This window comes from Bombus huntii, chromosome 14 (assembly GCF_024542735.1).
Source record: "Bombus huntii isolate Logan2020A chromosome 14, iyBomHunt1.1, whole genome shotgun sequence".
Taxonomy (NCBI): domain Eukaryota; kingdom Metazoa; phylum Arthropoda; class Insecta; order Hymenoptera; family Apidae; genus Bombus; species Bombus huntii.
Window position 1 is genome coordinate 1,061,740 of NC_066251.1, and position 574,752 is coordinate 1,636,491.

The 574,752-nt window shown below is 44.1% G+C and overlaps 26 protein-coding genes and 7 long non-coding RNA genes across 88 annotated transcripts in view; 19 read left to right on the top strand and 14 right to left on the bottom strand.

Annotated features, from left to right (window-relative positions):
- The window catches only part of LOC126873569 (ciliogenesis and planar polarity effector 2), a 59,945-nt gene extending 58,779 nt beyond the window's left edge, over positions 1 to 1,166 (top strand). The window contains exon 5 of the mRNA XM_050634607.1: positions 979 to 1,166. The gene's annotated coding sequence lies outside the window, so the exon portion shown is untranslated. The remainder of the gene's footprint in view (positions 1 to 978) is intronic.
- Positions 1,167 to 5,041: 3,875 nt separating this feature from the next.
- LOC126873561 (uncharacterized) lies at positions 5,042 to 148,238 on the bottom strand. 4 transcript variants are annotated; one of them, XM_050634583.1, is made up of 12 exons: positions 147,827 to 147,911; positions 129,531 to 129,705; positions 129,213 to 129,373; positions 128,608 to 129,131; positions 124,666 to 124,809; positions 31,023 to 31,098; positions 20,869 to 20,995; positions 15,188 to 15,323; positions 12,156 to 12,289; positions 9,725 to 9,837; positions 9,480 to 9,553; positions 6,056 to 6,289 (listed from the first exon to the last, which is right to left on the bottom strand). In XM_050634583.1, exons 4-12 carry the CDS (start codon positions 128,816 to 128,818, stop codon positions 6,201 to 6,203), a joined length of 1,104 nt encoding a protein of 367 aa, XP_050490540.1. In that variant the 5' UTR covers positions 128,819 to 129,131; positions 129,213 to 129,373; positions 129,531 to 129,705; positions 147,827 to 147,911; the 3' UTR covers positions 6,056 to 6,200. The 4 variants fall into 4 exon arrangements, with proteins under 4 accessions (XP_050490538.1, XP_050490537.1, XP_050490541.1 ...); XM_050634581.1 differs by lacking the exon at positions 12,156 to 12,289 and having other exon boundaries at positions 5,042 to 6,289; positions 129,217 to 129,373; positions 147,827 to 147,923; XM_050634580.1 differs by lacking the exon at positions 12,156 to 12,289 and having other exon boundaries at positions 5,042 to 6,289; positions 147,827 to 147,923.
- Positions 68,113 to 70,782, top strand: LOC126873560 (opsin, blue-sensitive). The gene is made up of 8 exons (XM_050634579.1): positions 68,113 to 68,481; positions 68,757 to 68,948; positions 69,148 to 69,363; positions 69,451 to 69,581; positions 69,678 to 69,850; positions 69,967 to 70,124; positions 70,238 to 70,333; positions 70,417 to 70,782. Exons 1-8 carry the CDS (start codon positions 68,420 to 68,422, stop codon positions 70,526 to 70,528), a joined length of 1,140 nt encoding a protein of 379 aa, XP_050490536.1. The 5' UTR covers positions 68,113 to 68,419; the 3' UTR covers positions 70,529 to 70,782.
- Positions 79,908 to 355,900, top strand: LOC126873541 (tyrosine-protein phosphatase Lar). Of its 12 annotated transcripts, none has more exons than XM_050634518.1 (23): positions 79,908 to 80,417; positions 150,991 to 151,029; positions 163,117 to 163,312; positions 183,502 to 183,640; positions 252,481 to 252,519; positions 261,255 to 261,386; positions 263,024 to 263,182; positions 323,796 to 323,978; positions 334,415 to 334,525; positions 335,148 to 335,423; positions 336,090 to 336,374; positions 337,294 to 337,317; positions 337,946 to 338,046; positions 338,397 to 338,726; positions 338,907 to 339,057; positions 340,226 to 340,522; positions 349,312 to 349,451; positions 349,546 to 349,748; positions 350,400 to 350,566; positions 350,677 to 352,034; positions 352,123 to 352,349; positions 352,490 to 354,296; positions 354,533 to 355,900. In XM_050634518.1, the coding sequence occupies exons 3-23, from the start codon at positions 163,277 to 163,279 to the stop codon at positions 354,599 to 354,601; spliced, it is 6,234 nt and encodes a 2,077-aa protein (XP_050490475.1). In that variant the 5' UTR covers positions 79,908 to 80,417; positions 150,991 to 151,029; positions 163,117 to 163,276; the 3' UTR covers positions 354,602 to 355,900. The 12 variants fall into 12 exon arrangements, with proteins under 12 accessions (XP_050490475.1, XP_050490481.1, XP_050490476.1 ...); XM_050634519.1 differs by lacking the exon at positions 79,908 to 80,417 and adding an exon at positions 148,362 to 148,540; XM_050634517.1 differs by lacking the exon at positions 79,908 to 80,417 and adding an exon at positions 149,945 to 150,144.
- LOC126873585 (uncharacterized) lies at positions 163,609 to 181,167 on the bottom strand. The gene is made up of 3 exons (XR_007692462.1): positions 180,635 to 181,167; positions 179,443 to 179,624; positions 163,609 to 165,388 (listed from the first exon to the last, which is right to left on the bottom strand). It is a non-coding gene; the product is annotated as an uncharacterized LOC126873585 (long non-coding RNA).
- Positions 355,901 to 358,996: 3,096 nt separating the features above from the next.
- Positions 358,997 to 360,775, bottom strand: LOC126873572 (uncharacterized Golgi apparatus membrane protein-like protein CG5021). Of its 3 annotated transcripts, none has more exons than XM_050634617.1 (5): positions 360,621 to 360,775; positions 360,151 to 360,227; positions 359,838 to 360,072; positions 359,283 to 359,525; positions 358,997 to 359,206 (listed from the first exon to the last, which is right to left on the bottom strand). In XM_050634617.1, exons 1-5 carry the CDS (start codon positions 360,633 to 360,635, stop codon positions 359,141 to 359,143), a joined length of 636 nt encoding a protein of 211 aa, XP_050490574.1. In that variant the 5' UTR covers positions 360,636 to 360,775; the 3' UTR covers positions 358,997 to 359,140. The 3 variants fall into 3 exon arrangements, with proteins under 3 accessions (XP_050490574.1, XP_050490573.1, XP_050490575.1); XM_050634616.1 differs by having other exon boundaries at positions 359,283 to 359,537; XM_050634618.1 differs by lacking the exon at positions 360,621 to 360,775 and adding an exon at positions 360,429 to 360,614 and having other exon boundaries at positions 359,283 to 359,537.
- Positions 360,776 to 360,939: 164 nt separating this feature from the next.
- Positions 360,940 to 375,753, top strand: LOC126873563 (zinc transporter ZIP11). Of its 3 annotated transcripts, none has more exons than XM_050634585.1 (6): positions 360,948 to 361,474; positions 362,990 to 363,371; positions 364,212 to 364,363; positions 364,467 to 364,552; positions 373,536 to 373,793; positions 375,553 to 375,753. In XM_050634585.1, the coding sequence occupies exons 1-6, from the start codon at positions 361,367 to 361,369 to the stop codon at positions 375,629 to 375,631; spliced, it is 1,065 nt and encodes a 354-aa protein (XP_050490542.1). In that variant the 5' UTR covers positions 360,948 to 361,366; the 3' UTR covers positions 375,632 to 375,753. The 3 variants fall into 3 exon arrangements, with proteins under 3 accessions (XP_050490544.1, XP_050490542.1, XP_050490543.1); XM_050634586.1 differs by having other exon boundaries at positions 360,952 to 361,474; positions 362,990 to 363,239; XM_050634587.1 differs by lacking the exons at positions 373,536 to 373,793; positions 375,553 to 375,753 and adding an exon at positions 365,906 to 366,469 and having other exon boundaries at positions 360,940 to 361,474.
- Positions 375,754 to 380,133: 4,380 nt separating this feature from the next.
- On the top strand, positions 380,134 to 414,952 carry LOC126873583 (uncharacterized). The gene is made up of 4 exons (XR_007692460.1): positions 380,134 to 383,921; positions 396,444 to 396,558; positions 402,698 to 409,904; positions 414,685 to 414,952. It is a non-coding gene; the product is annotated as an uncharacterized LOC126873583 (long non-coding RNA).
- LOC126873582 (uncharacterized) lies at positions 410,941 to 416,798 on the bottom strand. 3 transcript variants are annotated; one of them, XR_007692459.1, is made up of 3 exons: positions 416,246 to 416,712; positions 416,079 to 416,195; positions 410,941 to 411,651 (listed from the first exon to the last, which is right to left on the bottom strand). It is a non-coding gene; the product is annotated as an uncharacterized LOC126873582 (long non-coding RNA). The 3 variants fall into 3 exon arrangements; XR_007692457.1 differs by lacking the exon at positions 410,941 to 411,651 and having other exon boundaries at positions 415,592 to 416,195; positions 416,250 to 416,798; XR_007692458.1 differs by lacking the exon at positions 410,941 to 411,651 and having other exon boundaries at positions 415,592 to 416,195; positions 416,246 to 416,798.
- A 1,262-nt stretch (positions 416,799 to 418,060) lies between these two features.
- LOC126873175 (uncharacterized) lies at positions 418,061 to 422,674 on the top strand. Its single transcript, XR_007692324.1, has 2 exons — positions 418,061 to 418,305; positions 418,866 to 422,674. It is a non-coding gene; the product is annotated as an uncharacterized LOC126873175 (long non-coding RNA).
- LOC126873166 (transcription factor Sox-10-like) lies at positions 422,496 to 437,058 on the bottom strand. 2 transcript variants are annotated; one of them, XM_050633770.1, is made up of 5 exons: positions 431,676 to 437,058; positions 428,420 to 428,548; positions 425,494 to 425,827; positions 425,097 to 425,404; positions 422,496 to 424,687 (listed from the first exon to the last, which is right to left on the bottom strand). In XM_050633770.1, the coding sequence occupies exons 1-5, from the start codon at positions 431,912 to 431,914 to the stop codon at positions 424,420 to 424,422; spliced, it is 1,278 nt and encodes a 425-aa protein (XP_050489727.1). In that variant the 5' UTR covers positions 431,915 to 437,058; the 3' UTR covers positions 422,496 to 424,419. The 2 variants fall into 2 exon arrangements, with proteins under 2 accessions (XP_050489727.1, XP_050489726.1); XM_050633769.1 differs by having other exon boundaries at positions 428,420 to 428,566; positions 431,676 to 437,048.
- A 181-nt stretch (positions 437,059 to 437,239) lies between these two features.
- Positions 437,240 to 443,001, top strand: LOC126873167 (transcription factor SOX-10-like). Its single transcript, XM_050633772.1, has 4 exons — positions 437,240 to 438,140; positions 440,962 to 441,139; positions 441,223 to 441,310; positions 441,393 to 443,001. The coding sequence occupies exons 1-4, from the start codon at positions 438,008 to 438,010 to the stop codon at positions 442,029 to 442,031; spliced, it is 1,038 nt and encodes a 345-aa protein (XP_050489729.1). The 5' UTR covers positions 437,240 to 438,007; the 3' UTR covers positions 442,032 to 443,001.
- Positions 442,596 to 446,555, bottom strand: LOC126873151 (85/88 kDa calcium-independent phospholipase A2). The gene is made up of 3 exons (XM_050633730.1): positions 445,733 to 446,555; positions 445,533 to 445,623; positions 442,596 to 445,457 (listed from the first exon to the last, which is right to left on the bottom strand). Exons 1-3 carry the CDS (start codon positions 445,951 to 445,953, stop codon positions 443,397 to 443,399), a joined length of 2,373 nt encoding a protein of 790 aa, XP_050489687.1. The 5' UTR covers positions 445,954 to 446,555; the 3' UTR covers positions 442,596 to 443,396.
- Positions 446,556 to 446,580: 25 nt separating this feature from the next.
- On the top strand, positions 446,581 to 447,451 carry LOC126873170 (protein chibby homolog 1). The gene is made up of 3 exons (XM_050633778.1): positions 446,581 to 446,767; positions 446,836 to 446,951; positions 447,057 to 447,451. The coding sequence occupies exons 1-3, from the start codon at positions 446,584 to 446,586 to the stop codon at positions 447,144 to 447,146; spliced, it is 390 nt and encodes a 129-aa protein (XP_050489735.1). The 5' UTR covers positions 446,581 to 446,583; the 3' UTR covers positions 447,147 to 447,451.
- LOC126873149 (DNA topoisomerase 3-alpha) lies at positions 447,240 to 451,681 on the bottom strand. Of its 3 annotated transcripts, XM_050633725.1 has the most exons (12): positions 451,531 to 451,681; positions 451,234 to 451,398; positions 450,800 to 451,146; positions 450,609 to 450,727; positions 450,193 to 450,539; positions 449,831 to 450,119; positions 449,247 to 449,745; positions 448,820 to 449,159; positions 448,221 to 448,737; positions 447,918 to 448,143; positions 447,615 to 447,841; positions 447,240 to 447,539 (listed from the first exon to the last, which is right to left on the bottom strand). In XM_050633725.1, the coding sequence occupies exons 2-12, from the start codon at positions 451,312 to 451,314 to the stop codon at positions 447,499 to 447,501; spliced, it is 3,033 nt and encodes a 1,010-aa protein (XP_050489682.1). In that variant the 5' UTR covers positions 451,315 to 451,398; positions 451,531 to 451,681; the 3' UTR covers positions 447,240 to 447,498. The 3 variants fall into 3 exon arrangements, with proteins under 3 accessions (XP_050489682.1, XP_050489683.1, XP_050489681.1); XM_050633726.1 differs by lacking the exon at positions 451,234 to 451,398 and having other exon boundaries at positions 451,531 to 451,648; XM_050633724.1 differs by having other exon boundaries at positions 451,234 to 451,644.
- A 50-nt stretch (positions 451,682 to 451,731) lies between these two features.
- LOC126873150 (E3 ubiquitin-protein ligase MARCHF6) lies at positions 451,732 to 456,727 on the top strand. 2 transcript variants are annotated; one of them, XM_050633727.1, is made up of 6 exons: positions 451,732 to 451,963; positions 452,305 to 452,736; positions 452,824 to 453,600; positions 453,688 to 454,344; positions 454,442 to 454,895; positions 455,011 to 456,727. In XM_050633727.1, the coding sequence occupies exons 2-6, from the start codon at positions 452,350 to 452,352 to the stop codon at positions 455,730 to 455,732; spliced, it is 2,997 nt and encodes a 998-aa protein (XP_050489684.1). In that variant the 5' UTR covers positions 451,732 to 451,963; positions 452,305 to 452,349; the 3' UTR covers positions 455,733 to 456,727. The 2 variants fall into 2 exon arrangements, with proteins under 2 accessions (XP_050489684.1, XP_050489685.1); XM_050633728.1 differs by having other exon boundaries at positions 452,305 to 452,730.
- On the bottom strand, positions 456,717 to 460,440 carry LOC126873153 (DIS3-like exonuclease 2). 4 transcript variants are annotated; one of them, XM_050633739.1, is made up of 8 exons: positions 460,014 to 460,439; positions 459,164 to 459,434; positions 458,821 to 459,082; positions 458,197 to 458,714; positions 457,784 to 458,078; positions 457,514 to 457,707; positions 457,133 to 457,415; positions 456,717 to 457,034 (listed from the first exon to the last, which is right to left on the bottom strand). In XM_050633739.1, exons 2-8 carry the CDS (start codon positions 459,403 to 459,405, stop codon positions 456,930 to 456,932), a joined length of 1,899 nt encoding a protein of 632 aa, XP_050489696.1. In that variant the 5' UTR covers positions 459,406 to 459,434; positions 460,014 to 460,439; the 3' UTR covers positions 456,717 to 456,929. The 4 variants fall into 4 exon arrangements, with proteins under 4 accessions (XP_050489696.1, XP_050489694.1, XP_050489693.1 ...); XM_050633737.1 differs by having other exon boundaries at positions 459,534 to 460,439; XM_050633736.1 differs by having other exon boundaries at positions 459,164 to 460,439.
- A 179-nt stretch (positions 460,441 to 460,619) lies between these two features.
- Positions 460,620 to 467,390, top strand: LOC126873157 (glutamate dehydrogenase, mitochondrial). The gene is made up of 8 exons (XM_050633744.1): positions 460,620 to 461,316; positions 463,847 to 464,047; positions 464,761 to 464,994; positions 465,493 to 465,650; positions 465,759 to 465,914; positions 466,017 to 466,227; positions 466,320 to 466,474; positions 466,556 to 467,390. Exons 1-8 carry the CDS (start codon positions 460,887 to 460,889, stop codon positions 466,670 to 466,672), a joined length of 1,662 nt encoding a protein of 553 aa, XP_050489701.1. The 5' UTR covers positions 460,620 to 460,886; the 3' UTR covers positions 466,673 to 467,390.
- A 1,688-nt stretch (positions 467,391 to 469,078) lies between these two features.
- Positions 469,079 to 476,047, top strand: LOC126873168 (band 7 protein AGAP004871). 3 transcript variants are annotated; one of them, XM_050633774.1, is made up of 10 exons: positions 469,079 to 469,207; positions 469,715 to 469,844; positions 472,644 to 472,753; positions 473,088 to 473,160; positions 473,299 to 473,381; positions 473,637 to 473,840; positions 473,942 to 473,997; positions 474,106 to 474,184; positions 474,306 to 474,407; positions 474,996 to 476,047. In XM_050633774.1, exons 2-10 carry the CDS (start codon positions 469,751 to 469,753, stop codon positions 475,098 to 475,100), a joined length of 906 nt encoding a protein of 301 aa, XP_050489731.1. In that variant the 5' UTR covers positions 469,079 to 469,207; positions 469,715 to 469,750; the 3' UTR covers positions 475,101 to 476,047. The 3 variants fall into 3 exon arrangements, with proteins under 3 accessions (XP_050489731.1, XP_050489730.1, XP_050489732.1); XM_050633773.1 differs by lacking the exon at positions 469,079 to 469,207 and adding an exon at positions 469,295 to 469,463; XM_050633775.1 differs by lacking the exons at positions 469,079 to 469,207; positions 469,715 to 469,844 and adding an exon at positions 471,349 to 471,497.
- LOC126873163 (uncharacterized) lies at positions 475,228 to 478,405 on the bottom strand. 3 transcript variants are annotated; one of them, XM_050633768.1, is made up of 8 exons: positions 478,168 to 478,405; positions 477,929 to 478,081; positions 477,727 to 477,862; positions 477,521 to 477,648; positions 476,994 to 477,293; positions 476,420 to 476,665; positions 476,070 to 476,286; positions 475,228 to 475,471 (listed from the first exon to the last, which is right to left on the bottom strand). In XM_050633768.1, exons 1-7 carry the CDS (start codon positions 478,397 to 478,399, stop codon positions 476,165 to 476,167), a joined length of 1,317 nt encoding a protein of 438 aa, XP_050489725.1. In that variant the 5' UTR covers positions 478,400 to 478,405; the 3' UTR covers positions 475,228 to 475,471; positions 476,070 to 476,164. The 3 variants fall into 3 exon arrangements, with proteins under 3 accessions (XP_050489725.1, XP_050489723.1, XP_050489724.1); XM_050633766.1 differs by having other exon boundaries at positions 475,228 to 475,433; positions 476,420 to 476,668; XM_050633767.1 differs by having other exon boundaries at positions 476,420 to 476,668.
- A 1,746-nt stretch (positions 478,406 to 480,151) lies between these two features.
- Positions 480,152 to 482,524, top strand: LOC126873162 (deformed epidermal autoregulatory factor 1). Its single transcript, XM_050633765.1, has 4 exons — positions 480,152 to 480,428; positions 480,781 to 481,272; positions 481,351 to 481,812; positions 481,901 to 482,524. Exons 1-4 carry the CDS (start codon positions 480,162 to 480,164, stop codon positions 482,099 to 482,101), a joined length of 1,422 nt encoding a protein of 473 aa, XP_050489722.1. The 5' UTR covers positions 480,152 to 480,161; the 3' UTR covers positions 482,102 to 482,524.
- A 174-nt stretch (positions 482,525 to 482,698) lies between these two features.
- LOC126873161 (U3 small nucleolar RNA-associated protein 18 homolog) lies at positions 482,699 to 485,697 on the bottom strand. Its single transcript, XM_050633764.1, has 7 exons — positions 485,230 to 485,697; positions 484,951 to 485,148; positions 484,679 to 484,832; positions 484,430 to 484,615; positions 484,161 to 484,352; positions 483,917 to 484,085; positions 482,699 to 483,829 (listed from the first exon to the last, which is right to left on the bottom strand). The coding sequence occupies exons 1-7, from the start codon at positions 485,379 to 485,381 to the stop codon at positions 483,366 to 483,368; spliced, it is 1,515 nt and encodes a 504-aa protein (XP_050489721.1). The 5' UTR covers positions 485,382 to 485,697; the 3' UTR covers positions 482,699 to 483,365.
- On the bottom strand, positions 485,430 to 493,774 carry LOC126873159 (sperm-associated antigen 6-like). 13 transcript variants are annotated; one of them, XM_050633752.1, is made up of 12 exons: positions 493,679 to 493,729; positions 493,543 to 493,607; positions 492,691 to 492,824; positions 492,356 to 492,566; positions 492,101 to 492,279; positions 491,857 to 492,030; positions 491,643 to 491,795; positions 491,422 to 491,571; positions 491,198 to 491,356; positions 486,999 to 487,144; positions 485,920 to 486,062; positions 485,430 to 485,487 (listed from the first exon to the last, which is right to left on the bottom strand). In XM_050633752.1, the coding sequence occupies exons 3-12, from the start codon at positions 492,760 to 492,762 to the stop codon at positions 485,456 to 485,458; spliced, it is 1,419 nt and encodes a 472-aa protein (XP_050489709.1). In that variant the 5' UTR covers positions 492,763 to 492,824; positions 493,543 to 493,607; positions 493,679 to 493,729; the 3' UTR covers positions 485,430 to 485,455. The 13 variants fall into 13 exon arrangements, with proteins under 13 accessions (XP_050489709.1, XP_050489719.1, XP_050489716.1 ...); XM_050633762.1 differs by having other exon boundaries at positions 492,356 to 492,519; positions 492,683 to 492,824; XM_050633759.1 differs by having other exon boundaries at positions 492,683 to 492,824.
- On the top strand, positions 486,069 to 488,158 carry LOC126873173 (uncharacterized). Its single transcript, XR_007692321.1, has 2 exons — positions 486,069 to 486,569; positions 487,947 to 488,158. It is a non-coding gene; the product is annotated as an uncharacterized LOC126873173 (long non-coding RNA).
- Positions 493,432 to 497,857, top strand: LOC126873169 (uncharacterized). 3 transcript variants are annotated; one of them, XR_007692319.1, is made up of 7 exons: positions 493,432 to 493,712; positions 493,882 to 494,026; positions 494,098 to 494,262; positions 494,337 to 494,471; positions 494,552 to 494,686; positions 494,851 to 497,315; positions 497,541 to 497,857. XR_007692319.1 is itself a non-coding variant. In XM_050633776.1 (6 exons), exons 1-6 carry the CDS (start codon positions 493,432 to 493,434, stop codon positions 494,932 to 494,934), a joined length of 945 nt encoding a protein of 314 aa, XP_050489733.1. In that variant the 3' UTR covers positions 494,935 to 497,447. The 3 variants fall into 3 exon arrangements, 2 of the variants coding, with proteins under 2 accessions (XP_050489733.1, XP_050489734.1); XM_050633776.1 differs by lacking the exon at positions 497,541 to 497,857 and having other exon boundaries at positions 494,851 to 497,447; XM_050633777.1 differs by lacking the exons at positions 494,098 to 494,262; positions 497,541 to 497,857 and having other exon boundaries at positions 494,851 to 497,447.
- On the bottom strand, positions 494,937 to 501,999 carry LOC126873155 (cullin-1). Of its 2 annotated transcripts, none has more exons than XM_050633741.1 (14): positions 501,853 to 501,999; positions 500,825 to 501,045; positions 500,553 to 500,715; positions 500,251 to 500,469; positions 499,925 to 500,179; positions 499,559 to 499,852; positions 499,232 to 499,495; positions 498,978 to 499,157; positions 498,667 to 498,816; positions 498,482 to 498,600; positions 498,271 to 498,391; positions 498,100 to 498,203; positions 497,810 to 498,029; positions 494,937 to 497,612 (listed from the first exon to the last, which is right to left on the bottom strand). In XM_050633741.1, exons 2-14 carry the CDS (start codon positions 500,986 to 500,988, stop codon positions 497,532 to 497,534), a joined length of 2,334 nt encoding a protein of 777 aa, XP_050489698.1. In that variant the 5' UTR covers positions 500,989 to 501,045; positions 501,853 to 501,999; the 3' UTR covers positions 494,937 to 497,531. The 2 variants fall into 2 exon arrangements, with proteins under 2 accessions (XP_050489698.1, XP_050489697.1); XM_050633740.1 differs by lacking the exon at positions 501,853 to 501,999 and adding an exon at positions 501,622 to 501,765.
- On the top strand, positions 501,972 to 504,409 carry LOC126873174 (uncharacterized). 2 transcript variants are annotated; one of them, XR_007692322.1, is made up of 4 exons: positions 501,972 to 502,100; positions 503,243 to 503,356; positions 504,176 to 504,279; positions 504,365 to 504,409. It is a non-coding gene; the product is annotated as an uncharacterized LOC126873174 (long non-coding RNA). The 2 variants fall into 2 exon arrangements; XR_007692323.1 differs by lacking the exon at positions 501,972 to 502,100 and adding an exon at positions 502,393 to 502,411.
- LOC126873171 (uncharacterized) lies at positions 503,001 to 503,933 on the bottom strand. The gene is made up of 4 exons (XR_007692320.1): positions 503,746 to 503,933; positions 503,508 to 503,561; positions 503,301 to 503,349; positions 503,001 to 503,209 (listed from the first exon to the last, which is right to left on the bottom strand). It is a non-coding gene; the product is annotated as an uncharacterized LOC126873171 (long non-coding RNA).
- A 1,156-nt stretch (positions 504,410 to 505,565) lies between the features above and the next one.
- LOC126873158 (uncharacterized) lies at positions 505,566 to 517,626 on the top strand. Of its 5 annotated transcripts, XM_050633747.1 has the most exons (7): positions 505,566 to 505,669; positions 505,960 to 506,089; positions 506,717 to 506,833; positions 512,775 to 512,827; positions 513,101 to 513,181; positions 513,277 to 513,497; positions 513,567 to 517,626. In XM_050633747.1, exons 4-7 carry the CDS (start codon positions 512,802 to 512,804, stop codon positions 514,808 to 514,810), a joined length of 1,572 nt encoding a protein of 523 aa, XP_050489704.1. In that variant the 5' UTR covers positions 505,566 to 505,669; positions 505,960 to 506,089; positions 506,717 to 506,833; positions 512,775 to 512,801; the 3' UTR covers positions 514,811 to 517,626. The 5 variants fall into 5 exon arrangements, with proteins under 5 accessions (XP_050489704.1, XP_050489705.1, XP_050489702.1 ...); XM_050633748.1 differs by lacking the exons at positions 505,566 to 505,669; positions 505,960 to 506,089; positions 506,717 to 506,833 and adding an exon at positions 511,445 to 511,581; XM_050633745.1 differs by lacking the exons at positions 505,566 to 505,669; positions 505,960 to 506,089; positions 506,717 to 506,833 and adding an exon at positions 512,288 to 512,485.
- LOC126873156 (pre-mRNA-splicing factor SLU7) lies at positions 509,520 to 512,067 on the bottom strand. Its single transcript, XM_050633742.1, has 5 exons — positions 511,660 to 512,067; positions 511,291 to 511,562; positions 510,858 to 511,181; positions 510,471 to 510,768; positions 509,520 to 510,392 (listed from the first exon to the last, which is right to left on the bottom strand). Exons 1-5 carry the CDS (start codon positions 511,885 to 511,887, stop codon positions 509,793 to 509,795), a joined length of 1,722 nt encoding a protein of 573 aa, XP_050489699.1. The 5' UTR covers positions 511,888 to 512,067; the 3' UTR covers positions 509,520 to 509,792.
- On the top strand, positions 513,577 to 528,428 carry LOC126873152 (endothelin-converting enzyme homolog). 5 transcript variants are annotated; one of them, XM_050633733.1, is made up of 13 exons: positions 513,577 to 513,728; positions 521,347 to 521,460; positions 521,874 to 522,030; positions 522,363 to 522,590; positions 522,817 to 523,097; positions 523,370 to 523,468; positions 523,577 to 523,747; positions 523,985 to 524,133; positions 524,625 to 524,847; positions 524,951 to 525,410; positions 525,656 to 525,802; positions 525,983 to 526,122; positions 526,358 to 528,428. In XM_050633733.1, exons 2-13 carry the CDS (start codon positions 521,347 to 521,349, stop codon positions 526,532 to 526,534), a joined length of 2,346 nt encoding a protein of 781 aa, XP_050489690.1. In that variant the 5' UTR covers positions 513,577 to 513,728; the 3' UTR covers positions 526,535 to 528,428. The 5 variants fall into 5 exon arrangements, with proteins under 5 accessions (XP_050489690.1, XP_050489691.1, XP_050489688.1 ...); XM_050633734.1 differs by lacking the exon at positions 513,577 to 513,728 and adding an exon at positions 518,591 to 518,729; XM_050633731.1 differs by lacking the exon at positions 513,577 to 513,728 and adding an exon at positions 518,597 to 518,970.
- Positions 528,429 to 535,979: 7,551 nt separating this feature from the next.
- Positions 535,980 to 551,372, top strand: LOC126873532 (growth/differentiation factor 8). The gene is made up of 3 exons (XM_050634503.1): positions 535,980 to 536,665; positions 547,505 to 548,120; positions 548,481 to 551,372. The coding sequence occupies exons 1-3, from the start codon at positions 536,293 to 536,295 to the stop codon at positions 548,698 to 548,700; spliced, it is 1,209 nt and encodes a 402-aa protein (XP_050490460.1). The 5' UTR covers positions 535,980 to 536,292; the 3' UTR covers positions 548,701 to 551,372.
- Positions 551,373 to 561,013: 9,641 nt separating this feature from the next.
- Positions 561,014 to 574,752, top strand: part of LOC126873375 (inhibin beta chain) — a 21,394-nt gene continuing 7,655 nt past the window's right edge. The window contains exon 1 of the mRNA XM_050634179.1: positions 561,014 to 563,654. Coding sequence (XP_050490136.1) covers positions 562,787 to 563,654 — 868 coding nt within the window. The 5' untranslated portion in view covers positions 561,014 to 562,786. The remainder of the gene's footprint in view (positions 563,655 to 574,752) is intronic.

Consider the following 574,752-nt stretch of genomic DNA (forward strand, 5'->3'; position numbering starts at 1 on the left):
TATTGCTGGTATTGATAATACTAATAAAATAATAATAAAGCAGTGAAATAATAGAAAAAGGATAGAATAATAAAATATATTAAATGAACGTAAGAATATTTATATTATTCCACCTATTATTACATCTGGCAATTTCCTTAAATGTATTTTTAATTCAAGTTATTCCTAGTTTCCAGCATATTTGCTTCGAAGAAGGAACGATCGACGGAAAGCAAAGGAAATCATTGAATATATCTATTATATTACCTTTTGAATCTTTTATCTTCCGTTTGCGAACATTTATTTGAAATAATTCCAGCCGAATAAATCTAAACTAACTGCTAGTAGTTTTGCGAATGGCAAAGTGAGCATTGTTGCTTGTGGCATGTCGCGTGCTCTCCATTGTCTTCTCGTCTCTATAATCCATGTGTCTGCAGCCTTCCGACAGCGTTGCTTTTCATTTCTAGTCTTGCAACAGGAAAATGCAAACGTCATTACAGTTCTATGGATGATAAACGTTTTGCGCAGAGGGAATTTTCAAAAGGATCGTAACTTTAAAATCGAATTACTAGAAATAAAAGCTAACTCGTTTACATGTCTCTACGCAGTCATTTAGGTGTGTTGAAAAAGTTAGGGAATTCTACGGCAAAACAAGCAAGCGAAGATCTTCAGAACGCCGAAGCTGTCGAGCTTCGCCAGAGTTATCTCGCGAATTATAAACGTACGAAATATTTTAATACGTGACAAAGATCATAAAAAAAAGAAAGCTCTTTGATTTATCCTATCGATTCTAAATGATACTTGGAGCGTATCGTGACAACTAAAGAATCTGATGAAAAAAACAATATAGAAATATGGTGTTCTTAAATATTAAAATAAACTGACAATTTTCTTGATTTTCATTTCGATACAAGCAATTCAACGTGAAAGAAGCAACGTTCGCTTTATTATTCACAATCCTGAAATTCCGTTAATCGAGCATTTTTCTCTTTCCACTAGCTCGGACATGGGCTGTGCCGTACTTCAAATTTCACGCCAAAAGTTTGGCGGATCGGAGAAAGGAACGAGTTCTAGGGAATTTCTATGGAAATTTTACTGCGATCGACTTCGATGTAACTATCTGTCGTCAGGATGGCGAAACGAGGATGTCTAATACTTTGAGACAGAAAAAAAAAAAAGAAAAAGAACTAGGGAGCTGTGACGTTACCTCTTCGACGATCGAAAGAATAATGTGGAAAGTCGACTTACACGGCGAACACCGGCGTTTATCGAGCAAGCAGAAATTTCTTCCAAAGGAACCACTTACCGTGCAACGTGCCACCGTGGAATTCCAGCGCTGTCAAGCTTTCGTCTGTTTGAAAATTCTAAATTACTTTGGAAATTCTTAACCACCTATTTCTGTCCAGTTTGTCGCGAATTTTAAGATACTTTACGCACCGGCCTTGCTTATAGAACTGTTTTGTACAGCTAAACTAATATTATTAGACAAGTTTTAGGTACAAGACGCGAGCTAGAAGTCACCGTTATCGATAAAGTCAACGAGTAATAAAACAAACAAAGTTTCACGAGAAAATTGTATAAATCGTATAAATTGTACATTATCTGATTATTCTATTCGAGAGCGAAATTTACAATTTACGACTTGTAATTTGTCGGTTTATTGTTATTAGTCGGCGACCAAATACGACGACTCGAAAGTCGTTTGCATCGCTGGAATCGTCGAACAAAATGGATATCGAGAATATCGCGTCCGTTAAATTGCATATATTCAAGTAGTTGTCGAAAATTCATGGCTACGAAAATAAAATTAGTTTTCGTCGACGAAGGGTTCAAGCGTTTCGCGTCTGTCTCGAAACGGAACATACTACTTTCACGCATCTAGTCTGCATCGTATGCGTGCGCGACTCTTTTGTATTCTGCATTTGGCTTGGTATGTTCTTTTTGCATTTAGATACCTGTACTGTTTTTTGTCAATTTTTCTTCGTCGCTTACCTTCACCGTACAAATTTTCCTATTCATCAGATTGGTAACACCAATACAGACACGATACGATGTACATAGCAAAAGAGCCTAAGCTCTCGGCAAGAAAAGTCCAACTCGAAGAGGAAGAGTCCTTCGGAACAGAGCTTAGCGAACGAGCGTCGAATTTACCTTTGTTGGCATCTTTACTTTCGCGAAAAACCTAATGCATTTCGATTAATTAAAGAAAGTTGTTTGTAGAGAGGACACGAGTGTACTACATAACCGAATAGCTCGAAGAAGCTTCACGTTTTCTTATATTCTCCTTTAATAAATTGCTGGACAATTATCTTCCAGATGTAAATTTAATAAAATTAAAACTTTTCTCTTTCGATTCTACCTTCCACTCGGATTCAATCCAGAGAAGGGCTTTTAATAGTTTAACATAAAGTTGAGACGGGAAATTACCCGTAGTGGTTCATCAGGATATTCCAACACTTACCGTAGAAAATTTTTACGCATACGATAAATATATCGCGTTGTGCTAGGCTTTATAGCGACTGTATTGGCAAACTTTGAAATAGAATCCAAGATATGCACAGAAACTACAAGGTGTTTAGTGCAAGCGTACGATATTAGAGATGATAAGGTTGTCGAAATTGTACAGCTTACTAAACGTTTAAAATAAATGCCAATTGTACGTTTAAGACCATTTGCATCGATTTCACATTTTACCGATACAGTACCGTCTGATCAAAGCGCTAAGATCGCAGGATGTTCAAGGTAACACGTACAACGAATAGATCAAAATTCCGTACGGTACGTGTTGCGTGACACTTTCGTCAGTTTCGCTGTGTACGAACAACTGGAAGAATCTTCTTTTATGAGAGAAAGAAAGATACGAAAGGAGAAGAAGAAGGAGAAAGATACAAAAATGCTGCAAAGGACAGACGGTAATTTCGCGCAGGTGTCAATAGGTAGATAATATTCACCCGTATGCCTCGCGGTTCTTCGTTTTCGAACATCTCGATAAACGAGAACGTTAGGAGAAAGTGAGAACGTCGGATGCTGGAAAGAAAAGTTTCTTACCGTAATTACGAGCAGGCTGCCGCATCGGAGAATCGTATCTCAGCCGATGACGTTCCACTGGCGGTAATCGAGAGGTTGCGTCTGAAAGTCGGATTGGCAGGCAGCCGAAAGGTATCGCGGTAGTCGGAGAACCGATCGATCCGAGTGCGGTTTTTCAGGAGCACAGGTGCGCGAGTAAGAAGACTGGTCGACATTTTATAATTCAGGATGCTGGGAGAAACGGAAGAAATTATGGAAGACGGCGAACGATCGCGAAGGTTTCGCGACCGCTCGCAGCTTTCAGGAGCACATCGTCGATTCTCGCTGTTGCTGCAAGCTGGCCTTTGCACCTGCGAAAACGTACCGCGTTGCCGTCTCGTACTTGGCGTGGATAAAAAACCGACGAGCAGATAAACGACACGCTGAAAGGAATAATTGAGATTTATGTCGTCGCAGGGGAAAGACAGCGTGGAAACGCGAAGGCGTGCGAACGTCGCGGCGCGTCGCAACAAAACGAAAAAGAGAAGAACGAGTCTGCCCCGGCGAAGAAGTTAATTAAAGGTAAGGCAAGACAGCAGGAGGACCACGAGAGCGGAATATCGATCAACTCGAGATTCAATTTCGATCGAAACGAAGAATCTATTGGGGTGCTCGCGCGAGATTATAATAATTTTAATAAAAGTCTCTGTGTCCAAGAAACGTTGGACGTCGATCGCTGGCTTTCTCGGGTAACTAGCCGCTAACCGTTCTTTCGTGCTCGGTCGAGTACGAGGAATCGTGGAGCCAGTTCGTTTTAAGGTCGGGTCAGTGGAATACTTTAAAAAAGGATCTCGCGGACGACTTAAGAGATCGCGACCCCGTTTCCCGGTCATTGGCCCCAACTACGTAATACCGAGAGATATCGACTTTATTTCTCCTCCTCCCACTCCCTGTTACGCGTCATACGTGTATTTTCGGTGTATCGTGACGAACAAAAAGTCAATGATCCGTCCGAGAGAGGTAAATTGAAAGAGAGAGAATGGATATTTGAAGAATGGAACGAGAAAGAGAGAGAGAGAGAGAGGGGGGGGGAGAGAGAGAGAGAGAGAGAGAGAGAGGAGAAAGGAAGGAGAAGGGACAACGACGCGGTTATAATTGCCGCGCATCGATTCCCTGGTCTCCTCGATGCCAAACTCGTCTGCCGTTTCGCCAATTCGACTCGTCGACGAACGTCCAACACACTCGCTCGCTTACAAATCGAGCAAATTCGAGCCGGCGCCGAATGCTAACCGCTCGTAATCGGATTCGATGGTTGGCACTCTCGTCGCCTCCTCGTTCGGACCGTTGCGTCGTCGCGAGAATCGCGAGGTATCGCGCGCACTCCGATAGACGAAGACGAGAGCACGAACAAGCCTCTGTCGTTGTTTGCGTCGAAAGGTGAAAATAGAAAGGCGAAACGACGAAAGACGAAGGGAGAGCACGCGTCGATACATATTCAAAGGACGAGGCAGGCCGTCTGGTCTGGTCTGGCACGGGCCATTAGCATCGATCGTCTTCCGGGAGACTCGCGTCGGTTCGCGTCGACCGACCGTTTATCCTCTCGAGAATTTCCTTCTGGTATCGAGTTAAGGGGCGCCCCTTGCACGATCCCCGCGCGTCCTCTGCCCCGTATTGTCCCATGGCACGAACGACCATTAATTCTTTCTCGACCACTGGAACAGCCGGAGATCCTCCACGTCCGACGGCGAAAGCCGATCGAGCCACCGGAACACGCCGAGATCTTCTAATCGCGCTCGTCTGTTCCGCGTACACGTAAATGGGCAGGAGATAATGGGCCGTGGGTACACGCCCGGCCAGAGGCAACGAACACCAACGACCCATCGTATAGTATACCAGGATCGAGGTTTCCAGTGAATCGCGGCTGAGGTGATATTATTATTTAGCCCGAGGAGTACCAACCCACGGTGTATTCGGCGGGACGTGTCGGGCTTGAGAATCGCTTTTGTAATGAAATACGATTTATTTACTAAATATGCGAAATATATATATATGTATGTATATATATATATATATTATGTATACGTATATACATTAGGCCATACACACAAGTACGTAATCTCTGTCCGATTTTCGGTAGTTTCGGGGAGAGTTGTTCGACTGCGCAGCCCCGATCGTAGCTCGTTTGGAAACGAGCGACGGATCTGGTTTTCTTTGGAAAAACGCCGCGCCACGTTGTCTACGTTTCTACGGAGAGCGCGAATAAGGTTCGCGATCCAATGTTTTTTCTTCTCTATCGCAATGTTCGACGAGGTGTACCTAGTTTTCGTAGATAACGGCAGATGTACGCGCGTGCAGGCGTCGCAGCTATGTACAAAGTATACAGACACAAAGAGAGAAGTCGCGGACGCGAAGGCAAGCGAAAGTCCGTTGGTTCCTCGTTCGTTCGTTCGTTCGTTCTTGGTTGGAGAGCGAGAACCGCGCGACCGATCTCGTCCCGACTTTTCGGAATTACAACGGGAGTTAAAAGCTTCGAAGCCGTATAACGAGTACACGTAGGTATCGTTGCGTGCTACGCGGATGCGCGTCATGCGAGAGAAACACGGATATGCGCGGGGTGGATCGTCGAGACGCCTCGCTCGGCCGCGGCTCTCGCTCGTCGCGGATTTCTATCGGAATCGCCGCGAAAGAATAGCCGACTCGCTTCCCTACGCGCTCCAGACAAATATTTACGCTATCCCGTGCACGTCGAATCGTCCAAATTAATCCGCTTACAGGCTCGTAAATCGTATTTTCGAGTCGCGTGCCGTCCAACGGGATGATAATCCGCGCGCGCGTTCTCCCGGGCCCGCGACTGCCCCGCGATTGCCTCACGGCGACCCCGGTGCCCCGATCGATCATCACCCATCGGCCAAGTAGCCAAGCGATACTCGTCCCTCGCTAATTCCGCGAACCGAAATTTTTTCGGTTCCGACCCGCCTTCCAATTCCGTGTTTGTTCGATCGTTGCCGTGTTTTCATCCTGCGTTCCAACGATATTTCCCTATTATTTCGCATTTGATCGCTAGGTATGATCGTCCATCCGTCTCTTTCTTCTTCCATCCTTGTGTTTCTCATCTTCTCTTCTTTCCTGCTCGACGGAGTCCAGTCGCGCGCGTGGCAATTGCGTCTCGTGGACGCGAACGCGGCCGGCCGCGCGCGGTTCGCACGCTCTTATTCCTAGACCAAGGTTGGCAGTAGTCGGAGAAGTAGCGCGCTGGCTACTGTCAGGCACACGGAAGGCGTTGCAAGGCTGCCCTGTCCTTCCACTGAAACATTTAGCAGAAGACGCGTTTCGTTTTGATCGTCGAAAACCTCGACGAGGTCTTTATAAATACGTATAATACGTTTCAGCGTGCTAATCCATTTGCTAATAACGCGGAGCGTGCCACTGAACCGATCCCTGAAAATATCTTCGAAGCTGTTCGCTCTACTTTTGTCTACTTTTCGATATACACGCGCTGTTCGATCCACCTTGGCATCCGCTGTTCACGCGGAAAAGCTACTGGCGGATAATTTAGCTGTCGATTTTTGAAATCCGAGCAAAAATGCAACTTTTGTATTCAGCGAATTTAACGAGTTCGATCTACGAAACACTGGTATTAAGAAGAAAGTGTCAAAGTGTTTCGCATCGCCTGGTAAAGTATGCATGCCAATTAGTCGAAGGAAACCTAGACTCGAAGAAGCAAGCGAGAAGAGAACAACGTTTACGAACGAGGTTCGTCAAAGCGGAAATTTCAAGTTTTTAAGCCGATACGATTGGAACTTTGTTCCTGGACGTTTAGCCTCGATCTTCTCGAAAAGTTTCGGCCTAGGAGAATTTGGTACGTAGCAGAGTCGCGAGGATGCAAAGGGTGGAGAGGAACGAGAGCGAGAGCGAGAGCGGCGAATGCGGCAACGCGACGTACGTCGCTTCCAAGAACGACTCGGTCTAACGAGAAAATCGAAGATCGTTAAGAGCAATTTCGTCGAGACGCTCGCCATTCTCTCTCTTTCTCTTTTCCCTTTGCGCGAAGCTCTCTCGCTTCCGCTATCGTCCCCTTTGGCGATTTCGGCCGACGTTTACCCTTCACGGGCGTCCCGTCCGAGAGGCGGCGACCAAATTTCCCATTCCCTTTGCGATCGATCGTTCTCTGCAAACGCTACTTCCACTCGATTATGTTTTATTTCCACCTCTTTTAATTTTCATTCCGAATCGCGTGGCGACCCACGCGATTTCGTTCGTCGTCGTAGAATTCGTGCGACGTGATCGAGCATAACTAAGGCCACGATTCCGATTACGACGAATTTTCCCACCGACCAATGTTCCGAAGCACTGCCAAAAATAATCAAGCACGGCAGAACCTCCATTCGAGAGAGCGATACCTGGGGTTATTGCCGAAAATGTCACTGTACTAAATATCCGTAGCTTTAATATAGATTTTCCAGTTTGTTCGAAACTCTAACGTTACATCCACGATACTCGCAACTCGTTACAACGGCGATGAAATTCGAAATACTGTGCGTAATACGCAATGTATTCGTAAAAGGTTTCCATAAGTTTCCGAAACTTCGAAATGTTTCCTACGATGTACACGCGAAAGTTCCTAGAAATATTCGAGTATTTTCGCCAGCCACCGCGTACACGCGTAACGAGTTTGATGGAATTAATCCGCGCGAAGGTAAAATTTCAAATATCGGGGCTTCGTTAACTCGACGAACTTTTTATTCTATTTGCTTAGTCAGCCAGAACCATCTACATCGATCGTAATCGTAACCTAATGTACGCAATTGATCGCTCGCGTTGGACAAGAAAGAAAGGAGAAACCGAGGCGAAAGGTAAACGAGCGTAAATTATTGTTTTAATTTTGGTAGTTGGGGCGAGCGCGCGCCTCTCGAGGGAAGCTCGGGCCGACTTTGCGGCCGGTGCAGGTCCGTTCCACGGACACCGACGATCGTAAAGCATCCTTAATTCGTTAGAGCGCGCGAACGATGCTTAATTTCCTGCGAAAGTGACTCCTCGCGTCCTCCCTTTCCCCTTCTCTTTCTCGCTTTCTACGGGGTTGCGCCTCTTTCGCTCGGAAATAACGAGGTAATCGTTTCTCGCGCCGTCAGGCACGCGTTAATTAACGCGTCCGTCGTTTCGACGGTTCTCGCTTCTCCTTCGTTCGTCCATTTTTCGAAAGAGAACGCGGCCGGCGAGAAGCGAACGAAAGACGCGTTGTGGGACACGAGAAAGGGAAACCGGAAGGCTGGTTTCACGCGAGCATACGCACGTAAAAGACGTATTCAGCGGTAAAATACGGGCGAATACTCGCGATATACAGGGTGGTTGGTACAAGCGGAAAGGGGGTGATTCTACGCGAAAAAAGAAGTCGAAAATATAGAATAACAATTTTTCGTTCGAGGCTTTGTTTTCGAGAAAACCGACTTTGAATTTTGGCTCGGTACGCGTGCACTTTATCGCGTCTCGTTATAACGGATCTCGCTGTAGATCGTTGTCTCGATGGAAAAATTAAAAAAAAAGAATTTTTATTCTATATTTCCCACTTCTTTTTTCGCGTAGAATCACCCCCTTTCCGCATGTACCACCAATTACCAACCACCCTGCATGCGTAGCAGCCGTCTAAGACTGCGATTTTCAGGCTTTTTCGTCTCGTCGCTCGTATAAATTAATTGTCAAAATTCAGCGGCGCGTCGAAAAATATATTTTGCGCACTCGGTTCGAGACTTTTAATTCCGAGATCAAAGCACACGAAAACTGAGAGCTCGTCCAGATATTTCTACAAAGTTCGACGATTACGAACGTCGGTTTTTACTATTAGGTCGTCCGAAAAGTTTCTTTCGTTTTATAAGGAAATAATGGATTTCTGTTTTGTATTATTTTATCGAATTACGTTTCGTTCTATCGAATACCATTTCGTTCTATCGGAATAAAGATCACGACGTTCGACAGACCAGGTTTCGTGTTTGTATAAAGATGTATCGTTGCAAAAGACGGGTTTGTAAAAGAAAGACACTCTTCGGACAACCTAACGTTGCCTATTGCCCCTTAATCTCGTCAGAACGTCCTACTATACGTAGCTATGATCGTTACACGCGGAATAAAACGATTACAGTTCGATATATCCGTAATTAAAATATACAAAATGGAATTAATAAGTACGATGGTGCAGTAATGAACTCTGTTTCAATAAAAATAGACGAGTTGTATTAATATCGAGTTTATTTACGCCTGCGGTAAAAATCGTTGCCATTCGAGTAACGAACTACGCACACGCAATTTAGTCATTAAATATGTCTTACCAAATGCATCTATACGATATGCACACGTTGGAAAATAAAATATACGTTTATAGCCGTTATATACGTGTGGGTACTTGTCACATATATGTGTACGCATATCGCGATAGCCGTATTTTCGCGTGCAACTAGCCGAACGGAGAATTCTCGTGGAGTTCGTAACGAGGCAGAGCTTACCGAAAACTTCCGTTGTGCGCGTCTCGAAGCGTGGCTTGTCCGACATCGAGTCCAATACCACGGTCGCCTCGCATCTTCGACAAAATTTATAGAGACGTATTAATCGTCGGGGCTGGACGAATCGGGCTGTTGATGATGATAGCGATGGCATTGATGGCAGAGTGGCGGTGATGATATGAGTGTTGGTGAGTGTTGGTGGTGGTGGTGGTGATGGGTGGGGAGGAGATTGTCCAGGGCGGAATTACCTGACGTTTATTTTGTCGCCGGCGATGTGATCCGGTTCCAATTGCAGTCGTAAACTGGATATCACCGAATAAAGTCCGTGCTGTTCGAACACCATTTCCGTGTCTGGTTTCACCTGAAACAAACGCGACGGAACGTGTTCCACGAGTTGCAGCGTGTGAGAGATCGTCAGGGCGATCAGCCTCGACGATCCGGTCGAACTTCCTTTTTATCGTCGTGCGACAGTGTCGAATTCTCGCGACCGAACATCGACGAGTTACAGGAAACGAGCGAAAGGAGCGACAACGCTCGCGAGAACGAAGAACGAAACGACGCGCGACGTCTCGTGATTGGCGATCGAGACGCCAACTAGAGATTCAGGCCCCGAATCACGTTCGAAGTGATTCGAATATTTCATCGCGCGTAGGAAATGTTTTAGACACCGTCGGTACCGGCGATGGAAGGCGAGCGAGTGGAAGCGCCGCGCTTCGAATCGAAACGCCAAGTCGAAAGGCCGCGGTACGTCGCGGCGACGAGATTTCCTCCGAGAGCAAACGAGATTCGCAGCCGCGGGCTACCCGAGCAAAGAACTTCGTCTCGCTTTCGCGAAATGAAAGGCCGGCGCGCGGCAGCTACGTTTGCCGAGAAAATCTGCTCGTTGAAGGTTGGCGCGCGAGTCCTAAGGATTCCGTAGCACGGAACCGACACTGCGCACGCTGTCCTCGTTTTATCGAAACTATATCGCCTCTCCTTTTTCATCCTCGTCTTCATTTTCATCCGCTTCTTCCGTGAATCTGTTCGCGAAAGGGGGAGCGGACCGGAGACCGAGAGATAAACGAGCCTCGAAATTAAATCATTTTTAAGCCGTATTCTCCTCAGCTCGCGCCGCTACTCTCGATCCCTTTGATCGCGCCTCCGTCCTATTTTCGTTCCTCCTTCGCCGAACTTCGTCGAGCCTCCTATCTCTCGTTTCTTTCGCGCGTACTCTCGCAATTTAACAACGTTCCTCTTCCTTCCCTCTTCGTTTCCCGTTTTCTCGTTTCCTCGTTTCCGATCGAACGGATCGATCGATCCGCCGAACACGTCGACGCGTTTCAGTAAATTCCAAAGTCGATGACGACCGGAGAGAGGAAAGAAGGCGCAGCCTTAGAAAGGATTGTTCGCTCGACCGCCCGAAGCCGGGTAATTGAAAGAGAATCGAAGATTAAGTGCAGCCGGAGGCGGAACGCGAGCGATCGAGGGCCGCGGGCCGTGGAAAGTCGAAGGCCTCTTGCGGCCATCCCCGTCGGCTTTGTCGCCGAATCTTTCGAGAGTCGTCACGACGAGAACGTTTTCGAAACGATATTACACTCGCGTTAAGTGGCGCGCTAAACTCGCTCAACTCCTAATGGACATCGTCGAGAAGGTTGGCAAGTTTTGCTCGAGCAACGCGGAGGTGGGAGACGACGAGCGGGATAATAGGAAACTTTTCGTGCCGTCGCGGCGCGCGCGATTCGCTGCGAAGCCCTAAAGGGGCACCGACGTTCATCGACGTAATCTTTAAACGCGCACAACTTGCGAGCTCGTGTCTACTCGCTTCAACTGCCTGCGCTTTGCGGATTATATTTTTAAATCCTCGGAGTGACGAGACCTCGCGGCCCGGCGATCTACCGCGAGAGGCGGACGATCGAAAACGCGAGATTCGATCGCGGCGTTCTTTTGTTCGACCGGTTCGACTCGGCCGACTTTTTCTCGCGGACAAATTAGATTCTCTTCGACTACGTGACGCGGATTAATTAGCAGTTAACCGAGTTGCCCGAATTTCCTTCTTCCGCCCACCGTCTCTCGTCTTTCTCTCCTCCTCGCCGTTTCTTTCTTTCGAGCAATCTCTCCTTGCCTCTGTTTCTCGAATTATTCTTCGTTGGCTCTCGTTTCCCTGAAAAGAGAAGAGAGAGAGAGGGAGAGAGAGAGAGAGAGAGAGAGTCGAAAAGTCGTCGAGTTGCAGAGAGTAGCCGAGGCAAAAGAGGACGTTCCCGGAAAGCGGTGGTTGGCGGTGGCACGTTGGTGCAGCGAGGCGGATGTAGAGTCGACTGGCGCCCTACTACGCGCGCGTTCTCCCACAGCTCGTTAATTGGAGCTTTGGCTCATCAAGCATCGTCGTCGTTGCCGGTATCGTTGCCTCTGCCATCGTCATTTCTGAGCGCCTCTCTCCGCGTCTTCCCTCGCTCGCTCATCCGTTTAACGATCTCTAGGTCTTGCACCGTCGTCACGGTTCGCCTATCCGCACGCTTTCGGACTCTCTTTCTCTCTGTCTCTGTCTCTCTCTAAAGTCTAAATCTATAACTTTCGAGCCGTGCTAAAATATATAACTCTCGACATATCGGCCATTACACCGGCGAACACGCAAAAGCCTATTCGACGATTCCGCTTCTCGAAGTTCCGACGAGGCGAACGGAACGCTCGCGTTTCTCTCACCTGCTCCCTATTGATGAACCATTTGAGCGTCGCGGCGGGATGGGACTTGCCGCTGGTGCAATTCAGTCCGAGGACGTCGCCGGTCGCGTAAACCTTCTCCTCGCCCGTTATCGACGGCCCGTCTTGCGGCAGAACTGCAATCACATCGAGAACATTTACGCGCGGTCGCTTATTCTCCTCGCTGCTATCCACGCTCCGCTCTACTCTCTGTCTCGCTTCGTCTCGTGGCTTTTCTAATCTAAAGGCTCTTTTTGTAACGCGATCTACGCGAACGACGATAAGGACCTCCTCGTTAACGACCAAAATTCAACGACGCTTTCCACGCTCATCCTCCTACAAAGGAGGAACTCATCTGTTGCGTGTATAGTATTTGATCGGGAACAAGCCACGATTCTGCTTATTTTTTATTACGCTGTCCAATTTAGTCAGTTTCAACCGTCGCATTAATTTCGTTGCGACAAAAATAATTAACCAGTCGACGCGTTTCACGATCCTTCTGTTTTCCTTCGAACAAAGTCAAATTCACTTCTCCTCGTACGTACGTGTACGACGTATATCTTTTATTCGTAGGTATATACGGTTGATAATCGATTATTTCTGACTGCTGTCCGAAGTTAATGCTTTATCGTAAAACTTTGATACAGATTTTCATCTGCAGGATCCGTCACGCGTCAAATAAATCGCTGCAAACGTCATCTCTCGCGAGAAACAGCGACGACTAAATGACATTCCTTAAAACGGTCGAGACCACTTTGTTTGCACTCGTTACGGTATTGCAATATTAAGTGATTCGAAAATATACACACGACATAACGTTGCCAAGATTGAAAAAGAATCATTTGGTATTCTTCTGTGAAGCAAGTGAACGCCGAATTCTCTTAAATGCAGTAATTACGGGAAAAGTCGAAGAATATCCGAGAGAAAAGACGATTGCGAACAACAAAGGGAGAATCTTGTGTACCGACGAATATAAAATCAATCGATGTATTCAATTCCATTCCGCTATAAATAGCGAAACGTTACCGTGAAAGAAGCTTCTATAAAGACACGTTATCCGCAAATATCTCTTCTTCGTTACGAATTTCCCCAACGACCTAATTTACACGTATTTTCGATTCGATCGTTGCACGTATCAATACCAACGACTTTTTCGTATTTAGACAGTCGTTTCGGAATACCGCGAATCATCTGCTGTCTCTTTCGCTTGCTTTTAGTTTGCTCGATCGATGCAACGTAACGGAAAATCCGACGTAAGTATCGTACATGGGAAAAATCACTCGCGGATTCGAACGATCGATGCCGACGTTTCCATTGCGCGAGCACGCGTACCGTCGCGTAGATCGATCGACACGCGATCGAAGCTCTTCCTATTTCTCGAATATCTTAGCAAGATTGCCAGCGTTCGCGACTCGAGATTTAATCTGGACCAGTTGGAGGAAACGTTCCGCCGTCGGATCGTTTTCGAGAGCACGATCGCGATAAAAGTTCATCCCCTCGATAAGCCTTCGAAGCTGTCACGACACCCCGCTTGGAATATTCAACGAAGCCATTCGCGACTGCTGCCGGATTGATCCTTTCGCGCGTCGCGTTCAACCTTACGCGCAAAGATACACGATTCGCCTTACAACGGGACCTTGCTTCTCCTCTCTCCTTCTCGCTTTTTTGCTTCTCGTTATCGAGAGAGAGAGTGAGAGAGAGAGAGAGAGAGGGAGACTTTATCCGCGCGCTTCCCCTTTCCTATACCGCGAACAAGTTTGCGTATTCGAAGCGAGGCGTACGCGATATTCCTCGTCGGAGCGAGAATGAGCAGCAAATTGAAATTTACGAGAAACGCGAAAATCTTTGGTTACGCGACTTTAGACTGGGTGGAGTAAACGTTGGCAAAGAGAGGCTCGAAGGACCGTGGCATGCGGTTTCTTGTTAGCTTTTCGTTTGCGTCGACACTTGCGGTTCGAACGAAGGGATGCTTGGCGGAAGGAAGGAAGGAAGGAAGGAAGGAAGGAAGGAAGGAAGGAAGGAAGGAAACGGAGGAGGGTGGAAGGAGGAGAAGAAGAGCGAAAGGAAGAAAAGGATAGAAAAGGAGAAAGATCGGAAGAACGAGGAATTCGGCAGAGGCACGAACGATGGCCGCCGGTTATTTGCCGTGTACCAAATTTTCCACGAGGTCGGTAAAGGTACGGTAATGGCGGGTACGTGGTGGGTTATCGATCGTGCATGGGTCGGAGAGCGCGGCCGGACTACGAGAAGAGGAACACGACGCGGAAAGGAAATTTCATCGTTTTCGAAGACGCCACGGGAAAGCTTTCGAAGGCGGTGCGCGGCCCTTTAGTCTGCCGCGTCGCGACTCCTTTCCCGAGAACCGAGCCGACGATGCTTTTACGGTCGAGAAGCCTTTCCTTTTCGTTTATAGTTTCCCGTCTCTTCCTTCTCCGTTCCGCGCCGCTGCCATCCATCCACGCGTCTGCTGCTCCGCGTTACGATCCCCGTAATATTCGTCGGACTTTGCCTCGTCTTTACGCGACCCTAAAATTTAACGCTCCAAAGAAAGATCGAAGTTTTCTGTTGTCGTAGGTCTAGAGTGCAGGTTGATGGAAGCGCGAGCCAGCCAAAGCCGAAGCCACACGACGGCTATTCACGGTAATGGGTCGCCAGGTATCCTCGTTTCGTTCCAGTACACAGGTACACCTTGATCGTCCCTATGATCGATTTTAAAGCGGAGCGAAAGCCGACAGTCTGTTTTTGGCTCGATCGATTCCACTTTGGACCAACGTTGACATCCATCCATCCGTCTCGCAGAACGACGCTGCGGAAATATTTGACCGATGATTCTCTTCCTTCTGCCCGTTTACGTTCCCCTCGAATACCAGAGAAGACCGAAACTCGGAAATGGCGAACGCTTGGCGCAAATTACGGCGGCTCGATAGCGGTGATCAAAGGATTATTAACTAGCCGAGCAACCCGGGGACGGATTCAAAGCGAGACGGAAAGAGATCAGAGTAGGAGAGACGGTTGACGCAGACTGGTTCGCTCACCTGCGACTTCCATGCTGGCTTCTGCGCTGACCGAGTTGAAGCTAGGAGCCTCCGCGCTCACTTCGCATTTGTACCGTCCGCTACTGTGTAGGCTCACGTCCTGCAGCAGCACCTCCTTGTCGTTGGATTTTCGGTGCTGCAACAAACGAGAAGTTGTTCGATAAATCTTCCATGTTAATCGTCGACGCTCGCGGTTACGAAGCATCGATCGGATGGATAGGAATCTTTCTCGAAGAACCGATCTCTCGACGAGCTACAAGGACGATTTTTATTCCGAACTGGATGCGTAAACTACGCGCAAACTAACTGTGTAATACAGAGATTGTTTGAAACCTTGGAAACATCGTGCGAGACCTCGTTGCAAACTAACGGAGGAGCAACCTCTAGAAATCGTTGCCGAAGAAGACCCGAATGTTCAGACTCGCTGTACCGAACGACCAAATATAGGCGTTTAGGCGATCGGCGAACCCAGATCGAACGCTAATTGTTCGATTCGATCGTGTTTTCTCTCTGGGCTATCCGCGACAGGAAGCAACCTGGGGCTGCCAACGATCGCTTTATCTTTCAAAGGGGATCTCGTGGCCGCGGCAGGCGAGATCGATGCCAGGCTCCGTGTGTCGACGCACTTCTCTGTCGACCTGGAAAAAACCCTTTGCCTCTGTCGACCCGCGTTCCATCGACGAGAGCGAGTCTTTCCCTCTCCGTACCAAAGTTTACCGATACAAATGGAACGAGATGGAGCTTCTCGTTTGATCGAGCGAGCAAACAGCCACCGTTACATTTTCGCACCAATTTTTCCGAAGCTTTGCCACTCTTCGACGCGTCCAACGCCACCGTCCAGCTCTTCGCGTGGCTCGCTGCTGCGTTTTCCACACGCCGTTTGAAATTATTCTTCATAGACAGAATATTACGCTATTAGGTAGGTAAGAGGCTTACGCGCTTATATCGATTTATTGCCATAGTCGCCGCCGGTACCCGCTCTACGTACTGAAAGTTATTTCGGCGAGATAGATGGGTACGGTGGACTTGTTCCACCGGTAAGTAGAAAAGGTACGTCGCTGAGCCGACGTTGCTCAGAGGTGCGTCAGTCTGCCGTCCCCTGCGTCCTGGTTGTACACGTTCCATGTTTCGCTAACAATTTCGATACCGTTGCCAAGCATCGCGAAAGCGGCTAAACACGTTTTGTACGAGTTTTATGCCACGATTTCTAACCTTCGTGACCAACGTCGAACGAAATTTTCCATCCACCTCTTTACGTTACAAACGTGTTTCCAGCGTGAGTCGTTCGATGCCTGACGAGACTAACTGAACGTCGGCGAGACATCGCGTCGAACGCGGTGACGATGCAAGGTATAACGGTGTTAAGTACGAGGGATCTGCGTAGCTAATTATTTCGAGAAGTTCAATCGGAAAAGGTATCTAACGTAACCAGGGGTGTCGCGACGCGATCGAGCAGGCATCCGATCGCGATTCATCCGATCGCTGGAAGCTCGCACGGAAAGGGAAGACCCGCAATAGATGGAATCGCGACGTTGCTAATCCGTTTACCCTACGCGCGGATCTTTCTGCTCCAACGTTACGAATATTCCCCTTTCTTCGTTCCCGTTTGCACGCGGTCGGTCCGCGTCGCGACGATCCGATCGTCCGACGAAGTCCAACGGAATCTGGACGAGGAGCGCGCAGATCGAGTTGCCGACAAGTTTTTAGCGATCGCGGGGAAACGTCGACGTTTATTCCGCCGCGGTGAGACTCGGTCGAACGCAAACTTTCTTCATCGACAAATCGATTTACGTTGGAGAACGGGGAGAAAAGTTGCGGGAAAACAAGGGAGCAGGGTGAAGGGAAGTCGAAATGTCGGAGAGAATCGCATTACCTTCGGGGTTATTTCGTCCGGTGAACGCGACTCTTCGGCCGAACGATTTAGGTCGCTCGGGGAGCAAAGGGAAAAAGAGATAGAGAGACACGCGTGTCTGCGATTCAGCGAGAAACGCGGCACGTCGCTGCATCGTCGGATGCGTTCCGATAAAACGTGACTCGTTCTTCGCCGCTGTTTCGCGTGTGCTACATTTCTTGAAAACGCGTCGTGACACGGAACGAGAGGATCGCTGTCTCGGAAGGCCAAACTTTCGAACGAAAGAGCAAGACAGAGGGAAAAAGTTTCGCGAAAGCATCGGCGAGAGAGCTCGAGGTTTGAGACTTCGATTCCTAGCCGATGAAAAGTTTCGCTCCGATACGAAACACGATTTCAAAGGGAACCGCGGCACACATTCTTCGTCTTTAGCGAACAGGGAATTAACGAACGAGGGGATTACCGTGGGACGTTTCGAAATGGTTGACGCTGGGAAAACGGCGTGAAAGCGTTGCGTCGTCGGGAAAACGATCTCTGGTCGATAAAGCGCTTAATCGCTTCCGCTAGTCGTCGATTAGTCCGCCACGATACCCTGCGCGTTCGCGGGGTAATCGCAGCTTGTCCTGCCATTCGGTTTTCTTCTATTCTTCGTAAAGTCGACCTTTAACCGGACGAGCGCGGCAGGAGCGGAGGCAGAGTTAAATAAACGCGGGGAATCGGGGCCACGATTTAAAATTTTCAGATAGTGAAATTAAGCGTGGTGTTACGTAACGGAGCAAAAGGGGAGGGGGAATGAGAGGGAAAATTAAAAGTCGAGAGCCCGAGCAAAAATATACGAGTCCGCCCGCTAAATCCACTTAATTCCTGCTACTCCAATAAGTGTCACGTGAGCGTATCCAAGTGGAGGAATGGTCCGGATGGAAGGGGTGAAAAGACACGCTCGCTTTTGTCCACGGAGAAATTTCTTTGTCGATATCGGAGAGCCATTGGACCGAGTCAGATTAATAGCTGTTCTCTCTTTCTCTTCCTTTTCTCTTCTGGATCTCGAGAACGGAGCAAAAGGATGAGCCGATTCGACTCACGTAATGCTCGTTACGCGTCGGCCGATATTAACGAGCGTCGAGGAAAACGGAACTTTCGTGCCTTCCAAAACGCGAATCGGAAGCGGACGTATCGTACCGAGAATAGACGAGTCTCGTGCGATCCGTTTCTGCCTTCCACGGCCTCCGGGACCACATCGCGCGATCCGAGAAATCGATCGGTTAGCCAACGGTTGCTCCTATCCTTCACCCAGCTCTTTCTTCCTCTTAACCTCCGAGCTTTTCCTCCGCCTTTCCGACTTTACACCGCGTGGCTCTTCCTTCAGTCACGATAGATGGCGGCGATCTCGCTCCTTCTCTCTCTCTCTCTCTCTCTCTCTCTCTCTTCCTAGTCTCGTCCCGATTCGTCAAACATTTATTCGGCACGATAAAGGCGACCTCGTTCCACCTGTACGGGGACAACGCGCATCCACCTCGTCGACGTATATCGAAACGTATCGCGAACTTTATGCTTTTCCACCCCGTCGTTCCTTCGCCCTTTTTACTCCGTCCATTCCAACTGGTTCGATGAAATACTTTTATAGACGACGTGGAATAAAATTCGGAAAGGGAAATTGAATAGAGGCTTCTTACGTTCAAAGCTGGGTGCCGTCTCGGCCGTGGACGAGCCATCTCTTCAACGAACAAGCGCGCGACTCGGTTTTACATTCCGCATGGTGATCGGCCGCGTTACCGCGGTCGAATTCCAGGTCTCTATTCTTGCTCGCGGGTTCTAGAACACGCGCCGATATCGTACGTAACCTGACATTTTGTCCGAGGGTCGAGGAAGCTATGGAAACGACGATTAATCGACCAGAGTTTTATATTCACGGAACGTTGCTCGGTCAACGCTCCAACGAAACAAGATCGCCATAATTAATATCGATAATGTCGAAGTGGTCACCACTTCTAAGAAAACTCTACATCTGGTCTGTTTAGTTTTCTCAAGCGCCGAAGCTATCGACAGCGTATAGACGAAAGACTGCGACGAAGACAGACCGTAAACGGTAGAGACAGGCGACGTTGGCTTCGGGGTTTTCAGTTATCGAGTAACACAGCTAGAGTGCGGATCTGGACCAGTTGAAATTGTATTCTTACTTAGAATTACGCTTCTATTTAAGTATATTTTCTACCTTAAAATTTATCCGCGAGTTTCTCCGTTTACACGTCAAATAACCTCGACGGATAAAATTTGAGAAACGTATATAAACGGAAGGTAGAAACCGAAGAAATTTTGTAACTCAGAAGTTTCGTAAATATCCTGATACTCATGAACCGATGGTTACACGAGGAACCGGTAATGGCTGACTTTTACGTTTATCGCGTGACACGAAACGCTTCGATATTCGAACACTCTCCTAGTTTATCGTCACCTGGTCGCATTTGTACGCGTACGCGAATGTTCTACCTTTTCTCCTTTGAACGAGACTCGCAAAAACGCAAATTCTCCGCACTGCCGGTGATATTGGTTTCGTTGTTCGTTCAGTATCAGAGTAAACGAACGTCTTTACGATCAGCCAGCCAATTTCTCGTCAACTTGCAGCCACTTGTTACGACTCTGTATGCGCATAAACGACGCTTACGATCTCCCAGTCGTTATCCTTGCGTGACTCGCAGAAGAATCGAGGAATTATTTGACCAGAGCTTTAAATATATTACACGTTGGCTCAGTGTTGCGACAGATCGTTTCAAACGGATTTCATAAACACGCGATACCGATCGATTAATCTTTCCTTTGCGAATCTGTTACACGGGACTGGTAGACGTTCTGTCACGCGGCTCAGCTTCTCGGTAGACAAACCAGCGAACTCTAGTTTTCGTTAATTTCTCAGTTTCGTTACACAGGTACAGGTGTTGTCGATGTTTTCCACGAGTTGATTTATTACAAGTGGATGGCACTCAAGTAACAGCAAGTCTCGAGGCAAATTTAAAAAATAGCGTTTGTAACGTGGTCGCTTCTTTATGCTTTTCATTATATTTCCGAGTGGTTCGCTTATAAACGCCGGTGTACGTAACGTAAAAAGTTCCAGCTAAAAACATAATCCAAAAGTAAACTTGTTAAATAAAACAATAACATGGTAGTGAGTCGCGTCATTTTCGTATCCAGCAAACCTTCGTTACTTTCCCACCGACTGAACTCAATTTCGCGACACGTCGACAGCCGTGAGAGAAAAAAGAGAAGCACATTCGCGAAACGTTTACCTTAGATCGGACCACCGACGCATATTCGCGGATGTAATTGCGCGCGTTTCAGCGCATTGCGTAATACAAAAATACGTCTATACGCGCGTACAGATACGCTGGATATTGAAGTTGGATACGAGATAAAAGAGCCGAGTAACTGCTTGCTCTTTCCCTCTGTACTTTTACCGATCGCTCGTAAGTGGAATTTCCGTCGATGACGCTCGCTTTGTTAGTTCTCGTAACGGGGGCATCGCCATGCGCGAATCGTTGCTTCTCTTCCTTCTGGATCTCGTTGATTCGTCTTCGTCCTGTCTTCGAGAAAAGCGAGAGCGAGAGCGAGAGACAGTCAGACAGAGAGAACCGTGGTCGAGATCACGGGAAGGTTAATCGCGCTCCGATCGAGCACGAGCGTCGAGCGGAATTGTACAAAGATAATCCGTAAAGTAGAAGACGGAGAAGACGCGGACAGCGGATGTCGCGCGCGTGGTACGTGGCAATACGATGATCAGATACCAAAGTCGGAACAAGAGTGCGCGACGTTGCGGGACACAGGAGAGCTTTCAACTCACGTCAACTTTAACGCCCTCGACGCGATAGCTGTGCTTCGTAGGTTCCCCTCTAGGCACGTATCTGTAGAATTCCTCGTGATCCTTGTACCACGTGATGGAGTAAAGCTTGTCCGCTTCTAGGTCGTATCTGAAACAAGAGAGCAAACGATGCGTGACTTATCGTTAAGAAAAGCGCCGGTTGAATAGTTTCTCGACCATTTGTTTATCCATTTGTTTGCGCCCGGGATTTCGCGCGCGTGACAATACGCAAGAGTAAGAAGTTTTTTTCTAATAAAGAACGGTACAAAGTTGTTGGGCGAGCTGGAATATTCAGGCTCGTTCGGGACGCTCGATCGCGAAGAATTCACACGTTTAATGTTGTAATAGGAATGCGTTCAAACGCGTTTCGCGAACGAGAGCTTGCATATTACTTTGCATGTAATCTTCACTCTCTGCAAACGCAAGGTTCTGATCGATTAATCGCTTCCTGGTATCGATTCTTGAATTTTCTGAGAAATGTTCGATGCGCCGGTGCTATTATACGTATATGTACGTTCTGTGTCTTTGTATATAGAAGAGGTTCTTCTTGCATGTATAGTTGTGTCATCGCATCGTATTTCAATTATTTCTATCAAGATTACTGGATATGAAACAGAATGGCCATTAAACAAATAAATAAATATTTCGTTTTCTCTCCCTTCCTCTGTCTCTCTCTCTCTCTCTCTCTCTCTCTCTCTTTGTATATCCTCGGCGCGTTTCTCTTGGTTAATATCGATTAGTCGAGACCGAGGACGAAAGCAGATGAAACGGTAGTCGTGACGCGTACGAACCGCGGAATCGTTTCTCGATTAGTCGCAGAGTAGACCGTTTCGATGGTTGGGCCGTGCGAGTAATGGAAACTGTTACCGGTTTCCGGCAACGTATTTGAAGTATCGAGCGCGCGTTTGATGTATTTTTTGCTTTACATATCGGAGATTTCGTTCGTTTATCCGATATTCCATGGAATCGTCTCATCTGGTCTCGGTGTCTCGTTTTGTTTCGTTATCCCGGCTGTTCGGTCTTCTGCGGTTCGCGAATGTTACGTAACTGAACGTTGTTGCGTTTTGGAAAAGGCCGGTGAACGTTTTTCCATCCACAAAGGGGAAGAAGCAACGGGAAAAGGAAGAGACGCAGGTAATGCGAAGGGTGGCAACGGCCAGGTAAAAACGATTCGGGTTCTCGCGTCGCACGATAAACGAGACAGCGGTTGCCGAGAATCGTGCGAGCTACGTGTTCGTCCGTAGGTATGCGCTTTAACGTGATTACAATGATGCCCGGCACGAAGGAAGGAACGGGCCACTGTCGCGTGACAAGCTTCCAACCTGGCGAACAACAATTACGGTAATTGATCAACATCCGCGATCCAAGCGTAGCGTCGCGAATCGCATCAATTTGCTAATCGAGTGCTTTCCTCTCGTTCATCGTTCTCCCGTCGGGGAATTAAAAAAAAAAAAGGTCCCTCGGAGGATTCTCCGTTCGCGTCCCATCTTCGAAAACCGGAAATCTTTTAGCTCGGATAATTCCACGGAATCGAACGTCCGGAAGATTTTACGAGCAAACGTGGTTTCTTCGTCTCTTCCGCCCTCTCTCTCTCTCTCTCTCTCTCTCTCTCTCTGTCTCTGCCTCTTTTTCCTCGGATCGTTTCCTTCGTCGTAACGAAATCGAATCGACCTCCACTCTGCCGTTCTTCCTCGGTGATCGTCGTTCGTCAACACCGATACCGTTCGCGTTCCGCTATCGGAATCGCCGATAAAATCGCGAAGCGCAACAGGCTATTCCGCTGGAGCGCGAGCTGGAGTGCAACGCGATAATTAATATTTGTAAAGTAATTAAACTGGCACGTTTGTGTTGTAGTGGAGCGACGATGTCTGGAGTCACCGTGGCGCGATACGTCCTGCTTTTCGGATTCGCTGGCTGCCTCGCGTAATAGCATCGACCGTATCCGGCGGAACGATCGCGGATAACGCGCGACGGCGAAACTCGCTCGTTGGAAAACTCGTCGACTAATACGCGGTACTTTCATCCTCGAATTGGACCGTATCTATTATACACACTCTGCTTGCGGCGATCGTCTCGATAACAAAGCAGCGAGAAGACCAGCTTACGTTTACCAGCGATTAAATTTTATCCGCGTCGTATTTTGTTCCTCCTCTGGCATTCCTAGATGGCTGGATGCAACGTCGTTTCTCTTATTGTCGTGCGCGTCTAGCCTCGTGTCTCGATCGTAATCGTCTTTCGGAATTTACCCCGTCGGCTTCACCCCTTTCCTCTCTGCCATTCTCTCAACTCGTTAAATTGCGTTGCAACGGAGAGTCGGTCGATTACGTTTCAACGTAGGCGTTCTATATCGTCGAGTCAACGACGAGAAGAGTACGATAAGGTAGTTGCACGCCGCGTTACCGTTAGATACCGTGCACCGTCGTATGGAATACGTCGATGCTCCGCTGTAGGATGTTGTATCGCGACGTCGTTTGTACAGTCTGTTGGCCAACTAGCCGGTTACTCGGTTGCTCGGTTGCTCGGTTGCTCGATCGTTGCACCATCGCGAAGCGACACGGTCGCATAGTGACATCGTTGCATAGCCGACGTACCCAAGGGGGGCATCCGGTAGGGTGGGGTTGCTCCGCTTCCGCTTGCATTGGCACCGGTGCTGCTGTCGCCATCGCCGTCACCGTCGCCGCCGTGGAGGTAGCTCCCTAGTTGCCAGCTGCAGCTACCGGAAAAGGGATTGCCGCATTCGAGCGTAGGTGCACAATTTGGAGGGCTGCGTCGTGGGATTGATTTGCATCCTCCGGCTCATTTGCCGGGTCGTGTCCTGCGGGAACTCCCCCTTCGCCTCCCCTCGGATTTCCAAGCTCGCGCGCTCTCACGCTCCGCCTTTCCATTTTCTTTTCTCTTTGTGGCGGCTTTCCCAGCTTTCCCTCCTTTCTATATAGATCCTACCAATTTTCTCTTCCGTCGTATCTGCTTCTTTCCCTTCTTTCCACCCTCTTCCTCTCTTCCCTTTGCTTTCCCTTTCTCCGAGACCTTGCCTCGTACACGGCAAAGCGGAAATCTTTTGTTTCGACTCGATTCCATCCGATTCGATTCGATTCGTCGAGTATGCACGTGCGCGCACGGTATCCGCTCGTCAACGAGCTACAGCGACGGTGCAGAGGACCGCGCGCCAGGCAAATTTCTCTGTTCTTTGATCAAATTATCGCGTGTCGGATTTGCGAGTCGCGGTAGAACGCGCAAGAGGGAAGCTGCTTTATATCCACCGGGCACCCCATTGTTCGCAGCGGAGAGAGATTCGGTGCAGCAGCGGAAGGGCTGTAGCTTCGACGTATCGCGACTGTACGTCGTACCCTGTATGCGCGTAAAAGCGTTCTTGACGTTGGAAAATTGCCCAACTATCTTCGGTCCGTCGTCGCTCTATCATCTCGTTCGATGGCCCAGACGGAGCTCGGAGAAAGCGTTTTTCCGCCTTCGACTACCATTCGCCGGCCGTTCGAAGAAGTTGCGCAAAGTTGGAAGATTTGTAACGAAGAGAAGTCGATCGTTCTTCTGTTCGAGAAGTTACGCGTCTCGAGAAAGGAGTGCGTCTCGGCGTAGAACGTCGCAGACGACAGTCCATCGCACACTCAGTCTTCGGACTTTGCTTCCGATTCGAAGATTCCGTTGAACACTTGCGAAGCGTTAGACGCGCTCGGAAGGATTCGCTCGCGATCTCCGTGGCGATGAAATTTCCCGGAATTTCGACGGGTGCGAGCAAGAAGACGAGGAGGGACGGCTGCTCGCGCGCCAAAATCACGAAGGAACTTGGTCGTTGGTCTCCGCGCCCCGTTAAAGCCGCTCGGAATGCCGTTTGGAGCGGGACGAAACAGGCGAACCGGAATTGAACAGGACAGAGAACGGAACGGAGAATGAAACGAGGTGAGCTGAAACGGGTTGCCGGAACGAGACAGGACGGAGCGAGGTTAGGAGCGGGATACGGAGAAGAGAAGAGGCGACGCGCCGGATAAACCAACAACCGAGCGCTCGCTGGGGACGGTAAACTAATTTGCAATTTATACCTACGTCGGAAAACGATCCCCGTCTCTTTGCTGCGTCATGCTGCCGTCCTGGCGCTTCACTGGCACCCAATATCAAAGAACTTCGTGTACATGCTCGTCGTCCAACTCTTTCCTTTTTCCGCGAGAGAATGTCGCTTCTGTCGAGAAAAACGGTACGTCGACCCGGATAATCGAGGATACCGAGCCAAACAAACGACGCCTTCCCGCCCCCCCCCCCCTCTTCGCTTTCATCCTCTCGCCCGTTTCCTCGCCTACCGCTCGACCAAGCGACGATCGTTTCCATCGAATACGACTCTGCGACTCTGGACACGACCTACCGACTCCTAGCGTCCTCTGAATAAATCACATCGATTTTAAGAGCGTACGAGAAGATGCCGAGTACCGCGCAACACTCCGAGCGAAATGTCAATTTAGCTTCGAACCTCGTTAATTACGCAAATCGTCTCGTTGCCGTTCTCGCCTTGCCGCTCCACCTTCTTTTCCTTCCATTTTTCAAACGACTTTCGGTAGGTCCTATCCTCGACGCGCCTCCCAAGACGTCCGAGAATAAACAGGACATCGACCGTATTTATCGTCGAGAATGTCGCGTCAGCCTCACTTTATAAAACTCGATGCCGATCGTCGTACCGTGGCTGCTTGAACATCGAGAAACGAGGGAGGGACGAGAGGAAAACGATACCGCCGCTGTTTCGTTCGCTCTTGCGGCCTATGAACCAGCTATCGCGAGCCTTATTCCACAAGAGAAGGAGAATGAGATTAGAATACGAATGGCTGGTTGTTTTGGCAGGACCATGAGGAACGAGGACGCGGAGAAAAGTGCCGCGCGAACGTGTCACGTTCCACCGTTTGAAAGAAACCGAACGGAAGGAAACGACAACTGAACGTAAGAACGAAGAGTCGGAAAGAGTACGTTCGTTTGGCTGGTAGATACCTGGGAAAAATGGAAAGTCGCGAGACTTTGGACCTTCGGTCGTAAAGTGAAAAGACGGCGACCTGCTACGCCAAGGTCCTCTCACACCTTCTCCTCGTTCCGAATTTCTCGACGTATAGAGCGGAGCTCAGACTCCGATTACACAGATCTCACGTGCCTTTTGCTATTTCGTTGCCATGTCGATACAACGGTACAGGCACCAAGATAATAACGTTCGATCGTCTACCGATGCTACTTGCGTATCGGTGTTGCCCACTTACAAAATTAAAATCTAAAAAAAGCAACGGCGAGTCACACAGCGTACGACACGTTTCTGGCAACTGGGTCAAGCTATAACTTTAAAGCGCTAGAAAATAGATGAATATTTTATCGGATAAGCTGAAATTGTTTCGAGTGGCGCGTCGCGCGGTACGTGCGTCTTCTTCGCAAGCGAAATCGTTTCAAGATTGCAGCGTCGATGCTAAAAAAAAGAAGCGATACGCAACAGTATTTATTATTAGGCTAGTAGGACTAGTTAGATGATACACGACGATCTTTGCTTCGTTACATTTTGCGACGAGAAGACGACGACGAAACGACGACGAAAACACGCCGATCTCTGTCTCTTCCGACGATAATCTGTGCCTCGACGTCAAAGGCAACGAGGCGATATTTTTAATCTCTAGGGGGGCTAAATCGATCGATCAAAATACAAGAATAACGAAAAAGTTTCAATTCAATATCGCAACGTTACGCTGGTTCGCTGTTCTCAAGTTATTGAGTTTCAAAACGTAATAGTTCGATAGAGTCTGTTCGAGGATACGTGCCAGCGGCGCGCAGGATATGCCACTCCGACTGACGAATTTTGCTTCTCAACTTTATAATTCGATAACGCACGACCGATTCGCGAATTCGAACAACTCCATTCGACAACCTGCGCTCCACTCGCGTTGCGACTTTCTTCTCCGTTTCTCGTCCTTCTCCTCGCCGTTCCATCACGCTTAGATAGATTTTCCGATGCGTCCGAGATACAATCGATAACGCGTTGATCTTATACGACGCGAACATTGGTCCCAAGAAAAATAACGCTTAAGACCAAAATTGGAAAAATCTCTATCTTGCGCACGGCTTCGCGTTCTGTGAATTAATCTTGGGATTTTGCTCGGCAACTGGCTGGCTACGCGGATGGGATCAACGCGTTGATTCGATCGATCGGTTTTCGCGATCAACGGTGCAATTTGGTTCGACGCGTCCGTCTCGCTGGATATTATCGAGCGATCTCGCGGTCTAGGTCGACGACACGTTCGCGAAAATCGATTTTCCCTGGAAATCAAAGTCGACTCGGCAATTGCTCGCTGTTTCTTACATTGCTCGTGAAAACAAGTACCCACTAGAAATGCAGGCGCGCGCGATATCCAACGGTCGACCTTATTTTCTTCGTGAAAAGTCGTTGAGTCCGCGCCACTAATTAGAATGCATATTCCGACTAGCCGTAATTGTAGGACGCGCAATGCTGGCACCATAATTTCATTACGTCTTAATTAACATGGTGGCACGCGCGCGGAGCTTAAGGATCCACGAAATATCATCGAGGACACGTTACACGGTTAATCCACGACCACGGTCGTTGGTTCCATCTTTTCCAAAGTGTATTTCGATGTTCCGCGTGACTTTTAACGATTATTTAAGTCGTGTTACGACAAAGGCTTTGGCGATACGATCGAGAAGGTGACGGATGTACGCTCTTGTCTGTGAGTCACCTGACACTCGCTAGTTTCCAGCGCGAGCCTTAACGAGACAAGTTTTAGTAAAATACGTGTAATAAATCTTGAAAACTTTCAACAGATTCTCGGATAATTCAATGTTTCTTACAACATACGCGATTAACGAGCGTTAGCTTCGTTTTACGACGACCTGCGTGAAAGATCGAATCGAAGCTGTAGAATTTTTCTTGTACGAAAACTCGTTTCCGAGTAAGTCGGTGCTCAGGATTCGTGGGGTTACACGCGCGCTGTACTCGAATACGACGTAGACAAATTTTTCTGGCATATTCCGTTTAAACCTTCAGCTTTTGTCATTTTGTCAATGTCCAGGGCAAAAGTAGGACAAAAAGTAAATGATTTTTCAGAATTTTAATACTAATAAATAAAATTATCGCGTGATGTATACGTTTGTGTCTCATTTCTCATTACTTGGTATTCGATAAATACGAACAGTGTTTCAAGCAAGCATTACATCGACACGTGTCGTATGTATGCAGGCGTAACGCGCGAGATCACGTGTAAATGTACTTGTATTCGACAGATTTTTATTATCGATTTATTCCGAAATAATGCTACGATAAAATGTCACTCCACATTTTCGATTTATTTTTTCATGTAGATTTATACCACTCTTTCGTGTTTTAGTACGAGCCCGAAAACAATCCGTATAAATCAACAGAGAAATTAATACGAATGATCGATATTTCTACCGTATTCTATCTATCGTATCGAAAACAAGCCAGATATCATGCTAATTTACATGTAGCGCATTACCGTTCGAGTTAAAAGTATTTACCAGTACTATTGCGCAACATTAATTCGCAAGTAATGGAATAACGTATTTCGGTACGATACGCGTATTTTCAAGCTTGCGGATAACGTATTAAAGTGGCCGAAACTTTGTACGATTATTATTCCAAAGTTCTTCGTATCTTCGCTATGGTAATAAGCTCGCGGGAAACGGGAAACTCTCTTCTTTAAAACGATTTCAGTTTTATACTGTTACGACTTTCCATTCCTGAGATATCATCGTTTAAAGCGGAGCATAATGTTTAACGTTTTAATATCGTCTTCCTATTTCCGCGATCGAATCTCACACGCTCGCCTACAGTTACTGACCTATCTCACAGGCTCCAACGTCTCACGGGATGGTCAGCGGCACGTTGAGTCGACGACGTTGTTTTTACTATTACGATCACGCGCACGCATTCTCCGCGATGAAACAGATACCATTCGCTATTTCTCGTAATTTAGAGCTTTCAGGTTTTATATCTCGAGAACCGATCGAGTTGTTAATCCGACGCGATTACAAATACGAAATCACACCACGAAATTTATCCGTTCGTCGCTGTTCTTCGATACTCGCGTGTTATACCGTGCGTTATGCTATTCCGTATGACTTTATTAAAGCTACGAAAACAACTCTCTGCTCGAAACTCTGTCCTATCAACGACTCTATGATATTTAAAACTCCCATGGAAAGCTTTATGCCGGAGGGTTTTAAAGCCTCGTGCCCTACGTCGCGTTACTCCTTCGGCGCGTTCCGTCTCTGCGAGGGGAATAGATGTCGTCTGGTATGGGAATGAACGGCAGTTTGGTCAACTCTGCGGAAGTTTCGCAGGGTTTAGTTGGCTGTAGTAACCGTTAAGGCGCGTACTCACCAGTAAACATGTTTGCAAACATTTTACGACCATTCCACGATTTTCTCACAAACGCTTCTTGTATTAACCGACTCTCGACCAGTTCTAAAATCTATAGCCGACGTTCGCCTAATGATTCGTTCGGCGCTATTCACGCGACTGTCGTCTACAGTTATTCGAATCTCTGATCGATCGCGTACTGAAAATACTGCGGTTTGGAAAAAGTCGAAAGACATCAGCTATCGGTATGGGCATTTGTTTGTATGTCCGAAGCTTCGAGCTAGATTTTATAAACGACGAAACAAAGATAAGGAGAAAGAAACGATCGAGCAACACCGATAGCCAAGTACTCGGATGCCTTGCATCGTCTTCGCCTATGAATCGTGGTTAATGGAGATTCGTTAACAGAGATTCGCCGAGACCCGTCGTTTCCTACCGGAAGAAACTTTGATTCCGCGCTAACTACTGGACTCGCGCAATTACCGGCCATACGACAACCCCGACGAAGACGGGGAGAACGGACCGCTACGATGATCGACGCAGGGACGCTACAGGCTGCGCGCTCCAACTCGCGTTCACTGGAGGGCGAAACGTTCGTTCGAGTTAGGCGTTCGAATTCGTGTTCCAGGCAATAGACAACGGAACGAAAGTTCTGCATAGTTGGAAGCAACTCGGCCCTTATTCAACGAGAAGCTCTCGTGGCTGTGGACGAAATCTGCAAGATTGCCGTGTAACCGGAAGAGGAAATGGCACAGGGACGTCACGAAGCAGACGCGCAAGGAGGAGGCCAGGGTTCCGCGAACGAATTCGAAAGAGATCTCGCGGGAGTCGAAGATTGTACGCGCTCGGATGCCTCGGGAAGCATCTTTTTCAGGCGAGAAACCCAACAGAGGTAAGAGGAAGCTTTGCCGCTCGGATTGCGGTCTACGATATTGCGAGTATAAATAAATAAAGCGCGAGGAGAGAGCGGAAAGATATCGAGATTCCTAGCTCCAAGGGATTACCGATCCATCCTCTTCTTCTCGTCTTATTTTTAATCTTATTTACCGTCTCGCTCGGACGTTAAGCGTAAACTCGATACGTTATTGGCTGGCATCTTATCGATGTCTTTACGAGTTCTTCTCGTCTGGTTTCCCTTGCTGTAAATAAGAGAGAAAAATCGCTCGACCCGTCTTCGCGTTTCTTCGTTGCGGTTCCCACTCGTATCGGACCGCTCGATCGCTCGCGTCCGACTCCAACGGCTTTGTCGTTTTCCAGGGATTTATTCGCTGGATGACCGCGAATCGATTTATCTCGCGTGCATTGAACGCGTGCTGAAAACGTCGCCAGCAAAGTAGAATCGTTATGGGAGACTGGCGCGCGACGACGCCACGTCGAGTCAGACGAAAAATGCCAACGGTTCCTACGACGCCATCGTTCGCAGGCGTTACGACACCTGTTAGCCTCGCGCACAACGTACTTAGCGAACGCGACGCTGCACGAAAAGCAATATTTTTCAATTAATAACGTCAGCTTCCTCGTTGCTCGTATTTGTATGTCAGCCGTTTCTGTCTCTTCGAACGTCCCGACATTTACGAACAACGACGTACGCGTTTGCTTCGGCAGGTACACAGCCGGCGATGATTTCGCGCCCGTCGTTCCCGAATGTGGCATCTGTACGATCGATCGTCGTCGGTCGATCGAAAAAAAGAGACGCGGAAGGACCAGCGAGAATCTCTTTGAAAACGACGCCGCTCGACGACGTTGCACCACGTCCGAGTACTCTTACCTGCACTCGAGAAGCGCACTCTGGCCCCTAAAGGAGTACGGCGGGACGCTTATGTAAAGCAGCTTCAGCCCAGTCACTGTAACAGAAAGAGGAAACAAATTTTTTGTATTTTTTTTAGACACCGACGGCAGCCATATCTCTCCCTTTGGTCTTCTAACTTTCGAGAAATGGGGTGCGAGGACTAGCCGAAAGTTGAAGAAGCGCGAGATCTAGCGCATGCTTGCTAGCTGGCAACGGCGTCTTTGTGACCGTTGCCGAGGATCTCTTTCGATTCAAATGCCGCCGAACGCTTGACCTACTGAGAAGCGCACAATGAAAGCATTAAAACTGAACGCCACTCTGTCCCGAATGACATTCCTATGATAAAATCTCGCTGCGACCTTCGAGTCGACCCGTGTTCGACTTGACTCCAGCCACCGACCATTACTTAGTACAAGGAAGAAAAGCTTGGAAAGTTGTGGCTCGATCGAATGACCAAGAGGCGGGGTACGGAGGACGCGAGTGGATTGTACTAGATGTTCAAACAATGCTCCGCAAACTCCATTGTACCGTCCTTTGTGGCCGCTTTCCTTTCTTTCTTCTTCGCTTTCCCATGGTCCTCCCTACTAGAGAGGTACCCGGAAGAAATTCCATCGGATCCGGTTGCCGCGAACAAGCGACAAACGACACGTAACGATAAATATAAATAAGTAGGTAAATATAGAAAGAAAGCAGGTGGTACGTGTGGCGAATCCGATTGGTAGAGTGGCCGGTACAGCGGAGTCACTAAGCTACCGAGCAGAACCGAGAGAACGAGACCCTGTCTAGCGCTCGGTGCTCGGTTCAAAGGGGTTTGCGTTTAATTAAGCTCGTGCGATATTTTACGACGGTGACGGTACGCGTGGCTATTCCACGGAGGGCCGGCCTTTCTCTGCATCGTAAAATATACCGTCCGTAATGTATCGTTACGCGAGCAGTGCACAGAGACCGGCAGGTGAGTTTGCTTGAATTATTTCCTTCGGAGAGACGCAATTTTTCGTACGTCCTAACGTGATTTCGAGGCGAGCCTCGACCGAGTACGATTCTCCGTTTCGTCCCATCGCGTTTTCTTTTTTCTTTTTTTTTTCGCTTCTTTCCTTCTTTTTCTTTTTTTTTTTTTTTTTTTTTTTTTTGGGAAGCGGAATTTCTACACAACGTAACTTCGGCCCGCGAGTCCTGGACGTTTCGCGTACGTGGCTGGCTTATAAGTTACCGTGCTGGAAAGAACCATTCCCAGTGGTTAATCTCTTCCACGGTCGTACCGCTTAATCCACCACTCACGAACCAAGATACATTGTCCTTCTAATTACCCGGACTATGATCTTAATGGACTTGGAAATGCCAAGCGCGTCAGTTCCGTGTGCAAATTACGTAAACGTGGAAGGACTCTTTAATCGCGATGGTACGCGTTACGACGCGCGACTGGCCAACGCGAAAAAGCCGACACACGGCCGTGTTTTAAATGCGAATTGCAAATTATCGCCGTTGGGCTGCATAGGGACTCGCCATTCGGTCCTCGCGCTTCAAAGGTACATAGCATGCAGCGTACTCGTTTGGGACTGGCAGTGGGGCTGTATCGATTTGCATCTCACCGCTTGTTTTATCCTTCCAGTTATACTTCGATCAGCCGTTTCGTCGATGAAAACTTCGACTTAAGCTTCTATGTGAAACCCCGTGTCTCGCGTGCTTGCACGTTCCCTTCAACGCCGATACTTTTTAACGCATAGACGGGTTTCGATTACGTGTCGTTATCTCGAGTTAACAACTACGTTGCTCGTGTATACGCGTTTCCAATGGTTCGTCGAGCGCGATTCCATTGATGAAAAATCGATCGATGAGAACCGTGAGAAAGGCAACGATGACGTTTGCCCGAAGAAATTCGATTAGGCGCAAATTTGATATCCGTGCATTAACGAACGTTAAATTAGTTTTCGAATGAATCGCGACTCGCTGCGAATCGATAACTCCGCGCACAGAATCGCCGGTTTGACGTCTCGTTTTGGCTTTGCGGGGTCCGGTTTGGAGAGGTTCGTAGCCACGACAATAACGTCGCTTACGGTGTACGTAACGGAATCGTCCATTGAATTAGAGTGCCCGCGGCGTTTCGAGACAAGCGAGTTCGGGTCCGGACTACTCAGCTTTTGGCCGAACGATCGTGACGCGGGTCACAAGTGCGCCCTATCGGCCGCCCCGATTCGCTTTCTCCGCGTTCAGGAATTAATTGCACGCCGGTTCGACTTTGAATAGCCACTCCAAGTCGGCTCTCCACCAAACTCGCCGCTTTCTCTACGCGAACGCGTCCTGTGCCTTCTGTTCCTCTACGTCAGGTACTTGGTCGTCAACGATGCTATCTGCACGATGGTATGCACGGTCCGGTCGAACAGCGTATACGAACGGGCATAAGGCGATTATTTATGGAAAAGTAAAAACGAAACGTAGAATGCGTCTTTGTTCTACGAGCGTTTCTGTTGGTTGTCGCGGCAAAAAAACGAGTCACGAAAATCCTTGCCGATCGTTACTGCACGATCGACGTTAAAATTCGTTAGGAGCGATTCTTCGTTAATTTTGCGCAAATTAATCTAACGAGCTTTCTTCGCAGCGTTGATTCGGTATCGGCCAGGATTCCAATTAAAGCCACAGAGAACCGCTAGTTTCGACGGACCCTTCTCGAATTCTTCGGACCAAATCCGCCAAAGTGAAATTAACGAAGAGCTGTTTAGCTGGCGTTTACCGCGGTACTTCCTAATGTCCGCAAATGCTATCCGTGATGAAATGACCGAGGCGAAATTCCGGTAACGCGATACGGTCGTTGCTATCAGAAGCAATACCACGAAAATACCAGAATTTTCATTATTACCGTTCTATTACCTCTTATTTTCTATTTGTTTTACGCTCGTGCGATAGGCGATCGATGTTTCAAAACTTATTTATCCACCTGACGATCGATAATTCTCAAGCCGTGTGACAAATATAGGATGGATTCTCAGCTAGTCTTAATGCGAATTCCTATAGTCCAGTGTAGTCCAGTTTTCAAACAATCACCAACGTTTTATGGCGTGTTGAACGTTCCATCAAAGTTCTCTTTGGTAGATTTCCTATAACCCGTGTATAGCTGGTTTCGATGGTTGAATCAGAAAAATGCTTCAAACACAAGTCCGCTGGTATCAAACGGAGAACGTACTCGTGTTAAAAAAGCTTTCAACAGTAGTGTTTTCTCGCAAAAAAAAAAAAAACAGGTCTTTTGTATTTTTCAAATCATATTCTTAAATTAGAAAAAAGAGCGATCTTTTGACGCGAAATTTACGAAAATTTATTTACTACGAATAAATGAAAGATGCAGAGAGAACGATAGAGTTGGAAGATGATTAAATCAAGAAGCAACCTAGTACGGTATACGCATACTTGCAAAAAAATTGCAAAAATGATTTCCTGCGGAACGAAGCGCCACGTGAAAAAGTTTCGTTCTATATTTTCGATTTGTTTTTTCGCGTCGTATCGCTCCCCTGTCGATTACTCGAACGCTCTACACGCACATATTCGAGTGCAAGAATGCGAATTTCAAATAGCCGGTTTATCCCAAAAGAACAAAAGACTTTGCATTTTATCTGTGAACTATGTTCATCGTCATCTCGTCAAAACGGGACAACGTCGCCTCGTTTTGACGACGTGCGTCACGATTTCCCGTTGGATGCGCTAAATGCGCACCACTAGCTTTCTTTTCTTCTTTTTCAAACATCGGACCAGCGTGTGCAGCGATACGATCGTATCCCGCGTCTATATACGAGATGTTTTGTCCGTCTCTAGTGCTCCGGTTAGAGAAGATCCGTCCTCGAATTCCGCCTCGATTCGTCGAAATCGTAAAAGCCAATTTACCTGTGATTCAAGGCAAGCAAGATTAATTGGCACGGTAACGAGAGAGCGATACTCATTGAGTTCCGTTTTTCGTCCGGAAACGCACCGGGCTCTATTCCGATTTCCGTCGTCGCACAATATCGTCACGAGCTGAAAAATTCGCGGTCGGCGGAGAATGGTGAAACGCAGCAACCGCCATACAAAGATAGTTCTCCCTTAGACGTTTTTTACTCTGCTTCCGAATGCTCGCCGCGAAAAGGCTTACGGTTAAAAGCGTTTTATTCGCATAGACGCGCGTAATTCGCTCTCCCCTCTCGGTCAATTCGTAACGAGTTACGATTCACGAGCCATTTTTTATACGTCGAGCGTGTAATTGTATGCGCCAGTTGGTGAATCATTTTCTTTTTCTTTTTTTTCCTTCTTCTTCGTTCTTTTTTTTTTTTTTTTCTTTTGGAAACAAACGAAGAAACACAAAGAATTTAGAGACAACTCGTTGAAACCTAGCGGTTAATTTTGTAACACCGTATATGTAAATTCTATCGTGGCACCGTCGACGCATGATCCTATCGAACAATTTCTATTTTTCAACTATAACGCCACGTTGTAAATAATAAATTTTCTTTGGCTGGCCGAATTATTATTCAATACATAATCGCTCGTGTATACCGCAATTAATTAATTACCATGAGATATTACACAGCCAGATTCGTTCCATAGAGTTCATTTCGTCGAAGAACATCCAAACCGGGCAATTCATCCGACTTGAATGAAAATGTTTAAAGCTAGCTTAAATCACTTGCGCATTCGCTTTAATCACGACACGAACCGATTCGAATTTAATCCTTTCAGAAAGTGAAAAAGTGAAATAATGCTAGTAAATCGTACAACGTAGATCTAAAATAAACGCTATTAAAATTGTACGTACGGACTTTAAATAACTAAATTGAACGAATTCGCAACCGCAAAACTGCATGAAAAATAGATAAGAATTTCGTCGGATAGAAATAAGTGGAAAACATAAATGCGAGAGTATCGCCACTATGGGTGATTCGATTGCCGGGAACTGTAATTACGAAGATAGTAAGCGTGGTATACAATTTGATCTTGTCACACACTTTCGCACATTTTTCTCCCATGGTTGGCTCGCAACGATTCCCGGAATTCTTTGACAGAATCGTTGGAACGGAGGCGATCGGAGCGCGGGAACGCGAGAGAAAAGAATTCCTCGTGTTCCGGATCACAAACGCGCGACCGATTGGCCGAGCGAAATTGTTGCTCGATAGAGAGAACGTTGGCCGGACGGACGTCCGAGAAGTCGTTATCTTATCCTATATAGTGGTTGTTCGGCCAGGTAGGCAGTTAACTCGTATCTGGTCACGCCACCAGTTAAATTCCCCCTTACGTACTTATCGCGAATTAAAGCGCTCCTTCAAAGGGGGCCGGAGACACGGAAAGGTAAAGGCCGTCCTTGTATTATCGCGTTCGGATGAGTTTCACGCGACCGCGCTACCGTCAGTCGACATTAACGTTTTCATTACGCGATTACGATTAACCATCCTGCAAATCTGTTATTTTCTTTTCGCGAGGATCGTAGCCTCTTCCTTCTTCGTTTATCCACGTTGCGTTATTCGTACGTACTGCGACGATCTTCCACGATATTTGCGATACCGATTTCGAGTTTGTTCCGCGCGTTTGTTCTTCCTTCCTCTGCATGTTCCGGCAACGATCGCGGACTAGGTTAACGATCGTGAGTGGCGAGCTTTGAAAGCACGGACGATCGTAACAGGTGTAAAACAACGATAAAACAGACTCGGTTGGACGTCGTACGACGTCCGCGTACCGTACGATTGTAATATTACGACAAAGTGGCGTTGGAATCAGCGGATGTCCATCTGGAAATCGAGCGAATATTTGGCAACGTCATCTCGTCCGTGCATCTCTACTATTGCGTGTAGCAATCAAAACTATTGCGTGTTTTATACACAAATAAAACGTCGAATAACTTTCCTTCCAGCTTTTTATCTCTTCTTACAGTTGTAAGATCAACGCCAGATAATACGCGTTGGTAATTAACACGGATTGCGGGTGTACAACGTGTTGCCACAATTTCCGCCAGCTGCTTACTTTTCTTAAAGAAATCGATCGTTCTATTCGAGGTCCAAGGTCGAACTTCAAGGTACGTTGAAGCACAGGTGACCGCTCGTACAGCCCTATTTTATCATATATTTGCCGCTAGCGTATATCCGGCTGAATTTTTCCCAAAGAATTAATACGTATTTCGTCGTTCGACGATTTATTCTCGAGTACACCGTCGGACCGCAACGATGGCAATTTATTAAAGCGCGAGCAGCGTATCGTGCGTGCGTACGTACAGAAGGGGTGCGTGTAGGTTAGGCGAAGGAGAACCGCCGAGAAATAAGTGGCGAACACGGAATGTGTGCCGTTGCCCGAGGCCGGACAATCCAGGCGGCGATATAGAAGCGCCTTCCCCTCGACTCGTATCTTTGGTTTCGGTGGCTCGTGTTCCCTCCTACCGTGTGTAGCTAAAGGTTGGCGTAGTCGTGACGATAAATTTATCCAACGATAAGAGAGCCGATTTTTGTCTTTACGAGCCTCGGTGGGCCCTTCTTTCTGCGAGGAAGCGGAAGAGAAACGGAAAGACAAGTAGAAAAAGAGAGAAAGAGAGAGAGCGGCTTCCGGGTTATGGCGTGACCGCGTCACGACGCGCGCGTGTCCCTCGGCACACAGCTATTGTAAGCAAAAGGAAAAAGAGGAGTGAAAAAGGAAGGGGGAAGGAACGACACGGGCGAACAAAAGAGAGGGCCGCCTAAACCGTGGCTTGTATGTACGTTCACGGCCCTCGCGTAATGCTATCGAGGCACATTTTCCCCTCGAACGCCTGCTGGGCGGCGAAGGGCGCCGGCGATGCCGGTCAGGCGCGTAAAAACCGCGTACAGATCGCACGCCGTCTGTTTCCGTCGTTGTTTCCGAGAGAGACAACTGGACGTAGCTTTGCTCGAGGGTAGAAAGAAAAGAAAGAAGACGGTCGTGTCCAATGGACAGTGGAGTAGCTACTGGTTTTTCACGTGCTCCGCGAGTTCATCGATTCCATTGGCCTCGCGGCAACGCGAAATGGGCGATGGGGAGAGTAGAGAAAACTAAAAGAGGAGCGCGACGCGCGCGCGGTATATGTGCACGGTTGGCTGACTCAGCTGAAACGCATGCCACATTAATATTAATTATCACGTAGACGGGGCGCGTGTCGTGTCGTGCGCTACTTTTTTCGGCTGAAAACGTTCGGCTCGACAACGGGCCTCTCGAGAGACAAAGAGGGAGAGAGACAGAGAGAGAGAGAGAGAGAGAGACCGACACGGAGAACGAGGATCGGCTAGACGAGCGTACCATCTCCTTTCGTTCGAGCGCGATCTTTTTTCTTTTAATATTCGCTACGCGACAAGGGGGAACAAAGTGGCCAGCTTTGCGATTAATTATTACCGCGCGCAACCGGAGAACCGCTCGGGGAGAGAAATTTTGCCACGAACACAATTTTTCGAAATGTCTGGCGGGAGGGTCGAGAAGGATCCTGGAGAATGACAAAGGTCAATGGATATCCGGGTTTGCCGGAGTACGCCCATATATCGTGAGAGTCGAAAAGACCCATTAAGGACATTTGTTTGACCTATGAATCCGGTGGAGCTGATGTGACAGAACGTACAGTTAGTCACTGAGAGTCGGCCGTGCAATGCGCCGTGCAGTTTCACCTACGCCACGAACGTTAATGTACGAAATAAAACAGACCAGAAGGCTACCGTCTGACACTTTGCGTTTCTACGACAAAATCGCGAGATAATTGTCTCGCGATTGCGAGATTTCCAACTCAATATCAACGGATTTGAGTCCATTCCGATCGCTGGAAAATGCTACAAACTGTCAAACGTATAACGCGATAGCGAAACGGTAGCTGAATATATTGATCGTCGAACTGTCAAGAATATGTTTGCTTTCTTTCTCTAGCTGATTACCGATCTCGTGGAAACGAAGAAGTACGTGGAAATTTCGATGGAAACATCCGGCGATTAGGAAATTCTTCCGTGCGTATCAGGGATAAAGATACAAGCGATGTGGAGGATGAACGAACGCGCGGACTCGATAGCAGCGGAAGGAAAGTTTTCTCATTGGGTCGAACGAGATAGGTATCGGAAGTTTAGATACGAGGTTGGAACTCGTTCTCGCGGCGATTTCCAAGATAACGCTCTCTCGCAATCTCGGTGAATGGACGCGAAGAAAGCCACGCGAGGAGAGATAGCGGGACCCAATTAAAATCAATCATTCGATATTTATGGAGCGCTCATAGTGGAACGGCTCGCTTCGGTCGAGTTCCATGCGGCTCCATGTTCCCCGAGGGCTGCTACGGCTGGTTCGGTACACATAACCCTTCCATCTGCCATGATACGATAATGGCGGAACCTTCGTGTAGCCTGATACACGGAGACAAACGACCGTGTGTGTGAATTGGGACACGCGCGCACCACGGTTTGTCGTCACCTCGCCAAAAACTGAACTCGTCGACGACTAAAACGAGCCAAGGGAAGAAAAGGGAGCGAGAAACGTAACTGGAGCAAAATACAGCCGGGTAAACATCTGTTTGCACAGTCGGAGAAACCAGTTCGACCGACGACGATAACGAAATTGCGAGAGAATTTTCCTTCTCGCGATCCTCCTTCGGATGTAACGTCGATAGAGTATCGTCGTCACTCGCGAACCACTTTGTATACTAAGCGAATTTGTACACGAAAGGACGAAATGCCCGTGAACGACGATAACAAGAATAAAAATTGCTGTGACGAAAACCGGGACTGTGCTGCTTTCGGACTTTCCATTCGAGGTAATTGTTCAAAATAGGGTACTTACGTCTTATCGATTTCGACGATCTCGACGCATTTTATCGAGCGATTTCTTCCTATGCTCTGTCGCTCGATTCTACGTTTCAAGATACAGAGGAATTTACGTTTAATGCTGTACAAGGCATCCAAGGCATATAATAAAGCAGCAAGAAACGCTATATCAAAATAGGCCATTGAAAGGCTTTATTGGGAAGCTATAATAAAAACACGAAATACAAAGGAAGAATAATAAAACATATTGACCGAAAAAAGTAAAACAAACCGAAAATAAAATGTTTCGTTTTCATTGTTTTTCGTCTCAATGAACCAATATAACATTCGCTTGATATATCTTTCTTTTGTGAAGTTTCGCGCGTATGAAAGCACAATAGCGTAAAATTGAAGGCGATACTAGACACCAACATATTATTCCCTTTCTCTATGTTGTATTTTTTCCATAACTTTTTAACGAAGCTCTAGCTGAACCATGTTTATAAATCATTCTTCCTCTCATTATACCCATAGAATTTATCGACAAAGTTCGACTGTCCAACATCCCGCTATGCACACGCGTGCGTGCATTTAGTAGTCGATGTGTATTTTTGTAGCAATGGAATTGGATCTAGGCTTTTCAACGACAACAACTAAGCCTGTTACATTTTTCACCAAATAAAGATCGCAATTTAGCGGGCATATTCCATACGAAAACCTGACAGCTATACACCCTCCAATTCGAAATAATTGGCCGAACGTGAATTCTTCCGTCGGAGAATTCGCGATCAACGTTGTAGGGAATTTCGATCTTTGTCAGCTTCCCGTGTGCGATTATTCTTCGGTCGTGTGGGTCGCGACGAGTGGAGAGAAGGATCGTATAAGGTGCGAGCGAACGACTGACCAGCGATGTTCGGCCACCCGACGCATTTGAATGTTTAATGAGAGCCGACGATGGGTAGCCACGCTGCTAGTTGTCGATTTCGTCCGTCGCAGAGAAATTTCCATCTAGGATCGTGCACGGCTCGAAGCTACGGTGTTTTCCAGTGTACCGTGTGCGAAACTATTTTCGTCGGTTTCGCGATATTCCAGCGACGCGTCTGAAAATCGTATCGCTAGGATGGATAGTAGAACGCCAGATATCTGCGTCGAGGGTTTAATTGTCGTCGACCCGTGTAAACCGCGGCTACCAGTAGACCGCGACTACCAACGTAGTTTCGCAGTAGTATTTACCCAGTTTCGTGCAGGTATTTCGTGCCGCCGCGTCGATCGAATCGAAAGACACGTTTTGGCGGCGCGTGGAGGAACCCAGACGTGGATCGAATTCGACGTTTCGACCGCTACGTCGGTGTACAAACTGAAACGAAACCGACCGATTGCCAGCAAACGAGAAGAAAACGGTATCGAACGAATTACGACGGAAGCGTGTTCGACGTACGGTTCGATCTCCGATGGACGCGAACTCGGACGAGTTCGACGCGGAATTCGAAATCGCTTTGGACAGCAGCCAGAAACGGCTCTCTCGTTCGATAGGAAGTTCGGAGGAGAGTGTAGGCGGGCGCCCGCGACGCGACGTCCCATTGTTCGTCGACGATGCGTCTTTTCAAAGTTTAAAGACGTTCGATGACGAACGAGCCGCCGAAAACGATTCGTAACGCGAGAGGAATTTTCGTGAGGCGCGCGATGAAGCAGAGAATAAAAAAAAAAAAAAAAAAAGAAAAAGGAGAAACGGGGTCGGTAAAGTCAGAGAGACGTCAAAGTTGCGGGATAATTTGAATTTCGCAGCAACTTTGAATAGGAAAAAATGTAAGGGCGCGATGTTACCGAAGTTTGACGAATGAATTTTTCCTGTCCCTTTTGGCCGTAAAATGGAAAGCAATCGAAGTTCGTTGGGCCTCTGCGCTTACGCATTTTGGTAAACGTTTGCGGTGAAATAACCAGTGGTCTCGTGTAGTCAAATTTTTACGCGCGTGTCCTAATGTAACCGGCGCGAGGGGAAAAAGGAAGAATCACGGTTGCTCTCCGGACACGGAGAAACAAGAGCGAGACAAGTTTGAGTTAATACGGGACCCGGTTTTACGCGCTTTCTCCCGCTACTGTGTCGCGGTTACTTTTGTATCTCGTCGCGTATTTCGTCGCGGCGGTGAGTAATGAAAGTATTATTTCTAATTATCCCGGAATATAGAAATACTAACTCGCCATTTTCAACTTTGTGTCGCGGTATCACGCTACGCGTACGAGCGTTACGACTTTGTTTTCTCCCCACGACTATCTTCCTACCGTAAGCTTCACCGTCGGCAAAAGTCAAATCTTCGTCGGACGAAGATCTGTCTTGATTTAAGACGACTGAGACGACGGAGAGACCGGGACGAGCTCGCTTGAAATCGCTTAACGAGACGAGAGCGCGTCGACCAGACCAACCAAGCCGATGGAAAAAGGGTTCGAAGAGGAATCGATCGGAAGCGGAGCGAGCCGGGGCGAGCGTTAACGATTCGACGCGGCGGCACCAATCGTTTTATCGACGAATTAAGCCGAATTAAGGCTGGCCCTACGGGACGACCACGCGCGATTTCACACGCGAACGTTTTTCCATTGAATTTCGAAAAATTGTTTTATCATCGTTTCCCCTCGTCCTCGCGATATCTGTTGCGCCAAAATGCTTCAACGGGGACGACCCATTCGGGAAAATTCGATATTCCTTTGGCTTGGTCGACGCAACACGGCCAACAGCGTTCCGGATACGTATTTTTACCGGAGCAGGTAGGTTCGCGACATTCGGCGGAAAAGTGGAAGTTTCTCGACCCAAAATGGGAACGGAACGAGAATTCGAAGGTACCGTTGCTAGCGGGAGATAACATTTTTCCAATTTCCCACCTAATGTAAATGCCTTCGAGGATAGAACGGAAATAATTCGTCCGACTAATTTCTCCTCTTTTTAGCTCCTTTTTCTTCAGACGTTTCACGGATGGAGAGAGAGAGAGAGAGAGAGAGAGAGAGAGAAAGAGAACGCGCAGCGCGCAGAGGCGCGGCACTACGGAAAATAAAACGGAACGAATTAATTAGAAATGTACAGCGCACCGTGTACACCGTGGAAAATACGAAGCGGTTACGATTTAATGAGTTTGCGTTAGGTTCTGAATTGCGGGACAAAATTACGCTGATCTCTGACGGAAGTCGGCGAGGCGCGGTACTACACGCTCGCACCTACGTGTATCGAACAACAAAATCGAAGCGGCGGAGAACGCTCGTGTCACCTGTCGGAATACGCAGCTAAAGTTGTCGGAGTTGGCGCGCGTTGCGTGGGAAATTAAAGAAATTAACGGTGTACGATGCAAGGATAACTCTCGCGTGGGCGTTGCGCGGAAGCGTTCGATTCTTCGTTCGTTCTGTTGTTCCGTCTGCCGAATATTCCGCCAGCGAGTACGGAAATGGGTTCGTTTCAACGCGTGACGCGTCAACGTCCGTTTGAATTTTATCGACCGGCGGATAAATCGAATTTATCGGAAGACCGAGAAATTTCAGCGACGCGACGGATCGGTCGTGGAAAATATCGAGCCGCGCTCTTTTCCTTCTCGCCGCTCTGTGCTATCGCTGTTTCCCACTTCGCTCTCGCTTCCTTTTTTCCAGAGGTAGCTGTACGCGCGCGGAAAATTAGAGGATCCGAGCAACGGGAGGAACTGGCCGGGGAACTCGATTTACATACCTCGACGGGCCTGGATCGCGTCGGATCAAGTTAGCAGGGGCGACGAGTGAACTTAATTAAGCGCGTGCGCGAATCGTGGTTCGCGGCGTACACGTGCCATACACTTCGTTAAATTTTATTCGCTGTAATTGTGCGACTGCGTCATGTCGAGGCTGGCCCTCGGTTCGACTCGAACCTCGAGTCGAGTCGACGCTGGGCTTCATCCAGCCCTTCTCTCTTTAATTACATCCTCGTCGCAGCTTAAGACCGACTCACCGAACCGACCCTTCTCCTCCTCCTCCTCCACCCTCTTTTCCTACGTTTTTGCTGCCGCGCCGTACACCGGAACACGACGCGACCGTTTCGAATCGCGACCGTGCGAGACTAAGCCACCGAGAAAGAGACACCCTCTTGTCAACGGATCTTTTACCGCCGTTGCCTCGTTAGTCGAATGTTAATGAGAAAAATCTTCGTTATCCGACATTCGAGCGAAACGTTTGCTCCGAACCAGGCTCTATCGTCCAACTATCGTAGGCGCGCGCGTGTCGTTCCTTCCTTCCCTTCGCCGGTTCTTCCGCTTCGAATAATAATTCTTCGGCGCCGTGCCGCGTGAACAAGACAGTCCCGAACGAAGAGAACGCGTCTTTCATCTCCGTTCGGATGGAATTTGTCCCATTGCGAGATCGGTTTTTTTTTTGCATTGTTTGCCGATTAGAAAAAGGTAGGGTGAAAGGACGGAGAACACGATGACGGAGATAAAATACGTGGAAATCGGTGAAAAGCGTGGTTCGATCTTAAACGAGGCTGCTCTGTACGAAGCGTGGTGCGGCGCAGTGACGCGTTCCAACGAATCCCAACAGTTCTCCTAACGACGTCGCATTCCATTACACCGCTTTAAATTCGTCACTTTAACTCGCGTTAACGTCGTTTCGTTACGCGACAACGCTACGATATTTCGTTTAGTCTGGAATTGAAAATTACTACCGCACGAACGCGTCCCAAAACGGCGCGGCGATTGCAACGTGAATGTTTAATGCAACGGCAATCATTGGAATTCGGTTGGTAAATTAGCACCATATCGATTTCGCGTGTATGCAAAGGCACGGCCGGCCCACCGTCATACGTATAGCTAATTACGTATTTCCGGGACAATGGACGTAAAAATAATGGAGATAACGCGACGCGCGAAAGCGTAGACACTATCGAGGGCCGATCGAAACCGAACGATTCGACAAGGATTCTCCCTACCCCGGTGCTCTTCGAACGGAAGATGGAAAATTTTCCCGTTTTCCGATTTATCCTTTCACCTGGAAACGGTTTATTGGCGAGCGATGCGTTCGAGTGGAAAGGAACGGGCTGAATTACGGAAGCGATAAAAAACTAACGGCGGCTAGGTGTCGGACTAAGTAATCGTGGACATAAAACATGCGACGGATTCCACTAACGAAAACCCGGCTCTTTCTCCGTCGTAATTAACGAGTCGAGCGGTAATCTACGACAACGGTGGAATTAACGGCAACCGTGAACGAACACAGAAGCACGCATCGCGCGACGATACAGTTTGCATTCGGTGCAGCGGGCCTGGACCTTATCGAGACACACGCGCACGGACAAAGAGCAACTGCGACTTTCACGGATGTATCGATGACGCGTGATCGCGAAAATACTAGAAGCAGGGGGAGCGAGGAAGGGTGGAACGTGTGGCGAATCGGTGATTAGTCGTTATCGTAAAGAGGAGAATAAAATCTTGCAGCGACTTTACTGCAACCCACTGCGGATATTTCGTTTCCGGCTCGAGGAGGTCCAAATAGTCGGCGAATCGAAGTTGAAAAGCGCTGAAATCGCACTTTCTCGAGTACCTTTCCAGGAACGCGAGCGAGGAAAACGAGCGAGGCAGGCTACAAAAGCAAAAAGGGAGGACAGAATGGCAAGAAGGAGGGAAGGGAAGAGAAAGGGGGGAAAGGCGGTAAAAATGATTAGAGCTTATTGCCGTGCGTGTGGGCAACGAGAGTTCGCGGTTGCGGGTACAGTTACAAAGCTGTAAAACGATAAACCAGAGATCAACTGGAAATAATTAGACCGTTGCGAACGTTAGACGCCTTCGCGTCTCTTTGGTCGTTGTCCGGTCAACGCGGTAAGCGAGCACAATGCACGGGACGACTATGGACGGCTCGAACGTCGGACGCAACGACGTGACATTTGGAAGAATCGCGAGAAGCGAGAAGAGACGGAATCGAAGACGGTCAATTACGATACTCTTGGGAAATAACGATCCGTCGATAAGCGTCTTCGTCTCCGATGGAAAATGAGACGAGCACTCGAAGACGATATCGGCGTGCATTTATCAAAGAAGAATACGGCTTGTACGATGCTAGAGGGCGAAGAGGCTGCTGCTGCGGCTACGGTTGGAGAGAAGGCGAAACAGAAACCGCAAGAGGGCAAGTTACACGGAGTGTGGAGGAAACGAGGAGGAAAAATGATGAGCCAGAAATAATTAGCGAGGTTGCAGAGCGCAGCCGACCGAACGCAGATGTGCCAAGTCTGTATGAAAAATTAATGACATCCCGTTCTCGGCAGTCTCTTTCCCCTCGCCGCCCCTAACCCTTTTTTACTTCCCTAGCGCCAAGTTTATTCCCTCTTCGCTATTTTTTTCTCTCCTTTTTACTTAAGCCCGGTTTCCCTTTATTGCCAACCCTCTTTTGACGATCTCGCGTGTCTCGACGAAATTTAGCCGCGCCACGATCCCCGATAGGCTCTATAATTATCCCGTTTTATCTTCATCAGGTAGGGTGGGTCTGGGGGAACAACTCGCGACCAAGGAAGCGATATAACCTTCGTTCAACCGTTTACTCCCAAGAACGTTTTCCATTCGAGGTCCGGCACACTCGAACCGCGGTTATTTATTCTTTCTATACTCCAACGCGTAGCGCTACCTTCTTCCTTTTAATCGCCGATTACCCTTTCTACCTGTTCCATTTGCCGCTTTCTACTCCGTGCCCGCTTCTCCAATCTGTCACCTTCTTTTTTTATTTGTCTCCATTACGCGCGTCCATCATTTTTCCGTTTCCCTATTCTACGCCATCGCCTCGTCTCGTCTCGTCTCGTCTCGTCTCGTCTCGTCTAGTCTCGTCTCGTCGCGTCTCGTCTCGCCATGTCAAAAATACGACATCGTTTTTCACATTTTTGCGCCGCACAACGATCGATAGGTTACATACGCGACGATGGCTCGATCTGCTGCTTCGTAACAACAGAAGCAACGATCGACGCTCGTAAACGCAGAATCACTGATGCGTTTAAAACGATCGCTCGCCCAGTTATCGCTTCTATATCGGAATGCGTTGCACGTTCTCTCTTCTTTGTCTTTGCCTACGCCGGAACAAACATTCCGGGCAAAACGTTTGCCCCTGCCCTACCCTCGTAAACCGAACTTGTTTGGTAAACTAGAAAGACCCAAGAGGAATCGTGGCGCACCGACACGAAAATCAAAATTGTAGGTTTCCCGCGGACCGGATGCTTCGTTTAACGTGGCATGTATGCGCGATTCCCGAACGCCACCGCAAATGGACCGATGGAGAAACATTTACAGTTAATATTATCCCATTATAAAAGCAGCGACCATCCTGTCGCGTTCGACGGCCGACGTTATAACGTAGATATTGATAAACGAGAGAACTGACGCGTCTGTTCGGCATAATACGGATAATTTATGATCGCGAGAGCGCGACCGAGTTCCTCTTCTACTCGGCAATTAACTCGTCGATTTCTATCCCCCGCGGATATCTTGCAAAAGCTCCGACGGCTTTTGATATGTCTCGGCTAGGCGCATCTTTTATTTATTTATGCTAATCCATTCTCTTCGGCGGATCGTCTTACCGCCAAGTTTACCATCTCTGAAAATTTCATATGTAATTCTTGCATCGCTCCTATACGCACGTCTTCGTTCGCGAGTATCGGAACGCTTGCCGGAAATGAGGTACGCTTTTGGTATTTTAGAAAAAGTTGTTCGAATCGCCGACAACTATCGATAAATTAGCTACTGTCAAGTATAATGTTGCACCAAGGTAGGATATCGATCGCCCCGATCAATTCTGACATTCGGAGGTTATAGGTTTTCTAGCGTGTTGGCGATGAACGCGATATTCCGATCGATCGTTCGTTTCCTTGACAGTTTGGGCCAATTATCGCAGCATGAAGTGGAACAGAGTCGCATACGCGATTTCCTTGACCTCGGTCGCACGAGAACCTCTTTTATTTTTACCATCTTCGAATAGCAGCAATTAGCCGATGGGACTTAATTCCGGCATCGTCATCAGGATCGTGGCGCTCGGTAAATTTCACGAGTTGACTGGCGATCTCGGAATTCGTCCGTTTAATTATTATCTTTGCACCATTCGTGCTCCTTGACGCGAGATTTTTATTTTTCCGCTTTCCAACGACTTTTCGTCTTTCTCTTCCGTTGTTTCCCTTCCCCCGCTTCTCTTTTTCCCTCCCTCGTCGCAGACTCGCGCACCGGAACGCCATAAATTCTAGCCATCCTACTCTCTTGCTCACCACCCTTTTCCTCTTCCTCTTCCTCTTCCTCTTCCTTTTCCTTTTCCCCCTCGTTCCCTTCTTTGTACCTTTCGTTCTCCTCTTGCATGTCCCTTTTCGGCTCGTGCTCCTCGTTCCATCGCATTCATGTACGAGAAAAACCGCGACAATGCCGAAGAAACGGCAGAACGTAATTAGAAAAAGTGTCGTTTCTAAACCGTTCCTTTATATTCTTCGGCTCGTCCACTGCAAAGCGAATGTCAGCGTTCGTGTGTTTCGCTGGCTTTCCACGTTTCCACGTTTCTCTCCCTTCCGTGGGAAGATTATTTTCAGCCGGAGGTGTCGGCGAGGGCGCAAAGGCAGAGAGCAAGAGGATTTGCCGTTATCTGCGTGTATTCGCGGCGCAGATCGCAGATACTCGGCAGGCCGGAATCGACGCGAGACGAGGGTCGCGTGTCTATAACTAGAAGCTAGATAGATATCGAGAAAATCGCGGTTCTCAAAGCAGAAGGTAGTCGCAACTTCTCGCTGTAACAACTTTCTGCGTTTTCCTCCAAGCGAATTTCGTACGAAAGAATCAAGTTAAAATCGCGTAAAGCTACTCACCCTTCTGCCCGAGGAGCACGGCGATCAAGAGCAGCATAAAATCCATCGTCGGATACGTTCCTCGGTCGATCGGATCTCGAGATCTTGGACAACCTTCGCTTTCACCTATCCAGTGTCGGTGTTCGATTCTTCGATTTTCCTATTCCGCGTACTCAGTCCTCGACCCACATTCAATTCCTCCTTCTCAGCGGGCAACGACGATCGCTGACGATCTACCGCAAACACACACGTACGTACGTTCACAACACTGTGTAAACGATATTATCGTATTACCGAATAGGAAACGAGTCTTCCAAGGAGTCCGTCGCGCTACGATATCGCAAGATTACTACAGCGAGTAAAAGGGGCGGAATCGTTGCGGCGGCTGTACCACTCTCGTCTTTGTTTCGGCCTACTTTTATCTGGCGACTTTTTAAGCGGCGGTTGAAGCCGACCTTACCGAACAACAGTCGCGAACGCCTCTTTTCACGCTGCTAATTCTTGCTTCGACGCCTCGCCACGAGAAACAGTCTCGTCCCCTGTGTCTCGGAATCATCTCTAACAGAAAGCGCGCTGGGGTAACCGAAAGCAAGAATTTCGCGTTTTCTTGGTCCGCGGCACGAACGAACGACGCTGTAAATGCGAAGAGAGACGCGTCGTCGCGCCCCGACCCTTCGTGCTATTGCATCTCGCACCCTCTCGTCGAGAGGGTTCCTCCTCGAGTTCGTTTAAAAGTCGTCTCGAGCGTTAAATACTTGTGGCCGGGATTTTGAAGTTTCCGCGATTTCCGAGTAGCGCCGCGTCATCCGATCTCTCGTTCGATAGCATCGCCGACGATAGTTTGGCACCGAGACAGGTCCGTTAAGAGGGCGGGTAATTTTCAGCGGAATCTCGTACGACGATCGCAACGTCGACGAAAAGTAACACGGTCGAGGATATTTCGGTTCGTTCGGACCCACTCGAGCAACCAAGAAATTCTCCGCGATCTCGGAGAGAAACGTTCGAGCCTCGAATTTCGCACAATTATCGTATATTTCGTCGCGGCCTTCTCGTTTGAACGATCGATCCGAGCCTCTGTGCGGCTTCGAAACGAATCGACAGAATTAACGAACAGTTCCGGGAATAACGCGGGACGTCGATACGGAAAATCTGGCTAGCTATTTTCGTTTCGAGGAACACCGAACGAGCAAGAGAGAGAGAGAGAGAGAGAGAGAGAGAGAGAGAAGGGGGAAGGTGCGAGAGACGACTGGAGAAGGAAAGGGGCCGGTGTGGTGGAAAGAGAAAAACGAAAGTATGCCGGCGTACGGAAGGTACGGGTTTTAAATGCAACTTGTTGCAATCTCGCCGAAAGCTCCGAGCTCCTTCGACTAGGAACGCGCACGTGTGTCCTTCCCTCGGCGAGCACGCGTGTTCGAACACGGCAATCGACTGTAACGTCCGAAGATTGATCTCTCGCGAATTCGTCGACGAAATTTACGCGTGAATCCGCGAGTTTTTCTCGCGCACGAATCACACCGCGACGATACGTATAACCGTGTTCGATGTTCGATCTTTGCCGAGATCGTCGGCCGAACTGTCGTGGAAACTGCTACCGGAAGGGAAACGATGCAGGTCGTCTGCCGCGGACGGAACGAAATCTCGAGGTCGGCCAATACCTCGTGTAGACAAACAACGGTCGAATTATTAACCGAGGTAGGCGGATGTTTGCTCGACGATACCGGATCGCTTGGAATCGCTGGGAATCGCTCGGCCGATCCTTTGTTTTTCTCTCGTGACACGTGCACGAGAGCGGCCGTTAGCTGGACACATGCACACGCCGATTCGATTCTCTTTCGCTCTCCTCTCTTTCTCTCTCCTCGAACCTCCTCCCGTTTCCGACCGTGTGACGCGAATGCGTATTGATTTGACCGAGACTATTCCCTTTCGGATCCATTGAAAGAAGGGGTGGAGCGTGGTGGGTGTACCTTGGTTCGTTTATTTGTTGACATAATTGCAGCGACACGATCAATTCTTCACAGTCGGCTCCCTTTTACGTGACCAACCAGGCGATCGTTAGATCGATAATACACGGCCACGTCCGCCTCGTCGCGTCCGCCCGATTCCCTACCTACGCGAACCACGCTCGATTTGCTCGCACGTACTCCGTGATCCTTCGATCGCACGAGATTTCCCCCACCGCCGTGCTTAATCGAATTTCAAAGTTCTCACAGGGACTAAACGTTGATCTTCGATCGGGATTAAGAGCGGCTTACCGCAACGCCGTCGATAGCCGCTACTTCTGCCAAGGCTACTTCCGATTCATCGGCTACACACGACCGTTGTCCTCTCGTAAGCCAGCGCGATCCGGACAAGACGCGATCGATCGGTTGCGGATCGACGCGTGGAGAAGCGAGAAAGCGGAAAAAGAGCAAGTTGCAAACGTGGAACGTCGATCGCAACGACGACAGAGTATCGGGTACGAGACGAAGCGAACGGATCGATCGTGGAAGTTTCAGCGACGAGCGAGGACGATCGAGAGTCCGTTCTAACGGCAGAGATCGAGAAGCCGCGAGATTCGAATTCGCAAAGGACGGTGCGAGGCCGACGACCGATGTCGTCCGCTTCCTATATCCGAATTTCCTGTTTGACGAGAGACAGGGGCGAGTGCGATTCGCATCGGTGAAGACGGGACGTGACGCGGCGCGACGCGGCGCGGCGTGACGGACCGATTCGAGGACCGTCTCGGAGGGAAAGTTCGCGTCGCGGATGGCCGATGCCGACTACGAAAGCTCGACGTCGCGCCAGTTGAGGACTGTGCGCCGGTAGGTCGCATACCTGGGCGCGTGCGCGTTACGAGTCGAGCAGGTGCGAAATGCACGCGGCTGTCTATACCGAAAGCTCTGACACGCGCGTGCAACGACACCGAGCGACGTGCAACCACGGTTACGATCCGAACTTTGCTTTTCGACGTTCGATCGAATCTTTGTCGGTACGCGGATAATACGAAGCCGCCATAAGCTGCGCGAGACGGAGATGGTCTCGATGGCCTTTCGTTCGTCGAGTATTTTTTCGAAGCATTCGAAGACAGCGACGTCGAGTCGATACGAGTAGAGTATTTTTGCGATATTTTTGTTCGATCGAGTGGCGCGGAACGACGATCAACTTTAACTTCGTTTCTCGTTCGGCCGTTCGCGATATGTTTTTTAAACGATAATAGATACAACAGCGCGTTTCGTAATTATCAATATCCAGTAGCGTTCGCTAACCAGTCCTCGTACAACGCCGGTCGATACGAAACAACAATTAATTCCACTCTGATTGTTATTAGTATTCACGGCTTTGGCAACGTGTTCCATTTCCGATCGGGTTGGTCGAGGTTTTTCGCACGGCAAATTGAAAGTAATACGAAACGTTACGGAATTTCGGATCGATGCGACTTAACGAAGGTGCGCTGATAAAAACACGACGATAAGCGTTCCGCGTAAATTTTGACTCTCGGCCCCGAAATCCCGGACACGTACGTAGTTTTGCATGGCCGGTAATTCTATGCATTCGCTGTTCGTGATCCTGTAAATGTAGCAGATCAGAGAGAAGTAACGACCTGAATCGTGCATTCGATTAATTGTTCGCAAGATCGAAGAGAAACGTAGAGGCCGATAGGCGAAACAATTATTCCGTTGTTCCGCTATGCCGGGAAAAGCCGATGCGCACGAATGGATTCGAGGGGCACTTTAAAGGCGATAATAAGCTCGGTCGTTCGTAAACGCGTGCCGCGGGGAAATCTTCGTAAATGGAAAAAAGAGGGGAAATTAACTTTCTACCGTTTTCTTCCCTCGACGATCCGTCCACGGAGCGAGATCTCCGCTTTCTGCTCGGCAAAAGGAGCGCGTTTGCCGGCACCGTTGCGGAATCTCACGGCCCGGCCGTTACAGCTACGAATGCAGTAGATCCAGCCGACATAAAAATTTCTTTCCAACGGGATAATCGTTTTTTCCCTGCTTCTCTAGGCTTCGTTCTCCTCCACTTTGCTTCACTTTGTTCCGCAAACTGAAACTGACGCAACAGCCAATTTCGTTCGTTACGGTAACGATAACGGTAATTGTTAACCGTGCGCGTTCTACATGCGGCGAGTAGTGGACGACGAAGGGCAGGATACTCTCTCGTTCTCGAGATCAAAAAGCTGCTCTTCCTCTCGATGAGTCGCGACCGCTTCGCTTCGCTGCTCGCCGGTATCGTTTTTCTGTCGAACTCGCGGACAAACGTCGAAGCCCGAACCCAGACGTCAACGTCGAGACACCTGCAAGAATGAAGAGAGCACAAATTTTCTTTATGTGTATGGGTCGGCGATCGTAGTTCTCTCATAATTTTCTCATAATTTTCTCGTAATCTTCCAGGAGGATACATCTTTTACTCGCTAGAAGGGAAGGTTAATAGTTTCCAGTTTTGCAACGATTATCGTAATTCGACAAACGCGCGTTATTTTGTTATTCCTTGCGTAACTCTTGGCTCAAATAACCGACTCGAATAACGCCGGCGTGTTACTTTCTCTCGATGCACCTAAAGTACGCGATACTTTTTCACTCTTGCGTTATCGCGTCAAAGACTAATGGTGTCATGTAATTAGACTGCGGATTTTTATGCAATTTGCCCGCTTTTATAAAGGGAACGGAAGAAACGATGGAACACGCGTAGCGGACGTGTACGCGGCAGGTGAAAATAATTTGTTTCGCTTAGAAAAGATCGTTACGAGTAGAATGCACTTGGAATATTTTATACATCGTGGCACGAGAAAAAGGTACACGGCAAGTTTGATCGTTCCGTGCAAAGTTCAAGATTGAGTTTTAAGACGTCGAAGGGTGAAACGGTGACGTCAAAGAACCCGGTTACTCTATGCGATAATACGTTTTGTCGCACAATCAACAGATACCCGGGTAAAATCGTTATATCTAGGCATTGAAGAGGGAAGGTTGGTAGGAACGCGAAGAAACACAGTGGAACACGTCGAAATCCTGTTCCCTTTATGCTCGTTGCGGTGCTCCTTTGAAAACAGTTGCGGTACAAATCCCAGTTCGTAGGTATAGACGATAAATTCCATTGTGGTTTGCAACGGATTGAGAAGACAGCGAAATTGTTTTCGCTGAAAACCGCGCATATGGTCGAGCCAACGATTTGCGGTTACGCCATCAAAGACGTTGTACTTTGGCCAGCAGCTTCTACGAAATTGGCGTAAATCGATTATCCGTTCATTAATCGACCCACGCGCGCACGATAAACGATCGAGTCCGCGAGCCGGGGAAATGGTAGGACGGACGCTCGGAAATTACGTCGAAATACCAGTTTGAGAGAGACGGACGCAAAATCGTATACGTCTTTCTTATTGGCGGTTCGTCCGAATATCGACGCGTTCCACCTCTCCCTCCGTTCTCCTTTTCGTTTTCGTTCTCGTTCTGGTTCTCGGCGGTGCGGCCGTCGTTGCATCTACCGAGATATTGCTCGCCACCGCTGCCTCCTACGCCAACCAGACGTTTGCTTAGCCAACGGCAGACTGTGATCGTTCTTTGTTAAAATCCTGCTTATCTTCGAATGAATAATTCATCGTCTCGTTTATCTTTTCGCGGCGGTGGAGCTCCGCGAAACGGTCAACGTTAAAAATAAAATTAACATAAAACGAGGCCAGAAATGTGATTTAAGACGCGTAAAAAACTCCTTTGCCGGCTAGACCTCGGTTGAGAAACGGGACGCTAAAGTTCACTGGTTCACCGGTTCGCTCGCTGTTGCGATCAATTTCCAGTCGCTGGACTACATACAAACGTAAATAAGCCAGTCGAAAGTATAAATAAACAAATGTAATGTAAATAAAGGAGTAAAGGAGAATGTAAATAAATAAATCGATATGCCATAACCCGCACGCGATATCGTGTCGCGTTTTTTTCAAATTCTCACGATGGATCGCGATCAGAGGACGACGACGTCTCGCTCTGTAACCGTTACTTGAAGCGATCGAACGCGCGTCGATATAAATTGAAATCTCGTGGCACGCGCGTATCGATTTCAACGACCATCCGGTGTAATTAGCGAATTACAGCAGTGGCCAGCTGCGCGTTAAATGGCGCGAAACGGTAACACGACATGCTGGCCGTGTAACAAGAACAACGCGCGACCTGGACGCGCGCGTTGCCTTCTCTCAGACAGATTGCGATGCAGTCTGAAAGCGTTCGATCGACGTTTCGAACGAATCGCGAAGCAATTCCTTCTCGCCGACAAACTTCCGTAAGTGTAACGCGCGTTCGTACGCAGCAGCTCGCGCGCTACTTAACCCGAATAAATAGGAATGTTCCGCGTCTGCTGGAAGATAGTATCGACCATCCTTTCCAGCTCGTCGCACTGGCAAACTCCTCCTCTTACACCTTCCCCGACTTTTGCCCTTCTCTCTCGTTGCTAGGTTTCTCTCGCTTTCTCGTTGGACGCTCGCTCGCGCCCTCCGTCTCAAGCCCTGTTGCACCACCTCGAGCAACCTGACCGTCTGAAACGTAACCTGGCGGGCGGAAGGGGCGCGAAGGGACGGACGACCGGAGACCGAACTCGAGGGTGTAGCTTTCACGACCTTTCCAGGCTACGGAGTTAATATTTATCGAGGCTGCCTGTAATTTTCTTGGGAGCCGGCTGCTGCGTACCCCCTCGCCGATGTTGCCCGGGATGGAACTAGAGGGAAGAGAAAATAATTAAGGTAACTTCGACCAATCCTCGTGTATTCGGCGCTACGATATTTCTTTTTCCAGCTCTTGGTCGACCGAGACGCTTTCCATTCAACGAGCAGGCCCGATGGATCGTTCCGGCGAGATCGTTCAAATTATTGACTTTGCCTCGTACCTTTCTTTTCTACCCGAGCCGAGTAATCGAGAGACTGGTTCGCGAATTCTACGACTTCGCGTACGTTCAGCACGCGCTCGTGCCTCGTCTTCTTCTCTCCCTCGGAATCGATTCCTGTTTGCACAGGTATCGGGAACATTGTTTTCTTTTTTCTCGCTCTTTCGCTCGTTCATCGACGTGCGTTGCCGCGGGATACCAAACGGCGCGGTTCCGTTCCATCCATCGGCGTTTGCTTCGAGCACGAATCTAAGCTCTTCTCCGATAGAAAGAAGACACACAGTCGCTCCATCGTGAAACATACCCACGATCGTCGTACACCACCAGGCTACGTAACTACGATACACGACCGAGTATGAGAATAATCTCTCGCGTTTCATTACACGCACCATGTAGTAGCCAACGCGGCTAGAAAAGTGAAAACTAGTTACGAAGCACGAGGGTATCAACAAGTTCGCTCGTTTCGACGGCGAACAATGACAGGCTGAAGGAAAGCGGGAGGCACGAGGCTGGAGGCACGAAGCACGAGGCACGAGGCACGAGGCACGAGGCACGAGGAACGGCACTCGAGACTAGAGTCGCTACCTACGGTTCTCGTTGTATTTCTGCTCGCTGCCTGCTGCTTGATTTACAACGTAACGCGACCGCGTTTGCTATCGGCCACGATATTCCCACCTGCCTCTCTCGATTAATCGGTCCACCCTGTCGCGGTGTTAATTTATAGGCGTGCCGATCGGTTGGCGCGAATTGTCAACAAGTGGCCGATTCCCTGCGAGCAGAACGCAAGGCGAAAACCGACGGTGTAACGCGAATTCCGATTCCATCTTTTTCTCTCGAATCGGCCGCGCGGTTCCGAAATCCTCGCTCCTGGCTTCGGTTCACCTAGTTACACTGACATCGATCGTGCCACGGGGTCGAAATAAAACGAACAAAAAAAGCCAGAGCGGCAGCAGCAGGAAGGGAAAAAGCGAAAAAGGGAATAAAAATTAACGGTAAAACGAAGGTTCTTGGAACGGAGCGATGTTGGGCTGGCGATCCTCTGGGAGGCCGAAAATGCACTTTTTATCGCGCTACATCTCGTATGCGGCGCAGTATCAGGCCCGCGCATACATATTTCCTAGCACGTTTGCCGCACGTAGCTCGTTCTACGGCCACGTCCCTCGTTCTCGATCGTCTCCTACGGCTAGGTAAACGTGCAAGGTCGACCGTGCTCCCGCCTTTACGAAGTATCGAAGAATCAACGAACCGTTCCACGAGAAGACAGAAGCGACCAGGTCCTGGTAACCGCTCGAGCCCACGACTCGACACGCTCTCTCCTAAAATTCTCCGTGGATCTCGCAAGCGACGCTGCTGTTCGCGCAAAAAAGACCACGAGTGGCGACGTCCGCTTGGGACAAGTTTTTCTTCGGGAAACACGTACACCGGAGTATATTAATCCAGCCAGAGGGCAAGAAAGTACGAGAGAAGTAAAGTCTTTTTGCGGTGCTCTCGTTCGGAGGGGAGCAAGCAGTGCCATCGGATCTTCCGGTAGCGCGCCCGGCATTCCCAGTGTACGGCGACAAGAAGATTAAGCGGCTTCTCTTCGCCGAGCCGTCCCTTCCGGCATTTAGTCGCTGTCGAAAGAACACGAGAAACCGGGGGGGGGGGGGACCTCCAGACCGGAGACGTACATATTTCCAAGCTGATAGGCTGTGGATCCATTTATCCGTACCATTTTTAAGCAACAAGCCTGTTGTGCTACGTCTACGAGATTATGGCAAGACCAGGCGAACGAACGCGGTTCCGATTGGTTTCACGATTCGTACGATCCTAAAGATCCGGCGCGTCTCTGTGCGAAAGTCTACTGCGCATTTTTGGATCGCTTTTGAATTCGACTAGCCTGTGCTAGAATCCGACAGCGCGAATTAAAGCGATCCGAGGGGATTAAAGCGACCGGCGAGAGATTCAGGCTAACGCGACGGAGAAGAAGGGGGAAATTGGGTAAAAAAAAAAAAAAAAAATAGCTTGTAATCGATAAAATAAAGAAATAAATAGTTCGATTCGTTAACGTTTTCTCTAGTTTTGGAAAAAAGATTTATGGAATCCGTTTTAAACTCGGTTAAAAATCAAGACGTCGCACCTTTGACTCGGTAACGCATGCTGTTCTTAATGACTTATACGCGACGCAATTTCCAGCTCGAGTCGGTGGAACGCACACCGCACCAGCACCAGTCTTTAATCAATTATGCAAATGATTTGCGGACTGCCGCTGTACTTCCTTCCCCTTGCGTCACGAGGACGCGCAATCCAGAGTTCCCTTTCCCTTTGTAGCCGACATCCCCCGTGAACCATACCTCCTGGCCGAATACTCGTCTCATTCCCGTCCCATAGCAACATCGCGTGCTTTCCGCCGCTTCTTTCGTTTTACTCCTCGCCAAAACTCGCGACTTGTTTATTAAAACTTTCGAATTAACTCGTTTTAGACACGTTCGTTTTCTACTTTGGTCGGCCGCGATATATTATTTAGCGGTTCTCTCTCTCTCTCTCTCTCTCTCTCTTCCCCGTGGAATTTCCAGGTAAAATACACGGACCGTTTTCTCCCTTTTCTCTCTCGCCTAGTCAGTGACCGACCGTGACTCTCGTATACAAACCGCCTAACCACCGTCATCATCCGCCGGCTCTGCCAACGCAGTTTTGCTTTACACGCGTATAACCTTTTCGTATCTCCGGTCTCTCTTCCGCTTCGCATCCGTTCTCGTTTCCACCTTTCCTTCTAGTTGCTGGTTGCTTGCTCGCCGAGCCGCCCCAGCCTCGCTCGCCCGCCACGTTCCTCTCTCTAACGAGTTATGTTTCGCGCCCTCGTCGCGAAAGTTCGGATACGAGATTACCGTGCTGGTCGGCTCTCGAGCTTCGTTGCCGATATTATGGAAAACGCGAGAGGCAAAGTCGCGAGAGCTCGATGCCAGAAAACGAAGGAGAGGGAAACGGGTCCGGGAATACCCTCGATTCTCTCTCTCTCTCTCTCTCTCTCGCTCCCTCTCTCTTTTCTCTATTGGAGACGAACATCCCCTTTTTCGAAGGAACGAGATTTAATACACGCTCGATGCCGCTGCTATCGTTACGAGGAAGCATCGATGTTTCGATAAGAAACAAGATGCGCGTATTTATATTGGCAATGCCGGAGAGCTGGCTCGTAGTTTCCGTTAACAATGGCGATATCCTGCGAAAGCAAAAGTGCATAGATATCGAAATATGCGGGCGAACTGGAGTGTATCGATAACAAACTAGCGCCGTCGATGCTGCCGCGAATACACTTGCCTGGGAACGTTGCAAAGACGTCCCGGAGAAAATCCTGAAACGGCCTCTCGAGTGTCGAACGAGAGCGAGGAAAAATATCGTCGCGTTTCGCAGCGTTCCGCCGAGACGCGAGTCATCCGATTAATCGCATTCACCGTCGCGCTAACCGACAGCATTTTCTCGACGAGTTGCATGCAGCGAAGAACGGCGGATGTCGTCGAGTTTGGAGAAAAAGCGCGACCGAGATGTCGCGAAAGTACGAAGACGGCTTCCACGTGTATTTCTCGGGTTAAAACGCGCGGCGTATGCACGTCGCGTTTCGTGCTTCTCCCGCTTCGCTCACGCTACCTTTGGGACTCGGTTGCAGGGGTAACCGGACGAGGATCGTCGGCAAAGGAGGGAAGAACGCGTTACGTCGGCTGCCATCATTTTTTAAACGTTACACGATAAACAGTTACGCTGCCCTTTCATAAGTTACGGGCGTTATGTGCGCACGTACAATGGCTAGAATATCAGACGAGCGAACGTAACGATTCGCGCTTTTTATAGAACCGGCTGAACGGCGTATTCGTCTAGTATTTTAGTCGACCGTCGAGCCATCGAGAACGGCTGCAAATAGATCTTTGTTAGGGCAGATGTCGGTTGATCGCTATGCTACGTAATGTCACGGGTCAATGTTGTATTATTCAAGTAATCCTTTGCTCTCGCACTATCGCTTTTACGTTACTTTTTCGCCCGAGATTTTAGCCGCTCCAGTTTCGCTTATTTCGCAATTACCGAATATTTATGGAAAGCGGAAACTCGAGAGACGCGCGTACAATCTGTACACGCGCTAGACAGACGGACAGATAGATGGATGGATTCAAGTAGGATGCAGTTTGGAAAGTAGGATCGCGTGGCAAAGTGTGAGCAACGAGGGTGGGCAGAGGGAGACGTTTGCTACGAAAACGAGAGCAGAATAATCGTTATCAAAGTTTCGCGCCGATTCCAGAATGAATCGGGAACTGGCTGACCAAGATCCGACAAACTGCAGCGGAAGTCGAGTCGGTGAGTCGGTCCGAGGGAACTTCCCATCGAATTAGAGAAAAGTGTTCTCGTGGCGTCCTGTGCACACTCGCTACGACAAAGTTCTCCGTTAATCTCCTGGAAACCCCTACGGGTCTCGATTTATCGACGATATCCGATACGCGCAGCTTCTTCCTCCGATTTATTCTACCCCTCCTCCTTCTGTATCCACTTCGCTCTCCCTTGTCCAACCAACGACCCACTTCCACTTTTCGCTATCCTCTCTTTCGCTTCGTAATACACCTAGATCAGACGTTTTACAAGGAATTCGTTGTCCGTTTCGGTAAATCGTACCGCTCTTGTCTCTAGAATACACGGAATATCAACGTTTCGCCGTGGAACAACGCGACATTCTGCCAGCGGATGCATCGTATCCGCGTTGGCGAAGCAAGAAAAATGAATCGTCGAAGAGACGGGCAAAGACTCGATCGAAACGATGGATCGATGGTCGCGCCGCGAACATCCTGCAACGATCGTATCGCTTTAAGTTTAGACACGACACACGAGAAACTCGAAGTTTATTAATTCTTCTTGTTACGAGAAGATTCGGTCAAGTATCGGCGAAGGGAAGCACGGGAAGGAGCAAAGTCGACAATGTTGGTCGATGTGACGATGAGGAAACGAGGAATTGGAAAAACCGCTCGAATCAGGTCCGCTCTCGACTCATTACTTTGAATTATTCGAATAATATTTTCCTGTCTGGCTGAGAAATCAATGCGTCTACCCAGGCGATGCATAATTCATGGCATAGTATCGGACAGATGGAAGATTAATAGGCCTGATCAGACGCTCTCTAATCGAACGCTTACCGCCTACTTTCTTCCTTTCTCCCTTGCACCTTGCATCCGTTTCCCACTTCTCCTTCCCTTTTCGTTTATCTCTTTCGGAAGCTGTCTCGCATCCTGCGATAAAATCGATGGATAGCCTCCGGAGGGAACGAATTCCAATGATCTCGAGATTTTCCTATTCGGTCCTCGCAACTATTACGAACCACTTAGTAATTTGAATCTTCAAAGATTTTCTTCTACGTTATATCTTAGTTTCTCGTACGAAAAGCTTTGTCCCATAGATAAACGAGAAAATTTTCCTCGGCGCGAGGTGTCGTCTCCCCTCTTCTCGACGCAGCTTTACTTCGACGAACGTCAGGTTCCTCGGTTTGTCCCGGCGCCGAAATTCGTCTTCGCTTCGCGAACGGTAAAACGCGAATTAAACGGTTGAGTCGTATACAGTGGGTCGTCGTTCGATTTGTAGCGCGACTCAGGCAACGCGACGCGACGTTCGTAAATGTCGCTCGGCCTCGATATTCGTCTCGCGTCGAATATAAAGTTGCGCGAAGACGAACGAAAGCGTAACGCGAAAACCGCCGTACGGATAAAAAGTTAGCAGCGTTTGCTGCAGAAAGTTTCCCTCGCGATTGCCGCATAGTTCGAGGGTCGCGAGTCGACTCGCGTTGCTCGGTGGACCGTCGTCTTGTTCGGCGTGGATTATCCGATTAAAGGCGAGACGATCCTTGAAATCGCTTCGCGGCGATGGTTAACGAGCAAAACTGTTTTTAAGCGGGAACAACGCGCCCAAAGTGGCCGGCGTCGAGCTTGTTTCGAACGGAAAGCAACTTTCCTTCGAATAACTAGGAGCCCGGCCAATAAAAGTTTGTCCTCGCATAATGCGAGAAGAAACAATTTTGGATCGCGTCTCCCGTGCGAAGACCTAATTGAGACGAGCACGTACTACCCAATAACTTTCGAGTTCGACTCCGGAAATTAAATGACGTGACGCAAAAGCCAAACGCGCTCTCAGCGCTCGGGGAAAAAATAGCCGAGGACGAGCCGAGGAGAGTTTCAAAGGAACTGCAGGCCAAGAAGACGGAATGCCGCGCGTTTAGTTCGAGTTAACCGAACTCGGGCTAAGACGAGTCGAGAATACATTTCGACGACGCGATGGAAAAACTTCTACATCGATGCGACGCGAGAGAACGTGTGCATTTTGGCTTTCGTTGCGAAGCCATTACAACGCGTGGTAATTATTCGGAACGAGTCCATCGAAATCGCCGAGTCGCCGCCTGTTCCTGTTCCGAATAATCGATTACGGAGCAAAGTAGCTCGACGACGCGTTCTCCTATTATCGATTCGACGATCTTAAAGTTGGATTTTTACGAGGGCAACGACTCCTGCCTACATCCGATGGTACACGATAACGAAGAAAAACGGAAAACGCGATACCTACTCGGATCGATTGGCGATGCTGTTCGTCTTGCTTCTTCTCCCTCGAACGCACAACGTATCTATGTACCTAACAAACGAGAAACTTTCTCGAGACGTTATCGGCATTTCCGCGAAGATGGAACCGCGTTATTCCGTGGCGCATCGAGACGCGCTGACTCGGACGAAATCGCCGGCAATTCGCCCATTATCGCGAGCGAGACGCCCGGAACGCTTTAAAACGCTTAAGAACGTTAAAAGTGCCGCTAACGGGGAAATCGATGACGATTACGTTCGCGTTTTAAACGCGGCAGCACGACCGTGGCCAGCAGCGATTTCGAGCGGCACGGTGCAGGAGGCGTTTCAAAGCGGACAGAATTAAAATTTGCTCGTGCTAGGCGGCACATTGTCGATTGGTCAGAGCCTCCAGATGTCGGCTATACGTCATGCCGGTGCATTGTGCGAAGAGAGAACGTTACGCGCAGCGGTTATATCAATTTTCAGTCAGCGGATTTCACCGCCCTTCGCAGCCCGACACGGTGCATACAAATTGCCATCGCGGCTGCTAACTAACCGTGCGAGTTTGATGAACGAAAAACGACCGGCCATAAATAATGTCGCGTAACGACGCTTCGAAACGATCGATGCGATTGTCCGTCGTGGGTAGGACACGATGGGATCGCGAAGGAGCAACCGCGATTGGACTTGCGCTCTGTTACAGTCTTTCGAGACGTTGCCCTCGTCCAAGATGCAGCGAGTTCCGTATGGGATTTGCAGGAGAGTGGAAACGAGGGGGAGGGGGGGGGGGGGAAGGACGAGAGAGGCGGGTGGGAAACGTAGAGACGCGTAACGCGGAGAAAAGTGCCGGTAGGAGGCATATAATGGCGAGTATTACGGGCACTTAGTCACTTTTGTGCTTCGGCCGGCATTGTGCTAAGACAAAAGATGGCGAATCCCCGGGAGCGATTCAACTGTCCCACACGAGCCAGTCGGCGGCACTCGAATAACTACGAGGGGCTCAGGGCAAAATTAAGCCGAGCGGCATGGCGCGGCAATTCGCGAGCGTTCACAAACACTCGCTCCTCTTATTCCTTCTCGTTTGTTACGGTCACGATACGCTTGCATATTCGTGGAGCGTACCTACTACTTGCAAATGGAAGCATGCTACTACCTTCTTCGTGTTCGAGTCGGTCGCGCACCCGTGTCCGGGCCTCTGCTCGCCTCTGCTCGCCTCTGAAAGCTCCGATACGCATTGTACCATTCCCCCTTTGTTATCTTTTTCTGTCGCGAGTTTACGCGGCGCACCGCCCAGCTCGCTGCTAGTTTCGACTCCGACAATAGCCGGGTTTCTTTCGCTCTTTCCTGCCTTCGTTTCCTCCTTCGTTTCTCTGTCGTCCCTGCGGCCAACGCGAATTCGTTCCGCTTCGAGCTACAGACTAGTTAGTTACCCTTTCCTGATTATTTTTCCTGCTTCGTCGTCGCGCACGCCTGTCCTTTGACGAGCGTACCGTCGACTTCTTCGCCGTCCTCTCCACCCACCAGTCGCGATCAATTTCCTCGGAAGATTTTCAAAGTTGGCTAAATTTCCAAAAACCGAACAATATCTGCGGGAATGTGGAGAGGCTTGGCCTGGCCGCGGTCGTCTGTGACGTCGGGGGGTTGGCAATTTCAAATCCGAGAACGCTGAGGAATCGAGGGAAAAGGAAGACGAACTAAACTTATAGAGAAATAGGCGGAACGATTCGGAAGACCACTCGGTCGCGGGCTCTTTCATCTCCAACATCAAAAGGCAATTCCTGAAATTATGGAGATTTTTCCGAAGAATTTCGCGAAATCGACGGTATTCTACGTAGGACCGCGCCCTCGTGCTCTTTGTCAGAATAAACGGGTCGGGGGTTGAGAAGAAGGACGGCGAGAGCGCAGACGGAAACGAGGCCGACGAAGGGGAAGAAAGACGACGAGAGAAGAGGGAAGAAGTCAGGCTCGGAACAAATGAGAGGTTATTTCAGGCGGCAGACGTATGTACGTATATTCGGTACCAACGTCTCAACCATCGCATCGGCCCGAGTTTCCGACTTTGCATTTTTACCGTGAAACTCGCGGTTTGCCGTTAAACCTCTCGATCGTCTCTTTCTCTTCTCGTTTCTCCGCCGAGTAGCTGCTGGGAGAAGCGCTGCAACGAACGATCAACGCGGACAATCGAGAACATAGCGCAGCGATAACGCAAGACGACGCGAAATCGGTCGACGAGCGCGTCCGACCAGCGATCGTCCTTATCTACTCGCATCTCGCGTCGACCGTTAACGCGTGCAACTGTCTGCAGAAGCGTCGCAAGATCGTTCAACTTCCACGCTGCTTGCAAGATATATTTCCGTCCGGGTCACGTTTCTCGGGATAACTACGTTTGAAATTCTTCTCTGACAATCAGATCGAAGATATTTTCGCGCATTTGGAATTCATAGAACATGGTTAATTGATCGCAAACAGACTGTACGATCGTATAAAGTCGGCATCGTAATTTTAGACGGCTATGATCTTCGACGAAACAATATCGTACTTTCGAGCGATTTTTTTTCACCGGCACAGAATGTTATCATACCGGCGTCCGATATCTCGTCGCGTATATGTAGTTGATTAGTTTCGTGGTTGCCTCTAGAACAAAGAGCGGAGAGGATCGGGCTCGCGGGAAGATAACGCGGAAATATCCCAGTACGTATCAGGAAAATGGGACAAGCAGCGCGTATAATACGGTTTATTGTGTACGAGATGAAGATCTCGGGTTCGTGTGTGTTTTCAGCTTCTTCGGTGCCTCTCCGTCGCTTCGTCCCGTACGAAAATACGTGGGAACGATACAGGATCGTCAAAGTGCCGGAAAGTGATAAGAAAAGTAAGAGGCAAAAGACGTACAGAGAGGAAGACGGCGAAGCGAATAAATGTCGTTGTTCGTCGTTCGCTATCGAATTTTAGTTCCTCGGGAACGAGCAATTTTGTTTCGCAAACGCGCGCGAGTGACGCAACGTTGGATGACGCTGCGAACGTTGGATTCTAAATGATCGCCTATCACAGCCGTCAACGTTCCACTCGCCGATATATCGATCGATTCCAAGGTTAAGGAAAAAATGGGCCGGGATTGATATTCCCCGATGTCCGTCGCGTTGTAGTTTCGGGATCGACCGGATCGGCACGAGAATTACACGGAGGATCGGAAAACGTCGCGAAGCGTCGATCGGACATCGATCGAGTCGGAAATCGCGAGACACCGTATATCCCTCGGGGAGAAGGTACGATTAAGGAAGATGCCGAATTGATTCGGCCGTAACGAGGGGAGAATCGTCGACTGGAGGGTAGGAGAAGTGCCTCCTCGTTTCGGTAAAGCCAGCGATACGACTCGTGGGACGCGATTTGAATAATCACGATGGCTGTTGAATCGGAAAAAGAGTGTCAATCTGCACGCTCGGTGTATGGAAGTTTCTCGAACGAACGCGCGTGGAAAGCAGCGGGAATACAGGAATACAGGAAGAGCGAGAAGCAGAAGAGAAACGCGCGGACCGCTGCCATTAGCGAGCGCGACTGTCGCGTCGTAGCGACGACGAGAACGAGAACGAGCACAACCCAACGGCGGCTGCCCAATTAGCGTTAATCCTTGTTAATCCGCGTCTCTCCAATCTGCATTCCTTTGTTCTTGGTTCGGGCCGCTTCGCGGCCCGACTATCGCGACAGTTTACGACGAGCATATTTCGAGTCGGTAGCGAAGGTTTGAGCCGAGAGGGTAGAAGGGATGCGGGACAGGAGGATGGAAACTAAACGCGGAAGCGGGGAAAGCGCCGATACCGAGGGAAAAGTAAGCCGGAACGACGACGGGATTCCTAGCTGTCGGTGAGCTTCCACGGCAATTTTATTCACGACTGTCGATCCTTCCGGTGGAACGTCGACGAGAAGGAAAGGGAGCGACGCGTCGACGAACTCGAGAAAATATCGCGTAACGAGCGTGGCTCGAAACGGGCCACCGGCCTCGCCACTATCGGCCTGCTGAACACACCATCTCCTGTCTTCAAAGCGAAAATCACGCGAAAACGTTAACGCGTATAGTGGACGCAACGACAATTAGGATGATAACAATAAAACGACGAGGTTTCGACGAATGGAAGCCGCGATACCGAAAGAAAGCGTGCTGCCGATCGAGGAATGGCCCGATTGGCACAGGCCGCTGGCCAAAAACTCAGCTGCGATCCTTTCTCCGCTACATCGACCGGTGGAACGTTGTCCGGAGAACGAACGCGCGAGACGAAAAGTCGGAACGCTGTGCACGGTGTGCATGCGAGTTGCAGAGATTCGCGAAATCGGCCGTATCGGGAGAGATTGTTTCCGATACACGGCGCGAACAAAGAGGAACGACGCGCTTAGAAATATTTGTCTCTTCGGAGCGACGAGGCATTGTCCTCCCATCGACGATTCCTCTTCTCTGTGTGGACGCCTGCGACCGAACGACGAGACAAAACTCTGGGACACGCGCACAAAATCAAAAGTACGATGGCACGAAGGACGGCGGTTCGTCCGACCAACGGATACAGAGAGATAGACGGCTAGACAAAGGGGCGGAGAGACAAGGAGAGCGATCGATGAGAGATGACGGACGCGGCCACGATACCACGGACCACGAGCCACGAGACCGACGAAGAAGGGAACGCGTTTGAGCGGCTCGACGTACCGGGTCGAGGAAGAGGGAAGAACGAGGACCGGCGTCAGCGGTCGCTCCACTCACATTGTTACCATAATCGGCCTCGGTTGGGCCCATTGTTTGTCATTCAATTTTCCCGCTGGATTTCCACCGCGGACAATGGCAGGAACGCTTTATAAGTCGCGGGAATTACACGGGCGAACAAAGCTCGTAAATATATCCGTTGAATCGTGAAAAACGTCCTGCTACTACTACTACTACTACTACTACTACTACTACTACTACTCTCTCTCTCTCTCTCTCTCTCTCTCTCTCTCTCTTGCTGTTGCACGCAGAATGAAACTCCTCTCCTCTCCACTCCGCTCTCCGTGCTTCTGCACCGCGACATCACGTTCCACCCTTCCCGTTCTAGCTGATCCTCTCACGTCACCCTATTCGTCCCACACATCGTATCGTTCTTTCTGTTTCTAGGTTGCGTGTAAAACGCAGGACGGCTGTGTTCTTTCGCGCGGACGCGCTTATATCGGGCACCCGACTGTCCTCGGCTGGTACGTACCGGAGGCAACGTACCAACCAGCCGACAAACCGGCCAGCGGCTGGAAACGCAACGGATACCGAGGCCGGCGTGGAGTGTACGCGCGAACGGACCAACGGCAACCATTCTCGTAAATCAGTGGAACTCCGGCTCCGTTCCGGGACAATTTTATGATTTAATCCGGTGAATGCGCGAAGGCTGTGGTCGCGGTAGCTTCGAAACCCGAGTTCGCGATATACCGGCTGCACTTGCCGAGATGAATTTCACACGGCGCCAAATGGTGACCGCGTGTAAAAATGGTTTGCGGCGTCCGATGGGTGGGACGGCGGATGGCCGGAGGGTGGTTCGGCGGACGTCGCGTCCGAATACAGAGGACGGAGTACGGGGTTAGCGGGTTGAACGCGAGGAGACCAGGCGACGCAACACGACGCAACCGTTCGACGCTCAACCAGCGTGAAATTTCAGGACGCTGACCGACGTGCGTCGCAATTTCTCCGAATTTTCGATCGGTTTGAGAGCGTTATTTGGTTAAACCGATAACAAAACGAACCCTCGATTACGAGATTGACAGCGCGCATCCAATCGATTCCCGGCCGAACCTGCACCCTCGTAATTTCCCTCTGACGAGTCTCTCGACTGCCTGCGAATTTTTCGGACGCCAACACGACTCGACGATCCGCGAGTTGCTCGTCGATGCCAGAACACTCTATCGCGCGTTCCTCCGATCGTCTGGCTCCGTTTCCGAAACGTCGCCTTCATCGGAGATTAAGAATCGTCGCGAAAGGGCATCGCGTCACGAAGGATAGAGACCACGGAGATCGGTTCGCGTGACCGCCTAGACTCAGCCAAACAAAAGGTTTCTCGTATTCGTAAATCGCAAATCGAATTAAACTCTCAAGCGGCACGCCATTCCCGATCGCGATTCGTCGTGCGTATAAAAGGAACGGATCGCGATCAACCGAGTCAAGTGAGTTGCGGGACGTATTCACAACCTCTCTGCCGCGTCTCACTTCAAGCCGCGGGTTATCACCGCTTTTTATTCTTTCCCGATATTGTCTTTCGTATCCACACACAGACATACACACACACACACACACACACACACACACACACCCACACACAGCTTCCGCGTTCAACGATCGTTCCAATCGGAGAAGTCCGCTTGTGATCATCGAGCCATCGCGATCTGTGTCCGTTGCGAAAACGTCGTTAAACGAGTCCCGCGTACCGAGCGTCGAGTTGTGCGAGTCGTGCCGGGATGTTATCGCATAATGAGACTGTCGTCAACGGTCCATTGGCTTTCATCGGCGAAGAAACTGGGTGTGTACATGTAATCCGTCGACCTTCTAAATGCCTGCGAGACGATCGAAAAATACGCAACTACGTAGTACTCGCGTACTTTGTTCCATAAATGAGAAAAGTTTACCGACTCGAGTACTCGTGATCGAACAACGATCCTTCGAGACAAAGCGCTACGACGCAGGATGATATTTACGATCTCATTGATCGAGCGTCGATTAATATCATCCGTCTCTCCAAGCGATCTTTACGAAAGCATAAGACGATTAACTATTGTTCGTTTGCTCGTCATCCAGGTATGTTCCGTCGATGCGAGAAAGATTCCTGGGATGGAACGTACCGCCAGAGCATTCGGACCTCGTGCATCCCCACTGGAGAGGGTTCATAGCACCGGGAAAATATTGGCACATTGGATTCGCGCTCATCTACTCGATGCTGCTTGTAATGTCTCTCGTAGGAAATTGTTGCGTCATATGGATATTTAGCACGTAAGTTTGAAATTACATCGGAGGGTTTGGTGGTGCCCTCCCTCGAGAAACGGTGGAATACTCGTCCGCCTGCGGATCGATCGTTGGCCGTTTCTCGAAACTACACTTCGTCCTGTACCGACTACCGTCATACGTCGTCGGAATCTGGCGTCGTACCGATAGAACCGCAGATACTGGAGCTCGGCCTGTGTGTTTGCAGATCGAAACCTCTGAGGACGGCTTCCAACATGTTTATAGTCAGCCTGGCGATATTCGACATAATAATGGCCTTCGAAATGCCGATGCTTGTGATAAGCAGTTTCATGGAACGTATGATCGGCTGGGAAATCGGATGCGACGCCTATGCAGTCTTTGGTTCGATCTCTGGCATGGGACAATCCATTACGAACGCCGCCATTGCCTTTGATCGATACAGGTTACGATTATTCCGTTTGATTACGATCTGATTACGATCGGCATAAACCCTGCGAAGATACTAAACGCGCTTTGCTTCTTTCCGCAGAACTATTTCCTGCCCGATCGATGGACGGCTCAACTCGAAACAAGCCGCGATAATCATCGCTTTCACGTGGTTCTGGGTGACACCGTTCACTGTTTTACCGCTGCTAAAAGTCTGGGGTCGATTCACTACCGGTAACAAATTCACGGAAATTTAACTTCCCCCCGTTCCTTTTCTTTTCTTTCCTCAACCTAACCCTCTCGCGTGTTATTTCAATCGAATTATTCCAGAGGGATTGCTCACCACTTGTTCGTTCGATTTCCTCACGGAGGATCAAGACACCAAGGTCTTCGTTATGAGTATCTTCATCTGGTCTTACGTCATCCCTCTAACCTTTATCGTGTACTTCTACTCTCAATTGCTGCAATCTATTCGCAATCACGAGAGAATGTTACGAGAACAGGTCGGTGTCTACGAATTTCTTTTCCCCTTCTTCTTCGTTTTTTCTTTTCTCTCAGCTTGTTTCAATATCGTTGAACGATCCGGCTCAAACGGACTTTCTTCGTTTCTGCTCCACAGGCAAAGAAGATGAACGTAAAGTCATTAGTCTCGAATCAGGACAAGGAAAGGAGCGTGGAACTGAGAATCGCCAAAGTGGCATTTACGATATTTTTCCTCTTCCTTTTAGCTTGGACACCGTACGCAACCGTGGCTATGATAGGAGCATTTGGCAATCGGTAATTTCTACGTTTCTACGCAACCTTTTCCCCGTTCTTTTTCTTCTTTTTTCTTTTTCTTTTTTCCTTTTCTATGACGTAGTTACCAATGACAAATCTAATCGTCTTTGTAGAGAGCTTTTAACGCCTATATCTACGATGTTACCCGCCTTGTTTGCCAAAACGGTATCTTGTATCGACCCGTGGATTTATGCGATCAATCATCCGAGGTAACTAATCACTCGTGATACTCTCCACGATATCGTGGACGTGAATACAAACGAAACGATTATCGCTCTCCATCTCTGTGCAGATACCGACAAGAATTGCAAAAGCGTTGCAAATGGATGGGCATTCACGAGCCGGAAACAACTCACGACTCCGCGTCTGTCCAGACCGAGAAGATTAAATCGGACGATGCATAAATCGAGGGCCTCGAACTTCCTACATTGACGCGCTTATAGGCACGATCGGTTTTCCAGTACGAGATCGAGACACGCTAAAAAGAAAACCACCACTGGTGTGATCTCGATCTCCGTATAAATACGTAGAATCTCAGATTCCGCGTAATTACGTGAAATTGTAAAATTGTAAAATATTATACGATCGTAGCGATACGTACAACGATATCAACGATCCTACTATTATCAAAGCATTATTAAAGTAAATTCCACGGCAAGCTGTTTTATCGAAATTTCCCTTTCGATCCACGTTATATTTACGCCGATTAAACGTCATATCGAAACATCTATAGCGTTCCATCGTTGGTCGAGCTTTCCTCGTGAATGCGTACGAGAGGTTGCGCGCTGTAACATGCGCTGCACCGTGCGCGGTAACTTGCGCGGGTCGATCGACTCGAATTCAAAGCCATCGAAGTGAATTACGCGAGCAACAAACAGTTTCGCAAGATTTCTTTTGGCGAAGAAAACTTCTGGCTAGCCTTTCGTCTAGACGAAATAAACCGTGTTGAAAATTCTCCGAATATAATTGACTCGTTGTTCCGAAATTCTCAGCGCACTACTTGTGGAAAAAAGTGTGCGCGATGAATTTCCCTTTGATAACGAGCCTCTCGTGACACGTAAGCCTTCTTTTTCTCTCATTCGGCGTGCAGAAGAGAGGAAAGAAAAGCGTAGTTTCTGCCTTTTAGCGCTTTTTACGGAAAATTGAGAGGGTCTTGTTACATTCTCGTTATCCCGATCCCCTTAACACTCCTGCAACTTTTCTTCCTAAGATTCGCAGAAAGCGATGATATTTTTACGCGAGGCGCGTCCTGAAAGAAACTATTTCGTTACACAGATTCGCAAATATAACGCTACGCGAGGTATAGCGTTTCCTTGGTAAAACGAGAGAAAACATCTTAATACGGCGCATATTTTTCAACAGAGATGAAAACCGACCATACAAACCGAAAGTATATTATTGCCACGTCTCTTAACGCGTAATTTCAATTTACAGTAATTCCATGAAAGGCCAGTAACTTCTAATTATCGATTCGTCGTTCATTTACGTATCGCGTATGTACTCGATTGGATGGCAGAGTGGTGTTGCTAGAAATCGATCAAAGTTTCCGGATACTTGCGAACGTCAGCGTATAATGAGAAACGCAAGAGGATATCGACGAAGTAACGAATGATAGTTTTTATCGATAGAAAGATCTCGGTTCATCGAGAAAGGCTAAGGACGATTACGTGGACGTGGAACAGAACGGTGAAAGTTTAGTCCCGATGGCTGCAACGTTACGAGTTGGTGGATCGTGTAGGTACGTGTAGATAGTACACTCGCGTGGCTCCCCGGACAGTAGGCGGAGTCAACGGATAGCCCGGCAGTTCAGTTAATATGCAGTTAGTACGTCATTTGTTTCTCGCCGCTGGGAGGGCTTATCGTAATCTCTAACGTCATGGCTCCCCACGATCTCTCGCGTTAGCAACGCTTGCCTCGCAGATCAACGAATTCGCGGATTCTGTGCATACAGCGCGTTAAACGCGATCACGACGATTCGGCCGATTAGACGAAAACGCTTCTCCGTTATCGAAAAGTAGCGGAATAGAAGCTGACTTACTTTCTTCCTTCTACAATTTTTATTCCGAATCGATTTACGCGGTAACTTTGCCGATTCGTCTGCTACAGTGTACACGCGACTCTTGCATCGATTGAATTTCCAATCAAGCGAAATTCTATCGTATTTGCCGCCGTCGAAGAACCGTTTCCCCTCGCAGTCCGTTTCGCGCACGCGACTCTCGCGCAATCAAAGTTTTCCACGGTTCGTCCCGCTATGGATAAGCCGGGAGAGGAACGACAAGGGCTGTGGAGAAAGGCACGGAGAACAGAGGAGAGAAAGGGAGAGACAAGTTGGTAAGGCGGGAAGAAGGAGGGCAGGAAGAAAGGAAGCGAGTACAGTTTGACAGGGCGAGAGTCCTGGTTTCGAAGAAATCCTTGATTAGATGTTCCCGTCAAAGGAACCCTTCGTTTTCCGAGGATCGAAGAAAAAAAGACGGGTGGCAAGGGGCCGGGTAACGAAGACAGATAAAACGCGAGTGGGGAAAGAGCGAGCGACAGCGAGCGCGGGGGCATGGAAAGCGAGGAATCGGTTTGGGGAGCGAATTAAAAATTGTTCCAGTCGGCGAACACGGAGGAATCGAGAAAACCAGAAAAAGAAGAAGGGGAGAAATAAAGAGGCGTTTTAATCGAAGAGGTCTTGGAAGGGATTGCGCCGTTCCGAGAGTAAAAAGGAACGATCCCACTCGGTTTAAGATACATCCCATCCTATTTCCCGAGGTCGTACCGGCGACGACCAGTTATGGATGTTGAAAATTCAATTACGCGGGATTTATGGCTGCCGACGCTGGGCATATTTATTGTCGTGGCATCTCGTTCTGAGGTGGCTGGCCGAGTCCTCCATTTTCGCATCGAGGGAACGTCCAGTATCAAAATATTGCCTGCAAATACGTACTCTCGTTCCATCGTATTCCAGGGTTACGTTCGATGGTTTCCTTTCTTTTATTTAAGCTAGCTCGATTTCAAGTATCGCCAACCGCGTTTCTTCCCTTCGGCGGTTCTCGTGTCGTACGGTTCACGCGCAAAATGGCAAAATGCGGGAAACGAGTGGAACGATCGAATAAACGAGAATCCGTTTTGGAGTCGCCTATGTTGTTACACGCGTCTAGCATTAAGATAGCGCAGACGATGTTTTATAGCGTTTAGGTGCCTCGCTTTACGGGGCCGTCCTTTTTAAAGCTGTCTTAATCCCCGTTAAGCGCAGGGTAATAAACTCCACAGTGCTCATTAAGGTAGACTGTACAGTCTTTTTGTTCGTGGCACGAGATGTATATTAACGCGGGCAATAAATATCATCCTTATCGACGGCGTTTCGCCACCTTGTTATCGCGTATCGATTTTCTACCACCCAAAGTCGCATGGTGAAACGCGACCAGGACTTTTCGAATTTTCCAGGACCATCGGACGAGCAGGCAAAGGAAAGACGGAGTCGTTCGGCGGACGATGCGTTGCCACGACCGTGGTTCATCGAAGCGACGAGCAAGATAGTCTCGTCGTGCCGAGATGGCAGGGCCAATCGCAACTTCGCGTTCCTATTCGATCGCGTATTTCATTCGAAACGTCAGACAGAATTCGGCTGTAAAACTTCCCTTCGAATAGAATTTGTTTACCCCGCCAACTCCATCTTCGACGATATTATCGGCGCGGCGCAACGATTTATCTCTCGCGCCACAAATCTCTGATACGCTTTATCGATATCGTTGGATTCGAGCAGATGTTTGCGGTAAACGAGAAACACGTGGTCCTTGGTAACTGTGCAGTTGATGTGCCAGTGTATCGCAACGTTACGCGTTTCCCTGCTCGTTCCTGTTAATCAACCGATTCAAGACGCTATTTAGTTAAATTCGCCGTGCGTCAGGACGGAACGAAAGACGCGAAGGCGAAGGAGAAGCGCGTACAGGAGGCGGGGAACGTCTGATAGCAGGGAATTACGCGAGAGAGAGGTACGAGGGAGGAAAGAAAACGGCCAAACTAATTTCAAAGCTGTTAAGAGCATTACGAAAGTATGTCCTCGACGGGCGCAGACGAGCGTAGACGGGCGTAGTTAGGCGTGGACTGGTGTAAAAGTATATCCGGGGACGCGGGTATTTACGGATACGTGGAATATTGGACGCGAGAACAAGTGGCGCGTACTATGGCAGAAGATAAAACGAAGGTGCAGCTTTAGCAACGAAGTCGATGAGAGAGGCTGGCGTTTCGCAGCGATTAGAGATGCTCGGGTTAAATCCTTTCGAAACGGGAGGCCAGGGATTTCGAGACAAAACTGCGCGCCGAGAAGAGGAAGAGAGAAGAGCAAAGGGAAAACAGGTGAACGAGTTAAATCAGAAGGACGGAGAAGAGAAGGAGAGACTGATTAAAGTGGAAAGAGCAAGTTGGCCCAGTGTGATGCAACGTGGACAATAGTTGGCCGCCGCGTCGTCGAGGGGTTGGCCAGAGGAAAGGTTGGAAGAGGAGTCAGCTGAGAGAGACCAGCATGGGGGAACCTGTGAACCCTCTCCTACGGACCGAAATACTAAAGCGAGCTTAAGTGCGTTGCCATAGGGACCAGCTGGAGTCGAGGGGGCGAGAGAACAGTGGATGGGGTTGCCGCGAGAGAAGGTCGTGCCACGTCCCGTCTATGCCGCGTAGTTTCCGAAACGCGCTAAACCGCTCGGAAGTAGCCAACGTCGAGATTTGCTCGCTTTTCTTCGCTGGCGATTTTCAACCGTAGATGCGCGTTTACTCGGGATTCTTAGACTCGCGTGAACGAACGCATTCGACGCAAGGATGAACAGCCTGTTTCCCGCTACTGCTATTGCTCGCCCACCTGTGTACTCGCTAAACGTTTCGTTCTTCTTCGCTTTGACGTTTCTCGCTTTGACGTTTCTCGCTTTGACGTTTCTCGCTTTGACGGAACCACGACTTAACGCGATTTCGAAGAAACATCGCATCTCCGGCTCGATCGTTGTACGTACATCGCTACCAACCAAATACGGCATAGTATTACGCGCTTTATTATTTGCAGCGCATGCTGTCGCACGTCCGTAACAATACTTCCGTAAGTCTGTAATTTGCATCTCGTTGCTGATGTATTCCGTGTCGTTCGTGTATCAGCTCGCTGGCACGGTCGTTAAACGAATTTCCTCTTTCCTTGATTCTCCTTTTCTCTTATCCGCTGCAGAACGCTGCTACAGCATTCCTTTTCTCGTCCCTGCGAACGATTCAAGAATTCCACTCGGTAGTTGACACGGCAGTCGCGCGAGAAAAATGAAAACTTGATTATTCGCTTCACGACTTGCTCGATCATAATTGCGACTGGCTACGATCGACGCGAAACTGTTCGTGGCCTGGAATAAGAAAACTTGCTCAACGGAAAACCAAGCGTTTCAGGCCTCTCTTCGCGAACCACGTTTTTAAAAGTTGTGTTTAAAATTTCCGATTTTACATTTACGGCTGGTGAACCCGTGTGAAACGCGTTAATGGCGCGCTATTCCACAGTCGTTGGACGTACGCGCCTCTTACGATTCAACTGCTGAACCGTATTAATATGCCTTCTGCGCGAAACTTGTGCCAAACAAAGGTCGACGAGTCGGCCGAACAAACAATGAAATTTTTAGCCACGCCGTTTCTCCGCCACTTTCCACGGTCTTTCAGAGAGCTCCGCAGGAGGCAGAAAAGAGCTGAGATGTTTTCCCTGGAGTCGATACTTGCTCCCGTCGTCTTTCCTTTCAACCGTAATTCCACATTCGTCTTTTCTTCCTCGATGATCGTTTTCCACACGCGTTTTCCTTCGCCCTCTCTCTCCGATCGTTCAGCTGTTTCGCAGTTCTTTAGTCGGATCGTTGTCCCGTCGAGCTCTATAAGGAGCGGAAGCTTAGACTACGTGGAAAGCGGGAAAATGCCAGCGAAGGAAGAGATCGTCGGACGGAAACTAGGCGAGCTCGGCCAGCTGCAATACCGCGATACACAAACTTATTGGCGAAACTCGCGAAACTTCCGCAAGGTTCCGAGAATTTCAAGATGGCGAACATCCGCATTCCGGATTAGAAGAAAGGAAGAACAAAGGTCTCTGGAAGCTGCTTTATCGGTGGAAATTTTCCTCCTCTCTGCAATCAAAAATTCGTTTTGCCTCGCAACAAAGTATCCCGTCGAATCGTTCGATGTTCGATGTTCCGTGCTGCGCGTTGCATGTTCGAACACGTCGCAACTCGCGTTGAGTTGACTCTATCGAAGTAATCACGAGTCGTGCCCATTTCTGATTGGCGCGATAAAATTAACAGGGATTCGTTTGGCGCGCAACTCCAATTGTAAATGGCACCGGTTAATTGGGTCGACCATCTGACGATTCGATGTGAGGAAATTCGAGCTTGGTCACGATAATGAGCCGTATTAATTATAAACACGTCGCACTGCCGTTAATTACTCAAGTTGGAAGTGCGATAGCACGTTTACATTCCCAGCATCTCTTCGATCTGTACAATTCGCATTGTCGCCGAGCGAACGAGCAGTTTTTAACGCGATGGCCTCGTTCGAACGACACGAACATTCGTCGTTTGTTACCTCTTTACCTCTTCGTATCTATCTGTTCCGCATCAACGTGTTCGCAAAGCACGCCTGCTAAAATTTTTACCAACCTTCTCCCCGATTAAATTTCCCCTCTTTCAGCTTGTAGAGGGAGACGAAGGATATTGTAACGCCACACCTTTTCCGTTCATGGCGTGTCGATAGTTCGTTTCTCTTCTGTCGTATTTCCAGATACCAGATTATTATTTCACATTTTCTTATCTGTCTTTCTGCATCAAATTTAACCCTGTCCCCCCACCGGAAATTCGCTTATTTTTACCCAAAATCGAGTCGTACGTCTTCGTTTCTCGTTTATCGATACTTGGCTTCGATCAAAGGCTCTCTATGCTGTTAAACGTATCATAGAAAACAATGAAATTTAAACTGTTCCTTCGAGTGGCAGCGAATTACACATTCTAACCAACACTCGTAAGATCTGTGGATGAAATTGAAGCAGCAAGTGTACCGTACTACTCGGTCCATGTAAATTGTTCGTAAAAAGGGAAAGCGGAATGTGATAAATAGGATAATGTAGAGCTATCGATCGATAGAGAGCGAGAAGAAGGAGAAAACAAAGAAAGCTATCGATACTCTCATTGGTTCTTGCTAAACCGAAAATCGCTAGAGAAAAGGTAAAAATGAGAGTCAGCGTGGGATGTAAGCGCAAATCGTCCAGCGAATCGATTCCATTATTCGTAATAACGAGTAAACGACCGCTGTAAGCTACGCGCTTGCTAATATAGAAACGAACAAGAATAGAAAGAAAGTAAGGCGGAAATACGAATGTCGCAGGCCGAGCAGGTTACAGCTGAATAATGACTGCTGCAAGAGAAAAAGTATTAGTTCGCGAGCACGAAGCTTTCTCTGTAAAGCACGTTCTCTACATCACTCGCCTTTTGTCGATGCCATCCGCTAACGAGAAGTGATAACAAAACCATCTTGCGAAACCTCGACTATTTTTCCCGATGCAGCTCGTTTCAAGAGCAAAAGAAATTCTTCGACGAATTCGCAACGCTGTACGATCGGTATTTTGGAAAATTTTTTTAATTTTTTCCCATTCCAAACGTGCTCGGCTACGAGTAAATTAACAGGCGGATCTCACCGACGACACTGCGACCAGATACGTATCTTGCGCGTATTAGGTTGTCCGGAAAGTGTCTTTCCTTTACAGACGCGTCTTTTACAACGACGCACCTTTATACAAACATGAAACCTAACCTGTCGAACGTTCCGATCTTTATTTCGATAGAACAAAATGGATCATACGTAATTCGATAAAATAATACAAAACGGAAATCCATTATTTCCTTATAAAACGAAAGAAACCTTTCGGACGACCTAACATATATTGCGTATGTTAGCAACGACACATTTTCAAGACTCGTAGCAGGCAATTAGCTTTCGAACGATTTACGGCAAGCACTTGGACTACGCGTGAACAACGAAAAGCCAGACGAGATCGTGCAAAACTCTATCGATAGCTAGCGAGTCGAACTGGCGTAGTTAACCGCTGTCAAAGGTTTTGATCGACGCGAGAGAGTTTAAGGTTTCAAGTTGCAGTGTTTTAACGGTGATCACGATACGGATTCGACTCAGACTCGAATCGATTTTAGATTATTATACATTCACGATCTAGCTATCTATGACTTACTCGCGGTTATTTAAGAAAAGCCGTGCAACGTTGCGCTGCTTCAAAGAATAAGAATATTATTCCTAGAAGAATCAATGAGAGAACGGGAAAACTGGGCTGCCTTCTGGTAAATAGTAACTATCACGAACAGCGCTGTACTTACGGAGAACATCGAACAGAAATTACGTACCGAATGATTCGACCATGCGGTGATCTCTCTGATTAATAGAAATTTCTAACGATAGACTGACAAAGTGATTACTTCGCTGGCAAAACCGAGAATTCGTTCCGTCTATCTAGATCTCTGCGACTTACGCTCGAATCTCGTTATTGAAAATCATTCGCCACCTTCGATAGCAACCAACGACGCGGAAAGTTTCGCCGTAGAAATTGTTTCGTGTAACTGCTCGATGATGAAGAAGACGAGAAAAATCATGGAAAATGGGCGAGCGTTGCCACGCTCTTGCGAAAGAAGCGATAAAATCGCGCGAACGCGCGAAAATTAGAAACTGTTTTTTCCAACGCGGTACGTTCGGCAGTTGCACGGTCGAGACCATAAAAGTTAACGAGCTGTTGGCGAGAAATCGTTAAAAGTTAGCGTTGAAAATTCGTGAAACCGGATGCAGGGTGTCCTGCAACGGGCGTAATTAAATGTACGGACACAATTTGTTCTAATTTTGGATGCAACGCCTTCCAGTAGGCACGACTTTTCTCTCCTCTTCTTCGTCGTGCTGACTGCACGTCGAGGAATACGTATAGAGTACGCGCGTATCGTCTGATAAACCTAGCTAAAGTGCACTCGTATTTGAAGTGGTGAATTCGCGCGGCGAGATCACGCGAATCAGCGTCGCGTTATATTTTCCAGGATATTTTCAAGAGACGTCGTGTTTTTCAAGGATCTCGTATTTGAGGACGCGATTCCGCCCGATGACGATGTCGTCGCTCTGATCATATGGCGCATACTTGAAACGCTTTGGTTGAGATTCGCGCGTGAAAATATCGCTTGACGAGATGCTACTAAATAACATCTGCCGGCTTATTCGACGCGACGAAATTTAAATACGCGCGACCAACTTTTTTCGTTTCCATTTTTGTCCTCGTTTCTTTGACTCGTTCTCTTAAAAAGAAAAAAAAGGATAGAAACAAAAAATAGATAAAAAAAAAAAAAAATGAATGGCAGTGTACTGGCCGTGCAAAAACCGATTCGATTATTCCGCGATACGAAACTGACATGGATATATAAAGAGAAATAGAGAACGAGAAGGAAAAATGCAAGTGGCGATATTTACAAAGAGTTACGAGACAAGCGATACGGTTTTCCGCATTTCCATGGTTTCCCCGTTCGAAATCGAGTTAGAGTAGCGAAAGGACTCGGAGGGCCTTCGATAGCCCGACGACTTCTTCGATGGGATTTTGATTCCGCGAGAATTTTCTTGACCACCCTTTATAGGTGCGACACAGGCCGACTATGTGCCGCAGCACCTACACAGACGAGGATAAGCGAGGAAAGCCAGAGCATGCGCTCGGGTATCGCAAATGTACGAGCTTCGGTTCTCGCTTTAGTCGAACCCCGGTAACGGTAGGGGTAGAACGCGCTCGGACGACTATTCGACAACGTGCTCGCCACAGGACAAGGGGTATTTTGTCGATGAAAAACGAGACCGAGCATCTACCACTTCGACCTGATTCTCAGATTTGAGCGTAATGTTGCGGACTCGTAAGAGTTTCCATTCCAATTAGTTTCTAGCTATTGGCAAAGCAGGTCGTCCGCAAGCCCGACGAAACGCGAGGGATATAGCGTGAAGAAAAGGACGAAACGGTTTTGCAAATGCATTCGCGCCGATCATCTAGAGGCAAGTTTTTCTGGTAAATTGCGACATCGGTGGCAGTGGCGATATCTATACTGGTGATAGTGATAGTGGTGAAAGTGGTGTTGGTGCTGGTGGTAGTGATATTAGTGTCAGTGATATTGACGACGGTAGTGGCGGCACGTGAACCTTTGGCGAACACGTTACAAAGATGCGGTAAATTTTTCCACTGCCCTTCGAGCACGCCGAACCTGCCCGAGCGTCAACTATCCTAAACAGGTGAGAGAACAAATATTCTACGTGTTAATGTACGAGCCGCACAGATATACGAGGTGAAAGCAGGTAACTGGATTTTTACAATTTTGGAGACTTTGCTGCCAAAGTATTTTTTTTAATATAACGTTACGCGCAACGCATAATTTCGTCGATTCTCTCTATCTTTTCGTTTCCTGGCGTTGATCGATTCGACGAACAAACGGCCCATACCTCGCGCGTTAACTTAGGGTTGTATCACGGAGCCAGCGTCATACGGTAGATTATAGCGCAAAAGGTGTACTGCGTACGAAATTTGCCGAATGTCGATGTACGATCAGGGCTGTGAAAGAGAAACGAAGTCGATAAACACGGTAATACGAGGCAACTACACGTTCGTTTAGAGAGCAATGTTACGACCACCACGCGTAGAATCGTTGCAACTCGTTAACGAGTCCAAGAACTCTTAACAACGTTACGTCGTTTCATCGCAAACTTCGGAATATACAGGATGAATTTTCAATTCGCTTTCCCGGCGACTTCGAGATAATCGACTTTCAATGAAAATTTGCAAATCGAACAGGATAGGCGCGTGTAGCTTTGGAACGTTTTTCCATGCTGGAAGAAAACAAGCGTTCGCTGCACAGATTCTAGGTTGGCAATTAACCAGCATGAAACGATAGATATCGCTTGTTTGAACTATACATATTGCCGATAGTTTTCGCTTTTGAGAGAGATTTAATAGAATTTTAAATTGATAGGATATTCATAGGTGATCCAAGTTAATCGTTCAAAGAGGAAATCGGATTTACGATTACGATACGCATGAAGATCATAGGGAGGATACACGCGATAAGTACGTCTTTGTTGATTTTTTTACACAGCTGCCATAATTATATTGGGAAATTTTAGAGGCAATCCGAGGTTACAAGGTATTTACCGCACGCATAAACGTATTCGGTAGGAAATTAGTATACAGCACGAACGGCAATTTTAAGCATATAATAACGCGCGATTACTAAGTAAGAAATGTTTTAATACCTACGATATTTTGTTGCTGTTGTTGTTGTTGTTATTATTGTGACAAGCGATATTTTTAATACACATGTTTGGCTCCGAAATCAAATAAAAAAATCATCTCGGTATTTGATAACCAAAGATCGATCGACAAGGTATTTCATCTTGAAATTGCTTTCCTACAAAGTATGGAAAATGTAACATCGCATTCCTCTCCTGTAGTCTGCACATGACAAATATCGATTAAAGGTGATCATCGCGAATTTAGGATTTCTACGTTCGTTCAACGCTTCGGATCGAAAGCTTGTCATCGACGATGCTTCGATCGATCACGTAGGACGAGCTTCTGTGACCTTTCGGTATTCGGTATTCAGTTCCAGCACGAGATAAGTAAAGGGCCGACGTTAATTACCGACGAACGCTTCGATTCCCCCGACGTGCGAGTATCGTTTCGAATGAGATATTCCCTGGTTACCTTCGGCTTATTTAGCTTCTAGGCTTTCAGGCCAGTTCCTGAGAGATTTTCCAAACGTTTGGTTTTTCAACGTCAAAGCGTGGAACCGATCTTAACGCCGACCGAACCGTTCAATTTGAAGATGGCAATTTTGGCGATTCGACGATGTACTCGCTTGGAAGTAAGCGAACTAACGATTCGACGATTACGTAAGGACGATTTAATGAGATTTTTTAAGGTTCTAGAACTTTCGTGTCCCGTTCGTACACCTATTCGACGAAATACATTTGTCAAAGTGATCAAACGATATGAAAATCTCCGTCGAAGCATTTTCTCTTTGCAAAATATTTTCCACCTTTTCCGGATGCTCTACAAACTTTTTTGACTTTTCAATCTTTCCATCCCTTCCATGTACACTTTCCTCGATTGTTTGCTTCTCTCGTAATTTTTTTGTACATCGTTTTCTTTTTATATATATATATCTTTTCCTCTATATACATCGAACTTGGAGTAATTTCTCAATCTAAACGGCTTCTTCGAGCTCTTATATCTCGAAGATCCGACTGTCTTCCTAGAATTATGCTTGTATAACGCTGTATTATCGATCGTACATCGAAATCGAGATTTTAAGGTATTTTTGAGATAACAAAGCATCGAAGAGCTACTTAACCTACATTGATGAAAAACTTGGGGAATAATTTTATGTTAAAGCACGGAAAATAGGAGCGGAGATTTTGCTAGAGCTGATTTTAGAAGAAATTAGAACCATCGACGGAATATTTCATCCGAACAGTGCAAATTGGAAAAAGTTCAGTTGGCTCGTTTAAGGGTATTTTTTCAATTTGTTGAAAGAAAAGATAGAGAGAGAGAGAGAGAGAGAAAAATAGAGGAAAAGAGATTTCAATTATTGAAAAAGAATTAACACGATTAGTTCTCTGAATAATTTTGGTATTGACGTTCCAAGTGAAAAATCCAATAGAAATCCTATCGAGAGAATCGCGAGAACTTGAGACCCTTAGATTAGCAATTGCTAGACACTCTAATCTCTTCTCTAAGACGTCTCTTATACTCTCTCTCTCTTATACGGTCTTCTTCGTGCAGTTACTTAACAACGATGGATGTAAAAACTTTCTACATAAAGCACATTTTCTCTTTAGGCTAAAATAAGCTTCTGTATCATAGCCGTGTACGAGTAGGTTTTTCCGTGCAATTGTAAATGATTAATATCGTATGATCGACGATTAACGATTTTAACTTAACACGTATCAATAATCGCCTCGTATTCGTTATACGAAGTAATTTTCTTGCGGATCGATCTATTAGCTCGTAACAAAGTATTTTATCAGCGACAAATAATTATACGCGAGATTATCAGTTAAGAATTTCCTCTTAACGATCATAGCTTACTGCAAGGCCATAACTAATTAAATCGATAATTTTCATAATTTTTTAGTAGGGAAAAAATTTCCATTAGGTTTGTAGAATATTTACGAAATATTTCGAGAGCGAGTTTCATCTCAGGTTTCGTTTAATACGTTCTAACGTAATATCCGCGCGTTCGATGTTCCTAACTTTCGACAGCATTAATCTCATTGGCGATAACCTACGTAACGATTACGGGAACAACGAGCATATTCAACTACACGAGAAATTGTTTCTGGCAACGGCCACTTCGCTCGATCGGTCGTATAATTGTCCACTCGGTATCCTTTCTTCGGCTTTTTCTCGCCGAAGGAATTTAGCGATAACGAGTTCGATATCAAACAGTCGGATTGGATCAAAAGCGAGAGAAATGAAATTTCATCGAGGCGCGTTCGAACAGCAAGGACGGTAACAAGGGGCTGATATTAATCTCATCGACGAGATGCCGAGGATGATTATGGCAGTGGATCGACTTGGTCGGTGTGTTCCTCGGGCACGGCTGGGCAACGCTGGTTCATGTTGAACCACGATGGACCGTGGAGGGTAACTGCTGGAAACGTTTTGTATCGCCGGAGGGAGAGATCGAGAGAGAGAGAGAGAGCGCGTACACCGAAGAGCATGCGAACGAAGGGGAGAGACAAGCAAGAGAGCAAGCACACGACTACTCGTATGTCGGGGCGCGTGTGTTAGGCGCGCGAAACCAGGTTGGTCGTTGGTAGTAGGCGACAGCAAACAGTTTCAGGAATGCGTGGCGTGTGTTTCGAGCGCGCTGATATGATTTAGGAATCGCTTCCTACGGTCCCGACTATCCAGCGGTTTGGTCGGTCTAGCTATGGCACCAGCGTTGCGGGATTTGCGTGCATCGCCGCTAAATGTTTCGCTCCTCTGAAACGCTGCTCCGATGCCACTGGCCAAGATTTACCGAGCTTACGTGACCTTTCGGCCGCGAAATTAGGCCGATTCATCATAGGCTAGCTGAATGCTTACGCAGGGATGCCGCCAACCTCTATTCATCGTCCTCTGATCGACGATACACGCCGTTCGCGTCTCACACCGCTACCGTCCGAACCCTCTCCCCCAAGTACCGATCGATCGATCCTTCCTGCCGAATATCGATTACGCGGTTCCTCCTATCCAACATCGGGTTCGACGATGCTCGAAATCGCTTTACCGCTCCGGTTCCTAGGAATTCCTACTTAGCTCGCTCGAATCTTTCCGCGATATATATTAGCTTCGCAGCAATTCCGACGCCGCGGGCGTGTTTAAATTATAAATATGCAAGGGTCGAGAGCTAGCCCCGTCTTTCGTAAATGGCTCACGCTAATTACGTAACATAAACGCAAGTGCACTCGTATAATTGCGCGCTCGGATCTGCCATGCCTTGATAATTCGCCGCCGTTTCCCTATTTTTCGTCCCTCGCCCGACTTTTTACTCCAACGAGAAGATTTTTAAACGATAATTATATTACGACAGGTTGTCTGTCGGCGTCTGAATCGTACGCGCGTCGCTAGTCGGTTTCATTCGTTGCTGGGAACGCTCGTCGATCGAAGGCAAACGAAGATCATGCTCGAACGCATTCGAATTAAACGTACATAATAGAACGAAAGTTCTGGCAATTTGGTTAATTCGTTGCTTTTAATATCGTAGATTGTTGCACACTACAAGCAGCGAGTGGGGTCACAATAAGGGTGGTGATCGCACGGAGAACTGTGTCGGCCAGGTCGCTCGATATCGCTGAACACGGGACGATATTCGAGCGAACAAGCCTGGTTTTGCTGCATTAATTTTATTATCAATGTTTCCCGTTAAACTTTTGTAATTCTCCTGTAATCGTTGTACCGCTTGTTGCGTGGCTCGTTTCGCTCCGTGTTTTACGTCGTTTCGATCACGGTAGTCCATCGTGGCCAAAACAATGTTACGGAAATTTTCCAAATACGATTCGTTTTATCACGAGACAGAATTCCCTCGCACAGGTGGACTTTTATCGCGTTATTCGTATCGATAACGAAGTAATCGACGATCGATTCGTTCGACTCGAAGGTGATTCCTTATCTTCTCCAAACGTAAAATCAATCGATCGTTGGTTCTCGTGCTGGGTGAACTCGGTCCTTTGAGTAGATTCACGAACGGTACACGCTCTATCGGTGACGAGCGTCGCTTCTTGCTTTCGTTTTCCTTTCGCCAGATGCACCCATACCGTGAAATCTCCTTTACCTGTGCATTTCGCGCTTCCCTCATTTTCTGTCCTGCCCTCTCGGATCGGCACGAAACTCCGGTCCTCTTCCGCTTCTCCTTTGCTCTTTGCCCCTTTACTCTTCGACCTTTCCCGCTTTAACGCTCGGTGAATTTTTCACCGTGCAGCTGGTGGCTGGTCGAGTACGAGTTGGTCGGATTCTCTCTCCGGGGATACGCGAACAGCCTGCAGGCTTTGCACAGTCTCGAGTCTCGTTTCTTCGGCTTTCGAGAACGCTCTCTTCTCCGCCACGAAAACTTCTGATCGCTACTCTTTTCTTCCCCATAGTCGATCCGATGCCACCGTTTACAGCGATATCGCGACGCGCAAACTTTTTCTTTCCATAATTTTATCAAAAACGTGCAGCTTGACGCTTTGATCGTTCGGAGGAAATTCCACGTTTTGCATTAATCTAGTAGCAACCAGAAAATCTTTAAGAGCGTGACAATTTCGACTCCGTTCGTGATTTTATTTCCGTCACGTTCGCCACTAGCACCGCCTTTGCTCGAATGCGGATTCTCGATGTTTCACCGAGCTGACGTGGATCGACTTGAAATCGAACCGATGTATCGTGAAAACAGCCTCGACGCTTTCAACGATCAAGCTTCGAGCGTATACACCGTCGTCGTCGTTTACATCCGAACACGTTCGACGAATTCGCCAATTTTATCGAAGCGTGCGAATTAACGACGATGGATCGGTAATTCTCGTTACGAGTAATAACTCAAACTAACGGAGAATTAATAATTACAAGTAATATCTATCACCCTCGACAATATCGTGTAATCCACTTTTACGAGTATCAACTTTCATGTCGAATAATTAGAGTGGCGTAAAACCAAGTATGAAAGTCATTTTATAGGGCGAGTTCGTTCGCGAAAGTGCTTTTCGTCCGTCTTTCCTCGATATTCGATTTCCAGGTTTTCGCTACGAAGAACGTAAGTAGAACTAAGTTTGCGGCACGGCAGAATTTATGGAGAAAGATGTTTAAGCAGTCGTCGTAAGTAGTAAATATTTGAACGATACTCTTCTCGAACTGCTGAATTTCTGCTACCCTTTATGCCTAATTATATCGTTTTTCCCTTCGTGGCAGGTATTCATTTGACTTTTATTTCCAACCCGAGACATCGATCAGTTTTTCCAAATGAAATTCCGACCTGGCCCTTGTTCGTTCGAGTCGATTTCAAGGTACATGAACATCGTCGTTCAATAAACGTGGGTGTTAGTAAACATGGGAAACCTACAAACTGGTTCTCCGCTAGGAACTCCTACGACGTTAGTGTCCACGTATGAATATGTAATAGCTGGAAACACGGTGTACAGAGGCACGCGAGTCCTCGCTCTTGTACGTCGTTTTCTCTTAAATCGCGCTGCGAGCACGTAAGCCGAAACAAACATGTCGCGCGTTTCCTTGCTAAACGCGAGAAGAAATAACCACCTACCTCTGCCGTTTGCTACACAGAGAAAAGAATACATAAACTGGAAAATATGGCTCCTCTGTTTTTTTTTTTTTTTTTTTTTTTCTGAAAGCAAATATCTCCTGATTAATGTTTCTTTCTCGTTCGTTAGCAACGGCACATACGCTGTCGCGTGTACGACGTTAGGGTTTGTTCGGAGCATAGATCGAGACAAAGAACCGCGTAAGCGAAGAAGGGAAACGGGTGAGGAAAGTGGTTGCCGCGAAGTAGGGTGATAGAGTGTACGCGAGATCGAGTGCACGGGACACGAGAGTCAAGCAAGAAGCAGAAGGACCATACGGATGGACGAATAAATATAGACGGATAGGTAGACGGACGGGGCAAAGGCAGAGAAACGGGAAAGAAAGCGTGCGCGAGGAAGGAGAGCGGGGACGGTGGAAAGACCGACAGAGACTCTCGACCCTCCTTTGCGGTCCTTCGCGTACGATGCACCAGTCAGGCCACTATTGTTTGAGTCATCACAATGGTGGAACAAAACCTCAACCGGAGGATCGAACTGCACTCCAAAGCCCAACTCCCCGCCGCTGTCGGTCTTTTCCCTCGGCGAATCAGCCCCACTAGCGAACTCGTTCTCCGTACGGTCCACGAAGAGCAACGAAGCTACCCCTTCGGAAGCGGCTGTGCGGCGCTGCTCGCCGCGCGTCTCCTACTTTCCCTCCGCTTCGTTCGCTGGCACTCGCGCCTATTCGCGACAGAAGCTATCGCTTTTCGAATGACAACAACCAGCAAGAACAAAGGGGAAAGGTTGACGGTGCAAGATGAATCCATTGTGCCGCTGCATGCACCGCTACCGCTCTGGCGTGTCGATGGCTTTCGACTCGCCAACCGTGCAACGTCTTTTCTACTTTTCGCCTCGTCGTCTGGCCGAATGAACGGCTCGCGGCCTACTTGCTCCTTCCTTTTTCGACCAGTCGTCCGTGTTCGTCGATTCTTTTATTCCGAAAGATGAGCATTTTAACGCACGCGCCAACAACGACGAATCGCTCCGACGAATAAAACCCCGGCATCGTACGGCGTAGCTCTATGCCACAACGTGCACGACAAACGTAGTTTGATGCCAAGTTGAAACAATTCGAGTTTCCGGAGTCGAACATCGAACGATTTCGGAGAACCACGGTTTTGCGGTATCTCCTGCTGGATTCCTGAAACCGATACGATTCCGAGATTACGCTGCTGTATACTCCGAAAGCCACTTGCACTTGACTGATAGCGAACCGAGTTCTCGCGGTTTTAAGGCTTCGTTCCGAACCAGGTAGAGGGGAAACCCCTCTCCACACTCCGTCAATACTCAGCGGCCATAATCCCTCGAATAAAGTTATCACTCGGAAGGAATTCGGATTTAAGCAGGACTCTGCGATTCCATTTATCTCCTTCTCGACAAAGCACTCGTGATCTCGATTCCCCGTATTTGACCATCTTTCGAAGAAACGCCGAGAAATTTATTACAGTCGTTGCACGATCCAACAGTGTGTAAGATTCAATGTTATCGTTTGGAAACGTGAGCGAAACGCAGCAGCGAATTCGACGTAGAATTATCGGTGTATTCGGTGTATTATTTTCGTCGATTCGGATGGTGCGTCGATAGACGTTCGTTGGTACACGCGTGGAAATCTCTTGGAGCTCGAACGATCGGTCAGCGACGATCAATCACGAGCCGTAAGGACGCGAACGTACAAAATCGCGGTAAAGGGTTGCGCGAAAGAGGCGAAGAGAAGGAAAGACGACGATAAAATAGAATCGTCGGTCAAGTTTCGGCGAAAACATGTCGGCTCTGAGTTCGAATCTCCTCGTAAATCTCTAGAGTGCTCCGACGAGAAAGAATATTTTTTCGAGAGTGCCGCTTCCATTGGCACTCGAGAGAACGCTTATCCAGCCGCAGGAAACGCTCGAGCACTGCTTCGCCCGCTTTCGTGGCAAGGCTCGCGACTGAACGATGATTGGATTAGTCAACGTCGTTTCTCAGAATTTCAACGAAGACGACTGCAACAACTATATGGAGTTTCGTGAAAATCTTCCATAGGAGAAAAGAACTCGCCGAATCCCCGGAGAGGTTGGTCGATTCGATGATCTGTAAAGATGATTCAGCGCGATGCAGCCACGCGAAACTGTTTGAAAATATTCAACGGAATAAATTCTCGAATAGGATAATCAGATAGTTCGCAATTCGTAGAATTCGCTTGAAACGTATCTGTTGTTTTATTGGCAAACTCGCGGATACGTTGCGCGAGGATATTCGTGCGTGTTATGCGAGGTTAACGCCGGTATCTGGCAATTTGTAACTCGAAAAATATTAGTTCGGAGTTAGAAATTCGTGAGGGAAAGATTCGTTTCGTCGAGATTCGATCTTATCGCGATGATAAATTGGCAAGGACGGTAAGTAGGAAGATGAACGAGAATGCTGCGAGGGCATGCAGACGTACACCGCATCGTTGATCGAACTACATGCGCGTAAAAAACCATTTCCATTGTCACGGGAGAGGTTGATTTTACGGGATAACGACCGTAGCTATTGCGGTCCACGATGTTTTACTCGGTCGCCTAAAGTGACTTCGTAAATCACTAGGGAGCGAGTTGTGCTCCTCGGTCATTATACCAAATTTACGCGTTCTATACAAGCTCTGCGGAGTTCGGGTTGCACGAATCGTTGGAAATTCTGCCGGTTCGCCCACCTCCGTCCTTCTCTTTAATCGAAACAAAAACTCGCTCGCGGCAGATATTGGTTTCGAACGTTGCGCACCGACCGGACTCTCGATGACGCAGAGATATCGCGAAAGTTTCGAGCTAGCCCCGATTAATTCGAGCGATTATACGGCGTTAAATCGCAATGCACCGTATAATACCGACCGCTCCACTCGCGCTATAATACGTTAAGTCTGGCCAACGAGTTCGACGGTGCGAACGAACACGTTCGCCACGCGTACCAAATGTCACCGAGAACGCCGCTGTTGAAATCCTGCAACATTGTACCGATGATTCTCGTTTTCGCCTCTCTCGTCCTCTCTCGTCCTCTCTCGTCCTCTCCCATCTTTCCTCTGTCGACGTTTCTCTCTCTGCTCCTCTGTCCGCGAACAGAGTCCAGTCGAGTGCCGTGTGTACAGTTAACGCTATTTTCCAACAGCGTTTCCATTCCTACTCTTTCTCTGTTCACCGGGATACTCGGCCGCGATACGAAACAGCGTTTCAGATGCAACGCGAAAAATCGTTTTCGATGGAGATTCGAACAAACAGCCGGCAAAAAACGACAAATTAATGGAGCGCCGATTGGCCTGTGCAAGGGCGCAGGCAAGAGGCAGCCTTAATTATATTATAAATTTAACGACCAAGTTGCGCGACGTGATACGAGACGAGCCACCGCGACAAGGAATGGCGCATCTTAGGGAAAAACTGCTGGAATATTATTATACTGCATCATAGTCACTCGCAAGGCGCAGAGAAAAATGTTTTGCATCTGCAGCTGACTAGGGTATGATATAAGTAATGGTTGCGCAAATTTCCTTTGGGGCAATGCGTTGCTATCGCGCTTCCCACCGCGCGCCCAGTGACATGCGGCTTTCTTATCAGGTGAAACCGCTGTTTCTCCCTCTGTGCCACAAACCGACGATCATATCGAAAGAGCGTAACGGCCCAAGGGCAACGACCGTTAATAGCCGCGGAACGAAATCGCCGTCCTTCCAATTATTTCTCCCCGTCTCTGTCTTTAGCGGCGATATTATTTAATAAAAATGGCAAGCGTAACGGTAAAGCACTGGCAGGTAGCCAAGAAGAATCGGCCCCGTGCATTCTACTGGAAGATAACGCGATCGCAATTAGAGTGAAACGCGATAAACGGGAGCTCGGTGAGAATGTACGTTTCGGACGCAAGTGGCGAGCAAGAACAGCGAACAGCGCCAATTCCTCGGAATTCTTTGCAGCGCGTGCAAATCGTCCTTGGACCGTGCGAAACACCGGTGTACGCGTTATTCAAAATCTTGCTCCGTCGTCCCCTGGTAGAATGGGTTGCGGGATAACGCGTGCAGGCCCGGACAAAGATTCGCAGAAGCAGCAGCGGCGTTCCACTCGTCGAGGGTAAGGTCCGCTCCATTACCATCCTCTAAATCACGCCGGTAACGTTTTTGGGACGGTCGTAACTTCGGGCTCCGATGTTTTTGGCCTCATTAGTAGCCGTCTCTCGGCTTGATGTGGTACACGGAAAAGGGTCCTGAGAGGGCGAGAGAGAAGCCTCGGAGGGAGGCGGTAAGAGGAGCGAGAAGAGGTCGAGAAGAGAAGTCGTTGCCGCGAGAGACGAAGGGAGACGGGGTGGCGAAACGCCGCCGGAGCAAAGGAGAACGCGGAGGAGGTACGACGAGGCTTGGCTGTAGCAGAGGATACCGACAGTGGCTGCGATTAATATTCCCCGGTTCTAGCAGGAGTTCCGTCGTATCTACGTCGTACGGCAACCTTCTCTGCCGTACGTTTGCACTTTGAGTCGTAGCCGCAATCCCCTGGCTTTCCAGTCACCGCTGGCCCTTTCGAGATCCGCATTACGCTCGATAGCGTCTCCTGCTCTTCGCTTGGAACAAAGAGAAACGACAAACGATACGTCTCTTGCCATTCCAACGCTGCCACTGTACTCCTCTCAACGTATTCGCCGTCATCTTTTTCGCGTATACCTGCCGTTTTCGCGCGAAATCTCACGATTACGGTACAACCACCATCGACCGACTACTCTGATATCCCAACGTTCCGTTATCCCAGTGGAATATTTACATCTACCGGTAATCGTTGTGTATACGCGTGACGTGCTTCTTGTTAAAATACGATTACAATAACACGGTAAATCGTAACAGTTACGCGTCTACCTGTCTTAAATAATATACCAACATACGCGCGGCGCGTTTCCACGCTATTGTCTATTTTATCATTCGTTGCTATGATTTAGATTTCCACGACGGATTATTTACAGAGAGAGTGGAGCCAGTTTGAGAAATCTACGACCGAGCGACTCTTGAGGTTACACGAACGACGTCGCATCGACATGAAAAATGCCGAAAGACCGAAATAAAAGACGCAAACGCTTCTCATATTCCGTCGCTGTAATAGCAACGATTCAACGCTACTCTCTTCGAGCAAGAGGAAAATGTTGGCTGAAATTTTCTCGAGCAAGTACTCGAGAAACGTGGGTGTATGTACGTGTGGCGTTAAAGGGAACGAGAAAGGCCGAGCACGAGGAGCGGGGTGCAAGTGGGACTAGACTTTACGGTGCTAGAATCATCAAAGGGAAAGAACCGATACGGAAGGTGGAAAAAAGAAAATGAGACGCGGTTGGTGGTCGAAATGTCAAAAGGGGCCTAATTCGATCGAGCGAACCGGTTCTCGCGTGTACCGGTATGTCGAGCCTATCGAATCCAGCGCCAAAGGGTTACGCGGGTGTAAAAGGGACGTGGGATGAAGTCGGACAAGATCGTGGAGAATGCGCGAGAGTAGCAGGGATTAACCAACGGCGAGAGGGGATAGATATCTGGCGTGTATTCCATAGATTCGAGTGGGCCGCACGGCACGGCGCACCCATTTTCCGATAGCTAATTACCGTGGATATGCAAGCGCATCCGTTGCAAACGCGTGCGCTATCGCGTATACGCGCGATACGCTTATCCACGATGGTTCGATACGCGCCACGAACGACCAACGTTCGGTGAACGCTGCGCCAAAAAGTCTCCAAGGCACACGGTCGAGACGAATAGGAAGAAAGAAATGACATTTGCGCTGCGCCACGTCACATCCCGCTGCATCGAACTGCGTCGCGCAGAGGAACGCTTTCAGAAAGCGTCGCGCAGTAGCTTCGCTCGACTAGATGGCTGCGTAGCTACTTAATTTAACGACAATGCGGCGGTAGCGCGCTGGTTCCCCGACGACGCCGTAAGACGCGAATTAACAGGAATTTGGCGCGATAAAGCGTAGACGCAGTTCCAGAGCGACTCGCTTTAACCTCAAAGCGATCGCACCGGTTATAAGTAATTAAAGTCGATAGCGTTATCTACGCGTTATCTCGAGCGTTCCGAGGGAATTTCCAATACGATCGTTCCGTAGACCGCGGGGTTATTATCAGCGAAATAGTTACGACATTTGATGTCTGAACTCCTATTCGTACGCTCGGTCGTAAAAGAGACGAAAGTGGATTTGGTAAGCGTGGGAGTAAGAATTTAATTTACGTCCGGTGCTGGATGTTGTATTAAATTCGATTAAAAATCTTACCGTGTTTATTGCGTGAACAGCACGTTTCGTAGCTAGAGGGGCGGCGAACTGCGAATCGATAGACGCGTCAATTTGAAACCAGTTTCCAAAATGATCGACACGCGGAGGGTCGCTGGAGGCATCGAAATGCCACGATTGTGAACGGCGCTTAAGCCGACGCGTTATCGACACGCTTGGGAATTGGAGCTGCTAGGACAGCTGCTGCTAAAGTATGCATGAACAGGGACTGTTTTGTATCCGTATACTCGGTGTGCAACTATTCCTCGTACACGTTGTTGCTCGTTGATCGAACTGCTACATTTGTCGCGCTATAGTTACGACCTGTCCGATCAAGTTAGATAGAGACGCAATTTCGGCTACTGCCCCCCCTTCTCTTTTCCCACTTAATTCGCGGTGAACTGATATCAGGTGGTAAATCGAACGACGAAACAACGCTGCGAACAATCGCTTAACTTTACGTTCGGCCAGTCGATTCAACGGTACAGCAACTACTTCGTTTTCTGGCATGTATCGACTGAAACAAATCCCCGACAGCTAAGCTGCGATAATCGGATCGCGTTATTCACCATCGCGTCTCGACCTATTTCAATTACGTACCTGGCCGTTTCATTGCCAGCGGATAAAACACGTTCAAATTGTGGCATCGAGCCGCTTGCCGCTTCCGTGATACCATACGTACAATTTCTTCCATGCATAAACCGGCATACGGCGTCGCAGGAGATACTCTTCCGACGGCGTTGTTACTTCGTCGACGACCGACGCCGTTGTTTCGACGAAATTTGTGCAGCGTGGAAAAGTGTGCGTATCGATCGTCTTGGAAACGAGACAAAGCGAATTGTTCGGGCGAGAGCGTCGTGTTGAAGAGCGGAGAAATTTTCGGCGACGTTGGTTCGTGCTTCGATGCGATCGTAAAGTTGCGGTCGTTGGAATAAACAGGACGCGAGCACGAGTATTTTTCTTGGCGAAAATGCGAAGGGACAGAATCGAGGAACGTTTTCAATCGTCTACGCTAGGCAAAGAGGTTTCGACGATTACGTCTATAACCGGTGGAGCGAGAGACCGGATCGATTTCGTCGGTGCGGCTTTCGACTTTTGGCACGAGTAAGTTCCGTTTCGTGGTGGCTACCGGTTCTCTCTCTCTCGGTGTTAAAGTCCTCGACTTCCCTCAACTGCCCCCTTCCTACGAAACCCGTCTTTCCGACAAGGAGCTAACCTTTAATGTACGAGTCGTGTTCAAACCGAAACCTATTTGGTGTAGTTAGGAGTCGTAGGAACAGCTCGGTCCGATACCTTCTCTCTAGAGGCGGTTTGCACGTACGCGACTGGAAGAGATCACCGACCTCGTGGTTCGATGCCACGGAGAATTATACGATCCAGCCGTCCAGCCAAGGATAGTCCAACTCGGAATACTCGCAAGATACTGGGCGTAAGCGACGTTACGAAGATAATTGTGTTTCGCAACACCGAAGGCGGTACGACCGCATTCGATAAAACTTTTTCGACCATCCGTTCGTACTTTCCTCCCTCTCCGCCCCTTCCTCGCCAACCCCTTCTTTCCTTCCCTCTTCTTTCTTTCTTTCTCTCTCTCTCTCTCTCTCCCTCTCTCTCTCTCGATTGCCCAGAATTCTCGTTTCGCCTCGTTCTATGCCCGTCGCCCGCAAACACGTTACAAGCGGAACGAACCTGGCATCGGTGCTACCGTGCAACGACGCAACGATGCAACTCCGTGAAAACTCCAAGTGGTTTCGTATCGTGGTGCATTGCAATGCATTGCACATTGCAGACAGCACCCTGCACAACCCCACCTCCGCCAGAGTCGACGCTGTCCGCCGCCACCACCGCTATCCCACCACCGCTACCACTCTGCCATTCCGTTCTCTCTCTCTCTCTCTCTCTCTCTCTCTCTCTCTCTCTCTCTCTCTGTTGCAGCGTTCGCGTAAATAACGCACACCTAGATTCGAAGGAGTGGCCCGCCAAATTACCGCGTCAACTTCATTGCCCAGTCGTCCATCCAGCTCGTTTTTCTTCTCGCTGCGATGCGCTAAGAATGGGTTCTCTTCGCTTCGGCCGACTCGTCCCGTGCTTTTCGGCTGGAATCGTGTTTTTCAGGCTGGAGGACGCGCGAGAGATACGCATGGATCGTTGGGGAGTTTTTTCGCACGCAAAGGAGCTCGTTAAAACGATTCGCGCCAAATAATCGCGATAGCTTTGGCATTGTGGCTCATTGCGAGGTTTGCCGCGCGAGTATTGCCAGACATTCGGGAACTGTACGCTCGTTCAGCCTGATAACGCCGCGAAATACGCGACACCGGAAGGAAGAGAGGAAACTCGGTCGGGCGTTATTAAGGGAGGAAATTTTATCGGTTATTTCTATGCTTTGCCACCGAGTGAGCAGACGGGCGACGATACATCGTGGTGATAAACAGTCCAATGGTGGTTCGAGCCGCGGTTTACAAGCAAAGTCGGATATGCGAATGTGCGGCTGTATATCGCGACTGCAACGAGAGATCCCTATAAAGCTTACTTTGCTATTTTACTTTCGCGTGGAGTCAGTTTTATGTACCTATATCCCGGCACTCCAAGTTTGGCTATGAAGCTAGTCCTCTAGAGATTATTTCGCCCGGGCATTGAGAAAGCACACGGTCGAGCGGCTGCACGTTGCATAGAAATAAGGTTCGCGCCAACGAACGGAACAAGGTATCGCGTAGTAATCGCATCCGTTTCAGGGCGTTAGTCGTGCAGCTTGCGAGCCACAGTAACGCCCTATCAGACTGCCTCGTTTCTTAGATCGCGTCGTAGATCGCTGCCTCGTCGTCAACGTCTAACGATTATTAACGACCGGCAGTTGCGTTCCTCTAGTTTGACGGGTATCGCGCGCGCAAAACGAAAACGAAGCGAAACGCGAGCGCGAATCGAAGTCGTAAAATGGCGAAAAACGACGCGTGGACGCGCCGTTAATCGAACGTTCGCGCGAATCCGCAGAAACAACAAACGAAAAATTATACTTCGCTGCTGGGAAAAGAGAAACATATTTAACAACCATTATATTTTAATATCTTTCAAGTCATGGAATAATTTATGTGGCGCAATTTGCGCGGCAATTTCGTCTTCGAAACAGTTCGTGCATTAAATCGTGTACGTATTTGTTTTCTGCGCTCTGGTATAGGAATGGGGCGGGGGAGGAAGCTGCATTAAAATTTATGCACGCAACAATGCATTCGTTGAACCAGGCATTCGCCTGGTAGAGAGAAGCGGAACGTGATCGATTTCATCATTGAAAATATTCCAGTCGTGGTTTAGCGATTCTCTTAACCTTACGGAGAACGCAGACCTAAAAATTCCATCGGTACAAGTATATCTGAGAAATTCCGAGAATTTAGCCTCTCGATAGTACGATAAAATGACGAAGAATTTGGAATTGGAATTGCAACGATTTAAGAAATAATTATTTCTTCGTCTTCGAGATTTCTCGCATAGCGGTAAGAAGAAAGACTTAAATGTACCGTGTAATTAGGAAAAGCGTATTTGTACTATGAATGTACATATTTGTCAAATGAACCGCCATCTTCGCGGGGTTTGATTAGAACACAAACTTGCTCGAGTGTCCTATTTTTGACAAGACCAGCGAAATACAAGCGTTTCGTATTTCTCGTATCAAAATATCGGAATTACTCAGACACATGATATTTCTCTTCGTTCTTGTTTCTGTTTGTCCCTTCTTCGTCGGTTTGCTGTGACGATGTGTCGGTTCATCGAGTCGCGAAGTACGTCGATGCAAATCAAGTTTCTACAACAGTTCGTTCGCTTGCAACGAATTGAAGTCGGGAGATCTCGAGCGTACGGAAAGGCTTTCAACCGAAATGGACTCCCGAACGGACGGTCGCTCTTCTCCAAACAGTATTTCTAAGAAACTTTACCTACACGGTTTATTGTATTTTTCGAGAATATAAGCGAGGAAGAAATAACGATTCGTACGATACGTCGTTCGACGGCCACGCTTAATGTTTACCGTATAAAGTTTCGTGGATTTTTCGGCCAACAATACCGGAAAGCTGCGAAATAAATGCGAAACGAACGAGCTAGCAGAATGAAAGATGAAACAAAAATAAAGCTTGAAAAATCGTTCAATAATGGAATATGTCAAATACGTAGATCCTCGTGCACTCGGAAATTCGTGTTACCTAACGAATGACCATGTCAATTTACGCAAAATGAATGTAACTCGCTCGTAAAATACTTGCCAACCATACTCGTGCGTATACGCGTAATGTCGTTTGTTTGTTCAACAACAGCGTTCATACCAGATAGATATTATTGTGCAGAGACGATATTTTTCTATATGGTAACAAAATTCGGGGTATGGTTACTTTGCGCGTGAGAAATATTTTCAGACAGATTTTGTGGTAAAAAGTTCCAGATAATCGCAGAAAAATATGTCCCTTTCTGAATCAATCAACAAAGATGTTCACGGTCGACAACATTCGGTAGAAATCTCAGTATCGCGGGGTTATCCTTTCACGATCCATCCGAGACTACTCGAAACGGTAATTCAAATTTGCTTTGACGTCGTTATCGTCAACAAGAGTACTCGGAGTAGCTGTACTGTCACACCGACAACTTAGATATTACGAATAGCCGTATGAAGTTAGCGAAATCCCTGCGAGAAGATGTTTGTTTCCACGGAATCTATTAGATCGACGAAGCTTAAATTTAAGATATCGACGATCGAAAGTTTAAAATCGCCAATATTCCATGTTCTCTGTTATAAATAGGTAAATAATAATATTTATGAAACAGCCGTGTATATCCCGGTGGATTACAACTCTGAATATTCAACGTGCTAGCAATTACTCGTTAATTGTCGCTTCGCAAGACCATCGGTTCACTTCCGTTTCTCTTGACGCTAAACGAAACAAAGCTGACGATAATCCTTACACTGGAGCAAACAGAAAGCGAAGAATAAAGCAAGGTTTCTCGACCGAGGAAAAGGATAAACGGCGAAAGTAACGATGAGTCAGTAGGATCGAGTATCGAGACGAAGCGAAACGAGGATGGGTCATTGCGCGGTCTAAGCCGGAAAACGTCAAGAGGAAAGAAGCTATGGCATTATATCGAGAATATTTCACGGCGACTCCATCGACTACCATAGCCGTCTCCTTCTATTGTTACGCTGCTACGAGTTTCCCGATACTTGACATTATATTAAATTATTATAGCGCATACGGGTCGGCGCTGCTACTCGAGAATGTAGTCGAGCGGCCGCGTAATACCCTCGCACGATCTACGCAGGAGTCTGTGAAACGTTGCTTTAGGAAACTTCGAAATCGATAATTACGAATCGGTTATCGGTGTTTGTCGTAAACCACATCAATCGCGCGCATTAACACGGTCGTTCAAATCGAACGGTATGGATGAACGTTGCTTCTAATTAGCAATGCTACGAGGCATGAAAAGGATCGAAAAATCGATTAGATTCGTTATTAGGGAAGAACTATAATAGAATGCCTGATACGAACATGACGAAAAATTAAATAGATGCGTCTTTTGACAGACAAAGTTGGTACGATTAGTTGTTCCATTTGTCCGTACGTTTATATTTAATGCAACAGGAAGAAACTACTCAGGCGCCTCCGATATAAATTCAGAGAGAACAATTAAACGACAACTGCATACGGTATAACATCCAAAATGATTCTTTTATTATGTAACGTCTAAAAGTAGGTTGAAGATTCATATCGCCTCGAAGAAATCGCCAAAGAAGGTGAAATTTTCCGAATATTTAAATCCTGACAGGACTTTAAGGGATGAACGTTTGGAGGAGCGGAACTTTCGCGAGTGAGCAATTTCGGCATCCAAACTTCGGCGAAAGTGGGAAAGGTTTCTGTTAAGAAGGTAATTGGGACGTTCTAATCACCGAGAGCGATTGCGTTTACTTGCTTCTCCGTCGACCAAGTAGGTACGTTAATTCGAGCCGATTATCATCCCTATAGCCGGACAATAATTAAGCGGGCCCAGGTTGGTCTGTGAAGTGCTGCGGTTTTGCTCGCATACTAACCTAAATTCATGGGATGTATTTACACCCGCATACTCGCGTGCACGTCTCTAGGTCGTTCTCGTGACCACCTCGCTGTTTCTCTCCTATTGAACGTACCTCTCGGCTTCAATTCTCCTATTTATCATAGTCGTCCCTGCAGCCTCCAACAACGTTATTTTTGTACCATCGAACGACCTCCTTCGACGAACGAAACCTAACCCAAACTCGATCGATCGTGGATCGTATTTTCATTTTATACTTTGCGCATCGATCGATTGACATTTTTTAAACCATGCTGTGCTCATCGCGTAAGCGATAATTCTATGCAACAACAGGTTAGTCGACAGCGTCCAGCGTCGTCGAATATTTATATGGAAATCATGAAAGGACGAGACGCGACATTTATTTTTCGCGGTAATCGATCCTCCACCGAGACGCTGGTCGATATTTCCATATGAAGATTCCGCTACCTTTCGCGAAAGCCTTTGAGCCAAAAGAATCTCCATCCGCGGTGAAAGACGTTTCCTACCTCAACGACATACTCTTACGGAGCAAATTCGAGCAGGCAAACGATCAATGTATGTACATTTTTATACCACGAACATCTGTAGGTTTCTAATCTGTCAACGCTTTGACATTAATGAAACGTTGAAACAGACAGTTGTTTCGTAATTAATAAGTTAATACGTTTTAACGTTTGGAACTGTACATGTTTATAAGGTGTTCTCGAACTAATAGTAGAATTCGAAGGGAGACGAAGCTGCGCGAAGAAATACGCGAAAGATACGTAAAGCGACGCTTTTGCGTAGAATGCATCGTTTGCGAATAAATCGACGATTATTCGTCGATTTAATGAGATAACGAGTAACCTTCGACTTGTTTCGAAATCATTAATTTTTCCTATTTCCAGTACTAGGTATACATATACTTCAAAAGCACGTCTCTATTGCAATTATGACGAGGTAACAGTTACTTACTTGATAGTTGAACATTAGGCATCTGGCTCATTACCGAGAAATCGATTATCCGATGAGATCGGAATATCAAACGGTGGGATGGCATCCGGGACAGAAGAACGACCATCTCGAGGAGCCGGCTTTTAATTTAAAAGATCAAATTAGAAAGGAACGCGACTCTGCAACGGTATGCTTTTGAAAAGGAGCGCGTAGAGGCTGTTTAAAAATGTACATAAAATATATAAAGACGTACGAAGATACGTAAAGATTCGTAATACGTCGAGTATACTCGTCGAGCGTTTGCTAAACGAGAGGAATATCTGTTTAGGAACCAACTGATCACATCCATTTGGCAAAGTTCATGAAAATATGGAATTTTTTGGGTTGGCAACTAAGGAACGCGGATTTTCTCGTTAGTTGGTATTAACCAGAGCAGACAGTTTAGTCGATTCTTAGCGAGATCAGTTAACGGTCTATTCGTAATACGTTACGAGTAAGATGCTTCGGGACAATCGTATCATACAGCTACCATCGAATCGTTACGAAATGCGCATATTGCATATTCGTCGAACAGCGGCCTTGTATGCCTCGTAATTAGGCGATATACGCAGATAATACGATTGGGCAAAAATATTTTACGTGCAATTGATGGCCATCGTATTAGGACCACGTAAGGAGATGTCGCTTTTCCAGCTACACGCGACGTTACGTTACAGACGGATTCAATTTAAATTATCCGTAAACGCGTAAGACTGTTTCTAGTCGTCTGACAGAGCTAAAAAGAAGATAACAAGCTAGAAAAGAATTTCGATGAGTACGACGACAGAGACCCCAACGGAGTTGTAAGAAGCGCACTAGAAAATTTTCCTCGATAATCTCGACGAACCGTGAAGCTCGTTCCCAAGCTTCGAAGATCGATAATCGGCGAGAGTATTTTCTCTTTAACAGCAACGAGTGCTACTCGAGGGAGAGAGTTCACTTTTCAGCTTTACCGACCTTCGTACTCCATCGAGAAGAGAGTGCGAAAAATGTTATTGGTTTCGCGTGTGAAAGAGGCTCTTCGTAGATCTTTTCGAATAGAAATAAGGATCGTTTGGAAAGAAAGGTTCTTCGAAAAAGGTCGACTATTCGATTACGTAAAACGAAACGAAAGCAGACAAACCTCAAGCGCGACAGTTTGATTCTCCAACGTTGAACGATGTTCTCCGACGTGTCGAGTATATGGAACCTTTTTGAAATTTCCTTAGCAGATGAAAATGCTGCGCTGATGAATTTAACGATAAAGCTTTGTGAAAAGTCGCGACTGTATCGAGAGGTTTGACGCTGACCGCGATTGTCGGAGAAAATATCGTTAAACATTCATAGAGTAAGAAGAGAAAACAATGAAGAACAGATAGCGCGGTGTGAAAAACGGGAAAGGGCGGGAAAATCGTGATCGCGTCATGTCCGAAGAACATGTCCAAAGAACGAGTTGGAAAACATGGCCGAAGGATAAAAGAGCGAGGGAAGAAGAGAAGAGGGTATTACCGTAGCTTGCACTACGCTGGAAGTTAGATCGATGGCACGGCCGAGCAGCGAAGACGAGAACTGGATCCAGGTGATCCGTCTTCGGTCTACGGTTTAGTATCGGCCAGTTGCCGTTAATCCGACATTACATCGCTGGCCTAACCCTGCTACTGTCGATCGAGCGAATCCTGGACGACAACACAGTGTACGCGTATATAGTTCGATATTCCGGAGTATCTGGTGGCCATACGGTGAAACGATACCGTGCCGGAGGACGATAGGAGTTTGCTGGGGCTCGAGCGCTAAGCCGAAGAGCAACGCCTCGGTGAAGGAACGGTGCTGGAGAAGGACAGGTAGCGATGCTGTCGGGAGGCGGTCTAATGTTACCGCATCCAGAAGCGCCGCGATTTCTCACCCTTATCTTATCTGCCAACCGCCGCTTTCCTCTTGGTTCCCTTGCTCCTTCTTCCGATGCCGTTTCACGCGGCATCCCCGCGTCCTACTTCTCGCGACCACGCACCCTCTACTCCATCCCCTTCAACTTTTCAACCACGCAGCTACGACCAAGTCAAGAACCGGATTTCTTTACCCTCTCTCGATTTCGTTCGAGGCTCGACTTTCGTTTTTCGACTGGATCGTTCGGCCGTTAGCTGACTCTGTTCGACCAAAGTCGACTTAAATTCGTTCGACGAGCTTTTAATTCCACGGGATTGACGCGGAATTTCGCACGAAAGGGTCTTTGCCGTTCTCGTCCAGCACGGGACAAAGCTCCCAAGCCAAGTCCCTGTCTCCCGTTTCGTGCGAGCGCCCCGAGCAAACGGAGCGAACGGAGCAAACGAAGTAAACGGAGCGAACGGACCGAACGGACCGAGCGAAGCTTGAAAATCTGCCGTATCGATCGGCACCGTTCGCGACTCGTCGGAATTATGGGTATCGATCGAACGGGACGAAAACGACCATCGTGACGATCAGGAAGCTCCGTACGTCCGTACCACGGCTTTCTATCCTCCTTTCCGGCATCTCGCTCTGCCCCCGACGTCCTATCTTCTTTCCCTTCGACCGTTCCGCGGAACGAACGACCGTCTCATTTCCGCTGTCCGTGAAACGATCCGCGTTGGCCGACATCGCGTCGCGCGAGCTCGCGTCGTATCTCGTGCCGCTTACCTTCGTCTTCCGTCTCCCGAGCCAAGTATACGCTGTTAATCCGGCAAGACCGAACGGTCTGAACATCCGTCGGTCTTGCGGATGTTTTCTCTTCTCAGGTTCGGCGATTCTCTATCGACGCTCGTACGCGGAGGAAAAATTATTCTGACGGAAAATCGACTGGCTCTTCAGTTTTTGATCGGTGGTTAGTTAATCGAAGTATCAGACAGATTAGACGGTGTTACGTAACGTTCAAAAAGCATAAACGGATTTGTATAACGTCAGTGAGAATTTCGTACGCTTTGAGTCGTCAACACGATCGAAAGAGATCTTTTTCGTTTGCCTTATGCGTAAACAAAATTTTCTAGTCTATCGAACTTTTTCGTGGCGAGAATGGTTTAACCAGAATCACGTCGTACGATGATTCCAGCGCATCGACGCGACCAAAGTTAGAACTGGATTTGGGGAAAGCGAATTAAATATTTCTTTCTTTTTTTTTTTTTTTTTTTTTTTTTGGAGACAGAGAAAAACGGCGGAGAGCGATGAACGATGTGTAACCCGTTGAATCAATTGGCTTAAAAACTTTTCGTTTCGATCAATTTACGCGACACGCCAGCTGTTTTGATTCCTTCTTTTCCTCTTTCTATCCGATATCCTGGTACTCGGTATCGTTCGACGCGAACCAGCGATTTATCAATTTCAACCTATCGCCGATAGCGTTCTACGCAACCGGGCAAATGTCGATTAAAAAATACTGTCGTTAGTATCGACGAATCGTTCGTTGTGCGTCATTTCTTCCCGTTGACATTTACACGACCAAGTGGTAACCTGCACCGTGATCGCCTAATTATACGTTCGAACGAACAAACGATGAACACAGTTTACACGAACAAACGTGTTGACACGGGATAGCTAGCCTAGTAAAATTACGCAAAATTTTATAAAAAAAAAAAAAAAAAAATGATTCTCTAGCGAGTTCTGTCGTTAACTGCGACTTTTGAGAATTGAAAACAAGCACGATATCGATTTTAGTTTGCAAAGCGATAGTTCTATGGCAGACAGAATTTGACAGAATTTTATAGCAAAGTTCGATATTATTTTATTCTATTTAGACGTACAAGCAATTTTTCTCCAAGTATATAATACCCTACACGATACGATGGTTATCGTTAAGTTGACCGGAATCGATTCTACAACAGACAGTTGATTGTTTCATCGTTCGTGCCAAAGTGTTTCGCGCTCGCGTTCAATGCCCACGATATAAAGTATTTAAAATAAGCTAGTTGCGCGTTGGTCGCCAACCGTCGTGTCGCGATTTCAGTGAGAGATTGTTTTAATCGTAGGATCCGAGTTGCCAGTAGTGCCCAACCACAAGCGATCTCGCTTCGAACGCCAGATTTAAAGGTACGCTGCGCGAATCGATCGCATCGCCAATCCGCGCTGTGATTCCTCGTTTCGAAGGAGAAGGAATGTGCCTTTCGAACACATCGGCGATCTCCTCTCTTTTGGTCGATGTCGGCCGAATCGGTGCAAACTGTCTATGCTCTGTCCTTTTCTTATTCGGTGACAATGCTGGTTCGCGCATGCACGCGAACCTGCCTCGCGAATAAGGGGGTCTCTCGTGAAGGAGCAGCTACGGGTGAAGCAGGTAGGAGAAGTAGGTTTTGTAGACATATACAATTTGTCAAACTGCCGCGCCGCACAATGAACCGTGTATTTTCCCAGCAGATTTTCCACGACAGAATTCGGGTCATCGTTCTCGTCTCTTAGCTCGTCTCTCCTTGTTGTTGGTTGTGTTCGCCGGGCGTCTTAGCGGCAGGCTCGTCGTTTTGTTTCACCGTTCTGTATCTGTCGGTGCTCGTAGCATGGCAACGTTGTCGGACGGTTCGTTTGTACAGAGAAGCGCATTCGGAAATCACGATCGAGGGCGAACGTTTCCCTCGTTCGTTGTAGTTTGTTCGCACGCCCGTATATTCTCGTTCGTGGTCGTACGTGAGTCAGAATACGCGTATAGATACTCGAGAACGACCTTCGTTGTGTACATGCGTTCCACGTTCCCACCCTCGCCTCGTATTTACTTACCCCTCTTACGCCACTGCTTCGTTTACTCTTTCCGTAAATCGTGATTCGTGTGATTCGTGACTAGCCGATCGCCGCTCGATCTCGATCAATTTTCCCTACGCTGCGTCTCTCGCTCGTCCCTATTCTTCGTTTCAGCCGTTTCTTATTCGCGCCGATAACGAACCACTCGACTCGCAACGAACTGCGAATGGATGAAAGTCGAAATGTTTCACGCGCTTCGCCTCGTATCGACCGAATAGCGTCCGTGAATAGAGATTGCGAATAACGACGAAGGAGCACGTATGGCGACGAATAACGACGCATGTAGCGACCAACGACAGATAACGACGAAGAAAGGCCGATTGCAATCGATTAGAAGCAATTAGAACGAATTGTCACGAATAAGGGCCGGTGCAAATGAGCGACGCGACACGTTGCGACTATAATACCGTCGTTGCAGCGGTGACGTTGTTCGATTCGACGGGATTAGGTTTTAATGACGCGATTCGCACGATCGTAGCAATTGAAATCGCGCTATTGAAAATATAACGAAACCGCGAAGCGTCGTCGCAAATAAATCGCAATGGCGCGTCGACACTAATCTGACACTAGCGATCTCGCGTACCACCAAATTGACTGCTAAATTAAGAGATCGAAATTCTAGAGACCGAAATAAGAAAATTAACTGCTTCGTTGCTTTGCTTCTTCACCTTTATCTAAACTCTCGAGCTTTTCCTTATCCAATACTTCGAAATAGCGAAATAAAACCGGAATAGCACGAGCTATTTTCTCTCCAGATTCGTATTATTTTAACGAAATACCGGTCGACTTCGTGGAACGATTAATACGTGCTACGAACGAGAAGTTGCATGGAAAATTGTCCAAGGTCGATAATAATTAGCAACAAAATCAAGTGGAAGAGCAACTCGCTGTTGCAAGAGCGACGATATCGGGAAGCGCGTTTGAATAGGTTGGCGAATGCCGAAAGAATAAAGATACGCAAGAAATTGCGAGTGATGGGAAGCGAGCGGGAGAGAGGAAATGAAAAAGAAGGCAAAGAGTCGAAGGAGAGTGATTTCAGCATCCGGTGCTTTCGAAATAGAAGGCAAGAGGAGCGAAGCTTAGCGCAATGGCGTGTACGTGATCTGAAAATGAAGCCTAGGTCGGTGAACGACATCAGGTGGAATCGGTAGCTCTCGTGGCAAGCCGTACTCGGAACCTGAATCCTTGACGTTTCTTGCTCGAGCGTGCGATATACCGTTCGCCAAGAATGCAAGTGCCTTCGACGTTCGACTTTTGATTCGCCGCAGAAAAGACTTTCTCTGTCGGCAGTTCTCCGTCACCTATCTCGAAAGGAAGCGTCCGTCACTCTTTACCGACAGACTATCGAACCACGTTCCGTCCTTTCGATCTTTTCATCCATAACCTCGATCCTTGCCTCCTCTTCTTTTCCCTATGCCGTGTCTTTGCCTCAGCCAGAGTTGACGTATAGTACGTCTTCCCCTGTCTTTTTCGCTTCACTCGCCGCGTCAAATGACTCGAATCGATCGATTTTCTCGCGGCTACGAGAACGGATATCGCGGAATGCAAAACGAATCGTGGATCTTACGATCGTTCTTACGACACCTCGACCATATTCCCTGCTTGCTTGGAAACCCTTAAGAGGAAAGTCCGCCTTTCGAAGACGAGTTCCGACCGAAGTTTTACGGGCCAAGTTAGAATCTCGACGGAGAAAGAGAGAAAGGGGATGGTCGAGAGGAGGAGGGTAAGGGGGAGGGGGGAAGGGGGGAAGGGAAAGATTTTGCGGGCGCTGCACATAACTTTGCTCGTAAATTCGATATTCAAAACAGGAAGTGAACAATGCCCTTATATACTTGCTTTAGCGATGGCAGTCCACTTGTACCGGTGCATGAGCTGTAGCTTCGTAAAAAATTTCACGATTAAGCGGTCTACGCCCATTTTACAACCCGTGACAACCATCTTTACGATTTCTTCACGCTTTCGATAAAATCCTGCCTATTCTAACGTTTAGCGTAACATGCTTATACGACGGAAACGTCATAGTCGCGTGAAGCTCGATTTTATCGATCACAGGAGAGCAATAGCGATCGCACGAGCTCGCTCGCTCGCTCGCTCGCTCGCCTTGTAGCCGTGGCAGCAAATTTCATTTTTTATTTCAACGAATTAAAATTCAAACGATTGCACGATTGACTTTATTTGCATACTGCTGCTATTTATTAACCGAGGCGCGGACCAACCCAACCTCCGCGCTTCTACCTCGTGCATACACTTCCTTTTCTATTCGTTTACTCCGACTCTCTTTCCTTCTCTTTCCATTCACCGTTTTATCTCTTGTTTTTACGTTGCCTCGATCGACGAACCGTAGTTGTTCCCAAGTACGGTTCCCGATACGAAGACCGAAATACGTTTTGCGCTTAAAATAACAAATAAATTTGAAACGGGCAGTGCACAAACATTTTGAACAAGTATTTTCACTAGCTACCGTGCTGTAAAAAGATGCGCGTGCGGAGCTTTGTAGATGCAAAAATAAATAGTCGTTTGTTATTTACAACAGCGATCTGGCTCGATTCCAACGTTCGCCATTGCACCAATTTTTTGATCGATGAAATCGGCGGCCGCTCGTTCCCGTGCAAACTCGTGGAAATCCGTGTCCGTGAGAAATCCAAGCGAGTCCAAGAATTTAGGTTGCCCTGTTTTACTGCTAGTCAAACGTCGTTTTACGATCCTCTCGTAAATAGGAAAACGAAGAACGCGCGAAACTACGGTTCCTTTCGTTCTAAGCATATGAAACCGACGTCGAGCATCGAGTTCGATACGGCTGAAGAATATGCGAGAACGTATCACGCGCACCTCCTACGCTTCCTTCGAAACCGACACCGACGATAGATCATAAATCTGGTGCAGAAACTAACGAAATTAAGATCGAAGTCGTTTCGTTACGGTTCTCGTGGTTTTCCTCTAGCATCGTCCGAGTAGCCTGATTACGTTCTTGGTGAATCGTCTTGTTCGCTGCTCCGACGTCCATGCGATTGTCGTTCGTAGTGTTAATTCGGTCTGCGGTTAAGCGCCGATGATAAACGAATTACTGGCTGGCAGAACGTCGGTTAGAGAGAATAAGAGGAGGGGACCGCTTAAACGACGGAGAAGAAAATGAGACGGGAAGACGAGTGGCGTGGAATAGTAGGAAATACTAAAGGAAAGGAAGGAAGGGGTGAAGAATTGACAAGTGAAAAGGGACGGAGGAACAAGGGGAAGAGGAGTCGTTCAATTAGAGGACCCGAGCTGGCACGATCGAATGCGAGAATTCAATTTCTTCGGTCTTTCAATCATTTCGAGTGCGCCAGGTCTCTCTCTCGAGTCTTCTCTTTCCTCCATTCGCTTTTATCTCGTTCCATATTCTCCCCTCGGTTCTAGCCTATGACTCGCTTCGTTATCTTCTCGCGTTTGCTTTTTCTTCCGCTCAGTCCACTCAGAACACGGCGAGCAGCTTAACACGCGAAAGAATAAATTTAAAAAATAATCTCCCGTTCCTTCGTTCACGGTCCACGCTGAATTTGGAATTTTCTAAATCCTCGGCGACTCGTTTGCCAGTTTTTCACGTTTCCCGAGCGCAGATAGTTAAAGGCAGGAATTACGTTTCAAGTTTTTCACGCTAAATCGTTTCCTCTCTTCGCTGCTGTACAAAATCGGACTATAAATCCGACTTCTCTCGCGCAAAGTCACTGCTCTATCAAAACGCGCAGATCATTGCGAATTTTGTCAAATCGTCCAAGCTGTAGGATTTCTCGACGCGTTACGTAATAACAGCAAACGAATTGGCCGCCAGTTGATACGATTCCTGAGATGGCGCGAATTAAGGCATCGATTATATCCGTTCGTTGATCGCAGTCAGCAGCGAACGATGTCTAACGTTAAGTTCCTCGTCGATGTAACGTTACTTTTGTAATCTTGAAAAGTGCGAGAGGAAGGAAAAGCGTCTGTTTCTCCGTTGGCTCTTCCCATCCCTCTGTCGAACCACGCTCTCCGCTTCGTACTTCTTTACGCTCGCTTTGACCGAGACGCTTTGGCAAACGCATTAAAATCCCCTCGTTTCGCGACTGCTTTGATCTCGATGACAACCGTGTGTGCGCTCGTGCACAGACGATCCAACCGCAAGAACATTTTCGAAGGAATCAAAGAGAGAAGCGAAGATACCTACTACGAAACTATTGCATGAAACTTGCAGGCGTTTCCACGTCTCCATTTTTCTTCTTTTTTTTTTTCTCTCTCTCTTCCTTACGCGAAAACTATTAAAAACTAGCGGTATCTGCAGAAACGGCGAGCGATATTGGAAATAAGGCGAGTGTTGCGCCGTTTATCTGCCATTAACGAACGTAGCGTGTGCGTCACGCGATCGAACATGTCAGAATCGTTATGACACTGGTTAATCGAAAAACATTACTGCCGCGCAGTAGAGAGGTTCGTCGTACGCTTAGGTATCTGACAGTGACGAAGAGACACGGAAAAGCATCGGAAAGAGGAACGTGCGAGCTTTCAGGGAGGTTTCGAGCAGCAAGGAGCAAATCGTTTCGAGGTAAAGAGAGAAAGTAAGAGATGGAAAGGAAAAGAGGAACGGAAAGAGACACAGAGAGTGCGAGTGCACACTATTTCCACTAGCTACAGCCGGCTCATCAATCATCAGAGTTTAGAGTCGGACACGTAATTTCCGGGACGTGGGATTCGTTCGACGTGCACGTCCGTTCGACCGAGGCTCCGATTGGCTGTTCGTACCTAACAGGGCTATTCGATTGGTTGCTCCCTGCGTTGGCATGATTTATGAGCCCTAGTGCGTTCGTTAATATGCCCGGTGATCGTTTCGAACGAGCCAACCGACCGACCAACCAGTCGACCGGCCAACCAACGAGCTAGCCCGGTGAGACAGTTCGACTGCGACGTGAGTTATATTCGACGATGGCTCCCCTATATTCCCTCAATCACCGGCTATTCTCCTTCGCTCCCTGATCGTTCGCATACCGTCGTTCGACGTTGTTGCTAGATACCACGGACCATTCGACGCAACCCAATCGCAAAATCTATTCCTCCGTCGTTAATCCAATGTGCGAAATTTTACTCGTCGTGATTTCTGTCTTCGCCGACATCCCCGGAACGTCTCGATCGAATTTGAATAACGATCGCCTCGAGGAAACTGGTTAAGTGGATCGAGCGAGGCAAACTACAAACTTTTCAATCCACCTTTCGAAATTCTTATTCGTCCGGATTCTAGCGAATAATATCAGTGAGTGATTGCTAATCGATCAAACAGATGTTACCTCCCAAGAGATTTCAATTTTTCCAGCCACTTATTCAACCGAATCGGTAAACGTTGGTTACGTTAATTGTAAAACGTTATGATTATTTGAGAACGTTTATCCATACTACCGACAGGTAATGGTCGTTGCGATTTACATTTATCGACCTTTTACCGGCATAGTCGCTGACGCGAAGCTCGAAATTACGTAAACGCCAAGTTTCGTTCGGTCCACTGCATCGTATTCGACCCGTGATTTTCATCGAGAATTTTGGATCACACCCAACTCTGCCGTCCAAATATTATAATTCCAATGTCTCTCCACTTCTAATCGCATAAAACGAATCCCGTCGTCGTTGCTGAACGATAAGACACGCGGCAAGACGCGTTTCTGTATTTCTTTCGAACGATTCGCGATATTTTCTAAATAATTATCATCGACTCATTGGAGAAACTCTTTGCAACTTTTCAACGTTTCCAAGAATAATTTTTAAACCGTGGTTAGGCTTCGATCTCGAAGTTACACGTTCCCGAATTCCAATTCCCTTCGTGGTAGACGTTTAATCTAAACGGTATTAGAATCGAGCTCGACAAGAATTAGTCAGCTGTAGGAAACAACGTTCACGTCGTCTAATTGTTCGTAACGAAGCTACGTTATCCGAACGATCTGGATTATTTACGATCACGGAAGTAATTGTGTCCTCTCTTTAGTACAAAATCACGATTAACGAAGCTAATGGCTATGATTCGGCAGGATTTCCGCCAACGATTCTCGAATGGAAAAAGTGTAGGACTCGGAACAGGGAATGCAAATATGGAAAGTTATTTCATTGGCGAAAAATTTGAATGGGGGGAGGGGGGAAATGAGATATGGATAGGAAAAAAAGATAAATGGACGGGTGGTAAAAATTTATAACACGATTTTTATCCCAAGTTTGATGAAAAATTTCTTTTGTTCCGAAATGGAATCGCGACTCTACTACACGTTGATCGAAAGTTAGGGGCATAGAAACGTAGCTGGAGTAAAGCGCGAAGTGGGGTTGGTTACTACTAGATCTCCCTCGTTACGACGGAAAATGATTATTCACCCTCTTACGCTCCGCCCTGACACCGGTGCTCTGGTACGTGCCTCGTCTGACGTTGAACGAACGTTTCCACTTAAAGACGGGACCGGCTTTATCGTGCGTCCCAAGTAGAACGCTCGTCCAGGCCGGATTATCGCTCGATTCCTTAGACCTAATCCTGCCGTCTGCGTCGTTAGCCGGTCGTGAGGAAAATTAAATACGAGTTCAAACTGAAACGATTCTCGGTTGTGAAGAACGCTGAAAATCGTAACGTGCCGGCTGGGTTATTTATGGGATACGGTGTAGTAATTTCATTAAAAAGTCTCGCGAACTTTGTTTTCCTCAAAAGGAGAGGAAAAAAGAAAGGTGTTACGGAATATCCACGTACGACTCGAGTAAGGTCTCCTAGACAGTGCAACGGAGCTACCGGGAAACTTTACTCCCCGGTTCGTCTACGGCGTAGGTAGATTCCAAGACTCGAGGGATCTTGCCTTTATTATTTATTGCATAGTCTTGCCGGCGTACAATCGTCCGTCTTTCTCGTTCCACTTTCTCGACGTTTACTTATTCTATTTGCTTCTGAAACCATCTCCTTCGCTATGATAGTGAGACTTTAGTAATTTCACGAATCAACATTTCCTGTCATTATTCTTATACGTAGCAGCCTCCGCAATATTGCGAGCTCGTAAAATTAGGTAAAATACAAGGCGTCTCGAGAAATAAATTAACAGGTACGTGAAATGGTGAGAGTCTAAAAGCTCGGTCAGAGCCGCGTGAAATATAGCGTAGCAGTGATTTAATTGCTATGAGAAAAATAGAATGCTGCAGGCGAGGATATATACAATATGTATATATATATATATATACACATACACATATACATATGTACGTTGTTGCGTTAATCGGGATAGTTATTCGATGCTTCAATGTAGAACTTGATTGTATCATAGAAGAGATTACTACGCCTACTCTTACTACTCGTACCATTTTCACCGCTGTCATATCCACGCATTACACGAATACTATTACGAGTTGCATACTATAGCACGGCAGATTTAATACTGGACGATTAAACTGCCGAAATATAAATATTCTACCAAAGAAGTCGAAATGAACGGTGGCTTATCGTTGCACGCAGTGATCGTACAAAATAATATATAACGCGAGGACAGAAACAAGCTGTATACGTTGCCGTATATTATCTATGCAATAGTAACGGTAAGTATAGCCCAGCCGTAACATGTAATCGATGTATACGGCGATAGAAGACAGCCGTTAAGAGATGCAGAGAAACAATGATATTCTCTGTAATTGGCGAACGAAGAAAGTTTCTCGTGTTTGTGACAATAATCCTAACTGCGGAACAAGAGGCTGTTAGCACCCTGCTATAACCCTGTCGTCAATGACGCAACGTGCTTCTCTTTTGTATTATAGCAAAACGAGCATAGTGCATTGTTTTCCTCGAGTGTCTTCTTATCGTCAACCTCCTTCTATTCTCTACGACCATAGTCGTTTATTTTTTTGCAGTTTCAACACCAACATTTTATACAGATAAAGAACATTTATCTTCTCGGGTTTCCTCTTATTTTCTCGATTGATAAGAAACGACCAAGTATCTCTAGAGTCTATGAAGTTGAAGGAAAATGGTTGAACCGTTTCTTGTCAAATATGTAACTAACACGAAGTATCTTCGTAATTATGGCTGACAAATGGAAGCATCTCGTGAAGTGGTAACTGGCGTTGTCAGATTGCAAATGCTTGCCTAGATGCTTCACGAGCTTCAAAACAATGCGGTGATAGACTGGCATGCTGGATAACTGACGAGTGGGCATTTAGAGGGAATTTGAACATTCAGAGAGTTGCTTTTCCTAGAAATGGATTCCCCAGCGGATGGGAAGCTTCGAGTGATACGAAAGAAACTAGGGGCAAAAATCCACCATTTTCCACTGCGACTCGCATCAAAATTGAAATTCTACGAACCAGTTGCTTTGTCTAATTTTGGATGACTTAATGGAATCGGATACGAAGAGGAAACTCGAGATTTTAAGCTGATACATTATTAAATCGCTAAGATATATCCAAATTCATCCTGACAGGAACTACATTAATAGAACCACAGAAATAGAATCTAAATAAAGATCAATTTCATATTCCAAGTATTATACAATATAGCGTAATACATTTTACGTATTTTCGTCTATTATACACGCTTTGCATTTTTGGTTATCTGAATTTCCTATGATTGTTTAAATATCCACGGACTATGTATTCTCGTTGAAATACTCAGAACGGAACAGCAAAGTTAAAGAGGACAAAAAAGGAGCAAAGAATTAATTGGAAAAAAAAATGCAAAGATCTTCTTCATTTCGCGCTGTTTACTTTCTCGAGAAAATGGCGACGCTGAAGGAAATCCTACTGAATTTTTACAATGGCCGTTCCCGATACTTACCCAGCCACCCCTTTCTCTCTTCCGTCTCGAATGTTCAAAATATACGGATGCCGAGCGGTTACCTCTGACGCACCGATAAACCTTCGGAGTGTGCCGCTTTATCGTTTCGTCTCATTACTGGAACAACGAAAGAGATCGCGTTTTGCTAACTAAGCTGGAAGTAAACGTCCGAAGGAGAAGCTGAGGTGGAAAAAGATAGAGATAGAGAGAGAAATACTTTCGCCTCGGCGTGGCGTCAGAACCTACAGAAGTTCTTTCCACTTTCCCCGCCCGACGACAAGACGGATAGAAGCCATAGTAGCACTGGAAAACGTATACATTGGTAAAAAGCTCGCCGGTTACTTTTTCCATTTTCAGATTAATCCTTCACACCATTTTCATTTAGAGTTGCGCCAGTTTTCGCGAACTCGAGTTCTATTTAACCGGAGTAATACCGCGCCGAGTAATCACGTTTCTGAGACAACGTTTTATTTAAGAAAGGGAAACATTCTACGAATCTTATAAATTAATCGCGTCTACAATGAAATCTGATTTACACGACATAACGGTGACCTAGAAAAGGCTGGATCGAAGCTCTGTTGGTAGCAAGTAAGCCAATGTTGGAAGACAAGACCGCGTCTAAGAAAGTCGGAACGTTAGTACGGATTAGCGGTCACGAAGGATCCGGTCCTGTTTGTCGTGGTTGGCCACCGAAAATCCCGTCAACTCTAAAGTCGACCCTCGTTTCGGCGATGACACATTCGATCTTTCATTTCTCTAACAAGGCTTTCAAAGTTTTCCGAGGGAAAGAGACGCGCGAAACTCGTAACGATCTCGGAAACCATCGCAAATTATATTTACCTTAGAAAATTCGCAGCGGTGGCAAAGTCGCAAGAAAAACGCGATTCCAGCAGCGACTGCTTCCGATTCTTTCACGTATATTTCAAACGAATGGCGACTAAAATATTAAATACGATTTAGTAAAAATCGATTTACCTAAATGATACATTCGGTGTGCAAAGTGCACGAATGATTGTATTTTCTATAAAATGAGACGAGTCTTAGTTCGTTAAACCAAGATTCCAGGATTACGCCAGTGTGGCGTGCTGGTAGCAGTTAGCGTGACTTCCGGCAGAGGCGCCGAGCCCCGGAAACCAATCGTACTCACCGCCAGACCGAATCATCCGCACTTCTATAGTCAAGCGAATCCGTAGTCGTATAGCCTTCGTTGGTATTTGCTAGTAATCCCACGAGAGAAACACGGCGCTAGAATATTTCCCGCTTGAATTTTAATAAAGAAATTCACCTAGTTAGAGACTCGCGTACACAAAACACACACGAGACCGAGTACATCTGACTCACGCGATAGACACAATGTGTCTTTTTATATTTCGATGACATATTCTTTATACTTTATAGCGGATAACGCGATATCCCTTCTGAAATCACGCCTTAGAAAAGCGGCGATAACGTAAATAAATCTGTGAATATAAATAGTTCTGACGAGAAAGAAAAAAGGTAATAGGGTAATATTTTCTAAGGCAGAGGGATAAAGACGAAGCCATGGGAGTGCGAAAGAAACAGAGACAAAGACATCGAAATTCTAAGGGTGGATTATCGGCTTTGTTTGTCCGGAAGGCTGCCATCGAGTATCGATATTTGCAATTTCGCGAACCTAGGCTTCGACCTCATGCAAAAATCAATGAACCAATAACCGAGGTTGGTACTCGTCTAGTTCCTAGTTGTCTATAGATAGTATCACGAGTACATGCGCACGTATTTTCGTTTGTACTGCTCGTTAATCTCTATGCTTGAAAATCTCTTTCCAGACCAACAACTTGGAAAGAGATACGTAGTTACGGAGGGAAACTCGCCATTAAAAATGTGTTATTTTTTTCTTTTTCATATTTTCATCGACAAATAGAAAACCATCGGTCGAACGTTCAACGAAGAGATGTTATTTCACGAGTCAGGATTTCGTAGCTCAAAGTTAAGATGCAATCGATACGAAGATAATGTTGCAAAGCTTAGAACATTGCGAGGTTAGTCGAGTAGATATAGTCGAATCGAAGCAAGGAATTTACCTTGTAATTCGCGAAATTCGGCTCTCAACAATTTTTGAACGATCTGTATCTCGTAATTCTAACGAACAGAAATTACACTAAATAATGTGAATATGTGTTTAATCGTGTAAGCGAACTTCTTCTTGAAATGGATTATTATCGTGTAAATAAATATTGAACGTTCCGAACGTAAACTTGATTTAATAATTATAGGACGGGTAAAGGCAGCGAGTAAATCTAAACAGAATTTTGCGGAATAAGAGAGAAATGAAGTAAAATGATGAAAATGGTATTACGGCAGGAGGAGGTGGATTTCTGGCGCGGATAGTCGGCGAGAGACACGGCGGACTCGTCATAAAGCGATAAGCATTTTTCCAGCGGACGAAGCACCGATAAAAGCACGGGAATTAAAATTCAAAGGTATCCGGCACTTGAGATCGCTTAAAATTTACCAAGTTTCGCGCTGGCCTCAACTTTTAAGCGATAGATACTTTTGGCGAAGGCGGTGAAATAGATTCGAGGGAGTGACGTTTGAAGCGATAGCTGGGCTCAAGTCGTCGAAAAGAGTTGGAAGCTTCGCGAAACTTGTCGAACGAATACGAAAACATTGACGGATAAAATTTTATCAAACACGAAACTTTAATCGATTTTCCCCACAGAAATAATTAAAAACCTTGCGTAGAACTTTGTTCGATAGATCTCGAAAAAAAAAAAAAAAAAAAAAAAGGATTGGAATGCAAAAAGTAAATAAAAGCTAAGAGAAAATTGTCGCGTGTTCCTTGCATTTCTCGTTTCTCGAGTCTGGAAAACTGGCTGATGAACGTCTGCCTAGAAAAGACGCGTCGGTAAAGTTCTTCTTCGTCCACTGGTAAAAACTACTCGGCTCCACGTTCTCTCTCGATTTGCTTTCGCGTCCGAGAAACCAATTTTCCACGAGCCGTCGTCGTTCTTGTCGTTCTTTTGCGGTGAAAGAAGACAGAGGAGGTACAAAAGGAAGGCAACGAGTGGCAAGCTGGAAAACGAATGCTACGTCGAAAACCAAACGGAAAACTTTACTTTAGAGCGGGCTGAACAAATCTTCGGAAGGCTTATTAATAATAATTATTACACAGCGGTTAAAGTTTTATAAAGTCGCTTAAAAATGATCAAATGAGGTAAGTCAAGTTAGCCGGGAAACTTTCACGAAATAATTGGATAAATTTACAAAGAACATTAGTCTGATAAATTCTTCGTTGAAATTTGAATGATAAAGTAAATCAATTTCGAAGCGAAAGATTCGAGAAAAGTTAAGCATCTATCGAGCCGTTCAAAATGCAATTTTCTGGTAACGCGTGCGTGTATCGCGCTCGACCAAGTAAGGTTCGGCGAGAAAATAATTTACGCTAGAAAAAAAAATTTCACTTAGTCAAGATATAACAGCCGATCGATATCAGTATCGCTTCCGACGGATATTCTAACTTCGTTTCAGCAGCAATATTATTTCCGACGAGATAGGATGAGAAGAAAGTTACCGTCGTGCAGACTCGCTTCTAAGCGTGTCGAAAGAATTTGATTACCAGACCCCCCCCCCTTCTTAAACCATGTCCCTTTCGTAAACGGCCGCGAAGCTTAGACCGTGTGTTCGCGTCTTTTCAAAAGTCGATGGACGTTGTTACGATTCGATCGATGTAACGCGTGCGTGGCAAAAAGTCCAACGTAAAATGATTCCGCATAGTTCGTCGTATTAGCCGTGTAGTTTTTCGATACGAGTTAACGTCAACGTTCCTCGCAACGTCGAGCCAATTGTCAATGGTTTTGTATCAGTTACTCGCACCGTTGCACCGTTCTCTATTCTCCTACGTAGAAAAGATACATCTGTCGTAATCGTTTAACAAGCAGAACATGGATATTTTAGCGTTGGCCCACGAAATCATTCTCGTACCAGGTTTACGTTTTGTCGATACGTTTGCTCGCGGTTCGTGCTACTCTTTTTTTCCGCGCCTCTTTCTCGTCGATGCATCCGCATCCCGTTTTCATTTCGGAATCCGATATCTGGTCGTTGCCCCGTTTTTCCATGGATTTCGGCCGCGCCCAACCTCCTCATTTCTCGTCTCCTTCTTTCCCACTCTTTCCTCTTTCCCTGCCTCGCGAATCCACGCTATCGGTCTTTCCAACCGAACACGGCGAATCTTTTTTCTACTCCTTTCGTTTCAACGAAACCACAGCCAAAGGAGGAGGAGAGGAGGATCGAGGTTAAAACAAAAAGACCGCGGCAATTAGTTCTTTAATGGTCAGTGTTCACACGCATCGAACACGGTGTGCTCGATGAATCGACATTGCCAATTTCGTGCCATTTCCACGTTATTTAGCGATCGATCGAAAGATAGGCAGCTAAAGAATATTATTTCTTCTAATTTCGATTCGTACGCCGAGTTCCTCGATATCCCTCTTCTTTCATAACGCTGACACTCAAAATACTCTATCGCGCTCTGACCTGTTTTATAACATTTTTTTATTTTTCATCTAAAAGTAACTGAAAAATCCAATCGTACGTTATCAACCGCGCGTTGTCGAAGCCGCCTTTTTTTTATTAATTTTAGTTATGGAGTTCTCTTTCAACGATATTTACATGAAAAATATTGATTTTAGTGAAAAGTACGATATCTTCGATGTTAAGCATACCAAAAGGTTTAACCGGCAAATAAGTAAATAAATTAAGCGGAATCGACGAAAAAGGTCTGACGGGATAAACGGTATTAACGAGGCGGAAGGAAGTCTGTATCCAATCTTCTAACCTACCGAAATTTTAAAAAAGCACGGAGATACCTCTCGCAGCTACTTTTCACCTAACTCGAGGGATGGGTGGTGGCGTAGAAAGGAAAGAGGCGAACGGAGCCGCTTGGCACCGGAATTCCGGTGGAATTCGCAAAGAAATTCGCGCTCGCGGCCTCTGCTTGCCCGTTTGTCTCGAAACGGTGCGCTCGGACTAGCCATAAGGAGGGTCGTAATTCAGGCGACATTCCGCGTTAAGGGTGTCTCGCCGAACCGACTCTCTTCCCTCTCCTCTCGCAGCTTGTTCTTCCTTACGAACGCTTCGAAGCTAGTTTTATTCTTCGTCCTTCGATCTTCTTTCCCTTGGTTCAACGGTGAAAACAAGGACGGAGAGAAAAAGAAAGAAAAGAACGAACGAACGAACGAACGAAGGATCTTGCAATTATCGACAGCGCGGACTTTCCACGGCTGCAGATTAACGGAAACTTCGGCCTGCCTAAAGTTTAATCGCGCTGAAATGGCTACGCGATAGTTATCGAGATAATTTCATCGAATTACTTCGATAACTGTCCTCGCTGTGTCTTCTTATTCCATACTCGTGTTCGCGGCTCCGAACGCGGAAAACACGGCGAGAAGATTCTCGCGCGTCGCATTTAACGACTCTGCTTCGATCGATCACGAGGAAATTTCGAAGCGTTTGGTGCTTTCAAATTTAACTACACCGCGAGTAAGTTTGATTTGCGATACAGCGCCTGCACGGCTCCCGTTAATTACGAAGACAAGATCCTGGTTGTCGAGCGTTTGTACCATCTAGCGAACAGCGCACCGTCCTTGTCATCGATAAGCATATTCGTGACTGGTGATTGGAGAAAGATCGCAGGCGAAATTCGTTGTCTCGTGGAAAAAGGAAACTGTTGACCGAAATAGCAAAGATCAGCGTGGAAGTGAAATGCTCCGCCGCAAAATAAAGCGATGCTCGTTAACGAGCCCTTTGAGTCGTTAAACCAAATATGAGCATAGCTACTAGCGCTCGTTAATTACCTACGGCACGGTAACGAGATAACTTTTTAATTTGAAGTTTCGCTTCCGGAAACTCGCGATTCTCGACACGGTCTAAAGGATCTACATGCACTTCGATTTAGTTGATTTTCGATCTGCGGAGGAAAAACGCGACGCTCGTAACTGTACGTAGCGATGATATCTCGGCGCGTTAGAACGTTAGCGCGTAGCCGCCGGCAATTTCATCAAACGTTTCATCTCTAAACACTAAACGGCAGAACCTCGGAGCGAGCGCAGGTTGCAGAAGGTGAAACAGAGAAGAACCTAAGAGAAAATGGGTGAAAAAGAACGAAAGTTACGCGAAGGGTAGGTACATAACGTAAAAATTTAAGACTATTGGGTCAGCCATATCTGCTGGCTTAACAATGCTGACACAGGCATTTAGCCTCAGGCTGCAACGTATCTTTCCTGCAATACGTAGAACTGGTCGAGAGGAAGAAAGGGAAAGCACGGAACGGAGAAGGCGGGCAATCGTGAACGCTCGTGGATGGTGGAGCAGAAGGGTTGGTAGAAACGCCACAAGGAAAAATAAGAATTTCGAATCTAATTTTCCCAGGCATATTTAATAATGTACCGGGCGTACCTCCATCTTCTTTGCCATCATCACCAACGCGATTGCTTCCTCCGCGACCGCCAGTCGTTCCTCTATTGTATCATCGATTTTCTTCGCTCCTGGGAAGATGAATAATCGAAAAATACGTTCAAATTAAGTCGAAGATTGAAACGTTACCGTGTCGATAAATTTTTATTATAGCTTGAAACGAAGATCCGAAAATAAGAACTAAAAGAAGCTTTTAATTGAAAGTATCAGGGAGAAAACCATTGGATTACATACAGCGACAACGACACGAGTCGTAGAGAGGAAGGTTCTGGAAAAATATCGCTCAATTTTGTCATCTTGTACAGTCCCCGCGCCAGTTAGTTTCTCGCCGAAAGTGGAACCGCCAACGTTCGTTTTTCGCTGATAGTCCAATTAAAACGCATTTCCCGTTATATATTACGATACTCTAACATCGAGCATCATTTCTACTGTAACACCGAGGGCTGAGTACATTTATTCGCGTTGCTGCTCTCTGCGACCAAGTTTCTCCAACGAAATCGGATTCTTCCGTTTTTAGAAGAATCCGTAGAGTTATCGAAACAAGCAAAGAAAAGTAAAGACAAATCGTTTTCATCGATATAGAACGGAAACGGATTCGATGTAATCTAAAACCCGGCAATCAGGAGTAAAGAGTATGCGAACGTCACCTTTGTCGTTCAAGTAGCGCGAGAGAAAAATCATAGCGATTTTCCTCCGGGAGATTCGTTACTCGTTCCAATTAGCCCCGATTCTCCGGCTCGAGACTTGAATCAATTTCGCGGAACAGTAGGTCACAGATGCCACCAATTACGTTCTGCCAATGGACCGCCATCCTTTCCTATCTCTCTCCGTCGTGTTCAGGAAACAGGCTAAATGATTTTTCTCCTCCCAGGAGTCGGAACGGCGAGACCGGTCGAGCGAAGGAAAGCTATTTGACGACTTTACCCCAATAATTATCGCGAGGGTCTGCGAGTATTACGACCAAGTACTCGACCATTTTGCTCCACCTTTTGCTTTTTTCTTTATACTAAACCGTAATAATTCCTCTATCGGATAAATTGGACACGATCCGATATAGCGCGTTGTTCCTTTAACGATATTAATGAAAACACCGTTTCGCGAGCATTTTCGCAAGCAGTCGATTTCTGCCGTTCCACGAACACGCAAACCATACGCTTAAGTTCAAATGTCTCGCGGTTAATCGAGCGTTATTTGCCAAAACACTAGACTTTGTACATCGGCGAGATCGAGACAAAAGTTTCGTCATTAGTCTTCAAAGTCGCCGCACGACTAACGAACTTATACCCTTATTGCTCGAAGCTATTAATATCGGTCGACGTCGTGTGTTAGCTCTTCTTGTCATTAATTATACCACGTTCGACTAGTCTTTCTACTTGTTCTTCTCCTTGTTCTGAACTTACGATGACGTACAAGCAACTTGAACAGATAATGGATGAATCAGGACGATTTTACGAACTTGTAAAAATCATATTTTTCAAAATGATTCGAACGTCGATATCGCCGTTTGCTGAATTATCATGCGGCAGAGATATCCGATGGAAATTCTGTTCGTCGAGGATCGCGATCGTTTCGTCTGGAACTTTTCCAAAACAAGCGGTTGAGAACGCTAAACACGGCAAGCGCGAGAAATACAGAACGAACGATAAATTTTCTTGGCTCGTGCCGATCATTAGCTGAAACTGAAATCGTTGCACCGTCAGCTCAAGTTATATATTAGGAAATTAAAATGCGGTCAGATTAAAATCTCCTCGTTTATTTCCACTCTCTTCCTCTTCTTTATTCCCGTTTCGCTATCTCAGCCGTTGTTCGCTGTTTAAAGATAGATGTGTGTGTATAACTCATACATTTTAATTTCTTAATCCTACTGTACTCTTCCAGTCATTTTCAACCTCGATCGTATTTATTCTGACTTTTTTAACGCGTAAAGACAACTGCAAACAATTATCTTCGTTTAAATTTCACGCGAAAGATTTTCTTGGGTTATTAAAAGATTTTTTCGTTTGCTAAAATGAGAGCAAGATTGAACTATAAAAATTCGAGCATCACAGCAGGCTAAAACCAAACATCCTCTTTGTTGATTAAATTACGTTTACTCGCGTTTGAAATATGCATTTCTAATTGTTCTCGACATTCCGACTTTCAGATGTTTGTCGTAAATTCCATTTCATTCTTTCGAGTTGCGTAAAGTTCGACGCGCTGTTCGTAATTTCCATTATATTTGTTTCGAAGTAACTTTTTCGTTGAAACTTTCAAGCGATAATGTTTCCACCCTCTTTCCTTGCTTTCTTTCCACCTTCACGTGTCCCGCTCGCATACTATCGGATCTTTCGATCCGTCGTTGTTTCCTTATATCGCGCGGAAGTAGATTCCCGATCCCAAGAGTCGAAATTTTAAGAATACTTGAAAACTCTCGAGACGCATTTTACATCGAGGCTAAAGACACGCCGGATAAAGTTGCCACCCGCAGAACCGTTGCTTTGAATAAAACTCTGCTCTTTTGTGCACGGTGCTCGAACCGAAGGCTCGAGTACGAATCGAAGAGTACTTTCTCCGGCACCTGTGCCCTACGCCTACACAGACAGCGACGTATTTAAAATCGCGATAATCGCGATTGCCCATTGCGACTGCTTCGTGATGAGTTCAAACGGATTTTGACGAAAAGATCGGTTTTTAAAGCCAGGCCCGTTCAAAGGCAGAGCTCTTGAATCCGGTGCTCTCTGCGGGCTCGCGAAAGAAATATGAAAAGAAAAATAGGAAAGAAAGGTATATCGAGCGCTCCATTTTAAGTAACGAAAAGCCGTGCGAACGTGTGTGATAAATATTCGATAGGGGGGAAAAATAAGTTTCTGCGTGATTGACACGGACGACAATGGAACGCGATGGTGATCTCTGGTCCAAAGTCGGTATAATACAGTTCCGTTTCGGGATGAACAGCTAAGGCTAAAAGACGTCGAACAGAGGTTGTTCCTTTCCCGAAGGAACGAAACAAGCAAAGCGAGACGGAGACGCCCGTCTCTTTCTCTATATGGCAAATTCGTGAAGCAATGCCGGTGAGAATTCACGCAACAAAGCTGGCACGACGAGGCGGTGGATGCAGAGAAACGCGAGACAGGTGGATGCAGAAGGTTGCGGCGGAAACGCCGCAGGCATCGGAGACAGTATCTGCTGGGCGCTTCGAGACGTACCGACTTGAAAGCAATGGAGGAGGATTACGTTTTTCCGAAAAGACTAAGCGAATAGTCCTACTGGATGTACTTGGTTCGTTGCAACGTTCAATCCAATCTGCCACAAAGGTTGATAAGAGTCTCCGTTTTATTTAAGCCTCGCATATACATTCGCGGCTACAACTACGTGTACCCGTAATAAGCGGCTGAGGACAAACAGCTTCTGAAAATAGCTTATTGAATTAGAAATGAATTGTGAATTGGAATATTCGATGAATATCGAATGAGAACTGTAAATTAAACGACGTTAAACGTCAAATGCTGTTTCGATCACGAAGAGTCGAAGGGCATCGTATTTTCCTATGAACGATTTAGCCTCCGAATTATCTTGTTTAAGATAGAAACGAACAGACGCAAAACATCGCTTTCGAATATAAAACATCGTTCAAAACGTGAACAATTTAGGAGTCACGCGCATTTTACGAGCGGAACGGAGCTAAAAGCTACTGACCCGTAAAAATCCAACACGTTTCGGCTGCATACGGAAAGATTCGAAACCGAAATAAAAACGAAAAACTTGATTTATCGCAACTCTTTCTACGCAAAGATTACATCGTTTTTCTTTGTGTACGAATTATACAGGTGAAACGGATTCGCGTTAGTTGACAATCAATTTCTATGTAAATGAACAGTTTTTTTCCTAAATATAAATGAAACGTATTTAAATGGCGGCGAAACATGCCTAGAGCATCGTTTTCTAATTTCTATGCGTAACAGACTTCATTTCCGCCGATAGTCTAAACTACGATTAAACTTTGCTCTTCCAGATGGAACGAAGCAAAGAAAAATCGATCACCTCGACATGGAGAAACTTCGAATAGAAAAGTTTGATCGAGCAAATTACGCCGAGAAACTAATTTGTCGAATATACCAAAAGTTTCGGCGAGTCCCTCGAGGAGGAGACTCGAAAGTGAGGCCAGTGCTGCGAATGTTCGATATTTACCAGGTTAAGATGTTTCTGATAAAAATCCACAGCTCATGGTGTTAATTCGGCTTTGCAAGCAATTACCGTCGCATTTCTCGAAACGCACGACTTCCTAACTGGTGTTTCGTTTCCAGTTTTCCGTTTCATCCGTCCAAAATCGTGATAGGTTCTCTTCGTGTCTTTCGTCGCTCTTTTTTCGATTCTTTCACTTGCCAATGATTCTCAACGAGAGGAGAACACTCTATGGCACGCCTCCGGACATACCGCAGGGTTGTTCGTGCAAAGGCTGCAGAAAAGATAAAATCCACCATCTTACCTTTGCCCGCCTCTTCCTGCTTCCGTTTCTCCCTCTTTATTCTTACACCTACGCTCGTTGCATTTTTCTTCGCCTCCGCGTCGTTTCGGCAGATGCGCCGCGTTGATATATCCCTTCCGTCTTTGTCAATTAGAAACGTCGAGTCTGAAACAGTCGAGTATCCGATTCGTTGAAACAATTCCCTTTCTAGAAACGTCGAGGACATTAACCCACTTTTCGCGCTTGGAAACCGACTAGCTTACGACCTACTGGCAAACTCTGCTCAAGCGCGAAGACAAAATGCATTTATTGAGGCCAGGAATCGAAAATCTCACGGGAATTGGTTCGGATTTCATATCTTCGCTACTGCTCGATCTGCCGGAACGCTCTCCGTAACCAATCTTCTCGTAAAGAGAACCCTTCGAACCGTTTTCCTCGTAAAGATCGAACCAAGGGTGAAAAATAATAGGACCAGGCTCGATAAAGTCATAACTGCTTTCCACTTACAGTAGGGTCAACTATATAACGCTTCTGAGGCAACATCGCTCATATCTTATTCCCTAAAAGGTATTCTTAATATTCCAAGTCCTACGATACCGAAATCCTATAACAAACAATTTTGCGAGAAACGGAATTGAATTTCATCGACGATTCAAACTATCTAATTCCATCGATGAAAACAATAAAAAAAAAAAAATAAAAATAAAAATAATAATAAAAGAGATAATAACTAAAGCATCAGCGATCGATTACAATTCATGCAGAAAAGTGTGAAAGATAGAACGATCGGAGAAACGAGAGAAATACAGCGAGTGATTCATCATCGAGCACCGGAGCAAAAAAGACAGAGAGCGGCGATGGAGAAAGGGCGAGTAAAGAGGTGAGATACTTGAAGAAATCGTGCTAGGAACACAGAGGGTTTTCGTCTTATTTCGGCGCATAGCTAGCACTCGAAGAAGAGATGACACTGGAAGGAAAATAAAAGCCAGTTTCTCGGGCCGGGTCAGCCTTCCTTCTTTCTACTCGCAGCATCCCATTCTACCTGGTTTCGCCTTACCTCTTTCCAGCCTACTTACTCTTCGTACTACTCGTTTTCTCGTTACCACCCTTCTAGAAATTATTAAAGGGAAAACACCCTTGAAATCTGCTTTCTCTTCATCGTTGTCAACACTGTCGAGAGAAACGTCCGTTTCTACCTTTCACGTCATCGACCAACACGAACAAATTCAATATGGTGACAGGAAAGTAACAGATAGGTAAAAATCTCAAACCTTAAAACGAACATTCTTCGAATGGAAATTGCCTAGTAACGAAAATATGTAATTTGGATTACAGCTTCTAGCGATTACTAATGGCATACGCTGTTTCACTACGTGCAACAGAGCTCTAGAAAGTTGTATCGAATTCGGCCGAAACTTTCGTCGGATATATTTCATACGCCGTTGCTCGAATTTCAAAGTATACAGCAACCAGGTCATTATTACTGGCAAACGAAAGTTCGGTTCGATCGTGATAAACATGATTTAGCACGTTCAACGTTTCATCTAACGAGAACGAAAGACATTTGGTTAAACAAGAGCGGATATCACGAGATGTACGCTTTCTCTGGAAAAGTAAGAAAAAAATTGCAAAATAAAAATGTTTGGAAGATTTCTAAAGCAATAGAGAGAAGCATAAGTATATTGATCCAAGTTTCGATGACTTCAATGAAAACTTCAATGAAAGAAGATAGAAAGAGAGAACAGTTGGTCGATGTACATTGGAAGAGCAGTGTTTGAAAGAGTTCCTGACCCTCTTCCTCTTGCCGTATAAATCGATGAACGGGCAAATACTCGTTTGCTACTCAGTTTACATCACTTCGAAATGAAACGCTGCGATGGAATCTAAACGACATTTGGACATTCGACAAACGACGATGCAGCACGCTAATGGTAAAACAGTGCAAAATCGGATGGACACGGATCTTCGTTGCTCGATGAACAGTTTCAGTTCAAACGTATCGATATATATCGGATAAACCGGAAGAAATATCCGAATAAGAAAGTAAAACGGAAAAAAGGAAAAAGGGATGAAAAACGAGAGCCAAGCGATCAATGAGAATTTGAAAAGTAGTATGGCTACGAATTGCTCTAGATAAAGGCGATCGAGGGAACGTAGAAATAATAGCGGTATAAAATCTTGCTGAGACTCGAACCATATGGTATTCCAAGCTTCCGTAGCTGGTACGTCCATTCCATGTACATATCCTTCTACTTCTACACCAATGTACGTATATATTATCGATTTTCTTTTACCGACGATTCTCAGCGTGAAACCACCAAGCATTGTTCTTTCTCTCTTTACTATATTTCTTTTCGTAATTCTCCTCTGTGCTCGCTTGATCGCGGATGAAGTGCACCGTGCACTGTTTAGACATGTAGCGTTATTAGAAAGCGAAAATGTATCTACTGGCTATTTTCTCGAGCGAACTCAACTCCAATGTACTCCTCGTAATACATGCTACAACGATTCGGTCCAACACTTTGCCCGTTCTTCTTCTTTTCTGCGAGATATAGCGCCCCCTGAATCGATCAGAACAACAGTCTCGAAAATATCTATGGTCTTGGAGCAGTTTTGCACAAAGCGACGGGAGCTGCAGGAACGTTCCGTGTATCGCGAATGTCATCGAGCAGCAAGAGTTTTACAAGACGTTCGTGCAGCGAATAGAAACGTAAATGGAATGAGATTAGCGATCGTTCTGGGATGCATCGTGTTCGTTCAAAGACTAATCTCTCGCGAAAACGGATACGCGTTGGGTCGCATCACCGATACGACGTTGCGAGTCTACTGCGAGCAACAGTCCTGTTCTCACTGCGTCGAATATCGTGTGTTGCACGGAAGAGATACGGCATATAACCAATACGCTGTAGCAAGAATAACCGAGCGAGCGAAATTCCAGGACGGTTGCTGCGTGTGCACCAGCTGGCCCATTATACCGGCTTTGTTCCGTCAGACTCGAACAGAGGCTTGTATACCCGGCGATTTCCTGTGGGATCCTCGATACCCCTTCGTTTTCTACGTTTGCCTCTTCCATACTTGGCTCCCTCACGAACTCTCGTTGTTTCATCTTTGCCTAGATAGGTAGTTACCACTGTCCACTTTTTCTTTACATGGACGACATTGCGTGACTCTGCTGGCTCTAAACGGTACACATTTGCCATTTCCAAGCAACACAGAAACTCGTAAGCAAATTAATTTTACTACATAATGGTGTTGAAGATCATCTTGTTTAAGTAACTCGTTTAATGCCTAAATGTTTGCGAACACGTTCTTTGGTCTGTGTCACTCGCGAAGGGTACGTGTAAAATGTCCGAAAGTCGCACGTACCCTTTCGATTTATCGCGTAATATAAAACCTAACCGCAGTGAGCAATCAAATTCTTTTACCCTTAGTCAGGGACCTAACAAAGGGATCGTAACTCGACGAAACGTGGCTTGACCGCTCGTTTGAGCAACTGATCGGAGACAGAAGAGAACGAGAATCGAACGAGGCACTTTGTCAGGTTTTCTGGCTGTTTGAGAACCGTCCCCTACCTACGTATATCGAGAATCAAAGGCCACACTTGCGGATTCAAGGGATCGATGCTGAATTTATGAAATGCAGATAACCGTGTTTCTCGATGAAAAATGGACATAGCATGGAAGTGACTACTTTAAACAAATAAGCACGTAGTAAAAGTACATTGGGTTACTAAGCATATTATGCAAAAGTACAAGGAATAAAGCATGATTTGTAGTGAAAATCCACTGTGGTTTGCCATTAAAATCTCAAATTAAGCCGAAAAGAAGCAAATTAACGAAACGAGAAACGAAAAAAGATAGCGAGAGAAGAAAGGAAGGGGAAGAGATAAATCAAAGACAAAGATGTATGACAAATGAATAGGAAAATCGGTACGTCAAATTGCACCGTACCCTAGAAAATTACCTTTTGTCGATAATATCGGAGCAAGTTGATAGCGGAGTGGCAGTGCGGGGTAAACGACCCCCTCCGCTTCTACGTCCAGGTCCCATGGCAGCGACGGCACGGCTGTCTCGTGTGCACGTGTATGCTGATGTATGCGCTGACGTGCAAGCCTGCTTTGCATTTTTACGGTGCACGTAGAACGAAGCAGTATAAAGCGATCTCTTCGTTCCATGCGCGTATAGGCGTACAAGCGTGATGTGTAGGGTACTCGCACTGTAATGCGGTCGGTCGCGTGTTTCACGGGAATCGAGGAAAATATCTACGCGAGACCAATGGAATTTCCCCTGTACGTAGCTAACCATGTTTCACCGCCAATGCTTCGGGCACATTTATCAGTAGACGATACTTATTTTCGACGGGACACGTGACGACGGGCACTCGCGTTAAACGTGCGAGTATGAGCAGCGCACTCCACCCAGTGAACATCGAATCGATCTATGCGACTCTCCTCGAATCGATTCTCCAATGGAAAATGAGTTATCGGCCTACGACATATATATGTATATTATCGTGTATATGTATATATATGTATGTGTGTGTATATATATATTCATATGTATCTACACTTACCTATATCCTTTGATGCCTATATCGCTGAATTTCTATGATCGATGCGGATTTCTATGATATACTAGCAAATATCGGCGACGCGTCAATACTGGATTTATACACGAATTGTCGCGCCATCGTTACCGAACGAAATAAAGTAAATGTGGAAAGCAGCTTACTGGAAACAGAAAAAAAATATTTAAGTATCGTAGCACGTCTGCAGAACGTTATTAAATGCATTAACTTAGATCTGTCAAAGGATCGAAACTTTGCCTGCTCCGCGAACAGGAAGAAAACAAAGAAAGATATCCGATATAATGACAAAAGCTTCTTACAATTAAGTTCCTTCAGCAGCCATCTCGTTAAGAATTAAACAACTACTCAGCTACTTTGAAAGAAAGGAGGAAAAGAGGCGAACACGTATTAAACGACAGATCCTCCTTTCCTATCCAAATTTCTTCCGGCGGTAGACCTGTTCTTCTCCCTCGTTTCCGCGAATAATTCCTTTAACTGAAAAATTCGAAGGTTAATTTTAAACGGATAACGGCCAAAAGCGCGATTTCTATTTCGAAATCTATAACTACACCGTCGCACTGATCGTTTAAAAAATTCCATAGTTCCATGCTATATTCGTAGTAAATCTAAAGCGGCAATTTCTATCCGATTCGATGATATTTAATTTGAAGGAAAAGTTGTAGCAGCGTGCGAAAGAACATTACGATCGAAACCCTCGAGTTTAAGTAATGCGGCCGTAGAATTGTTAGCAAGGAGAAAAACTGAAAATTTCTAATTCGCGGTCGAGCTACATTTTTTACTATTTATCCTTCCAGGCTGTTCGTACTCGCTTTTATGCGCCGATTCTGTGGCTTCTATTTTTTTTTCTTCATTTTGTCATTCCCTTTTTCCAACTGCACCTTGTTGCGGTGGATATTCCGGCAACCTCCTCTCGCATCCCTCGAACAAAACCCCAGTTCCGTTGTCGTACCGTACCGAATGCGCTACCCCATTGCAAGACCCCACAATTCCCTGCATCCCCGTCGCGTTTCCGGAACCTCTACCTCTACCACGACGCTTCTGTACGTTCACTCTCGGCTAGACTTCGTTGGACCCTCGCGACGGTCGTGCTTTTGTTTCGAATTAACATTAGGAGGTTTCCGCGTCAGAGAATTTATGCGGACATACAAATAAGCTGCGTTGCCTGGCTGCGATGTAACATTTAGAAATAGCAAACTCTTTCTGACGCAGGCTGATTTAATTCGAGTGGAGACAATAGAACGACGACCGGAAGAGGAAAATAATATTATACACAGTGTAATTATCTCGCGATAAATAATATATTTGTGAGAGCGAAAATTACAATTTATCATACGATACGAGATATAGAAACCTATTTGGCGTTCGAACAAAAAATTCATATTGCCGAAAATGTAGCGCGAATGAATTTACGGCTATCCATAAATCCTAGCTTATTCCAAATTATACTCCATATCTTTCGTTACTTTCCGTGCTGGTGATGAATCGTCCAAGAGAATAACATTGATATGCAAAAAACGGTGACAAATGACACAACTATACGCGTACACATACACGTGTAGTTCTCTTTGAAAAACTTAAGTTTTAATTTATCTTGCGGAACAGTAATCGGCTTACGCGAGACTGTCAGAAACGTCGAGGTAACGTCGTCGAGAGATTTGTCGTCCTACTATAGACGCTCTTACAATAATTGTACGAACGGCTTCTTCTTTTATTCTCTCATCGCTGTAGGCTACTCGCTTCCCACTCTACGCCGTTCTTTTTAGACATCGCGAAGCAGGGACTCGGATATCCTGACCCACATACGCTCGTTTAAATAGGTCGGTTTAACATTCCATCTTACTTGCAAAGCTTTAGACATTATCAAACGCCCGTTCTCATCCTCGCTTCTCGCTTATTTCGATTCTTTTGTGAAAAATGAATCCGATTGAAAGTAATTTCAGAACAATCGACGCTCTGACGAACTGTCCATCGTATATTAATGGCCGATCGTGTATTCAATACGGTTTTGTCAATGCCTTTATCATATTACGTGGTCTGTAATCCGGAAACATTTCACGGAATATCATCGAATCAGGTCAAACTAAGTATGATTGGGAGTGTCAAACTGTTCCGATGAATCGAAGAGCTCTACAAACTGCAAACGCAGTTTAGAACAAACGCGATCGAAGGCTTGATATTTAATAACAAGAATTACAATTAATTTCAGAAACCCGACACTGCTCGAACGATAAATTAATTATCGGGTCTTCTCGAATAACTCGAAGCTAAAGCAAATTCGATAAAGACAATCGAATTTGATTTAATTCATACAAATTAGAATATTAAAGAAACGTTTTAAAATTAAAGACGAATTGAAGATTTATACAAATATTGTATGTTATCGACGCTCGTATTTAGATGCGCCCGTTTCTCACCTGATGCGGATAATACAATAGTAACAAATGTACAAATTTAAACGAATTCTATTGCTTGGATCGATCGTAGCGAAATTACAACGAGGACTTTGTCGTTGACTGTCCTCCCTTGTTCGCGAAACATCTAACTCGTTTGCAATGTCAATTCACGCATCGCCGGACGTTAATTCGGTATTTCGAAGCGCGATTTTCCAAGCCATTCTTCGATCACGCGTTTCCAGCTTTTACAAGCGTAAGCCCGGTTAAGCTCGCGCGTTTAGCCTCTCTAATAAGCAGCCGAATAGGTGATAACGTTTCCCCGATCGAATCAAGAGTTTCATCGGGAAAGTGACAAACGTTATTATCGAGAACATGGAATAATCTTTCATACTTATTTGCAAATTTATATGCCAATTTAAAATACAAAACCGAACGAGGGTTTACGTCAACGATAACGCGTGAGGAACGACACGTAAAATGCATGTGAGCATCGGCATGCGTAGAATCGCGTAGAATCGCGTAGAAAATTTTAGGAGAAAAGAACCATCGGATTGCTCTGCGAGTAGAAACTTTTCTACGATCCAACGTTCTTGCATAATTAATCCGTAAAATGCAAAGAATAGGAAACTGGAGAAGAAGAAGAAGAAGAGGAAGGGTAGGATTTTATGCAAGTTTGTCTAAAGACGGTCCAATGACGACGCTTAGATCACGAAAGAAAGGAAAGAAGGAAAATGCGGAAAACCAAGGAAAGGAAGTTGGCAATATCGTCTTCGAGGATCCCGATTTTGTACAGTGACGTGACATCGTAGGCAATCTTGAAAGCTGCTTCGCGTTGACGAGAACTTTGCCGTCCGGTTCATCGGCAACAAAGGATCGAATCTCCCTCATGCGCGAGATCGGAGATTGCAGAGAGAAAGGTTTCAACGAAAGAGGAAGCAAAAACACGAAACTTTCTCGTAGAAAACAGTGACAAAAAATTCCTCGTCACTATGATCGTGATTTCCCGATACCTACACCTCTGTCACGTTTAAATGAAAGAGAATCAAATTTTATATCCAGTGCAATTTCATGTCAAACCAAAAGCTGCATATATCGAGATTACTATCGTATATTAAAATAACATTCACGGTGATGAAAATCTTGTTACGCGTTTTAACAGGTAGACATTTTAACAAGCATTAAACGTAGAATCTAATTGCTTTTTATATTAACCCTATGATATCCAGAGCTTCGAATCGTTGTACGGAAATAGTAAATTTAATAAATATACGAGTTATGTGCCGTTTTTTTTAATGCATGTTGCGCACTATCGTTGGTGTTTATTAAAAGAGAAAAGAGTATTACAACGAAAAATGATGCAAATTCGTCAAAGTCCTGTAGAAAGTGAAGCCGATGCGAGAGGAAAAAGGCGTAAATCTTCAAATCATGTAAATAAGGGATGAAGCGAATGCGGAGAAACAGCATTGTAAAAAGTGCTACTTTATACAGTTCAAATTTATGGATAATGAAATGCGAGAAAAGGGTGTAGAGTGGAAGAAGAGGCCGGCAGTGGAGAGCAGGCCAACAGTCATAATCGCAGCTTAGAATGCATGGAATAATTGCGCGCGTGCATTGCGCTGTAGGCGGCTTAAACGCTGCGGCAATCATAAAATATAATTTCTTCGGGTCGGCTTGTTACAGCCACGCTGTCCTTCCCATCCCACCGTTCCGGCAATTTCGATCTTTTTTTTTTTTTTAAAGGCTGTAGTTTGCACTAAAACAAAACGGACGAAGAGTGCTGTGGCGAAGCAGTACGAGAAAAAGACCGAACGCAAAGGTGTGTACGGGAAGCAAAGCGCGCGTCACGATGCGTATGTTTGTTTCACAGCAGTACGAAATACCTGGAACGTTCTATAATAAAACAACGGATAAGCAATGACGGCAGAGTTCTTCTTCGCGTAGTTTTTCACTCTTCCCATCTGGACGAACTTTATCGAGCTCGTGGCCGTGAATTGCAAATGTATTACCGTCTCCTTTCGCCAGGTTTTTCTCGACCGAACGAGGAAGGCAAATGGAAGGAACATGCGTTGATGGTCGCCGAGGTAACGGGAACGAGGAGCACGATCTAACGCATAAGAAGTGGAGGAAACTCACCGCGAAATAATAACGAATGCGAGATATATGTTACGATAGTCGTGACAATTTGCCAATTTTTCCTAGTAGGTTTGTTGACCCAGTAAAACTACCATCTTACCGGAACAAGCTAGGAAAAGGAATGCTGGCTCTACTTGGCAAATTTTATCAATTTCGCGATTTCCTGGCGCTAGTCCAGCCACAACCTCGAGAAACGAGACAGTACCGCTTATTTTTCTCAACCATCGGAACCAGATATATCGATTTAAGATTTTCCTTCTGCTTTCGCGACAATTCAATTCGTCCGAATTGCGTCAGCTACGTCAAATTACAATTTCCTTCGTAGATAGCTATCTCTCTCTCTCTCTCTCTCCCTCGATTGATAAGACGAGGGCTCTCTTAATCTCGTTATCGTCAAATATCACACGCGAAGATGAAATAACATAATATTTCGGTACGTAAGGAAGCTCTTTGCTTATACCTGCGTAACAGTTCTGGAATATAAAAACTTAAAGCGCTCGTCTTATCGCTTTTTGCGACACTATCGCACTGACAGAATTTTATTAGACCGATTTTTCCAGATTCCCTTCGTTCCTTTTCCTTTCAGACGAGACTGCAGAATCTTCCGCGCAGACAGGCTTCGGCAGCCAATATCTCCGAGTGCGACTTAACGTTGATCCTTCTTTTATATCCGTTGAATTTAAATAATGGAGCCTGTGCTAATTCGAGGCCAGCGGTGGTCAACTAAGCAGTAGTTTGCAGAAAATTTATTTCACGAAGATGAAAATTTAATTCGAGATGAATACAACGTTAATCGTCTTTCGGCAATCGCGAACCTTTCGCATAAATGTTGAAAATGTCGGCTGTAGCGTAACAATAGAGAGAGGTGAATTTGAATTTTTCAGATACGACCAGCGATACTCGAATTTCGTGCTCAATTTATAATTCCGCATTTACGTAGCACATCATATCCTAAACCTGGAATAACAGGAAGCTTTGAAAATGGTCGACGAGGCTTGAAACGGATACCGAACAGATGGCGGCTTGATCCAACTGCTGTAACTCGTTATACTCTGCGGTTATACCTCCGTGATTACCTGCACGAGCAAACTCGGACTTCTGCCTGAGTTTCTCATTATCGCGAGTGCGCAATGTAACCCTGAACTTTAATCATGGGCCTATCGTTAAAGGCTTTTTACCGGCTTCGGCTTCCCCGAGTCACGTTTTCAACAAACGTACTTGGGTATTCTTTATCTTTTTCTTCTTTTTCAAGAATCGGACAAGGCAATGGAATTTTTCCCGTCTAGATAGAGCGCTACAAAAGCTTTAGAATTTTACTTGGAGTAAGTAAGAGTATCGTAATCTATCAATTGTGTGTGAATTTGGTAGTGCAGTTGCAAGGTCTGCCTATCTATCAAGCGAGACGGAACGATTTATCGAGGACGCGAGGAAAAGAGAATGGAGATCTATTCGCAGATACTTTCAGAGAGGGAAAGAGAGATGGCGGATGGAAGTGATGGGTAAGCTAACACAGTAACGAAGTCCAAAATGTTTTTCCCCTGCTGGACCGTCGAGTGCTCAATATCTATGCTAATCCGGTCTACCGCTTCTTCGGTGTACGCCACTACACACTCTTCTGCGTCAGTCGTATTCCTTATCTTTCCTTTTCCTTCTGCTTCTCCTTCAACGTTTCGCCCTTTTACCGGGCTTCTGCACCGTGGCTTTTGTCTCTGCATAGTTAAGTAAACAGCGGCTTGCAAGGCGATTTTCCGAACAAGAAATCGATAGGCGAGTCGTCCTAAAGTTCGATAGGCGAGTCGTCCTAAAGTTCGATAGGCGAGACGTCCTAGAGTTCGACAGTCTTTCACGGAGTATCTCAAGTCTTTATTCGTATAATCCGTCGAAACGTTTCTTCTTCGCAGAGGAGAAAAATTGAAAAATAATCAACGACGAAACTAGCGCAAAAGCGAAGCATCGATTTCCACGAATACATTTTTGTTATTGTAATTTCTGGCGTGTTACCGAAAACCAGCAATACTCTATATATTACTGTTTACTATATCGACCAGGTCTTTTCTTCGTAAACGTTTACTTTTCACCAACTTCGCTAAAGGAATCTTATTACTTGCCTTCTACAAACGTTTATGTATCACGGAATTACAAGTAGGGTATCTTCTTGAAACTCGGCTCGGTGAAATCTTTCGCTTTAAGAGAAGCTGTTTCGATCAAACCACGAGACATACCTCGCCTCTACGCACCAACACCATATATAACAACTTTATCCGATATTTCAGATTACATCTCTCCGTTTTAATTACCACCTCTCGATACTTCAGAGCCAACAATTACGTGTTAATTGTACGAATAAGACGAGGAAGACGCACGGCATAGTATCGACTGTTTGTATCCGCATAGGTTTCACCGTTCTCTATTCCATGTGTCCTATAGCCACCTATTGACTGTCTTGGCGAATTGCATTAGTTCTAATCTAATCTTCTCTATTCACCGCTTCCGTTATTACTGTCAGCGATACAATGGAGGGCTAATTAAAGTTGTAGCTCGTGACGCTACTGTATCGAAAGCCAACGTCAATGGTATAATTATGCAACAATTGCTCGTCGTCTTTCGAAATTGATGCAAATCGCATACTTTGTATTTCGAAACGCAGACCGCAACGGCGTTCAAAATATTAGGTTGTCCGAAAAGTTTCTTTCGTTTCATAAGGTGACAATAGACGAACAACAATTTTTGTTTTATATTATTTTATTGAATCAGGCGTGATACATTTCGTTCTATTTCTATTACTATGTTCCTGCATAATTCGATAAACCGATATAAAACGAAAAACACTGCGCGTCTATTATTTCCTTATCAAACGAAAGAAACTTTTCGCACGACCTAATATATCTTCCCCCTTTCGATAATTTCAAGAGAAAAATAGACCATCTCGAGGATATATACGCTCGGGTTCGTAAGTATTAAGATGATTACGGATTTCGTAGGAAACATGACGATAAATGTTGTATTTTGCGACTCGATGTATCTATACGTAATAAATATTTGTTGAAACTATTTGCCATGATTGTTACGACACGGTAAATTATAATAATTATACGATGGCGTTCACAGTTTAACAACGTGAATTCGATCGAACGAATTTTAGATGAATAGATAGGAAACTGGCAAAATTTAAATCTGCATTGCGAAATCGTTTCTAGCGTGCGTGGAACGGAATAACAACGATTACAATACGGTAAGATGAATATTAAAATTGATTAAAATAACAGTCGCGATTAGTAAAACGTAAAATCGATTTTCATCGGCAACTGTTTTTGCTAATATGTAATTTGACTCGTAGAATTGTTATACGTCGATGTGCTGTACAATGCTATACTTTGGAACAAAAAACGTAGAATCACGTGCGTTTCGGATTGCGCACGAGCGAATTTCCAGTTTTAATCGTAGAACGCAATTACATTCTCGATCCGTAGCAACCTCTCGCCACTTTCCATCCTCGCCCTTCCGCGCCAGAGAATGTCGGCGATCATTAGCGCGGATGCCCCGCAAATCATTAACGCGATTACGTTGTAACATAACAACGCCTGAAATCTATTGTACGCTTTCGAATGAAAAATGAAAGCACAATGAGAAACGGGCGTAAACACTGACGTAATTTCTAAACCAATCGGTTACCAACGAATGCCGCAACGAGGAAAAATATGAAAAATAAAACAAGATCGTAGGGAAGGCTTCTGCTTTCAGGAAGCAAATGGATTTCTCCGGGAAAGCAGGTTAATCGATAACAACGTTTCTGCCGTGTTTTTTATTTACGCTGCGTCGTCCCAGAAGTAGAATCAGCGCTGCGGCATTCACGGGACGTTTCAAAGTTTTTAACGATTCCAAAATGTTCGAGTACAGAAACGCGCTACATCGAAAGCGAAATGAAGAATTTATGGAGACGAAGGTGTGGCACGAAGAACTAAGAGGACCAACTAAGAAGAAGATAATTAAATGTAGGCAATATCGAAATTAATGGACGAATGTTTGATTTTCAATTTTCCTGCAAGTTGTTAATCATCGATTATCGATTATCAGTGATATAATTAACCGGCGGGCATGGAGTACCGAAATTGTTGGTAAACATAATATCCGGTGTTAAATCGCGTTAGAAGCATATAAAATTATGTTAATTATCGGTAAATCGAAGAGAAATTGTATCAAGAAAGGAGGAACGTTGTTTCACGGGAGTTTCTCGCGAAATTTAACGATCCACTTTACGTATAAGCGAGATCTCGTTCCGAAGTAATTCCGGTCGCTGGCAGTCCGATTAACGTTTTAATCCGATTACCAAAGTTTACTCAAACTCGCGTAGGATCGCCGCGAAGAAAACCTAGAGATTCGGTAATACGACAGAAATTTTCCGTTGGGACGTCTGGATTTCCGCCTTTCCGGCAAGTCTTAGTGTCTCGGCTAATTAATCCGCTAAATTAGTAGGTCGGAGAGCGAGTGTTCAGCAGAGCGTAGAGACCACGAGTACCAAAAAGACCGTCTCCGCTTCTCTGTAGCTGATACACGCGGCTGGCAAGGCTGCTGTAGTCGGGTTGCTCGCACCGAATACGCCTTCTACGAGAACGCGAGATCATTCGTGCTTGCGACTGCCGTGAAAATGCATAACTAAGTAAACGTGCTCGTGTTTCCGCTGTTGTGTGTGCACAGATGTATTCATGCTTACGCTCGCGATTGCGTTCGCTTTCGCGTTCATATTAGAGTTCGCACTCGCGTTCACGTTCGCGTTAACGCTGGCGTTAACGTTCACGTGCGAGCATCAAACGTAATAATGCCTTGTAACGAAACAACGTGGTTTCTGTCGCTTCTGGACACGTTTCCGGCCAACGCGCCACAGTAGGTGTCGGTAAAACGTGGCTGAAACAACCGGATAGAGAAGAGACGGCGTCTAAGCAGTGTCGTACCGAGCCTAGGCTTGTCTAACCCCGATTTCCTACCACTGTGTGTGTTGTGACGTCACGTGCGTTCAACACCCTCGCGTGGTCATCGATCTGCCATCACCCCTTACACCCTCGGACGATGAAGGTGTAACACGACCTACCGAGCATCTATTCCGTACGCCGGAATGGATACGCTACCGCTTTTTTTTTTCTCCCTTTCGATCCGTTAAAAAATCTCTCTACCTGTTTCTCCGATTTCATATCCGCGCTATCCGAATCCGGATATATACCGCGTTATCCTTTCGAACGATACGCCACAGACATTCCCAAGTTATATAAGCTGTACGAGTGAAATACCGTCGCATCGTTAAGGAGAAGTAGCTGTTCCGAACGATGGTATAGATGGAAGTTGGCTCTGATACGACTGACGCGAAAAAAACTTTCAGCCTCGCGATCTAGACGATATCTCGATTTTCTTCGATGCTTTCCGAACAGGACTACTCCGACTTTCACGCCCAACTTTCTTCTTTCGTTTCTGTCTCAAAACTTGGTCGAACTCTGCCGGAACAATGCTACTCGAGCATCTTGCAAGAAGTTCTCTTCTTCGTTCACACGTGGCTGTGAATAGCGTGTATGAAAATTCAAATAAACACGTAGTCGCACTATTTACATCGAATCGTTCTACAGATCGCCATACGTGCGATTATATCGTGCCAGTTGTTTCGCTTGATTCTCCGTTATTAATTCTCGAACGTCGGCGTTACATCTGCAATCGATTACAGTGACAAATCTTCCACGCGAGTCTCGTTCCTTCTGAGAAACAGCGGCATGTTTGATATTTCATCGACGTGTAGAATCGTTGGAAATGCGCAAACAGTTAGCAACTGGTAGTCATGAACTCTTAAACAGAGTTATTTGTATCGAGTCTTACCCCGGATACCAAAGTTTCGTAGAAATTAAATAAATTTCTTTTTGGTATCGGCGAAATTGTCGGAAAAATAGGATTCTCTTATTTCTAGATTCCGTCATTAGTATCAGACCTTATCGTCTTAGACAGAATCGTCTATAGAATCGATAGAAAGACGGTAATCGCTGATTATCACTTCTAATCAATCCTACGACACCTGATAGCCACATGACCTCGGGTCACTATCCATCGTTGGATATCTTGATCGCTCATTCGCGTAAGCACATTCTCTACCCTTCGTATCGTACAGGTTAAGTTTACGCCATGAATTATATCACAGCAAAGTAACGTCCAACTAATTTCCTACCGACGAACATCTTAAAAACGCATCACCGCTGATAAATAACTTAAAAAAGACTTTGAAGAGCGAGCGAGCGAGAAAAAAGAGACGCTAAAAGGAAGGAAGCGCTTTTAAAAGAGAAATAATAATTATTACGACATAGTTTAATAATAGAACGTAGATTCGTAGTTTGCTGATAAAGCTACAAATAATCTCCTTCAACTTCGATAAGAGAATTTGGCATCAAAGTTGCAAAGGTTGAAACCACGATTCCCTCCCAAATAAACATCTTCTAAGCTAAGTACCTGCTAGGAAATTTAGTATCGTTCCTCGAGTTCCCCACGATCTCTCTGCCGCTCGCGTATGCAACTCTAGAACATAGCCAAGCTTTCGCGAACATTTCGCGATACTAGCGCAGTTACCTCCTAGCGATTCTCCAATATCGCAGAAATTGAAATACGTGGTACGAAGAGTTTTTTTTTTTTTCTTTTACTGATTATCCTAATTAGATATCGTAGTTGGCGTTGTTTCCTTCGCGAAGCGATCAACTTTCCCTCGAATATTCGTTCCTCTACTAAATAATTAAACAATTTCCAGTGGATATTAGAGTAACCCAGAAACGATAATCGCGCGATTGAATTTAAGAGATGAAAATAGCCACATAAATGAATACTCTTGGCGAAACGGATATAACGAAGTCATAATAAATTAAAGTATTAAGTGGTTGTTAATTGATTTCTCTGCCAATAGTTAGCCGCATCGCGTATATCCTGGGTGCATGTATATGCACCCGTTTTAATCCGAAAACTGATAAACAGAAGACATTCTGAATTTCATGCCATAGGCATCATTTATAAAATTGTTATCGTCGTCTATCTATCGCTTTCTACGACATAGTAATTGCTATATCGGTTAAAATTATGCCGCAAAAGGAGAATTATAAAAAGGAAAGTACCATCGAACGATCAATTGCTAACAAGTAACTTTATCTTTGCGTAGAAAATCAACGATCGTGTTACTTATGGGTAACCTACGCTTTTCTCTATTTCGCATTTCGTGCAAAGAATCAATGTGACTTCTCAGCGTCTAATATATCCTTTGCATCAAAAGTACGTGACTAAACGTCTCGAGAGTAGAGGGAAAAATGGAACAATCGCTTAACCAGATCGAAGATTAGTTCTCAACAAGTGAAACGGCCGTAGGAAATTAGTTCGGAGGCAATTACTCCATGCACGCGTAAATCCCTTCCGATATGATTAGTGGAACGGAATAGCGGCCATTTCAAGATGCAGTTGCCTCGGGCAGCATAGAGATACAAATCTTCCGACGAGCAATGCGACGCAGAATACACAGAGCGCATATGACGCACACGTTACACGCGAGACACGCGCGACACAGTTTAGAACGCACTCGTACAGCGCACGTGTCTCGCTGCGTATATCGCGTGTGTCGGATAACTGAACGAGCAACGTAGCTGGAAAAGAGGAAAGTGTCGCTGTGACGAGAAAGTGGTAGGGAAAACTGGAAAGAAAAAGTAGGAATGGGACAAACGGCTCCAGAGGAGTTTAAAGAACCATTCGAGATTAAGAATCGACGGCAACTCGTTCGTAATCGCATCTGGGCTTTTGCGATCGATTTACGTCGAATTTCCAGCATGGTTATCCCGTGGGAAATCAGTTAGTTTCGTTCGTTTGAACGAAATTCGTGGTGATCGGAGGACGGTAAGGTGGTCTCTCGAATAGCTCGAATAATCGGTCACCGAACCGTTGAGGTCGATAGTCGATAGTCCATAGTTTATAGTCGATAGTCTACTAAACTTAAGGGGAAAGTGCGCATTTTCAAACTTAACTCGAAAAAAATTTCGTTTCCAAGCGCGTTCATTTATTCGTATACGATCGAAAGTCGTTAAGTCGAACCTCTATGGTTGGAAAATCTCTAAAAGACTGTAATTTCCTTCTGCCACTGCGTTGTCAACATTTTCACAAGGCGAGATATATATTTATAGTACCTCGAATTATTTGCCACGCGTTTACGTCCGCTCGAATTCACGAACAGGCCTAACTTCTGCAAGTCAAAGTTCGATCACCGCTGCTAAAATTCCTAAAACTTCAGACAGCAGACGTACGTGTACACTGCCACTCGTAAGTATGCGATTACTGGTCCATTTCTACTAGCAGTACGTGAATATTCAATTAACGATAAATTAATAGATATACATATATCGTATGAAATTTTAATTGTTTATTTAAAATCTCGTCAATGCTATATAATATTAAAATGTTTAATTATGAGTATTAAACGTTAGGATTGATCACGATAATCTGGCTATTAATTTCAAGTTGCTTGGCAACCAAACGAATTAATAATAACGTGTTAAATGACTAAACAACTTCGTAATGTTTAATACTTGTTATTATTTTCCATTACATATTAGAAGAAGACCTTTGAAGACACATTTTTAATTGTTAATTATTTCTAATTCGGGACTACGTTACATTCTGTGAAAAATAAGAGCGGCAGTGTACTTGGTGTCTACGCTAAACGATTTGTTAAATCTCTGTAGTCTGAAGATTTTGACAAGGTGAAACCTCCACGAGCCGAAAACTTTCCCTCGGCGAATACACGCAGCAACATCGCGATATTATAAAAGTACGTGTCCAAGAGCTTTGTCCGAAATACTCGCGGGCTTATTATAAAATTATACCGTAAAATACGTGATTATGCGTTCGTGCCGCTAAGCATGCCGAGCAATTACGATCACGAGCATTACGCGACTTTTTATCACGGTTCGATCGGCCATCGAAAGAAAGGAAAACAAGCTGCGATCTTTGCATAATTACACGTTTTCGAATTACGTTAAGGCAACGTACCGCTATTCCACTATTCTCGTAATTCTCGTGCCTGTGATAAGAAAAAGCAAAACTTCCTATCCAGTTAACACTCGATATGATCTGTGTCGTCTGTCATTTATCATATACGGAAAGGGATAAATGTGGAGAAACGCGGTCGCAATTTATCAATAGACTGCGGATTTCCATGCAAATTTATATCTCTGACGATATAATTAAAGAAAGTAGAACTCGGATAGAAAATGGTTTTACCCGCCAGGTATTATAGAAAGCGCCATATTCTGTATATTCTGTATATTCAAATTTCCTATAAACGCATAAAAATTCGCGGTTTTATCAACGACCACCTATTCCCTTTACAGGTATCGACAAACAACGTGCTTTTTCCCAGAAAACTACAAATTTAGTTTTCGCAAACCACCTGACGCATATTATACGCACATTCTCTCGCGCCAACTCGTAAAGACTGGGCTACCTTCGATTCACCTCATACACACACATAGGTGTAGTATGTTGCGCGTGGACCAATAAAATACCGAAATGAAATTTTACAAACGCGTACAATAATTGCACGCGAATCGATATATCGTGCTGCCGCGAATTATATTGTAATTATTTAAATTAGTTAATTATTTAAATTGTACGTAAAAGCCGGCATAAAAGAGTATAGGAATAAATTACGTATGGCGAATCGAAGCGATAGAACGGGTTACACCGTGAGTGGTAAAGTGCTACGTAGAATCGCTAATTGATCCAGCAAAGGGTTCGTACTCTGCACGCACCAAGCAGCTGCTTCGGTTTCTTCAAATCGTTTTGCTTCGCCTTTTCAAGAATTCATCGTCGTAAGATCAGAGATTTCAGAATATGTAACGAATAGCTTTAATAAGCGTTTAAAGCTTTTTCAGAAGACGAACGAAACATCTCGCGGAATATGTTTCGAAACGAAATAACGTAAGTAATAAATTAGCTACGACCATTTTCCTTCGCAAGGAGACAAATATCTTTTTAAACGTACCGCCAATGAATATACAGTTGTAAATTGTTACGACGAGGCCCTACATTCTACCTGCTATACTCGCGTGTATTTCTTCGTAATGCATACGTAGATGTATTCGTAATGCGATGAATTTTTCAACGGAACTACACGTCTATAAAAATACGCTTACATATTGTACGATAATTCGTTTTCGCGATCGAATCGCGTACAAGATTTTCGCAGAGCGGTGCATGAAAGTGCGATTTAATGGATAACGAACAATACGATTCTTTCAAAACATGATTTACGTAGGACACACTAGGAACAAGCATCTAAAAGCTTTCCTTGCATTGCCGGTGCTCGTGCAAAAGTTTGTAAAGTAATCAGAAACATGGAAAGAGACTGCTACACCACCCCCTCCTCCCACACACACACACACACACACACATTCCAACAAGTTTTAAACTCCACCCCCCGCAACTTCGCTACTCTTTCGTTATGCCGTCGTCTACGAACGACGAGAACGAAAACACATCTTCAGACTAAAGTTTTTCGGATTATATTTGACGTGCGCGCGAATTATTAATGCAAACTGTACAGCCGAAAGATGCTTTCGATTTATCCTACGCTCTGGCGTAAGGATAATGTGAATTTTAACACGCACGCTGCCTCGAGAAAAGCGTTTCCATATTTTTCATAGGAAAATTTTACAAATGAATAGAAAGATTGTAAAAATTCGTTCGCATTGTAACGAAAGGCTGGTTCGTCTGGTTAGTCCCACTGTGTTTCTCGAGCGATATTTTGCGGTTCGTTCGCAAACAAAGTATAACATTTAATTTTCATTTCGTGTAATTATTTGAACTTTTTATGTATTACATCGCTCCAATTATAAAATGGTCAATGGTGATTTTATCGTCGACGAGTGGTGTACCTACACACCATGAAAATGGCCGTGCTGTTTAAATAATCTGCCGTAGAAAAAAATGAACTTCGTAGCAAGTTGTCGAGTTAGTGTCTCAAAATTGTTGACGCTAATTAAGTGAGCTATGCGAGGCTGAAATCGAAGCAGCAAGTCAGCAAACTTCGTTCGAGAGTTCGTTATACAAGTTATGTGCTTTCGTACAGCAGCGGATAACCAAACTCACGTAACGACTCTTAACGCGATGGTCTCCATACACTGAATGCAAAGTTCTTGCCTTGAGAAATACATATTCCGAGATGCTCACAATTTGTTGCACGAAGCATCAGACACGCGTGACAAACTTAGCCTCGCCGCGGCTTTCGTTCCAATTTCCTGTCCTGCTTTCGGTTTTCTCCAAGCTAGCAAATTATGCTTGGCTACTAGTTTAGAAATATAGTCGACGCCCTCGACTTTGCGTGTCGCAGGAAAATCAAATCTTTATTTTATTTTATATTTTATAACGTGAGACACGTACGAGCCTCAGAAAAGTGAAATCGACCAACTTTGGTTTCTTCGAGTTCTCGATTTACGTAATTGATATCTAATATTTCAAAGAACGAAAGGATTTTATTTTTAATTTAAAGGCCATGGATTTATTTATTACGAAGAAACGGATTAATTAACCGCGAATGACACGATTTTCAAAAATAATCCCGGCTATTGTTAATTTTTTTTGTATTGTTGTTTACCGAGTATGGCTTCTCAGCGACTCGTATGATGCGGATAGAATAAAATAAATAGGAAGTAAAAGCATTGAAAAGCGTACCAATTTCTAGCGGACCAAGTATCGGCAAGTATCAGAAATAATTTCTCTATATATTTGATGTATGGCGTGTCATTTATTAAAATAAATAAATAAAAAGAAAAAGATCTTAGCACTTGGTACTTGATAGTAAATTTACTACTTAGAGAATACGTAAAAGTTCATGTAATTAAGAAATAAATCATCCCTGTGAATTTCGCAATAAAGAATAAAAATCAAAGAAAAAAGCGCGACCACAGAAATTCAAAAATTAATTCTACAAATTACGTGGTCTTTCCATTTAAAGTAATAACACAGATGCTATAGCCACCTAGCGGTGGTAGGACAGTACTAATCGTCAGATATTAAAGATATGAAAATCACAATTCTCCGAAATTTAGACAGCACTTTTCAACTATTAAAGTTTGAAATAAAATATTTAAGAGTAACTTTACATTTGGTTTCTTGCCGATAGTTTGCTTAACTTAGATAATTATGTGGCGTGGTAAAAAGCGTTCGATTTTGACATGCTGGCGGCATCACACGGTGAACCATGGAATCGAATCTTGTTTATGAAGCGCGAGATGCCGCCATCGTGTCAAAATCGAACGCTTTTTCACAGGGTACGTAATTAGCAAAATGAAATATTTCAAAACAGCGTCGATATAACAACGATATTTCAACGCAATAATCAAACTTTTTCGACTTTTAAATGTAATTTCCAAATTAACCCCCTGCCATACCATTCAACTCGAAAGGGAAAGGAACCGAAGCGGCGGAGACAGAGTGTCGAAACTTGAAACATGAAACCGTGCACCTGTATTTAGAAAAAAGGCACCATGCGGGACGTTCGTACTTGGCTCGAGATTAAGACCACGAGTGAGACTCGTGATATTCAGGTTTGGCTCAAAATTCTCATCACTACTCAGACTCGTAAAAGTATGGCAAGGGGTTAAAAACTAAACAGTTAGAAATAGTTTACAATTGGTCTTTTTCGATATTTTACCTAATTTTTTTACGAATTGTTTGAATTGTTCGATTTTGATATGGTGACGACATCTTGCGGCGAGTCAATGCTTGAACGTGAATAAAAGAATCAAGTTTTACTGATTCACCGCGAGATGCCGCTACCATATCAAAATCCAGTAATTCAAACAATTCGTAACTAACAAAATTAGGTAAAATATCGAAGCAAGACAATTGTAAACTATTTCTAACTGCTTGGTTCTTAATTTGAAAATTTCATTTAAAAGTCGAAAAATTTTTATCTTCGTATTCTAGACTCTACCTCGTGACTCTAGATCATTAAATAGCACTCTACTGCTAAGGGGTCTTCTATGTACAACAGAAAAATATGTACCACCTGTTCTTTGTTAAACAGTGATAATTAAGTGAAATTTTGCTAAGAAGAATGTAGATGTAAAAAGAAATATGTCCAAAGATATCTAGTTATATCTAGTTAAAAGATGGGAATGCAATAATACATTTACATTATCAATTATAATGTGTATAATATTTGCATAGAAAACATAGTTACTTACATTTTTGTAAGAACCTTTAACAAAACATGTGAAATATTGTAATTTGTTTTTAAAAACACGCTGTTGATTGTTTTAAAAATTTAAAATAATGAGTTTTAACATTTTAACATTAATAAGAATTGAAATTCTTATACAGTCTAATTATTATAAAAATTGGGAACCCAAAGTGAAAATTTTAAATATAGTAATTGGGACTTTAGCGCGATTTGCGAACCATGTTAAACGTTTTTATCGTATCGTAGTAGAAAAGAAATTGTTCAATATACAAAAGTATCTATGTTCCAGGAGAGGCCTTATCCCCTAGCGAGTCCTGCGACTCTACTACCGAAAGTTATAAATGTTAAAAAATGTTACAAAAGAAGATGTACAAAAAAATAAAACGAGAGAATATTAACACGTCCGTTAAAATTAATAAACTATGATTCTCCAAAGAATATTGAAAATATCACATAAAAATAAAATACTCTTTTTTTTATAGAGGTTTTTTCTTTTCTTTTTTTTTTTTTTTTTTGATAAAGATATCCTATTTTCAAAACTACGAATGAATTATTACTTACTTACCATACATAAGGAAATATGTCCAGGATATAAAAAAATATAATTTGAAATATTATTATGCATTATGGAATATTTTCTATTATTGTCAAATATTTCTATGTATACTACATAATTAAATTGACGTATAAAAATTATCTTAAACTGAATATCTACTATTAGGGTTTCAAATATATTAATACATCATGGCGTGCATTTTTGTCCGTTAAATAAAACTGTGCAACAAGTAAAAATCGCAATGCGCAGCCATATTCAAACTTGGATTTGTCTTACCCCTTCTCCCCTGTAGCGTTGTTTCTCGAATATTCTCTTGAATTTTACGGCATCTTCTTAAATTTTGTGACATCCTTCTAATGCCTCGAACTTTCCCTCGCAATTTAATCTGTACAAAAAACAAGCAGAACATTAAAATAAATGTATAAAAAGAACAAATTGCAATTAATTATAAAAATGAAACAATGATCCAAATCGTATTGCGTCTTGAATGCTCGTTATAAGAGCTACCGGCAAATGTAACAACCAGAAGGATGATGAAGAAGAAAAAGATAATCAAATAATAGATTATAATAAATTACGAATTAAAACGTACGTGAATTAAGCGTAGTTAACAGCAGCGTGTAGTTGAACGGCGAAGAATAATTATGAAACTGCTACGTATTAGAGAAATAGATACGTATCGCGATGTGACAACACCACTACTAAACGCTCTGAGTTTGACATTACAATGACTCCCCGCGCCGCGGTCGGTCGAACGAATTTCGGTTAACGAGGAGAGGAGGGGGGAGGGGGTCCTCTAGCAAATCGAGCGTGTCACGTATCCAAATAAGAATCGTCAATCGTATCTGGAAAGGATATGTTTTCAGTAGTGAGCATGTTATTCTTCAAGTAATACGTTAGATCGAAATACGGAGATGTGCGTGGAAAGATACATGCGTGAACTAATATAATTTTGAACTTATGGAATTGAAACATGAACACCTACGCTAGGTAATTTAGTATGTGTTTATATTATTACAAATACAATTTCTTTTACAATATTTTACAAACTATCTGTCAACTATACATGAAATACTTTTGTGGATATGGAGAAATCAATATTTTCATATAGATGCTTAAAATTCTGGCAAAAAAAGAACTAAATTTAGTTAATGAGCTTATATGTATTAGTAAGTAAATATTATTGTAAATATCAACTTGGTATTCATTAAGTTTTCCTTTTTGAGTTGTACACATAACGATACATACATATATTACTCTTACAAAGAAAGTAAAAAATTGTCTTATTTCAAATTCATTAACATCAACAAATTGATTAAAAGTATACAAGAATACTGTTTATTATTTATTTTAATATAGTTATCAGTATGTATATATATATATACTGATATTTCTCCTGACCTTTTTCCTCGTTATTCCATGTGTGGCCATTGTAAAATCTATGAATTTTAGTCATGAATTAAGACAAACGTATTGAAAGTTTTTGTATAGAATAAGAATAAATGCATATAATAAATAAGAAAAACAAATAAGTATGTGCATGTGATATATGTGCATTCGACAAAGAAGGCAATGGAAATTCTTTCTCGATACATACATATATAGGTCTATATACTAAATGATTTTTAATAAAACTGTTAAAGTAAAAGTAGACAGAAATTTATGATTGATGGGTAAAGTTATATGTTGTTATATGTAGAAAAGTGCAACTGTATCATTGAATAATGTTTAGAGTAACGTTTCTCTGATAGTTTTGTCATTGTACTACAAGACGTTAACAATATATGTTAAGAAGACAAATTTATGTGATTTTAGATAGAGATAGTTTTAAATTAATAGTCTTTCACATATACTTGTGTCGATCCTAATTCATATCCTGGGTAGCTTCTAGCATTCTAAATAATTTTTGTATCGTCTCGTTCAGATCTTAATACGTTGGCAGGTGCATGGTAATTTAAACGCAGTGCTTTGGAACAATTATATAATTAATAGTTCAGAGATTATTATAAATATGTCATGGTAACATTATGATGTGCCATGTTAATATGATTTAGAAGAACAATGTAATTTGCATCAAATTGAGGATATCAAAATATCATAAATATTTATAGATATTAACCCTTGTAACACTGAAAATGTTATCTGGTTGTATTAAATACTATACATATTATTATTTCATGGCTTCATTCATAATTAATTATTCTTTAGATTATATACCTAACTACAAGATTAATATCTTTTAAACAGAAATTTTTATTTTGCTATATCCATAACTTTTTAATTATGGAAGAAACTATGGAAGAAAAAGTGATATGTGACTATATTTTTTATTTTGTTTCACGTGAATGGATGGTTAGACGGTTTCATAAAATCCCGCGGAATACCAGCTAGTGGGAAGCAAAGCAATATGGCCGCCCAGTACTAAAGCGCTATGCCGACTTTCTTGTCAGTTTCCTAATTATTGCCTTTTTTATATGTTTTACACGAATTTTTTAAATCAGTGCGTAGTAAATAGGTACAGTGTACGTTAGTTTACAATGTGAGGGTGGAAATTAGTTAATATCCATTTGGTCAACGTATATTCGAAACCAGTGGTGAGTGTTTTGCTATTCTGTACATAATCGTTGTTCTGCCTTTCCATGGTCGCTCTCTAAACAAGAGGGGTAATCATTTTGTTTACATCGTGTATCGAATTGTTTCCGCGAATCGTTATTAAATTGTGATACTTCACCACATATGATTATAGTTGAGGTATAATAATACGAATTACATGAAACGTGTGTAAGCAAGCATGCATCGCATGACAGTTAAGCGCGTCAGAACATATAACCTCTTGTATCTTACAATGCTTCCATTTGTGTCGTCGCAATTATTTGTCGTTTATTTCTGCGTTATCATTTTTCTTAACACGTCTTGTGAGCGTTTTTCTGTGTTATATTGTATTTGTTATTTATCATTCAGAAATGATACTCCGTGTCTAGAGAACGTTCTGTTTTTCTTCGTCCTACGAATGCTCTGAAAGAAAAGTATCGATTTTGTAATGTTCCTAAATAGTCGTCTTTAGTACTAAATGTGTTAATAATTACGATGTATTTAGCTAATGTTATAACATTCGTAAATAGGGTTCATATTAGTAGATTTCCATTTCACGTTGTTCATTTTATTATTTCGCGTTACATTCATTTTCCTTTGACAACTATATATTCGAATCGTGAACGCAAAGTTAAATCTTTTTTGCTTTTAATATTTGCTTATGTATTCACCTTTAAACATTTTTATATACTATACGTTATATAATATATCGTTTTGCGTCGTGTTTATACGAATAGAAAATAAAAGACATCGGAAATAGAATTAATTTCTCTAGATGTACGATAGTTTAAGTTTTTCAAATCTTAGTAATTGTTCTTACTAAATTAATTATTTTCGTTTATTTTCAGAATAAGGGGAAATAGGACCAGTATTGAGAAAGTACACAGGTGCGTATCAACAGAGCCATCCCAGGAGAGAATGCTCCAAAACATTCAAACTGCAAATAAATGTATGATTAATTTTTTTTTTTCATCATCCATTTATTACTCACATATTCAGTAACATGCACTTTTATGAAACGCGAACGCATTAGTTTTGTAAAAAAATACACGCAAGTATCGCGCGTATTGTTCTAATTTTTCGTCGGGTGATTTCTGATAAATCGACCACATAAATATTTCTATAAATCAGAATATTGGATAAGGATCATTTTGCAAATGAAATATTACGTCATAAGATTTATAAATTTACTTAGGTCGAGCAGTGCCATAAATCGTTATTAATTGGCGTTATTGATAAATTGTATTGTTGATATAAAATATTTTAATTGTATGATAAAGCATCAATAGTTTATTCTATTCGTGGAACTGGTTAATCTCAGTTATCGACGTTTCCGTGTACGTTACTGGATAATACGATAATTTTTATTACCACTAAAGTGTCATACGACTAATACCACACCGTAAAATCTCGACAATTAAAAGTTGTTTCCTTCTTATATAAAATAAAATCATTGTGCCATCGTTGTAGGATACCTAATCCGTATTACTTGGTAATTAATTAGTACTTTTGGATTGTTAAAGTATCGAGATTTTACAAAACAGATCTTTTATTTCTTTTTACGTGTTAATTCTTATTTCTATCTTACTAACCGTATGTTTGTATCTTCTTTTTTGCACTTAATTTATACATAATTAAGAAGGCAGTTTTTATGTATATTACTTTAATAATTCGATTAGAGTGTGTACAATACTTACAAACTATTGGCCTATTTTTTGTATCGTCATATTGAAACCGTTAGTTTTTCACTTGTTTGAACACATTTTTATACTCGTTTGTTTTTGAATTCAATTTTCTGCATCAACTGCAATTCAGTGTTCATTCATCAATCATAAACATATTTTAAAGTTATTGATAAGTATGTATTCCTTTCTTCGTACCTTTATTTGTACAAATTGTGATCCCTTCGTTCTCGAGCTATGCGATTTCCTTCTTATACATATCAATTTAATCGAATACACTTTTGCTTTGGGCTCCCATAACTAAATAACTAATTGTTATTTACAATACAGCAGTCCGATGGTATTTTCTATTAGCCTGGTATAAGGAAAATATTAGAAAACAATATTTTACGAAAGGAACGTAAGTAACGTACTTAGTTTGAGTTTCAGCAGATGAGAGATAAATCTAAAAAAAAGTGAAGAAATAGTATTTTAAGTTTCAATATATTTAGAAATATGATAAAATATGAAATCGAAATATATTTCTTCGTTTTCTAACGATTGTTTTATTACCGCTTTATTATTATATATTGTAAAGTGCAAGAAACGAAGGTAAGTCTGTACCGACGTCTCACCACTTGCGTTACCGGCGAGAGATTCCGTTACCGACTGTGTAATAACCCGTTGCGGGTGCTGGTCACATGCTGTTTTATCAACTGAAAATTTACCTTTAATAGAAAATTTGCTGTTTAATCCTCGGTTGAACAATACGATATGAATATTTTCCAACGCTAGTTATACAGTATATTTTTATATCTTTTGTTGTACTTGGTGTCCTCATTTTTGGATGGGATTAGGGCAAATAACCATAGTATATAATATCAGTTTAAGAAGGAAGACATTTAATAATTAGAACCATAAAATATAAGCAAGAAGTATTGTATGGAACGACCAAAAATGACAACGAATTAAGACCATTATTTTGACAATCGATTATAGCTTTTAGTTGTATATGGAGTTTGATTAAAGTCAACGCATGTACGGTTTCTGAGTAAAGGAATTGGTATTTCTCTTCGTAGCAGCAGAGTAAAGTGGAAGATTCGGAATAAAAATTAAGCATTGTAACTGGAGCTTGAATCACATTGACTTATACAGCATACTTCCGATCGCACATACTCTCACATTATTTCTAGTAGCTTAATCCATTATAACCCATTTTATCGTTTCTTTCAATTTTATATTTTTTACGTGTTATTTTTAAATTGAGGATAATAGTTCCGTCAGTTTGTTCCATTTACGTGTTTGCTTTTATGCGAATGTCATATAAACCATATGAATTTCGTCAATGATATAAAAAGTTTTGCAAAAATTTGTGGTTTCCAGTGTTATGTTTCATCGCACAGATATAAAATCAATACATGGTTTTTATTTAAACGAAGAATATCTTTTGCAAGTTTTGTAAATGTTCTTAATAGAAAAGTACTCGTTTTATTCCTGCAAGTTTATGTTCTTTTTGCTGTTGGAATTCAACTGTGATGTAGTAACGTTGTACCAGTAGAGTAGAACAAAATAAGAACAGTACAGAATGGAAAGTAACTGACCGCACACAAGCGAGCTTTTTTATTATCTCTTCCTTTTTTGTAGAGACCCCATTCGTTCATTAGACTCGGGCCGCTCGACGTTCACTGACCTAAGCTACACACTTCTAGCTTCCTCCAAGTACCTTCTGTAGTCTTTAGTGTGTCGTTTGTTTCTTGTATAATGATATTTAATATTTCACAACGAATCACGTTGCATTTTGTTTCATGAAGTGTTTTCTGTTTTCAGTCTTCTTTCTTCCTTTTCTTTATAAGCTGAAAGCGTATTAAAACCATCGTGTAGAGAGAGTTAACTGAAAAACTTTGAAATTTAGGGCAAATTATAAAAGTCAATACATGATTATGAAAATAACGCCGTTCTACGCGACTTTCGGCTTACCGAAAAAAAGAAGAGAATTTGTTACTTGCGAGATAAGGTTTGCTAAGTAAGTAACAATGGAGGGTGGAGAAGCACGAAGGAAAATATGCATAGAATGATCCAAAGATTTGCGAGAGTGTAGAAATAGGAGCGTATAGGTTGTAGTGATTTAATGATTTTAATGACTCTGCGATTACGTCGGCAACAGTCACGGCGGGTTAACAGGCGATAAATAAAATGTAGACACGAGTAGTGGCAACATGCGACGGTATGTTTCTTTCTGCCATAATTTCAATTTTCCTTTTCTTCTTTTTCTATCAACCGTCAGAATGCCGTACCTTTATGTTCAAACGATTACACAGATATGCTCCGTCTTTTTACGGTATTTGACCGTGTATCTTTTATATTGTAGATAGTATAAGTATAACACGTAATAATCAAATAAACGTGCGTAGAAGATGGAAATTTAAAGTAGGAGAATTGGGATAGGCAATGAAAAGAGCGCGTTTATGCTCTTAGATTCTTTAGGAAAACGTTAAAAGATTCGAAGCACATATAGTCGCGAATTGCGGTAAAACCTGAACCGAGACATCGTGTAACTAGTGCCCGAGGCTGATGCTTCAGTACTGGCTGGGGGTCTCTTGGTTTGTCAAGTAATCCCACTCTTACCTTTTCTAGCCCCATCGTTTTCACCCGCTTTTGCCTCTCATCTTTCTTTCTTTTAAGAGCTTCCCGAGTCTCTGATATTTCTTGTTTTACTCTCATTACCTTTTTCTTCGTCGCCCATCGTAACTCTTTGTTACTGATTTGCGTGCTAATTAATTAAGAACTCTTCCAAGAAAGAGTGATTTCGAGGTGGCAAGAGAAAATATTCCTTCGAAGTTTGTTCATTTTTCACGATTTTCGACAGCGTAGCATGTCCCTAGATCGCGTCTATGTGCTTTTAAATATTAGAACGTTCTTCCTTTTTCTTCATTTGCCTTTCCAATTACTTTTCTTCTCGTTTATTTTATCATATTCTTTTCCTACTACGATTAATCATTTAATAGCAAAAAGGTATATACCGATATTTTTGAATGTTTCATTATTGCGTAAATTTAACACGAAGGCGGCACGTTCGCATTGGATATCTGATAGAATAATCGATGGACGAGAAACAGGCGAATTTAGAGCGATACGCAAAGAGAATTTCGTAAAGGAATATATTGGTAAACGAATGTATGTATAATAGAAGGTTCGACGATCAAGTTGTTGAAACGTAACATTTTTGGAATTATTCCGCGGAAGTAACGGTGTACAAAAATCATGGTCGAAAACAGTGGCACCAACGTACGTGCTCTATCGTATTGTAACGCGCGAAATATATACAGTTTACGTGAAACGTTGTACGGTGATATTCGCGATACAAGGTAAACTACACGTACTACTAATGGCTACTAACATATCACGCGCTGTACTTCCCTTGAATTGTATTTTAATGTCGGCTGAAAATCGTCAAATTCGTTGAAAGTACGAATTTAATAATATTTAGGTGTATCGTGGTGAGATGCTTGAACAAAATAAAATTTCAATGAAGTCGAGACACGGTTAAGCGCAAGTCGATTTTAGATGATTTTGAATCGTCGAGCGATCGATTACTCCGAACATTGCCAGTACTGTCCAGTGAGCGAACAATGGACATTACCTCTGATTAGGACATGCAACTGACACCGCGTACGTAACCTACTCTGTATTCGTGGAGGGCACAGAAGGTAGTACGTTCATGGTGATCCAAGGACCTGGTTCCATAATAGTATTAGCGGAACGGCAGTGCTCACGGTAGAACGCCTAGGAACCATGCAATCATTGGCACGCGAGAGTGCGTCCTGTTATTGCTAGTGATAAGGACTACAATCGAGGCACCAACCGACTACTGACCGGCTGGTTTCCAACCTTAAATCGCTCGAATAGACCTGCTTTGTGCTCGATGATGGAAGAACGTTTTCTGCGAGTATTATGTTTGCGTCATGATAGGAAACAACAACAGGAACGATTATGTTGAGCGCGTAGTTACATGAGAAACGAAGTTGGTTAGACTGACCGAAATTTACTTACCGTGGCAAATTGATAATACCCGAGTGCAGTAGCACGTACGTAGCGAGGCTGCTGAAACACGTACGCGCGAAGTTGATGTGATTTAGTCAGAGGAGCTATGGCCAATGGATTTCATTTTCCCAAGTCGGTACCTTCTCCTATGTTTCTACGTTTCGAATAATATCGCCGTTCTGCTTTTAGTTTGAACGTAATAAAAGCAATTTCTGCGGTGTGAAATAGCGCGGAAGTCGAGGGATTTCTACTCGTTTCTCTCTCGGACGATTTTTCGTCGTCGTTGGACCGATGGGAATGTTGCTCGATCGATTGATAATCGTCGATAATCGGTCGCTCGTGTCGTTCCGAGTATCATCGGGCTGCACACACGTGTTCACATATATACTTATTTATGATCATGGAGACGTATGTATTCCAGACGGGTAAAAGGCGGGGTGGTAAATTTCAAGGCACACCCCTGAAACGTACCCAGTACACGTATGAAAGTGCAATAAAGAAAAGTGGCGTTCGTGCTCGGCTGAAACGCGCCGCCGTATACTCTTTCTCGACAATTTATTTTCGATCAGGGTGGCCATTGCTGATTAGCGCGACAATGCCAGCTTTGTTCAACGATTAACGACGTTTTATCCAATTCCTCCCATTCCGTGTACCCTCCTTGTTCCGATAATCGTACATTCGAATCCGGATAAGATTTAAAGGGCCATTTCCTCCGACTTACGAGACGGATCAACCGTATGCAACTCTTTTCATTAAATCTTAAGCACGAACTTTCACGGGCAAGAAATTCTGCCCTCTTATTATGCTATTATTTACGATAGCTTTCCATAAGAAAAATTGTCGCGGATGTCGGTTCGCTTCTTTCGTCGTAGTATTTTCTTCGAATCAAATATTCCACGTATTTGCGATATAAGAGATAGATAGATCGAAATAGAAAATCTATCGATCCATTCCGAAGCTTTTCTCCTTTCGACACTCTGATTAAGGCGGGATCGCTGAATATTTTCAGCTTTTATTCTGCTAGGATTCTGTTAGTACGAAACCCTGGATGTTTCGTAGCATAAGATGTTATGCGTGGTTTTTTCGTTCGATAATAAAACCGCCCGTTAGGGATATCTTTATCCCGAGAGGAAGTATATACTTTGTGCTCTTTACTCTAGCTCGGAAGAACGGAATTCTTCGGAGAGGTTTCTTCCTTCTACCGTTCTTAGGAGTATCACGGAAACCTACTACAGACTTGGTTCACGAGGTGTCCTACATTAAAGATGGTGTTGAGTTGTTTGCTCCACTTTTGGCTCTCACGTCCTTTTCCTCCTTTTCTTCGCCGACATTTTTCCTTGTATATCATTGCGCTCTGAAAATATTTTTCTCGATGTAGCTAAGTACATATTACCGTCTTCTTTATCCTAATGTCAAATATTTCCCAATTATAGCACTTTAAATATCGTTTCTTTAATGCTTCGTAATTATTTCTTTCACAGTTTATAATTACATACTCGTGAAGGAAGAAAAATGACTACGTTATTTCTTGGAAATATTAATTAGACTTGGGAAAAAGGAAGAAACGAAAGAGAAATGGAGTAATGTTCGGAAGCGTTGATTGGCGACTAATCGTAAAACAGGTCGGGAAAGCTCGGAGAAGCTTGGAAAATTGTGCTAAACTCATAGTCGGTAGCACGGCCGTTAGAGATGGGGAAGGATTAAAGGCTCTTCTTTCGAATTTCACGTCAGTCAGCTGTACGCCGAGATAATCCGGAGCGGTGTGTATTCGCGAGGCGCGTATAAAATAAAGATCCGTCGCTGTCGAGCTCTTTTCTCGTTTCCCGCTTAATAACGCTTAATAAACGGCAACCGATGTCACGCGAGACGTGCGCGCTTTCCTCTTTTCTCTTTCACCCGCTTCTGTTCCTTGCTTCCCCACTTTTATACGAGCAATGAAACGGATTAAGCTCTTTACGCTTGTGCCTGTGGCACGTGCGACAAGGGGAAAGACCGAACAAGGAAAGAAAGAGTGACAGAGTTCGCGAGTCGCGAATGTTTCCAACCCCTCTCGTAATTCAAGTTAGATTTTCTACATCGAAGGCTGCAATTTTGACATAAATGTTTCGTGATTTCGAAATAAATAAAGGAAAGAAAGAGAGAGAGAGAGAGAGAGAGATTTCATAGGTTAAACACGGCTGGAAAATTGATTCTCTTGTTCGCGCAAACCGTATCGCGTTAATTACTTTAATTAATTGTGATCATACTGCTAGAGTAAGAAGGTAACGAAATTGATTCACGCGCAACTATCTCTCGCAACTTTCGACTTGGTAAGTTCTCGGGCGAGAAGTTCTTCTTTTAGTTCCGTCCGAGAAGCAGCAGCAGCAGCAGCAGCCGCCATTTATTCGAGTAGACTTTCTTCGACGATTAATTAACGTCGCGAGTAAGAAATAGACCAGGGATGCTAAACAGGGACAGTTTCATTATTATAAAGGAATTATGCTTTAGCAATTGGCTTTTGCTTCGATAATCGATTTTCTGAATGCGAGCCACGCGTTTGGAAGTATATTCGGAGTAAATTCTGGAAACTACATGAAACTTTTGTTTCGCGTTTTTAATCTAAAGTCTCTACTTTGCGCAGTCGCTTCTGTTATCGGTTCGTTGTTGGAATGAATGGTTTATCGATTAATTTGCTCTTCTCGCACGTTGTACGTGAAAGCAAGTAATTTGCTTCTACGGCGATGTAATTATCGTTTATTTTGAGAGGCTTACTTCAATACTCCGGGGAAATATTCCTCGTTAAATTTATTTGGTGTATAACCTTTCAAGGTAGGAAGATATTTGACAACAAACCAAAGTACCAGGTGTTTCGCGCACGACTAAACCACAAGCCGTCAGTACGACCAATTAAACGAGGCTCTAATAATTTAACCACATGTCGTTGCCCTGCCCAGATTTAGCCGTGATAACGCTATAGCATTCGACCTCTTCTATGCAACCAACTCGGTGGCCACAGTGAGGGTGTCCGGTTGGTTGCCATTGGCCACCGATCCCAAGGGACATTTTATGCTAACGTTATGGCATACTAATAATAACTTGCTGTCACATTTTAGGAATCTTAATAATCATACGTGCTGGCTGACTCACGCGAAATTAGCGAACACGTAACACATTTTCGGACGCATAAAGTCGTGTCAAGATAAAAGTATAATTATTTGATAGAAGCGAAAGTATAATTACTTCGTAATATAGTTACCCTAGTATAGTTGTGTAACACTTACTTTCACCCTAATAGTCTATATATAGTTTTTTTTTTTGTCTTTGGATTTTGGTTTAGAATATCTTATTTGCTGGTTTTAGCCGGGACAACGAATTTCTATAGAAAAGATTTGAGCAATAAAATTGACGATCTTCTTTAAACGCATCGAAGGATTAATCAATTTGGTTTGCTTGACGAACAGTAAGACCTATGAATACTCTGTCGACATTGCCAAGCTTAGCGATAGTCCTTCAATAAGCGTCCATTCGATTAATCAGTGTCTCCTCGGGTCGATAGTACAGAATTGAGGAGATTAAAGTGATCCTCAAAATCGATGGTATTCTGCATAATACCGTAGACAAGATATAGCGTAGATCTAATTGCATTTTTGTGTCGCAGGATTTCGAGATTTTCACGGCCATTTATTGGCTTTGCATTGTCTCGTAGCTTTCATCGTTAACGTATTTGAAAATAATTTGAAAATAAATCGTCCGTTAACATTCTTTCACATTACAGCGTTGTGTATTATTTTCATCGCGGTCTGAAGTATCTTTAGAAATACGTGATAATTTTCACGTGTACAATGCACGAAATTACTTAAAATTATGACCAAATAAATCAGTGTTTTATTATAAATGCATATTCATGTAAATGTTACAGAAGCTTTTATAGATTTCCAGTCTAGAAGTAAATTCGGGTACTTGAAACATGCATTAGAGAAATTTTTGATTTAGTACGTAGTTCTTAGCTTGGTATTGCTTTCCAAAGAGTAATTTTTAGAAAATAATACCAATTTCCAAGACCCACCACGAGGAGGTGACTACGTTCGGGTCTCGTTTATAATTTAAATTTTTTCTAGGAATAGAATGCAGTAAGATAAAATAAATCGTTTACTTAACGTTTAATAGCTATTAGATTTCTTATTTACGTCTCTAAGTTGATTCGATTAAATTCACGGCAAATGCGGAAGGGTTGATGTATAATTTTGGTAAATAATAATTGGCAAATTTATCGCGAGTGTGTCCAATCCTGTTTGTTATAACGTTTCGTTGGATTAATTGTAAGGAAAATACATTTAGCGTAATACGGTCGAAATGTTAGTTAATTCGTTATTTTCATTTGCGTTCGTGGCTACTTTTTCGCTTATTTCTTTCGCGTTTCTATGGATATTCTGTTTCAGACATACGTTTCATTGGTGTGCACACTCAAAGAGCAGAGTGTTATTCTAGTAACGAGTACATACATTCTTTTCTCTTGGTTTATGCGATAGCGACGCGTACGAAAACTATTTTATGGCATCCTAGCTGGATTCTTGTAGAATTCTGTAACTGTACATTTTCATACAGCGCCCGTCTCTTTTCCTCCTTTTTTTCCCCCATCTTTTTCCCTTTGCTCAAACGAATACCTACATCTGGTTGGAGTTTGGTAGGGTCCTGGTGCGGCTTTATATTTTGCTCTCTTCACGCGTGACGTCATCACCGGAATACGTGAGTCGCTTTACGAATGGCAGGACAACACGTAAAACCGTGGAAGCCGTGGAAACCGTGGCATCAACGAGCGTAACGAGAACTACCCTACTAAGCCACGAAGGGATTTCATTCCGAAAGGAAACGTCTAAGGGGAGATTTACCCAGTTACGAATAAATTTTTCGAGCCGACGGAAACCGGCATTTACTCTTTGCATTGACTTCGGGGAAATTCAATCTGGTATCGGTGAATTAATGTTATAAGAAGAAAAAGACAAGAGGAAGATACTATCCTAAAGAAAGAACGCTGTGTTCGCGACGATGGTTAGAGAACGATGATGAAACTCGTACAAGAGCTCGTTGAGAAATAAGGTAGATCGTATCTCTTTCCCCTGCTACAGGATCAATCGAAGGTACGTGCTTAAAGCCGTGGGTTAGCTTGTATGGAAGTTGACGAACGAAGATAGAGGCGGGAAAACTTAAGAAAATGAATGGGTTTTAATATCGCGAGCTTTGCGAAACTAGGAAGTTGTAGTTGGACAGAAAATGCAGACTCGCTAAGCTTTACAGATTGTGGGTTCAAGACTCGGTCGAGTAAATCATGGCATCCTATGTCCGTCAGTTCGTACTTTAAGACATGCTAGGACGCAGCTGCCTCGTTACTCTGCCGGATCGTCCCGAGGGATTAGCGATACTTCAATAAACTCTACTACGCTCACCGCCATCGCTCCGACCAGTAGTCTATGGCGTGTGTGCATAAGCAGAGAGGAGATGGTGTTTTTTTTTCTAGTCCCTTTCACGGCGGTCGTACGATTTCGCCCGATGTAGAGTATTTTAAATAGAATGTGTTTTAGAACAAAGAATACTTTTTAGCTAGCGCTAGGTTAGCACCGGGCTCTCGTTTGCTTGTTTATGTGTTTGCGACTGAAACAAACTTACGTTTTTCCTTGAAAATATTCGACGAAATATTCGAAGGACTTGAGAATTGTCTGTTCGTGCCCTTTGCCTGCAGACAAGAAAAATAGTCGAAAGAAGAAGAGTCAAGTCTCGTGCTAAGTAGTGAAGATCGTGCATTCTACAAACGAAACTAATATTCAGCGTGCTAGGTTGATAAAAAAAGGCTGTATAGGAGAGAAAGAGAAAGAAGAAAGAAAGAGTGCAATTGGAAGACAATACCGAGCAGTTTCTGGAAAATCTTGAATAACTGCAGTTTCCTGTGCCGTAGGTTTATTGCATTGTTTTATTACTCAAACTCTCTATAGGTAAAAAGAGTCGGAATATTTGAAGGATCTTCGATCCTTGCTTTTTTTCTTCGTTACTTGAGTAGTCTACTGTAGTTCCACCTAATTTATGGTTTTAAAGTTAACTCGCTCTAAACTTACTCTGGTTAATGGTTTGTCTTTTCTGCTCGATCCTTTCATCTAGCAATTTTTCTTCCATATTTCGTTATGAGAGTAGCAAAGGAAATAAAACTGGTTTCATCGTTATCGTACTCTCTTACATAGTCGTTGTGTGTAATATCGTAAATTTATGTATTATGTATACGTGGGCACACTTACAGAATGAAATTTTGACTATTATTTCGTCGAAATTCAAAGACCTCTGTCTTTTTTTAATCAAGGTTCGCTTGTTTGTAAGAATCGAAGCTTTCTATACATCTGTCTCTATTTGTTCACCTTGCACGATGTTTCCCGCTTTTCTTGTCTCTGGGGATCTACGTGGATTTAGTATGATTGACAGCGAGGATTAACCAAATTAACCTACACCACAGATTATTAAATTCTCCGAAGGTTTGGGAAACGTAGGAAAAAGCAAGATGGGGTCTCGCAGTTGGATGAAGTTTTTGGAAGTGTAAGAGTATAATAGAGGATCGTGCGTGTAACGATCAACGTAGTCGATCGTTTCTTTCGCAAAACTATCGCGAACGTTAATCGCGTGTTTTTCGTGAAAAGTTGTATCGATATTTCCTGTTATTTTTCAAAGAATAACTTAATAGCAACGTGTGCTGTACTCTCTTTTTAACTGCGAAATTAGGATTCTGGGAATTTGGAAACAGAGAGCAGATAGTTGCTCAAAGCCAGGTAGATGTTTGACCTGCAGGCAGGTACGATCAACAGAACCCGCAGTTTACATAGGTGTGTAACATTAGCCGACTCTGAGTAAATATGCATGCTTGCAGCACACCTGATTGAGTTACTCTATAAAGTCTAGATACTCGCATGACGTGTGTCAGTGTAGACGAAACTCTAAAGACTGAACATTGATTGTTCTCTACCTGGAAATTAAATCATGGTTACCGACGATTTCTTACTAACATTCGTCGTCGTTAATACTAACAATCTATCGATAGAACGATCAATGCATGTATATCGCCGTTGATTCATTTTCCTCTCACAAAACGTCAAACAATCACCTTTGAATTTAGACGTTTCGTTCGTTTCGTATTCCTCTTGTACGTTTCAACTCAACGAAAGCAACGGCATTTGACGTTGAATTGTTACGTACGCTTGGTAAACACAAGGTCGTTATCAACACTGAGAGCTAAGTCTCGTTAACCATTCCTAACAGGCGAATACGAAGCATCCTAGCATTGGATTTGATGCCTTGTTCGAGAATCTCTATTACCTACGTGATGTCTGGAGACATTTGCTAACCCGTGCGATACACAGTCAGATAACACGCGAACGAGAGGTTCGCTCGAAGGAATGGCGGAAGGACGTCGGGGGCAATGCTACCAAATGTTTCACAATGTACGCCGACCCATGTATGTACCAATTTAGTACGCACATACACGTTTATCTGCTTCTCTCGTTCGCGTCTTCTACTGCTACATTATTTATGATTAGACGTTTCTCATTATCGTCGTACTATTTCGGTGAATATATATATATATATATATATATATATATCTCTTTCTTCCTTGTTTTATCTGCTAAAGAACGCAATACCCGAATGCGAGATCGAATAACTCTATTAAAAATCGTTAATAGCTTAACGAAAATTTCTACTGCGGGGCGATCTGTATGTAGTCTACATATATGTTCGTTAATGAATCGACGAATTCCATTTTTAACAAAGAGGAATTTTATAAAAGATTCAAATCCATTTAAATTTCGTATTACACGTTTCGGTAATCTTGTGCTATAATTTTACAACGCAGTACTTTATAACGTAATATTTTACAACGTTTGATTCTTTTTTCCACTCTGTCCAGTACGAATTATTTCTTGTTAGTTTCCTTGTACACTAGTAAAATATTTTATTATATATCGGAACTGGGATGCGATATCTTTCAATGATTGAAACGTAAGTTGCAAATACGAGGGGAACGTAGGATTACAGGATCACATAATACGCTGAGAGTTTATTAGGCGCCCTGCTGCGATCTTTATTAGTCTTCTCTATTTCCTTCATAAACGGAGCTGTGCGTGCACCGATATTTGAATTTGTGCACCATACGTATAGCTAGACAGGAACCCGCAGCGTACATCAAAGTTCAGACACCTAAAGCGTGTTCATTTCTCACTATGGAAGTTTGCGTCCGTGACAAGAAGAGCCATGGGTTCATTGTTAATCGCGCGAATATGAGCCGAAGGATTTTGTTTCGAGCGTTCAAATATGTAGAACGCTTTTATTTAATAAAAATATTTTCTTGTTAAAAATCTCGTAATTTTACTTGATTAACGCCACGTGATCGTACAAAAAAAGAGACAAACGTGATATTATCGCGATACATTAACGTGATATTTCCTACTCAGATTATACCGAGACTGTCTCGTGAGATCTGAAAGTTTCGATGTTATGCCTTATGGTACAATAAGGGAAACTGTAAGACACGAAGCTACTATTTTGGTTTATAAGTAGACTATGAGTGCACAGAGAATAGGTAAAAGCGAGGCCATTACTAAATCATGATGCTTTTATCCAACATCTTCGTCACTTGTGCGTTCCGGTTCTATTTTCCTTCTATTTGCTTCCTTCGCGCGTTCTTAGAGCCTCGTGTCTGTTATCCAGTAGCGAAGAAGTGGAAAAGGAGAAGGTGATAGTCGTATTCCTAGTCCTTCGAGGCAGCTTCTCTCTCGTAGCATCCTTCTTCGCGTTTTCCTTTTCTCGTGTATCGAGTTTCGTAGTATGTGCCACGCCGTAGACACGTTTACGTTCAATGTATCGATATCAGTTGCTCGTAGAATGAGGCGAGAGGGCAAAGAGGCCACCTCTATCTTTAGAATCAGGTCAGAGTGGATTGCAAAATTGAAATTGTTTGGCGTCGCGACGTTCTCGATTAGCTTCCAGTTAATCTAACTTTTATGCTTTCACGATCAATAACAATTTCCCGAACATCGGTATAATTCTTAATTTCGTTGACATATAAAACTTAGCGCGAACCTCGTTAACGGCTGAATAAAACTGTCATCTTAATGGAAATATTCTATTTCCAAATATCAGTGGAGTAATAAATAGAAAATGTAGCGAGTGCTCTAGCGAAAGTACGTACTTTGAAATGCGAATGATTCGGTAGCCTGGTTCAATTATTCGGTTTAAAGCACGAAAAGTAAGTTAGACACGGAATAAAATGCTGCGGGAGCGTAGCTCGGATAATGGCTCCGTGGTAGTTTAGAGAAAAGCGATGGAAACTGCGAAAGTATGTTTTTCTTTTATTTCCGTTACGACGCGGTGACAGTGCAGCGGCAAAATAGCCGCCTTCGGCAATCGCACGATAAACACTAGCCCATTCTTCCTTCTCTTATCTCTTTCTTTTCTTCTGTTTCTTGCTTTCGTTTTTCCTTGTTCATTTGGCTTCTCCGCGAACGGAAGACCGGGCAAAGTTGCAGTTTTTTGCCTGAAAGTACAGGATTCGAGCAATAATGATTGAAATATTTGTTATTCCGTTTCGAATGTACATTTCATCGATGGTAAATTAGAATTGCAAGGAAATTGGCTGGTATAATCAACCGGGGGGGGGGGGGGGGGAAGAATTTGATGTATATTTCTAATTGATCGTGGAAACTTTTATTAAGGTTTTCCTGTAAAGAAATTAAAAAAGTTCCAATTTATGAAAGTCCCCGTTTCGATTTCATTATTGCGTTGGTCTTCCGCGATATTTGTTGTCAGAGGTATTCGCACCGACACAGAATTTTCAATGTGCCCGCCCCTTAGAAATTTTTATTAAACACGTAGGTCTCTCCATAGCAGAATCACTCAGACATTCCTCTCTTCTCGAAGTTCTCAAGTTTCGAGCTGTTCCTTATAGTCCTTTTATCGGAAAGCGCCCTCGCTGTCCTTACTCCGTAACTATCTCTCTTCCAGGAACAATATTCCTATTCTTTAAAGCAATGCGATGTCGGGTTGCTTGCTATCTCTAAACTCTCTCGCGTCAAACAATCAAACCAATAACCGATGGCTACGTGACTTTGATCACTAGCAATCGCTGGGCATCTGCGGAATCTCACCCGCGCTTTCACCGACTACACGCGGCCTAAATTTCTACCAAAAACTATCTTCAAAGTAGAATAATAAAACTCAGTTACAGCTTCGCGATCCTGAAAAATGTGTAGTCGCTAAGAAACCCGTTTGTCTTTCAAATTCTTGCTTTATTCTTAGAAAATCTTGGTAATGTGTTAAATCTTAATAATCCGTTTCCATTCTCTTCTTTTCATTATATCAAGATTGATTTGATTTGATTGAAATGAATTAATTGAAAGCTCTATCGAGTGGCAAAGTACGTGTCGAATATTGTGATAGGGGAACTGGTGGAGAAGCCACCATATATTCGTATCTGTTAGTGGTAAATCTAAATATTTCAAAATACCAAGCTCGAATCTACATGGAGAAGATCGAACAAAGGAGCTATCGTTTAAATTTAGTTGTAAAAAATGTAAAAAAATCATAGGGATCGAGAGGAAGCTTCGAGTAGCTTTTGTGCACTTATATTTTCTAGGTGGTAAGGCTTTATGGCAACAGCCATCATAAAATGGATACAAAGAGACTATATTGCCTCTGGTATGAGACTAGGGAAGCCAGGGCGGAGACGTGAATCTGCATATGGAACGCGCATTAAGTAGTTTCTTCAGCGTTTAATTTAATACCGTGGCCACAATGGGCGAGACTGCAACGACGAAACGTCCGACGTCTCCCTTGTATGAACGTAGGTTTATATGTCTTGCAGTTTCGGCATCTCAATGTTCCTTATACTGTGAACTAGCACGATATACGATATCCCACTATCTTTAAGATTTTGATTGTTCCGAAACAACGTTAGCTTTCACGTTGATACGACACGATACAGAAAGTACTATTATCCGGAGTTTGTTGCCTGTCTTTCGTTGCCATTGGATTTGTCCTGGATTTTTTGACCGCAAATTTTTTCGTAAAATGTCTTAAAAAAACACGCGGAAGCATAAAATGATCAAGGACGTAAAAAGAGGCTCGACGAGTTCCTTTTTATTATTTCTTTACCTTCGTTTCTTTTTGTCGTTCTTGCGTTATTTTTATCTTCTCTTCATTACGTACTTCTTGTACGCACAATCGCTACATTTATTTGCTCCTGAAGTTTCCAGATTTGTGTTTCTGTACAATCACGTCGATCGCAATCACCTAGAAAGATCGAGGCTGGCTAGCAGATTCAGGACGATCGAACTTGACCCTTTCGCTTGGAATAGAACAATACGTTAGAAAAATTGCTCTGAGTTATAATTATCGAAATACAGGACCATCCTAATTTCTTTAAATTTCTCTAACATCGCCGAGTTCTGTTCTGTTAACGCATAGGAAGAATGGAATTTGAAAGATTTTGTAATTATGCTTGATTAACTGTGCTTCTAGCTTAGGGCGTAGTATTGCCACGATTGCATTCATTGTTAATAGAAAAACCCAGTTTGAAAGGGTTAAATCGTCGTGCAACAGTCACGTTGCAGACATTTTTCGTTCATAGGTACCGGTGCTTCGATGTTACCGTGTTTTGTTAAGGCGCAAAATTCGCTTGGAAAATCGACGAGAAATGGCTAGAGAAATAAGCAAAGACAGATGTGAAAAGACATTCGTAACGGGAACGATGGGTTAGTCGGTCGTCGAAACAAGGGACTGTCTCGCGCAAACGATTGTGACGCAAAAGGAAAACTCATTTCGAAGAAAAGAGAAGCGAAGAACTGAAGAAAAGAGGGAACTCAAGGACAAAGGAGAAAAAGAAGACACAGGCTGGCAGACAGAAGGTAGCAGAGAGCAGGCTAGCTTCATTTCTTCGTAACTCGGCGCGACAGTTGAGAGAAAAATTGGTTCTACCCTTGGTCGGGTCAGGAAGGTGCGAAGGATTCGAGCAAGGGGCCGCTGTCCGGAATAGGAAGGGTTGGGTACATTCTCTAATATCTTATGATTTAGTGTTGGATGCAACGACGCAGCTTAAATGCCAACGTTATACGATGCTACAAGCCGATACTGCTGCGAAATTAAAGTTGCGTGGGTGGTTGGTTGACTCGTTTTTTAAGGAGTTTGTGTCTTTTTCTCTTCTCCGTGTGTTTCTCGTTTCTCTCTCTCTCTCTCTCTCTCTCTCTCTCTCTCTCTGTGAAAATATTTTCCCTGAATAACTCGTGTCTTATCGTAAGAAATTTCCTAGTTTTCGTCGAATTTACGTCTAAACGTGTACACGTTTTCTTTTGGAAGAAGACGTTTTCTCTCGTTGTTCGTCGTAAGTAGATGCATCGAACTCGCTATAAATTACGGCGGGTGTATTTCGTTGAAAATTCGTTAGGTCGGACGTTAACTAAGCGAGTAGGATAAGCTGACGGCATTGGTTCTCTTAGTTGGAAGGGGAGGACGGACTATCTAAAAAAAAAAAGGACGGGTGGGGCCGTTTGTCAGTTGGCGCGCGTCCATTAGGGGTGAAAAATCGAGTAGCAGCACGGCCATAAACAAACAAAATTATACGAGCCGACGGTTTCTCCGCTAGTTCAGAGTTCATACGTGTCGCGTCATGTTTTTCGCAGCATGAATTTTTCTCTGTGCCGTACGATACGTTCGATTCTTGTAGATCCGCTTGAAATATTAGTATCGAAAGTACAACAAACCAGTACATCCAATTAGCTGAGATTCAAAATGTAAGTCGATATACGTACTTCTAAAAGAAGGTATAACGAAGTGACGCAAGGGAAAGGAGGCTTTGATCTTCGACGTTTGCTCTTTTCTTTACATACAAGAAACCTTTTGAAACGTTTCTTGTCGACATTCCAAAGAACTAATTGGAATTGAAACAGTGTTAGTAATGATAATCTGCAGCAACGGATAGCAAGGGATTCCAGCCAGAATATGAATATTACTAATTAATTTTGCTTTGTATTTTAGATAATTGTAATTTGTTGTTGCGCGAGTAACACGAATTTTACTAATTTACACAACTTTTAGCAATGTGAAATTTAATCTGGAATTCCACAATTCCATGTAGCTTTTGTTCGAAAATATCACCGTTATTTTTCTTCTGTCCGCGATACTCGATGGTTTGATTCGAAAACAGTCGTTCCGACATTTTCTTTATCCACGGATTTTTCCTGGTTACGAAAAGTGAACGTTAGGATCGAAACACGTTAGACTGGCAGGAACGTTGTTGCAAAAATTAGCACGTTTAGATACCTACGAACGAGTAGTAGCGCGGCAGTCGGTGCTGCTGATTTCATATTCGTATCTTGATCTACTTCGATATCGTACGTGTGTAACGATTGGAAAATGTAGAGAGACCGAAACACGTAGCTAAACTTTGACCCGATCTACTATTTACTAATTACATTATCTTTGCGAAATTATAAACGATAATCGAATCGTGTTAAAATTCGGTGTAACCGAAAACAAGGCTTGTTTTGCCGCTTATGTTTCATTTTGATTTGGCCGTTGGATCGATCAGTTTGTAGGGAAATTTATGGCGCAGTAAACGCAAACGAGAATAGATGAGGCCGCAAAGCCCGCGTTTCAGTTTTCATCTGCGGGAAACGTTGGTGTATAGGTAGCTACATTATCAGGATATATCTTGAACGACGCAATGTAAACGAACATATGGCGAGAAAATAATAAAATGGAAAGGGAGACGAAGGCGATTGACAAGTACTGAAAGTTATCGGAGATAATCCTGCGAGAAGATGGAAATTTCGAAGACAGAATCTTTGATTCGTCCAATATAAGCGACGGTCTACCGTCGGCAATCAAAAAAGGATCGTATAACCTTGGAAGATCGAGGTTCTGAAGAATCATGTTCCTCCATCCAGACTTTAAGTTACGGCTTAGATACGAAAGGCGGTCCGTGCTAGGCGCTGGGATTGATTGTGGCTATGAGCGCGTGATTTATCTTTCTCGCTTCTCTTTTAGAACCGTCCCCGTCTTCTTTCCTATCTCGATTTTTCTCCTTTCCTTTTTTCCATTTTGTATTGTGCAAATCGTTCAAAATTCTTCTCAGCGACAGATATGGTTTCAATGTTTTAGCCTGTGCAAAGAAACGGAGGTATCCCGAACGCTACTAAAAACGAACGTTTCGTTAAGAAAGTTATAAAATTTAAGTTACTGCTGCGCGAACGACTTCTCCTCTTTTATGCAGACACTTTGCTTCCATTTAATTAACCGCAGATCTTAAATCACGTTCAGATATTAAGAGCTCAGCACCCCTAACGTTCGAGGAGCCAAGTAATTTTCTTCGTTCTTTCACGCCGATTCTCAGCTTCTGTAAAACACAGCAGTTTCCAGGAAAAGCAGCGATCGTTACATCGCATCGCCTCGAAAGAAGTCGCTTTTAGCTCGGCCAAATTTATAGCCGCCAGTAGAATGGATCGGCATTTGTCAGACACCGAGCGTGGAACGAAGTTGCCATCGAAACAGAAAGCCAAGATATTAAAATGTCTCTGAAGGTGGTGAAAATCAATGTTTCCGATTACCTGTAGTCAGGCCGAGGCTAACACGTATAAGTTAGCTACCGTGCAACAGGCAGTCATGACACACATAAATCCCAACTAGACGGCAAGTAGCACACCTGATTTCCGGCGCGACGTGTCAGCTTTTCCAAAGACTCTAACGCGTGTAGCGCAGGTTAAGATGCAACGAAACTTTTTCATTGCAAACTCGACTTTTTTTTTTCTCCAAGAATATCGCCACCAAAGGAAAATATACGATATTAGACATTTTCCTGATCAATCGGATATCTTGGATAAGAATCAACTTATAAGCGCACTCGTTAAATATCGTTCTTTGTCATCTAAGGTTGTGTCGAGGCAATCGGGTGGCAGTAGAGAAGAGTACGAAGTTAGAGGGAAGAGAAAGAAAGGTAGTCGGAGAACATTTTTGTAGATTCACCTAGCTCCGAAAGTATTGGCCGACAATGACGGTCGGTCTCGTTCACGATACCGTCAAAACTTTCTATCTTGAAGCTCGACAAAGTGTTGACCGATCTGCTGCCCCTTTTCCCAACATTCCCTTTACTTTTCGATGGACTATACTTCACCAGCAGCCTCTGTCTCGATGTAACTTATATTTAATTACTGTCGGTAATATATTAGATTTAAAGAGTTTTCTCGTAAAATATCGCAACATTAAGAAAACCTCGACGCTTCCACCGAGACCAGGCGGCCGAAGAAAATGATTTAGCTTTCATGAATTCTTTAAGGCTACCGGTACGACTAGAAAGTCTCCAACTACAGTCACTGTATTCCGCACCCTTCTCTCTTTTCTTCTCACCTCTCGTTCTCGTTTTTTCCATCTTTATCATTGCCTCGACAGAGGCTTACAGCTATAGTCTCTTAAATTCACGCGATCATTTCCACCCTCGACGGGTATGTTTTTCCGCTGCCTTCATCGAGTAATTAATAAAGCTTCTAAAATATATTGCAATTTTCCCGTGAAATTTTGTAATCTCTTCTTTCTTCATAAATTGTCCAGGGGCACATTTTCGTTAATACGTTTAGTTAAATAGTTATTCCGACTTACGATCAAAGTGGCGTAAACCCGGGACGATATCGTTTCTTCGTCAGGACGGATTTGGTATAACGAACTAGGGAGAAAATACAATTTGCCTGATTTCCGTTTTACCGCCGGATCGTTCACATTTTGAATAGATGGAGATCGGGGAAATCGGAAACGCGCGTGGTTTCTTTTGTAAAAACAGTCTCAATGGGACGAGACGTTTAGTCGAATGCGCCAGGGGAAACTGTTATTTTTCGGTCGTTCCAGGCTTTTCTTTCTTCCATCCATGTTTCCCAGACTCGTTTGCTTCATTAAAACGCAGTCAACGGTCGAAGTAATCAGCTTTTTCGGTTTACGCAAGTGGAGGTGATCCGAACAGAAAAGTACCTTAGTGGTTGCTGGCTTTTCATCGTAACGTATGTAAATCGATGTACGTATTTATCGTTGCCGTGTAGCTATAAATGATTTAAATGAGACGGCACGACGAAAGCATGGAAACGCTGGTCTTGGACGAACGAACGGTTAATATCTATTGTGCCGATTGAAATCGTGGAGAATACGCCTGCCTTTTTATTCCCTCCTTGTTCACGGAAAATTACCATTCAATTTTAATTCTTCGTTTTATGGGGAACGTCAAGCGTGAAAATAAAACAAGGGGATAAGCAGAGACGTAGAAGACGGAGGAAGAGCGTGACACCTCGTACGATATCTTCGTGATGTACACGAAACGGCACTTAAATCCCGGATCAATGGTCATGTGGGTTAAGCGAAACCACACAGGGATGTACGGTTCGATGATGAAACGAAAAAAAGGGGAAGAAAAGAAAAAGAGAAACTTGACAAAGGCCTTCGACTTGCATACGTAGGAAAGATCTGTGAAGTGTTATCTGTATCGATCGTGCCCTCGTCCTACGGTCTCTTCGATAATTACTTTTCGCCATTTCATCCGTAAATTCATTGACAAAAACCGAGTTAGATTCCGAAGAATGGAAAACGGGAAAGCAGAGAATTATTTAGTCGACCAACAGGCTTTGACGAAAAGTGTAGTGGATTTCAGAACTGCGATACTCGCCTTTCTAATAACAATAGGTACGTTCGACCGTGCCTCACCCGTGTAAGATTTTAATTGCGAAGACTATTCTTCGTTGTTATTCCTGTTTAACGACCACGCCGATGTCGCATAATGAGATTCTCCGTTATTCTTTCATGCAGGAGTAAAGTTTCTTCCCTGCTTTACGGTCATTATTATCTTGTCAGTTCCTTTTGCGTTTTACTTTTCAAATTTTTTCTTTGTCCCGTGTACGCACGCACTTGCATACAATTGCAAACAATTGCTTCACGGCGAGTTACCTAAATGCTGTGATTAAATTATTTTAGCCGAACGGTTAATGTTGGCGAAACTCATTGATAAAGTTGATAAACTCGATAAAATTGTTCTTTCATTTGTCAGTCTTTGACGGATTTTACGGAGGTGAATTTCATGGTAATCCAAATGGTCAATGTTGGATGAAAAATGCAGAATCGCTGGTGGTTAACGTTCGATGGTACAATTCCATTAGAGTTTCCGCTTGGGATCGGCTGACAATGTCAGACTGACGTAGGATGCGGGCTGGGACGGAAAACGAACGAGAGAAATAAAAAACGCGAAGAAAGAAGTATACGAGAAGAGGAGATGAAGAGGGTGGAGGGATAAACTCGAAAGAAGAAAGGAATCGAAAAAGAAAGATGTTTCAACTTTCGTTGAAAAGCGTCGAGAAACATCTGGTTCGATCGAATTACGTACAACGATATCTCGTACGACTGCGAAACGATTTTTCTTGTTATAGTAGAACGAAACTGCGGATAATAACTTTTAAATCACTGTCCGCGATTTAAAATTTGTTGTCTCCCCGTTAGGTATAGTATACTACGGCTATATTGTACGCATAATAGGTTAATGATCGCTTGGCGCATATATGCGCTTACTTATTGTTTATGCTATGAATAGTTTATTCGCTATCGTTGTTGGTTACCAACCAGCAGCTTTAACGGGCTTTTGGCGAGGGCCAACAGGATGATTTTATGTTTGAAGAGCGGCGGTCGTGTATGGAATGGAGAAAGCGATCTAAGTATACGAAAAACATTTTAGCTCGATACAACGAGAGCAATTAAAAATATTTGGAATTGTACGAAACGTTTCGATTCTCACGACATAATACACGGATAGGGGGATGATGATCGTTTTTGGAAAAAGGCTTTCATCGATCTTGCGGAAAGAGCGAACGGTAGCAAAATGCATAAATAAAGTGACCTGAAAGCACGGAGTCTGATAGAAATTTTTTTACTCGTATCCGAGTAATGGAAACATATGAAAAAAATGATTTCTCAAAAATTCTCGGAAAACGGTTTGATTGGTATACACAATTACATACTTTTTTGATAAACGGACGTTCAATAACGTTTAACTGGTTTATTTAGTTTACAATATCAGCAGGAAATGGTAGTTTTGAAAACAAACGGATGAAAACGAGCAACTACCGACGCTAACGTTGAAATGCATAGTTTCAAAGTGAGATACCAGATAAAACGAATTACAATTGTACGTATCTGTTTGGTTCCGACTTTCCCGGTACTTTTCTCGCCGAGTTCGGATCGTTTTTGTACAAATATCTACATTGTTGATCGTCATTGACGTAAATTTTCCCTAGTACCTTGATTCTCCTCTGTTCCCTCGATTCTCTTTCAAAGTCGACAAGACGCATTGAGTTTCTTTCAACATTGCCGGCTTGGTTCAGCCAGGCTGCGAGAAGAATAGCTACGAGAAGCATAAGATTCAGATACTACGTCGACGTTCTCGAGATGACTCGAAAGGAAATATCAAGATTATAACGAAAGAAGGAAGAAGGAAGAAGGAAGAAGGAAGAAGGAAGAAGAGAGGGAGAAAAGAGGAAGAAGTCTGGTAGAAACGATTGCACGTTGTGTAGCAAGGAGAAGAAGAAGGCGGCTGAGTTGCGTCGCGATTCGTTGCAGTCGTTGTTGTCTGTATTTTCGAGGCACTAACGGTGGATACGAGGGGCCTTCAAAAACTTTTAATTAATACGGATGACGAGTACACAAAGCCTCAACCGAGCAAAGAATTTCAGAACAAAGAAAAGGGAAGAGTATTGTTGTCGGGTCTTGTTACGAGTGACACGTCGAGACGAGAGAACGAGATGAAGGCGAGATAGGAAGGGTGGCGCGAGAAAGGGGAGCAAAGATAAAAAGCGTAAGTGGAAAGGAAACGAGGAATAACGCGTAAAAACGGGAAAAGAGCTTGCATTTCAGTATCATCCACTTCCCTTTACTTCCACTTCTGTATTTCGTCCTTTCACGGCGGAAGGAAACGCGTAAACAAGAGAAATGCACGCGCGCTTGCCATTTTACGCGCTTTTATACAGTACGGTTCATAGACCCGCGGACTTTTTCGCGAACGATACGCGATCGTCACGATTAATCGAATGCGCTTTCCTTGAATCAACGGGGCCAAACGAAACTTTCCATCTGTTGATTTATCGCCGCAATTCTGTAATCGTGGCGTCCATTGGAAACAACGTGCAAGTTAAATACATTCTAGCGTAAGTTATCGAAACACTAGCTTCGCTCTGTTTAAATGTTGCAGTATTGTTTTAATCGAATAAAACGATACGGAGATACAAAAAAAAAGAGATCACCAAATCCATTAGCGAGTATGAAAACGTAATACATATAGCGAAAATACCAGCGACTATACGTTTCGTTATTTTTTTCGGCACATTCTGAATTTTAATGAAATGTCCAATTTAACGGTTGTTTCCTGTGAAGCGAATTAAGGATTTCAAACGTTTGATATGAAAGGGACTTGGTTACACATGCTACGTGCGAACGTACACACGGATCAAAGTCATTAAATCTTCGCATTACTCAAATATATAGCTACGTATAAAAATCGTTTCGTCTCGTTTGCTAAATGTGTTTGGGTTGGGTCTTTGCCAAAACAGCGAAACTTTTACACGGTCGATCTTTGAAACTGACGCCAGTTTTTAATTAGTCTTTTCCGTAGCCACGGGAAACCGTCACGGTACGCTGAAATTTTCATTCCTTTGCGAACTTACTCGTTCCTCGAAACGGTAATGACCGACATAATTGTACTTAATTGTGCAGGAAAGAAATTTAATAAAACGACCCTATCGTCTATCGTCCTATCGTTAGCTCGTTCAACGTTTCAACGTTCAAGAAAATTGCGAAATTAACAACGCTTTCATCACGTCCGTTACTGCTCGATACATAGTCACACGCGGACCAATAGTACACCATCGTCGTACCAGACTTTCTAATCCGACTGGAATTTTTCAAATCTCTCGCTCGCTACCGAGGAAAGAGACTGATTACGTGGAGGATAAAAGACTGGCAGAAGTTCGGGAAGTTCGGGACCGATCTGATTAATGTTGCATCGTACGAACGTTTGCCCCCTGTATCGATCTCCATCTAGCGGTAAACGGAAAGCCAAATGAACGAGGAGCCGACGAAAGGGTAGGACTGAGGGATTCGAGTTCGTTTGTTTGTGGATGAAATCGTTTACATGTGTATGTTTGTGCGTACCATGTAGCGCGTTGTAGCGCGTTGTAGCGCGTTGTAGCGCGTTGTAGTTGCTGTATTCGAGTATAGACAGCGTTATAGAAACGCTGAAACGAATTAAATGCTTTCGCCGATGCTTCGTGAAATAAAGGAGAAACGACAGCGTGGATCTAAAGAAGGTTCGGAATAAACGACAACTTGTACGTTCTCTTTCGTAGCGTTCGTGTAAAATCTGGTATTTCTCGATCATTTCGAAATTTTCAGAAAATAGGTTAACGACATAATCGTAATGAAACGGTTAACCTGTCTCGAAGGTATATCTGACAGACGCTTGATTTGTCTGATTCTCTGCTCCCTGGGCCGCGAACCGAGAAAGAGGAGGAGAAATGTCTTTCTTTCGTCCGTTCGAAACCATGAAAACTTCAGACTACTTCGGTTCGTTTCGATCTGCCCCGATCCGCATCGCAACGATGGTACGGCGTGGTCCCTTTGCCACTGACAATTGGATTCTCTGCACTACTCTCGTCGAGTTACAGATTTTTCCTTTCCGCGAAAATTTCCTTACAGTCGCCTTTGACAGGAGATATTTCCTCCTTCTACGTCCCGTTCCTTCTCTGTCTCTTTGCCTTCCTCCGTTCGTTTTCTCGCCCTCGGTCTCGGTCTCGAGGTGCGGCGTTTCTAAGTACCGAGTATGGAAGAAGGAAGATTCGTTACCGACTATCCACCGTTCCTTGGTTTCAAGCACTTCGCCAAATCAGCTTTTCTTTGAATCACCGTCGATGGAAGAACTTGGCTCGGAGTGGATATTCATTTGCCGTTTACAAAAGTAGTAGCAGCATCGGCGAATCATTTAGGACACATTCGCGACTTTCTCGTGTTTCGACTCTTACCGTTACGTTCTTTTTCTCGTCGTAGGTGGTCGATGATCGTCGTACCGCGAGTTGTAGTTTAGATTTCAAAGGTAATTGGCGTCGATCGGAAAGACGACGCACCTCTTCGATTACTAGTTACCGATTCAATTAAAGGGCATTCCGCCAATTAAAGCAACTCCATCGATATAACGACACGGTCACTTTTGAAATCTTTCCTTTGGGCGGGTTCCGTGAATTTCCTTACAGAAGAAACGATTCCGTGCTCGGGCGAGTGTAGATTTTTAACTGGTTTCGTGATCAAGGCCATTAAAGGGGGAAAGAGCGAGCGAGGGTTGGAGGGAAAAGAACGGTTGGTTCTCTCGGCGGGAGTCGAATTTTCACCGTTTTCATATTAGTTCTCGCGGCTACGTGCTTCATTACTGTAAATTTGCCGCGTGATAACACTCGAGTGCTCGAAACGTTATCAAGAGCGTAGCGATCTTCGGTTGTGTAACGGCACTTTCGATCGGCAACCGACGAGTCACAAAGCTCTCCTACTCGAAATCTAAACACAAACGGATCGATCGATCCGCTTGCTTATTACGTATTCCTGTTATATTAGTTGCGAATTACGCACTAGAGTTACATACAAATAGAGCGTACCTTTGTCGAGAACGAAACTTCTCGTTACATTCGCAAATAAACTGGGCAGAAAATAAATTATCGGTACGCTAAACCAAAGGTAGAAGGTTAACGAATTGTTGAAAGGTAAATTATATTTAACCGGAGAAATCGCTAATTGAACACGTTTAATTTACTTTGAAAGAGTGAAACATACGGATTCGACGGTGTGATTTTTTAATTTTCGCACGGAGCCACGGTTTATTGCGTCGCTCGAATCGCATTTCAATTTAACCGCTAGACATTTGTGAAACAGAAATTTGTAGCGAATGCTACGTTATTATTATATCGGATTCAGTTCAAAACCCCCTAGCCAAGTTTGTTTAATAAATCAACACCGAAGTACATCGATAGCACACGAGACAAATTCACTTTTACCACGTCCAGAGGATGCACCAAGCGCTATATGTATTATATATCAACGTGACGATCAACTAATTATCAAACGCGACCCAAATCGTGTCAACATTAATCGCGGAAGCGGTCCCCGATGCCAAACTAACAGTCTACATAAAACGAACTTGATTTGCAATTTATAAACAACAAAACATGTATATATATATACACGCGTATGTGTGTGGAACGTTGAATTACTCAAATTATTTTATCGCGGACCGCGAATTCGATTTCGTTGGTTTCCGTTTTCGCGACGAACGACGACGATGAAAAATCGGATCGACTGTCTTTCCAATGTTTCGGACGACAGAGGGGAATTTCGCTTTTCGAGGGCGCGGCGAGAAGAAAGCAGCGAGGAAAAAAGGTAGAAATACCAAAAGAAAGAATAGGCGGAAGGATAGGAACATTTCCGAGAGTAATTTTCCACTGGATGGCGTCAAGAAATGTTTATTCATAAGTTACTAGAACGTGCACGATGTACGATTGTCCCGCGACGTTTTACATAGCCGCCGTTGCCGGCACCACCAGCATCCAGTTTGCCTCTTTGCTCTCTCTCTCTCTCTCTCTCTCTCTCTCTCTCTCTCTCTCGCGCGCGCCTTTTTTTTTTCTTTTTCTCTTTGTACACAGACGCGCAAATGTGCCAACACGTACACGTACGAAAGTTCGAAAAATTCCAGCGACGATGCACGGCATCGTTCCGAAAGTGGATCGAAACCGAAAGACGGAACCTTTCGAAAAGGAATAATAAACGAGAAAGGAAAGACACCTCTTCGTATTAACGCGATATTATTACCGCCAGCCCGTAGTTCAGGAGTCGTAGTTCAGTTGCAGTTGCAACGAAATAATATGATCCGTTCGATCCAGTGGCCGACCCTTTGTAGGTGCAGAGAATTACGTTAATCTGGATTATAAATTCGTAATTCCAGATAATCGCATCAGAACGTTGTGACCCGCAACGCAAAAAATAAACATGGAAAATCTCTCGTAAACGTTATCGGATGACGCGCGTAAATATCAGTCGATGCCTTTCGGCAACGTTTTTCACCGTCGAAGAGCATTCCCAACTGAGAACAAAGCTTCGCCTCTTTATACAGTATTTCTGTGACGACCCGCTCGTAAAAACAGCGCAGTCGACGAGTTTAGTTACACAGGATATAAGCAAAGAACGACGTTACGCAGTCGACTCGATACCGGATGATATCCCGCTTCGATCGTTTGCCAGCCGTTTCTTATTTCCTGCAGTACTTGGCCGATCTTTTCGCTTTAATTTAAGTCCTCGACTTGCCTAGTGGCGCGCCACGCTACTTCCTGGTTATTCTTATTCCGACCATCATCTTTTGTTCGAGTAAGAGGAAAGAGTAGGCAGATTTTAGAATGGAAGAATAGAAACGGCGCGGTCAGAGATACCGAGGGATTTATCATCGGGTCACGGTGCACTGGCCACGATATTAAATTAAGTTACGCGTACCTTGGAATTTTTTATTATCACCAGGAGCAAAGAAACACGCTTTTCCCTCCGGAGATACGCTACGGTGCTCGTCTTTCTCCATCTTTTCTCCTCGTCCTTTCCCGTTCTTCTCAACGATTCCGTTGCCAAGTTACGTTGACCTGTTTATATCTCTGACTCAAAGTCCGCTGGTTCCTTCCTTCCTATTTTATTTCCACGTGCAATATGGAAAAAATCGAGATTGAGAAGGAAAAAGCGAAGAGAGAAGCGAAAGCGCGTCCGTTTCACGATTTTTAGAATCTAAAACGCTGTGTTATCGAACTTTCGAATTCTCGTATATTTTCGACAAATGTCGTCGGCCGTTTTAACGTCGAGACAGAAGCCTGAATCGTTGATATAACGCGTTATTGTTTCACGACCGCTAATGGATAAATTATTATTAAATCATAAACGTCTAATCGTCCGACTGTGGTGGTCTTATCGCCGGCACGCTCGACGATTTAATTAGCTTTGTCGCTTCGACCCTCCATTGCGATACTTTTCTCCTCGTCCCGTTGCTTACCATGTCGTAAACGATGGTTAAGAGAAGATAAAAAAAAAAAAAAAAAAAAAAACAACAGCAGCACTTTTACTTGCGGAACAAATTCGCGAGCTCGGCGATCAGAAGCAAAAGTAATTTCGTCTCGTCTTTGCTTGGAAATTAGTTACGCGGTTCGTTCGGCATGCTCTCGAGTGCGCATCCAATATTCCAGCAGCGAATCGGTGTATGTACTCAGTTAGACGAAGGTGCCTAGTGTGACGAAAGCGACGACAGCTGACGTTAAAGGAGTGAATTTGTGGTGGTAGCCGAACGAGTACGGGACTATACACTCGTAAATTAAGTCGATTACTTTCGCCTTAATATCGTAAATATCGATCGTTTATCCCGAACGATCGGTTGATAGCATCAGATTATCGTCGTGTCATCGATTTCGTTGTTTCAGCTTCGCGTCGTTTAAAACCTCCTATCAAAATCCTGCCATTTGGTTTTATTTCAGTTTCAAATTGACGGAACAAATTCGCGTTTCTCGGCTCGAGGTTGGTTTTTTTTTCGGTAGGAAGGATAAAAAAAAGCTTGATCGACACAATTCCTAGCAACGCGTTAATAATGAACGACAAGAGAAAAGGCGAAAGAGAAAAAAGTGTTCGAAAGTACACACGATTGGCCACTTACCCGGTCGAAAATAGTATCACGGTGACGGCGAGGGTTTCCTTGTCGAACTGTTTACTTCGGGTAGAAGCTTGCCGTGCTCCCAGGGGCCTTGCGAGTTCCATAGTTGAACGACGAAGGGTCCGAGCTTGGCGCCGAAGTAGGAAAAAGAAAGAAACCGGTGGCAAGTTTTGGTCGGTTGGCCCAGGAGCGCAAGCGTCGAAGATCTCGTTGCCGGATGTATCGATACAAGTACTTTCTTCTCGACTCGTAAGCTGTCCGTGTGCCGCGCGTATTCTCTCGTTTCCTCGTCGAGCTCAAAGCGGTCCGAATTGCGTAGTCTCTCGGGGTGTTTTGTATTCCGACACCCTCGTGGTTGGGACGAGCAGCACCGTCCCTGGGAGTACCACGCGGACAAACATCGAGCTAGAAACTGCGATACGTCGGCCAGAGTACGGCGACGGCTCACCCCGGACATCCTCTCGCGTGGGGAACGCATGCGTCGCGTTTAAACCAGCGCCGAAACACCCTCTCTACGCCACTCTCTTCTCCTTTTCTTCTTTTCTAGTATCCATTCTGTCGTTTATTCACTTTCTCCCGTTTTCTCAGAATATTTTTCAGAATATCGAGAAACGAGAAACGAATATTCGTTGCGATCGTTGGTCGTTCCAAGCTGCCAAAAGAGTTCGTTCGGAATTTCTTACGCGTCGTTGAACGGTCGTGGTAGCAAACGCGTACTTCGTTTCCGTGAATATCGTTCGTTCGCGCCCGAATTAAAATCGAATTAAAGTTGAATTTCAAAGCGTCGGATTTCTGTCAACATTTTTCTAAAGAGACGGAATATTCAAAGCGATTGAAAATTTGGTCGGCGCGAATTCATAGGCGTTTCGTACTGAGAAGTCGGCGTCAGAGGGGGTATGGCGCTTGCGCATCGTTCGACAGCAGGTCGCGAGGGGGTATCGTCGGGGGGTATGGGGATGAGTCAGTCAAGCCGCAGCGCGCGTTCAGAAAACTACCCTCAACGCGATCTTATAATATCGCAGGCTATTTTGCAATTTAACCTTGAGTTTGCGGCAAGATTCGCACGTGTTCTTCTTCCCCTCCTGCTGCCCTTCTCTCTCGTATCGTGGAAACGTCCGAAGTGTTCCTGTGACGAATATCGTGTTGGAATTTGTGACTGACGTTTGGGACGCGCGAATTTCTTCTCGGCATTGAAATTCTACGGAAACGGGTGCAAACAGTTCGTACAAGAATTCAACAAACGCGGAAGCAAGCTATTAGTCGTGAGAATGGTTCACGTTGTGCGCACAATCGCTTTAACTCCAGCCATTTTAAATCGTAAAAATTCTTAGAGGCTTGTAGTTCTTAGAGGCTCGGGATCAACGAAAGAAGCGAAGAGGAAACAGGGTTGCCGAGGATATGACGCGAATCGAGGGAAAAAGGACACGCGCAAAGGCAGTACCGTTTCCGTAAAGTTTCCCATCGCGTTTCGAGTAGCTGACGATTCCTTGAAATTTGACTCGTCGAAGGTCACGCATTGCCCGTACGATTCGTCGTTTCGTCGAACGACACTCGAGGGGTTGAATTTTTAACAAGTAGCTGGATTAACAAATTTGCCAAATTTTAAGTGTCAAAATGGTACCCGTTACGTTCGACAAATTGGTACGAGGAAATTTAGAAGGAAAGTTAGAAAGTTAGAAGGAAAGGTAGCTAAAATTGGGAAATTTGGCTGGATAAGATGAAGATGAGCGTGATGAATGGTAAATCGAGCGAAAAGGCGGAGGAGAGATTAGAATTGAACAGCCAAGAGATGTAACACCGAGGAGGTACGACTGGAGCAGACGTTTACAGATTTAGCAAAGTTTAAAGAAAAACTGCTGGAAGGATCACCTTTCGCGTGGAAAGTGGTGCAAAATATGGAATGGTCGTGGAATCATCGAAAGAAAGAGTACAGGTAATCGTTTGGAGGTAGTTGAAATTAGACGAAAAAGGAAAAGGGAATGTTGAAAGGTTGCGGAAAGAAGCGGAAGGGTAATACGAGAAGAAGACGAATGTTTTCAATCTTCTTCCTCGCCTATCACGGTATATACCTTATTAGTGTCGGTCGTTGGAATCACTGTGAAAATAACGAGAGGCAGGAGTAGAATTCGTCGTAAAGCGGAGAAGCCGAGAAACGATGGCAGGAAACAGAAAAGAAGTGCGTTGATCCCCGGGGAAATACATCGACAGGCTACTTTTTGGAAACGAGCTCGGCATCGTCGTCTTTGAAATCGATGTTTCTAGGATCGCGAGAGGAAACAGGAAGAAAATCCATCGTGCGAATGGGAGAATGTGAATAGACGAACGATTCGATGCGATCTCGTCACCAGTCGACGAACAAGTGCACGATCGTTAACGATGCTGGTGAAAAACTCGTCGCTTTTTTCTTTGACCGTGTGTGAGCGTGCTCGCGAGATTCGCATTTCTACGTAGGATACAGAAGGCCGTGCCGGTAGTAAATGGCGCGTGTCGATAGTTACGTTCGATTTTCGCTGAATAAGCGTTTCCGTTTCCCTTGTCCGTACTTGTCTGTCACCTACGAACGAAGCACCAATAAATAGTATTTTTTTACGCGTTACGCCAGCAAGCTGAAACGCTCACGAGGAGTGATTCGCGAGCAACGGAATACCCATCCATCGCGAATTCTTAGGCGATCCTATAAACGTACAGCTCGAGAACGAATTTTTCCCGTTACTGTTTCGTTGTTGTTCTAATCAGCAGCTTATCGTGAAGCAACACGCTCGGAAGAGCTCGGTGGATCCAAATCGTCGTCTTCGGCCTACCGAAGATATTGTCCAGCGCAGCGGTGTGAAGGTGGTATGTTATGACGAGCGTGATTTGTTTTTTCATAGGTGGAACGCTGCAACGGTGGTATTAAGTGTGCAGTGATCACGGGAGACCGAGGGAAGACGGGAAAGAGGGTGGTCAATATGACTCCTATCTTCCTCGTCCTGTTGGCGGTTATCGACCCGATTATTGCGCAGAATGGTGGTGAGTAATCGACCAGAGAAATCCACTTCTTTTCAGAGACTTTCGTGGACATTGCCGTGAACATTGTTTCCAATTATCCACCGAGTGTTTGATTCTCCGTGTAATGATATTGTGTCCGATGTTTGTGAAGAACTCTGAACAAGAATCGTGCACGCGTTGCACGTGCAAACCCGTGCAAAACCGTGCATCCGTTGGATCACTGGTAGCGATCTAAATGCCTTTCGACGCGTACACTCGACGTTCGTACGAGCCGCGTCCTTTAAGCATCGATATTTTAAACTCTGAACGTTAACGACTTGACTCGATGCGTTTGATCGCGTTAATTGATATTAAAAACGTTGTAACGCGATACGCGTTCTGTCGTTGCGCGTAAAACGAGAGTGATGAATTTTTCGTCGCGCGTCCGTGAAAGGGGACAAGAAAAAAGTAAAAGTGTGCGCGTTAGTGCGACGTGCCTTTGTTCGAGGTTTGCAAGCTCGAACGTCAACGACTGTTTGGTTGGGCCAGATTTGTAAACTAACCCGGTATGAATGACGACGGTATACGTACGTAAAGCAAGAAGAGGATCACGTAATGGTTAAACGGCTACAACTCCCTGGTCGCGTTTAAAAAACTCGAGCGTCCCTCGAAACAGCGAGTAATTATGCGCGCTCTGAGCTTCGCCGCGGTCAAGTAACGAGCGTGTTCGTCGTACGACGCGACGAAACGCAGGTCGCAGTGGTGTATGTGTACGCGGGCTGGCAAACATAAACGTTTCCGATGCGTTTAGTTTTAGTGCGCGACGAATTGGCGCATGGTCGACCATATGCCGTTAAGTTCCGAATTTGCTAACGGTTGCGTTTCAAGCGGCTCGTAAAAGCCACGCGTATATATCGCGTCTCGCATCGTCAAATTCGGCTATCGGTTGTCGAAAACGCACGATCCTAGTCGGGAAACAATGTCAGGTAGCGCGTGATCGCATTGGACCAAAAGGAAGGTCGAAGAGAGACCGATTTGCAGCCACGTAAAATCGTTGCACCGAACGCAAGGGAAGCAACCAAGCGTTTTATGGACATTAAGACTGCTTGCTACTAAATTCGACGTACAGACCAGGGTGAACGCCTCGTGGGCCCACCTGTTCTGTCACATCGCGCACACTTTGTTCGAGTACTGCGATCGTTCTCTTTCTAGCAACGAGTTGCCGACGAGTCGAATTTCGATTCGATGATAAATCGCGTGCGACCATTGACTCGAGTTGCATGGTAATCGCGCTCATTACACGGTAATCCGTCGCCTCGATACCCGCTAATTCAGCCGCGCTTTATGCTGACTCCAAAATGACGATGACATATCCCTTGTATTTCAGGCAATTAATTACGTCGTAATCTCTGATTTTGACTCGGATCGGCTAATGCGAATTTCGTTCGCCGGAAGTTCAACCGTCGATGATATGTACGCGACTCAAAGCGAGATACTGTGTGACACGATGTGAGTATTTTAGGACGAGATGTAAAAATTAGGTACGTTATACGCGAGATTCGAATGAATTCCATCGATTATGCCCAACGAGCATCTTTCATCTTCGAATCGATGCGTTTCATGGGTTGCGCGAAAGGATTGCACGATCCGTTGTTAGCAGTGTATCAATTCCTCCTTTTAATTCGTTGGTGTCGCTGTACTCGATAATCCGCTTCTATCTATCGGCCCGCAAACGGAAAGTTGCCACTTTTTTAGATGACGGTCAAAGGAGGCGCTCGATAGAGATGGCGACCGCAAAAAGAACTTGTGAAAAGGGACGTGGAGTACGAGCGAAATCCATAGTTAATGCAGATTCGTCCTGTCTGTCCTGTCTGTCCTGTCTGCATCGTGGAAAGGGAAATAGCCCAGGTCGTGCACGAAGATTTCCTAGGAGGTTCGTTTGCTGTCGTGCGTTCGCGAAAGATCATCCTCGAGAATAGAGGGAGCGAAAACTCTGCCACTGGATGCGAATCCATGTTTATCCATCTATTTATCCTTCTTTCCCGTCACTCGGACCCTTTCACCTCGCCCTGTTTCACTGCGTTCGTTCAACTTGACTCGTACCCTCGTTCCTGTCGCTTTCCAAAACAATCAATAGTCATCTCGGCTACCGTCTAAACTCGAACGTCATCGATCACGCGGTAACGCGGCTGAATATCGTGGAATCAAAGGATGGTACGTGTTTCGTTTCCGTTACGCGCCGCCATTCTCTGGCCAACGTAACGACGAGTCGCCGTTAGCTTCGCGTCTATCAACTATGTATATACGCTCTTTTTTCCCCTTTACGTGAAACCAAGCAACACGATCTCTCTCTCTCTCTCTCTCTTTCTCTCTCTCTCTCTCTCTCTCTCTCTCTCTCTCTCTCTGGGCAACTTTTACCCAAGAAATACGAGCGGGTTAAGGAAATGCAAATTTTCCATCAGGCGTTCCTTACGAAGGTTAGTTACGACTAAAATCGTTGCTCTGGCTTTCCAAGTAAGGGAATTGCAACGTATTTCCCACGTGGTTCGGTTCGAAACTGCAGAATAAGAAGATACGGGAAATATTTTGTATCGAATCGCAACGATGAAGAGAAACGCGAAAAATTTGCGGCCCGTTTTGCAAGGACGGGGAACGCTTCGAATACGTTTGCGCGTGAAATTCTTTCAACTACCGCGTTTCGCTAGTACGATCCGTTTAGAATCATTGATCTTTTTTCTCAACGTGGCATTCCGGGTGCAGCGACGCTGCTTTCTTTTTTTGGATTCGGCGCGTTATTTATCGTTGCAGTGGATGCGATAATTTACATTCCGTCCGGCTGCGTTACGGTTCCGAACCATCGTCCGTACGATTCCACGTTGTTTTATCGGTAATTGACAGAGTAGACGTACCGACGAAATGGCTGGAAGGTTCTAAAAGAGAGAGAAATGGTCGAAGCATGGCGTGCGCGCAATGGTCAGAAAGTGACATGCCCACCGATAAGCAGAAAAATGATCCATCCGACAGCCACCCAAAAATTTTCTAATTCTATTTCGCGTTTCGTTTCGCCTCGTCCCTGTTAAATTTCGCCGAATTGTTAATCAATTCTTTCGTTCTGCGGTCGAAGATCAAAGGCGCAAACACGGACGAATTTGTTCCTTCTGTATTCCCCGTGTAACAGCCAGTAGTCGTGGTGTCACGTGTGCTCGTGGCTTTGATCTAGTGGAAAAGGCTTCCAGCCGCTTGAGTTACGAAAACTTGCAAAGTCGATATTAACGACGAAATAAAATGATCGACGTAAAAAAGGAACAAATGTAGAAGCAGTTGGAGGTTGAGGGTTAACGTTGTGTAACGCGCGGTAAGATGTAATAGCTGGTTGTCGTAGCGAGTATCGCAGCGTATAGGTAAGTGTATTCGCAGCTTTGGACTAGCTTGGCGAGAAAGCTCGCACACACTGTCGTGTTGTAGTACGTAGAGGTGTATGAGCTCAGGTATATCGACAGGGTTGGCGGGAAGACCGGTGGATGATAAAGTAAAAAAGTTACTCGAGCTATTTTATGGGATCCCTTGACGGGGGGTCTCTCGCGATCCTCGGCTAGCAGGCGGTTGGCAGGGCGGTAGGATAGCTTGCAACCACCAACATCCCCCATCTCCCAGCGCATCCTCCTCCGTTTCGTTCTTGCTTCCTGTCCACCCCCTCCCCCCTCGCGCAGGCTTTTACGGTATCGAACGAGTGTCGTCGGGATAAGCCGGAGGTTGGCCTAGACTCGCAGCAGGTATCGTACCGAACGCTACCAGCCGATGGTGACTAAGAGGTGGAAAGAGAACGGAGGGAGGTTAGCTTAGCCGCAACATTCTCGGGTTTACACCCCCGTCGTGAACTTCCCTGCGGATCTGGGATTAGCCATGGTAGGCGGCAAAGGTTCGTTCAGCAGTTAAACTGATTTTCTCGTAGCATCGAACGCGAAACGCGTCCACGCAGCGTCGCGCGACTTCCAACGCTTGTCTGGCTTCGGCGAATACCTCGGCGCTCGACCTGTTTTTCTCTTACTTCGATTACATCGTCTCTCGCAAATCGATTTTCAAGCGTTTTTCAATCTATTGACGAAACGGGACTGGGCAAAGGATCTACCGTTATAAATTATCATTGTATAAACGATATTCGACAAAATTGTTAAAGAGGTGGTAACCATCTGTCGAACGAAGACGCTAACATCGCCAACGTATCAGCGAGTTTCGCTGTGCTTTTTATTTGCCGTTTCTCCCTCTTCGACCGAGGTGGAATTTATGGGGAACCGAAGTGCAATTCGATGTTCCCATCTAGTTCGAAGTGTCATCAGACATGGGCTCGCACATGCGAAATCGGTGTAATTGACGTATATATTCGAGGGGAAAAAAAGGGCTTGTTTCGAACGGACGGAGGAAATGGTTCGCGGTTTTCTCGATCGCCGATGTTGCGTTCGTACTCGCCGTGGCCCGAATCTTTCGACGATTTCGAAAATAGCGGGAATTTATGGTCGTCTATGCTCGCTAAATCCGCTCCACGGTAAATAAAATACGCGAAAACGTCGGTGTACTTTGAAAAGGAGTTGTTATAACGTAGCAGCTATTATATGCGAAGGCGTAAATGCATTACATCGCATATGCATGACCCTACTCCCCGTTTTATAAGCACGAAAGGGGAATAGTAGATATCGGGTATATGTACTTTTCTTCTTTCCGTTGTCGGCGAATGGTAACGTGGGAAAGCCAGAGATAATCTTTCCGATTATTCCTGCCCGATTTCGAAATTACGATTCGCGAAATTACGAAAACTGCACCGTGGGTGTCGCAAGAACTTACGCACACTCTTTGAGCAAACATTTCTTCAAAGAGCGGACGGTTGTACGAAGTCGAGACGCGAAAAGTCTTTTGATCAACCATTTGTAATGTGCAAATATATAGGGAGATATAAACCTTTTACCATCTAGAGGTAGTTTCGCCTCTCTGTGTCATTTTCCTTTTGAATTGCTAAATTAGCGTGCGGCGTGTCGCGAGAGAGGTGCGCTAATCAAAAGATAATAGTATTGACGGAACAAATTTACAATCCACTTATGCAGTTCTCCCAGGTGGAAAATGCACAGTCCCGCTCTCGAAAATTACAACTAATCCACGAACAGAAATTCGTGTATACCCCTCGTGACAGTTTGATTTATTAAACGTAGGATATAACGCTTCGTTTGAATTATTTTAGTACTTCTCCTTCGCTGCGGAAGCTTTATAATGAGCGAAAAAGGTTAAAGAAAAGAAGGAAGCAAACGGCGCAGGAAATATTTTGGTTGCACGATTCTCCGGCAAAATAAATTTATCCTAAATAATTAAATTTTGCGGATGTTGCTAAACATACGGCTGCATTCTGGCGTTCTTGATACCCTGAATTTGCCGCGCGCACGCTGCACAATTTCCTTTCTCTATACCGTCAAAGATGAAACGCGACTTTCGTCTTTCAACGCGACTAACTGTACTTGCTAGTATATTATCGGGCGAATTTATATCGTCGGTCGAAACGGATGGCCCCCAAAGCGTGTGGAACATTCTTGAAATTTCGAATATTAAATTTATGATGGATCGCTGCCTTCTGCAAGGCAAGGGTCTACTACCATTTTCCGAGGGTGAAACCGAGGGGAGTCGGTCCCGCGGGAGATGCGGCAAAGACGAAAGTTGGAAAATAAAGAGGCCGAAGTAACGTTGTCGCCGAGTAAGATTAACGTTACGTCGCTACGCCGCGTCTTTTTCTAAATGCGACTCCAAAGAGACGCGATCAATCCGTCGTTTCCGACTCCATTTGCCTATGGGTAGCGTACAGCAGCTTGCTTCGTCAACTTTTATCCCGTTAGATACGACCAATTGCGATGCGATTACCCAGCAATTTTTGTTTATTTACCTATTTACGAAATATGGCGTTCAGCGCGTAAAAGATAACACGCGGAAGAAAGAGACACATCGTTGTGTCTGGATAAGTAGAGGCTAGTATGATACAGCGATTATGATAGAATCGATCCTTGCTCGATTCTACCAGAGTTAAAAATGAAAAAATTCTAAGAAGAAAATTGCCTAATCTGTAATTTGCAACTCGGTCAATTCGCTGATATCACGATAAATAATAGTTGGTAAACGAGTATTTGCAGAGTATTGGTGTTATTAAAAGATTGACTGGAGATTCTATGAACGCGAATGGAAAACCTTGCTCGTTCAGAGTCTCTGTTCAGAGTGGAAATAAAAATTCTCGTCAAGTTCACCGATGCTCGATGTCACGTAACAAATTCGATTGTCGACGAACACGATGCTGTTTCAAAAGCTTCTGCCGAGTTCTCGTCGCTATTCGTCCACGTGTCGATGGCTGCTTTACTTCGACTTGGCTTCATATCGCGTCCCACACTTTAAATCGGTCCATTAGCCGCACGTAGGATCACGCCGAGTTACTTATCGATTACTATTATAACGAGCCTCGAGAAGTATAGGCAAGAAAGGCGGCACACTCTCCCGGCCCCTTTACTCCACTCTCGTACCTGCATTTGTATGGACGGCGCGAGAGTGTCGCTGTTCCACATAGTAGCACCATAATTCGCAATAACTGCCGTAATAACCGTACCTCCTTACACAGTACCTCGAATAATATCGTGGTAATTCCCGCGATAAAAAAACCCACTATTTTCTTTCCCTTTTCGAAAGATGTTCGCGTGTCGATGTAGGGAATCTCGCGTCGATTTTTCCAACATGTGTCAGTCGTACGAGATTTTGGCTGTCGGAAGGAGCGGCAATTGAAAGTACGATAAAAGGGATTTCCATTTCTTTCGCCGATAATAAAACGAATCCAAGGGCGAAAGAATCGTCGAAAAATAGTCGTCGATGATTGCGTGTTCTCACGCTTGCGATACGCCTATGCGTAACGAGCTATTCCAGATAACTAGCGAAGAGTGCACGACTTCCAAGTTGCAAGATATCGGCTACGTTTGCATAAAATGAGAATCTCGATCGTCTTACCAGCAGGTACTAGCTTTCGTTTCTTGCTTTCCCTCCCTTTCCGTCGTGGCTTTTCCACTCGAGACGTTGCAGGTGTAGCAACGAGGTCAACGCTTTCCTCGGCAATGGATTTTCGAAGCCCCGAGGCGGTCTTGGTGCGTGTCCCGGGTACATTTTCAATTTTACGTCACGTCTATTTTTCACGCTACTTTTCCTTCCTTCGTGCGACGCATCTTTTCTCTCCGGTCTTGTCTTTCGTCCTCGAGCTTGCCATCTCGCGTGCCAGGTCTCTCAAAAGTTGTCTACTGTCCTGTCACCGGTAACATTGCAACTGTTTCAAAAGTCTCGCTCTCAAGGCTAATACAAGATCACGTTACCAAGAAGAGTTTACCAAGCCCGGTGGACGACGACCTTTCGCAACTTGTACGTTCAGAACGGTAAAACCAAGAAATAAAATCGACCATGTTTGCCGAGGGCGTGTATGAAACGCACGGACGATGTCTTGGAATTTCATAGTTGAGGTTTCCTAGCGAGCGCCGCTCCGTTGCTTCTTTTTTACTCGAGGAAACCTCCTCGCTGCCCGACGGATCAATAAACGCGTACCCTTTCTCATTTTTAAGATTAATAAATCCATTTCCGGCACGCTTTTGTATCGTTCGTTGTAAAAGCCGAGGTGGATACTTTCTCAGAGGGAAGCGGAGTTGAAATTCCGATGGAAAGTTTGCCAGAGTTTCGATCCTTTACGCTGCCAGTGTACCTCCTTCCGTAGCTTTTGCCGTTCGAAAACGCGGAACGAATCGATCGTACGTATAACCTTTAGAAGAAAACCGAATGCAAAGGATTTTGGCTGGGGTTTGCGTTACCTAAGCCAGGCGTAGGAACTGATTTGCACCTGATGCACCTTGGCCGGGGCGAACCTCGCGCTTCTTGCTGCGCGCTATATTTTTACGATCGATCGTTCAAGATTGTTCAGCAGTTCTACGCATAGGTAGCGGCGAATATCCTCCACGAGATTTATAACCCGATCCTTTTTATAGTCTGTCCGCCCGTTCCACGAGAGGCAAGTGAATGTAATGACCCTACGGGCAAGATGTATGCGTCTGGAATTTCATTTCTTTTACTGTAATCTGGCTGTATTGTAACGTTGTAAAGCGAACGATAGCGACTCAGACTTAAGGAAGAAACAACCAGTCAAACAGACGAGTAAATCTCTCAATCCGTTGAAGTAGCGAAGAAGATTTTATTTGAAATTTCATACTTTAAATAGACTTTTCCACGATTCAGATATCTCAAGAGGATTTTAGTCTTCAACGAGCTTTCCGCCCCCTCTCTCTCTCTCTCTCTCTCTCTCTCTCGCTCTCTCGCTCGCTTGTTCCGCGTTAAGCTAATTGCGTAAAACGTAAAGCGACAAACTTCCGCTTCAATTAAATGTCACGTCTCGCACGCCGGAAACGAATTTCACGTACGATAGAAGAGAAAAGGGAGCAAAGATTCCTCTTCCTTCGATCCTGTTGTATTCGGTCTCAACCTGACGTTGATGTTGTAAAAGATTTTTCCTGTTTGTTCGGTGAAAAGCAGGCCAGGGAAAAATTGTAAGCCGTAAAGAATCGACAGAGGGTTGCGCGTTGAATACTTTTAGCAAACCCTTGCCTAGCAGGGTACCGAGGTTGAATTACTCTTTCCTCTGTTTTCCTTTTCTCTTATTTTTGAGTATCCCGTTACCTAACCAGAAGAATATCGTGAAAATCTTCCTTTTTAGCGTTCCTATTCTCTGGGACTCTCCGCACGATGCATCGATGTTTAATTTTAGTTTCCGAGCGTCTTTCGACTTTGCTGCGCAGTGGCTCGTTCCGCAAATGCTTAAAAGGGACTCGACCGATTTAGAATTTCGGCAACGATCGAAAAATCTACTCGTTCGCCATTGAACAGATGCAACGCGTTCGCCTTCTACGCTTTGCAAGACTTTCGTATTCGTGAATTCTCGCGGAAGTTACCTGTAAAATCGGCTTATCCGCGAGTTCGCCGCAAAGAATCTTACCAGGAGGGAAAATTACGCTCCGACTTGCACGCGGTTGACCCTTACGGTCCGTTCCCTCTTTCCTTTCCGACTCCACTTTCGTTCGAGGAATCTTCGCGTTCTTATCTTAACAGCCCATCTACGTTGTCTCGGGTACGTTTTGCGCTTTTCTCCTTCCTTCTTGCCGCTTTGGATTCCGCCCTTCTCCCTCTCCCCCCTCCCCCTCTCTCTCTCTCTCTCTCTCTCTCTCTCTCTCGATCGCCAGGCCAAGTTTATCGTAGACTCAAACCGCGTTCTTCCCTTCCGACTACGAGCAACTGCAAATCGTGAGATGCTATTTCCACTTTGTCGACGATAAAAGAACTCCCCTTCGGTGTTTATCCCGCTATTTTCTCTATGTCTACCTCCGTCATTGATTAGATCCTCTTAATCGTCCTTCGAAGTTGTTATACGGTAACGTCTGTTCCACTAACAGTCGTTATCGTACTTCTACGAGAATCGTCGAATTTCTGTTTCAATTATCGAAATGGACTCGCTAAAGCGCTAATAACATCTCAAAACGTTTCCTACGACGCACGCAATACATTGACGAAACGTTTTCCCTGGTAATCGCTCAAATATTTTCGAGAGTCACTGTTCTTATCGCCTGTTTCTTCCGCGATATTCAGACCGCGCATCCTCGTTGCAAATTCGTTAGATATACTTGAAAAAGTAAAAAATCTCGCTAGAAGATCGCTCTACCTACCAAATATCATGGAAAGTACTAAATAATTTGCATATTTTATGTATTTATCCTGTTATTTAGGTACACTCTGTGCAATCTTCTACTTTGAAATTTCCTATTAATTCATAAAAAATCTTGAGCGATTAATTAGAGGTTCTCGTAATTGGCATCGCGAACGAACAGCTTGGACTCTGCGGAAGGTTGGATTCGTTTGCCACGCGGTCATATTCCTCCCCGTTTCGATTCGCACCGTCTCCGAACCAATCTTTCTCGCTTTTCCGAAGCCGCGTTTTCAGCCTCGGTTGTTGAGAGTTTCGCAAACTGGAAACTCGGCGAATTAAGTGCCAACTTCGCTCCACGGGGCGAGACTCGGGCCCAGCGTTTCCGTGTACGGCGGGGAACTAGGACGTCAACGGCAACGTTGACGACGACGAGTCACGTACTCGAACTAATTGCAGTTTTGTAAGGAAGAGCGAAATTTCGTCGTACTCCGCGGGAAAGGCCGCTCTCGCACCATATCCAAATCGAATTTCCTGTTTCCAAGATCACGAGCTTTGCCAAGAGGAAATTCGAACAAGTCGAAAAATTGGTCGCGAATCAGAAGTTTGGCGCTCGAATAGAACGTCACAGAGACGTGGAAACGTTCCTTCCGTTATTTGACATGCCGCGCATTGTCCAGGTCAGCTCGAAAATTCAACCGGATAAGGATCCCCACCCTATTTTCCTGACTAAATTTTCGGCAAACCGATCTTTCATGCTCGAGCACGTGTAACTCCTTTCTAGGGACGATCTCGTTGGCATCCCGGCGAAAACCATCGTAACTTTAATTACTTCGCTTAGCAGAAACGTTATCCAATTTGAAGATCAACTTCAGAAATTGCGGGAAAAAGTCTTTCAAGCCGTTTCCCCTTCAACTTTTATGGAAAATCTAATTTGATCGGAACGAACCTTCCGTTCGTACGAAATGTCCGAATATCGTCTTGTTGACGCAGCCAGAAAGATCGATTTGTCGTCGGTGAAATTTGTGGTACTCCGTATTAGCGTATAATTTCGCTAAACGATAGTCGCGATGGTATGCAAACCGTGTTAACGTCATTAGTTTGGAATCGGTAACGGCTATTTTTTTTTTTTCTCTCTTCGTTTTACATCTTCGTGTCAAACGTACGGATAATTCTGTCAAAGATGAGGAATTATGGAATACTACAAATGGTGGATGGCACGGCATAGACTCGTTCCGTTGGAACGAATTCTTCTGAGCGGGTCTGGCAGGTTGTTCGTCGAGTACCGTCAGAATCGAACTCTTTAAGTCGTCGAAGAACAAAATCTTTGGTAGTCACTCGAGAGTTGCGTCGTTTCTTCGAACGAAGACGTAAAACTCTCTCGCTTAATTGGGAAAACGTGACGGTGGATAATGAGGAACCGGTCGATCGCCGGTAAACGGAGAGAAAGATTAGATCGTTGCCTCTTTTCGGAGCTTCTGCAAGTTGCTGGATAGTCGCAGTTCTATTGGAAAGGGGCGCGATTCTGTTTCTTTGAAGCGGCGATCGGTTTTTCATTATACGAAAGCAACGTTGGCCGTATAATTTCTTAATCGATCTTAGGATAGGTTGGAAAACACGGGGGCTGGCGGAGGAGCAGAAAGGGGTAGAAAGAGTAGCTTTTACGCGTTTCATCCCACATGGCGTGCGTTGTGAAACCCTCCGGCTATGATAAACGATCGGCCCGAATCCAGCCTCTCGCTTCTCTTCCCTCGTGGACCAATCTCGCGGAGGGATTCTCCTGATGGGGGACGCTCGCGAGGACGCTCAGGCGCAGATTAAAATATAGATTTTATTGTTTTCCGGATGTGTCGCACGCGCTCACCTACGATTTATACGGTCGTTACTCACGCGAGTCGTTCGCCCGAATCACATATGTATAATAATTCATCCTCGATGCGCGTTTTATGAGATTTTCTATTAGATGCGCCAGCCCGACATCGATAGCAAATTGCGCGCTGACGGTCGGTCCGTCGATTTGCTTCGTCTGCACGGTGTCGAACTAAAGCACGAGTTCCGAACACCAGTAATGACAGGAGGACCGTAAATTTTTAAAGATAACAGGTCGCTAAAAACGACCACGTTCTCGATAGATAGCTACTTATTTAAATTATAGGAAAGCGCGAGCGGATAATGTCCGTTTCGTTATTCGCGCGTGTCCCTTCGAACAGCTTCTCTGTGATTCGAGCGCAATAAAGGCGATGCTGGTTTCTCCGCTGATCCTATCAAGTACGCAAACGGTGTCGAGGAGAAATCGGAGCCTAGCCCCGCGTCCACTTGTGGTTAGCTAAACCCAATTAACAAGTTCCGCGAGAAGTAGGTTAGTTTGTATCGACTGGATCCCCAGTCTCGACGTTCTACCTCGGGAACATGCGTTCAACGCGAACGTGTGTTGTTGCACCGATTCTCACGGAATTACTCCTGCCCTACCTCTTATACGTCTCCGCTGATAAAACGGAACGAAACGTAATCGGAATACGGGTCGAAAAGCGAGCGCTTGTTGCAACTCTGTGGTCGACCATATTAAAAAAAAAAAAAAAGAAAAAAGAAAAAAAGAAAAAATGGGTGGAGGAGATTCGAAAATCGATTCGCATCGAGATAAAATGATTGAATTTCGAGTCTGGTGGCTTCGAGTTTCGTCGTGTGGAATCGTGCGAACCATTGTGACGGTTCGTATCAGCAACCGACGGCTTAGTATGCAGGCTAACGCAAGGCCGGCAAAAGTTTCTGCTGCTCGGCACGCTAGCAAACCACGTACGGAGGATCGCGTGCCGAAGGTTACACCGACCACGCGCTCTCGGAACAACCACCTCGCTTTTCTTTCCTCGGTGCTTCTACACCCTCGTTTCGTCTGTTCACTGGCTCGTTGGTTTTCTCGATCCCTCTCCGTACAACGCCATATCCTTTCTTTCTTTTCTTCTTACCTACTTTCATTCTCCCTTCCCTCTTTTCTCTCCACTTTCTACGGTCGTTTTACCAGTTTAACCGTCGTTTCCTTCTTCCATCGGCTGGCTCCGGTGCGGGCAATTCAACCGACGCTTTATGAGAAAACGTTGAAGAGCTTCTTCGCTACGGGACGTGCCTCGTGGCTATTATTACAACAGAAACCGCAGTAACCGTGGCCTCAGACGCGATTAGAAAGGTTGGAAGATCGCTTAAGAGCAACGCGAGGAATTACGCCAATTTATGCGTTCGTAGCGTGTGTCAAGAAAAAGTGGAATGAGAATGGATTCAATTGCCGATACTTGTTTACATCGGCCATTACTTGACCCGGCAATCTACCAAAGACGTCCTTTATACGTCCCGGGCTCGCTTTGTTCTTTATTTCCCGCTAGTCGCATCGATATTCGCTTTCTAATCTCGTTTCAACTTCTCGTCGTCGATCGACGCGGCTAAACCGAACCAGCCACGCTATGCAAGACAACAAGGTAGAAAGATACACCATCTGTTTGAACAACAAAGTGGATTAGTTAGTCAACGGGAAAGTCGAAACGATCGCGATGCTATTTCCACCGATGAAGTTGGAAAAAGTTTTTGGTTGTTCGGAGCAAAGGTCCGACAGAGCGCTGTGACGAGGATCGAGAAACGACGAACGGATCGGTCTTCCTGACAATTACCTTAAGAGGATTACGCGCGTATTACCGTGGTCGAGCGTGTACACGCGTGCATTTGAGCGAACTGACGTACATACGTCGTACGCGCAACGTAATTCGTAACGCGGAGGAAGCACGAGAACGGCGAGGTGGCTTTTCGTTCGTTCCGAATTCTGTCACTTTTAAGCGGATTTTCATGTTCAGCCCGCTTCCCGTCCACGCTCACTCCCTTCTTTCTCTTATTCGATTCGTTCGACGTTTCACAGCAACGTTCACACAGACGAGAAAGGGAAAACGCGCCTTTTGCCCGTTGCGAAATATTATTTCTTGTCGCTGTATTTTCTGTCTTCGCCCGCTTTGCCACAGCGAAAATTATTAACCTCGGCTGCGAAACTTGTGCCAGAATCCAAACGGACCGGCATTGTCCGTAGCCCAAAGTGGTGTACGGAACGGTAGCGGGTACGTTCCAGATCTAGTCGGTGAACCAACAACGACCTCGAAAACCCAACAACTCTCTTAACCAGCGGCGGAGCTGTTATTAATTATTGTCTACTTTAGGGGATTGGAGTCTGCCTCGGTTTCCCCGCGGCGTCTGATAAATGTCAGAACAGACGGATACGGCTTCTCAGTTTCTCGTTCGCTCAAAGAGTGTTTGCAGCAGCCCTCCCTCACCGACCGGTACCGACGATTCGATCGAATCGTCGAAGAACGATCGCATCGAAGAAACCTATTCGGTTTCTGCTTTTCCGCTTTTCGTCCCCACTTTCTCACCACTTATAGACCAACCCGCTCAACGAATTTCCGCGGTGCCAGCTAATGAAACGAGCGCAGCAAATGTTTCCCTGTATTCTTTCTGCTGGGTACAACGCGCCGAATCGAGAGAAATTCGTGAGAATGATTATTACTCCAAAATGGCGCGATTGCACGGGAAACGAGGCGTATGGTTTAAGCAAACGGAGAGAGAACAAGAAGTTACTGGCTTCTCCGGCACTTGCAACGATTACGACCGCGAATCGCCAATTTTTGCTCGTTGAGAGAAACACTAGTTACGAAGTACTTAAAAATCCTGTACCATCGTTGTGCGTTTAAAGCGTTCAGTAACGCTGCCCTTTCCATAACCGTGCACCAATTGGAACACATAGACGTTCAATGCGTCGTCTTCCGAGTTAGACGAACGTGTCTCTTCTAGAGCTGACTGTAGACTCGCGGAACATCGTTGGCAGAGACTCGAGGCGAGAGTACGAGAACGCGGCTGGGATATCGTCGTTGTTGCCAGTAACGTTTGTAAACTAGCTTTTGATAGCGCTAGGAAATAGCCGCGCGGAGCGGTTGAAAGTTTCGCACGCGGCTCCCTTCCCCTTCTTTTTCGTTTCCTGCTTTTTCTCTTCCGCCGCGTTCTTTATCTCCGTTATCTTGGCGCACGAATTCAGCGAAATTTACCCTTGAGCCTGACCAACGAGAAAATAACCGACGCTCCATAAGTCTGTTCCGAAATATCCAACGCTACCCGCGTTTGTTATTTCATCTTTATCCCTCATCTTCTACTTGCCAGAACGCAATCGCGTATTTTTTTTTCCTTTTCTTCGTTAACAGCGTCGCTATTTCTTTGTTTTCGACCGAGTCGCGGGATAAAAGTTTGCTCGTTCGTGTCCGTGATTTCACCATTTTTCTGGTCCTACGAGAATCCCAGAAACGATGGAACTTTGCCGAAAGTTCTTGGCAAGGGAGCAGACGGTACCTCTAATAAAAATAAGATCGATGTCGATGCGTACTAGTCGAGTATCCTTGGACAGTTGAGTATTTCTCTTGCATTTTCTCTTTTTCACAGATTGATCGGGGCGAATTCTTCCTCGAGAAGAAAGCGTACGCGATCGAGCCAACAGCTAGCATTAAAACTCGTACGTCGGGCGCAGCCGAATAACTGGAAAATATCCCGAAACAGTCTAACAGGCTTTCCGCGTATGTAAAGCCGTACCTATCTCTCGACGTTCTCGATCTGGCCTGGCCCTCTGTTAACCCCTATTCTCATCTTCCTCTTCCTCTTCCTCTTACTCTTACTCTTACTCTTGTTGTTCTTTCTCAGCTTATGTCCCCAGCCAGATGAACTACGCGCAGCACGCTCGCCCCTTTCTCCGTATCCAACAAAACGAGCAAGAGGCGACCGCGCACATGCTATTTGGCGGACATCCAATCGGATAAAGCCACGGTTACCGTACGCGCGCTAGTGTTGAACGACCATCTGTGTCGTGTCCGCGCGCGTGAAGCGCTTATTAACGTCACGAGAGTCGCGTGACATCGTTGCAAACTCGAAGTCTGCCGGAGCAGATCCTTCCAGATGCTTCAAGATCCTTTCCTGTGGTCTAACCGTTGGTCTAACGATTACGCTCTAATCATCTAAAACGTTGACGAATCTGTTTGCAAATGATTCACGATAAATCGACTGCAGTTTGTAAAAACGGAGCCACATTCGCTGGTCTGTCTCGGTTATTTCGTCGAATCGCTGGTTGAGTGGAAACGCGCCTAGCTCCGTGGCAGAGAACTTGTTTGCCGAAATCCGGCTACGTGAGATTCGCTGCGACGTCGAAGTCGCAAGAGAGTCTTGCGCTCTGTTTGCAAAGGCAAAGGTTGATGCGCAAGAGTGGTTGGAATTTACTGGAGGTTCCCGAGCGAGGGGACGTTGCCGTTCCTTAACCACGGCTGACACTCGAGAATGCCTTGAAATACTAGTCTTCTTGTTTCTTGTCACTTCCTCTCTCTCTCTCTCTCTCTCTCTCTCTCTCCTTGCTTCTCGTTCCATTCCCCCATCCTCTGTCGCTTATCACTGCTCGTACGCTTTGAGAAACCACGTACTCCACGATATCATACATTTTTTTACCGATGTAGCAGTTTGGGAGCAGCGACGTTCGATTCCGAGGAATAGGAACGGCGGTTCTCGATTGTACGTCAGACGGTTAGCAAGCTGTTTCGCGAAATCTTAACAGGGCAGACGACCGGCGTAAGAAGCTATTTCGAGTCTAAACGAAACTCCAGACGAATGGCACGGAGGAGAAAAAGGAGAGCGTTTTGCTGACAGATACGCTAATATCCGGTTGCTTTATTCGACTGCTAGTCTCCATCGTTAGAGGTACACAGAGCGGATGGGGTGAGAGACGCGAGATTGAGTCGAAGCAACTTATTCGGTTATGTGTAATAGAGCTGCTCTGCTTCCTTTCATGGAACGTATTCGCAGGATGGTTATGTCGAAATGGCAACGTATGCATCGAAAGAAAAGGAACGGGCGAGAGGGGTAGACGGAGTGGGAGGTACATCCTATAGATTCAAAGGACGCAACGAAGGGAGTGATGAGCGAGCGAGCTCTGAAATGACTTTCCGTCGTTTCCCTTTATCCTCGTCTTCTTCATCGACGCGTTTCTCGATCGAGCCGTGGCCGTAAATTTCCTCGTAAATACACGCATTATGGTGATCCTCCGTAGGCAGGGAAGGATGAAGAGGATAACAGAAACAGAGCCACTCCGTCATCTTCGCGCTGGCATCTCGCAGAGAAACGTACTCGCTCGTTGATAGGGAAGTGGGATAGAGGACGAGAGAAACGTTTGGTTTAGTACTAAGCACCAAGACCGGGACGAGCACTCTGTATCGCTCTTCTTCCGCAGACCGACAGATTGCTTTTTCGCTACGAAACTTGCAAGCAGTTCCAACTATTCTTCCCCGAAGTAACTCCGGGATAATCTGGAAACCGCGACGTGGTCTTGGAAACTCGTATAATCGGATAAAAACGAAAACCCGAATTAATCCGGTAGCTTCGGGGAGGTAGCCGTACATCTACCTGCTGTACGACCGGTTCGTGGCCGAGTTCAACTTGCGAGCGGAAGTGGCGTCACATATCCGGCTTCCACGAACTAAGTTCGTCTTCCATCTAGTCTGTGTCTCGTATACTCGACGCCCATCGTCCCTCTCTTCGACCCATCTACCTCCCGCGTCGATGTGTGCACGGTACTTTAACCCTTATCCGTCTATCCAGCTTCGTCGCGTACTACGGTGAAATCTCACGGACGCAATTATCAACCGCGGAAACGACCGGCTCGGAGAACGTAGGGTAATGGAGATTCCTTCCGTCGGGGTGTTCGATACGCTCGACTCAACCGACCACGTCGCAACTTGACAAATAACCGCGAGGCTGTGTTTCTTCCATCGTGATTTTAACGATTTCTCCTCGTCTCGTTGAATTTCGTCCGATCAGAAGACGAGGCAGAATTAGCGGAGCGAACCTGTCCTGTTAAATTCACGCAACGAATTGCACGATCGATTTTTGTTAGACCGTCCGCGCTTAAATTCTGACTCGTCACATCGATGCCCCCTTCCATCCACGAAGCTCGACACGACGTCACCGAAGCTTGAATTTCGATAATTGGTCGCAGACGAAAGCTGCGGGCTTTCGTTCGCCGATTGTCTTCCGTTGTTCTCGTTCGCTAGCACAGAAGGGGACGCGGAGCCATCGAGTCGATGCACCTCTAAGCGACGTCGCCGAGTTGGTCCATCCATGTCGGGGTGTGCCAAGATCCGAACGAACAACGACATTTTTGCCAAGTTCGCCGATAATTCGAATCGGGACATTATCGTCTAAACGCCCTATAGACTTTGGCTTTGAACACGTTCGTTCTAACATCGACCGGACAATTCACGAGCCTCGAGGGTATCTCGGGCTTATATGGTGGCCATTAACGCGAAATCAATGCTTACTTCCGTACGAGTGGACGAATCCAAAGGTAGAGTTAAAAGCACGGTGCAGACGACCAAACAGAGAGTCCCGTCCAATAAACGCTGCCGGCGGGATAACGAACAATAGGCCTGCTGGCGGTGAAACTGCAGATTGCTTCGACGATGCGAACTCTGGCCAAACCGCATTGCAATAATGCAACGCGTTTCACCGTAACAATTATATGCCTACTGATTTCGCATGTAGAATCTGCCGCCACACGCATAAATGTACCGTCGAAAATTGCCGGACCGTTTCGTAACGTAATTAGCACGCGTTGTGTCGCGTCTCGTCGCGTCGCGTCGCGTCGCTTCCCTTCTAGTCGGCAATTCGGAACGAAAGCAAAAATTGTAGACCGAGTGGGTCGGTCGGTGGGTCGGTCGACTACGAGATACAGAGATTCGTAGACGAGTCGAATAGGAGGTGATTAGCCAGGACCTGGTGATGCGGTTTCGAAACGAGACAGGCGTACAACTAAACGACCCTGCTAAACGGTGAACGCGTGTACGCGTTTACTCGCCACCGAAGAGAAAGCCAACTGCTTTTGTGGCGTAGAATATTAGTCCATTAATGCCGGGCATTGTGTTGGCCGACCGAGTTGCGGCCGACAATACGTCAACGCTTTGACCCCGCTACAATACGGCAATAATCGAGCTTCCTCCTGCACTCCGTCTTTGCGAGCACTCCGAACCCTGGCTACATAGACAAATACACGCACGCACGCGTGCGGACGGAGAACGAGAGAAGCCATGATAGACGAACTGAACCGCAAACACGGTTCGATGCGACTCCGAGCTCCGCTCGATAGCTTTCTCCGGTTTGTAGCACTTGCGACTAAACTTATCCCTGTTGGTGTTGGCCGTCTTCGGTCGTCTTCGTCGTATTCCTCGTCTTCGCCGTCATACAACGAGCAAGCCGGATCGGTGTGGCGCGGCATGGCATAGCGTGGCGTGACGCGCGATCCTGCCCGTTCCACCGACCGCTACAGTCGTTTCTCTATACTGCTGGAAATATCTTGTCCGCGTTCTTGGCCTAGCTTAAACTCCGATTATGCATTGCGGACAGTATCTCCACCGCCTAATTTGCATTCGCCAGTCATTCGTGGCTTGCTTGGCATCGTCGCTGTTACGACCGGGCTTCAGCCGAGTGGCAAGAAGAAGCACGTACAAGAGCAATGTCGCGAAAAGACTCGCGAAGGGAATGAACAGCGAGAAGAACGATAAGGGGAAAGAAAAACAACAGGCGAATTACGTTTCGTCTAAGACGGTTATTTTCTTCCTTTCGAGTTTCAATTCACCTGGACTTTGGCTTCGCGCGAGCAACGCTAATGTGTCGTCCGCCTGATGTTTCAGTTTCGAATTAATTTCCTTCTCGTACTTGTTTTTCTTCGAGAACACTCCGATGAATCGTCGTAAGAGGCGAGAGAACAAGGCGTAGAGGGTAGAATAGATTGGCAACGGCGGCGAAGGAGGTAGTCGATAGTAAGATCGTTGGTAGCGGCAATGGAGGTAGTGACGAGGACGACGGTGGAAGGGAAGACGAGGGTGCGAGGAACCAAGAGAACCACCCTCATAAATATTCACGATGAAATCTACCCCTCGATAATAACGGGCCCCGAAATATACGCGCGAACCACGGTATCTGATAGGAGAACTCTGGAGGCTGTCGAATCGGCGCCCAAAACCTGCAAGGTATATTAGGTACCGACTAGGAGCTTTTCGTTCCCCGCTTAGTCTGTCAGTTTTTAGTTTCCTGCAATTACCAGCATCCGCCCAGAAATATATTCGGATTGTCCTCTGATTAGGGGCGTGACCATTCGAAATAATACGATGCCTGCCAAGCAAATTAGGATTACACGCAGGAATTTTATACGCCAAATACCCTATATACGTGTAGTAACTGATGGATTCTTAGAGTAAGGAGAAGTGATGACGGTGGGTTTAAAGTGTAATGTATTTTAATAAGTGATATTCAACAACAAAAGGACCGACTACAATATCGTCGCACGTCGACTCACACTCCGTATCCGCCCAACTCGCACTCTGCTTCTCGACTGACTCTCTGGCCGTTGTAGCATTCTATTGTCTTTTGCTAGGCCCACCGCACACGTGTTCTGCAGACGCTCGTAGCCAGGGTCACGTAGGTCTTTTCGGCGAAGCTATTTATTTGAAGGACCCGATAACGCATCGATGGAGCCGACAGCGCCTCGGCTCTCGCGACATTGTCTGTAGTTAGCTCGACGTTTCTTAGGCCCTTCTCCCCGATACTACATACATATTTCCATATTTCGTTGATCGAGCGAGTGGAGTATCGTTTCCTCTTGTCTTAAACTGTCCGAGAATATTTGCGTTTCACCTGCTTATCGATGGTTGGCTCTTGCATCGTTCCGATCGGATTCGTTCCTTTGTTTCGTCTCTTCCTTTTCCGACAAACTGCGCCTCTCGTACGTTTGGCAGCGACTAGAATGGAAAATTCCCGGCGTATCCAGCCGGGAAATCGGCTGGGTTTCGTCAAAGTTAAGTCTATTGGAGAAAATCGAAGTTCCACTTATAGAAAAAAAAAAAAAAGGGAAAAACTTAAGAACAGAGAGGACGGCCGAAGAAGCCTCGATTCTAGGGGGTTCGCTTTCCTGCTGTCGCCTTTGTGCTCGTCATCCTGATTCGATTCCTTCCTTCTTCTCGTAGGAAACGGACTGCGGATAAAAATCGCCTTTGAAGGGATATATCGGAGAAAACGTTACCGCTGCTCTGGCTACGCTGACGTTGAGCCGATCCCTCATGGTACTCGAACGTATATCCGAGGTTACGTTTTAAGATGAAATTCTTCTAGGCAGACCTTGTAGCTGAAAAACAACGACGGCTCTCTCTCTGGTAGCTCGGTGTAATAGAGGGAGAAGAAGAGGGACGATAAACACGCGCGCAAGTACAGGTCGAAAATTCTATTTAACTGCCAAACGATCAAAGTGACGAGGCAACGAACTATCGTTTTAACCCATTCACTGTCAGGCAAATTTACAGCGTCTCGCCCCGGGCGCCAAGATTTTATTTTCAAGGAAACGTGGAATTTCGCAAAATCTAACAATATTTGGTCGCGGATATAGTACTAAAGTGGCATTTACGGTAATTTGAAAATGAAAACAGGTTAAAAGATCGTGCGATGTTATCTGTCTCTGCTCTAGCCCCATTTGTTGTCCCTTCTTGAACGGAGAACATTGAAAACTGTTTGACAGTGGCTGTCCGACTAAAATAACTTTCTATTATTCGATTCTTCGCTTACTTATGCTTTTATGTCTTTAAGGATTTTTCATTAGAACGTTATCTATCTATAAAAATCAATGAAACGCAGAAATACATACACAGAAGTCGGTCATTTCTACTTAACTCTAAAAGGTTGACTTTTCGTAGCACTTTTTTCGTGGTTAGTAGTTTCGAAACACACAGTTTCAAAACATCGTCAGCTCTATCACCGTGTCGCTCGTGTTTGGGAGTAATCGCTTAACCAGGATCCGAAGAATTCGTTGCTGGAAAGCTGGAAAAGCTTCCCTTGCGCGATATCGCGACCCTCTCTTCCTTTTCCCGTGTTTCGATACGGACTGGCATTTTTCCACCCACGCGATCACCACGTCCATCCCAAGATTCAACCTCGCTCGCTCCACTTCCGTCTGGTCACCGCGTCCAAATGAGATTTTCCACTTTTCGAGCAGCTCTACTCCGAGCGTCGGCTCTTCGACAGACCCCCAAGAAATCTCGACCTTCTTGCCTCGAAAATGACTCCGAAAACCGTTCGATATTCTATAAATTTTTACGGACTTTCGCTGCGATCCCATTCGGATACCAGGAAGAGACCTTTTACCTTACGTAAAACTCGCATTCGTTACCGGAAATTGATCGCGGGGGTTACGCTATCATCTGGAAGCGGCAAAAATAAGAAAACGATATATGGGAAAAATGATTAAATACGGTAAATATCCACGATGTTTGATTAAATATTATGATAATAAATAACGGTGAACACTGTTCGATTATAGAGTTTGCCGCTGTTATTCGCGAAATAATAACTATTCGATCGATTGTCTTCTTAAAATTCGTGGTGTTCAATTTTTCCTGTATCAAAAACCAATTTGCGAGTGTGGGTGTTGCCGTTCGGTAAGAGCCTGATCGAAGATAAAAAGTTTTTCGATGTAAAATTCCTTATCTACGAAGCGGAGAATATAAATTAGTCTAGTTAGAATATGGTCTATACGATTCACCATGCGCAAGGTCCTTCCTTTTTGCCAAAGTCCTGCGAGATAAAGAGGAAAAAGACTTATAATTCCTCGTATAAGAGTTTGCTAAAAATTGGTAGAGAAATTTCAATTCCTTCGATGTTGTTGTTACGAGCGTGTACACGTAAAATTGGCGTATCTAAGGATGCGGCAGCGCAAGAGCAGGAATATTTCACTTTAATTTTACCTTCCACATTCGCTAAAAATTACGATACCGCGCGGTATTTCCCAGAGATTAGGCTCGCTGCTCTTGATTCCTCGCGGATACGCTGTTGGGATTTTCCGTTACGCAACTTGCACAAATATTTTTTAACGGTTGCGCAAATAACGAAGGAAGAAAATGGGTGAATCTGCGCACGTGATGGCGGAAGAGTTTGCGAGATGCGGAAAGAAAAAAAAAGTACTATAGCCCGCGTAGTACAAAGATAGCGAAGGTAAAAAGGAACAGAACTGCGAGCGAAGTTGAATGAAAATGAACGAGATGTGCGCGATAAGCGAAAGCCGCCTACAACGGACCGGATGATTATATAGAAAATGTTCCGAGGTTCGAGGCGTTTCAGCCTGGGGGCTTTCGTCATTCCGTTTGTTTCACCTCGATGTATGCTGCGTCTCTCTCTCTCTCTCTCTCTCTCTCTCTCTCTTTCTCTCTCTCTCTTCTCTGTCTATCTATCTGTCTATGTATCTATCTCTCACTGCCTCTCCTGTCTCTGGATTTTTCTGTGCCGAGGAGTTTTGTCCTTAAACCAGACTCGGTGCCGAAGTTTCGCAACTTTGTCGGCTGTTCTTTTCTTTCCTTTTTTTTTCTCCCAGCAACTTGTTCCATCCTCGAGATGTTTTTCTAACGACGACTCATCGACGATTCCAGCTTCGCAAACTGTCGTCGACAAAAACGAAAACGCGTAGCAAACGACAAAGCGTGCGAATCTGTTCGCGCACCGCGCGCAGGCTAAGTTACTTTACCGAACTTTTAGATTTACACGACTTTGTCGAAGTTTCAAACCTGTCCTGGAACTCAACGAATATCTCGAACGCGTGGGAAAAGGAAAGAAAAGAAGAATGAAAAAAGAGAACCGACTGAAATTTCTCGATCGAGAGGATATTTTGAAAGTTGGAAAATCCTTGAGGGAATATCATCGTCGTCGAGTGGCGTACATCGTAACGCGGAGTCTCGCGACGTTTTCTCGCGACGGAAGATCGAGCCGAGACTCGCGTGATTTCCATTTAATTCGAACCCGGTGGAAAAACGGGTCGGTTCCAGCGAAACGAGAAGAGAATGACTGTCGCAACGAGCAGCCACGAGTTATCTCGAAACCGGAGTTACCTCGGCAATCTACGTATACACAGTAATTCGAACGAAAAACGTTGCTTCTCGTCTCGTCCCGTCCCATCTCGTCTCGTTCCACGTCCCGTTCCCGCCACCGGGAGAATCGACAAAACGTGAAACAGACGCTGAGTACGACGCGGGATTCGTTTTCTTGTCGTCACACGTTTGCCAACTTGGTCGCGTTACTGGTTGCCGATGAAACCGCCGACTGTCGCCATAAATACTGCCAGTATGCATAGTTATCGTTCCTCCGTTTGTTCTCCAGATCAGTATCCAGCAACCAGTAATTTAAACCAACTTTTTAACGCTTCACTAAACGCTAGCTTCGCTCGCAAAAACTGTTCGTCCATGTAAAAACGAAATTGAAAGGGAACAAGGACTTTGCTGAAATCTCGAGAATGATTTGCGCGTCAAGTTGGTTTTGCAGTTCCTAGAGATTTCACTTTTTTAACTCTCATTATGTCGCACACATTGTATTAGATAAATGGCAAAATGTCCTTGTTCGTTCAGATTGTACTTCGTACCGTTACATTAAATAATTTGAAGGCAGAAGTTGGCAATGTTTATGAAAATAATGAGAACATCGTATGTATAACGTGATAACACGCACGGGGCATGCTGGGCAGGATTTAAACTGTAACGGGGGCAAAAGAGGAAAACATAAATTATTAACGTGTACACTACGGCTCGAAAGTATCTCGATGGTTTCAACCATCTTTGACGAAAATTTAATTACAGAATGACAAGCAAAGTTACATGTTGGTAGACGACAACTACATTCTGTGTTATTATATTATCATTACGACGCGACGACTAGTAGATATACATTGGAAACTGGAAGAGTTCTTTATCCTCGGACTGTCTGATTCCTCTCGATTTTACTGAAACAATGAAAAATATGAAAAGTTTCGAATGACCCTAATTCAGCTATCTTTATCCTGATCTTCGTGCAACCGTAAGCACCATCTGCGACGAAAACTTCGAATTCCTGATCGACTCGACTCGGAAACTGAAATGAAAAACGGAATATAACTCGTGGAGTCGAAAGTTACGTGTCGCTTGTTTCGTCAATTCTCTCTCTCTCTCCCTCCCTCTAAAAAAAAAAAAAAAAAAGAGAAGAGTGCATTTTACATCGAAACGAAAGAAACTGGATACCGAGTAGAAACAATGCCATGAACACGTAGAGCGCGTATGAAATATATTTTTTAACGTATTCGTTAGCGAGAACGTACTCTAGTGCAGCGGCTAACGATTTCAAGGCGTAACGCTACAATGGGTGGTTCGATGTAAAAAAGCGAATAACTGGAATTCGTAGCAAGGGAAACGGCACCGGTGTTTCAGAGACGCATCGTACGGGAACTTGGAATCGTTTGATTGCGGTTAAAGAAACTATGGCGAATAAAAAAAAGAGCCGATCCGAAAAGTTCGATTCGCGTTTGCTCGCACGTCAGGATCCTTTGAAACGAAAGGCGGGCTTGATTACTACAGTACGACGCGTCCTAGCTTCTTGCAGCTTTGGTCCAATTTTATTCTCGAGTTTCGAACTTTGGATAAACAGTTTACCAGATTGCTTGGTCTACGTTCTCCGAGGCGCAACGACGTTGAGTCAATACGATGTCAAATAATACGAAAGCAAGACCAAAGTTCGAGTACACTCTGGTGCGCGTGCTACGTCGAGATATCAGTTTACCGAGTGCCGAGTCTTCCAATGGTTCGGTGTAGTCGCAATATCGAGAAGAGAGTTAATGGCCACGATGTCGAATAACAAAGTGTCCGAGGGCTCTGACGGAAGAGAGAAAAGAGAATTTCAGTGGACGTGTACCCTGGAATAATCCGAGACCTGCGTGTGTCCGTTCCTTTTACCTTTTTATCTTTCTTTTGTTTGCGTTTGATTTCAAGGTACGTGCGCGAAGGTCTAAGGTACTCGGCGTTTGGAAAGGAGAGCAGCAGTCTGCTTAGCGGCGCGCTTCTCATTGGCCCGCGGATCTTTATCGTGCCGTAAGACGAAATCGCTTGTCGACGAACGTTATAAAATTGCGATGGGTTTTCCCTTCGAAATGCGACAGAAAGTTGCGAAGAAAAATCGATGTCGCGCGTTTGCAGATCGTCCGACGATGGTTGGAACGTGCAACGGCGCGGCGAGCTTTATCGTCGTAATTAGAATCGTGGCTGCAGCCGAGATCCGATTAAACCGTTGGCAGAAAGAATACGGCGGATAAATTCAGTTTTTTCGATTTATCATCGGCCGGGCAATTCGTTCTCAGGCACGTTACCTTCGCGGAGCCGTTCGAAACGTTTGATCGGTCCGCGACACCTCTCTTCCCATTCCAGATATCGCGTTTAGGTGTCCGTCCCGAATGAATGGCGCGTGTATGTTTCCTCACGGAGATAGGTTCGTTGCTCAAGGGATGTTTCACACGAATAGGGGTACGAGAGCGCGGGGACCGATGTTCATTTCATGGGCCGTCAGGTCGTATCAGTCCAATGGCGCAGGGTGTGATTTTTCCCAGGGAATTTCGGTCTGTTTAATAGAGATCCTATATCCGATACAGCTCGGTAGTTTCGTTGCTTCACCTCCATCTCCTTCTTTTAGTTTCGTCGTTGCCATGCTCGTTTGCCCTTTGAATTTTCTCTCTCTCTCTCTCTCTCTCCCTCTCTCCCTCTCTCTCTTGCTCCTACCCTTGTCTTTTCCCTCTTTCCTTTTTCCTCTAAATATCCGTACACACACATACACGCACACGATCTTCTCTCGCTCTTCCTTTCGTCCACTGTTCACGAGGCGAAGAGAGAAGGAGGAGGAAGAGCTGGGAGAGGGAGGGTGGCAGCAGAGAGAACAGAATTGTTTTTCGACTTGATTGGCTTCGACGCTAATAGATATTGCGTATCGTCCATCACGATCCGGCAGCGGCATCGTAAAGCTTCCGCGATACACGCTCAGCGAGCAACTTAGCCGGTTAAGGTACGATGATTCTTAGAAAACTATCGATCGGTTTCGTTTCAGTTGGGAGAAAAATTCGCTTCCATCGAGCTCGCTGAAAATTTCAATGGTCGAAAAACAGTGGCCTCTTGACTCTGCTGGTAGGTTTGCCGGATCTCGAGATCTTTTTCAGACGCCAGAGCCCGCTTTCCAAGACTGGCCCCGCCTCGACTCTAGACGTTAAGACGAAGGAGGAGTTTCCTACCATTCGGATAATCTAGGTTCCTTGTTCGCCGTTGCTTGCAGAGAACGGAGCGGTTCGTGAAAATCATGGAGCTGTAACGTTCGAAAAAAGCTTGGCTTTCCCGGAGAAACGTCTCCTCCATCGTGGCGCATCGATTCGTGGCGGTATCTTTAGCGGGACTCGATCCGTGACGAGTCGAACGATCGATCGCCGACTCGAGGTAGACCCATGGTGTCCGATGAACTTGTGACGCTTGACCCGGCTGACCGAACCCTCGTCCCTCCGGGATTGCATCTCAATTATTTCGTGTTCAGCGTTTTGCGGATATTCGAGGCTATTATGGCGAAACGCCTGATACAGAGCTATTGTTTTCATAACGGACCCGTGATATCGCCATAATTAACTGGTTCGTCGTTGATCGAATAACAAGTGCCGTAGATCGAGTACGCTCGATGTCGCTATTTAACTATTTTGCACGGTGATCGCCCCTTCCAACTATCGCTCATCGCGGCCGAAAACGTTTACCGAAGATGCGCGAGAAAACGAACTACCAAGTGGATGGTTTTCGCGCCAGGCTGTCAACTTCGAGGAGAAAAATTCTCGAGGACGTGCGATAAAGTTGCCGTTCCGATTCTTCCTCGTTATAAACTCTTATCCAAGTACGAACGAACGATGCAGATGGATGCGGAGCCGGAAACGAAGGGTAGAAACGACGTTGAAGAAGTTGTCGTTACGTGGAAGCACCCTTAGCGAGATCGAACGCCGGTCGCCGTGACGGTTACAGCACGAAATTCAAAGCGGATCCGAGCAACCGTGGGTGCCAGTTCGTTCCATCGAATATTAAAACTTCTTAAATCTTAGGTGGTAATAAACGAAGGGGAAGAAGAATCGTCGACACCTGCGAGATTCTGTGCCATTGCACACCGCGTCTTTCCAATTCCATTTGGTGCCCGGGACACCCTTCTCCACTCTCTATGTTCGTTTCTGTTCAATATCGTGTTCCACACCACGAGTCTCTCGTACCTATCCGCCCTCCACGACGGGGGCAGTCCGGATCGCGTACTTTACTCGTATTGCGCGATCAAATTTAGAAGCCGTTTTCACAGCAATCACGAGTTTCATTCGTGGAAACGGCGTGTGGTTCGGCTGCGTGCTATTTCTTACCGTGACGTTCGCTATTTAAGTGGAATGCACGCAGTTTTTTCGTAGCCGCTTTCCAGAGCTTCGTTTCACGGAAGAACGCCCGGCGACGTTTCGTGCCTCGATTTAAGACGCGATCGATAACATTCATTACCCTACGAACTTGAATACGATCGTCGATATAATTGTTCCGTAATTGTCATGAAATTACCGATTGAAATTTATTGGATCGTTTTTAATTCTTCCGTTGCTATTAAATATTTATTGCCTCTGGAAAATTAGAAGCGCGTATTTCTTTTTCTTTCTTCTTTCTTGTATCACGTGTCAGAAATGCGAAAAATACCGCTTAATTGCAGGTTTCTAATTGTATTCGTGAAAGTATAAATTGGCATAATAATCCGCCGTCTAACGCGACGGAACGCGATGTAAAAAGTACGGAGCTGTTAGCGACAGGAAAACGTGCATTTCAAGTTTTCGAAGATGATGAATTTTCTAAGAAGGAAAGTCGGCGGAATGAAAATAAACGAACGCGTAAAAATGAGGAAACGAGCCGTAAAACGGTTTATACGCAACGGAGGGTTGTACACTTGCGCGGACTTCTTGCTCGCGCTTTAATACCAACACCTACGCTACGTGGAAATGCGGAAATATTAGCGTGCGGCATTTTTCTCCGATAGATGCGCAATGGGATTATGCACGGAACGATACGGTAGTAGGATGTTTCGAATACCCGTCGCGATTCCCTCGATCTGCTTTTCCACTGGCCCGGAGCCTCTCACGGTCGTTTCTTTTCCGGTGCTTTGAGAGCCGCAAACGAAAAAGGACAGGGGAAGAAGAAGGAAGTTTTCATAGCCACGAGGCACTCGGTGTCGTCTGGCAGAGTCGCATTACAATAATTGAATTGCATAGGACACGCGGGTCTTCTTGTCTTCAAAGAACGCAAGAAAATAGACGGGGAGGGGAGAGGGCTGTGTTGCGGGGAACGAGATGGCTTCCGGAAAAGGGGCGGGTCTCCGTCACGCGGTTCGGTCGGGTGTAGGTGGTTAAAAGAGGCGAAAGGGGGAGGAAAGGGTGCAGCGAGAGAGAGGTTTGGAGCGGAAGGTTGTTCAAGGAGGGGTGTCTGAGAAAATCAATAGACACGTTCGTACGTCGCGTGCAGTTAAGTGACTAAGAAATTAATATCTCGATGAGGTCGAGCCACGACTGCTCGTCGACCCCGAGCCACGGGCGGTTGAAAAAAAACCGGGGTAAAACGCGGTCGTAACGACAATGCCGAAGCTTCGCCCTACCGTGCGCCACCGTCACCACCACCACCACCACCACCGCCGCCACCACCACCACCACCGCCGCCGCCACCTTTTTTACTCGGCTCGTCAAGGTTAATAGATGCGTTCTGGTGGCGGGGGTTGCCGCACGAAAAGACCATCGGCGAGAAACGATGCGCTGCATACCGGTAAACCGACGACAAGGGCGAGACCAAAGGCGAGCAGCGGGAAAGGAGAACAGGAAGGAGACACGACAAAGTGGTCGGTCTCCTTCTTCGTCGAATCGGATGCACGACGGTTTCGTGGGAAGCCGAGAACGCGATAGGATCTCTTGGTTCTCGTGGCTCTCAGGGCTCTCTGGACTCTCGCGGCATCCGAGTCTCGAGCGAGACGCGTCGCACCGGCAATTCACTGGCAATCAACCGCGCGTGTTTTGTGGCCGTCGGGGGAGAGCCAGCGGACGCGCGCCGTTTATTCGTCGTTGTCATAGAAGAATTATAAGTCCTGCGGCGCGTTGCGTCGGACTAGCGACGAAACCGAACATCGGTCGCCAGGCCGAAACGAATACGTGGCTCGCCTGCGTGATAAACACGCCACGAAACGATTTCGAAAAAATCGAAGCCTCGGCCGCTGCTGGCGCGGCTGGGTCCCGTGCGCGCACGATTTATCGTCGACGTCGGAATTTAAAGAACGACCGGTCGGTCGCGCGACAGGTTCGATAGTTGTATGAAAATGACAATTAAAAAGGGTTGCCCAGCCTGGATCCACCTATCCGGCGGCCCCCGCTGTTCGCTGAAACGAGCCAGGCTCGACCATCCGAGCGTTTCACCATTGGACAGAGGGGCTCGGATGGACGATTTAATTAATGCGCGTCGTTGATTTTCAGGTGAAACTCGATCGCTTAAACGAGATCATTGCGTAGCTGTCGCGAAGCCGCGATGCCCACCGCTGCCCTCGGCACCCTCCGCCCTCCGATCCACGCGATAATCGACCAAGCATTCTCTGATCTATAACGCACACACCGAGTAAACGATAAACGCACGGGCGAACGATATGCCCGCCCTCGAGCTATTCAAAGCAAGATGATCGCCGATAATTGCGTGATCGGGCTTGGACGCTCGTCCGCCAATTATTATGCGTAAAAACGAACGGCCGACAAAAGGATACGCTGGAAACCGATGCTGTTCGTTAGATGGCCGCGTTTCAATTAATAACCACGAGCATACGCAGCGGCCACCAGAGCCTTTTGTCTCTCGTGCCGACCGATCGATATATCCACGAACCGATACCCCTTTTGCCTTTCCTTTCGATACGATCTTTGCGTTCGTTTTTCGGTTTCCGGTAAAAAAACACGGCTTTCCATGAGCGTGGCGCGCTATTCTTGTACGTATTCGCCCGTTTCCTGGTCGCTTTGCCAGGTTTCCAGAAATTCCGTGTTCTCGAGAAGAGAGCGGAGAGAGACGGCCGACGCTGGATCGAAAATCGGCGTTCAACGATATAATACGAACCGATCGGAGAGCGGTGAGCCACCGGGCGTGTCGTGTCGCCTCTTGGTGTGTGGGACGTCGCGTGCGAAGTTACGACGTTGGAGCAAAAAATGGAGATGGAATAAAAGGACGAGATGAAATGAACCCATGAGAGGTGACTGGCATATTGTCGAGGAACTTTTAATATCTTCCACGGCATTTCCGATACGGTACGTCCGTCGAGAACGACCGACCCGTACGTACCACGTCGCACCTTTCTTCTTCCTTCCTTCTCTCTTTTCCACTTGCCCCTTTTTTGAACGTCTCTGCCTCGCCCTGGGGACGCAAGTGTCTCTTATTTCCATTCGCCCAGTGAATTCCATTTTTCGAGCCACCTCCGAGCTACGATGAAACGGCCGATAGATTTTCCTCGATCAAGAACCCGTACTACGCTAGGAGAAAATTATTCGCGGTCTGCAAGCGACGCTACCTACTCGACCGCTGAACGCGTTTCACGTTCGACGATCGAACGGTACGGCTAATTAATTGATTCATCGATATACCTGCCGCGAAGCTTCTACCGTCGAGTGATTAATTGGACTGCTTCGTTGTACGAATTTCGTTACGCCACGGAGATCGACTTCCCTCGATGATTGATTGTTGGAGATCCGCGACAGATATACGGACAGAATGTCGTTCCTAGCGCAGAATGCGTATCGAAGGGAAGGAGATGGAAGGCAAACCGAAGGAGGCGCGCGTCCTACATGCGACACCGTTGCCACGTTCCTTTTCCATTCTTGACCGGTGTCCAGTGGTGCGAGCGACGAGACGCCGAAGTATCAATCGTGGTACGAGATTGGAAAGAACGAGCGCGCCTATCAACCAGGACGTTACCTTTCGGTCGGTGTAACGTTCGGGTCGACGCGACGGCTCTCTCGCAGTTTTATTCGCCAAGCGTAGCATCCAGCCAGCTACCGTATAAATGGCAGCATTATGCCCCGTCCGACGCACTCTCCGCCTCCGTTCTGCTATTGGCGACCTGCTAGAAGGACGAGTAGTTGCGCTTCAGCTTTCAATATTTCAAACACTTATCGTCTACGGGTCCACGGTACGAGAGTTTCGGCAGAGAGGCGAAAGAGGTTACCGTCGGTTTCGTGGCAGTCTCGCAGAAGCTAACGGGGGAATCGACCGTGTCCCCATCCCATCGTCGCTCGGTATAATAGTCGCATTTATATCATCTCCACCCGCCACGGTTTTGACTTTATAATTTAATGTGGAAACTCTCGGCCGCACCCCTGCTTTGCTAACCCTTCGCGTTTCAAAGGGTTGCCGGTGCGCGGCACCCACCTGCGCACCAGCTAATGTAAACGAATTATGCGAAAAGTGTCCGATTTTTCCACCTCGACTTCGCAAATGATCGGAACGATCGCGATCGTGGAAGATCGGACAGATGAAACTACGAAATGTCCGTGGAATTCATTAGACGGGAAAACCGTGTCCGGATCCACTGGATCGACTGGACTTTTCCTAGATTTTCAACGTTCAGAGACACCGAGATGAGTAATTTCTTGGGTAGAGCAACTCGCGCGTGTCTACCGGTTAGTCGCTTTGTCGTCCAATGCACTCGGTTCAATCCGAATGATACGTAACCAGTGGTACTCCTCTGGAATACGTGTGCGGCCGTTTTTAGAGGCAACTGTAGTTTATTTCAGCCAACTTGAGCCGTAAGAGATCATAGAAAATCTCAAAGTTGCGTATTTCGTTATTACGATCGGCCGTAACGTTGCTCCGTCTTTACCAGTTTGTGTCCTTAAACTTCTTTCCGGCTTAGATACGTCGTATCGTGTCGGATATTTCGCGCTTTTAATAAATAGCCAATAGCGGACGTAATATCAGCACCGGTAAATCGTAAAACGTAACGAAGCCGTATAACTCGGAGGAGCATGGTATTGCGCTTTAAATTGTTTTCCCCGGTGTTGTACGCGATTCAGCCAGAGAGCATCCTGTCCCCGTTGAAACTTTGCTGCTGTTAAAAGGAGTTTCCTGCATCCGACCGACGAATGGCGAAATCTTGCTGAAGAATCGCGTGCGTTTTTGGTCACGAGAAAATAGTCACGAGCGAAACGGACGTTGTACCGTGTACACCAGCCAGCAACATCGAAAACATTTACCCTCGTTGCGCGAGGTCGGTGTTGCTGTTTCAAACGATTCGGTCGCCAGCTGAACGAGTCAGCAAAGCGATTTGAGATCAGAAATGGGTCAGCCACGATTAGCGGTACGTTCGTTCGTACGTCGTTTCGTTCTATCATCTTCTCGATAGAGCGTCGGTGAAATATCGAACCGCGGTAATGGGAGACGGCTGAACCGCTGCTCATCGTCCCAACGCCTCGTCTTACGTCAGTGTCTGTTTTCAAAACGGTCGAGCCAGCAGCTTGAAGACAGCCGACATGGGGGAAGAGGCGAGTGCAGTTTATGACAACGAATTCTTTGGTGGCTGGATCATCGCAGACGGGAATGCGATCGGAATGCGATCGGAATGCGATCAAAATTCACCTTAAGATCGAAGCGATTTCCTTCGGTCGTCGTGATCGTCGATAACGTTTCGCCACTTTCCCTGGGATTTTCTCCTGTTCGCCTTGCGCATCTTCGCTGATGCACACCGCCGTCGCGAAGGTATTTGCGCGCGGAAATGCACGCACAAACTCGGCAAACAGAGACGCAGTAGCTTGTATGGGATGTTTGGGTCCATTATAGAAGGCGGGGAGAGGAGAACGCGTGAATCCATTTCGCGCGGAGTAAAGCCGCGTACGTAGCAGCGTGCATCCGTAGATAAGGTGCTCGGTTAGAATAGAGCGGGGCCTTGGCGGTCCCAGCAGACCGCATCACAGTACATTACCGAACAAGATGCGAAGCTAGTTTGGTTTACGTATATTCTGCGATGCGTCCTACCCTCTCTTCAACAACATTGCCAAGTGCCGGCGGCGTCGTTCTAACGATCTACATCGTCAATGCCGTTGCTGTTACCGTTACCGTTGCCATCGACGATGCTGTCGTCGATTCCTTTCCAGAGACTATAACGTCACGTTCCGAACGTTCGATCGTTCGCCGTCAATTCGTGAACGACACGAACTTTTTCAGCGGCTGATGATTCTCGGCCGTCGTTCGATATTCCACGATCTTCTAAACATCCGTCGTCGTTTCCAACAACTAATATCAACTTACCGAATTTCGAAATTTTCGCTCGATCGTTTGTCTGTAAAACTGTATGTCGTAAGCCTGATTTAACCAGACGACTGCTCTTAACATCGCGTATAAGACGAATCGAATCGCACTGTGTTCGTTGATCGATTCTCATCGGGCCGCGTTAGATACCGTTCCCTCGCCATATCTCGCCGTGTCCTGCGACGTAAGCTCGGCTAAGTATGCCGACATTAAGTATAGTTTGAGAGGGAGCACAGAGTCCCCGAAAGCATTCGTATCACTTAGCGAACGGCTATAGAGACCGGCGTTCTCGAACCGCGACCAGTCGGTCTCCGGCAAACCGACTCTCCGTCGGTTCTCCGGAGTCTCGTGGGGAAAATCTCGGTCGTTCCCTCCGCGCCAGTCTCCTCTTGCCAAAGGGTTAATTCACATTTATATCCCCGACACTGGCCGGGGGATATTATTGGGGAGGGAAAACGATATTTTTCCAGTGTCTCTTAAATCCTACCAGGGAATCCTTCGTCCATTAGCCATTGCGGTTTCCGCGCGAAACACCTGCAGACTGGCAAAACGTATAGTTCCGGATCAATTCCAGCGACAGCTCGTTCGTCTTCCGAATCTTTGCGACTAGAACCAAAGATCGTCGTTTCGTCTGGATTTTGAAACGCGTTTTGAAAACGACGGTTGAACCGTTGTTCAAAATTCGAATTCCGCTGGTGTTCCTCTAAAGGAGAACACGTAGAGTCTTGGCTATCTTTCTCTCTTCTTTTTCTCCTTCGTCCTTCGCTTACTGCTTTCGGAGGGTGAGTTTGGCTCGAAGCCAAAGTCGCCGCACCCTCCGGGACCGCTTCGCGTTTCTCTCTGCTGCTTCGCTCGAGAGAGTGGAACACCGACTACGCTATTTATGGTCATCTTCACCGATAGCTTTGCGTCACCATATAATTGCAATGGTTCGGGGCTGCTCTTAAGAGGTCACGTTTTCGTTCGTGAGAGAGACGCTCAGTTTCCATAGATTTTTGTAAGGGAAATACCGTTCGATAATCGCCTTACCAGGACCAAGTCAACGATGTTATACGCATGACGATAACAGGTATTTCGATAATTCCGCTCAACGAGGATGTACATATATATAAAGGTATGTAAAGATCTTTCGCATTTCGAACAGAAAGTTTCTTCCGTCTCGACACGATGTATCAAAATCCACGGAGGTCCGTAGAGTTCGTACGAAGACGTGGTGGACTGGTTCAGAAAGCGGTTCGGTTCGGTTTTCGTATGGTAAATCGCGTGGTCGAGCAACGTTTTCGTTAGCCCCTTGGAACAGCGAAAATCTTGCGCGTGGCGTTTTCCTAGCCACGAAACACAACCTTCTGGAGGGCAACCGTGGCTTTTAAGCCCGGTGAATGCACCGACCGACGAGGTCAATAGAGACTGCCTCCTACCATTGGTCGCTTCCACCTTCGCGTTTGCGTTGGCATGCAACTGGAATTCACGGAAACGTTTGCGCCGTTCCGCGAGAAACTGGCCTCGTTTCTTTTCTCGCGATAAGCGTATCGTACGCGCCGACTTTCGGTCCGCGACCTAGCTGCGCGTCACCATCCTTCGATCGCGTGGAACTCTCGTGAAAAAATATTGCCCTCGTTCTTGCTTAATGCCGAACTTATCGTCTCACGCAAACTACGCTACATCGAACGATGGATTTCAGTTTTTGATACGAAATTTATCGCGATGCGAACGTTTCCGCGTTTCGTCCCGCGCTTACCAAAATTTAATATACTACCGCGATATTTCACTCGTTGTAGTAACGTTTCGATACGTTGGCAAGGCGAAAGATTCCGCGGCATAGTTCGCTGCTGGCTTAACAACTCCTGCGTGGATAACCGGCTACGTAGCCGAGTAAACTTTCTTAACAATTTTTTTTGTTCATGTGGTAATATCGCAAGGCCGCTCCGATGGTTCGTGGTTTCCAAAGGCCACGCTCTGCAAACTTTTACGTCAATTCGCGTCTGCACAATAAAAATTTATGCGCAGAATTTCAACTATTAAACCTTCGAACTTGCTTATACGTTTGCCGCTCTGGGTAGCCGGGTATATATGGTTGCACTTCTCCCTGCATTTTTGTAGCTTTTCTTTGTTTCTCGGTAAATCGCGAGATAACAAAATAATGTGTCGTCCATCGTTGGGGAATAGGATCTACCTATAGGAACAAGCAGGGCAATTGACTTTGGCACAAAATCGTACGGTTGTTTCGTTAGGCGTACAGTTGCGAGTTTCTAATGGAGGAGTCTCTCTTACAACTTGTCAGTACGTTAATATTATTAGTTAGTGAGTTATCGTAACAGAGGGTCCCGATGTATCGGAATAGGGTGCGTGGGATACTGGGATAGCTGAGTTATTCAGTAGCGAAATACATTTTCGTTACTTACACACGGGTTAACAAGACTTTACGACGTCATTTCCTTCCAGAAAACTGGCAATTCCCCTCGACACTTGCCATTACCATGGATTCGTAGGCGATCTATGCGTATTTAAGGTCGCCTTTATTCGCAAAAACCTCGGTGTTTCCGCACGTATCGTAAAAGCGAAGTTTTTCGTCGCGCAAATTCGTCCCTGGGTGGTCCTGTTTTCTAAGCAATTTCATTAAGCTCGATCGAAGGGCTACCTCTATTATATAACGTAGTCTCATCGGAAGGGGTAGCAATCTTGCTAATGGGTACTGGTCGCGCACACAGGCGAACGCAAACACACGCGTGTACGCGTGCACAGAAATGGGACGTAAAACCGAGAGGGAGTGGTGAGAGAGGAACACAGAGGGCTGTCACTCGACGCGTTTCCGGCCGATATTCGCGTGCGGTATAATACGTCACCTAACGAAACTGTCAAAAATAGGGAGTAACCGGGCTGCATGTGAACCATCGTTGGCTAACGTTTCCTTTGCCTTTGTTCCCTCGTTGCAAACGGCAATAGAACGACGCGTTGCTAAGCGGAACCTTTACTTTCGATTAATACAGTCCATTAGGGATATCGTAGAAACGGTGTCAAAGACAAGGGTGCGAAACGAGGCCGTGTTTGCTCGTTCTCCGTATCGCGTAACCGATAATATCGCGGATCCTGCACGGCAGAGAGAAACGTCTACGTTTTCACGTTGGATTCCATGAACGTAACGCTAAAGCTCTGTGTCCTGTACCGCGTTCTTCAACGCCATCGGCAAGATATCACGTACGTGCTCGCGGTTCGAACTAATTTCGTACGTACCCGTGTGCAGTCTAGACGAGTTGCACGATTTTTCCGCTTCGAATGTACAAGTTCTGTTCGCTGGATACACGAAACGGAGAAGGAAGAGTTTAAAAATGAACGATACGATCGGCTGGCTAGAAACCACTTGCCGAAGTACTTCGCGTCATAGACTCATCGTGGTGTGCTATTCGACTATTGGACTTTTGCGCGAAGGGTGACATAGTATCGATCTTATCGCAACGGTAGACTCGTTATCGGCCTTCCGATTTTGATTCGATATTTAAAGGTCTGTAAGAGAACGTGATTGATCTGACATGGTTATGCATCGTTTACGCGACTCGTAAGAGGCGTCTTTTTGTCGTTTTAGAACGTTCTTTTTCAAGAAGCAAAAATATCTAACTGCAAAAGATCGTAAAGTATCGTTAAGAGTCTCGAAACCGCGTTGGCTTGGAATTACGGTGTACAATCAGAATGGTTCTTTGCTTTGATGGCTGAGAGTAGCCGTACAACCGGAAAGAGTTAAACAGTCGCGTTTTAAAGCCTGTCGAGAGAAGTTAGCTTTTATATGGCACATTATATATGTATATGTTCATAAACGTACATCATAAAGGAAATTTGTATATGAAAAATTTCTATATCACGAACGTTCGTAGTAATGTTATTCGTAATGGATGTTATAGGTGTTTTATACATCCATCAACGGAGGATTCTGCTTAGTTTATTCGATCGTTCCATTATTATAGTTTATTTCATTGTCATTTGTTATATTCTTTTCACGATGAACGTATATCCGAGTCTGCGAAACGGAGGGACTATTTATGTCTCGTTCAACAGTTGTAAATTACATCTACTTTATTAGAATGAAACGTTTTTCTCTTACTCTTATAGTTTTCACGCATAAATCGGTACCGCGTCGTACGCGTGAATTAAATCTCTCAGGTCGCAACGCGACCTACGATTGACTTTTTAAGACCGCGAACGTTGTGTGCGGTCGTGTCAGACGTTCCGGTCGCTGAATTTACTCATCGGTCGGGCTATAGATCGTTCGCGGCGACTCGTATCGATGCAGACACGGCCTGTTGCTAATATCGTTCCACGAAGCCTCGATGTCGACGCGAGCGTGACAAAATGTTTCGCCGTGTACTCGTAGGCCGGAGGATCGCGTGAGAAAAAGAGCGAATCAAACTGGTCTCTATAATGTAGGTTGTTCCTAAAGAGAGATTCCAAGAAGCTCGTGCTCGGGTCGTCTCTCGGCCCGCCACCGTACGAGCACGTCGCAACGTTCGCGCGTGCAGACTCGCCGGAGCACGGGGCTGCGAGGACAGGGTAACATTAATACGGAATTTAATAGTTTTCGGTAGAAGCGCGGAACGTAGCAGTGCTACACGGATGAGTACGGTACGCCAAAGATAGAAACAATCGTCGTATTGTAAGCGTCGCAATCCGGAGTTTCTCGGGACAATGGCACACCCTAACACGTATCTAGCGTTGCTCGACTACCCCCGTGCGCCCCTATTTCCTTCCAGAGTTCCAGCGTGTCTCGCTATCAACCGGATGAACAATGAGAACCGAAAGAGAAACGCTTATACTCTATCCTGCTCGCACGACCGAGCTAGATTCCACCGGTGACTTCCTCCCTGTGCGCTGTAAGCAACTTTTTGACGCCCGGGGAGGCTGGGGATCAAAGGGAGATGCTCGCGCCGCGCTTTTGCCTCCGGTGGATTTCTTGGATAGCTCTTGGCGATGTCTTTCACGATCGAAAACAATTAGAATCGGAACGAGAGAGCGGCGGCGGCGGCGGCGGCTCGTGCCGACGCTCGATGTTCCGGCGAAACGGCGAGAGGCATAAATCATTCTGGCAATCTGGTTTAAATGGCGGAGAGACGAGGAAGCGACGCGAGAGAAACGTCGGAGGCGGAAGGAAAATGGGTATGATAGAGCAGTCGGGTCGGAATAGGAGCAGCTCGGTATCCAATATCGGGGCGGATGTTCGGCGAGGCGATTTTTCAAAAAGTTTTCGTCGGACGCGCACCGCAGCGCCGTGTTTCGAGGCGAAAGTTAGAACCGAGGCTCGAGGAAACGATGCCGAGGAGACGATCGGGCCGCAGTCTGTGGCGGGACGCGCGGAGCCGAAAGAAGGCTGGGACTCGTCGCGCCGGAACGAGGTAGGCCGAAACCGAGTGGCGGCAATACGGCGGAACGTAAATCTTGGCCGTCGATTCGATTAGACAGACGTAATTTACACGAGGCCGGATAAGGTGCACGGTCCGTGCATTCGCAGCAACGTGTGCGTTCAAGTGTCCAGCTATATGTGTGTGTGTTTGTGCGAACTGGCTGCGAGACGGCCGACGAGGACACCAACCTTTTTTCTCTCGAATTTACCGCGTTCCGAGAAAACAATTGCCTATCGGATATAAATCTAGCCTACCGTCTGCTCGTCTGCACCGTGTCTCGTAGATGTAGGCGGATATACCGACGCTTACAACCTCGGATACAACGCCGGCGGACTCTTAAATTCTCACGGCGCCCGGCGCGGCGATACCGTCAAGGAACCCTTTATTTCGTTGATCACGTGCCAATCCGACGTCTGCGTCTTCTATTTTCCTTGGCTTCGGCAGCATCGTTTATCGATTCTTGATTCGTTTTACGGAATTCTCGGTTCGCTCGTTCCGCTCGTTCCATTCATTCCGCTGCTCATTCCGATTATTAAGTATCGGCGCGGAAGAAAAATGTCGGCGAGGCTTTATTGCTCTGAAATCCAGACGAGAAGAAGAGAGAGAGAGAGAGAGAGAGAGAGAGAAACGGGAGAGGAAACTTGGGAAGGAAAAGGTGCGGGTTCGGCGCGAATCCACCGGCGAAAATTCGAGTGGAAAGTTTGGCGCGATGTGTCAGTGGCGACGCCCGACACAATAGCTTGTTACGGGACAATGGTCGGAGTGGGGTAAATTCGGCCGAATTTAATTATGAGACGCCTTGGGGTCTGTAGTAGTCTAGGGTGCCGTGCAAAGAGATGGGGGTGGCTGGTACGCGTACCCTCGAGAGAAATTGAATACGAGCTAATTTCGCTCGCGATACAGCTACCGATTCTCTCTTTTTTTCTCTCTCTCTCTCTCTCTCTCTCTCTCCTTTACTTCTCTTCGGCTCTGCCTCTGCCTCTGCCTCTGCCTCTTCCCATTTCGTTCGTATTCTCGTTTTCCTACTCGTTTGCGCAAACGAATCTCTTTCTTCTACCTTTTTCGTTAATCTGCGCTTCGAAAAACCGCTCGACGATTATATTCCACCGCGTCTTTCCTTCTCTTTTGCCCGCGTTTTATCCGACTCGCTGCTCCTCCTCGTCCTCCTCTCTCTGCCGCGTTTCTACTCTCTCTCTCTCTCTCTCTATCTCTCTCTCTCTTATCGAACCGCTTTCATAAATATTCGATGCTCGGCACCGGTCCTCCCACGACTGCGAAACTTCCGGACGATTTCCCTTCTATCGAGGACTTTGCGCCCTTTAAACCGGGATAAGGCTAACGGGCTCGCCTCACGATTCTCTTCGGGATATTCGCGAACGAAATGGCGCAACGAGATCGCCCCGGGTATCGTACGGGTTCACGATTCGGACGAGATTCGTCGCTCGTGTCCGACGGATCCTGCGGGCTAGTTTATCGTCCCGTCTGCAAACGGGATCTTTCGCCGGCTTATCCACGTCCCTGGTAAACGATGAACTGCGCGAAGCAAAAGGTGACGCGAGAGAGAGGGGGAGAAAGAGAGAGAGAGAGAGAGAGAGAGGAAAGGAGACAGCGAGAAGAGGGATAGAGGGAGAAGGAAAGAAAAGGAAAGGAAGGTAAAGGACGACCGAGGGTTTTGTAGCAGCGACGGCAGATGCCGAGGCGAACCGGGGCTTCGCAAACTCGACTTCGAGTTGCTCTATTATAGTTGCCAAGTCTGCAGTAATCATGTTGGATATTTTAATAAGAGGGAACAGCAAGGAGAAACTGGATCCCTCCGTCCTGCGTCTTCTTCTCCGCGTCCCTTTCGTTACCCTCCTCTCCTCGACCAACCAACACACCGAATCTTCTCCACGGCTTCCGTCCACCATTTACGTTTATATCGCGACGCCGATGATCCTGTTACAGTGCCGCTTCCGCGTGTAGCTTCACAGCGTCGCTGAAGATCCTCCGGCTACCGGTTACCTAGAAATGGAAATTGCCATTCTTTCGAAATCCCGTTTACTCGACGATCCGGACACCGCTCTCTGATCTTCCTTTCGTCACATTCACCGTTTCGCTGTTTTCCAGCGTACGCCGCGCTCCTTTAACTCGCTCTTTGATCTTTAACGTCCGAGGGTGACACGTGGAAGGTATATATCGTGGTCGGCGACCGAGCTGGCCATCTTTTTACTCGTCGTCGTGAGACGAGACATTGCTCTCACCCGGTCTAATCCCCGTCTCCTTCGATGTCTCTGCGACGATTTTTCCGTGGAAGCTCGGAGTTTCTTTTTCGTCGGGACACGCAGAGAAGATTCGCAGGGGATTCGCAAGGGATCTCGGTGGATCGCGAAGCGATCGTTCGAAAGGAACAAGGCCGATGGTTGCGTGTACACACACGCGCGCGCTCGCGCGCGCGCGATGGCAAAAACGAATCGTTCGTCCCGCATCCCGGACGGGATTAAAGGCGCGCGAGCAGTTTTCCATTTGTAAGAAAGTGCGCTTCCGGAATTCCCAGCGGAGACGAGCGTCGTCGTTCTTCTCGAGTTCCTCCTCATTGTCTGGAAAAACGAGGACGCGGGTGTTAAAGCGCGCGTTCGATGCTAACGCGAATTTATCATCGTGAATTATGACGTCGATGTTGAGAATACAGAATGAGTAACGTTAATGCTGGGCCGTTTCGCTTCCGCTCGTAAATTAAAGTGGATCGCGCGGGGAAAAAGAAGAAGGGAAAGAAAAGTCCTAAAGGGGAGGGAAAAAGATTTTAATAATTCCGATATTCACAGACTATGATAACGAAGTCGATTTTTTTAGGTTCCTCTTACTCCACCAATTTCCATTTCACCCTCGCCGGAATTTCGCCGACAAGGTGGTAATTCTTGTCAAGATTTTTCCACGTAATTATCCCCTGGCTGTTGGCTTCGTTACGATTTACGGCTTCGGCAGCAAAGAAAACTCGTGGACGCGGTTCCATTTAATGAATTTTAAAGCAAACTTTCTTCGAACTCGAGCCCGAGTTATCGTTATCGTTATCGTTTGATTAGCAGCGATCGTTTCCTGTCGCCAGCTGGTAGTCGAGAAAAAAGTCACACGACCGCGATTCCTATCCTATTTCTCTCTCTCTCTCTCTCTCTCTCTCTCTCTCTCTCCCGATGAGCCAAAGAATATCGGTCGACGGCAATCTCCACCTAGTTTCTCTGGTCGACCTGAGAAAAGAATCGAAGGGTCGAACTTGGACACGGATTAACGTAACGTACGTTCTCGAACGTTGTACCCGGTGGCACGTATCGAAACGCCGTTTCCTACTTTATTTCGAAGGATTAGCCGATGCTGCTTGACGCGTCACGTATATCTCTGACAACCGTAATTTAAAGTTCACAGTGCCGCGTCGTTTCGCATTACGCGTTGCTGCCGCGCGTTCCCACGCGTTCCCACGCGTTGCATCGCGTAATAAACAAATACGACACCGAGATATATGATAACGAGAAGCGCCTCCGGTAATCACCGGTCAAAGCGCGTACGAGCACGAAGAGATTAAATATGAATATAGGAATCCGTGGGACGCGAGTCACGCTACTGCTATAACAGCCGGAAGGGAATCCATTCGGTTGACGTCCAACCGACTAATATCGACTATGGCCGGACGATCGCCCCGTTGTGTCGCTGCGTCGCGTCGCGTCGCGTTCGCTCGTCCCGTCGGAGGAAGGAAAGGAAAATTTCCGTCTGTCCGTCGAGACGCCTAGAACTCTGCCAGCGACACCTCGATCGATGTCGGATTCAACGATTTACAAGCTAATTAATGACTTTTCCCGCTACCAATAGATCAGAAGTCCCGTCCCGTTAGTCTGCTACGAATCCTTTCTATCTCCTCTTCTCCGTTCTTTTCTTGATTAATGAAACGATAGGAACGTCGAGCGCAGAATATCGCATCGGAAACCACACACAGATTCCACGTTGTTTCGCGTCGTTCCGTGTGTCGTCGCGCTTGTCTCGAAGCTGGCCCGAGAACCGGTCGATACGACTTTTCGGACCTGCGTCGGAAATTCCCTGAGTGTCGGAAAGTTGCCGGTGTTTCCCAACCGCGAAGAATCGATGGCGATCGGTAAACGGCAGGCGGTGAATTAATTGGCTAGCTCGGTCGCGCGCGAGCTTAACCAGAAGATGGAGCGAACGATCGCGCGTATCGTAAGCGTGCCAGAGCCAAAGGGCCGCGATACTTGAACGGTAAAAAGCTTATCTCTGGCTGGCGCAACTTGCCGTTGGCTGCACGGTGATTAATAGCCGCTCTCCATCGTGAATCGCAGGAAGAAGAGGTGGCTCGCAAGGGGAAGTCAAAGAGGTAGCGCGGTAGAGGAGAATTAGAAGGGCAAGGAGAGCAAGGTACACGGATTAATATACACGTAGACGAAGTTAGTTGGCGAATCGGGGTATTAATCGAGAGTTCGCGGTCGTTAAATGCAACCGCGTCACTCGCGTTTTTGATCAACGCGTACCGTCGCCCTCGCACTCGCCAACCTGTTATTTCCAGCATTCGAAACATTCTCTGATTTACCGATTTACAAACGGACAGCTGAAAAAGAACGAACGCGTGCGCAAACACCGATATCGCTTGTTTCCGACGTCAATTCTCTCTCTGCTTCTACGCTCCGAACCATACGTCACGGAACGCTCGCTAATTTTAAATATACCGGTAGAAACTTTAACGAAATCGTCGTAACAGCGCGTTATAATCTAGTTTTCGCGCTTGTAACGCGCACGGTTGACGCAACGTGCGCTTTCGCGTCTACCCGAAGGATGTTGTCGACACGGCTGCTTAGAATCTTTGAGCTACGGTAACTACATATACTACGCGTAAGTAGCAAATTTTCCGTCGGTTAGTCATCGAGAACTCGGTTCGTCTTCTTCGGTCGAAATCTCTGTTACGCGAGAGATCGTCTTAAACGACATCGAGAGCAAAGTGGAAGAAATATTTGTTACCTGCGAGCGAAGATCGATGGTAAGAGACGAATCTCCTTACGTTGAAAAACTCGTTTGAATCGCGTCACTTGCGCGATACCGCAACACAGCCGGTGTCGGCTGTTCGGCCGATATATAATAACTTGGATCGGCGACATCCGCGTCTGTACCGCTGCCATCTCGCTAAGAGCAGGAAAGTCGGAATCGAGTCGAATCGATAGAGCGAGCGAAAGCTGTAGCTGGTTGGAAAATCGTCTCAGATATCAGAGGGAGATAGAAGGAAGAGGGGAGATATGGAGGGGAGAGAGCATGGAACTGGAAGGGTAACTAATGGACGTTTTACGGCGTCAATTATACACCGTCGTAAAATATGAATAATTGCGCGAGATTATGGACGTGGAGAATTTCTGTGGGCCTTGCGCGAATTCGTGCGAGTCGTAAAATATATGGAACGGAGGAGGCAAAACGCGAAATGCATAGTTTTCGACGTGTATCCCGCAGTGACAATTGCACGGGAAAGAGAATCGATTTTCTATCGGTATCGTACGGACGATACGAGCACTTTTTTTAGAGTGTTTGCGGTAACGCCTGACCATCGCGGATAACGCGATGATTACCATCGGAAATTCTATGGATGCATCGCGCGCCAAGAAATTACGTCGGATCGCGCGGGATAGAATGCCTATCCCATCCTGAAACGCGTCTACGAATATTTCGGATTCTGGAATACGTGCATCGATGGTATACTACGCTATAGCGGTGGACCGCACCCTTGCTTGCGACGTTTATAAAATAGGCAGCGTGGCGCGTCATACGACACGAAATAACGCTTTCTAATGATCAAATCTGCGTTCCTCGCGCTTCGCGTTCCAAAACCCCAACCTAAACCGCCACGAAAGAATCTTTTCCACGTTTTTATGTACGTACGCGTGATCGATCGTCCGTGCGTTTAGTGAAAATTGATATAACCACGTTCCATGTTCCACAACCATGTAGAATTTGCCATTTCTGTTACGTAATACGTACGTATACACGATGTTGTAGTTGGAAAAATGAAATTTCACGTGTAGCGCCAATTCTGGTGGGCCAGGTACCGCGTAGCGAAGCAAAACGCGATCAAACTTGGACGACAGAAAGCCCGTCCATCGAAGTACAAAGCTGCGAGCGTTGGTATGTACTTTGTTTGTGACGACGCGTTCAACATCGTTTCTACGTTTTACGAGAGTTTTACGGATCGTTGTTCGCGCACGATTCACTCGCCGACTCGTGAAATGATAGCGAAACGCTGGACGCGTCATTTACGTCACGTAACGTCGGATCTGTATGCGATCGTGAATCAACTGGAACACCGAATGACCGAATCGAGTTTACACCGGGAGTTGGTTGCCACGATTACCGAGAACAAAAAGTTTGGCGAGAGAGCGGACGAGTCGATGAGAACACGATGAGACGCTTGGCTACGTTTGGTGAATAAGAACCCAGGCAGACGAGGCAAACCAAGGACGGTCGATTGATAAAGTCGATGCGTGGGTTTAAGTATCGGTGGCCAACTTACGCTATCGCTGACTAGCATCGGGATACATCGATCGGCTCGTAATAACGTTACGTGTTTGCGCTAACGTTATTGCAACGGCGTTGTGTGTGAATTAGTAATTAGAAGCAACGTTTAGTATCTTTTTACTACCTTTATACCTAATACAACGCTTTGATACTTTGTAAACTTTTTTATTAGAATTCGCGCTTGTCTCTAACTTGTACTAAAAATGAAAGAACGTTAAAACTTTGGAATAGCCGTACTCGTATAATGTACGATGACCGAGGACTATAGAAACTGGTTAGGTTCTCTGCTATAGAAACTCGTTACCCGTGCAACGGAGCGGATATATCCGCGATTTCGTGCAAACACCGTTCTCCAGACCACGCGATCGGTTATGCGAAACGGGGGGAATCGTAAATCCACGAGGTAATTAGCGACGGCGTTCGATATCGCGTACACAAGACGCCGGAGTACGTTCCTCGCGATGTGTCGTTGTGGAAGAAGACTCGATGCGTAATTTAATCGTGTTACACGGTTCAGCGTTGTACGTTTGCTACACCGAAATGTGTTCGATGTCGTTAAATATCGACCTCTGGCTTTTCCGCTCCTGTTACGTTCTTCTTGCCATTACGAGCGTTGCTCGTTACACGATGAGGTCGTAGATTCCCGGCCACGAGCACGCCGACCGGGTCGCTCGTCGCGCATCGATTTCAGACGCGATACATCTCGAAAATGTAAACTTTCAAACTGCATGTATCGCGGGATCGTGGAATGGAAAGGTGCAAGGCCGGACGCTGGAATTGACTCGGGCGGAAATTCGGGACAAAACCTGCGAGCCTGGCATGTCTCTAATTTCGGGTCGTTAAATTAAAGGATTTCCAGGACAGCGTGGATTTCGAAAGGGTAGACGCTGTGGCACGGACTCTCGTACGTACGTGTCCCTGTCGTGTATCGAACTGGCGTGTTTTGCATTTTAGCCGCAAGAAACGCGATCCATTGGCCCAAACAGCGACAAAACATTTGTAGCCAGCCCTCGCTGGGTTTTAATCGCATCAGACTCGACAGATGCGGCGTCGGTCTGCGAACGCAAAAATACAAAGCGTCGCTACGATCTGCAATAAGGATACAGGTGCAAGAAGAACGTGGATAACGTTGAAAAACCGGTTCGACGAAAAAAAAGAAGATAGAAGAGAAAAAATAAGAAAAAGAGTAGAAGTTTGCGCCGTTATAGTTCGGATGTCGTTAATCAGGGAAACGAGTGGCCCACTTGCACGCCAGCCAAAACGAGTTATCATCGACCATGGTCGTTAGACTGTGATCGGGGGTGGCGTGGCGGCCTAGCGAAGAAACGAAAGCCAACTATCTTTCGACATTTATCTCGTTCTCCTTTGTGTATGTTTGCTAGTTGCGACGAGAAAAAACGAACAAAGACGCGAGAGCAAGAAAGAAGTAACGCTGTATTCATCAGAGAGAACGACGGCGTGATCTTTCGCTGCTTTTTATTTGCCCGTTGTATCGCGAGACTTCTTTGCTCCTTTTTCCGTTCCACCTCCGGGGTTTTACGATCTTTTAATGGAGACCGGATTTAACGGTGACCATAATCACCGAGCACCGAGTAAGATGCTTGTGCTCGGCTTTCGACTTTCGGCTTTCGCACGTTCATCGCGGAAACCTCTTAAACGAGCTTCGTTTCCAAGTTATTCCGTCTGTCTCCGCATTTTCCTTTGACCTGGTCGCGTTCAGAGATCCGAACCATCCTCTGTGCCTACTCTGGCTCGATCTTCTTCTTTGTTTTTCTCCGCTCACGAACGATTAAGAATGGATAAGGCCGCGCCATTGGTACGGAGTTTGCTCCGCGACGGCGTTTCGTTGCGGCGAAAACCGGATCAATCGCGCAGCGGCTCGACAAACCGTGGTTTTATTTTAACGAGCAACCGCAGCCCGCAACAGAGCGATCGGCGGTTTCGACGTTATACGGTGCTCCGTTGGTGCGTCATTGAAGCGGGATTACGTCAATCTACGCTCACAAAGTTCGCCGGGAGGGTGGATGGAAGCGAAAGCGATCGCTCGTGGTGCTGGCAGCTCGCACAAATTGGGGATTAAATGACGACGGTGAGGCGCGAAAGGCAAATTTTCGATACCGTCGAATTTCGGTTTTCGTCGGCATCAACGAGATAAATAAAACGCAACGGGTCTACCGGCCAACGGCCAGACGAACCCGCCGAAACTTGAGAAACTCGTTCCACGGTTGCACGATGGTCACGCGTGTCCGCGAAGCGTACGGAAGTGTACGAAGGGATACGGAATTTCTTCCGCCTGCGCGATCTATCTCCGTCAGTATGCAATAACTCGATCTCCACCTCTGCTTCTACCGCTGCATCCACCTTACATCCTTGATACAGTCCTCGTCTACATCCAGGTTCGCGCGTTAACGACGAAAAGGAGGAGTAGGAGCGTGGAGGGGGGGGGGGTGCAAGGGTAGGGGTGAGGGGTAAGGACGAGGGTGAGGCTGAGGCTGAGGGTGAGGACGACACGGGAAACATTTTGGTTTCTCGGGAGGATGGTTATTCACCGCGACAATTTATCCGGTAAATTGCATCGGGCTGGCTTGCGACTCGACGGATTCGTGACCCGTTTCTGGAATCCTGGAGATCGTCGAATCGCCTCGTTCGTCGTGGCTCGTCTTGGTGGTTCGATTCGATTAGAGTCGATCTCGCGGTGTAAACACGCCGAGAGGGTACACAGAGACGTATTTGCGATTAAATTCGATCACGATTCCGCTATCTCGTCGGCGGAGGCAGACGGCACCACGGTCGATTAATGATCCGGAAAAACGATAATTCGTCTCGAAGGTATCGGAAGACCGATTCGAAGGACCGTCTCCTCCGCCTCGTTCCACCTACACGCCGAGTAGTTTACGCATGCGCGCGCGCGTAAATCTCTTTCCACGGATTTCGATGCGGAACGAAACTCCAGATTAATTCACCGACGAGAGCGAAGCGGATAGCGGGCCGGGCGTAAACGCGACCATAAAATTTAGGTGTTCGACGAACGGATGCGGAGGGATCGGTTTAAAGTACGACTTCATTGGCTCGAGCTCTCCGGACCGAAGAGTATCCTTCTCCTCTCCTCTCCTCTCCTCTCCCCTCCTCGTGCTTCCTACCGCCTCCACTCGCTTTGGTTTCCGGGAATCGTGATATTCGTTCGTTAAACGTCTTCGACTTGAACTCTTGCCCTTCTTTTCGATCGAATCGTCGTTTAACGAGAGAGAGAGAGAGAGAGAGAGAGAGAGAGAGGGAGTGAGAGGGAGGGAGGGAGATCGCCAGTCTGACAAACGTTCTTTCACCAGCCGGTGATCAGACGGCAATCGACGAGCGCGTTACTATTCGTAGAAAGATATCCGCAGAACGGCAGGGTATACGCGATAACTCGACGAGCAGTGGACATTAGGTACTTGGGTGTAACGCGTTGATAGCGCAAAATTACAGTCGGCTGCGTTTACGTGACTCCGATGCGCCCGCGCACCGCATACACGCCGGCTAAGGCATTCCCCGTGGCGATTATCGTTTGCCCCTAATTGATCGTAATACGTAGATAAACGTTCGGACGACTCAATTCTCAAAGCGAGCCGCACTCCACTGATATCCGCGATAATGGTAGCAGGCGTACTTCCATATACTCTGCGACAGCTTCTCTATCGATAACGACGTTCGTTCTTGCAAGTGACGCGCATTCTTTTTCCTTCTGAGAATTCGCTATGCAACGCGAATTGGGTACGAAGCGCGCAAATGGCTGCCACAGAAAGGTTCAATTAGTCCGAGGCTTTTTAGAGAGCGAAGAGAAAGAGGACGAGGACGAGGACGAGGGGATAGGAGGTCGTATCCGAATCCGAGTAGGACCATAAGGGATGCAGGTTGGTGGACTCGAAAGGGGTCGAAACGGTGCAGGGGCGACGTACGCTCGAATGGAACGGGCAGCAGATATAGTAGTCGGTGGGTGGGATGCAGGAGCATATGGTTAAACCGTAATGGTAGAGGTGATATATTTAAACCCGGCAAAGTTTGGTGCTTGGCTGTACGCGTGGGTTGGTACCGGGGTGTCGGGCGTGCCTCGCATAAGTTTACATTATCTTACCATCAGATGGCAACTATACCGGTTCAAGCTCTCGCGGACCGAGCCAAGAGGTCGAGAGATTTCCTCGTTCTGGAAAAGCGTCCGTTTCTCCTGCACACGTACACACACGCGCATACACGTACGCGTGCACACACCTGCTCTTTCGTTCGACTCGTTTGGAGCTCCACGTCGAATCGTCGATAATGCGAAACAACGGAAACAGGTGTAATAGCCTGCACGTATATCGTTACTTAAGGTTGCTGCTCCTTTTTCGTATAGTACCGTCGACGGTGTAGCACGGTCGTAAATTAAAGCATCAAGTAGCGGATTGAGATAATAGCGTTACTGGTATCAGTGTTCTACTTGTTTCGATGGCCAGTAAACCAAGAATTCCGAATCCTTCGAGAACTCCTATCGAATTTCATACGTTGTGTTTTCTACTGTTTTACTCGCGTCAGAAAGTCCAGTATTTATATTCCTGATATCGCACGTGCGTGAATAGCATCGGCAGAGGCTTCAGCTTAGGAAAACCAACGGAAAAAGACACCATCGATATATCGTAAATGACTAAGAGCCTAAGAGTGACGATCAAGAGCCTCGCGAGACTCGAGATATGGTAGCATCGGTATTATGAAAAATCATCTGTGTCCTAATTTATTTTATCGAATAAAAATTGCACGTTTCTGCGGATGTAACCTTCGTCGCAATTTCACGATTCGATTAGGCGCTGTTCTCGACGATATAATTATAGGATATGGCGAGTGTTTTCTTAGAAAGAATCGAATATATCGAACAGAGTACAAGACGTTAAAAAGACAAACACGAACCAGTGTGGTTTCCGTTACGACTTCTTTCGATTGGACGACGATTGGATATTCCGAAGCAGTTAGAAAATACGCGGAAAGTTCTCGACTTACGGCCGATTAAGTCTCTGGAAACGCAACACCTTCTCGTATTTATTTTTAATTTATCAATTGCTCGTCCGTGTAACGTCGAGAAGATCGAGTAACGCGACATTTACGAACGAGTGGTAAATACACGTATTGCGCACACGAGACAAAACTCGAGATTAATAAAGACTTTGTTGCTAAACCCACTTATGCACACCGAACGAAAGAACACCTGACTCGCGAGCGCGAAGATACCGCAGAGTACTCGGCGATCGAGTGCCATTAAAGCATCGTTTGCTCCGATTCACGGGGCATGTGTGCTCATCCGGCTTCGCGAAAACAGCAGTGGCGAATAATCCATCGTTCCTCGGATTTCCCTCCGACGATATTGCGATGAAATTTAGGAGTACTTTGCTTGACAGGCGAATCTCGTTCTCTGCGAAATTTCGACGATAAAAATTGACCTAAAATTATCGAATATAAGTCGTTGCGACGATAATATGTAAATTTATATTTTTACGAATTGGCGTCATCCTCTGAATTTTAAATATCGCAGCAAGTATTTTTCGTTGAACGATTTGTAAGCGTTTTATACATCCCATAAATACGTAGACATCCCAGATCTAATTATCACGAAATCTTCGACGATTCCTAGTGATACAGGAGTCAAAAGCTCGACCTATGAACACGATTCTGAAGCTTGTTCTCTCTCGGTTGTTTCGTGACCCTTCGGCTAATGGTAACGTGCGAGCAGAAAAGGTAAAAGTCGATTTGTTCGTTTTCTCGGCAGGATTATCGGTGAGTATATTCGACCTGCGGAAAAAGGCGTGCGTTATTCGCACGGTGATCATGACTTCCTCGAGGAAAAGTGGTTTCCGTTTGGCGCACGCACGCCAATCATTACCCACCAATTCGTCGGCGTGATGTAGTTGGTGTATCGTGTGCAGTCCGATAGAGTGTAACGCGTATCGTTTGTTCCGCGTTCGATAAACGATGTTGGCTGTTGCCTCTCGATTGTACGATCGTTCGACCATACGAACGTTTATCTGCGAGAAACAGTTGGGAAAAATTTGAGAACGCTCGAGATCCACTCAAGGCCTGGTTTCATTAAACCGAGGAGAGAGATTACCCGGGGAATCGACTCGAGAGTCCCCTCGGCTAAGGACCGTCGTGAAAGTTGGTGGTAAGCCAAACAGTTTCGCGTTCTTCCCGCCCCCCTCCCTCCCTCTCTCTCTTTCTCTCTCCCTCCGCTCGCTTTTCATATCCTTTGTTCTCTCAACCGTCTCTTCTCTTCTTCGTTCGCGTTCTCTCTCATTATAAAATACCCAATTAATTCGAACTTCGTAAGAGGATCACGGGATAATTAATACAATAAAAATAGACGTCGCAATAACAATAGCGAACTTGGACGAAATATGCTAAGAGGCTTAGCCGAAACCTCGCCCGGTTCCTCTTCTTTCGTTGCAGCAGCGCGCGTCTCGTTTTCGTTCAGCTCGTCGAGCGGCGACCGCGTTCGACGATAGGAGAATCGACGCGAAGCAAAAGAAACCGTCACGTAAGGAACGAACGCGACCGAATGACCGCGCCGAAGGCTATACTTTCCTAACACGCCATTGCGTAATTACGTGCTTCGCCTCGTTAGGTGTATTACTTTCTCCGTAAACCCGTAATCAGATCCGAACGAACGTCGGGCTTGTTTACCGACCAGATCCCTGCCTTTGGATTCCACCGATAAGGCTTGTCAGTCCGGTCGATCTGGCCACGTAGGAGCTCCGAGAAATTTCGAAATTTCCTTCATGGAAACCCCCTAAACTCGCCGACCCTTCGCCGTCGCGATCCGAGCGCAATATCGTGACACTGGACGAAGGATAAGAAAGTGCTGATTATGCGAGCGAACGCGTAATAGGTAGAAAACTGGCGAGACGGATCGAAAGATCGAGCTGCAGGCTGCAAGCATCGCTAAAGAGTGCGATCTGAATTCCCAGCGATACCTGGATTCGCAACGAGGAAATTTTCCACGTGTATCTTTCGACGAAGAGATTTAGTAGGAAGCGCGTCCGACAAGTTCGTGCGATTCTGCGACCTCGTATTGAAGGGAATTTTAATGGATCGTAGTGTGGTTAATTTAGGGGAAAACCTTAGGAGGCAAGAAGGGTTGTTTTCTTCTCGCGACGTCGGTGCAGCTACAGTTCGATAGGTCCAAACTCCCTAAATCGTCGCGCACGACCTCCGGAGATATTACCCTGCTACACGGTGGAAGGGATTGCTCGGTATAAATTGCATCGTGTGGTCGACGAAGCGCGGTCGAAATTGGGGAAATTAAGTTCGCCGAGTATAGAGCGTGCCGGGCTATACTACTACCGCCACTAGTACACACAAAGAGAGACCGCACTGGCATGTGGTTCCGTGTAACCTCGATGTCGATACACTCGGGTCAGCGCGTCGAGGAACGAGCAGACGTAGCAGCCGAGGGATCCCACGCATCGGCTGTTTGCATTCGCCGCTAAACGGCCGCTCATGCCTCGACGAATTCGTCGAATGTGAGCAGACCTGCTTGCAGTTTCCGAGAACGAGACGAATATCGATACAGGTCGTTTCGACGAAGATTACGGAGAAGGACTCGGGGCGATGGTTCCAGGACTTCTGACCCTTTCGCCGCGATCTCCGCGTTAACAGACTCGCCGTGGTTAGACTGCAACCTACGCCTTTACCGAACCAGGAATATTCCACATTTGATTCCAGAAGCAACGGATTGCGAATTTTTCTACGAATTTTTTCGCCGATTCGACGATGACTCGTTGCGAAATACGACGAACCGGGTACCTGGTACTTTGCCAATTTACCGTACACTCTTCTCCAACTTGCCGGACGGTGCGTGCAACGGAAACTCTAACTGGGGCCCATTACTTTGCCTCGTTGCCGAATCTGTTCTCGTTGTTCTCGCAGGATTAGCCGGCGGAAGTCGGTTCGTGATCCGGATTGGGAAGAAAGTTAACCGGCCCTAAAATGCCTCGAATCGACCAGTGAATGGCGTTGCAACTACCGAAACTGTTAGCGGCACGCGTGCTCGTGGCAACGTGTTATGAATCGTTTGATTTCGTTCCGTTCTTGACGCGAATGTTAACCCTCTCGATTTTCATACGAATTCCGATTCAACGAGGCCTGCGAAATACCCTGGCGTGTGGTCGGGCGGCCAGCACAAACCACTGTCATTCTAAATTCCTCGCAGCGAGTCGCGTTGAATTTTGTTTTGTCAACGCGCGGCCACGCTTCCGACAAACTTGCGACGAAATTTTTGTGACAGCCTGGCTGTTCGGGACACGACGTTAACCCGTAAAACGTCGAAGGTCGGACGAGGAAATTATTCCGCGTGACAATGCCAAATTCAACCCTCTCGAAAGGTTCGAACCTCGAACGTGCTGATTCGAATCGCACGAAAGAGAAAGTAGAGCGGTGCCCCGCGAAACGTGCGAGAGACAAAAGGAGAAATTAGCTGGGCGATGAAGCGAGCTTGAGAAACGGCAAACGAAAGGGTGTGGTTGGTTGCACGACCGCGAACGTATGTCCGTCAACGCGAGCCTGCAAAGAACCAGCTCTCGTCTGATTGCCAACAGCTAATCGAGTTATCAAGCTGAAACAAAGTGCATTGTAAACGATCTATTATCTTTTATCCGCAGAAGGCATTTTAATTTGAGGAAGTTTCACAATGGTAATCGCGTAAAACCGCTCTCGCAGCGATAATGAAAGGAACTCGAGGTAAAGGGAAATTATAGGAAAGAAGATATGGTGGCGTCGTAGAGGAAGCCGCGATAACTCGAATAAACCGGTCGGAAGCAAAAGGGAGACGGTAGAAAGCGAAGGAGAAATCGCTGCATCTTGAGGTCGAGCGTGTCGACGCATTCTGACAGGAATAGAAAACGGCAGCGGCTTCGGGCAAGGCTAGTTGGAAGAATCGGGTATAATTTCTCGGTGACAGGGTGGCGTCGGCTTTTCAACCCTTATAATATCTCCAACACCCTGGTCGCAGTTTCTGTCATCCCTCCTTTTTTCATCGCCACCGTCTTCCTCCTTCTTCGTGTTCCTCGTTGGCCTGCCTCGGTCCTCCCATCCTGCCTCTCGCTCTCTGCTTCTCGGTTTCCCTGTCGGCCTCTCCTCGCCTCTTGGTTTCACCCTCGGCGCGCTTTTGCTCCCGGGAATACATTTCCATGCATTTTCCTGGGCGGATTCTCCTGGTCTTTCGCTCGCCCATGCCCGGTTTTCACCCTTTCTCCGTTCCTCTCGCTGGTCCACCGTCTCTCCCTTCCCCTCGGTCTTCCACGCGCTTTAATTACCAACTTTTCCGTGTTTCCCAGGAATTCGCGCTCGCTCCACCACCTCTTCCGCGTCGACAGTGGTTTCTTTCGTACGCTTCTTTATACTCTGTTTTTCTTCTCCGGCCGCTCCATCGCGGTCCCGTGGGCCACATCCGTGCTCGCTTTCGACGAGTGTACATAAAGTTTGCGCGCGCGTACAAATATACACGGCCGCACAGAGGGTCGGGAAATCTTGTAATGCTTCGCTCTCTGGCTCCTTTCCTAGACTTTCTCTCTCCCCTCTCTCCTCCCCTCTTTCACCGAGTATTTGCTTCTTTTCGCCTCCCACACGGATACGAAATATGCCACAGCGACGACGCAGCATCGTACAGGGATCGACGCGTGCTGGTTCTCCGTTGCAACCGCGAGTCGACAAATAGATCGCCATCTATAGACGAACGTTAATCCTTTCAGCGCTGGTTCGTTCATAACGCCGATTCAAAACGGAGAACGATACAACTCGGACGTTCAGACAGGATCCACGAGATAATATCGTTGGCCGCGTTCCCTCGAGTTTCTTTTTCAACGGGTCTCCGAGGAATCGCGAGCTAGCTTGGGTACAACGCAAATATAAGGAAAAGCGAGCCGAGTCGTTGTCGAAACGATTAAAAGTTTTTCTGGTTTAACGATCCGCTGGAATATGCAAGCCAGCGCGAACCTTCCCCTTGCCGCGTCGATCCCGTCGGCTTTCCTTTCTTTCCCACGATCGTTTGAATCTTTCTTCCGTCGTTTCCACGTCGCTGCTCCGGCTATTTCCGCTTTCCGGCTGGTTCAACGATTCGCTTTTCAACGCGCATCCTTCTTCGCCGTCGATGGTCATGAACACGTAGAAAGTCAGACGGGGACGATGGCGTTTCCTAACGAGACTCGTGTTTCCTGCAAGAGGAAACTGGTCTTATCGAGAATCTACGAACGAGTCGAGAAAGCGATAGCATCGTCTACGGTTGCTCGCGCGCGTTCAACGGCCGCTTCGCTTACGCAGCAACGTCCGATGGAAAAAGGTAGAAGAATAGAAGAAGCCGTTCGAGATGGTTGAAGCTTCGGTATCCGTTCGTTGCGTATCGCTGCATCGCGCAAGTAAACGAACGTCGAAGCGTATCGAATTTCCTGCTGCTCGAATATCACCGAAACCTGAATATTCAGATTAATTCGACTAATTCGAATTAATCGACAAAACAAACGAATAGCTCGAGTCGGAAATAAATCGCAAAAAAATTATCGTTTGTCCTTTCAAACTATTTATCAAACGTTGTTTAACATTTCCATAGAATATTTATAAAAATATGGCGTATTGAATTTATTTAGCGCTATTGGCGGACCACTCAGTGAAAATTGAATTGAAATTGCTTCGGCAGTTTAAGGGAAAATTGGTTTTGAAGTTCGGCAATTTTATACGCGTACGGATAGAATTCGGTTGTGGGTTTCCTTAATACAAAGTAATTTCAATCGCTTTTAGCATTAAAAGCCTTTAGATTCGTCGGAAACGGACGTCAACCCCGTTGAAAGTCGCGCACGTAGGTCCACGTGCGTTACAGCGTTTCTCTCGATCGCCGTTATCGCCACACCGCGGACGTAGCAGCTCGTGCGGTTTTGTACGCGTACGAACGTTGCGTCGCGACATCGATGGCAACGTCCCTTGAAAAATCGCTTCCACGGCAATGTTGTAACTCTTGGAATTTAAGCAGAAGAGCATCGTCTGTGACGCATCGTCCGGTCCGTTTATCGAACCGCACACAGCCGGTGGATATTCCTCGAGTAGCCGCTGGCTAATTCCCAAAGAGATTATCGAAGACGCATCACCGCGATTCCACGTCCGAATACAAATTGGTCCCTTGCAACCGCGGTGTGGCCCGGTTCGAATGGAAGGCGGAGGAGAGGGAGGGTGTGCATGCATAGAGCGTCGGTGTATAGCGAGAGCGGTACAGGTGCGACGGGTCGAGGCAGCGAGGAAATTGCAGGGTTCTCGGTCCCCCAGGTGCTCTTCGTCATCATAAAGCCTACGCCACTGGCATTGTACCTGTATTAAAGCCAGCCTCGAACACGACCCTGCGACTCGTCCCCCTCCTCTCCTCTGGTCGTGTGCTAGCTCTTCGCGTTTCCCGTGTTCTGTTCGCTCTGCTCGTTCTGTCCACCCTCGCTGCCAGCCGACTATGTATCGTCGACTGGTCGACCATTTCTCGAGACCACAGCCAACAGCCTTGCCTCGCGTTCCCTGGTCACCGCACCGCGACCAGTCGCCACATTTAATAATCGGTATTTATGGGAAAAACTTGCCAGACGCTCTCCTCGCCACGTCCACGATGGCCCATCGTTGCCGCATCGAAATCTACGACCTCTCTACACTTCCGCCCTCCTTCGTCCTTCGTCCTCCGCCTTCCGCCAGCGCAAATACCGTAACTTCGAGTCTCCGTGCCCTCGATTCGCCAGCGAACGCTGTACAAACGATTATTGGCAGACAATAAACGAGAATTTGGACACGATGCGCTGCGGGATATCAACACTTGGGTGGTTAACCAAAATTATTCCGCGGTTAACCAACCAGCGTGCGTAAAGGAGCGGATTCGACGGAATATGGCAAGAAGCGGGAAGAATCCGTACCGATTTTGGGACATTTCCATTAAAAAGTGGAAAAATTGTTGCACTCGAGACTAACTTTAACTTTGGTCCCATCCCGGATTCGTTAAATTTTTAACAGAAAGTTTCCCGATCGATTCCGACAGAGGCGCCCCGAGTACACTCACCGTGTCAAGTAGAACAGCTTACGGGCTGGTCAGGCGCGACGTGGCGCGCTTCGAGTTGGACAATTCTTTGGCCATCGAGGATCGTTGTTCGCGAAGGCGATGTCGCGAGCGATTTCGGATACGTACGAGCATCGACAGTTTCGGACGATTCCAGTGGAACGATGGGCGATCGTGCGGGCATGCCGGCGGAGCCAAACTCCACAGGGAAAATCGTGGAGGAAAGCGGTTCTTGGCGTAATTATTTTCGAAGGATTAGTCGTTAATGCGGCGAAACACTTGGGAACGAGATAAGCTTCGCCGAGTTCCCAAAGAAAATAAAGGCTGATCCTGTCGGACGGTGGCTTACTTTTGGCAAAAACAACGCCGCAGCGGCGCACCGGAACGCCAAGAGTCGTGGATTTCTCAGCTGAACTGAAATAACCAACGGCACAGGAAGCCGTTTTAAGAACAAACTGTTGGTTGGTCGCAATTAAAGCTGACCCGCTTTCCGCTCGAACGCCGCACTTTCTTTCGACCGTCGTTTTTCAAACGGAATTAATTGAGACGTGCAGCGCACGGGGCTTTCGCGCCCGTGATTCTTTTTCGTCAAGTTCGCCAGAACTGGTCCATGTGAAACGCATACAACGAGTGGTACGAACGAGAAATACGAAACATAATAATAGAGCGAACGCGTCTCCCGCTAGTCTACCAATATAAACTTCTCGTTGCTGTCCGTCCGTTCAGACTGAATTACCTGACCCTGTCCCGGAGGAGTCTACGCCCCGGCGTCCAACAACAAAGTTTGCACGGGCAAGTGAAGCTTAATTAAAAGCTACGATGACACTCGAGGGCCACTCTGCTCCGAGGGGCCAACGATTCGTTTCCCTTGGTATCGAGAACGAGAGGGAAACTCCTAATCGTCTATCGTTTACCTTCGCGGAAGAGTTAGCCCGGCCGCTCGGCTTCTCGAGATAACGCGCCGCCGCGTCTAATTTTCCACGAACCGCCTTGCTTCGAGATACTCGGCGCCAGGAATAAGACAAGAACATCCGGCGGGTTACTCCCCTTCGACGCGTTTCATTTCCTAATCCTCCTCGCGCCGCAATATCGCTACAAGAGCGTCGTTCCTCGTGCAAATCGCAGCTGAGGAACAAACGCAAATAAAACCTCTCTCTCTCTCTCTCTCCCTCTTTCTCTCTCTTCTTACCTCGGTATAAACCCTGACAAGTCACTGTGAAAAATCCGCCTTCCGCGTTATTACCCGCGTTTCGCGGACATTAAGGTCGAGCTTTGCGCGCAGGAGCCTCTTCGATTCCAACTACTTTTAACCTTTCTCGCCGTTCGAATTTATGACCCGCGACCAAGAATATTTGGCTGGCGAGGCTGCGCCGAACATCGGCCCGCGATCCTCCTCCAACCCCGTGGAAGCTTTCGCGTCTTACGGTATGTACACCTCGCAGCACCTCGCAGGATGCTAATGCGCGTGATCGATAGGAGGATGGAAGTTGAAACAGCCCTTGCGTTTTTCGAGCGTTCGCCACGCACGCTTGCTACGCGATTTAAAAGCATACAGCGTGTATATCCTTGGCGACTGCGTGTGTTCGGTTCACTGGGAAAGTAGCAGAGTGGCACGGTAGAATTTTTTCGACGCCGAGGGCTCGTTTGAAAAATGCGAGGCTTGCGTGGTCTGTGCGTGTTCGAGGAACACCTGCCTTTCTTCGTAACCTCTGCCCTGCTTAGGCTCTACGACCACCTTCTCTTCTAGATTGCCACGGCTTGATTCCAGGTGTACCCTCGTCCGTAGACCGCCGTCCAGAGCCCAAAGAACGACGGGCACACGCGAATTATTAAGCTAATAGCTCCGTGAGTATAGCTCCGGCGTCTTCCTCCCTGTACGCTTGGAAAACAGCACCGGCGAGTATTTTCCTGCCTGGTAAAAGGTATTGAGTCGTTTCAGCCAAGTTTCTACGGTTTTCGATGGTAGAAAGTTGGCCGCGCTGTCCGACGTTTTTCGACTTTGCACGCGAAGATTCGTATCTGCCGGTTTGTCTGCGCGCAGTGCTCCGGCCACGTTTTATCTCGCTCGCTGGATCGTGCGCCGTTTCAACACGTTCCTCTCTGCGTACTTTGGCGTCTCCGTCGGTTCTAATATTTCGGTTGTCGCGTTCGAGCTTGTCTCTGAAAGGGAATCTTTGCTATCCGTTGCGAGAGGCGTGTCGCGTCGTCGTCGTATGCGATCGGCAGCACCGTTGGCCGCCCGTCCGTGAATCAAATCGGGAGATGGCATCGCGTGGCCTCGCGAGCTCGAAGCAAATTGTTCGGAAAGCCGGGTCGCGTTTGAATTTCCAGCGAAAGGTTTATGACTATTCCTCCGTTGGGGCTCATTCGTACCGAATTGAGCGTATAACTAGCGGCGGCCGTTCTTGAAGCGCGGTATATATATAAATAGGACGTCGAAGAGTCGTCGCCGGCAGCTGCAAAACTGCCGCGTATTTCTGGATTTCGAGGAAAATTGCTCTCGTTCCGCCGCCGGTGCATCGATTGCGTCGATTCGAAAATCTCGCTCTTTATCGGCGATGCGATAATTTTCAACGATCGTGTTAGACGCGCGCGCTTCTCTTCCGCCTAGGACCGCCTAGGATTTATGCACGGTTTCTGCAATGTCCGTAGAATCGATCGTCGAATACCGTGGTTGCCGTGCATCGGTATCGACTCCGCTCCACGCTGCTAAGAGTCTCTAGGGCAAATCTAGACACGGCAAAACGTCGGCTAATAATTTCTCGCGTCCGCTGCAACGACCGGGAATTTCGGAAGCGCGGCGGATGCAGACGCAGGAGCAGGAGAGACGATGGCGAAGGCAACGGGTAGAGGGGGAGGGAAGGGTAGTACTTGACTCGATAGGGAGTACCAATTATTTCGTTTGACCTGGCTGGTAGCCGGGCGAACCAATACTCCGAGACAAATTGTCAATTTATGCTTTCTCGTTATTACGCCGTCCTGATCATAGCGCGCGGTTCACCGCGAGCCAACCGAAATGCACACGTATCGTCATCGAGCGCATTTTGCGACATAGCAGGAGAAATGGTTCGAACGTTGTCGCGCGCAGTCGCCGTTACAAGCGAGTGTCGTGTGGCGAGAGACGAGAGGAGCCGGGGCTGGGCCTGACTGTTTCGTTTCGTTGGAATCGCTGACGATCGGTTGACGATACGTGGCGGACCCGGCCCGTTGAATGCCACCTCGCGACGATAAGATCTGGCGAAATAAAGGAGACAAGCGTACGGAAATGAAAACTACCGTGGAAGATCGCGGCACGGTGTACAACGCGCGTAGAACCGTAAAAATAAAGCGTAAAATCAACTGCTGACTCGATTGTGACTCTTTTACCTGCTACGTTCGGGGCTGCCTGCGCCGGAGGGAGTCGAGCGGAATCGCAGAATATCGCGGAGTGTGCGATTTAAATCATAAAACTGGAGTAAAAATTCCGAACAGTTTTTGCAGCTGCAGTTGCAGTCGCGGGATGCCTATCCGTGACTGTTTCCTTGGCTTCCTCGCGAATTTCTTTTCCTCCGATTCAGCTCGTTTGGTGGCCCTCTTTTCTTACCGCTTATGTTTCTCTTTCGCCGTGCACCTCGAACGTTACCCGGCCATGGAACGGGCCGATAGAACCGTAAAAGGGAATTACTCGAACGATTCCACCTATTCGAGCGCGTTCTGCTCTCCGAATCCGTATACCTGTCCGTATGATCGATATTTCGTCGAAATCGTTTACGCCGCCGCTGCTCGTCCCCGCTGATCGTGCTCGCGATTCTCCGATAATCTCTTCTTCCACGGGAAAACTTCTTACCGACTTTGATGCCAAGCAGTCTCCGCGATTCGCCTCCAAATACCAATCTCGCTATCGTACCCGTGGGAAACCACGAAAATTGTATCCGACGACGCACGCGCTTATCAATTATTATCCTTTTCATTCTGCCTCGTTTCTCCTCCTTTTTCTCCCTCTCTTTCTCTCTTCCTTTTTTTTCTCTCGGTTTGGCAACCGAGTAAAAAGCGTGCTCGACCGAGCGATATTTTACCGCTTTTTCCTCGGACCAGAGAAAGGATCGTGATTTCGGTCTGTTTCAAATCTCGATCCTCTGTCCGTGCGGTCCACCTTTTGCAGACTGATCGCGGTTGGTTCGACGAGATCACAGAGATCTCGCCAAGAGGGAAAAAAGAATGAGCGCGATGGCGCACTCCGTGTCATTAATTGTCTTTGACTTTGGAGAGAGACGAATTCCAGTCGATCGGTCACGAACGATTCGAGTATCCTCGTAGACAGCGAACGAACGGGCTATTCACGGGAAGATCGCGCGACGGAATAGGAAGCGATAATATTTCATTCGCGGGACTAGAATATCATTTTTCAATAGCGCGCAGCTTAGCCAGGAGTTATATCGACCGGCTATATCTTCTGAACGTTGCCCTTCGTTTTTCCTCCATTTCTCATTCCGTCTGCTTTTTTCTCTTTCCCTCTCTCGCTCTCCTTCCTTTTGTTACCGAGTTTGACTAGGCAGCCCTGCCGCGATCACCGGCGGCATCCGCGTGTGCTCTCTCACGTACGTGCAAGCGGTCCGAAAACGCTGGCAAGGGGTGCGTCGCGCACAGTAAATTCTCCATGCAAATGAGATGGCTGATACGCGCGAAATATAAATCCGAAAAACCCGGCGAATATTTATGTCTATTATCTGAAGACCCTCCGAAACCGCTTTACCTCGCCTCGACCCCCTTCTCCCCCCCCCCCCCCCCCCCGCCCTTAGCTGCTTCCTCGTGATCGGCATCGAAATGGTCCTAGTTCTAGAAGCCTCGTTCCACTAGCTACCCCTTATCGCGCGTCCAGGTACGCGGCATCGTCTATCGAATCGATTAACTCCTCCTCGAAATACCCTACGGTGTCGATAATGGTAATTGCGCCGACAGGTTGTTCCAGGGGAAAGAGGGAAATCAGTGGATCGTGATTTATCCAAAAGGACGCGGTATTATCGTATCGTAAAACGAGGTAAAAATCCGTAAATCAAGGAAAACGTACTTGTCGTGTTTTTCCATCGCGGTCGATTCAATCGTCAGGTTGTTGGACAAAAGGTGAAAAGGGAGCGTAGTGGATGAAAAATCGTAGGAGAGCGATTTAGCAAAGTCGATCAACTTTGGTCTCGCGAACGTAACCCGTTGGATGGTTTCGCGAATCCGATTCAAGTTGTTCGTACATCGGCATCGAACTCGAGCGGTGCAACGCGTCATGGAAACCAGACTCTAATTAGTACAGCAACACAGCCAACAGTCGCTTTAATCGCATGCTTCCTATCACCTGAAACGAGTTTCTCGAAGGGCTATCACGCGAAGTCTCGAGGTCTTTAACGCGTCGTGAGTGTTAACGGCTGGCTGACCGAATCGCCGCGCCAACTGCAATAAAATTACCGACTCTTGTTTTACTGGGTCGCATTTTCGCTATCCGTTTTTCCGATCGAGATTCTGATTCGCGTGTAAGAAGAAGAAGAAGAAGAAGAAGAAGAAGAAGAAGTAGTAGTAGAAGAAGTAGAAGAAAAAAAGAAGGAACAAAGGGGGGAAAAAGCACGGCGATGTATAAAATGCGAGTGCAAGTAGCTTACGTAAGCGGTGAGTGGTAGATTGGCTACTGTTTGAAAAACTTACGTATACACTCTCGTTCGTAAATATTAGGACACCTGCCGGTCTCGCAGGAAACGCAATAATTGACACAGATTATCAGAGAAGCGATTAATCAACCGCGATTACGTATTCGTGCGATACGACGATCCAGAATACAGAAAAAGCTGTGGAAAGTTGCAAGAATTATGCACGACAGTAGCGAACGAACGATTGTACGTGTATAGACGTGGAAACCAATTTGCTTTAAACATCGTGACAAAATTTTAAATCGATCGGTTAGAAGATTCAACGAGTGTTTGCGAATGTTTGAATTTCAATCGTGCAATCATTTACAAAGTACGTGGAACCGAAGAGTAATAAGCGCACCGGCAAATCTAACGATGTAAACGATTGAGAGGAAGAGGCGTAGATAAGAAAAACATCTGGTTTGATTAATTACGAGATTCTATTCAGATTTACGCCTAGAAATGGGATAATAATTACGAAGCCCCTTTCGTTGATCGATCCCCGATGACTTTTCAGGGTTCGTCTCAATTTAATTAATTATTGTATTAAACGTTGCAACCGTCCTCGATATTCATGAATGGCAGTGTACGTATCGCGTAACATGGCCGCGCGGAGTTTGATCGAAATATAAATCGCGTATCTCGTCTCGTTACGATACAAACGGCTCGAACGTCGGCCATTGCACCACCCGCTGTCCACGCCATTCCCGAAACTAATCGACTTTTGCGTTCTTATCGCCGCAATGTTCCATCAATGGAAAGTAATTATCGTCGTAGATCGTAAAGCGAGAACGTTCGAAGATGCGTCGATCGACACGGTCGCAGCGAAGTAAACGCGTGTAAATGAACGCGACCGTAAAAAATATTCTGCCTGTAGTAGCGTGCCAGAGACGCTGAATGTCCCGGAGCACACAGCTAGACAGGAAGACTCGTCATCTCCTTTTCGTCGTCTACCTATTACCCCTTTCACCGACCCCTTTCAAGGTGCTCTCTTTGTCTTTATCGAGCCACGTAGTAGCGGTGTTCCCGTGATGATCGCGCGCGGGGTACTTGGTGCAAAGGAGTGGTTTTCAACCCCTTGCGGCCGTCTTCCACCTCCCGATCCTCGACAGCTGGAACGAGCCTTGGCCAAGAGCCAGCGTATTCATTCCAGAAACTAGCCCCCGATCCAAGAGGCCAATTATTTAATCAATTCCACCCTCTTAGCGGCCGGTATAGACACCACATAGGCTATTGGAGGTACGGAACTGCCGACGACGACAGTGGCGGGCGTGGACAATTGAAATCTCGGCCCCTTCCTCCCGCCGATCGTGGACTTGGTTTTCGAGACGACTCGATTCCAATCGGTCGGTCACGCTCGGAAGGTATGCCCATTATATTCACAATGGGACGATTTCGGAGCAATCGTGAAAACTTTGGTTGGAAGGGTGCGAGAGCCGAGGATCGAGGCATCTCGCACAAGCCTTTCTCGCCAAATCTGCGCGAAAGTAGTCGTTATTTCTTCGAGATATACCTCAGAGACGCGTTTATCGTAACGTCGTTTGAAATAAAGAGAGCGGTGCGGCCGGGCCATCTCGAAACGCTTAAAGGTTTTCGCTTCGAATTAGTGCCGCAAAGTCACGAATTCGTGCTGGTGTAGCTAGCCGGGTAGCTCGTGTCTCTGCCCGACCACGCCAACGTCGTACATCACGAATCCCCTGAGAGACCCATCCTCTTGACCGCGTCCATCCGCAATCCTACGTCCGAACGCTCGAACGTTAAACGTGATTTCGGGCTCACGCTCGCGATTCCACAAAATTAATCCGGGTCGGGGCCATCGATTCGCCTCTTTTCCTGCTGTCCTGTCGTTTATTTTCCACCTACGCCACGTCGAAATTTAATCGAACTCGTTTCTTTCCGTGAAACAGCGTGGCCGCGCCGCAGCTTTTTAATTTTTCCCACGATATTTATCCCTCGGTATCCCGACCCCTTACGTACGAACATCGTTTCGTCTGTACGGCCAATTTCCACGGAATCGGAATATGCTGCATATATCTATAGCCGCTGTTGGATAGGTCGACGCATCGATAAAGAAGGAATATAACGCGAAATGGACGGTAATAAAAATTACATCAGACTTTCCCTCAACCCCATTCCCGCGCGTCCATCGATCCCTCGCGTTTCCCAAACTTTTATTTACGCTCTGCTCGAGAGCGCCGTTAATTATTGCCACGAATACCCCGACGAATCGTAACGTAGCTGCGTTACCAGTTTCTCGTGAATTATTCCGTATCGGTGGAAACGAGCGTGCTTGCCCGAGCCGGCCATCCAGCCGGATCCTTTTTCAGTGCCTCGATTAAATACGTATGCGTTTATTTCCAGAGTATTCATATCGATCGCGGCATCATTTAATCAACCTTTGACCCCGATCGATCCGTCTCTCTGTCGCGAACGTCGCGCCAAATTTCCACCAGAATTTCATATTCGATTCACTCGGGCTATCTAGGCGAACGCGCGGATGGATCGAGGGGAAAACGTTGAAAAATGAAAAAATTCGAGAGCAACCGTTTTGGCGGTGTCAAATTCGATACAGGCGCGCGCCGCGCCGTGTCGCGCCGTGTCGCGTCGTGTCGTGCGGCGTCGCGCGTCGCGTCGCGTCGCGTCGGTAGGTTTCGATGAAAAATAAATACGGCCGAACGTACGTACGCTCGTACGTACGTATACACACGTTGGTCGCTGGCAAACGAAGCGAATTGTTGTTCGCGTAACAGAGGGGCTCCGGTGTACGATCGTTTGCTCTCGTGAAAGTAACCCGCGTCCGCGCGCGCAATCGTGACCGCGATACGAATCTCTCTCTTTGGCACGCTCGTCCCGCCTCCGGTATATAGGTCAGCTATGTGCGGATCGCTAGCTACGATGCCGACGTGCTTTCGCGGTAATGACGCCGACACACCACGCCGGACCCATTTAAATATCCACGGCCGATCGTTTGACTTTTTCTTTCCGCCACTCCTGTCACAGATCTAATTTTCTATCGCAGCGAGAAACGTTTCCTTTCGATTTAACCCTCGAACAGTGTACTCGCGTACCAGTATCTATCGCGTGTATCATAGAGATGATTTTGAAATTTCATCAGGCCTGCAACGAGACGCAACTATCGCGACTAAATTGGGAAAATTTGAAACCAATCGGAAAATGTGTACGAGTATTGCCGTTACGTACGCGGTATCCAAGTGTTGCGCGAATCTCTGTTACGCGAAACACAAAAATGAGAATCAGATTCCAATAATCGACAAAACATACTACGAATAGTATACCCTTCTTTCATAATTAATATGTCGAACGAAACGGCCGGTAATTAGCTAAAATTACGTATTACGTGCTAATATCGTTCACGTTTAGTCGGCAAAAATGCCATTGACTTTTTACCAGGGAAGCTTCCAATTGCTACTTTCTTGCAGCGAAAATATTCGAATATTCGTCGGACCGACGTTCGCGATTTTAAAAATGAGCGATCGCGATGGACGCCGTATTCGGCGAACGAGGATTGAATCAAGGGACAGGCTGGTGCGTGGAACATTATCGAGATTGCAGAATATTTCAAAGACGGGAAGACGCATGGGTGGCTGCTCTGGATGAAAAATGTCAAAAGTACGCCGGCCTCGATCTAAGAATTATCGAGGAGCTGCCCTATCTCGAGCGGGGGAAAAAAATCGGTGAAACATTTAACTAATAGCTCGACGTCAGGAGAGAAAGATCGGGACGGTTAAGGGCGTTGCGCGTACTCCGCGAGGGAAAAAGAATGCTCGCACCGTGCGAGAGATAGAGCAGGTAGAAGAACGGTATCGCTTCTGCGTTATTACGCGACGAGTCATCGGAGAGGTTGTTTCTCAAAGTTAATTTACACTTTCCGCGACGCGTCGACACGCGTCGTGATAACGTTTCATACGAACGGCGCCTATACGCATGGGATTTTCCCTACAAACGTACATGGACGCGTGCGTTTGATTAAAACAGTATCAGTATTCAAGGGTTTCTATCTCTTATTTCAACAAAGAGCGCTTCCGAGGTTGTTGTTTCGCCGCAGAATTATGTAAACGATATACGTAGGATGGTTGGTTAAAGAACATCGTATACAAAAATGATGACCGTAGTTTCTCGAATAAGAGAGCTTCAGTGGGATAAGCTGTTTGTACGCAGAGGTTCCAGGTGATCGTTTCAAATGTCGATAAACGTAACCATACTGTAAGCTGTAGATATTAGGTCGTCCGAAAAGTTTCTTTCGTTTTACGAGGAAACGATAGACGCACAACGTATTTTATTTTATACTGTTTCATCGAATTACTTACGATCTATTCTGTTCTGTCGAGATAAACGTTTCACAGACTTGGTTTCATATTTCTATGAAGGTGCACTGTCGTGAAAAACACGTTTGCGTAGGAAAGACACTTTTCGGACAACTAATAGATATTGTAGAAGCAGAAAAGCCCACTTAAGATTTATGAAAACGTCGTGTGATATTCGATAACATTATGACAAGGAATGCGTAAAATAAGTGAGATTACGATAATTGGAACATCCCCGTTAGACTTACCGGTTAGCTGATTTTTATAGGAAATCTGGCCTTTAACCTCGCGTGGTATTCCAACGAAAGGCAGTCGTTGAAATTTATTTAGATATTTAACGTCCGAAGAAAAAGAAATTTTCGAACCGTTGGATTCGGAGTTATGTCGCTAGCGGCGGTACAAAGAAATCGCTTTGCACGAGGTCCGTGCAATTAGCGGTTCGTACGTTTCAGCGTGATAAAGAATAGAAACCGAGACGAGAGAAAAGTAAGAGAAGAATACCAGAGCGAATAATAAATATTTAACGTGAAAACATCGAGGCGGCGGACAATCTTTCAAACGTTTTACGAGCCAACGAATACGAGGGGCGGACGCGCACGCAATTTCCACGCGGTTTCGCGCTCCTGCAAGAGCTTCCGCGATACTCGACTCGCCCGAAGAACCCGGTCCACGCGTCGTCTCCTTCACACGCGCAGAAATATCTCTGCCGCGTAGAACGTAGCGCAAACAGATCGTAGGATAGCGCGAGACCGGAGAATCGACAGCCGATCGCGTTTCGTTGGTCGAATCCCGAATAATACCGCCGTACGCGCAACGATATCGTGACTCGTTGAGAATCGAAAGATCGCAGCAGTACTCGCGCAGAAACGCGATTGTAACGAACGGAACGTTTCGAGGTGCACGAAGCGTTCTCCGTAACGATGGACGACTCGACTCAACGAGCTTCTTTCAGGAAACATCAGCGACTCGCAGTACATCACATACATGACAAGTAAGTACGAGCGGCGTGCAAACTAAGCGCGCTGCAAAGTTTCCCCGGTGACCGAGGACGCGAATTGCACGAGCGTAACTCCGCGGCGAAATTTATCGAAGGTTCGAAGAAGGAAAAGAGCAGGAACGGAGCGTGCAAAGTGGAATAAAAGGAAGGAGAAGAAAGGGGAAAAAAGAGGAGGGAAAAAGAAAAGAACGTCTGGGCGACGTCTGAAGAAGTTTGGTTCGCACGGCCACGCCGGTCTATGTTTCCTTGCGTTTCAAGGGCCGCGGCAAACCGCCGTAAATCGGCCTGTTTTCGAGGGCCGGTACTCAATTTCGCTTGGATGACCGGCACCGATCTAAATTTCAAATCCGCTAATGTGTATTTTTGCAGCGGGTCCGAGGCTCTTATCGGCCAGGTCTGCTACACGCTTTGCATTTCAAATTCCGCGCGCACAACCCGTGTCGAGCGTGGTGGCACGGACCAACTTTCGAATGTTTCTGCCCGCTTATGCGCTGTCATTTGTTTCCCCCGCTCCTCTTTCAGATACCAGCCGCCGATCTACGATATCTAGCGGATTTTATTTATGGCGGCACCGACTACGTATCGGAATTGATTCCGTGATTTATTCGCCAACCGTCCTTCGAACCGCCCGGTCGATATCGTCGAAGAGAGGCTGGCCCGAAATCGAATTTCGAGAGACAGGTTTTTCCTTTCGAATCGCGTTCTCGTTTCCGTCTCTTTCCCTCGGCGCGACCTGCTCCAGCCTCTTAACGAGGCGCAAGCGATAAATTTTCTTCTCTCTTTCTTTCTCTCTCTCTCTCTCTGTCTTTGTCTCTGTCTCTCTCTGTTTCCCTATCTCTGTCTGTGTGTGTCTATGTATATTATATGTATAGACGTATCGATTCGGTAGAGTTCGGTGCGCCTCGCGACGTTATTCTCCGCGCGAAAATACCGCGCGCGACGAACGCATTAAGGTCACGAAAACTGTCTCGTCGTATAATTTGTACAACGAGAAGGTATCGGAGAAAGTAGGCGGAGATGTAAGAATCGAGCACGCCGCTGCTCCAGTGCCGTCACTCTTTAACGACGGTATAACTTGGACTTTATCTTCGCGTAATTTTCCTCGGTACATCTTCGCGCGGTTTTTACGGCTCTTCTTAATGCACGGGACGACTCGCTGGCTAATTGCACCGCGCGAACCGACGATTGCGAAACTTCTGGCCGCGCGAACCGCCAGCAAGAAAGTCGCGCTGCCACGGCCGGCTAATTGAAGCGCAATTAACCGCGTTAAAACGTTGCCTACCGATTAGAGCGGTGGTGTGTCACCTGCTGCCTGCTGCCAGCACACCACCCGAGACTTTCTAATATATGCTGGTACGTGCCGTCAGTGTGTGAACTGGCCGCGCTGAAAAACCTGCAGGCAGTTTCCTGTCGGATCCGACGAACAGACGACGCTGATCGAATCGACCGTTTCCACTCGGCCACCCTTTTATTCCTTCTAGATTCTAAACTTTCGCGATCGTCCGGTGACGTACAGCGACCGTCGCGTGTCAGACCAACGCCAATCACGTACTAACGACGCGCGAATCGAAAGCCGAGGAATCTTTTTGTTCTTAGGCTCGCGCGACCGCCTGAATTCCGCGGCAGCTGGAATTAAAAACTCTAGACGGTGGCTAAAAGTAAACTCAGCCTCTGGAGGATTTAATTTTTCAAGTATCGCGAGCAGACCAGAAAGGTCGCGAGCCTGCAACGTACTAAACTGGCGCGTTCTTCTCCGTTTCGTAAATGCTCTTTTAAATGGGTCTGAAAGCACTATTAGCGTTAAAAGCCAGTTACGGGGTACAGCGCCGGCAGCGTTCGGCCAGACTAAGCCGACTCGACTGAAAACGAGATACGAAAGTGCTCTCCGGATATGTCTCCTGCCGCGCGGTGCGCGCTTCCGCCGTTCAAACGCTATTTCGTTTCTCGAAATAAAAATTTCAAAGGCAGGCAAATCGGGCTAGCCAAGGGGGCATTCTCCCTTTCGTTCGGCATTTCAGACTTTGCTGGATGTCGTCGTCCCGCGGTTACCCCCATCCTTTTGGACCGTTGCCACGGGGAATACAACGTCGCGTTGTCGTTTGGTACACCGACGACGACGACGACGACGACGACGACGACGACGACGACGACGACGACGTTCTTCCGTGATTAGTCGTTGGTTCGTACGTTCGGCCAAATTTACAAGCGACACAGGGCACCGAGATATCTCGAAGACGACGCTACTTATTTAGAATATTGCCGGCATGCATTTGCATAAATTTAGCGCAGGCCCTACGGCGTTTCTCGTCGCGTTGCGCCCACCGTTATAGAACCGTGGAGACTCTCTTAAGTGCCAGATAGATCCGAAGCCAGTCGCCTGGACTCCGCCTCCGACAGCCGCCCGTTACAGGGCATCGGTATCGACTCGCTCGTAAAGAAAACGCTCGTGAGTTTGCTCTCGATCGATGCAAATTCCAGGCTGAAACGTAACGACGTTCGCGGGATCTTCGCCCCGTGTTACACGACCAACGGTAGCCGAACGCCGCGCGTAAATCATCGGCGGAACGACTGAGAACATCGCATCCCGTGGATTTTCGAGGTTTGTGCCACGGTACGCATGCATATTCAAATTGAATTATCCGCCCTACCAGACGCGTTGATTCGAAATCGTTCGGCGGGCCGATCTCGTCGAAACAACCAGCCATACCGCTCGGTTCACCGAAATCCGCCGCGCATCCTCGCCATTGTCCCTGAGCCGCTTGGACTTCCTAGACTAATGGAAATTCCTGGCGAGAAGTTGGTTAAAACGCAATCGCTTTGCATACGTATCGACACCGAATCTCGTGCTATTCTCTCGGATGCATCTATGCTCCTCCTTCCTTTCGCTCCTTCGGCACACTTTCGGATACAGGCGTCGTTGACGCGTCGTTGCGGTCATCCAAGCTCGTCCCTCGCGTCTACGCTTTCCACGGCGGAGGAGACGCGTGGCGATCAGCAGTTTGCGTCGGCGGAGAACGGAATCGAAAGCGAACGATCGATTGGAACGTTGTTTTCGTGAAAGTAAAAAGAACGGAGAACGGAGGGAGGAGAGGCGGAGACGGAAAATGGAAGAGGAGTAACGAGTTCTCTTTCGTATCGCATGCCGACGACGGGAGAATTGTTTTTTCGCTCTTTGTTCGCGACGCTCGTCGGTTTTGCGTTACTTATCTCGTTAAAGAAACGCGAGAAACGGATAATCCGCAACCGACAAATCGCGACTGCCCGGAGAGGCGCCGGTCGCTCTTTTCACAGCCGTAACTTTATCGCGAAAGAAAGAGCAACGACGCGACGAGCGCGAGAGGAGAATGGAACGTGCAGACGCGTTTGTGTCGGTGGCTAACTGCCTGGCAGCTCGCGCTCGAAACAGTAGAATAGGTCCGTAAGGGTCAGACGCGGCGAACGAACGACGAGGACAGCGGCAAACGACGAGACGAAGTTACGAAGTAATGGACGCTTTAATTCCAAAGGAATAAATTGCAATTTTTCCAGCGGCGTAAAGTCGCGGTCGCGCCACCCCTCTATCCAACGTTCCCGTTAAAAATCCCGGAATTCAATTAAACGCGGCCGCTAGCCGCAATCCCGAATTGAAATCTTGCAATTTCATATTCGGCCGTATCCGACCAGCCGCGGCAAGATCGAGCCTATCCGTTTGAATTTCGTGGAAAAACGATGTTCGCTTTCAAGTTTCAAGGATTCTCGGCAACCACAGCGGTTTAGCTGTTTTCGCCCCAAAAAAAATCATTATGGTCCCGTTTTGTCGCGCCACGAATAGACACGTCCACTCGGAAAACGGTATTAAAATTTCATCGAACGAGTTACGATGCTCTCGTTCGCCGTTGACCCGTGTCTCGAAAACGAAAACGGACGGGGTCAACTATTCGTAGGTGCATTCGCTTTGGGTTAAAAACACCGCTAGTATGTCACGTTTTCCTTTTTCGTCGGCCAATTGACGCCACATTTTGACAAGTTAAATTCATTTATTCCTATAATCGAGTTGGTTCTTCTCGGTTGTCAGAAGCTGACCGGATATTTTTCCATTCGTTTTTCTATTCCTTCTCCGTCCGGTTGCGCCGTGTCGCGTGTCACGGCGATTGCGATCGAACAGAAATTATAGAGGCGACGCGCGAAACCTATTGCGTTGGAAAAGATCGAGAAGGAAGGTAACGGCGTAGCCGGCAATAATACTTAAACGCCAATGACGGTCCTCCGGCATATAAATTCAATTTCACGGTTGGCCGGAGAACGGCGGAAAATTTTCATTATTTAATCCACGCGGGATTCTATTCTCCATTGTTGGCGCATTGTGCTCGTACAAACGAGTAGAAAACGCGGAGAAGATTTCCGGAAACCGAAGCTGGACTGTTCCCTCGTTGATACGCGAACACCGTGCCACGGATAGAGGGGTTGAAAACCCATTTAAATTAATATTTGCCCTGCACCCGACCCACGGGTCTCGATCGCCTGCAACACCGACCCGCGATTTCGATACGCTAAAATGCGAATAAGGTCCGCGCAATTATTTGCGATAAACCCGTGCTCGAGTAATGTACACTCGACGTTGATGCAGCCTCGCCCCTCTCGCGTTACCGCCGCCACCGACGTCATCGCCACCGTCGTTCCGCCGCTACGACCGCAACCACCATCGGCTTTCATTCTCTCTCCTTCTCCATCTCGTCGCTCCTTTTCCCTGCCAACGAGCGTCATCGTTCAGCGATGGGAATCCACCATCGTTGGCGCATAAACTCTCCTGTTTACAATCGATGCCCGAGCAAAATGGCACCGATGATGCTGCATGCGTCGAACAGAGTCCGCGCGTACGCCTACATCGGCCTGGCTTGCACCTACCGCTGCATCCACTTGGATCCACTTGGCACTCGAGGCTCAACGAGATCATCGACGAATCACGTCAGCGACACGAACGATTTCCACGCGTTTTCAAGCTTCCGCCTCGTACCAGTTCCAACTTGATCGCAGACCGCTCGAAACGATGACCGACCCGCGCAATCTCGATGGTCCTTCGCCTTTCTTTTCCACGAGACAGACTCGCTCGATCGGTACCTATCGAGCGTTTACAAATTTTCGCCAATTAATCGCCAATTAATCGCGAGTCGACGGATCGAATCCATGGCCGACGAATTTTCGTCGCGCGGCCGAAAATCCGCGCGACGAGGCTCGATGGCACACAAAGACCGATGCACCGATCGATTCCGTAATACGTTCGGCAGTAGGTAACGCGTAATTTTATTCAAATCTCATGCAGATTGCTCCGTTATCGGCTACTTTTTCAATTACGTCGCGGCAGGCTATAAAGCGTAATAGAGGCGAGCGCTCCGCGAGCGAAACTTTTTCTCCAGCCTCCGCCTTCCCTCGCCACGCCTCGCCTCTCCTCGCCTCGCCGCTCCTCGTTTCTCCGCTCCGAGATCCTCCTGCCAAACCGGTATAAACTTTAAGCATGAGATACGACTTGGACCGTTTTTACACGGACCACGATCGCGTCCCGCGATCCTTCGTTATTACGAACTTTTGGCAGAAATAACCGACCGATCTTTATCCTGATTTTCGGCCGTAGCGAACGCTCGATTCGCACCAGCCGCGCTCTTTCGAGCGGCGCTAACGAATTCGCGAGAGAAGCTCGATTTCTTCGTCGCCTTCGTACGATCGCCCAACGTCCACCGCTCCGTCGCTACTTTCTGCTCTCGGAGAGCAAACAGGATAGGACTCTTCGTTGCAAAGTCCCGGCGTTTAATCTCATCAGTTTCTCCGACTTTTCTTTGGACACGCGTCCGAAATTTTTGCCAGATTTTCCTCTACCCTTGGCCGCTCGAAGAACGCTGCTGGTCCCTGCGAGATGTTAACGCCATCAACGACGTTACTCGTACAAAGCTCACGATGTAATTTCTTGCATGTCGGTCGCGCGAGAATTAACGAAACGCAATTACCAAATCCCCCCGCCCCTACCGCGTTCCTTTCTCCGGGCGATCTGTACACGACCATCCTCTGTGGCTTTCCGAATTCCCCTGTGTTTTCCACTTTTCGACCGCGTTTCTCAACTCTTCCCTCTCGCCAACTCGCCGGGATTTAATGAAAACGAGCGAACGATCGCTTTTGATGGCGGAAAGTCGGAAACTTGTTTCTCTCGTTCGGGTCTTGTTATCCGTAATGCAGCCGAGGCTTTAACGAACGCGCTCGTCGTTGATCCTTCGGACGAAACGCAATTCAGCATCGTTGTAATTTGTAAACTACGCGTTCCGCGAGTTGGATTCAATTGCTCGCGAAGTAGTCGCTGCGTGTTCTCTCGCCGTGTACAGTGGCTGCATCGAAATCGCGTCCACTCGGTCCCTTCGATATTCAACGAGACCCGATCTCTCGGTCTACGTACGTCGGTTTCGAAGAAAGATCAGCGGCTCGGCATTTTGGCGCAGAATCCCGGTTTGCGGTTGTTTATCGCGCGACTCTTTCATGGTCGATCATAAATTATCATTGGGCAACCGTGGGCGCGGCAGGTGCTTTTGATGCGCTCTGCAACCCGTTCTAAATAAATATACATCTAGCTATCTGAATTGTAGTCGAGGGAAGTTGCATCTATGAAAAGGCTTGGAAACCATCTCGGTCGGTCGAATGGTTAAAATCATTTTTCAAAACCACCCTGATCTTTGGAAATTTCTTTCTCTCTTTCGGAGAGAGATTTCTCGTGCAACTCTTCGTACGCGTAAAACGGGCTTTCCTCGAATTCGGTGGAGATTTTTTTCTAGCATTTTGTACAACGTTGTTCTCGCCGAAACTTTATGAAATTCGTTCGGAATCGTAGCCAAAAGCGGTGGGAATATTTAAAAATCGATCGATCGTCGCGCACGGCCGGGATTGCGCTCGATTAATGCACCAGCTTCCAACTATTTCGTTATGATAATCGTCACGTGTTCGGCCACAATGCGACCCGAGTGGATAGCAATAATCTGGAACGAGCGATTCGATCAAAAATTATCGACGGTTCGCCGATGGAATAATATTTACCTTAAATTGCATCGCACATATCCCTGCCTCGCAGTTTTCATCGCAGAGCCGATAGATTAACGCGTTCGTGTTCTCGTTCGTCGACGGTACGAATTTTCGAGCCATCCGAAGCTTTTGCCTTCTCTGTTCAACCAGCCGGCCATGCCCTCTCGACATCGTTTCCCCTTTTCCACGATAATCTTTCATTTTGCGATCGCGCGAGGACATTTTTTTCGCCGCATGCGGCAAGCTCGTCGCGTTTCAATTCGATTGGACTCGATTCGATGCGATGCGATTCGATCCGATTCGATTCGATTCGATTCGATTCGATTCGATTCTATTCGATTCGATTCGATTCGACTCGACTCGATTCGATTCGATTCGTTTCGATCCGATTCGGTCAGATTCGATTCGGTCGTGGATACGTCGCCGGTTACGAGACCATCAACGATCGATCGTGAATCGCGCGACGCAGACTGTACGTGTCAACGCATTCGCTACGCGCAGAGATCACCGCTTTTTCGTCAGATCATCGTGTCAGTTAAATCGCTGTGCGCGTATTTACCGCTTCGTCGAATGTTCTTCCAGGTGCGTCGTGCGTTTGGTAGCAATCGCAAACCGTTCGTCGATACAAACAGACGCATCGTGGCGAAGAATCGTGCAGCAATCAAGAACGTCCTTTCGAACATCCAGACAGACTTTCGTCCGGTCCGTCTCGGGCGATTCGTTCGTTTGCTGCAATTTGTTTTGAGAGCGAAGATTCAGGGGCAATCGGGAGATCGAAAAAGTCGAAACGTTTCCGTTAGGGACCGGCGCGGCAATCCATGGAAGAGTGGCCATAAACGATCCGTGCGATCGCAAAGTTTCGAGACCAATTTAATACTTGGCCGGTAGTCTCGCTCCAGATAGCACGCCTCTTGGTCTGGTCCTTCTGTTTCCAGCGGGACGGCGCGTCGTTGTTACAGCGAAGGCTGGGCCGGGAGAAACTGCCAGCAACGAACAAAGAAGAGGCGCACAACCGTATCCATCCATCTTGAAACGACCGTCTCTTTATCGCCGGGTAAAAGCGTGTCGAGCCGGCTCGAAATTTCCATTCACGTGTTAAACCCGCTAATTCTGAGCCGCGTGTTTCGGGACGACACGCGACGCGTTCACGCTATTTGTCCGCTCGATTCGGGCGCCGCTCGATTTCCTGCGATAGCAAATTTCGTTTATCGAGTTTACACGAGTTTTCATCCTATCGATTCTACGAATGCCCGGAATAACGTTCTTTTTTTTTCTTCTTTTTTTCCACTTCTTTTTTCCCTCTCTCTCTCTCTCTCTCTCTCTCTCATATTTTGTCTTTTTTCCTTTTCGCTTTTCATACGTATGTTTCTCGTCGAACGGCGCGTCCGAACGAAAAGTTTGATCTGTCACGAACCGATGCGATCCGCTGATCGTAAATGCGATCTAATCCGATCCGGTATCGATCCTCTCTTTTCCTTCGATCGGTCGAAAACTACGTATAATCTTCGACCCTTCGATAATTCGCCCAGTCTTGCCTGACGACCGGCGAATTCTTTCAAAGACGTTCCACGATACGGCGGAACCTCTCTATCTCCGTCCGGCATGTTAACTCGGGCAGCAACGGTGGGCATCGAAACAGCCCGAAGGGACTACTCGACTCTAATCAAAGGCTTGCCTCGATCTTGTGCTCGCAGGTCCGCCGACGATCCTGGTGAGGCCACAATCGCAGCAGGTGAAGGCAGGAGGGATAGCGAGCTTCTACTGCACGGCAGAAGGTGCGCCGCCACCCCAGATCCACTGGCGGAAAAACGGAAAGAGAGTTTCCCGTAAGTATTCGCGTTTTCGTTTGGTCGTCTGTTAGTTTTTCAAAGTTTCGACAAGCCGTTTCTCGTCTACCGACCGCGTTGCTGTTCCGCGGACCATCTAAACGCCAGAGATGGTAATCGTATCGACGATATCGAGTCTATCGCCTCTTGGCTCTTTTCGGTCTCCGGTTCCGGTTCCGCGTGCAAATCCGGTTTCTCTTTCGTAACTATCTCACGATTTCGTACTGTATTTTTCGTTTCCGCTTTTGTTTTCTTTTCCGTTCGTATCATCTTGCCAGCGACGTTGTTCTCTTCCGATACGTCGCGTCACGTAGACTCGACGACATTCCCGCCCTTTTCTTTTTAACTAAATTTCGCGCTCGCTCGGTTTCCGGAAACACCGGCTGTTGCCGACCGGTGTGCCACTGCAGCCGGACTCTTCGTTACATCCAGAGTTTCCAGAGACCGACCGGATTGCCGAATCTTCCAGCGTACAACTCGAGGTACTAACTGAAATAGACGTCGCTTCTTTCAAGCAGAAAGCCTCGCGCGCCCTTTGGATTTGCCAAACTGATTTCCGGTTCGGGCAATCTTGTCGCGTAAGACTGTGACTACATAGAATATATCCTATAGATATATAAATTGAAGCAATCTTAAACAACAATCCACCAACTAATAGCAGACTTCTTTCTTACAATTTCATAATCTTTGCCAAATAGGATGACCAGGTAACTCGCGATTGATCGCGTATCTTCTATTTATCGTCGCTACTTGTCGCTATCGCTGAACAACGTTTATCGGTAACGAGACGGTAGCTTACGAATCGTAAGATTTCGCTGGCAATATTAGCTGGATCGTTTATGCGCAACGAGAGTCCGAAGATCGAGTTTGGCTTGGCCCGTCGCTCGTTACCACCAGTCGGACGAATAGAAATCGGAATAGGAATCGGAACCGGATCCTGTCGAGGAAGAGTGCGCGGTCCAACTAACCGTTGGAAATTTGCAACGCCGCGAAAAATCGCGCCGGTTAACGGAGAATAGACGCTTTTATCCTCGGCTCGTCGATTGTTCTCGATTTCGAGCTGGTTCGCGGCTCCGAAATTCGCTAATCCAGCGAAACGGAGATAACGACGCGTAACAAAGTTGGTGGTGATCGCGTGAAACGCGCGCGAGGAGCCAGCACGAATCGAACCGATCGACCGCCCACGGATACCTTTCTGTCTCATTTGCTTCGCCTCGTTTCCATCCTGGTGATCGACTCTTCTAACAACCTTCGTCCTTCGCGTTCTTCTTATCCTTTTTATTTCCCCTCGTTGTTAGCGATCGGCTGCCTGCTCGCAAGATTCGCGTCGCGGCCTTGGCATTTTACTCGCTGTGCAACGTAAAGAAAGAAACTTGAAATTAATACGATTTGATCGCAGATTCGATTTGATCGCGCGCGCGAAGTTATTAAATTACTCGACCTGCGAGTGTAAATCATAGACACGCCGAATGTGCGTGCACGAGCCTCGAGATTTAGAAAAGTCGTTTCTTTCGTTGTACGAACACGGCCGTGCCATACGCGAGATCGAGAAGACTCGGCTGGAAATCGGTCGAGCCGATCGACCTCGTGGCCAATCCTAACGATCGTTCACCCCGATGTTTCGCGTTATTCCGTAGAATCCCAGTCACGGTACCTGGTGCACAACTATGAAAACGGAGCCTTATTGCGGATCGAACCTGTCAGGCCGGTTCGCGACAACACCCTGTACGAGTGTCTAGCGGAGAACGGAGTCGGGGACGCCGTGTCAGCCGAGGCGCAGCTTAGAGTCTACGAAGGTATGTAAAGTTGCTTTTAAATTTACATCGACGATTGTTCGACGCTCTCGTCGATCGTCTATGGCGTGCGTCAACTACTAAGCTTCGCGGTCCAACGGAGAAGTTTCGGTTCAGCGTTACATGGCGACATCGTCGTACGGCTATTAACGTTAGCCTGAAGGCAAACGGCGTAGTCGAAATTTAATATTTAACGAAAGGCTGCTAGGAACAGCTGGCGCCGCCGTGGCGCAAGCTCGATCGCTGCAAAGTTTTCAGCGGTGTGGATAGATTTTGCGCAGCGGACGGAAGCTGCTCTAGAGACTCGGGATTTTTCGAAAGGTGGGAAAACAGATGCCGGACGCGAAGAAGAGCAGGAAAAAGGACGATCGAAATACTCGGAGGAGACTGGAGGAAACAACACGGCTATATAACGAGCCAAATTCCGTTGAAATTAAGCGAAGCCTTTCTTCTTCCACGGTTGGGTCCAACCACGCGATCTCTCTTTCTCTTTCTATTTATACGGAAGAGCGAACAGCTTAATGGCGCCCAGTTCGGCGACCAGGCGGAAGGCGACGTAATAGAAAAAAAAGCGACTGCCGCGCACCTGCAAAGCTTACCCTTTTCCGGGAAGAATCTCTTAAACTTTCGCGAAACGCCTTAATTGGCTTGGCCAGCTTTTTAATTCGATTCCAACTTCACCTCGCGGATATTTTTGCTGGCAGTTTCTCTCGTATTCTTCCTCTGGGGGAGAAGGAAAAAAAAGGAGGGGGGAGAGGGGGGAAAGAAAAAGTACCGTCCGTTGTGAGAAACCGTTCCGAAGCTTCTCTCCTTCCTCGATTCACGTTTCATTTCTAACCTTCCACCGCAATCATTCTCCCTTCGCCGTCTCTCCGCATTTGCGTTACCGACCGCGATTCGACGCTCGAAATTCATTGGAATTTTTTGTTTCTCTCCTTCCTTTTCCTTTTTTTTTTTTTTTGTCTCTCTTTCAACCGTCGATTTCCAACTATTTCGTGTCAATGCCGTTGCCACCGGGCACCATGCAAGCCGTCGTCAATCGCTGGATATTCGCCCGGATCTCTCAAATTCGGCCGTGATTTCGATTTGTTACGAAGTTGATTCGACCGGATGATCGCTTTCCCAATGGTGCGATAATACGTGTCTGTTCCTTTATTTGTCGCTAGCTGTAGTCATTAGGCGAGAGAAGTACATCGTCGTACGAACCGTCTGCAGCGTAAAATAGATATCGATTCTAAAGTCAAATAAAAAGTGAATATTAATCTCGTTAAGTTTCTTCGTTCATCCTCGGTCAATACTGTCGTACTTCTATACCGTTGAAGGATACTTTAAATTCCAGGGAAAAAACGTGATTTCTCGTTCTTAGATCACTTTCACTCTCTTTTTTTAAAACGTAAACCCTTTCTGTTTGCTAAAACACGAAGAAAATTTGGTTACGCTGCGATCCACGCTTGTCTCGTATGTACCGAAATGGATTAGAAGCTGAGATCGAGCATCGATCATTTCAAGTTTCCGAAATTGTCGAATGTTCGCCGCAACGTTCGATCGTTCCCCGTCGGTGAGATTTCGCCTGGCCGACACGATTTTTCCCACTGGCCGCAGGTTCTCTGATTAAACAGCGCGCAACTTTCGAACAGAGAAAGACAAAAGCCGGTGTAAGTTGCACTTGCAGACGTTAAACGGATATCAGCGCAAAGGCACGGTTGCTAATTGTAAAGCGACAGAGTACACGACGGAGGTGGCTGCGGACTAAGCATCTTTTTCCCCGTGGAGGAGTCGCACGCGATCAATCACCGTGGTGCGCGGAGCCCACGCGAAGAACTCTCCCCTTTTTGCCAGTTTTTCTTGCCGGCTCGCTTACGCGAGATCCATGGCCGTGTTTTTGTTTTTGTTGCCGGCGCCCGCTCCCACTTTCGTGGACGGGAGAGTTTAAAAGTTGCGCGAATTTTTCTCCACCCGCCCGAATAAACGGGGTATTTAATTCGGCCGGGCGGCTGAAAAATACGCGCCGACGTTTACGCGGTGCTGGCGCGTGCTCGCAACGCGATCCTTGGCCAAAGTTGGTTTTGGTAAATGGAGTCTCAGCCGCATAATGAGCCCGTTCGAATATTTAGGCATCCGGCGGTACCGTTGGCCATACGCGCTTCGTTATCGAACGCATCACCGCGATAAATACCTGCGAACTCGTATTAAAGCCGCATTCGGCTAATGCGATTACTCGAAGCATGTTATGTTGCAATAATGTAACAACGTAACATCGGTAAATGCGGTTAAAATTACATGGCGAGCTGGCGGAACAATCGATAATCGTTGTAGCTGGCGCGCAGACTTTGTCGAGTCCAAGTAATTATCCCTTTTGTCTAAGTCCATGCTACTGCCACGTAATTTTTCTAATCGAGCGTATCGAATTTTTGTACCGCGGTCTCCAGGAAAACGCGTCGTTGCGTTTCGTTCGGTGGCGTCGCGATGGATGACGATGCCGGATCACGAAAATATTCGAACACTCGTGAAAACGTTTTACGAATATATCGTCTAAACATATCGAGGGTAATAGAAACGGATAGCGCCAATTTCTTATTTATTTTTCGTATAATAACGCGTTCTAACGGTTAGAAGCGAGAACAGTTCACGCGATTCAAGACGATATTATCAAAGGTTGAATAAAAATAAGCCAGTTGTATAGAAACTTTTGTCGCAAGGTCTACTACGGTCTCGCGATTAAAATAGATATTGAACAAACTTGGAAGCAACCTGAAAACGTATAAAAGGATTGAGAGTTATCGAGAACATTGGCAGAATATAGAAATCAGTGGCGACAGTCTTTTTTCTGATTTCTTGCTATAAATATATTCCAACTTCTGATAACGCAAATACGACTTTCAGATTCGTTTCGAGTTTCGCGAACACTTTCCACTCAAATCGGAGGAATTAAACGGAAATAGACGCGCTCTTGCGAATTTAGCCGATGAAACGAAGAAAGGATGCGTTCTCGCGTAATAAGAAATCGCGCAGAATTTGTCTTCTTTCGTAGACGACGCCGAGTGTCCTGGCGAACAGGGAAATTATATCGCAACGAGGCCGTCCGTTATCTGATCTCGTCGGTGCTCATTGTCAGCACGGCGAACTGGCAAGGCGTCGATGCTATCTTCTCCGTTCGAGCAAACCTTTACCGTCAACGGCATATTCTACCTTGTTTTCTAGTGTAAAGTTTTACGACGCGACTCGCTACATTCGCGTGGACGATTGGACGAACGAGAAGCGACGACCGGCTTCGCGAATGCTCGATGCGTCGCAGTTCGAACGTTACACAAATAAGGCGAAGAGTTAAAGTTCGAGTATAGCAGCGAAATTTATCGTACGAATCCAACAGAGCGACGGTTCAGAGTGTTAGAACAGAGAATATCGAGAGCTGATTTTATATATCGGGTTGTCCGAAAGGTATCTTTCTTTCGCAAACGTGTTTTTTGCAACAGTGCACCTTCGTAGAAACGTGAAACCAAGTCTGTGAAAAGTCGCGGAGTTTATCTCGACGGAACAAAATGGATCGTGCCTGATTCGACGAAATAATATAAAACAAAAAAACGTTGCGCGTCTATTATTTCCTCGTAAACGAAAGAAACTTTTCGGACGACCTAATACCACGGGTCTGGCTGCTATGGAGAGGGTGTCGCCGGGACCCAGATCAGAGATGGTCGTGCTGCTACTGTTTTCTTACACTGGAACACTCTCTGCGTTGTCGTTTCGGATGTTCGTTAGACCCCGTTGGTTTTTCTATCGCTATATTATGGCTGGGTGACAACGTCTACGTGCGAGGCACGTAACGCGCGTTAAGTAGAGCGGCTGGCGGACGTAACGCTACCACGCGCGATCCTATCGCGACTCGTCCAACTTTGACGCGTCTCTCGATCGCTGGATAGCCGAATACGATGTTTATCAGAGTGGCGAGATTTTAAGACTTCGGCTTAAAAGTAGCCTCCGTTGCTATCGTGCCGTACGATTTACAGACGTGTGACGTTTGCGTATTCCGGACGAAACAAGATTAAAAGTTTGGAAGCCGCGATACGTAACACAGAGGAACCGGAGGTAAAATTTCGCGACTCGTCCGGAGTTATTACTTACATACGTGTTTCAATTATTCGGAGTAATTGACAGTTTCCAACTGTCCAACGGAGAGGAAAGTGGCTTGGCGTTATCGGAAATCTCGTTTGTCTCTCGATTTTACAAAACGTTCGTCTCTGACGAGGGACCGTCATAACGCGACGGTTGGAAGTTTCGCTCAACGTTTCGAATAAATTTTCCATCGGAAGTTTCTCGGTTGCTAGAGCGACGCGACGCGACGCGGCTCGCTGCATCGTTTTGTCGGATGCCGAAGCACGATAGCGGTCTCCATAAAGGGCATACAGTCCCCGTCCTAGCATTAGCCTAATTTCGAGTTCCGCGGCAGGTGGAAATTAAATTTGCACAAGGGCTAAGTGGCATCTTCGGTTCCCGTTGGCTTGCACCGTGAACTATCTACTTCGAGTTACGCCCGGCATCGAGCTACGCTACAAGTTTGTTGCCGTGTCTCTCGTTCGTGAAATTCCCACGAAATAATTCTTTCAACCGAGTCTCCGGCGATGCCAAAAAGGGGCGTCGCTGTCGCGAGCCGAACTCTACCGTTCGAGATCGCGACGTAATCGGTTTGCGACGATCAACGATGAAAATACTTCTTTTCGTCCTTTTTCGTTTAATCGCTGTATTCGCGATGCAACGACGTAGAAAATTTCTGTTCAAGCTGATCCATTTACAATTACGCGCCGTGTCAAACTATTAGGTTGTCCGAAAAGTGTCTTTCTTTTGCAGACACGTCTTTCGCAACGACGCATCTTTATACAAACACGAAACCTAATCTGTCGAACGTTGCGATCTTCGCGTTGATAGAACAAAATGGATCGTACGTGATTCGATAAAATAATACAAAACGAAAAATGTTGTGCGTCCGCCATTTCCTTAAAATAAAACGAAAGAAACTTTTCGGACGACCTAATGTATATATATTGCGTGCGTTGTACGAAACATTTTGAAATCCCGTTAGCGATGCTACGACGCTGCTCTATTACGATGCTATCGGTAGAGTTTGATATCCTTTCGAACGATGGAAAATCTCTGTTCGCTTGCCTTCCCGTCTTTCGGTTTATCGTCGAAATACGCGCTGCGAGTCCATCCTCGACAGTCGACGATTCGGTCGGCTAGGCTCGAAAAGACGAGACCTTTAGAAACTGTGCCTTCGGGACCTCGTCTTTATTTCGATTGCCCAAACTCGGGGAATCGCGTCTCGTTCAAAGGTAAACGCGACACCAAAGATTCCAGCCGATACTGAGAACCGAATTCAACGAATGCTTAATTAACGAGTCTGGAAACAACGTAGTTTTCCCTCCGCCTTACCCTTAGCCTTACTTTCTTACTCTTTTACCTTATCTGGCTTTTCTCTAGCACGAGAAAACAGTTTGAAAGACGTTTGCAACTGGTATGCACTTGTTTCCTCAAATTCCTGTTTCCTCAAATCAAAGCTGTTTAACAGCAGATCCGATAGAGGCAACTTCGTAGAAAAGTGGATGTTTGAAAGTCGCGGTTTTTCGAACGATCGGATCGTACGGAAGAAACGCGATCCGTGGATATCGCGAGATTTTGTAAATTCGTGATCCGAATGTGGCGACGGTATGAGAAAAAAAGCACGTATTAGGTTGTCCGGAAAGTATCTTTCTTTCGCGGACGCGTTTTTTACAACAACGCGACTTCGTAGAAACGTGAAACGAAATCTGTGAAATATCGCGGTGTTTATCTCGACGGAACAAAGTGGATCGTACAACGTAATTCGACGAAATAACGTAAAACAAGGGACGTTGCGCGTCTATTATTTCCTCGTAAAACGAAAGAAACTTTTCGGACAACCTGACATAAGCCACGTGAAAATTGGTTTTCTTGCTACGAACCAAACCGAACGTCAGTTAGGCGTTTCGAGCCGCTATAATACCGCGATTATACCACGATTATACCACGATTATACCACGATCCCTAATTAACGTATAACGTTTCGAACGGGCATTCCCTGGGCAGTCACGACTGACAATGGAAAGAAATTCTTGTACTACTAACGAACCAGCTGAGGAAGGCGCGGAACGGTCAATATTGACTCTCTTGGAAGTAAAAGAACCGACCAACGGAATATCCGCTTCGAACGAGAGACTCCTTTTGTTGTCTCGGGAGACGTTTTATTTCCCGTCTCTTCCACCGGTTGCTTCGTTCCTCCCGTTTCTGGATTCGATTTCGTATTTTTAAGCGGCGCAACAACGCGAAGCTCGTTGGCGAAACCCGAACCAAAGCGAGAATCTTACGTATATATTTCTTCTCGTCCGTACCGTCTTTCGAGAAATTCAAGTTCGTTAACACAACACCATCTAACAGCCGGTGGATTCCCCGGGAAAATGGTTGCCCCGGTGAAATACCATCCGTCGTGTCTTTCTGAAAATGGATATCGCAGGAATCCAGCAAACGAGGAGTGAGAGAGCGAGGGAGGCGACTCCTTGCTGCGTTCGGGTCTCTAGTACGGTTGCCGATCGATATTAATTCTTCTTCCATCTTTCGATAGTTTTTCGTACTCGGACAAACCGATAGTCTCGACCCATTCGCGCGACCCGGCCGTCTTTTCTAAATTTCCACGACCGGTCGTACTCGAGAGCTTAATTTCGTCGAAACTCGTTGCACGGTAGAATCGAAATAACGAGGAGACCGGAGATCGTGCCGGGTAGACGCTGCCAATCCCGAAGGAGAAGATAATGAATAAAAAAGAGGGGTAAAAACGAAGGATGGAGAAGATTAACGAAACGCCAAGGGGATGAAACGAGGACGAACCGCGAACCTTGAAGCTGGATATACAGGGATACACCGTATATATGTAGGTGTAGGTACATGCGTAACTCGGCCAGGAGGAACGAACGATTAAAAGCTGATCCGGGATGAAGAAGCGGAGTTGAAAGTTTCGTAGCGCGAAGGAAACCGCTGTTACCCCTTACCCTTCTCATCCGCGAACGTTGCGAAGCGAAAGAGGAGGTTTTAAACGCGCTAGAGCAGAGTCAACTTCCGTTCGCTTCTTCGTCCGCTTACCCGTTCACCGAGTTCGTCCGTCTCCGTGAACCGTATCGAGGCGGAGTATTCGATTCGTCCGAAAAACCGGTCCCTTAATTAGCAATTAATTGGCACATAAATTAGCTGCGAGTTTTCGCTCACCGCCACCGTACAACCTCGTAACTCAGACGTACGTCCTTCCTCCCAACCCTCGTCGTTCATCCCCTTTTTTCTATTCTCGGCCGTAGCTACGACACAGAGATAAGACCGACGCCAACTATTTCAGCAATCAAACTTTCCCACGACCGTTGGAAGTTTCCCGGACCGTGGCTCCCCTCGCTCCACACGTCCATCGGATCTCTGTGTCCCTTTGCCGATTACGAAAGCCGACGTCGAAACTGGCGCGTCTTCCTCCAATCGGTGAAAAGTGGCCGAGGTTGGCGACGAAACGGAAGGAACGTCGCTGCCGGCGGCGACACCGGTGTCCACGACGACAGCCAAGTTGCTGGCTGTTCGATTCGAGGCAACCTGTAGCTCGTCGATTCGTCCGCGGAAAGAATTCGCCGTATCTCCTTCGACGACCAGTCCGAACGAACGACGACTGACCGACCGCGAGGAAAACTCGATAAACAACGCGTACACGCGATACGACCATCCACGATATCGCCAGCTATCGCGGTATTCAACCTGCAGCCTGTCTCGCTCCGAGGAATCGAAGTCCGACGAGAAATGGACGACGAGCCGTTTCAATGGCAATCGAGACTCGACCGATAATAGAAAACGATAAAGGAGAGAAAAATCCGGCTCGCGCGGCTCGCAGAAAGGCAAGGTGGAAGAAAGAAGGCGGAGAAGACGTCTTGAATCGGACAAATCGAACGGTTTCAGGGTTATCGCGGAATAATGTGGCATTTAACAATGGGTGTTTGGTCCCCTCGGGTGAACGCGAGGATCGCCTCGATATATGAACGAAGAGGACCGAGATGGGTAAGACGGGAGAAACGAGAAGGAAGGTGGAAACATGGCCGAGCCGCGGGTGGAAGGGCGATCTCGAGATTCTCTAGCCTTTCAGAAACTACCGTGAGCCACAGCACGCGCGCGTCCCTTATCGAAGTCGATGATATTCGGCCCGTGTGCCGCGATTTTCTCCATTCAACGTACTAACCAAACTCCCTAACCCGTCTCTCTTCTCCCGTTCCTCTCGACGAACAACCATTTTCCGCAACCTCCGCGGAGTGGTTTTACGATTTCATGCTCCATTTCGCCCGATTCGTCGATCTCTTCGGTTTTCCTTCCAACCGACACAACCGAGAGGAACGTCTTGAATTTTTCCGACCGTTCGCTCGATCTCGGTCGCGCCGTTACGTAGCGATTTTTATGTCTTTCCTCGGCGTCCGGCCAACGAAACACCGACCGTCTCACGAATTTTCTTGTCCTTCCATTCGATCGATCGGTGGTTACCGCCTCTTAATATCTCGACGGTTTTAGTAGCGTTAGAGCGAGACGCGATCGTAACCGTAATTACATCGAGGAAATTTCAAACGAATGCGAAAACGTACGAAAAAAGTAGGAAAACGTAGCGACAAAAATGCGCGAAAGAAAACTTTCGGAAACACTTTTGTTTGAAACGAGCCAGAATTAACCACCGTCTTTTAATATCTCGACAGTTTTAGTAGCGTTACAACGAGACGCGATCGTAACCGTAATTACATGGAGGAAATTTCAAACGAATGCGAAAACGTACGAAAAGAGTAGGAAAATGTAGCGACAAAAGTGCGCGAAAGGAAACTTTCGGAAACACTTTTGTACGAAACGAGCCAGACTCCTCCGTTCTCGGATAGTCGAATTGAATTCGCTTCGCGTCGAAGGATCGTCGAATCTGCATCGTCGGAGCGCGTACTATAGCGTAATTAATAAGGCGGTAGGAATGTACCGTCTTCGTTTCTACTCTTGCCGTGTCGTTTTTACAAACAGTCTTTATAAACGCAAAGTTAAGTCGTTGAGAGTCGAAGATTAAACCGTCTTCGAACCGTGATTCGACTAAGAGCCTCCGCGGCGCGTCGTGCGGAATTCTAACTGCTCCCCCTCGATCACCTTTCTTTCTCTCCTCCTATTTCTCTCCCTTTCTGTACGTATTTTTTCCTCTCTCTTTCGTCGATGCTGGCCGCCTGCTCGTTATGAAAAGCAAGCAAGCGGAGACCGCCCCAGCCGAAGCAATAGTTGCAGCCAAGGGATCATCGACAACTTGGCTCGACTTTTCAACTCTCCGACTAAGATTACAGTTAACGTTGGTTGGTAATCGACGCGGAGCCGCGCGAACGACGAAACGGACGAATTCTTACGGTCGTAATTATACAAAAGCTACCGCAGGCGGACCGAATATAATAAAAAATTCATTACTACAATTTCCATCGATGTTAATTTTATCGTGAAATAGGGCATCCCTCGGTCGTGATTAAAATTTTAAAAGTTTACTTTGGAAATTTATAATGCTGATAAAATCGACCGGCATAAATGAAATATGCCGTTTAAATTTCTTTCCATAAATACGCCTGTTCAATTTGCCACAGGCGTATCAAAAAGACACGCGTACGCGTATCCATGTGTATGGAAGCTTCGATTCGTGCCATTTGAAGTGCACGTGTAACCGTGCATGGATTCTACGTGTATCATTAATGCGTCTTTATTTCGATTAACGCGACATATCTTTCAATATCGATACCAACTGCACAGTCGCGGAGACAAATTTCGAGATCGTAGGTGAGAAAACGAATTTAAACGAAATGAAAGGTTTAGAAATAGCGGCGAGAAAAAGTAGCTTAAAATTAGCTATCGTTAACGCCTTAACGTTTAGCCAACCTATACGCTGTCCATCGTGCGTTTGTCCAAGTATCGAGGACTAATATTCGCTGCTTAGAAAACAAACAAGCGTAACAATTATTTCAGCGATTGATTATATTTTGCGGTAATGATTTTATTTAACGATTTCGCGTATTGTTTGTACAGGACGTCAAATTAAAAGTATGAAAAGAATATAAGTGAAATTAAGAACATATTAAAGATGACCAAAGATACAGTTTTTTACAGCATGTATTATATTCGTTCGATCATAACTTTATTTAGTCATAACTGATAGCGTAACTTTTTGATTAATTTTGATACCACTAAATCGGTGTACTTTATTATATACTTTATAAAAGCAGAAAAAATGGCGCAATTGCAATAATTGGCAACAGTTCCAGGTAAAGAATAACTAATAACAACAACAACAACAACAAAACGCGTTGCTAAAGTCAAAAAGGAAGATCTGCCGGTTCGGTTGGCCAAGTGTTAAGAGGCGTGTTGGCGCGAGTACAGGTCCGCCGTAACCGCAGGCTGAGATCGTACGATCGTACGATGAAAATAGAGGAAAACGATGGAATATAGGAAAAACGTAATGGGTATTACGGCGAGCAGAGAAGAATACCGGTGGAAAAGGAGGGAAGAGAAATCGGCAAAAGGAAACTTTGTTTCCGGAAGAGGCAATTCGTCTCCCCGGCATCCGTCGCTTGGCAGACGGAAGCGTATCTGCCGGTTCTTGCCGTTCTAATCTCTCGCGGTGAAGATTGACGGGTTCGTGTCCCGCGAACCTTCGAGAAAGGAAATCCCAAGACAAAGGCAAACGTCTCTCCGTTTTCCTGTCTTGCCTCGCTTCGTTTCATCCGACGCGGTCTCCTTTCGTCCTCGCCAGGCATCGAGCATCCGTTCCGAGTCCGAACACGCGCGCACTATCGACAGACCGAAATAAATATGAAATTCCATCGACGAAACATCAACGAAAAGATCGAGCCTCGGCGAACAGAGAGGGGACCGTGACGCGTTCGCCTCGTTGAAAGAGGAACCACGCCGGGGTGGCTCTGCATTCTCGTACGTGAAAAGCGACCTCGATCGGGCGGAAAATCCGGTTTTCTCGGGAATTAAACGCAGAAGGAAGTCACGATCGATCTAAAAGGACCCCAACTTCTACGAACTTTGCCATTTCCAAACCTCTCGGAGATAATCATTTGGCGTAGAAATGGCAATTTTTTGTTGATTCGCTGCTTTCTTTTATCGGATCGGATCAGGGAAATTGTTAACGTTTCCGAGATTGGACGCTGATCGTTCGACGAACGTCGACGCGTATCCAAGTTCGTATTTTTATGAATGATAAGTAGCTGTCAGAGAAAAAAAGAGAAAAGAAAAACAGAACTTGAGCAAATATTTGTTCTCGTTCGATTCCACCTACTCCGTTTATCGAATACATCGTTTGTTCCAATCTTCGAGAAACTTGTTTTCGTTCGACGAGAAGGAAAACGCTTAAATATTCTGCTAAAACCACGTAAAAGCGATTAGTCGTGGAAGAAGGTGCGATAAATCACGAAAAGTCAACGTGAAATTAAGCCGGGGAATCTGGATGCAGATAATGAAAAAGTGGACAAAAAATTGGAAAACACGGTTCGTCGGAGTTAGCGAGAAGAACATAACGTAACTGTGTCGCGTAAACACGGGGAAATTACAGGCTGAGAGTGGCGGCACGGGATCGATAATTGATATTTTGATTCGAGACGTATCGTTTAATCCGCGGCCATTTTTGGCTCGGTTCCTCTGGCAGCGATCGGCTGTGAATATAATTCGCGGCATCGATGTAAATTAATGATGGCGAGCTCTGGCGCGTATCGGGCTTTCGCAATTGCAGACGCAACTGCACGCGTCCAATGCCGTTTCTAATTTCGGGGCTATATATTTCGCGGAATACCTCCGCCGCATACAGAGTCGGGAACGCAAACAAATCCAAATTCAGCAAGCCGAGGTTAGTGGAAACGGCCTGGTCGGCTGGAATCGCCGAGGCCTAGACGAACGAGTGTCGCAATAGCCGGGCTGACGAGTCCCGCCGGCATCGGGCCACGGTGATTCCGAAATTAATTAAATCGGATCGTTCTCTGTGTACAAATGGACTTTTTCGTGGAACGTTTGCCGACCGGTTATAGCGGGTATCGCGGGCCAGCGGCGCGCGCCGCAGTCCACGGAATTTCGGGGGAAACGTTCCAATCGGTCAAAAGTATCGGACGGGGTTCCGGTAGCGGCTGAAAAATCGCGACGAGTAAATAATGGAATTCGTTGCAAGCGAACGATGCGGCGCGAAGGTTGAACGGCGCGGCGGAGGTCTCGTCGCAACTTTAGTACGCGGTATCTCGCGAGCACGACGGTAACGCGAACGATAATAAGCGATTTAAAAGCATCGAGGGTCGCGTGGCTCGAACGAGCCCGAGACAATTCCATTAAAAACGACGACTGAAACGAAGAGGGAGGCAACCGGAATAGGAGATAGAGTGCGAGAGCGCCGCGAGATTGCGGCAGACGGGGCAAAAAGAAGAGGCAACTTCGAGCTGGACTAATTCGCCGGGCGCGTGTTTCGTCATGCTCGCCAACTCGATTTAGCTCGTAGATTGAATCACGCGGACCGAAAAGAACGAATACTAATTTCTTTAGAGACGAGTCGAGAGATTCTTTTCGTCAAGGAACACGGTCCGCTTTTTCTCCCTTCCCCGTCGCGTCTGCTACCAGCTTCTCCGACTTTTCGTACTTTTTCCCTACTTTTGCCTCGCCGTACTCTTCTCTCTCTCTCTCTCTCTCTCTCTCTCTCTCTCTCTCTAGCGTTTCTCCGTCGTCTTTTCGCTCTCCTGCGAATCGTCTGTTCGACCCTACGGAAGTACCTATCGAGCGATTTCTTTCTCTCTCCGACGTCGAAGCCAGAGGCTAAGGGTCGAAATTGTTTCTTCTCTCCTACAATTACGAGCAGCGGAACACTCCACTTTTTCCCCCCTTTCTTTCTTCGGGCAAAAAAAGAGAAGTTGCAACGAACCAGGCTACCTTCGTAGATGACTCGTTAAGGAACTTTCCCCTTGCGAGAGGGATAAACCCGGTCTGCCAGCTCGCAAATAACCATCAGCCCGCGTACTAATTATTATTTATTAATTACGAGCGTGCGCGACTCGCTCCGCTTCGCGAGCCTGTACGCGCGCGTACCTCTCAAAGGGAATCGGTCGACGATGGATCGAAACGCGAAACGATATGCCGAATGAAGTTAATGGTTTGCCTATATCTCGGATTATTGTGCAAATAGCAGAGAGGAAATAATTTTACTTTAATAACACTAGGTAAAGAGAATCCCGTTTGACGAAGGAACGTATCGCGAATCCTCCGATGGTATTTCCCATCGTGAAAGACGAAAAAAGCCCAGCCTTTGATCCAGATATTGCCGTGTAATCGACGACTTGGAAATCGAGTATTTTTATATAAGTAGCGTGTGCTGCGTTTCGATCTCGAGGCGGTTTCCACGGAAATTTCGAATATCGTCTAGTTGCATGCGCCTGATTTTTCCATCGTCTCGTACGTCGCGGGACAATTTTTTCTCCTATAAATATCTCGGATGGTAAAAATAAAAAAAAAGCACGCGATTCTCTGGTTCGCTCGATTTGACTTATCGCTTGGAACAAAGTGACGATTACGTCGCTAGTTGGAGATTTTTATTGGCTACGCTATCGCGTACATGTATATCGCCGACTATAAATATTAAGACATCTATCATCGTTACATTTATTGGAAAACCTTCGTTTTACTTTATTTACCATTTTTACTGCGAATTTCTTGAAATCAGTTTCATCATGCCACGGTATTAAAAATAGCCACGCGAAATGCGACGATCGTTCGTCGATGCAACTTTGATTTCGAATCTTCTAATTAAAAGAAACGACGAAAAGACGAGTACAATAAATATCTTTATCCGACCGATCCTCGTTCTGTCCGAGCGCGGAACTGCGTTTGCACGATCGCCAATACGTCTCGGACGAAGAGATATACCGCATTAAATAGACGAACAGTTTCTACAGATGGTCGTCCTCTTTCTCGTTTTATCTTATCCTTTTACGAGAAGCCAGACAGGCGCCTTTTCCCTCTCTGGGGACTCGTCGAAGAATATGGAATTGTTCGTCCGACCTTTCCGGGTTACGACGACGCGCGGCGGCAGGAAATGGAAAATTTTCCAAAAGTCGCTGCTGCCCTCTTGCTCTCGCTTTCCTTCTTGTTTTCACGCGTGTTTAAAGGTAGCGTCTGGAAATCCCCTTTTTTTCGTAACGCTTGGAAAAAACGACACGCTAAACAGCGAGAAGTGGACGAAAGAGGAGGAGGGAAATCGTTTACAGGAAAATACGTTGGTCGGGGTGGGTGCGCGTTGTTCGACGCGGCTTCGAGAGACAAACGTGTCGGAAATTCGAGGCAATTCGGCCGAATGCAACGAAATTTGCCGGCATGTTAGCAGGATAAAAATGTCCTCGTTGTTCCCTTTCCCTCGTAGACCTGTTCCTCCTTCCTCTATCTACGACGTTGCATCGCCTTGCGTTGCGTTGCGTTCCGTTTCGTTCCTCGGGACATCGAGGTAAATCCTAAGTGCTGGCGGATACACGTAGCTCTGCAAACGTGATTACGCTCCGACGACTGAAAATCGCAGGAAATGAAAAGGAGGGGAATGAGGACGAGGGGACAGAGGAAAACTCTGGCAGATACGGCGGCCACGGAAAACGTTCGCAATTTAAATCAAAGGTAGAGCGCTGCGTCGGAAACGGCTGCACAGCCGGCGGACGTTACGCGGTAATAACGGCTATCAGTCAGTGAAATGACGCTCATCATATTTTCATTAGAATAATGGTCGAACGATGAAAGAGGCAGAAGCCGTGTGCCCGTGGAAAACGAGAACGCTACGCGGTTCCACGGCGTTCCGTGACGCCCCAAGGCTGGAAGCCGAAGGACGAGTCACGGAAGCGGAAGGTGAAACGGTAAAACTCGCGAAGCAGAATTCGACGACGTCCAAAAAAAAAATACGAAACCTGGACCGTGTTTTTCCGGGTTTCGATAAACTTTCAGCGGAAAGGTTGGCACTGAAGTGGCTCGTTACGATTCTCAGAGCCGCCGGATTACTCGTCCGACAGCGAGCTTTGATTCCGCGTAACGATATCCTGCCCTTGCTCTCGCGCTTTCTCGGGATTATCGAAAAATCCAACGATATCGTCGCGATGCCGTAAGGATCGAAGAAGAAAATTATTCCTGTTGCTTGACTTGCGCGGTTCGCTTTGTTCTTCTCTCGCTGTCTGCGCTGCTCTTTGTTTCGATTGCGGGTTAAAAGTCGATAGTGGTAGCGAGTCGAGAGATACTTAACTCTATTTTCGCCTTTGCCGTATAAAAGAGACGAAAAGCAAACACGCGACTAATTGCTTTACGCCTCTCCTCGTCTGTGTTCGTGCGCTAAGCTTTTACGATGTAGCGACGTAGCAACGCGCAGCGACAACAAATTCAAAAGCTTTCGTCCGTTATTCCCCTCGTGCGAATCGCGAAATAAAACCCTTACACTCGTCGAGTTTCTGCTCCATGGATCAGAACGACGACGGAAGAGAACTCACCCCTCTATCGAAGATTTAAGGGTGGATCCGTGGCACCGGCTGGCTGCGAATATAAGTCGTCCGCCTAAAGGATGAGCTCGATCTCGGGAGTAGGGTCGAGGTACGAGGGAGTCTCGATGGTATGGCGGTCAGGCTACTTAATATGACCGATAGAAGCCTCGGTAAGCTATCAAAGTGTACCGTCCGAGGCTAGCCGCCGCGCCGCTTGCCTCGGATGCTGGCTCAGCCGTATTAGTTATCGTTTCGAAGCGACACAGCGGTTCACGAGCGGCTATTGGCCGGTTCCCTGGTCTCGGTTATCGCAGAAAATCAAAGTCAAGCCGAGACTCGTGGAAATCGGGCGGCTACGAAGGTCCATTGAATTTTTACGACCTCGTTCTCGCGTCGCGTATCTGCAATGCCATCTAGGGTGAAGAAGGATCCAGAACGAGAATCCTTCGGCCCGCTTCGAAATACGTACATCGGTGATCGAACGGGCTACCGGTGGTTTGGTAGCGTCACTCGAGAATTATTCGAAACGCGCCGCGGTACATGGTGTAGCGTGGAGAGCGTTTTATTCGCCCTGCAAATCCAATGTAGTCGGCCCAAGATCCCGGATTGCTAGGCAAATCCGGGGAATGCTTAGAGCGGCGTCAGTTGCGGTGCATACGCGCGCCTCGCATCGGCCTTTCTTCATGTTTATATGCAGCGGCAAGAGTGGACCGGATTCCCGACGAGAGCGGAGTAATAAATAGTCGTTGCCCGACACGGGTTTTCGCCCTAGTGCAGGAATCCACGACAAAATCGTCGTTGAACGCGTTTCGCCTGCTATTTGCATGATCGTTTACAACCGTCCGGTAGACGAGCAGCTTCTACGGGACCACGATTCTCCTTTTGCTTCGGGCCACGCTTCCTCCCTCGCCTTTCTCCAACTGATAGTTTTAATCGTACTTTTCGTTTGTTCGTCTACAGCCGCAACTATGCTGCGCACGGAAGTATAGAAAACGTTACGTCGACCACGGAGAATCCTGTAAAGAGAGAGAGAAGGTCCTTTACAACTTTCCTCGCTTCAAAGGTGTGTGTGTGTGTGTGTGTGTGTGTGTGTGTGTGTGTGTGTGTGTGTGTGTGTCGAACTTTTTCGATTAGTCGTTTATATCGGTCGATACGCAATAACTATATTACGGGCGCATATCAAAGCAGAAGATGAACAAGGCAGCTAGTAAAAGGGGATACTTTCGGAGTTTCCCCGATATCGATCAGGCTCCAGTTTTCTCACTGCCCTTTCGAGAAACGAGCTTTTTTCCAAACGTCCGTTTCTCTGATTCCTCTTGTTTATCCGTTTCTCGTAAGTTGCCAGCATTTTTCCACGAACGCGCGGATACGCTTTTACGTGTGCAAAGAAACCGCGGATACACGAGGGAGAGACAGAGAGAGAGACAGAGATATCGATACGAAGATATTGCCACTTGGAAATGTAATGCGGCCCGAGCAAATGCGCTTGACCCGAAAAAAAACTCGCCAGCACATCGGGCGGTTGAAGAGCCTCGACAAAATCGAAAAGATGGAAAGTAGGGTTAAGACGAGGAGGAGGAGGAGGAGGAGGAGGGGATTAGTTTCGGATATAACGGAGAATATAACGCCCAAGTGCCTCTTGCGTCTCTCTCGCGAAAACTTGCCAACGTCGCCTCCCTGCTCGAGGCATGGATTTTCCGGACAAAAAATAACTTCTGCTCGGTCTCGTTAACCGGCGACCCGTGACGCTTGCGATTTCGCGATCCTTCCCGGGCATGGCGGTTCCTTCTCGTCATCGAATCGAACAAAAATCCCATCTTCTCTGACCCCGATCTCGTTTCCATGCGCTTGCACCACCGCGACTCTTGCAAATTCCCTCCACTCGATGAAAAGCGAAAAACGCCGAGACAACTGGAACACAGAAAGGAGGTAGAGACGTCGATCTATCAACGAAAACGAGGATAATATCGTTTCGTTAAAATCGCTACTGTCGAAAGGATGGAGGAACAAGGAGGAAAAAAAGAAAGAACTGAGCAAAAGTTAGGGAACATTTTGTATTCGTACGTTCAGGGAGAGAGAGAGAGAGAGATTCGTGCACGTTTACATGCAAGAAATATCTACATTTTTGTCGACGTTTTTACTTTAATGCCACTTTACGACTAAAGGTTTTAACAGAAAGTAGCTAAAAATTGAACAATCTATTAGGTTCGTGGATACAATTGACAGAGGTTTTTAAGAGGCAAGTTTCTTCGGACGGCGTTGTGACTTGATCATTTAGTTCGCGAATAATTTATTAAATTGCAATTTTACGCGTGTGCGACATCGCGCATGAAAAAATCAAGAATCAGCGACAATCGTTCGAAATCGTTAGATAACGATAAATCCGTGTGTTCGATATTAGAATGAAAATTTTCCTAATTATCCGTATTAAGATTGAATGTCTTCTGCTCTTGCATCCACCGTGTAGCTCGATCGTTGTTTCGATCAATTTTGACGCTCGTATTATCAAGTTCTCCATTGTATTTCTTGTTATTCGCTTCTATGTATATTGCTTCTATGCATAGTATAGCCGACAGGATGGATCGCGTCCAAATCTCGGACAGGATTTTTCAAGCTTGATGTGCATTATTCATCGTACATTTTTTTCGTACAAAGAGATTCACGAGGAAATTACGCGAGCCAACGCTAATTAGCGATTCGTTATTTTGCTGTACTGCTTGCAAAAGATTTTACAAATACCACCCAGCACGTGTGTCTTTCCACTTTCACGCGAATGTATCATCGTTCAAAAATATCCGAATACTTGCTTAGTTTTAACAAGATACGTTTTAATTATTATACGATATTAAAATCGAGCGTTAAATCCAGTAATAAATATAAATCGAACTGCGATCGTTTTATCCTTTGTAACTACTTAGCTGCTCGTAATGGAATATTAAAAGCTGGCTAAAATGGTTTTTGGAACGCAACGTACGATGATAAAACTGGCGCTTGTAATTGCGAAATTTGATAGGAATGCTTGTTTCTTCGTGAGCTTTCTATCCTCCGATTCTTTTATTTCTTACTCGGAATAAGTACGAGATCTTCCAACGTTAATTCGATCTTCTAAAATTGTACTAATAGCGCTTGTAAAAGTAAACAGCAGAGTACAGTATTTTTAGTATCTTTAATAAATAATTTCAACGTATAGCCAGTTCTATAAAAGGTTTCCAGACTCTTAGTTTATACGCTTAAACAGGAAAATCGCGCAACATTCGAGAACTGTAACGCCGATTGATCAATTATTTCGAGGATAATTTATTTAAATTATCCTCGTACGAAATCGATAGAGGTTGCAACGCGTATAATCGTGAGCGTGCTATTCTCGAATCCGGTATTCGTGAATTTTCCTAATCCTTAATCTAAATCACGACCACTCGTATTCTTATCCGTACTCGTATCCTTCCCTTTCTGTCTGTTCTCCGCCACTGTCGCTGGTGGCTGCGAGAATCGCGTAAAATCTCAGCCGCTATAAATTGGCTAATTATAATCCAAAAGGAAAGGAGGAAGGGGAAAACGGCGGTAAGAGAGAAACAGAAGGGATCCGAGTTTGGACGGTCGCTTCTCGTGACGTTAATTGGAGAAGTCTATGACCTCTAATTGGCTCTTCTCCCCCACGCCTTTCCTTTCTTCCTTTTCGCGTCGTCTTTCAACCATCCTTTTACTCTCTTCGCTTCCCTCGTGCCAAGTGGAGGGGGAAAATCTCTCTCTCTCTCTCTCTCTCCCTCTCCCTCTCCCTCTCTCTTGTTGTATGTTTTTCTTCTCTTGTCTGGCCGAAGCAAGAGAGGAAACAGAGACGCGAGAGTCGATGGAGCCGCGAACGTCGCTTCTAGCGGGGTGAAACGCTAGAGAAGAAGCCGATTCTCGGAAGCGTCGACGAAAGGGTGAAACGGGTGCTCTCGCCGCTTGAGAGGAAACGTAGGCGGACACGCGAGCAACGGATACAGTGGCTTCGTAGGACGTAGGAAAACATAGACGAGTTGACGAGTTGAATGGGCATTCGTAGAAGTGGTAGTTGGGTCGCCAGTCCGCCGCGCTACTGAATGCTATACACGATGGTGGTACAATGGCCGAAGCCGTGGCTTTCTACAATACCGTTGGAAATGGCCACGCGATAAATTCCTGCAACTTTTATCGAATAGGAGGGCTAACAGGCCGAGGGAATATTGTGAAAGTTCTGTCTGTACTCGTAGTTGCGGCCGACTGGCCAGTCCGCAACCCGTGCTCCTCCTCCACCGTGCTCCAAAAACCCTCCACCGTCTCCACGCGTCCACCTCGTTCCTCGTTCCCTTTCATTCCGTCCACTTCTTTCCGCCGACTGACTTTCTTTTCAGAAGCATCGGACGCTAACGCTTATCCTCGTCGGGATCGTTCACCGGACGGATCAAAAAATTGTATACCGCTGCCGAAAAAACCAGCCTGCTAGAATTTATTCTCCCGTAGCTGATCTACTTGTACTCTTCTGCATCTTGATAATCGCTAGATACGCGCGTCTCGGGTATGGCGGCGTTTCAAGAATTTTCCGCTGTTATCTACCTTTGGTTCGCCCGCTTTTCGACGCTTGGCGCAGCCGAATCGAATTCCGAGTCACCCGGCTCATTTTACCCTTTGTTTCTTTAGGTCGCCTACTTTACATATTACCATTCCGTCAAATTATATCCACGACGCTTTGCGGTTTCGATCGCGCCTCGTTCCGCAACTGTGCGACGCGACAATGTACGTGTACCGTGCTTCTTACCGGTTAGAGTAGACCGTACGATCGAAAGCTTGGAATCTCGTGGCGGAACAAGCAACGACTGATTGCTCGAAGGTCTTGCCCGACAAAGGGAAATGACGGAGGAGGAAAAGGAGAAAAGGCGAAGAAGAGAGACGAGGAGGAAAGAATACAGTGGCAAATAAATGCGAGATCGTCGGAGGTCGCTGGAGATCGAGGCATCTAAATAAGTAGCTCCGGTTGGAAGTAACGGAGGCGGAAACATCCTCGAAAACCGTTCGTAGCCCGCATCCGAAAGATGCGGGTAGTTCTCTGGCAATTATACTAATGGAGATTGGGCGGCTGTCGGAGGAGGATCGCCAACGAGGAGGAACCGAATCGCGTGGATCGAAGGCGAGGCAGAAGGTAGAGACAGAAGCAGAAAGGGAGAAGCGGAAGCTGAAACGAAAAGAAGAAGGAGCCCGGAAACGGGAAGATCTGGAAGAAACTAAGTAGACGGCTACGAAGAAGGAGAAAGTAGGTAAGAAGGGGGCAGTGGTAACGGCGAAAATGGACGGAACAGTTGAAAGAGCAAAGAAGGAAGGGGTTTGTACGTCGAGTGAAAAGTGAGCAGCATTTGAAGAGGAAACCTTCTGGTTATCCAGAGAGAAAGGAAGGGATAGCCCGACGGACGCAGACGGTAGTGGGTTCCACTGCCGAAAATAAGAAGAGTCGTAATGAATGAGCCTGGCTGAAGAGCGAGGGACGACTAGCGAGCAAGGGACTAGGAACCAAGAGAGACACAGACAGAGTGAGAGAGAGAGAGAGAGAGAGAGAAAGGCTGGAGTATATAAGAAGAACGGAACGGAGTTCTAAGAGTCGTACGGAACACTGCGAGCCAATGAAAGCTGCCGAAAAGTGCTTTATACGGGAAGTGCATTCAAACGAAAAAGTATATACGTTATTCGCCGGTGTAGCACGGCGGAAGTTGCTAGCTCGTTGTCGTTGCTTTGATCTGGCTTTCGCGCTCGCCAAGAATACGAGGCGCGCTGCTCTACTCGACCTGTTATCAACGAAACAATATCGTAACGAAGATGGGAAAGCCCCCGTAGACGCTCGGAGGCCGTGATCGTTTAAAACTACCCGAGAAGCTGCGGATCCATCGACTCCATTTCGAAATCGAATCTCGAAACGCTATCCGGCTGGCATCGGTCGACGAATTAATTTATCACCGCGTTCCCAGTGTCTGTTGGACGAAACAACGAGCAGGAGGAGCAGCTCGGGCTTTCGATGGGTAACACGGTCACGGTACGTTGAACTATTAAGCGAGGTTACCATCGATCGCATAATACGAGACGTCTGCGAATTTGATCGGTCGTATCCGAGCCAAATTTCTGTAATCGGCGCAAATGATTGCAGTCTGCTTTATACGCGGTGCTCGAAGCTGAGCCCTCGTTGTAGTATAACGTCACGATGCTGGCCACAATTGGAGTAAATATTTGAACGCTAATTGAACTATTCTGCGCTACGTATAACGTAGGCCGCCTGCTAAACAGCTACACTCGATTGTGGCAAATCATAATGGAAACGTCATTACGACACGCGCTATTGAATCCCGTTTTCACATGATCTCCATTCCTCGTAAATATCCGTGCTACTCCGATTCGTGAGCCAACGTCTTCTCTTCGCCGTGTCCACGGTCGTCGAGTATTTTAAGCAGAAACGTACAATATTTACGTCTGTGCGAAAGTGCAAACACGTCCAACGCCGATGGGACGCTCCGTCTTCCGTCGTTTCTGACGAAGGCGCTCGTGGCACGGACTCGTTTACGCGGCTTTGTCTTCGAAGATATTCGCTTGCCACCCGTAGCCAGTCACGAAAAGATATCGTCATCGGCATCGGAAACGACGCCCTGTTGACGTTCGTCCGAAACGGAGATGGAACGTTGGTTCGACCGCCGTCCACGTTAAAGGCAGACGACGCGTTGCGTGTAAATCCTTCACGCGTGTATGCGTAAGCGCTAATGAGCTGGAACAAGCTACATGGCGTAGCTTCGACGTTGGATGGAGCGTGTTTGCGCGCGGAACCCGCTCCATTGGGACAGCCCTGCGTCACCGTTCTACCCATCGCGTATACGTCAATCGAACGTGCGAACTGTCCGACAGACCGCGGTCGCGATCATGTCGCGCCGATTAAAACCAATCCCTCCAAGGATTCGATTACTTCTTGCCGAGTCATTTATTCAAATCTCGGTTCGGCCAGACTCTTGGTCGCTCTTCCAGTCGGTCAGCTTTATTCGATCAGGACCGGACAATCCTACGTCGATCTTACGATCCTACAACGATCAAACTGACCGAATTGTTTGCTCTAACGTTACGATCAAAGTCCTCCCCTTTGCATTTCGGATTAATTAACAAGAATTCCGGTAGCTTGGACGAGAACTCGCGGGAACAGGAAGTTAAAAGTCGTCCGTTTCACGGTTGTTCGCGTCATCCCGTTGTCTTGGCGAAGCTCGCGCTAGATTAACGGTTAATCGATGAAATGGCTGAAGAGACAGCATCCTCGAGGAATCGCGTTTGATTTGCCGCGGAACCGGGACGCGTCGCGTCCGTGCGGATATTGTAACGACGACGACGACGACGACCGAAGAATGTCGGATACCTGACGTCTCTAGCTGCTAGCTCGCGCTTCCTGTGTTTTCGCACCCGCCACCGCTGTCGTCGGTAGCACCGCTCTTTACGAGGCGCAATTACGCGGAACGTAATTAAAATTAGTAGAGTTTTAATAGGAGCGTACGCGACCGACATCGATAACGTAATCGAGTTCTCTGCTACACGGCGGACAGAAAATCGGAAACAATCGAGAGCCGAGTGGGAACTCGCTAACGATTCTACATGGCACTTCTCACGCGCAAGCTCATTCTGGCCCTGATGATTTATAACGTAAGATTTCCACGAAACTCGGGCACGGTCTGTCCTCCTTTGTGCACCGGTAATAATATCCGTCGCAATTAAATTCGTCCGTGCGATATGATACAGACACCGGTGGAATCGGCGATAAAGCGCACTCGCCTTTCCCCTTCTCTCCGCTGGCTCTTCCATTCTTTGTACCGTTACCAGCAGGATTACACATCGGTACAAACTTCGCGCCGTTCCATCGGAAGAGCAGGATTCATTAATAACGTTCTCTCGCGAATGAAAAAAAAAAAAAAAGGAGAAGAAAAAAAAAGGTAGAAAGGATGGCAGAACTCGGAATAATTCCGAGTCAATGGCCGCTGCAAGCAACCGATATCTCGCGTACCGACCGTCGCGAACCGCTACAATCTTCCCGCTCGATATATCGTGGAAATCGTTCAACGGCAGAGCCGACCATTCTCGAAAGTGGAAAAAAATTGGCGATACTCTGAGAGTACCCACGGACAGCGAGAAAGAGGAGGAGAGAGTATCGGTATTCCGTGGTAAGAAGAGGATAACGTGGACTCGAGGGCAGCTGACTCGTAAATAATAGAGAGGCTGGAGGAACAAATCCACGCGTAAGCCGCGTCATAAGATGCTCTTTGGTCGACTCTTGAACGCGGCGAGAGAGTGAAGAGAGTTGAGAGACCCTCGAGAGTAATCGGTTAGTCGCGAAGATGTGCCATCGAAACAGTGAGAGCTTCTCTCTCTCTCTGTTTTTCTCTCGACGTGTAGAGAGAACACACCATCTTCCGATGGAGTTTGCTCCATAAGTCGACGGTTACAGGTAACGCGCGCACCCGTGCATGGACAGCGAAGCACGCTCTTATATTTTATGCAGCAGTTTATAGAGATATATCGGCCGTCTAGCGCGACGGCATAAGTCAAAACCTACTTTACCTAATGGCCTCCTGGCGACCTCCCCGCCTTCACCTATCTGCCGCTCTACGACCACGGGAAGTAAAGCTCGTTCGTGAAAGCTCGCAACACAGCGAGAAGATGTCCCTTCCAACGTCGACACCGACGTCTGCTCTCTCGTTGCTTCTTCGCCTTACGACCAGTTCGCCCCGTGCGTGTATTCCATCAAAATTGCATTTGCAATTGCGAGCTTCGGCGCCGCGCCACTCGGGATATCTACTTTCTTTTCTCCTTTCTTCCCGCTCTTATTTCCTTCGCTGACTCGCAATTTTCTTTATTTTCCTGCGTGCACCTTACCGCCAAAAGGAAGATGCGAGACTCTCGCGTATAAACTCTGCAACCTTTATTCTTACACCCTGTACGAATATTATCGCCGAGTTCCAGCCATCTGATCGTTCGTTTCTGAAATCCTACAGTCGAAATTTACCTCTTTCTGTAACCGCTCTATTATCGCGACCACAATTTGTTCTTCACGCCGAGTGTTGACCTTTACGATGGCAAATGTACGAAATTATGCAACCACGTTCCGCCGACAGCTCAAACGAACGACCGTGGAAGCAGTTAAAGCGCCGGCCAAAGCTCCTAAACCAACGCTCAGCACCGAAATTCTCTTGTTTAATAATCGACACCCGCTCGCGATCCCTTGCATCCTCGAATAACCGGGTCCGTGCCCTTTTTCACGATGCGCCACCGTGTTTCTATCGTACGCTCAACGTCCACGGTTTTACTAATAATACCGCTGTAGCTGATAGCAAGTTCCAGATACATAATTGTATCTCTCACTGCGCTTTTATCGATGGACACAAACGTCGAATACGAGGCAAATTTGACCGTAGCGTTTCGCGTGTTCTACCTTTACCGAAAAAGTAGAACAGATATTCCGTTTAATCGAATTTCGTTCTCTTACAGACGTCTACCGATCCAATGGTATAGAATTTTTATGCCCCCTGTATACTATCGAAACTCCACCACCACATATATGTCGTATGTGAAACGAATAGTAATAACGACGATACTTGAGCGAACACTGTAGGGCTGCTGGAAGCATCGATGAAAAATAGCTTGAACACACTTGGAAGCAAAGGTTCGCGTAGGAAACACGATCTACCACGTGCTATTAAGGTTTCGAATGACTGCCGTCAGCAGTAGTTCGAATTCCTAGTAATAGGTCTCGATTCGTTCTCGCCAGTGCCCTCGATACCTTGTTTGCCAAAGCGATTGCTTTGTAAAAGTTTGCGAAAGGATGGTCGATTGTTTGAGCCGCGTAGCGATTTCGAGATTTCGCGTTCCTTTTGCGGTGAATCCCTTTGGAAACGGGACTATGACCAAGCGAACCGGGACTCTTTCCGAGATTGCTTGTGTTCGCGCTCGCTCTCGTATCGCGAACGCAAACAGAGTCTTCCGGAAGAGGTGGGGCGTTCTCGTGGCGCGGTTCCATTGGCGCACAAACGTGACTACGTGCATTCGCGTACACGCACTTAAATATATATCTACACGGTCGGCAAACGTGCGTATATTTACTGCGGTACATAGACGGAAAGAGACACGCGTGGACGCGGAGGGCTGGTGCAAGGAAGATGGAACACGCGGTGACACGGAGCTAACTTGGCGAAACAACGTGCCGTGGAACCAAACAGAGTTCCCACGTACACCAATCCGCGTCTGTCTGTGCGGATCACGCGCGTACACTCGACATAATTGCACTGCCGCGATTAATAATTAGACGCGCAATTGGGCGTCAACTGAAATCCGTACGCGTACCGGTGATTCGATTTATCGAGCCAACCTACCGAGCCTCGACGCGTCGCGCCACGCCGCGTCGAGTATCGATTTCTCGTCGGGTAACGCGCGTAGAAAGTTTGCGTCTTCGAAGGAGACGTTCCATCGCCGTTGGAATCTCGTGGATCGCGTCGAAAAACACCGTGCAACCGCGAACGATCGATCGGCGGACCGTCGAAGCCGGAAACGAGCGCGAGTCTTTAACGATCGATCGATCGAGCGTCGAAATTGTTAGTAGACTTGTTATTGCTGCGAATAAATGACGTAGATAAGGTCCAGGGACCCATAGGCAAAGCACAAGATCGGCTGTATCGTCAGATTTACCTCCATCTTGCGCCTCCGCAGAGTTAACCGATTTAGTCTTGAATAATTCGCTAATCTGATTAGTAGTGTTGGATGAAAATTACAGATAGCTCCGGAGTTTCGCGTCGGTTCATCTAATTACCCCTACGATCGTGGCGTCTGCCTGGTTGCCTGCGCTTTCCACACCCGCTTCCTCGCTCCTTCGCTCCAAGAGATCGGTTAAATTCATCGTTAATGAAGCGATCTTATATCGCTCGATATACGGCTCGAGTATCCTGCGCGACAAACTACGTCGAGGTCGATTCTTTCCAGTCACGGCCAACAAAATCCTCGGTTTCGCCTATCGTTCGAATAAAATCCAGCTATTAGGTTGTCGGAAAAGTGTCTTTCTTTTACAGTTTTACAGACACGTCTTTCACAACGATGCGTCTTTATAGAAACGGAAAAGCTAATCCGTCGAACGGTTGTGATCTTTATTTTGATAAAACGAAATGGACCATACTTAATTCGGTAAAATAATATAAAACGGAAAATCTGATGCGTCCATTGTTTCCTTGTAAAACGAAAGAAACTTCTCGGACGACCTAATATATCGGGCGATGTAATTTGTACGCTCGCGTACAAACTAAAATCTTGCCACGATTATGCAATGGCTACAGAAACAGATATTTCTGCACAATTATACTTAGCATTAGACGTAGCATCCATACATCGATTAATTAGGTTCGAGCGTACAGGAGTCTCGTACTATGAAAGTAAAACCTTACGGAAACCTTGGAAAGTTAATTGGAAAATTAAACGCTTAACTAGCCACTGTAGGTAAAAACGATAGGAGTGAACCGCAGATTTGACCTAACGTGAAATTCCAAGGAAACCTGTGGCGATGCGAAACGTTTGAAAGATCAAAGACCGGTATTTTCATTGAGTCTTGAAACTAAAAATGCGAAACGGAGAAGAGTAGAGCGCGGAGCGAGAAGAACGGTCGGACGACGACGGAGGAGAAACTCGAGCGTATCGCTTCTCGTGTTCGCCGCTGGCTTCCGACGGATAGGAAGTTTCCAACAAAGGTGTCGCGTTTCAATTTTGATAAAGTCCTCGCTACCTGTCCCCGGGGGTTCCGCGGCGCTCTCTCGAAATTTCACGAAACGCGCGCACGTGCGCTCTGGCCGTTCCTGCTCCAACATCCAGAACGGGCGTCTCGTCGCCCGGCGACTGCGATATTTGGCCGATGATGGAGCATCTGCTCGTTTACTGCGCCTGCCGTTCCAGTCTCGACTTCGTAAGGGAGAGAAACCTCCGGAGCGTTGTTGTATCGCGCACGGCTACACCGCCTCCCTCATTTCGTGTTTCTCGTTTCGCCATTTGTCCTCCCTCGCGTGTTATTTTTCCTGCCGGTGTAGGAAACTCGTTCCCCTATCTCTGGACAATGCCTATGTCGTGTCCTATTTTCGCAGTAGCTCGCCGCCGAGCGTGCATCGTCTCTTTTCTCTCGAATTTTCCACCAGTCGAACTTTCAGTCTTGCGACTAACGTAGCTGCAACATCGTATACGGTTCTGGGAAATTAGTAGCGCGATTACACATTCTCCGCTAGTTACTGGCAATCAGCCCTTCAGCTATCGCTAGAATCAACGCCTCGTGCGTATTATCATTCCGCCTTACGCCGATATTATCACTAGCGAAAGATATCGCGAACGAAAGTTTGAACGATTGCGAAGAGGATACGCTCTGCCGCTATCTTTTTGTAGATAGCCACGTGAAGCGCGGAAGGGAAAGTTTGCGTGTTTTCCCGTCCAATCGGACGCTTCTCGAAGGAGACGGTTACACCGTCGAATTCAAAAATCGCAAAGGACGGATGTTGCGGCGATCGGTAGCGAGTAAAAACGAATGGAAACGTTGCGAACGAAATGGTGGAAGGAAACGCCATTTCCGTATGCGATGCAGGGGAGGTGCGCAGGAAAAGAAGCGACGTAACAAGTTGCGCGACTACGGAAGTGCGTCTTCTCGCGCTTTCCGTGCGAAACTACGTGCGAGAACTTTGGAATTTTATGTATGGCGTTTCGCTGTCGAAGTATGCCAACTCCATCCGTCCCTTCTACGGTAAGAAATAGTTCCATCTTCCTGTAAACTTTCCCCTCGGTCCAATGGACTTCGGTTCTCTCCCAGTGTACTCTCTCTCTCTCTCTCTCTCTCTCTCTCTCCCTCTCCTCCTCTCTCTCTCTCTCTCTCTCTCTCTCAACGCGTCTATTCTCGCGAGAAAGCAGCAGTCGAGCGTATCCACCCCTCGACCCCACCTACCCGCGTTTCACGAAAGAAACTTTGTCATCGAGAAACTCCACCGAATATTTTCCTTGCTTACACGCGATCATCGACTGGCATTTTCCACCTTATGGCACACTAATACGACGTCGATAGAAAACTTTCACGGCGTACCAAGCTCTCCTTCCCTACCTCGTCTACTCCTCGAGCCACTATCACCATCGGGCAACTGGCGATGTATTAGGTCGCGTGGAAAGCCCCGCGGTTTGCAACCGCTCTTTTTAAGAAAACTCAGCTTCCGCTGAAATTTTGTATTTTTGTGGGAAAACGGGCAACGTTGTGTCACGCACATGTTGGCAAACGTAATACGGTGGTATTTATTCTATGCGGTCCGGCGTTCGCGTACTTCTCCCGTAGGGAGTTTCCTGGAAACGGGAACGGGTTGATGTTAAACGATATCGAAGGAATATCGCAACGCCATGGAACATAGTGGGACTATCGTACGAGTAGAATAGCAGCGAATCGGCGAATTTATTTAACGCCATTATTGACGTTTCAACCGTTTTATCGAGACTCGCGTGTAATAAGTAAAGAGCTCAAAGTATACCGGAACTTGTTACAAATTTATAAAAAGTAGAACGTGAAATATTTGAAAGTAACGATACATACGTATCGCGAAAATGAAAATAAGATAAAAGAACATACGGTATATCGTCTAGCGTTGGATGGAGTATTTTATAACATCGGTGGTCGAGTAAAGTGCTCCATTTCCCATTCTTATTTATGCGATAGTGCGGCATATTAAGTATAGCTTCATCCTACAGCCCTATATAGCGTCGACAGTGAAGGGATAGCAAAGGTATTTAATCGATAGTACGCGATACGAACTGTAAGTTATCCATTATTTCCGCTCGGCATAGTAACAAACCGAGTAAAAAAGCAACGTCCGATCAGCGGTCGCTCGCTTAAAAACGTATCTCCGAGCAGTTTTCGTCGCCAGCCTTTTACTAGCGCGGATTAACGCGCGGTGACACGAATTTCTCAGGAATCGAGTGGCCGCCGCCTAGCTAAATTACAAACTCGCGGAAACTTTTACGAGGCGCGTTAAAAGCGCGTCGTTTCGCCCAAGCTGGCGCGCAAAACCGCCAGCTACTAGCTGCGCACGAACGACAGCAGCCAACGCGAGGCCGAAGCCAAGGCAGTTACCGCTTTATAAAATTTAATCCTTAGCGTCTCTTTCGCGTTCGGTGTAGGCAAACTCGACCGGTCGATCGCGGCACCGACGTAATTATTCCAAAACGACGAAAGAAGTCGACGATTACGATCGGGAAATTCTTCGTTTCGTCGGTGCTTGGCCATTTTCTCGGGTGTTTTATTAGACAAGCGACACAGCACGGCTAACTGGATGAGCTGTGAGAAGATCTTCACCGCAAGTAATGTCTTTCACCGCAGTCGTTCGAAGGGAACGCAATTACAAAGTACAGTTGCGTGCCGAAATCCTTGGTCGAATCGCCGTAATTACACAGAACAGAGTAAAACGTACATTTACACGTTCGTACGAGATTATCCTATTATCGACGGCATTGCGCTTCGTACGACGTGTTTTCGAGCGCGTTCGACTATACGGTGTAGACGAAAGATTTAATTGCGATGCAGAAAGGAAAAAGAAAGGGGGGAAAATGGGGGCACCGCGAGGAGAATCGGCAACTTTTGGTTTAGTCGGGTACGCGACGACAAAAGTGTTCCCGAGGGGAGATACGAGGTTCGGAACGGCAATGGAAATTCAATTGCTCGTCGCGACGAAGCGAGGGGCAGCGATACAAGGACGAGCCGGCGACCGACCGAAAGAAAATCACGACAAACCGATTTTATTCTTCGTTCCTTTTTCCTCGTTTCTACCCGTCCATCGGCCTATCCTACTACTTTCACCCCTCGATTTCTCTTGCTCTTTATTTTCGAACAACCGGTCGTAGAAATGGTGGTATTATTGGCTTATCCGTTCCGCCTGAAAGTTAGAGAAGGGTCGGGCACGTGAGAAAGAAGACGAGAGCACGAGAGGAGGAAGCGTAACCGAAGGGAGACGAACGAAGTACGATCCTCGTGATCGTTTCTGCTCAATCGTATCTCGTTCGTGTCGAGCTTACATCGTAATTCAGTTTCCCAGCGAGAAACCCCGATATTATTTTCGATATCTCGGAGACGCGGAGAAGGCGTGTCGGCGTGTCGGTATAAGTGGAAAGGACGCTGGACATCGACGAGCTTTCGTCCTAATCTTTTCTCCTGGAGCAATTCCAGACTTCTTCCTATACGTCCCGGCGGCACTTTCGTCTCGCATCGCCGACTTTACCGGGGCTAACCTTTCTTACCGTGGCGCGCTAGCCTGATTTTCTTTTCTCTTTTTCTACGCGCGGTCTCCTTGAAGAACTCTTAAGGTCCACCGTTGGACCGGCAGCAATAGCCAGAAAGTTTCATCCCCCTGGTCATCTTTTCTTTCGGTTTCGCGACTCGTACGACCAAAGTAGCAGAAGGAGAAAAGGAAAAAGGAAAAACACGCGAAACGAGAGGGAGCATGATTTATCGTGGCGCTGAGAGAACTAAGACGTATCGGTTAAAGCGGTGTTCGGTAAAGATCGAACCGATCGAGAATCGTCTGCATGCCTGGAATCGAGGAAAGAAAAAGAGAAAAAAAAAAAAAAGAGAAAGAGGCGTCGGATCGACGCTGGCGATAAGAGGAAACCGAGGGGAGGATTTAGCGACTAGGATCACGACCTTTTGATAGCTAGTAGCACGGTATCGATGTACAGAATAGAAAGGTAACCGATCTACTAGTACGCGTTTGCACAACGAAACGGAAAATTGGAAACGGTATCCGGACGGAATATCCCGTGGCCTCGATTTTCATTGATCGAAATTATACAAAACAGTGGTGTAATTTAATTATCCGGTGAGCAGCGATGCGTTATAATGGAATCAAAGGATGAAGAGTTTCGATCGTAACAATTTTCGACACACTCGTAAATCTTTCATCGCGCCTATCTCGATATTATGGCGTGGCATTAATATAGTATAATTGGGAAAGTGTAACGTAACTCTATTCTCGTGAAATTTGCATAATTTTTTCCCTACTTTGCGTGCCGGCTAGCTTACCGAATAATTAACGGGGAAATATACTAGCGAGCCGAAACAAATCGTTGAAAATAATCGTCCTGACCATGCGCGAGAACGAAGCGAGGGTCTGTCAGGCAAAACGTTGCGGATAAACTGCCGACTCGCTCGGCGTACATCGTGGCGTGGAGATTCGTGTACTTCGATGCAAAACACCGCGTACAGAAAGAACACGGTTCGGTGGAACGTGGCTCGATGCACGCGAGAACGTTCGATCAGGGCCACTGCGATTTCCATTAGAAATTGCTGGAAAAATTGTAAAGAGCCCGCGAGGTGAAAAGCGACGAGCCACCAGCCGTACGCGTCTTTGTAATGTTTGTAGCCGTGTTTCGCGCAATTTTCGAATCGACGAGCGAGAGGCAAAGGGGATGGCGAGAAGATATTTGCATCATCCCAGCCAAACATTGTTACGTAGGAAACGAACGTCGATCTCGTGGCGCAGCGTCGATATCCATGCTGTATTTAATCTCTTGGTAATTTCGTTAAACAAACACGCCGCGGTGGCGGCACGGATTCGCTCAAATTATTTTGTACGCACTCGCTCGCGATTAAAAATTGCATTTCTCTCCGGCCGGGGTATAACCTCGACCAAGCCGACCCCATTATTGTAATGGAAAAATCATTCCCGACAGAGATGTGTGCCCTGGGCGAAATTCTCGTTGCGTCCTTTTGTTCGCAAACAATCCGATTTAATGCAATCTTCGCGAGGCGAGCCCCACAGTTAACACAGTATAATTATTTCGTCGTTCATAAAAGTATTATCGCAACGTGTACCTACACCACGAGGCGGATTTGTTCGATCCACCGCATCGACGCGTGTCTTGCGACTGCTTTTTACAACGTCGTTTCGATACCATCCGATCGATGGAAATTAAAGCCAGCGTGTCCCGATAAAGGCAAAGGAAATAAAACGAGAGCAAGAGCCGAAGGAAAAGCTATCGCCGTAGATGTCGTACTTCCTTTTCCATCTAACTTTTCCCGCTCGCCCTTACCTCTTGACACTCGGCCTCCGTTTCGTTTCGCTCGCTATTACGAACCGCGGTAATAGCCTTTGTAATCGGGAATTTCTCCGGCCAATACACAAGACTACGTTGGTGTGCGCGTGTTAGGCACACGAGCGAGAGAGAGAGAGAGAGAGAGAGAGAGAGAGAATTCGAAGCGGAATCGAGGCCGTCTCGCGGGATTACTTCGGTCGCCGTTCGCCTCGAAGAGACGTCCAGCCATTAAATGGTTCGATATCGATGCAACAACGTCGTTCGAACAATGTGAGCAGCAAGCGTGCCGTCTCTGTCTCTCCGCCATAGCCACCGTTGCGTCGCGTCGGTGAAACATCTCGGCGGGCCTGTGCGAGTACCACGCGGCAAGGGGAATGTCGAAAGCAAACCGAACGAAAAGAAAGTCGAGTAAAGCGGATTGCGAATCGGAAAATCTCGACGAACGACGAGTCAAGCGAATCTGGCGAACGTGAAATTGCCGGGGTTAGGTAAAACGCGGGAGATAAGGGAGAAACGGGTGCCTGAGTGCCGGTAACCGGAGGAATCGATTGTTCGACGAACGGCACGCGCTTCCTTCGCAGCGGCGATATATCGAAAAGCATCGCGCGAAGTAGGAACGGGCTATCGAAGTGGCAGACACTCGTCGTTAACGACATCGCGTTACAGTCGCGTTAGTACGTACAGGGTGTTCGAAAAAGTGCCATCCAAGGGCTCGAGCTTCGCAAGCGCGTAGCTCAACTAACGACAAAAGTTTGCGCTCGTGAAAATAAGCGGAACGTTCTTGATAAACGTAAGTCTGGATATCTCGTTACCTCGCCACCTACGGTAGCTACGCGAATCCGTTCAGACGCTTGCGGAAACTTTTTGCGAAACGCGTCTGTTCGTTCCTCCGACGAGTACCGCGCGCTCTTCAACTTCGAACGAAACGTTATGTTTGAGACACCTTGTAGTGGCGAGATGCGCTCCTGCGCGAGCATTACCTTCGCGTTGGAGTAAAAAAACAGCGGTTGTCCGTAGGTCCAATTAACTACGGTCAGATTTATCTTGACTAATGCGCGACACCGCCTCGGTGGTTTGGCGCTGGTTATATTCTGGCTAGTTTTATGACGCGACTCTCCGCGACCAGACCGCTTGTACGCATTATTTATGATTACAAGTTCGCCATCTCTCTCGCTCTGCGACTGACCTCTGGAAAACGGTAGCCAGCCCTCGGCCGTTAGCAGCGTTTGCCCCCAGATTCATTCGCGAGCAGGAAAAAAGCGGATAAAACAATTTTCTTCGTGGCCGGACCGGCTGAATAGTAGGTGGTTTTAATTAAATTCCAATACAATTATTAATTATAAAGCAACTGAAGCGAGAAACCGCGGCAAGTACGCCGGAATCAAAGTTGCTGCTTTCGTACGACCGAGGAAAGAAGAACTAATAATTAGTCCGATAATTAGGCGGGGCTGATCTGCAGCTCGCATCGTTAAACGATCCCGGGTATCGCGGCAACAGCCTTATACTCTTATCGCGTATTTCATTGCTCGTTTTTCCGGACAGTCGGATAGCGGCGTATCGAGCTAATTTCGTTCTCGTTACGCGCGTCCTCGATCGCGAATGCTATCTCAGGACGACAGGAAGGACGAGCAGAGGGTGTGAAAGCGAGGCCATTATTTTACGATCGTGCAACGTTTGTCAAAGGCAGCGAGAGATCGTTCGTATTATCGCGCGATCGCTTTTTTTTTTTTTTTTTATTTGCAATTCCATCGCACGAGTCGTTGTTCAGAAGCCACGCCGATTAACTCCGTGAATTGCTGCTTTTCCAATTGTATAATAAAGCTACTTTTTAAACGCGCCAGGCAATTTTCTATTGTTCGCGGCATCTTCTTGCACCGAACGATCTCGCGAATTAATGTAATTTGTCTCCTGAGAACGGAACGTTGATTCCGTGGCTGTGTTGATAAACCGAAAGCCTGCGGCAAAGATAGAAGAGAACGGCATGAAAGTTGCGCGTAGAGAACGCGACAGGCAACTCTCGCGAGCAGCGTCGCTGCCTCTCGAAACGTGTAACAATTATCCACTCGTAGCGGGATCGAAGAAAAATTGAAAAGAGTTTCGTGAAAAGTTTGTATCTCTGACGGCTGATGATTCGCGGTGTATGGGAGAGAACAAAAACGAGCGAGCACCGCGGAAATATGGAACGGAGGAAAACTTTGATCCAACGTTATTACCTTCTCGAGGCAGAGTCTCGTTTTTAACGTAATATCAAGCTCGAGAGGAGAGACGACAAAGAAGCCAGGTTCGCCCTCGAGATTTCCCGAAACCCAGAACTTTTCGTACTGTATCCTTCGTCAGACGAACGATACGTAAACGCAGGGGGGAGGGGAGGGAGGTGATCTCGTCTCGAGACGATCGCTTAATATCTGGCGCTCGACGAACGTTCGATGCGCCGCGCCGCATAGATTTTAAGAAGACTTTTCCGTTTTACGTCGCCCGCGGCTACGCGCACGACGACGTACAATTTTTCGATCGAACCACATCCAAGAAATTTGATCGCGATTAAGCACGCGTCCGAAGTGAAACGGAAAGAACTATCGAAACCTCTTTCTGCTGTCGTAATCGATCGGTTAGCCGATAATCTTTGTTCGAGCTGTATCACCGCTACTCGAGTCTGTAAACCGTAGACAAACAGGAACAGGAACGAGGTACAGCGGCTTGCGAAAGTATTTAAACGCCTAGCGTGCAAAACTTGTACGTGTACATTGTATAAAACATTTTAAAATTTACATATCGAAGTATGTTAAAACTCCGCGAAATGTACGCTTGCGTTAAACATTTTACAATTTCTATACGCAATTTTCGACATACGATTCGCAAAATTTCACCGAAATAATCGGCGAAAGCCGGTTTTTCTTACGAGTAAGCTATTAGGACGTCCGAAAAGTTTCTTTCGTTTCACGAGGAAATAATAGACGCGCAACGTTCCTTGTTTTCTATTATTTCGTCGAATTACCTACGATACGTTTTGTTCCGTTGAGACTGAGACACCGCGACGTTTCGCAGACTTCGTTTCACGTTTGTACTGTACTGTTGCGATAGAACGCGTTTGCGAAAGAAAGACACTTTTCGGACGATCTAATAAATTCCGTGCGACACACGCGATATATTCATCGAAAGATTTCAACAAGTATTCGGATACTTTCGTGAGCTATCTCGATGAAAGTTGGAAAACGGATTTCCCTGTGTACCAGATATCCGATCACGCTCGATTCTCGGTAAATACGCGAGCAACCGAAAGAATCGACGAATCGTTCTTTTTCTTCTCGTTTTGCCTCAATTTGCCATCGTCTTCGACCCGAGCAAACCAGCCTGGAAAATCTTCCGTAATGGAACACCGCGACAAAGGGAACCGTCCACGATACGTAATCCAGGTGTTTGCTTGATTAAAAGTAACGCATTACGGTCGCATCGGTTGACAGGCTGGCAGGATGCTAGGTATTTCGCAAACGCTACGATAAAAGTTCAGAGGTTCAACGTAAAATCATACGGAAGCTTCCAGCGGCTGTCTGTTCTCGGTGGCTCGTCCGTCCGGTTCGATTCCCTGGCGCGTTCACTTTCGTCTAATCGAAGCGACAACGAAATTGTATAAACGATTTACACACTCGATAATAACGCTAAACAGATTAACGCGCCCAGCCAAATAACGAATTAACGTATTATAGTATAACGAAAACGATTTCGACGCGTTTTAATCCGATTGCACCAATACGATTACGATTTTAATCGAATTAACTGGCTACGTAATAAAGCCATTCGCGTAGCGAGAAATATCGAGGAAGATGGGGCAAAAAAAAGTGGAAGGATCAAGAGACCAGGGGATGGGAGGGGCGTGTGTATGTGTGTGCGTGCGTGTGTTTGTGCGCGCGTGTACGTGAGATGCGGTTTTCGCGTTACATAGCCGCCGAGCGAAACCGTTACGAGATTACAGGCTGCCCCGAGTTCTCGCGATTTCGAGACGGTTATTTGGCCACGTAATCTGCGAAAGTGCCGACGTTGGTTGGAATTTTCCGGCGAGAGGGACAGACCACGTCGGAACAGAGAGGCACGGGCGAAGGAAAGAGAGGAAGGTAGAATTAGAGAAAGGGGTGGGGGGGGGAGGGAAGATTCGCGGGGGTACAACGCAACGTAGAATGTGGAGGGAGGCAGGAAACGATGGTAACGGTAATTATTTTCCTTTCTCGGGCCGTAACTGCTCAACCCACGAGGTAACGGCGTTCGAGCAGTGCGCTTTTCGCGGATTAATTAAATCGTTCGCGGAACGTTCTCCGAACAAATACCTGGCCCGTTTCTCCTGGAGTCCAAGCCATGAGAACGAAAACGGCAAAATAGAAAACAAATTCGACCACCGACTAAGAACTTTCGAGGCGAGCGTTTCCCTTTTCCTTCTCTTCGCTCTTCGTCGCGATTTAACTTTCCAAGCGGATAGATTTTCGACTCTTTCGCCGACAAATTTACGTTCTGTCTGTATTCGACCGCCACGCGTCTTTCCAACCTCGCGTAACTTCGCGTTCTCGCGTGATTTGCCGCGTTCGCGCGTTATCACCGCAAAGGGAGGACGAAAGCAAAAAAAAAAAAAAAAAAAAAGAAAGAAAGAAAGAAAGATAAAGCGGGAACTTTATCTGGAAGCCTAAATCTTTTACCCTAAATCGTGGATTTCATGGAATCGGTCCGCTTCCCTTCTCGCATCGACCACCCACCCGTCTTACTTTTTTCCTCCGTATCGAGTCTCTGCCTCGAAAATTCGTCTTCTTATCCGAAAATCGTGATTCGCTGGATATCGCGGTTTCGTCTGGCGAGCATCTTCGACGAGAAACGTCGTTGAAAGTATGACGAGCGAATAACACGATACTTAACGAGCAACGAAAGGACGGAAATAGAAGAGAAACGGCAAAGACGATAGAAGGCGGAGGGTGGATCGGAACGAGCCTAAATCTCAAAGTAATTAAACCGAGAGCGAGGATATGGAAAGGCACGCGAAACGTGACTGAAATGGCGCGCACTGTAGATTTTTTACCGCCGAGGCATTACCTAATTGACGTTGTGAGTGTAAAAGATCGCGTGGCGGACTGGAACTTTGCGAAGCGAAGCTACACCTCTGATTCTCTTCCGTCGAAGCATGTCGTTGGCGGTGAAGTTGCGGGTTACATCACGGTCAAATTACATTAGCGTTCGCGAAACGACAAACTTGCCCGTACTCCGACCGGTGTTGGAATAGCAATCGGAGATCCTTGGGATAACGACGGCAACGAGGCGAGCGTCTGGAGCTGCAGCCAGCAGCCAGCACGACGGAATGCGCATAGCCGCGAACGACGGAGGACACGTACGGGAAATGACTATGCGCCGCGTTTCTGAGAAATCGCTAATGGAGATTGTACCTCTATCCAGTAACTCCTCGGTGAAATCCCCTGGGACGTAACTGCTCGCAAGATTCCTATTTCCGGGAACAACCGAGGCATCCTCCGCCGTCGGAGTAATTCGAAAACGGGCTCTAAATAAAACCGGTCGCGTAACCTGAGCAGTAATTCCGAAGCCCCGGGTCAGCCCAGATAACGAAAAATCGATAAAGTATTCCGACCTGGCGCCCCCGCATCCTCGATTATTACCTTGTTATCCGTGCGTCTATCTACGTTCCTATCTATGCGAGCCTGCGTCGCTGTAAACTAATTAGAAATTTTCGGAACCTCGTTCCGCTACGATGTCGCGTTGCGTGTTACGGTGCGTGTGTGTGTGTGTGTGTGTGTGTGTGGTTCGTCTTCTTTCGCGCGAACGGCTGATTCTTTGAAAACGCCAACTTTCCACCGTGTTACGAAGCACGCGATCGAAGCTCTTAACGCAACGTGTTGCGTAATTTTCGACTTTCGGAACCGAACGTCGCGGTTTTTCTCCTCGATAGCCTCGCGTCTGTCAACGTGTTTCGAGCGCCACAAGGAGAACATCCTCCGGGACCTCTCTTGCCTTTCGCGTGCCGAATGCAACGTCCCAAATGCGCGTTCAACCCGCGAGAGAGATATTTCGTGCATCCGCATCCCTTACGTGCACTTTCCTCTCTCGTATACAGAGCCGCGTCACGGTAAAGACTATGCGCTTACGAACGCCGACGTCCTTACGGGATATATCAAACTCTTCGAGTAGCTTCTCCAAGGTGGAACGCCGCCTAATGCACTTCCTGTAGCGCGTTGCTCTTTCGCGGTTACAACCTGCTAAATCCACTGGATCAACTATTCCGTGCACACACCCGACCGGGCGAACCGCTTCCCAAGCAAGTTCGCTTACACGTCGCGTCTTATCGCTTCGACATTTTTCATAAACGCGTGATATATTAGACTACTAAAAAGGTTATTAACCAAGTCAAATTTCCAACAAAAGTTCTCCAGAATTTTCTTTTCGCATCGACGAGTTAGTCGATAGTCAAACTCGTTCCAATCACGTACGAACCATTTATCGATCGATCGATGACTCGCCTATCCTTATTACGCATAGTTACTTATTAATAGTTACCTATTGCGAAGCTAAAACCACCGGAGTATCCATTCCTGGAAACCAATGGAAATGCAGGACGTTTATAGAGACAGACAGGTTCGTCGAACGAACATCGTCTTACGCTCAGCTCGTTTGTCACGAATTCACAGACTCGTAACGTTCGGAATATCGTTCGACCCGCTTAATATCTGGCTAGTGAATCCCGTTGATCCGGCGGGACGAGTCGGAATCTGACGGAGAGTAGCAATAATAATGATTAACGAGCAGAACGGCGAAGGCGCGGAGGGAGAATGGAAAAGCGGTAGGGTTAGTATTCGTCGTTGGAGTAACAAGAGTAGAGTTGACCGCAATGACTCGACCGGTTCGCGCGGACCTCGCGCGTGGCGAGGTCCGCCTTCTGTTCGGCGTAGCCCGAGTCGGTGATCCGGTCGTTTGGCTTCGGACGTGTTGGTAGAAACGTAGGGAACGCGAGCGTGCGAGTGTGGCCGAGCAGCAACTGTGCGCGTACATACATCGCCGCTCGCAACTATGGCAAACTCGTGCGCTCGAGTGTCGCAGATTTGCGTACGAATGCGAGTCGCGTTATCGGAGACGACGTTCCTATTCCGAATAATCGCCACGTTTCTAACGATTCATCGGGTTTATTCCGTTTGATAAACTTATAAGCGGCGACGTACGTGGCCAGAGGAGAGGAGGCGCGCGGACGCGACGAGACGCGACGCGGTGTGCTTGCGCGCTCGCGTGTACGTACGTCTGCGTGTGCCCTGAAACGACGAAGGCACGTGTATGGGCGAGCCTGGCCACGGGTTGGGTAGGTAGTCGAGGTCTTGGATCGATCGGCCATTCGTATGGTAATGTAAGCAACTACCGGACCGAGCTGCTTGCCAGACCCGAAGACCCTGTCCGCTAACCAGCGTTGGTGCTGCAATGTCGAAGAGGGAAAGGGAGGCAATCCGGGACTCCTGTGCTCGTTGTCCGCGCGGTGGGGAGAAGCGGAGCAGGGCGTAACGCGCGATCGGAGGAGAGAAGAGAAGAGAAGAGAAGAGAAGAGGAGGGAGGTGATGCGAGGTTGGACGATATCTACGGTTCGTCGATTGCCAGCAACAGGGATACCAATGAGAGGAAGTCGGGAAACGAAACGATATGATCTATAGCGGTAGCATGTCGGGATGATTTTGGCTCGGGAGCGGGATAAATCGGATCCGGCGACACGCGTTCCGCTTAAACGTTCCGTACGAGAGATCGCCAAGAGCGTAGAACCGCCGTGTTACGTGTCCTTCGTTGCCACGCTTGCCCCGCTTTACGCTTTTCGCGCAATAACGTTCATCGATCCGACGCGTATCGTAACTCGAGATTCTCGCGTTTACGACTGCCGAGTTTTACTTATGACGTGCAAGACGTTGCGAGCGATTCGGCGCGGCGCCGAGGACGCGTTGGTCGCTAGAAACCCTCGTAGCAATATCTCGCGTAGTACGTCGCAAAGTAGGCGAGCGAGCTGTATGGAGTCTTGAAACGCGATCATTGGAAGCGAACTGTGTGGGAAAGCAACCGACACTGGAACGAAGTTATCGCGGCAAAGTGCACGGTAACGCAGTTATCCTTTACAAAGCGCCCCATCTCCTGTCCCCATTCTCGATCGACCGTTGTTCTCTCTTTCGGAAGCTGGCCTGTAACGACCACGCTTCTCTCCGATCCGATAGTTCTCGCGGATACCGACGATTGATCGGACACCCAACAATGGATCCCCCTTTCTTCCAGGCCATCCTGCCTCGCAAAATATTTACAAACTCTTCTCCTCTGTCCCTTGTGGCTCATGCTCCTCCTCCTCCTTTCTTCTTCCGTTTCTTTTCTTTCTCTTTCTCTCTCTCTCTCTCTCTCTCTCTCCCTCCCTGCCTGCTTCTTCTCGCTGCTCTCGATCGAAGCTACGTGGACGAAGCAGCTCGCACAAAGCGAGACAAGCGCGAAAGTGAAACTCGAAAAGTATCGAAAAGTGGAACGGAGGAGGACTCGTATACGGTAGCTCGTGCGCGACCAACACGCTCGCTGTTTCGCTCGACCGTTCGACCTCTCAACCTTTCAACCTTCCTAGCTTTCGGTCTTCGCGGTTAATGAAAGATTCATGATCGCGGCGGCCTCTTAATTTAACTTTCCGATTCGTGGCCCTAAAACATTCTCGCGTGCCGAAAAACCACCATCGACCCGCTCGCTTCCTGCCCCCACTAAATCACTATTATTTTTCGAGTAGGTTAAAAATTCGTCCGATGAACGGCCGAGATTAGAAAATCTGGTAATTAACCTGCTGCCGGGGATGGACGAGGACGCGAAAAGTAACTCGCGTATTTCTCTGACCTCCGACTAACCGAAAACTTTGTCACTCGGAAAGTTTGCCTCGCTATCAAGATCCGCGAACCGGTTACCGGTACATTAATTACGTTCGTTCGTACAGAACCGGTCATTCTTAATCGCCGCCACTGCCGCAAGATCTCTACGAGTAGTTTAGAATTTCCGCCGTTCTTGCTAAATCATCGGACGTCGGATTTCACGCGATCCTCCGGACGAAACCGAAAGATCGGGGATGGAGCGGCGAAAGAGGACGAACTCGAGGTCGAGAATTTTGAGGAACAATCTCTACCAATTTCGCGGGCAAATCTGATTACACGCCGCTTCGCCCGCTTGTAAACTGGATACGTAAAATTAATTATCGCGCCGTTGCGAAGGCGTTACCCTCCATAGGTAGAGCGAAGAGGGTCGCTACCGCGAGAACAAGGACAGCCACGTCGCAGATGGGGAGGATTCCGTCAAGGACGGTGGCAAGGAAGGTGGCACTAGGAGGAGCGACAAGTCGACTGAAATGGCTGGAAATTATACTTGTTGGCTTTGTGGCAACCGAACCACTCACTGACTCGCTCACTGACTCACTGACTCACTGACTGACTGGTTGGTTGGTTGGTTGGTCGCGAGAGATCTACCTACGTCGGCGTGTCAATTACGATGCCAGGGACGAGCGAATTTTACCGTTGGTTTTAGACTAACTAACTTATGGCATATAGAACGCAAACGCGTAGGACAGGCGTACGGCGGAAAATTGCTAGTGTAAGCTTGTGCCGAGTCGTACGGGTCGGTCTGTAGTCTCTTTTCTTCCGGCAGGAATCAGAGAATCGTTTCAGATTCGCGTCGTTCTTCGTTTCCTCGTTTAACAATTTATCCATCCGTACGCCCTTCGTTCTCGTTCCGCTGGAAAAGATAAAATCGTCTCGCGGCACGATACATCCAATTATCGCCGTCTCAGCAGCGAATAATCCGTGGAAATTCTGAAAATTCGGAAGACACACTGTCAGTCCGTATTAAACTCGTAGATTGATTTCACTTGGTTGCCTGAAAGTATTTGAACTGCGGATAATAGTACGAAAAAGCAACTCAATTTACCGAAGCAATTTGCAAATCTGAACGCTGTTTAATAGACTACGAAACACACACACGAGGATAAAAAATAATCGTATTATTTTCCCTTACTTTTATCATTCTCAATCTCTTTCCTATCGAGTTTCCTGCTTGCAATTTTATAAATCTCCGATAGTAACACCTCCGTTGTTTTAAACTATCTAGTCGGAAAAACCGCGTCGCTCATGGGATAACCGAATACGTCGTTTCTTTGTTCTTTATCCATTTAACGTGTATTTGGCTGTCCGAAGAGTGTCTTTCCTTCGCAGACACGTGTTTTACAACGACGCATCTTTGTACAAACGTGAAACCTAATCTGTCGAACGTTGCGATCCTCATTTTGATAGAACAAAATGGATCGCACGTAATTCGATAAAATAATATAAAAGAGAAAAACCTTGTGCGCCTGTTATTTCCTCTTGAAACGAAAGAAAACTTTTCGCACGATCTAACGCTATGCTAACCGATGTGTGGTCATTGGTAGAGCGAGAAAACGAACGAAAACTATCAGAAATTTCATTTACGGTACTACGTACGCCGGCGGTCATGTTTACTCGGCTATTTGAAACTAGTAGATCGACGTCCCTTTCGAATTTCGATCGCGCAACCAGCCTGATTCTCTCCACGCTACTCTGTGCGATAAACCCTTTGTAAAGCGTGGTTCGTTCGTACACAGAAAAACCGATATGCATCTTGTTCCCTGGCAGATAGGTGTATTTATCGTGATGTTACCGGCTGGTTGTTGGATGAAACGCGGGCGCGTCCGTCGACGGACGAGGTAAATCGTGTTTGCCGGAACAATCCGAAGGAACGCGCGAGAACGAATGATTTTCGCTGGTGATTTTCCACGCGACGTGATACGGGACGATGATCGGAAAAAGTCGAAGGCGGCGCAGAAAGAGAGGGAGAAAGAGAGGGAGATGAAGGAAGTGGAAGTGGAAGTGGAAGGGGAAGAAATCAGGTGTTGGAAGCATAAATTGCTGGATTTTCAGATTCATCGAACCGATCGAAGTAGTAAACACAGTTTATGGACAGCCGTTATTCAAGCGGCCAATATAACGCGCCGTAGCTCGTCTCTGGGATATAATCTAAAATTCGTTCGTGGCACAATTTCAACATCGGACCGCGATCGATATTAAAGTCCATTAAACCGGTAACCCGCGCTAACGGGTTTCAGTCGCCGTGTCTGACCCGTACGCGGGTTGTTCCACTCGACGGCCCCCGCTCGAGCGCAGGTATTAAGTAGTAATCTCCAGGCATGATCGGACTGCGTTCTGCCGTCCGATAAAACCGACTGGAAAAAACGATCTAACGGTGTGGAGAGTTCCCGCTACTTTCCTCTATTACCGTTTCCCTATCGACGAAATTTAATACATTTATAGGAACGGACGAACGCCGTGGATATTGCGCGTATTTTCATTGAGTCGGCGGCACGGCGCCGGCAAATTAACCGAGACAATTTCGATGCTCCTTCGATCGGCAAAAAAAGAAAAAAGAAAAGAACACGAAAAAGAAAGAAAGTGGGTGGGAAACGGGAACGAGTTCCGGTAGAATCGTCGCGAATCGACGCAATTCCCGTTGGTCTTTGGGCGTGTTCTAGAATCGAAGCTGCAACGAGCAACTGGAAAAGCAAAAAAAAAAAGGGTTTGCTTCTTATCGAAAACGAGACGGCAGCGACGTAAATTTTGAAACGTTCGTGGCACTGCCAGAAAGACGAGGATCGGTAACGCTTTTCGTTCCTCGCATCTGGACAAGGTTGGCGCAGTTTTAGCGGATTGTCGGGCAAGCAAAAGCATCGAGTAGTAATTTCCAGGCATGAACGAAGGCAAGTTGGAGCACTCGGTGCGCGGGTTAGAGGAAAGCGCAAAAAGCGAATTAAAAGAGAGGGGTTGCCGTGGCCAGTGGTTCCGCCAATCACTTTAAAAGGATCGCCGTTTCACACGGCCACGTAACGATCGTTACGGCCGTTAAAACGGAATCGACGGCGATTCGCTTTTAGCCCCGTTACTCGTCCAACTTGCTCGCCGAACGGTGACAGTGAATAATTCGCCGTTTCCTATCGACTCGTTTCGCGTTTGGAAGACGCGACCGATAATAAAACGCGCGGCTCGGTTCGCGATTCGTTCTTAGATAGATCGAAAGAAGGTGGAAAAGACGATAAAGAACACGTGAAAGCAAAGGCACGCGAGAAGAAAGAAAGAAAGAATATCGATCGCCGCGAACGCTGCGCGCCGCGGTGCGAATCGATCGCGAATCATCGGCTGCTTTGCTTTTAACGAAGAAACAAATCATTCTACGAGCCTGAATTTTTCCATTGTCGGCGTTGTCGGGATGAGACCGCGCGCGATGCCCTTTTCACGGTCTTTCGGTTCGCTCCACTTTTTCTACCACCTTTTTTCCCCGCTCTGTCCCTCTCTCTCTCTCTCTCTCTCTTTCTCTCCCTCTTCTTCTCTCTATCGTGGCTCCTCCTCCTCCTCCTCCTCCACCTCCTGCCACCATCGTCCTTACAGCGGCACAAAAGCCTTCGAAAAATATGTCAGGTCGAACAAAACGAGGCAGTAGCGGCGAGAGGAGCCAGACTCCGCGGCAGCAACGAGAACGACCAGCAGCCGTAAAGGGCCGGAGAAAGAGAGGAACGATGGCTCGAGGTCGCAGGACGATGAAAAGAAAGATGGAACCCTCCACCGGCCATTTTCTACGACCCGTGAGGACGGACGTCCGGGTGTAGGAAGTACAAATAAACATCCTTTTCCCTTCGTACCGACTACAACCGCCGTGAAGTAGTTTCGGCGTTACTCGTTTTCTTCCAGCTTTCACGACTGGTTGCCCACAACCTGCAGGCTTATGTTCTTCCCTTTCAACCTCTTTCCCCCTTTCACGGCTCCTTCTTCTATCTCGTAAATCGTTTCCTTTCTTTCTCTCCGGCCGTGTCTTTTATAGCGTCTTCGTTCTCCTCTTCGTTCGTCTCGATACGTCGAGTCCACATCGCCGGCTCGTTAACGATACTCGCGTTCCAGGGATCCGCCGATTCTTCTATCGGATCGAGAACGAAATTACAGGCTATGTCGTCGTCGCGCTCCTTCTCCCTCTGTCGTTGTCCGTCACTGTCCATGAGAACACGGTGGACGATCCTTGGTGAATTTCAACCGCCCGATGTGTTTCCTCTGGCGAGCTATATTTTTTTTCCCTTTTTACTTTTTTCTTTCCTTGTTTTCGTTTTTTTCCCCCCTTTTTCACGAAAACTGAACGCGCCGCGCTGGAAAACAGAATCGATACAGCGTGTAAAAACAACGCAAAAATGTCAGGTGACGCGAGTCCCGGCAAACAAGGTCGCCCTCGTCCCTGTAAAATAGCCTGCTCGATACACGGCCGTGCTTTAATTCGCGGAGAGTTTTCTCTAAGCTTTACAGCCGCGAGAAAGCAGCGACAGCACGATTTTCATGAATAATAAAAAGGACCGAGTGCTCGAGAGCTGGCTCTCGTCGCTGGCCTCCGTCCCCGCCTCCTCGCCACGATCTATCTATCGTTTCTCTCAGAGGGAACAATGTTTTTTCATTCTCCTCAAAATATGCTAGCCTCAGGCTTTCCACGTAGCAGGATTCTTGGTAACCGAGACATCGATGCGATTCCGCCAAGCACCGGACGACCGAGCGACTTTTCCACGCCGCGGCAACTCGCTGCCCCCTTACCCTGCAGGTGCGCGCGGCCAAGGAAGTAACGTTAATTTCTCTTTCGAGATCGCGGCCAACGCTAGAAAGACGAAGAATCTTTTGCCCATCGACCAGCAGCTCCTCGTCGCAAGTTCCCGACTTCGTTAATAGTTTTTCGATCATCGATTCGAAGATTAAGGGTTCGTTAAAGCGCCTTGGAAACGCGTTCCCCGTGGTTACCGGGACTCGTCCCACTTTCTCCAATCCCACGAAAGCCACCGCAGCGTCCACCGTCCAACTATCGCTTCATAACCTTCGAAAGTCTCGAACGAACGAGCTTATTACGCTGGGAGCTTAACGAGCTCTGATTGACCGTAGCACGAAAGACGTCTCGTTCTTTCCGCGCGTAATACCTTGCCTCGGCTTCGGCCTTTCGCGAACCGTTTAACGTCCCGGCAGACTACCCCGTTTTTCCATTTTCCCCCAGCGATTTCTCTGCCTTCGTCTTCCCGCTAGTTTCTTTCGTCTGGTAATTCGAAATCGTTGGTCGATTCGGGCCAGCGGCTATAGATTCGAGAGGGACGATCGAGCAACGGAAACGAAAGAGATTCGATCGAGTTTCGGGCTTAACGAAGTCTGTTTAGTCGGTTCCTTCCTTCCCTTTGCCGTTCATCCCCATCCACTACGCGCGCCCACACACACACACACACACACACACGCACACACACACAGTGTTTTCCGGTTTAATGCAATAAAGCTGGCTGGCGAATGTTTTAAGGTATTCAGCGCGTCCATTTTCTCCGCGCGCTTGCCACGTTTTCTCCAGCCGGATACTTTTTTTCCGCCGACTGCCTTTTTCCGCGCTTTCTCCCGCTCTCGCGCCGCTCCCTTGGCCTCCCATTCACTGACGCGTCTCAGACATTAGCTGGCATTCTCTGGCACATCCCCTTCTTTCGCCTTCTCATCCCTCTTTTCCTTTCCTCGCCGGCAAGCCGAAGCCCTGAGCAAGCTTTTGTTGAGCTTTTGATGGAGAGATTCCGCGCTTTGCCACGCTTGTCTGGAGCTTCCTTCTTCCTATACCTTTTTCCTTCCTCATCGCGGCACCACCGGCGACGCTCTGGCCCCAATTTCTCTCGATCGAAAGCCTCGCTACGAGCCGTTCGACAACTTCTGCCGTATTAAAAGCAAAGAAATACGTTTGCCAACAGCTATTACCCGCGGAACGCGCAATAACGAAACGCGGTGTACCGTACGCGTTCTTCTTTCTCTTTCGTTCGACGAAATAACCCGGAGAAATGGGCTTTTGCGAAAGTCGTTTCGTACGATGCTTTCGATTTAAGACATTTTCATGCGAAGCAATACGAGAGCAAACGTATCTCCGTGTCCACCGTGCGTTGATCGATCGCAGTCAAATTCTTTCGTTCGTCGATACTCCTCAGCGACGAGACGAAGACGCGGCATCCAAACGGAGAACCGTTTCAACCTCTAAATACCGCAACTTGGATAACTTCGAATATCGTGCGTACGTTTTTGCGTATTTAAATTTCTGCCTCGCTTTCGCCGTCTCGCGAAACGAAGGAGATAGAAAGTACGAAGCGAGGAACTTTCGGTCTTCGTTGGAAGCTGCGCGAGAGTCACAGTCGCGAAATCTCTTCTTCGACGCCGGGGCCGTTATTCGCCAGCGGTCTCAACCGTACGGTATTCACGTGGTAAAATTTTTGTTTCCGCTAAATGAAACGCTAAAAACCGTCGAATGTCCGGGTCGTTGGCGAAAAGAAGGGAAAGAAAAATAAAACCATTGCTGGAAGCTGGCTTCTTATGAATTACTTAAGAATACGAGCACGCCGCTGAATCGACGTATTTACGGCCGCTGCCTCCTTCCGGCAAGCCCTTCTTCTCAAAGCCCCGAGGAAAATGCTTTCGCGTGGTTTCCCAAACCGGCTACCTTCTTTCTTTTTTCTTTTTTTTTCGACGCGCCGCACGAAAACTTTCAGCAGGGCGACTTTCGCGGCCGGGCATAGTAACGACCGCAAGCTTTCTCTGCCTGGTATTTGTTAAATTTCGCGCGATCGTAGCGATTTCGCGCGGCAACAAGGGAAAATTTCGTCTAGCGCTTAATCCTTTAACGCGTAATTTTCTTCGACTCGGAAGGTCAACGATCGTAAGTTTTCTCTTTTACTAAAATTCGTTCTCGGATACGCGATATATCTTTCCGCAATTCGAAAGATCCGATCCGAAGATTAAACTGGCGTCGTGGCAGTTTCTCCGCTTTTTACATAAAACGAGAGATTATGCTGTGGGAAGATTCTCGCGTCTGCAGCAGAAATGAAAAAAGAGAAGAAGAGAGAGAGGGAGAGAGAGAGAGAGAGAGAGAGAGAAAGACGACCGACAGGAACGAAATCGCAGGGGAAAATCCAAAGAATCGACTGACGATGGTGACGACGTGCACGCGAACCTGGCAACCCGTTCTCTCTTGCTCTCGTTTCGACCCTCTTCGGCTATTCCTCGTGTTCCACTCTGCTGGCTATTCGAGGTTAATCCAACGAGAAATACCGGATGTCCATTAGCCAGCGAGTCCGTTTCACGATCGCCGAAACCGCTCTGCCGTGCCGGTTGTCTACGCGTTCATCGGCACGCACGATCCCGCTTGCTTCGCCGTTTCAACGAGCCGCAATTTTCCCGTAAACCTCGATGCGAGTAACCCGCTTGGCATTTTCTCTAATGCGCCGGATTAATTAGCTAATGGGCCGTCGAATATTTGCAATCGAACCCTCCATATTTACACTTATTTCGCAAACGAGTAGCATTCGTGCGCCGATTTTCGATCGCGTTGCACTTTCCATTATAATCGCGATACGATTTTTGAGTAAAAGTGGAATATGCACGGCGCGCATCGTTGTCCGTCGTGGGAACGCGAGCCGAAAAGCGATATCGATTTGGCAAAGTAGGATGATTTCGCGATTAAGCCGGATCGGTCGATCCTCGGTCGTATCGGTATCGGACGAGCGAGCTAAGTATCGTTCGATCGGCAACCTGTCCGCAATAGCGGCGTGCGACCGTCGCTATCGGTTATCTGGTAATTGATTCGGACGGTGCATCGAGCGTATATCAACCGCATGTAGCGATGATTTAGCGGCTTCTCCGAGTCGCTAGATTTCCTATTCACCGACCGAAAATTGGACGCTCGAGTACGACAGTCGGAACGTTATCTGCTTTCTACCGCTACTCTGCTGTTGCTACTGCTATTGTTTTAAACGCTCGCCCCTCTCGATGAAATTATTGCGAGCAAATGCACGATCGTGTCCTCTTGGCGTTTCGGCGAAACCGGCACGCCCGGAGCTACACGATGGAAATTTAGTCGCAGCACTGGGCTCGTTGCAAACAATCGAGAAATCGATCGAAGGAAAACAAGCGATCCTATGAAAACATCGAGCTATCGTGGAATTGCCTAATTGCCAGGTCGCGAGAGGGAGATCGTCAACACCGTTTTTTCCCTCGCGCATAATCGAACTTTTTATTCGCGTCTCTTCCATTAAATTGCCGAATATCAACGTACGAGGTTTTGCACTTTAATCACCGATGTTCCCTTCTCTGTCCCTCCATTTACCTTGCCATCGATAACGCGAATTCGCCGTCACTTTCCCTTTTCGCTCGGAAAATGTACTTCCGAAATCCAGCCTATCTTCGCAACCAACGCAACTGCCGCGTTCCCAATTGGCTGCGCGAACCATCCGTGCGCGAATCTGCGTCCTCTGACCGGCTCTCTGTCTCTCCGCCAGACGCATTTGTACACGACTCGGGGTCCTGGATCACGAACCATGGATCATGAGCCATAGATCATGGCCCGTGGAGCGTGGATCGCGTGAATCCTACGAAACCTGTACCGTATATCCGGCCGGCGATATGTTTGACGAACGATGCTGCTCGATGCAGCGACCGATTCTCTTTGAGAAAATCATGGAAATTTAATCGTGAGCCGGCTGAACGTTCTCCGTGTCCGATATCCTCCTGTTTCGAGCGGCTGCGCGTAAAAAAGTCGAAGCAACGCCGGGCCTGGCTGTACACGCGCGCGGAAAGGAGACGTCGAAACGCAAATACGAGCGTTACCAACTCCTCGTTTGTTTGCAAATCGTTATGCGGCCACCGTTCGGCGCCATTTTCGTGGTATTCTCGGCGGATTTTCGCGCAGCCTGAGAAATCCAGCTTTCGCATGGAAGAGAAGGGCTTTGAAAGGCAGTTTTCCGGCCACCGGAAACGTGAAATACAACGATGCGTCATAAAATGACCGATACAACGCGATCGCTTCCGCGAAGAATTATTGTACCGTGTATTCGTTGGATGAACACGCGCCCGGAAATCCGGCCACGTCGGTACGCGTTTTCGCGAAAGATATACGTCACGTGGGAAACCGTAGAAGCGGGATAGGCAAGCGGGGAAAAATCTCCAGATTCCCCTTGTCGTTTCCTTTTTCCCACCCACGCTGTTGCGGATTAAACGCACGAGGCATTTATCGGTGACCCTCCCTCCGGTTTTCCTCTGACGTATTTCGATTCCTTTGAAACTCGTCTGGGGATCCATCTCTGAAAGGAAGCCGCCGGTAAACTCGTGTGTCGTTCGCGTCGTTCGCGTCGTTCACTCGCTTCGAGGAATAGAAAGGCAACCGACGTCGCCTTATTCCGATCGTCGCAGCTTTTATTTTTGTTTCGCGAAAGTATGCCGATGGCTAGGAATGCAACGTAACGCGAACCATAGCCGTTTCATTTAAACCGATTGCTCTTTGGCATAATACACCCTCGTCCTACTCCGATGAAACTACTGCAACTCTCTGAGAGGGTGTGTGTGTGTGTGTGTGTGTGTGTGTGTGTGTGTGTGTGTGTGTGTGTGTGTGTGTGTGTGTGTGTGTGTGATGTGTAGGGACCTCCTCGAAGCCTCGGCGAAATAATTGATCGATGGAAATGCTTCGTACGGAAATACCCGCGTCCCTGAAAAGCGGCCACGATTGAAATGGAAAAACATTGGTAAACTTTGAGTTTCCGATCAGTCAGCGTTCGTTCTCTTTTATCCGCCCCTTCCCTTCCTCTTCTTCCTCCTGCATACTCTCGCCCTTTCTCTCTCTCTCTCTCTCTCTCTCTCCCTCTCCTTTTCCGCTTCAATAGCAATTCTCCGCCGATAAATTTCCCCGCGCGCACTTTATATTCACGATATTGTAATCGGCTGAATAAATTCAAGCTCTGCCATAAATCGTTCCATCAAACATGCATAAAGGTGTACCGCTTTCGATTAATTGATAAGAACGAGGTAAGAGCGCTATCGACGGTCGGTGGAACGAAACGAAATGCTTCGGTAGGCTCGTGGCCCTTTCTTTTCTCCTTGTTACCGTTCAGACGTTCCACTTCTGGTTTCTTCGTCTGCCACAACGGTACCCATCACCCTCTACCACCTACCGCTTCTCTCTCATCCTTTTTTCTCTTTGGTTAATGACCCACCTGCCCCGGCGAATACCAGAGCCACGGTTTCGTTTCTTCCGGACCAGCGTAATGCGAGCAGAATTAATTACAAGATCAAAAGACGATTTAGGCTGGCTTTCTCCCAACGTCGCTGCTCTCCGCCTTCCGTCTCGTCTCGAACGCGAGACGAGTTTGGTCTTTAGAGCCTAATCCCCTAGAGCCGCTACTCGAAACCAAGCCACTTGATGCAAGGCCTCGTTAAGACGAGGTGGCACGAATCGTTCTTGAGGGGATAGCTTGAATATTACGAGACCTTCCCCATACGGTATCGCACCACCTGCTGCTGCTGCTGCTGCTGCTGCTGCTGCTGCTGCTGCTGCTGCTGGCATGGTGACGTTATTCTAACTCCTAGCGTCTCGCATTAACCTCGTTTGGCGGCTTGCGAAGACGCGCTGTCGATCAGATCCGATCGCGCGACCCTTTCTCGCGACGTTTCCAAATGGAACTGGCACGCGATACGACGCGACGCCATGCCACGCCACCTGACTGAACGCGCGTAGTCTGCGTTCGAATTTTCACTTTCTCGCTTTCTCTTTATACCGTTCCCATTCCCCGCTATACCAGTTTTCTGGCCACTCGTGCGAGATTCGCGGAAAAAATTCCATCGGTCTGTACTCGTTAATTAAAACTCCGATGAAGTTAGAACATTCTAGAAAGCTTTAACGAGGGATCGAAGTCGCGAGTTTAATCATTTTCTACGGCTACAACAAAAATTGAACTCGCTGCTTGATATAGGTTCCGTCGTACGTAAACTCGAGCAAAGTGGAAGAAGAAGAAGAAGAAGAAGAAGAAGAAGAAGAAGAAATTTGTGCGGCGCGCGAAACGAAGCAATTTTTCTTCCGATCTTCTGTAATATAACTTTAATTTCTCGATTTCCCGATTCTGTTTCTCTCATTTTTCCCCTTTGAACGCTAGGAATTTGAAGAAAAACTTATCCCGCGGGAGTTAGCCCGGCCAAGTTCACAAAGTCCGCCAAAGGGAAACACTTCTTACGCGCATAGCATCATCGACCGGTAGCAGTACATCGTCTCGAGCTTTCTACTTGTCCTCCTATCGAATTTAATTTTCCAATTTCACCAAACGTATTCTCGTCCACTTCCGTTTTCCAGCGATTTACGTGTTCGTCGCTGGGTCGAGGTACCTCTCTTTCCGCAAACGCAGCCAATTTCCCATAGATCGATTTCTCTCGAAATGACGTAAGGCGGTCCTCTGTACACGTACACGTGCTATTCGTCTTCTACCAAACGTACGTACACACACACGCGCCTACATTTACATATGCATATACAGGGTGACCCGTATAACCTGGCGTAATACTAACATCGGCCAGAGAGCGATTCCACGTGCAGAGATAAATGCGCTGCGTGGAATAACATTTTCCAGTCGAAGAATCAAGTTTTCCAATTTCTCGACTCGGCCGATTACCGATTAACACGACTATAGAGACACTCGGCAGCGGATCGTTCCACGTGCGAAAGTACGCGAAAAATTATGAAATGCAATTTTTCCGTTTCGGATCTCGCTTTCAAGAAAATACAGCTTAAGCGCGTTTGGATAAAGCTACAAGTTTAATTTCATCGGAAACGAACGGTTCCGCGAGAAAATGTTATTCTACGTTTCTCGCTTAATTTCCCACGTAGAATCGCTTCTCGAATTGACAGCAGGCTACGTTATACGAGACACCTTGTACATCGAGGACGGAAGCGTGGCCGTGCAGCTGCGTCACCGCGTGCGATTGAATTATGAAAGCTCGCTTGCACGGGACTTTTACGGCGGATTTTGACCAGTGTAGTTTATTGGCCCGTTCCTTATTGAGCTTCCGTTTCGCGCTGCCCCGACAGCAACGTATTAATTCCTGTTTCCGCCTCGTCAGCCGATCGCAAATTTTCCATCGACCGATGACACGATCGTCGTGCAAAAGCTTTTAAAGCCGGATCCAGGCCGGAACGACCGCGACGGAAATCTCGTAACCGGGGGAACGTTCCCCTCTGAAAAATGCCAGTTTAATTCCTTCCGCCAGAGTACGTAGCCGTCTCTGGTAAAGAAGAACCAATGGGCAAAAAAGCAAGGCTCGCGTACCGCGATGCGCCACTGTTTCGTCCAGCGTAATTACCATTACCACCGCGTGCCATCCATTCCGTTTGCCCTCGTACAAAGAAACGCCCGTTTTACAGTCTGCGAACTGTTCTTTCGAGCATATTCGTTAGACTTATAGCTCCTGACCGGTGAATTAAGATCAGGCGGAAAATGTTGTTTCCGAACATCTTACGAATTAACGAATTACGCGAGCATTGCAAAATGAGAAAAATTACAAAACGCAAGTCTATACGTAATGCGTAGCCCGCGACTTTCTAACTCGTCGATTTACATTCGTTGTTCCTTTCGTTCCATATCGTTCGCGATTCGTAGCGATAATTGCCGAGAGGTTCGTACGCGTTTCATCCTTGCAAGCTGAAAATTGTACAATTGGACGCGTAGTTCGTACATTTTCCAGACGTTCTCTCGACGAACGTGGTTGTCCTCGTCGTCGCTGGTGCTCGCTCTTGCCAATATAGAATCCCAGCGTTGTTTCCGATTGAAAGTTTTCAAGTGTTTCGGAACAGTCGAGTGGTCCGGGGCGGCCGTTCGCGTCTCCATAGGGAACGAAAGTTGAAATCCGGCGGGTCGTCGCGTCGGTGGGTAGAAGAGAAAGCAAAGAGAAGAAGAAGGAAAAGGAACGAAAAGAAAAGGAGTTCTACGGAAAGGAAATTGGCAGAATGACTCGGACCTTCCCCTGCTTCTTTTTCGGTCGGTAGCGAACGCTAACACAGCCTTTGCTTTCTCTCTCTCTCTCTCTGTCTCTCTCTCTCTCTCTCTCTCTCCTTCTTTCCAACTTCTGACAGAGAAGATTGCGATTTAGGAAAGTGCGTGGTTGTCACCGAATGGCGTGTTCGCCCGAAAAGCTGGCGGAAAGATTTTCATCGCGCGGAAACACGCTGGAGAACGTCGCGAAACCAACGAACGGTACACGCCAGGTTGTCGACTTTCGCCTCGATAAGCTGCTCGGGGATAAGCTCCCAAGATACCGCATAAACCTATCTTGCTTCCCGGCAAAGTTATCCTGAATATTTTACTCGTGAAATATCTGCGCTTCGAACGAGCCAACTTTCGAATATAGGAAACCCGACTCTTAATCGATTTCGACGCGGGCAAATTTTCTGATCGGCCTGGCCGCTACATTCATTCTCGCCGTACCATCGCATCGTCTCGAATTTTTCCTCTCCAGTCTCGGTCCTGCCAGTCACGTTCCCCCATCAAAATGTAGATGCGGCGAACTGGACCACCGAGTGGGTATTATTTTTTCGCTCGATCCTAAGCGTTATTTATGCGCGCTGCTCTTCGACCGATTTTTAAATTCCCCGGGGAGCCTGTAGCACGCGCGGCCGCTCGTTATTATTTCCGTACCACGTCGGAAGGGATTTGCACAGGGAACCGAAGGTTCGTCTCTCATCGCGAAACGTGATTCGTTCACGACCGGACACGACCGAGCTTTCAGAACGGCCGTCTAATCGACGAAATTTATCGCTTATATCGATTCGGTGTATTGTTAGAATTTAGTTGGCGATTTAGAAGGCCGGAACGATCCGCAAGAGCTGGGGTCGTTCTTCCAATGGCGAAATCGCGTTTCCTTCTCTTAGAGTCTGCAACAAATTTCCAACAAATATGTTACGCTTGCTGAAAACGGCTAAATCAACGCTCACCTGTTGCTGATTAATCTGTTATAACACCAATAAGATAACGATTCGTGTCGATATAATCGATGAGAACGATAAAACAAAGTGCGCTCTAAATTGATTCTCCCATTTCCCCGCGCTCGTCTCTTTTCCACTGGCTTCTTTCGCCCGGTGCTTTATTCTTCCTCCATATCCTAGGAAATCCATCGCTTTGTCGTTATCTAAAGCGACTTCGCGTAAACGGATGGAGCCGGCAGATCGGTCTTCCGACGATCCCTCGGACGTCGTGGAAACTTGTTCCTCTTCTTTTCGCTTCGATGCGAGAATTTCCATACTCTGCAATTTCTTCGCTATAGATGCAGCGAGGCAAAGAAGAATCTAGGAGAAGAGGAGGAAGGGGGAGGAGGAAAGAAGCAGTGAGAGTTTTTCTTCTCGGGTTTTGATCGAAAACTCGGTAAACCGAGCGACGACGCGGCTGTATTATTTTTGCGTTCAGACGACAAGAGGATGAAGAACTCGGCAAAAACAGGCAATCCGAGAATCGACGGAGACAACGGCGTTAGCGAGAAGGTTCTCGTTACGAGGATAACGTGGAACGATGGCGGCGGTCATATCGTCGGCGATCGTTCACGTTGTTGTTAGCAACAGATGGTTTTAAAAAGAGACAGAACGATCATCTTCGAAAAGAAGGATCGCGAGTCAGAAATTTTGAAAAAGGTATTTTCGTTTAAGCGGAAGACACGCGGTAGTGATCGTTAAATATAACGGAAATTTGTCGACAAATAAAGTAGCTAAAAGATACTAAGTTTTAACGTTACCGCAACGTCAGTTTCGGTATTCTCGTTACGAATAACGATTATAAACGATCGAAATTGTTTTTGATTACTTGTAACCGGTATGGATGCTGGAATTCTTTTTTCTTTTTTTTAAGTACCAATAATCGTTATCAATGACGGGACCCTTTGTTTTTGGTTATCGATAACCGTTGTACATCGCAGAATTTTTTTTTTTTTTTTTATTATCAGTAACCATCATCGATGACATTTTTTTTCTGCTTATCAAAAAACTATTGGATCGGTAACTGAGCGATCGCTGATTTCGTCAATACCACCTAATGACAAATTCCGCGATCACTTAGTCGCCAATCCAATATCGTCGACGATGAAATTGATTTTCGGTTAGCGATAGAAATTATCGACGAGGAAATTCTTTTCTCTTCCCTTCTTGCTTTTCACTCGATTCTCACTGACATTACCGATTATGAGCATCTAGAGGATGGTACGCTGGCGCGTAAAACCGTATTTCAACATCGTCGTTAGCACTGTAACGAGATGGCACTATGATGACTCTGTGCGAGATAAGGAAGAAACGGACGCGAGAAGGGAGAGAATGAAAGGAAGCAACGAGACTCTTTCGTCGAGTGACGCGGTTGTATTTTTTTGCCACGGGATCGGAAACAGCTGGTTACGGAGGACTCGGCAAGAAGGGGCGATCCACGAATCGACAGAGGCAATGGCGTTAGCAGGAAGGTTCTCGTTGTCGCGCGGTCCACGGTGGCGGTCGTATTGTCGATGGTAATCGGTGAAAGCGGTGGCGAAGAGAGAGAAATTGTTTGTCACGGACTGGAACGCGAAGGAAAGGGTAACGGAAGAGAATGAGAGGTCGAATCATCGCGGCATACGGACGATTCGAGGGGCGGGAAGGTCTGTGGGCGATTTCTATTGTCGGCCGTGAACACCGCTCACGGTCGCCGATATAATTGGCGCCGCCCTGCCGGATAACTCGAACGATAACGAGGACAAAAGAAACCACGCCGGCGAAGAAAACAATGGACGAAGATCCGCTGAAAGTACCCGAAGAACGAGGAGCGGCGCTCTTCGCCGCTGGATGACACGACAGTCGGCTGAATCTGACAGAATTCAACCGACTTTTCCGGCTTGCTCGCGTCTAAGGTTCGAGTGCACCAACCGAGCAGCGACCTTTCCCGACCCAAGTGCCAACGATTCTCGCGCCTTAATCGCGCTCGTTAACGGAGCCGAGCTACCGAGCGAACCAAGCGAAATTCCTGCTAGCTTTTCTCGGCTCTCGGCGCGTTGTCGCATTCCGTCGCACCGGCCACCTTCGTAATCTTTCAACCACGTTCGCGGAATACATTTCGCGGAAGAACCAAAGCGGACACCGGCCATTCGTTCGACCGAGTCTGCAAGAGATTCGTGCGAACGTAACGAGGTGTCAGGGGCGGCAACCGTAGGGCGGAATCGTCTTCTCGCGCCGCGTTTCTTTAAAATTACGCAGAGATTTGTCGCGAACGCTGCCACTCCCTATATCGACTTTCTCCACGTTGCGTTCATCGCACTTTTAAGGATGGTTTTAAGAATTTGAATATGAGTCAGCTTCCTTTTCCGCGCGACAGAGCTCCAACGCGATTCCGACTGGTCCTTTCTTCGATCTGTATATGCGTCGGTACTGGCGTTGAATTCAAAGCATCTCTCGTTTTTCTTCGTCTCTTTCTTGTTCGTGAACAACGTCGACAAGAATCTCGAGAAAGTACAAAGACGTTACAAAGGCGTGTAGGGTGAAGAATCTCGTGGTCTTCGTTTCACCGACACGCGAACGGTCGTACGCGATCCAACAGGTTCTACCGACTTATTACGTATTTACGATAAGAGCAGGCGACTAGATCAAAGTTGGCGAAAGTCGTACCGACGACCGACTGCTGACTCGAGCTCCGATTGCTCTTTTAATTGACGAGATTATAAAAGAACGATTTACAAAGTACCGTCCCGGGGCCCCGGTCATGATAATTACAGTTTGATCGCGCCGCTCTTTCCTAACTTTCACCCAGTTCGCGGCAATTGTACTAATAATCCTCGAATCTGAAAACATCCGCTTCTTTGAGTAGGATCTCTTTCGTGCAAAGATGACATACGCGTTCGAAATTAAAATAACAGCTGCGTCACTTTTATAGTAAAATATAGTAAGATATTTTCAATTGCAATAACGTGCAGTTTATCTCCAGGTATGAAATCTATAATACGATGTTATCCGATCCGAGTATTTTCTTTCGCGAAACGTTTGCATATTAAAAGCCCGCGGGTGTACATGCATTTATGGGAGATGTAAAATTGTAGAAATGCACGGAACGTTACGTACGTTGTTAATAACGGAGGAGAAAAATCTCGTGTTTTCACGATACTACGAAACGAGTGTGACGAGAGAGGAAGAAAAATTACGGGGACAAGACGCGTCAGCTCGTAATCGTCGAAGAGATCTTCTTGCCAAATCGACACGCGGCAACGTCTCGTCTCTGTATCGTCGGTCGTCGAAGCGAAATCCACGGAAACGCGGTAAGAACGACGAGAGTACTTTGCGAGTAACACGGTCTGTATAATTACCAGTGAAACGTCGAAGATTGTTGGACTTAATGACGATGTTATTGGAGCCTCGTTCGAAAGTAGAACGGATTTTTAATTAATCCCACGCGACCCAATTATCGACGGATGTCTAATTTAAAAAATGGGATATAGGAAACGAGAAGGGAAGAGGGTAAAAAGGGGAAGAAAAATTTGTCGAGGAGGTTCGAGACGCGTAAGCCCCATTGAGATGGAACCAGGCCTACGCGAAGTAGTTCGAAACTTCGAGTGCAACATCCTCCAACTTACCTTTAACTACGAGTTCGCTCCAAGGATGAACGCAGTATCGTCGTAATTACGTGAAGAACGAGGCAAATGTGGCTTCTATCGCGTTCACCGCAAAACAAGTCGAATTAATCTCATCTCCGGCTAACGACACGTCAGCCTTCGGCTTCGTTGCTCCTGATTTTCTGGCTCGTCGGCAGAAGAAACGAAAAAACTTGCAACTTCGCCGCCAAATATTGACTTTACAGCGAATTAACTTCTACGAATGTTTCCAGTTTATTCAACGTGTCGAACAACGCGGGATCCGCCGCGTTACCGCTGTTATGATGTGAGAAGAAACAACGACCAGCCATGCTTTTCAAAATTTTATTCTTTACGATCGTTTAAGTATTTATTATTGCTGTTATCGTTATTATCGAGAGAGAGAGAGAGAGAGAGAGAGAGAGAGAGATCGTTATAAATTATCGAAGATGGAAGAACGCGATATGCAGGAATAATTCATAGAACATCACGTGAAACATTCCATGTATTAGTACCTAGTACTGGTTTACAATATCCAATAGGTGAAACAACAGATCTCCACTCTTTTAGTTGTACCGGTAACAAATTTTTATTTTCCCATGTCGTAAAGTACCACAAGATACTACCGAAATATCAACAAAATCATCGCACATTTCGAGTTATTGTTGCGGTAAACGAACGACATATCGTAAACAATATTCGATGCTATAACGATTTATTATCCGTAGTTAAAAAGTATTTATGTATTTCTATAACGATGAAAACATAGAAAATAATTAGCGGAATTAAAATGCGGCGAGATATTAAACTGCGATTTTATAGTTACATAGTCTACGCTTTTTCTCACGTTTTAAATGTGGAATACAAACGCAGATGGTGGAACATAGTTGGCCAACGACGCCCCGCGTTCGTTCATCTTTATCTCTGCATATTTCGAGCAGCCTCCAATCTCGCGTCGTCGTTCTTCTTGTCTCGAGAAACGCGAATAAATCGATCGGCTTTCGCGCTACGTCCAAGAATAGAAATTTCGAGGTATCGACCGACCTGTCCGTTTCTCCTCCTTCTCCCCCTCCCCTTTCCTCCTTCCTCCTCTTCTTCTTCCCTGTAAATCGTTTTACGAACTTTTTCCGGTATATTGAATTCTGATTCTATTCTCGAACACTCGGACACCGGTATATCCGGTCGCATCTACCGGTATCGCTGCACCGTCTTCGAGAAGACGAAACCTCTGTTTCCTGTACTGGGAAATAGAAATGGAAACTGGAATGGGATATCCTCGCAGTTCCAATAGCTTTCCCTAACTTTCGATCCCGCGGGACTGACCGCGGCATACCGGGCGCCACAGATTCTCCTAGAGACTAGGAAACTGCGTGCACCCGCGTCTGTTCTTGATCGTGTTAAATAAATAGCACTGGGATCGCTGATTTACAATAACGCGAGATCGTTCGATTGTTACAGCCGAGAAATTGCCGAACGGTTTCCCGTTAATATCTCAAGCACCGACGACGAAGGTGGTCGAAATGGGTCATAACGCGGTGCTCCTCTGCACCGCTGTTGGGTCACCGCCTCCGATCATTTCCTGGGTACGGGACATGCTGCCTATCGACACGACCAATCCACGCTACACGGTTTTGGATACCGGTAAGTGAATTCCTTCTTTACGATGTTCGAATTTGCGCGTTCTCAAGAAAAACCGGAAGCCATTTATCAGCGTGTCTTGTAAGGAGATTCGAAATGCTTGGAATCGACTCGAATCTGAATTATATACGCGGTGGCGTAATTCGAAGCTCAAAACTTCTGCAAGTCTTGATCAGTCTGGAACGTTACGTTAACTCGAATTCGCTACTTTCTCCGATACTCTCGAAAAGTAAGGTACTGACGTTCGTCCAAGTACTCCGCGTATCTTAACGCTGACGTTTAAGATTTCTTTCGATTTTAGTATCGGGTATATTAATTTAAAAGTAAGTGAATATTTCGAGGGAATTTCAATTTCTCGTTAGCGAACGTGAAACGTGTAGTGAATCTCGTGACGATCCAGGCTATCGAGGAAACCGGTATGGATACTAGCACGAACTCTAAAGGGGAGCTAAACCTAATGAACAAAGCGAAAGATCGAGTGGAAGAAAAATCTGGATAGCGGATGAATCGAAGATGTTGGGCGGCGATCTACAGGTAACAATAGGGTGAAGCTCGATGGCGCGTGTCATATCTCGTCGAGTGCCAGAGTGCGTAAGTCACTGTCAACTCGCGGTAGCGTTGATCGAGTGGTCACGCGATATGGGAACATCCAGCACATCCATCTCGTTTGCCGAGAGTGCACACCTGCTCTGCACGGCTCTCCTCGCGAAGTACACTTCGTGTCTGTTCGTGCGCCGATCTACATATATCGTTGACGTTTTCGATCAAACTGCCAAAGATCCGACACTTTTTCCTCGATCGAACCGATCGTTCGGTCCGATCGGTCCGCTTCCAGACGAAACAAACAGGCTTTGGTGAAACGCTGTGTCATAAACGTTAAGCGTTACGCGCGAGACATATATATATATATATATATTTTTTTTTTTTCATTAAGATTTTATTATTCCTCGAAACGAACGCGCTCGTCGATGCGTGGACAGGCTGGCGATTCTCTATCACAGCCAGTTAAACAGATTTCCATCTTTCAGTCACGCATATACATAGCTACTCGGTGCGATAAAAAAATCTTGAAAAAATCGAGGAGAACGCGGCCGTGATTCGGTCAGCTGCTCGTTACCTACTCGTGACGCGTTCCGCGTATACTCGCGCCTGGCAAGTCGATAACTAATGTCGGTGCATAAACCGACCCATACTACTACGAACGTTCGCTACGCTCTCAACACGATTACTCGTTGAAGCGATCGATCTCTCCCGCGATCATCCACTAATTTTAAGCGTGGATAGGTGGCCCGTAAAAACTTTTAAACGGCGATCGAGACGAGTGGTTTCGGAAATCCTGCGGTTCTCTCGTCCCTTCTCACTGGCCATAAAAAGCGGAAACGTAATCGAGTGGCGACTAAAAAATGAAACGTTACGCGCGTGAGCGTTGACGAGAAGCGACTATTCGCGAATATAATTCGCGATAACGGGGGCAAATGAACGCGAGCGGACGAGTGGACGAGCAACTTGTACATACGAAAGTTGTTTAGCTAACGCACGACGTAACCTATTATCATTATTTTTCCATCGCCAGTAGCCATGTGAGACTCGCGCACTCGTATACGCACGTGTATACGTATATATCGGCGTATATATAAAACGTTCACTTTGTTTTTATCGCAATGGCGGTATCATTATCGAACGGCACGTCACGTAATACCGGCGTGCACTCGGCCGACTATCTTTACGACGGCCGGCGCAGTTTGCCGCGACGTGAAAAGTATACATTAGATGCAGGAAAGCTGGCTGCATACACGCTAGTATCGTTCGGCTGTATCGCGCACCCGGATACGTGTACGTGCACGCGTTATGCATATATCTGGCTGGTCGCTGCCTACATCGCTGCCTGCGTTCCGAGAGTACAGGCGCTTGCATAAAATTCCCAACGACCCGGCCACTCGACGATTTTCCATCGCGTCGAATCGGCCAACCCGTCTTCTCGCGATTAACGCGAAATTTATTCGTCTTCGTCGTTTCGAATATCTTCCAAATTCTCCACTTTTATTCTCCTTTTGTCGTTATTTCTACGGGTTAGCGGAGCTGTATCGTAGCGCACCGTGTCGGTCGCACGTGCGTCGATCTTACGATTCGGGCAATCCGTGACTCGTATGCGTGGCACGTATAAACGGGAATATCGCGTGCGTGCGTGCTCGTCGCGACGCCTCCACCACGGTATCCGTCTGCACCTATGTGGAAACACGTGCTTACAACCCGCACACGGACATCTTAGAATCCTCGCGAGGCGACTCCGCCACGACGGAATTTCTTCGAACGGAAATTCGATCGGATGCGACTGCCGGACTATCTTCTAGCGATCCCGATAGATTACGGACAAGACGCGTGGCAGCTGGAGAGTCTGGAATAGGGAGAGGAAAATTCTGTCTCGAAGGATGATGTCGTTTTCAAAATTGTTAAACAACTGGATACGCGTAAGCACGTGTTAACGCGTAAGACGCAACGCGGTAAGGAAATAGCATGGAAGATGAATATGCTTGTTGCAACAAACGGAAGAACTCTCGATACTTTGAGAGAAATTGTACCTGAAGTGTAAATTGGAAGAAAGAGTCGTGCGTATCGTATCCTTGCGAGAATATTCGTTAGAAATGGAGAATCATGCAACGAACGTAGCAAGGTTAGCGCGGAGTACGAGGATACAGAGAGAGAGAGAGAGAGAGAGAGGGAGAGAGACAAAGTTCTCAGAGTTGTTCTCCGAGTTATCGTTTCGTCGTTCCATCTCTATTTTATCCGAACTTTCTCACAGTTTTATCTGCTTCGTTTTACGTTTAATGAAAGAAGACCTGCTTACACAGCCGAGCATCGGTACAAAGAGGCAAGGGAAGGAAGAAACGACAAGCTCGAAGCGAAAAGCATTCCCCTCTAGTCGCATCAGTCACTCGCTCGCTCGCCCAGTAGCTCCCTTAACGTCATTCGCGTGTCTTCCATCCGCGGCAGCTCCACCCCCGTCAATACCGTTAGAAGCCATCGCCATACGGCACCGTCTCCGCGTATATCCCATAAGATATATGGCTTAATGTATTACAAAAAGTACACGACAAGGGCAATGTACTTACTGTCGCGCGTATCCGTGTATATGTGGCAAGTTGCGCGAAAAGAAAATAGACGGAAGAGGAAGAAGACGGACGCGTGTGGTAGTAGAGCCGAGGAAGAATCGTGGAAAAGACGGATAGAAGGAGCAAGAGGAGACAAAGCGTTGCTCGTGCGTCATGTATGGTAACGTGTTTAACGGTCGTACGTTAGCAGCTACGTAACTGCGTCGAAGGTTTCGTGACATTCAAAAAGTCGGCCATAGAAAAAGCAGCAGCGCGGCCGCCTAGCGCGTCTCGCACCACGCGTTATTCAAATTTCCTAGAAATTTAATTTTCGTCGGCTACCATTGTCAGCGTGTATATTAGGTTAACGTTGAAATTTTAACAGAACGTTTCTAACATCGCCATTGTTGCATGTCTGCCGTGCCATTGTTTGCATTCATTTACGAGCGTAGCCACATTCGCAATTCGCGTTAACAATATTAAAGCATCCTCGGTTATTATAGAGTAACGGTGGCACTCGAAACTCCGAAGCGTTCGACGTTGCAGGCGATATAGTTAAATTTCGCCAAGTGCCGTGCAATGGTCGAGAAAAAAGAAATTCTGACACCAACGATCGTATACCGCGTTCTATTGCACTTTTCTTGTACGAGGCCAAGCAAAGTTAATGCGTAAGATAAGCGCGATAAATAAGGGAGAGACGTCTTATATTTCTGCAAAAGCTGCGTATCGCGTATGAATTTTCTAATGGACAAACAATTTCGGTAATACCCTGTGCCATTATTTTCAGCAAAATGAATGATAATCTTCACTTTCAAAAAACTGAAATTGAAATGTGTGTCTGTCGAGGAGGAAAAAAATGTTTAATATTCGGTTTAATCTTGCTAGTTTAACCTTTTTACTCGCAGAATTATCAAAGTCAAAGCAAAAAACAAATCTAATTTTTTTTTTTTTTTTTTCAAGCGAAAGTACGATCCAATACGAAGAAACATCGATACGATGTAAATAATAGAGAAATATAATCGTATAATACGATATAACTAGATCGCTATTGTTTGACCGATCGACGTTCCGTAGCGATCGAGCTGTTATCTCTTCCTTTTATTATCGGGATACCGACAATATGATATCTGTCGCGAACCTAATTCAACTTTCAGGGCCCCGCACCAGCAGAATCTGTGGATTCGCTCGACCGAAGTGCTTGAAACGTGTAAGGTTGGCCGCGCGAGGGATTTTACGATTTCAGGATTTCGATGTAAACGCCGTAAAGGCTACTCCGTGTACCGGCCGTTTCGGATAGTTTGCCGTGCGAAGTCTGTGACAACAGCGCGATGAAGTGGTGGAAAAAAGGCGTGCTTTGGCGAACGGCCCCAGGTGGAACGTAATTCCGAAATTCTTGGCGACAAAGCAAACAAAAGACGAGGAAACGAAGAGCGGAAAGGACGCGAAGCGGAGAAGGTTTAGTATGGGATAGGATAGAACAAGAAAGCAGAGAAAGCCCGTTACATTCGGACAATGCGGTCGCGAATCTCTATTTCCGTTTATCGCGCAAACGAGACAAATTAATTAAAGTTATACACAGCATGGTAGCAACGCGACGGCGGTGTATTAAAATAACGGTCGCTTTGGTGAACGGCGAGCACTTTACGATAATTGAGGAGAATTAAACCGACGCGGATTCTCCGGCATGTGAGGTAAACCAATTTAATATCTCATTCGAGCTTTGTCACCGTTCATGGAAAGACTGGCGACTGGATTTGTCATACGGCATCGAATGTTGGCGTGTCACGGTTCAAGAACGGCTGAAACCACAGCGAAAGACAGCGAAGTGGGCGAAATAATCGTGTACAGAGAAGAGAGCCGAGAACGAGCTGAGTTAACGCATCGAGAATCGTTAAATTATATTTTCCAGTGCTCGGCCGTAAAGCCGTGAGGGCAACAGCGGAGCGAAGCAAAAGCGCGAGAGGGCAGCAGTTAACGCTTCGTCAACACTCGTAAAATTTCCGGCATTAAAGCTGCGAGGCTTGATGAGCAGGGCTCGAACTTCGAAACAAGCCCGGAGCCTGCTATCGTCGCGCCACGCCGCTTCTTAACACCTGCCTTGGGATTCTCGTTCTTCCTTCGCTCGCTCTGTTGCTTCCCTTCTTTCTTCCGCCCCTTGCGCCCCTTACACCCCGCATCTCGCCTATTTCCATCTTAATTCCGGCGTAATATCCCGATCGTTTCGAAACTTCCGTAATTGTCCGTAACGATAACGTAAGAATGCGAAAAGGCAAGCGCGCGCCCCGCACCCGGAACCATGAAAATCGTCCTAACGGTCGTCGTAGCCAACATGCACGCGGACCAGCCAACGTAGAACGAACCGCGTCGTTTATACATTCGTCGGATTGTTCTTAACGAGCGGAGGTAAAAACGGCAGCGAACGACGCGATAGTTTTTAAGTGGGTGCAAAGAGAAAGATGCTTTACTACAGTTTCTACTCGACGTTCGTGAAGTATCGTTGGACGAAAGTTTGCCGAGGTAAAAGGGCAAAGATGGAAACACAAGACGGGTTCATCGCCGAAACGGCTCTCTTCTTAGCACCTGGCGCTATGGAATACACCGAGCGTGTTCGTCCACTCGGTGTCACTTCTCCTTCTATTCCTCGGCCTTTTGTCGACGCGTTACGCGGTTATAAAGAGCCACGATCTCCTTTCCTGCCGGCAGGAAAACACGACAGACCCTGCTCGGTAACCTCCCCCAGAGCCATTAGACCAGCCTTTCCCCACGGGAGTTGACTTATGACGCCGTCGGCTACGCCAAGGGGGATCGTCTAACTTACCTTATTTCCGCTTACATACTTACCTTCTCTCCGGATCCGTGACCAAAGGTAGAGACGCTTTCGAAAATTCACCGCCTGGATGATCGCCAACTGCGAAAATTTTTCACAAGAATAGGTTCCACTGGTTTAGCAAATTTTAATTACGCCGGGATCCCATTAATTCTTTCGTTATCGGCTAACTCACAACGCACTGAAATAAGCATACGGCGAAAGATAAAAAGCATTTACGCGAATTTCGCGCATTTTTCGTTCAAGATCGATCGTACGAGTTAAACGTTATTCGTTAACGAACAATTGTTCGCGTATTTCCAAGCTACGACAAATGATCCGTATCGTCGTGGAATGAGCAACGCTTACTAAGCAACAAATGCAGAGACTCTGTCCTAATATTAACGCAACCTGTACATAACCGTAACTGTGTATACATATACTTGTACTAAATGACTGGGAATTTCTAGAGTCGCGATACATACGTATTTGAGTTTCGTTACGCTGCTAGAAAAATACCAAAACATTTCGTACAACGTGCACGACGTATTCCGTAAGAGGACCGAAAAGCGAATGGGTTAAAAATATTAATTTCAAGAGAGACAACCCCTGAGTCGGTATGTTTGGCCTCGATTAAATTCCCCCTTGAACGCGCGGTAAATATAGTGACAAAAAAGAGGAGGCGGAAACGTCAACGGGTAATTCGATTTCCTTTCCGGCGCGACGCATTTACCAGACGACGTAACTCCTCGAATGTTCGCGAAAGACGTTTCATGCCCGCATAATCTTCTCGTCTGCCGTCATTCTCTCTTATATTTGCAAAGCGAGATTCCAACGTTAATGCGTTGCGCTAGCAAACCTTCGGCGAAACTCGAAATAGAGAAACGTTTGCAGAAAGAGAGGGGAAGGAGGAAGGAGACTAAGGAATAAGGGGAAGAAACAGGAAACGGTTTGTTTCCGGCGACGTTTCCAGTTTCCCTCTCGTCAGTCATTAAAAATGAAGAGGCCGAAAAGTCTCGGGAACAAGGTTCGTGAGGCTGCCGCGAGGGAAATGGAACGTTACTAAAATCGATGATACTTGACGATTAATATGATAATTAATACGCAACAGCAGAGTATATTTCTATCATTGGAGAAGGTTCTCCGTATCGGAGAAACGGGGGCAAACGAGCGCGCGGCTCGCCAATGCAACCGTGGCTCTAGTGTAAACATATTTTCTGTTTGTATTTTGACCGAATCGAACGTGCACCGTTGGAAAAGCATCGACTACGAGCCATTACCTCGCTTCCCCTTTATTCGTTTCGTTCCACTTCAACCGACCTCTCTCGCCTCTGAATATTTTCCGATAATTATAATTGACTTTTTTACGCGGTCGATGTGCTACCCCCGCGACTAAGCATAATTATGAAAGCAATTAAAACGTTCGCGAATTACAGCAGCCAGACCTCCTTCTCCTTCGTCTCTTCTTCGACGCGCAGAAACAAGAGAGAGCAAAGAGAAAACAGAGCGCAGCTCATACTATACCTTCGAGGTAAACATATTTTCTGTTTGCTTTCTGTCCCGGTCGAATCGAACGCGTTCGTCTTTCCAAGTCATCGCCCGTATCAAGTACCATCTGTATTCGTTCTCTAGCCTGTCGTATCTTCGCCCAGAGCGGTCATTGCTATGGAAGTTTGTATCGAACGCAGATCAGATAGAATAGGCGACGCCGAATAAACTACGAGTTACTGCCTACTACCCTGCGTATATTTTTCGTTCGTCGCGCTCATGTTAAATATAAGGAAAGATATTTCAATATTGGTGAGTAAACACACGCAAATAGTTTCGACGTTTCCGGCCGCGTTGCTCTTCCGCTCTCGTTGTACGTTTTGCGACGCGACATCGCGATATCTTTTGTACATATTTATGTGGAGACGTATTCCCAGCCTGCGAAACCGGGCTTCCGAGAACCAACCCAGAGAAAATGTTCCTTCCTTGCTCGTACCGATAGACGAAACGTGTGTCATTGTTTCGTCAAAAAAGTCTCCGCGTTTTTGATGGAAGAATTTTTCGTTTGGCAACAGCCTTGTCGATTCGTTGAGAATTTAAGATGGAATTTATCGTTGCGTTATTATATACTTTATTTAGCTTAATGTAAATTTCACCGCAAGCTGCGAAACGAATGAACGTGTACACGCACACGGTGTGTGTAACCGACGTCTAATGAACTTTTTCGCGATCAAACAGTCGTTTGAGAACGACGTAAGTGACAGGCGCGAGTAAAACGGGCTGACTTGAAACGTTTCCGACGGGGGTTGGCACAAAGAGTCGCGTAGAAATCTCGTAAAACGGCACACGAATATGCGTGAAGAGACGAGAGTGTATAGATAGATTTTCATCTTTATTCAATTTCATCTTCTTTACACGGTGAAAGCCCTTTCGTGCGCGTCGACGTTATCGCGACGCAAACCTAGATAGATCGTGTACACTGCCTGAACGTCATCGAGTTTTATCGCGAGCCAAGAAGATGCTAACGTTATGTCCGTAGCTGCGTTAACGCCCAATGCCTTTCCAGCTTGTTCGTCGTCGTCGTCGTCGTCGTCGTTGCCGTCGTCGTCGTCGTCGTCGTCGTCGTCGTATCTACGTTATTCCTTCTAACTGTTATCACGCTTAAAACTACCGACCGTTGGGTGGTGTCATCATGGGAGTCACGATCTATTCTTTGCGTGCTTCGTCTGTTCTTCAAAAACAAGCGGTCTCGATGTCTCGAAAGGTTCTCTTCAAAATATAGATACTGGACGCGGTTTCTCGTTTAATTCGCTTAAAATTTGTTCTAGAATCGGTAAAAGAAATACGAATAAAATTACAAATATAAATTTATATATTTTACAGGATTCTTCGAACTGACAAACTCGATCGTAAACCCGGTGATGGTTCGAATACTTTCTCCCAACAAAATTTCAAAGTTTAGAATGGAGGAAAGATGAACGGAAAGGGCATTCAGCTATCGAAGAATTTCGCGAAGTGAAAATGATCGGAACTGTCGGCGATAACGCGTGGGAAAGCAGCAAAGGCGAAAGACGAGCCACGGCATTCGGCCGTTGGCAGCGATCTAAGTTTTTCGCGAGTACGCTAACAACCTGCACGTGACTGGATGGGATAACAATATGACCACGCGTTCCTTCCTGGTCAACTTGCTGGAAATTGTAGATGAGGCTCGATTACGTATTCCGATCGTACGCGATATCAAACTGCCTGGCTTCTGGCTCGTGATGGAGTGTTTTCTACCCTCGACCCCTCCTCTCGCTGTCTTACTCTCTCTCTCTCTCTCTCTCTCTCATTCGTTCGCTCGTGTACTCGCTTTCTCTGGTCACCGAAGTCACGTTTGCAACGAAACCTTACAAATCCATAGGGCTGTCGGCCTGCTAGGAAAATATTTAAACCTGCACTCGGCTACCATTCTATTTCGTTGGAAGATAGGCTGATTCGAAGAAGCCAGGTTTCTCATATCCTCTTCTTTCCACTCGATACGTGCAAACACTTGTCCCTGCAAATCTTACAACGAGTGTATTAATATGCGAAAAGTGTGCGGATCTTGACACTTACCTATACGATGATATTTGTTTGCGCAAGTCGCCCGTCCGCTCGGTTCTTCTTTCTAGAAGCAGCCATTAATTACTACCGATAATTATGATTATCGTACGAGAAAACACGAGCGTCGAAAGGATGGAAAACAAGCCCGTTGATCCGTCGTGTTTACTTTGCGAGTACGGGGGTTGGCGTGGCGAAAGAAGGAAATCGAGAGAGTAGGGAGGAAGGTAGGAAGTGCGGCAAGGGAGAAAGCGGAGAGATTGAAGGGGGAGGGGGCTGAATTATACCGAAGGAGTGACGTCTACGGAGATAATCACACGCCTCGTAACAGCCAGTTCATCATCGTGGTATCGTGCTAAGGGGCTTGATGCATCATGGAAATCGCGCACGAATCGGCCAGGCCAAACATAAAGTGGAATAGACGGTCTTTGTAACGAACCTCGGAAACGAATTCTTTCTCTGTCTGCTTCTTCGTGTTGCATAGGAGCTTCTTAGGGTTGTTGCCGACTCAATTAGCGTTAGAAAAACGAAACTAAAGAGCCACGAAGATGGGCGTAAAGCGTATCGCGAATCAAACTTGCTCGCTACCTACGCACTCGTCCGTGTTCTTTTCTGCGCTCTTCATGGACGCGTTCTTCGCGCGTTTTCCACGAATCGCACCATCCTTGAACTTTAGCCGAGCTGCGAAGCGGCAGTTAGTCGAAAAACTTGGCGATGTATCGAGGAAAAGTTTCGGAGAGCGGCTAAGCGGATTAAAATCGATAGAAGTGGAAGAGCGCGGACCGGCGCGCGATGAAAACGTCGATCGCAGGAAACGAAGCTCTCTTTGACGCCGCCCCGTGTTCTCGCTCCACTCCATTCTTTTCCGTTTCGAGTGGAGCCCCTTTGATGTCGCCTTTAAAAAATTGTTAACGAACGTAGTTGAAGTTGCTCGGTGACGTTCGAAAAAATAACCGCCGCTTTGTGTTTTACAGGAGCGCTGCAAATCACCGCATCCGACGTGAACGACCAAGGGAAGTACGAGTGCGTGGCGAATAATTCCGTCGGCACGGAGTACTCCAAGTCGGCTATGCTCTACGTAAAAGGTACGTCCGGCGACGGTGGCGGCGGCGGCGGCGGCGGCGGCGGCCAAGTCGTGGGGAACGCACGAGAAGCCCGTAGAGGCGTGCCGCGGGCCGCCCTCGTTCGCCGAGGAAATCTCAAGGAACGAGTTCTTATCGTTACTACCGTTTTAACGTAAATTCATTACAAAAACGTAGCACCGAGCCTCTGGTGCCGTTAAACCCAGTCGTTTTCCTGTTTGCAATTAAAATTAATGCTACGTAATTAAAGCGTAATTAAACTAAGCTGGCGGCACAAAGGATTCGCGCGCTTGGAATCGCGTCGCAAATATTATGATGCGGCATTTCTTGCGGTACTACGCGCCTCTGTCCCTCGAGATTCGAGTATCGCGTAATCAAATACTCGGCTGCCGGTTTCGGCTAGTACACGCGTTAATTGCCACTTGAATCGTACGTATTAAGAACTCGTTGTCAGCAAAGGATCGTCGTTCGTGGTTGCATCGATCCGGTTGCTCCATCGGCATTCGACGTATTTTAAGAAGAAAAGGTTTTCAGTCGAGTGACTACGGGACTTTGACTCGGCAATTAACGCGTTAAGACGGAAGAATCCTCGCATCGTATATAACTAAATTCTATTTGCACGCAGTTCGACGAGTCGCGCCAACTTTTTCCATTCCTCCGCCCGCCGTCAGCGAGGTAAGATCTGGTGGATCATTGAATTTGACCTGCGTCGCCGTGGGTTCTCCGATGCCGTATGTCAAATGGAAGAAAGGTCCATCCACGGATCTCACTCCGGATGACAATCTGCCAGTCGGTAGAAACGTGCTGATACTCACAAACGTGAAGGAGTCTGCCAACTACACCTGCACGGCTGCCAGCGATCTCGGAATCATCGAAGTCACGACGATGGTGAAAGTTCAAGGTTCGTATGGTACGGTGTCCTCGTATCGTATAATAGCAAATACTGTCGTTTCGTATCGTATCGTGTATTGTATCGCGGTGTGTCGCGCCGTACCCTATCGTACCGTATCGTATCGTATCGTATCGTATCGTATTGTATCGTATCGTACCGAGATGGATCGAAATCGCGCGTAAATCCTCGGAGATCGCGCTAGCGACCTATCGAGCTACGTTACGTAAAACGATCAATCACTCGATCACTGTGTGCGACTGTGTTCCAACGAGGTACACAACGAACCGTGATGCTACAGTTTCCGTGACTAATCAATCGGCTTATGCGTTACGTTCAAAGACCGAGGACAATGTACTTTGTGAAAATAGGCGAAACGCGCGAAGAAGCGGTTGCTACAGGCTGTTTCAAATATTATAGTTGACATTAAGCCTCAGAAGCGCGTAGTAATATTCATGAAGAAAAAAAAAAGAAAATAATCAGACAAAATGTGACAAACAGCGGATCAAATATCACTAGTTTCCCGGTTACATGGAAAAGTATCATCTACCTATTTATAACGAGAAAGCCTAATTAAACGAGTTTGATCTCAGTTTCTTGAAACGTCCTGCATATATACGAGACGCGTAACACGGATGGGATAGCAATTAAACAACGAATTCGCGTAACGAATTGCAGCCTTGCCGAGTGCTCCGGAGAACGTTCAAGTGTCCGACATCACCGCCACATCCGTGAAGCTTACATGGTACTACAAAAATCCGGAGGAAGTGCAATACTACGTGATTCAACATAAGCCGAAGCACGTGCAGCAAGCCGAAGCCGAAATATCGGGCATCACGACCATGTACTATCATGTTCGGAGTCTGAGCCCTTACACCGAGTACGAGCTTACCGTGACAGCCGTGAACGCCATTGGGCGTGGTCCCGCGAGTGCCCCTGTGACAGTCACCACTGGAGAAACGAGTCAGTATTCCTTTCGCCTTCTAACGCTTTTCTCATTACCATCGGTGTTTGTGCATTTGCAAAAATCGACCTCGCCTCTCGTCGACGCGGCTACGTTCCCAACGTTTCAGGGTCATCGTTGTCGCATCGTCGAGATACACAAGCGTTATCACTCGTTTCAAAACGAATCACCGATACCGTGTATGCGGAACTCTGAAGAATTCAACTCCGTTCGACTCGACTCGACTCCACTCGACTCGACTCTACTCGACATCACTCGACTAATTCGACTAACGCGTATTTTTCGATCATTCGTCTGGCAAAAGGATGAGCATAGTCGATCGACGATAAGTAAAGACATGGAAGGAATGGGCAAGTTTTTTTCGCGTACAAACGCGGGAAAAAGTAGCTTATTAACCCGGCGAGCGAATTACAAATTTTTGCACGTAGATAATGTTTTTGCACCACGAAGAAGGCACAAGTTTTGACACGGTTTTTGAGGGAAATTGTACTTTTTTTCCATGCTGTCCGCCGTGGACGCACGATTTGATTCATGTAAGTGACAAGACATTTTTTTTCACCTATCACCAATCCCCTTTCTCTGTGTCGCACCATGTGTTAGTGTTTTTGTCGGATCGTGTTCGGCGCGTCGCGCTTCGACGTCTCGTTTCGCTCTGCATTTTTCCGTCTCTGCCTCTCCCCATATAGCCCTCTCTGTCTCCCCCTACGTCTCTCCGTCTCTTTTCTGGGAAAAGAGTAAAACCAATACGCGGAGAGACAGCACGCGAAATTGCACCTTTCCTCGATAAAGTAGCGCACTCTTCGCACCTTGTGAAAATACGAACGAAGCCGCAAACCCGATTCGTATTTTCACCGTGCATTATATACCACTTAATCGAAGTATCATCGAAGAATAATCATTCATCCTTTTTTTCAATAGCGGAATCGACAAATGGAGGTACCAGTAAGTTCAATCATATACTAAGAGTGCTGTAGCAAACATATTTGTCCTTTGTATTTTCTGTTTATTTTTGCATATTTTCTTTCTTTCTTTCTACAATTTTTTTTTTTTTTTTCGTTTGTTTGTCCTTCGTTTCATTTTCTCTCGTTTTATTCTGTTTTTATTTTTCGTTTTCTCTTTCATTTTTTGTTTTTATTTTCTTGTTTTATTTCGTGTTTTTTTTTTCTCTATTCGATCCTTTGTATTTTTATTTATTCAAAGCACACGCACATGTCCATCGTTCGTTCGCACCCGCACACTCGACACTTATCGAGATAAAGATGTATCATACTTGTAGCTAATCAACACTACAACACGACACACGCGGTCCTTTCCTCCATTCTTTTCCATTCATTGGTAAATCATATTTTAATCGCAATGCCACGAACATCGCAGAGTGCATTATGATTATACATGCTCTGTCCTTCATTTGTTTTTTTTTTCTCTACTTGGAATACCTGTTATTTTAAATTTTGGTTCTTATGGTGGTGCTCCCGGGAATTTATTTGTACTCTCCAGTGACTAACTAGATTGGCTTGTCCACGATGGAAACGCGATTCGAAGAAAATCCAAAATAATTTCTTCCTTCTAGAACCTGGTACTGCACCACGGAAGGTGGTCGCCCGCCCATTGAGCTCCAGCACAATGGTCATACAATGGGACGAGCCGGAAACGCCAAACGGACAAGTGACGGTTAGTTTTATCGCCAGTTACACACTACCGCTCATAAGTATACGAATACTGTATGCGTTTTTTTTTTACTCTCTGTATAAAAGTATTTGGATATTTGTATCTGAAAATCATTATTTTCAGAATGGTAATATACACCATATCGCGATATCGCTCGAATCTACTTGATCTAATCCAATCCGGCCTAATTAAAAAATTTATCAATTGAAAATAAATCCGGCGGAATTTTTCAAAGCCGTAGCTTGTCCCAGTTACATGGGACAACCGTGTCCACGTATCGATGAGCGTACATACATACGAGAGCACGTATTTTGTCACGCTTTCTGACGCGATTTAATCTTTCCCGCCCGCAGGGATACAAAGTATATTATACGACGGATCCGAATCAACAAATGGCCTCTTGGCAGTATCAGCTGGTGGACAATAGCCAGCTAACCACGATCTCGGATTTAACGCCGCACACGATATACATGATTCGAGTGCAGGCGCTGACAAGCGTTGGTCCCGGTCCACTGAGTACACCTGTTCAGATAAAGACGCAACAAGGGGTACCGAGTCAACCGGAAATGTTGACCGCGGTAGATATCGGAGAGACGAAAGTGACACTCCAGTGGAACAAACCTACTCATAGCGCGGAGAATATCCTCAGCTATGAGTTGTACTGGAACGATACTTACGCGCAGGTGGGTGATTCGTTGCAACTTATCGCGCGTCTTTTGATCTCTAAACTTTCTGTAAATATCTTTCTAATGTATCTGTCATTTACGCGTCAAGTACGAAGCATATACGTTCGTGTCTGGCGTTTATAGGAAATATAAATTTTAATCTTTCTTGCGAATCGTCGGAATCGCGATGAATTTCAGGAGAAGCATCATCGAAGGATACCAGTCACCGAGAACTACACGCTGACAGGCCTGTATCCGAACACGCTGTATTACGTTTGGTTGGCTGCGCGGAGTCAAAGGGGCGAAGGAGCTACAACGATACCATATCCGGTTCGCACGAAACAGTACGGTAAGCAAATAGTCAAAGAAGCAGAAAAGAAGGCGAAAAAGATAGGAGTGAATTCATGCAGCGAGGAGTGCCGAAGAAAGATCGATTCGCGATTGTTCGATGGTAATAGGGGATAAATTTTGATAGAATCTATTGTGAACGCGTGATGCACGTCGATGCAATCGCGGATCGTCGTGGCACGGCAGGTAGGAGGTGCTGTAGCGCTAGACGCTCCCGCAAAGTAGCGTAAGCTATCGTAATTAATTCGCGACACCTTGAGTTCAGATATGCTAAAGATGTTCTTCGTGACCGTGGATTTCATTGAACAAGGGGGGAAAAGAAAAAAAATATCCATAAGAAAAGAAAGACGGAAGATAGAGAGTATCGTTGAACCGTGAAGTGTGGGAGAGTGAGAATGATTGCATGCGTTGCAAATAAGACAGCCGTTTTTGGATGCCACTTTATATATATCTATCTATATATATATACGTACATATCATACATATAAATTGCACTAAGCACTGCATTGATATATGTGTGCATTTTGGGCACCTCTTTTCATTCTTGATAACGTATGGTTTACGTCCGTTCTTCAGTTTTTTATTGTCTCTCGTTTCCTTGCTAATCGAGGCACGGCGTTTTAACTCCACGCGGCGTAACACGCGCGAGTTAATCGCTCGTGCCACATGAAATTTTTTCTCTAATCACGTACTTTTTCGACTGTTCAAGGATCGACTCATGAGTTTTTCCTTGAGTGATTCGCCTCTCTGAACCTTGACCAATCGTCACGTAAAGTTTTTCGTTTAGATCCCTTCGTCGCGTCGGTCAGGTTCGAACGTGGTTCGATTTCGAAGTTGTTCGAGTCCAACGAATCGAAATACCCGCGAACATTCGTTTTTTTCCTCCTTTTTTTTTTTTTTTTTCTATAATTAACCATCGGCCGATCGTATACGCGTGCACCTTGCCAAAAACCAGTAACGCGAAAATCGAATTAAGCCGTAGCTCGAATTTCGACGAGTTTCCAACAAATTTCCAACGAATTTTGCACGAATTTTTCGCGATTCTTTCGATTCGGGACTCGAGCCCTCGCAGTTGACCGCGATCGTTCAATGACCGACGATCGACGATATTTTCCTACCACGTTTTCGTTTTTTCCCCTCTTCCCCCCCTATAACTGAGTGTTATACAGTCCCCGGGGCTCCGCCTCGCAATGTAAGCGGACAAGCGATCAGCCCGACCTCCATATTGGTAACATGGGAACCACCGCCTGCCGATCGATCGAACGGGAGGATCGCGTACTACAAGCTGCAAGTCGTCGAGAGCGGACGCTCCGACTCGGAGGCGAAAGTTATCAAACTGAATGACACGCGATTCGTGTTGGACGAACTGAAAAAATGGACCGAGTACCGGATTTGGGTATTGGCCGGGACCAGCGTAGGTGACGGACCTCCGAGTTATCCTATCTCGGTCAGAACTCACGAGGACGGTATGTATCATTAACGCTAGTCGTCTTCTTACCTTTAATCGAACATAGAGAGGAGTGGCGCTGCGAGACTCGAGCGAGGAATCGTTTCTCTTCGATTTATCGTGTCTTTTATAGTTTCTCTATTATAGCCATATATATATATATTGTTAATTTACTGATATTTTATTGCATAAGAAAAGACCTCGCGAAGGTTCCGGGCGCCACGCTTCGCGTCTATAGAGATACTTTTGCGAAGGCTATATATCGCGACAAAGTTCATCGCGCAAGAGCCAAAAATATAAAAGCCCGCCAAAAATCAGTCCGAAGATCAGTACCCGTGATTCCAGTGCCGGTTGCGATGACACGCCCTGATTCTCGACCCGGTGACGTTCGGTCTATCCTACGGCTGTCTACATAAATGTATATCTCTGTATTAAACGTATTTTCGATTTCAGATTCCGCTAACGTCTCTTCGAACCTATCTCTTCCCAACCGTGTCACATACAACCGATCCTCCTTCTCTTAACGATTCTCTATCTTCTTCACTCTGTTCTTAGTTCTGTTTTCTTGTTCGACAACGTTTTACATGCGTTTCCGTTTCTAGATTACATTATCGTTGTGTTTTCGTTTCGTTCGATCTCACCGAATTATGTTACCTTACATTACATTACGTTACGTTATATTACAATATATTATATTATATTATATTACATTATATTATATTATATTATATCATATTATATTATACTATATTATATTACATTATATTATTATATTATATCATATTGTATTATATAATACGTAAAGCTTCTCCTCTCAGGCCACTTTTGCGTTTCAGTTACGCTTTCGAGAAACGAACTGTCAACTCAGCCTTGTCGCGGCAACAGAGAAGATACCAGGACGAATACGCGGCCCTTTTTTTCCATTTCGAAACACTGAAATCCGATAATTCAATTTTTGTTGCGCGAACGTAAGTTTTTTGAACGCGCACATCGATTTTTTCGCGTTTCTCCTTCAAAAGCTAAACGCTCCACCAAACCTTCCTATCGCTTCTCTGGCAATACCTTCGATCTCTCCCAAAAAATGTGTGTGTGTGTGTATCTTTTTTCCTTTGGTTTTTGCTTCTCCTTTTTGGACGGGACGCGGCAATTACATAGCGAAACGCGGAACCATGTTGGCCCTAATTTTTTGGCTGGCGAGATTTTATATTTTTGGAATTTTTGCGACAACAAAACGATCTTCCATGAAATATTCTGTGCTCCCAGAGAAAAGCCCCGAACTTTTCCCCAGAGTGCCCCAGACATTTTTTCCAGGTGGTGCACGCAGCCGCGGATTTTTCAGAAGCTGATAACCAATTTTTGAGCTCAGCTATTACCAAAAAAAAAAAAAAAAAAAAAAATGTGAAAAAGATACGACTAAAAAAAAAAAAAAGAGGAACGTATTTTCTTACTATTTTTACAGGGCCTAATCGCAACTCTCCCTTTGTACGTTGCCGTTGGTTTTTGTTCCCCTGAGCCCCCTCTTTTAAAACTTGGAGACCCATTTTAACACGCTAACTAATACTTAATTATATACTCATTCACGTGTTTTTGTCTTTCCTTAAAGCATTTGCAGGAGGATGATCCAGGTTTTGAACAGCTAGTTTTTAAGATTTATTCGCACTAACGTAACATTACCGATTGTCTAATGATATGTACTCATAACACTCAATGTTCTTTCTGGTGGTAACCGTGATTATTACGTCACGTAAAGATGTTTCGTTTCTCTCTTTAGTTCGTTGACTCACTCTTGCCACGTGTTACGACGATAGAGGCCAAACTGACCGTCCCTAAGCGTGCGCAACATTATTTTTACCGTTCCGAGGAAAAATTCTATATTATCGCTTGAATCGATTCTACGAGACATTTATCGGACGGAAATAATGTCTGTGAACGAGGGCGGCAGCTTGTCTGGTGAAACGCTTATGTGTGTGTGTATATATATATATATATATATATATATAATTTATACCTATACATATATCATATATATATATATATATATATGTAAACCATAGCGTATGTATTACACACAGCAAAAATATATATACATATTATTATTCCACTACATACCTACATATATGCATTTATATGTGTATATATATATATATATATATATATATAAATATAAGTATTTGAGAAAAATTATATATATCTATATATATACATATATAATATATTTCTATATCTCTGATATATAAGGCTCTTCTGTCTTTAGTTAAAATTTAGTTCTACCTATCGTTTGCACATGTTTAGAGCATGCCTTCGTTTGTTTATCGATCCCTCGGTCTCACCAAAAATTCAATCCCGTCGATCATATAATTCTCCTCGACTACGAGCGATCCCTGGAATCCCCAACTCGAAACAGATTCTCCCATCACCGTCCAAAGAAACCGTCAAGCTGCTGTCGAGTCTGCGAGATCTCGGTCTCGAACCACCGTAAAATGGTTCCACAACCGAATCGACAAAAGTCCTATGAATGGCATGCCGATGCACGAAGAAGTTTTGCTTTTCGTTTCGAATCTTTCCTTTCCGTCTCCTACTCGGTACTTCGCTGATCATCGGTTCGGTACCGTCCCACCCTGCATGGTACAACGAGTTTTTCAACCCCTTCCAGACACCGTTTGCCCGTTCCCCGTCCGATTTATCTCGCGAATCTCGCGAGCAGAGAAGCTAACGAAAGGTAGAGGGAACGACAGCGACTACGACGATACGATGTTATTAATCGTATCGTATGGGGAAAGTAATCGAGCCGCGATATCCTTTTTTCTTTCTTTTCTCCGTCGGTGACGTTCAGAACACGTCGTACGACAGACAGTCGACCGCGTTTCGTCTACGAAAGAATGAAAGAACACACGTAGGATCGCAGCCAGGAGAACGGCAGCTCTTTTGTCTTGGAAAATAATCGAAGACCTTGGTTGGTCGCGAAATCGGAATCATTTGTTGCGAGAGAGGCATTGTGAAGGCGCGTCATTGTCGCGGAAAAAGTCGTACGAACGCATCTCTAACGACGTTCCCTCGAACCTTTTGCACTCGGCACTACGGAACGCCCAGGATCCTCTTTCGTTTCACCAGCCCCCTACTCCCGGTTCCTCCCACGCATTGTCCCGTTTACGGACCGACCGATCCAACCGTCCACCCTCTAACAGCAGACTCGGCAAAGCGAGGCGGAACGATAAAAAGCACTGCTGAAAGCACCCTGCCGTGTAAGCTCGCACATTATCAAGCACAAAAGTTCACCGTCGTATATACGTATACTCGTTCGTTATTGTTATTGTCGCCGCTAGTATCGCCATCACTACCAATATTCTATGATTATATTATTCTAAACGTATTATCGATATATACATATTACATATATCTTGTATGTATACCTATATATATTATATATATATATGTATTACACATATTATATATTATATGTATATGTATCATTACCGCCGTTATGAGTGTGTGCACGGGCACCGATAAAAGTATTATTTTTCATGCGGGCACGGTTTTATCTCGCACCCACCACGCACGCATGTAAAGTCGCACACGCGTTTCACGCACGACGAAAGGTAGAGAGAAAATAAAGAAGGAAGAAGGTGAAGCGCGCAACGATGAACGCGTATCTACGCACCTACGCACAAAAGCCACACGCAGACGCACGCCTTTGCCGTGTCCTACTAACTGGGTATATATGTATATATATATATATATGTATGTGTGTATATATATATATATATACACACACACGTATATCACCATGCACCACTTGAAAAAGCACCCTTCGCTTCGAGTAACTGCCGACAGCCTAAAAAGCACACGCGTGCACGCATGCACGCATGTACGTAGGACGTGTGCGTGGGTGAGTGTGTGTACGCGCGTATCTACGTACATTTCGATGTACTTGCTTTGTACGTAAACGCCTAGGAAACAAGCGAGACTCGTGCGTGAACGTGCGCGAGCGACTATAATGCGCTCCCGATATACGTATAGTATTCGTTGGACCTTCGACGTATTAAAAACAGCACCGTATTTCGCAGCGCACCGTATGATCACTATATATTCACGTGTCTAAATATCAATTGTCACACTCGATTGCGATATATCGTGCCGAGCACCAGCACTGAGAGCACCCTTGAATAACGAGCACCCCCACCGTCGATTGTCGTGCAGTTTGATCAGCGCGTCTTCTCCACGTGAACCTCGATTCGGTCTCGATCTGTTTCCTCTCTTGTCTCGTAGCATCGTATGTCCGAGTATGTAGTTATGTGCATCGATAGTCGTTGAATCTATCGAGAACAACGGTATCGAGTTCACGTCGGGTGCGGCGTGCACGCGTGAATGCGTGAACGAGTGCGTAAAAGAGTACAGGATGCAAGAGTAAACCGTAACGCGTCGAAAGTCGCGCAATGGCAGCACGAGGAGAATGATAATCGATCGTCGTGCCAGGAAAGAAATTAGCGAAAATCGGAGGGCGACGTTCGCGAATTCTTCGGCCGCAAGCGCGATATTCACCGGGCGATATTAGCAACACGAGCGAAATATCCGTGACGCGGACGAAGAGAATTGCCGCGAGAAGACGTTCAATTTGAAACATTTGAATACCAATATTCATGCAATTTTTTTCATTATCTTCGTCCATTTAGTCGACAGCCACGAGCCTGTCGGCAACAAGCGCTGAGATGCATCGATATCGACGGAGAGAGAGCGTTCGCCGACACCCTGTTCCGCTGCTATCGAAAGAACAGAATCCCTTCGACGAAAGGGGTGAAAAGTCGGTAAACCGCCAAAGACTCTCTGTCCGTTCGAGACGAACATCGATGGATCGTTGATACGCGGGAATATCGCGGAAATTTCTTACACTCACCGATGTCGTTGGAATGATATACATAATCATATTACACCAGACCTTCTCTACTCTATTGTCTATACGTGCACCTTCGTTCTTTGCATGCTCTCACCGACCTACTTTTTTCCATCTTCTGCCTCTCTGTAAGTTATAACTATCGTATCTTTAATATTGAATTACGTATTTTATTCGTACGTATAACATGTTCTTTATATATATATACATTACATATATTACGTGTTACTACATCTTTATATCGTGTCTCGATATACCTTTACGTCTTCTCCTCTAGGTATATAGAAAGAGTATACTGTACTCCGTTTTATGTGTGTTTTTCACGTTTCCATTTCTGAATCAACAACGACTCGCGGTTCGAGTCCGGTTGTCTCTTTTACTCTGGTAGCTGTGTCGTCGGAATATTAAGAAATCGACCGATCGAGGAACCACCCGTTCGTCGTTCCAACAAGAACCGAACGATCGGTTCTCCATTTTCCTCCGACAAACGCATGCTTCTTCCTTCTCTGTTTTCCCTCCGACTCGGTCTCTGCTATCGTGCGCCGATAACACCAACAACTGAGAAACCGATCGGCAATCCGATTAGTCGGCGTGCCGTAAGAACGACGCGCACCATTTCACGACCATTGTTAATTACGTGCATATTTTGCGAAGAATTTTGCGATTTTTGCGTGGGTGAATGCGCGGGTGTATGCTACCGATGAAACGTAAGAGCGAACAGAAAGAGGGACGGAAATAATTTTTCACCGTTCTTCGAGACGAACAAAAGCAAAACGACGTCGTTTGTTTCGCCTTTCGCTCGAAAAGAAATTTACCCCTTCCATGTACAGCGATACAGATTTTTTATCGAGCTGACGTTTTTTGCGGGTGACTTTTTGGAGTTGCAAAAAGAAAAAAAAAAAGACAAAAAAAAAAAGAAAATTTTCCTCGAAAACATATTCCACCTTCACCGACTCTCGTATCCTTATCTATTCTATGTACGTGAATTTTTTCCGTCGAGACGAGTCGCGCCTTTTTTCACGACTTTAGATTACACACGGGTAGCGGTTTATACGTTCCCGAACCATAACACGATACCAACCACTTCTTCTTACTTATGGTTTCTCCTTCCTAGCTTTCTTTTTAGTAGACATTTTATCATAGGTCTTCCCTCTCTCGATGCCTCGTGCCGCGAGGGAAAGGACGAAACGCGCGGACTCGTGTCGTCTATCTTGTCCTTGCGTTTTTCTCCCTCCATTATCATCTTTTCTGTTTTCTTCCTTCCTCGCGATTTTCCTTGGCCGAAAGCTGTTGGATCGACTTCACTCTGATAAGAAAGGCCGCGGTTACGTATCGCTTCGAATTTTCGCAAAGAAGAAGAAAAATCGGCGAGTCTTTCTCTCGGCGGCAGGAGGCAGGTGGACATGAGCCTTTAGTTATTTCATATTTGGAGTAGTGATTGCGCATGCCAAAAAGACAAGAAAAAAAAAAAAAAAGATATTCTCACATCTCCCGCCTCTCTGCGACCAACTGCAACCGAGGACCAAGCGATATTTTTCTATTTAACGATCGATTCGAAAGAGAATTTTGTCCACCGACGTTGCTCGGCAGAGCGATAAAAAATATTACGAATAGAGCAGAGGGTGCGATTGGAATCGAGCGCGTGGGAGGGAGGGAACGAACGAACGAACGAGCGAGTGCGCGTGTGCGTGTTTCACCAGAGAAACAGACAAAAATTTCATACCTTTTTTCTCTCTCTTTCTCTCTCTCCCCCTAATCAGAGCAAAAAAAAAAAAAAATACAATAGCTGTAAAAGAGGCCATGTTGACGTTGATAATAATCAGTAGTATGCTACCCACTGATATGCCTAAATATATTAAATATTTAATAATTCTACTCAATATACGTGAGAAGTTGACACGAATTTTTACGAGATTTTTTTCCCACTTTTTTGGCGACTTTTGGGGCGCAGATCCAAAAAGTGAGTATCCCTTAGCTCGTCTCGAATTGTGCCATGAATTTTCTTCCTGTATTTAATCATTTTTTTCTTTGTCTCTCTCTTTACACATATATATATATACACATAATATATATATATAATATTTTTGTTCCTTTTTTCCGGCTCTTTCGCATATATCGTTTTGTTTTTTCTCCGTGGGAGACTATTTTGGAGATTTTTTCTTTTTTTTTTTCACTGTGTTTTCGTTGCTGCAGTCGGTAAGCAAATACAATTAAAATGAAAACTATTTACGTCTGCGTAAATAGTTGCGGCTGCGACTGCGACTGCGCGCTCGCCAATTTTGTTTTTTGCGTTGCGTAGCGATTTTATGGACGTAATTGATACATTAATTACGCGAGAACAGTAAAACTTAAAACCGATATAGAAGCAAGAGACGTATCTCGTTCACCGAGGGAAACTTTCTTCTTCTGTATACAGGCCATCTTCTGTATGCAGCAGTCGTGTTTGGCTTTTCTTTGTCGTATTCTTTCTTGCAACGCAGTTTTTATTTTGCGACACTTTGTAGAGGCTGCAGTTATCGTTCTCGTACAAACCTAGAGGTACATTAGGCTTTCCTTTTCTTTTTCTCCTACAATTCTTCTTCTTTCTTTTTTTTTTCTCGTTCGTTGTTTTTCTGTGTAACGCCGATATAACGTTTCCGATGCCGGATACTGGACCGTCCATGACCACGCGTCGTCTTTGTCCACGTCGTTCTCGTCGTTGTCTATCGAAAATACAATAATGGGGATGATTCGAGAGAAATATATCGAACCGGGTCTCGAGATCCGTGCAGATCACAAAGCGAAGACTTCGAGAAGCGTAAAAAAGCAAAATCGCAACGAGGGAAATGAAAATGGGTGGCGACGTAGCGACGTTCGCGACAAATTATCAAAACGGCTTATCAATGTGGATATATGTGTAAATTCGCGTGATACATTTCGTTATCCTTGCACGTTTATCGAAAAACACGATTGCACGTTTCCTCTGGCACAGTTTTCATCCACGTCGCACAACCAACGATAGTACATCGCATATATACGCGTATACCGTATGTATGTATGCGTATAACGGAACTACTTCGTTTTCGTTCGTCATGGACTCTCCAATATTGCCGTAGCATTATCGACCAACGTAACCGCGCTCTTGCATCTCGATGACGTATTTATACGCGCATTCGTACATTCGCGTTCTGAAATCGAATGCAGAATAAAAACATACATTATTGGTATTCAAATGGAGGATTATCGTGTCGTAGGGACGTAGAGCATGAGGTACCGGCGTACCTCGTAATATTGTTTGTACATCGTTTTGTCCGTGTGCGATTGGTGGCATGTACATATTTTCCATTAATTTTTCTTTACTCTCTCTTTCTCTTTCTCTTTCTCTCTCTCTCTCTATCTTTATCATATTCTCTTTCTCGTTTCATCCTTGCGATTTGTTTTCGTTCGTTTACGTTACGTTCTGTCTTTCACCTGTTCCCTTTCGTTGCAACGCAGCTGCGTTATTTTGTTTCTCGCACGAGTTTTCAATTTGCTGTATACAACGCTTTGATTTGCCATACTGTTTTCGCTACGCGCTCCTTCACTTCGTTTATATACCAACGACGAACGACCCGTTACAGATCGTTACCGATTAAACGGACACAGAGATCGACGTTATTTTATGTTTCTGCATAGAGAGAAAAGAGTACTTTTAGTTTTTTAGTTGCTTCTTCGATCCATCGGACGGACACGATTCAATGGACAAGCCCCCCCCCCCTACCGTTTTGTTTCGTTCGATCCAACCCTACGTATTTATTTACTTTACAGATCTTTCTTCCTGGTTATGATATCGTTTCATCCCCCCTTTCAAGTATGACTGCGATAGTGTGAGAGCGTGTGATTGCGAGTATGCAGCAGAATCGGCCGTCAAGTGCACGAATTAACCGATCGTTGCGTTCCAGTGCCGGGTCATCCTCAAAACGTGACGGTAACACCGATCAATTCGACCACGATACACGTGAAATGGAGACCGCCGACGTCGAAAGAACAAAACGGCGTGATAAGAGGTTATCACATACACGTGCAGGAAATGAGAGAAGAGGTCTGTCTGTGCGGAGCTTCAAATTTCACGCTGTGATTCATTCAAACGGACGCATTTTCTCAGCGACTAATATTTTCGCTATTTACCTTTGTAGGGAAAGGATCTGTTGAACGAGCCGATACGACGCGACGTGCAAGAAGACGGCGTGCTGGAAGTGAACATTACCGGGTTGCAACCTGACACCACGTACTCTGTACAAGTGGCCGCTCTAACGAGAAAAGGAGACGGTGATCGTTCGCCGCCAGAAACTGTCAGAACTCCCGGAGGTGTACCCAATAGACCTCATGTTAACGTGAAGTATGTTCTTTAGATTCCTTTATATTTCATGCCAAACGAACTTTCGATATTTTTTTCGCTTGACATAAAATTCGCTAGCATAAAAAATATATATATATCGGCAAACGGACGAACGATCGCCTAGTCGACTCGCTCTCCAAAGCCGAATTCTCTTAATTATTACGTATGGAAATATTTAAAACGCGTAGCTTATTGAAGCCGTGTGGATATTTATACAACTTTATATTTTTATGAATACGATTGGAAAAATGAAGCTGAGGCAGACCATTGTTTCACCTACTACGTATTATAACGAGTATTATATTTTAAATATTTTATGTATTTCATATATTATTTCATATTATGTCCATTCCGTGTATTTTTTGATTTTCCATGAATGCATAAAAATCCGCAGTCTATTTATAAAACGCCAATTGATAATGTTTAAACACTTCGTTAACGTGTCAATCAAAGTTGTTCAAAAATCCGAGCATCGAACGGCCTGTGTCGAACGAGTTCGACATAAACAAGCTATAACTGGAAAACGAGATTATATCGGACGTATGAATCACCCAGAAGCCGTGATCCATAAAATTAATAAAGTTCAAATTTTCTTGTCAATGTCCTGTCTTCTTTTTTCTTCTTTTTTTTCTGACAATGTCTCGTTTCCAGACTTTTGTCCAAAGATCCTGACGTGGTTGAACTCGAGTGGTCGCAGCCTACGCAAACGTACGGCGACGTGTTGGGATATAGAATAAGATACGGAATTAAGAACCAAACGCTCAAGGAAGAGTACATTCCAGGAAACCGTCAACATACTTACAAGATCACTGATCTTGGTAAGCTCGATTCCCCTATATACAGTATTCCTCTCTTAGTGGTATCGTTTGATCATTTTTTCTTAATGAAAATTACTATTTTTCACGCTTTGATTGGATTTAATTCGCAGAGGAACGAGGGGTGGATTACGAGTTTAGGGTGGCTGGTCAAAACGCGATCGGATTCGGTCAGGAGACGGTGCGATTCTGGTACAGTCCCGAAGGAGAGCCAACTGGCCCGCCGACGAATTTATCCTACTTTTTCCAAACTCCGGACACAGTGTGTGTCACGTGGGATCCGCCCCTGCGACAGCACAGAAACGGTCAGATCACCGGTTACGATGTTCAATTCAACAAGAAGAACGATCACTCTACAACCATCAACAGGAATACGACCAAGACGAGAGCAGTTTTCACGAATTTGGAGGAAAATACGGAGTACGTGTTTCACGTGAGAGCGCACACATCCAGGGGGAGTGGGCCATATTCGGAAAAGATCACGATCATAACGGAGAAAGATATTGGCCGGGCACCGATGTCGGTAAAAGCGGTGGCCACGTCGGACACGAGCGTGGAAGTTTGGTGGGAACCGGTACCTAACCGTGGAAAGATACTTGGATATCAAATATTCTACACAACAACCGCTGTCGAGGACCTAGACGAGTGGAAGCAAAAGACTGTCGGTCTCACCGAGTCGGCGGAACTTGTCAACTTAGAGAAATTTACTCAGTACGCGATCACGGTAGCAGCGAGATATAAGACTGGCCTTGGAAGACTCAGCGAGAAGGTAACGGTCAAGGTGAAGCCGGAAGACGTGCCTTTGGATCTAAGGGGGCCGGACTCGTCCACGCATTCCATGACCCTTTCCTGGAAACCGCCTATCAAACTGAACCCCATGAACTACAAGGTCTCGTTCGATGCTGTCAAAGAGTTCGTAGATTCGCAAGGTATCACGCAAACGCAGATCGTGCCACGCAGACAGATTCTCTTGGATCCTAGCGTGACGACGACCACGATCAACGAACTGCAACCGTTCACCACGTACAATGTGAATGTGAGCGCGGTGCCAAGAGATGGTCAGTACAGGCCACCGGCTAAGATCACCATTACCACGCAAATGGCAGCTCCGAAGCCTATGGTCAAGCCTGATTTCTATGGCGTGGTCAACGGAGAGGAGATTCAAGTGATTTTGCCCCAGGCCTCCGAAGAATATGGATCAATTTCGCATTACTATTTGATCGTCGTGCCCGAGGACCCGTCAACAGCGGATAAGCAACCCGACGAATTGACCGAGGACATGATCGCGGGAAAAGGGGCTAAGGAAAGGGAGAATGCTCCTTACATTGCTGCCAAGTTTCCACATAGAGATATTCCGTATACGTTCCATCTTGGCAGCGGAGATATATACGAGGGTTATGAAAATCGTAAGCTTGAGAAGAGTAAACGATACAGGATCTTTGTGCGTGCCGTTGTCGACACACCGAGGAAGGTGGGAATGAGACTGCAATTAGTAAAGAGAGAGAAAGATATTAAACGAATAAATATGATAACATAACTAATTTTACTTCTTATTCTAGCATTTGTACACTTCGTCACCCTTCTCCGAGTACCTGTCTCTCGATATGAGAGAAGTACCCCCTGGTGAGCCACCACGACGTCCCAATCCGAATACCCCGGTGGATGGAAATCCAGAGGTATCGGTGAAAACCAGCGGCCAAGAGCCAGGCATGGTGTGGGTGGTCGGTCCGATAATAGCTGCGTTGATGGTCAGCATATGTCTCGTCCTTCTCTTCGTTATTAAAAAGTAAGTATCGAATACAGCGACAATGGAACTTTGGTCAGTAGCAAATCGATCAATATCGATGATATCGCAATGACATAGTTTGATATACGTTTTCCTAGAGGCGAAAACCTATTTCACGATATTTTCATTTATCACTTTAGACGAAGACAACCCTGCAAAGCACCCGATCAAGCAGCAGTCACCCGACCATTAATGGCCGCTGACATCAGTTCGAATCACGCTCCATCCGATCCAGTCGAAATGCGCCGTTTAAATTTCCAAACGCCTGGCATGGCCTCTCATCCTCCGATTCCGATCAGCGAACTAGGAAACCACATCGAGCGCCTAAAAGCAAACGACAATCTAAAGTTCAGTCAGGAGTACGAGTCGATCGAGCCTGGACAGCAATTCACTTGGGACCACTCCAACATGGAAATAAACGCTTCGAAGAATCGTTACGCGAACGTGATCGCCTACGATCATTCGAGGGTGATTCTGCAAACTATAGATGGCATGTCGGGTACAGATTACATAAATGCCAATTACTGCGATGGATACAGAAAGCAAAATGCGTACGTGGCTACGCAAGGGCCTCTACAAGAGACATTTGGAGATTTCTGGCGAATGTGTTGGGAATTGAGATCGAGCACGATCGTGATGATGACAAAGCTGGAGGAACGAACGAGGATTAAGTGCGATCAGTATTGGCCTGGTAGAGGTTCTGAAACTTACGGTTTGATGACTGTGACCATCACCGACGTTCAAGAGCTGGCTACCTACTGCATTCGAACATTCCAAATATCCAGAGCGGGTTATTCCGAGAGACGTGAAATAAAGCAATTGCAATTTACGGCCTGGCCTGATCACGGTGTACCAGAGCATCCTGCACCGTTCTTGCAGTTCTTGCGTAGGGTCAGATCCCTGAATCCACCAGAAAGCGGACCGCTGATCGTCCATTGTAGCGCCGGTGTTGGAAGAACGGGTTGCTTCATCGTTATCGACTCGATGCTCGAAAGGATCAAACACGAAAAGATGATCGACATCTATGGCCACGTGACTTGTCTACGAGCTCAAAGAAACTACATGGTCCAAACCGAGGATCAATACATTTTCATCCACGACGCGCTTTACGAGGCGGTGATCTGTGGCAACACAGAGGTGCCTGCCAGAAACTTACATTCCCACATCCAGAAGCTGATGCAGCCAGAGATCGACAATATCACTGGTATGGAACTGGAATTCAAGAAACTGTCCAACATCAAAGTGGATTCGTCGCGATTCATCTCGGCGAACCTTCCCTGCAACAAACATAAAAATCGCTTGGTGCACATATTGCCCTACGAGTGTACCAGAGTATGCCTGCAGCCACAACGCAACATCGAAGGATCGGATTATATTAACGCCAGTCTCATCGATGGATATCGATACCGTGGTGCTTATATCGCCACTCAAGGACCCCTCTGCGACACCACAGATGATTTCTGGCGTATGCTGTGGGAGCATAATTCTACAATCGTGGTCATGTTAACGAAATTAAAAGAGATGGGTAGAGAGAAATGCCATCAGTACTGGCCGTCCGATAGGTCAATTCGTTATCAATGCTTTGTGGTTGATCCCATCGCGGAGTACAACATGCCACAGTACATTTTGCGAGAATTCAAAGTGACGGATGCGAGAGACGGAGCGAGTCGTACAGTCAGACAGTTCCAGTTCATCGATTGGCCTGAACAGGGTGTTCCAAAGTCCGGCGATGGGTTCATCGACTTTATTGGACAGGTGCACAAAACGAAAGAACAGTTTGGCCAAGATGGACCGATAACTGTACATTGTAGCGCCGGAGTTGGGAGAACAGGCGTTTTCATCACCCTGAGCATTGTATTGGAACGTATGCAGTATGAGGGAGTCGTTGACATCTTCCAAACGGTCAGAATATTGCGCACGCAACGACCTGCTATGGTTCAAACCGAGGTTTGTAGACGTTTTTCAATGAAATATTTTAATCTTAATATGGTAGATATTTCTTCTCAGATATTTCAAGTTGATATACACTTCTCTATATATATATTTTTGCAGCCTTAAATTTCTCACATAACGCGCGAACATACGGAATTTTACTTTCTATCTGAGATTTGCTTCTTATATATTTTTATAGCTGTTGTAACATGTAACACGTAGATAAAATGTAATATATGTTGCTTATGCAGGACCAATACCAGTTTTGCTATCGCGCCAGTTTGGAATATTTGGGTTCTTTCGATCATTACGCCAACTGACAAGCCGACACTCGCGAGGAAAGAGAATCGACGAGAGAAAGAAGAGATCGACAAAGAAACGAAAGAGAGGTCGGTGAACGAGCAAAAGTGCGACGCGTCTAGTACGATGAAATAGACGAAAAATGTGTAAGTTTGTAAGTATGTAGCCTGTATCATGTTCCCGGGCAAAGCGTACCATACTTGTACCTTCCAATGACAAATACAGTAGAAAGGCGATAAATTATTAACCTCTCGATCAACTAACTACGGTAGCAACCAAGTATCTTACAGTCAATGGTGTCGCAACAGTCTCAAGATAAGCGGAAAAGTTCCACTTTTTATGGGCACCGTATGTGCTGAAACAATTTTCAAATTCCCCGACAACAAAAACGGGACAATACTGCCGTTTAGAATGTACGGCTTAAAAGCTCGCTGTAAAACAATCATATCTGTAGAAATATTCTTTACCATCATATCAAAATTTCCTTTTATAATTCGAAAAAAAGAGGACACACACACAAATACACAGGATGACATGCAGACGAACAAGAATACGCGAGAAACGAGAAAACTTGGACGTTTTCGAGCTAGAAATCGAAGAAATCAAGCGGGAAGCGATTGACAAGCGAGAGGAAATAGTACGAGGAAATCGTAGTCGACAATTGAAACGATCACTGAAACATATCCAACTCGAGGAGAATTTGTGAGACACGTTCCGATTACACGTCTCCCGAATCGCTCGAAAATGACGGCTGCTTTACATAATGTAAGAATAACGAAGAAACTGACGAGATTTATTATTTTACGATCATGTAACTCGCGATCCAAACGTCAGCGTACATGATATTTCGTTCTATGCTGAAACTTTCCTATTCGTTGGAGAAGAACAGTGCTTCCATATTAGTGGGGAACGTAATGAAACCTCCGAGGCGAGCTACTACAAGTGCGAAACATGCCGCGTCAGAAGAAAAAAAGAAAAGCTACGAAGAAAGCGCGCGTTTCGTAAAGTACTTATCGATGCGACACGGAAGATATCGAGAAATCAGAAAGAGAGAGAGGGAGAGAGAGAGAGGGAGAGGGTGAAACTGCAAGTATCTCGATCATAAAAGGAGGAGAAATCACAGAGAGACATAAATTTCCGCTCAGCGAAGAGAAAATTACCATACTGCCAAATCGACAATTATTCATGCTGAACCCATTACGCACGATAGGGATCTTCTCATTACCTACTGTAATTTTAAGTAGATCGTAAGGCGATTATTCTAAGATTAGTCTGTAAGCGATGCCATTAGAAGAAGAAGAAGAAAAAAAAAAAGAAAATAATGCGACTGTGTCGAGTGAAGGAAGTATGAAAGGAAACGGTGCCTATATTCAATTAATTAAAATGCACAAAGTGTTGTGCAGGTTTCTACGCGAACTAATTTAACTAACTAGAAGCACTGTATGTCGGATTTGCGTACTATTCCACCGAACCCTCGATGCCCTTGTGTACAGAGTACCATTGTAGGCTTCTACCTCGACTACTTTTACAGTTTTCCCCAGTTGCAAGGCTATCAAACGCAGTACACCAGTTCCGCTCTGGAGATTCGCTCGTTTCTAGTACAATTCATCGAAAAACGTAGCTCATGAAACGCTAAGGGAAGAGTCAACGAAACTTTGTAATTCATCGTCCTTGTCGCGGATATCGCGTCAGATCAATGCCAAAAACAATCAGTTTCGTGATTATGCGTCGTCCTGTCCTGCGTATACATTGCAACAACGGTAGAGGTGTATACTACTCGCGATTTAAACACTTACAGAAATTCTAAGTAGTCTATGAGGACAATAAGCTTGTGCTCGTTTATATACCTTCTATATTTCGAAATTTTCACCGTATCGTTCGGTATAGAATCGTTTTATCGCTGTTCGACGATAATGGTAAAGCAAAAAATTCTAGCTATAAAAAATATGCAGTGCGTGGATGGTATGGTTAACGAATATAATCAGCCGAGCGAGTCAGAAGATCTCTTTCAGTTTTTGGCATTCTTTTGATTGCGAGGGGTTCGTGCAGTAACCTAAGCAAGAAATGCAGAAGAGAAACGTACGAAAGGAGAGGAATCGATGTTACATTCTTAGATTCAACTTTTAAATTTAATGATGTTCGATCAAGCATCTAACGTATATACATATTTTCAGTTGAAAGTGGTTCGAGGGTCAGGAATTGTGACTAAGTGTACATAAATGCACCGTTTGTCATTAACAACATTATATAAATATAAATATAACTATAAATATGGATATAAATATAAATATACATAAGTAAAATGATAAATAATATATATATATGTATGTATGTATGTATGTATATATATATATACATATATATTATAAATATCATAATTGAAGAGAGTACGCATTTAAAAAAAAAAAAAAAAGCTGTGGATATTTTCTAGACTGTCAATATAAGCACGTTTCTTTTATTTTTTCCATCCGTTTTGTCGCTTTTCGGTTTTCAACGCACCTTTTGATACTGTTTTTTAACATAAGTTCGTTTTCATGCAACTTTACTTGCGTACCTATTTTTTTACACGAGATTTACATTGAAGACTAATGACCTACTGTATTATTTCCGAGCGTGCATTTATTCGCATCTCATATCATTTTATTTGATGTTGTAAGACTGAAGGCCATTGCGTGTCTAATGTATTATCGTGTACGTATATTTTCGGTACTTCTAAAAAGTACTTAAACCGCCTCGGTCGTCCTTATAAAAGATTATACTATACTTAATCTTTGTATCTCTCTCATTGTCCGTTCAAATTCCGAGATTTTCCGATGTGTTCGATTCTTCTGTACATAATCTCTTCCTAATCCATCCACTATGACTTATTTGGGACTGAGTTTTTCCGCTTGCAGATACGTTGTCAACATTCGTTTCTTGATCATCGTTGTATACTGGCCTTTGGTACGAGCACGAAAGTTAGTCTTAAAGTAATTCTATTTTTATAATTATTCTTTTTTATACTGTTGACATGATTTATCACATTAATGTACATTTACTTTCTTCAATCTCATTATTGTTTACCTTTTATTCGTGTATAACTAGCGATATCGTGCTTCTGCCTCGGAATATAAATTCGTTGTTACTGGCAATGAAGAGACACGACGATACGACTGTTTTTCAGTAAATCAAATCAGCAGTGATTAAGTAATCCTTGAAACAACTTCTCTCTTCGATAAAAATGTGCCATTGTTAAGAACTACAATTGGTGTAAAAACTTATTAAAAAAAAAATCGACTTGTTATACAAATGCATCACACTAAAAAAAAAAAAAGGCTGAAAAACCAACGTACATAGAAAACAAAGAAATACATTCCCATGGACAAACGATGATAACATGGTAACAAAACGATTTGAATTTAAAGAATCTCTTCGTAACATCTATAATCATATTCGTGGAAGAAGCGAACTAAACTTTAAAGTCTTTGGTACGATGATTTTAAGGATGTCGTTGTTATCCTTCGATTCAACTTTTTAACTACATACACACGTATTATATAGATATATTAAAAGATTTAACAAAAGAGAGAAGGAATATAATCCTGCACAAAGTGCAGCTTCGCCAAGACGGTCGACAACTTCGCGTTCAAAGTTCCAGACTAAAAATACAATATGTTACGGAAAACGAAAAGTTAAATGATTGTATAAACATATTACTAGTTATAAGTTAGTAGCATTAAATTGTATCCGATGAATTTACCAATTCAAAAAAGTCCACGATATTCATATATTTATAAGATACCGAACCGTAATGTTATTACGTTCTTTTGTATCATTCCAAAAGTTTTGTGTATGTTGTACGTTAGCTGCGTGTCTATTGTTAGTGTTTATAATTTTTTTATATCCCAGAGTGTATAGCAATATGTGGTTTGTTGTATTCTTCTTCTTAAAAAGCATACGACTCGCGTTTTCGGAGCAATCTTTCCTAATACAACAAAATACAATCGGCCATATTATCGCTCCGTGCAATACCACGACGAGTTTGTTACACTGTGTGTGAGATCATCTCGAGTTCATCCATTTGGATAAGATTGTAGTCATACGATTGCAGTCATTAATTCCGTGGAAAATGTGAATTAAAGAAACAAAGAATAAGTCAAATATTAAATATCGTTGAAAGAATGGGAAATTATTTTGTGATACTTTCTTGCCAGAAAGAATACAACAGGCTGAAATGAATATAATAAATGCAATGTTACTAATTAACACCTATACAAATTAAATATTGTGTAATAGAAAGTCTGTTGACAAGGAGAAATAAGGTGTACATTATGTATTGCCCTGTGGCATCAATAAACTAATAATTAACGTAACATCCGCATTTTTTTTTTTTTTTTCGAAACGTGAAAACACCAGGAAATAAACGAACGACGATATTTTCAATAGCAATTTTATTTTATATTATTTCATTAAGATATACAATTATTCGCATCATTATATACAAGTCGACAGTTTTCACGATGATACTTATTACGGCAATGTTTTTCCTTAAATAATATCATGACTGAATATTTCTAATCTTATATCACATTAGTTGGTGCACCTGGATTACCTGCGGGTGGACTCCTGGTCATCATGGACGCAACCTGTGAGAATAACAATAGATCTATGTACTTCTGGTTTACGTATCCTTCAAACTATAAAGAACATTCATTTACTAACATTTTGTATGACTTGTTTTCTTAGAAAGTCGCTGGTGGCAGTCGAAATATTTTTATCATTTCCCATTTTGCATTTTACGTATCCATATAAATTTGCACTATTCAAAACGATTGCGATGCAAACGAGCAACAGCCACTTAAATTTCAAACTAAACAAGGCTGCCACAAAAAACATCGACCACAAAAGTGGACAGAGAATTAAGGCTAACCAAAAGATACGCGCTTCTGTAGTATTAATGCGGTTCTGTTGGACACCCTGAAACACAGGGTATACATAGTAGACCTTGTATTTTATAGTAAACAATTATAATCCTTTCCACTACTCTTTTTTCAATGTTGTTTACCAAGAACAGTGAAACATTAAATGCCTGCATAATTATAAGCCTTTCTCTTTTTATCTTTTCTTTTTTACCATAATGTGTCAAGGGCATAAAATGTGAAAACTGGTAAACCTTGAACTATTTATTCATTCAGGTAGATACAATGTCTACTAAAATGTACAAAATCGAAAGGATGTACGCAATGCCTATAAAATATAGACTTTTAATTAACAAACCTTTTTGGATTCAAATACCCAGTGACTTTTTCCATTGTCATCCACGTAATTCCACCATCTAAGACCAACCATTAGCCTTCCGGTGATATTTTTAACAGTCCAAAAGTCCATTGACAAGAGCAATACAACGACTACAAAACTAGTTATGAAACTATTTGAAAACCATCCACATAACATATAGGCTACTATCGCTGCTATTCTGAAGGCTAAATGAAACATGGTAACATATGGATGTCTATAAAGATACAATGTTGTCAATCTCAAACCTTAATTACTTTTATTAAATGTTTATATAATTGTAACATTTATATACTTAAGTTTATTGTTGCTTTGACCCGTTTCATCCTCTTCGCCAAAAGCAATTGTATCATCATCCATTAGCAAAGGTACCTAAGAAATCACATAATAAAATTTCAACTATTGACAAGCAACAACGTTACACGTCAAACCGTGATTACAACGTTAATGAAAATGAAAAATGAAAATTCTCCTTCCCTCCCTAGTAGGAGGTTAACACATAAAAATGATACAACAACACCTCGTACACTTCAAAACATATCGATTTACACCTGTTTTAACTATTATACGTACGGATATTCACGAATAAATGTCAATAGCAATTCTTCCGACACGACAACAAAACGGTGATGATGTTTTCGCGATGAAAATGATTCTTCTGTTATAGTTTTAAGCAACCTGGCAGTTTAAAGGTGGAAGTAAAAAAAAAAATACTTGGCGTCGATATACGAAAATCGAATGGGTTAAAATGTTCCGTACACTTACCGACGCAGACGCCATGTTAGCATGTTTTACCAAAAGCTTCCAGCGATACTAACGCCTTATTAACATGAGAAAAGCGCGAAACATACGTAGAAGCGTATTGAAATAAAATCCTAGAAAAGAATTCAAATATATCTTTGATTAATGACAGATGATTCAAATTCTTGGACATGTCTCGGTGAATGAAATAAGTGCCTGTCAAAAGTCATAGAATTCAGATACAGGTTTAATGCAGTTTGAATATCTTGCACGTCGCTGTAGATCGTTATCGGATTGGTGCATTGGAATTGGCGAATTCTATTGGTCAATTGAGATAGTGTTTAGCGTCACATGTATATACAAGCAACCCCATTTGTACGTAAGGGCGAATAATGACAAAAGCGTGTTCGCCATACAGTGGTTACATATGTTCGTCCGGTTTCGTATCAATGTGTTCTGTGTACCCTACTCGGAAATCATAATTGATAAGTACAGGAACGAACTCGTCGCACAGCAAGTAGACGCGAATACGCGTTGGTAGTAGTGGACTAGCAATAGCAGCGCCGATATTCAGCAGTGATAGTAACTGTAATGAAGTATCAGTGGCAGCCACTGCGATAGTGTTAGTGGTGATGGTGGTGGCTGAGATAAGTGCGGGGGACTGAATGCATATCAGCGGAATTTGTGTCCCACGAAACAGTTTCTCGTGGTTCACATTGCAGAGGATGTGCTGTGCGATCTAAGGTGTCGAGGATTAGACGATTGGTACAATGTTAAAGGATTATTCGCCAATCGTACAGGCGCTCCTAGGAACGTTATTTACGTGGGCTCTCACCGCAGCGGGTGCCGCACTTGTTATCGTAATTAGAGGAAAACAAGTAAGCTTTATTCCTTCCTTTTCTTCTCCAATCGAATATTTTTGAATTTACCTACGTTTCGTCAAGTATTTATTACTGCATTAATCAAAATATTATATACGTTCGACTCTAACCTAAGTTGCAAAGTATAAACTAACCTTTATCGTACACTCTTCGCGGGAATTTTTCCGTTTTGAAAACGTTAGAATTACACTTACCACCTTGAAAATGTTTCACATCCTAGTTTAAAGAAACGTGATATTTACGATATTCCAAGCTTTGTTATCATCTTACAAATTTCTTATTATAATTTAGTGCAATACATTAGCGGAATAAAATAAATTTTGTTATCGGAAATGGTTAACGTAAAATCGATTAGCTTCTTTTGCGAACCAGTCAGGGAAAAAATGTACTACGTAAAAGGTGCAATTAATTTCGATGTTATTGTCAGTTAACGTTTTTTTAATTTTTCTCCTCCTTAAGTCCTCCTCCTTAAACTTTGTTTTAGGGCATCCTAAATCTCTTATCTATTTCTGTGTCTTTCAATGGTATTTGACTAGTAGAATCCAAAAAATGTCAGTTTTAAGTTTAGAAAATCATGGAATCAAAAGTTATAGATCTGTAAAAGTACGTGTTTTATAGCTTATTTCGTTACAGATGTTCAACAAATTCGCGCGAACCTGGTAGATAGCAGTGTTACCGACCGTTTTCCGCCTGGATTTATCTGATCCAACCCAATATCGATATGAATTGCCGAACCTGAAATTTGGCCATCATGTGCATCTATTTACAGATAGTGATTTGACTCGTTAAACTGAAACGGATAGTCTATGAATAAAGCTAATATGGCGTTGAAATAAGCTGTGAAATGTTGGTGCATGTTCGCAGACGCATAACTTTTAATCTCATGATTCCCTAAATTTAGAACTGGCGTTCTTGGACCTTACCAGTCGAATATTATCGAAGGACACGGAAATAAACCAAAAATTTAGATCAAGAATGAAGTTTAGTCTGATTCTTAGCGGTTACTATATTAGCTATATCAGCCTCCTCTAATTAGAAAATTTGTGAAGTAAATTTTTTATATGGAAATGACGTAAGATCGGCTAATTTCGTTTACGAACTAGTCAAAGAAAAGCAAAGAAAAGCGAAGAAAATATACTACGCAATATAAAATTTCAACGTTATCTAGTTAACGTTTGCATCTTTTTTCATTTCTTTTTAAGAAATTGCTACTAATTTAAAACTTTATCTGATAAGATTAGATGTATACAAACTGAACAACGTATGAACAAAATTTCTATTTACGAAAGAGAAGGTATCGCTTGGTTCTATAACATAAAGAAATATCGAACGATATTTTAGAAGTGTGATAAACAAGTAACATTTTACGATAATAAGTTTATTACCGTATAATTATTTTAACAGTATCACAATATGTTTGATTGTCGACGCCTATTTGAAATTCTACATACACGTAAATTAAGAGATAAGAGTGCAGAACGATACTAAATGATGGAACGCGTTTAATTACAGCGTAAATTATTGGACATCAGCCTGGGATTCGCAGGCGGCGTGATGATAGCGGCAAGTTACTGGTCGCTACTGGCACCTGCTATTGAAATGGCAACAAAGAGCAAATTGTACGGAGCGGAAGGCGAATTCGCGTTCGTACCAATAGGAGTTGGATTTCTCATAGGCGCGGCTTTCGTTTATGGGACGGACGCGTTGATATCTTCCCTTGGCATTCAGTCCCCCAATGTGCTTTTAGCTATGCAGTCAGTCGGTACGAAACAAAGACGCAAGATCCTTGAAAAACTAAAGAGTGACGAGGATTTAGACGATTATGATCCGTATAACGACGTACAGATATTTGGTGGAAAAATGTATACTCAAATTGAGTCAACCACCATCGATGGTATCACATTTTTTTCCTGTAATATGTATCCAATTCTTTCTGTAGGCTTGGAAAATGGGATCAGTTCACTCTACACTCTGTATATTATTATTATGTCTGTGTGTCGAAATGTAAATGTTCACTCGCCCCTCTTTGCTTCCTCGTACAATAAGCGATTAACTCGTTCAGAAACAAACAAATTTTCAAATATATCAATTCTGTGAGAAAAAGCTTACGACGTTACTTACTTGTCTTTCGTTTAATTAATGTACCGCTGTTTCTTTCTGAACAGAGCATAATTTTTTGTTGTACCTGTCGTACGTAATATCTTGTATTGCGTAGTTAGTCGTTAGTTAGAATGTTCGTCAGTGTTAATGCTTTTTGCATTTAAACAAGATGTGCAAAGTAACGTTTGCATGAAAGCATTTTCAATGCAACAAGTGGAACTTGCAAAAACGCGACCGATAAAATATGAATAGAACGTCTGGTTATTGAAACGTGAATTACTCTGACATATTATCCACGCTTTGAAAGTACAAAGTACTTTTGCTAGAAAGGTAAAAATAGCAAAATATGCATCAATTTTTGTCGTTCGTGTTGAAGAAAGTTCCGCTACTTGTAAAACTGATCTTATTAATCCTGCCTGCGGATCTAAACTATAATACACAAGAGGTGCAAAAAATATGGAATAGAAAATACCGGGTGTTAATGATAAGCTTTACTGTGCTTTAATTCGAAAAAAAAAACGAGAAAAGAAGAAGAAAGATTATGTTTACACAGGGGCTCATATACACATATATAAACAATTTAAATCACTTCCAACGAATGTTATAGTATATCATCGATTGTCGCATTTTCCAGGTTTCTACGAGCAAAATACCCGAAGACGACAAATTGCAAATGTAGATAGGCCGGCAGAACAAGAAGAAACAGGCACAATTTACGAGGATCCTAACAACGAGTGTAAAAACAATCAATGGAGAAGAGTTTTGCTGCTGGTCGTTGCCATTACGGTACGCAAAGTCGTCGAGATTTTCTTTAAATGCACTCATGACGTAAAATTACAAATAAAATGTGACGAACTTATGCTCGAAATTAATTTTTGCAATGTATTAGGTGCACAATATTCCAGAAGGTCTTGCAGTTGGAGTTGGATTCGCTGCAGTTGGTAATAGTGCATCAGCAACTTTTGAAAATGCAAGGTAAGCGACATTTCTGCATCTCTGTATGTAAGGACTACCAATATGGGAGTCTAACATTCTTCTAACAATATGCACGACGCTTCAAAATTCCGAACATCACGAAGCGCGATGGAAAACTATTTTCATAGGCAGCGATAGATTCTCGGAATCTAATCTAGCGTAAACTATGTAGACAGTGGCCGTGTAGTCCAGAAGCCTGTCTCGAAGAAGAGGGGATATGTAAAAGGAAATAACTACGTTTTTTAACCTTCTTTTCCAAGATTTAAGATTTAATCGGCAATATCTATTTTAATATCTTTATCTGATATTCTGGCCTAAATAATTTAACTCGCATTAATCATATAACTAACAAGTTTCTCACAATATGACCGAATGATTATTATTCTTAGAGATTCGCCGTTGTATGTAGAGCGATATTTCAAATAGATTCTAATGCGTCTAAAGTAAAGTTCACTTAAACCAATCGCGCCTATCAGATTCATTACGGATCATCATCGTTAAGTAGTTAAGAGAATTGTTCAAAGGGGAGAAGTCTTCGGTTACGTTAAAAATCAGTATCTACGTTTATTTGAAAATCTACCATAGTTGTCTGAATAGATCTAATTCAACGTTCGTACGGTAAAAGAGGAAAACTTTATCGAACGATATTCTCCTTTTCTGTTCGCGCGTTTAAAAGTAATCTCGTTCGTTTGATGCATCGATAAAGGCGGAAAGCACGAATACTCGTGTAATTCGAGCAAGTGTCGCTACTGTAGAAATATCATAGCTCAAGTCGAAACGACTCGGTCGATTCTAGATGGCTGCGATTGAGAAGGAAGTTGAGGAATTCGTCGATAGATGGTAACACCATTGAAGTCGAGCGGATGGAAGTTACGAGCGCGTGCTAGGAGGTCCCCATGAATGAGTTCTATGGTGGTCGGTCGCGAGTGCCAGCCGCAGGCAAAGTTTATTGGCAGCAGTGGGTGCCTGTTGCGCGGGGGAAGGGCACGTGTGGCCCTGGAATTCAACGAGCCCTAGGCGCCGCGCATTCCATTCCATACCCCGTTCCCCGCTTCCTCGTCCCTCTACCACGACTTGCCCCGAACTCGCTCTCCTTACCGCCTTACGCCTTTGACTTTGGAAACAACTCAGCCTACTGCGATGACGTGTACAACTACATCGACCGGTATGACGTTGATTTCATTTCTACAAAAGCCGCCCGGGCAACGTAAACTTTATTTATAGAAAATGTTAACGATATCGCATGCTCCCATATCGTCGACCTTCCTCTTATTCTCTTCTTTCTTTTCTCTTATTTCTTTCGTCCTCCTTTTCCAAAGATAGCCCGTTAATTCGCCCAACATCTTGTTACAGATTCGTTCTTTCCAATTCTTTCCAATCTCGAATCCGCTCGACGAGCTTTAAGGCAATTCGCAGTAACGAACTTTGTAATCAAATACGAGGATCAATAGGGGAAAAGCAACGTTTATCATTGTCACTGTAAGAACGTGCACGTGAATCGACACGTGCACGCAAATGACTACTTCCGATTCCGCTGCCCAAGGATCCAGCGCTCGACGATCGTCCGCCTATTTTCAGTCGCGAGCTTGCAGCTTTTCTGCAACGTAGTCAGCCTGGAGATGGATGGAAAACGTTTCACCTTCGTATTGGCAACCAAAATTTTCACGCTTATTAGCCAGAGCACCTGGATAACCCGAGCGTGTTCTTTCCGTACGCTAAATATAGATAGACAGCTTTGTTTCCGAAGCTTGACGAAACTTTCAATTTTTTGTTTCTGTAACTAAAAAGATAAGTACGTTTGTACGTGCTCCTCTTTGAAGGCAACTTTTCGCAGATACAATTACAATGGCGAAACTTGTTCTCCGGATACGTAGTTATTACGTAATTTAGTTAATACATAAACGTTTTCACGAGGGATCCAGCTATTGTGCTTCTTATACCGGTATCCTTTTATTATTTAAGCGTACTCTGATCAAAGGCTATAATTTAAGATTCGAAGATATGTTCTTCGCACAATTTTGTTGTGAAAATGTAAATCGATGCAACAACGTGTAAGGATAATGGGCGTTTAGAGTAGTTGCGCGATATGCGAAAAGCATAAAAGGTTGATAAAGAAAAATAGCTGTCAACGTAAGTGTTCGAACGTATTTAAGATGTTAAGAGAATTTCATTACGGTACTACCAAACTCGAAATCGCGTCATAGCCGAATCTCGCTGCGTTCGAACGCTATTGGATATCTGAGCGGAGATTACAAGCGTCCGTAGGTCATTAAGCATCCGTAGAATGAATGGACCGGATCGATGTTTTCCTCTCTGTCGCGCGATAATTGAGAAATACAGAGAGACAGTTCTCTTTTTTCCTTTCTGATACAGCGTGAACGCTTTACCGAAGAAAGGCTAGCGGAATGGCGACTCTCGCCAACAAATTTCCGAGGAGACTTTGAATTTCAATGCTTACTGGAAAATATTACCGCCGAAGCTTCTTTTTTTTTTTTCATCTTGTAACGAAGCCGGTAAGAGAGAGACGGAGAGAAATAAGAAGGTAAGCGAACGAGCGAGGGCGCACGATAAGCGATGCGACATAAACGCGGTATCGCGCTAGTTTCCCGGTTATGAATGAATCGTCGTCTCGGTTCGAAAGATGACCCCGGCCGATATATCGGCGTCGTGCGTATCGCCACGTACTGGTTCGTGCCGTGCGTATATTCTTATCGGTACCGCGGGTCTTCGCCGTCTGACGACTATCTTCTTTCAGGGAATGTTCACCGGGAAAAATATTTTTCCATTAAAAATAGATACACACGTCGATGGAATCGGGGTAAAGAAGGGAACGACGAGGAACGAGCAAGGATCGTCGCGCGTTGGGAAAATCGCTCAGCCTTGAGCGGTTATCGAGCCAGCATGCCCTTTTGTAGCCGAACTCGTCGGTTACGAGCAACATTCCATTCTCACGACGATCGCGAACCTGCAGGCTACTGGTGTCGAGCTTTATTTTCGAGAGGTTAATCGGTACAAATGTCTCATATTCGGTACATAGAGAAGTTGCACCGCTAAGCGTTCGAGTAAGCGACATGGGAAAAAAATTGTCGAGGCAAGAGATCGTTGGCAGATCGTGTCCCGGTCAAGGAAAACATCGTCATCCGTAAGCCGCGATAGAAACGAGGCTTTACGCAACAGATCCGTTTACGTTATCGATCGATCGGTCGCGACATGTCCTTCCCAAGGAAAGGTAATTCATTCGCGAGACCGAGGCAAAACGTTGGTCGAGAGTTGCGTTCGAGGCGGCGAAAGAATCATGAATGAAAGGTTCGGCGGTGGTTGATTGGTAGCGCGTGGCCGTTCACGTCGGTATCCGCAGTGCGTTGGAATAGTGAAGAGCGAAGAGCAAGCAGACAGGACAAATAGAGCGAGAAAAAGAGAAAAGGATGCTGGAAGAGCGGGCAGCCGATAGGAGCGACGATATTTGCACTCGTAAAACGCTCAAGGAGATCCGGTACTGAGTCACCTTCTGTACCGAGATACCTTCGCGGTATGCGAATTTTTCGCGGAATCTCGCTTGTCCTTATCTCGTTTCGCCATTGAAATTCGTCACTGAATCGTCGTTAGCGTCTATTCTCGTGACTCGTTCCTTCGTGACGCGATCTGCCCCGTTGCGTGCCATAAAAATATCTAGAAATAGACGACCATCGAACATCTTCTGATTCGCGAAAAAGGCGCTCGCGTTCTCGTTCGGCTTCGTCTCGTTCTCGAGCGAGAAGAACGCTGTTTCAGATCGGAGAGGCTAAATCGACGTTCTCGCCATTCTCTGCGGAAGATTTGGTCACGTGATCGCGTATCTCGTTCGATATATCTTCTCTGTTTCCGTTTACCTTCGTAGATCGTAGAAGAAAACGGGAAAGAAGGAAATGGAATGGGCGAGTGAAAAAGAGAGAAATAGCACGCATAAAAACGAAGGAACTACGGAGTGGCGGGTTGGCATGGTACGTAGATGAGGTGTTGCTATGTTAAACACGGCGCCAGACAAAGCTGCCGACGAAACCACCTCATTTCAGTGCTATCCTCCTGTCTGTCTTATTATATACCGACCGACCGACCGACCGACCGACCAGTGCTCACCGCACCGCGGCCCCTCTCTGTCCTCGTGTCTCTACTTTTCTCTTTTTACTTGCCCGCTCTCTTCTCTCTACCATTTTACCCTTTCTCTCCGTGGCTCTAGCTTTGCTGTCCTCTTTCGGCTCGAACATCCTCTCTGGCTATCTATGCCTTCTTCTTTTCTCGTCCTTCATCTCCAAGTTGTAGTATCGTATACCATAACTATAAACGCGATAGTCCGTAACTCGTTTCGTCATTGCTGAAACTGTATTTTCTGTTAGAAAAAAAAAAAAAAAAAAAAAACGAGGAATGTCGATCGTCCACGAAGAGAGTAATAGAGGCCAAGTTGGTGAACGAATAACGTCCGACTTAACGACGTTTTCTCAATTTCTTACTCGATATTTTCTAAAGATGCGATTATTAGATTTAGCAACACGACACAGTCTCGACAGTTTTCTTCGATCGTTGTACTTTGCACACGGTGCTTATCACACGCGGAAAACTCGTTCTGACGTGTGCTAAAATCAAAGGAAGTCGGTTACGATATAGTACTTCCCGTTTAGCTTCGGTGGATGGTGCATAGTATTACGAATGCACGTGCGCAGCGATAGACACGCCAACCGTATCTCGGAACCTTCTTCGCGACGAGAACCGCCTTCCGTTATCAACGGAAGACGAGCATTCCTTCGCATTGATTTCCATCCCGTCGTTAGACTGCCGGACACCGTTTCTCCTTTTTGTCTGTTCGTCGCCTACATTTTCTACGCGCGAGATGCCTCGAGTACAGCCGTTCACGGCCAAAACCTTCTGAGAATTCGACTCGCGAGACACACTCCGTAAGTTAGCGGACACACCGATACTTTTCTCCTTTCTTTTTCTTATTATCTAGCTCGAAAGGTCTTGGTACGACGGGACGTATCGGAAAAATAGAAGCTTTCGATATCGGAAGATATTATCAAAAATGAGGAGAAAAGAAGAAAAGAGAAAGAAAGAAAGAAAGAGACAGTGGAAGAAAACGGGCGATCAAACAAGCTATCGGAAAGCGCATTTGTCATCGCGACTTCCTCCTGCTCTTTCTTCTTTCGGCGGACACGTCTATCTCTCGCTTCTGCTCGGTGTCTCGGTTAATTCGTTTCTCTTTCTCTGGCATCGGGCGATGCACCGGCGCGCACGGTGCAGCGACTTTGCAATGCTTGGAATGCAGCGGCATTACGCATGCGCACCGCGTACCTTACTCGGAACAGACGAACAGCCGGATCCGTTATGTCCCTCGACGACGACCTCGGGACGATCGTCTGTCCGGACTATTCGACGAACTAGCGTCTTCTTGCCGATCGAACCACCGCCATCGAGACGGCTACTCGCTGTTGCGTCCACGATCAACTGTACACGCGATGGAGGCTATTTCTTCCTTGTGCGCTGCGTGGCTCGCAAGGAACATCTGCCGTCGGAATCTGGCGATCCAGCGACCGTTCCCAATTCGGCAAAAGCCACCTTACCCCTTGGAATGCGCGCCAATTATTTCACGGCGAATTCGTTCTAAACTTTTACGACGTGGTCGTAGTCGTAAGAAAGAGCTTCCTTCCCTCGTATCGTCTTAACGCGCGGGTAACTACGACCGGTTACCGTTTCGGCTAGAAAAGGCTGTGTCGCAAGGAAGGGTGACGAGGGTTGAGAATGGGAGAAAAAGAGAAGGAAACGGAGGAACAGGTTCGCGAGAATCGGCAAACGCGTTTCTGTTTGACATTAAGAGGCGCGCAACGATGCCGGAGGTAGCAGAGAAGAGCGGGGTTGATCTTGGTCTTATGATTTTATGGTGTTAAGCCGTGGCCGGTGGCCTCGGGACTCGCAGCCGAGAAGAGCCGGAGAACTCGCCTTGGCGTTGGTGGAATGCGGGACGGGCAAATCGCGGTCGGCCCGCTTGCGCCTCGTTCCCATGCATTCCTTACTCCCTCTCTCGTTCCTCCTTCGTCTCTGCTTCTCTTTCTTTCTCTTCCCTTACCCCTGCTCCTCCTCTCTTGCCCCTTTTTGTCTTGCTCGCTCCTTAGTTTTCTCGTACAAGCGCGTTTATACGTCTACGCTCGTCCCTCGCGTTGCTCCTCTCCCCTCGTCTCTCTTCTTAACGCGCGTCGTACGGTGTATGAACATAAGCGCACACCTAAGGACTCGCGCATAACACGTAACACCGGCTTCTCCCCCTTTTCCCATCTTACGATGTTTCAAGACCCTCTCCGGGTCTCTAGTCCTATGCTCCTTCTATCTCTATTCACATCTTGTAGGCTCGCCAATCGCGCGGTCAATCCCTCCAACGGAGATTCCTCGTGATTCCTTCGGGATCGTTCCTTCTCCTTCGATTTCCTCCTTCTGCCGGTCGCTCGTTCGTTCCACGCTTCCTTTTTGGAAGTGCAGCCTCGGCCGGCGAAAAACGGCTCGTTATCGTATCGCGGCGACGATGAAATTTCGCTGCCAGCGACGCTACTTTCCACCGTGAGATCGATAAAACGCAACCCGATCGTTGTTTACGAGGCACGAGCACGCTGTTCGATCGTAGCGCTCTTTGGCTCTGATTTCTCGTTTCGCGATGAGAAAGAAAGTCAGACGAGAGAACAATTTGCCAGTGTTTCGGTCGTTTAAACCGAGGACGAGCGTTGCCGCCTAAAGACAGTCACGGTTGCTTATGGAATGCAAAATGGCGACCGGCGATGCGTCCAACGAAACTACTCCGGTCGCCATTTTGGTACACATTGACGAAGCTACACCGCCTCGATGATCCGTTAAGTTCTTCGATATCTACGACGTCACCGGTTCAACGTATTTATTTTCCATCGCCTCGAAGCTAATTTTTATGGCTGCCGCCCGTAGAACCGGCGCTCCATCGAATACGCACGTCTAACGGTAACTCCGCTACGAGTTTGACCATGACAATCAAAACACCGGTGTGCTACCTTTTTTCGCCTTTTAATAGATACCAGTTTGGCGAGATCTATACCGTTTCTGCTCGGAGAAATCTCCGATTCGCGGCTCGAGACAGCGCGACGCCCTCGCGCGTAATTCCCCGGGCGATGGAATACCTCCGTTTCTAATTTGAAAGGTGAACCTTAGCCGCGTGATCTCTCTAGCGCGCGACAACGCGGACAAATTTATGAATGAGCCTGTCTTTCTCTCTCTCTCTCTCCTCTCTCTCTCTCCTCTCTCCCTTTACGTCTATTTCACGAATCGCGCAAAAGCAGACGACTAGTTGGATACCAACGCGATGGACACTTTCCGATTTAGAAAGTAGCGACAGTTGGGAACAAGGGAGAAGACGAGCCCTAGCAAACGAGTTACTTCATCCATTCGTAAAGGATGATGAAGACACTCGGACGTTGTTTCTTAAGCAAATTTGATTATCGCGTGGGGTGAGGCGACCTTCTCGTATCGTAACAAAATAGGACAATGGGGACAAGATGAATTTGAAAAACGGAAGAATCCGAACTCCGCTGGATTGGGCAGCGAGAAGCGCTAGAACGACGCTGGCCGGGGTCTAGCTGTCTGGTGATAGGGTAGACGAATCGGGAAATCACGGCGCTGACCGTGGAAATCAGAAAGAAGAAGTCAGGAAGGAAAAGAAACCTGGCTGTAGGAGGGCGCGGTTCGAAGGAGCGAGAGAAAAGAGGCGAAGCAGCACAGGAACGATGGAGAGGGACAGAGTGGAAGAACGAGAGAAAGAGAGAAACGTAAGAAGGTGAAGCCAAGAGTGGTGTGGTAGGGGACGATCATTCTTGGAACTCGGGTGACCTCCCCTGATGCAACTGGCGAACAGCCGGACCCGACGGGTTAACTGTACAACCACTTATGTACGTCGATGCTGTAGGAACGCGACGGCGATGCCGTCCTATGAAATAACGTGCTACACGCCGCGGCATGACATACCATACCATGTGCTCGGCATGTACGAGAGAGCACGGTGATCATGCATCGGAAGGAGGAGCTTGGTTCGCGTCATTCATTCACCTGCTCGACCATCTCTGCTATTCTCTATCGATCGACCGCTTGTCTATTGTCGCTTGAAAATTCTAATCGTCGACCTATCGGCAATTCATCCGCGCCCGTCCATAGTCTCCTCGACCGGTCAAGAACCGAACATTGCAAAGTTTTTCCATCGTCATTGATTTCTTCTTACCAACGCGATAATCACTTTGGCTTTCTGTCGTCTATTCGTCTTTTCGATTTTTTGTTTTACTCAACTTGTTTCGTGAACTGTGCTTTCGTATTCGAATATTCTGGCTAATATCCGGCGATTTCTTCGTGCCGTTCTCTCTCCCTTGCTTGTCGTTCCATCGAATTGCCGTGGTACGTGCGACCGCCGAGATCGATCGACTTGGAAATTTCCAAACAGTAGGCGATCGTAATTGGCTCGTACACTCAGCGCGTAACTCGTTCTCTTACTTTTGTTCTTCTATTCTCGCCCTTCGGCACGCTTCAGTATCTACTCGTAATGTAACAGCGATCTACAAATTTACAAGAAGGAAAAGGCGGACACGTAACGTGTCCTATCTACGTAACGTCCATGTCGAGATTCGAGAGTGAACGATCAGTTTGCCACGCATAGGACAAGAGAGTGGAAGGTTCGTCGTAGAAGCAGCTCGCATCACTCGAACCGAGCAAATGGAAAAATCTAGAGAATGTCGAAGTCGTCGACCAGTTTCAAGAACTCACCGGGATCGGATGAGACGGTGCAAGTTGACTCGCGACAAAGTCACCTTGTCTCCTCACCTTTATCCTTATCGTTCGATCGCGATACGCGCTTCTCGCTAAACCAGACACGCTTATTTTCCTGTCACATCGGCGTTGCTTAGGAGAACGCGTTCAACCTACTACCACTCAATCGCGTTGTACGTTTTTATTACAGAAACCTTGCAATCGGAATCGGTATCCAGAATTTTCCCGAGGGACTGGCGGTGGCTCTGCCCCTTCAAGCGGCTGGAATTAGTACGTTGAAGAGTTTCTGGTACGGACAACTCTCAGGGATGGTAGAACCTCTGGCCGGCGTCCTTGGCGCAGCCGGAGTGACGTTCGCTGAACCCGCGCTACCTTATGCGCTTGCCTTCGCAGCCGGTGCAATGATCTATGTCGTGATCGACGATATCGTTCCGGAAGCGCATCAGAGGTTGGTACAATTTTTATTACATTTGCATAGAAATTGGGAATAAGAGCGTAGAAATCTCTCTTTCTCTCTTCTGAAACTGCTATTGTTGTTGCGGTGGTCGTTGTACGAAGAAAAAGTAAAGAGGATACGGTCGTACAGGTCTAGAAAGATAGAGGCGCATGTACGGCGCATGTTCGAGAACGATTACGGTACAATGGCGCGTGACGGCAGTAGCGTAGTTAGCGCAGCGTCGGCAAAACGGACGTGGCGAATTTCTTTCCCAGGCTCGACTGCCTAGCTGAAGACGCATTGTCATTATAATTGGCTCCTTTTGTATTTCGCGTGCGATCTAACCGCTCTGGCCGACGAGACGGTACCGTACGGACGCGCTTTCCTCCTGAGATAGTGGAGCCGAGTTCGCTCCCTCGGGAACCCTCCAGGCTCCGACAAACACAAAAGTGACAAACCCCTCTGTAAACCGTTGTCTGACCTCCGACAGGCGAGAAGCTGTTTCTCGTACGCGTTGCACCGCGTGTGATCATTTCCAAAAGGCCGAAGGAAGTGAAAGAGGGGAAACAGAGAGAGAGAGAGAGAGAGAGAGAGAGAGAGAGATTACAATGCTCGCTTTGCTTTCTGGTTTAGCAGGACAGCAGAGTTTCTCGCGAAAGGTAAACGCGCTCCCTGTAAGATCGAACGATATCGAAAAAAGAAGCGCGAAAGAATAAGGACGAGGAGAAAGTTTGCGAGATCCGAGAATCGATTAGTTTTCGTAGCGACGCACACGCGTGCGCAAGAACCAGCTCTAAAAACGAAAGACAAGAAACACGGCTCTGCTATGTAGAAGCTATCGAAAGAATTCGGACTTGTCACGTATCTCGGGAATTAATTTTTCTTCGACTCACGGGTTTCTCAACTGATACGGAGCTAGCCGGATTCTTGGAACGGTCGGTCCTCGGTGATCGTTTGCATGATTGTCTGTTCGGTGAAAAGGAATGCCTCGTTTCGGGCCCGTAGCCTCGCAGCTAACGGCAATCGTCTACTTTTTTTGAAAGCAGCCTGTGGTTCGAAAGATACGCGCCATGCTGTCGATGATACTTGGCGGAGAGATCTCGATCGATATTTGTCGCGTCGAATCGCGTCGAATCGCGTCGAATCGCGTCGAATCGCGTCGTTTGTCCACCGACCGCGAACCGTAATGGCTAATAAAAATACAAATTTCTGAGGCACACCGAAAGGAGGTATTTACCGCGCGGATATGATTGATATGGTAGAACGCCCACCGAAACACAACGGCACATTTCACCGGCCGTTAAAATTGATGGCCGTGTATAATTTACGAAATCAACAAGCCGTGACGTGCAATACCGGCTACGAGCGTGTGTGTTTTGTGTGTACTTAATCCCTACTTATATCGCGAAAACCCTTTTATTTCTCGCTATCCTGCTATTTTTTCTTCCCGTTCTTCGTTTCCATCTCCGCACCTCGATCGTCTTCGAACGTTCACTCGGATTCCTATTTTTCGTACCACTCTCCTCTTTCTACCGCCATTTTTCGTCATCAGCGTCGAACAGATCGTCCGAGCATCCAAGTCCTCCTCCAGTTCCTTTCCATCGATCCTCGTTCGTTCACATATCCAGTTTTACGTTCACGTTCCTCTGCATCCATCCTTGGATATGAAAGAGAGAGAGAGAGAGAGAGAGAGAGAGAAAGAGCGTATTGGTGTGTCTTAATCAGTTTGCATCTTTAAGAAGAAAACGTATTTCTTGCTTTCTGATTACAGTGGAAACGGTAAACTCGCCAGCTGGGCCGCGATCGTTGGCTTTTTGGTAATGATGTCTCTGGACGTTGGATTAGGCTAGGATCGTGCGATAAATGACATTTGCAGAAATCGATGCGCGTCTAGGTTTATAGATACGTTCGATAGAGTCGTTGTTCCTTTGGGAAGCTCGTTTCGATCTTTAAAGCCAATTTTCTTTAAAAATCGCAACGAACTTTCCGAGCAACTCGATATCAAACGCGAGAAATTCCTAATAATTTCTGTCTCGCGGCATTCCGTCGAATTTCACGGTCGAATTTCACGGTCGAGTGTGGAGATCGAAGCGGAGTTAACGCGGCGCGTTAACCGCTAACGATCTCGAAGTTCCGACAATTCGATCGAGCTTTCTTCTCGTTGAACGAGATGCCAAGTTCGATCGTATACCGCCTCAAAATTATCCGAGTGTGTCTTCCATGAATCTAGTCTTTGTTGATCCGATATAGAAGTCAATTAGATCAATCAGGCGACGACCTCCGGTTACGCTTTACAACATTCTACGCCGTGTTCGTTGCGACCAAAGGAAACGAGTAGAAGATCGTTTGCCCTTGTTCGCGATTTAAAAACCGGCTCTGTCTACTTCTCACCCTCTTATTCTCTTATCCTTAATCTATATATTATTTATCGTCTCGGTTAATGGGAAATTTCGATTCAGTATTGCGAAGATACTGCAATGACCGATCGAAAGATAAGAAAAATGCCGAACTCGGGACGAGAAGGCAAATCTTGTGATAGCCAATTTCGTTTAGAAATATAGTCGCAAAGAATCGGTGCGACTCCCCTTGCTTTCTTACGCAACATTTTACGTAGCTTTCTTTCAAATGGATTCTCTCACGAATAATACGAATGTGGCAATTTCAAAGTGTCTTTCGCACGACACGTACGCAATCGTTCGCTGCACGCTAGATAAATGCACGCACATTTATTACGCTGTATCCAGGACGTATCTTGTCCAATCAGTTCGTCGTTCGCGATCGATCCGAAAACTTAAACGGTTAAACGTGCGATAAACTCGCACGTGCTGCAGTATCTTGTTTTTTAGATAAGTAAGTTTACAACTGCCATCTTGCCATTGTAAAATATTTTCTATTTCCCATCCCAAGCATACCGATATTTATCGTAATGAATTTTACGATGCTTCGAACAGTACGTATGTAATTTTATCCATTCACTATAATAATAATAATAATAATGATAATGTATAGTACCTACCGTTAACGGAACGCCCGTTTCGTTTCACGCTCGGCGCTGGATCACTACTTATAAGACAAAAATACTATTTTTTCGTATATAACAAATCGATACATAGACGTAAGAAATTCGCGCGTTACTTGTACACGGAGAAGCTCGAGGCACGTGTGATCGATCGAATCGTCATGCACACTGGACGAATCGATACTTTTCACGTGTATATCGTGGTAGTGCGGTTTCTCAGGTTCCTACGTCCGCGTACGATCCTCGTAGTTGCAGTTTCGTCGACGATCTCGAGCCAAACGTTGTTCGTAAGAGACAGAAACAGAGCGCGAGAAAGAGAGAGGAAAGAAATCGATCGTCGCATGCTTTGTATCGAACCAGTGCATGTAAAGTGCGATGTCAGTCGTCTTTACGACGAAAGTGGTGCTTTGGAAACTTTCTGCAAATTATAAACCGACAAAGTAGCTATATCGGTATTAAGTATCCTAGGTTTTGTATCCAGTGGGAAGGCTTTCGGGACAGAAGCGTCGTTCGATCGTAAAATAAAAATGTGCGACTGGAATCTTTCTCTATACTGGTACGAGTAAATTGTTTGTATCAAGAGCAATAAAACAGAGTACGAATTACGGCCGTTAGACGGAATATCGGCAGGATATTTTTACTGTTCCTCGTCCTGGTCCGCAACGTAATGGCGCAAAGTGTGCCCGGCATTTCGCTGCTCGTTTAATAACATATCCTGTTGTTTCACCGTTCGATCCTTAACGCGTTGACCCTTTAGAGGCGAAATTTTCTTACTACGGTATCGGCTGACGCGATCTCGTTTCACACGGAGTCGTGTATCCCGATAGATCTCGCAATCAGCGAGATTGAAACGATTCTAACGACGTTGCAGTGTCTCTGACAGATGGGACAGACGTGTCCCATTAGCCTCGAAAGGGTTAATCGTCAGAAAGGGAAACGAAATTGGATCGTTGCGCAGTTGTAGCCGGCGCGTTCGCGGCAGAGGAAGAGCTGCGTGACGTGCACGGAGCCGTGCATCGACGGAAGGTTAGTCCGGCGAGTTAGCCAAGCTGTTCGTGAGATAAGATTCGGTGAAACGAGCGTACAGTATCGGCGCAGTCGACGCAATCCTCGTCTCGCGTCTCCCGTCTCACCGAAGAGTTGCATAACCCAAAGAGAGTCGAGGCATGAATGGAGCCGAGCGACGAGGACGGCTGCACCACTCGGTTGCCCGGTGCAACGAGTCGACCCGTGGCTGGTGGGGATGCCAGCCGAGAGGGACGCATCGGTATTCAAGAAAGAGCACGACGGAAAAGAGCGAATCGGAGCGAGAGAACGAATCATACGGCGTACAGAAATGACGCAGTGCTCGACAGAATTCTGCCTACGAGGAAGACAAAGCCCGACAGGCGATCCGCGCCAAGAGCGACGAAGAAGACACGAGAAAGCAGCCTGGCTCGCGAGCGTTTCCCCGCGTAACAGAGACGCGCGAGAGTTTACTTCCTCGACGTCCGACGAAGATGAACGCGACTCGCATCCAGCGTGCGCATGAAACAAGGACGAGACGCGTCGGGACAAAGGGAGGATGCTGTTAGAGAAAAATATAGACGTATTCCTGCGGTAAGGAAGAATGAGAGAGGAAAAATCGTTGGAAGGTCAAAGAGCTGGGAAGGGGTAAGTTAAGGAAGAGAGGGAAAGAGAGAGAGAGAGAGAAAGAGAGAGAGAAATACAGAGAGATGCGTAGCGGTAGATGCAGATGCGAGCCGACGCCAGCAGACACATAGGGAAAGAATGGAAGGCAGGAAAAAATGTCTCGTGGGGACCGCGAGACGAGGAGGATGAGAGAAGAAGACAATTTTTAGACGGAGAGGGGAATACGAGAGGAGTGGAAAGGGGGAAGAGATTAAGAAGGAAGAGGAAACGTCGGTGGTCGCGCAGAGTGGTGCGTTAATCGGTTTGCTAAAGTTAAAGGGATGGTCACGTGGTGCGTTAAGTCGTCGTTGTGCGCACGTTCGGTCGAGCGAAAGAGGGAGGGGAGTACAAAGAGGACGAGGGGATAAGGGGTAACGCGTTGCATCGGAAAGCCGGAGCACCGGTGCTGCACCCGTCAGCAGTCTTACGATGCACTTTGCCCTGCGCGTCTCCGATGCGGTGGCGCACGTGCGGCGTGACGCGATGCGACGCGCAGCGACGTTCCACGATGACGAGGTGCCTCGTCGTGACGCATCACCAAAATCGCATCGAGTTAACACGTCCGCGCGTCGACAAGTGTTGCTACACCGGTGACGGAGAGATCGATCTCTCTGTTTAGCGAGGCTTTCGCCGCGCATACCGATTTCCAATTCCTTGCGCCTAGTACCGCGCGGCTCGTCCGCTATCTCTCACCTCGTTCCCATTCTATTTCAACGTTTTCACAGATACCGCCGAGTCGGCTGGAAACATCGCCACGACGTTCGGCTCGAGCCGCGCTTCCTTACAAAATGAAATTCGTTCGTTCCACGATCCCCCGTGGATATCCTCCGTGGACATTGCCCTTTTCATTCTCGTCCACCGGTACCTCCACCGCGTCCTTCTCCATCGCGTCGACTGTCCTCTTCTCTCGCCACCCTTGTCGTATGTAACGCGTGCTTCTTATTACGTAACATTGCCACATTGCATCTTCTGGGACAGAGAGTTCCTTCTCTTTACCACGTTTCTTCCCGCTTTTCTTCCGGCGTTTCGTTCTTCCTGCATCGCTCCCCGCTTCCAGCCCCACTATCCAATTTTAAAAGCCGCCTCTTTCTCATCGACGATCGCTGAGAACTCGTTTAACGTGCGAGCCGCTTTTTTTAAATTTCAAATCGAAACACCAGACGACGAGTCGCTGTTTAATCGATACTTTGTCCGAATATTTAGTTCGTTATCTTGTTTTTTTTTCTTTTCTATTCTCTGATACCACTCTGATACGATTTACTCGTGACGACAATGCAGCCGACCTTTTGACTCCGCCGCTGCCCGCCCCCCTCCCTCCGTTCCCACGTGGCAACGAACTTTCGACAAAAAGTAATCATCGACCTCCAGCTAGCGCCGGAAGTCGTAGGAGGATGCCAATTGTACGACACTATCTTTCAGCGGCGCTATCTTCGCCAAAATAAACCTACGAACCAAGAGAATGGTAATCGGTGTTACGTGAAATAGGAATATTTGAACGTTGCTCGTGATAGCTACTAGACAACTCGAAAGACGACTTGGATCGGTGATTCGAACGGAAATACGGACGAACCTGTGACCATCTTCGCCGGACACGTATTCGCGTGAGTACACTTGTTCCAATAAATAGCCCCGTTTATGTAGTTGAAAGGCGCATCTATTCGATCGCCTCGAGTACATAGATGTACAGCTTTAAAATTTTTAATCGCCGCGGTATCGCGCAACACGCTCGTAATCTCGACGCGTAGGCGTCCAGGAGGAAATAGTGAAGTTTAAGCTTCTTCCTGGCGTCTACGAATCGCAGCTCGGAATCTTACATCTCGCAGATGATTTCGCACGAGTCTGTTCGAGATAGTTTTCCATCCTTGACCATCGTCAACTCGTTAAAATCAAATCGCAAAAGTATTATACGATCGACCGTATATTCGTTGGTCGGAATATTCGTCGGTGGCACGTAGAAGCGTTTGGCCCGTACATTGTACGCCAACAAAAGCGTGTACGCGCTTATATATAGAAATAGCAGTGACGGAACAACACCGGAAGCGAAGGAGTTCCGCCCAAGCCTGAAGGGTCAGTGCACTTTGAAAGGCGAGATCCAAGACCGCGCGTTTGCTTGCCGAAATCCTATCTGCTTGCTCCGCCAAACTAGTCAAAGTTCTTACGTTATTATCGCGAAACGGGGGAAAATCGATGTTGCGGTAGAAACGAAACGAAGCGACGAGTTGCTCGGAAGGGAATCGCGCTCGAAGAAACGTCTCCCTCGGCGATGCATCCTCGACGGAAGTAAGATAGGCGTTCCGGTGCGTGCGGGTTTTAAGGTCTTTACGGGCCGCGCCAAGCGTTTCTCTCGTTAACGCGTGCAAGCGTTTCCTCGCGAAACGCGTGACTTTATGAATGAAACCACTACCGAGCGGAGTTTCTACGCGATGCCGGTAGTATTCGCGTTTACTCGCTCGTTCTATGTAGGAAGGAAGTCGCGAGCGAGCTGGAATTGTCTCTTCCATCGACGTTGCGCACCGTACGCGCTCGGTCAATTACCCGGTCAATAGTTTCCCGGCAGGATGCTGCATTCAAGGAAGTGTAACTTCGTCCGCAGGTCATCTACAGGGTGCTTTGAATCGCGCCGATCTGCCAAATATATCGTTCGTCGTTTGATCAGGTAGATCGGTTTAACCTTAGCGGCGCCAGCTCGAGTATTCATTTCTCTAGCGTTGTATTTTCTAGCGAACGTATGACAAAAGAATTCGCGTAACAAATAACACGCGGAACATTTGACAAAAATTCGTACGATTTGCATACGTTCAGTCGAGTCCCAGATTTTTTCCTTCGTCTTTTCGCAAGAAGAATCTAGCTATTTCGCTGCGCAGCGACATATACAGACAATTTCGATAACGCAAGACTGACGGACAACGTATCGAATGTTAAAAACGCTTCCGTGCGAAGAGAATCGTGTTTGGATCTGTCGTGTTCCCTGCCGTAGATTCGAAGCTCTCCTCGGAATATTCGTCTCGATGCGGCGAGACGAGGCGACACAGCGCGAAACGAAACGAGACGAGACGAGACGAGACGAGACGATACGCGTTCCAAGTAAGCCGAAACAGTGTCGCAGTGGGCTACGACCGATCGAATTCTAGGCCGACGACAGGCGACGCTATTTCTAAACTCATTTCTATTTTCTATTTGCATGCGCCGGCATCGCCACGACAATTTTATACGTCTGCGATATTTCGAGGAGTCGGCGTTAGCCTGTCCCGTGTCTTCCGCCGAAACCACGTAAGCGTAGATCTATTTGCTGATCGAGAAGAAAGAAAGTTCATCGACAGGTCGAACAGAGAGCAGCCGATATAACCACAAAGCCGGGGCCCTTCGATTCTTGTTGCGATTTTACGGGCTCGTGGCCGATAATGCGAACGTAACGGACGGTCTGGCTCGCGTTTCCGCCGGAGTGTAATCGTATTCGATCGAGCAATTAGTAGCATGGAGCGGCCATTAAGCACTGCTATTCTCCACGTGAACGTCACGCGGCCACTTTACACGGCTGTGTTCGTAACCATTACAGTTGTAATCGCATTTACCTGGCGCTCGCGCGCGAGCCATCGTACGCGTATAAACGCGATAAGAATCGCGCGTCGTATCGCCCTTATGGAATTCTTCTTGCGCAATTACTCGTGAGACGCCAACTCGAACTCCTTCGAACCAACGTTATGTAAAAGAATACATTGATCTTTTCGTTTCGAAATTAACCAAGCGACTTCCTTTCTCCGTACGTGACGTTTCTCACTTCCGACGCTCCGATAAAGGTATCGAATAATTCGCTCGACTATAGCGAAATAATTTCGAAAGTTGTCCGAGCTAATAAAATAATCTCGCAAGCGCGTTTCTTACGACGCAACGCGTCCCTTCTGCGATCGAGGCGTAAACGAAAATTCGCTTCGACGTAGACGTTTCGCGAATTGACGTTGCGTTTCGTTGAACAGCGACGTCGTGTAGCTTTTTAACGGTACAAAAACTCGTAGCGTTCGACTCAAAGAGAGAACGACGAACGACGAGGAAAAGACGGAGCAATCGATCGGCTGTGCCGGAGCGGTAGAGAGAGATAAAGAGCGTAGATGCGGATCCGTCGAGCGGATTTTTATCGTGCACGCGTCACGCGTAATATTCGCTGGCTGGAACAAGGAAATAGAGGTAAAGTCTAAGACAAGGAACAAGAGAGTCAGCCATTTTATGAAACGGCAGAGCTGCCTCGTCTCGTTGCCATGAGAGCGCGCCACGTTCAGATCTTTTGGCGAAAAACTACGAGACGATTTTATAACCGAGACGTCAGCTTCGAGATTTCTCGTTGAAATTTCGCGTAATTTGCCGACATCGATCGACGAACAGACCAAAAACGAAATTAGGATGATCGTTCCCTCTGCTCTGCCTCAAATCGCAGCCAACTTGCGCGCTTTCGTCGATTCTACGCGTCTTTGCTTGCCATTCGCCGAGTATATTTTAGTTATTTTTCCATCGTGCCTCGTTATTCCGTGCTAGCTACCACGATAACACGATATCCCTTTTCCCGCGTTTCCGTTTGTTTTTGTTTCCGTTTTTGTAGTCATTTCCGCTTCCGGTTTCGTTTTCATTTGGCCGTCTGCGTCGTGGCTCGTTTCTTTTTTTCCACGAGGAGACAACGTGGCGAGCGTAGTCGTGGAAACGGGACGATCTTCGGCCTCGTGTTCGTTCTTCCGAGTAAGTTTTAGTCGCACGTTCGATCCACTTGCGCTCGATAACGTTTCATCTTTTCAATCCGTAATTTCCGTGTTTTCCGACCTCGTGGCTTCCCCTTCCCTTCTTTTCCCTTCCCTTCCCTTTCCTCTGCCGTCTTTACGCGCACGCTTCACTGTGTCGCGAAGGTGGCAGATGGACGAAAAGAGAAACCAATAGCAGGAGAAGGTCGAACAGAGAGGGAGATGACTCGTTGTAGGAAGAAGGAAGGAAAAGCGAGCGAACTGGGACCCGAGCGAGAAAGAACAGAAGGAACGAAGCGGGAGACGGGTGGGAGCGAGCGAGCATCGACAGGGGGAAGGGGAGAAAGAGAGAGATAGAACAGGGAATCCACGAGCGATCGACTGCCCTAGTCAGTCCTCGTCCGTCTGCCGGTCGGTCGTTTACGTTTATGTTTGACAGCTTGTGAATTCGCGTCACTCGAGCTTCGACCAGCCAGTGCTTCGTCTGTGTGTGTGTGGATGTGTATGTGTGCCGTCTCATCTACCTTGCACGCTCGATTAAAAAAATGAATTCCTTCTCGACCGACTTGCCGATATTAATCGAGACTTTTCTCTTTTTCCTGGATCGTTCGATATTTCGAATCGATGCCTCGCATCCACATTTTCCGATGATTTTAAAAGACACTTTTATCCGTTCACGCTGGTTACCGGACTTCGACGATTCTTCGACTTTCAAAGGAGAAGAAGGTACGTGCAGTAATGAGAACAGTTACTTTTCCTTTTTTCTTTCCTCTTTTTTTCTTTTTCTTTTTTTTTTTTTTTTTTTTTTAAGGATCGAGTCGTTAAAAATTAACGAATGAGAGAAAGTTGGACAAAATGAAGGCGATCAAAGGCGTACACGCTGTCGTCGCAACGTTTCATACAGTTCACGCCGCATAAATAGAACGATGCGAAATAGAACGCCGTTGCCGATGCCGCGTCGATATCGCTGGAATGTACTTGCATATTTCCTCCGATTTCGTACGTGCGATTCGTGCGCAAATCGCGACAAACGCCTTGCATGTACGTCGCGACGCGTGTCTCGTCGCATCCCCCGGCCACGTGTCGAACGACACGTTTCATCCCCGTTTTCCTTCAGCAGCGGATTCACCGATACCCTCGTTAGCTGATCGTACCTTGTCGCTTGCCTTTTTCGTTCCCCGTCAAATTGATAAACTGCAAACGGCGAGCTTTCCAACAGAAAGACGATATATATCGTTGTTCGGGCGAGGAATCCTCGATCAAGTCGTAATACTCGGTCGGCGATTCGCTCGACCGAGAAGAATTAACAGCTCGGCACTCGAGTCCGTAAAGAAAGAGCGATGGAATCGAGAAGGTGAACGCACTCACGCGAAATTTACGCTGGCCGCGTATGTGCGCACGTGCGCAGCCGTGCACGCGTGTACGTAGGATCGTTTGATGTTGGCAAATGGCGCAAGTAAATCCGCGTATTATTAAATAGATAACGACCATAAATTTGGCCAAGTTACATAAAGACGCAAAAGTGCGCGTTAAGGTCCACCGTTCTATTTATGTACCGACACGGCCGACGTTCTAAGACCGCGGTTCTCAACCCCGTTCCTCCGCCTCTGATCGCACAACGAACGCCAATCGCCTCGAAATCGAATTCGCAGGATTGCACCGATAACGACGCTTCGACGCTCCATCTGTCTGTATTTAATAATAAGAGAGGGAGGAAAAGCATAGGTTTCGTATCGAAAAGCGCGGAAGTTTATTACCAGGAATATCGATTGGCTATGAATTTATAACGCGTAAAGAAAAAGTACCTGTAGTGGGTCAAATTCTTGAAAAATAGAACTGCTTTATGGTAGCAGTCCCGTTAAGTCCCGTCTTCTTTTACTCTAGCGATCGTTCACCCATTAATGAATCCAATTATTGCTCCGACTTTCAACAGAATTCCTTGCATTTCCGTGTGTATTAAAAGCAACGAGGGATCGTGATAAAAAGAGAGCCACTGGAAAGGAAGTCATCGAGAACGTTGTCCCTGTTTATCGTTGCCCGTATGTCTATTTGCCTTTTATCAATTCTAGAAGCGATAATTACTTTTCTAAATTGCGAGACCGCGGGGCCACGAACGTGGACACGTTCGTACATCTGTTTTACCCGCAAAGACGAGTACGATCGGTTTTTTTCCATCCTATTCGAGCAACAAAAACGGTCCCGATACCGCTAATGGCCCGAAATAATTCGGGGACGATAATGGATCGCGGGCCCCAACCAACAATCTCGCAGTAGAATGATCCGTTTGCGGTCAGACGCGTGCTCGGTCACGAAGCAGCGGCTACGTGCAAGTACCATCCTGCCGTGAAAGGATCGGACGAACTTCTACGAGCTGCCCTGTACAAGTTTTTCTGCGGCGCCTCGTCGCATCATTGGCACGCTTCCAAACAAGCCAGCTCCGAGCTTCGTCTATTTTCGTTGATTCCGATCTTTACAGGAAGACAGTGACCGCATTCGCTACTGCCGCTTCTTCCGCCATTCGCGATAGACGCTCGAGCTGTTCTCTCGCCCGTTCTTTCCTTCCCTCGCGAGCTTTTACACGCACGAGAACTCTCACCGAGTTCCTATCACGCCCCTCTTTCTCCGTGCGCAAATTGGACGATTCGTTTCTACTACCGTACCAGGCTTCCAAAAATCTTTAAACATTCTTTGATTAAATCCTTTTAGGCGAAACGTTTAAAGCTTTTCAGAAAGAATAAAAATTTTACGCAAGCTCTGTTGCTTCTGTTAGGCCACTCGTTGATGAATAGCCGTTTTTCACTAGCCGATGAAAATAGAAAATTACCGTTTAATAATCGACCGGCGATCAATCGTCCCTTGTGATCTTTTCTCTTTTTCTACCAGATCGTCCATTTCGATTTTACAGAATTCCCATAGAACAACTTGGATCGTTCCAACTCTTTTTGGATAATCTAATACGGTTTCGGCTCTAAATAGAAACCTAAATCCTCGATCGCACGCGTCACTCGAGATGTCTTAGAATTTTCGACCGTCGACGAATTTCGTCCGATCGCTCCACGTCTCCGTCTGCTTTCATTCGATCGCACCGTCGTCGAACGCACCAACGCTTCTCGCTCTGTGCCTAACGCATCGCATGCAACAGGTATCTGGCCTGACGTCACGATTTCAGCACGACGAAAGAACAAACGACGCGAGAAGTCGCGAGATACAGTGGAGAGAAAAAGAGAGGTACAAGGAGGCCGAAGCGGGGGTGGGAGCAACGATGACTGGATGGTGGTGGTGGAAGTTCGTGCCGGTCGCCGGCGGTGACGACGGTGACGGCGGTAACAGCGTTAACGGCGGCGGAAGGGCCGCGGAATCGTGCATACATACTTACACACACAGGCCGGTCGCGCATGACTTTGGTCGTACGCGTTTCTCGTTCTGTCTCTTTCACCCTTCCCGTTCTATCTGCTCGGTGCGCTTTTGTTCTTTCATTCTGGTCGCGGCGTCTCTGTTGCTCGCGGTGCATTGTCACTCGAGAGAAACAAAATCGGCCGAGCGGAGTTGTGTCACCGCGACACCCTGTTACGCGAGTATTATTCAAGACGCGTGTGCGTGTTCGCACGAGCATACACGCCTTTGAAACGTCGAAAGAGCGTAAATACGCGGAAACGAGGAAGCTCGTCGATCAACGGTAGTTGGGTCGACGTGTCGCGACACCCGTGTTTCTTTTTAACCGAATGCGACGAAGAAATTAATCGCAGATCTTCGTGTTCGCCCCGTTGAAAAACGCAGTGGCGAACGATTCGACGTGCTTCGAACTGCACGCAAAAATTCGTACGATAACGCAAAATCGCGAGTTGTATGTCGCGTCTGAAGGGAGAATTTGATGTCGCCGCACCGAACCGGTGGAAAAGAAAAATCCGGGCATAGTCGTGTCGCGAGAGACGGAGGCGATCGTCTTCCGCGTTTTTCAACGGGTATCTGCTTTTTCTTCTCGGCACGTAGGACGGCCGACGAGGGGAACAGTAGCTGCAGTAGGTGTAACGGGGTGCCGGTAGAGACGGCCGCTGCCACTATGGGAATTCTAATTAGAGATAATGACGTCATTAAGGTCTGAGCCACGACGAGACGAGACGGTCTGCTGCGCTTGCTGTACATATGTACTCTGTGCCGAGTATACGTATGTATCGGTGCCGCCACGTATATGCAAAACGAGCTTTGTTCGCTTCTGCGTGTTCTATCATGGCAACGTACGCTCCTCCCGTGCGAATGCACTTGTAACCCTGGACGAGAAAAGGAACGTTCGCTATCGGCCGACGAAAAAGACGGTTTTCGCGCGAGTGGGAATACACGAGCCGGATGGGCCGCGGGGAGCGTCACTTTATCGAACGAACGGCGTCGCGATATCGAGTCGGTGGCAGTAACGTTAGCGTTATTGAAATGCACCGACGTATCGTCTTCCTTCATTCCGACCAAGCGTTATCGCGTAATCGTAAATTCGACTTTATCCGCTCGAGCTGCCTGCGCACCGTTTATTCCGCAACTGAATGAATAAGAATGTAAATGAGAAATATTAAGAACGATAGCGCACCATGATTTACACTTATTTGTTTCTTTTATTTCTTTTTTTTTTTTCTCCGTTTCTTCCCGCTCACCGTTAAGTAACCGAGTAGTTTCGGTTCAGAGTCCAGCGCGATAGCGTTTCACCAGCGAACGAGAGATCCAGCCGCATGACCAATCTTTGGAACTGTGTCTCGGATTACGTCGTACCCTAACCTCTTGCGACGTCAACCATTTCGAGAAAATCCAGCTTCTCATTGATTAATCTATCTACGATCGACGATTACGTCAAGGATGTACTTATTCAGATTCTCGGCTTTCTCGATCGAACTAGTTGCAAAATGGATTCCAGCCACATAGGTTATCGCGAAAGCAGCGCACCGACGTCGCCGTTATCTCGATGTCGCCGTGTCTATCGAGTGAAACTCTCGCTACTGTTGGTGGCTCTGTGTCGTTGTTTCTCTGCTAACGCGATTATCACGCGACAACTATGTGCTATGTATATATAACATATATTGCGCGTTTCGCGTCAGAAAATTCACAAAACCGTCATCATCCTCGGTTCGTTTCTCCGCGCAAAAAGGGAAAGCCAGTATTCGATTACGCTTAACGTCGTTATGTTCGACATTGCCGCGTCTAACACCGTTTGAGGCTTCCGGTCCGAAAGCCACGTCGCGACACGTTGTGACACGACTCTCGTGCAAAAACCACAAACGGTGTTAGACGCGACGGTGTTAAGTATAATGCTGTAACGCGATACAACGTTAAACGTGGCAATTCAGGCCGTGAAAACAGCTTCAAGACCCCGGTGTTCAATCGCTCGGACGGAAGTCGTAGATTTCTCGAGCTGCGTGAAACCGCGTTACTCGTACGGGACTTGGGAGGCGAGCCACCGCACCGGTAAGCAGGACCTTATATGGCGTAGATATTCTCGTTGCTCCTTTTCCCGTAGCATTCCTTAAGCTCATCGTGAACGGCAAGTCGTCTCGTCCCTCGACACGCGCGTCTCTCTCGCGTTCGAAGCTCGCAAACTCTATAAGGCGTTTAAAAGTCCGTTTGGCTGTGCCGTGAACCTCGCTGTCGTACCGAGCCTTTCGTTTGAGAACCCCTGACATGCCTAAACGCTGCTACTTTACTACTCCGCTACTCCCTGTATCGCCAGCGCCATCAACAGCACCGTCCTCGCGATTGGCTCTTTAAACTTTAAAAGCCAACGCGCTGGCCGCGAAACTATCGACGACCGGACAGGGCCGTCGCAGATCTAGAGGATCCCCACCACGCGGATCTACGACGATGAGGCCCCTTTCAAATTTTCTCCCTTCCAAGAGTTCTTCTCGTCACGCGTTCCGCGGATCTCACCTCCGTCTCCTTTCTCGTCGCGTATTCGCGAAATCGTCGCTCCGACCATCCTCCGTGTTTTTTTTTTCCTCTCTTTTTCTACTGGAGAGAGCGAATCGTCGAATGGACTGGTGAAAAGTGCTTGTTGCCCTCTTTCGCGAGGAATCGACGCCTCGGTAGCACGCGGTTATGCAAAACAATTATCGTGGAATGCGGTCAGCTGTTCCGAGACGCGCGTTGACGTCATGCGATTAACGCGTGCGCGAATTCTTGCGGGCTCCTACGCACGTGCGTTGCGATTACGTGACTCCACGAAACTGCACACCCTTCTCTCCCATCCAATGAACCTTTTCTTTTTTCTTTCGTTCTCTCCTTCATTTTCTCGCTGTTCGTCTTTTCGTCTCGTCCCGTTTCGTCTGATCTCATCTCGCCTACCCTATCGCTGAAACACTACCGGCCAGCTAATTAGAGAAACGCGAGGCGTTTCTCGCATCGCTTCGGTTTTTCGCTTGCGTAACGCGTCCCGAGACACGCCTCGTCCTTGAGAGTTTTACACGTGCCGGAATTACACCGGCTGTGAACTCGTTCGGTGTAAACAGACTACTAGCGTTCGTTTATCGCGCCAACCTCGTCGGCACCGATCTTTTTCGGCTACTATCCACGTCGATACGACGCCACGATAAAACCAACACTGGATCTTTCGCGAAAGTTTAGCGCTACCGTTTCATCGTTTCTCAAGGTACGTGCCTTCCGAGTATTTGATATTCTCCGTGCTTCGACCTTCCGAGTAATATATTATACAGTCTGTCGTCAAATAATGATTGAATATTTCAACTTGGAACGAAGAAAAATGGCCGCTAAAAGCTAATAAGCGTTCGGTTTCCACGGTTGTTTCGAAATGGTAGACAGATAGAGGACATTTCCATTGTACGTGTAAAAAGCTTCTGCCATCCATCGTACACGGAATTTTCTCTCTACGAAATTTTATCTTCGATCGATATGGTCCTGCTAAAGTCGTATGAAAGAAATCGCATCGAACGCGTACGATCGTGGGAACGCGTTGGCCAAAAGAATTGAATTTCTTTCGCTGGTTCGCGGCGATTCTTTGAAGCGGAACAACGAAGAGAGGGGAAGGCAGAGAAAAGGAACGACCACGTCGGAGGTGTAAGAGACAACGAATAGCAAGTAGGTCGTCGGTCGTTCGCCGATCGTCGTCGATAGCGGTAGGTAGCACCAATCGGCGTTGGGTCTTTAAAAAATTAGCAAGCTTCGGGTCGCGCGTGGGTTCGTTCAACTTTGGCTGTCCGTGCCGCTCTCGCGCACTCACGCGGCGAGAATATTTCTCCCTCTTCGTCGCCTTCCATCCCTCTCCCTTTCTTCTAGCTCCTCTGCTTCCGTCTCCTTCCATTCGCACGTATATAGAATGTTCCGCCCAAGTGACTCACTAGTCCTCGCTGGTCCCTTCCTTTTTTCTTTTACGATTCTTCCCGCTGCTCGTTATCCACCAGATATCGAAGATTCTCATCTAAGAATCTACGACTCGCAGCAACTGCGAAACACGCGACACCGAGTGTCGAGTCACGCGATTTTCCCGACTCGTGACCGACGCGTAAACTAAATTTTAGTCGGGATAAAGCAGCGATTATCGTTAACAGCGACGACGAGATGCGTGCGAATGAAGAATTCGTTCGTTCCGTGGATGATGTTACATCGAGGTGGCAGTCACGATGAACATACTCCAGAAAGTTGGATCTAGTTCGGAGTATCGTTACCGTTCGAATTCTTATTGCTAGATTGCGCATATCGATGACGAATTCGTAGTTTTATGAAAATAATTTAAAGAGTAGAACCTATCATAGACGGAGATTCGTTTCACCTATTAAATATCGTAACGGGAACTGTATTTTCCATATCGTACGCGTTTTTCCGTGTTTTGCGCATTCTATGCATCCCTGTACCTTTGAATTTTCCATAAATGCGCACAAATCCGCAGTCTTTTATACTCTTATTGTTTGGTTATTAGAAATCTAGGAGACAATGGCACTTTGAGTCGAATAAAACGACACCGAAGTGTTATTTCCTTTCAAATTCTCCTCGCGATGGACAAAATTTGCCGTAACGAGAACTATGGATCCAGATGCAATCGATATCGACGGATTATAGATTCACCGAACTCGATGATATCGGGATCAGCCGAACGCAAGGACGCTCGATAGGTCTGTACGCGAGCAAGCGTGCTTGTTCTCTCGTAATCGGCTCACGGATCGGCCAATCAACCAAGTTCTATCGGTTGGTCCGGCCACTGAGCGTCGGCTACGTATCTACTTAGACGTGACATAGCTGTGTGCGACTCGAAGCGCAGCGTGGGAACTTCTTCGAAGTGCAGAGGTTCTCAATTTCGGAATTTCAAGCCGAAAGCTCTTATCAGCTGAGTGGAAAAGTTCTATCGATTTTGCATGGTGAAAATACAGTAAAGCCGAACTTCCATCTCCCGAATATCCCATTATCTGAACGTATTACAATTTTTATCTACAAAGTGACATACTTTGCTCATACGTCGATAGCAATGTTAGGAATAAATTATTTAAAAAAGCAACGTCATCGATAGATCGTATGAAACCGAGAAAACTTTCGCGCATCATCTCGCGTCTCTAGCGTTCTTCGATGGTTTTCTTAGAAAATGAATGAAGCGTCGGTACGTGACAACGACGATAATGATTAAGGAAATATTCGCGCACATGGAAGCTGCCAAAGACGGAGAAACAGTAGTCGACGTATATACCTACATACTTACACGCGTCTTCGGTTCGCGCTTTATTTAGCAAGTTCTTGCTGCGTTTTACGACCGCCTTAGCTATGTGTTTTACAACCCGCTCGCTTTACAATGCGCCATCGCTAGAGGTTTTTACAAGCATCATTTATCTAAACGCTAGTATCGGATGTGTGGGTAGTTTACATATGGGTCGTTTCATAATGCACGTTCGTATCTGCTGGATTGGGAAGAGACACAATACGCGGTCGAATATATGTATTATTTTCGTTCTTTCCTACGTATCTTCATATACGTATTTTCTTATAACAATACCGTATGAATACTCGAAACTGAATAAAGAACGACAAAGAATACGGTAAAATATCGTTTTTCTCGGGTGGTAGATACGACACTTTAAGAAAAGGGGACAGAATAGTTTAACAAATTTCCAATTCATTAATAATGTTTAAGTAGCACAGCTTCAAAAACTTTTAGGTAAATCGTCGAATTTTACAGATTTTAGATTTTTCTCCGTTTAGAATTCGTGGTACCTATTTTGTAAGGTGGTGGGTCGCGAATGTATTACTATTGTTATTTATTAATCCGTTAATCGAGTCTCTTATAAAACTCGATTCGAGATAATATGCAGTATATTTTAGGAGAGCGGAATACCGCTGCCTTATATAAACGGCACAGGAATCTAATTCGATAATTTCGGTATTCGCGGTAATCTCGTCGATGATGGAAATATTTCGAGAAGACCGAAAGGACGAGAACAGGGTACGCGCGATCAGAGGATGCTCACGTATGAATCAGTCCATTTATTTAAGCCGTTGCAGCACACGCGTACATCTATGGCGGTGTGCGTGTCCCTTGCGCACCACGTCTTGTGCATAGATCGTCGTTCCCTCTTTCTCCCGTCATTCAGATACTCGCCATGAATGAACCGCAAACTCTTCGTTCGCCTCGTAGTAAATACTTTTTCCCACACGTTTCCCGCAACAATTCAGTTCACCGTTCAAGGTTCGAGGGTAAACTCACCTATCAACTAATCGTTGCTTCTTTATCTTTTTACACGATCCGTTAAATTTTCCATTGGGATAAGAGGAAAGAAGGATAGTTACAACGCCAATGGCCAAGTAACTGTTCAGAGAACTTCGCTTATACCACGAATTTCGACTCACGATGTGTACTTTTTCCTAGGCAAGGTTTGGCGAACACGATTTAAGAAAGGTTAACGAACCCCAGTTTCCTCGATAGCCACGATAGTAACATTCGTGGGTAAATGTTTTACGAGTGCTGGCTGAAACGTTAACAAGCCGCTTAGTCCTCCTGTTTATTACCAGCGGAGGATAGCGGCTCCGTTATTTGAGCGTGTGAAAATCAGCCGACGTGATATTCGTTATTGATTCCACGATATCCCGCGATTATTATCCGCGCGTAATTAAACGCGCGTAAATAATTGGGCGATCGAGACCCTCGTCGATTCGTACAGTCATTCGAGCGAGTCGAAGCAACAAAGAGTTCGGATGATCGGAAGAAGGGACAGGGGAAGAAAAAAATGTCGAATTCATTGGCCAGTTGGTTAATCCAGAAGTTTATCTTTCGCTCGTTCTATAACTGGGTCAACGCACTCGAATCTTCCGTGCGAATCTTCTACGCTCGTACATATACATTTCGATTTCTCTCCTTGACGTCACTGCTACTCTATTGCTGCGTTGTTCCAAGCATTAGCGCGGAGACCGCTCGCGAATCGAAGCTAATCGCATATACAGTACTTGGAAGTAGAAGTCTTTCGACTATCTACGATAATAATTTCATAATGGTAAGCAATAATTAGGCCGTGAACGTTGATGTATTTATGAGAAATTTAGATGCAAATATTTCTAATATAATGTAAAAAAAAAAAAATACATAAATGTATAAAATATTCAAGGCAACGTACTCGCGATAATACGTGGTAGGTGAAACAAACCATTATTTAGACTCCATTTCTTGGCTTATATTCGGAAAAATTTGAATTTGCTCAAACGTTTCCCGTCTATCGGCAAAACGTTAAAATATTAAGATCTTAAAATATTGAAACAAGGGTAAAATTACTACGTAAGAGTTCAAAGCCTACGGCAAACTGAAAATAACATCAGGTATTTGCATATTTATTTATAACGACAAAACGTATGCGTATTATTACTTTCGCCGCAGTCCATACATCGCTTCAAGTTTCACAACGATAACGAAAGTTCGACCGCGATTAGGCGCGTTCGCTTGCAAAATTGATAGACGAAATTAAACAACGAAGGCACGTTATTTTTTGTATTAAAGTCGACGGTCTCGATATCAGGCAGACGGCGAATAAGCAATAAATCGTTTGCGTCATAGCGCCACCTGCGCCAAGCTCGAATGCTTAGTTGCGTAAATACCTGTAACGTACGTGTACATATATGTGCATTCGCAGGAAATCGTCGTGAGCTCGCGTGTCCACATCCACGCATCGTCATGAAAGGAAACGACGAAAAGCAGCACGCGCAACAGGTCTTTTCAGATTCTACCGACACGAGTAAAATGAAAGGAATCCGTGCAAACTTTAACATACTCTTTTTACCCTTCTTCACCTTCTGTCCCGCACTCGTCTAAATTACTATTCGCTTAAACGCGTTACCGTGTCCTACACGTGACACGCGATTAGCGTCAAGCCGCTACACATCGTCGCGACTGAACGAGACCGTCCGAATCCACTTCGTATCGAAATACGCCATTATACCACGTGTTACAGCTGCTTAAAATTTTTAGCAGCCTACCGATTATTTTTGCCACGTTCTCCAGATCAAATGTTTCCAACGAATCGTTGCTTCCTTTAAATTGTAATTTTCTATCCCTTGGCTTATTTTTCAAAAATTCACTGATACAAACATCCTATTTAAAGTCTCATTCGCTGAATTTCGAATTTGCAGCCCAATACGCATAGGTACCATTCCTCTAGTTACATTTGTTAAAATACAAATTTGCATAAACGTCGAATTTAGTTATTACGAAGGAAAAACATGACAATTACGTATGTAATTTAGTTTATCTCGTTGTCGAAGATTATCGCATGGACGATTTGCTATTAGCGTAGTTCAGTTTCGTAATCTTTACTGCTCGTATCGATATCCGATTCCGTTGAACGGCCCCTTTCCCCTTCGCGCTAGGCTTCCCCTTTCCCTCGTCCGTGGCTCTGAATGCGCGGCGTCAGAATTCTTATCGAGTGGCAGAGAGCACGTTTACGTCAGAGGTGACCACACCGGAATAAGTTTTGTCCGGAGAGGGCACACGAAGATACGGTTGCACGGAAAACGATCGTTATTCCGCCAACGTTCCGCTTCTACTTCTCTCGTTATCATTCGGAGCGGTGTGCGTGCAACCGCGACTCTTTAAGTCTATTCACTGGCCTCGTGTTCCTCTTCGCGAGCGTCGATCGAGGAAAACCCTCGTTCGACCGTTCCGGAATACCGGACGTTGCGAAACTCGAGAAACCTCGATTCTGATACTCCTCGTCACGTTTAAAACAATGTCAAGATGGAAACGTTCACTCGGTTTATATTTGACATTTTTGTGATTCTAATAAAGTGGAACTTTTGTACCAAGCTACGGCGGAAGTTGCGATAAACGCAGTTCTCTATCGACCGACGAGATTCGGTTAGCGAAAATTCGAATTGTTCTATCGGTATCGGATACGTGTCCGCCCACTCGTCGTTACCACACAACGCGCACGATTCCTCCCAGCTCGACTGATTTTCCTGTAGGCCAAGATAGAATCCGTTACAGTATACCTTATGCGTGCATTGGCACATACATTTGGACACTTTCAAATTACTACGAACCTAGAGGTTCGCGAGGGTATTTCAACGCTTACCGTAGAAATGTTTCACGGGTGTGTGTTATATAGAACACTGAAATTTCTCTAGCACCGTAACGCGATACGACTGTCGTTATTAGGCAATCGACAACTGAGAAACGTTCTTTTATCAGAACGTTGAAAATATGATAACAACATCAGGTTTCTGATCGAGTTACATCATACAGATGTTCGTATATACTCGCGTAGCAGGGTACACGTGGAAATATATTTCGCAAATTTCTTGACGAATCATTTGATATCGGATGCGTTCTTTGTCGTTTCTCCCTTCGCTCTGATACATGCTTCTACATAGCGCAGAAAGAGAGAGAGAGAGAGAGAGAGAGAGAGAAAGAGCGCAATGATCCAGTAATGAATGGATTAAACAGCCTGACGTCACAGGATGGATTATATAAACGGTGGTGCGCGTGACATCGAACGTAGGAAGGAAGTTGGCTTCCTTTCGTACCTAGAAGGTATTCGTCCGTATGCACGTTCGTGCAATACATGCATACGCATAAGCGCGTACGCAAACGATTTCGTTGTCGAGGGGTCGTTCATTTAAAAGCGGACGAGCTTGGTTAGAATGCCGATGACGACAGTGCCGCCCCTTTCGAAACTTCCCTTCGGTGAAACTCTCTCCTTTCCGATAGACGACGATCGATTTTGACCTGCTTTTTTTCACCTTCGATTGGCCGTACACCTACATCTACGGAGATTGTTTTCCTTTCTGTTGCAGATCTCGGATAGAAAGTCGTAAGAAATGTTTGGCTGAGAATGTCTGTTAGCTGTTTAAAGCCACGTTCCACGCAGTTGATAGAGAGTCGCGCGAGTATACGCGTGCCAGAAGCAAGGTATGCCTTCTAGGAACCCATCCTGCGATCCGTCGCGTCTAACTGTCGACTCTGGCCGGTATATTTTTGAATCCGCTCCGCCAAGGATTTAGTCGAATAGCGGCGCGCCGTACAGTAGAAACGATGTTTCGTAGTCAGACCGAGTGGACGACCCAGTTTTCGCGAAGCTCGTAATACGCGGAAAGATCTAGGCACGTGTTTATGGATCGAGACAGACGCGGCTCGTTTCTCTCCGAGGTCCACCGTGGTGGTTATTAACGCGTGTAGTCTGGGAGCCGTCTGCAGGTCGACGTCCGACGCGCAGAAATAGAAGCACCGCGACGCTCGTTACATTCCGTCACCTACAATCGCTGACCATCCTCGAAAGCCGCTGGCCAATTCGTCGCTGCCGATTCCACCAGTCTCGTGCACGCGTGCTGCATTTAAAACGGTCACGCGTGCTGTTTTAGCTCGACAAGACTACCGGCCACCGATCATCCGCGGCTCCTTCCGGTAGGCGCCGTTATATCGGGTCGTCTGGAACGCTCTTCCGCTCTCGTCCATCCGTTCGTCTATTCCGACCTTTCTCGCCACACAGATTTCTTTTTCTTTCTTTTCTTCTTTCTTTCTTCCTCTCTTCTTTCTCTCGTAAATGATCCGGGTATCTGTGAAGATTTCACAGTAACGGTTTTTCACTTTCGTCCGGTGAAACGACGATTACCTCGGAGTTGGTTAACGGTCACCCTCCTAACACTGGAAGAAGGGCAGGTGTGTAGTCCGGTTTACGAGGGAAAAGGGCAGCTGCTCGTCTTAGACGCGCTCTCTCGGAGCAAGGGAAAGGAAGACGAAGAACGCGAAAGGAAGGGATGGGACGCGGTTCGCTGCTAAGGTAAACGATATAATAGGGACGTAACAGTGGGTCCTTTTTAGAGGCAGATGTCCTGTTCGAGACACGTGCCCATCCCGAGCTCCCTTTTTCGGGCCCGCGGCCCCCAACTGCCTTCCTTCTTCATCGCGATTAGACCGAACGCGAGTGGGAATGCGAGCGGAAAAGCCTGAGAAGCGCTCTCTCGGTGTTCGCTCTTTTCGCTCCTCTCCTCTGCCGCGTCCGCTTCCGTCTTTTCTTTCGTTCTTCCGTCTCTCTTTCCCCCTCCCTTCTTTTTTCTTTTCTTCCACTCGCTCCTCTTTCTTCACCTGGACAGGAACACCAGCTGCTGCTCTCGTTACGACGAATTATACCGTTGCGTAGACAACCGCGTCGGCTATAATCACGACGACGAGCATGACTACAACGATTCAAACCAGCATCCATTGTGTCCCTCCGAGACTCATCCAGCGAGATCACAACGACGTTTCCAACATCCAGAAACCAGACCCTCTCTCCCGAAGCTACGAATCGAAAGGGAAGAAGATGAAGCGTTTAGAAGTTAGTTTCGCAGGGTCAAAACGGTTTTTACTGGTGTACAATCGCGAGAAGTTTGAAACGTTGTTGACCAAAGAGGAGCGAAAATTTGCGTAGCCGGTTTCTCTCGTCGCAGGCTGCCAGTTCGATGGATCGAAGATAGAAGACGTAGGGAGGCAAACTCTTTCAAACGGTCGAGCCCACGGTTGAAAGGTGCATTGAAGATTTCGTGGAAGCCGCGGTTCGTCTCTCTATTCGCGAGCCGCATTCAAGTTCGCCGCGTTCGTTGCCTGAGAGCCTCTGCACGGCGTGCGACTTTTTGAGTCGCTTTGGTCCCACGCTGAGACTATGGCCGTTCTACGTATACGCGTGCACGTTTCTATGCACATGGACGTATACGCGTATAGATATAGAAAAGCGTGGAACTCGCAAGGACTGCGTCGCACCTGCAATTGACCATCCGTTGGTCTGCTTTTCGTTCGCCAACACTTATCATCGAATTCGTTCTCGTTCCTTCACTTCTCTCTGATATTTATCTGAAGTTCATTTACATTCACCGTTCATTTTCAAACGTTCGATCATAGAGATTTTTGGTTAAAGAACGACACGACGTCTGCATCTTCTTGTACGAAATTTATCAATACAATATTAGCACAATACTTGTAAGTCTCGTTATTTATCATTGCCGATTGATTTCCAAACTTGTCACTGTCGCGCATGGGTATTTGACAATTGCGCAAGAATGTTGTGATCGCGCGTCTAGAATCGACAGCCTGGAAAATACCTCGAAAATACCTAAATGCCTGCTGTGACTGTTCCAATTCCTGCGCATTCGTCCTCGATCCAAATTCAATGGCCCGTACGAACTATCGAGAATTCCTGCTGGAAATTCGTGTTTGCAAGGAACAAGCTTCGTTGAACACGATCGACCACGAGAACTATTTCGCGAGAAAATATTTGCCTTTCAACAAGAACCGCAAAGAAACGCGCGCAAAAATCGGATGAACGCTATCCAGCTCGATCGCAATTGACTCGCAAAACCGCGAGATTCTAAATCACGCGCAGAATCCGTTGAAAACAGAGCAACGATCTTCTTTCTTTCCGATCGAACGCGAAAAACGATCCAGGACAGCGGATTGATTTGGGATTCAAGGTAACGGCGATAAATCGGACGCGAAAACGAAACGAGGAAACGTCGGGGGACGCGAATCGTGGCTGATCTATTATGAAGCGGTTCCTGTGTATCGTAACGCGCCGAGATTGACAATGACATAACGCACACGACGCCACTAGTCCTCCATTATTCATCGAAGAATCATCGATGCGAATTATCATATTATAATGGCGACGGACATCGGTATTCGTAACCTTGAAACGATGACCGCTCGTCTTGCCACCTTGAACGGCGGAAGCATCGGTATTTCTCGATATTCGATCGAGATCGAGATCCTTAACGTTCCTCGTCTATTCGCGTAGATTCTATAGACCGAGACAAAGTCCAGCAGAGCGAATAGTAACAAGAGAATAGCAAAGTCGAGCAACCGTGCTAACCGCGGCCAACCGAAGTTTCCTATCGTTTCTCCGCCGTGTTCGTTTGGTATTCCGTGCGTCGTTCGCACGATGATACCCGTGGCGTACTTCCACTACAGTCGAGGATATCGACGACGAATCCATCTTCGAGCGATCATACCGGAATGCCTTCTCGTAATTCGACACGCGGCTCGTGAACATAGAATCGAAGAGTAATACGAGCAAGTTAATAGCAGACTCGTTTAGAAGCCTTTTAAAGATTACCTTAGAATTTACGAATAATAATTCGTGTCATTTTCTCGCGATAAACGAACTTGTACGAGTAAGCCATTTACTTTCTTGAGAATTGAATATTAATCGTGTATTTAGGCGATGAAACGAGGAAATTAACAAGGAACAGAGTTGGTTAGCTGAGAATAGAAGAGTCGTTTAGGTTGATAAATCAACGAATCGCATGGTCAACAACGAATCCGGATGTATGTACTAGTAAGTCAGTGTAGTCGTTCGGCTGTCTCCCACGGCAGGGCCTCGCGTCGACCGCATTCCACTTGCAGACCCTTTCCACCGCCACCGCTGCTGGGTGATCGACCCTAATCGCCAAATTCGATCTCGAATTATCGTCGTCCCGCTTTCACGCGTCAGTTTCACGCTTTCCTTGTAAAAAAGAAAAACTCCGCCGTTTTCTATTCCCACATTCCGTCTATATATTTCTTGTTGCCGTCGATTTCGCAAATTCTGCCAAACACCCAACGAATTTTTCTAAAATTGACGCGACAATCAGCAACGAATATATTACGAGTTTCATACGAAACGTTAAAAAGTATCGTTAGCGCTGCAACGAGACTCGACTATCGCGATTGCACACAGTGGCCGTACATTATATTTACGCGTATATAGTGCGATATAGCATAATAGAAAAACTACGATACTTGGTCGACAAAGGATCGCGATCCGAAATGATTGTAACATGAGAATTAATAACTAGTTTGTGAGTAGATGCAAAAGACCGCATCGAGGCAGATGACAGTGACAATAGCGGCGGTGATATCATTATTAGTAGTAGCGGTATAGAATGGTAGAAGTGGTACGAGCTGCAGAGTAGTAGTAGGTGGTGAAGCCGGTAGGTGGAACACGACGGTGATTCGGTGAGCAGCGGGTCTGCTCCCTAGTAGAGGCATCGAGAAGAGAGGAGAAAAGAGAAGAAAGAAGAGAAGAGGAGGAAGAAGAAAAGAACGAAAAGGTGAAGGAGGCTGATCAGGAGGTGAGGAGGCAAGAGTAAAGTCGCCGACTGGACTCGTACCTGCATTCCATTCCCACTGGCCGCGTAGGTCCTTGTATAGGTGGTCGTTCTCTTTCTCCTTCTACTCTTCCTCCTACTTCTTCACCAGAGGAGTCCTCGTCAGTCGTTCGTTCTTCATTTTCATTTTCCTTTTCATCTTCGTCCTCGTCTTTCTCTCCGTTTTCGTCCCTGTTCGCGTTAGTTTCTTTGCCCGCTCTTTCATTCGTCGCTCTGTCGCTCCGTCTGCCTCGTCTTTACGCACATCTCGCCTATCTGTTCGATAAAAATTGCATCCACCGTTACCTACCTGCCGCTATCTATCGCTTCTTCTCACTTTCTTATTCACAGCCCGATCGATACCGATTTTGTTATTTGAGAATTTCAGAGCGATCGCCTATAGACAAATCGTAGCCCAGTTGAATCGTCACCCATTAGGACTGCATTTATTCGAACGAAATCGATTTTCGATTAACTTTTGCCGGTTCGATTCACTTATCCGAACGCGAACTTTTATTATACGGACAAAGCATAGTGGACAGTGGGAGAAATTGGCGAGTTTCTATTATATGGACTTCGATTGTACATGTTTGTACCTCTACGAGTTCCGATAAGTGCAGGACTACTGTATTCGAAGAGTTACGCTTGCGTCCTACATTTTCGTAAATGCCTACTTCGTTGACTCGCTGCTTCCCTTAGTCTCCTACCTCTTCGATTCAACTTCGTCTTCTCGACTTTATCGTTTCATCCTCTTTCTTCGCTGCTCTTCCTTCTCTTCCCTCTTTTTCGCTCTTCCTCCCTCGTTTTCTCTCCAGTTGCCAACCGGATCAGAGTCCCGAGAGCACTCGAGAAAGATCTCCGGTCTAAACGTAGTCCACGGCTTTTCAACCAACTTCGCAAAAGGAGGTCGGTGCCGGGAGATGTAAAGCGTAAACGATCAAAGGTAGAACATCGCGTCGTCCATCTTCGTCTCGGCAACGGTTTCATTTCGATGGTCTCTGCCGTTGCTACTCCTCGTTCCTCAACCCGTTAACACGTTTCCCTCGCATCTGCGTCCATGGACAAATATAAACTCGTCGAGTTATTCCAGAGCTGCAATCCTCTTAATTAGAACAATTAGACGATCCGAGAATAGAAGGATGACGCGATCCACGTACCCGAGTGTCGCGGAATCGCACGGCCCACGCGGTCCTCTATCTGCTACGACGTTGTCCATCTTTTCCACGATGCTTTCCCATCCATCCACGTTTCGTCTTTCATCGGCTGCAACGTCCGACGAGAAGCGAAGAGAAAGCATAAAGGGAAAGGAATCGTCGATGATCCATAGGATGGCTATGTCTAAAGTCCTCGACAACGAGGAACCTTCGGTCCATGTCCCATGTTTTTTGAAAAAATGATTGTTTATCGCGCGTCGTTTCTTCGTATTTTCTCAAGCTGTTTGCTCGCTGAAGCAGCAACGAATAACTAACTCGTCCATATGCCATACTTGTTGAAAAAGTTGCCCGATCGTTGCCCCATCTTCTTTGTTTCTTCGCGTTTCCGCAGTCCATAACAAAAGGGTTACTACCTGTTGCCTGTTTCGACGAAGATCAAAGGAAAATAAAGAAACAAACGTTCCTTCGGTACGTACAGTTTCTCCGCTGTTTCACAACACATTCGCGCGTAGACAACCTGCTACAATACTAAAAACAAATATCGCTTCGACGTGTTCCTCTGATTATACCGTTTCGACGGTGAACAATACGTCCGTATAAATTGGTATTTGAGCGGCTCGCAAGCTACATCGATTAACTCCATAATTTAAAAGAAAAGAAAGCGTGTACCGAACTGGAATTTATCCTTATTTATGTTATTTTCGTTTTTTTTTTTTTTACGATAAATAAGCTTATAAAGATAGTTTGTAAATAATTTGTCTCTTCGAGAAGTTTAATACCATATAATCACGTTTGCAGATGATGAAACTGAGAAAGTTAGAAAATGACGGAGTTGATCGCAGGCTTCTGAGAGTTGGCTACCTACCGTTTGGAACATGCAGCAACAGCAGGCGAGAAAAAGTTGTTGGTCGTTGGTTGGCTCGGTGAGGACGCAGCTTAATAGACGCAGGATCACGCGTCGAAAGTTTCGGACGATCAGTGAACTTGAAAGCGGTACCATGATGAATCCGCGAAAGTAGGAGCAACGACCACGCGAAGGGAATGCTGTTCGACTTCCACGCGCTCACGTTACGTGACAATATGCCCCCGAAGCTCCGTTTTCTGGCTAAACTACCGATGCGAACGATGCCATCGTGCGCGCGCGCTAATCGTTCGTAGAAAGTTCAGCAACCTCTGCCGACGTTTCGTCTCGTGGCCCTCTTTCTCCTTCCTTGCCTCTCTCGATAGCCAACTACTTCGATCGGCGTACCGAACGTATTTAACGCTCGATTCCATGACGAGCTTCCTGTGCCACGGAACGAGCTGCCATTCCTCACCAATACCGTCGCTACGTTAGAACGTGTCGCGAATTTCGTGGAACGGTGAACGGTCGACCTTGTAAGCCCGACTAGAAAGCTATACACAGGGTGTTCCAGTATCGATGGTAGAATCGAGGAGGGGCTGGTTCCGTATTTAAAAAACAGATCGAAAATATAGAACACATTTTTTTTTTCTTTTTTTATTTCAGGCTTGGAAATCATTTGAGACTCGATTTTCGAGAAAACTGACTTTCAAAGGCTGGTTTTAAAGAAAGTAGAATCTTCACCGCGTTTGATTAAGAATTGGGTTGGCTCACGCGTGCTCGATCAAGTTTCGAGTTTCATTTTCTCGTAAACGAAACATCCTACGAAAAGTATTTATTATCTACATTTTTTACTTATTTTCATACGTAGAACAGATTCTTGTCGATTCTTCGCTTTCATCCAGACCGGAATTAGCCAAGTTTCGATACTTTTGACGAATCTTCAAATACGATTTTTGTCGAATACGAAGCAAAGTCTCGATAGCGTGATCGCTCGGATAAAATCTTATTCTACAGGGTGCCTGGTAACTGGTGGTACAAGCGGAAAGGGAGTGATTCTAGGCGAAAAAAGAAGTCGAAAATATGGAATACAAATTTTTCGTTCGAGGCTTTGTTTTCGAGAAAATCGACTTTGAATTTTGGCTCGGTACGCGTGCACTTTATCGCGTCTCGTTATAACGAATCTCACTGTAGATCGTTGTCTCGATGAAAAAATTAAAAAAAAAAAATTTTTATTCTATATTTTCGACTTCTTTTTTCGCGTAGAATCACCCCTTTTCCGCTTCTACCACCAATTACCAACCAATTACCTGTATATTTTTGATTTGTTCTTTTTTTCACGTAGGATCACCTTCTCGCCGATTGTACCGTCGATACCGGAACATCCTGTATGCCGTGCTAAAGCGATCCTCGTTCGCGACGCTTCGAATTTGCCCTCCTTTCGTATCGCACACATAATCGTTCCTGCTTTTCTCGACACTCCTTTTCACTCGTTTCATCCCGCGTAATATTCCTCTCGACTAGTTGCTCTTCGGTTCTCCGTCTCGCTCATTGTGCACGCTTATTCACCGCGATGCGCTGTTTCGCTCGTTCAATTACGCACTTCGTCGGAATGCCGAGGGAGAAACGAATTCCAAGAGTGGCAGCCTTGTCAAGGTGTTCCCCGCGCCACTCCTGCATGGAAAAAGTTTTCTACTACGTAAGTACGTGATTTCGATGATGCGTTGATAATGATCGAACAAAAGAGCTGCGTGCCGATTCCTTCGTTGCGCGTATACGTGCATAAACGATCTTGTAATATTTTTCGACTGTAACGTGTAGTTACGTAAGAGCGTTTGCACGGCGTCATTTTGATTATTGCTCGATGGAATGGAAAAGTCAGCCATTTGCCGTAAATCGAATGGCTTTTTCGCGGAAGGAACGGACATAAAGGCAGACAAATACATTATCGCGAATTATAAAAGAGATCGTAGAAAGGATTGTAGAATATGTGTTTACTGGGATTTTTTAATCCGAGGATTTGCGTCGGTGTAACGTCACGTAATTTTGAAAAGAATTTTCGCAGCCTGGATAAAACGCATGCTGATCGACGATGCGTGTGATGTACGCGTGCATACATGCGTATATGTATGCTCGTGTACCTCGATCCACATCTGCACGCGAGATTCTCTGGAGGGGTCTGTCACGCGTACAAATAGCTGACCTCGCTTCGTCGCCTCTATCAATGGTTGGACAGTGGACTGAATGACTTTTATGCCTCTCTTCCTCTTACTACGCCCTGTCGCGTGATAGCCTTCACTCCGTTTCTTCGAATCCTTTTTCCCACCACCGCTCTTTACAGTGGAAAAAACCTACCGCGACGTAATAACCGATGAAATTTCGAAAATTGCTTTTGTTCGCTAAACTTTCAACGGGGAAATATCGCGATATTTTCAAGGGAAATTGTATCTACTTCTTGTCACTATGTCGGGAATGACGTATACGGTAGGCGGAAAACTATAGCAGCACGTTCCATTCTATATGGGAACGCGTTTGCTTTCGAACGTTGCGTTTCCCAACGGCGGATAAGTTAGAGCACTGTTGGTAACGAAGATCGCGTCGCTGGTGAAGCAACAGTGAGTACGAACGACCACCACCTATACCTTCGTTTAGTAAGACTACTTGGAAACCACCAGTCGATAACGTGATTGTCTACCGTGTCGGTACTGTATATTTTTGCGAAAGTCGATGGACGACACATTCAGGTATAAAAAATAACTCTGATACATTTTTTCTTCGACCTAGAGGGAGTTTCAATGCAATCGATAATAATCGAAAGATATAAGGAAATTCTGCTTATTCGTCTAATAAGCCGTTACTCAAACTTCTTGCACAAAGACCTTCAGCAATCGGTTATGTTGCGATATTGTGGCAAACCTTGCTCGTTAACTTTTACGACCGGCTGAACGAGAAGGAGCGTGTCTCGTGATCGCATCGCGTTAATTAGATAAAAGAAAAACGACGAAACGGTTCTCGGAAGGATTCGATAGGATACGCATAACCAGCAACGAATCTATACAGTGTTACGAATCGTTACGATATCTTACGTCGTATATCTTCGTCAATTTCGTATCTGTTAAACTCGTGACTTTATGCAAACAGAAGAGCAGAGAAATATCATCGGTCGTTGAGATCCTACAACACGAATTTCTCAGGGTCATCCTCGTCGTTGTTTGCCGTCTATACTTTCGCGATCGTCCAGGGCTCTTTTCCTTCGTCTTGTCCGGTTCCACGGAATCGTCATGGGGTCGCAGGGTCACGTCGTATCTTTATCAGGGCCTGGTGTAACCGTCAACGCGTTATCGACTTGCCGATAACGCACGTGCAAAATAGTATACGTCGATTGATCCTCACGTTCGGTTATTAGCGTGAGCTTGCGAAAAGAAAAGAAAGAAAAAATGAAAAAGAAAAAGAACTCGGCCGACTCTAGCTCCTGTATGGATTTACGATTTCTCCGTCATCGCGGCCTCGTTATTAATGAGCCGCGCTATCGCATTCCACGATAATGGAAATGTTGTGCGGTCTGAAAAATACAAGGCTTCTTTAATCAATGATGCTTAGCCTGGCTAAGAATCGGACAATTTTTTTTGGTAGAACGTAGAAGGAAAACGTATTTGCAACCACGCACAATCTACTGATTCAGTTTGAGACGAAAATTTCGAAACATAACCTACAAATTTCAGATATTGTATCGGTGCATAAAATTTAATTAACTTAACGAAGAAGTTGCGAACCACAGATGGTACCACCGATCTTCAACGTGGAACAAAGATCGTCGAAAGATAGTAATATTAATCTTATTTGTTTTAGACATAACATAAGCGAGTCAACAGCTCTATTCAGTCGTATTAATTCGTAATACCGCTGGAAACTCAAAGATCAAACAGAAAAGCTAGATTGCCAGCTGTTCTTCGAATATCGGCGTATTTCGTAGAAAGTTTGTTCGTTATTAGGACGTAGCCATGATTATTAGACTGCGAATTTTCAAGCAACATAGAAAAATGTATAAAATATTCAAACTATAATACTTACCTACTCGTTTAATCGTAGAAATTCGTAGAAATATTAATTTGCACGAATATCCGAGGTCTCGTAATGATTTTTTCGGTGATAACCTCGTTGAAAATTAGGTTTCACTCACTGCTAACAACTCACTGCAGGACAAAGCACAGGAGAATCGTCGTTCGTTAAAATTGTCGATTCTGTTTCCTTGCAAACAGGTAGTCGACGACGGCAATCATCGTTCAACGCACATAAAACTACTGTAAAAGACGAAACTGGTTTTCACAATGATTTGACAGATAGATTTGATTCTGAGATCATTGTGAAAGCTGATTTTGTTTGGAAGTCGCTGAAATACATCGCAGGAGAGACACAACGAGGATGGGACAGGAAACGCGCGTTCCTCTCAGATCTTGGAAACGATCGAATCACGGAGATCGCGTGCCTTCTTCATTCACCGTCTCAGGGTGTAATTGTTGACGGATAAATAAATTGTACGCACAAAGGAGCCTCTGTCTCGCGAGCATTGCACGTCGCAGCACGCGCTTCACGGCGCGCGCCTCGAAATTTATGATTCATCGAGGAGAAAACGACTACAAGAGGAGAGGAAAAGATGGACGACTATAAAGGAAAGAATTGCTCGATCTTTCCAATCGATATTGCCATGTTCGTGGAAACCGCAATGATCACACAACGATATCTGGTACGGTCGTTGGAAAAATGTGGAGAAAACGAGGACTGAAAATGATTGGTTTAGACTAGATAAATCCCTAGGATGTCACCAGATCGACCTAAATTCGTCGATCATCTGTGACATAACCACCAAATGTGGCATAACGCAAACAGGTCGAGTTAAATACCTAGGACTCCACCTAGACACACAACTTACATGAAAACGATATACTAACACAATTATAGGCAAAATACGGATAAAAAGGAGACAGATGTACTGGCTAACTAGTCGAAACTCTGAACTCGGCATAGAAAATAAACTAAAAATCTAGAAAACGATGATAAAACCAATTTCGACGTACGGAATAGCATTTTGGGAGACAGCGGCAATGAGTCACGTAAATAAACCAGTGTCGCGACAATCGAAGATACTGAGAACAATAGTCAACGCCCTATGGTATGTCAGAAACGAGGATATACGCAAAGAATTGAAAATACCAACGGTCAAAGAAGAAATCGGCAGGTAGGCAGAAAGATACAAGCAAAGAACGACGACACGTCCAAACCAGCTGGCTGCTGAAGCGAGCAAAACTCCGATAGGAAGGAGACTAAAAAGAAAACGCCCCACTGACCTCGCCGAAGAAAATCTGTGATACGTACATAAAGATTTACATAAAGATATCTTCAATGTATACGCTGTACATCTATTTTTAGTAGATTTTCGTGACTGATTGTATATGTTTGAATCGGCGAGTTAATATTTCCGATCCGCTGTATCTTCCCACCGAGGCAAATTTCATCTGGTAAGAGCATCGATGTTATTCGAGAGAATATCGAAGACGAAGAAAAATCGGACGAGCGTGGTCTGTTTTCGTGGTTTTCTCGAGGAAACAAGCGGATGCAGGCTGCTGGGCCGTCAATCGAGTATCTGGAGCACGAACAAGCAACGTGGTTTTTTGTCGGAATTTCCGGTAGTGATTTATCAAACGGGAAGATGGTATCGAACGAAGAAGCAACGGCAAGAAACGACTTCTCGCGGAGAGGCCGAAGAAACTAGAGAAGCGGAAGCGAAGAAAGAAGGGAAGGCAGAAGAAACGAAAGAAGATGGCTCGCGAGTGCTGCAGCAGCAGGCTATCCCGCGCGAACTCGGAACGCGTCGTGCTATGCGGCCGGCTATGTATGCATGCTCGAGCGCTATCAAGTGTCAAACGAACCGAACTTAAGAAAAACCAAACGTTCGAGCTGCAGCCGTGGAATTTTGAGAGAACGCAGCCAGACGAGAGCGAGAAAGAGAGAAGAGAAACTCTAGATTCTAGAGATGGTATCCGTCCTAACAGTCATCTACACCGTCATGACTCTTAGACGATGGGTTGCTTTCGACCCTCTTAGCGCATCATATTCCTGACAGCTCGGGGAAAGGACGACGAGAGTGTTCTCCAGCTCGATCACCGGAATCTAACCCCTTTTCTTCTCGACTTTGTCCCTACAGATCGAGTTTACCACCAGGTGACCACGTGGTAATACACGGTGGCTATGAAAATTATTTCCACGTACCTTGCTCTTTCAACGAGGCGTTTTCTCGTCGGGCTTCGTCTTTCATTTTCACGGTATCGGCATTTTTCTAGTCGCATGAGAATACTATCAAATCGCACGAAACTCGATATGCTTGCTCTTAAATGGTATCGATACAAATACCGTTTCACACCGTACACCGTGGGCCTGAATTCGCGATGCAAACGAAGTAGTAGACTCCCGTCTAGTTGGAACTTTACCGATCATTCTTTATTTTTTGTTTTATTCGAAGCCAAAGAATCGATGCTCGTTCGATTTCGTTTATATCTCGAATTTAGGCCCACGGTGTAGCGAGGATAGCTTCTTGAAGCCTGTATCGAAGCCAATAGAGAAATCGTTCTCTCACCGTCTGGCATTTCTTTCAGGTTCGTCATGATCATCGGTGCAATAAAACAACCGTGCACGCGCATCCACGTGTCCTTGGACGTGGAACGATATTCGATGCAGTCATAGAGTGGCCAACCTAACTCCATTTTGTTAAGGATCTACGAGAAGGAGCGAGTTTCGCTACTTTTTCTTTATTTCTTCTCAGCGACTTGAGCGGTGGCTCGTAAAAGAAATCCTTGGCAAATTGGGCCACGAGACGGGACACGGTCGTTCTCGTGTTTCGAGTCGATAAACTTGTGGCCGGCGTGCTTCGACGGCCACGAAATCACGCGAGATTTATTCTCCTTCCTCCTTTCTCTCTCGGTCCGGTCTGACGTTATTTTGACAGGACCGCGAGAAAATTTATCGAGGAGAGCGTAAAGGCGGTGGCAGCTACGCGGGCCCGACAATGTTTTGAGCTATTAGACGAAACAAGTCACTGGTCTTTTACGAGCAGTTGCGGTGACCCACAGCGCCACGTTCGACCACCATCTTCGATCGTAAATCCAATTGGTGAGTAATTCGATATTAAACGATAAATATCAACGAAGCTTTGTAGATCTGCCATACTCGACATTGGCGATCTACTCGCTAGAATTTAAACACTCGTAACTATCGATTATTTTTATTAAATCGAATCGCTTTCTTAAATAAATTATAACGAACTCGAATAGAGGTTTTATTTTAACAGAACGATAGAATTTGGTAGAAAACGTAACTGTGGAATTTTACTCGCAAGGATGTGTTTCCTTGAGAAACAAACGCGAAGAGAAGAAAACTGAGGAAAAAATAAACAAATAAATGGAGAGAGCGGAAATAATTATTTAAAATCGACCACTCGTTTAATCGAGGTCTGGTTGTTATCGGCTCCAAACGTATCGACGCAACCAAGAGCTAGAATTTTACGAGCGAGAACGTTGAACGATGTCGTAAAAACGTCGACCCGCGATTTTCTGGAAAACTCGTAAATCCTTGCACCCACTTGTAACATTCTCCAGAGATTTCCACAATCTCGAGGGTTGATATTCCGAAATCAAATTTCATTTTCTCTCGCGTCGAAATGAAAAGTGTTTCAGGACTTTTGATTCTTCAGCAACGAACTCGCGATTTGAAATGAACGTGGTACGCATCTTACTCGACACGACGGATCAGATCCGCAGGCTAAAAAGACATTTTACCCTTTAGATTTAAACATTAGATTCAACTAGAATCAAACATAAACACTTATTATCCAAGTTACAGTACCACGCCAAGATAATTTACTTATAATTCTCAATGAGAATCGATTGTAAAATTCTTCCAAATAATAAAAAAAAAGAAAACATGGTACACATAGTCAAACCATGGTACAATTCGTACAATTTATTCGATAAAATAAAATTTCATAATAACTAATAGAAAAAAAGGGGGCCGTAGTAATCCGCTTTGTTATCAGATCTCGCTTTTGACAGAATGGAAGAAGATGGAAAGTTTTCAATGGTCCTTGTTGAAAATTGTGGATCTTTGAAGCCGAAATAATGTTATAGGACCACTAAATTTATACTGAGGATTATTATTGAAATAACGATATATTTATTTCATGGACGATTCCTTATATATTCATCGATACACATTTGCACGCGTCTCGGCACTTTCTTTCTCATCCGACTGTTAACCGACTGAACAGTTTACATTCCTTTGTTTTCGAGACGCCGTGGACACACATACTTCCACACACTGATATCCACATACAAGTATCTCTACTACGCATTTAACCCAGTCCAACACAGAAAATTGTACATATTTCAACGGTCCTAATTCGATGACCAGCGAACAGGGATCGTAAAGGGCGTTGAGTGGAGGCAACGAGAGGAAGAAGGATCGAAGGGTAGCGCACGTGCGTAACGCGCGACACATCTCGATCCTCGGCTCTATCTCGTTCTTTCGTGGCGCGGATGTGCGCACCATCGCACACGCGATTCGCTCAACTTGCCGAAGAAGGCCTTTTCTCGTCCGGCCGCTGTTCCAGTATGTACGTTGGCCGGCGTCGTTGGTCTCGCGAGGCCGCGAGGCACGAGCAACGGGCCGAGCTTTTATCACAGCCGAATCGCCGCTAGCCACATGTGTACCGAGCAAAAACTTCCTCCTACGGTTCTTCTTCTTCTTCGTCTTCTTCTTCTTCTTCTTCAACGTCCCTTCCTTTTCGTCTTTCTTTCCGCTCGTGGTCGATTCCTCTTCGATCCAGTCGCGCGCGGGTGGTCAGTTCAATACACGCGCATTCCTATTTACAAGTATTAGGCCACTTAAAGGAAATAAGGTATCTGAATATCATTAGGAAACCAGTGAAATATCGAAGAATTATTACGGAACTTTGTATGGAGATTATAAAATCTTAGGTAAATAAAGGACCCATGTATTCGATGTTGCAAGAATTTTGTTTAACGTAATATCGCGACAAGGAGATTTAATTTCTTCTATGTACCGCTCAATTTCCAATTGCATTTATTTAAAACGTATTAGACATGGTTCCACTAAGTATCTCGTGTAACTTCTTTTTTTTTTTTTTTGTTATTTAATTTATACTTTACGATTTGTCTAGCTGGACATTCGGTGAATTTTTCTAGCTTAATTGCTAAATAACACGTGGATGGCTACCTCCGGCGGGATACCATCTCTTGTAACTTCTGTATACATTTTCAGATACAAATATAAAACTTTACCGATAGAATCATGACGTCGAGTTTCGAAATAGCGTTAATGAAATGTTAAGATGTTTTCTACGACACGCATGATACGTTCGTAATGTACTGGCCCGCCAAAACTCATTAGTTACCCAACTACTCGACACGACGGATCAGATCGGCAGAGTAAAAAGACATTATCCTTTAGATTTAAACATTAGATTCAACATAGAATCAAACATATTATAAACAAGTTATAGTACCGCGCCAGAATAATTTACTTATAATTCTCAATGAGAATTGATCGTAAAATTCCACCAAGTAAAATAAAAATAAAAGAATGTACTGGAATACTTTCGCGAGTCTCCGATTTTTGCAAAAATCATGCTGTAACGGTAATCGTAACCAAGCATGTCGATTTCTCAGTTGGAACGATGAGAAAGCAATTGAGCGACGGAAAAACAGCGCGTGGCCTAATTTTTCACTTTCGTTCTTCCGATATCTTGGTGGATGGTGCACGTACCTTGGGATGTTGCAACCGATGTTGCATCGAACGATGGATCCCAAGTTATAAATTACAATAATAGCCGAGGACATTGCAATCGGAGTGGCAATTAGTCTCAGTCGGCACTGGGTTTATCGCGTTGCACGGCTATCGTGGCGAACTTTTTATTGTAATTTGCAATAGAAAACTGCGGAGTCCTACTCGTCGTTTCTATCGTACGATACACCAAATACGTGGCTTTTCACTTTTTCCAAAAAAAAAAAAAAACTTGTCCGCGATCTAACAGTTGGCATAAAATTTATGTTCGGTTCGATAAAAGAGCACGACGCTCGTGTCGAATTGCGAATCGCAAAGTTTTTAAAATGATAAATATCGAGATCGTTCCGTGCATGTAACAACGGATTGTTTCGAGTTTGTCGAGCACGTACCATTCTCGAGTGGATCTCGTACTTGAGATACGCCTCGGAAACCATCGAAACTCTCGTCTTTTCTTTCCTTCGCCCTCGTCCACGATCGCTTTCTCTCTTCTCCTCTTTGGACGTTTAGACGTCGATCCTTCGTTGCCATATATGTACGTACTAGAAAGAGTTCGAGGGGGAAAAAAACAAAATTCGAGCGTGAACTCGAAAAAGGAAAAAAAACGAGTAAATTGCAGCGGATCGAAAAGAAATTGCTGTCGTGACGACGTTACCCTCGTGTCGATTGACCCTTTACAGTTTCACATCGACCTACTTTTACCTTTAAATGTGTGTAATTCGGACGAGAAAAATGCAATACCACAGAAATATACGAGAGACGAGAGTAACGATGATCGTATTGTCGGTTATGAGAATTTCCAATCTTTCTATTCAACCGATATTTTTCTTCTTCGATCTTTATACAGAAAAATAGAAGCTCTCCGTCTTACGTAACCATAATACGATTACCAACGTGCCATGCGCCTGTCGCGGACAGCGCACGAGAAAAAAGTCTCTCGTCTCGCACAGAGCCTAAGCATTCAACGCTTAGCGAATCGACGTGCGCGCAGAAACAAGTGCAAAGATAAAAGCAAAAGCGAAAAGGAAATACGAACGAAAGGAGGTTGGTTAAAGAAAATGAATGCCTTGGAAACGAAGAAACGTACCGACGACGTATAATAAGGAGGAGGAGTAGGAGGAGGGGGAGGAGGAGGACGAAGGGTCTCTGAACGGTATCTACGATCGGCGTTGGACGAGAGGACTAACGTCGGCGCGTAAATTCAACGCGAAAAACGTACAAACAGACAAGGATTCTTTCCAAGAAGCTAGCGGCTGTCTCGTATCTCGAATCACTCTCTGCCAAATGCCAATTATCACGAGCCGCCGCTAGCAATTAACAGGCAAAGGCAAGCGAGCAAGAGCATCGGCGAACTGTTTATTCCGTCTCGGTTTCGTCGGAAAGGAAAGCAGTCGCGACGTGAATTGGAACCGTTCCATCGTATTTTTCTTAACGCCTAACGTACGTATCTCGGACACGCAACTCGAATAGTGGCGATCTCGCGAATGCTTGCACTGCCGTACCGATCCGTCGATACGATCGTGTATTCAGGATGAATCGGTAACGATGCTACGATAAGTAACTAGGCGATTCTGCGCGTAAATACACAGGGACATCCTGTACATCGTGTGTACCAAGCGCATCGTTGTTCAAGAGTACACATGTGGATTGCTGCTTGATACTTTGATAGAACGTCATTTCGTTAGAGAACTGGAAATAAGAAAACCTAGGACGATCTTTTTTATCGCCAATTGCAAGCGCCATTGTAGAACGGTATATCGGTCGATAAAATAGATCTTTAGAAACTAATACGCCACCATCGGAGAATTCGCTCGCAAACCGCGTTCGAGATTTTCATGAGAATCGAGTTAGAAATTAGTTGGAACAGGACGTAGTTAGTTAAGAGTACACGAGGGACAACTCTCACGCTGTTACGAATCGACGAACCTCTGAATCAAACTGGAATAAATTGCAATATTTTCACAGTAGCATCCACAACAGAGATTCAATTATTTCAACTAATTATTCGTTATTCTTCTCACGTTACCTAACGATATTAACGTATCTTTTATGTTATTCCTGTTATATAATTGGATCTTCTTTCTGTTAACAGGTAAAATAGGGAAAATACAGAAGTCGAGTTCGTGTACGTATGGGCAGCAAAGACAACTGGATGAAAGAAGTTGCTTCGAGTATCCGAAACGCAATTCCTATTTTCGATGTTACTTATTTTGTATTCGTATGTAATTATGATTTTATATAAGGTATTCATTCGATTAAGTAATTATGCGATAAGTGGCATACGTTATATCGCGTCACATTACGTTATAAAATTGAAACCAACCATTACCTTATATAAATAAACAAAAAGTTTTGAAAAATTCATCTTCTTTCTTTTACCTTCGACTCTGTCCCCCTCCCATCGTTCTTCCTCGTCATTCTCACCAACCAAAGAAAGCAAATTTCGAGAAATCGTGCAACGTGTCGGTGACACGTTTGTTTACATTCCGGATGTAAACAAACCAGTGTTTGTAAACACTGATTTGTAAGCGGAAAGTTCTGTATACAAACATTGAAAACGTAAACAAACAAACCAGTGTTTGTAAACAAGGCGGAAAGTTCTGTATACAAACATTGAAAACGTAAACAAACAAACCAGTGTTTGTAAACAAGGCGGAAGATTCTGTATACAAACATTGAAAACGTAAACAAACAAACCAGTGTTTATAAACAAGGCGGAATATTCTGTATACAAACATTGAAAGTATAAACAAGCAAACCATTTTGGCGGTTGCTAGAAAATGACGTCATGTCCAAGAATCGTAAAAATTCTGGTAGTCACGGCAACTGATTTTCGAACCGTTTTCCGGACTCGAACAAGTCGAATCACGAACGGGGACATTTTTCGAGTGTCTGGTTTCGAAACTTTTTACTACGGTTCTTCTGCGGTATTACTCGTCCAAGGATTTCGATTGGTCGTCCCAGGAGCGTTACTGGTGGCGAAATAATTAAACACTCGATTAACCTTAACTTCGATCTTTTCTTTATTTTTTCTCCTTTTTTTTTTTTAATGTTTCGATAATATACGGTACAACGTTCACGACATCTCGTTTCTTCGTCTTACGATTGAACGGAAGAATCGACAACGCAATATTTTTTACATATTTACAATATTCTCACAAACTGATCGCTACGCGTTACGTTTGCTCGTGTAGAAACTCTGATTTATCTTAATTCGAAGTTACGATGCCAGCGACATACCTTATGACTCGCATCCGTACAGTATTTACTTAAAAATCTGTAATACGCGCGAATTATTTCCTGGAAGTCTTTTATCCCCTTCTTATCGTATATAGGCAGCTGCTAATTAACGCTACGACGATCCTCAGCTTCTTATTCGGTTCGATTTTTTCGAATTATTAATCGGACCTTATATCCAATAACCGCGGCAATTCCGGGAAACGATGCCATCCACTTTCGACAAATCCTCCCAGACACACAACGTACTTAATCGCCACGATGATTATTCGTCTTCTCGGTTTTTTTTAATATAACGGACTGTTGTATCGAAGTTGCTGCGTCTTCTTTCCGCTCGAACAACTAGGATCGCCTGTTCCGCGATGCCTACACAGATCGTTAAATCGTGCGTCAATTTTGGCCGAACGTGTACTTACTTACGTATTTTAATAGCGCACGCAGCACACACGCATCGCTCGTCCGAACGAAAACGTCGAGTAACCAACGAACGTATTTTTGCTCGTTCATTTAAAAGATTAAACGGAATAAAGCAAGCTGAGACCCTGATTAAGAAGATGCAACAGCTCGCAAATTAATCCCCTCGATTCGTTCGTTATAAATAAAAGATTAGTCGATTCGTCGACCTCGAAATGCTATCGTCGCCTAGCGGTGAAAAGGTGGCGACTAATCGCTGCTGCTGTCTCTGTCGCACACTATCGCCTTCCTCCTCTAACACGAACGCATACGTCTGATCTCGTCGCGCAATATCGCGCTCCTCGTCTGTGGTAGTCGAAGTACTGCCATCTATCGGATCCGGCTGAAACTGCAGAAAAGTAACAGGAATATAGAACGTGAGAGGAGAAATCTCAACTCCTGTTAGACAAGCAAAGCTACATTGCGCGACAAGGACGGACACACGTGACGTCACAGACAAAGACAGCCGTATTGTGCGACAAGGACAGACGTACTTCTCTCTCTAATTTCACGATTATTCGTTAATTACGCTTTTCTCTGGTAAAATTCATCAACTTTCAGGATCGTACGACGAAGGTAGAACCTGTGGCAAGATTCGCGCACCAATTTCCACAGAAATTTCCCTTTAATTAGTTAGTTATTGACCATTATCGTAGCTAGTGTCGCGGCTACCGCGGTACGAGTATGCGATTTTTCATAAATATCAACTTTTCGCGCGATCATTTCGCTCTCTAAGGAATTGTAGAAGCTTCCTCGGATCCTGTACCAAATTCTTCGTGCGTAAAAGTTCGTAAATTAATTACGCGTAGCGTAAATTATGCGAAAATTCGTGGCGCCGCTCTCGTGCAACGACGCAGCGACGTGCAATAATCCTCGATAATTAATTAATTGAGCAAAAATTTCGCTCCAAAACTGCGTGCGAATATTCCACGGAGTCTGGACTTTGTTCGACGATTCCAAACGTGAGCGAATTTTTCCCAGAAATAGAATAATCAACGAATATCCGATAGATCGGAGAGAGAAATATATCTGTCCTTGTCGCGCAGTATAGCGCTCCTTGTCTAGCAGAAGCGAGAACCCCCTCGCGCGTTTTACGTTCCTGTTACTTTTTCGCGATTCTAACCGAATCCGATAGATGGCAGCATCTTCATCATCGCAGACAAGGAACGCAAGAGTGTGCGACAAAAACAGACGTGCGTACTCGTCGCAGGCAAAGAGGGCGATAGTGTGCGACGAAGACAGACAGAGAAACTAGTTCCACCTTTTCACCGTTGTGTGGTGATAGCGTTTCGGTGTCCACAAATCGGACGAACTGTTACTCGGTGAACGGAATGGTAAAATTAAGGGCATCGAGTTATGAACTTTTGCTACTACGTCGTCCTAATTAGACCCCCAAAATCAAATTATTAGATCCTCAAAGTTAGACCTACAGACGCACGTGTATAACAACGTGCAAACTGATTTACTGATAGATTACGTGCAAGTAAAGTAAAAATCGATGGACAGTTACTTTTATACGAACTCCTATAAAAATCAATGGCAATTCATTTAAATTGTTAATCGTTAATAGAGAATCTTACATCTTGCGTTGCATCTTAATCTAATCTAATTTCTATCTCGTTATTTGATTATTTTGTTACCGACCGATTATTTTGTTTCACGATCTTACGCTAAAGAATAGAAAGATTAAGACGCACGTTACAATGGAAAGACTTTTAGGAATTTCAGATTGAGGTTAGACAGAGATATACCATCGGTCAAAGATCACGGTCGAATCTACCGTAAGTAGCCAGGTATCCTGTTCGAAGATACGATCGTCGTAAAAACTATCAGCACGGAGGAAAATTTATCGATATCTGTCGCATAATTACCATGGTAACGCGACGATAAACCGATGGTACTCTGTTTGACTTGCTATTGAGAAAGAGCGTCGATCATGTAGTTCCCGAACCAACGACCAACGTGTATGGGTATTCGATCTCGGTGAAATTCACACGTGGCTGTTCCCCTTGTGGCACCTATCGTACGTATCTATCAAATTCGATTAGATTTCACGCGAGTCTCCAGCGGTGACAGGCGACGGTCCTCGAAGCGAAATCGCGGACAAAGCGAGCGAAAGGGAAGGCTGAGGCGAGAAAACCAGTACAAGAGTTTCAGAATGTCGAAGCGTAGCTGTCACGAATTACCAGCGCAACAAGAATCTCGCTATATAATAAGGGAAAAAAGATTTTAATTTATTTGATTGTCGACGATGGGATACGTCGACGTTATTGGCGCCTTTAGAACGATATCTATAAATCTCTTTAAATTTCGCTAAAATTTTCTAGTAGTCGCTTTATGTATTAGTTCGTCCGAAAAGTTTCCTTCGTTTTTAAGCAAATAATGGATTTCCGCCTTATATTATTATTATTATTATTATTTTGTTCTATCAAAATAAAGATGACAAGGTTCGACGTATTATGTTTCATGTTTGCATAAAGTTGCATCGTTGTAAACAAAAGACACTTTTCGGACAACCTAATAGAATTTATGTTCATCGTTGCTCGTACGAATCTCGTCTAATACCAACATTATTTATAACAGAAAAGAACAGCCGATGTAACCAACGCGCAACGCCGATCACATCCATCGGAGATACTAGTCAACTTTGCAAAAGAGCGATATAAACGTAGTACGAAACGGGGAACACAATACGCTCGTAATTCGCTGAAGAGAAAAAGAAAGAAATAGAAAGAAGAAATAGAAAAGAGGGACGAGTCTTCGACCGTTTTCCAAATTACGTTAATTATTCCGCTAATTAGGGATACGATTGCACGAGAGCGATAAGGAGCTCGATGCCTTCGTTGTCTGTCAGCGAGCTGGTTCGAGCTGGGACGAACAATTTTATTCTCGGGCTTTCGAAGAAGAGCGGAGAGACGAGGCAAAGGGTTGCGCGCATTATCGAGATTAGGCCGAACGCGTATCTCTGCTGTATCGCGTGTATCGCGGTCTTGCGTGGCTCGCGTCGAGATTCCGATGAATGGATAGCAAGGAAAATATAACCGAGCGATAATAGGAGAATCGGGGGACAGCTGCAACAAGGATTTACGACTCTTTGTGCGCGCACCGAATAATGCTCGAACTGTCCAAAAATTTATCGATCCTATCTGCCCTTGCCGGCAAATATTTACATCGTACACTGAATCTAGGAGGATGTCAACGTACTCCGATTTCCGAACACGAGTCCTCCGGTTTCCCGACCCCATCTACGCGAAAAAACAGCGCCTTCTTAAGCACAAAGTGGTAACCGTACCAATGATAGACGTATTTTACGTTATACGCGTTGTAATTTATAAAGACGTTTTGAAATTTCGTTGGTAAACTTGAACAAACGCACTGTAGCGAGACACGACGGTCCGATCGTGTCGGTGAAGCTCGAAACGAATCCGGAGATGCATCCGTATATCTGCACTCCGGAGACAGAGTCTGTTGAATCGCACGCTCTTCAAACTTTGGAGGAAAGCGAATCAAAGCTGCAAAAACCTTGCAACGAAGCGTCTCAATTTAATATCATTTTTATATTGTTATAAGAAAAATTTGTCATTTTCTTCTTCTTTTCGAGAATAGACTTGACACACTCTGGCTCGTTCCAGATATAAAAAATCGATTATAAGCTCGGTAGGATCGTCTTTAATACCTACAGATTTTACTAATGCGATCGCGACGATCGTGTCTCACGCTATCAACGAAACTTTAGAGCGCTTTACATAGCACGTACAATATGGACGTAAAAGTCTTTAAATAGTTTCGTGAGTCATTCCATGTGACGAAAAATTCGAATCGCTTCGGACGCGATTCAAAGCCCGGAACTCTTGAAAGTCTTCGTATGTGACGGATCAAGACTTTCAAGAATTCCAGGCTTCGAATCGCCTTCGAAACTTTCACACGTCCGAGGCTAACGATACGAAAATCCGTCGTTGCTATCGAGACGAGTACGTCTATCTCGGGTTTCGACGCCAACTTTCCAAAATGCAACGATACCTCGCGTATTTGCGCTCCGAATCGCGGATGTATCTCGACGGTCACAGAAGCAACGAAGAAACGTCGAAGGAAAAACGAGCCGAAGGCGCGATCGCTTCCTGCTTTCGCGAGAATTCCCTCCTCCGTCTTTCAGCATCGTGATATTTATGGATTCCGAGATTAAAAGCGCGCCGGTGATTAGCGTGCGGAGACCGAGCCCGGAGTAAATTAATTATATCGACCGAGCGTCCCGATAACTTATAACTGAATGCCTCTTTGTCCATCGGTTAGTTCGTATCCGGACCGAGATTTCGACATTTTTTCTCCCATTCGCGGAAGAATCTTGGAAATCTTCGGTCCACGATAAAAGGTGTGCTCCGAAACCAACCGACAGATAAACTCGACCGTCTCTCGCTCAATGGAATCTATTGTGGCAGATGGATCGAGGCGCGTTCCATTTCCGGGGTCAAGAATCCTCGTGGTAACGTAACTTTACCGAACTCCAGGAAGATCGACAGGGCAAATCTTTCGACGCAGAGAGAACGCTGCGAATTAGCCGATCCATTCCTATGTACCGAACATATCTCGACACGAACAACCGTGAAAAAACCAAACAGCTGCGCGGAACGCTGACTCTCGTCAACTTTTTCATCCTCTCGTTTTTCTCTCGACGGTGAAAAAAATTCACCGTCACCCAACGCGATATCTCTACGTCGACGATCGATGTCGAACACGATGCAAATGTAAATACGGCGTATGATGGAGACGCGGTTCTTTCTAGACCGTGGATCGTTATACGTTTACGGTAGATTTAAATGTGTAGGATGCAAAGATGCGTAAATGGCAAATGAAAATGACGAAGACGTGTCTTCTCGCGTCGAAAATTCACATAGTTTAGCGGCCAAAGAATACAGAGTCACCTTGGATGTCGAAGGCAGCTGACGATCTCCTTCGTCTCTGTTTGCGCGAATAAAAATCAGAAATATCGGAAGAATGATTTTTGTCTTCCTACTAGTTCGGATATGGGCGGCTCTATCGTGTAACAAAAGTATCAAGCTTTCGGTCGAATCGTAGGTATTTAAATACTTATAAACGGCAGCGTATGTAGAAGAGGAAACGTCGATTCGAAGGCGCCTAGGGCCGAAAAACGGTGAAGCGTCACGCGTTGGACGAAAAACATACGAGGGCCTTCCAGCCGTTTAATCTCGAGACGCGGGTAAGTGGCGTAAAAGTCGCGACACGACTATTCCCACGTTCGCTCGTTGGACGGATATTCGTTCCGCGATAAGGCCTGTTTGCTCTTGGAAACTTAGAACGGTCCATTCGCGGTTCTTCTATTTCCCTCGTCCCCTAACCCCGTTCAACGAACCGTTCAAATATTTGGCTTTTTTCGCTTGTTTTATATCGTGGTTTATAACGCGCGACCAGCGAAAACCAACCCGGTTGATTCGACCGATTTCATTTGGCTCGGCGAGATTTGCAAGGAAAACGGATTGCGCTATATAATCGCCGTCGTATTGCACCAAAGTGCAACCTCTTTTAGCTGCGATAACTAAATGATCTGCTACATCACGCGCTTTTTATACGACGAAGAAAATGTAAATTAAAGGGCCTGCTGCCACAAAGAGCTCCGCTTTCAGATTAACAGAGATCAACTGGAAATTCGTCAAAATCAAATCAATTTTTTCAACGCGAGTTTGTATTTTTTCCAAAAAAACGTTGTTTTTCGTATTTCGCCGAGTATTTCAGGACACTTTTAGGTCTTTTTCGCGTCAAGTGCGAATATAGACTCAACCTGGACAAGAAATTCCAAGGATCCGCTAAATATTCCTTTCTCGTTGTTTCTTCCACCGAGATTCTCCTCGATTTGATGCAATTTAAAGAATTTCAAGTATTCGTAACACTGTGATAGACGGTAGCTTGGTCCTTAGCGCGTCTAGCTCAGTTTTCCTCTATGTTTCATTTCATTCGTATCTGGCGTCATTTCGTCAGAACTTCCGAGGCCTTTTTAATCGTCGATAAAAGCGAGTTGGCAAATAAAAATTTTATTCGATGCGTCTTATTCGATTTCATTAATCTGTCGCGTAACGACGTTCACGTTTCTACCACCGTGTATCCTTTGGTCTTATCTGCAAGCCAGGCAGAAAAATCTCGACGATAGCCTGGCGAAAAGGAAGGGTTAACGATCAATCGTTATCTCTCAACTCGTAACAGTTTCTTTTTTTCTTTTCTTTATTCCGACAAACCTTAGAATATACCGTCGTACTTATAAATTAACTTTTCGAACGCTCGCGCGTCAAATGTTTCTACACGCTCTACGCTTTTCGCGCTTCTTATAGGCGGCGCGATAAATACATATGTATGTCTAACGATAAATGTAAGTACAAAAGCACGGCTATCGGGGTAGCATAACGAATACGGCGTTAATACCTGCGTTAATTACCGCGACGATCGCGTGCTTCGATCCTTGTCTCGTCGATCATCGCTCGACACGAACCCATCGAACTTGCAACTTTTCCCTCTTCTCGATTCATCGTCGGTTAAAATGTCTTATCTAGCTTTTTTTTTTTCATTTTTCAACGTACGTTAATGTGCTCGAAATTCTCTTAAAACGTATCTTTTATCTTTTACGTAAGGTTACGAAACCCTGTGTCTCTTCCAGAGATATAGAAACAGTCTGATTTATGCGCCCTAATTGCTTGTCAAATAATTTTATTCGTTTATAACGCTTTGCTTGTATTATTATATCATTGTTTATAACGTTTAAGACGTTTTATCGTAAACAGTATGCGCATCCCTGTTCGCAAGGATTCGACCACCTGGTAATTTCGTATCGATTAATCTAAATGTACCAATGTGCGGGGCTATGTTGAGCGTATGTCACTGCTACTACGTCTTTGCCACTATCTGAAGCGTTTAATTAATTGCTACGTTAATAGTACATTATCTCTTTGTATACTTACGTATAATAATTATAGACTGTTACGAAACAATGCCTAGGTATTTTAAATCGAACGAAAAGAAGCAAACATCGTGGAAATAATAAGATGTCGATTTTCTTCGCTTTCAAAATGATAGATAGGACATTTTAACCAAGTGTTCCTTTCTCGAGAAATCCAACGGCTCTGCCTGACGCATCTTCGAACTCGAAACTCGCAGAGAGGACGTCCACGTGGACGTGGTACAGCCATGTCGCGTGACTTTGGCGATCCAACTACGACCGATCGAATTTCGCAGGTTTATTTGAAGAGCGTGGCAGCTTCGATACGCAACCGAATCGCACTCGCCAGCGCAGCGGCCGGTTTACACTTCGAGCCTTATATATTATTATTATATTTAGATCGCGCGGCAGGCCACCGTATCGAGCGAGCTGTTTGTTTAGCCTGAAATTCTGCGCTTTGGAATGGCCGACTGTCATGGAATGATGTCATGGAGTAAGATCGTGGCTGTGCGCGCCGTAACATCTCTATGTCCTCCAAACGTCCAACGATCGCGAAACGTGTTCAACTCGAAACGCGGAAACTTCTAATTAATTGGACTTCGCGCGATCCAGTTTCCGCTCTCGAGCTAACGCAACACGCGCACACACCCATACAAACACACTACACTACATCGTAATGATAACATCGTTTAAACATTTTCAATTCTTATATGTCGTGGTTAACTCTTGTCATGATCGGAATTTCACCTGCCCACACATAACTATTATCACAAAATACTATCAATTTGTAACCGCTGCAAACGATAACTTTTCTACTTTTCGCGTGATATTCAATAACGATAGAACATTCGATTACGTTTATTTGACTTGGTCGATTTTTAGAACGTGAAAAGAACGTGTCGAAATTTAAACGATTGATTGAAATTGTTCCTGTGATTTTATAATTATAGGACGCAGTGTACGCGTACGCACATAGGTACGCACCATACGCATACGGCAAACACGCTCGTGCACATACACACACACATACAGACACGCTTGGAAAAGTCAGCAATAAAATATGTAACCTTGAGAAAACTTAATAATGTAGTTAGTTCGTAAATGGGGACACGATTTACCATTTAGGTTTCCAAAGAATAATCTCCGGAAAAATGTCGATTGGGCGATGACGTGCGTATCGCGCTGTTCTCTTTGTTCCTACATGTAATGGGGCCAAGTTTCGATACCAGGTACGTAACGTTGGTATTGCGCGTAGGACGTAGACACGTGCGGATGGCTCATCTGCGTAGTCGTGTGCGAATAGTGTGGATTATGGGAAGAGGATATGTACTGCATAGGAGGAAGTGGTGGCTGAAGCTCGTGGTATCTGACAATGTCCGCCTGCGCTCTGTCTTCCCAAGACGTCTCGGCGATCGGTTGCTCCGAGCAGTGTCGCTTGTTCGGTCTCTCGATCTCCTCCTCGTATCTGAAAAACGTTATATTTCAGCGACTCGAAATTTTCGAACAAAACCCCATGCATACAAGCGAGTTCTGCCACGCGAACGACACTGGGCTGTCCGTATCGCGTTATAAATATACTCGAGATTTATTTCCAAGATATTTAACACAGATTATGCACACGTTAAAATTATTGTTCCAACTGGATTATAACGTAGATGCAAATTAAAATTAATCGTTTAGCCTAAATCATAAACCGGCGCTTTTCAAAGAAAGGGGCATTCCTATTAACTTTCACCGTGCGCGATTTAAGATAGAAATTCCTAGATAAAAAAACTCGTAAAGTGTAAGCTATCTGTACTTTTTGTAGCAACCGTGCTGGCTCGAGAGAAAACATGGCCTCGTCTACGTCAGGACCAAACGCAAGAAACAATTACCTGTTGAATATCCATTGAGAGGAGGTGGTCGTTGGTGCGGCTACGTGTACCGCCGGCACCTGAGGTCGAAGGTACTGGTCCAGCTCGTTGCTCTCGACTTCGCATTCTTGAAGGTTCAATGGAAGGTTCAAACCGACGCCGCCCAGAGACCCAAGACCGTTCAATTGACCCTCCTCGATTGGTAAACCATCTCCAACTTCGATGTACCTGAAGTCGACTCCTGGTTGATGTTGATGCGGTGAATCGCTCGACGAACCAATCGCCAAGTCTTGCTGATACATCGTACTATTTGGCTGCGGCTGATTTCCCTGTGAACCAGATTTCCTTCCGTTTTAGTTTCCATCGGTTCTTCTCAAAAGTACAGGCTCGCATATCTCTCCGTTTCAAACGTCCTTACCTGATTCGCGTAATGTTGTCCGCGCGGGGTAGTGGGAGGGGTCGGGGGTGACAATCCTTGATTAGGGGTAGTCGGAGGAGAAGAACTAACTCCGCTCTGAGGCGAGTTCGGTCCCTGTGTGCCCCTAGGACTCGTGTCCTCTTGCTTCAACGACCTGGACACGTTGAAGGTCACGTTGCTTTGGTTCCTCGACGGCGATCCTTCTCGACCCGACGGCCCGTTTTGCTTTCGACGACGAGGTTGGTACTTGTAGTCCGGATGCTCGCGCTTGTGAATCACGCGGAGACGATCGGCTTCCTCGATAAAAGGTTTCTTGTCGCTGTCGGACAGCAACCTGCGATCAAACGACCAGAAACCAAGAGATCAGACGAAATTGGCGCGATCTTGCGACGTTTTGTGTCATCGACGGTCGTCGATCAAGGTTCACACGCGCGCACCCGCTTCTTCGCGTATATGCGGCGCAGAAGAGGCTGGAACGAGAGCATTTCTATCACCATACGCGATACACTCGAGGAGTCGAAATGGGAGGTCTGGTTAGTGTTTCTCGCCGCGTAGAGTCTTAAAGGGCGCAGTTCACGCACACGCGTACATCGAGTATATACGGGAACTCGAGCGATTCTCGTTCGACTGCATCGCAACTCGAATCTCGTCTCGTCTCATCCAGCTCCGTCCCGTCTTGTCGTGTTAGTCTTTAATTTCTCGTGTTTATGTTCCCACTGGGCTCGTAAAGCCCCAAGACTGATAAGCTTTTCCGGTCTCGGCTGCGAGATCTCGAGGATTCCAGCAACGATTCCACGCTTCTAGGCCCTTTGCTCTTCCCGCGTCGCGTTTCCTTTCTCTACCCCGTATCAAACTTGAAGGTGACCAGACGAAAGGGTAGGAAAGGAAATATCTACGCAAAGTCTCGGTACCTGGTCTTTTAACTTTGACCAGAAATTTCTAGACTACGAACCGCTTACGTTTAAGATTTTGCACGATTTGAAAATTTCTCGAACAAAGCGTTATTACGTCGAGAATAAATCAATGGCGAACGACGAGTTAACTCGTCTTCCTCGGGTACACGCGCAGGTTAACGCGCGCGAGTCGTCACTGGGAAAGAGAGAGAAGAGACTCTCCATCTGGTCAACGGACTTTGCCTCGAGGTTTTTTTGTTTGGCAGGGCTTGACGATAGCGACTCGTCGCAGCCTCTCTTTTTCTTTGCCAGATGCAACGCAGGGTTAGCTAATTTGGATCTGTCTCTCTCCGCCACGCGATTATACGTTATCTGCGGTGCGTTATTCCGGTGTATCTGACACTGTACGTAAAAATCGCGATGAAAACGAGCCACGATAACGTCGTGGCGTCTATGGCTACGGCGATGATGGTGTTTGAGGTTCGAGGTATCGAGGGTGAAGCAAAACCGCGGCAAAATCGAGACGTTGCTTCCGTCAGATAAGATGCATTTACCTGTTCGTCACGGGTGTTATTTGCACGAAGCGTCGAGCGACGAAGGGGCAGGTTCGGAAAAATTCACCTGACGGGGACAAGGAGTTTATTGTGATTCTTGGGGGCCGTTTATCTGAGGCAGGAACCGGCCGGCAGCTGTTAGCACGCGCCAAGGATGAACCGAGCCTATCTGTTTTCGTTTTGTCGACAAACACCGTGTCTAATATTCGAACGCGATACCTTTCGAGCCGGAAGAAAAAGGACAAGATTTATTTCCGACGCCTACACCTGGTCCCTCGTAAATATCGACTACGTCGATAGTAGCCCGCAAGTCGTTTCTTTTTGCAAATAATCCGACGACGCCGACTAGAGCTGCTCGGCGCACATCGGCGACGGTCCACGCAAAACGACAGGATTCGAAAGGCACGTTATTCCTTCCTTACGTCGCGTCGTTGTCGGTAAATGCTTTTTTATTTGCACGAAAGATTTTTATAAAAGTCGAAATTTACAAACCGATCTTTGATTGTACCGTTATGAATTTCATCGTGAATTTCAACTTTCAGATTGATGACGTATCGATGGCTAGACTCTCTTCTTACGAGCTCAACAAATTGTAATTTATTTAATCGAGCAGCGACTAAAGTTCCGTTCCGAATAAACGAAGTTCCGCGGCAAAACTCCGATCGGTCGTGTTGTGCTCCTATTTTGACGTTAAGACAGAGATACGCGGGGGATATCTGTGATCGGAATCGCGATCGGGCGGCATTGTAAAATGATTCACCGCAGGGGTTCTGATCGATGTGGTCGGCGAGGTCCTGTGATCCTCGCTCGTGCGACCCACCAGGGCATCTCGTTAGTCTCGATCAGGAAATGGAATATCGTTCCCTTCTCGCGACTTTCACAACGTGCGGTATACCATTTTCTCTTCCGTCGCGTCGTCTATCGATCGATCGACCGAACAGTCGTTACGCGTCGCTTGTCATTTGGTACAACGATAGCTTGGCGATTTTCGTGGAAAATTGTATTCAGATGCATCGTATTTTGCTTTCGAGTAGCAGAACGCGTCATTATCTAAAAAGTCTAAAAGTTATCGAGAAATTTGACAAAGACGTCGCTTTACTTTTCTCTTCCGTATCGCTTCCACGTGCTGTACTAAAAGCTAGACTAGAATAGAACAAGCCGTGACTCCGCCTTTAGCTCCGGTTTTGACAACGCTGACCCGTTTACAACGAGTTCGGGGTTCGCGCGGTTGTCAACCGGGAACGATCGTACCACGTGCAGCCTCGGCGCCACGTGGTAAGAATGTGTTCGGTATGCGTCCCGTAAAAAATGCTTGCTCGCCAAATCGCGGGTAAAAATAGAACGAGGCAACAAGTGGTCGCGTGGACTGTTGCTTCAACTCGCAAGTCGAGAAGTTGCCGAAGAAATCAGAATCGAAGTCTCGCTCGCGATCGACCAACCACCGGTCAATTCGATAAAAGTAGCATACTAAAGACTCACCGCCAAAGCTTGCCCAGTGTTTTGGACAGTTCCGCGTTGTGAAGCTGCGGGTACTGATCGGCGAGTATTCTCCTTGCAGCTTGAGCCCACACCATAAACGCGTTCATAGGTCTCTTCACGTGGGCCGCTCTTTTATCACCAGAACCCCTGCAATTCGAGGACATTATCTTCATTGGAAACAATTGTTTTCTTCGAATACAGCGCGTACGCGGAAACGGGAGATCGTTTAAAAATTCCCATTACCAATTTCAAGGAAATTTTCAAGTTATTAACTATCGAACATTCGTGGCGTGAAAGGATTTATATAGCGAGAAGCGAAACGTTTGGATGGAAGATAGAAATAGAGATCGAGGAGGCTGCTGCGATAAGGAAGCAGCTTCGTCTTCTAGTAATTTGATTGGAATTGTTGGTCGACTATAATATTCGTAGCAATAAACTTCTGCACTTTTATATATGAATTATATTTCATGCGATATCACGTGGCAGCTACAGCGGCTATAAAAGGTATTTGCACATACCCTTGTTTTATTATTATCAGGTAATTATCAGGTCTACGTTTCAGTTTCAGTATATGGGATTTTTGTAGCCATATAAAGTACTATCGATGCAAAATTTAATATAAATTCTTGGATCAAATTAATTCGTACGAAAGTGCTATAGTACCGTGTCAATACGTGTTTCACAGCCGCTGTATGCCTTTCTTTTCCTCCCAATAAATGCGATTTAAATATTTGAGCTGTCTCTTTATTGCCGCAATCCGTTCGATTTCGGAGAATACATGGATCTGGTAACAGTCGTTGCAAGAGAATAACCAAAGGCTAGTCATATCGCGACGTATCCTCGTGCATAGAAAATATTCAGTCGAACTATCTTCAAGTCATCCTGCGAATCGTTCGGAAAGCAGGTTGCCGATTCGAAGAAAACCTTCCAGCTACGAAGTACCGAATATCAGTGACAAGAAGGAATTACAGTGACGAGGGGCGGAAGGTTCGAGGGATAGAAATTCTGGAAAACGCATCGATCCGGGGACACTGGTTGCGAGAAAATAACAAGAGGTCGGTGGTATCGCGACGTATCCTCGTGCTCGTGTATCGAGAGTTTTCTACCAAGCTACCCCTGGGTCATCCTGCGGAACGCGGCACGCTTAAAACCGGCCTTAAAATAACACCGGCGCTGCCAACGGGTGACGAGCAGGAATGGACGTATCCCTTTCTTTCCTAGAAGATGACTTCATAAAACCGTTGCCTCGTCCAGCCAGGGATCGACTGACGTGACTGACGTGATTGCCGTACAAGCCCTTCTCGTGCTGTTTTCTTTCTGGGATTAATCGAGCCTCGTTCGAGGACCTTACGCGAACCAAAACCCCAGACGTCGACCGGCTAGGAACCGAAGGAAACGCGCTTCACCGAGATACGCGTACGGACGACCTGTCGGCAACGGGATGCTGTCCCTGCTGCCGAAGGTGGAGAGACTTTTAAAAAGCACAGCCGCAACCGTTTCGAAAGACTCTGTGTGTCGCGGAGAAAGAGAAACGTTCGACAAGGAAAGAGAAAGAGATAGAGAGCGAATATTGGAAGGAAGCAGCCGAGAAAGAATTTGAGAAAAGAGGCTCGTATATATTTCGGCCTCTTTGAAATAAGAGGGGCGTTAAATCCGTGAGCAAACCCGAGGAGCCGTTGGTAATTAGCGCGGGTCCACTAACAAGGGTTTTCACAGCAATCGCGAGTCACTTCGCTGTACGCGGTTTACCTAGATACGCAAAAAATCTTCGAGTCTTTGCACCTCGTTTACGCGGTTTCGCGGAGTACTAGCTGACGTGCGTAGGCGTGGCACCGACTACGCAGCAGCTACACCCTTTTTTCGTTTCTACGACTTTTCGTCCACCGAGTTACGTTCCTCGTTACGCGATTTCGTGAAAGGAAATTTCGCGTTTCAATGTCGAAAAGTTAGTCGCATTTCATTGGAACGATAAAGTTTCGTTAGACGGCAAGTCGCAAGATAAGGAATAGAGAGATGTTTGTGCCTCTTTCTTTTCCACGATGTTCCGTTCTCCGTTACGCGATATCGCCAAAAGAAATTCGCGTTCTAACGTGAAAATGCTAGTCGCGATTCGGACTTTGAAAGATAGACGAGCTCTAGGTAAACGATAAGTTGCAGGATAGGGGAAAGAGAAAGAGCAACGTGGAGGAATTACAGGGTCGTATGGGGCGAGAGGAGGAAACGCGCGATAGTTCGACTGCATTCTCATGGATTTCATGGGAATTAAAACTAGTCGATTTTATCGGGCCCTATCGTCGGGAATAAACATCGTACCCCCTTTAGCTACCCCGAGATAACCCTGTATAATTGAGGGTTAGCGCGATAAGCCGTCGCGCATAGCGATACACGCTCGGAGATTTCAACCGTAGCTAGGAAATTTTCCGTGAGTTAACTGTACACCTATGCTCGTTCCGTAACAGAATTTTGGAAAAACGTTTCGACGAAGATTCGCGGCTACGTTTAAATGGCATTTGCATCGCAGAATAACGAATCTTCGCGTTGCCATCGAAGAAAGATTGCGTCATCCCTTCGCGATCCGCGTTTCGATTTTATCGAATCGTAACGATCGTCGGTATGGCGCAACGAGCCGACCATTAATTCGTCGTCCCCTCCTTCGATACGCGAAACGAAAAAACGCCGTTTCTCGTATCGCTTCTCTCATCCTTTGCGGGCTCTCCTCCGCGCTTCTCACAAATCACGATCGACGCGCTGCGACGGACAGAAACAGAGAGGAAAGACAGAGGCAACGAGATCGGGCATTAATTAGCTAATTTGCGTTAATTGGCAGCCGAGGACACATTTCCACGAGCCGTTTCCCAAGCCGAGGAAACCAGTGCGTCATAATTAAGTTAGCGTTACGTATTTTTAAAGCTTGGACCGCGCGCGTTTACACCCTCCCTCCCTCTCTCTCTCCCTCTCTCTCTCTCTCTCTCTCTCTCCCTCCCTCCCTCCCTGCCTTTCCATCGTTTTACTCTTTCTTTCCGTTGCGCGTTAAAATCTTGGCGTTAAAACGCGTCTTCGCGAACGCTAACGACGCTTGACTAAATATCGCTGCGAAATGCAGGAGAAGAAGCTTTCGCGTTTTTTACGTGACAGTAGAGATAACGCAAAACTCTGTCGGGTATTTAGTTAGCGCGGGTAAAGCTCGTCGCTTCGGAAATTGCGTATCGACTATAGAGACAAGTGTTATGTGGAAAGCGTCGAACGTAAAACTCACTTGGTAGCGACAGGTACCAGGGTCCAATCGTATCCCTGAAGAACTTTGGTAACCGCTGCGCTGATTCTTTCGCCTCCATTCGCGGCAACCGTAGCAGCGACAGCCGACGCTTTTCCATTATTGTTGTTACCGTTGCTTCCATTGCTATTAGTCGCGATAGGGCTGTTAGAGTTGACGGAATTAGCAGCAGCGCCGCTCGACGAAATCGAACCGGATGCCTCGCCCATGATATCGTTCATCTTCTCTCAATCTTGTTCGGTCGCGAAAGCAAGGAGAGAAACGATGGCGCGTCCGACGAATCCACGGATTTATCGCGCGCTACGAGCGTTCATCGTTCGAAGGAGAACGTGCACGTTACCCAGCGACGGTTCATCGATTAATTGCAATTACCATTTTATCGTAGCGGTAACACGTCACTTCCGTTTCTCGCGCTTCTGTTCCAGCTGCGTCGGTGATTTCTCTTCTTTTCTGTTCGGCTCGTTCCCTCCGACGCGAGATGGCCTGGTATCGGAGCGCGGCGCGCACGTTTGTCACGTTTAATTAATTTTGCACTCGATTACGAACCGAGCAAACGCAACGGGTATGCATGCCAAGCCGTCGGCAACTCGCCGAGGTCTCGGCCTATCTTCCAACGACTTTTTTCTCGTCGTGACTCGAGCCACGGCAATTCTAATCTCTTCTTCTTCTTCTTCTTCTTTGTGTATCGGCCCGTTTTACTCTTTTTTTCCTTCTGCTTCCACTATCGGCTACACTCTCTCCTTCTCTCTTCAACTGTAAACGATCGACGTTCCAGAACACACGAGCCAAAGCTGAATGCTGCGTATTCCACGGTTTCTCGGCCTCGATCCTACGCCGTCACTTCTCGGAACTTCTTCTATCGCCGAAATACTTCCGATAGCCTCGCTTCTCGCGATCGACGCTCGCTTCCGATTCCGTAAGATCCTACTGTTCGCCAGCTACCACCGCCGATTCACGTTTCCACGATCTTAATGGCACAGGGATCTTTAAACGCCACCACGAAGACTTTTCGAGTTGTCGTGCACGAAATTCACTATATACATTCGATGCATAGATCGTCACAGGTTGTAGGCGAAAATTCGCCGAGGCTCGCGATTCTTTCACTCGGTGTCGAACCTGTTGGAAGATTTTCGTGGTAGTTGCGAGCACGGGCAAGCGGCCGACACTCCTGTCACTTCGTCTCGCGCGACAGAGTCGACAAAAGTAATCACTCTCGATGGAGGCACGAATGGTATGTGGCGCGTGTCAGGATCGCGCGGCGACCATAAACATCGCGCTCGTCTTTCGGTACTCGAAGGAAAACGAAACGAAGTACGCAAGAACGAAAAGCCTGAGTGTGGGTCGAGGATTTCTAGTTGCTTGCGCGATCGACGCTCGAGTGAGGTGGTTGAATCGCCTCAGGGCACTTTCCACCGATCGCTTCAGCAGCGGCTGCTAGTTGGGGGCGGAGCGACGGGCCGAGGAGCTGCTAACACTTGTTGCTTTACGATCGTGCCCACCGATGAAGCCCGAGACGAGGGGAAAGGGACCCTCGATGGTTTGCCCGACGGTCGACGGACGACCGACGATGGACGACGGACCGACGGAGGAGAGATCTCCTCTCGATTCAGCTTTTAATACCAGATCGTTACCTTTCGCTGTGCAAAGCTGCTTCTCTTACCTGGAATATCCTTTTCCGGAATATCTTTTTCATTTCTAGGATATTGCATATAAGAGACAAAAGTATTCGTACGCTTCTGACTTATTGTAAGTGTAGAACAGATGTACGCAAGATCTTGCAGAAAAGTGAAATCTACGCCGATACCTTTGTTCGTCGCTATAAATTTCAGCAGATACGTATATCGGAAAAGTCTAGTAGGTTTAACATTATTTAGTACTTTATCCTGTAAGACGATCGATCGATTAAATCTTGTCGGATGATTCTCTTTGGAATATTTATCGGTAAGCCATTTAGCTTGCGCAACTTCGAAGATCGTACATGTGACTCGTCATAGGTAAATCTTATAGTTACGTACGACGCTTAACTAGTAGATTTCTGTCTGTTTAGAATTGCTCCTGACGACATCTGTCGTTACTTCACAACGAGACAGCGTGAACTTTTTATTATTGTTATTTATTCACCTGTTATCGCCCGAGTCATCCTCCAACAAGAAATTGCCACGATGACGAGATGAGAGAGATGAGAAGGAAGACGAGCGAATAAAGTTGGGTCGGTTTTACTCTTTGCAGATATGAAATGTAATAACGCGTGGAAAGGTAGAAGATTCTCGAATAAAGGAATTATTTGGTCCCAGAGATCGACGATTCGAACGACGAGTTGAATCGTCCTGCCCGGTTAAAGACACGTTAAAAAGTCAACGATCTCGCTCACAGCATTTTACCCGACAAGGAAAATGCTTCGGTCCTTTGGAATCAAATTCGAACGTTCGATTCTCCACCGACTGTCAGCCCCCCCAAAAATCCCTGTATCGTTTATTTCGGACTCGTCTCTCTCCTCGTGGACGAGAGCCTCTATGGCCACGATATCCTCCGGGAGTAGGACCAATCGGGTTCCTTCTCGTTCCACCTACTTCTCCGTTCCTTTCTCTGCTCCTCTCTCTTTCTCTCGTTACGTCCCTCTTCGTTCCTCCCACGCAAGCAAGCCGATTGGTCGGCCAGTTGTTGGCAATAACGACGTCACAAGGAGGAGCGTGCAATTTTCCTGGCGATGCACCAAATGCGATCTCGTCGATGGTCGCGCTCGACCACGGCCGCTCCGAAGAAACGCGTCGTCTTTACCAGTCGTCACGTCGTCGACCGGCCACGATGCTCTCGTCGCGCGACCAAAGAGTTTCCTCGACCGGGCGAGATCCCCCCTCGAATAGAAGCAAAAGGTTCGGAGCAAGGAAATCGAACTCGGAACCCATCGACGCGTCGCGCGACCAGCTTACGCGGTACACGATGACATCGTGCCGGCTCGATGACGCTGCAGAATGTAACGTAGCTCGTGTCACCGTTGGGGGTCCGAGAGTTGCGGTGCTCGCCACCCGGGGGGCTACATGTGTCGGGTACCCATCGTCTCCTGCGGCCCCCTCTTCCAGGGGACCGCGTATCCTTTCAAGTGTCCGACACAACTCCGATACAGGACCCCCGGGAATCGGTGAAATCATTATTTTATATCTGCCACGCTTTTCGATCTCTCTCTCTCTCTCTCTCTTTCTCTCTCTCTCTTTCTCTTTCTATCCCACTCCAATTCTTTATTCTTTCAATCCAGTCTAAGTCGTCACGTTTCGACACATTATCAATATCATCTGATATTGGTATTTATATCTTACCTAATCTCAGTGTCCTGATAGATATATATGGCGTGTTTCCGAATGCAATGCCGATTGTTACACCGAGAAGTTTGTCGCTCAAAATTCCTTGCAAGATCCGTCCGATTTTCTCATTTGCCAAAGTGTTGAAACACTATGAAACGCGCGATCGTAAGTTTGCCTCTGAGCGAAAGTCGAATAACTGAAATGATAAACGTTGGTTTATGGTCGCATGGGAAAGGGGCAAAAGGAATAGGAAAGAGTCCTTGTTCGTCGAAATCGTAGCGCGTGTTTCCCTGAACGGCCCTGAAACGAATTCTCCTTCGCGTACACCGAGAGAGAACGAAAGCACATATTGACGCCACGTGCGCTTCGGGATGTTTATCCCAGGAAGAGCAAAATTCCGGCTTGCTGAAATCAATATTATTGTTCGCGGTTGGCTAAATTTGAATCGCGATTCGGTTGCAGCGCGTAATGCCGCGCGTGCACCAGAGATCGAGAACGTACGATTGGTGCGACGAACGATTGGTAAGCAACGATGCTCCAGGACGGAACGAACAAACTCGTTTCCGTGCGAAAACAGGCCGACCCGACTTTCTTTCGCGAACGAGACTCGTACTCTTCGTCAAAAGGATATTATAACTAGATCGTAAAATCAAACAGTGGTTAGAGTTTACGATTCTCGATGATCGATAAAAATGAAAAGTATCGGGCATCTTGCGCCTCGCACAGAGCTGTACGTAGTCAATTCGTCGAATGTCAATTCTTAAATAAAATAATACAAGCGTCTTTATACCTAACGCATAGATTCAACATAGACGCGCGCTATTGAAATCAAAATGGTTGCAACGAACTTGCATTTTCTTTGCAAACGTGTCAATGGTCGAACACTGTATCGGCGAATTTTAATATTTCTGCTTGACGTGCTAGAGTTTTCGGAACACCATCTCGTTCGTCCAAGTTTCTCATTACAGACCCTACGCACTGGATCTGTATACCAGCGGACAACTACGGCATTGAAACAAATTCTTTGTACGCGGTAAACGTATTCAAAGCCAAAGTATATACAGTGGTCGCGAAAGGCAGGTGGTTAGAAAACGTATATAAAAGCGTTCGATGTAATAGAGAATTATTGAAATAAAGCGACGAAGGCGGAATGCGTACGATTATAGACGTGGCCAGATCGATCGATCAGGCTAGTTAGCGCGGCTTCGTTCTACGATCTCGCTATATTCTTTCCCTTCGGGACTACGTGTTGCGTAAAAAGAGAAACAAAAATTGCGCAGCTCGTTCGTTAGGCGGCAGCAGAGCGCGCGTTTCCCTCGCGATAGACTCGCGTCGACATTGGGATAAAAACCGTAGCAATCCGTAATCCGCCCAAGTGTCTCGAGCATTTCCGAGGGTCTGAGTGCGCGTTTACGCACCACCAGCAAGTTAATCCTGCAAAGTGCGAGCAAGATGCCTCCTTTGATCTCGCACAAAAGCCGCTACACGGCATTGACCGTGGTTTATATATGCTCATGTATGGGCCACTGTCTTTGCTAGCTCACTCATTCATTAAATTCGTTGTATAATTAGGCTCGCCAGAAAGATGCAGACTGTCAACCGATGATTCCTGTGCACCAGCGCAACGAAAAGAAGAAGCTTCAACTCGCTCCTGAATTTATGCCCTCGCATTCTCCCTGTTCCACTATTTCTCCTCCCGATGATCCTTCTTTTTCCCGATGTGACTCGCGAGAACGTAAAGTCACGTTCGCAGTGATCTAATTATATGGCTCGCGGGGAACTGCTAACTCAGTCACGGGACAAGGAAATTTGCAAATGCGATTATTTTCATCTAGAGAGAGAGAGAGAGAGAGAGAGAGAGAGAGAGAGAGAAAGAGAGAGGTCTATTTGTTCGCATGACGATCGAATTTGTTCGAAATTGATCGACTTTGTTGCAGAAGAAGAATCGCAGCGGAAAGCCGATGCGACTAGGTTTTCACGAGCGTTACGATAAACGGGAAAAAGTTCTAATTCGGTCGAACAACGAGGCGCTACGAAAAGCGTGGCATTCGAAAACGAAGCGAATCATAGCGAATGATTTTCGAAGACAGGATGGACACACGAAGGATCCGAGAGAAGTCGAGGAGCCGAGTCGAGAAGAAGAACAGAAAAGGAACAAGATCCTAGATATCCCCCACCAGATGCAGAGGTGGTCCACGGAACCGCCTCCGCGATCTACCATCCAACGTTTGGTGCGTGTGCCAGACGTGTGCTCATCGTTTCTGCCTCTTTCGTACGGACCAACCTGTGTGGTGCTCGCTCCCTGAATGAACCTTCACATCCTCGTCGATCCGTGTTCGTCTTTCTTCTCTAGTCAGCCAGTCAGTCAGTTAGCTATCGGAGTTTCCTTGAACCGTCGCGGGTGCTATTTTCTATGCCATTTTTTTTTTTTTTTTCTTATTTTATAATCGACGCGATCGGATTACGACGATTAGAAACACGTCTTAAAGAATTCGAATTCGATACAGAGATCGTTGTTACACGGATGACGAGTAATCAGCGGTCGGAGTGCGAACCAAGGAAAAGAATAAATCGAATCGCGAACGTACCAAAACCCGTAAACGATATTTATCGTGCGAGATAAGAAGAAGGGCCGGTCGCTGAGAGAGTGGCGGAAATCGATGCGACGCCGATATACGGACTACCAGGAGGGACAAGGGTCGGTTTATGATAAATCACGGCACGATAACCTCGGATTAATTACTCGGTTCTTTTCTTCGTTTTCCTCGGTTCTTTACGATGCGCCTCTCGACGACGCGTTTTACGTGAAGAAAGAACAGTGTGCGCAGGATAGAGCGGCAGGCGGGCCGATAAGTTCGACGTTTCGGTGAAAGTCGTTGCTCGCGGTCGAACGCGACTGGTCGTGCTATCTACAAAAAGAAAAAGAAAAAGGACGTTCGTTCGACAAGGAAGAAGATCGTCCGTGTTACGAATGTGAATATCTACGATAAGTAATTGGAAATAACATCGAGGAAGATGGAAGCCCACCAAGGTGGCGGTTTATCGTCTGCTGCGACAGAAACGGAAGCTGGACCGTCGAGCAGCGAACGATGCGGCAACGAGCAATGCACCAGCACTCTGGACGATGCAGTGGGCAAGCTACTTCAAGGTTCGCTTCTCCCGTTTTGAAAGATTCGACGATTCTTTATTAGAGTTAAGAATGTTCCACGTTTACTCGTTTCTTGCTTCTCTTTCCTCTGCTCGCCTTTCTACGTCTACGTAATCTGAAAAATAGCAGCGGATACCGTCGGAGTCGATACAGGTCGGGCGAAGCTAGTTTTGGAAATATCAAGCGTAGAGCGGGAATTTGTCTTTTTCGGTTGTCGACCGTGTCGTACAGGGTTGCGAGTATCTCGAACGGGTCTCGCGTCTAAGGACACTTTAATTGGCGATGAAACTCGGCTCCTCAGATTTATCCCCGTGATACCGTAGCCGGATGGAGGGAAAATATGGGCGAGCATGATGGAAGAGGTAGGAAAGAAGGAGGAGCGACACGGAGAACCGAGGATCGAGGAGCGCGAAAAGACGATTTCGAGGAAGATTCGAGCGGCAGGTGCTGCGAACAGAGCGAAACCGCTGAACGTTTGCCACCGACACTAATTATGTTAGTACGAAATTAAATCTGAGACATCGACTCGAAAGGGTACCTCAGACAGAACACGGGAGAAGGTGGGGACCAAGAAGAGCGGTAGTAATGGGTGCCCGACGTGATTTACGAGGCGTCTCGTTGGAACTCCGCGTTCCCCGAACGTGTTTCGAAGAGGCAGAAGACGCGTCTTCGGACGAGACACGTCGAATCCATCGTTCTCTAATCGTCCAACCGTTTCATTCGTCTTTAAATCATCGCGTAACCAACCCGAATAGAAGAAGTAGTTGCTCGATACAAGTTACTCGATACACCCTGTAATCGCAAAACGTTGCACGAAACGCTCCCGCATCGCCTTATATCAACCGCACAACGATATCTGTGCGAAATATCACGGAGGAAGCGATAAAATTGCAATTTGATCGATCGATCGATTCGCAACATGGGAAACCAAACGTTCTCGTCAATCACCGAAGGTGACGATGCGTTCAACGGTATCCTCACTTGTTAACGAGACTATCTTCGTGGTAATGGGAGCTGATTTGTACAGTAGTTAATGTAGCAAGAGTGGACGACAGGTCGGCATTGACAAGCAAGATACCAAAGCACACCGGTTCATTCAGCGGGCTACAATCCCTTATTATGAACCATATTCTCCGTCTCCCCTGCGGAGCCATTCATCCTTTGGAAAAGTACGAAAGTTCTCGGCCAATCTCCTCCTCTTTCGCTCGATTAATCAATTCCACTCCACTTGTAGCTTCCCTATCTCTACTATCTTTGCGTACTTCGAAAGCACGTGTTTCCCCTCTCAATCTCGAGAACGTTCAAACTAAACGCGCGATTTTCCTCGAAAACGTTCTCGACTACCATCGCCGATAAACGTTCGCTGTTGCTGCCGTTTCGTTGGGTGCGCTTCGAGGAACACACAGTCGAACACGCGCGATTAGAAACGAAACTCGTTCGTTCCCAAGTCGTGTATATTTTTCGCGCGAAACTTTTTCTATTCCCGTCGCTTTCTAGGGTGTAAGCCCTGCCGAATTTCCATGAACATTGTCGTCCTGGTTGCTATCGGTGAAGACAGTAGCGAGAGGACCTCCAGCGAACGTTAAAGGAGCCGACAGAGAGACCGCATCGGTGAACCGTGTCCTTATGGTAATTAGCTACCACGAAATCTACGGCTCTTCACAGTTCGGATGCTCGTGGTGACGTTTCAACACGTGCATCTTCCTTCTCCTTAACCTTCCTTCCTATCTTCCTACTTCCTTCCCTCGTTAACGATCACCGATACACAGCGATTCGAAATAAATGTCTCGATGCTCGGCAGTCTTCTTTCTTTCTGACGGATCGAGTTGCACATATAATCGCTTACGACGATACATTTATAACAAGTTTTTATGAATATACGTTATGCGTATGAAAGAAATCTGAATATGTACAGAATAGAGTCCGCGGTCTAATAATAAGTCCGATTATTCTGTGCAAAGTTCAAGGTTGAATTTTAAGACGTTCAAGTTTAGGCGACTCAAATGACTCTACTTTGCTACAAATATCCGCAAATGTCCACTAACGATAAAGTACGTATACCGTTGATACAAAGAAAATGGCACGCGACCGATGAGACGATGAACGAAGCATGTTCGCGGAATATTCGATGTGTATCGGATATACGATGAGATTTCTTGGAATGGAAAACTCGAGGCGACCCAAATAACCTTTCTTTAGCCGGCGAATCGTTCGTAGGGGGATACCGAGAGGAAGTCGGTAATAATAATTAGTCTCTTAATGCGAACGAACGATCGATAGATAAAGACCACCACGTTCGGAACTTCTCGTTCGTTTGCAACTCGTAAAACTTTTCTGTCTGATGCTGCGTTCGTTCATGACTATGAATGATCGTTACGAGAAATATACGAAAGAAAAGAAGAATGGAAGAACGGGGAACACGCGCTAAAAGTATTAACGGTTTGGCCAACCAGAGATTAAGATTATTTCAAAGGAAACAGGTGTCGTTTTATCTCTCCCGTTCCTTTACGATTCAATTCCGCGCAAAGATAGGCTACGCAACTTCCGGCTACACAAATTCCCACTAAACACGGTGCCGTTTCCTCTTCTTCTTAACATTCGCCAAACGTTGCTCTTCTACCATTCGCGACATCAGAAAATTTGCCCTAGATCAGCGTTGTCGTTGTTCGGGTGTTTCAGACGTATATTCGCAACATTCTTTCATAGCAAGTAAATATACTGATATAACGGATGTAGCGAATAATGCTAATATCTATGGCCGCCGGTGTACGTGATATTCGTGATGAAAAATATTCCAAAGATCTATCTTCGTTTTTTCCAGGCTACGACTGGACCCTGCTTCCGGTCACTTCTCGCGCAGGAGGACGAAGAAGCGCTCACGTGAAACGTCCGATGAACGCGTTTATGGTTTGGGCTCAAGCGGCCAGACGCAGATTGGCGGATCAATATCCGCAGCTTCACAACGCCGAACTTTCGAAAACGTTAGGAAAACTGTGGAGGTATTTCGAGCTGACATTATCTATATACATTACCGTACGTCGTAGTGTCGCGAATCGAAGGTTAACTCTAGCGAATGTAACAGAATCCTAAGCGACGGTGAGAAACAACCGTTCATAGAGGAAGCTGAGAGACTGAGGAACGCGCACAAAAAGCAACATCCGCATTACAAGGTGACTGTCGACGATCGTTCTAACGACGATCGTTCCAGTTTAGTCCGCCGTCTAAAGTTAAATCGTAAAATGCCAATTACAGTATCAGCCGCGTCGACGGAAACCAAAATCGGAGGAACAAATGGGCATCGTGATGCATCGAGCTACTTTGTCCTCTCCAGGCACGTCTCTAGACTCTACCAACTCGTCCGACTGCACTTATCCTCGCCTATATCCAGATACCGGGATCAAAACGTACGACAGACCGACTTACCACGATAGCAAAACCAGCTACGATCTGTCGAGATCGGCTTGGTCCGCCGACACGAGCAAATACCCGGTCGATCATTCGATCGTAGAAAGCAAACCGTACGACGGTATCAGATACGAATCGAACGTAGCGGCGAAAAGCTACGTGGACGCCAAGTGCTACGAGACGGTCAAGTATCACGAGGTATCTACCGCTGCAAAATATCACGAGACGATTCCAAAGTATTCCGAGTTGCAAACGAAGCCTTACGATCTACCCAAATACCCGGAGAATCCCTTAAAATATCCCGCGGATGTTACCAGCCCGGGCAAATCATACGCGTGCGTACACAGCCAGTATTACTCCGCTCCAGAGGGATACACGATGCACGAGGAGAACGAATACCAAACGCAGGGAGTTTCGACCCATTCTTTCTATCCGTATATTTCCGCGTCTATGACGCAACCGCCTTATTACATGGGTCCTCGATAAATCGCTCTCGTGCGATGTGTTTTATTCAGGGACCGAAAATAACAGTTGTTTTCTATATTTTTACGGAAAATTTCCAAAAAAAAAAATGAATTTTTGCTTAAACAAAAAATTTTTAACAGATTAAATGATTTAAAATCGGTAATTTTTAGGTATTCTAGTTACGAATAACTATTATAAATGATTAACATTTTTTTTTTTTGGTTATCGATCATCATCATCGATGACGGAAATTATTTTAGATTACAGGTAATCGTTATGGACGATGAGAACATTTTTCGGTTATTGGTAACCATTACTGGTAACGCAGTTTGTTTTTTTATTACCGATAACCATTATCAATGACGGAACCTTCCTTTCTTAAGAATAACAAAATTTTAATCATTTATAATAATGATTAGTCCTGACCAAACTCATTTAGAATAAAATACGAATTCTTATACCATAACTTTCTCAATTTCGGTTACAACAATCATGGTCCCTGGTTTTATTCGTTCGCGTAATTCTGCGCCCGAGATGAGCGTGCGCGCCAGTGTGTGGGCATCGATAGTTTGTTAGACCGCTTAGTACTGTCTTTTCTTTCTTTGCTATTTATTTTTTTGGCAACAATGCGATGAAATAAACAAATAAATAAACGAACAAATATCTTGTCAGCATCTAGTTTGATGAAGAAATACGAGTTGCCTATATGTACAGTATAATTCACTCTCTATTATTTATTAGTAGACTGCGAATATTTATACCGATTCAAATTTTTATAAATACAACGATGCAGATTCTAAACAGAGATTCTTTCGCCTACTAAGTATCCTATTCTCGATATTTTTGCATCTTCAAATTTCACAAAAATGCATAAACATCCGCAGTCTATCATACACCACCACCATTTCTAAAACCGCCATCAATCCTACATTCACCTATCGAACACACGCGCTACTTTATGTTTTATACATATGTGTGTGTGTGTGTGTGTGTGTGCGCGCGCGCGCGCGTGCATGTGTGTGTGTGTAAATAAATTAAATCTAGAAATGAAAAGTCTGCATTGAAATAGAAAGCAGAAATAAATAATAAATTGTGCGCTACTTCGTCGATTACAAATATCACGGGCCGACTAGTAAGTTTGCTTCGATACAAAATTTCCTAAATAATTCTTAATCGTCGAAATCCTCAACAACAATCGTATGTATGTACAAAACATTAACAAACAATCAAATAATATAAATAAGAAGGCAAAAAACGAAAGAAAGAGAAATGGAGGACGAAAGAGAGAGATACGTACTTTTGAGTGGGTGCAGTACAAGCATACGTACATGTTCGCAAAGAAATCAGCAACTCGTACATATTTGACTCTCACGAATCTGTACCGACTTAGAGGTCGCGATTTATCACAGCAGCTAATTCATTTATTTGATCCCTATTGGCATGCATAAACGCTTTAGCGCTCCATATCATTTCAGCCAAAATCTCGTCGCTTTTTTCATCCATGGCGATATCCTGGGATAGTTGAGGATTAAACCTGTAGTAAGGCACTCCGATCATGGAACACCAATTTCTGGCACGATCAACGATCCTTCCGTCGCTTGCTGTTGCTTGATCCACCAATAGTACCGCGAGGACCGATATTCCCATCGCAAACTTTGCGGTATCCCATAAACTATCGGGCCGAAATATGTCGATATCTTTCAATGGACTAGAAGGTATGAGACCAGTGCCAAGAGAAACGACCAAAGACAAGGGGACCGCATTCTCTCCGCATCCAGAAGCCTTTAAAGCGAGATTGTATTCGTGAATTTCAGTCATGGCATCCAAAGTCGGGTTATTCGCTATCAATCCACCATCCAGAAATTTTCCGAACGCTCGAAAATACGAAGGAGCTGCCCCGGTTGCTCTCGCTGCGTGCCAAAGCAATTGTTCGCTCGATGACGAAGCGAGAGACGTCGAGGTCTCTGGATGCTCGAGTAACGTACTAGGTGCATCGTAATTACGAAACAAATAAAGGTCGACAGGCTTTCTATCAGCCAATACAGCAGTGATCATTATCTTGGGTTTCTTGATATCCGACATCACCGTATTAACACCTAGGCAATCTTTTAATACTTTCTCCAAACCGTCGCTGTTGTACGGGCGATTACCGACAAAAGCTTCCTCTTTCATGCGGAAATACAGTGCCTGACATTCTCGCAAGGACTTGCCAGCAGCTAGACCAAGAGTCAAGATTCCACCTGTAGAAGTGCCCGCGATCCAGTCGAAGCACTCTACGATAGGTTTCTGCAGGATCGACTCGATCTCCAATAACATTTGTACAAGAACCAAACCACGAATTCCTCCTCCATCTAGACAAAGAAGTCGACCACCTTTTATTTTCTGGTTTTCTTGCATAGCCATCTTGTCCATCCCAGAAACATGTAACATTTGATCCAACACTGTACGCGGTACAGCCCTTGGTGGTTGCTGCGGTGCGAGACCATTATAATTTTCGTTAAACTTGCAGCCTTTGTTACAATCTGACATTTCTGGTGGACAACGTTTAGCGCCTACCGCATCTAGAATATACAAAATTTTCTGACCCTCGTTGTTATCGATATTCACACGATGCCGTGACGTTTCCGACTTCCAATTTTTTGCATCAATGTCTGCTCCGAAAGCGATCAGCGACTGCACTATTGCCACTGTACCATCGGAAACCGCTAAATGCAGCGGTGTATTGCCATCCTTGTCGACGATATTTACAGAACACATATGACTTAACAAAGCCACTACGCATGATAATCGTTTCCTCATTGCCATGATGTGCAACGCCGTACGGCCGTCGAAATTCAAAGCATCTATATCGCAATTACTTTCTATTAGAGCATTAATCACCTCCCTGCTCAGTGACCAATGCAATGGCGTACCGCCAAATTTCATGTCATCGGCATGAAGAACATTTGGTTTACTGTGCAAGAAATCTCCTACGTAACTAGGACTAGAAGGTTCACCTTCGGCAGCAGGAATGTTCACATCCGCTCCAATTAAAAGAAGAGCTTTAACGCATTCGGGCTTATTATTCAAACAAGCGACATGCATCGGTGTATGTCCATTACTGTTACGACTATTTAAACTGTTTGGAAGATCACCTCCAAGGGCTAAAATTATTTCTTTAGTAGATTTGGCTGCATAATGATAGACGGTATTTGCGCTATAATCCAGATGCTCCAATGAACTTTTAGCTTCGATCAACATTTGCACTGTACGCAGATTATTTGTTTGCACCGCGACTTGCAAAGGAGACACTCCTGTTTCTGTATCTCCACTGTTCAACTGACTATTTACATCAGCATGGGTAAAGGCGTTATAAAGAGCAAAATGAGCTGCCAAATGTGCCAGTGTCCATGTTGGATGTTCCATCAAAGTATCACATAATTTCTGAATCTTATTCACATTACACATCTGTATAAATAAATTACTGATAATCATGGTTTCTACACAGATTGCAAAAAATCATGAAATTTTGGAAATAATTACCTCGCGACAAATTTGAACAAGTACTGGAACCTTATCCTTATACACAATAAAATGTGTTGCGATATCTGCATTATCTTCTGATCTATATAAACTGAAACAATAAATTTTAATTATTTGAAATAATAAATAATATATAAATAACTTTCATACTACATCACTTATAGTAGAAAAAAGAAAGCAACGTATATGAAGATACCTACCTATATGCTTGATGCAATGTTTCTGTACAAGGCCTATGAAGAACAATTTCATATTTTCTTTCATTTTCACCTGGACCATAAAGTACGATACCATCCTCGCGGCATTCAATATGTCGATTACTATAATTTTCAGGCTTGACTTCTTGAACTATGTTCGGCGGTATATCCTGAAATACGATATTCCGGAGAACGTTGCTAGCGATCGTTCCAAGCCAAGTCATGATGGATAATTTAGGTTATCAGTGAAAACTGTCACTACACCTTCTTAACTGACTATCAGTATAATCAAACGAATTAACAAGTTATATAAAATCGCAATGATCATTTCTCCGAAACCGTGATTATGACGTGTCGTCAACGCTGGGAAAAACACGTAAAAAAATCCCCCGCAGTAGTCGATCTCACTCTGATCCAATAACGAGCATAAGCATGAAATGGTGTAAACGGCGTCAATGTAAACAAAAATTTTTGAAACACTGCTAACGTATCGCCTATAATACGTAATACCCTAATTGTATGTTACGAATACGAAAATTTGATGCAGATAGTACAATCACGATTACCACAATACTCTGTTAGAGAAAATAGTATAATACTATAATTATCGCAACATATACATACATATTATTTGCTATCTTCTATGCTACATTTTCCTTTCGTTAATGAAGCTATGGTTATTAAGTTTTTAATACAATGTGCTTAGGAAAGTAAATTTTTTTAAGTTTGAAATGAAATAATAAGATAAAATCTGTTCTTTTTTTCAAGTCAGTTCATCAACATCAGGTTGATATTTAACCTTCGCATTTAGATATATCATTGTCACGGCACCATATCATTGGTACATATACGCAATGCCATTGTTTTCAAATAAATTCTCCCCCAAAAAGACCCCTACAAGAAAAGTAGGAGTTTTCTTAGCGAACAAAGATTTCAGTCCGAAACGTATAGAAAAAGAACTGGGACCTAATGTTGGTCCTATACATTTAAAATTAGGAGACCAAGAAACTGTCTTTGAATCTGGTTCGTGGATCCCAGGTAAATTCACAATGAAAAATATTTTTTAAGCGATCTGTTAATATGATACGGAACTTATATTGTTTCAGAATCTGGTAAAATCGGAAGCACGTACAAAGAAAATGAGAAATTAAAAAAGGAAGTAAAAAGATTGGAAGATGAAAACAACTTATTAAAGCTAAAATTTGAAGTACTTCTTGATATGGTTATTAATGCTTTGTTTCTTATCAAAATACATAATATTTAATACAGCATCTAACATCTTATTTTCATATAAAAATTACCATTTGTTTTATTTCATTTTTTACAGTTGACACAAACAACAGCAGAATATTATTCACAGAAGGAAGAACTAGATAGACTAAAACAGAAATTACCATACAAGAACAGAGATTCTTGATATAAAGAGCACATTATCATAATTCATCCTTTCTTTTACATATCGAATTAAACAAATGTGTTCATATAGCTATATGATGTATCTTGTATGATGTATTCAAAATCTTGTACTTAATTTATTATTAATTTATACATTTGTACATATATAGTATATATTCATATATATTCAACTATAATCTTGTACTTAATCACTCTATTCTTAATTTATATATATACATGTATATTTATGTTATTATATTCTAAAGCACATTGTATATTTTAGAAAGTGATCGTATGGAATACAAAAAGACAATTACATTTCTGTCATTATACTGAGTTTTTGTATTTGTACTGACACCATATACTCTTCTCTTTTAATCCATTGCATTCTCGGAACAAGTCCTTCTTGTATGCCCTGGGAATAAAATCATATACCATAACGTAAATAATACATTCCACATCAGAACATTATATACAATAGAACACAAACCTTCTGTACCGCAGATTCCACACTTTCTTTTACCAGTAGCAATGTGACGTCTTTTTGATAAATTTTTCTCTTCTCTAAATGTTCCTTTATTTTGTCCTCCAGACCCATTATATGTATTTCCACCGTTTTCATCCGCCCATTGAAAGAATTTGCAACATTCGTTTATACTCTTAGGGCATGAGTAAAAAGGACGTCCCTTATTTGGACCATCTTTCTGTACAATCCGCCTGCAATCCGTATACAAATAATGATTTTTTCTAGATATTAAAAATGTCAAAAGAGTTTAGTTGCATATTTGCTTACTGTATTGCGTTTTGATTACAATGGCATTTAATGTCATTGTGTGATAACGTAAGATCATCTTGATAACTATTAACATGAACACTTGATCTAGTGCTTGTACTGGCAACGAACATCTGGTTTGAACTACTATTTGTATTATTTTGCATTTGCTGAGTATTGTCTTCTGATGCCCAAAGAAAAAAGTTACAACTATTTTGACGCTTCGCACATTTGTAAAATATCCTTCCTAAAATGTCGTGAAACAACGTTATAATAAGTCATATTTAATGAAAAATGCTTTATAAGTGTCTAAGGCGCTTGTACCATGATTTGGTCCTTCTTTCTTTACTGTTAATCGAATCGCGTTTTCATGGCAATTACACATAATAATAGCATCGTCATCGATGTTACCCCATGTTTTTTGTTCATTTCTAATTAACCTTTGATCATTATTTGAAGAATTGACATTATTAGCATCGATCCATGTATTATTCTTTGAAACATTTTGTCTTTTAACATTTCTTGATCTGCTTGTATAACGATCATCGTTCTCATTTCGCATGGACCCTATAGATGCGTTGCTTTCAGATAAACTCCTGTTTTCAGCGTTTGAAGATGGATGAGTTACAGTGTTCCCTATTGAAGATGAATTTGAGACAATAGTCCTGTTAAATGTACTGTGGTAACCAGACTCTTGACTTTTAATACATTCGTTCTTTATATTTAATGCTTCGTTAAACATAGGATCACAACCACCTATGCAAGTTGTATAATCAGTACCATAAATGGGGAAAACGTTTCTCAATAGTTTAAATTTTAATTTACGAATATTTCCTATACACTAAAAATAATAATTTTAATTATATAGATATCATAATATATCATATAATAATTATAAATATTGTGTAACATATAATGTTTACTTCTGAACAAACTTCATCCAAAACTTCGACATGTTCAATAATCTGAGGTAACCAAATTACATTATTACATGTTGGAAACGACATGCAACCAATGTACTTTCCCGTGCCTTGCTTTCTATCTTTAAGGATCATATCCGAGTTGCATTTCGGACACTTAAAGATAATTTTTTGAGGTGGATGACTAATTTCTACCTGTGTATTACTCGGTCGTTCATCGAGGTAATCGGCTAAAGCAATATCGATTAAATTAGCACGTTCTACCGTTAGTTTAAATAGATCACGATATTTCTTTAGTTGAATTTCCAAAACATCATTCGGACTTTTTTGTCCATCACATATCCTAGACGCAAATGTAAACAATTAAAATTCAATTGAAATATTCAGATGTTCTTTTTGTTGTTAAGAAGAAAATAAAAGATCGACGTACAATTTAAGATCCTTTTCGAGTTCAGCTCTTAAGTTTGGTTTTGACATTTCAAATCCCATGTTATCATAACCCATTACCAATCCAATCCCAAGTTTTCCAGGTATCAGATACTTTTCATCTATCAAACCCACGTAATGACGCGATTTTATTGTATCTATATGCTCTGCATGAGTAGCATCGGTACCAATACCGTACTTATCCATTAAACTGATCAAATCAGCTTCAGTCAACAATTGTGGGGGACTTGTTTTTTCCTCTACTATATCTATGCTGGTTGGTTGGAAAACTTGTCCTTCTTGATATATATGAATTTCTTTGTCATTCCATTTTTCATATATGTACACATTTAAATAATTCTTTTCAATAATTTGTAGACCATTAGCAGCAAATTTTTCACCAGCTATATCGATCTCTACCGTTGTTTCTTGGCCTACCGCATCACACGATAAACAAGCCAAAAAGTGTCGAACCACAAATTCATAAACTTTGGCTTCATTGCCTATCATTAAATAATTTATCATAAATTAACGGCAGAATATTTTTCGTTAACAAGTATTTATTAAGTGTTAAATTTGTGTGCATACCATTTAAACCATCAGCATATTTTATTGGATGTATTGGAGGATGTGCTTGATCGCTTTTCTTGCCTTGTCTAGGAGTCAATCCCTTTTCTAATAATTGCTGTGCAAAATTGCCCCATGCTGAATTGTTTACTTGTTGATTCACCAATGGAACTAAATTTAATTCTTTTGGAAATATATTTGTTTCTGTACGTGGGTAACTAATCAAACCTTGAGTATATAATTTTTCCGCAATTCTCATAGTGTCCTTTGCGCTTAAATGAAGTTTACGAGAGCCTTGCTTTTCCAGCTCCTAGATATATTTAACGTAATTAAATAAATTGCATTGTATCTTTTCTTACTGAAATTACTACTTTATTACTTACAATTGTGTCCAGTGGTAGTGGTCTCCACTTATTCTTAGGTTTACTTAATACTTTTTTAACAGTAGCCATAGGCTGTTCCAAACATATATCCAAAAATACTTCACAAGGCAATTTTTCAAATAGTGTTCCTCTTGCCCATCTAAATTCCACAGAAATATTATCACGGATATCCATTACTTTTATCTTCCAGTATGGTTCTGACTTAAATCGTTTTATGGCTAAAAATCTTTCAACTACAAATCCTAATGTAGGAAACTGACAGCTACCATAACTAATCAGCATATCAGCCAGAGTCCTGGGAAATACTTGTTTCAGTCTCAGTGTTTGAAATCTTGTAAATGCAGCACCTGCAATGTTGTTCCTCTTATATTTAAGTTCATAGGTATATGATGTTATTATGGATATTTTTTAAATACCTATTCTTAGATCCAATTCACTTCGTACATCAACAGCATCACTAATTGCTTTATCTGGCTCACATAAATTTTGAAGAGCTCTATTTACAGATGCTTGTGTAATCTCAGAAAATTTTGCTCTATTAAATAACATATATATATTATTACATGAAAGAAGATACAATTTCATGGATAACATATTTGATAAATACCTATATATACGAATATTAGGCTTAATTGCACGACAGACTTGAATAATTTCAAAACCTATATTCTCTCCTTCACGATCACAATCAGTCCAAATAATTAATGCACCACATCTCTGTACTTCCCTTTCCAAAGTTTTTTTAATCTTAATAGAATTCTCTTCCGAACATTGCTTTATTACAGGTGCATCAAATAAACTTAATGGATGACAACCTTGCCATTTACGATATGCCCCAACAAACTCATAATTTAATAAATGACCAGATACAGAAGTCATGATCATTTCGCAATTTTGATTCCATAAATATGAGTTAAATTCATAAATTTTATTATATGTCGATAATCCTTCTCTCTAAAAATAATATAAAGCAAAAATATTATTCATGTAAAAATTTTGTACATTTGTCATATATTTCAATTAAAGTAACTTTTCAAATACCCGTTTAGAAGAGCCACGAGACAAATAGCCCGCGATACTTTTTGCGGCATCGTTCTTTTCCGCAACGTTGAGAACTTTCATAACCGTAAAAGAACTTTTAAATCTTATAAAAAACTGATAATATTGTTTTGATTCATATAAACTTAACTGTGCAGTATTAAATACCTTTGTAACAAACAACATCACGTAATATGTACAGTAGGTTTTCATTCCAATGGGGTTATAAATTATTGTATTTAATAACTTTACAAGATATCATCGTATTAAAATAAAAAATGTAGCTGTCATCTTATTTACCTATTTTTTAATAAAAATCGGCAAGTACAATAACTCATATATTTTTATATTCTTTCTTATTACATTAAATACAACACACAACAAAATTAACTTTCAATTGCCGCCCTTAACATTGTTTGACTACTTCAGCTGGTTAAGCAATGTATGAAACTTCTTCACTTAATAATTCCTATTGAAAGAAAATTGCGTACAACTCAATAGGTATCAGTCAAATTGAATGTCGTAATTTAATGAAATCTTTACGTATTGGGATGTGTAATTTGTAACAGATTAAAAATGATAGAATACACATCGTTTAGGAAGAACAGTGACATTTTTATTGCAAACGTTGCAAGTATGCCGATGCAAGAAGAAAAGAACTGGAAGTAGCAGTAGACATTTTCAATATTTTGCACAGTAATTTTGGATTTTGTGCATCTTTATCAGAGCATGAGTAAGTAAACGATGTTATTATGTAAGTAATATTATCCAGTTTATGAAATTAGATTAAATTTTTTAAAGTAAAACTTTTTATATGTTCAATATTAAATATTCCCAATGACACATTCCGCACTTTCGATGTAGTCTTTTATTTTTGCTCTGTCATTTTACCATTTATTGTTCTTTCTTAATGTTTCATATTTAATAATTCTACAACTTTTAACTCCTCTTGGTTGTATTTTAATAATTTAAATACATTTATGCATACGACCTTGTAACCATTATTATTACGTTATATAGGAAATATATATTCTGCATTTTTACTATACAATTTTTTGAACATTTTCCTTTCAGAAAATTGATCGTTGCTTTAGTCAGTTATTTTAAACAAAACCAAACATGACGGAGGACATGTCAGGAGCAGACATCTGCAGAGTTTGTAGATCTGAAGGTCTTGCAGATAGGCCTCTCTTTCATCCCTGTATCTGTACAGGCAGTATTAAATGGATACATCAGGAATGTTTAGTACAATGGATGCGATATTCGCGTAAAGAATATTGTGAGCTTTGCGGATATCGCTTTTCTTTTACACCGATTTATAGCCCAGATATGCCACGTCGTTTACCGTTAAGAGATGTTATTGGGGGATTATTTTCCAACATTGTAACAGCAGTAAAATATTGGTTACATTATACCTTGGTTGCAATAGCATGGTTAGGAGTTGTTCCACTGACAGCTTGCCGAACTTACAGGGCATTATTCAGTGGTCCTCTAGACCTGGTTCGAGTAAATACTTTCTTATAACTTTAAAATATATCTAAATTTTTAATACTTTGTGTCAAAAAATGAAGTACCCATATCTTTTGTTCACAGATACTGACATTACCAATGGATATGTTATCTCCTGAAAATATATCATCAGATGTATTTCATGGATGCTTTGTGGTAACTTGTACTCTGTTTGCATTTATCGGTTTAGTATGGCTAAGAGAACAAATTTTACATGCTGGTGGTCCTGATTGGCTTGATCGAGATAATGTACAATTGCCCCCAGTCGACAATCCACCACCTAACTTAGAGATTCCCATGCAACAGTTTCAAGAGCAAAGAGCTCTTCAACAAGAAATTCAAGATAATAATAATGTACCACCCTTTGCTGATGAACCACCAATTTTACCAGAAAATTCAGACAATGATAATGTAGAAAATGTGGAAGGACATAGGGTAGAAGAAAATAATTTACCAAATAATCAAAGAATCAATGAAGTTGAAGGAATTGGTAGAGACGTTGAGCCACACGCTGTTCCCAGAAGCGCTGATCAACAAATAGAACAACCTGTCGAACCGCATGTAGTAGTACCTCGAAATGTAGAACCACTGGTTCCACCAAGGGATGCAGAACAACCTGCAGCACCTAGAGACGAATTGGGTATAGATGGTGAACAAGCAAACGCGAGAGTTGGGGAGGGGTGGAGGGATCAAGCCCAGGGTCAGGCTCAAGGAGAAGATGAGGAAGCAAACTGGAATCCATTAGAGTGGGATAGGCCCGCGGAGGAGTTAACTTGGGAGCGCCTTTTAGGCTTAGATGGATCCCTTGTTTTTCTTGGACACGTATTTTGGGTCGTTTCATTAAATACGCTATTTATTATGGTACGCTTTGCTTATATGTTTTAAATTGTAAATATAAGACGAAATAATCAATTTTTGTCATACAAAATGCAATGTTCTTATTTTCAGGTTTTCGCTTTTTATCCGTACTATGTCGGTAGTTTTGCAATAGCATTGCTAGATCTACAAGAATATGCAGCTGCTTCACACTTTGAAGGATTAGTAACTACATTATGTGGTTATTGTGTTACTGGAGTAGGGCTAGTGGTCCTTCATACATTAGCAGCACCTTTAGGTTTCCAACGTTCTCAACGATTATTGGGCTTATGTTACGTTATAGTAAAGGTTTCTTTACTTTCGGTCGTTGAGATAGGAGTACTTCCTCTAGTTTGTGGTTGGTGGTTAGACATTTGTTCATTAGCAATGTTCGACGCCACACTTCGAGACAGGGAATCTTCGTTTAAACTAGCCCCTGGTACTTCAATGTTCTTACATTGGTTGGTGGGAATGATTTATATATACTACTTTGCTTCATTCATTCTGTTATTACGAGAAGTCTTACGGCCAGGAGTACTTTGGTTCTTAAGAAATTTAAATGATCCCGACTTTTCTCCTATACAAGAAATGATACATCTTCCAATTTTAAGACATGTTAGAAGGCTCGTAGCATCTGCAGTGATATTTGGAACTGCTATTTTATTAATGCTATGGTTACCTGTGAAACTCTTAAGATGGGCGTGGCCAGGATTTTTGCCATATACCGTGACTATTCAGAGCGAAGCTCAGGTAAGAAGTTAATTATTAGTTAAAAGAGAAAATTAAAAATTCCTCTTACTAACAATTGTGATGTATTACTTTATTTGTTTCTTTATTTTTAAATTAGATCAGCGAATTGTCTTTAGAACTGCTATTACTGCAAGTTATTCTTCCTGCATTATTGGAGCAATCTCATACACGTACATGGTTAAAAGCCCTAATAAGAGGGTGGTGTCGAGTGGTAGCCTGGATGTTAGATCTCCAATCGTATCTTTTAAGAGAACAAACTGAAGATCCAGGGCCGGCCGTAATTGAGGAACCGCAACATCCTGATTTAGGAGCGGCGCATCAAGCGCTGTTACAAAGAGGAGGACCAACAGGTTTCCAACCGTATATCAGACCACGCTGGTTTCCTGCTCGTCTAATTGGCCTTCTGTTTTGTGTTTGCGTTTCTCTTGTTATCGCTAGTTTAATTGCAATGATTCTTCCTGTTTGGCTTGGACGCAGAGTTATGGCATTGTGGATGGTCGGAGCTCCGGCTCCATCTCCACCAGTATTACCACCTGCCTTAAGTGGGTCTGGTAAGTTCGCTTTTTAAAGTATGAAATGCTTATCCATCTTTCCTGTCGACATACTTGGATATCTACTTCCTCCCAAATTATCCTTCTGATTATAGCGTTGTTTTTAATATTTCAGATACCAACGAAGCCGCAGTTGCTTTATCTGGACGAGTACATGAATTATACACCATAGCTTGCGGAATGTACGTATGTTGGGCAGCAGCAAGAGGATTAGCCTTAGCATTTTCTTGGTTGCCTCGTGGTCGAAGAGCTCTTTTAGATAGAATAAAACATTGGGCGATCATAGGTGTTAAAGCATCAGTAGCATTTTTCTTACTTATTGGCCTAATACCGCTTTTGTTTGGTCTTCTTCTTGAACTAGTCGTTGTTGTACCATTGCGTGTACCGCTAGAACAAAATCCTATTTTGTTTATCTGGCAAGATTGGGCCCTAGGTGTATTGTACACAAAAATAGCGACCGCTATAATTATGATGGGACCGGATTGGAGAATTCGTCTTGCAATTGAACGAGCATACAACGATGGTATTAGGGAAATAGATTTGAAATTCATCGTTACAGAATTAGCAGCACCGGTAATATGTTGTTTCGGTCTTGCTTTAGCTGTTCCCTATGCTGTAGCTTACGGAATAGTCCCACTTTTAATCACGAATCTACAAACACAAATTCTAATTGCTAGACATTTGTATCCTTTCCTGTTATTAGTACACTTAATATGTATTGTTATTTACTTTCAAATTCGACAGTTCAAAAAGCTTTATGAACATATAAAAAATGATAAATATCTTGTTGGTCAGAGACTTGTAAATTATGAACATCAAAATAAGTCTCAATCGTAAAAACAGTAACAATCACATGCATTAACCTAATATATCTAGTATAAGTTTTCCTCGACGGCAACAAGAATTTAATAGAAGATTCTTTAATGTACATTCTCTATCACACTTGATCTAAAAAATGCAGATACTAACTTATATTAATTATACTTTAATTCTTAGTATTATAATTTATTAGCGTAAGCGATACGAAATAAATTAAAAAGACTGTTATTCAATGTGTCGCTTTCTTGTTTTAATGCGGATACTTACATTCTATTACACATTGTCGATACTTTTGATCTGAATTACAAAAATATATTGTTCAAAAACGGTAATGAATATTTTGCACGGTTAACGACTATATGTCATTTTGTAGAGCCCAAGATTCCCGTTATCCTTTTGTTACTGATCAAACCAACAACTTTTGAAATATACCATAAACTGTAATTTTTGACTTTAAAATATTCAATGTACAAAGCTTTATAACTCTTCAATAAATTCTAAGAAAATAAGTTTCAAAGTACATACTGCTATGAAAGTAAAGTTACATTTTAATTGAGAACTCGTTAGTGACAAAATAACACGATCATGCTCTATTGTAAAAAACTGATGTTTAAAACGATTAATTTGAATGAAAGTAAGAAATATTTATACTTTCTTAAAATAAAGAAAATCATATTTCCTGAGAAACTTGTCATTTTTCTTTCTTTTAGTTAATCATGCAAAAGTTATCATTTAATTGTGTAAATATAATTACATAAAAAAATAACAGAATACTAACAGATCTGAATTACTTCCACAATTATGTTTCTTTTCGTATGCAAATAAAATATATGCTTTGCACATGGTATACATGACTTTATGTACAGATATGAAGCTAAATATAAATAAGGGCTATTTATTTGTATATGTAATAATCGTTCAGCGATTAATGTAACTGTACGATTACAAGTATGTAAAAATGTTACCACAATGTACATTAATATGTAATTGAAATAAATAATGTTCTTGCGAAACGTCCGATATATTTTTTCTATCAATTAAAAATACATCTATCAGATGAAGAAATTTTTATCATTAAATTAACATTTCACGTTCATATTAAAAATGTATAACATATAAATGTACAATAAAATAATGTACATATATATAAATATATAATATATATAAATATTTTTATAATGGTCGTCTTTAAATTTAATTTACAGCAAAATACCATTATATTTCTATTCCCTGAGTCGGTGGTAAAAGAGTGCCAATTAATTGAAAAGATTCTGGATGCTTTTCGACTCTCAAATGCAATAAAGTAAAAACATTTATTACCTGAAAAACGTCAGGTAAATTATATTGTTCATACTGTCGTATAAGCTGTTATTATACTTAGATAATATACACAACATTAATACACTTCTTTATATTACCTGAGTAATAGCAGGTTGTTTCCAAGAGATGTTTATCGTTGGAATGGAACATTCCGAAGAATATTCGACGAGTGCCAAATTTTCTAAGTGCGTGAAGGAAACCCTTAATTTTATACCAAATTGACACAATATAATATTTATCAAACTTTCGTGTACACTGAACACGATACCCATTGTAACAATAGGACCCTTTAAATCTATCAAATACGTAAAATACAATTCGTTACTTCGCTCTTGTGCCATTTTTGCATTATATTTCTTTATATTACAATTTGCCGCTATTCTGTCTTGGTAGAAACCATATAAAAATATTAAAAATATTTCATTTGTACATGTTACTAATGCTAATTAATTATTCCAGTCTTTTCCTAACTAACTTACGATTTGCAAAGACTTTTAGTCCATTCTTTAGGCATGTCTATATTTCTTAAAGTTGAATAAAGTAAACGATGTACAACACAATCGGAATATCGTCTAATTGGGGACGTAAAATGCGTATAAACCGATATGTTTAAAGCATAATGTCTCAATTCCTCCTCTGCTTTCACTGTAGACGAACATATGTAGGTAGCTCGCTAAGAATGTAGAGAGTGATTTCAATTTTTATACATGTATTAAGAAGTTCTTCAAAACTAAAAAAAAAAATCATACAGTCATAGCTCTGGAACAAAGATTGTTGACAACCATCATCCTATATTTCATTATTATTCTTCTTTCATCGTCTTCAGTTTCTAATGCTTCTTCACAATGTTTCATACTAGCGTGCAAAGATCTAGACGATTTAATGTCTAAATGAATGCCAAATTTTTGCAGCATTTCTTGCGTCATACTTAAAATACGTTTTGAGGGCTCTCTATGGTTGCGTAATAGAGCAGTCTCCGGAATTACATTGTATAAGTGTGTAGCAACTGTCATATTAGCTAACAACATAAACTCTTCTATAAGTCTAAAATATAATGTATATGTATATACATATAAAAATACATATATGTATATGTATATACGTATATGCACATTTATATCATAATTTATGAATAGTACAACTTTAAAAATACTAAAAATACCTGTTACTATCTTGCTGTTCTTCTATATTGTACGATATTGGTAAACCCGTAATTCTATCAACCCTGACACATAATTTTGGTTGATCTATTAGTAGCGCACCATTTTGAAATCTTCTCTTACGCATTTGAATAGCTAAATTGTGTAAAATGTTTACTTTTGTTGACAAATCATTAAGCTTGTAATTTCCATCTATATTTATAGAGTTATCTGGCCAATTATATTCTGGATTTTCAATCATTTTCTGAACATGCTGGTAAGACATTTGACAGCATGATCTTATTACAGTTTTAGCAAAACGATAATTAACAACTCTTGCATCTTGCGTCATTTCCCAAATAACAGAAAAAGCCAATTTATCTTGACCAGGTGACAAAGAACATACTTGACATAATTCTTTTGGTAACATGTGATATACGTTATCTGCCATATATATAGTTGTAGCTCGTTTTGAAACCTGAATATCCAATGGAGATAAGAATTCTACATAATGAGTAACATCTGATATATGCACACCAATCTAGAAAAAGAAGAATATATATATATACACACATATACATATAAACAAATAGACAAACAAATGAAGTATACTCTCTGGAGATAACTCTACAGAACGGTGTAATTACTTCATAATTTCCATTTTCCAAAGGTTTGCAAGAGACTGAGTCATCTAAGTCAACAGCAGTATCAGGATCGATAGTAAATATACATTCATCTTTCCAGTCCTCTCTGTCTTTAATATCATTTTCTGTTAAAGAATAGTCACTACTTGGAAGTTCCTTCGTTACATCTAGGCTATAAGGTGTAACATCTAAATCATATTCAAGTAATATTGCATTTGATTCTGCTTTTATATCGCCAATACTTCCAATTATTTTTTCAATTTTCCTGTATACCATGTAAGTGAGTATATTATTTCAACAATCATTGAAGCTTCTACTTGTTTAGATTTATAAATTTTTATCATACCCAACTGCAAACTTTGGCTTTCTCCAGTCAGTTATAACAACCAAATATAATATGTCTTTATAATTTTGACACACACCAAACTGTTGCAAGGATTTCTTACTTATCTTAACTAATGGTACACGACGATCTCTGGGATAAAAAAGTTTACCATTTTCTTTGAAGTATCCAATTGTTCTTCTTGGATGTATTTTCTCTCGTATATAAACAACAACACCTGTTTTTTGATTGTATCCTTGATGCATTTTCCATTTTTCTGGCTGATTTATACGTGCTACAACAAAATCACCATCAAAAGCTCGATTTCTATCCCTTAAGCCAATAATTAATAGATCGCATTGATCATCAGAGAAAGATAAATAAGCATATTCACGATTCCAGGGATTGACACGTAACTGCCCTTCTATGTATTGTGTTTCATTGGAATTTTCATTTCTTAAAAGTTTGTCAATTTCTGTTTCAGGAATATATTGTGGAAATGTATCTTTTTCTTTTGGGACTTTAGCTTTCCGAGCTTTGATTTCTTCTTTATTTTCCCCTTCTTTTCCCTTTTCATTATCAACAAGCACTGGTTGTTCATTAAAAATTTCCCTTTTAGATATCTGTCTATTTTTGTTTTTATTAGCCTTGTGATAAAATTTTTTAACTTTTCTAGGCTGATTTTGTGTAACAAGATCTGAAGAAACTGATCTTCCTGACATGATTCCTACTTTGAAAGTACTATTCACTTATACATATGCGAAAATTAATTACTGTCAATTTATCATACATAATTATTAATTTTTAACGTCACAAGTATTAAAAATATTATATTTCGATGGACTACGAATACATATGTTCATAAAGCACTTACGTATGAAAAGAACTATCAAATTTTGGTTGTATTTTAAAAATGTTAACAGGTCATATGTTTCTAAAAATAAGATTCCAACGATAAGAAAGCTGCATTATTTTTTTTAGATATTTAATATCTCTTATAACAACGGGCTATAAACTTAATAAAAATATAAATCCCGACTTAGAGTCGAAACAATAGTATCATCGTTCACTTGATGTTGAGTATTTGTCAGATTCGGTAGCATCTTAAAACGATACATATCTCGCATTTATACTATTTGTGATTTAATTCTTCGGTTCTTTCCGCTTTTATTCATTTTAATTAATAACAAACTTATTCTATCATTATTTCCCCACGTTTTATCGCTATATTCTTGAAACTTTGAAATAAAGTATGTTTTACAAAATCCGGATTACCACTCATACAACGGACAACTATTAACAGCTATCTTAAATTAAAAAAATTTAACGTTCAATCGGTTATTCAAAAATATGGCAATAATGCCACAGAACCACATAGGGAGATTTATTTGTAAATGTTGGCAGAATTTTGTTCGTATCGAGTGAAATCATACAGAGAATCTCGGAGTTGGTAAGTGTTCGAAGCGATTGGACCAGTTGGCGTTGGCACGTAGGGTGGTGAGTGGTGAGATAGGTAGAGTGTTGCGAACGTGGTGGAAAGGTAAAATTGTTTCGATCGGTAGGAAAGGAACGCGATTACTGAGGTAGTCGGGTGAGAGACCGAGTTCTGTAAAGATCAAAAGTGAGGTAGAAGAAACGTGGAAGGGATAGAGAGAAAAAGAAAGGAACAAGAAAAGTTAGGACATACATTGTGTGAAAAGCGTTGTAAAAATCGATTTAATTACAACGGTGACGAAAAACGTTGAAAATGTTTCACATAAGGAAACTAACAAGATCGTCGATTGCTTTGAAACAAGTACCGAGTAATGATGTTATTCATAACACGCTCATACGTATCGTACCGGCGTTCCAAGCACGCGGTTATGCCGATCATCAGATACCCGATCGACTAAAGGATATCCCCGACGATCTGAATCCAAAGTTTTTCGATATGGTCGAATACTTTTTTCATCGAGCTTGTCAGATCGTCGAAGACAAATTGGTCGAAGATATCGGTAAACGTTCCAGGATGAGCGTGGAAGAGAGAAAAAAGAAAGTGAAGGGTATCTTGATGCTAATGGAACAATGTGATCACATCCTCGAAACCTCCTTCCCATTGAGACGCGACTCGGGCGACTACGAAATGATTACTGGCTATCGCGCGCAACATTCAACTCATAGAACACCCTGCAAAGGAGGTAAATCGAGAGACGCTTTATTTTACATTTCGTTTACCATGCTTTCGATAACATTTATTTTTCATTGATATTTAACAACTGCGATCTTGATTACACCAGTTGTTGCTTACAGTTATTTCTTTTATTATTAAAAACATTTGAACAAATACAGAATTGTCACATCGTTTACACTCCCATACGTATGGGGGAAACGTAAACGAAGGAGAGAAGGAGAAAGAAAGAAAGCCTGATGGCTCATAGAATATGTAATTTTTCTCTCATGGCCGCTTAAATTTGATGTTAGCATTAATTACGTCATCAATAACGATACGTAACAGGCACGAGCAGTCTTAAACTGGATCAAATTCGCTAAAATTTCATTCTGTCGAATTTTTCGAATCTAAACCCAACATATATTTAAATTCAAAATTATCTTGTTTTGTTAACGTTTGTATATCTTTTGTTCGTGTCATAATTTTAGTTGAGTTTTGTGCTAGTTTCTAGTTACTTTTATGTATTCAATGTACAGTATACGACGAGACATTGGAAACGACAATTTTACGGCTTCAGGAGTTAAATGACATGGTTTTAACCTTGATTTTAGTAAACAGATTATTGAAACCACGTTTGCTATATAATACATAACATTAGCTTATTCGAAGAGAAACTCGTGTCATTCTGTTTTTATGTAACGAACAATTTATTTTATAAATGGAGTGGAAAATATATTTGTACATAGCCCTCATCGGAGAAATTGTAGTTTTGTGACGCACAAATAGATGATGAGGAACGATAATGTGCCAACGCTTTTCGTTCTCATAGCTTTTGCACTTCTTACTCACGAGGATTGTATTACATCAATGATTAAACGCGCTGATGCGTCGATTTACATATTAGTAATGCGATGCCTAGGATATGGCAATTAAAATCTCTTGTTAGTATATGCACTTACATATCAGATATACAGGGTGATTCAATAATCGTGGTACAGGCGGTAAAGGGATGATTCTACGTGAAAAATAAGACAAAAACAAAAGAAGAAAAGAAAGAAAGAATATTCTCATACAGCGCTCTGTTTTCGATAAGATCAAATTTGAAAATTTATTTATGGGAATTTGGCTAATCGTCGAATGGTTAAAACGAGTAAAATCAGTAGGAAGTTATTCCGGAAGAGAATAACTTTGTATCAGAATAGTTTTTATGACGACTGTATTTATCATCATTACTGACTCACCCTACAGAATTAATTAGATTTCTCGAACAGTTGTTTATCCGATTTGTTGAGAAAGATATTCGAATCACGCATATCGAAACATCTCCTTGATATAAATTTGTACTTGAGCTCGTGAGCGAAACGTAACAGCGTCTCATGAGGTAGATCTTTTTTGAGAGCCAAGCAAAGTGAACTCGACGATTCTCCGTTGACGAAGATCATCCTTCCCCTATATTCGTCACTGGTGGCCTTTTTAAAAATTAAGTCGTCTTTATCAGATTTATCATCTGCGTGGCATAATTAGGGTCGCAATCCTAATTACTTACATTTCGTTTCTTATTCACGTTATTATTATAAGAAACAGCGAATGTTTGTCTTCGAACGTAACTCATTGCTATTAGAAAATGCCGATACAACGTAACAATGCCAAGCTGTCTGGTGTTTTTCTTCGTCCCTGCCAAACATTAGCTAACTACCTTGATTCACTATTTGATTTAAGAATTTGGCACTAGCATGCCAGTGTCACGATGATGCTCGAAAGGTCAATGCTCTCATGGAAACAAATTGATGCAGCTTTTTTTTATTCGCACGAACCTGCTAATACAGCATACGTACTTATTAATTTTTCTTCGATTTTATATCATTTGCTTGGGTTTTAGGCGATAACGTTATGCTTATAGCACAATTCCAGCTGTTGTTTGAAAAATTCATTAGCGAGGTCGCATACAAATATGCGCACTGGTAATCATTGTGTAGGCAGCTATATTCGCGTGTTGCGTAATGTATATGTACTAACCAATACATTAGATTTTGTGTAACATAAATAACATTAAAACAGCCTGCAGCAGTCTCGATATAGAACGTATTTTATGGCATTTTAAAATCGCCTTTATGCGGAGTACACAAAGACTTATGGGTGACTATGTGTACACTGTCACTATCGTCAATCATAGCTATTAGAATACGTATTCGTTATATTCATTCAAAAACTCTAATTTTATTTTGTTTAGTACTTTACATTATTATATGATATAAGCATATAAATAAAACGAACGATTTAAAATAAAATAAATAGAAGATAAAGACAATGGAAAATTTTCAATTCATATATATTGAATGTCAGCAGGATCATACTGCGCAATTGTACAGTAACGAAGTTTTACTGGTCACAAGTTACAAGTATTAATAAATATCCTTATATAACATTAACAAGTTTTGTAATGAAATTTCGAAGAAATGGAACGTTGCAAAGATATTTTGCAAATTATGAATTAATTGATTGTTCTATTTGATTTTAAAAGTATAAAATTCTAGAAAAGAAATAATTGTTTGTTACAGGTATTCGTTTCTCGATGGATGTCTCGCGGGACGAAGTAAAGGCTTTGTCGGCATTAATGACTTTCAAGTGTGCCTGTGTAGATGTTCCTTTCGGTGGAGCTAAAGCCGGTATTAAGATTAATCCCAAATTGTATTCGGAACACGAGCTCGAAAAAATTACAAGAAGGTTCACGCTGGAGCTCGCGAAGAAGGGATTTATTGGTGAGATACGTCAAAATATCGAAAAATGCCTTTGTTAAAATTTACATCGAAGATGATTAGAAAACGGACGAACGAATTAAAGAAGCAAAAGATACGCGATTCTGTTGCATACTTGTATGCGCCATTATTAAATTTGTTTCGACCTAACTGTTTATTGGATTCGTTGTGATAAATTTTCTTCGGCATGTCAGCATAAAACGATCACGTTACATAAATGGATTTAAAACCAATACACGTAAAATTATTCTCTAATAACTGCTGATTACTACGATCAGCTATAGATTAGCTATCGCTCAAAAATACATATATGGATACTTGCGTATTTTTTTCGATAGAATATTCTTTAATTTTTAAAATATTGTGATTTGCAAGTTGCCAAAAATGTAAACATTGTGGAGCAGTTTTATAATAATATCGAGAATAAATTAGCTAAATTATGTATTTAATTTCAATATATTATTGATCAATTTTTAAATAAACAATTCAAATTTCGTATTACGTGTATCTTATAAAAGATATTATTTTAATATTTAGTAACATTTGTAATTTTTACAATTCCATTTATTTTATTACCATTTATTGGATCTGGCAACTTGTAATTTGTAGCTCTTGTAAAATTTCGTTGATAATATTAGTTCAATTGAATAAGAAGGCCTTGCGAATACCCTATATTAGTTAAAATCGCATAAATATATTCTCGTTTGAATTTAAAGGGCCCGGTGTCGATGTTCCTGCTCCCGACATGGGAACTGGAGAACGTGAAATGTCCTGGATTGCAGACACATATGCCAAGACTATAGGTCATGTGGATATCAACGCTCACGCCTGTGTCACAGGGAAACCAATTAATCAGGGTGGAATACATGGACGTATTTCTGCGACAGGGCGTGGATTGTTCCATGGAATAGAAAATTTTATCAACGAAGCTAATTACATGAGCATGATCGGTACGAGGACATTTCCAATGTTATTTCCTTCTGTATTGGATGTCTATATGTCAACCATCTACAGTTAACACACTGACATTGGGTATTTTTTGAGTTAAGATATACTAACAGTTAATTAAAACAGTTGAAGCAGATAATTACGAGTGAGATACCTCGTTTTCCGTCGGTTAGTATAAAATGATATATATATATATATATATGTACATATCTCGTTTCTGGACGTTATTGTGCTAACTGTTAATATATTCACCACTTTGAAATACACCAGGACCATTTCTGGAGTTATCTTTACTTTAATAATGGTTGCTGTAATATACTGTCCATTATCTTTTCCAACTTTTTAAATTTTTTGTTAAAATATAGTATAAAAGATAAAAATGCAATAATCGTGTCAGTAGTATTATTTATGTTATTACCTGTATACAGCATACTCGTCGGTAGCAATAAGTCTCTTAATTCACTGTCTTCTTTTCTCATTGACTAACTTTTTACCATTAGGCACCACACCTGGTTGGGGAGGAAAAACATTCATTATTCAAGGTTTCGGTAACGTCGGTTTACATTCAATGCGTTATTTGCATCGTGCAGGCGCCACTTGCATAGGAGTAATCGAGCACGATGGTTCTATCTATAATTCCGAAGGTATTGATCCTAAGGTGAGCAACTATTTGAAATTTAATATAAATTTTTCCCGCGTATGACGTAATAATTTCAACAAGATTATTCTACATTAATAAGATTACTTAACATAATTTATATTACAGCAACTAGAAGATTACCGTATAGAGAATGGTACTATCGTGGGCTTCCCTAATGCTAAACCGTACGAAGGTGAAAATCTTATGTACGAACCTTGTGATATATTTATACCTGCAGCTGTCGAGAAAGTTATTACTAAAGCTAATGCCGGTCTTATTCAGGTAAAGAATTTTCGTAACATTTGTTTTTTAACATTAAGTATATAAATACATATCGTTGTATGTTTTCAAACGTTCTTTAAACAATTGCTGCTTCTATTTTAGGCAAAAATTATAGCCGAAGCTGCCAATGGACCAACTACTCCAGCTGCCGATAAAATCTTAATCGACCGAAATATCTTAGTTATACCAGATTTGTATATCAATGCCGGCGGTGTCACCGTTTCCTTCTTCGAATGGTTAAAGAATTTAAATCACGTGTCTTATGGTCGTCTAACCTTTAAGTACGAAAGGGAATCAAATTATCACTTGTTAGGTATATATGATCACATGCATAGATGATAAAGATTTAATCTAGTTGGATCGCACATATTATTGTAAATTTCTAATTTTCATTAAAAATTTTAGAATCTGTACAAGAATCGTTAGAACGTAGATTTGGTCGTGTGGGCGGTCGAATTCCTGTTACACCCTCCGAAGCGTTTCAAAAACGTATTTCTGGTGCTTCTGAAAAAGATATTGTTCATTCTGGTTTGGACTACACTATGGAAAGATCAGCGAGGGTAATTAACTATTCTTTCTCTTTCGGTAAACAAATGGAAAATGTCTAGACATTGTTTAACTTTATTCTTATTGTATGACAGGCTATTATGAAAACAGCCATGAAGTTCAATCTTGGCTTGGACTTGAGGACAGCAGCTTACGTTAATTCAATCGAGAAGATATTTACCACTTACTCCGAAGCAGGTCTTGCGTTTTAAAGTATACTCTAAAGTATTTACCAATACAAAGGAAATCGTATAAATGGAACTATAAAAAGTTTCGAGCCAGTATTTTCAAGACTTTTTTCAACAATTGCTCCCAACCAGTACTGTCCAGTGTCTCTCAGTGATAAAGACCAAAGCTGTTAGTTGCAGTGGAAACATTTCGTGAATATCGTCGCACGTTAGATTCTCCCCGAACATGTAATAATAATTTGCCTAACGAATGCTCCGTTGCACGGATAAGTATACATAATGCCTGCGTCGATCGCGTCATTCGCGTCACTGTAACTATTATGCCGTATATACGTTTATGTATGAGAAAGCGTACGAATCGAATAGTAGCGAATTCGATGTGCGAATACGGTCTGCCAAGTAGTCAATTCTGAACAAAGTACTTGCAACATGTTTTCCTTTGTAAGTCGACTCAACGAAATCAGCAGCCGAAATAAGACATCAGTGTGCATTTTTATACATCACTTTTGATCAGTGTATGATAATATGTAAGATTTGCACGTTAGTTGTCAAAGACAAACGAAATGATCGTTTTTAAATCTTAATTCCCTTGAGTACACAACATATTGCAGTGATGTATTTGCGAGAAACAGTTCACAGACGACTCGCGTCTACAATCAACGTAATATTCGCGATGTATCATACGGTAATATTGTTATATATTTCAAGAGTAATGTCAATAAATATATGCTCTTAATTAATACTTTTCTCATTGTTCTTTAATCCTCTTTCACTATACGTTAAGATAGAAACACATTACTATCGCGTCGCGTGAAATTGCACACTACTATTTTGCATATGATAGCACGTGACACCTTGTGTAGGATTGATATTTAGTAATATATCGTGTTAATAACGAAGTATAAAACCTCAAGCAGTCGTACTTCAGATTAGGAGAAAGATATAGAAAATCTTACAGTATTTCTGATTCATAGTAAAATGCGTAGATCAACTCGCGGAAACACGAAATAAACGCAGAGATATATATTTACAAGAATATAGCCATTTATAGCAGCCACCAATTATTAGAAATGAAGTCTCGGTGTAAGCTTCAAACGTGTCCTGTTACGTTACATAATTGTCTCATCGCAGTCCGCGTGCTCCCGTGCCGAGTATCGGTATGACCATCGCATTAATTCTTTCTCCTTTCCTCGGTATTTTAACTGATGAATGAGTTCTTAGAATTCACCAATTCGGATAAGCATCTAGATTAGGCCCGGATTGTCGATGCTAAAGTAGACATTACTAAAACATTCTAGTAAGTACCATATATACTTCAGGATGAATGACTAAAGCTACATTTTAATTGCTGCATGGTCTAATCGATCATGATATAAAAAGAAAGAGTATAATAAGCTTCGCGATTAGATTTTATTATATACAATGTGATGGATCCCCTTGAGAAGGGTAAGATTCATTAGAACATCAATAGAGGAATGTAACGATACTAATACTAGTTGTCTTCGTCGCGCAGGAGCTCTTTATAGGCTTATGTATGTCTATGAGGCTCTTACGTGAAATTTCGTGAAGCGGGACGCGATTGTAATTTGTTCCCAGCGGATTTAAAACAATGAAAATACGTCGGATCACACTGGTCGAGTATCGCGTGAGATCACGTTATAGCACGTGATTTCAGGTAGCGCGATAGTAATCTGTTTCTACTTTTACTCCATCTCTCGTTTTTTATAGTTAGTATCAATAGTAACGTATTAATTATATTAATTATTTTAACGATAGTGACGTAGTTGACGTATTAATACAGTTACATCCAACTTGCTGAGAACTCTTTTAATTTTACGTTACGTAGTAACGTACATTACATTTTACGTAGTAACGTACAAAACGTACATTACGTTTTACGTTATCGAGCTGATAAGCATACGTGTCTGTCTCATTTGCCATTACGCACTACTGCACCGTTTTTATAAATCATATTTAAATTAAATATATGTTAAAAACAATCTTGTAACGCGTGCTAAATGTAACAATGCCAAAATGAGTTGCGTCTACAACGACGACCGAATATTTTCGTCGGTATTACGCAACCTCTACAATTTTCGTCCATGTCATCAATGTGATGGTTCAAATCGTATCCCATACTATCAATAGTCCGTTGCCTATTTCATATTCCACATTCTATAGTTGATCGTACCGATAAATCGTAGGAGGATAAACTGATTACGCCGAACTATCTATATATGTATATAGTAGGACATACGAATGCACACGAACACAGTGCTCTTGACTTTGTATTTTTCTTTACTTTTTCAAGTTCTATCCTGAACTTGCTACTAACTTTCACGGCAAAGTGCGAATCGTCTCGATCGTAACGGAAAGGAAAGAATAAAAACTCTGTAACGCGAGTTGCGCTTTACAGTAAGCCTACTGGCGGATTACATATTTTCCTATACTACTAGTAAGGGCGGCGGCCGCGCATATAGTATAAAGCGTCACGACATCACGACGTTACCTTCATTAGTCTTGTTAGTTCTTTCAACGGCGCGCAACAATTGGCACAAGGTGAATATATGCTCTTCCGCTTGTTTTTATTACTTTTTCCATCCGTACCACAGAATGATCTGTAACGAAACAATTCTGTTAAAACTCATTTTTCTCATTTTCTTCCATCATTGCATTAACAGCCATGCTTATTCCGAGTATTTTGGCATATTGTTAATCCGATATCCAACTTCTGGTACACTATATCAACGCATGTTGGAAAACTCGATAAACATAGTACAGTTGTTTTAAAATTATACCTACGGTCATGGTGATGGTAACAACGATTTTTATTCCTTAATCGCAATTTATTTATGTCTAAACTGCGTGTATTTTATTGGAACAATCGGTTAATTTTTGCACGATCTGAATCTCGACTTTAAATTTCTATTAAAGACTTCGATATAAACTTAATTGTGCTACATATAATTATATTATACTTCTATAATTATTCTTATTACAATTATAGTAATATCTTTCCCTATATTATATTTCTCGAGTGTACACGCTATACGAATTTTAATTTAGGTGGCGAGATTTGAGTCCCGCGTGAAACCCATTGATATGTCTATACCTATGGCAACTATGAGCAATGGAAATGGATCAACGATACAGATCAATACGCGACCGGATGATATACAGAATCGTATCGTCGGTGGTGAGTCGAAGATTTTTCTTACGTTCAGAAACGAATTTGGTTTAATGTACAAATATTTTCCGGGCTACGTGTACGTTATCAAATTCAACGAAATCGAAGCACACGTATATACAACGTGTGCACGTGTTGGACTGTACGACATAAAATATTACTCGAGTCTAAAGAAGGTCAAATTTTCTTTACACTCCGGAAAAACGTACTGAGCTTAGAGACAAGGTCGTCGATCATTTTACACGTATATTCTATCTATGTGTATAATAAACAGTTTTTAGGTACAAAAACAGAATGCCACAACGAACAATTATTAATCGTCTCGTCGATTTTCTTACCCTATAAAGATGTTTCTTATAGCTACAACTATTAATAATAGGTTCCTAGTTGTAAGTAGCAAGTTTCAAGTAGAAACGACTCGTTATTGTCAGACGTAAGATTCAACAGAGACACGAGGAAAAAGAAGGAGAGGAAGGAAAGCCACGATTTTATCTCAAAAGTTCTTCAATAAAAATCACTGTTTTGTATGTGGACAACGTTTTAACGTTTAGCATTAACCTTGTACATCGCTGATTCTGATAGATAGGCTATAAACACGTGTAACGAGTAGTTCCTAAGTATAAATCAATAGAAATATCTCAAGAACGAATGCGACCTGCACTGTACACGTAACAAGTAACAAATGGTACATAAATAGAGAACCGGAAGCGTATATCTATACACATGCGTGTACTATATACAGATAGTTAACAAGAATAAAAATGATAAAAGGCAGAGAAGATTAATTTCTTACGTTTCCATGTTTCTATGTATACGAGCATGGAGGATTTCTTAATTTCACGCGAAGATGCCCCATAGTATGTTAGAAACAGGGAAATTCGAAAATGGCTTACAGGTTCCAACAATGTGGGAGGAGATTCGCTATTTTGCAAAGAGTATAAACGATTACGACGTAAGAACATTTACTAAATTAACGTAACTCAATTATTATTGTTATGTATGTATATAAACCCAGGATACGTACATATAGACAACCTGTAATAGCATATTAATGAAGCTGCCCATTCGCGTGCTACCGATTGCTGCTACGATATTACAATAATTTGCCAAATGTTTTCTGTCCTCGGTCAAATTGCAAAGAATTATGTGAAAGATATGAGAAATACGAGAAATAATACGAGAATAAGGAAGGGAAGGAAAAATTGGAGAGCCGAACGATAAGGAAAAAAAATAGGGGGGAAGACAAGTATTGAAAACAGAAAAGGTAGGGCTGTGCGCATTTCGCGCATGTCGGTATGACTAAAGGGAGCAGAGAAACGAGTGAGAGGAAAGGAGCAGCAGTGAACATCTATCCGACAGAGGGAGATAGTAAAAGAGGGAGGAGAACGGGGGAAAAAAGTACTGGGAAAAGGAAAGCGAGGACTTCCTGGGTGGGTGGTTGATCGTAGACTGACTAGGCAACTACTCGTAATAAATCGTGTGACGAGTAACACATTGAAGCTCCGTCGTATTTCGTTTTGTTTCGGTCGGCGAAACAACCTATCATCTCCTTCTATTTATTCAGAGTTCAAAGACACTTGGTGAGCGTAAGGAATTTGTGTGATTTTTACGCTCAATTGCCAAATCGAGTTCAATAATCGCATCACTTCGAGATGACAGGCGGTAAGCAGATATTAACAGATTAACAGAGCTATTCGGAATTCTTCGTACGATTTTAAAACCGTTAAAACATTCGATACATTTTGTATCGGCGGTGAATCAAATTATTATGAGTGAAATTTTATAAGCTACAAGTTACAAATTACTAGCATTAGTAAATAATACGAACAAGTTTGATAATAAAGCAAATGAAATGTTGCAAGTAAATTGTACGAATTACAAATTATACGATTGTCCTATTTTCGATAGAAAATTATAAATTAATAAAAGAGCAGTCTGCAAACTATAAATTATAACTTGTCAATTTACTAATATACATTATTTAGTTTGCAAACTATTGCACGAGAAAGCTCTGGTTTATTCTTATATCGCTGTTTCAAACAATGCATGGTAATCGTGAACTGTGTATGTATCCTCAATTCCCATACTACGTAGCTCCGTTTCGATCTATCTCATTTGTACGGAGGCGTAATTTTCTGAATGTAGGTTGTACACACAACATCGAAATATCGATCTGCGCGTGAATATACCGGGGACATTAGTAAAATCGATGACATTACCGAATACTCCTAAAAATACATTTACACGTTTCTTTCGTTCCTGTTCGACGACGATGAATGAACGAAGAAATCGACTATTTCGATCGATAGCTCTTGGAAAAATATACAAACGAGCCAAGCAGTCATCGAACATCTTACATCCTATATGGATACTTATTTGGATAGATTTTTGTTATAATATAACCGCGCGATTTTCAAATGCTGTGTCGTAAGAATTTTTAAAACATGCAGTACCTGGTTATCGTTTATCAGGGGCATTGACCTCTTTTCTCGTAGATCGTTAAATAAAAACAAATTTGAAATGCGATACGTATTTCCCATGAGATGGAAAAGGCTGAAAATCGCTGGTGTAGTCGATACATTTATCCCTAAATAGTATAATTCGAAGAAGGGCTTAGGCAAGTTATCAAACAGTAGTATCATCAAAAACTGACTCAGCTGTCCTAAAAACATGTGTACGGTTTTAGCTGTGGCTAAATCAAGTGGTGATCCTATTCAACATTTTGCTTTATGACCTAATTATATCACTTCCACGAAGCAATATAAATAGGCTACTTTTGACAAAGTACTATATTTCACTATGTTTCAGCGGACGAGGAAATGCAAGTAAACACTGATACCTGCAAAAATATTCTTGTCGTATTATCTTGGATCATCGTGATTCTTACTATGCCATTTTCCCTCTTCATTTGCTTCAAGGTAAGACAACATGAGAATAGTACTTTCTCGGATTGTTCTGTTTCTCCTTCGACCAAAAATATCTCGACTATCTTCTTAGCTGCAAACGTTATACGGTCTTCATTCATTGTAGCTGTAACCTCGTTTTCCCGGTTATCTTATAATTAGATGTACGATCATACTCGCATTCATCCCCCTCTATCTTTTTCCGCTTGTTCGTGCACTCTCTGCAACATGTCCGTAACATAGCTCAATGAGTATAGTACATAATTGATAAACAAGCTTATTATGTAAATTTTTAATTAAGTCGCAAAACGAGAAAAAAAAGGAAAAAGGAATCACCAAAATTTTTTAGGTGGTGCAAGAATACGAGAGAGCCGTGATATTTCGTCTAGGACGACTTCTGGCTGGTGGTGCTAAAGGACCCGGTAAAAATACAATTAGGCAACGTCTATTAAATATTCATTAGTGTCGCGATTAGCTCGAATGATAAAAGTTCCACTGTATTGGAATTTCTATATTCAGTTTCAAGAGAGAATCGTTATGTGACTATGTACTATTTCTAGGAATCTTTTTCATTCTGCCTTGTGTGGATAATTACGCACGTGTCGACCTACGTACACGAACGTACGATGTACCACCTCAAGAAGTAAGTCGCTGATCTTACGATCAGCCAATCTAATCAATCGAAATACTGCATGAGATGTTTATGCTATTTTAAGCATAGATTATACACATGTATGTATATATTTGTCAAATAAGTTTAGAAAGTAATTTAAAAATAACGTTATTTAAAAATGTTTCTTAAAACACCGAGTTCTGGCCGAAGCTTGAGCCCATACGTGGTGCATTAACTTGGTCAAAGAGGAGAGAAACGATGCTAACAGAACTTGATTGAAATTAGGTGTTGACGAAGGACAGCGTGACGGTATCGGTTGACGCAGTAGTGTACTATCGCGTGAACAATGCGACGATTTCGATCACAAACGTTGAGAACGCTCATCACAGCACTAAACTATTGGCACAAACTACGCTTCGCAACATGATGGGAACCAGGCCGCTTCACGAGATTCTCAGCGAACGCGAAACGATCTCTGGGAACATGCAGGTAAACTGGAATCAATTTGGAATCAAGTGAGAGCACACACAACGCGCGCACGTAAACACATACATGGCTGTTTGAATGTTTGAAATAAAACCGAATGTCAGGTTTCCTTGGACGAAGCTACCGATACGTGGGGAATCAAAGTGGAACGAGTCGAAATGTAAGTTTGCGCTTTCAACGCGATGCAACTGTGTCGTAAATCATATTCATAAGTATTACAAATATTATTTATATGTACACATGCAGGTACGATAAATTTTTTCCACAGAAAAGATGTGCGACTACCAGTGCAATTACAAAGGGCCATGGCTGCGGAAGCTGAAGCTGCTCGCGAAGCCCGTGCCAAGGTTCGTTTTCCTTTCACTTCCCAATAAACTTCGTTATTGATTTTCTTTCCTCCCTTTTCTTCTCTTTTATCAATCGTCGATCCTTCTAAATTATGAGATTCACTTTCACATGAATGCGTAGGTTATCGCAGCAGAGGGTGAACAAAAGGCTAGTCGAGCATTAAGGGAAGCTTCGGAGGTGATCGGTGATTCACCTGCCGCATTGCAACTTCGTTACTTACAAGTACGTATTTATTAACTTATATTTTATCGGCTCGATTTTATTCAATGCTTATATAGATTTCGATAGAATTATTTCGCCTAAATTCAAATGACCCGTCCCAGTCGCACCATTTCTCGCTACTCAGTATTTCGAACTCGTTCAAACCTGTAAAGTAAGTGAGAGATATTATGTTTTTCTCCTTGTTCTCGTTTTTTTCTATTTTTTTCATTGTCAAAAGGCTCGAGAGTATTTTTGCGATAAAACTGCTACCTGTTCCGCCAGAATTATAATCTGGAATCCCGATTTATTAAAATTTAAACGAGCACTACTGTATCGACATTCAGAGTGTCTCTGCAGGCAGGTGTGATACAACCGGGTAACGGGTATTTCCTTGCGAAGAAGTAAGTCGAAAATGTAGAATAAAGTCTTTGGGTAAGAGGCTTTATTTTGGAGAAAAACGATTTTGAAAATCTGCTCGATTTATTAAATCGAGAATGTATTTTAAATATTTTCTTACCCGATTGTATCGCTGTTGCGGAGAGACCCACCCTATATCATTTCTCTTACACGCTATTGATCATTATCGTTACCTTTTTTTATCCTTTCCAGACTTTAAACACTATTTCAGCCGAGAAAAATTCAACGATCGTATTCCCATTGCCTATCGATATGCTAACATATTTCATGAAAGCAGCTGCCGGAAAGGACTCTTAATATCTCGATACAAGCTAACAGTCTATTATCTCATCAGAGTCATCTACAATCTTCTGTGCGTAAGGAATGTGTGTAATATATAATTAACGCTATATAGCATTGTGTACTGGAAATCGACATAACAAGGGGCAAGAATACTTAATTTTATTGTTGGTACAATGAAGAAATATTCGATGAAAACGAGGTCAGCTCCGAAAGAAGTTACTCACCATGTATGGATTACACCTAATTGATTCTCTAACCGACCGTGTACTTTTATAGCGTACTTGACTCGATCCTTTTTTCCATCGATTATAGCAAAACGTTTTACATCTCATCACCACATCACCGTATCTGTCGACCAATTTTATAACACGTCATACAAACAGTGGCTACAAAAAATATTGGCACACTATTGTATTTATTATAGCATTTATATACTAATTAATCAAGTCCAAGTATATTAAATTTCGTATCGTTAGTAAGGGTAATGGAAATTAATTTTACTCTTGTACTTATTTATTCATGTATGTTTCGTGCATGTTCATGCGTGTTCGCGTGTAGTATAATGTAAAGCAATGTTTTATAAGAATTTTATAATCCAGGAGAAGAGGAACGAACCTCTTCGGAATGTAATCTTCGTTTTATTGAACGAAAGTACAAAAAGATTCACTTCGCACTCGTGATAATTATGTATGTGAACATGTAACTTTTTTCTTCTACGACTCACAGTTTCAACATATGTTGTGAACGATATACATGTAAGTAATGTACATATGCTCAATGTCCCTGTATATTTGTTAATGATACAAAGGACTGTTAAACAGAGTTTGAGAATAATTAATTTAAAAGATGTTTTAACTTTGACTTTATCAAATTTAGGATACGAATGTGTTTATATTCTTCTTATCTTCTACTTTGAAAAATACTGTCTATCATTATATTAAAATATTAAAGATATTAAAATACTGCTTGTCTTAATAATTATACCTTCGGCTTCCTCAAAATCTCATCAACTTCTCAGCTATTTTTAAACAGCATATATTTTCGAATCTAGGTAGGTTGATTTCATTTGCATTTTATTTTTATCTTAATTTTGTTGTGCAAGGTTGTTGTATATAATTCAGACAAAATCCTCTGTTCCCGACATCGTTTGGCGCTTCAACGCTATCCGTGTGGAAAATTAGTCTAAATGGTTTCACTGTACCTGATAATCAAGATAATAATCAAGATTGTTTCTAACCCTTGTGTAAGTAACTATAGCATGTATATTATCAGAAGACAGAAATTAGTACTGGATATTATTAGAAAGTATTCGATAAAATATCAGGAACACTTACTAATAACAGAAGACGCATTCAAATTTTGATTTTCCGCGTTAAATGTTCCACCGCATATCCGATCGATACAAGTCATCATGGAGGTTGGCAATCTACCTGTGTTAGACGCACACGGTATCGTTAACCAATCGGTTTGACAGGCTGCTCCTGTCATTGATGCTATTTGCATTGCTTGCGTATTTCCAGTTAACGTAAATCCATTACTACGTGCCATTCTTGCCATAGTGGCACCATCATTTGCCAGTACTGCTTCATCGTGTCATAAAATATTAAAGCATAATTATTGAGTTGCTATAAATACAATTCATATATCGCACAATACATATTTCGAAAGTGACAAAATTCAAACCAGTTTTTCAGGGAAAGCGAAAGGCTGTTTGAAAGCTTATCTCGCTATATTATTATATCTTAAGCTTATATGTCTAACTATATTAAGCTGAAAAAAAATTATCTTTTAGATCTTAAACTTTCACGATGATCAGAAGATATATATGTGCTTCTTTTGAAATACATGTGCGATATGTTCGCATAAATATGTGTATTCGTTCTTCGTTCTTCTTCATTCACGTATTACCATCTTTATCGTCGACCGGGCATGCCATATACTGAATACCGCAAAAATTCCTTTCCATTCGAATGCAAATACTGTAATCTTGATTCGACAGTTGCAATCCGGTGTTAGGATCGTAATTGAACGATTTTATTTGGCCGGATATCCCTGTGAAATATTGCAAACACCCTTCCTCGGCTCTGTATATAGTATTGCAACGTATTTGAGAGACTCGTACTTTCCAAGATCGAGCAAAAGAATTTCCGCTTGTAACAAATGTCAACGTGACAGGATTCGTTTGTCCAAGACCAGTATCGACGTATACTATATAAAAACGATGGTTACTACGTAAATGAAATATTATAAATAGATTAATGAACTTTATTTTTCAGAAAATCAAGCTTAAAAACTTGTATCACGGTGGTCTAAAATATTCAGAATACGGTACTCGTTATAGTAAATAAAACAAATCTTTGTCCAAATCCTATTCTTTCAATAATGTTTATAAAAATATCTTTGTAATGTAACGCAATGACAAAGTGGTTACGTACTATGATTGTCAGCATTATTTCCACATATGGTAGGTACCGGATTACCCCCAGAAACGATAAATTGATCATAGATACACTGATGGTTAGTCGTTTCCGGACCTCTTATATTAAACTGCAAGAAATCCAATCTAGAAAAGACACATTACTTGTCAATGAAATTCGATTCTATCAAATAAAGCACTACATTTGAGATGAAAGTAACCCACCTAAACTGGCATACGGTTGGATGCGACTTAACGAGCGTTAATTGACAAGATATAGTACCATCAAACGTTGATGGATAATTCGGATTAACGAAATAAGTATTATTGTTGCTGGTTGTCTCGCCGCAAGATACTGTCACTGAACCGGTATAAGAAAGAAAAATTGTTAAAACCGCTTAACGGAAAAAAGGAAAATATAACATACCAATGCAGCAAACTCCGTAACCATTTGCGCAAACTCCACTAGATACACCACCACGTTTCGAGCATTCCGAAGCTGCGATACAGGTACCATTTTCACCATTTAATCCGACGCAAACGTTATTGTCAAATTTTACCAATGTAAATAATGGGAAAACTAGAAATAAGAAACGAAACAGATTATTCTAGCAAATTAAAAAAATGTACTGCTGCTCATAAATACATGGTAGTCTTTGTACTTACGTCGTTTTTCTCTACCGCCCTGACTTGGTGCGCTATTTTGAAAATTAATCGACTCTAATTTACCCTTTAGAGAGTTTAGAGGGTCCCGTTTAAGCGATAACGATTCGTTGATGCGATTAATATTTGGTTGCCAAAGATGTCGAAACCTTTTAAGAGAACTCCACGCGTCAATATTTATGCACAACATAACAGAGTATAATAGTAACGTAGTGATACAGTATCTACGCATCATTAAACAAATACGCCTTCGATGTAATAATTTAAAAAATATAATTGTAAAAAAGAAATTGTTTAAACGTAAATTGTTCAAAAAATGTCAAAGGTCCAATGAGACGCGTGTTCTGCAACGATTGCTCTTCGACTAACAGAAACGAAGGACTGGAAAACTGGTATATTTAAGTAAAAATGTATATACACGGTCTGAATGCTACATAGTTTAATTAAAGGAAGCGTTAAGATCATTGTTGAACGTTGATCTTTAAGCAGATTGAGAGAAAGTCAAGATACCTTACGAATGACAAATCTCTAAGGTCTATCTATTGTGTTTGCCTCTTGAGTCGAGACACAGTATTTACTTTCACGGCTTTAATTCAACAAATTTAAACGTTCTTTCCCTTCACTGTAAACGTTGCTTTAAACGTTTAAACCTCTATTGTCATTTTTACCTGTAGATACGATACAGTACGTTTAAGGTAGATACCTGTTCTCACTTTTTCTATAAAGCGGCACGTGCTTTGATAAATGGTGAGCGAGAAAGCGAACTTTCTATGTGATTTTCCGAGTACTTGTTACCATGATCTATATGTTCCGAGGTATGCTTGGCATACAAGATAATAATGGTCAATATTCTTATACGTGTTTACGTAATGTATTATTATGATCGTAATATTTACAAGTCAAATATTCGAAGTATTCGATAGAAAAAAAATTAATACAAGTTTTAAAAGTTCAAAGGTAATTATACATATTATTTTATACAAGGTAGAACTTTGATGCACATACACAAATAATGGTAATAGTAATAGCACGAATAATTATTAGACTGCACATATTTATGCATATTCATACATTTATGAACACAATTGAAAAAATGGAATCTAAGCAAAGATTTGTTTCATCTATTAAATATTATGAGTACTTTATTTTGGATATTTTACATACATATGTTGTACGTTTATATTCTGTGCGCTTATATGGAGATCTATACAATAACATGCAAAGAAAGATCAATCGATCGATCAAGATTTCTAATTGCAGCGTTATAAGTATAATTAACATAGTCAATTTTTCGTTCAAATTAAGATGACATACGATGTAATCATCAACATCTGGATGCAAAATAATCAATATATTAATCGAATCAGTCTTTTAACGTATGAAAAGAATCGTTTCTAATCTTTTTATTCACTTACCTATTATTATATATTATTATCTTACGAATTCATTTTAAATCAATAATACCTGTGATAATACAAACTCATAGAAATAGGTTAGAAAAATTATTGTGTTTAAAAATGAGTTTTATACAATACAAATCCAAACACATTCTCGCACATATTCTAATAAAAGTAAACACTCATATTCTAATTTACTTTACCATATCATGAAAATTACTATGATAAATTAAATACATACATTTAAGGAGAAGAATTCGTCAATTAAAATCTTCAAAAGTAATCGAGTAGAATTTAAAACGAGCGCTCGAAATATGTAAAGATGGCACTCGATATCGGAGATTCATATATGCATCTATAATATATGCAAAGAGAACAAAGATTCTGCTGAGAGGTGGAAGAAAATAATAATAGTATGGTCACTGAAGGACCGATTCGTTGAATGACAGTTTCAATTTAGATTCGATTGTGGTTAGTTTGGAAACGTGTCGAGTAAACTCGAAATTGTGATCGCGAGTAATCGCAGGCACCGAAAGATCGTGGCGCTGTGTTGAGCGTGCGCTGACGCCATAGTGTGTGCGAGAGGCGAGAACAGCCGAAATGGAGGAGAGTCAAACATCGGAAAGTGTCGCCGTGCTACCGGACATGTCCGAACCGTTGACGAGCGAAACCGAGGATGCGTCTGCCCTAAAGGTCGAGCACGAGGAGCATACCGTCGCCGTGACGGCGAGCGTCACTCCGGTACCGGGTGTTCCTGGTGTTCCAGGAGTTGGTGTACCGGTTTCTTTACCCGTTGGTTCTATCATTGGTGTAGCGAACTCGACCAACGGCACGACCTTCAACGTCATCACATCAGACCAACTACAGGTTGGTTGTAGAAGCAATTGAGTGTTTGTTAAACTTGTCTTTAATACAATTCTGATACAGAACTGGCTTCCTGACGATTCATTCACTTTCTCGCTAAAGAATTACTGAAAAATAAGGTGGGGTTTTACTCTTCTTATACACATGTAAGCCAGAACTACTTACATGCATAGTGTACACAACATTAACTCTTATAATGCGCCTGTTCATACGTTGTACAAAATACTGGAGGCATGTCTTTTCTACCATTACGCGACACGATTATGATTTTATGTACATATGACGTTAATGGAATCTGTATATCTTATTTTAAATTAAATATCTAATTATATATGCGTTTCATTTCTTTTTCTAGTTGCCCGGATCAGGTCAGTTTAAGCAGATGCTATGTGTAGATAATGGTTTCATTTGTGAACCACGGCATGACAAGGACACGGATTCTTTACGTTGGAATGGTGAATTAAAAGCAACGCATATAGTAATCCAAAATAGTACAGAAGAGCCAGAATCAGAACAGATTCATGTCTCTACTGCTAATACTCAACCAATATGCAGTTGGTCAGAATCCGCTAATTTAGCAGTATTACCTGTTAGATGTAAAAATACAAATGCTGAGTTGCATAAAAGTAGATTTGGATCTGGGGGAAGAGGAAGATGTATTAAACTTGGGCAAGACTGGTACACACCAAGTGAATTTGAAGCATACTGTGGGAGGGCATCCAGTAAAGATTGGAAACGCAGTATTAGATTTGGTGGTAGAAGTTTGCAAACATTAATTGATGAGCAAATTTTAAAGCCACATGCTACTTCTTGCACCTGTGCAGCATGTTGCGATGATGACAGTGCAGTTAGTATACTATGTTACTCTATAATTAATATGTAATTGCAATTTATCCAGTGATCACGTAATGTTTTTTTATTTCAGACAGGTCCTGTAAGATTGTTTACACCATACAAACGTAGAAGAAGGGCTAGAGATACATCTGATGGAGAAACACCATCGCGTAAACTTAAAAGTGATACTTCGCGCGATGGCAGTAATAATGACGAAAGCGATAGTGAAGTTGTAGTACCTGATAAAGAAGTATGGCCTCAATTTGTTTCAACAGATGGTTTAGTTGTACAACAGCCGCAAGATCAAGATACCGTTGTTCAAAATGTACATCAAACGGAAAATGGACAAAGCGACGATATATTTAAAAAGCTCGACGAAATGTCCAATAAAATGTTAAAGTTGGCTTATGAATTTAGACGTACATTAGAGGAAGCTAAGGAAGTAAACAGACAACAAAGAAGAGAACAGGCTCTAGTGGCGCAATTAGGTGGTAGAGGGGATGTTATTGAAACTGTTGGTTTACAACCAGCATCGGATACTCATAACAAAAAGGTAAGGAATATTGCTAGAGTATAATCAAGTGTATTCTATCTATATACATATCTTTTACTAGCTTTTCATAATACTTATCTATTTCTAGTGTGCCAACTGTAATAGAGAAGCATTTGCGGAATGTTCGTTATGTAGGCGAACGCCTTATTGCTCCACGTTTTGTCAACGTAAAGATTGGGCAGGTCATCAAGTGGAATGTGTGAGAGGTGCTGCAGAAACTGTAATGCTTATAGTTGAAAGCAGTAGTGGAGATACTAGTGCACTTGCTACGACTGCTGGGGACCAATAGCTAGTGTTCCTCACACCTATTCACCAAAGTAACATAGGAACTGAACAAACTATCTTAGAAACTTCGAAATTGAGAGAAGAGACGAAGACTTTAAAAAAATCTGTTTAATGACCAATGAGTCAAAAAGTTTTGTATATATAGTAGTAAATATTTTATATATATACAAGAGTTAAATTGTAACGATATTATTAAGTAAATAAGCAAATTTACACTAAAGTTGAAATTTTTTAAAATCAAGATTCAAAATTATGCTATATACAAATGAAAGATCATAAATCAAATAATTGTAAAAATAAACAACAACGTGCACGTGTATATATGTATACTACTACGTATTTTGAACGTACAGATACACGCGCACACGTTTATGCGTGTTTATGCGTATGTTGTATCACGCATGATAAAATATACTTTTATGAATCACTTTTTTTTACATAAATTTATATCATTGACCAAAGGAGGTAATTACGCTTTTATGGATATTATTTATAAACACTGTCTCCTTTTTCTTCTGTTTGTAGGTATTATTTTGAACTTCCTCTCCAAATTCTTTTGTTAGTACAAATTTAATATTATGAGGACATTATAAAAATGATATTTAGAATGAAGGCTAGCTTCTATTTTATGAATATATCAAGTCATACATCATCTCTCACACATATTTACACTTCAAATCGATGTTCTATAAACTCGCAATCATAATGGATTTCATGTAGTTACTATAGTATCATATCATTTTTTCACTTGAAATAGCAGAAAAATATTAATGTATATCTACATATATATACCTAGTATGCAAATTATAACGGTGATAACACAAAAAGTCTAACAAACATCACTAAACAAGAAACACAGTATCAAATATATTATATAGCTATTATTTTTAATATATGATTTTCTAATCAAATTCATAACGAATATCATTTACTAGAGTTTTTTACAAGCCATATTATTACCACCATGATTCATAGCATTATTATTATTATTATTATTATTATTGTCACTATTAGTGCTGTTAATTAATTATAATAGTACGATGATAACAAATATTTTGTTAAGTAAAACATGAAAGTTTATTTTGCTTATATACAAAGTGAACAGAAAAAAAATAAATATTGTTTTCATCAATTATTAAGTGTCTATCTTATTCTTATATGCTTTGATACATTATATTTTATTCAATTATAGATATTATTAACTTAGTTCGAACTTAGTTATAAAAAACTTTTTAATAATATTACGTGATTTGCAAAATGATAATTATCTAATAATTTCCATAATGTTTCAATCTATATAAAAAAGCACTAAATGATTTGTTGGAAATTGCTATATAACCGCTACCTGGTGAAAAATCGATAGCTTCGGGTATTGACAAATTTGTTTGAAATGTAGGAAAATTTGAAAAAACCGTGAACGATGGTAAATGCATCATTCTAAACGCATTATGTTTTTTATCTGAAGCCATTGCCAAAATTTCAGAATAAGCATTAAATTTTAAACTGGTAATCGACGTGACAAAATTGAGAACAACTTTTAGTGGAACAGGATTTCGATTTTGTAACACTGTCTTGGTATCATACAAATTAACTACACCCTCTTTACTACCTGTTGCTAAATATTGACTATTTGGAGACATTGCAATAGAAGCACAGGATAAACATCCATCATCTATAGCTCGATGAATGCATACACGGCTATTTATATCCCAAATGTACATTTCGTTGCTGTCTTTAATTGTTCAAAAAGAAATAAAAATTCACATTAAACAAAGAATATATAAAATTGAATAAACAGTGATAAATACAAAAAACTTACCACCATGTGTAATCAATGTATTACTATCTGGCGTAAAGGCTAATGCTCTACATCTTGCATTCATTTTCAACATACTGATAAGTTCCTTTGATGAACTTGTTAATAAGAAAATTTCTCCTGCTCGCCCACAAACTGCTAATAATTTTCCATCTGGAGATACTTCATATTTCTAAATAATTTATAAAAATGTCATTCTATATAATAATTTAGATTATTATAAAAAAATAGTTATAATTTTTCAAACCTGCATGTTAGTAAGTCCATGCGGTAACAACATTCTATATGTTTTTCCACTTATTAAGTTATATGAGTGACAATGTGCATAATATTGAGAACCAATCAATACTTCTGTACCATCTCTCAGAAATTTTGCTGTGCTAATAGGAAATTTCTTATACTGCATTGTGTGCAATTTATTATTTTCAATTCCATCTACCTATAATTATATCATATTTTGATAAATTCTCTATTTGAAAATACAGGTACAAATACAACTAGATTTTGTATAATTACTTGAAAAAGAGATAAAATTCCAGATGTACCAGCAACCAAGGCTACTGTAGAAGATGGATGAAATTCAACACTTGACACAATGGGCCCTTCAGTATGTGTTTCCTTATTAATTGGTGTCAATGCTTTTATGTCAATTATACTCTTTGGCAAATTTTTTACTTTAGGTTTTTCCAAATGGCAACTATGCTAAAAAAATATAATACATATTTAGGAATATTAGTCATTGAAGTGATAAAATGACTTCAGTACCTTTAATATTTCATTATCTAAATCATCAGATTCTTTATTGATCTTTTCAATCTTGGCCCATTTTGGGTTGCCCACAATCTGTTTATATTTGTTACGCAAGTAATCTTTACGTGACTCTTGTGGCACATTGTCGGCTAGTTTGTGTCTTGGTCGACTAATAAAAAGAATAAACCATTTGATTAGTTTCCAAATAATACATATTATTTAAAAACAATATTTTTCCTTTATTACTAAACAACATATTTTGTTTTCATTAAATTTGGTATACATACTCATATTGAACATCATCTTCATCAATCCATGCTGCCTCGGTATGTTCTTCAGAAATATCAGTTTGCACAATCAAATCATTACTTACATTATCATTTATAGAAATATTATTTTCATTAATATTCGATTCAACAACATCCTCATCGTTTGATAAATCGCTTATGATGTCAGTTGGATTACCAAGCACGATTCTTTCTAACCTGTATACAAATAATGTGATAAATTCTGTTTCTTAAACAACTTAGTTACTTGAACTTTCTATATTATCGTAATAATTGTACCTGGCCTCTTCTTTTGCATCATATCCATTTTTGCGGTTCCTTTTCAAAGGTTTAGTGTACTTTTGTTTATACAATGTTTTTGAGGGAATACCTTTCTTGTTTAACATTTTAGTCAGTACCAATTTCTTACGATTCAATTTGTTTTTCTCCATGATGTATTGACCGACTATTATGATTTACTTAATACAATTTGTAACACGTTCAAATAATCAAATATTATGTATTTTTAACATAACTTTCTCACATGTTCCTCCTTTTCTACAATCATTAAAATACTAAACATATATATTCCCTAGATAAATTCACTTCTACGAAATACTTTAAATAAATTAAAAAATTCTTCTGAAATTATAAATATTAAAAACAACGAGTATATTTAATTATATCGGCTAGATCTGTATACATTTTAACGATTTTGTAATTCTATTGAATATTTTGTACTAAGCGTTTGATAACTAGTGACTAATGAAATATATTTCGATTATGTACACTGCACGTGTATAAAAGATGCTCCAAACTGTTTTTTAATTTAAAAAATACTTTTAAAAATATAAGAAATCATAACTTTTTGAAAAAGATTTATTTGGCAATATTTCTTAAATAACGATCTTCATTTCCTCTTAACCAATGCACATAATACATGATTAGAGAATATACTGATTCCACAATCGGGATGAATCAAACTTTAACCTTCTTCATTGAAAGATGATAGCGAAGATTTAGAATCAATATCAGAAGATAAGTGTTCTTCTATTGCAAATAGGGAAGGACATTTCGGTTGATACTGTTCTACAGCTTCCAAAAGACTGTTTGGATATCCAGGAGAGTAATATCTAAAATCAAAAGGGCCAAGAATTCATGATATAAAAGAAAAGGGAGGAAAAAGAGTTTATTCTAATGGCAACACGCATAATAAATTGATTACTAAACGTATAAATGACGTTCATTCATTTGTAACTTATTTGTAAATTAATAAGATCCAAAAATACAAAATATAGTGAAAACGGAAGTAAATTAAAAAATATATGTATAAAGTTGGCTTAACACTGAATCGAGCTATTGATAATAAATATAAAATGCTATCGGTTGTTCTATAGTGATTATAGAAATTATTGAGTTCATGTAATATTATTGATCCATTAAAATCCAAGTTTATATTTTTCCAATGCAATCAGCTGTGACAACATGGCGGTCATGCCGTATATTACTTGTCCGATTTAAATTAAGACACGCGATCCAGAAACGGAGCTGCAGTTATTTGCATTCACTGCTCGTGTAAACGGCTGTAAGAAGACTGTATTTTTTTCATTAACAAGAACTCGTGTTTCCGAATTCTCTCAGTAAGTAAACCATTACTAGGGTTATGTCAAAAGCAACTAGTGTTATTTTTGATAATTATCTACTCCTATCATTATCTTTACATCCATATGCTTCTCTGCATGCATCAGTATTTTAGTCATCTTGATGGAGAACATAATTCAATTTTAAATGTCAAGAAAGACAATAATTCTTTCAAATGAAATGATGTTTTGAACTATCATATTACATCTTACTGAAATAGCATTATGACTTAAAAATTATAAAGCATAATCTTCTCTAGCAATATTATAGTTATTATAAATTGTTGTTTAACATATGTTCATGAGAGAAACAATTTCAAAAATATGCAATATTAATCTTATGTTAAAGATATCAAATATATAATTCGTACCCTTCAAATTATTTTTAATTGAAATAATTTCCAAAAGCGATATGAAATAAAACACAACCTGACAATTTCATCTGGAAAACAGCAATTTATAATTTGTATATACTCCAAAAGTGTTGAACCAGGATCTGCTTGAATTTCTTGTACTTTCTTTAAACCACCGGATGTTACAAATAATCTTCTTGCCCTGGGATCATGAGGCAAAATCTATATAAAAATAACAAATAATTCAAAAATGCAACTTGAAATAGTTGAAATGCTTTAAACATTATCATTTATCAGTGATCTCATTAACTATGCGCATGAATGGATAGAATGAAAGACATTATTAGCTATCAGTCTGCATGTTGCAATATACCTAAGAATAAAACTCCTGAGACCTGACCTACACACTGTTTAAATGCAGTTATCTAAAGTAAACTTAATTTCTTAAATGTTTTAATCCACAGCAAATTAAAATAATTAAAAATGTCTTTTAGTAAATGATACCACGTTTACGATTTTATAAAAAAATATATATATATATACATGTAATATTGTATCAAAATTTATTATAAAATATCCGAAATCTAAAAAACATTCTTTGCAATATGCAATAGAAGTTATTTCTTATAACATCTTATGTGATTTCTAATGTCCACATTATAAAAATTACAAATTACAATATGAAATCGATCTTTGTATGAAATTCTGTCTTTTCGCATATTTGTAATAGTATTTGATAATTTATTCAATAGCATGTTACGATTTCTACCATAATACATATTACAAGCATCGTATGCAACATATTTCTAGGCGAAGCAAAATCTGTCCACATTTTCCACCTTCCTACGCCGCCAAAAATATCTTATTTACGAAAACAAAATTCCAGAACAAAATCGTGGGATAACGTGTCTGTCACAGACCTGTTGATAAATTAAAAATTTCTATTATCGTTTAAGTGAATTTTTTATCACTATAAGCATTATTACTGTTCATAATATGGTATGAATAATTAAATATTTTTCAGCTGATTCAGTGTGGCGCCAAAGATCGGTCGCTAAGGGAACGGAAGGAACTTGAGAGCCGTTTTTTTGATAATTACTTCAAGGTTGCTGTTTATCTTTTTTTATTATAAAATACAATTTTTTAATAAAATTTAATCTAAAGCAATCTCCACATATTAAAAACAAAAGTCTAATATTTTAGAATAATTTATTATAAAAAAATAAAAAAGATATATGTAACAGCATGTAAAAGAAATGTGAAAAGAAAGATTGAAACACCAAGTAGAAAGTAATGCCCTAAATACAACGATCTTAATACAATAGTTGAGAAAGAAATTTAATGAAGTGTCAAAGATAAAAATCAAGGTTGAAGATTATTGTAAGATTTAATGTATTGTAGTTAAAAGATAACGAGACAAGACAGATGCCTTAGAGTTCAAACATATAAGAACATAAGTGATAAAAGGAGATGACATCATTGTATACAAAAATTAATTTGTACTGTGTACTAAGCAGTACTGTTTGTAAAATTACTGGCAAATATTTCTAATATGATTAACACAAAAGTCTGTCATTTATAAGAAGTTAACTTGTCATAAAATCGTGCAGTGCAGTCACAGAAGTTCTACAGATCACATAAAATGTATACCTTGTATAGTTTCAATAGTAGAGGACTTTAAAGTACATGTATTGAATATTGTAGAACGTGGATATAAGCAACTCTGATTTTACATTAAATAAGAAAGTGAGAAATTAATAATAGACATGATAAACAATCAACATTGTGTTATTCTTAATTCTGGAGAGACCAATAATTATCACCAACCGGTCTCTGCAAAACCTTCTGTTGTTTCTGTATCAAGTATTGATTCTGATGTAAGTGACAGAAGAGATGTACGTGAAGAACTTTATGCTGGGATCTTCAGAAGACACAGGAAGACCATACTTGTGTTAGGCAGTTTTCTCAAAATGTTAAGGGTGAATAGAAATATGAACAATTATGCTAGTATTAAACCTAATGATGATAATGATGAATAAAAGAATAATTTTATTGCATAAATGGAGTAGAAGACCAAGTTTAATTTTTTATACTGAAAATAATTAAATTGATATTGTTATTGCTTTGTAAAAAGATCAAATGTACTTTAATTATCACACCTCTATTAAGATTAATATAATTTAATTGCTTAAACAGATTTTTACATTTAGTAATTATTTCTCCTAAAAAGAGGCTTATCTTACATAAGGTATTATCTTGATAAATTACATGCAGCTGTCATATATTATGTTTGAATCTGTTTGCCATGATAACTATATAGATCATAAATTTGTGCTTACTAACGTAATTTTGTATACTTTATGACTAAAAGGGCATAAATCTATCTGAATAGCTTTATCAATGGATAAAGAATATTTAAGAATCAGTTATAATAGTAAATTTGAAAAGTCACATATAACTTATAAATATGAAAATTATAGCACAAATTATCATCTAACACTTTTTACAAAGCAAAACTTTTTAATTAAAGTATAAAATATTTTATATCACACACATATTTGATACAATATCTATAATATTGTTACATATTACTTTATTTTCATAGTTTTGCTTTTCCCAATAAAAAAATTGATTTCTTTCCCTCATATTATAAGATAAATTATTTAAATAATTCAACTATTAAGGTACAAAAGCAGTTAAACATTTTATTTACATTTGAAATATTTTTAATCTAATTGTCATGGAATAACGTAATTTTGTCTTTTTTCTCATTTTTCAGAGATACTTGGATAGATTGCATGCTCTGAACCGAATATATGCCTTAATTGCTTTACATTTTGATATTGTCATACAACAAAAGTTTTGGTGAAATCATGAAATTCTAATTATTGTAACATGTCTGTTTATATGTACTTCAAGTTAATTTAAATAGATATTTTCAAGACTTAAAATTTATGAGGCTTTATAAAAATTTATCGTAGTTTATATTTTTATTGAAGCTGTTTTCCATTGTCTGTTTTAATGTGTATCCTACTTTTTTCAACATTTAGCAAAATAAATTTCCTTAAAACGTTTCAATAAAGAAAAGGAAGGGATGAAGAAGAATATGTGATGCAAATAAAGAATTAGCAAGATACTGATAGTGAAGTGAAAGTACTACTGCCGATCATATATGTTACATTTCTTTACTTATGTTTGTACATAAGAAATCGATAATACAGTATGAATGAGAATTAATAGTAGCCAACTTTTTCGAGATGCAAATTTAATAACAATTTTTTGTTACTTATATATCTACAATTTTTATATTACTGGTCTCTTTATATCAAATACTGCCATTAGAAGATACATACAAGTATATGATATAACAAATGCAAGTAGTATAGCTTAACAAAAAAGTATGTTTAAATATCTAAAATTGCAATTACAATTTTTATATAAGAAGCACTTAACAATTCGATCGTTCTGGTACTTCAGCCGAACCATTTATTGTCGTAAGACTGAGAAATGTGCTTTTTCAGAATATAATATGTGCCATAATATTTATAGACAAACATTAAAAATAAAAATAATTAAGATGGTCTTATGCCATTGTCAATTTCTTCACTTTCTATCAATCAAATATCAGATAAATGCAATGACACACAGCATATCGGAACTGTTACTTTTTAATAGAAATATGTGACATCTCATACCATGTTAAGAGATCAAAGTCAAGTTACACCTTATGCAATTTTGGAATAGTGAAAATATATATAAGCAAAACAGATGATGAAAATATTAAAGATTACATTATACAAGGTCGGAATAATATCATAAAATGACAATTTTTATTGTTAGAATGCTATTTATGGGATAATAGTTTGTATGTGATAAGAATGAACCACTACAACTGCTTAACTAATTTTTCAATAAAGCAATTTCAAATAGCTTAATAATGGTCCATGTGTATATAATATATACATATATATGTTTATTATGTAATTAAATAAAAGAAATAAAATTATTATTAAATAATAATTTTATGTGTTAATATATATAAACTTTACCATTTAGGTGGATTTTATCATATACTGATGATTTATATAATTTATCTCATTGTATGCATATGATAAATAATAAGACAGATGTTTTGCTTTAATTGAAAATTATAAATAAAAGTACTATTTCAATTATTGTACTATTATGTTTTACAACTTTTATGTCCTGTGTACAATTTGTAGAGATTATGTATAAAGTAAAAAGTTATATAAAACAAAATACTGTGTTCCTCACCTTGCTAAATTGTCCAAGTACATATTTTAGAATATTAGGTGGTGAATCATGCAGCAAGGATTCCAAAGCTTCAATATACATACATTTTTGTAGTATTTGTTTCAGTGCTGTATTGCATTTTGCTTTGAGATCTTCTGAGCTATTTGGATTATTGTACAGCTGAAAATAAACTATAAAATAATAATAATGAAGAACAACGTGGTATAAGAAAATCTGTAACATACCTGTAATAACTTTGGAAGAATGTTTGCGACTGCAACTGCTTTTGCATGTTCTGATGTATGCTTTCCAATTTGCCCAATTGCCCATACAGTGACAGCAAGTGTATGATCATCATTTTCTTCATATAATATAGTAGATAGGTGAACAATTCCCTATAACAAATATTTGCTCTCAATTATTTTGGCTATGGAAATATTGTGACAAGTATATTGAAATATCACACTTTGGATCCTATGACTGCAATAGCTAACTGATCTAAGTGTCCAGCAATATATCCAATTGCCATTATTGCTGGCAATCTGACTGTTAATTTTGAGGTGCTAATTAATTCAACAAGTGCACCAATACCACCAATATTCACTATAAGTTGGGCCAACTAAAGAAAAATATAATTATAGCAAAATAATGTTGCAAATAAGTTGGTTTGATTTCTTTACCTCTAATGTATGTTTACAAATTTCTCTAGTTAACATTGCAGCAGCTTTAACGACACATTCATCAGGATGTGCCATGTGTACAAGAACATCAGGAAAAATTTCAGCTTCAATAATAGGTTCTGCTAGGTGTACAGAGTGTTTTGCTATACTGCTTAATGCCAAAAGAACTTGACGCTGTGTACATTATTAATAAGTGGAATATTATATTACAAAATCATACTTTACATATAGTATTTTATGTTACCTTTAACTTAGTATCAGGATTAGATAATGCCTTTGCAAGAAAAGGAATGGCTCCTGCATCAACCACAGTTTCTGCAAGATCAATATTATGTTTGCTTATATCGAATAAAGCAGAGGCACTAATTTGTTTTAAACATAATTCAGGTTCTTGTAAGGCCAAGACTAAAAGTGGAACAGCTCCTATAAATAACATGATTGATATACAAGTTAATAAAATGTAGATAACTAATAGAGTATATTAATAGAGTATATGTACCTGCATCAACTATGGCTTGAGCCAAAGTCTTATTATGCCTAGCAATGTATCCTAATGCCCAAGCAGTAGCTTCCTTAACACCAGAATCAAAATCTTCTAAACAAATTATTATAGTATCCAATCCATTATTCTGAATCACCATAGATGCCAATTCTGGGGAATGTCTAGCAATTGCACGTAAAACAAATAGGGCTGCTTTTTTATAAAATTTCTATAACAAATATGCTTCAATATGTCTTCATTATTTATGTATTATATTTTAATATATAATAAATTCTACTAAAACAAAAAGAAAGAAATACAGTCTTCTACATCTAAAATGCTTACATTCATACATTTTGTTTATCAATATTCTTCAATAATTGAGGTAAAATACCCATTCTTACAACAGCTTGTGCCAATTTCATACTATTATTTGCAAGTTTTCCTAATGCAACTGCAGCTGTATGCTGAATAGATGGTACAGGATCTGTTAACAAAGGGCATAAGAGATCCAAAACCCCAGCAGCTTCTAAACAATCTATAGTGTTTGGTTTTGAGGCAAAATCAGCAATGGATTGAACAAAGAATAGACGAGCCTTTTGGTACTGATCAAAGACTATAAAAGCATAATAATTAGTATTAACATTCCTTGGCAAGCTAATTATTATAAAAAGTTATTCATGTGCAGAAGATATATAAAAATGAAGACTTCTATATGTGCATATGCCCTTACATTAATTATATTATAGAAGACCGCCAAATTTGTATTAAAAATATTAAAAGTATTTCAAACATTGTACCTTGTAAAATTGAACGTGCTGTCATTTTTGTTTATTATAAATTTTTAAATGTATATGCGATGTTGATACTTTCAATACGTTTTTATACCATTTGACTTTACGAAACTGTCATATGTTTGAAAACGAAAAGCTACCGCCTTCTGCATACTATATAGTATAGCGACTCCAGAAAACAAATGTTTGATCGAATAGAATATAGACGCAGAAATTATCAATCAAAATATAGTAATAGAAGGATATAGCGATAGTAATAAAATACTATATCTTTTATGTAATAATTATTCATATCGGAAAATGACTGAAGAATTATTATCTAAAGAAAAAGAATTTCATCAGTTGAATAAAGAACTTGAGCAGAAAGCAAGCAATTTGATAGCAAAAATAGATTCTGTTGTTAACACTTACAATAACGGATGCTCGAATCTTAATTCGAGGAAACATTGCGTAAATGCGACGAGAGAAAGAACAGCCTGTTTAAATGGTATAACAATACAAAATAAAGATAATTTTCAGATTTTGGTTAAACGAAATTCATCTTTACCTCATATTTTCGATCAATCCGTTGCTTTGAAGCCGTAAGTATGGAAGAAATGCAATTATTTATATTTATGTGTTAAAAAATGATCTCATAACAAATATATTTTAGTTTTAACAAACTATTGAATAAAATTTTTAATTATTTTGTAATATATCTAAAATTAAACATCTGAATAATAAATGATTTCAATATTATTTATATATTAGAAAAATAGAATCACAGAAAGATAACGAGGATGAAGTTTCTAAGCAAAAGAACCTGGCAAATAAAACTGTTCTCAATTTCTTAAAAGCTAAGGTAGATATATTACAGGATGAGCTACAAACAATGCGAATTGAATATAGAAAACAGGTACCTAGAATTCATGTGTGCATGAAAGCATTTATTTGATTAATCCTTACACAACTATGTTGTATGTTCAGTGTGATATTTGCAAAAATTTGGAATCTGAAAATAACAAGATTGAAATTAAGTTAAAAGCTGAAATAGAGTCATTAAAAGAAACAATTACAAAATTAGAGAACACTAACAAGGAGTTGCACTGTCAATCACAAGCATTAAATACAGAAAATTCAATCTTAAAAAAAGTATGCATTACACTCACTCTGTTCTTTTCCAATAACAATTTTTTTTTTTTATTCATACTAAATATTTTTAACAGGACTTAGATAGACTTCAAAAGCAAGTAAAGATAACAAATCAACAGTCTAATAGTTGCTTGATGAGATTAAATAGATCTTTGGAAAATAATGATAAACTTAAGAATGCATTGAAATATTCTGAAGTAGAAGAAAAGGTGCAACTTATACAAATATATAATATTAGATAAGAAACTTGTATCATATAGCATTTTTATCTTACTCAATGTTTTTACAGGAATTGAAGACCCAAATTAGAAAGCTAGAAGAAGATAGAAAATTAACAGCTAATCACTTGGGAAAGCAACTTTCGGAATTAATACAAGTGTTTAAAAAACAAATGTTAATTGTAGATAACTTAAAGAAGCAAAATGTATGTATATATTTTATCTCTATTATATAAAATTATATATAAAAATTAAAACATTTGATATATATGTACTTTAATCTATCTTTTTAATCGATGTATGTATGTAATTGATATGTATATATACGTATGTACATGTATGTATGCATATAAAAACAAACACACACAAGGCATGCTTACTGGCAGTTGGACAACTAAAATTAATTAAAGAAGATTTCTCAAGATTATTGGATCAGAAACCTGAAAATATATGATATATTGTATATAAAACATTTATTAAATGACTACTGCAATTCATACATTGCAAAAGATGGAATAACTTCATTTCATAGCCATACATTTTATACAATTTTATATTACATGATATAATCCTTAATATTTTTTATGAAAATCTGTGTTCTTTAATACATTACCTGTCATACATGAAATTTGAAAGTTTTGTGATCTACCTTAACATCTCTTTTTTTGTTTTTATTTATCTTATATCTGGGACATTTCTAGCATTTTTAACATATACGTAATAAATAAGTTATATCTAAAATATCAATAGAATTTTGAATACAAAATGTCAATGTCATACAAATGTCAAATGAAGTATGTCAAGTATAAACATTAGTCTAATTATAGAAATCATATTTTTTTATATTCGTTTAATATTAAAAAGTAATGTCATTTAGAATTACAAAGAGATACAAAACTAATTTCCATCATAACCGAGATGAATTTATTTTATTCAAAACAATTTTCAATAACTTACTCAATTTATTTACACTTAAGTCCTATTTTGTGCATAAAAAATTTGATTAAGAATGATAAATTTCGGTTAGTACGTATAAAAATTCACAAAATTAATTGAATTCATCTCAAAGTTTAATCTTCAAACGTCTCAGAGAACACTGACTATTTTTTTATCAAATGAATTTTACAGATTTTTATTTTATATCCTCGCTTAAACAATATATGTACTATCGTATATTTTCTACGCTTATAAAAGCAGCTCGACATATTCTAAATACTATCACTTGAAATTAGTTAAATAATATCAAGTGTCACAAAAAAGTGAACGAAGATGATATATGTTTGTATTTTCCGTTTAACCATTTCTGCGCAATCTAACTTGAATAATGTTGTTTTAGTGTTTTACTATTTAAATCTCTAATATGTTCTGTTTAATAAAATATATTAAATTAATTGTTTTCTTTCTCTCTTTCTCGTTCTCTCTCGCACTCGCACTTAATACGAAGATGCTATTCTCAAATGCTTATAACTCTTTCCCCCATTTTTGATGCCCCTCTCCTTTTTATAATTACGATAACGTTCCGTTTAAAATTCTTATTTTATAACCCTTTTACACATTGCGTTTTACAACTCAGCCTCACATATATGTATATATCGAAATTTGCTATCCTTATTAAAATTAAAAGCACTGATACATTAACAATTTCCATATTTAATTCACTGCTTGAGTTTATATTTAAAATTATACTGCACCGCAGATTTTCGCATTATTTCATATTGCACTTTAAATATTCAATTTATTTTAGTCTCTAGAAAGTTTCATGTTTAATAAAATATTTAAATAATTGGTATCATAAAGTTGATAAATCTATCGCCGATCAGAGAAAAACAAATCATAAATTAAAGTACATTCCTTATTTTTGAAAGTCTTTATATGAAATATCACTTTTCCAATTAATTTTTACTATAAATCAACTTCAAAATAATCATATGAATCTTCAAATTTTATGTCATAATAAAAATTTACGTAACCATTACTCCTAAAAACATAGATTGACTTTTATATTATTAGGGTAAACTTTTTTATTCACTGGTATAAAATTTTTTCCGTTATACACGTAATTATTAATTAAACCTCTCGACTGTTGCATTAAAATGCATTACTATCTATGTGTTTAAATTCATGTGTTTCATATTATGTTATAATACAAATAATTAATGAAATTACGTTTCTTTCTTACTTTGTAAGCTCGTAAAAATTATACACGAACAATGCACTTTATATTATTCGAAGGAAAACAGAAAAGGAGAAAAAATAATAATAAAAGGAAATGGTGCATGCCCAGCCTTTCATCCTCGTTTGTTAATATGTGTCTTATAATATATGTTAAATTTGTTTGAAACATTATTTTACTTACAGAGTGTTTTATTCATCTCACTCTTATCACGCTTAATACTAGATTTTCTCGCTCTTTTTTCTCTTTTCTTCTATTTATTTTTACGAGTTTATAATTTCGAAAACAATATTTTTTTTATTGTTCTTTGCAAGGTTATGAATGTAAAAGTTAGATTCGTGCATTTTTCGTTTCACAACACGATATCGTATCAAAAATCAGTAACACTTGAATTTACGTCAAAGGCGGCGTAGACAGTAATACATCTAGCAGCTTGACTATGAAATGATTTTATTAACGTATTATAAAAACCAGACTCTAAATGCGACCAGAGGGACAACATGGTACAAGGGCATCCATGTACAAGGAGAATGTATGAGATTCAAATTCGAGACTTAAATAAATATTGTGACAATATCTAGCAATGACATTGGACAGTCATCTTTCGTTCGCGTGTATGGTTGCTGCTGTATCGTTGTCGTAGATCAACTTGATCATGCCAGGTAGCTATACGTGTCCTTTTGATATTATAAAAACCAGACTCTAAATGCGACCAGAGGGACAACATGGTACAAGGGCATCCATGTACAAGGAGAATGTATGAGATTCAAATTCGAAACTTAAATAAATATTGTGACAATATCTAGCAATGACATTGGACAGTCATCTTTCGTTCGCGTATATGGTTGCTGCTGTATCGTTGTTGTAGATCAACTTGATCATGCCAGGTAGCTATATGTGTCCTTTTGACCCTCTGTGCGCTCCAGATATTCTTTCTCAATTAAAATATCTATACATTTCTGAAAGAGTAGAATCATCTTATATTAAGGTTATATCTTTTTCATTTTAATTTATTTTCTCAAATATTTCTATTCATCGATATCATGTTATGATAAATCAATATAAGAAAAAATACACGTTTACATATGTTAAAAAATTATTCGCATATATTTATATATGTGAAAATGTCTTAAAAAACAATGTCGTTTATACGTACCTTAATAACATGTACTCTTGGTTTGAACCTAGAGCTTAATTGATTCAATACTTCAGCTACCAATTGTTGATGTTTGAGTACTTTCCTCATTTTCATAATCCTAACAATAGCTGCCTGAATTAAGAGTTTTCTATCTTCTTCTATATTTTTTTGTGTTGTTTCCTGTTCAATCTTTAATTCCGTTTTCATTGGTATATTGATATTAACCCGCAGCTTCTTGCTGTCATAAAAGAAATATGTTAATATAATTTCTGATAAGGTAAATATCACAGACTATTAAATAGAGTTACTTTTTATATCCTGTGAAAAGCTCAACTGTTGACAGTGGTGTCAATTCAGCTTCGTCATCAGTAGCAGCTGTTAATAGTTTAGCTTTCAAGAGTATTTGAATAACCTGTAACAATGAATATATCATCTAGGCTCTATTTTATATGTTAATTCTTTTGATTTTGTTATATTACCTGAAGCAAAAAATCCATTTTTATCTGTGTAGCATCATGTAATTGTTGTATCGTCCATACAGTAGAACCATTATATTGTAAGAGAACAGCCATTTGAAATGTGGATGCTTGCAACGTGTATCTGCAATAAAAGAATGAAAACTCATTTGCAATTGACACAAAATATTTATTATAAATTTAACTTAAATTTTATTGTTAAATATTTTATGACCTGTTTTTGAAACAATTTGTATGCAATTCTCCTTTAGACATATTGTACAACCAATTCAACTTTCTTCCACTATGCTGTGAACTATAGAAAGTGGTGAACCTATGTACAGATCTCTCTAGCTGTAATGCAAAGATAATATTTAAATGATACTATTATCATCAAATAAATTATTCAATTCCGTTTACCTCTGTTGGTAATGAAAATGTAAAGGATTGTTGAAATGGCCAAGAACCAGAAGACAACACTTGTATATTGAAATCTATATCCAATGGTTCAGCAGAGTTTGTCAAATGTCTTCTAAACTGTTCATTTAGATCTTTAGACACACCAATATCCTGTGAACAGACTGCTATAATTATAATGTTGTATGATTTTGACAAATATTAGTAAACAATATAAAAATAATTGCCTACAAAAAAATAAAAACTCCGGAAAAACGCGTGAAATATAATACAAATTAAATAAAAAAAAAGAATATCATAGCACAATACAGTACCTGAAACATTCGTTGCAATTTTGAAGTATATTCAAAACCACAAGCTTGCTTCAATTTAGAAATCATAGAAGCTTCTGCATCATCACTGGCAGACATATGTTGTACTAATCGTTTTGCCAGCATTTTACTATAGAATTTTTGAAACACATCTTTGTCTTCTATATATTTAAATACCACCATCTGCGATTGAAAAAAAGGGTGTAATATTTTTAGCAATGTAGTGTTTGTATTTTATTCATTTCATTTTTACTCACAACTTGGTTCAGTGTATCTTCAAGTTCAGCTTCTTCAGGATTTTTGCTACTCTTTTTTAACAACAGGTCACAATATTTTGCTAATAATTCTGGTGATTTGCTGCTGCTATTTGCTGCCCTAGTTACTGAATTACTGTTAATGAATCTTCCACAAGCCTTATCAAGAGCTGCCACAAAACCACTGTCATTATTAAATGCAACAAGTACTAAAGCATTGTATTTTTTATGAACCTCCAAAATAGTGTTTACATAAACCTTTGGATCCTACAAAAAAATATTTTTACACAAAATTAAGTTGCAGTTATTTTAAATTATTAACGAACGTACATTAACTGCAGAATCACCACATTTATCGATAGCTCCAAGTCCTTGATTAGCTATATGACCTTCTAAAAGATTCCGCAATTCTCCAAGACCATTTGGAATTCTTGCCACTAACTGATACATCCGACCTAAGTCTGTGTTTTTGTCAGCATCCAAGAGATTTTGAAATTCAGAATGAAAAATGTCCAAATGTTTTTCAATTAACACTCTTTCACACGTTTTTGCTAATATTTCGTGCGTTGTTTGATGCAAATATACCTGAACTCGCTTTTGTTCTTCCAATAACCTTTGCTCTGCCTATAATAAAATAATATTTGTAAACAGTATTCTTAGAAGATATGATAATATAACAAAAGTTGATTTCAAAACCTTTTTCATATATTCTGTAACTGGATTTTGTCGAAGGAACTCTGAACTTTCTCGAGTATAAAACCTTTCTGTATCTTCAAGGAAGACATTTTCAAAAGAATCTTTGTAAACAGTAAGATTCTGTCCTTTAGCACCGGGATCATCCTCATTCAAACCTAATTCTACGTAACAATTGATTACACCACTGACTAAACGTGTATTTATGGTTTCCCCATTGCGTTCCCGTTCGATTAATTTAAGTACTGCGTTAGTAACCTGCGATGTATTATAACACAGAATTTACTTTTTAGTCTATTTTCCATACATTTACTTATTAAAAGACTTACTTGTCTATTTAAATGCTTGAATAAGTTATCTCGCCATGTAACCAAAGCTGATTGATAAACTTCATAAATTCCTTTGCGACCCTCCTCACATTCTCTACGTACCCAATGTCGATTTAGATACGAGCATACACCATTCAGTACTTTACTACTAAACTGATATTCTTCCCATTGTCTTGTATAGAACTGCAATACATCTTCATCCATCAAGTCGATTCCATGCTATGTAAAAAATATCAAATTAAAATATCGAATATTCTAGTCATGGATTAATTAATAATGATAATCAGTGAAAAGAAAATCACCTTCAATAAACTTATAAGATAATTTCTAAGAAAGTCACGTAAACGTTTATATAACTCCAAACCAACTAACTGTGCACCTCCTTGAGAAATTTGTCCTTTCTTACTTTTGGTTGATGTTCTAGTTAATTGTTGATGAACACTTGTGCAATAATTATATACATGTCTGACAAGTTATGTAATAAGGAAATTAATAGATCGTAGAGAATTATTTTGTTATTATAGTTTCATTTCTTTCTTTTTTTGTTGTTTAATATTTAAATTAAAAAGGATACGTGTACAACTCTATATATCTTGGTTTAGACATACATTGTCTGTTATAAACTTGTTCAATACCTTCACGTAGATCTCCCCAAATTTGATCTAAATCTATTTGTTTGAGGCCTGCTGGGCCTCCTTGATGACTCCCAGCTCCTCCTCCACCTCTATGCCCTGACATCCTATTTTTATACGCTTGTCGAGTGAGCGTCACTGTTACTACTGTCTACAATAATTTCTGTAGGAAAAATAGAAAAGAATCTGCTATGTAATTCAAATACATTGTACAGAAATTGTATAGAAAATAGAAATATAATACAATAAAGCAAATATAAAAAAATGAACAGCAAAAATTTGACTTTTGTATACATAGATGTATAATACTAATTTTATTAGAATAGTTTTTAGGATACAAATGATAATAATAATCATGATGATGATAATGATGATGATAAAATAACGATGATGGTAATAATAATAATAATAATCATAATAATAATAACTATTATAGCACAAAACAACATATTCAATAACTGAAATAAACTCTGGAACATACTATTACATCTAATGATATTTATTAGTGATTAATTATTCCAAAATTTCAATGTCACAATCATTTGCTTATATACACATTTAAAAGCTGTTGAAATCGTTTGTGAAACTATAAATATAAAAACTATGTGAAACCTTTGTGCGCTTACGAGGGACGATTAAAGAAAAAGTGATAGTAAGTGCAATTGGATGAAGATATTCGTGGGGAGAAAAAAAATACATTTGAGCAAAAAAGGTTAGTCGGTAATCGGAAGATCCATACCGATGTAGTTACATCAGGATGCACATCGTTAGCAGTAGCTCGAATTTTTCGTCAGGAAACTTCAGAACATCGCAAATCTTCGTGCTACAACACTACCATCCGTCACTATTGAAGATCCATAAAAAGCAATTGACAGAAATAACACCATCGCAGCCCGTTGCCATAAGAGAATTACTTTTTTTCGTTGGTAGAACGGAGGGAAATATTGTGAGACAGAAAGCGCGCACTCACCTGTCGACGTTCACCACCGCATAACAGGCAGGGTTAGACAAGGGAGTTCTCGTGAAAACGTGGTGGCTATCTTTAACGATCACTGGTACTTCGTTCTACATACGCTTTAACGAGAAATTTATAACGCATCCGCTTGTTACTTTTGCGCTCTACACGATGACAAGCACAGTAAAACCGCGAACCTAAAATGTTGTATCTGTGTGCCCAAAACTGACTACAGTTCCAATCTGCTACTTTACTTCTGACAGGTTAGGTATCACTGTTACCAACAAAAGAGTACATATATCTTCGATTTTAAGATCTATTTCCTTCACAGTCAGAATATATTATTACTTTTTGCAGTATATTTTATCTATCTTTCTTACTTAGATACTTTCTATCTTGGAAACTTGCGTTTCAAAATTTTAAACTGAAAAGTGTTAAAATAAAGGTTCTTTCGATACCTATAACGAGCGATAGTAATTTTTATTTTAGAATGTGGATATATTGATTATGAAAATCAGTCTATAAAAATCTTAATTGATAATTGTTAATTATCTTTTCTATATCGTATAAGATTGTACGTATATTTATGTAATTATTAACGTTTATTATTTTAATAGTATATTAACTATAATTTTCATTAATATTGCTGCCTGTTTATTAGTTTAGTTTAGTTTAGATTTTTAAGTGGATAAAATGTAAATAAATATATGCAGGTATAAAATAATAATGCGGAAGGATTTGATACATCATTTATTTAATACATAGATTTGACAAAGTTAAATTTACGTATTATATATAAAGCATCTGCTGTTAACTCAGAAAAATACCTTTCAAAATTCACTTTAGACTTTATTTAAATGCTACAATCTAATCTTAAAAAGCTTTTAATAATTATTATGTGAACAAAGCATAATAAGAAGTAATAGTTTAGCAAGAAATAAGTACAAAAGAACATTGAATTTAATACTGAGTCATTGAAAGATATAAAAATATTCTACATATATGTACAATGATAAGAATAAACTTTCATAATAGATAACAATATAACTATGGATATAATGAAAACAAATAGCAAAGGATATTTGATACTTCTCTCAATATATAGATATTTCTGACATTTTTACCTTTTTTTATTTTTTATTATAATAAGTAAAACATTGTAATCCAAATTTTTACTAGAAAATTTTTATTTTCCTTAACTCAACATAAAGATGACATTCTCTTGTTAATAATTTTAGTCATAACTACAAAGATAAATTTACATTGAATTTAATGGAAATAAAGAAATATGGTTGGTTCAGCTGTGGAAATATCTTCATGAAATATAAAACAAAGTAATGTCAAAGTAGCTATTTTTTATTGCCATAACAAGCTGAAATAAAAAATTATCCATGTTCAATTTCAGAATATCAATTTGAAACAAATATTACTTTGCACAAAGATAAATTTATGCAGAAACTTACTTTATAATTGATAATGGAGGCATGCCTGGGTCAGCACCTTTTCTAAATCCTAAAAGGTAAATTAATCAATGAGTTACGTGTCGGTCATACGTTAGATTTATTAGGAAGATATACGCATTCATTCGTATTATAAAATAACTGCACATATAAACAATTTGAAATTAATAAATGAACGATCAGGTGGAAACATGGAGAAAAATAACTAACCTAAAAATAATATAGCAGGAATAAATCCCCAATGAAATATAGTTTTGCTGACATCTAAAACAATTGCAATTTTTTGCTTTGTACTCGGACTCATCGCCATTTTCGTATAATTATCACGTGTAAAATGTCTAGACTAATCTTGAATATTATGAAATGGGTATACACAACTGTTAGATTATTTCGAATGATCACGAATACCAGATGTACTTGAAAACGAACATATACCTGATATACTTACTTCTCTAAATGTACATGTGCTTTTTTGGTTTCTTTCCGTCGGCTTGTTGGATCTTTCCACTTTTCGCTCATACGTTGAAAATCATTAAGTCATATTGCGCTATTGAGTCATTAATTGGAGACAGCCTTTAATTGTTTTATCGAAATTATTCGAAATAATGCATCTATATAATATCTTATAGTCTATGTCCATGTTTTGACAGATTCGTCCATTCTGTAGATTGTAGACTACGCGGATTTCGAACTACTTCAATCATTTTTTAACTTCCTCGATGGTAATTTCAAGTTTTTACATTTATTGTTGTATATTTTATTAGAAACTAGTACCAAGTAAAGATTGTAATTGTGTGACGATTGTTGTGTAGTTTTTTAATGCGTGAACATACAATTAAATAAACATTATACAATATACTTTATACATATTGTTTCAGAACTCACCACATTATTGCATTTGGGGATTATGTGAATCACAGCAATATTGTTGTGGTGACAATGTTTGCTGTAATGAAACTGATTTTAATTTTTTATTTTTAACGTATGTTTGATGATCTTATAATATAATACAATATAATACAATACAATATAATATAATATAATATAATAAAAAATCATATTAACAGGGCTATCATTTTTGGAACAGTTGCCATTCTCACATTATGCTGTATTTGCTATTATTGTACCTCTCGACGAGTTCATGCATCTTTCTTAAAGAAATATTTCAAAATTGCTTATACTGTAATGTCTAACCAACGAGAAAATGAAACAAATGCTGCAAGGAATCAAGAATCGATAGTGGAAGACTGTGTTGTACGAATAGAAAAGACAAAAACTATGCTTTAATAAACATTCTTTATATATATATGTTCTATATGCCTATTTTAACCCAATGTTAGCAGTTGATTGTAATTTTAAGAAATGGAATTCTGTCTATGTTAAAATTCTCTCATGTGTAACCAATAAATGTAATAAATGTGTAGCTGTATATGAATAAGATCGTTTAGAAATAGACATCTTATATTTTTGAAAAAACACATCCATAATGGTGTGAAATTTTATTTGTTTCAGCAGATAATAAGATTAAGCTTGTAAAATAATGGCTTTTTTTAAATCTAAGAAGCTACTTTTACTGTCCAAAAATTACAAACCAAATTTTACCTTGCAATTTGAAAATAACACATTTATGAAAATTAGAAAAGAATATCCTATTACTTGAAATTAAACGTCATTTATTAAACTTTTATGCACAATTTACTTGTATGTCAATGCTAGAATAAATTACGTATATATTAAATGTTATGTTACGTGTTAATTCATTCTATGATATTTTAATAAAGTTTATTTAGTAAAGTTAATTCATTTTGCAATTTTTAAATAGAGTTTATGAATGATATGTGTGATCCATTGCAGCCTTACGGTTATCTTGATTTTCTGTACGAACCGATTACATGCAATAATAATTTTTAAATAAAACTCATCAATAGAATTACTATGTTATATTCTTGCAATTTAAAGAAATTAAAGAATCTCTCATTTAAAGAGTTTCAATTTCGCGGGTATTAAAGAGTTTATATTCATTAATCAATTTTATTTAATCAAATTAAAGTATGAAACGCATATTGAATTACTAATTGCAGATATCCACATTTCAGATCCGTAAATTCTGTTCGCATTTTGGTTTAATGTATCATTTCTTTATTTGCAATTTATTCCTTTATTTGATATGATCGTTACTGAAAACATATTTATTATTTATCCCTCAGCACAGGTTTTCCAAGAATTTGACGATTTCTGTTCGTAAACGAGTATGAGTGACCTGTTACAGGGCCTCCCACTCCTCATCAACCGAAATTCGCTACGGCGCGGGGGAGTCAGTTTAGTGTCGAAAATTGGAGCGATTAGACGTGTATGGTGTCACTCTGTGACAGGTGTCCATTTATTTCTCTACATAAGTAGTATTTTTATAATGATTCTTTCATTGTTCAAACTTACGCTAATGATAAATTCGTTCAATTATCATACGTTTTTACTTAATATAATCATTATAATCCATTATTTGATTATCTTCTTTTTTTCGACCATCTTTTCGGTTGTTATATTTGCCGGCAACTCATATCATAGTTTCCAAGACGCAGTTCAATCTTGATCATTGTTTCATTTTTATATAATTTGTTCTTTTTATACATTTGTTCTAATGTTTTCGTCTTCTTTTGTGCAGATTATTGCTTGATCGCGAGATAACTTTCGAGGTATTAGAAGGACGCTACGAAATTCAAAAAGATGCCGCGAAATTCAAAATGGCACCCCGGTGGTCGATGATAAATTCGAGATCTTTTCATGGAAATTTGGTAATACTTTTGGTTGTCATTTCACTTTTTTCAGTAGTTTTTAATAGTTTCTATTATATTCGAGAAAGAACACCACCATAGGCTGGTTTGAACATGTTCTGCAGATCGCGTCTTTTCTTGCTGCGCAGCTTTATTTAACGGACAAGAAAAGCCAACCATATTTTATGTTGGTATATTTAAAACTCTAATGGCGGACATTTAGTTTGGCGGGCAATTTTTACAAATCATTTAAATTATGAAATATTCATAAATATTTGACAATTTATTCAAAAACTTTGACAAAATATTAACAAGGGAATATAGTTTTTGATATCCTTGATATGATATTTCTTTATCTTTTATAAATGTATAATAATTAATTTGCAGTTTTGAAGGAGCAATACATATTTTCTTCGTAACCTTGTATTTACTTCATTTAATTCTATTCTATTATATTTTACATTAATTATTACTAATTAGAAAATAGTATTCGATTAAAAACATAACAAGTGTAAATTTTCTATTTTTGAATTTAGTTATTATTACAATTTTTTGCTTAATACGAATCAGTCTTTTATCATCTTAAACTTTGAAAATAATTAATACTGTCATTAAGAAGAAATTACAATATTCTATCGTTTGTTACAGGTTACTTCCAGCATTCACTTCTTCCACCGAAATCGGTGATACCAATTTGATGGCAGCTTGGTAACGACGTTCCTTGGGTTACAACGATATTGAAGACAATGTTCTTCGCGTCTAATCGTGAGTCGCATGCATTTTTGTTCTTCTGGTCACTCAATCATGTCGTAGGATGAAAGGTCCGAATCGACACGGGTTGACTGGTTGTATCACGTAGAATTTTTGACGAGCATAGTGACCGCGGGTATTTATTATACTCGTGAGTAGTAACATTTTCTTGTCTGTGTTTTATTTATTAGTTCAGGATAGGTTTTCTTGCACATCGCGTTTTTAAATGTTGATGATAATGTATTAACATATGTTGACAATTAGCATACTTATACACGATTAAAAATTACAGAATATATTCACTAAAATTATTTACAAAATCAAATTATATTCAATGTGACTATTTATGAAGATCAAATGTTCATACAAGAATGTGTATGAATATTGAAATAAACAACGAAATGACTTCGTTTAAATATTTTGTAGTGGAGAAGTTTGGTACCCTCAGACTTCGTTAATATGGAAATTCAATTCTGATTAAAGTTATTACAACGTTGATAAAGATTATAAATGATATTTATTTTAATCTTTTACTCTATAATGGTATGGAGCAGTTTTATTATTTGAGCATACACAGTATAATTTCAGTAAAATTCGAAATATAGAATATGAAAGTATATGTTGAAGCCTAACTTTGTCCGCCCGTTAAGATAGATATTATAAAATTTCACGTGCAAGAAGACACTTCGCGACAGGCAGATTTCAGAATCAAAACAAGTTTTGAACGTTTCTTTGTGTTTTCAAAGATGTGTTTTGATAAAGATATCGCCTGAGGATATTTCGATTAATAGAGTTCATTTAGAGTCCATTGTTATTCATTGGTATAAATATTACTTGCATCGAATCTTAATTTATATTTGATAAATATGTATATTCTTCGTTAATTTCCTTCATTTTAGTTTAACAATTTAATTGTTCATTGAAATAATAAAGTAAAATAAAGTATAGCATTATTAAAATTTCAAATGAAATTAGACTGCAAAATCAAATTAGTCCGTTAGATGCAAAATATAATAGATAGGCTAATCATATTTTTAGCATAGGATTTTCAGGTTTAACTCCTTCCATGTTCATTGCCTGAATCTCACTCACGTGCCCAGGTGCTTCTTGGGTGGGAAGAAGGCAATGGGCATGACGATTAGTCTATAAGCCTCACAATGTTTTCAGCGACTGACATTGCGTTAGCGTATCGTGCACGACGTATTTTCCACTGTGTGTGTATGTGGTTAGGTCGTGGAATTGCGTCGTTTTTGCTTTTTATTATAATCTTGAAATACTTATGGAGTTCAGAAATATGAATCCAATTACCATTGGAAATATTCAGTGCTGATAAATACGTATAGTGAATTATAAATAGTAATATTACTAATCTCAGTATAAACTACAAAAAAATTAATAATTGATTAGAGTTCGACGATTTCTTCTAGTAAAATTATTTCTTTAGATGATATACATATACATGATTATATACGATTATGAGTATTTAATTAAAATTGAAATTTAAATATATTTGGATAATTAAAGTTGAAATATACAGAATATTTTTACGCAATGGTCGCTAGCCATCGTCAGTCGATTTCAGGAAAATGGTACGTACTTTAGAGTGTGAAAGTTGTATGCCAAACTCGGGTGTCAGAGACGCCCCGGGACGTCTCTCTAGTGTAGGCTCTTGCGCCCGGTTATGTGTGAGAACCATGGAGTGAGTGTGTTGGTGTGCTGTCTGTTTTGCTACTTTTTAAATATAGGGTTAGGTAGGATAGGTAGTATACCTTCTGGTGTGAGTGTTAATTATAAGTAGGTAGGGCCGGGCAGGTTGGCACAGTCTCTGGTCGGGTAGGCGCGATTTCGTGTGTCCAACCTGTTTCAGGAAATTTGATTTGAAAAATCGACGGCGAAGCTGGGAACAAGAGTTGGAGCATGCCACTCAGCTTAGGCTTTGCCTATCGGTTTTTCGAATTTCGCGGTCGTGATCGCGAGCAGGAAGTCGATTTCGAAACGAACGTTTATATATTGCTCGAGCGCACACATACGAACAGATAGCGATCACTATGACCGTTGGTCATCCATGTTCACTTGAATTGACTCGCGCGATTTAAATTTTTAGTTTACATTTGCGGGTTATTTTTTTGTTTTCCGATTAGAAAGACTCGAGCTAGATTTAAGTTTCAGCGGGCATTGCGCCCGAAGAAAGAAGAGGCTATGAGCCGAAGAGGCCCGGCAAATTTGTCATAGAAGAGGGCAACTACTAATGGCTTTCCATCCTGTGAATTTCGGATCACCCAAAGCATGGAAAGTCATTCCCGTTACTATTTTGTCACTATGCTCGCTTGTAGTATTTGTAGTAGTAGTAGTAGTATTTTTTTTTCTTTTTTTTTTGTCGGTGTACATGTCGGTTCACCACCATATTGGGCAAATCACGGTTTTTGTATTAGTATTGCAAGAGATTAATTATGGTTTGAATTAGTGTTGCGAGAGATTGATTACGGTTAAAATTAGAGTTGCGAATTATAACATCGCGATTGTTTTTAGCAATTTTGATTATGGATTGTCAGAATTTTTTAGAGAACGATACATTGATACATATTAGCTTTCGCATGGCTGCCCTGTTTGAGCACGGTAATACGTTTGTGAAGATAACATTTGCTAAATTAATTTAATAATTTAATAATCTGATTTGTTCAATCTAATAAAATAAATCTAATAAAATAAAAAAATAATTTAATAGAATAAAAATTTATCATATTCTTGATGAACTTCGATTCATAAGAAATAATATAACAATTTTGTTCACGTTTTATTAAATACGTTAAATTGGTAGGTAGATACGATATTCGCTTTTTAATCCCTTATAATATATTACATTTTTATATAAAATGAATCAATTTTATATATATCTAATTTTCACTTTAGATCTATACATAATAAATTTTAGTACACCTAAAAAATTTACAAGAATTGTATTAGTTCCTAAAAGCTATTTACTAAGAAATTCCGCCATCGGGTCGTCTTCACGTTGTCGCTTCATTTGAAATGCTTCGATCTCATCCATTGTTGGTTCTTTAACTTCATACATGCTATTGTAAGGGCGTTTTCTTTCATTCATTTGTAGCAGCCTTTCCGCTTCCTTTTGTCTTTCTTCCTCTTTTTGCAATGCTTGTTGTAATTTATCTTGTTCCTGTAACTTAGCAGCTTTTTTCTTATTCTTTCGTTTTTCTTTCTGTTTTTGTTTTTTCTCCTTCCTTTTAGATGATTTCGATTTTACCGGCCTTAATACCTTTTCTTCTTCATCCGAGGATGTATCGTTACTTACAGATTTTTCATCGGATGAATTTATCGTTTCCTCGTTAGACTTTTCTTCCTCGTTTACTGTTTTTTTAATTTCAATAACGGCTGCTTCGGCTGTCTTTTTACCTGCATTTCCTGTACAGTATGAATTTTTTATAAACGAATGACAGCACTTATATCCCCATTTACCAGCATGCCAGTAAGAACCCCAAACGCAAGTATGATTATTTGGATATACATCTTCTTCGTACTTAGAGCGAATTATTTGTCTGTCTTGTCCTTTGATGATCTGCAAATAAATACAAATTATGAAAAATAATATAATTTAATTAACCTTCACAGTCTAATAATATATGAATATACGTACTTTTCCATATCTGGAATATTCGACATATTGTTCTGTTTGTGCTAGTAAAAGAGAAGGCGGAGGAGCATCGAGATGTTCTTTACCCCCATATTTATTAATTATACTTTCACGAGCTTTATCTTTCAGTTCGTCGCGTTTTTTATCATATTCCTGTTTAAGTAATTCCAATTTAGTGGGTTCAGCGAGTAAATGAACGTCAACGCCTCTTTCATGCGCTTCCCATGCAAACAATTGAGCATTTGAATGTCGTTGTGTATCTCCCGAGAAACGCGCAAAATTTTCACCTTTATAATCCACCCTGATACATAATACAGCTACTTTAGTATTTTTGAATAATGTAATAGTAATACAGACGATAACGGAATGTATAAGATAATTTCTGCATACTCTCTGTCTGTGCCGGTATAAGGATTGTCACGCATGGATCTCGTTTTAGGATCGTAATATGCCGAATTTGGATCCAAGTTTCTTAGATACTTTGCTGTATCTTCTCTAATTCGTAGATTTCTAACGGTAATACGTTGTTTAGAATCTACTTTTGTCCCAGGCATATCAACCTCGTCAACATATTTGTCCTCATCTTTATCCGAATCCTGTTCATCATTCTCTTCCGCGTTTAACTTTTCCGCACGCATTTGTCGTTTTGCTTCTTCAATCTTTTGATATTCTTCGATAATAGCTCTATGCTGTGAAGGATCATAACCAGCCCACCTACATTAAATTAATATATTCAAAATATTGTTTTATATTAATATTTATATTTAAAATTTACCAAGTATTTCAGTATGTACTGTATCGAGTAAAGTTCAAGATAAATCACCTGTCTCTTTTGCCATCGTAGTCCGTAGATAATTCTGGTTGAGTAAACTCATCTGGTGCTATATTTGCATTTGTGAATTTTGCCCCTATTTTACGTGGACGTTCCATACATTCCTTTTTCTTGTGAGTTATTGCTCCACAATTTTCACAGGCTCCTTTACGATACTTTGTTGCTACTTTAGATGAATCTACACCACGTTTATACCATTCGTCTATACCGCTATACTGCTTTTGTTTTTCAGGCTGTGGTCTTTGATGTTTCAAAGTAGGCCCCTTTAAATATTATATATAAGTAAGTATTATATGTTTTAACGTTATGTGCGCTGACTATAAAAAGAGATGTCAATTTCTTTAAAGAGTTAATGCATACCTGTGCGCCAAAATACCATGGCGTAGCACTAATGTATTGTGGAATGTGTGGATTAATATCTTTGCCTTCTTCATCTACTGCAGCTGGTGCTGTACCAGCTTTTCTCGCTTCTTCTAATTCCTTAGCCTTTCGCCAATCTTCTCGGCTCTTTTTCTTGGGTTCGTCTTCGAAATTGCTTTTGTTCTTTATAATTTTTGACACAGGTACATTAGCTAGAGTATTAGCCATTTTGATAGAGACAATTAACGTTAGATCAATTTTAACTTTGTAAGATTATTTAATTTCGGTGTCTTGCTCGTAAACTGACAAATACTGGAACTAACCTATACATAAGATAAAATCTAACGACAGACGTAAACAGTTATGGAGTTTGTGTTACGTGTTCTGAAATACCAATCGTGTAAAAAATCAGAAGCCATAAACGAGCTAGTCTATGGTTATGCCCTCTACTATTTGTGGTCGAACTACAAATAAGCTGCGTGGTCGAACAATGTTCAATTGTAGGTAGGAAATGGTAACTGTTATACCTTTTGAGCAGCATCTGGTTTCTGGTTTAATTTATGTACTGTAGTTTAGTTTATTCATATTGGCAACCCTGTTTTCGATGACGTCATTGTAAAGTTCCGAAATTGAAATCAATAAGTGGTGTGCAATGTTGTGTGCACATGATAGTCGGACCGAAATGGTGATTATATCAAAACAATTTGTCAGAGTGTACGGTTTTTATTTATTCAGAACGAAGGTGTAAATATTAATTGAGAAAATGGTACGAAATACGAAGAGAAAGCTGGCGATATTCGCCGGAACGTCGAAGTGTTTGATATACGTGAGTGGATATTTTTCGTTTCAGCATGTACACTTTCGATGCCATTTAACAAGAAGTTATTCTCTGTATTCTAAATTGGAGAAAGTTCCTTTCGAAATGAAAGTACAGCGAGAAGTGGATCGCAACGTTCAAGCGTTTGCTTCCTATTTTGATAAGATTTACCAAAAACTCGCTCCTTTATTTCATAATGATCGCGATTATTTTGGTCTTAAGATTAATTTGTATGATTTACATCTGTGGATGTACGTTGTAAGTTGGTACACTATTTAAAACGTGATATTTGTTTCAGGCAGAAGCAAAGTATTGTGCCTCTGAAATGCCTGGAGAAACAAAATACTATGAGTGAGTTTCATACACGTAATTATGTTTATCTTTTAGTAAGTCAAAAGGGGGAACTTTTCTCTTTCTTTTTTTTTTTTCTCAAATAACGAAACGAAAGACGACTAATGAACGTAATTAAAAAAAAAAAAAAAAAAAAAAAAAGAGAGAGAGCTAATGAAAGGGGAAAGAAAGAGGAAGAAGAAGAAGAAGAAGATGGAAGAAAGGAAGGAATGTTCAGGGAGGAAGAGAAAGATGGGAAGAACGAACGTGTAATTACATGTAAATTCATTTTAGGTGTTCTAGAACCGAATATTGTTGCGGTATTGGTTGTTGCGTGTCACCAGGACTACATTTTCATCATTTATGGTATTATTGGTGCGCAAAACAATTTCACAGATCATTCTGATCGACATCTCTAAAGAAGATACAACATTTTTACGATATTCTCACGATTTTTTGTCGTTCGTTAGGATATTGGTAATAATTATGTTCCTGGTATGCTCCGGCGGTGGCTGGTGGTATCGATACTGGTTACAAGGAAGATACAGAGCGGCTGCATCGGCTATTCCGACTAGAACTACGAACGCGCGAGTCCAAAGTTCTCTTCGAGGGTCGACGTGTCAAGGGCAGAGGGCTCGTATTACGTACAATTCTGCGAGAAACACTGTATTATTGCATCGTATGTGGAAAGGCGAGTGTACATTTGTCTGGTAAATAATTGCGACGTATTCGATGTTGATCAATTTATTTGTGCTCTTAGGTCCTCAAAGAAACGGAGCGATGCCCGCTCAATACACCGGTAATGCGACAACATCGGGCCATTATCAGAACATGAGCGTTATGTTGAACGATGCGAACTGTCCGTACTACCAATTATATGGCCCACCTCCAAGCTACGAAACTGTGATAGCTCAAACACGTGGTAAGGTATCAAACGCGACGTCACCGGAATCGACTAGCGCGCGATCGAGTTCGTTCGTTGCGCCAGCGAATTCGAACGTGTCCCAATGCTTCTCTTATACTTGCAATTTCTCTACGAGATTGAACAACAGTCTGGATCAAAACACGCAATACTCGAGTGGCGGTACGAGTTCTCGGCAACTCGAAGGCCGAGAAGGTATTCCATTCGCGCATTTTCCACCGTATTGCGCCGTCGCAGACGGAAGTACGAGGCAAAACGTATGCATTCCTTTCGCCTATCAGGAACAACCGTTCGTTTCTAGAGATACCTTTAACCCTCTGTATCAAGCTAGTTCCATACACTGTGTTCCGTATCCGATGGACAAATCGTCAGACACGTCGGATCCAGAGAATCAAAGTTACCAAGTGTCGAACGCCGAAAGGTACGCGATGGTAAATGTCGATTGCACGGCTGGTAGTAGCAGAGAGCAAGGTATTTGGCAGTCGGACGATCGTTCAACGTGCAAAGTACGCGTTAGCCAAGTAAACAGAGATACGGATGACAGTATGGAGAAAAATCTGGGAGAACAACGAGAAAATACATCGATGGTAAGAGGGGCGGCGGGCTCTGCTTCTCCGCTTAAAATCGAAGAGAATCAGTCGGACGATTCGAAATCCGTGGATTGGTTGGAAAATTTCGATTCCGAGTTGGCAAAGAGCCGTCGAGTGTACGGCGGTTCTTTAAAAGCAAGCGGCAGGTACGCCGATAAAGAAAGATGCGAGGAATATTCCGTTCAAAGGGCTTTCTCGAGAATTTTGCCCCATTCCTGTGACGGACTTATTAACACAGAGCCAGCTACGGCATCTGTCGATGTATCTCATAACGTAAGCTCTTTGGAAGAGAGAGCCGACTGTAGTGCGAGTTCTTTTCAATCAAATCCATCCAATAATGTGATATTAGAGCGTTTCGGTTCCGACGGCGCGTCTTTCTCGATGGAAAATATCGAGAAACTTGAACAGTCTCATTCCCGTCTCGTAAACACTAGTACAAATTCTGATCTTGAAAGTAAATCTAGATTAGACAGATCGAAATCACTGGACTGAGCAGTTATGGAATACTTTGCTATCGTACTACGCGTATATGTAGTGCTTATTCTTCTACACGTTATTGATTCACGCGTATTTGTGTACGATCGTGTTAGCCGGAAATCGATCGTGTTAACGATTTATCTCATAAAGTTTTCCTGTAATCGATATAACGAAATCAAGAGAGCGTCGCGGTATTATATGTTCTCCTTTTTAAATACGAAACTCGTCGAGTTTCGGATTTAAGAGTTGATCGTTTATCGAACGACAAACAACGCTTAATCTATCGTTTGTCTATATTCCAATATACATTCCATGTACTATTATTATCCTCTCTTTTTCGCTCCTTATATGTATATGTGTATAGCTATGCGCCAGATTCTCGTATTCGAACAAGAGGCTCACGGGACCATATTTGACACTGTTCAGTTTGTCTCGATTATTTATCGGTTACGGGATAATTTGTTATCTACTAACAGTCGTTAGTACAACGCAATAACGCGTGACTCGATTGGATCTCGTTTTTTACGATACGCGATACTGCCAGAAATCTTCGGTCAATGTCCTGTTCGCTCGAACGATGGCTCCGAGCTGTAAACGTTAATCGGTTAACAAATATTCCATTATATTTGTATCCTTTTTCCTTCCTTTTGCGAACGAGCTCAACCAATTCCAATTACGCACAAGGGCGTCGCTCGACGCTGTTCTTAATCGTCCTACGTAAACGTATCGGTATGCCAATAACACGTTAGCACACCTTTTTCTAATCTTCGCACGAAACGTCGTACTTTACAATGCCACCGAACAGTTTCTAATTCTAATTATTAGGTTAAACGTTATTATAGACTATTTCGTATGTCGTATTTTCAACAGAGATGTTACGAATCAAGATGGTGTTTGACGAGATCGGTTCTATTCCCTTTTTCGAACGGAGGAACCGCGTAACTTGCTTTCCGATTCGATCGAACACCATTTACGTGTTGCGTATTTCTTTCGTGTGCACGTGAATACAATTCCGTGAACGTTTAAGGATTCTTCGTCGATATCCTTGAAGATGCAGCAACTCGATCTACGTGTAACACCTTACTAATTTTAAGATACGCATATGCTACGAAAGAGTTTCTCTTATTATTGCTTTGTCAGATGGGATCGGAAGAACGAGAGATGTACGTTACCGCTCACAGGTATCCGAACATTCTAGTCAATTTGTACGAACGGTATACATTACGCCTCGTAACGATAGAACCACCCAAAGTCGTTTAACTCTTATATTTTATGCCAAGTATTTGTAAACATTAATGCTACGAGAAACGACGTACATCGCGTTTGAACTTGCTATTTTTTAATTAAATTATATTCCTGCGCCAAAGTGTTTGGATATTTTTGAGCGATAGTACATACACGTGTGCGTGCGTGCGTGCGTGTATGATTGCGTCTGTTTGCTGCGTTTGTTTGCAGGCGAATGGCTGGCCGATGACGGCCGACAGGCTAAAAGGAGATGTTCGAGGATATAGACTAAGCTAAGGATGCGAGGACGGAGTAGGCGATGGTACGAAACGCGAGAAATCCGGTGAAAAGTCAAATCTCATAGAAGAATTACACGTTCGAATCCGGCTTTACGGATTACCATATCTCGCGAATGTCTTTATTTTTACTTATCGGTTATTGTTCTTCTCAATTTATACGTAGATCGTAAGAACGAATCGCGCGAACCAATGTCACTGACGGTATAAAAAGTGGCAAGGTCGGACAAATGATAAACCTGACAAATCACATTTTTATAGAGAATCGATTTTTATATTTAGTATGCCTTTTGCAGACTTTGTGTTCTCGTTGCCTCGTCGACCACTTAACAAAATTATTGATAACGTAAATTAGGTGCGTTTAGTATTAACGAAATCAAAATACCGTACTATTCGTCTCCTATCGTTGAACAACGTCATGGATTTATCATTTGTTTTCAAGAAGCTTCTATCTTCTCTTCTCTTTCGTATACGTTCGTTTCGTTTCACAAGACACTTTTCTCGTTGGCCAGCAAACAACGTGAAAATCAATAAAAATAAACTTATTATCGTATCCTTCCCATGATCTTGAAACGAGAAAGCACGTTTGCCGCGGATAGACGGAACAGTTTAGGCAGGTTTGTCCGACGACAGCTGCGCGTCGGAATTGCAGTTATTTTCGCAACACGACGAATGCAGTTGAAAGCAGGAGTCGCCTTGACGTACCATCGCGTGTCTAAGTTTCTGATTCCAAAAGTTTTCGATTGTAACAGCGGTCCAAAGAAAACAGTGTACGTGCCAATAACGAGTCCGTTAGATAAGGTAATGTCGTGTAGGGCAAGTCGATCGATCTCGTAACAAAGGAGAAATATAATGACATATATATATATATATATATATGATATATATCGTATATCATATATTATATATATGTAGTATTATTAATTAAAATTATATATAATTAAATAAAAATTACATACACAAAACGCGTGCGTGTGCATGCATAATTATTTTTTGTAATCGATCCGAATGGACGAGCTATTTTAACAGTCCGATTAAATAAAACGCTAATTAAATAACGCATAAGGTATAAAGTAACGTGGCCAGTTACTATCGTTCCGGATTACGGGGGTCTTCTATAGATTCAGGAAACACTATATTTTGCGTGCGTGCGTAGCCTGCGTGTTATAGCTTTAACGATCGATAACTAGTCCGAATGATCACTTTCACCGTAACGTGCAATCATGTTCGTATTAATATACTGTAAGATATATTGTACCTCACGAAAAGGGTTGTCTTTGCTGAAATAAAGACAAAATATTTATTCACGTACGAGGCTTTTAAAGTCGATCGATCGAATTTCTAATTTCATTTGTGTAAACCAACAAGAACCAAGCAAAACTGAAGTATCGTTTCGGAACGTGCTATAAAGTCGTAGTAACAAGCTGTTCATTTCTGACCATCGAATCTCTGCCTTTATTTCTTTTCCACTAAATGCAATTTAAAAATCACAGTTGTCTCCTCGTTCATACGAATTACACGGATTCAAATTGCGCGTTTCCATCGAATCTTTACCCTTCATACGTCGAATATTAACTTTTGCAATTAATTCTTTACTAGCATCATCTCAAGTTCTGTCTTTCAATTTCCATGGTTTACACGTCCAAATCGTTTCCTTGAATTGTGTTTGTAGACGTGTAAAGTTATTCTTACCTGCATGATAATGCGTTACCGATTGCGCAAGAAGGAAATTAATTCTATCTCTAGTGAATATACAGGATGGTTGGTAACTGGTGGTACACGCGGAAAGGGGACGAATCTACGCGAAAAAAGAAGTCGAAAATATAGAATAAAATTTTTTGTTTGTAATTTTTCCATCGAGACAACGATCTAAATTTCTCGAAAACAAAGTCTCGGATGAAAAATTTTTATTCTATATTTTCGACTTCTTTTTTCGCCTAGAATCATCCCCTTTCCGCTTGTACCGCCAGTTACCAACCACCCTGTATATATATAGAGAGAGATAGAGGAGAGAAAGAGAGAGAGAGAGAGAGAGAAGTAGAATAAACGGAAACAAGAGTAGGCTTCGTAGGAACCGGTATGATCGCGTGATATACGATTGATTGGAAAAGTACAACGACACGTTTTTTTTTATCAAATTCGCAGAGATAGAGAGGAATTGGAAAAGGATTACTATAGTTAGATTAGAATGGTAAACGGCGTAGTTACCGGCACGAGGCGACGCGACGGTAAAAGATGGCAGGTGCACTGAGGCTCGGAGGAAATCAATATTGAGAGAAGATAGGTAGAGGGGTTGAGGTGCGTCGAAGCATCCCCATAAGAGAGAGCCACGGAAAGTTAGGAAGGCCGATATAGCGGCTGGGCCGAGGAAAACGCTGGAAAATGTCATAATCTCGAGGACTATAGTTTCGAGGGTATAGTTTCGAGCAATACCTTTCCTCTACTTCATTTTCTATCCATTTGTCTTCTGCTACTGAGTTTGTCCACCTCTATTCCGCTCCATCGCACTGTCTTTCCCTCTTCTCCCTGCCTGTCAGAAACCCTCTCGTCGTCCAAGCTAGGATTCGTGCTCGGCAGAGTGAATCGATAAATTTGTAAGGTGATAGTGCGCGAATTGGTGATTACGCGATCGTGCGGGGCAAGATGTCGGTGAAGGTGAGTGATTGTACGCGTTAAAAATACAGATGGGGAGAAAGTTGGCCCGAGTTGGATGACACGGATGAACTTGGATCGAATCGATTCCATCGATGCTGGAAACACGGTCCACTGGCTCCTCCTTACGTTTCACCATTTTTCGTCCTTCCGAATGTCAACGTCGTACTTATATACCGTAGCTGCGGTTGAGCAAAGATAGAACCTGCGGTAATCGGTTTGGATTATATATATGGAGTCGCATATTCTGGCCCTGAATTTCACGCAAGACGATCGTGTGCACAGTAAACATAATCGATCACTGATGTTATCTTGCGTATTATCGTATGCCTGTATGTATATGGTACGCGCGCGAGTCTGAATAATGTTTCTCTCGTTATCGCTCGATAATACTATGTCACTGATACGTTCTGTTAGTATCGTACGACACGCAGAAATACGCAGTATAAAAGGTAATATCAAAATTATCGTGTTGCACAACTAGTGAGACCGAGTAATCGTGCGTGCAAGACGCTCGTAACAAATACGATTCTCGTTGGATTTGTCAGCCCTTTAGATAATAATATTCGGAATGTGATGGAATCGATATCGTAAGAGGCAACCTGTATGCTCGCTGTAATGCTTCATTTGAAAAGATTGAAATCGAAGAGAAATTAGAGGGAGGTTTTTACGAGCCCTTCAATCGTCAGACTTTTATATCGATGTTTAAGCTGGAAAGCGGTTACGTCGAACGGTGGTTGCAGACGAGACGTTCGCCATACAATTGTTTTAAAAGGGAAACGACTGGCTAGCTCTTTTTCTTCAAACGCGAGTGTCGTGAACATAGCGGAACACAATGCGAGACGAAAAGCATTCTAATCGTATTAACGAGGCTACAAGTGTCTATTTCCTGCTAGGAGGTCAGAGACGAAACAAGCAACTCGATTGTAGACGCGTGCGCGCGCTTCTTCAGATCCTCATGTTTGCACGCGTGCAGTTGCCGCGTGCAACCAGCTTGCAGTTTTAACACGAACGTTCGTCGTGTTTCTCTCACAAAGTGTCTCTCATCGTTGCTTCTCTTTTTCGTCAGCCATTGTTTGATCTCGCTTTCGTTCAAGGAAAACCAGATTTTCGGTCAGTCGGAACCTGTTAAGCCAATATCGCTAGACTGCGGATATTTATGCAAATTCACCATTTTTATGAACACGATCGAAGAAATGGAATTTAATCCGAAATTTGTTTCGAGTCTTGTAAATAGCGTAACGAATATTTCCGATGTTTTTTTACGCATGTTTACGCGTTTAGTGCAAATTAGCCATGTACCTTTCTATTAATTATACGTCAGGTAACGAAAAACGACTGTTCGCGTTGTAATTTCATTCGATGCACAGCTTGATCTCGATTTGAATTTCGTTGTCATAAACAAAGCGAGTAGAAAGCTCATCGTATGTACACGGAAATGGAAACCTTTTACGGGTGTATTCTGCGTGTCACGCGAAACATTGGAAAATTTCAATAACATTTTTTTGTTGTAGAATAAAATTAGTAAGATTGAAAAATAAATATAGACCCTGTGAACAATTATAGACCCTGTGAAATTTAACGCGCGATGAAAATTCAATTTAATCAATTTTGTATCACGCTCCAGATTTCGTACACCGATGCGTGTATATTGTTTTTACTTTCGTTTTTGAAACGGTGACATTGGAAGCTTTCCTCGTTGTTGGAATATCGGCGCGCGTAATGTAGCGTAATTGCGAATATTATACAAATTGCTGTTAAATTGGAGAATATCGCGGGGGATCGAATATATGTCGTTGCTGATTCTATTCAATTCCATTCGTAGATAAAATTAAAGTCGATGATTTCAGTATGTTTATTCCGTACGCGATTTCTGACGAACAATCGTATTTTTCGTCTAATTTCCGTATGCGAAAGCCAGGTATTTGTTTCGATTTAAGGCTCGCTCGGCGTTGTGTATTTTTAGTTTTAGTCTAAAAATGTATCGCTACGGGCAATTTCGCCACTGAATTTTCACATTGCCGCCTCTTCTGTGTCGGGTCCAAGCACTTATACGTACATTCTCCATCAATCCACGTTTTTAATTTGCAACGCGATGTTTCCATTCGTTTCGTACCGCGAGACTTTTTGAAAAAGCTTCGCGAGTAATTAATTACATTATCTGGTATTCGACAGCTATTGTGTAATAACGAGACTGGTTTAACGTTATTTTATCTTCGGTAAAGTCGTTCCGTGTCAGCGCTTATAGAAAAAAGTATCGTTTGCCCTTGCACACTGACGTCCCTATCTATGACGAATAAGAAGAAAATTTAGCAACTATAAAATGTATTTATGTCTCTAGATGACGATGTTTCAACTTATTTATGGGTCTTGTCTTAGATGATGATGTACAAGCAGGCCGAGTTCGAGGACGAGGACAGCAGTAGCATTGGTTCCGTAGCTTTGAACAGCGAAGGCATCAGCACGTCGGCCACGCACATCAGATACAATTCGGTTGGTTTCTACACGAAAGTGAAGCAATTTAATCGAGATAATAAAGTGCTCGTACACGTGTGGCTGCGAGATTTCGAGTCAGCCATCGATAGATATTCGCGATGAAGGCGCGTAACGCGAGTTACGAGCGACGATTCTAACGTTACAGTGATAAGTTTGCGAATAATAGTGCAGCGGCTTGAGAATAATCTACACGTTGTTACATACAACACGCCGTGGCTCTAAAGTGGTACAGGCGAAGTTAGAGAGATTCCGTTGCTCGGAACAAGACGAAAATAAAAGACAGCGAAATAGTAATGTTTGTTTTTGCGAAAGTCGCGTTTGAGAGCTTCTCGATTTTATTACTTGCACCATTCTGGAGCCACGCTGTAGCTATGTCTGTATATCTATTCGTATGTATTTTTCGTATTCAGGGAATCTCGTTGTGGAGAGCTAGGAGCTTGCTCGAAAGATGTCTTTTTATCATTTGCGTGGGCCTTTTGATCATGGTCGTGATGCTGTCGATAATCATCAGCAGCAAAAACGGCTGGGAAAAAGCGCAAATACTTCGTGTCACTTCGCACGAGGAAGGTAAGCTGTGCAACGACGATTCCAAAACGTTAGGTCGCAGGATAATACGCCGTAACGTAACGTCACTGCACGAATCGATATCGGTACTGTAGAAGAGTCTTAGGTCATCTATCATAGCGATCTCGGTAATGACGATTGTATTTTCAGACGATGTTCTTGTGTGGTTTTAACGAAAACGAATCTCTAGTTATCGCTGCCCTTATCGTGTTACATCTTTGCTTTCCCGCGCTCGTAAATTCTAAATACCGTGAAATCGGTAAAAGAAAGCGCACGATCTGTATATCGTTAATCCGTCAATGGGTATTATCGATGAATTATTATTTTTCGAAAAGTGGTTGATTTTGTTTTAGATGGTACACACTGTTTAACCGAGCACTGTGTCACGGTGGCTGCTTCCATTATAAATAGCATAGACCATTCGGTCGATCCATGTAACGATTTTTACGAGTACGCGTGCGGTGGTTGGATCAAGAAGAATCCCATACCAGATGGAAACAGCATGTGGGGAACGTTCGATAAGTTCGAGCAAGACAATCAGCTGGTTGTAAAGAATGTTCTTGGTAAAAAAAAAAAAAAAAAAAAAAACTGAACCCTTCGTAGGTTTCTGGTGATCAAGGAGCTTTTTGGAAAAAGGGTCTATAGATAGCGTTAAACGTCGTGTTTCGAAACGCCGAGGTCGAATTTCACGTTACTTTTTTTTACAGAAAGCGCCTCGATCATAAGAAATCGGTCGGAACTTCCACTCTGACTCGCTTCTACCCTTCATTTTTTCCCCTTTTAACGTAGAAAAACCATTCGCCGAAATGAAATCGAAGGCCGAGAAGAAAGCAAAATATTATTTCCTCTCGTGTATGGACGCAAACGACACGATCGAATCGCTTGGCGCGAAACCAATGCTGGACTTGTTGGATTCTATCGGTGGCTGGAACATTTCTGGGAAATTCAATCTAAGCGAGTGGTCGTTGCAAAACAGTATGCATATTCTGCAAAATGTTTACAATATGGATGGTTTATTTACGTGGGCGGTAAACGAAGACGATCGAAATAGTAGCAGGCACATTATACAAGTAAGATACCAGGATGGATCTTTCAAAAATCAAATTGGAAATAATTCTATTGAAATCTCGCCAAAATATATATGCGATATGCGGAATTGATTTCACCGCAAAAACGCTATAAATTTTCCAAACAACTCCATATAATTGCACAATGGTATAATATATTAGTATGTAACATATCATAAAGTATAGTAGAATAACACGATAACATAGTGTATAATGACCTATACATATGTATATGTATAATACAATTATTGTACGAAACGATTTACGCTTTCAAGATCGATCAAGGAGGTTTGACGCTGCCAACCGCCGACGATTACCTGAACGTCACCGAACACAGTAAAGTGTTGGCTGCGTATTTGGAATACATGACGAAGGTATAATGGCATTGATTTGCGTTTCGTTTATCTCGATTCCATTGTTTTTCGGCACCTTGTAATCTTGTAACCGGTGAATCGAGTACAGGTACTCGTACACGTTTGCAGATAGGCGTGCTGCTTGGCGGAGAGGCGAATTCGACCAGAAAACAGATGAACGATGTGATAAAGTTTGAAACGGAATTGGCGCGGATCATGACACCGCCGGAGGATCACCGAGATAAAGAAAAGCTTTACAACTTGATGTCTCTGGATGAATTGCAAAATAACGCGTCTTTCGTAAGTATTTCGGATCGCGTTTCTGCCACGTTCCTCTCATGCTTCTGCCGCAGTTTTGTCGTGAAATTATTATGTTCGCATTTTCGATAAATTCAGTAGATTCTCGATTAACCGAACGTCTCTATACAATCGGTATGAGACGGTAAAGAAAAGCAAACGTTATCACGAAGATATAAGTCTCTTGACGGAGGTTCTACCGTATCTTTACTATCTTTATAGCCATTCAATTAATTTTAGATGTCCTGGGTAGACTATTTTCAAAATGCGACGCAACTCGTTAACAAAAAAGTAACCGGCCAGACAAAGATCGTGAACTTTGCTCCAGAATATTTCGTTAAATTGTCCAAGCTGGTATTAGAGTACAACAAAACGAACGATGGGAAAGTGTAAGTATTTTCTAGAAAGCCTACGCTGGTTATCACGTATCCTGTCATTCTCTTTTTACTTTTTAGTAGGGATGGGACCTTTCGAAACCTCGGAAACCCAGGAAACTCGAAACTTTCTACTATTTTCGGAACCTTTCAACTCGAAACTTTATGCTATCTATGTCATTTGAAACTCCCGATACCCGGACGATAATTTATATAAATATTCTTATTTATCTAACAACGAGTCGGTTGAGTTTCTGCTTACACATTGGAGCTCGTTTCGATTAGTACGATTTCGCGATAATTTGATTTTCCGAAAGCAAAATTTGTCTTACAGGGATTGACAGATTTCAGTTGTTAGTAAAACAGACGATCTCGAGAACTGACAACAAAAGTTTCGTGTTTCGTAAGTCTACGAGTTAGGTTTCGATCCATCTCTCTACCTTTTACCCTCCAACCTTCTTCTCTTTTTACTTTTTCTCTTTCTCTTTCTCTTTTCTCCCAAACAGGATACTGAATAATTATCTGGTTTGGCAAACCGTGAGATCTTTAACTGCCTGCCTGTCGAGACCGTTTCGCGACGCTTACAAGGGGCTGAGGAAAGCTTTGATCGGTTCGGAAGGCCGCGAGGAGCAATGGCGTTATTGCGTCAGTGATACGCATAACTCGATGGGTTTTGCGATCGGTGCGATGTTCGTTAGAGAAGTTTTCCATGGAAAGAGCAAACCCATGGTTAATTTACACTCAGTATCTTTCAATGATGATAGATATACGTGCTCCGAGGAGCACGCGTTCGTACAATGTCCACTTTAAATGGCGATCTAATCGATTGCAGGCGGAGAAGATGATCGATCAAGTGCGCAAAGCTTTTATCAAGAATCTGAAAAATCTCGATTGGATGGACGCGGAAACGAGAAGGAAAGCCGAGGAGAAGGCGAACGCGATCACCGATATGGTCGGCTTTCCTGATTTTATTTTACGTCCAAATGAACTCGACGAGCGTTACAAGGACTTAGTAGTTAAACAAAACGAGTACTTTCAAAATAATATACGGGTGAATAAGTATAATTTGCGGAAAAATCTAGAGAAGCTCGATCGGCCTGTGAATAAAACCACTTGGATAATGACACCTCCCACGGTGAATGCTTATTACTGGCCTACGAAAAATCAGATGGTTTTTCCCGCTGGTATCCTACAAAGTCCATTCTATGACATGGAGAATCCTAATAGCTTGAATTTTGGTGGTATAGGAGTAGTCATGGGACACGAACTGACCCATGCATTCGACGATCAAGGTATGACGTGTTCTCAAATGTTTCTACGCCAGTAAAGCAGAAGCCCATTTATCCGAACAAGGCGGAGAATACACGTTCGTACGATCGAGGTTGCGCTCAACCTTTCCCGATGGCAAACGCCTAGCCGTAAATTTGTATAGCTGAAATTGAGCATGGCAATTTGTTCGTATAAACGAGGTTTCGTTGTATTTTCATTTTGATTTTATTTGATTCGATGCGATCGACTATCGATTATTTCAAACTAGGAAGAGAATACGACTTGCACGGAAACTTGCATCAATGGTGGAACAACGCTACGATAGAGAGATTCAAAAATAGAACAGAGTGTTTCGTGGAACAGTACAGCAATTTTGAGATACATGGTCGACACGTAAACGGACGACAAACTTTGGGTCAGTTACAATTATTAGACTACTACGGATATATGTATATATGTGAAAATTCATATTTTTACAAACACAACTGAAAAAGTAGGATCTAGTGAAAATATTCTATGCATTTTTACGTTTTTAAATCTCTTACAAATGTATAGAAATTCGCAGTTTAACGATATCGCAATCGTTTTCTTCTAGGAGAAAATATTGCGGACAATGGTGGTCTCAAAGCAGCGTATCACGCGTATCTTTCAACGCCGAGAAGCTACAAAGATCAACTACCTTTACCTGGTCTTAACTTGACGCATCGACAATTATTTTTCGTGAATTTTGCCCAGGTAAATTGTCGTTATCTTATATCCATGACTTCTACAAAATATTGTCAACTATATTTTTGGATCTGACAGCATATTCTCGCTTTTAATTGTTTAAAGTATTCCTTGATAACTCTCCATCTGTGATTTTCAAGTTTAATCATCTTCGTCGATAAACGAACGAAAAGATTGTGCATTAAGGGATTAAATTAAAGAAAGAAAGAATGGGATGAATTTAAAAATAATTTATTGTTACCAGGTTTGGTGTTCCTCCGTGATGTCCGAGGCGATAGCTCTCCAAATCGAGAAAGATTCCCATTGTCCACCAAAATACAGAGTGATAGGGTCACTCTCGAATCTGCCGGAGTTCGCATCTGAATTCAACTGTCCCGAAGAATCGCGAATGAATCCGATTCACAAATGCGAAGTGTGGTAATGCATCGTCTATCTGGATTGTCTGTGTCAATGTGGAACTTGTGTTGTTCAACTTCATCGCCGATATATCACGAAAACGAGTCGTTGTAAAAGTTGAAACCTCTCTCGCTTCTGTCTGTAGAGCAACTGTCTCTTCCTTCGACGTTTTCATCTTTATTCGCTTACAAGTTGAGAGTAGCGAATGAAGCGAACGAGAAGAAGCAAATGTTATGCGTGGTTTGCTAGCGATCTGTTGCAAATGCATGAAGCGCGAACCTTTCACGAATAAAAGAAACGTCGAAGAGATAGAAGCGACGAGCACAACGAATTCCGTTGCGACCACGTGATTTTATCCGGTATGAAATGTTAAACGTCCATGTGCTGATTCGCACTGCTGATTTATTCGAAGACGTTGGAATCACAACGAGTCGAGCATACGCGAGTTCAAATGCATTTTTAGTAAGCGTCGAACGAGTGTAATTTCAATAGGATCGTGTCACTTTTGAGATTTCGTAATTCGAATAAATCAAACATCGATCGAAGGTCGGCTTATGCGCGTTCAATGTATCGATCCTTTTGTTCGAGAAAAATCGATTAAGCCAGCTCTGAAGCTGGATTAGAAAGGCACTAGGACCACTATATGAATCGTTAAATTTCCTTACTCGACTATTCGAAATGCGTCACGACGCGCCAATGTTTTTCATTAAGAAATTAATTGACTGTGGTTCATCGTGATCACTGGGGACGATTTAATCCATCGAACCAACTGACCGACCAACTTGATCGACGTTTTCTCATAAACGAAAGCGCGCATTTCTACGTGATAAGTGATTTTTCACTTTTATACTTGAAATCAGTATTATCAGTTCGAATCGTACGATTCGAGTAAATATCAATGATGTTACACGCTGCACACATAACACGTTTAATACGCTTGTATATACCTGCAGAATATAAAGACGCATTCATATTACCATCCAATTGACACAGTGTATTGTTCCTACAAGCAACGAGCAGAAATTTTTAAAAAGTGAAAGGAGATATGAGCGAGGAAACAGTTTATTCAGTTGGAACTCTTCTTCGCCGTTCTGTTCGTGTCGAAGAAGCGATTCTCACCGATCTCGATGAGCCATGGCGATTATAAACGGCACATTGCTGTAATTTCTGCAGGCAGGAAGTTAAGCTCTAGCGTTAAGCTTAAGAAATTTAATTTTCTAAACAAACTACATGCTATATAGTTATACATAGGATAGAAACAGTACGTCGAGCCAACGACGAGTGTAATTGAAAATGTTGCTACGAACGTTCGAGCAAATATTTGTTTATGCGTATACCTCTTGCCATGTGAAATTCGATAGTTGAGCGAATGTTTTCCTAGTCTTTAACAAGTGCTGTCTAGTACAGTCCTTGGTCGTCGAAACACGCGTTAAGATCAACTGTCCATTGACATTAAGAGAAAAAAAAAGAAGAAGAAGGAGAAAGAAAAACATGGAAATGGAAGCAAAGTTAGGAACATTTAAAACTATCAGCAAAATAAATATAATTTAAGCATGATCTAATATATCATGAATCTTCATTTTCTGATGTTCGTTCAACTATCGAACGAATGTTCGTAATTGATAAAAGAAAGGCGATTATCGAGAAATGTTGTATATTTCGTGCTCGACAAATTTTCTTTGTCCTCGTTCAATGACGATTAAAAACGTAAAGTTGACGACAGTTGTCTGTTGTGTCTTTTGCGTACCTACATATTATACAAAGGAGTGCGAGAAGAATCGACAAACGATTTCGTGCGTCAAAGAAGAAGTCTTTGAAAATCGACGATTATGTCAGCCATTCTAATATTACATAGTATTTGAAATCATATTTCTTAATGACGCACGTGTAAATCAAATAAAGGACAAATTAAATAATGACACGAAGATTTTATTAATTGCAGGGAAGAAGGATGCGATACGAGAGATTTCTCAAGTTTTCATTTCCTTTGGTTTCTCCCTCCTTTCCTATGAACCGTCGAATTTACACCGAAGATTAGCACGCAAAAACGATATTTCGAGAATTTAACAGAGGAATTCTGAATTTCACATTGGATTCTCGACTTAGTTCGTCAAGAAAGTAATAGAACTATTGTCGGTCAAATTGTTTCTACGATACAGCTTGTTCCTTAAATTGGTAAGTATTCGCATCTCACTAACAATTTGTATAAATAGAACGTACATACGTAGTTTTTGTATCTGTTACGAGAAATGCAACAAGTTATAACGCCAAAGAAATAATTATTTTCTGAATTTTTTGTTTCATCACAATGTCGAAGAGTTAACAGTTTCACGATTGTCAAATTTCTTCAAGTTGGACTTATCAGCAACGAAAAAGACGCGCAAACGATATTCTCGGTGTCTATCGCTCATGGTCAACGCGTATACCGCGATACGGCCAGTAATAAGTTTAAGAAAGGTTTATGATACATTTGGCTCGCGTAAGTATTTGAACACTTGCCGTAGAAAATTTTCACGAACACTTTAACATAAAACTAAAACGAGAAAGAAAGTCCACTCAACAATAAAGATTCTTTCCTGTTTTCCTTCAGCCTAAGAAATTTTCCAACGATGCGATACGATCGAAAACACAAGAGCGTTAAGAAACGTAAATCTTCTATTCCTGATTCCACGGGAACGAATCGGGTCGCAAGAAAATTAGCAGCAACTGTTTCGTTTTAAAACAAACCATGTTTTCTAAGCATGTGCTTATCGTGTTACACGCTGCTGAAATCTACTTTTTTGTAACCCGAGTATCGCTGAACAGCTTCCTATTATAATTTTCACATCAACACGTTTCAAATACATAAGTGATCGATTTCGTAAGCAACGAACAGATTATTTTAGGAGAAATTTTATAATTTGAAATGATACGAAATGATATCTCGTCGTCCATCGTTATTAACATTATCGAGATTTCATGTGCGGATCTTCGTGCATTTATGGGAAATTTAATTCTGTTTCAGTCTGCGAATGTTTATACGCCAATCTCGCTGCTCTTTCGATCGGCAGAAAGGTTTTTCGATGTTGCGAATACTTTTTACCGTGTTCTTCGATCATAAGGAGGGCAGACAAGTACTCGCGCCTTTTGTCGCATTGCTTCGAGTTAATTTGAATTTCATAGCAACCATCGCATAGAACGATATAGTGTGTACGCGTTGGAAGACCGTACGAGGAATCTGACCAATTTTCCGTGTACCACCTACACGCCGGTGGGTCAAAATACTCGTATGATTCATTCGTCTAGACAGGTATAAGTATAGTACCACAGGGAAAAGGGGTTGGTAGAAGGGAAGAGAAGATAGTGGAGGCGGGGGCTAGTGCGTGCACCGTAATAAAGGCGTTTCTTCGTCGAAAATGCAGAACGATTTACCGGAAAGCAGGATCGTCGGCTAGCCAGACGGTGATGAATGGACAGGCTCACGCATTACTTGGTAGTCACGGTGATTTATTCCAACACCTCCGGCTATTACACTTACGGTACTCGGATTACAATCATCTCGTAAGGTATTCCCCGATTAATATTCTAACAAGCGTTTCCATCTCTACGATACTCGATGATACTTTACGAACTGTACGATACTTGAAAATCAAGAATCTCGTTCATCCGAACTGATCGGAGAACAAGATAGTTCGGGTAATCGAGCAGCTCCAATTATCTCGCTAGCTATCCATTCTAGCTTTTCTTATTAGTTGGGATAATAGGAGTTGACCCGCCTTGCGCTATAATTCATCGATCAATAATATCGGTGAATCGACAGGTTACGAGCTTTCCTTCGCGATATCAATCTCGCGCCGTTTTCGATCGGTGTGACGAGTGTGTGTGGCTGATAAATCGAATTCGTTGAAATTCGACGGCCGTAAAACCGTCGCCAAAGAAGCAAAGATAAAACGCGTTCCCTACACCTAAACTTTTCGATATCCAAGCAAGATCAAGGTTTAGCTGTGACGAGTAAGTGTAAAGTTTTGAAATCGATCGACTCGATAACCTTAGAGTGTCCACGATACGATACCTTCGCTGTATCGACTTTTCTCCAAGCTCGAGACTCTGTGAAATATAGCGAAATGTAGCGTAATACAGCGAGGACCTTGTATTTGTTGAGAGCGTTCATTGAGACGGCATGTTTATTCACGAGACGGAGTAGAAAACAAGCAGTGCGTCGGAACGAAACGTATCTGGCGATAAACCAGTTGCAATGTACACAGCGGAATACGATACAACGTTATGGTTTCGTCCTCGAAAACATCTACAACGTCCTAATAGATTTTCATCGTAGAACATTTCATTATAGAATCTTAATTTTCGTTTAAACGCGATGATAGGAGAACGCCGAATGGAAAGGAAAGCGCAATGCATGTCACGATGACGTTGAATTTATACAAATATTATACAGGGTGATTGGTAACTGGTGGTACAAGCGGAAAGGAGGTGATTCTACGCGAAAAAAGAAGTGGAAAGTATAGAATAAAAATTTTTCGTCTGAGGCTTTGTTCTCGAGAAAATCGACTTTGAATTTTCGCTCGGTACGCGTGCACTTTATCACGCCTCGTTATAACGGATCTCACTGTAGCTCGTTGTCTCGATGGAAAAATTACAAAAAAAAAAAAAAAAAAAAAATTTTATTCTATATTTTCGACTTTTTTTTTCGCGTAGAATCACCCCCTTTTCGCTTGTACCACCAGTTACCAACCACCCTGTATACATTTTACACAATGTTCCTCTGTAGAATTAAATTTTATATTTCTTTATTTCCATGGAATACGATTCCCGCTGGCGTACAATAAGAGAACAATATATACGCGATACACGTGCATACGTATTAGGTAATAAAATGCAATGTATTAGCTTCGTTTTAAATATAGACGTTTCACATACGAGAACGTCGTTACAACGAACGAGCGTTCGTGTTGAAAATGTTGGAACGTATGTAACGTAGATGCGGAGATGATTGGAGCTGTCGGTTGGGTAGCAACCAGGGAGGCTTACGGCACAGAGCAGAAAGGAAAGATTTCCAAAAGTAGCTCGTTAGCGCGATACACCAGGGTGAAAAAAAGTAAAGGAGCAGGGATCGTTTTTTCGTCCCACCTGCTGTTATTGGTTTTGTTGGTACAAGTGTAGCTGCGATAGTACTGTAACAGATCGTACTCTCGATCAGTCCTCACGATGATAGACGACAGCAGTAACGTGCGTGGTATGTCACAGGGAACACGTGGACCACGTTCTACGATGGGTTTACGCGTTTCTCTAATTTCATTGCCACTCGAGTCTTATTTTTTTTCACGTTTCTCCGAACGTTCGTCACGATCACTTTCGACTAATCTCAACTCGATCTTGTTCGTGCTGAGAATGTGCAATGTTCACGTTTGTTGAAACGTAGAGTGCCAATAAACGTTGAAAATGTTATTCCTAACGTACGCGATATATATACGTAAGTATATATGTACGTAAAAGTACGAGGTAGTTTGAGATAAATAAAGGCGACGAGAGAAAGAACCGCGTGCGATGCAGGTAAAACAATTTTTTAAAGTTAGTCCGACATGTGGAGCACGGTGTATGATCGTGATGCGGAGGAACGAGTGGTTGTAGAGATCTTTGTAAACCAAGTTGATTCTGTGGTTCCCTGGGGGCCGCAATCACGATAAATATTATTATTATTATTATTATTATTATTATTATTATACGTATAAAAATTTTCTACGGCAAATAGCTAAATACTTTTATGAGCTAGACAGTTGTATTACTTATAGGATAACGTGATAAAAATATAGCGGCATATGAGTCAACGAAAAATTCGAATCGGAAGAGACTCATATTATTGTACCTTGGAGTGTCAACGTTGTTTTGGTTTGTTAGGTTCAAAGGTAAACGAACTCCGGACAAAATATCGCTGTTATTTGTATCGCCAATCGGAGTCATATTCGAACTTTTTATAATACCACCGGTCAATACGAATAGATAACGTGCTCTCTAGGAAAATCATTATAGCGGATCCTGATAGCGAGTTATTATAGCGAATCATATAATATATATGTCATATAGTATGAATATCGAGCGTAAAAAGTTGGACAGTAGCATTGAGCGAGCGACGATTACGACCGGCGTACGCTATCTCTGTACTTGTATTCGAAGCGATTTTAATATACACGAACTGTTACAATTTTATCGCTTTAATAAACCAACAGGCATAAAAAACCACTTGAAAAATATACTTGCATCGTTGTACGATTAAGCGAAAAAAAGGCATTTTCAAGTCTAAAAACCAACGACCGAATATGCTGATCGGGACATACATTTTGCTTTCTGGTATCAAATGTGCACGTCATGGTTTAAAAATAGCCGATTTGACTGTTTTGTAATGCATCACGTAATGCATTTTATACCAGCGCACGATGTTTCATACAACGAAGGATTTGAATTGTTTTGAAAGTCGATTTGGATTTTAGATGCGGCGAAAGAAGTCGTTGGTCTATCTCGTTCTTCCTTTCCACTTCTGTCTCCCATCTCTTCTCCTTCGGTATCGTATCTGTTGGTCGATCTAAAAATTCAATCGACTTTTCGGCATGATCGAGCAAATTTAGCACGCATCGCAATGCGTAAGGCATTCGATCGAATTTTAAATTTCTTCTCATGCTAAATACACGAGACTAAGTCTATTTTCACGAATGTTAGAGGACCTTGAAACTTCATTTTATTTTCATTCTCACTGTCCCCAATACAAGGATCGAAGGATCGAATTCGTAAAAAGCATCGATAACTTGAGTGAAATTTTCTGATCGATTTTCGATGATCTCGAACTATGCGAACAAATCTATGGCGAATGAGAATATTTCTTCTTGCTATATATATATATGTACTTTTACATTTTAAACTTTCACGACGAGTAGTCGTCGTACTTATGGTTCTTCTCGTTTTTATCGTTGAACAATTTCTTCCCAGATCTGCCTCGAAGAAACGATTTGGATACCGTTGCTGGTACTATTATCGCGATGATACGTTTTAGGATGACGCGATGAAGGCCGCGCTGATCCATCGAATTACCATCGATCGTGGATTTTCAAAGCAATACGGCAAGGTAACAAACGGTAAAACGAAAGAATGAGAAAGAAGAAGCAAAATGAGAAAAGCAAAGAGCGAGGAATGAAACGTAGCGTAAGGAACGAAGGTGAGTTAAAAGAGATTAGGATGAAAGATTGCTGGATTACTGGAGAAAGAGGCAACGGATGGATGAGAGAAGAAAGGTGAACCTCCCTGATTAAAGGGTCTGGCGGGGAAGGGGTGCGTGACGAAAGGGGGAACGAAGGGCTTGGGGTAGAGACGTATTAAGGTGGCTACGAGAATGGGGCAGCGGTGGAGGCGAAACTGGCAGCAAAGAGGACGAGGAGTTACAGGAGGAGAATATGGCTATGGAAAGGGAAACGGTTGTTAGTGGTGGTAATGGTGGTGGTAGCGATGGCAGTGGTGGTGGCACTGGCGGCGGCGGCGGCGGCGGCGGCGGCAGCGGCGGCGGTGGTAGTAGAGGCAGCAACGATTGTGGTGGTAGTGAGATGGGAATGATGGTGTCGGTGGTGATGGCGATGGCGACAACAACAGTAGCGACGGTAATGGTGATGGAGGTGGTGGTGGCGGCGTTGGTGGTGGTGGTGGCGGTGGTGGTGGTGACGGTGGTCGTGGTGGTGGCGGTGGCGGTGGTGGTGGTGGAGAAAGAGAAAGAGGAGGTGGATGCCAGTCTATGGCAACGGGTGCACGTTCGGGCTCTACATGCGAATACGTAAGATACCAGAGGAGAGAAAAGGCGCTATACGTGGACAAGAGAGAAAGAGACGGTAAGTGAGAGTAAAGGGTAGAAAGAGCGAAGAAGAAAGGAGAAGAAGAAGAAGAGGAGGAGGCCTCCGTGTCGACATATATGCGATGAGAACGCGCGTCTCCTGACTCAGTGCTTGACAAGCTAGCAAGCTCTTAGGATTCATCGAGTTTTACCGGCACAACACGATACAACACGCTTCGCCAGCTGCCTGTCGCTGTCACGCGAGTTCGCTACTTCGCTTCTGTACTGTTCTTTTCCTTCACGGACCTCTTCTATTTGGATTCGTTGGTTCGTTGGTTCGTTCGTTCGTTCTCGTCGTCTCTTTAGCAACCGATTCTTTTCGATTACGACCAGAAGATCCTGCGAATCGATCCTCTACTTTCCACGATAGTAATTAGAAGTTTCGAAGGGGAAACGAGGAGGGGGAAAAAATTATTCGTAAAAACAAAATATCGGAAATCGCTCGGATAGGAGATAGAAGTGAAACAAAAGGAAAATCGGCGGCTTTAATTTATTACTGGTGACATGACGCCCAAGATACGTTTAAAAAGATGCACAGTGCATCGGTAAACGGTGTGTTGCTAGCGCGCACATGTCTAGATTAAAGTTCGCGCGTGAACCAGAGGTCACGAGGGTTCACCGGATCGTTCCGTTCCAAAAAGGATACGGAAGAAATCCGATCGTACACGGCCAGTGAATATCGGCCTCGAGTGCAATGTGGTTTTTAATATATCCTGGTGCTTCTAGTGTGTAACTATGGTAAACGGTATTTTTAGTGATCGCTGTAAACAAGAGTAACGGATTGAAATATGGATCTATTCGGCACGAGGTTTCTGTCGTTTACCGTAACGTCGATACAGGTTTCTTGATATATTATTCGTTTCGTAACTGTTTGTCGAGTTTACTTTGCAATTACAAAGTTTGGATTTACGAAAGAAAGTGGTATCAGGTTCCGGTGAAACTTGACTCGATTCGCACTCGCAAGTACAGAGAGAAGGAAGACGAGAGAAAGAATCGGAACCGGATAGCGTGTCTAACGATCACGATCACGATCGCGATCGCGATCGATTCCCTTCGCTTCTTCACTGTGGATGATGCATCGATCGATGAACGCGATAAAGAGCTGCGCGTTGTTTACGGAAGGAAGCTTTTGGTAAGAGTATATCTGGGATTTTACAAAATCAAAAGGATAGCATCGCCGAATAAACAACGGAAGAAGTTCTTTTCACGGAAGCGAATAGCGGAGAAGGAGGAGGAGCTGGAGCAAGAGAAAGAAGAGAAAGGGGAGGAGGAGGGGGAGGAGGAAGAGGAGGAGGAGGAGGAGGAGGAAGAAAAAGAGGGGGAGGGGAAGCGGAGAAAGAAGGCGACAGCGGAGGTGGTGGTTGTGGTAGTGGTGGTGGTGGTGGTGGTATTGGCGGTAGCGGTGGAGGAAGAGGAAGAGGAGGAAGAGGAGGAGGAGGAGAAGCAGGAGAAGCAGGAGGAGGAGGAAGAGGAGGAGGAAGAAGCAGAGAAGAAGGAGAAAGGGGAGGAGGACGACAACAACGACGACGAGAAGAAGGAGGAAGTGGAGGAGGTGGAGGTGGGGGTGGAGGAGGCGGAGGGGGAGGGGGAGGCGGGGGAGGAAGCGGCGATTGCGGCGGTGGAGGAGGAGGAAGAAGAAGAAGAGGAAGAAGAAGAAAAGGAGGTGGAAGCGGAAGAGGAAGAGGAAGAGGAAGAGGAAGAGGAAGAGGAAGAGGGAAAAGCAGACGAACCGTACGAATTCCTGATCCGCGCGAGATAAAAAAATCGGAACACAGGTGCAAAGGGCGCGATACCTTTGCGGAGAGAGAGGGATCGGCGATAAAATCGGTAAAGCGTAGCGATGAAGTCAAATATCTGATCGCTCGCTTTGCGGGGGAAACCGATCGTAACCGATCCGACTAAGAACGACCTTGAGCAAGATGGTCAGGGGGGCGCTGTTACTACTCTTGCTAGTCCTCTTTGGTGCCTTCGACGTTCCTGGCATCGACAGAGTTCGTATCAAATATCTAGCGAAGGCTGGTAACACCTGTAACGCTTGTAGGATGCACGAAGAGATCAGAGCCCTCAGCCTCGAAGCTATCAAGGAACAAATTTTGAACAAGCTCGGCTTGAAACAAGCTCCGAACATGACGGGCAGAGCTCTGCCAAGAATTCCGCCGATTTCGAAGTTGATGGATATGTACGGAATGCAGGCCGATCAACCTCAACCTCTCGAGCCCGGTACTCCTCATTACGAGGAGATCGACGAATATGCTGCCAAAACAGAGAGCGTCTTCGCCCTGGCACAACCTCGTAAGTTCCAAATCTTCTTTCCATCCTTTCCGATTCTCCATTCGACGTTGACAAAAGATCATTCTGTTACACGAGAAAAGTACTGCTATTCTACTCGACAAAATTATTTTACAGCGTACAATTGCAACGATCGCGCGTCGTACGTTGCAACTGCCGTATTTTTCCTTGGCGACGTTAACCGAATTAACCTTTTCGAGCCTCAACGAGCCATTCGTTTCGTTTTTCCGCGATCCTATACGCCGCAATTTGTTACATTGTAGTTTAAATTGAAATGTACTTCGCTGTAAACGATCGCTCGATTAAACTACAACATAAATGGGTGTAACTTGCCCGTGACTTTACCCATTAACGGTAGTTGAAGAGCAAAACTGGCAACGAGATTAGCTTTCTTCGTCGGGGATAAAGTGTCACAGTCGCCTAACGAATTACACGATTCGCGTGGCGTATTTTAAATTCAGTCGATAACTTGCTCGGCTAAAGAAATATTTCAGGTTTCTTCGCTCGTTTCGCTTCTGCCGTCAGATGAAACCAGCAGCACCGGCCATCGATTTGAAATTCGATCTTGTCTTTCGGCTTCGAGGGTTGGTCGCTTCTTCCAGCAGTTTCTGAATTAGGTACGATTGCTTTACGCGTCAAACAGTCCCTGGCAGGAAAGTTTAAACACGGCTTAGATACCGTGCTTAATCACCTTCTACAATTAGTCATTCTGCCGTTTCGTAGAATTTCTTCTTGCAATTTTTTAGAGCAATAAAAGGATAAAAGGTACAGGTCGCAGTGGCCCGCGAAAGTATTTCAACGCTTGAAACGAACATTTTTTGAGATTGAAAAGTTTGAAACTTTGTTAGCGCTGTAACGAGACACGACTATCGCGATCTTTTTGAGCGACGAGGACAACTTCTGCTCGTCCTAATTATTTCGGTCACCGTGTATATTCGACAACAGAGTTGCAAGAACGTGCATAAATGTGCATAGAAAAGATGGGTTAAATCCTCGAGGCAAAGATATCTCCGCTGTTTTCAACCTATACTACATAATAATTACGTTAAACCGGTGACCTGTGTTTAGGATTGCTTTATCTCTTACAGATACACGCGTCCCCTCTCTTTTTCTTTCTCGTATCTGGAAGAAATCAGGGGCTTTCTCCTTGAAACAGCAAAAGTCCGATCGAGAGCCGCGCGAAGCCGATCATTTACGAGCGATTTTACATTTAATAGCCGATTTATCTACGATCGTCGGTTGACAGGACTCGCACGAAATACGACACGCTATCTTCCGGCACGTTCTTGGGTGTCCCGTATCTTGTGATTACAGGTGCTTGCGAGAACTTTTTAGAAGCGAGTAATCGTTACATTATCGCGTAATTATAGGGCCATTGTCGGTAGACGATCGAGAGAAACGACCCGTTAGCGATACTACGTCGGCGGGATCGGCTGCTATTACACGATCAAACTCTCGTCCGAATAATAGTCAAAATAAGCAAGACACGCTTGTTAACCGCATCCTTCGACCTACCGTGACATAACGTACACATTTTTCGAATATCGATCGGAATACATAGGTGGTTTTCTTCAAACGCGTCCGCGACCCTTACCACCTTGCCACGTAACTGTTAGTTTGCTCCGTTTGAATTTACACTTAAACATGGTAATAACACGGTTGGTGAAAGGCGTATGGCGAACGGTTATGGATAAATAGCGCTATGGCAGATTATAATATCGTGCGTGAAGATCTTGAGAGTGTAAGTTTAGTCGCGTTTGACGATTCCCTTAGTTTCGTGTAACCAGAGATGTTCGTGCAAAATTTTACACTTTTACGGACGTAAATAAAAATAGTGGTACTAAAAATAGACATTTGTTTCGTCCACTAAATAATAGAATGTTACGAAATATAGCAGAGGACCGACTTACAGAGTTGCATCACTATGATTCTCGCTGATCTTGCCGATTCGAATCTATTCTTCGATTCCTCGGCTCGGTTGCGACTAAAAACGTCTCCGTTTCGAAAGTCACTACGTTATCGGAAAGATTAGCCGCTGAAACGATGTCAATAAGAATACACAACGAGTGATTGATAGATCTTTTATATCGTGGAAGACAAGTATCCGAAACACGTGGTAAATGTGTTTCGAGGCGTGTGTGACTCGGCTCGTAAAGATGGTTCTGTTCTCCAGGAGCGCGCAAAAACTAGAAAAGAAGCTAGCGACGAGAAACGTGGATAGATGGGACAAGAGAGATGGTATCGTGCCCGGTGCCGATGTCGATGTCGATGCCGATGCCGATGCCGATGCCGATGCCGATGTCGATGCCGATGCCGATGTCGAACCAGTATCATATTCGTAGAGGGTTATCGCCTTAGGCCACCTATATCGCTCTGTTCGCGAACCGAGCGAAATTCGTCGATCGCGCCGGAGGTGGTCGCGCGATCTCCGCTATTCGTTTGTGCGAATTTTTTTTCATTCTCCCCTCGTTCCATCCTTCCTCGGCTCTTCGTATCCATTCTCTCAACTTTTTCCATATTCGTGCGTGCCTCTAACATTGCCCCGGCCCCTTTCTTCCCTCTCAACCTTCTCCCTCTTTTCTCTCTCTCTCTCTCTCTCTCTCCTCTCTTTCTCTCCTCTCTTTCTTTTCCCCTTTCGTAGACGCACACGGGCATGCGCATCCGCACCCACGTAGAATATCCCTTATCGTTTTTCGCTCTTTTTCCTTCATTTTTTCTTTTCTTTTTCGATGTCGCTTTTCGTCCATGTCGGCATTCTTCTCCTATTCACCTACATCTTTGTTTTTTTCTCTCCTCGTACGATCGTCGCGACTCGTGATCTTTCCTACGCGTTCATTCTTCGTTTTCGCTTCGTCCCTTCTCCTTCGTTTTCTTCGCCGTTCTTTTTCTCTTGCTCGACGAACGGCCCTCTCTTTTCTCAAATTCTTTTCGCTCTTTTTCCGCGTCTTTGCCTTCTTTCTCGACCCACTACCTACCCATCCCGATCTCCTTTGCTGAAACGAGCGTCGATTTTTTGTTCGCCGACCTCGACTGATCGATCGATCTTTGTCACTCGATGGTCGGTCGGTCGATCGCCTCGCCTGATCGCCTCGCTCGATCGCCTCGCTCCATCGCGCACGATTCTTTACTTTTGATCCCATCCGTAAACGTTTCAAACGATTCGAATGAAATTGCAGTCAAAGCGTTGCGTTATCGCGACCGATGGTCGATCGGAATTGTACTCACGCGTAAACCACGAAACTAGATCGTGTTTGTTCGCGGTAATAATTACGTTGCGTACGGTGAATCGAGGATAACTAGACGAACAGAAATTATTCTACGAAACATATAAATTCATACGAATTTATACCATAATTAAGATACAAATTTCCAGAGTACTATCTATCTAATTTGTGTTTTTTCCTATATTTCGTAATGACGATAAAATATGAATATAAATTATATAATTAAAATACGAGCTTCGAGCAGATTAGTGTCTATCTAATTTTTTGCTTTTTTTTGTATTTTGCGATAACGATGAAGCATACATTTATTTCAACTTATACTTTATAATTTGGAAGATAAGTTTTTACGGGAATTTATATTCCATAGGTAGAATATAAATTTCGACCGGATCAATATCCGATCCAATAATCCATCCAATTTTTCTTTTTCCCCAGTACTTTATATTTACGGCATCTCTTAATAAGAGAGAGCGTCATATGGTAACGCGTGTATCATTTGCGTCAAATAACGGACACGTAAACTTAACTAAGAGGTCGTGTAAGATAAATCGCAAGCGGAAATTCGTAGCTAAATCTACAACGTTGTTGTGTTCGCATTTGCATTCGAAAGCATTCTATTCTTGGCAGGAATCCGTTAAGCTTCGCTATCACGTTTGCTGACGAAGCTACCAAACTTGCGATTATCGTCACATTTCCACAGTTTTGGTGTATTGGTTACCGATATTCGTGCGTCATTCCCGAAAGCTTACGTTTCGTTTCGTTATACTCGCTACGAGTTACGAATTTTATCGATGTAATCGTGACAGTGTCCGATCTCGGTTACACAGCTAATGAAATTTCAAAATGTTTCGCCGTCTGCTAAAAGGTGTCCGCCGGTTATTCGAATATTCTCGATATGGGATCGATATCCCATCGATCGGACCCGGTATAATACAAAATTGGAGAACGTTTAGCGTAGAACGGGACAAGATGGTCCAGCGATCGATACGATGCACGAAACGTTCACAGCGCGAATTCCAAGTACACACGAACGACGAACCGGCCTCGATCCGCTACGAAGGTCACGGTCGCTGCACAGCCTAGGTCAGGCCCATCGCTTATTGTTGCGTTAAGGCTGTCTCTGGAGGTGACAAGCCGTTGTTAGAACTTTCGTATTTTCGGCTGTGACTTGGAACATCCATCGCCGCAACACTGCTCCCTCTGCTATTACGTACGTTCGTTAATAACCCGACGATATCGGCTTCGCGGTATACTCGTTAGACCGCGGATGTTTATACATTCGAAGACAGGAAAAAGAGCACGATAAGAGCGTTTTTGTTGATTTTTTAACTTCAATGTCACCGCGTGACTAAAACGAAATATTTCAGTGTAAAACTCTGCGATGTTTGGTACAAGTCGTAAGACAAATGGTCTTTCCATATCTTCGATGTATCAATGACGCGCACATTTTTATCGATTTTTCAACTTTAATAACCATCGGTTCTTAATATAACCATGCGCTTTTGAACTTTGGCTAACGATATTATTTTCGTACGCCGCGAATAATCTACGATAAAGATTCTATGAATATCGTTCGACTAGTAGCAAGGATCTTGATCTTGTCCGCGATACTCGAACGTTTTACGGTCTCGGTTTTGATTTAATTTCGATCGAAGAAAGGACTGTTGATCGTTTAAAATTGCCAGTAAGTCAGTCGCTCTTTCTCCTTTTCTCTCCATCACTTTTTCTACTTTATTTCTGATGCACGAACGTAATACAACGAACGATCGATCGATCTCTCCTTCGTCGAGTTTCATCGTATTTTCGATACGCTGTTAGGCGCGTTAGTCCTGGTGAAATTAATAAATCTGAAATGGATATATTAAACCGTTGGATAATGACAGTGTAGATAGTAACACTGCGGTCAGCATACTCGCAGACAGGCGCCATTCCATCAGTGATTCTCAATTCGTTACGGTCTCTTTCGTTTGATGACTGAAACGTCTCGAAACGCGGCCACAAAGTATACGCGAAAGCGATTGTTCGGCCGGTATCGATACGATTCGATCGGTTTTCTTCGTTTGTCTCTTTCCTTCTTTGATTTATCGTCGTATGGATAGCGAGAAAGACGATATAAAGTGGAGAATCTCGTAAAATACGATGGCCGAAACGAAAGTTTACGAAAGAGTCGACGAACACGCGATCGTCCAACGTTTCGCAGATGATTTAATTTGATCGTTCTATCGATAGATCCGTTCGCAGTGGTTGATTGATCGGTCGTCAGCTATAGTATCGATCTAGAAAACCAGTTTGTCGTGTTCCTCGCTCTCGCGAAGATATTAACAGCACGAATATCGGTGCTATGTTGCAACGCGAATGCATTTAAGAACTATTACAGTTACATAACAATTCGATGGGTATTATCGTCGACCGTACCTACAATATCGTAATATTAGATCAACTGCGATCGTATCGGGTTACCTACCGCGCTACCTTACGCAAATTCTCATTTCATCTTGCAACGGAGCTATGATATTTTCAAACGTTCCACGCACTGTCAGCTTTTTCGCTTTAGCTTTTCTCGATGGCTTGGAGAAACCGTTTACGTAGGAGCGCGACGCGGAAGCTTCCCGACAAAATTCGTCCACATATTTTTATTTACGACTCGCGAGGAGAAAGTTAACCGTACGATCCGGTGGATAATTCCGGCGTTTTCCCATCTGCGCCAGTGCGCGAGAGGAAATTCGTTCGATGGAACGATTCGCGTTATCGCTGATAACTATCCGCGTGTACCCGTTTGCTTTTGCATATTCGTTGATCGGAACACGGTCGGTTGCGAGAAGAAGCGCCTTTTTCTATATGCTTTTATTTGCTTGCCTTCCTATCTTTCTCCCCTTCTTCTTCGCTCTTCTAACGTGTTTTAAAAGGGACACGTCGGGTCTCGAATGCACGCGATACACGGTGAAGCAGGTTCGTAGCTGAAGGCCCTTTCTCGCGAGAGAGAGAGAGAGAGAGAGAGAGAGAAAGCAAAAGAATGGGAATAAGGGTGAAAGAAAGAATAACGAAGGGTGAATTGGGGGGAAGAAAGGGAGAAAGAGGGTGGAACGCGTGACCCAAATGTGAATTTTATCGAGTTACGCCGTGTTATAGTGTCGAAGTGCAGTTGCAATTGCAGGGCGGTTTCGTCACGCGATGCAAATTACTCGAGGGCGGCAGTTTTTACGTCCGGTTTCGCGGCGAACGAGAACCCCTCCGGATCTCCGTTCCCTTTTGACGACTCGAACTTTCCACGCGGAAAGCACTCCTTCTTCGAACGAGTACCGGAAACACGATAACTGCTTCTAGATACACCGCCTTTCAGAGGTATTTCTCTGTACGCGATAAACGAGACTTATCGTTCGATCGTGCGTCCGATTCGCGATTAATTTCAGATTCTGACGTGTACGTGTTTTGGTAGATCGCACGACAAGTAATTTTAATTTGAGTCGCGTGAACGAACGTTCTCGGAATCGCGTAATATCCCCTGCTACTGTCGCTTTCTACGAATTTTGATGGGTGACGAATCGAGGGGATGAAACAACTGCTAGGGAAAAAGCCACGGCAACGAAATGGAACGAAATGGAACGAAATGGAACGAAATGGAACGAAACCAATTGAAATGGATGCGTTACCACGTTAATTTTGGGGTTCGACGACCTGTCGCGCGTAGGTGTGTAGATACATCTCTGGACTCGCGTCAAGTTTTACCCTGTTTGCGAAGTTGCAAGCGCTCGAACGAACGAATTCGATCGAGTCTCTTGGTTCGTTGTCGAATCCTTTCGTATTCACGATGTTGCTCCTCTGTGAAGGACGCAAAATGCGACGTAAAATCTTCCGTAATCTTCGATTCTTTGCAATTGCTCGCGATTGCGACGAAACATGAAAACACAACGAAATATGCATCGTACGAGGCAACGGTGCAACCGACGTTGAAAAGAGGATTTCGGTGGCACGGCTTTGACAGACGCACGCTAGAAACGAAATACTTGTATAAACTTGTATAGAAACTCGTAAAAGCTACCCGAACGAATTCGTTAGCGAAAAGGAACAATTTTTCAAGAAACAAGTTGAAAGTCTGATTCTGGTTAAACGTTTCTCAAGCTTCGCTAGAAATTCGTGAAACGATCCGATACGAGTCGATCAAAGTATACGGTTACTTATAAACAGTGGCGTACTGTACGAGCATTGGGTCGGGTCAGATCGAATTGGAGCGATTTCGCCTGTAAATTTTGAGCATTTGGTTGACGCATGTTTAATCTTATCGTGTCGTGTGCCGTTGGTAGACGATTTGTCGCGTGATATTTTTAAACGTCGCCGCCCTTAAAGCGACAGCTGCTACGACGAAGAGTGAAAGAACTGGACGATAGCGGCGAAAAGTGCACCGAGGATGAGAACGCGGGACGAGGGGACGTGAAACCGTCTCTCGTATCAATTATTTCTTCATTTATTTATAGGCAGGGCCACGACACCGTGGTATCACCGTTGTTGTTTTCCATCATTTCCACTCGTACGAACTTCGTCTCACTTCGTTCTCCTTTTCATTTTCCCTTTCGTTTCCCATTCGACGATCACGGTTTCGGCAACCGTGTTGTCTCTTTATTTCCAACACTTTGCTCGCTATATTTCGACATTTTGAGTACGTCCGCTCGTCTTTGACGTACATTTCGACGAAACCTCCACTCGACGCGTTATCGCTCGACTTTCGTCTCGTACGTCACACGCAATCGCCAAGGTGTACCGTTGGACGGTGCGTTACGCGTGTAACGTAAGAAACGTTAACGTTTTCTGCATAGCTTTCTCTCGAATATCGCGAATATGTAGGAACGCGTCGTGCATGAATCGAAAACACGATACCGAACAGCGTAAGAACCTTAACTAGAAAACGATTCTATAGTGCGGTCTTGCAATGCGACTGACCTCTGTTCGCTAAAACTATATTTATCTCAAGCGCCGAAGCACGGTGTGTACTTAATGTTTTAGCTTTATTGTTTCTCTGTTCTACGCTACGACCGGTTTTTTCTCTTTTCTTTTCCGCCGCATCCAGCCTCTTTCTTCCTCTGTCGCGCTCACTCTACGCATTTATTTGTGTCTGCCTGCTCTCGCCACCAAATATAAAATCCACGTACCGCGTTCCGTCGACACGTGTTTCTAATTGGCCAATTCCTTTCCGATCGCGCGACAGAGATTTTCGAAAGGAACCGCGTTCGTATCGGCCGTGGACAGGATCGTCCTATCGATTCGTCGAACGACGCCCATTAAACTTCGTTAAACGACGTACTCGGTGGATCTTCGAACGCCACGCGCTACACGATCAACGCGACGTTCGGTTTGCCCTTTTTCGAATTCGAACTCGGTGGTTTCCCACCCTTACCACGTTAGACGTGCTTTTAGAAGACTTCGTGCCAGACGGGCGGTAGCCGCGTCTGGACGAAAATAAAATTGCCATCTTTCTGTCTCGCCGCTCTTTCCATCCACGCCTTTCGGCGGGAGCATGACTCATTCCTGCGTCTGACCTGCAAACACAAAGAAGGGCAACTCCTAAATTAACGGAAAAGAAAAAAAAAGTAGCTGACGAGCAAGTTAAAATCTTTCGAACGAAAACGGCTCGAGCGTTGAAACCTACATCGAGCCATTGTTGCTACGCTTGTCACATACAGTGGCTCGCAATAGCTTGCACATACCTTTTACGAATCGCCACGTTATGCGTATCCTATGAAAGATTTTCAAATAACCTGGCTGTTATACGAAACGTCCTACGCTCGGTGTTACGATTTCAAACGTACGGACGTTTCTACGTTTCCTAGGATTTTTGGTAATTCTGTTTGGGAACGACGTTTGCCTGTGACAGGTGGGTAGAGTGGCAGAGACCAAAAGGCGGAGGAGGAGATGAACGCGAGGGAAGAACGACGTACCGTCAGTCAGCCCGCAATTAACTGGCGTATAAATCGATTTAAAGAGGGATTCGGTACGCGGAATGCTCCGACTGCTAATTGCTCGTTTCCATGACGATGCGTCTGGCGTGGGAAAGAGAAAGCACGAATTCGCAAGCAGCGAAAGGAAGGGGGCATTCTGATAAATAATTATCTCCCAATGCCGCCGAAAATCAAACGCATGAAACGCGGAATATGACAGTGACAACGATAACGATATCGAATTCGGGCGAACCATCGCCAGCCGACTCTTCGATCCTCTACGTCCGTCTAGTTCGGAATTAATCAAATTCGTCAACGTATTTGAGAAACCCGCGACTCGATTTTCTCATAGGACGAACCGTCCGAAGACGATTCTGTCGTTCTCGATATATTTGCGGTTCTTGGCGTTTCGATCGTGTTTTTGCTAGCACGTTGCGCTTTGTTCCGACGTTTCGTGAACATTCCACTTTGCTTCTTCAGGGCAGACTCTTCGGAAGACAGGAGCAGAAATAGTCTCAGGTCTGTCCTGAAGAAGCGAAACGCGATGTTCACGAAACGTCGGAACGAAGTGCAACGTACTATAAAATAAGAAGAAGAAGAAGAAGAAGAAGAAGAAAAAGAGAAAAGTTGTTGAAAAAGCTAAAATCTGGTATTCTTGTTTGCCGCTGCAGAATCTTGCTCGATTCGCTCGTGTCGTAAGTGTATCGCGTACACGTATGTATAACGGCGATTCTATCTTCGCGTTGGGTTCTGTCAGCGCACGTTGATCGCAGGTTGACGTTACTTCGGACACGTTGTGCACAAGCGAGTCCAATTCTAGAATTCTAGAAGCGATCGTCGCGAGAAAACCTCTTAGCGAAGAAAAGAAGAAAAGAGCGGTAACACGTGGTGTGAGATGGTCGGTGGCTGAGAAAGGCGGTATCATTGAACATAGAGAAACGTGCTGGGATTCGCTCGAATACCGGGACGAGTTTGTTTAGATGGCGGGACAAACTCGCGACGGTATCGATACGGAAAGGAAGAAATCGTCGATTGATCGAACGAGGAAAAACGTGGTCGCGTAACGGTACGATTTGAGGTAGCTTTACCCTTGATGGAAGCGGTCTCTCACCGAGACACATACAGGTACACGCGCATCGAACGATGGCCTGAATAGAATCGAGACTAACGCGCCTCGCTACGCGTCTGTATAAGCTCGCTTCGCCTTTTTTCGTTCTCCCTTGCTTCTGTTCTTCGACGATCGACTTGCGCCGAACGTCGATCGCCGTGATGCAGGTCGCCTGAAACGCTAGCTCGAACGCTAGTCGTTGCCATCGACGTAAATATCGGACACAAGCACGCGAGCAAACCAAAGTCTTCGTACTTGTCGAATGGCAAGAAACCGCGCGGCTACATCGCCGGTTGTTCTCGATTTATCGCCAATCGCGGAGCCTAGGAACTAGCAACGTAGCAGTAACCGTCGTGCACGACCAACGTAGCACGCGGATTATATCGACCATTGATTCTTCGTCGGATCTTGCCAGATTTTTCTTCGTTACTTTCTTCCGTTCTATTTTTTTCTTCGCTCTCTTTCTTTTCCCCTTCTGCGGCTCTCTGTACAACTTTGTGCTCACGGCACATACTTTGTATTCTTTCGATCGTACGTTTCTTGTTAGTTTAACCGTGCTGCTGCTATTTTTCGGTTTCAGATCAGAGGCTACGGCACTCGAAAGGCAGCTTCGACGTTCTCTATTTCAAATTCTCCGACAAGGTAATCCAGCATCGCGTGACGAGGGCGGAATTATCCCTGTGGATATGGGGAAGCAACCAAGAGTCCTCGGAACTGGACGAGCCTAGAGATTTGGAAAGCACGGAAAGTCACGAAGATGGTCCAGTGACGATCACGTTGCAAAGGATCCTTCGTGGCACGACGGAGACTGGTGGGCCATCGTTGGGCCCACCTTTGACCACGAAACACCCTCGGCCGGTCGGTTGCAGAGGCAACTGGGTAACGATCGAGTTAAGAAGAATGGTCGCCGAATGGTTCAAACATCCACGGGATAATCTGGGAGTAGCGCTCAAGATCTCCAGTCCCGGAGCTAATCATCGCAGAAACGCGAAGTTGGTGGAGACTAATCCCGGAGCTGAATACGCGCCGTACCTCGAAGTACAGACGCAAGAACTCGACTCGAGAAGAGGGGCGAGGATCAAGAGAAACGTGGGACTTAATTGCGACGAAGCTAGCCAGGAGACCAGATGTTGTCGATACAAGCTCACCGTCGACTTTGAGAAGTTTGGGTGGGATTGGATAATCGCTCCCAAGAAGTAAGTACCTGTGCCGCGACATATTGAAAGCGAAGCGACCGTCTCTTTTTATTCTCGGAACGGTGGCTTTCGAACGGTCAGAGTCGAAATTCGACATCATTTACCTGATATTCGTGGAGTAGCGACCTATACGTTGCGCCAAAATATACTATCGTATCGTTACATCCGCGTACGTCCACGGAAATTCATACTTTTGCGACTATAGTTTGAAAAATGGGAAATTTCTTCGGTCTCCGGTTGCGTACGGAACGCGTGTCGATGTCGATACGTCGTCGTGGAATTATCGCGCGATCACGACCGATGTGGTTATCGCTGTGCTTCTTTTATCGATGCGATTACGATTTTGATTTTGTGCCTTAGGTACGATGCCAATTACTGCTCGGGCGACTGTCCGATGGCCTTCCTGCCAGCATATCCGAACACCCACATCGTCAGCCTGGCGGAACCGCCTAACAACTCTGGTCCATGTTGCGCCCCGAGGAAACTCTCCGAGATCACGATGCTGTACTTCGATAACGAGTATCAAATCGTGTTCTCGCGATTACCAGGCATGGTCGTCGAGAAATGTGGATGCTCATAGCTCGAGAATTATAGCTCGAGAAGAGCAACGACGGCGAGGAATATGCGAAGGCTCGTTTAATTCTTTTAGAGTCTATTACTATTAAAGATTATCGATAATTATTCTGTTTCTTCCCACCATTTCCATTTCTCCTCTTTTCTTCTCTTCTTTTCCTTTCCTTTCGTCTTCCTATTTTTAAGCTTCGCTACGTTACTCCTTTTGTCCGTTCCTCGTTCATTTCCCATTGAAAATTCCTTCGATTTCCATCGATAGTCGGTGACCGTTGTCATCGTAGTCGTCGTCGTCGTTCCGTCTTCGACGAATTCTCATTCGATAGACTGAAAGTGCCTTGTTCGGGGTGGTTTAAGTACCGCAGATCCCTCCTTATGGAACACGAGAAACGAGATTGCTCGTATAAACTTAACGAATGCAAGCAGGACAGCGATCGGAAGAGATCGACCAATGTCCGTCTTTTTTAAACTAGTAATAACGGGCACCTTGATAGTCGTTTATGATTCATGACAAGGCGTATAGTTCCTAGAGTCACGGTATTATTATTAAGGTGTCGATGCGTTTACACCTGATCTAAGAGAACGACCGCGAAAGAATTATTTTTTATACGGGAGCTTATCGCATTTTTAATCTCTCCTCGGTAACTGGTTTTTAATGGTCCGTCTTTATCGAGCTAGGAACTTTTACGAGTCAATGTAAAACGAAAACAATCATCTTATCGCAATGTTTCCTTGCGCATCGTTGCCTTTCTAAAAAAAAAAAAAAAAAAAAAAAAGAAAAAGAAAAAAAAGAAAGAAAAGAAAGAAAAGCAAAGATGCGAAGATGAAACGATTCGTTTCCGGTAGTCGTCGTTGATCGGTGAAAACGTGTTGGCTGACAGATCTCTGTGTACAGTGAATCTTTCTTTTTTTTTTCCTATGTATCTATCTTCTTCCTTCTCTATTCCGTTTCTCTCTCTCTCTTTTTTTCTTTTTTTTTTCAGAGAAATACACACGCGTACGAGCTGGCGCGCGTACATACACACAGACATCTTCTTTTCAAATATACGTACATACACGCAAAATTTTCTCGCTCTCTTCTCCTCTTACTTCCTTTATTTTTGTCCGGTTTCTCTGTTTTGGTGAGCCATGTGAATGCGTGCATAGGAAAGTGTGTAGGAGTCGTGGTGTAAATATGTCGTACCTAGGTCGTACTTTGTCGCTTTTCTTCGAGTTTCCTTCAATTTCTCATCCCCGCCATCGCCATGTCCCTGTTCCCCCTTCACCCCGGCAATCTACGACAAAAACATTGCTTACGTACGTAGGCTTATACGAATGCATGTTCTTTTTCTAAAGTGATTATACGGTCCGTTTTTGGTATATGTATAAGTACGAACTGTAACACCTGACTGATCATATTCGGAATCAACAAGTACCGTTTTTATTCGATCGCGAGCCACTGTCGGACTTAACTCTTAGAAGCTATCGTTCTCAAGAATATCGCGTTAATCGTATGGGTGAATTTGTATTATTGTTATTACATCGAACGTAAGATGAGAAATAAATAAACTTATCGTTTGCCACTGTAACACGGCGGTCGTATCATTGCGATAACATCAAAACAAAAGTCACGAGAAATTTCATCCGCAATAGCCTTTGAGGGTTAACGCGACAGAGAACGTTCGTTCGCGCTATACCTAGACTGTCGATAAATCGCGTCAATGACAATTATAATTTACGTAGGTATATTTGTATATGTGTATATCGTGGCTAACTTGCAGCCTTCGACTTCGATGAAAGTGACGCAGGTTTTTAGGAAGATGAGATTCGAACAGCCGTTCGCAGCGGCTACGTTTTTTCATCATTTGATAAATTATGGTAGTATCGTTGCGATATTCTAGTTGCTTGGCTGCCAAGTACGCCGACCGAGCGAACGTCCCAGTATACGTAAGACGTTTTAAGCTCGTTTCTAAGTACGTTATCCTCAGATTCTTAGAACTTTCCGTAATCTTCGTGATCTACGACAAAGATAAAAACGAAGATAGAAACGGCACGTTCTATCGTTTTCTTTTTCTTCCTTCTCGAGCGCAATCAAGTAGTTTTAGGAATGTTTTCTCTTTTTACAAATGTTACGGCCTTCTCGAAATTACTCGTTTTACTTTCTTAACTGTATGATATCGTCACGGTCTATTAACGTTTGAAATTCTGCGCAAGTATGTGTGAAAAAATAGAAAAAGGATCTCTATAGTTCCTCTCTTATTAATTAAAGGACCCATTATCCCAAGCGTGTAACACCTTTCGCTGAGAACTTTGACAACTTGCAACTTTCTTTCACTTATTCTCCGAAATAGCTTGTCGCCACCATCCTTCTTTGTTTTTTTTTTCCCCCTTCTTTCTTTTCTCTCGTCCTCCAGTCTCTTTCCCTTTGTTTCCCCTGCTTCCTCGCTCCACGCTCCTATCCCTTTACGCTCGTTGTCTGCGAACCCCATTCCTTTTTTCGCCTGATTTTCATTTTTCGTTTGTTTGTCAATGTGTACCTAGCATTAAAAATTAATGGAATTGTGTACTCTCAGTATCCAAACAAGGGCGGCGAATACTGCATACTTATATATATATACATATATATATAATGTGTACTTCCTAGGTAGAGAGTATTCATAGAATATTTATTCGCTGAAATAAATGGTTTTTCGATGAAAGAGGTGTATCGATTTACTCTTCTTTTAAAACATTCTTTCCGTTTTTTTCTCTTTCTTTCTTTCTTTTTTTTTCCTTTTTCTTCGTAAATCGTTTGGAAAACAATGTTTAAAATTGAAGAAAGCGTAAGACAGTTTAATTGTTTTTCGTTGTTTATAACGACGATTTACGCTTTATTAAACGCTTTCGTTTCTTTTCCTCCAATCAATTGCAAGATTCATGGTTAACCACGATAAACTTTCGGGCCACAAGATGATTATTATTTCGTATTTACTTTTATTTCATTTACGCTTAATACACCAAGCTTTTACGGATTCTTTGACAACGGAAAAATTACTGCTTCGATCGAAACCGTAAATACACGCGTGTCACGCGTGCTTTACGAACAGCAGACGTATTCGTCTAAGCAAAGCGTATAATTCCAAAATTGCACGGTTCAACGTACGCATACATGTGCAAGACGAATAATTTGTTTGTGTCCGCTATCTTTTTTTTTTTTCTTTTCCTTCTTGTTCCTCCTCTTTTTTTTCGAAGCAAATAAATATTCGTTGATATCAATATTTTTAATTTTTATCTCAGGTCAAAGTTAAACGAGCGAGAAGTATCTTTTGTCCGCGTGATTTTTCTTCGGTCGAACAATTTCATTCAAACAAGCCTTTTTTATTCTCACGTAGCCTATACCACACTAGACATACATCGGATGTACGATTATGTAAGTGCTAACGATCGTAAGTTACACATCTAACGTGTCGATTAGCGGAAGAAACGAGCGAAATCGCTCGTTACAGCTAGCAATCGCGTTCGATAGGAATCGTCTGTACGCTACCGCTCGAATATATCCGGACGTCCTTTCGTATTCGACGAGACGCGTCTTGATAACGAAATTACGGACGATCTTATTCTTCGTAATTGTTACAACCAACGTACGATAGAATATTACGACGCGATTAGATCGATTTCTGTATCGTACACGTATTCCATGTGTATTGCAAGCATCTGCGCGCCTTCAAATTTCCCGTAAATACCGAAAAATCTGTCGTCCACTGATCGTGATCGATCAACGAACAGAGTTGCTTGAAATTCTTGGAATTGAAGAGGTAATCGGCGTGCAGCGTATGGGCGTGCCGAGTTTGATAAATACATATGTATGTATTTCGATGCGGCCAAGTAACCGCGCGAACGTGGAGGACAAAGTGAGAAACGCATGTGGAGATCTCGTTCGCATCGAATACAATGTTGGATGCATGAGTGGACAAGTGAACTAGTGGACTTTACGACAGTCAACTGTTTCGCCAGACGTGCCAATTCTCGTTTTATTGTTTTTCTTCGACGGCGCCTCAAGCACTCGTCCTTGCCGACGGTCGGGTTAGTGCTCCCCGTTCGCTGAAAACGAAACACGAAAATTCACGCGTTCGTTATGCCGGAGTATCGAACGCGTTAAAATATCGCTTGCACGTTTATCTCGCGCGAAACTTGCTCATCTTATCGGCTACTTTTACGAAATTTGCGTCTTCCATCTGGATTTCAATTACACCGGTTCGCGAAAGTATTCGCACGCTGGAAGAAACTTTTTAGAAACGAGCGATCGTCGCGATTACATCGATAAGATTTCGGACAAATCGGCGAACGTAACTTGTAATCTACTTGCAAGATATTTCCTGCAAATATATACATTTCGCAGAGACGAGACAAATATTCAAACAGCCGATCGTTCGTTGGATCGACGAGCCTCGATATTCGGTGGGACCGGGTCACCGTCTTTCGCGTTTCTCGTATCTTTAAAATGGCTATCGAAAAATAGCGCACCAATTTCTCCTTCGTGTACATTTTCAAATTGGCGTGAAATTTGAGCGATGTAATTAGGACGACAGTGCCTCGTAACGGTGTTAGCGAAACTTGCAAATGTTGGTGGTTTTCACGCGTCGCGTTACAATTGTCTCGTTTAACGATAAAGCGATATCAAAATCAGAAGATCAACGGAACCGTGCTTTTCCGTGTTTTTCTCGTTCGATTTCACTGGAAGCGCGGCCTTTCGCGTAATTGTCATTATCACCGAGTGCCAGGGGTGGTTGTCCAGCGAACGTTTTACGATTCGTTTAACGAAGCGAATTAGAACGACCGAGCATAACCATTACTTGGATTTGCATTTTACGAGTGAGTGGTCAGAGGTGAACGATGGCTCGGAGAATCGAAGAATAGGAGTATAATCTAGCGTGTACGTAATTGTTTCTACCACGCTTAATTCTTTATCGTTTTCACTGGCCGTTCTCTTCCCTTCGCCTCTTTTCTCTTTTGCTTTGATATTCGACTCGTAAGAGGAAACGAAGAGCAAAGTTTTAGCGTGTTCGTTCCGTCCATCACGCGATCCTAAGGTTGTTTCGCAGAAGAACGCCGAACAAACTTACCTACGCGTGTATCGTTGTTACCAATGACGAAAATCAAGTTCTCCGGCTGCATTCTAAGGCTATGGCAACTGATCGAACGGTAGGATGAAATAATTTTCGGAGAATTTATCCATACGTGGAATTATCATAAATACGACTGCCGTTAGCGAAAGATCAGTTTGCAGAACAAAGATCGTTTAAACGAGATATTACGTGATGTACGTACGTACAGTGTGAAACACAAACTGTTACGCGTCTTGCTCGTTTCTTGGGAATGGAACGTCGATCGTGTACCTTACCAACGCGTGTATCGTTGTTACCGTTGTTACGAAAACCAAGTTCTCAAAGTCTGCGTTCTGAGGCTGTGGCAACTGATCGAACGGTAGGATGAAATAATTTTCGAAGAATTTCTCCATACGTGGAATTGTAATAAATACGATGAATAAATTGCTCCGCGTCTCGCTCGTTTCTTGAGAATGGGACGTCGATCGTGTACTCGCGCAACGAAATTAAGAAACGTGTAAAAGAAGATTCAGTCGATGGTCCGTTTGGCGTCCGAGAGACTCGGCTAATGGTAATTTTTAACGTGAACCGAAACTCTACTTGCAACGTGTCCGCTTTTCTGTACTTTTCAATTTACGGGGCCGGTCGATGTGGCTTCTGAACAGTTCGTACGTACGTATCTCCGTGTGAAGCTAGCCTAAGGTAGCGGCAAGCGAGATTAGGTTGCTGTACGTGTTTGAAAGTTTGAACAGTTTGGAGAAACTGTCGAAGAAAATGGTATACGTATGACGTTCACCGTATAGCACTCGAGAGATCCTGGTAGGAGAGGCCTGGGGCTCGTCTGTTATTCGAGGGTTAGGTCTCGGATGAACAGCTCGGTGTACTCTACGGTGTTCTCTGGCAAGGGTATATCAACCTGGAGACATTCTGCGAAGGGTCGAAACGTTAAAGGAACGGGCGCAGCGGAAGGAGGGTTCCGGACCGCCGAGAGGGATGCAACTTCCCTCTCTTTCTCTCAGCTTCGTCCAGATATAGCGTGAATGCCGAGCAGTCGGAGACTCTTTGTCATCTCTTTTGCACATACGTTCAGTTTGAAATAGGAATTATGCGAGGAATTGGAGACACGCGAGACACGCGACCAGAACACGCGGGGAGACGAAATATTCCTAGTACAGCGTTTCACTACGCCAGATTCGCCAACGTAAGTAGAGGCTAGCGAGAGTAACTTAGGCCAGCTTCTCGAGCTTCTCGAGACACGTTTGCTTGCACTGGTTCAGCGAATATTCCGTACGGATCTTTGCGATTTCATCGAGACGGTTTCATATCGCTCGCTATTTGCTCGCGGCAGGTCAAACCGCATCCGCGTTAGAGCGAAAACTACGCGTTCGCAGTAAGATGCGGCGTATATTTCTAGCGCTGTGCGCTTCCCTAACGCCAAAGTGGTCGCTTACTTTGGACTCGAAGGCTCTCTGTCACTTGGAAATTGTAATTTACTTCGCTTAAAGTGTCTTTTCGGTTACCTGGTAGAATTTACCTATCGCCTTTCGTTTAGACAATCGGAGCTCGCGTTCGGACAAACAAACTCATTCTTATTGGCGGAGTCAGTAGACAATCGGAATCGCAAGGACTCGATCGAGTCGGAACTCACGCGGACAGACGTCCGTGGAACCGGTAGGATCCTGCCGGTAGAAGAGGAAGCGGATCGACACTTTGCTCGATCGAGATAGAGCGTGAGACTCGGAGCGTCGTTGCGAACAGACAATAGGAGTATTCTCCAACTTTGCCAGCATACTCGACAAATTGTCATATATCGGTGCAAGCTACTGACGTTCCCTTTCGACGCAAGTTCTTCAACAGCCCTTTAATCTCGATATACGTACACGAACCGGGCGGGATGGCAGGGGGCAAAGAGGCAGAGAAAGAGAAAAAAGGAAAGAAAGAGGGAGAAGGTGCGATAGCTGGCTACTTTATACTCAGAGGCTAGCTACCTGCCTGAAAGGGGAGGTATTACGGGGTTACTAAAGTGTTGTATGGCCTCCCCAAGCCCCATAAGGATAGCCCTCAGGCACGCACCCCTGTTATCGTATGCGTATGCAGTTTTTTCGCTGGTGCGTGCGCGGCTCTCGCAGCCCTTATATGTGCAGTGAAGGTGAAGGGGGCATCGGGTAACACGGGCAGGCAGCCACCCAAACGACCGAAACCCGAATGCTCACCCAGGATCATCCTGGCATTTCCTCTTTCTATGCACTCTCTTCGTCTTTCTCGTACTCTTCCTCCTTCTTCTTCGTCTTCTGAATTTTCCCCCGAAACCACCAGCACTGGTATACATCGCGGCACATCCTGCCGTACATATTTACTCGTTGGATATGGCGAGGTCGTAAAGTAAAACGTTAACCCATTAACACGTTGACTGCCACGCGAATTTCATATATTTTCCCCTGGAAACCTGGCGACAGATCGAAACCTACAGCTACGTTTAAGTTTCGCACAATATTATATCGTCTTGGCGCATTTCTTTCTCTCTTAGTGTCGTCCAAGTCGATCTACGTTGTTGGAAACTTGCTTTAACCGATTCCAAGGAATCGAGTAGATCGAGTAGCAGCGAACGCGTCAAATCCGCCGATTTCTATCAACGACGCGCGACGAAGGGTAAAATACGAAGATTTTAGAGGAGAAATACGACGGATACGATCTCGTTGATTCTCTGATTTTCGTATTATTCGACGATAGAGCGAGCGTGCTCTATCGTCGTATGAAGACGCGAGTTTGCGAGTCGAGTACAGCGACAGCCAAAGCGAGTATGCGTCTTACGACGACGAAGTTTCTATAATACAACTTTGGCTTACCTACGTCTTTGTTCTTTTTTTAATTGTCAATTCATGTTCCTACACACGCCTTGCGCCTTCTCCAATAATTTCCAATTTATTCGACGTGCGCGCGTAACAGTAGCGGAACAAAGTTGTTCGAGGTGCACGCTCAATTTTGACTCTCGCTGTATGCACGGTAGCGTGTAGCGGAGCGCGTTCGTAGTACCAGTCGGCCGTCGTATCGTTCTTCGACGAATGCTCCAGATTCACGAACGAATCGACGTAGCTCGGAACGATGGCGAGATTTTTGAAGGAAAGTCAGTCGATTAATGTACGTTGTGTCGATTCGAGATAACGTAGGTTTCGCGATGCAATACGCCGGCGATTCGAGGGTCAGTGAACGGATCAAAGATCAAAGAGACGAGAAAAGGAAGTGGCGACGAGGCAAAGACGCCTCGATACCGATCAACCGTGCGCGCAATCGAAGCAGCGGCCGGTCGAAAAGTCTTTCGTGCAGCTCGGAATGTCGCTGTTCCTTCGTTCCAGAGGGGTGCATAAATCCCGCCAGTTGCCGAATATTCCTCGTTATTTCGCGTTTTCCTTAGCCGGAGCGAATTGTATTTAACTAGCCCCGTTTGACTCACCAGTCCGACCACGAGCTTCCTATTTATACTGCGAAATTCTTGGAAGGAGAAGGCAGATAGCATCGAACTCGTACGAAAGACGAGTACCTATAATTCCCCCTTGATTCGTTTCCACTTCCAGATTGCCATCGACTGCACGCATATCCGTGTTCGATCAAACCGTCTCGAACTTTGTCCTTCCCTTCTCACTGCGTCTGCTCTCCTCCCGCTTCCGTTCAAAGGGTTCGCAGCAACAACCGGCTACCTGGAATATTTAAATCGCGTTTAACGAAAGGAAAAGTAAGCTGTACGATAGCTCGCCAGAGTATTTCAACGGATACCACGAGAAAACTTACGTATTATACGACGAAACGTTTTGAAATTTTCATTAGCGTAACGGGATGCGAATCTTACGTTCGAATTTTGAAGACAATCTGCAGCAAACGTGTAATCAGTGAACGATTGGTATACAAAGCGAACAGTCGCCTTAAACGTACAATAGGCGTTAAGGATGGGCCCGCTGAATATATTTGGGATTTTTAATACGACGAATAACAACGGATGATCGATCGTGTAAATACTTTGGCGAAATGTCTGCGAATCGTATCCTCGTAACAAGTATCTTGTAACTTATATCGCGTAGTAAAAAAGAAACTCGTAGCGTGCCATGATCTTACAGGAATTTTCAGAAAATTATTGAATTTCGATCGGTTTTCGTTGGTCCGCGCGAATCACCAGACAGCGAAGCTGCTTCCTCGTTGCAACAGCCCCTTGGTACGTGCGCAACCGTATTCGCTGTTACGCTTTCAAAAATCTCTTTAAAGTTTCAACGTATTTCGCTTCTTTTCCTCCTTCGTCACGTCTTTGTCTCTTTAGTAACGACGCTGGAACGAGATTCATCGCGTTTATCATCCACGTTCGGCCGAACCGCATTCCCATGTAAGGGTGTGTATGGAGAAAGAAAGAGGACCACCGAGCCGTTGGGATTCGAGAGGCCAACGCACATGATCGATGGCAGTGAAAATAAAAGCAGCGATATCGCTGACATCGCGACAGTTCTAGGAAAATAATATTTGCCTCGGTTGCGATCAACGATCGTCGAGACGACGGCCAGACGAGGCAATGATAGATCAATCTAATTCGCACGGTCTGAGACGCGCGTCACGAACAAGTAGCGATGGGATCCGAAACGCTTCGAATCGCTTCGAATCTGCGTATAAAGCAAAAAACACGAATCATTCGGCACGCGATTCGAAGCTGGAATCTCTCGAAAATCTTGAAATTCTCGAGAGTTTAAAATGGTTTCGAAGTATTTTACACGCGTTTCGATTAATTTTATCCAAGCGGTATCATCGGCGTAAAATATCGAACAAAGTGTGAAAAGATCGAGTTGTCATAATAATACGAGACTCTGGAAAGTTTCAAGCTTCGAATCGCGTCGAAAATTATTCGAATTTCTCGCCACATGTACCATACGGATACGAAGCGTTTCGGATCCCATCGCTACGAACAAACTCGAACCTCGACAGCGAGAACACCCGATTTTTCTCTGTCTCTTACTCTACTCTCCTTACTTCGTTTAGGATTTAGTTTAGCATGTGTGTCGTGTGTGTGATACGTACGTCGATCGTAACCGATCGATCTCGATCAACCGTTAACGTCATCGTGTTTTACATCGGAGCAATTTTATCGTTGCTGAGGAATATTACAATTCTGTCGGATTTCTTTAACGACTACGAGAGACTGAGATTAAGTCGCTTGATGAGCCATCCTTTCCATTCTGATATTACAATTATGATCACCGTGTCGCGATAACGTAAGTTCTACTATTTCCACGTTTGATAAAACAGAAATTGCTTTTTCGCCGTGGTTAAGGTACATTGTTACCACAGACGAGTGTGTTGTCACCACCGTACACGTTCACCACGACTCGACGGTCGATAGGATAGAGACACGAGTCGACTGTTTGTCGTTTCTACGTCACGATAAAGTCGTGTCTGTAGTTTAAAAACGCCTTAACCGTCCTTACAGCGTTCCTTCTTTTAACGATGCAACGCGAATACAATTTTACTAACGTTTCTTCCTTTCCACTTACAGGAATGGAATTTATTCGAGCAATGGTAGGTAACGCGTAATTTTCCTTTGCTCTTATCGGCTTCTATCGATTCGCGCAAAGGATAGCGGTAAGAGGTAACGAGATGGAAACGCAAAGAAATAAAAAGCAGAAGAAAATGTCTCGGTTGTTGCGAGAAAATGTTACAAGGTGTCGTAAAGACGAAGCAGAAAATCTAGAGCCCCCTGTTTTCTGCCTATTGCAATATCAGCTTCTCTTTTCGATTTTCCTTTTGTTCAAGGTTGTCAGCGTTGATGCCATCCGGAGGAAGGGCGTCGGAATCGCAAGGTTATGAGACCTATATAGAGTACAAAAGAGGAGCGAGGGAATGAGAAAATTCAAGAAAATGGGAATCCAGAAAAGAAAAAAGAGAAGAAAGATAGGGCGAAGCAGTCGTTCGTACGTCGGATCGATCGGAATTAATAAAGGAAAATAAAAAGGACATGGAAGGGGAAAGAAGAAGATGAAATAAGTGGTTGTTCGAAGCGACGCAGAATTTCAGACGCGGGGCGTCAGAAGATTTTGCTCGTAAGTTTGCATATTCTCGAATATCTTTCTCGATACTTACGGGACGAAAGAGATTGGAAATAATGACGGTAGGACGGGGCGGAGAGTAAGAGATGAATTTCGGGGACGATGACGATGGAAGAAGGGGAAAGAAGGGAAGGATCGTATAGGAAAATCGTAGAGAAAGTAAGAGAGGAGAATAGAAGCCTTGGGTCATAATACGAGTCCGGCGCCTCTCGCAGCATCACCACGTGGCATGAGGCCAACTACCGTCTTCTGATCAATATGCTTACAGCTACCTTGCTTCTCTCTCTATCCCTTCTTTCTATCTTTTCTGCTGCTTTTCTACACCGACTGTCGAGAACCGCAAAAGTTACAGACGCCATCGACACGACACGGCTATTACAATCGTGTTTTCGTACATCCAACAAATTTGCCACTGTTCAACCGTTTATACCCGTCCCCTTTGGCTTCTCGTCGGTTGAAGAATCACGAGTTGTCCGAAATCGAACGATCGCCAGTTCAACGAATCGAACGCAAAGGCCAGCTTTTCCACGATAGAGACATATTAGTAGGACGACGCTCGTTTGTTCGTGCGAATTTATAGCAAATTATATTTTCGAATAGCCAGGGTGGAGCGAGAGAGAAACGAAACGGAAGCGTCGCGGTACCACGCGTGAACCACGTGGTGCCTGTTCCCAGCCCACTTTGTCTTCCCTCCCCCATCTCTCTCTCTCTCTCTCTCTCTGCTTCTTTCCTACCCTACGTCTCCAGTCGCATATCTATCTATACGTTTCTCGCTGTTACTTCGTTAGCCATTTTTTAAGGAAACGAAGAACACGCGTAACCTGTAACTCTAACGAGACGGGATACGCACGGTATTTGTCTTTCCTGCTCTTCCCTCTAGAAACGCTCGAGTTTTAGGCGGTACCGTTGCACGTACGTATAATCAGGCTGGAAGAAAGAAAGGAAAAATAGATAAATGCTTGGACGTCGAGTCCAATATACAGTAAATGGTAGGTAGAAGAAAAGTAGAGGAACGGCTGCAAGCATAACGTATACGAAGGATCAGCTACGTAAAGTTATCGGGGAGTTTAGCCGATTGTTGCAGTATCTATATCGTGGTGGGTGGGTGGATAGTGTTTCACTGGTCAGTGGTGGTATTGGTGGCGGCGGTCGCGACGGTCGCGACGGTCGCTACGACGCTGCTGCTGGTGGTGGTGGTGGTGGTGGTGGTGGTGGTGCTACTGCTGCTGCTGCTGCTGCTGGTGCTGCTGGTGCTGCTGGTGCTGCTGCTGCTGCTGCTGGTGGTGGTGGTGTTGGTGGTGCTGCTGCTGGTGCTGCTGCTGCTGCTGCTGCTAGCGGTGATGGTAAGGCGGTGGTGGTATCGGTATTGGTAGTGGTGGTGGATGCCCCTCAGTGTCCGGCGCGCCTCCGACAAGCGTGCCTCGGTCGTTATAGGGATCCTTTGGCGTTTCGTCGTTATCGTGGATGATACCGGCGAGCAAAGCAAAAGAGAGGAAAGAAAGGGAACGAGAAGTAAGAGAATACGAGAAAAGTAAAGGCCGATCGCTGTAGTTTGTCGATTAGTTAAATAGAATTTTCGTTGATTCTCGCTAAAACGCGACCACCTTGTCTCGAATTTTCAATCTGATCGCATAGATCGAAAAGGATGTGCGCGAGGAATTTGACAATTCCAAAAGGACATGTCTGGAGCACGCTTCGGTCAGAATCGCAGCCGATTTTCCACGGACAATAAAGAGACATTAGGCGAGTGAAAGAGAGGAGAAGACAACGCGTAGATCGCAAGGGACTCGATCCGGAGAACCGTTCGTCGATCATCGAAAGGCTTTCTACTTAGAAATCGGCTCAAATGCCGCTCGTTGTACGTGCTGTCGTTTCAAGCCTTTAAATGGTGCATCATTCCGAGGACCTTAGCCGTAGTGAAACATTAGGTACGCATAGAAAGTGTCCGAGAAAGTCTAGAAGACCTTAGTGGGCGATTTTGAAGATCGACCTCCCGTTAGAACAATATACGATCGTACTGTCGTATCGAGGGATTCGGGTCAACGATTTCGTGTCCCATGTAAAAATCAGTCGAGTAGTCGAATAGTCAAAGTCGGTCGTTGGAGAATCGGAAGAAAGGGAAGAAGCGAAAAATTAAGATAAGGTTGTTGTAACACGCTAGTGAAGATACAGAATAACTACACGTGCAAAAGAGTAGAAAGAAGATCCAGAAGAGGCTAGAGGAAAGGTCACGAGGTAGAAGAAGAGGAAGAAGAAAAAGAAGAAGAAGAAGAAGAAGAAGAAGAAGAAGAAGAAGAAGAAGAAGAGGGAAGGAGAAAAAAGGAAAAAGAGGAAAAGCAAGGGGACGAAAATAAAAAAGAAAGATATTTAATTAGAGGCGCGTACCCGTGGACGTGCAATCGGTGGAAACGAAAGCGCGAATGGCCGAAAACGCGAGCAGGGTGTACCCGGTTACGGCGGTCCATCTTGCGGGTGAGATCGATCCTGAAACAGCGGCACCGGGTAGTTGGTAATGGGGGGTTTAGGCGAGAATGCCTTTTCCCTGTCGCCGTCGTCGTCGTCGTCGTCGTCATCGCCATCGTCGTCGTCACCGTCCCACTCGAATTTTACCTTCTCAACAGGTTCCTGTCGTGGTCGTCACGCCCTCTTATCTCTGTATCGTTGCTCGGAAACGAGGATTACTCCTCCTTGTACGGACACTGAGCATCCCGTTTATTCGGATCGTAATAGTAACAGTATCGCGATCGGTTCGGCGGTCGGCACCGTTTCTCATCCGAGTCGTGCTACCGATAGGATTAGAAGCGAACGTGACCGAATCGGTGGTGGTGATCGCCGATCGAGAAAGTCGAAGGATACCTTGCTCGAACCGGAAGCGGATCGAGAAGGAGAGAGAAGGAGGATCAGAGAGAGAAGGAGGAGGTGGTGGTGGGGGTGGAGGAGGTGACTCGCCGCCGAAATGCACCAGGTGTCGTACAGATCAGGACTCAATTCGAATGCAGGTCGAAACGAGAGGTTCTGGAAGAAGATCGAGTGCCGGGATCGGCGTTGCCGTGCTCATCACGGGCAGCATGCTGCCGCTGGCAAAGCCGCTCCTACCGCCACAACGTACGATCCATCGATCGCTTCGAGTCGATCGTGCCGAGATCAACGATCTCACCTACCCCCCTCTCGCATTTTATTCAGATACAGAGGATCCTTGCCACCTTCGAACGTCTTTCTTATAGGGTTGGCGCTCTGGTGTTTAACGTTCTCGCCCGTACAACCGCGACAGAATCATCATCAAACATGTCCAGGTTGTCCGCATCAGCAGCACCAACAACACCACCAACAACACAGAGAACATCAACAGGAACAAGACCAACAACAACATATACACGAGACGCACTATAGGGGCGGTGGTTCCGAAAGGAAGGACACCGTAACGCCTACTCCGGACGACCTAAGGTTGGAGGCTATCAAACACCAGATACTCACTAAACTTGGCCTTAGGGCACGACCGGATGTGAACAGAACATTGGCCACCGTACCGAGGCACTTGGCTCTCGAAACTCTATACAGAGCCGAGGCTCAGTCCTCTCGTTATCCATCTTCCGATAGATCGAGGAACGATCGCGAGAACGTGTACTCCGCAGAGTTCCTTTACGGTGCCGACGAATACTCCTATAGGAATCTCGATCAACGAGTCGACAGCTCTGCGAAAGACAACAACGCGAGGATCGCTTCTTCCTATCGAGGCTATGGCGAACACGAGGGCCAAGAACCGGAAGAGGAGATGGACGATTTCTACGCGAGAACCTCCGAGATCATCACGTTTGCCGAACCTGGTAAGTTTCCACCCTTCCACGAGTTTCGTCCTTCTTCGCTCGATCCTTCGTCTTCTTATTGTCAGACATTCGTCCGTCGTCCGTCGTCCGTCGTCCGTTGTTCGTCGTCCGTTCGTCGCACAAGCTCTTGAAACGCGCACGTCTTCTCCAAGCTTACGAACCACGCAGTTTTCCAAACGATAGTTGTCTTTCCTAATTTTCTGAATTACTTCGATCCAGTTAGATTTACGATATCACGCTGCGTTATTAGTATCGATTACGCTGCTCTAACGCCACACATCGATAAGAGCCAACAAATCGCTACTTGCAATTAGTTCACGCGCCCTGAATCTGTATGAACAGTTTTATTCTCTTTGCTAGAGACGGTATCGATTCGACGATCATCGGCCGATGACGAAACGGAAATCGTTGAACGGATAGAAAGGCGTGGTTGGTACATAAAAATCGCTCGAAACTCTTACGTTTGCCGGCCGATAAACGGCTAAAAATGGTCCCATTGAATATCAAGGTTTGTCGCTAAAACGAATAATCGATCGTTCGGATATTTTTGCGATCTTTGCCAAATGTACAATTGCGCAAAACGTCTCGTAGCTCGGTACGCATGCAGCCACTTACAATTTTATTCCAACTTTGTGCACACAATCGCAACAGTCGTGTTTCGTTACGGCGTGGATACAGTTTTAACGTGGTTTATATAACACGCATAATTAATCGCCATGCAAATGACCTAATAAATACAATGGCGTAGAAATACTTTTTGCAGCCGCTGTAAAAGCGTTGTGCGGTAAGTATTCGAGCATTTTCGCGAGCCGCTGTATTACCGTCGACGATTCAGTTTCCGTTCGATCGGACTTTTCGCGAACCACCACGTTGCAAATGGAATACGTGGTTCGTTCGGAATCCACTTGGTCGATTGGCCTGTTGCCTGAATCGCGAGCAGATGAATCGCCAAAGAACAACAGGATTGCTGGGAATAATAGAAAAGAGAGAAAGAGAGTGTGAGCGGAGGGTGGGTTTAGGCGAAGAAAAGGAGAGGAAAAGAGGTACATATACGCAGAAAATGTCACGAACGACACCTTGATTCGCATGCATGCGTGGCCACACGGCTGAAGCCACGTGGCTCGTAGATATGGGTGTCGCGCCACGACAGTCTATAGTTCGTTCTGTAGTTCAGTAACTCTAAGTTTAACAATAAGGGTAATAGAGCTAGCCGGAGCTACAAGAAACACGTTGGCCAGCATTTACGACCGTGTCATTCCTATCGTATTCGTCGTGGTTAAATTAACGAATTCTTTCGCCGTATACAGTGGCACACGAATACGTGTCATAGGAAACTTTTGCATATACGTGTGTTTGTATAAAACATTTGACAATTTCATTGGCCCTGTGTAACGAGACACGGTTGTCGTCGTCGTATTGGTCAAATTTGAAGCTGGTCTGAGAACGTACGTAAAAGTTACGAGACGTTAGAAAGTTGGTAAGACATCACTGGCTTCTATGTACGTTTACAGATTTCCTTCGAACTTCTCCGATATAATCGCGATAGTCTCGTTATACTGCTAACGAAGTTACAAGATGTTTCGTACGACGCAGACGCTATATATTGGTAAAAAGTTTCCACAGGATCTTCGATACTCTGTTACGCTGCTCTGCCTAGTAGCAGCTTCTTATTTTTCGAGATACGTTCGAGCGAACTTACGTTACACGGATAGTTAAAAGGAGTAACGATAAAGATGACAAAAGGAAAACGAGGAAAAACTTTAGCTTCCGCCACTTTCGAAATTCGTACAGTTCAGTCAAACAGAAAGGTAGAAATGTAATGCGAAAGATTTATAAGACGATTCAAATGTCGTTCAATTCGTATTTAATATCAGGTATCACTAGTATTTACTAGTATAAACTAGTAGTTACAGACCTATAAGAATGCCATCTCGTAAAGAAAAAGTTGGTACACGTTTCAGAGTCAATGATTCGCTGATTTAAGGGGAACGAGCGATCGGGTTGGATCCTCCGAGACCACGTTACGACAGACGATCGTATTGAGATCGGCATTCGGTTGTTACAAGCGCGTGTCAACCTTAAGAGATCCCTTCTGTTTGCCGAAACGAGAGCAAGATGGAAGTAAAAATGTTGGAGGATCGTAGCAGGATTAATTCGTCGTGGCGACAAACAGCGATAAGCATAAAACGAACGACTCTGGTATTCCAAGACGATCGTTCGGTTTGGTTGTTAGAGTACGGGGTGTTGGTGAATATTTCGCACGCGCGCAAATTCGTGGTCGTCGCCCTGGCGGCGCACATCGGTTGCTCGATAAGCGTGTTACAATACGACATGCGTAATACTTTAACGTTAATATTGCCGTCACTATACATAGCCGGTGAACACGTCATTCTTTTTGAAGAAACTAAAGAAACTATAAAGCACCATCGCCTCTTTCGTATCGATCTCTTCAGCAACGAGGGAGGGGGAGGGGCGCGGAGTAACTTTTCCTCCACATTTTTCCTTTTTGAGCCGCGTAACACGCCGAAATTCCCATAGTCCGTGGTATCACCTGACTCGGTGTACGAACATCGTTTACTAGCCAGATTTTCTTCAGACAAATCTCGTTCGCACACAGATAAGTGGAGCGACTTAGATGCCGGACAAATACGACCGGATGCTGGAGATCGAAGAACAGGAAACGACGAAACTCGGTCTCGATGAGGCGAAGCTTCGTGGAACGCGAAACGTGGAACGCAGCAGAAAAAATCACGTGCAAATTTCTTCCTCGTTCGTTACGAAAATAATCGAAATCGTTGGAAATAAATCGATCCGATCGAATCTTAACGCGTTGACTCGCTAGATTTTTTTAGAGACGATTGAAACAAGATACTTTTTTTAGTGGACTAAACAATTGCCGATAACTAGCGACAGAGCGAGCAATTATGGTACAATATTTTGTGGAAATTGAACGTTATGGCGTAACGTTTGGGAAAGTATCGCGATCGCCAGCGCAAAAGATATAAAATACCAGTGGCGAAGAATGCGTTGGAGAAATTCGTCGAGGTGAAGAGGAACAGTTTATGGAGAGAATAGATATGAGAAAGCGTTTGAACAACGTGAAGAATCTCAAGGACTCGAACAATTTCAAGAATTTCCAGGTTTACGAGTAAACGGGAGAACTTTGCGCTTAATCTGCTACGTGGCAACCGGTTTACGTTTAAACGTTTATCTAACCAAAGAACCGAGCTTCGAATTTTACTTTATCGGATACGCCGAGTTAAATTAAAAATCGCGCGTGTATCGAGTGGTTGCTCGGGAAAAGTAGCTACGTAGATAGCAACCGATGATTAATTTACTGATAACTCAAGGACGATGCTCTTTAAATAACACGGCTTACTTGTCATTTCCAAGTGAACCAAAGTATCTTCTTACTTTTTCTTCCTTCAACTAAAAATATTTAGTCGTTATTTCGTGGCAGCATGGTATAATATTAATACCATTCAGAAGATAAGAAACGCGACAAGTTTCGCGTATCTGAATATATAAACAACCGGTTGTTTGCTTGTAATTACTAAGTAAAATCTTAAAATGCTTTCCTTTATTCTTGCTGCATGCGCATCTCCCATTCTTCCTCGATTATTCCAACGTATATAGTCTGGTCATTACTTATCGAACGATATAACTGGCAGTAATTTTCGAAAGAAAAGCGTCGTTCTTGACAGGGAATTGCACTGTCGTGCCTAAACGCGGTCGTCGGTTGCTCTGCTTAATTAATAATTAGTTACACTCGAATATACGTGTGTATACTCGTGTTAACGTAGACGGGAGCCAAATTTCCGACTGTTCCTTCTCCGATGATTCTTCCCTTTTCCTCTTCGTTGAATCTTTTCTTGGGATCGTATTCGTTCCGTGGAAAGTTTTCTATGTCGAGCAACTTTCTGATTATTTGAACCTCTCGGCACAAGAACACGGTCTAATTGATTTTCTGTCTAAACCGTCTGCCTTTACGTACAGATGCGAAACATAGATTTTTTTCAATCGCACAAGGCCTATCCAACTGTGAAAATAATTTCTATTTATGTACGATCGTTTAACTATCCATTTAGCTACGAAAATAATTCCTATTTATGTACGATCGTTCGAATTCGTTCGATCGATCCGATTACTCTGTTTTCATCGCTTAAAATGTTCTCCGTTAACATCGAAATCCGTGTTTCTTTCTTCCTGTCCTTGTTTATTTAATGTTCGTTAGCGTATCCTTTACGTGTACGTTGGTGTAAACGAGTCGGAATATTTCGTTTTCTAACACTTTTATAGTTGTTCAGAAGCCGTAAGAATTTATTTCTTTGACATCGATCGACAGTTTTCCATACGGTACACGTATTACGCGAATATTAATACCAATACCGAATAAAGTAAAATTTATTAGAACTTTTCGATCGATGTAAGTAGATGCGCCGATAGCGTTACAGCTACAGACGACGATATATTTGTTTAAAAATCAATTATTAACTTGCATTATAGTAGTTGCGACACTTGGTGCATTTTAACAAGTTACGTATCGCATGCGAATGGTACCGCCTTTGCCAAGCTTCTACAATTTATCACTTGTTACTAGACTGCGGATATTTATGCAAGTTCATACCTTTACGACAACAACTAAACGAGCGAAATCTGCGCAGCGATTTGCTTCACCCGCTATATGTTACGACTAACGTTTTACTTTGAATATCTCGCGTATCTTTCGACGTTATTCGCATTCTTGCATATTTTTTTGTTTACAAACGCATAAAAGTCCGCAATCTACTTATTGTTCATATAGAAAAATGCTACGGGTGCCTTAAAACAATCACAAAAGGCAAGACACCCTCGCTGTAACCGAGAGATCGATTTACGAGTCGGAAACTTTTCTATCCCGATATAAAATCCTCCTCAGCGATTCTAGTGCTTTTTCTCGCTTTCCATTTTCAATTTACTAACGTTATTAATTAATAAATTATCGTACAATTGGAGATTGCTAGCAAACCTCCGATCACTATCCAACCCGCTCGATTATCCGAATTGTCTCGTCCTCCGACCCGCTCGGATAAACCAATTTCCGCCGAATTTTCCTACAAACGTTAGAAAATACGTCAAGGTTCGATCGTCGAATGCGTGAGTTGATTCGAGTTACTAGGATTTTCCACGTCGTAGAATCGACTGTATCAGGACGCCAGCCTCGATGACGATAATCAAGTAATTTTATTTGCGGACCGATCGAAAAATTTCGATCAAATTCTTTCGCGAATCGCGCTTATGGCGCCCGTACATTATTTTGAAAATACTCGTTCTGTCTGACTATTAATTGCTTGTAAGGTTCGTCGAGTTGCAATTGCGCTCGGATGCAATTTCCTTTCGGTATTCGTGAAATCGTGTGTTTTCAGATTCTTGGTAAAATGTTTGCGCGACAACAGCAAGGAAGTAGAGAGAGGAGAAATGAAAAAATGTGGAGGAGCGTTCACAGTAGCAGATACGGTAGGTACGCGATGCGTACCGCCATAATATGAAAGAAATGGTCACGACGAGCGCGATATCCGTTCCGCCGTTTCTTCAAACGTTCGTCATCGCCGAAAAAGATCTTATCGTCGTAGATTTCCACTATAGGAGCGGGAGTTGGCATAATACGCGTTCGACGTTTGTTCTCTTTTAAAAGGACTTGGCGACGAGTCTGTTGAACGCGATTCTCTGTGAAAGCTCGGCCGGTCGCAGCCAGTAACTCGTGACACTAGTTCGCAACTTGTAACTCGTAACTCGTCGTAATTCGTTGTACGTACGAATCGTGACGAACGAAACGGAAATCCTTTTGCTTTTCACCTTTCCCTTCCCATTCTTTCGATGTAATACCAACGGAGATGTTAAAATTATTTTCTCTCGTCGCTTCTCGCAAACGGCGATGCTTCGGAACATTCAAATTGAAATTATAACAGGCTTTTGGACGGTAGATTCGCGTTTTTTTTTTTTTTTTTTTTTTATAGAAAATAACGAGTCGCGTGGATCAATAATACTTTTCCTACTTTCGTAAAATATAAGCTGCCAATAGCTGGATCGACCATCGAGCCGATACCATCCTTTTAGTTTCGTAATCAATAAAATTACAATTTCATCCCCCGACGTGATACATTTCCAAGATTTGGAAAATATAATGAATTTTTTTACAATAATAAGCTGAGAACGCTGTCCTATGGAAAGTAGCAGTGGACCAACTTGCACCATTACGATCCTCAACCCTCCATATAGGGGTAAAAGCATTTTCGCTCGGCTCTTCCCATTTTGTCGCTAGAAAATAAAATATTCGCCTCTCGTGGCAACGAGATCCAGCCTCTGGACGAGGCTCAAGCAGTATATTAGATCGGGAAATTACAATGCGTTTCACCGATACGCAATTTCACACGGGACGATACCGGCGACGGTTCAAAACGAATTATACACCATGCAAACTTAAAAACATTCGAGAATTGGGTAGATCTCGTTGGAATTTTATCGAATATACCGCGTTGTAGACTCGTGTATCAAATATTTTCAAAATATCCAACTGTCTTACCGAAGCGAAGCAAAGTCGAGCGAGCGTTCCCTTCGCCACGATGATTTCAACTGTCGATTGGGCATTTCCAAAGAGAAAGCAATTTTAAAATCTACCCAAAACGTAGCTTCTTTGCTAATAGTTTACGTTCGTTGCATAGATCGCGCAACGATTACCTTCCTTATCGAATCGCCGATCGTTTGCCAGCAATGTTCGTCTAAGGTTATACCGTTGTATCTCTTTAATCGTCTGGTAGAAAGAAGAGAAAAAGCACGACAGAAAATTGTATCTGAGAAAGTGGTGCAGCGAAGTGGCGAGTTCGTTCAACCTGAGGGCAAATGCATGGACAAATTCTTCGAATAGGACACGCATAGGTTAAAAGGCACTGCGTTGCACGGGGTTCGTGCGAAAGGAGGAACAGGGAGATTTCTTCCTGGTTGCCTCCTTTTTCTTGTACGAGAAGAAAATGAGGATGAAAAGAAGAAGGAGGTAGGAAAGAGGCAGGAAAGAGGTAGGAAGGAGGTGGTGGATGCTAGTGGCGGTCGGGCGACGTTGGTGCGGGATACGGGTAGAAACGTCGGAGCAGGGAGGCTGACGGGATGTTCAAAGTGGGATGGTACGGTTCGACATGCGTTGGAGTGGGACAGGGTCGAACTCATGGACGAACGAGCCGACGGATAGGACGGCTGGCGCCTGTAGTCAGATCGATGCACGTGGCTCCAGCTGGGCGCCGCTCTTCGTACATCTCCTACTACACCCCCTTTATTCCCTCTTGACTCTCCTCATCCTACCGCACTACACTCTCCGCTCTAGGATAGAAATCAAGGGTGTGCTTCTCCGTCTTCTATCCCGTTGCTCGCGTTGCTCGTGCTGTTTCTACCGTTGCTTCCTCCGCTTTCCTCCGACTTTATATCCCAACCTTATCTTTCCTTCCCCGTCTTCTCTCCACTCGTTTCGTATTTATACTTAACGTTTCTTCTTCGCTCTTTTCTTTTTCATTTAATCGATTCTCGATTACGATCTCTGGCCTTTCCCATCGTTTTCTCTTCGACGGAATACGAAGATCGGTTAAAAGTCATCGAGCTTTCCACTTTATCCCGTGGCGATGCCCATGGGCGAACGATCGACGCGCTTTTCATTCGAATTCGCGTTTCTCGTTCCGCGAGATGGAAACATCGTTGCTCACCTTCTTGGTGCGCCGTATAATTTCGCTGACATTCGTCGATACAAAGAACGGATCGAACGGGACAGTCGAAGACTCAAAGATCGAAAGAATCTCGGCTGCGATACCGTGAAACGAGCGCGGAATTCCCTTTTCCAAAACGCGTAGACGCGACGAGAATCCTTAATCATGCCCCTTAACAAAAGGGTACGAGTCGTCTAATTGTTCGCCGGACTTGGGATACTTTGCCTTGGGAAACGCCCCGTTTTCATCCCTCCACTACCACCCTACCCCGTGCGCCACCCTCTACCCTTCTCCCGTCTCTCTCCTCCTCCTGCCTCCTTCTCCTTCAACCCCCTGCCTCACAGCCCCTCTCTTCTCGTCTCGCCAACCCCTTGCCGCAATCGAATGCGTTTCATATTTTCCGCAGAGTCAATCGATCAACTTTACGACTTAAAGCGACTGGCTTTCCATTTTTGGAAATTAAACGTACAGGGCATAAAGGCGCATCCAAAGCGAGAGTCGCGATACGCGAATGCGATGTACGAATCAGAGCTGCGTGGAATTCGATCCGATCGATCGACATTCCGTGATTTTATCGATCGCGGGGTCACGTCCAAGACTTTGACATTTTTCGAGGAGCAAGGGAAACGTTGGAAACGCGTGGCATGCACAGCGCACGTGTCGTACGAAACGTTTAAAAATTTCGCTACTTTCTCTCGCGAGACACGGCCACGTTATACCGATAAAGTTTGAAAGAAAACTAAAAACGCGTATATAGAAGTTACACGATACTGTGTCCAAGTCGAAGATATTTAAACAGTCAATTATCCGTTATATTTTAACGAACGTTGCAAATTTCAAAAAATTTCGTACGATACGAATAACGCGTTACGTAAATGGTTTCCACGGTGTGCGGCCAGACACTTCGAAGATTCGGTATTTGGAGAACGAGTTGTATACTCGAAGAACAGAACGCTGTTTAAGAATGCAATTTATCGAATGTAATTTATGACGTGAATTCACGACGGCTATGATAACATCACCGCGACAACGGATTACCTCGCGATGCGGATGGTAGTGAAACACGCGACAAGTATGATATAGACACGTTTTCCAGGAACATAACCTTCTGGACTGTTATCGTACAAACGAGCCAGTCCATTTCCTCTACACCGTGAATCAACCGTTTGTTTGTAACATCGACCGACATGCCTAAACCTCGTTCAGATTAGTCAAATCACCTAAATTCGAGCAACTTGCGGTCACTTTACCAACGTGAATCTCTCATTTGCAGCGTTTTATTTTTGCCATTAGCGCGTACATTTTACTATCGTATTACGTATTACACAGCCTTAGACCGAAATAGGAAACGACGTTCGTTTTCTATAGATTAAAAAATCTAATCGATATCTGAATTATAAGAATGGAAGCTAAGTATTTATGCCGGCCGCTAAATTCTATACACGCAGCTATATCGTGTACATACTTTCGATTGGTAGATGCAAAAATGCACGGCACGCGCGTAATATGCAAAAGTTTCGAAACTATCCAGAGCGTAGCTATCGTATTTAACGCGCGGAACAAACGTTTGATTACGTTACGTTTCTTTAGCCATTTTAGAAGCTTTCGTACACCGTGCCGATCCTCTGTATTTTCGCCCCTTACGAATTTCTCCCATTTCCAGGTTTTTACACAATTTTTACGTTCGAACACCGTGTTCGATCAAACTCGGTTACGCGTCTGGCTTACAGGAAGTTCGACGTTCGGAGTCGTTCTCACCGATGGAACCTGTCGATGAAAGAAAAACGCGGTGGACTCGAAACTCCGATGACGTTAAACGACATTCGCGCCGGTGACGGTGGAACATCGATCAGAAAAAAGCCGCAACGCTCGAAGCAAGATGAATCGGTAGCCGGTAGTCGTCACCTGCGAGCACGTGATTCGAATCGCGAGTCGCGAGGGTAGGTAGCGCGAACGAAGGAGCGAGCGAACGACCACGTGGCGACGATAGATCTGGATCAGGGTTACCAACCAGCTATATCTGACCCTCTTATTTGACCGACCGTATTACGGTCAATCGCCTCGGCCCTATATAAGATACGCGATATACCATGAGGTTGTGGACGCGATATTATTGAGCAACGCATCGGTATCGTGTCGTTCCGTAATTAGATTCGCACCGAGGTCGACGGTGTTGGACTCTCGACCGTGGACGACAGAGAACGTGGTAGCGACGAAGTTACGTTGCATGCGATGTCGTTTCTCACAGTACCGCCGCGATTCCCATCATCCGTGAGTCGCGTCGTGTCTCGTCCTGTCGCCCGGTCTCGCTCTGTCCCACCCAGTCGTCTAATAAATTTCAACACTTCGTTTTTACACACGCAACGTAATAACCTTTTAACGTTACAATCATCGATCGGTCGACTTTTTCGTTTTGTCCTGCCTCTACATCCTCGTTTCTATGTATTGGGTTGGCAACTAAGCGATTGCGGATTTTGTCATTAGGTGATATTGACAAAATCCGCAATCGCTTAGTTGCCAGCCTAACGTTTCCTCGGATTTTCTTATTTCGTTTTCTTTCGCGATTCCCGTGTTTCTCTGTCCTTGCGTCGCTTTTCTACTGGGCCGTTGTTACGGATGCGTGTTTCCACGCATTATCTTCGGATAGATGGGACGTTCCTATATCGCCTTCTTATTTCCACAAACCTGTCCCAAGTTTTACGCGTTCGTATTTTTATCGTTCTTTCGTAAGAAAAATTTTATTTGAATTACGTCGTGTAAATGGGGAAGAAACGCTTCTCGTTTGTTCGAGGTTCGGAGAAGCGATCGAGACTCCCGTTGACGCGGATACACGACCCTGCGTGCAAATAAAACTCGTAACATTACGATTTATTTCTTCGATTCTTCTTCGTCTATTTTCCAATGAAAATTCATGCGGTGAATTCGAACATTACGTCGATTGTCTCAGACTACGCCCCGCACTCTGACAGACTCGTTCAGTCAGCAGTCCCCTAAATTTTCCTTGACTCGTTCAAAGTACCACGATACGCAGTTTTCTTTCGTCCTCTCTATTTCTTCTTTATTTACCCATCCACGTTTCCAGCCACGTTTATTAACATTTTGCCGATAAAAGAAATTCTTTCGATTCCCTCCTGCCCCATACACTTTCATCGTAGTTTTATCAACGCAGCTCGTATTCCTGTCCTTTCTTTTTTCCCCTGTTCCCATCTAATCCCAATGTTCGTAAGAAACCGCTCGCATTTTTATTTCTCTTACGTTAGTTTACATCGATTTAGCGATTCGACGCACCCCTACGATCCAACTACCTTTGCTCCTTATCTCTGGAAGAGTTCTAGCGAATATTCTTCTCGGAGAAGAACACTGACGTATCG

What these genes read in the sequence shown, in the direction of transcription:
- LOC126873560 (XM_050634579.1), top strand. Translation starts at nt 68,420, where the DNA reads ATGTTATCGCATAATGAGACTGTCGTCAACGGTCCATTGGCTTTCATC. An exon ending in GTCATATGGATATTTAGCAC is followed by an intron (nt 68,949 to 69,147) that starts GTAAGTTTGAAA and finishes GTGTGTTTGCAG; the next exon opens with ATCGAAACCTCTGAGGACGG. An exon ending in TATGCGATCAATCATCCGAG is followed by an intron (nt 70,334 to 70,416) that starts GTAACTAATCAC and finishes ATCTCTGTGCAG; the next exon opens with ATACCGACAAGAATTGCAAA.
- LOC126873561 (XM_050634581.1), bottom strand. Translation starts at nt 128,818, where the DNA reads ATGGAACGAAGAGATCGCTTTATACTGCTTCGTTCTACGTGCACCGTA. An exon ending in AGTGCGCTTCTCGAGTGCAG is followed by an intron (nt 20,996 to 31,022) that starts GTAAGAGTACTC and finishes CTCTTGTTTCAG; the next exon opens with ATACGACCTAGAAGCGGACA. An exon ending in AGCCAGCATGGAAGTCGCAG is followed by an intron (nt 9,838 to 15,187) that starts GTGAGCGAACCA and finishes CGTTTGTTTCAG; the next exon opens with GTGAAACCAGACACGGAAAT.
- LOC126873541 (XM_050634518.1), top strand. Translation starts at nt 163,277, where the DNA reads ATGCTACCAAATGTTTCACAATGTACGCCGACCCAT. An exon ending in GATTATTGCGCAGAATGGTG is followed by an intron (nt 183,641 to 252,480) that starts GTGAGTAATCGA and finishes AGCTTCTTTCAG; the next exon opens with GAAACATCAGCGACTCGCAG. An exon ending in GGCTATGCTCTACGTAAAAG is followed by an intron (nt 334,526 to 335,147) that starts GTACGTCCGGCG and finishes ATTTGCACGCAG; the next exon opens with TTCGACGAGTCGCGCCAACT.
- LOC126873572 (XM_050634616.1), bottom strand. An exon ending in CAAAGCAACAATAAACTTAA is followed by an intron (nt 360,073 to 360,150) that starts GTATATAAATGT and finishes GTATCTTTATAG; the next exon opens with ACATCCATATGTTACCATGT. An exon ending in GAAAACAAGTCATACAAAAT is followed by an intron (nt 359,207 to 359,282) that starts GTTAGTAAATGA and finishes TTATTCTCACAG; the next exon opens with GTTGCGTCCATGATGACCAG.
- LOC126873563 (XM_050634585.1), top strand. Translation starts at nt 361,367, where the DNA reads ATGTTAAAGGATTATTCGCCAATCGTACAGGCGCTCCTAGGAACGTTA. An exon ending in TCGTAATTAGAGGAAAACAA is followed by an intron (nt 361,475 to 362,989) that starts GTAAGCTTTATT and finishes GTTTAATTACAG; the next exon opens with CGTAAATTATTGGACATCAG. An exon ending in GCAACTTTTGAAAATGCAAG is followed by an intron (nt 364,553 to 373,535) that starts GTAAGCGACATT and finishes TTTTTATTACAG; the next exon opens with AAACCTTGCAATCGGAATCG.
- LOC126873166 (XM_050633769.1), bottom strand. Translation starts at nt 431,914, where the DNA reads ATGAACGATATCATGGGCGAGGCATCCGGTTCGATTTCGTCGAGCGGC. An exon ending in ACACTGGGCAAGCTTTGGCG is followed by an intron (nt 425,828 to 428,419) that starts GTGAGTCTTTAG and finishes GTTTGATCGCAG; the next exon opens with GTTGCTGTCCGACAGCGACA. An exon ending in GACAACATTACGCGAATCAG is followed by an intron (nt 425,405 to 425,493) that starts GTAAGGACGTTT and finishes TCTGGTTCACAG; the next exon opens with GGAAATCAGCCGCAGCCAAA.
- LOC126873167 (XM_050633772.1), top strand. Translation starts at nt 438,008, where the DNA reads ATGGAAGCCCACCAAGGTGGCGGTTTATCGTCTGCTGCGACAGAAACG. An exon ending in ACGTTAGGAAAACTGTGGAG is followed by an intron (nt 441,140 to 441,222) that starts GTATTTCGAGCT and finishes CGAATGTAACAG; the next exon opens with AATCCTAAGCGACGGTGAGA. An exon ending in AGCAACATCCGCATTACAAG is followed by an intron (nt 441,311 to 441,392) that starts GTGACTGTCGAC and finishes TGCCAATTACAG; the next exon opens with TATCAGCCGCGTCGACGGAA.
- LOC126873151 (XM_050633730.1), bottom strand. Translation starts at nt 445,953, where the DNA reads ATGACTTGGCTTGGAACGATCGCTAGCAACGTTCTCCGGAATATCGTA. An exon ending in ACATTGCATCAAGCATATAG is followed by an intron (nt 445,624 to 445,732) that starts GTAGGTATCTTC and finishes TTATTGTTTCAG; the next exon opens with TTTATATAGATCAGAAGATA. An exon ending in TTGTTCAAATTTGTCGCGAG is followed by an intron (nt 445,458 to 445,532) that starts GTAATTATTTCC and finishes TTATTTATACAG; the next exon opens with ATGTGTAATGTGAATAAGAT.
- LOC126873170 (XM_050633778.1), top strand. Translation starts at nt 446,584, where the DNA reads ATGCCATTGTTTTCAAATAAATTCTCCCCCAAAAAGACCCCTACAAGA. An exon ending in ATCTGGTTCGTGGATCCCAG is followed by an intron (nt 446,768 to 446,835) that starts GTAAATTCACAA and finishes ATATTGTTTCAG; the next exon opens with AATCTGGTAAAATCGGAAGC. An exon ending in TTGAAGTACTTCTTGATATG is followed by an intron (nt 446,952 to 447,056) that starts GTTATTAATGCT and finishes CATTTTTTACAG; the next exon opens with TTGACACAAACAACAGCAGA.
- LOC126873149 (XM_050633724.1), bottom strand. Translation starts at nt 451,443, where the DNA reads ATGAAAACCTACTGTACATATTACGTGATGTTGTTTGTTACAAAGGTA. An exon ending in TGGATGAAGTTTGTTCAGAA is followed by an intron (nt 448,738 to 448,819) that starts GTAAACATTATA and finishes TATTATTTTTAG; the next exon opens with TGTATAGGAAATATTCGTAA. An exon ending in TGGAATCTGCGGTACAGAAG is followed by an intron (nt 447,540 to 447,614) that starts GTTTGTGTTCTA and finishes TTTTATTCCCAG; the next exon opens with GGCATACAAGAAGGACTTGT.
- LOC126873150 (XM_050633727.1), top strand. Translation starts at nt 452,350, where the DNA reads ATGACGGAGGACATGTCAGGAGCAGACATCTGCAGAGTTTGTAGATCT. An exon ending in TAAATACGCTATTTATTATG is followed by an intron (nt 453,601 to 453,687) that starts GTACGCTTTGCT and finishes TCTTATTTTCAG; the next exon opens with GTTTTCGCTTTTTATCCGTA. An exon ending in ACCTGCCTTAAGTGGGTCTG is followed by an intron (nt 454,896 to 455,010) that starts GTAAGTTCGCTT and finishes TTAATATTTCAG; the next exon opens with ATACCAACGAAGCCGCAGTT.
- LOC126873153 (XM_050633736.1), bottom strand. Translation starts at nt 459,861, where the DNA reads ATGTCAGGAAGATCAGTTTCTTCAGATCTTGTTACACAAAATCAGCCT. An exon ending in GAACAGCAAGATAGTAACAG is followed by an intron (nt 458,079 to 458,196) that starts GTATTTTTAGTA and finishes ATTATATTTTAG; the next exon opens with ACTTATAGAAGAGTTTATGT. An exon ending in AACAACCTGCTATTACTCAG is followed by an intron (nt 457,035 to 457,132) that starts GTAATATAAAGA and finishes GACGTTTTTCAG; the next exon opens with GTAATAAATGTTTTTACTTT.
- LOC126873157 (XM_050633744.1), top strand. Translation starts at nt 460,887, where the DNA reads ATGTTTCACATAAGGAAACTAACAAGATCGTCGATTGCTTTGAAACAA. An exon ending in TAATTACATGAGCATGATCG is followed by an intron (nt 464,995 to 465,492) that starts GTACGAGGACAT and finishes TTTTACCATTAG; the next exon opens with GCACCACACCTGGTTGGGGA. An exon ending in CTATGGAAAGATCAGCGAGG is followed by an intron (nt 466,475 to 466,555) that starts GTAATTAACTAT and finishes ATTGTATGACAG; the next exon opens with GCTATTATGAAAACAGCCAT.
- LOC126873168 (XM_050633773.1), top strand. An exon ending in ACAGAATCGTATCGTCGGTG is followed by an intron (nt 469,845 to 472,643) that starts GTGAGTCGAAGA and finishes ACTATGTTTCAG; the next exon opens with CGGACGAGGAAATGCAAGTA. An exon ending in AAAGTGGAACGAGTCGAAAT is followed by an intron (nt 473,998 to 474,105) that starts GTAAGTTTGCGC and finishes TTTTTTCCACAG; the next exon opens with AAAAGATGTGCGACTACCAG.
- LOC126873163 (XM_050633766.1), bottom strand. Translation starts at nt 478,399, where the DNA reads ATGATGCGTAGATACTGTATCACTACGTTACTATTATACTCTGTTATG. An exon ending in AAATAATGCTGACAATCATA is followed by an intron (nt 477,294 to 477,520) that starts GTACGTAACCAC and finishes GTTTTTATATAG; the next exon opens with TATACGTCGATACTGGTCTT. An exon ending in GAATGCGTCTTCTGTTATTA is followed by an intron (nt 476,287 to 476,419) that starts GTAAGTGTTCCT and finishes CTTGATTATCAG; the next exon opens with GTACAGTGAAACCATTTAGA.
- LOC126873162 (XM_050633765.1), top strand. Translation starts at nt 480,162, where the DNA reads ATGGAGGAGAGTCAAACATCGGAAAGTGTCGCCGTGCTACCGGACATG. An exon ending in GTTGCGATGATGACAGTGCA is followed by an intron (nt 481,273 to 481,350) that starts GTTAGTATACTA and finishes TTTTTATTTCAG; the next exon opens with ACAGGTCCTGTAAGATTGTT. An exon ending in CGGATACTCATAACAAAAAG is followed by an intron (nt 481,813 to 481,900) that starts GTAAGGAATATT and finishes ATCTATTTCTAG; the next exon opens with TGTGCCAACTGTAATAGAGA.
- LOC126873161 (XM_050633764.1), bottom strand. Translation starts at nt 485,381, where the DNA reads ATGGAGAAAAACAAATTGAATCGTAAGAAATTGGTACTGACTAAAATG. An exon ending in GATGCAAAAGAAGAGGCCAG is followed by an intron (nt 485,149 to 485,229) that starts GTACAATTATTA and finishes ATTTGTATACAG; the next exon opens with GTTAGAAAGAATCGTGCTTG. An exon ending in GAATTTTATCTCTTTTTCAA is followed by an intron (nt 484,353 to 484,429) that starts GTAATTATACAA and finishes ATATAATTATAG; the next exon opens with GTAGATGGAATTGAAAATAA.
- LOC126873159 (XM_050633750.1), bottom strand. Translation starts at nt 493,162, where the DNA reads ATGACAGCACGTTCAATTTTACAAG. An exon ending in TTGCAGTCATAGGATCCAAA is followed by an intron (nt 491,572 to 491,642) that starts GTGTGATATTTC and finishes TATTTGTTATAG; the next exon opens with GGAATTGTTCACCTATCTAC. An exon ending in TACTTGGACAATTTAGCAAG is followed by an intron (nt 487,145 to 491,197) that starts GTGAGGAACACA and finishes ATTTTTATATAG; the next exon opens with ATTTTGCCTCATGATCCCAG.
- LOC126873169 (XM_050633776.1), top strand. Translation starts at nt 493,432, where the DNA reads ATGACTGAAGAATTATTATCTAAAGAAAAAGAATTTCATCAGTTGAAT. An exon ending in CAATCCGTTGCTTTGAAGCC is followed by an intron (nt 493,713 to 493,881) that starts GTAAGTATGGAA and finishes TTTATATATTAG; the next exon opens with AAAAATAGAATCACAGAAAG. An exon ending in ATTCTGAAGTAGAAGAAAAG is followed by an intron (nt 494,472 to 494,551) that starts GTGCAACTTATA and finishes ATGTTTTTACAG; the next exon opens with GAATTGAAGACCCAAATTAG.
- LOC126873155 (XM_050633741.1), bottom strand. Translation starts at nt 500,988, where the DNA reads ATGTCAGGGCATAGAGGTGGAGGAGGAGCTGGGAGTCATCAAGGAGGC. An exon ending in AAATGGATTTTTTGCTTCAG is followed by an intron (nt 498,204 to 498,270) that starts GTAATATAACAA and finishes TCATTGTTACAG; the next exon opens with GTTATTCAAATACTCTTGAA. An exon ending in CTTTTCACAGGATATAAAAA is followed by an intron (nt 498,030 to 498,099) that starts GTAACTCTATTT and finishes CTTTTATGACAG; the next exon opens with CAAGAAGCTGCGGGTTAATA.
- LOC126873156 (XM_050633742.1), bottom strand. Translation starts at nt 511,887, where the DNA reads ATGGCTAATACTCTAGCTAATGTACCTGTGTCAAAAATTATAAAGAAC. An exon ending in CATGGTATTTTGGCGCACAG is followed by an intron (nt 511,563 to 511,659) that starts GTATGCATTAAC and finishes TAATATTTAAAG; the next exon opens with GGGCCTACTTTGAAACATCA. An exon ending in AATATTCCAGATATGGAAAA is followed by an intron (nt 510,393 to 510,470) that starts GTACGTATATTC and finishes ATTTATTTGCAG; the next exon opens with ATCATCAAAGGACAAGACAG.
- LOC126873158 (XM_050633745.1), top strand. Translation starts at nt 512,423, where the DNA reads ATGGTACGAAATACGAAGAGAAAGCTGGCGATATTCGCCGGAACGTCG. An exon ending in CGTCGAAGTGTTTGATATAC is followed by an intron (nt 512,486 to 512,774) that starts GTGAGTGGATAT and finishes TATTTGTTTCAG; the next exon opens with GCAGAAGCAAAGTATTGTGC. An exon ending in ATTGCATCGTATGTGGAAAG is followed by an intron (nt 513,498 to 513,566) that starts GCGAGTGTACAT and finishes TTGTGCTCTTAG; the next exon opens with GTCCTCAAAGAAACGGAGCG.
- LOC126873152 (XM_050633731.1), top strand. An exon ending in TGTCACTTCGCACGAGGAAG is followed by an intron (nt 522,031 to 522,362) that starts GTAAGCTGTGCA and finishes TTTTTCGAAAAG; the next exon opens with TGGTTGATTTTGTTTTAGAT. An exon ending in AAAACGAACGATGGGAAAGT is followed by an intron (nt 524,134 to 524,624) that starts GTAAGTATTTTC and finishes TCTCCCAAACAG; the next exon opens with GATACTGAATAATTATCTGG.
- LOC126873532 (XM_050634503.1), top strand. Translation starts at nt 536,293, where the DNA reads ATGGTCAGGGGGGCGCTGTTACTACTCTTGCTAGTCCTCTTTGGTGCC. An exon ending in CTTCGCCCTGGCACAACCTC is followed by an intron (nt 536,666 to 547,504) that starts GTAAGTTCCAAA and finishes TTTCGGTTTCAG; the next exon opens with ATCAGAGGCTACGGCACTCG. An exon ending in TGGATAATCGCTCCCAAGAA is followed by an intron (nt 548,121 to 548,480) that starts GTAAGTACCTGT and finishes TTTGTGCCTTAG; the next exon opens with GTACGATGCCAATTACTGCT.